This window comes from Mugil cephalus, chromosome 21 (genome assembly GCF_022458985.1).
Source record: "Mugil cephalus isolate CIBA_MC_2020 chromosome 21, CIBA_Mcephalus_1.1, whole genome shotgun sequence".
NCBI lineage: Eukaryota > Metazoa > Chordata > Actinopteri > Mugiliformes > Mugilidae > Mugil > Mugil cephalus.
The window spans coordinates 19942346-20469173 of NC_061790.1; the positions used below are offsets into that span (position 1 = coordinate 19942346).

At 40.3% G+C, this 526828-nt stretch overlaps 21 protein-coding genes and 2 long non-coding RNA genes across 36 annotated transcripts; 10 read left to right on the forward strand and 13 right to left on the reverse strand.

Moving 5' to 3' along the window:
* The first annotated feature begins 3787 nt into the window (after window positions 1-3787).
* On the forward strand, window positions 3788-26373 carry hsf2 (heat shock transcription factor 2). Of its 2 annotated transcripts, none has more exons than XM_047574376.1 (12): window positions 3788-4004; window positions 4818-4926; window positions 8219-8346; window positions 12387-12511; window positions 12729-12804; window positions 14059-14120; window positions 14233-14296; window positions 15241-15374; window positions 18973-19257; window positions 20306-20408; window positions 20806-20869; window positions 23823-26373. In XM_047574376.1, exons 1-12 carry the CDS (start codon window positions 3912-3914, stop codon window positions 24131-24133), a joined length of 1554 nt encoding a protein of 517 aa, XP_047430332.1. In that variant the 5' UTR covers window positions 3788-3911; the 3' UTR covers window positions 24134-26373. The 2 variants fall into 2 exon arrangements, with proteins under 2 accessions (XP_047430332.1, XP_047430331.1); XM_047574375.1 differs by having other exon boundaries at window positions 3789-4004; window positions 14233-14311.
* Window positions 26374-27570: 1197 nt separating this feature from the next.
* serinc1 (serine incorporator 1) lies at window positions 27571-34755 on the reverse strand. The gene is made up of 10 exons (XM_047574377.1): window positions 34595-34755; window positions 33302-33463; window positions 32779-32972; window positions 32360-32439; window positions 31538-31675; window positions 31229-31398; window positions 30839-30929; window positions 29487-29628; window positions 29136-29360; window positions 27571-28547 (listed from the first exon to the last, which is right to left on the reverse strand). Exons 1-10 carry the CDS (start codon window positions 34631-34633, stop codon window positions 28409-28411), a joined length of 1380 nt encoding a protein of 459 aa, XP_047430333.1. The 5' UTR covers window positions 34634-34755; the 3' UTR covers window positions 27571-28408.
* A 1916-nt stretch (window positions 34756-36671) lies between these two features.
* Window positions 36672-54444, reverse strand: slc35f1 (solute carrier family 35 member F1). Its single transcript, XM_047572998.1, has 8 exons — window positions 54037-54444; window positions 52006-52181; window positions 50845-50972; window positions 48151-48310; window positions 47778-47934; window positions 47428-47480; window positions 40624-40778; window positions 36672-37646 (listed from the first exon to the last, which is right to left on the reverse strand). Exons 1-8 carry the CDS (start codon window positions 54129-54131, stop codon window positions 37413-37415), a joined length of 1158 nt encoding a protein of 385 aa, XP_047428954.1. The 5' UTR covers window positions 54132-54444; the 3' UTR covers window positions 36672-37412.
* A 1234-nt stretch (window positions 54445-55678) lies between these two features.
* nus1 (NUS1 dehydrodolichyl diphosphate synthase subunit) lies at window positions 55679-61257 on the reverse strand. Its single transcript, XM_047574308.1, has 5 exons — window positions 60686-61257; window positions 59553-59681; window positions 58950-59102; window positions 56844-56943; window positions 55679-56627 (listed from the first exon to the last, which is right to left on the reverse strand). Exons 1-5 carry the CDS (start codon window positions 61086-61088, stop codon window positions 56537-56539), a joined length of 876 nt encoding a protein of 291 aa, XP_047430264.1. The 5' UTR covers window positions 61089-61257; the 3' UTR covers window positions 55679-56536.
* Window positions 61258-62071: 814 nt separating this feature from the next.
* On the forward strand, window positions 62072-70282 carry psmc6 (proteasome 26S subunit, ATPase 6). Its single transcript, XM_047573685.1, has 14 exons — window positions 62072-62230; window positions 62717-62796; window positions 63771-63810; window positions 63940-63992; window positions 64926-64993; window positions 66315-66429; window positions 67218-67305; window positions 67426-67487; window positions 67578-67701; window positions 68988-69049; window positions 69193-69313; window positions 69417-69497; window positions 69724-69795; window positions 69886-70282. The coding sequence occupies exons 1-14, from the start codon at window positions 62146-62148 to the stop codon at window positions 70002-70004; spliced, it is 1170 nt and encodes a 389-aa protein (XP_047429641.1). The 5' UTR covers window positions 62072-62145; the 3' UTR covers window positions 70005-70282.
* Window positions 70283-71769: 1487 nt separating this feature from the next.
* On the reverse strand, window positions 71770-77633 carry cgrrf1 (cell growth regulator with ring finger domain 1). Its single transcript, XM_047573687.1, has 6 exons — window positions 77257-77633; window positions 76461-76597; window positions 75462-75639; window positions 73871-74018; window positions 73611-73718; window positions 71770-73216 (listed from the first exon to the last, which is right to left on the reverse strand). The coding sequence occupies exons 1-6, from the start codon at window positions 77358-77360 to the stop codon at window positions 72905-72907; spliced, it is 987 nt and encodes a 328-aa protein (XP_047429643.1). The 5' UTR covers window positions 77361-77633; the 3' UTR covers window positions 71770-72904.
* On the forward strand, window positions 73165-75268 carry LOC124998983. The gene is made up of 2 exons (XR_007111117.1): window positions 73165-73267; window positions 74281-75268. It is a non-coding gene; the product is annotated as an uncharacterized LOC124998983 (long non-coding RNA).
* Window positions 77634-77902: 269 nt separating the features above from the next.
* ddhd1b (DDHD domain containing 1b) lies at window positions 77903-90152 on the forward strand. The gene is made up of 13 exons (XM_047574273.1): window positions 77903-78977; window positions 79976-80152; window positions 80428-80556; window positions 80966-81113; window positions 81202-81311; window positions 82231-82337; window positions 82690-82946; window positions 84211-84286; window positions 84683-84832; window positions 85020-85084; window positions 85328-85506; window positions 86307-86555; window positions 87015-90152. Exons 1-13 carry the CDS (start codon window positions 78239-78241, stop codon window positions 87197-87199), a joined length of 2571 nt encoding a protein of 856 aa, XP_047430229.1. The 5' UTR covers window positions 77903-78238; the 3' UTR covers window positions 87200-90152.
* A 646-nt stretch (window positions 90153-90798) lies between these two features.
* Window positions 90799-101704, forward strand: stxbp6l (syntaxin binding protein 6 (amisyn), like). Of its 2 annotated transcripts, none has more exons than XM_047574385.1 (7): window positions 90799-90965; window positions 92926-93093; window positions 95054-95184; window positions 95275-95593; window positions 97119-97217; window positions 98417-98574; window positions 100776-101704. In XM_047574385.1, exons 1-7 carry the CDS (start codon window positions 90944-90946, stop codon window positions 100797-100799), a joined length of 921 nt encoding a protein of 306 aa, XP_047430341.1. In that variant the 5' UTR covers window positions 90799-90943; the 3' UTR covers window positions 100800-101704. The 2 variants fall into 2 exon arrangements, with proteins under 2 accessions (XP_047430341.1, XP_047430342.1); XM_047574386.1 differs by having other exon boundaries at window positions 97119-97211.
* A 1559-nt stretch (window positions 101705-103263) lies between these two features.
* Window positions 103264-113762, reverse strand: cep85l (centrosomal protein 85, like). Of its 4 annotated transcripts, XM_047574291.1 has the most exons (14): window positions 113703-113737; window positions 113459-113523; window positions 112850-113011; window positions 111119-111972; window positions 110703-110788; window positions 110064-110181; window positions 109797-109964; window positions 109528-109680; window positions 108431-108585; window positions 106490-106607; window positions 106356-106406; window positions 104986-105093; window positions 104668-104842; window positions 103264-104146 (listed from the first exon to the last, which is right to left on the reverse strand). In XM_047574291.1, exons 2-14 carry the CDS (start codon window positions 113505-113507, stop codon window positions 103977-103979), a joined length of 2367 nt encoding a protein of 788 aa, XP_047430247.1. In that variant the 5' UTR covers window positions 113508-113523; window positions 113703-113737; the 3' UTR covers window positions 103264-103976. The 4 variants fall into 4 exon arrangements, with proteins under 4 accessions (XP_047430247.1, XP_047430244.1, XP_047430246.1 ...); XM_047574288.1 differs by having other exon boundaries at window positions 112850-113017; window positions 113459-113762; XM_047574290.1 differs by having other exon boundaries at window positions 108431-108582; window positions 112850-113017; window positions 113459-113757.
* Window positions 113763-125413: 11651 nt separating this feature from the next.
* traf3ip2a (TRAF3 interacting protein 2a) lies at window positions 125414-130466 on the forward strand. 2 transcript variants are annotated; one of them, XM_047573098.1, is made up of 10 exons: window positions 125414-125474; window positions 125918-125966; window positions 126059-126562; window positions 127465-127588; window positions 127701-127870; window positions 127954-128042; window positions 128132-128200; window positions 128295-128399; window positions 128539-128613; window positions 129385-130466. In XM_047573098.1, exons 2-10 carry the CDS (start codon window positions 125951-125953, stop codon window positions 129529-129531), a joined length of 1299 nt encoding a protein of 432 aa, XP_047429054.1. In that variant the 5' UTR covers window positions 125414-125474; window positions 125918-125950; the 3' UTR covers window positions 129532-130466. The 2 variants fall into 2 exon arrangements, with proteins under 2 accessions (XP_047429054.1, XP_047429053.1); XM_047573097.1 differs by lacking the exon at window positions 125414-125474 and adding an exon at window positions 125708-125741.
* A 4320-nt stretch (window positions 130467-134786) lies between these two features.
* rev3l (REV3 like, DNA directed polymerase zeta catalytic subunit) lies at window positions 134787-196973 on the forward strand. 2 transcript variants are annotated; one of them, XM_047573976.1, is made up of 32 exons: window positions 134787-135660; window positions 163774-163963; window positions 164438-164512; window positions 167468-167628; window positions 170065-170206; window positions 170403-170497; window positions 171873-171977; window positions 173272-173356; window positions 176196-176338; window positions 176693-176821; window positions 177886-178123; window positions 178702-178844; window positions 179433-183273; window positions 183647-184524; window positions 184677-184762; window positions 184941-185066; window positions 185714-185906; window positions 186083-186197; window positions 186383-186498; window positions 187637-187755; window positions 188360-188478; window positions 188785-188926; window positions 189430-189674; window positions 190374-190482; window positions 191125-191331; window positions 191515-191624; window positions 192589-192703; window positions 192849-192986; window positions 193288-193478; window positions 193947-194193; window positions 194958-195173; window positions 195868-196973. In XM_047573976.1, the coding sequence occupies exons 1-32, from the start codon at window positions 135522-135524 to the stop codon at window positions 196006-196008; spliced, it is 9099 nt and encodes a 3032-aa protein (XP_047429932.1). In that variant the 5' UTR covers window positions 134787-135521; the 3' UTR covers window positions 196009-196973. The 2 variants fall into 2 exon arrangements, with proteins under 2 accessions (XP_047429932.1, XP_047429933.1); XM_047573977.1 differs by having other exon boundaries at window positions 186086-186197.
* mfsd4b (major facilitator superfamily domain containing 4B) lies at window positions 196890-204241 on the reverse strand. Its single transcript, XM_047573978.1, has 4 exons — window positions 202918-204241; window positions 200958-201126; window positions 200687-200803; window positions 196890-198871 (listed from the first exon to the last, which is right to left on the reverse strand). Exons 1-4 carry the CDS (start codon window positions 203197-203199, stop codon window positions 197580-197582), a joined length of 1860 nt encoding a protein of 619 aa, XP_047429934.1. The 5' UTR covers window positions 203200-204241; the 3' UTR covers window positions 196890-197579.
* A 797-nt stretch (window positions 204242-205038) lies between these two features.
* On the reverse strand, window positions 205039-233700 carry slc16a10 (solute carrier family 16 member 10). Its single transcript, XM_047573979.1, has 6 exons — window positions 233166-233700; window positions 217504-217648; window positions 216014-216437; window positions 210971-211114; window positions 210139-210367; window positions 205039-208415 (listed from the first exon to the last, which is right to left on the reverse strand). Exons 1-6 carry the CDS (start codon window positions 233494-233496, stop codon window positions 208192-208194), a joined length of 1497 nt encoding a protein of 498 aa, XP_047429935.1. The 5' UTR covers window positions 233497-233700; the 3' UTR covers window positions 205039-208191.
* Window positions 233701-237454: 3754 nt separating this feature from the next.
* Window positions 237455-240174, reverse strand: LOC124999208. The gene is made up of 3 exons (XR_007111171.1): window positions 239367-240174; window positions 238084-238178; window positions 237455-237567 (listed from the first exon to the last, which is right to left on the reverse strand). It is a non-coding gene; the product is annotated as an uncharacterized LOC124999208 (long non-coding RNA).
* Window positions 240175-240644: 470 nt separating this feature from the next.
* LOC124999497 (probable G-protein coupled receptor 139) lies at window positions 240645-242123 on the reverse strand. The gene is made up of 2 exons (XM_047574416.1): window positions 242045-242123; window positions 240645-241688 (listed from the first exon to the last, which is right to left on the reverse strand). Exons 1-2 carry the CDS (start codon window positions 242121-242123, stop codon window positions 240679-240681), a joined length of 1089 nt encoding a protein of 362 aa, XP_047430372.1. The 3' UTR covers window positions 240645-240678.
* Window positions 242124-245481: 3358 nt separating this feature from the next.
* Window positions 245482-312953, reverse strand: fynb (FYN proto-oncogene, Src family tyrosine kinase b). Of its 2 annotated transcripts, none has more exons than XM_047573353.1 (13): window positions 312788-312953; window positions 296843-296911; window positions 272774-273030; window positions 268894-268990; window positions 261481-261579; window positions 258785-258888; window positions 258306-258455; window positions 254223-254378; window positions 251978-252157; window positions 251049-251125; window positions 249957-250110; window positions 248358-248489; window positions 245482-247130 (listed from the first exon to the last, which is right to left on the reverse strand). In XM_047573353.1, the coding sequence occupies exons 3-13, from the start codon at window positions 273018-273020 to the stop codon at window positions 246922-246924; spliced, it is 1605 nt and encodes a 534-aa protein (XP_047429309.1). In that variant the 5' UTR covers window positions 273021-273030; window positions 296843-296911; window positions 312788-312953; the 3' UTR covers window positions 245482-246921. The 2 variants fall into 2 exon arrangements, with proteins under 2 accessions (XP_047429309.1, XP_047429308.1); XM_047573352.1 differs by lacking the exon at window positions 254223-254378 and adding an exon at window positions 254722-254886.
* A 3763-nt stretch (window positions 312954-316716) lies between these two features.
* On the reverse strand, window positions 316717-328502 carry si:dkey-119m7.4 (uncharacterized protein LOC560629 homolog). The gene is made up of 10 exons (XM_047573963.1): window positions 326111-328502; window positions 325276-325379; window positions 324951-325105; window positions 323294-323462; window positions 322138-322261; window positions 321264-321370; window positions 319983-320194; window positions 319690-319798; window positions 317823-318035; window positions 316717-317320 (listed from the first exon to the last, which is right to left on the reverse strand). The coding sequence occupies exons 1-10, from the start codon at window positions 326471-326473 to the stop codon at window positions 317284-317286; spliced, it is 1593 nt and encodes a 530-aa protein (XP_047429919.1). The 5' UTR covers window positions 326474-328502; the 3' UTR covers window positions 316717-317283.
* Window positions 328503-329062: 560 nt separating this feature from the next.
* On the forward strand, window positions 329063-333523 carry ccn6 (cellular communication network factor 6). 4 transcript variants are annotated; one of them, XM_047573969.1, is made up of 5 exons: window positions 329063-329206; window positions 330866-331145; window positions 331851-332087; window positions 332763-332956; window positions 333045-333523. In XM_047573969.1, the coding sequence occupies exons 1-5, from the start codon at window positions 329159-329161 to the stop codon at window positions 333324-333326; spliced, it is 1041 nt and encodes a 346-aa protein (XP_047429925.1). In that variant the 5' UTR covers window positions 329063-329158; the 3' UTR covers window positions 333327-333523. The 4 variants fall into 4 exon arrangements, with proteins under 4 accessions (XP_047429925.1, XP_047429926.1, XP_047429924.1 ...); XM_047573970.1 differs by having other exon boundaries at window positions 332784-332956; XM_047573968.1 differs by lacking the exon at window positions 329063-329206 and having other exon boundaries at window positions 329227-331145; window positions 332784-332956.
* Window positions 333524-333681: 158 nt separating this feature from the next.
* On the reverse strand, window positions 333682-342161 carry tube1 (tubulin, epsilon 1). Of its 3 annotated transcripts, XM_047573964.1 has the most exons (12): window positions 342005-342161; window positions 341811-341884; window positions 340493-340545; window positions 340341-340398; window positions 339741-339856; window positions 338529-338650; window positions 338004-338191; window positions 337731-337903; window positions 336822-336962; window positions 336031-336171; window positions 334913-335087; window positions 333682-334010 (listed from the first exon to the last, which is right to left on the reverse strand). In XM_047573964.1, exons 1-12 carry the CDS (start codon window positions 342027-342029, stop codon window positions 333852-333854), a joined length of 1425 nt encoding a protein of 474 aa, XP_047429920.1. In that variant the 5' UTR covers window positions 342030-342161; the 3' UTR covers window positions 333682-333851. The 3 variants fall into 3 exon arrangements, with proteins under 3 accessions (XP_047429920.1, XP_047429921.1, XP_047429922.1); XM_047573965.1 differs by lacking the exon at window positions 336031-336171; XM_047573966.1 differs by lacking the exon at window positions 333682-334010 and having other exon boundaries at window positions 334944-335087; window positions 336020-336171.
* Window positions 342162-342808: 647 nt separating this feature from the next.
* Window positions 342809-372651, reverse strand: lama4 (laminin, alpha 4). The gene is made up of 40 exons (XM_047574071.1): window positions 372148-372651; window positions 366436-366537; window positions 366225-366352; window positions 366061-366141; window positions 365125-365339; window positions 364582-364682; window positions 362927-363107; window positions 362405-362488; window positions 362163-362314; window positions 361613-361723; window positions 361160-361271; window positions 360388-360552; window positions 360026-360219; window positions 358633-358749; window positions 357440-357588; window positions 356850-356991; window positions 356675-356768; window positions 356475-356591; window positions 354346-354531; window positions 354051-354190; window positions 353217-353381; window positions 352550-352695; window positions 351767-351929; window positions 351516-351649; window positions 351103-351274; window positions 350220-350351; window positions 349983-350125; window positions 349588-349717; window positions 348548-348685; window positions 348264-348397; window positions 347160-347327; window positions 346771-346924; window positions 346513-346652; window positions 346180-346369; window positions 345914-346069; window positions 345200-345359; window positions 344756-344883; window positions 344576-344669; window positions 343463-343582; window positions 342809-343368 (listed from the first exon to the last, which is right to left on the reverse strand). Exons 1-40 carry the CDS (start codon window positions 372253-372255, stop codon window positions 343238-343240), a joined length of 5577 nt encoding a protein of 1858 aa, XP_047430027.1. The 5' UTR covers window positions 372256-372651; the 3' UTR covers window positions 342809-343237.
* Window positions 372652-494806: 122155 nt separating this feature from the next.
* LOC124998594 (gamma-crystallin M2-like) lies at window positions 494807-495624 on the forward strand. Its single transcript, XM_047572999.1, has one exon. It carries the CDS (start codon window positions 494876-494878, stop codon window positions 495428-495430), a length of 555 nt encoding a protein of 184 aa, XP_047428955.1. The 5' UTR covers window positions 494807-494875; the 3' UTR covers window positions 495431-495624.
* A 25948-nt stretch (window positions 495625-521572) lies between these two features.
* On the forward strand, window positions 521573-524947 carry marcksa (myristoylated alanine-rich protein kinase C substrate a). Its single transcript, XM_047573338.1, has 2 exons — window positions 521573-521983; window positions 523076-524947. The coding sequence occupies exons 1-2, from the start codon at window positions 521888-521890 to the stop codon at window positions 523787-523789; spliced, it is 810 nt and encodes a 269-aa protein (XP_047429294.1). The 5' UTR covers window positions 521573-521887; the 3' UTR covers window positions 523790-524947.
* Window positions 524948-526828: the final 1881 nt, after the last annotated feature.

Here is a 526828-nt window from a genome sequence, read left to right on the forward strand (position 1 = left end):
CAATGTTATGCAGGCCGTTCCTATCCTGAACAGTTACAGAGTGATACCAGCAACATATGGAGAAAGTTAAAACACTTTCAATGAATGTGTAATAGAATGTCAGCAAGATGTTCTTACTGACAGAAAAACCTACTAACCGTCTGCTGCTTACAGAACCTACTAAGTTTCCTTAGTAGGTACATCCTCTGGTGGCACTTCCTCAGGATCCCTTCGGTGTTGGAAGAGAACCTCAGTTGGCAGTCCAGGATGGTTCCCAGGTATCTGTATTCCCCAACTGTCTTGACCAGAGAACCGTGGATCATAGTGGTGACAGCTGCCGCCAGTTCCCTTTGGCTGCTGGAGAAGGTCACCACCATCTCCTTCATTTTGTTGACATTCAGCTCCAGACAGGAAGAGTCACACCACTCTATGAACTGCTGCAGAGCGGGTCCATGGTGGAGGGAGGGACCAGACAGGAGGGACAGGAGAACTGTGTCGTCAGCAAACTTCACCAGGTGACAGTTGGGGTGTGTTGATCTGCACTCGTCGGTGTACAGAATGAAGAGCAGTGGAGAAAGCACACAACCTTGTGGGGAGTCAGTGAAGGTGGAGAGGAGATCAGACAGCTTATTGTTAATCTGGACTCGCTGGGTTTGGTTGGTCAGAAAGTCCAGGATCCAGAGGATAAACTGGCTGCTCAAGTGGAAGTTTCACTGTAGTTGCTCTGCCAGGATGTGCGGTTGCAGGGTGTTGAAGGCCGAGGAGAAGTCAGCAAACAGGAGTCTGGCGGAGGTGTTGGGAAGCTCCAGGTATCTGTGGATAGTGTCGATGATGAAGGCTTTGGCATTGTCAACACCTTTGTGGCTTTGATATGCAAATTGGAGCGGGTCGAGTTGTGAGTTGTTCAGAGTGAGAATGTGTTGCTTGACAAGCCTCTCCATAGCCTTCATCACCTGGGAGGAGAGGGCCACTGGGCGCAGGTCGTTCAGGGCCCTGGGGGGGCTTCTCTTGGGCTATACCTTGTTAAAATGGCATTTCAAGGAATGTGTCACAATATACCATAATCACTGAAAAGGTGAACTTTGGTGGATTCAGTTTCTGTCGTTGGTCTATTGATTTTTATTTTTTTAAACTGACCTTGATTTAACAACTATAAAAAACAGTCATTATATGACCAAGGTCCAAAATTAATCAAATCAATCTAGTGCTTCGAATTAGATGTCAGTAACAGAATTATGATCTAATTTCTGAACAGAATTGCTCAAGTGAGGTTTACAAAAGTATTTCCAAGGCACCAAGACCATGGAACACAATGAAGACAGTCATCAACTAGGGGAAGAAGAAGAAGTTTCTTCTTTCTTCTTAATGACTAATTGGGAACTGGGGTTTTATTAGTAAGATTTTTGGGGTGGTGTCCATCTGAAACAGGGTGTAATTGGAGGGATTGTTTAGATCAGTGCTGGCCAATTCCGGTACTCAGGGGCCACTGCCCTGCATGTTTTCGATGTTTCCCTCCTCCACCACACCTAATTCAAATGATCAGCTTGTCATCAAGCTCTGCAGTAGCCTGATAAGGAGCCATTCATTTGAATCAGGTGTGTTGGAGGAAGGAAACATCGAAATCATGCAAGGTAGTGGCCCCCGAGGACCAGAATTGGGCAGCACTAGTTTAGATCCTGTTCACCCATAGTAGAAAGTAGAGGCAATGTTATGCTTTGGGCAATGTTCTACTGGGAGCCTTTGGGTCTTGCCTTTGAGTGGATGTTACACAACTACACAAGCCACCTACCAAGCATTGAAGGGGTGGGCGGGTGGAGGTAACCAACACAAGCATGCAAGCAAGCAGCCATCCATTTCTGCTTGTCACACTGGGGATAAAGCGGCAAAGGCGCGGGATGTGGGGGTACGGGGGTGATTGCATATCTATCTATATGTAAGTGTATGTGTAGGCCTGGAGAGTCGCTTTGCCTGGCTTCACAATTTTGGTGCCTCAGTCCAGAGACAACCTTGATTGAGTCCCAAACAGAGTCAACTATCAGCAGGTGTCCATGGGAAGAAATACAAGAGCGTCTCACTGCAGTGATCTTCAGGGGAGTTGTTATTCCAGCAACGGCCTTGGCCGAGGCCAGTGTTGTTAGGACGCCAAAAACAGATAAAATTGGGATTGTTTGGTCTTGGGGCAAGAAGACGCATTCTTTTGCACGACTTTTCTGTTTGTTCATTCTGGTCTCCGAATCGATTCATTCCCCTTTGCAAAACCAAAAGCTTCTCCATGATGTTATCCATGTTGTGGTTTATAGCCACAGTCTGAGTGCTGACAGCTCTGCCCACCGCTTCAATCATGTCAGGCAGCTTTATGGGGCTCTGGACAGCTGTCACCATTTTTTGATTTCCTAGATAAATCAGGGCAATCCCTAATCCAGTCAGCAAAAGACATGAAATCATGGTTTCGAATAGGCAGATGTCTTTGGTGTCCTCCAGGGAAAGAACCGCCAGGCACACCACCCACCACCTCTCCCACGCATCCATCATGTAGCCAGCTGTGAACGTTCCAGCAGGGCAGTCCGGCTCCCCCGAACCCAGGCTTCTTGTTGAGAAAATTGTGTCAGTTGAGTTGATAGACCAGTTTATCAATGGTTTTGTAGTTTGGAGAGCAGTGCTTAGAGAGTCTCTCAAAAGTGTAGACAGTAGACAGACGAGACAAGAAGAACAAAGCAGTGAAGATAAGGGAGAGGAGAGGGAGAAAAAATGTGACCGCCTTCATTGAGAGCTAAGTGAGAAGACAGAGATGATGCAGCCAAACCTACCCCAACCTTTTCCAGTCATAACAAAAACACCTAATGGTCAAATAAGCACATGTATATAGGAAAAAAATAGAACGAAAATTATAAATTATAAAACAAAATATAGAAATATATGTAAATATAGGGTGGCTGTGGCTCAGTAGGTAGAGCAGGTTGTCCATGAACTGAAGGGTTACTGGTTTGATCCCCCGAATATGCCATATGCCAAAGTGTCCTTGCGCAAGACACTGAACCCCCAGTTGCTCACAGTTACTGGTGTGTGAATGTGTGGACTTGTGTGAGCGAATGGGTGAATGTGTTTGTGACTGTAAAAGTGCTTTGATGAGGTAGAAAAGCATTATATAGAAGCAAGACCATTTACCAAAAATCATGTTATCAACATATGAAAGTTTAGGCAATATTCATTACAAATTTTGCAACAATTTCTGCGTTCCAAATCTGCAAATTTCACATTTACAGCATGGAGATGCATAACAACAACAACAACAATAATAAAAGTAATAATAATAATAATAATAATAAATATTATAGCGATTAAACGAAGAGACAGAGACGGTTATGTTTGCATTCAATTTGGCATATTTGTTGATATTTAATTTAAATTAATTTAATATTTAAATATACGTATTTAAACTAAGTGTCTTTAACGGCAACAGCACCGTAATAACAAGTGATGTAGTCTGCGCGCAACATGCTCACTGGCGTTTCCTAACCGGCTACCTTAGTAACCGTTGTTCTAGTCTACGCGCAACATTTTTTTTTATTATGAAAAAAAAAAAAAAACGCTAAAATCGGGGACCTTTTCAGGGACAACTTTATCCAGGGGACAGGTCACCCAAAAGGGGGACTGTCCCAAGAAATGGGGGACTTACTTTAATTCATTTTAGACAACCGCCTTAAAACCATGCTTAAAACTATATCCTTCGGTCTTTGCGTGGAACTCCACGTGAGGAGTCTTACGTAAAATCATTTTCGACCAATCCGCTGCCGATATCTACAACCGGAAGTTGTACGCCATTGGCCTTTTCCTAAAGGCAGATGTAACCTGTGTTTTTCTACGGCGTAAAAAACGGAGTACACGTTGCGCATTTTCAGGCAAAGTGAATTTATCCTTGAATTTTTTTGAATATGAAGCACAACTCGAGCGTCCCGGCTTTCCTCACCAAGCTGTGGACGTTGGTCGAGGATGCAGACACAAATGAATTTATTTGCTGGAGTCAGGTAATGTCGAAGCTGTACATCGTTAGCATGCTAGTTGTCTAAGCTAAAGCAAAGAAAACTGTAGCTATGGATATTTACCTTTATATATACTACAACAAGTGTACGCATTCACCACGCCACGAATATTTTTTCACAGTCGTAGTTCGTTTGACCTGCATCATTCCTAATTTCCCTACAGGGAAGTAATCTATCTATCTATCTATCTATCTATCTATCTATCTATCTATCTATTACACGCCACATAATCGATTCAAGCATAGATGTCGATGGGCAAAAAAACTTACCTAGGCACCAACTACTAGCTTCCCTTGTATCTTTCTTTAATGTACCGCTATTTGATAAGGCATATTATACTTAAGTACAAATAAATAAACATGTCAGTATAGTATTAGGGTTGAAAACAATTGCACATCTGGAATAAAAACTACAGATAGTTAAAAAGCCTTATGGCTGCTGGCAAAAGACCCTCCTGTACCTCCCTGTCCTCTTAGGGTGTGAGCTCTTCCCGAAAACCTGGAATGTGTTACTTTCATTGCATGTGATGGCCTTCATCTTCCTTGTCATCCTACTCTTGCCACCTGCTCTACTCATTCCTGGGTGACACTAATGATGTAATGATGCTGCCAGTGTTTAATCAGCTTATTTAACCCCATTAAAACAAATTTAGCCTCTACACATTGTCTGGATAAGTTCATTTTTGACTTTTGGGCTTTGAGTCACTCTAAATGTTGATGTGTGCACAGTTGGGTTAAGAGCATAATGAAATGGGTCCATCTGAGGTGATGTTCTGACTATCTCTGTGGTTCTTTCCAGGAGGGCACCAGCTTCCTTGTTTTGGACGAGCAGCGCTTTGCCAAGGAGATCCTTCCCAAGTTCTTCAAGCACAACAACATGGCTAGTTTCATCAGGCAGCTCAACATGTGTAAGGCTGTGTACAACTTTTTATCCTGCGTATATAGAGGACATTGACATTGACGCTACTGCTGCCCGGGAGTCATGCCCTACTGAGTGGCATAAACATGGTGAAATGTAGTAGTAAATACAGCGACACTGGGAAAAATGTGGATTATCAGAACAATTGAACTTGACACTGATCCATAAGAACTAGTAAAGTTGGATTAGAAAAGTGGATTAGCCTCAGTTTCAGTTAGTTTTAGGTCATGTTAGTTAGGATAAATGTAGCTAAATAAAAGATGCTAACACTCAGAGCTAGCCATACAATGCTGTAGCATCTGACCAAATGTTAAAAGAATGACGAGGAGTGATCACAGATACTCCATTAATTGTTGGAACTGAAATAGTTGCTGTTAGCCGTAACTACGCCAAAACAACAGCATCCACAAACTTATCTAACACCCCTCCAGAATGTAACTTGAGAAGGTATGACTTCATCAAAAAAAAAGAACGACATGAATTATATTACCTGACACGAAATGTGACCCACAACACCAGGTTTCTGTGCCTGGATTTCAGTTGTTCATAATGCAACGATCTGTTTACTTCTCTGTTCTTTGGTAGTTGGAGATATGTAAAAATATGTAGCCTATGACTCAAACTAATGCAGCTAATCTCCATGCTCAACTGTCAACTGTCGTACCCTCCATTCAGCATTAATCAGTTGTCCCAACAGCTGTCCATTAAGGCTGGGCGATTATGGAAAAAATAATAATCACCATTATTTTAATTGATAACGTAAACGCGATTATTCACTGATTTCAAAAAAAGTATTTATTCAACCACCAAAACTCAACTTTAAATCTGACTTTTTATAGCATAAATGTCACAGCCTCCGTTATCTCTCCCTGTCGCTGGGAACCGGTGGGTTATGGAGTGGCATTGTAAACAGCGTCCTCAATGGAGGACTGTGTTGTGGTGGCAGTGGCCTTTTGGGGTCTTTTGCTCCTTCAATACTTTGTCATAGACCACTTTATGGCAGAACTTTAAATGGTTAAATAAATATGTTGTGTTGCTTTGGGGTGCAGGCACAACAAACTTTGCAAACAATCTCCTTCTGCTCCACGTCCGACAATTTAAATCCAAAATGTCTCCAAATGACCGAAGTTGTCCTGTCTTTCTTTTCACCTAAAGGCTTAGCCTGGCTTTCTGCCATGTTGTCAATCGCTCATTCCACAATTGATCCACACAAATCACACGCTTGATGCAGCTGCACGCGATAGAGGTGCGTTCACGGTGCTTTTACAGCGCAGGAACTGTGCCACACTATGCCACACGGCACATTGATCGTTTTTTGATTAAAATATTATGATCGTGAGAAACCAAAATCGAAATAGCGAACAAAATTTGATCAGTCGTCCAGCCCTACTGTCCTTTATTTTTCTTTCTGTCATCTTGTTTTTGTTGGTGGCTTTTTGAGCGTCTGTTAACCTTAATAGGTGATTTAGATTAAGGTATGGCATCACTGCGGAGCATACATAGACCTTAAGCAAACCCTGATAGGTGGATAGGTGTTAAAGCACGCCTATGCCGACCCTAGCAATGTAGCTGATGTGCACTTCCCCCAGAATTATTTTGGATCAATAAGGAATTGGAAAGGTTAACCGAGGAGGTTTGGAGATGCAGACATCTGTGTGACTCATGAAAGTTTCAATCACCATTGCTGAAATTGAAGCAGCAAGTAGAAACAAAAATTAACCCTGATTTTCAAAAGTGTCTCAGCGGCTACTTTTGGAGTAGCCGCTGTGACACTTGTCTAGCTCTTGCAGTATTCTAAAAGCGCCTTAACGTCGTAGCATGATGACATGTACCTCCCCAGAAATGTAACTACGCAATGCAGACCAAAGGAGCTGTGACTGGTCCACTTGGTATGCTGGCACCAGCGTTTGCTACGTGTGTAGGTTGCATCTGTTTCCCGCAGTACTATAAAAGAGCCTTTAGAGTTTACATATTCATGCAGCTATCTAACTTTATGCTATGTTTACTAGGTATGTCCCAATCAACTGTTTTTTTTACCCTCCAATCAGATACTGATCTTTTAATATTTAGTATCAGCTGACTCAACTCCCAAAAAAAAAAAGAAATCCTCGCTGGAGAGTCAAGCAGACATGTTTAGTCATGTGATGTTGGAAGAAGAGTACAAGACATGGGATGCATGTTACATGAGATTGTCAACATAGTCATTGTACTGATGTTTGGTGTACAGAGTTCTCATTAAGTTACTGAATAGAAATAAACACAAGCTCATGGGGCAAAACACTCATGTCAGGGACTCATCTTTCTGCAGCGTTACCAGCTCTCTAGAAGGGAACCAGATGTGCTTTTTTCATACGCCCATGTTACTGGCCTGAATGTCAAGCTTGAAGCTGATGTTCATTGAGAATCATTGTAATAATGCCTACATCCTAGGGCTGCATGATTCTAGAAAAAATGTGAATCATAATTTTTTTGCTTAGAATTGAGATCACGATTCTTTGGCCCAATTATTTTTTTTTTTTACAAAATGTTTATTGCACTGATGAACTTTAACAAAACAAAAAAAACATTCAAATAGTCATTCAAGTTGCCTTGCGGCGCTGCAACGAGGGCAGAACACACTTTAAAAATGCACCTCAGACTGTTTGTCATCATTTTTGCTTAAATCCAAAATACTTCCACACTGCCGAATGCAAAAATTTTTTGGGTACAAGTTCAGGTCGGGTCTGTGGGTGACTCTCGCCACTACCACCTGGGGTTCCTTCACCATCCATTTAATTCTCTTTACCGCTGACTTCTCTCTGCTTCTCTCCCTCACTGTTTCCACACACTCAACTGCAGACGGGCTTCCTCCACGGAATCACGTGTTGTAAAGACACTTTACCATAGGTTGAGGGAGGAGTCAGCATCAGTGCTGCCTTTAGGGGCACTTGAAAAAATCTGAGAAGAAATGGGAGCATTTTTTTTCTGGTGTCGCTTGTTAAATAAAATGCTTAAGAATCGTTGTGTTTTGAAGTGAGATCACATGTATGTGTGAATCGAGACTGCGTTTTTTTTTAAACTATTTATCGTGCAGCCCTACTACACTCTTACCTGGGGGCTACATGGGAATATTTCTATTAGTGACATGTGACCGTGGCCTGATTATTAGAACCAAGGTTTTTCTAGGAGAACATTACATTGTAATGATGAGATAATCATTGTTATTGATTGTCCCCCTCATTGATGATGAGGAGTTCTGATTGTGTGTGTGTGTGTGTGTGTATGCACTCCCATTTGTTCAGATGGCTTCCGTAAGGTGATGCACATTGATACCGGGATCGTGAAGCAGGAGAAGGATGGTCCAGTGGAGTTTCAGCACCCCTACTTTAAACATGGACAGGATGATTTGCTGGAAAACATCAAGAGGAAGGTAGAGTGATCAGTTAGTTCTTTCTGTTAAATTGTCAAAAGAATTAATGTGCTGAAAATACTTTTGAATAGTACAGACTGTCAACACCAAATCAGTTGTATGTAGTTCTATATACTGAAGTGTTGCCCCCCTTACTGATTTCTTATTTTTCTGCATGTTTGTCACATTTAAATTTTTAAGATCATCAATCAAATTTAAATATTAGTCAAAGATAACACAAGTAAACACAATATGTAGTTTTGAAATTAAGGTTTTTGTTATTAAAAGGCAAAACAAAATCCATACCTACATGGCCCCGTGTGAAAAAGTGATTTCCCCCTAAACCTAATAATTGGTTGGGCCACCATTAGCAGCAACCACTGCAATCAAGTGTTTTTTATAACTTCAGTGAGTCTTTTCCAGCGCTGTGGAGGAATTCTGGCCAACTCATCTTGCAGAATTATTGTATTTCAGTCACATGAACCACATTTTAAGGTCATGCCACAGCATCTCGAATAGGATTCAGGTCAAGACTTTCAGTAGGCTACTCCAAAGTCTACTGTTATGTGATGTTCTTTTTCTGAAATGCAGTGTTACTTTTACGCCAGATGTAATGGGACACACACTTTCCCAAAAGTCTTGGGGATCATCAAAATATTTTCTGGCGAAACTGAGACTAGCCTTTATGTTCCTTTTGCCTCTTGAACACTGACCTTAACTGAGACAAGTGAGGCCTGCAGTTCTTTGGATGTTGTTGTGGGGTCTTTTGTGACCTCTGGGATGAGTCGCCTCTGAGCTCTTGGGGTAATTTTGGTCAGCCAGCCACTCATGGGAAAGTTCACACCTGTTCCGTGTTTTCACCATTTGTGGATAATGACTCTCACTCAATGTGTTTACATGCATGTGAAAAAAACGAAATTTGCCTTGAACAGACTCTAGCTGGAAAACTTAAGTGCATGTAAACACGTCTGATGAAAATTAGAGTTCCCGGTTCCATGCAGCTCTTACGTTCATATCGAAGTTTCGCTTCGCTTCGCTTGAGTTCAATACGGTATTTTCCTCAAAGTTTCCCAGTAGGAGTAAGATCATTTGAGTAAACAATTTGTGTCAAGTTCGCTATCAAAACGACAGGGAAAAAATGCACAGCAAAACGGAAATATGAAGATGAACACAGGACGTTTTTAACAAAGTGGGAGAGTTTATATCTTTTTGTTAAACGTAATGGCAAGCCATTCTGCCTTATGTCAGGCGTCATTAGCGCATTTCAAAGCTTCAAATCTTCAGCACCACTTCAGCTCACTAAGTAAGTAGTAAGTAACATACATAGTAAAAGGAAAAAGCTATTGTAAATTATAATATTTTTGTTTGTGGACTTTGTCTGTGTGAGACAGTGCACACAGTGTTCATTGTTGGAAATGACTGGCCTCTCTTTGTACTGTAGGAGTCAATTTCTGTCATTATCATGTTGGTGCGTGACATTTACAATAAATCTGGCTGAGCAAAGGTGTGTGTTAGAGTGAGAGAGGAAGGGATGGGGTGATGTTCATGTGTGCCCATGTGTATGATGTGGCTCTTTGCCGTAACACAGTAAAAAATGTGGCTCTTGGTCTCTGCCTGGTTGGCCACCCCTGCCTTATCCGATTAAGAAACCCAGATAATGCCATTGGAATTTGTTTTTTTCTCCGTCATATATACGCTTAATCGGACTACAACAGGATAACGTGTGTGTGCACATGCTCCACAACTGCTGCGCTGGTGTATGACCCCGGAACAAAAACATTCAAGAAAGCTGGTCGCAGAAGAAGACGGTAAACAGAGCCGGTGGAAGAACCACCCAAGGGATAGCACATATCTTACCTGCACCAAAAGTAGCGCGCACATTACGTACAACATTAAAAGAGCTGTACTGTTATCCGTCTGTTAGAAATTCCGGTCCGTCACACAAACAACTCTTGTTAATTATATGACGTAATAGATCAACCAGAAACCGGGCCGTAGTAACGTGGTATTAACCCGCAGAAAAGACATATTGACACAACGCCACCTAGTGTGGAGGAGGACATGTTCCCTTGAGTTATTCGATTTTCTCTGCTGCCTGTTAACTGGGACATGGACCACATTCAAAAATTTCGATTTTCGAGCATAGCACGATTAAGCTGTGCATGTAAACGCACTGCCTGTGGTTCACTGGAGTCCCAAAGCTTTAGAAATTACTTTCTAACCTTTTTCAGACTGATAGATCTCACTAACTTTCTTTCTCATTTGTTCCTGAATTTTTTTTAGATCACAGCATGATCTCTAGGCTTTCAGGATCTTTTGATCTAATTCACTTTGTCATTTGTCCTATTGAAGTGATTTCTTGATTGAGAACAGGTGTGGCAATAATCAGGTCTGGGTGTGGCTGGAGAAACTGAAGTCAGGTGTGATTAACACAGTTAAGTTATGTTTTAACAGGAGAGAGCAACCACTTTTTCTCCCAGGGCCATGTAGGTTAATAAAAACTTTGCCTTTTTTGTTTGCTTGTGTTATCTTCTCATATTTAAATTAGTCTGATTATCTGAAACATGTAGTTCGGTGTTTCCTCTACATTCATTTAGGAGTGGCGGGCCACCATTCCTAAATCCTAGCCGCCGCTCCTTCAAATTTCTTTTCTTTTTTTATTGACGCAAATACACCACCACCGCATGTCTCCACCTTCACTGAGTCATGCACTGTGTCGGGTACTCGCAAGTACTAAGGTAAACAACAGATAACTATCTTGCTCAATATCTGCTCATTGGGGTTCTTAATCTACCGGTTACTGTCTCTTTGTAAACTTCCTCAAGTGTCTCGACCCGCTGGATGGTGCTCAGTTTATCAGTAAAGAACGAGGTTATTATGACACCCCATGTCTGTTCAAGTTGTATTCTTTTTGCTCAGGTGTAAGGGTGGGCGATATGGCAAAAATATCATATCGCAATTTTTTAAAAAATAAATTCACGATTTCGATTTTATCACGATCTTAAATTGAAAAATGAAAAGCAGACAATTTAGTCCGAAGAACCTTTCTTAACCAATTTAAATAGTCGCAGTTTTGCCTGCATGTGCAAACAGTCAGGTTTAAAAGACGGGGCAAGGCAGTGTTGTACAAGTATTTTCAGCTGGGCAGCTCGTACCGTGGGTACTACAACTACTTTAAGCAGGCGTATGAACCCCTTGTTTTCTACCGTCTTGAACGGTACCATATCTTATAAAGGGTAACTGCTTCTGTTACCTCTTTCCATCGCTTGCTTGACTTGTCATACGGAGTTCCTTTGTTAAATGCCTGTTATGTTGAGTGTTTTGGTCTTACGCTATCTGCTGCCTCCGCCTGCGGTGCCGATGCCGCCGGACCCCTCGCTGTTTGGCTCTCAGCATATTGTTTGGGATGATTCCTCTTCAAATGATTGAACGGGGTTGTCGTGTCGCCAGCGTGCAAACCTGTTTTGTGCAAACTTTGCACACAACATTTGCCTGCGCTTCATCAGTTGAGGAAAATCCAAACCTATTCCATATAATGGAAGTGAATTTTTTTTTTAGTGACCATGGCTCTCCATGTGGCTACTGCTACACACATAGACAAGGAGGCGGGTAAGAAAGCGCGTCACTGCCCCTAATACGCTATGATTGGTCGGTCGTCTTCACGTTGTAATCTTTCATGATTTAATATCGTCGTATCGCCCACCCCTACTAGGTGTATGTGTGTCACTGGTGGGACGAGGCAGGGAGGCGAGGAGACTAGTAGTTGTGTAGTTGTGACGAAATCAGCAAAGGGGCCAACACTTTTTCATATCAATCCACATTCAATGAATATAAAGTACTGTTTGTATTTTTTAATTAAGAAAGAAAAAATGATTTGGATGAAATTAATGGAATAGTGAGGCACAGTTTTGACTTGTTTATCCTCAAGTCCTTTGAAACATCTGTCTAGACACTGGCCAGCCAATTTTGTTTCAGATGTCAGATCAGTTTTGGTGTCATGTTAAGTTTCCTGGGGTGAAATCCTGAAAATACCAGAGTTAACTGAAATGTATGTTTGCCAGGTTTCTAACGCCCGTCCAGAAGACAACAAAATTAGACAGGAAGACCTATCCAAGATATTAGCGAGTGTCCAAAATGTTCACAGCAAACAGGAGAACATCGATGCCAGGTTGGCCACACTCAAGAGGTGAGTGTAGAGCAAAATTTGCCTGTGTCTATTAGTGGAGGTCACTGTCTTTATAAAGCACAGCTATTTTCTCCCTGGAAATGTTTGACATGAATGTGTTATCACATGGGTTTTCTGAAAGGATTTATTATTTGAATGCATCCATATTAATGATGTAGTGTGAATAACTTTTTCTCTGCGTCTCTTTTCTGTTAATTGTAAATGTTTTGTTGCATAGGGAGAATGAAGCTTTGTGGAGGGAGATCTCAGATCTGAGACAGAAACATGCCCACCAACAGCAACTCATCAAAAAGGTTAGTTCTGTACCAGACCGATTAGCTGTCATTATGTGGAACTGTATTCAGACACGTAGTTCCTAACCTCAAACACGAGAAAAATGAGAGACTGCAGAGAACGCCCGCAGTGAGGTGGCGCTACAGCAACACCATGCGGATCGGAGCTGCGGTAGTCATTCACAATCGGCCCGACATTTTCTTTTTGTTTTAAAATCGTTATTAAGACATTCAAAATTGGTATTGTAGTGTAAGAAAAGGTATTGCAGTATATTGAAACATCGATATTTTTTCCAACCCCTAATGTTCATACTTTCTAGATTGAGATAATACTTTGTAATTTTGAATGTGGCACATCCTTACCAGGAATTTGTCTTTGAATAAGTGATATTTTGTTTTACAAGGATTAATTAAACAACCTTTTGATTGGTCTGCTGACCATCAACCAGATGGCCCAGACACTTTGTAAAGTCTTGACTTCCTATGTTATGGTTGCTAGGTTAGACAAGCGATAGCAGTAGAGGTTCCATTCCCATAGAAAAATAAGAAACGCAAAACTTATGATTTGGTAGTTTGTCACTTTGAGTTATTTGACTTACTGTTATCCCATTCTCCTAATTTCCAACTTTTCCTCCAAAGACATTGAATGGATTTAGCTCAAATGATCAGTGAATGAGGGGGGCATGGCATGACACCTGTCAATCACTTACAAGAACTAAATGAATGAAAGCGGACCAAGAGTGCTGGGGCTGTTTTTTGTGAGGGCTTAGCCCTGTTAGCCCATTTATACCAGCTGTCCCTGTAATTGTGACTCTTCAAAAACATGAAAATAGTATAGTCAATAAGCATGGATATAAGAGAGGTATAACTGCATAAAAACAGAAAACTGGTGAAAGCACTAGTAATTTCTTCTTTCTGCCAACATTTGCATGGTTGTTAACTTTAGCTGTCTCATGTCCATTTCAACTCCAGACTGTGGATTGCATTTTTTCAAACTTTTTCATTGTGATTCACATTGTTTGTTAACCTAGCAACAGTAACATAGGAAGGGGATGGGACTTGACAAATGGTAGTAGCTCTCTGGTTGGGGGTCACCAGAAGGTCAAGACACAGTGAATTTTCAACAGATCTACAGAATATTCTGTCACCACACGTGGCACCATTGTTATATAATAAGCACTAGTAAACACTTATAGAAAGCTTGCTTTTGGAAAGGAAAAGAGAGATGTTAAATCGTGGTTTCTATGTTTATTTATTTATTTATTTCTTTTTCAGCTGATACATTTCATTGTCACATTGGTACAGAACAACCGCATCCTGAATTTAAAACGCAAAAGGTAAGTTGACACCTGTTCCATCCCCAACAAGTTACTGATCATCATTTTGTCAAAGAACTTATATTAACTAGAGTATGAACTTGAACTGTTTGTGTCACTATCTTTTGGACAGGCCGATTCTTATGAATAGCAATGGAAAGAAGCCAAAATACATCCATCAGATCTATGATGACAAGGTGTGTGTTGACCAGGTCAGTAAATCGTCATATATTCAAAGTGAACTCATTTCCGATATGGTTGGTTGCTGCTCATCTTATTTCCCATACCTACATGCTTTGCAACCTATTTCACATTTGTATTACAATTTTGAAGTAATTTCCTTTAAACAATCGTTGATGTGGGAAATAGTTATTTAGACCACAGTGCTTTGGAGTTGATCAGGTTCAAGGACCTTTACCTGACAGGCCATCTTTGGTTTGTGCCATATGTCTGTTATCGAAGCCAAATCCAGGTCAAATTTTTGTAATCTCTTTCGGATTGGAGACACATGTGCTTAAAAAAAAAAAAAAACAGTTGCAAGACTTACCTGTAAATCCTGAGATGAAAGTTTGAGATTCTTGCAGACTTCATTTTCCTTCAAATGGTCTTCTGTTAGTCCACAATCTGTTGGAACAGCCAGTGCTGGACAAGTTGGCAGTTTCTTGAAATGTAGACAGTTTTTTTTTTTTACTGTGGAATTTATTACAAATCATTTGGGGATCTTATTAAACCCTTGCCAGACTCAAGCAATCACAACCTTTTTTGAAGACTTAAAAGAGCTTGATCTTGGCATGACAACACTGCCCAATTCAGTAGCCAAGAACAATGCACCCTTCATCTTAGTGGTTTAAATAAGACAGGTTCCACATACAGTATGTCTCCCTAAGAGGGTTGAAAATATTAGCACCTAATCTGGAGCCACTGATTCATATTTTATGGATTTGAATCTGATGAACTGTTTTTTCTATGTGGATGATCTCTACTTTTGTTTTAAAAGTAACTATAAAAGGATAATAATTTTGGAGTAGTCCACTTGACATTAATTGTTTCTTCAAATGTGTTAAAACAAGTTAGGCCAAGATAGCTCTGAAGAGGAAATTTTCTGAAGTTCAGATACTGACTGAGTGACCCTCCTGTTTAGCCATCTGTCAACAGTCTAAATGGTGTGAAGGGCTCAGAGATATCGGATGACGTCATTATCTGTGACTTGACTGAGAATGATGCAGAGTCGACTGCTGAGATTACAGAAGAGTCGCCCAGAACCTATGAGAATGGGTAAGACACCTTTCTGTTTACTCTTTCCTGTTGCTTTCACACCGTTAATTGTTAAACCTGATGTGAACTAACAATGACAGCAGAATAGAAAGTGTGTGCATTTATGATCTCCTACGTGGTTAGGATTTTTGGTGGTAGGTATTTGCATACAGTATGTGCAACTGCAAGCATTCTAAACATGTGACGATGGATGGAGGATTTTATAATATAACTAGGTTGACCTTATTCGCCCTGACAAAACGAAACAAGAAGAGAGGAGGAGAGGAGAGGAGAGGGGAGGGGAGGGGAGGGGAGGGGAGGAGAAGAGCTTGCCGTCTTTGTCAACACTAATGGTGCGTTCCATTTGTACTCAGAAGTCGGAATTTCTGAGTTCCGACTTGGAATTTTCAACAGGATCTCCCCCCAAAGTCTACTCAAAGTCTAAGAATCCTCACTATCCCTGAGCTGAGTTACCAAGATGGCTGCCCCGTGTGTAAATAGTTATTAGAAGCTCCTGTAATATTTTGTGTATTAGCAATTCTGATTAGTTTTTGTTGCATTAAATCAGTCGTACAGACAGAATTTTTCAACGTACATATGTTGCAATGCTGTTACAGTGTAATTTAAGTTTTTTTATGTGTTATGGGAACTACAAGTCCATGTTGCGCTAACAGTAATAACCATGTAAAACCATAACAGTGCGAAACACCATTGTGGCGAACTATGATTAATAGTGTATTTTTTTAAAAACATTAAACAGTTAAACATTTGAATATTTCTTGAAATTTTCTGCCTTGTGTGGTCTAGTAAATTTCATCACTGTAAATAATTCTAGTAAAAAACCTCATGAGTTGCTTCAAGTTATCTGTTCCATTTGCAATTTGTGTAGCTTAAATAGCCTAAATTTAGTTGCCCCATAAACATTATAGCAATAATATCAAGATTTTTTTTTTTTTTTTTTTTTTTTTGGAACTTCAATTTCATTCTGCACTCAAAAAAATTAATTATTGAACACACCAAGTTATATATGGACAAGACAAGAGCTTTCATGGACAAGGCCATCTAGTTTTCCGAGTTCTTGCCTGATAACTCGGGCGTGAAGTCAGTTACCAGTGCTGAATTCAACCCTCCGAGGTAAATGGAACGCACCATAAATGGTTTAACCCTGGACTCGTAACCATCAAGAACTGTGTGTACTTCTGATGTGGAGCTCATTGTGGTAGGACTACCTTCCACAAGAGTTCGCACACGTCATCATGATGGTTGTTTACATTCATCCGTGAGCGGCTGCAGCCAGCGCAAGTGACATCATCTACTCTGTGGTCAGAGGATTACAGATGCAACATCCCAGCGCTCTCATCCTAATCAGCGGGGACTTCAATTTGTCTCTCTCTTCTGTCCTCACCAACTTCACTCAGTACATAGACTGTGCAACGAGAGGGAATAAAACCCTGGACCTCCTATATGCCAATGGCCAAAGCATACAATTCTGCTTCTCTCCCTCCCTCCCCTGGGCGACTCGGACCATAACCAAGTACACCTCGACACCACCTACAGACTGATGGTGGGACAACAGGTGGTAAAGGTAAGGTCTAAGGAGACAGGAGGCACTGCAGGAGTGTTTTAATGTCACACAGAGTATTTTTGAGGAGGACTTCAGAGACAACATTGTGGGTCTCTCTTGTTGCATAACGGACTACATACAATTCTGTGAAGACAACATCGTCCCAACAAAAAAGGCCTGTTGTTTTTCCAGTAACAAGCCATGGATAAACAAAAATATTAAAGGCCTTCTTAACAGGGAGAAGAGAGCACTTCATGGCCAAAGATTGTGAGGATCTCAGGGGTGTTCAAAAGGAGCTGAAGAGGAAACTGAGAGAGGCCAGGGACAGCTATAAGGACATGATCGAGGCCAAGATAAGACAAAACAACACAAAAGAGGTCTGGCGCTAGATGAAAAGGATAACACGCTGTGGGAAAACCTTATCTGTAGTCAGTGGTGGCCCAGAATTTGTATCAGAGCTAAACCTATTGTTCAGTAGTTTTGAAACCACCCTTGCTAGCTCTGATTGTGGATCTGTGTCCCCACTCCCCACCACTGCAGCCATTAACACCTCTGCTGTAGGTTCTGCTTCCCTCCACATCTACCAGTGCGTTTACATGCATGTGAAAAAAACGATTTATTGCCTTAATCTGACTATCAGAACAGGAGAACTTAAGTGCATGTAAACGCGTTACTCCGATTAAAATCGGAGTTCTCATTATCCGATTGAGACACCCAGATAATGTGATTGGAATTCGATTTTCTCTGGCATTTATACGCTGAACTGGACTTTTTAATCAGATAACGCGTGTGCGCATTCTCCACAACCACTCCGCTAGCGTGTGATCCCGGAACAACAATGTCCAAGAAAGCTAGTCGCAAAAGAAGAAGAAGGTAAACAGAACCGGTATAAGAACTGTCTGAGGGATAGTGCACATCTTATCTGCACCAGAATTAGCGCGCACATTGTTTGAAATCCCTGTCTGCCTCATGAACGACTCTTGTTTAATATAATGGCAATATATGTAATAGGTCAACCAGAAAGCGGGCCGTAGTAACGTGGTATTAACCCGCAGAAAAGACATATCGACACAACGCCACCTAGTATGGAGGAGGACATGTTCACGTGAGTTATTTTTTCTGTTGCATGTAAACTGGAACACGGACAGTAGTAAGAAAGTTTAATTGTGAGCATAGCTCGATTAAGCTCTGCATGTAAACGCACCCACTCACTACAGGCCAGTGGAATTACAGACCTTGTCCCAGTTTACATGCAGCGCAAGAAAATCGAATAACTGTTCTCCTCTTCCACACTAGGTGGCGATACGTGTCTTTTCAGAGACAGATTTCCGGCTGGCCTGTTATGTGATATAATAAACAAGAGTCGTTAATGCGGCATACCGGCATTTCAAACGACAACCAGACAGATAATAGTACATTTTTTAATCTTGTACGTAATACTACTACTACTTCTGATGCAGGTAAGAGTCACACTATCCCTCAGACGGCTCCATTTCTCTTCTTCTTCTTCTACGCCCGGCTTTCTTGGACGTTTTTGTTCCAGGGTCACAAGCCAGCGCAGCAGTTGTGGAGCTTGCGCACACGCATTATCCGATGAAAACTCATTCCAATCGCATTATCTGGGTGTCTCAATCGGATAATGAGAACTCTGATTTTAATCGGAGTAACGTGTTTACATGCACTTAAGTTCTCCTGTTATAGTCCGATTAAGGCAATAATTTTTTTATCACGTGCATGTAAACGCACTGACTGAGCGGATATGTAGCCTATTTACATAGTCACTTTATCCACAGCCATTGTCACTTTGTTCTTTTGTTGACTGTTGTGTTTGTCCTTTTTAGTGCCTGTTTATTTGCTTCTTTGGTCACTGTTGTATTTTTTTACTGGACTTGTGCTGCTGTACCATTTGAATTTTCCCAGTGGCCATCAATAAAGTATTATCTTATGATTCCTTTGGGTCTTGCTTTAGCTACTGTCTTTAAAAGAACTAATAATATGCATAGTTGCAATGAGTGTCTTTATTAACAGCATGTTTTTATTAATATGCTCCCTCAGCGATATAGAAATTGTGGAGGTAGAGCTGGACAGCTGCGTGGTACTGCCAGCTGAGATGGAGCTGAGTACCACATGCACAGATGACATCAAACAGACGGAGGCTGATTTGTCAGCAGCTGCAGATGTCAGCCAGAGGAGCAGCAATCTAGACAGCAGTAGACCAACTAGCAGCGCCCTACAGCTAAATAAGCCCTCTGGTTTGAATCTTGACGACCCCATGAAGATGATGGATTCCATATTGAATGAGAATGGAGCAATATCACAGAACATCAATCTGCTGGGCAAGTAAGGGCCAACCTAAAATTACAGGATTGCTGAACAAACACCATTATGATGGATACTGTTATTGACTAAATTTTATTTTTATTGAAGTCTGTCTAGTTCTGTTTTTGTGGTAGAGTTGTAGGTACTAAACTCTTTTTAACTCTTTAACCCTCATTGTAATTCTTGGACAAGTGTTATTATAGGTCATAATGAGACTTTTTTACTTTTGCAAAATTTCTCAAATTTTTTGATTAATGAAGTTACCACTATATAGTTCCATGCCCCTTAAGTGTTAAACAAATGTAAACATGTATTTAGACCATTTGAGCATACATGCTGATTCAGGCACTTGTCAACATTATCACATTAGACAACATTAGGACACTTCTTCCGAGTACCTAATAAATCAGTTGTACTCAGTGTTCATGCAGACGTGGACCTTAAAGACCACATTAGATCTGAGAATGTTTCCTTGATCTTCTCTGATTGGCTGAATGAAAACCTCATGCTTCTAAACATCACTGAGAGACACAGGGACACATTTTTTAAACGTGGGCTGATGTTACCAAAAATGATCCCTTGCCCCATAAATGGCTAGTGTGTTAGGCTGAGTCATTGTAGTTCCACAGTCCTGAACATTTTAATGTTATCTATAAACAGTTGGATGGAATTTCTTGGAACTCTTCGACTCAAGATTGACATTTTGAAAGTGACAGTCAAGGTCACTGTGCACTCAATGAATTATCCAACAAGTCAAATATATGTTTCACTGTGACATAATGCTCTGCAAAAACACATATTACTGGTACATTTGAGCTGGGCTTGGTGTTTAAAAGAAGAAGTGGTATTCTGAAATGTCATTCCTTTTGAGGTCAGGATCAGGCCTCTTTCCTGGTGAGTCACAACGTGAAGTGGCAGACCCTTTGTCCTTGTTGACAAGTTATTTCTTTATGATTTTAGCTGAATGTTTGGCCTCATTTTCCTCTTGCTGATGAAATTTGGATTAACACCCACTGCGATGTGTATTTCTTGTTACTGATGGTGTGTGTGTGTCTGTGTGTTCTGTCAGGCTGGAGCTCATGGACTATCTGGACAGCATTGACTGCAGTTTGGAGGACTTTCAGGCCATGCTCTATGGAAAACAGTTTGGCGTTGATTTTGATGGCTTAGAGGTAAAATTTTATTAATTGCACATGTAACTAGAAAACATTAATCTGATCAGTTATAATAAAGCACAGTTTAACTTAATAAGAGCATCAGAACAATTCCTTTTTTTGGCAGTATTATTGGAAGGGGATGAGAAGAATGAATCTGAAGCAAGCAGATAATTTCAAACATGCATCTGAACAAAGCAAAAAAACAAGCAACAGGATGATTAAAAACACTGATCAAAACAGCATTCAAAGAATTAACAGCCCAGTGACTGAAAGTCTCTGCATTACAATTAAACAGGATTACTAAGGCAAAAAGCTTAGTCAGCAGTGTGTCATTATGTCAAAGGTGGGTGTGCTGGCACATTGTCAAAGAAATGAATATGAGTACATTGATTTCTTGCCTGTATGTTTTCAGGAAAGTGTGTGTTCCAAAGAGAATACCGACACAGACAGAGACAGGTCAGAGGAAGATAACACAGGTGAGTGAGGACTCTCACACTTGACATGCTCACTTCTATTCTTTTGCAGTCTTTAATTCACTTACAGTTATTGAAACCCCATAATTGTATGAATGTGGTCCTTAACCCAAGGGATATTAGTAAACACATTTCCCATTAACCATGACCTGTATAGAACAGTGTTGTTCTCTCAATCAGCCACCTGCACAGTGGTGAATGATTACAGTATAATGCAGCCAACAAACAGACATCCAGAAATACTAATGCAAACACTATGTACATAGATTTCGGTTAATTTGTGTGCCTTGTCATGAGTGAGTTTGTTGTATTCGCAATGTGTTTGATACCATCAGTTGTGTTATGTAGTTGTAGGGTTGGTACACAGTTTTCTACAATGAATAGACCTATTTGACTCTCAACCTGAATGAGTGGTTCTTGGCCTAATATGGATTAGAACAAAAGGCAGTCATTACTTTTAAAACATGATGTCTGTAATGCAGAGTATCCACTCCTTAGGTGTGCCAGCCTCAGAAACTGCAAATTATCACCACAACAGATTAGAGCCCACATAAATTCTTCACAGAGTGGCAGATACATCTCACCATCAGCTGGACAGACAAGACTGTAGAATCAGGCAGTAGCTGCATAGAAGTCACAGCACTGTAGAAGAATAACAACAAGAAGAGAATTGCTTGGTCCAGGAAATGGAAAGAATGGTAGACCATATGAAATCTGTTCTGGGATCTCCCTCTTATATGTGTGTGTTGCTACCCAGCCTGCCTAAAATCGAGGGGTGTCTGATTATGCGCTTCTGCTCAAGGTTTCTTCCTTTTCCTTGCCACAGTCTCCCCAGTGCTTACTCTCACAGTCTCAGTCTGGGCTTTGTAAAATATATTGAGATGGTGTATCGATAAGATTCATTTAATTGAATCAAACACTGTCGTGGAACAGGCCCTCATGAGGAAAGGGCAACCATGAGTTAACAACCCACATAGTAAGTAATCCAAAAGGCGTTTAAAAAAGGCAACCGGATAAGGAGAGTTTTCTTGAAGGTGTTTTGATACTCATCCATCCAGCTTCTTCAGTTTTCAGAGACGGGAAGTTGAGGTCTAAATAGAGAAACTCAGAAACTTGCTGGACTTGTTCCTGTAATGACCAGAAACTGGTCCCACTAAGGCCACATGCTCATGTACAAAAACAATCCGGTTTTCCTTGGCGTCATGTCGATTATTCCTCCGTAAATGTCGATCCATTGCAAAACCGCATCTAGTTGTAGAAAGTCCAGATTACAGTCCGTAATCCTTTTTAGCTCATGGTAGTGGTGATTTCGCTCAATGTGAAAGAGGCTTAAGCTACTCACCCTATGAATGGTGCTCTAATGAAGCCGTTGTAAATGGGAGCCTCCAGTCTCAAGGTGTGAATGGTGTTCAGACTTCTTGGGGACAGAACTCAACACTATATTGTAAATTGATGGAAGATTACATCTCTGTCCACCTTCTCTATTTAGAGAAGGTTTTTTCCACTTTCACATAGATGGTTTCCTTTACTCCTCTCTCAAACCATCTGTCTTCTCTGGCGAGGACTTTGACATTGCTACCTTCAAAGGAGTGTCATTTTCACAGTCGGTGCATTTACATGCAGAGCTAAATCGAGCTGTGCTCCAAGTTCAACTTTTTGAATGTGGTCCTTGTCCCAGTTTACATGCAGCGGAGAAAATCGAATAAATGACGGGAACATGTCCTCCTCCTCCACACTAGGTGGCGATGTGTGTCTTTTCAGTGGGATTATGCCACATTAATACAGCCCCCTTTCCGGTTGACCTATTACGTCATAAATTAATCAAGAGTCATTCATGCACTTTTGGTGCAGGTAAGATATGCGCTATCCGTGAGGTGGTTCTTCTACAGGCTCTGTTTACCTTCTTCTGCAACCCGCTTTCTCTGATGTTTTTGTTCAGGGGTCACGTGTCAGTGTAGCAATTGTGGAGCAGGCGCACACACATTATCCTGTTGTTGTCCGATTAAGCGTATTCATGCCGGAGAAACACAAATTCCAATTACATTATCTTGGTTTCTCAATTGGATAATGAGAACTCCGATTTTTTGCACTTCAGTTGTCCAGTTTGAGTCCGATTAAAGCAATAATTTGTGTTTTTTTTCACGTGCATGTCTACGCACAGTAGACTAGTGGGCCGCTGCACTTTGCCCTGATGAATACAAAATGATTTGACTTATATTTGGACATCAAGGAGAAACAACTTTTGAGTGTCATTTCTAATTAGAGCCCCACATTATAACCACACACTGAAGCATTCAAGAGTTGTAGCCTCTTTATTCTAGTTGTGTGACCGTGGTTATCCAGGGCAGTTTTGGAATGTCCGTAAGTCCTGGAAATGCCTTGACATGTCTTGAGAGAAATGTGTTTAAAATATTAATTTTAGTGGTTTTCAGTTCAAACAGGGAACAAGTCAGGCTTTAAACTGTGGTCCCATGTCTTGCAGCTAATAAGTGCCATCTACAAGCATCTGTGTATAAAACAATATTGAGGCGTAAACAAAACCCTTTCATTTCAGTCTTTTCAAACTTACCCCTTCCCAGAAGCAGTCACTGTAATTCAGAGAACTAAATTATAGTATTACCTCTCAAAAATAGACCTAACCCGTGTCTGTACTGCAAACAGTTCATGAACAGCTTTCAGTTTATTTTGGGTATGCCACGGATAGACATTAAATAAGCCTCGTACGGAAATGGAAGCAAGCCTTCACACGTGTTCTTTCATTTTCTAGTCCGTTGCAGCGGTGCTTTGCTAGTTCAGCATTTGTTGTGGAGTTGTGTAAAAGTGTTAAATCCATGTGCTATGAACAAATGGCAAATAGTGTTCACAGTCAAAGTGTTCAGATTTAGAGAGTTGGTGATTGTTTTTAAGCAGTGGCCTGGACGGAGCTTTCTCATGTACTTTTCTGTCTTGTGTTCAGATAAGCAGCTGATCCAGTACACCTCCTGCCCCCTGTTGGCCTTCCTTGATGGTTGCACCCCTTCTTCAGAGCTGGATCTGAGCAGCACCAGCACCGGTTCCTCCAGCTCCCACCTCCAGCCGTCTCCCAGCCCTGCTGCTTCATTGAGGCCGGAGCCACCCTCAGAGCTGCTGGAGTCCAAGCAGCCCCCTCGCAGCTCCCTAATTCGCTTGGAACCTCTGACTGAGGCGGAGGCCAGCGAGGAGACACTCTTTGATCTGTGCAGACTGAGTCCCGCTGGGCCTGAGACGGACTGCCTGAGCAGAGTGTGAGCACCACGGTGGTGATGCCACTCACACGGATGTTGGTCGACCACAGACCCAATGTTAATACTCCCTCACCTCTGTTGAGAAGCAGCAGCAGGGCACCAGGCAGGCGGAGAGATAACTGGTTAGCACACCTTTTTCATATTTAAGACCTGTTGCATTTAGTTGCAGAAATAACACCCATTTTCATCAAGTATATTACTTAACACATGACAGGCTAATAATACTAAACTAATGAAAACCACTCAGCCACCTCATCTACTTGATGTACATACTCCTCATTGTTTTTTGTTTCTTGCTCTATATCAACATTAGTGAAGATGGTTGTTGCCTGTACACATGGTAACGTGTACATTTACATCAAACCCAAAACCTAATGGGAGAAGTAGTATTACAAACAGAAACACTGGAGGAACTAAGAAGAAAGGAGTCATTCAAATATCTCTATCTTCTTCTGATTCTTTAACTAAGACATGTCATAACTTTGCCTTGAGTCTGTTTCTGCTAAGTGAATGCTTATTTTGAGGCTAGTGGTACTCTATTTCTGCAACTCTAATGTGTAATACCATGGCAACGAGCTGTGGCAAGGAAACTGTTTTCCTGTCGCACTGATTCTCCATCAGCATCAGATGACTGGAGCCTTTGTTTGTAACTCAGTGGTGTCCCAAACCGTCAGCAGAGAGCTGCTTCACATCCGGTCCTCTGACATCACCTTACCTGTAATAATGGATTCAACCTTTGTACATACATGTGAACTTCTGTTCCGATTCCTGTTTAGCTTTTGTTACATGTCTGTCTACAGAGCCGAGGCTTCAAGAAGCAGTATTCCCGCCAGATAGGATGATCTTTTTCGGAGGCTACTTCTCTTTGAGGTCAGACTTGGGGAAAATTTTGTTACATTTATTAAATAGAAAACTGGAACGTAAAGTGAACTAAAGGTTAGACGTTAACCTTGTTCAAAGTCGCTTCAGTTTCCTGAGCAGTGCCTGGTTGTGGCTTTACTGTGGCAGACACTAAAAGCCTGTACAGTACGTCATTCTCATCCGTATCTTGGCATGTGTGCATGCTGTAAATCTGGATCCAGATACAGTCACTTTGGTGAAAAAGATATCGTGTAGTGACTAAGCAATGTGATGTGTGCTTCTGACAACACAAACCCCACATCAGACTCTGTCATGCATTCCTTTAGCAGCATAATGATAATAAAACTAAGTGGTCTGGGGTTCAAAGTTCACATCTTGACTTTTGATGCAGTTTCATTTAATAAAACAGAAATGTCAGTTTTTGGTGCAGCTATTCGCTTTTTAACAAAAGTCCATTCTCACGGTTTGTGGGTAGATCATCAAACTGAAGACTGAATCTGTTTTGTAAGTAATAACACAGACTGTAAATATGTTTCACAGACATGTTTCGTGCTGCCTTTTGTTCAAAATAATTTGCGTGAGGGAATCGTATGATGGAAATCTCGATGTTGTATTTGCCGTGTTCCTGTTCAGCTGCTGCTGTTCAAGAGCCACGATCTACGCTGGTAAAAGCTCTTAAGCTTTCTGCTACTGTGAATCAAGAGATAAACGTCGGCCTTCATTTCCCCCATTCAGATGCAGAAGTGTGACTTTAAAGTGGACTGGTTGAGATGAGGCCTTAAATGTTACCGCTTCCTGTTACTCAAAGCAGCTTTGGTTTTCTGGTTGGCGCAGTAGCCTGCTGTACATTCTTCGAATTAACTTAGTGAATGGTAACGAGACCTGTTCCAGTTCCGGTTGTTGAGAATGGGGAAAATGAACCCAACTAGGAGATGCGGTTTGTGGTTGCTGTATTGAAATCAAGTCTGTGGTGTCTGGGCAGAACACTAGGTGTGTTAATCACAGGGAAATGCATCCTAGTCTAACTAAAATGTCATTGCATTTTGCACTTTTTTGGAGTTGTCAGATAGAGCTGAGAGTTTCCAGTCAGTAAGCGATCATAAATTGCCAAAATGCTTACAAAACTGCCCAAAATATTAGACTGGTATTTAGTTTACTACTTTAACCACCCTGATTACATAAGCAAGTGTATGTAAAAGTCATGCAGCAGCCATCCGCCACGACTCCTCACAGGTAGCTACAAGAAAACCATCTGAAGTCGGCATGTACTCCACTAGCAAACATACGGAGCGCTATACTCTTATTTTTATCATTATTTTATGTGATGTTTTGCACTGCTATGTCTGATTTGTTTTTAAATAAATTTACCAGAAAACAAACCAAGAAAAGATTTTTTATTTTGTTTAACACCAAATCTCTCCCAAATTTTGTTCGCCTATCCAATTTTTACCCAAACCACTCAACTGGATATTAAACCGCCCAAAATGTATGCCTGGAAAAAAAAGCAGCCGTCTCCTGGCAGGCCTAGATTACTATTGCATTCATGGTAGTAGTGAGCCAAAAAAAATACAACAACAGACATGCATGGGTGCAGGGAGCCATCACCGTTTCTTTCTGGGGTGTAGCCTGATATTCCATTGGACAGTGATCTGGCATAACCAGGGCCTGGCCTGGCATGGGCTAGCTAGATCTGATGAAAGATGAAAAGAATAAGAAGAAAAGATTAGGATTTAAAACTCATTATTTCCCAGAACCATTAATGAACTTCGCACATTCCAATTAAGATGGCCTTAGCAATCAGCATTAATCAGGGGTGTTAAACATATGATCCAAGGACCAAAACCTCACCACCAGAAGGTCCAGTCAGGCCCACAGGGTGAATTTGTATAGTGACATAGAAGACATTAATATGGGATTAATTAAAACAGACCTTTCAATGCTGTACATGTGCTGCATGTATGTCAGAACTGACAATAAAGTCGTCTTGATGCTAACTCCAATTTTTCAAATAAAGTAACTGCTATTCCCAATTTGTCCACTAGACGGCCACCGTTTTGGTCAGTGTTGCTTAACTTCACACAACACTAAGAACTGAACAGCAGGTGGCAGCAATGTGCTGAAATTCCACTTACGTTTCTAAAGAAACTTCAGGTTGCTCATCAAATGTTTTGTAAAAGGTTACTTCATAAAATGTAAACATTTTCATAAAGTTCTTCTTTTCACTAAAATAAAGGGAAAAGTGCCATTATTTATAGGTTATTATTCTATTAGGTTACTGGCCCAGCCAACTATTGATCAAATTGGGCTGCATGTGGCCCCTTAAATACAATAAATTAGACACTTCTATTTAGTTAATCAGAGTGACTTATTATGCAAGGTGGTAGGTACCAGGTGGAGCTCACACAATTAACTTATTAACTATTATTATTTAAACAACTAGTGTAAGAATTCATAGTGGCTGCAAGTGGAATCAAACTGAGATGTAAGAAAGCCAATGTAGTACATATTATTTGTGATATTTGACAGAAGCCTGTGTCAACCTGTAATACTGGGAACGTAGGCAAGGAACTGGACACGCTCTTACTTTTCCTCAGTTTTATTTAACGACTTAACAACACTTTTGGGTCAAGAGAAATGTCATCAGGATAAAAGCACAAAGGAGACCATAATAACCAACACACAGCTGCACTGTGTCTGCCAAGTCTGTGAGAAGCTACTTTATATGTTAATGGCAAACACTGTGAAATAACTTATCTAGAAGTCTGAAAGCAATCCGTTAAAAATTTCACAACTAAAGTCAAAATTCAACGCGAGTCAAAAACTGGAAAGCATTTGTGTGTGCGTGAGGGAATAGGGAAAACAGAAAAGGAATGCAAGACGCAACACACTCCATGCATGGAGAGGAGAGTCACTCTCATTTCTTTCTTTTTTTTCTTAAACATGTAACAGCATTTCTATATATGTTACTACAGTACATGGTTGCTGTCCAGGGGAGGGGAGGTGATCAAAGATCACGAGGGGGAAAGCAGGGGGAAAGCAAATGAGTAAAAGCACACCGACTGTTACTTATAATGTCACATCACGTTTTAAGAGAAAATCATGCAGCTCCTTCTAGAGGCGTGAAACACATCGATGCATTGGGTTTAATAAAATACGTACAGTATATTTACAAATGCAAAAGCGTAGGGAACCATTAAAACAGGCTGCTGAGGATTCACAGTGAAATCACATCAGAGGAGACTGGGCTGGTGTAAAGACTGATAGAGACAAATAAAAATTTGATCACATGATCACAGCCCCGTTCCTCCAGCAGTAAGTAAGCAGGTGGCACTACCTACTGTTCTAGTGATTTTTCTAAAACAAAACACAGATGAAGCAGAGCATGACTGAATGGATGAGCAGTGGGACGGCGTGTGTCTCAGTCAAAGTCTCTGTTGACCAGGACCAGAGGAGCCACCAGTGTCCACACATAGAGGGCGATGCAGATCCAGCTGGAGGAGATCTTCACCCACACAGACGGCCACTTGCTGGTCATGGCCTCGTAATTGGAGTCGGGGCTGCACAGAGACACAGAGAAGGCCATTCAATGGTTTTAGTTTATTTGCGTTTGTATGGGTCGGTGATGCACCAAATTGCCTCGAGCTCTTTTCAAGAACCCAGAGCCTGTAACGGAATGACGATATACAGCTACAGATGTCGTCACAGCTCAGATTTGAAAGGGATCCACAGAAGACTATGGACTATATTCAGCAAAAAAAAAAAAAAAAGATTTCCATTCGTTTTAGTGACCTCTAATTGGTCTAAGTGGGTGTCATTATTTATCATTACTCAGCAGAGACAAGTCCCCCACTCTGGTCCATGGAATGTGTCTGATAATTGTCGCTGAATTCTCTAGTTTTAAGTTCTGTAAAAGAGAGGTGCCAATTAAGAGACGGGGCACACCCAGGGTATTCAGTTATGTATATAAATAACAAGTAAACTACTGAACTGGGCAGAATCTGATCTTTCAGCATATTGTAGAATACAACTTGTTAATGCCTCTTTTAAGAGGAAGATTTTCGACTCCACAACACATATGTCCAGTTGCCTATTAAGTACCACATATTTAGTATGATGATACCCCCGCATAACAACGTGAAGCCTACCTGTACCAGTTGGTGAGGGTCATCATTATGTAGAGTGATGCCAGGAAAAGCATGAAGTGGAAGAAAGAGTATGAATATGTCACCCCATCCTTCTCATTGTCTACAGCTCGGCCGTGACTGCCATCCTCTTCGAAGTTGTCAGGCTGAGGCCCGTCCTCGATCAGAGCAGACTCATCACTGGTCAGAGTCAGTTTGTTGACCTGGCCATTGGATGAATTGCGAATGCTGGTGGACAAACCGAGGACAAGTCATTTTATGCACCACGTTACAAATTTGTATTAGCCTTCAAGTTGGTGAATTCACCATTTACTGATCTGTGACCTTGATAACAGAATCAAATGAGTCGCTCACCTGGAGTAGAGGACACACATGAGGAAGAGGATCAGTCCCACAATCCCTTGGGCATCCCACCACTGAACTACGTGGTCTTGACCTTCAGGACGGGTGCTGTTCAGCCCAATAATACCCAGAAGGCTTGGGTTACATTTTCTATCTGCAAAACCAGGACAAAACATACAGTTGGTTACAATCTTAAGTCACAGGTTGCTTCCTTAAGTCCACATCAACGGGGTCAGCCACAGTTACAACGCAGCTTAAAAGGATTTTAATCTCTCAGACTGCTCCTCATTCCTGCACAATAATGCTCAAAACACCAGCAGCAAGTCCTAAGAGAGGGAGAGACGCCAATCAAACAAAAGCACAAGCTTTTGTTTATCCAGTAAAATGAGCCAATATTGCATGAAAGACATCTGTGAGGTGCAAGAAAAGGTCAAGCTCTAGGATCACAAGTTAAAGCCAAATTAGAGTCCATCTGTTCAGATGTGTTTCCAGTCAATGTGATGAGACTCGGGTGTTGTTCATAGCACTGTTTAGTTTGTGGAAGTGTATGATAGCACAAACAAATGAGCTTTCTAAGGATCTCAGAAAAGTAGTTGTTTTTCATCACATTGAAAAGGTTACAAACCCACCTCTAACAGTAGCTCACTACACATCACGTGGATTTAGTTTAAGTCAGAACCTCACATAACATTTAATTGCGTTTTGCTTCACAGGGGGTTCAAACCAATCTATCCCCGAACTGTGAGATAAATAAAAGATTATATTATCTTAAATTTTCAACTTCTGGGTGCATGCTCCCTGCATGCTGTATACATCTTCAGCATCTTACTAGCCTCTTGGAATCATCCCAGGTTTCTCTTTGTCTTCTCATTTGTTCTGATGATGTCACTAGCTGAATTTCCATTACAGTTTTTCACTAAACAAAAGCGATATTTCTGAAATTTAGATGAAGTACAACCGTACTTCGTACGTGTTTCTATTGAAAGATGTTCTGTCAATGAGCTATACCTATAATTCTCTTAATTTCATGTCATGCGAGGCTTCACTTTGAGGAAGACTGACTTTATATGAAGTGGTCACATTAACCCCTGTGTCGTCTCTGGTGATGCCGGTGATAAGCAAATGTGAAAAAGTATTTCCATTGCACCTTTACGATAAACCTTTATATTGATACGTCTGAAAAACCACCTCATGAGAGGGTAAGTGTTTCAGCTTTACATATTTGAGTTGTTGTTTTTTTCAAAATGTACATACAATATGCAAAGGTTCTGACAGGAGAACATATTTTTAAATCACAAAATCTGCTTCTACTCCAACGGTATGAGGAGTTCTTATATCCCCTTTACATACACGCGTTATCTTACCGGGCTCATTGGTCATGGCAGACCAGGTCAGGTACATGGTGTACAGGGTAACAAGGGAGGACTGCAACAGGCCAGACCGGGGCTGAGACTCCTTCACACAGAGAACAGCAGACATTAGTTGGAAAAGAAATCCAAAACCAACATCAGCAGGTAAAACCCAACTTGCATCTTTTCAACAACACTCAAATCCCTCTAATTCTACAAGCTGTTCATTTTCTACTGTAATGCTGCACAAAACCAATTCCAATGCTGGAACACTAAAATATTATACAACACCCACACTTATATAGGACTAAACTGAGTATACATACTCTATGCACCAATTATGTTACCAGTTGGATATTAAAGTGAGAAATTGTAAAATGAACACAGAAAAGAACTGGAGTGAACCTGTATCTGTGGCAGGATGGACAGGACAGAGGACCCGATGCAAAGCAGCATGTTGATGCTGATGAAGACCTTGTTCTCAGTGCAGCCGTCAGAGTGGGTGTAGTAGATATAAAACATCACCAGAGATACCAGAGACAGCAAGTAGTTCACTGCGGTGACTGACAGTAAAGCTGTGAACGCACAACGGAGCTTGATTATCTGAATGGCTGACGAACCAACAGCACATTTAAACATTAAAGAGGCAGTTTGCAGACTTGATCTATCATTTATCGAGTCTTTCTATCTGTATTCATGTGTTTGTCATCATACCTGCGTACCAACAGCGAGAATTCCCCTCCTCCATCTTCTCCACCCAGGACTCGTTCCATGAATGAGCAAAATCAATGAGTAAGACCAGTTGGATCAGGATGAAGCAGAAGGCTCCAGCCATGCCGACATAGAACCAAACTGTGGGGCAGAGACAGCAAAGAGTTCACATTATCAGTCACAGGCGCAGCACAATGCTCCCTATATCGCTACCAATGTTACACTTAGATCCATATCATTTCGGACATAATTGTTGTTATATAAGCCATTTACAATTTTTTTTAAACATATTCAGTTTTATATTGTATACAGAAGAGATAACTTAAAGGGCAAACTCTCAGATTTAACTTAAAGGTCTTCACATGCAAATTAGATGGGAGGTTTAGGTATTACAGACATTTTCCTGTAGTTTCTTTTTCAAGTGAACAAAGGTTGAGCAATTGGACAAAAGCCATTTAATGGACACTGAATTAAGTGCAATAATTACAGCCCTAACTATATTTTATCCTGTGTTTTTGATAATTAAGGCATTCATTTCGATTAGGCGAGTATGTAAACCTAAGGCTTTGACTGTAACTTGTTAAGATAAACAACCAAACTTGCAAAAGAGGGTCAGTGTTCAGTGAAAGTGCAAGTGTGTATGCTGTTAGTTGATAGTGCATGCTGTTTTCCTTGAGACATTCATATGTGAAAGCTATAAATACATCTGTGAAGGATAGCAGGTTTGGTGTGTTCCTTAGTGTCAAAGAGATACAGGAACCTGCCAACTAGGATGGATTTAATTCAAGAGGGGGAAAAAAAACAGCAATGGAAAAGAATACTTACCGGTAGTGAAGGGACCTTCTGAGATAAAAAATGATCCGATAGTAATGGCAACAGCTGCAGCAAACTTGAAGAACCAAAACCTGATAATGACAAAAAATAATCAAAATTAGAGTTTCAGCAATTCTATGAGAACCATTCAAACTTCTCTGAGATTAGTCCCATATATTCTCAAACCAGTCGTGGGATTTCTAATGAGGAAATGCAGGATACGGCCTTTGCTTTTAAAAAAAAATCCATTCAAGGACTTATCTTCACGTTATTTTCAAATGAAGAGCAATCTAAATCTTTTTTTCTTTTTAACTGCAAACTGCAATGGCTTTCTGTTTTGAACTGTGACCACAACAAAATATCGCCAATGCTTGCGTTTATGTCACTGCGCACACATCAAGGATGATGTAAGCCGGTAGACGCTGACTCACCCATTGTGCAGCGCAGCTCGGGGATCTTGGCTGCTCTTAACTTTGATCATAAGCAGAGAGAAGAGTAGGAAGAACATGGCCATTCCAAAGCAGACTCGATACACGGCCTTGTAGCCAACCAGCACATCGCAGTTCACATGACCCTCCACACCAGGAATAGATGAACCAATACCTCCTTCACAGAAACCTGGAATCTACAGCAGTAGGTTAGAATGGTTAGAATGGTGTTATGTACTAATTTCTTATGATTTAATATCAATAGCCAGAGGTCACTTTAACTAGAAATGCAACTGTATTACACATCAGCAAATGTTGTGTTCTCCCGCTTAAAGCGTAACGTAAATGAAAAACCATGTCACTTTCATGGATGTATTTGAGTAGAAACAAAAGGCTTACAACTTGAAACTGGACATGAAAGCAGTGCGTCTTGGTGCTCAACAACACAGCATCAGTTTCACATACTTCTAACTCTCTGGCTCACAGACGAACACCCTCAACCTGCAGCTCTCAGTGTGGAAAATACCTTCTTAAGTTGCCCCTCCATGCCGGGCATCAACATGATGCAGGCAACACCCACTCCAAGCAGGAGGAAGAAAGCATAAATGAGACGAGTCACTGTGGAATTATTTCCACTGGGGCAGCACCGACACAGCAGACAGGGGGCGCTGCCACACAGGCAGGGTATCTGCATGAGCAAATCACAAATAACAGAGGAATTAATGCATCGGTTAACCTTCCTATTACATTTGAACCCATTCAATGCTTAAAGTCTCTAAATATGATTAACATCATCTTTTTTGTTTCATATGTCATGACTTCTCCTGTTTTAATGGAGACATTATCAGAGACATTGCTCCAACATAATATCTGTTATTATTCTTGATAATAGTTGAGATAATAGTTTTTGATTCCAAATGTTATAGATTACGAGAATATGTAGTTGGAAATGACAGAACGCCTTTTAAAAATATGTCTTAAGGTCAAACAGTGAGATCTGCATATTCCTCTGTAGTCATGTGACAGGTATCCTGGATGGATATGTGGGGTACGGTTAGTTTAAACAGCTCTTTAGGTAGTCAACAAACACACATAAAGTACCTGACACATGAACTTGGGATTTCTCTTTTAATTATAATTATTTTTTGGAAGTTTAAATTGCTGAGATCAAACTCACCCCAAGAAAAGATGGTAGCAAATTCTAAGGCAATTGGAGGGGTTTAAAACATGAATCTCATGAAAAAAGGGGGGTCAACGTAAAAATAATTCTGTCTGGGTAAATTTATACTTTCATGTTGTCGCAATAACGACACCCTACTATCGCTTTACAAGGCAGCAGTGTCGCAACAGCTCGTGTTATGGTTATACCCCTGAGCCTTGTTGACATTACAGATAGCCGCGTGCTTATAGTGTCTACAACATTAAAATGACATATATATATTTTACATACATTTCATATATACAGTTCACGATGAATAATGCAGATTTAGAAAGACTGCGTCATCACACAACAACAACAACGATACATGTCGCTGAGTATTGGAGGCACGCCGGGCTTCTTTGTTTTTTGTTGATGTTTTTTTTTTTGTCGCAGACCGAACCAGAATTAATTAGAAGTACATTCAAATCGTTTGTTCCTAAATGAACCTGAATAGCCTTTTGCTGGTTTATTTCACGAAGGTCTGTCTGCGCCATCATCTCGGCGGCCTGACTTTTTATTATTGCGCAGTCATTGGCAGCCTCCGGTGAAATGGAAGAGGCTACCAACGGTAACAACACACTGAACATCTGAATATATCGTTGATGAAACGTTACTTACCCAGCTTGCCATGGAGCACAGTCCGAGAACGGCCCCCATGATGGATGTCGTTTGTTCCTTCTCTAGTCCAGCGGTAGATGTGACAGCAGATGAGATCTTACAAGATGGAGGCTTCCCTTCTAGTACTTCTTTACGTTTTTTTTGTTGTTGTTGTTATTATGAAATTCACTACCAACTGGAAAGCGCATACCGCCACCTGCCGTACTGGAGTACGTAGAACGGCTTCCTCCTCCAATCAAAGTGGAATCCTCCTACTGGCAGTGGCAGGGAATGACACCACCGTGGCTACCATGTTCTCTGTGACTACTAGAGACTCCTTACCATGGACGAGGGGGCCCTTTCAGCCCAATTTAATCTCAAGGGGCCTGACTAGTAACATAACTGCATAATAACCTACAAATAAAAACAACTCTAGATATTTCCCTTTGTTTTAGTGCAAAGAAGAACTTAGACAGACTTAATAATCACAAGGGAAATTAATTGGTTGTAGTAGCTTAATTGATACAAAAAGAGGAGTTTAAGTTGATATACAGCTGGATAAAGTATAAAAGGAGTTCTGTAGTGTTCGCTATGGGAGCGGAGCTGAATCAGTGTGCAGGAGTTCCTCTGTCCCTCTTACATCCAATGAGCTAACATAAAAAAAAAATAAAAAAAATAAAAATTTAATGCACAGCCAGAATGAAAAAAAGTGCGAATAGTATTAACTTTCATTGAAAATTGTAGTTAATGTCATTCTATGTCATTTTCACAAATTCATCCTATGGGCCATACCTGACTGAACTCTCAGATCATCATCATCCATCAGCCTCACCGTCCCTCCTGTCTGCATGACCACCATGGATCCACCATGGGGAATTCCCTTCCACCCAACATCGTAACATTGTCACATTGAGTACTTTTAAATGCCATCTTAAGATCCACCTGTTCCTAAAAGTCTACCCACCCTGACTGCCATTCTCTCCAGATTTCTTTTATCTGTTTTTGTTTTGTTTGTTTTTGTTTGTTTGTTTGTTTATGTTTTGTTTTGTTTTGTTTTTTACCAAATCCTTTATCTTTTTATCTTTTTCAGTGTCTTATACTTGTAGTTTTAATGCTTTTAATGTCGGATATGTATTTTAAACCCTGTTACTTTGTATGGTGTCCTTGGGTGTTTTGAAAGGTGCTTATAAATAAAATGTATTATTATTGTTATTGTTACATCCAGTGCTTACTGTTTCTTCTCCACACGATGTAGCCCTAAGTTATTGTCTATTTAAGGAAATTTGTCTTGGATTAAATAAAAAGGCAAGAAGTTAATAAAGAGACATTCTTCGGAATATTCAGGTGGTATCAAAATAGCTTCTAATTAGTCAGGACCCAAGTTTCCCAGGAAGAGAAGTTACACTGTAATGAGATTGTCAAGGTTATTCATTTTACGGGTGGTGGTCTTAATGTTTTGGCGGATTGTTCTAAGTAGAGCAAGTTTTGAAATATGTCCAGAATTTGATATGTTTTTTAGATCTCAGGCTGTCTGAAGTGCTGAGAGCCCAGACCATCCTCACTCTCTGTAGGTATTTGGCTGTGGCTACTTTCCCCGTGTCCTCTGCATGTCTTCCATTTGCTTTCTGAGATTACAAGGTGCTTGTAGTTGTGAACATCGGCCATGTTGCCTTCTGGTAGTTCAGCTGTTCCTACTGTTCTAACAAGCTTTCATCTTCTGTACCATCGACCACTTTTATCTGAATCCTAATGACGTTTGGACGTCATTGTTGTAGGTGGGGTGGAGTCAATATCTCACTCACTACTGTCATACAGCTTGATGTCATCCGTATAAGGGATGTTACTTAGATTATATCCATACCCACACCTGGTAATGATTGGGCTCCAGCTTTCTAAAGGATTATTAATCAGTAGAATACACGGCAATAAACTAGTCTGAAAATAATGAATAGCTTTTTCCCAGTTTGACAGCGTCCACCAGTCCTTGGCTGCATTTTGATTAATCACATTTTCTTAACATGGAGAACTAATATTGTGCAGCACAGGGCTCTTGCCAAGTCCTCATGATGCACGCCCACACCAACCAAAGGACACAAAGCAGTTTTTCATCAGTTCATTTATTTTATTTTATGTAAATCATTATAATAAAACCTAAATGCCTTTAAAGCCTTCTTTCTATTGGCAGACTGACATTCTCCTTGGTGCAGAAGCTGCCAACTTTGACACATCAAGTCTAAATACAATAGTTATATCAGTACCAACCTATAAAATATCCACCATGTGGAAAAATACACAGATTTTAATGGAGTTGTTTACTAAACTGCAAGTGGAATTAAAACACCATGGATTTCCATCAGATAATAAGAAATCAAATGAATCCAATAATGAAATGTATACAACTTCATCATTTATACAGATATCAAGCGTAAACATTCTTGACAGATATAAAAAGTAAACAGCAAATGAAATCAAATTACAATACCATCTATTTACATGATTGATCATTTACAGTCATTACTGTCTACTGAGTTGAGTCTTTGATCACAGTGAACACATCGCTATTTGTTTTAATCACATTCTGGTCAGCCATTTATTAGGTACACAAACGAATACATGAAATTGTCTTAACTTGGTCACTGAGAGGACTGAGACGCTCCTCAATACAGGCCATGAAATGAAAACCTAGACCTACGTCGGTGATCACCCTGCTGTCCAGCTTAGCAGACTGGGTACAGCCAGCAATTTTTTTATGTACAGTATACAACTGTGGAGAAGCTGTAGGCTGCAGCTGTCACGCTGATTCACCCAGTTACAGACTAACCTCCCTTTCCAGATCATCTCAAGCTACACGAACAGGAAGCTCTTCCCCAGCGTCACTGCTCAGGGTGGTGTAAGTGACAGCAGGCTCCATGACTCCAGAACTGAGTGGGGGTGGGTCAGAGGTTGGTTGACTGCCTGTGTTCCTGAACTGCTTGTAGACTCGTGGATCGTGGACAACGTACGTTGATGAGGAGGAGTAAAGGACCAGACCCAAGATAATGACGAAGAAGGATAGCAGATAAAGCCCTGAGAACTGCAACACAAATACATAGTTAATATCGCACTGATAAATAAAAGTTCTGTCTATTGATCCAAAATAGGGAAATACTGAGAACAACAACAGCTTTGACTCAATGCTATCATCGTCTGTATCACTGGTCCCGTCCAGACTTTGCATTAACATCTGTTCTTGGAAATCCCAACACAAGGAGCCACCTTAAAGTACAGGCATGCACACACCAATGATGCAATGAGGTCACATCTGAGAAATCCGATCTCAGAACACATTTGGAGGTGGACTGAGACATATTTCATCACATGTCTTGAAGAGAACTTTTTGTGGAGAACTTTAAAAAAATAAATTCTGTCCTTGTAGCAGCAAACTAACTAAATCATAAAATCTAAACAGGAATAAACAAATGAAAACGTTAAAACTGAGCAGTGTGTGTGATTCTGTAATACAGTTTTTCTCAATTGCTAAAACACTAAAAGCCATTGGCTGAACAAAGTTCACAGTTGCCTGAACTCTTTTCGCTAATTGTGCAGTCTGTTGTCAATACCTTAAAACATTTCACATGGTAAAACACAATTTGCAGATCTCACTTAGACTTTTCAGCAGAACTCTAAAAACATTCTCATTCTCACAACACATCCTGCACTCTAATGCACATGTCGTCCATACTGGGAAACACAAATGGCAACAATTAAATGCAAATAGAGAACTTACGTCATTGATTAAACACAACCACTCAAATTTGATTTCACTTGTTTAAAATCATGTGACACAACCAATATAAGCCAGGTCAAAGAGCAAACAGGCTGTTGAAGATGGGAAGGAGAAAGTCTTAGAATGGATAGAAGAAACAATGTGAGAAGATGAGGACAAAGAGGAAGAGGAAGACAGAGTGGAAATATCTGATGAGTTCAAGCAACAATAATTGACCAATATCACAGAAACAAAGGTCAAGTTTGTGAGATTCAGGGTATAGTTGTGTAAAAATAGGGCTACAAGGAGGAGGAAGAACAAAAATTGCAAAGAGCAAAGCAGAATAATTTCTGTTCAATTCTGAGCAACTATGATAGAACATGTTTTCTGTTCATCAAAAGACTGATGGAAAAATATGAAATTTGTTTTGAGATTAAAAATGCTCTTCCCCCTGAGAACTATATGTTTTGAACAATGTGATTTTTATTTTTTGGTGCATTGTTTACTGACTGCTTGATAGTATTTATCATTTTGATCACTTTGTTTATGATTTGAGAGCAGTGTTTAGTTTTGAGCACAGGTTGTAAATAGTGCTTGAAGCTGAGGTTTTGTGTTTAATGTTTTCAGAAAACGGAGCAAGGTTTCAGAATTTGTGTTTTAGAAAATTGAGAAAAACTGTAAAAAACAAACAAACAAAAAAAAAACTACAGAAAAATGTGACTGAAAGAGTGGCTGCATGTCGCCAGTAGCTCCGTGAAGAATTACCTTTTTAGGTTATTCTTAGTGTGTTAATGGTTGTTTTTTTTGTCTGACTTCTTGTTGTTTTTCTGTGCCTTGAACCAATCAAAATTGTTTTTTGGTTGTTTTTGTCTTTTTGTGCTGTGTCGTGTGTGGCTGGCTGTGGTTTTGGCGGAGTGGCCGTTGTGTCCGGTGGTGTGTTCCTGCTATCAACTGCTAGCGCTGTCCGTGTCCCCTGAGCTGCCTGGAGTGAGGCCTAAGTGCTTTGGATGCCAGACTGAGATTCCCACTAAACCTCTGAAGAAGTCCTAGGGATGCCAAGCTGGACTTGGTGGTGGAGGAGCAGAGAAGGAGCTTTGGGTCGGCGGTGCCATCTGTATTCATGGAGAACATGAAGTCTTTGGCGGCAGGATTGATGGACTGTGTGCGATTTATGGGACCCAGAGGGAGTGTGTCATGAGAAGTGCTTTGAAGATCTGGTTCATAGGACCACAGTACGTCTGTGCTCCATTTGAATTTACATCCCTCCCTCACAAGTACAAGTACGAGGAGACGCCATTTGACACGTTCCATGCTGCTGTTGCTATGAGACTGGTCAAATGGCCGAACACCTCAGACACAGTTTTTGCCAACTTGTATATAATGTTAATTCTGTAAATTTTTTGATTACATTGTTTACTTTTTTTTTTTTATTTAATCTAATTTATTTTATCTTTCTTGTGTTTTTTATGAGTGTTTACTTTTATGTGTAACGAAGGTATGGTGACAAAGTAATTTCCCTCGTGGATCATTACAGCCTGTCTAAATCTAATTATTGATGTGATCATGGTGATGTATGAAGAGTCACCTGGCGTTCCTCATCAGTGTCTTAATTTATCTTTAGTGCTGGAAATTTTTCTGTCACTGCTTCAAACAGCACAGTGGTGAAATTGTGCTTTGTATGGAAGCCTTCAGGGTTCAGACAGCACAGAGATAAAATAAATAAAAATGTGTGCTTTTAGACTTAAGAAAGCCTGAAGTGCTTGTTCCAAAATATGTATCAATACCCTAAGTCATGACGCACACACCGCAAACAGCTGTTTGTGGTTATTATGATTCAGGGGTAGCCATCCATTAGAGTCAATAGTTCTTATAACAGTCTACTGTGCTGCTTTATTATTATTTTGTTTTCTATTTTGCATACTGTGGAGACCAATTTTAATGCAAGGTGTGACCACAGTTACTTAAAGTTGGCCCCTTGCATACAGACTGATAGGTCAGATGTTAATGCAAGGTCTCAATGGGGCCTCTGGGACTCAGGTTCAAAATCAGATCCAGGAATCAAGGTTGACATTAGTTGTCTCCTCTGGGAATCCAGGGGATGCCCTAGATGCTATACACACTTGGGCAGATTCCATTTGGTCTAAGTACCTCTCCCTGAATCCTTTCGTCCAAATCAGAACAAATCCACAAATTTACAATAGAACTCCCAAACCAGTACCACGAGCCAATTTATTGTGTCCTGCTAGATATAAAGATATAAACATGGATATAAACATTTTTGACTGTATTCCAGTAATTTCATTACCTTGTAGTGGAAGAGAAAAAGGCCACAGAAGAGGCTGTACAGGTCGGCTGTGAGCAGAGAGAGATTGACCGAGGTGGCGCTGGTCTTTTTAATCACCACTGGCATGAAGCTATACAGGCCAAACATAAAGGCGGTGAAACCCACATAGAGAAGACCTGCAAACAGAAAATATAAGTAAAATTACCTCACATTTCAAATGGAACGTCCTGATTAACTAAACCTGGTCCTGTTTGTCATAAATGTGGCATTTGTGATGCCATGGGTCATCCTAACTTCACTTCTGTCTCCATTGTAGAGCTCCAGGGAAATGAAGACTTGTGTAGAATGAGCTTCCTTTCCAAACAAACTGAAAATTTTTCACCAAAAACTATGATAATCAATTCCTACTGCTCAGAGATTTACAGTACATCTGAGGCAAATTTGTAGCAGATCAGTTTACCACGCATACATAAATGCACCCAGCAATTTGCCTATGTTACGCTCCGGCTTGAGGGTAGCAATGTTAAGTAGAGACACAATGACAGAGTTCACTAGCAAGGACCACACTTCCAAACAGAGGGAAGAGAGATTAATCATTTATTGATGAATGAATATGGACAAGTATGAATATGGACAAGTATGAATATGACGAGGGAATGATTTGAGTGCGATGTGTGGAAAGTTCTTGAGAGAAACTGCCGTGGCTTCCAGGCACAACAGACCCCCAAAAACTGCATTATTGTTGCAGGATAAAGCAGACTTGAGGTTACTGAGATCAGAGTGACTGTAATGATTGCTGGTAGGCTTGGGGGGACCGATGACCTAGGGACTCTATTACATGTGGCTGAGGAGTGACCAGAGTAATACATGAAGAAGTCTGATGAGAAAAGAACTTGACAGAAGTGCTACCCGAAAACGGGTAACGATTTGTCTGGCTCGGAGACGAATGAGCATGTTGGTGGGATGCACTTTAGCACAGCTGGAAATGTAATTAGTTGCCAAGGATTAGGAACGGTTAAGTTGGACTGAAAGTGTAAGACTTGCATTGGTGGGCCGAACTGGTTGGATTTGAATTTCATGTCGAAAATAACTTGCAGACTAGGACAGGTCTGCAAGACAGCTATGCCTAGGAGAATCGAAGTGAAGGGCTGAAAATTCCAAGCCCCTGAGAAAACTGTAGAAAGCCAGGGTAGTTAATGAAGCACGACAGTCAGTCTAAGGTTAGAGAAAGGCGGTGAGTATTTGAGGCTGGTGGTTGCTGTGAAAGACCTCTGAGGAGCGAGGTAAACTGGGGGTGATTTGAGTTGGGCGTGGGCTGCCAGTAAATATCTTAGACATGAATAAGAAGCCACTGAGACAGACCTTAATGGCCTGGGTTTGATCCTGATAGGACGAGCATATGGAAGCAGATAATGTTCATGCAAGAGCATCAGCGATGCCGTGGAAGTGACCGGGGACGTTGGCAGCACGGATAAAGTACTTTTGTGTTAAGGAGTACCAGGTGAGCCGTCAAAATTGGTGTGATGGATGGCGAGTTGGAGCGACCTTTATTAATGATGTCGAAGAATTGGTGGAACTGGTCGTGATCTTGCGAGGTAGCAGCAACTAAAACTACTGGGACGGATTCGAACAGAGCTAATAAAGTATCTTGGCATTCTTTTCGAGCTTTGGGGGCCATTGACCTACAACCATTTCCTGTTGAAACCAAAACCAGCTGTTGGGGCTTCATCCATGAAAAGGCCAGAATAATGAGGGTGAGTCAATACATTCTTGAAAAAGAAAGATGTTCTGCTCCAGTTGGAGAGAAGATAGGGCCAAAACGGAGCTCAGCATGACTTGAAGAGTTGACACTGACAGAGGACTAGAACTGCAGGACAGAAGAAGCGATAGATAGCAACTTAGAGATGAAGGCCTGACCCTGGGAAGTGGTGCGAAGTTGTGGAGGAGTGAAGGAAGTTGATGTTTGGTACATAGGAGTCATGACGAAATTAGATATCGGAAGGCTAATACAATGAAGTTTCTCTAATGGCAATGAGCTTGTAACAGGACGGAATCAAGGATTACACGTGAAACTCAAGAGACATGAATGGGAATGGGTTTACTCTGCCAGGGTATATGCAGGAATTTTGAACTTTTAACTCAACAGTTTTGTTTACAATAAAGACTACAGATCACTATCACACAACAGGATTCAAATTGGCTGGGTATGAGCTGGGAGGGAGCGAGAAGAGGCTGGGTGAGACGGAGCTCCAGGTAAGGAGAATGGGATTGCTCAAGCATCGAAGATGCAGTTGTTGACCCAACAGCCCCAGTAAATGTCCCCATTAAACTGATTTGGATGAGCTGCAATTTCTGACGCAAAATGGACTACTACTAGTAAGACGGAGAGTCAGAATTGTCAGGACTGAACAAGGACCGGAATCCAAATGCACAACTCGAAGACAAAAGGTATTCAAAACAAAGTTTTAACAACATAAAGAAGAAAAGAAGAAAAAAAAATAATTGATTGAGGAAAACCAGAAGAAAACAAATCAAACAGAAAATCACTAGACAAAGCTAGGACAAAAATGCGAACCGGAAGAACCAACTGGCAACACAACAAAACTTGACGATGACAAGGGGAATATGCTGGTTCTCTGACAAGATGACAAGACGAACCGGCACAGAACACAGGGAGACAAGGACTTTATATGCACACAAGGTAAGGGCACCGGTGGAAACAATTAGGGCAGGTAATCACAAAGGCAGGAAAACAGACAAAGGAAAGAAGTGGAACACGCGACAATGGACACAGACAGGTGGACACAAAATAAAACAGGAAATGACAAGACGACACAAGACAAAAGTGAATAAATTAACTTAACACCGTTTCTTAAAAAGGGTAGGACAGTGGTCAGGAGGATTAGCCGAGGCCAAAGTATAGGCAAGGGATGCCCTTTGGAACTGTGAAGGTTGATAAGAGACCAGAGGTGTTTGGAAGGGAGGGTGAGAGGAAAGGGTGGGTGGGTGGCAATGCAATAGTCATACATAAGGCTAGCTGTTCTAACTGAGGATGGATGAAGGTGAAGCAGGTATTTAAGCTGGAAGAGGCGCGGTTGAGGTGTGGTCCTGCTCTGGAAACTCGGTATTAAGCATCACTAAGAGAATAATGGCTTCCTTCTAGATTGATTTATTTTTGAGGTTTGGCAGTACATGGAAACACAAACATGAAGGTACATACACGTGCAAGTGTGAAGGTCTCTTACAGATTTTCTCCATTGGTTTGGCTCTTTTCTTGAAACAGAAATGACATTCTCAAAACTCTAAGATCATTTGGCAAAACAGTCTTACAGTTCAGCACAACACCATAGCTTACTTGCAAAAGCTCATATCTCTCTCAAAACTTTCCACTCATGCTTCAAAACTAAATTCCTTTCTCGTATAAATTTTCCCTTTAACACTGTGTAAACACCAAGTCAAAAAGTCAAAATGTTTACATGTTTTGTCACTATGGTAGAGGACAAATAAAATATCCCTCTTGTCCACCTCTCAGTCTGACAGTGGTTACTGAACTACTGTTTTTGTCTCACTAACAGAATACAATTATGTATAAAACTGAAAAATAAATACATAGGATTTTAGGGAGTGACCTCCAGGGTTTGACATCACACATTGCACTCATACTGCCAAGGAAATTGGAACTATTTTCATTGTCACACAAGTAACTTCCATACATCAGAGTAAAAAAATGTATACAGCATAATATACTGTAATATAAACACAATACCAAGAAACAAGTAAAAGTATATGTAGCCTACAGTGTTGTAAATAAAGCTGGAGTTTCACAGTTAAAACTCCACCCTCCCTCTCCTAGTTACACCTGACTGTCAATTAATCAATTTATCAAATGTTCCAAGAGCTTCATATACGGTATTCATGCTATTGTGTTTTTAATTAATTTTGACAATTGTGCATGTGATGACTTCTTTTGGAGAGACCAACCATTAGACTGAGAATCAACAATCAGTTTATATTAAAAAGTCCTATTCACTTCGAAATGTGCTAAATGTAGGCTAACCATGCTAACTGTAGGCTGCCTGAACTTAATAATTTGCAAAGATGTACTGAGACATTTGCAAATTGATGAAATCAATGAGAAATTCAATTCTGTTGTGAACAGTTGGGGTTTGGAGGTTTGTCCATGTTATTTTTGTCATTTCTGTTTCAAGAAATGAGCCAAACTAATGGAGAAAACTATGATTAAAAATCAAGTTGTATCCCTTCTTCTTCTGTGGTTTAATGGCAACTTAGGGGAGGATTAGATTGGTGCCACCGGTTGTTTATATCAATGTGCCTAACTTGTGTGTGTATGAGCTTACAATGTTGATAACCTGACAGTAGCAGATGGTACTTGTTACCACATAGAGTAGCATTTGGTAGTATGTGGCCAAAAATGCAGCTGTTAAGCTTCACTTAATGAAACGTTGCAAAAAGCTGACAGAAAATAGAATCACTTATCACACTTATGTGGAGTTTGCATGTTCTCCCTGTGTTCGCGTGGGTTCTCTCCGGGTACTCCGGCTTCCTCCCACCTCCAAAGACATGCTCGTTAGGCTAATTGGTGACTCTAAATTGACCCTAGGTATGCGTGTGAATGGTTGTATGTCTCAGTGTTATCCCTGCGATAGGCTGGTAGACTGGTCCAGGGTGTACCCTGCCTCTCGCCCGATGCCAGCTGGGATAGGCTCCAGCAACCCGCGCGACCCTAGTGCAGGATTAAGAGGTACGGAAGATGAGATGAGATGAGATCACATTGCATTCCCTTCCAGTTTTATATTGAAAAGATCATTGTCCTTGTGTCCAGTTGTGTCTGCTCCTCCCTCATCTGTGTCTTGTTACTTCTCTTTTTATATGTAATCTGTGTACTCCTCCTTAGTTTTACCTGACTCTTGTTCCTGCCTTTCCAGTGCTCTACTGAGTTTTACTGGATGTATTTGTGTGTCTTTTATATTTTTCCTTTTATGTTTTTAGTTTTTGGAAAATCTCTTGTTTGGATATCCTGCTACGCCACTGCAGAGTTTTCTGTTAGTTCCCATTAAATAAACTTTTCTTTATTCTATAAAATGTGATAAAGAAAAGAATGGAAAAGAAGAAATTAAAATGAAACAAAAATTGTGCCTTAATCGCTTTTGCAATTTCACGATGTCTTTCCTTCTAAATTGCAGTAATACAACATAGGTGTCAAACTTGCAGCCCACCAGAGGCTCTAATCTACCCCGCAGCATAAATTTGCAAAGAGCGAAAATTACATAGAATGCTGATTTTTTTAACGACAATAACTGCTATCCAAAATTTGTCCACTGTTGTAGTCAGAGAAGTGGACAGAACACAACACTGAGACTCAAGAGTAAACAACAGACAGCAATGAGCCCAAATTGCACTTAAGAAATTACATTTTTTAAAGATTTTTTTTTTAATTAAAATGTAAATATTTAAATGTTAACATTCTCCAAGCTAATTTGCTGTTCTTTGCACTAAAACTAATGGAAAAAATCTAGAGGTGTCGTTACTTATAGGTTACTATGCTGAGATGTTACTGGGCCGGTCCACTAGAAATCAAATTGGGCTGAATGTGGCCATCCTTGACCACAAACAGGCAAATTACAACTCCACATTGTGCTCATTACCTTATCCACCTAAACGTCACCATCTCCCACAGTGACCGCAAACATTTCAGGTTTACTCTCCAGTGCTAGTCTAGTGTTTGCTTGCTGTTCCTAATTGTGTTTACGTGTGCTACATTGCTTTGGGGGTCTTCTACACCTTCAGCACTCTCATACTCTACTCATCTGGTTTCCAACCTGCTAGCCTGCACTCCACCATCCTCTGCTCTATGCCAAAATTAAGTGTCTCTCAAGGCTTTAGTGGGACTCAACTCAACAAATGCTTCATCGTAAAATATGGAGGCCCAGAATGAACATGGAGAAACAACAACAACAAAAACAAACAAAAAAAGGTGGAGAAAGTTTTGGGAGCTCCCAGGAAACTTTTGCGAAATATTGTGAAAGAGTTTTATCTATTTCTGGGTCAGTTCGACATTAAAGAAATATCAACAATGGAAGGCACTCAACTGGGGGAGAGTTTCATTATGTTTAATTTTGAGATTGTCTTCAAATACAAAGACTGTAAATCTGTGCTTGTCAGAAGGCACAGTGTCCATATAAGTGAGAGGCATTTGAAGAGGACACGTAAAGTGTACTCTGACCTGGTAGACTGAAGTTGAATATATTAGCAACCAATTGGGACCACCCCAAAAACTCCACGATCAGTGTCCTATACACCCTACACCCAACTGCAGAGTCATCAGAGATCTTCTGCAGGTGGCAGGACACACAGCTGTATTGGAAATCAGAGGTGTAGAGAGTGAACAGAAAAGGAGATAAGACAGTCCCCTGTGGTGCCCCCACATTACTGACAGTGGTATCTGACAGGGAGCCCCCCAGCCGCACAAACTGGGGCTGGACAGACTAATAATCACTTCAAGAGACAGTGGAGGAGCTGACACCCATCGACTGAAGGTTGAGAACTTTCTTGGGTTCCCTCAGAAAACTTTAATGGGATCTCACAGATTTATCTTTTTTCTACATGTTCTTCCAGGGCTCCATAACAAAACAGCAAAACATGTTATTTGGAAAGTATCCCACTTTCTGAATCTCTAGAATGATGCTACTCAATTGAAAAATTAGCATGACCCACAATATACCAGATAAATATGGCAGGGTGATTGAGAATGAGCCTTAAAAGCAACATGAAAGATTCGGATGATGTATATGTGTAAATTGTCACCTATCTGCCAGTCCCAGGGTACCTTCAGCAGCTCCTTGTGTTCCATGATGGCCCTGCAACAGACCATAGACACAGATTAACAGATTAGGAAGTTTGTTTTGTACTGCAGTTTTTTGCTGTTTTGCAGTTGGCAAAATATTTCATCATTAACACCCTGTAAAACCACAGTATTATAAAGATGCGCTATTTCGGAATAAATAATGATAATACCTCAACTAATGTACTGCTGGTCAATAAAGGAAGTTCTATAACAAGTGCAATTTTTCTCTGTGAAATGTACAGCACATAAGTACTGTTTGTTACTTACTGTAACCCGTGGCCTATATATATTTTCCTTCACACAAACTCACAGCTGAATTCCACTGAAGAAGGATCCAAAGAGTCCCATCATGCCGAGGAACTCCACACGACTCAAGTTCTTCACAATGAACTCTTCACAGATGTTGGAGATTCCGTAAAGTGTTGCTCCTCCCAGAACCATAAGATCTCCATACAGCTTCTGCTCTCCTGGACAGAATAAGAAAGGCGAGAGGGAGGAAAGAAATTTTAACATGATGCTTGAGCAAATGAGCAGGGGTGCTAACGGAATGGAAAGTCTGCAAAGTCTGTAATGCATTATTTGTCAAACTCAAACCAAAACTACCTGTGTGTTTGGGTCTAGGTGAGCTGACTGCAATCAACTATGCATCTGGAGTGCTGTGTGCTGTGTGAGTGGATACTCACCGAGGCCTTGTTGGCGACCAAGTAGGACATCAGTTCCTGCCATGCAGCCAATACCCAGGAGACACAGTCCTGCCCCAACAAAGTGAACAGCCTTGTACCTTACCAAGAGAAAGAACCTGGACAGCAGCAGGACCACTGGGATGACAAAGCAGTCTAACAGCTGAGAGGAAAAATGGAGTTACAGAGAAGACAACGTGATGATTTATTTATTTTTTTTGTAGTTCACTTAGGCCCAGGACCATACACTAACATCTGTCCTAGGCAAATCGGTTGCAAGTGGCCAGCTTGCACTTTATGCTCTGTATGCAAATAAACACCAACGTCATTTGGGGTGCAGTAGAATATTGTAACAACGGTTGTCTCCGATTTGCACTGGTGTGTGAATAAGTGGGTAGATGTGTCATTGGCACTGTAAAGCACTGCGGTAGAAAAGCACTAGAGTAAGTAGAAGCATTTACTATATCACAACCCCTGTTCTTGTGTGTGTGTTTGTGTGTAATGACATTACATGTATTTTCGAAAAAGCTGTAAAGTGTTCAACCAAAAGCATTTATACATGGATAGTTACCTGAAACTCTGGAAGCTTCCATATCCACAGCTTCATTGTATTGCTACTATTTGCACCACCTTAACACAGCTCCATTGCATACATTCACATTAATAGATCACATCAGCAACTAACCACATACTAATTATTAAATTTAAACTATTTTATAATGGAATCACACATCTACAAGGACTGAATGTTTTAAAAAGCTCTCATAACCAATAAACAGACATCTATAATAGGGCTTTTGTCTTTTCAGGAGATCATTTATAATGTTTATAGCAGTTTTTTCTGAATGAATGAGGTAAACCTCCGTACTGTTCAATGGGTGGAGTACCTCTGTTGAGTAGGCAGTCCTTAATGTGACCTTGGACACATGTTCAAACTACGTCAAATGTCAAATGCAAACCCACACCACCTCCAAACGTGGTTTAAGACTGGATCACTCAAATCACGTTCTTAATGCCCCCTGGGTGGGTTGACTCCTGTACATTAAGCTGGCCGCTTGTAATTTGATTGCCCAGGACGGGTGTTAATGAGAGGTCTGAACAAGGCTCCATTTCCAGACATTGGCATTGTTAGTAAAGATTAGTCAACAACACAAAACAAACTGGAGCAGAGCGGAAATGGAGATGTAGCATCAGAAAAAGGGGGAAGTAGTTAAGTGTTGAAAGATGTATGAAGATGAAAAGCTGTGGTTTAAAAATAAAAAAAAAAAAACACTTGAGATAAAATGCTGAGATTGCACAGTGTATGTTGATGCCCAAAACCTTTATCGATTTCATTGAATAGCAATCCCAGGTAGACTGCACTTGAGGTGAACTGGTGGTCAAGTATGTGAAGGTTCTCTGTCTCCCTCAGATTAAAAATCTGAAGCATCTGCGGCAGCTGCACTGAAGGCAAAGCAAATTAGATTGTGACCGCAATGGTTTCTCTGAATGTAGTATCGAAAAATATCAGGGGGGTTGTGAGTTGTATGTCTGCCCAGTAGGAAAACTGCCAGATCAACTCTAGCTAGCCAACTCTCACTCTGCCTGATTTCTGATTACACCATAAAAACAAAAGATCTCCACAAGCAAATCAGAGAATGGTTCACTGACAAGTATACATGTGGGGATGGATACTAAAACCCCGGCACATGTTTAATTCTGCCTACACTGAGCCATCCTCACAAACTGAGTGACTGTGCAAGAATGAAACGAGTGAGGGAGGGCATCAAGACATCTATGACTAGAAGACAGAAGCTTCAGCTGCTGAGATGGGAGAGACTCTGCACACAACAAATGTTGCACAGGTTCTTCAGCTGTCAAAGCTTCAAGGGTACAGCTTAAAGTTTGCCCAAAGGTATGCGGGACATTCCAACTGGAAGAAGATTTTGATCTGATGAGACCAAGATGTAGTATTTCAGCCATCAGACTAGACACTGTATTTGATAGACACCAATCACCATATCACCACCAACACAACACATTCACTTTGAAGCATGGTGGTGTAGCATCATGCTGTGGGGATGCATTTGTCACCAGACCCTAGACCCATACATCGATTGCGATTGGCAGATAGCTTGTGAAAGCAAGCTTGCATTCCATTGAAAAAATGTTTTAGATGTTAGTGTATCATTTATCAGTTGCACCTCCAGAACAGCAAGACAGTATTTCTTTATTTCTTTCTTTTTTGTTTACCCTCAGTTCAGTGGCACAGATGCACAGCCATGCACAACTTCAACACTAGCAACTCAAGACTACCTTCTCTCATAAAGACACTATTAATGTAAAGGTGTGGAGGAGGAGGGTACAATAAATCCAGCAAAATCTAGGGGGATCCTGTAGGATAGTCATTACCAATTATTAGGAAGAAGCATGTTAACATATTCAAAATGACACTGCTTGCGATTAGAGAGAGGCCCAAGGATCCTTTAGTGATGATGCGTTCGGCTCTGTAAATTATTTTCCATAATGCTGAGAAGCTTTCTTTTTCTTTTTCAACAGCATGCTCACAGTCATCATCAAGATTTTTGACGGATGTCCTTCAGAGCCACATGTGTGTATGATGAGCAATGACTGTTGTTAAAGTGGTTCAAAAAAAAAGTGGTGGAATCCTACTTTGATGGTTTGTCCGTAAACATGCACACGTCTACAGATACCAACCTGTACACTAGAAAGTGTAGTGTACTGGTAAGCCTTAAGGACCAGGTAGTTAGCTTCAATGTCAATCAAACCCAGAATCATGTATTTCCACCAGCGCTCCTTCAGAATGGCCAGTAAGTTCCCTTGCCCTGGAAGGAGAAAGGGAAGGAGAAAATTTGGGGTAATAGGTGGGGTTGGGCTTCAACCATCAGCCAGCCAAGTCACAGTATGTAGTGCCACTTAAAAGTAAAAGGAGTGTCAAAAGGCAAGTTGTTCCAAGAAAACTTCATTTTCTAGGTGCAGACCTCAGATTTCACTCATTTTGCAATGTCTGGAGGCCATGTCTACTAGAGATGCAAACATGCATGCACCAAGAGGCATAAATAAGTGGTTGGGAGAGCGTAAAGATCACTGTAACATCTGTGCTTTAGAAGAAAATAGAAATAAAAACAAAGCTTCTGTGGGATTATAAGTTCATGATTGACAAGGAGCTGGTGCTCAACAGTCAGACATTATTGCAGTTGATGAGAAGCAGAAGTGAGTAGAGCAGTCCATCCCTAGAGTCAGCAAAGCTAGGAAGAGCAAACAGTAAAGTTCTATACTCCACTCACCCAGTTTCACTGTATGATATACAACTTATTAGCTGTACAACCCAATGTTCACTGTATTAATCAGAGGCATTACAATTTAGTATATAATGCACATATATTATATACTCTTGCAAAGCACACAAACAGGTCCATTGTCCTTATCTCCTGAATTACACACAATAATCGCTCCAGTCAGTGACCAGGTCAAAATGTATTGCACCCTAGGGAGGACTTTCAAAAGGCTCGTAATCTCATTCAGTTTGTGTTAGTCTCAAAAAATGTTCAAAAATAAAATGGGAAATAGTATATTCTAATAGCGAGTTTTATTTTGGGTACTCCTTATTCAATTAAACCAGGTAAGGCACTTACAGTATGATGCATGAAAGCGGATATTTGACTGAAAAGAGTTTAGGTATGCAAAAATGTATCCTCCACTTGTTAGAATATGTTGTGGATGTATGAACACTGCAATTTTAATTAGGCTTTAACTAAAAGAAATGACAATACATAATATATCAATATTGTTGATTGTGGCCCAACAATTAACTGCTACAGTTTTGAGGCATCTTCTGGACTGTTGAGAAATGTTTACCTTGCCTGACTGCCAGCGTGGTGGTATAGACCAGAAACAGAAGGATGTAGTTGAGAAAACTCTGGAACACTGGAGTGCAGGCATGGAAGTCATCAGCCAAGTACTTGCTGGTCAGACTGATACCACAGATTAACAAGGACAGGACCTGACCAAGGGCCAGAGTCACCAACAGGTCCCTGCAGAGGAAAAAAGGTCACATGTTTTTCACAGAGGATAAACAACAACTATGATCATAAATATAGGTAATCTAATTATTGACTGTTGAATAATATACACAACATGGCAGGTATTGGTAACCCATGTTTACATAAATCAGTTGATTGGTAACAAGAATTTCCAGTACAGTAAGGTAAAATACATTTAACGCTGCAGAACTGGCCCAGCATACAGTATGCAGAGAACGTAGGACCCAAATGTGGGACACAAGGGAAGACAGAAGCAGGAAACCAAAGAATTTTAATGAAAACTTACTAATCAGGAACAAAAATTGCTGCGGGGGAGGAAGACAAAAACTGACAGGGACACATAAGGAGCTGAACCGAAACAGGAGGAAACATCAACAGGAGTAACTGCACACCACTAGACAAGGGACAAAGGGGAAGACTATATGTAAGACTTTATAAAGAAAAAAGACTATATATGCACACAAGGACTGAGGAGTGATGAGACACGGGTTAAACTAATCAGGGGAAGAACACACAAGGAGAAACAAATCAAACAATCAAAAGGGGAAACATAGGAAGTAAAGCAGGACATGCTGGGCTAACATTCTCTACCTGCCTCCATTCATTGCCTTGAGTTTTTTGCATCACTAATTCATTTTGACTGTGGATCTGTGGATTCCAATCTCTTTATTGATGGTTCTGCAACCTTTTCAGGCCCAGTGAACAACAACAAGTCTTTTTCCAGGCCCCTCAGAAAACTCATCTGGCAATGCTATCACGCACCTCTGAAGATGAGACTGTGACTTTTTTTTTTTTTTTTTAAACAAAACTGGCACTGGAAACACTCTATAGCACAAATTCACCACCATGCGGTGAACACTGCTTAAATATGTCAAGAAATGTCTGCAGACTTATTCGCTACCTGCCTCTGATAGAAATATGCTAGATTTAGAAATTTGCACTGGCGGGTAGGTACAAATCTACACACAAACAGAAATCACTTTTTTTCAGCAGTAAATATGCGGATCACAAATTTTAACAACCAAAAATAAAGGATCATTACCCAAGGGGAAAACGTTACGGCCAGGTTAACAGAAGTCATACAGGTGCCTTATTTTTCTTTCTCTAACCTACTGTAAATTGCATTCACTTGTCTACATGATGCAGTGGGTCTGTTTTGTCATGCCTTCAGTAGAATAGTTACGGTAGCATCCTTGGCAGCAAGGATAACACTACACACACACACACTTTGATATGGCGCTTATATGTCTGAAATTAGTCTAAAACAAAGATGAGACATGAAGGCAGGTATACGAAAGAAGCAAGGGAGGGCATTGGTTATTTTGTGTTATTTTTATGTGTTGCCACTGTAGAACGTGTAAATGCTTAAGACGTACAGAGGGGAGTTCAAAGCTATACTGAGAGCGAGGCAGGTGGGTATAGATGAATGAGGGTCCAACAGATTAGGAAAAGGACAGCAGCCTTTGTGCAGTGAAGACTTTTTGTGGGCTACTGAACCCACCATGGGAGCACCTTTCTGCCAGTACACACAGAACCAAAAGGCACTGCTCCAGCACTCTGTGGTGCAGGAATGCCCGATCTCACACGCCTCGACAGACATACACAAAATACGCAAAAAAAAAAAAAAAAACGAGCGCAGCTTCACACGGCTGGCCATTAGACACACATCTGTTGCACAAAATAAAGGCCTGCGGCTGAAGGATGAATGCAACGGTTCTGCGTTTGCAAAGTGAGCATGAAACAAAAAGGACTGGCAACTATAACTGGCTGCCCTGCCCGCAGCGATCAGCGGTGGAGGAGTGGGAGGGATGCTCGCGTCCGCTCAGCGCCGCCAGCCTCATCTTACCTGGACAAGACCTTCCTGATCCGCAGGTACAAGCTCGGAGCTGGGGTTCCCGTACCCTTGGGAACACTCTCCGCGGTGGAGATGACAGAAATCATCCTTCTGGAGAGCGAGCGGAGATCAGCGCATTCTGTTCCGAGGCGTACCAGAGGAGAGGGAGGAGGAGGAGAAGGAGGAAGAGGAGGGGGAGGAGGGGGCGCAGGCTCACCTCAACGGCGGCGGAGTTGCGGACCCTCCTGATCTCCGGTCACGCGTGTGGGTATGGTGTGTGTGTGGAGACCTAGGGGGGCAGCAGAGGAGTGGGGTAGAGGGGTTTGCAGGGCAGCAGCCAGGTCGCAGAAGTGAAACAATCCCGCTGCTGGAACGTCCTTCTTTGATTAGAATTAGATGGATTCAAAAACAGGTCCTGATTGACGCCGAGAGGCAAGTTCTACCACTAGGGGGCGTCGTTTCACCCGGGCTCCTTCCCAGGAGTCATACGTAATCATTTCATTTTGGAGATGAATGTGCACATTCTAGATGAAGGTCTTCTAGTTTCCCTAATTTAGTTCTACAATATAATATACTGAGAAATAAATGAAAAAGAATAATGTTGGATATAATGGATGATCCAGAGGCCCCTCCCCTCAACCCATAGGACCCAAAGAACACCACTAACAACATACTGTTTCCAGACCACAGGACCCTGTTTGGAGGCAAGTGAGGCCTACAGACCATTAGGAAGGTATGCTATATAATGTTATGCCTGATCAGTGTATAAACTCATTTGTGACATTGCTTTTTACTATCACAATTACCCAACTGCCTTATACAAAACTAATGGCTTGTATGGTGTTCCCGGTATAAGAAAACAAAACAAAAACATGATATTTAGATACAGGGCCTATTTAAACCATTTTGTAAATCTGCAAAATAAAAAGTTGCAAACACTTATTTTGAACATTCCTTTGCATTAGGTTATCTTTATAAAATATAGAAAAACAACAAACTAACAAGTCAGTAAAGACATCTCATTTGGGTATTTTGTATGAAAATACAAGGTCATTTAACATTAGCCCTCTTTAAGCCTTTTATGATTAAACTGCATGTGCTGATTAAAGATTTGTCCACAGATTCTCTCTTATTTGATGAGGATTTTCTGTTATGGACAGAGGACAAAGGATACATCTTCATCCAAGAAAACAACAGGGTATATCAAAGGTCATTAAAGGAAATCAACATAATTATATTTGAACTATTTCACCCTTCTATATATTTATTTTGGCCCAGTCCCAGATGTTCTGTTCTTCCTTTGGACCAACTGAGGTTAATTAGTGGAAAACAAGAGTTTAGATTAAGAGTTGATGACACTTACCTTTCCAGAACACCTATCCACCTGCTTATTCACATACTTATCCACTCAAACAACTCAAAATGTATCCATCCATCCATCTATAACCTGCCACCACTGAAAGCATTTGGTTGAAAAGGAAAGTTGACAACAGAAGGCCCCCGACAGCTGAGCAGCAGAAATCATGTTAGGAGAAAGAATTTTGATTTCAAAGCCATAACTGGTCTTCTTATTCTCCATGGTTTACAAACATGTTGTTAAATGCCTTATAGCATTAAAATAAGCGCACATTTCTCAGAAAATACAGAGTTGTAGTGAATTGAAAATTAATTACAATTTTTATTGACATTTTACTTTTTGAACACACAGAGTGGTATTACTGGAACATGAAATGTATGTCAAATCTATGAAAATGAGATGCATCTTCAGTGTGAACAGTCTGTTCAAGGTCTTATTTGACAAAGTCGTTAACTTAGTAGAGCTCGTGATCTGCATTATTGATGGAGGCTGAGATAACTTGTCATTACCTGACCCACGCATGGTATGGTGGAGTCTTCAATCAAAGAAAACCAAGCTAGTCAAAATGAATAGGTCAAGTTATAATGGTTCTGTTGTTAAGTATGGTGAAACTGATTGAATGTGAGCAGATACACAGACGGCGCATTTCTTTATTTCAGGCCTTCAGTCAGACAGAAACGTTACACTACACATGAGCACAACTGGTGGCTGGGTGGAGCACAGGAACCACATAAAATATCTCATATTTAAACATCTTTAAACACTCTGTTCTTAAGCTTAACTTTCACTGTTTAGCTCATTTGCAGTTTGTAGCTGAGCGTCTCCTGTAGCTACCTGTAGCTACATTTCCCAGGCTTTTATCTCCTTTGCAGACTTCAGGAAGTGGCAGCCGGAGATCAATAAGTGTGCCAGAGGGCTTGAGAGGACAGAATAGGGAGTCGATGCAGAACTTCTCATGTTACTCTTTGTGTGTGATGTGCTTTTTTCTCTTGATTTGAAGAGCATGTTTCCCAAGTCTTGGAATGTGAGTCTATTACAAGACAAGAGCCGGTGTCAGGGAGTGAGCTGGTTTCTTCAGTTAGGTAACTTTGAGCCGTCTTACTGTTTACCCTGAAGCCCACACTTCTTCAGCAGAACATGACGCTGGTCTACACGTCACTGTCCGAGCCGCTGCTGACACATGCTGTATCGCTGCAGTGCAGCCAACAAGTCCTCATAAGAGATGTTTCTGTGGGAGGGCAGGGAGCTGAGGACACAGAGCAGGACACAAACCTTAAATATAGAACATTTCATAGCCTACACAACTGAAGACATCCAAAAAGAAAAACACTCTGCTCTGCTATTTTTTTTTTTTTTTAGCATTTTGTAAAAAAAAAAAAAAAAAAAAAAAAAAAAAAAAGGCATTTTCATTAAAAGCTATGTTTAAGTAACACATCTAACAAGCAAACAAACAGTAGCTTACATAAATTCAGTGAGCCTTATGTGCCAGGGGAGGAATCCCAGTGCACTGTTCACAGGACCAAACTTCACCACCAGCTCAGGGTCTGGAATATTCTTTGACTCTGGAACAATACAGAGACAGACAGAATATATCTGTGACCTCTGTGTGTAGACATAGATGATACAAAATACAAACAAAAACTTTCATCCAAGACAGTTGTGTTGTCATACCTCTGTGTTTTTCACTGCTTTTCTTTGGCATAGTAATTGTAGCACAAAGTGCTGTCTTCTTGTTTCAGTGATCTATGCTGCCTATTTTCTTTTGACTGACTCTTGGGCCTGTTCACACCTTACGTTAAGACACGATCTGGGCTCTAGCACAGCAAGTGACCAGGTTTAGAGATGTGTGTTCAGACCTGGCATTAACAAATCTAAATGTGTCTCCAGATCTGATCAGTTTTATATGCAGCTCTATATCCATAAACCCTGACCTTGTCTGTGGCTAGGGATGGGTATCATTTAGATTTTATCCGATACTGGTGCTAAACTTTGGAAAAGGTGCTGGTGGTTAAAAGGTGCCTTTTTTGGGATTCACATAATAAGTGTGCTGCTTAGTAGGAGTAATACATTTATACAGCAATACAATTGAGGGCATTCACAACCAAAACTGGCGAAAATGTGTAAAACTGACAGCTTTGATCTGGGAAATAGACAACTATTGGCAGGGCTGCTTTATTTCAACAGCTCTGGGATATTTCTACATTACTTTGTCACTTAAGTATGTAAAAGTAGGAGTAATTTCCAAGTGTGGCAACAGACTTTGGAAACAGTTGCTGTGAACCCACAACATGTCTTTAAAGGAGTTCTCAGTGGAAGTGGGAGAACACATCTCTATGCTGCATATTCATCTCATCAAGTCGCCAGCCTATCACATGGATCTATCTATATATATCACTGAGATATACAATATATCACACCTAGGGTCAATTTACAGTCACCAATTAGCCTAATGTAAGCCTAAGGTGGGAGGAAGCTGGAGTACCCGGAGAAAACCCACGTGAACCCAGGGAGAACATGCAAACTCCACCCAGAAAGGCCCGAGCTGGACTCAAACCCAGACCTTCTCGCTGGGAGGCATCAGTGCTAACCACCGAGCCACTGTGCCGCCCGCTGCGTATTCAATTCAGAAAAAAAAAAGAATGTACCAGTGATCTTGGCAACATAAAAGGCCTGGATCTCCAAAGACAGCCATGGTGTTTAAAGATCACAGGATCATTTCCATTGTAATGAAAGATGCCTTCATAAGATACATTCAAGAATGAGAAGGCGTGTCCAAACTTTTGACTGGTAGTGTATTCGTTATGATGAAATGCAAAGTTTGGATGCACTGGGCATGCATAGCCTTCAATGGCAGGGGTGTTTACTGACAACGTGACAGAAGAATACATACATACACACAGACACGGACACACACATATACATACATATATATGTACACACTATAGTCTAGTACAGGCTATGTGGAAATAGATCATGTAATCTCTGTCTGACGTAAGAGTGGGTTATGTTCCTTCAGCAGCCTTTTCACAGTCCTGGGGAAAAAGATGCTCAGATTCTGCGGAACAAAGCTGATTTTTCTTCAGCAGTCTCAACCCGATTGAACAAGCATTTCACTTGCTGACAGAGCGCAAGGGCTGTAATTTGTCCACTTGGTAGTAACAATTTTTCAAATTGATTGTTTTAGATCAATAAAGAATCTTCAATGTTATCTGAGGTTTCGAGATGCAGACATTTGTATGACTTGATTTCGGCAGAATTCTGCCAAAAAGACACAGCGCCAACAAGTGTTTGGGTGGCGCTGTTACAGAACGAGTCAGACTGACCAGCACACAACTATAAATAACTCAGATCGGCATTGGCTATGGGTGTAGGTTACTGTGTCTAGGTCCCGCAGTACTATAAAAGAGCCTTAAGTCTCATTATATTGATTGGAAACACTTCTGGTCTCGAAATTAACTTGCAATCCTAGAGGTGCACAGCATTTTACAACTCACATATATGTAACTTTGGATCATTTTCCTGAATAAACAAATATACAAGTATAAAGTTTACAGTCATAAATTGATACCTCTGAGAAGTATGTCCAGCATGGTGACGCTGACATCTTTGGAGCTCCTCTCCTTGTTCTCCACAGAGCTGCAGAGCTGCTGTGCTGCCTGGACAATGCTCTGTTTTCCATCCTCTGGAGACAACACTTTCACGGTGGGTCTGCAGGACACAACTAACACACACACTGACAGTCACTCTGCTGCAAATGCTAACATTCTGCTTTCTGTGTCAGACAGCGTTGCACGCAGTGGATCATGATGGAGTTCAGGTTGATGCCAACAGCTCGTAGGTAGCGGGTAGCAACACACCTGAATCAAGTACAGTGTGTCCTGTAAGGTGTTGTTTCTGGTCTGGTATAGGTGGGTGGTACATGTGGTAGATGTAACATCCACATGAATGTCAGGTCCAACACTTTCCAAGCAGAAAATTGAATCGCCACAAGACGGTCAGTGTTATTTACTTCTCCTGTCACTGGTTCTAATGCTGTGGCTGATCGGTGTGTGTGTTTAATCACAAGTCTCCTCTTCTCTTCCATCTCTCCTCCTCTATCTATTTATCCTAGTTTATCGATCTATATAGAAACAACTCTGTTAAATATACAGTAAAAACTTTTTTTTTTTACCATGGTACTGGTGGTCATTGCCATTGCTCAGGAACTGCACACTGTATTTGGGTCCATCTACACCCAGAAGATCCTGCTGCTGCTTTACTATCTGCTCCAGTACATGGGAGTTGTTCTTCTGAAAAACGCCTGAGGAAGAAATACAAATTAAGACTCAAGACAATTAAAATAAACTGTATACATGCTAAGATAAAGCAGGAGAAAGCAGCAAGGCAATGAATGTGGAAAATGAAACACTTGAGCTCTGACTCCGTAGCTGTTAACGGATTACTTGGATCACAAAATCAATTTAACACGTGGATTCCACTCAGCAGCTTGCATATAAATTTGCTAAAGAAAATAAATATAGGTTCTATTCATCCGCCATAGGAAAGAACAGCTTCAACATGTGCAACCTTGACCTCTCACCTGAAAACAAACATTTGAACATCACCAAACATTCGCTTCTTCAATAGCTGTCTGTTTTCAGTTTCAGTTCAAACATACTTCTGTACATACCCCTGCTTAAGAAATGAAACCCTGCTTGTATTCTTAACTAGGATCCAATACACGAAAACATTTGTATTTTTATTTCAGATTTTAAATAGGCTAATGATTGTAATAAATGACCTGTTGCATCCACATAACTGGAAATCGATCATGTTATTTGCATCTGTGCACAACTGAGGAACATGTGGAGTGGACTAATAAAATCTCGACAGTCTTGTGACATGACTCAAACAAGACACCGTGATGAATCATCTAGTGGGAGGAAAGTTCATTTGACCACAGTGAAATCCATTGCATGCGTACATGGCTGAACAGGACCGATTCAAAAGTTACGAAACGTGCAAACGCAGTCAGAAGATTTATGAAATATAAGTCAAACACTCATCAAACTAGTAAAACAGGACTTCCTCAAAATAGACAGTTAGACCTTCTAAACATTACTACGGTGTAGTGTGTACGTATGATAGCTTAGAAATAAAACTGCAGATTGGTATGAATTTACTTTCAGGGGTAGAAATAGCGTTAGCGTTACTAAACTTGATAAAATGGGAACATTAAGTATGTATCGTTATTGAAAGGTAAAGCACAATAAACCCCCACACAGCCTGGTTGCTAAAGAAGAAGTAGGGAGAAGCAGGGATTACCGTGATTATCATAGACGCTGATATAAGATATACCGACAGCCATACACCACACCACCAGGTTAGCTATGTCAGTGTAACTGGGCTCTTCCTCCGCCACCAACAAGCCGACGTGGACCGGCAGCTTCTCCAGAGATTTGCCGTCTGACAGCCACCGAGCCCGTTGACAGTCAGCGGGGTTTCCATCGGCGCTCGGAGCGGCGCTAGCGTCGGGGCTATGCTTTGACTTTTTCTGGTGGTCAGAGAACCGAGACAGGGCCACCGGCAGGAGCAGAGTGGCAACAGCCCGCTCCAGCAGACGGCCCTTTAAGCTCCGAAGACGGACACGGAGCCAGGAGACGACGGATCTGTTGACGTGGAAGAAAACCAACAGGAGTCGCCATAGGAAGCCGAACAGCCTCGCCATTAATGTCCTGCTTCCGTGTGTAGCTTAAGGTGAGTTCTGCAGAATACTGGTCGGAACTCGGAGTAGCAGCGTTTCACTCTTGGTGTTTTCTGTCAGGTAAGTCTGCCTCAGCATTGCACGGAGCTCATTCCACCTGCCGCCATCTTTCTTTTCTTCTTCTTACAAGTTCCTACGGAAGTCCACTTCCTGGATGTTGCCTTACTGCCACCTTCAGTTTTCGTCCGTTTCAACTTGTTTTTTCAGTCTGAAACCCCTAAATGATCAGAATCAGAATTACTTTATTGATCCCAGGGGGAAATTACTTTTCGTTACAGCAGCTCCTTCTCAAAGTGTACCAGTGTAAAGAACAAAGAGCAATGTAGGCAATATGAATAAGTAAGAGAATGTAAAAATATAAGAAATATATATAACAATATGTACAAGTGAACCTATGTTCCGAGTTGTTGCTCTATAATAACATTGAATATTGGATATGGGGTATTGCATAGCGGGAATTATTGCACATGGTGAGTCCATAGTCAATAATATGTAGGAAATATGTACAAATATATAAAAATAAAGTGAACATTAGTTATTGCACAATATCAGTATAAATATGGTTATAAATATGGGTTATGCACTCTCAGAATGAGGAGTTGTACAGGTTGATGACCACAGGCAGGAAGGATTTCCTGTGGCACTCTGTCCATTTAACGAATATTTGTTTAATTAAATATACGACTCTGATTAGTGCACATTCTGAGAAACCGGACTAGAAACAATGAAGCATATTTTCTATTCCACTACTACAGAAAAGCTGAATTATTCTTTTTGCAGAGCAGTATGTTTGTGATTTTTCATTATATGACAACAGACAGATCGCGACATAACATAACATTTTTAAAGAGTCAAATTTGTTGAAATATTGTTTGTTTGTGCTTCTAGTTTAAACTCATACGCCAGTTGGTGGCGGTAATGCGCCTCTAAGGCTAGCTTTGTCAGCCTCCATTGAAAACCAACGAAGAAGAAGCAGACTAGGAAGAAGACGCGGACGTTTCCCGGCATTCAGTGGGGCGTCATGGCGGACACGAGAGAGAAAGCGTTACAGGACTACAGGAAGAAATTATTGGAACACAAAGAAGTAGACGGACGGTTAAAAGAATGTAATGGAAGATTTGACTTACAAATTCGTTGTGTATGAGGAATACGTGTCGTTTGATCCGATGAGCGTGATGTTAGTGAACAGTCAGCGTCAACTTTCTGAGCGGCTAGCTTATGCTTTGTCATGCACTTAGCATCCTCGTAGAAATGAAAAGGAAGCAAACCTGCTATTGCTAGCAGCACTAATTTAGCTGACAAAATAGATATGCAATGCTTTGCAGTAACTTGGTAAATGGCTTTACACACCAGTCAGTCTCAAAACTGCAGTCGTTAGTTTGATACTGGGATGTTGTATGTGCTAGCTTTCTTTAAGGGCTAATGTTGACAGTGGACGGCTAACGTTGACATTAGCAACATGTACAGCACAGCACAGCACCGATACACGACAGTTTGAGATTTAATCTAGGATGCAATAATCAGTTTTTGTCTGTTAATTTCGGTGTTACTGAGTCACTGCATTCCGGCTATCTTTCTTGTCTATGTTTCAGTGAGAGAGCAGCTGAGAGAACAAACTAAACAGTATGAGAAATCAGAAAATGACCTCAAGGCTCTCCAAAGTGTTGGACAGGTAAGAATATGTATGTAATGTATGATCTATGAACACTGTAAGCAGTTGTTTCTCTCGTCTGGATTCATTAAAGTGACTGCAATAGGAGGCTGACATTTGAGCCCTGTTCACACACAGACTAGTTTTACCTGGGTTTTTCTAGTAACTTTTTAGTAATAATCGTAGGGGGTGCAAATTGCCCATGTTCGTAATTTGTAAAGTGAAAATTGTAATGAAAATGAACTACCCCACTTCTCCTGACACAGAGGTCCTGTGATGATACTAAAGCCCTATTCTCATGGGATTAGTTTTACCTGATACGTCCTGTTATTCAGATATTACCCTATGTCTCCGTCTTTACTGATGAACACATTAATGGTTGATTTAATGATTTCATCCATCTAAACGAGTGAATAGTTGAGCAAGCTTTGCGCTCTGAATTATGTCAAAACAGATGTTGTTTCGGATTGAATTAATATTTTCACAGGACATCTGTGTTACAAGAATTGTTGCAAATAACTGTAGTTGTCAAAGTGTAGTTTTTATAAAACATTTGGTATTTTCTCTGATATGTAGCGTGGTGAAGCTGAAAGGACACATTGTAAGCGCGTACATTAAATTAGAGTAATATACAATTTTTGCTTATCCTGTGCGAATGCACCACACGTAACCCAGACATAAAGCTATTGTTTGAGTCTTGTGAAAATGGTTCTAAAGATGGCTTTATATATTTCTGGCGATGGTGAAAAAAATAATGGGAATTGAGAAATATCATTATCTGATCAAAATGTGCTTATGTTAATTTTTTCATTAATCACAATCTACTGACTTCCAGTACGTTTACAGGGTGTTTGCTAGCTCTGAGTATCCGTGGGTGAATAGATGGTAGAAGGTTCAGTGTTTGGAGATATTTGAGGAGACTGGTCCAGAGAATTAGAAGAGAGGATGAGAAGTTCATTAATTCTGTCTTTACTGACTGCACGTCTCCTCTGCAGATTGTTGGAGAAGTGCTGAAACAACTGACTGAGGAGAAATGTAAGTTCATTGGCAAACATCATAGATTTGCATTATTATTTTGTAGTACTCACCCATCTGAACCTTCAGTTGTTGTGTTTAGACATATGATTGTTAATGTTTTGTTTTTTTCCACCCCCTTATTTCCAGTCATTGTAAAGGCCACCAATGGCCCCCGATACGTGGTTGGATGTCGCAGACAGGTACGTGCTCATCAGGTGCTGTCGTTTTTTATGTGTCACCTCTCGTGTGCTTTTTGATTTATGTCACAAAAAGTTCTCATGCGTCATTTACGGTATTTGTGCTTAGCCGACTTAGACAGACTTTAATGATCCACGTGGGAAATTGCTTTGTCACTGTAACTTGCATATAAAAGTAAACAACACAAAAACTCAAGAAAGACAAAACAAATTAGATCAAATTAAAAAAATAAATAAAAATAAACAATGTAATCAAAACATTTACAGAATTAACTTTAGGCCTATATACAACTTGGCAAAATCAGTGCCTGAGGTGTTTGGCCATTTGACCAGTTGCATAGCAACAATGACATGGATTGTGTCGAATGGCGTCTCCTTGTACTTGTGAGGGAGGGATGTAAATTCAAACGGAGCATTCCGCCCGTTTAGTCTGGATCCAGGCACAGGTGTACTGTGATCCTATGAACCAGATCTTCCAAGCACTTCTCATGAAAAAACTGATAGCAGAAACACACCACCGGACACCACAGTGGCCGCTCAGCCGAACTCCACAGCCAAAAACATAAAGTCCAGAGAAAAACAAATAGAGGGAGAAATTTATAGTAGTGCCTCATCAGTCTGGCTTGCTTACAACTCCATCCAAACAGTAAACAGCGCTGTATCTTTTTGCGAGTTGGGTTCATTTTTGTTTCCACGTCCTGCTTCACTTTCAACATTGGCAACTGAAACCTTTGGCAAAATTTAGTTATTTACAGCACGAGTTATACAAATGTCTGTATCTCCAAATGTCCTCGCTTAATATATCGCAATGGCATGCATATTATGGCGTTGATCTTTTTATTTCCAGATGGATGGATTGATAGAAAGACTACCTCAGTAAATGTTGACTTGAGTATAGAGAATGTGATCTGTTATCTGTATTATTTTTCATTCCAGCTGGACAAGTCACAGCTGAAGCCAGGCACCAGAGTGGCTTTGGACATGACTACGCTCACTATAATGAGGTGCGCTGCATATGTGTATTAATAAGAACTGTTTAAAACAGCATCAGAACATGTGGTTTTAAGTTGATTTCATTTCCATAACAGTTGATGGCCACTACATATGTTAAAGTGTGCACTTAACCAGAAGGTTAACCTTTGTAATATTCTGAACTATGGCTTTCCAAAGAAAAGTAGCCCTCTTTTCTACCAAGCTGATGCTCATGCATCAGTTGCAGTGGTGGGTTAACACAAAAAATATTCCACGCACCTGTTGCAGCCATACATTCTATGCACTCCAGCACGCATTAAATCAAGGGATGCACCGATATATCAGCGTAACATCGGTATCGGCCAATATTCACCTCATTAATTGCCATCTGCCAAAAAGTTACAGGGCCGTTGTGTTTTTTTGATTGCTATGTCACACGAGCGCTGTGCTGAAGAGAGATCCTGTTTCTCTCACTCTCTCTTTTTGAGTTGCAATTGACAGAAGGGAGCACCCCGCACGCACATTTTCCTTGATAGGCTGAAACAACATGTCAGTTGGCAGAACTTCAAAGTCTCAGACAAAGATTTGTGATATGCAGTTTGCCATACATGTGCCAGCCATGTTTCTAGAGGCGGTACTGTAAGTCAGGATTTTAACACATCAAATCTCATAGTCGACCAAAATGGATGAATGAATGAACAAAGTTGAAACCACTGCCAGTAAGACTCAAGGCGCTTTTATAGTACTGCGGGACATAGACACAGTGACCTATGTACATAACCTCCACCGGTGTCAATCGTTTTTAGTCTGCCTCGCTCTGAAAAAACAAAACACAAAGCAAAACAAATAACTCATTTTTATGTACTATTAAGAGATTGTTTTTACATTTACACTTCATATATTTTTATTTTCACAAAAAGTATTATTTTAAACATCGGTAATGATGCATCCCTAATTAAAACACTGTTATGTCAGGTAGTAAGCAGGTAATGAGCGTGAGATTTACCAAACACACACACACACACTCTGCATCCTCCTTAGTTTGTTTCTGCGGATGCTTTAGTCTTTATTTGAATCTGGGCTTAACATGCACAGATGGGCTGAGATTTGTATTGTGGAGTCCCAAAAGGAAAATATCGATCTTAAAGTCATCATGTGACTGGTAATGTCCTTTACTAAGATTTCTAGTGAATGAGCCACTCTAAGTGTCCCAAACCTAGACAGTTGTTCTTTTCTGCAATGTCAGACCTGTCAAATTATAAATGTATACCAAAGAATTTCATAATGATTTGATACAGAGCAGGTTGTATATGCAGTGTATGATGCCAGCATGTGTGTCCTGTTCTTTCAAAGGTACCTGCCCAGGGAGGTGGACCCTCTTGTGTACAACATGTCCCACGAGGACCCTGGCAGTGTCTCCTACTCAGAGATTGGAGGCTTGTCTGAACAGATTCGTGAGCTGAGAGAGGTACGATATGTCTTACACGATCAGATTCGAGTCACTTCCACACTGTGTTCATGAAAATATACAGAGGTGTGAAATACTCTTTCTCCTAGTTCAGGGGTGTCGAACTCATTTTAGGTCAGGGGCCACATACAGCCCAGTTTGACCTCAAGACCAGTAACATAATAGCATATTAACTTAAATATATATATATATATATATATATATATATATATATATATACACAGAGCGACAACTGTTTCCCTTTGTTTTATTACAAACAAGTAAATTATGAAAGTGCTTACATTTGATGAACTGCACTATTAAAAACATTTCATGATTAACCGGGCATTTAAGGAAAAAGAGGTACAGTTTTGGTGTAGTTCTAGGTCTCAATTTTGGGTTATGTTCACAACTCTTCCTAAGATTATGTGAACCTTAGAAAACCCAGTTACTTTTATTAGAAAACTTGCAATGTAATTTTTGCACTTTGCAAGTTCATCTCGCAGGTCAGATGTGTTAGTGGGACAGTGTGAAACATGCACACTGTCCCACTGTGCTGGTTATGTCGACAAGACAGTAACTACAACTGCTTTACTTTGCTATTGTATCTACTACTCAACAACATTAATAATTAATTAAATCAAATATTTGCAACTACGTTTTATCGTGTTTTATATGTCTGCGTTATTTGCAGTATGTGTTCTAATGTTTGTACAGATGAGCTTTGAATGGAGGTTCTATTTTGGGTAAAAATATGACCAAATGATATAGTATTTGCCAATCATTCCAAAATTGTGTCACTCTGGCAGGTCATTGAACTTCCTCTGACCAACCCTGAGCTCTTTCAGAGAGTGGGGATCATCCCCCCTAAAGGCTGCCTGCTCTACGGGCCTCCAGGTCAGTAGCTGAATCACTGCCACTCCAGCGTCATTCCATAGTTTTATGATAAATGATGTAAGCCCATAAATGTAGTGTAGCTGTGTCATTTTGTTTATTGATATGTTCGTTTTGACACAGGCACTGGGAAGACTCTTCTTGCCAGGGCAGTGGCCAGTCAGCTGGACTGTAACTTTCTTAAGGTGAGAGTGGGTGTCACCACCGGGGTGTGTGTTGCTGCACTGTGCTTCTGTACAGTCGGTCAGTTAATGGTGTCTGTGTGTGTGCTGCAGGTGGTGTCCAGCTCCATCGTAGACAAATACATTGGTGAAAGTGCCAGGCTGATAAGAGAGATGTTCAACTACGCCAGGGACCACCAACCATGCATCATCTTCATGGACGAGATTGATGCCATTGGTGAGTGATGCTGAGGACAGGGTTTGTTCCTCCTGGGGCTCCTCTGAAGATGCAGCAGCTTCTGCTGACTTTTACTGTCCTGATTATGAGGCTGCAGTATATAATGCATAGCATAACACATGCTATTGGACTTAGCGACAACAGCAGCAGCCTGTGCAGTTCATCTATAGAAACAAGAGACAAGAGGCTTTTGAGAAGTAGGATTCTATAGACGGATGTATGTAAGATTAAATGGGTATAAAAGTAAATTAGTATCTGCGAATAAATCCATTTTATAGTTAAAAGTTTTCAATGTAACTTTGCTAGCTAAGTCTTTTAAAGTTTAGCTAGTTATGGAGTGTTTTCCATCAGGTTTTGCCCTACTTTTTATTTTATATAATTGTAAATCTAAAAAATTTAAAAAAGTGGTAGCAACATCAGAGTCTGTTAGTGAACAACACAAATAACTTGTCAAGGTATGTGAGTTATCTGTGCTGTTTTCTCTGTCAGCTTAAATTCACATCACAGCAGGTGAGATGTGGAGTGTTTGAGGGAGGGAGGGAGGGAGGGAGGGAGAGATGCGTTCAGGAGCTATAGGAAAAACAAAGCAAGCACGACGTTGTTTGAAACTTAGATAAATACTTCCAATACATTCTAAAAGCATGGCGGAGTAAATTAGACCCTGGCACTGCCATAATATTACCACTCTATGGGAAACACTGATAAAAACTTACATCAGTTTATAAATTGACCATCTGGTTGTGAACAGACTCTAGTCATATGACTTTCAGGTGGGAACCACACACAAAGTTTCCCAGTCAAACCTCCCCAACAGTCATTTGGAACTGAAGAATCTACTATGATGACAGGTCCAGCTGCCTTTTGTTTCTGGTTTGCTTTTTGGATATGAAAGAGCTAGGATGGTAGTGCAGTGCTTCAAACCACCTTAAGGGTTAGAGTTTATTTCTAATTTAGTTCATATTATGAACAATTATCCCTGAGCAGTCATTTACAGGCCCAATTGTATTTGAGGATATTTTATTCTGCTATGATCCAAACTGCAAGAAGGAAAGCTACCACAGGTCCTTCATCCCAACCGCCACCAATAACCCATACCTGGGACTTGATATTTTTGTATACTTTTTGTCTACTAAATTCTGTGCTACTATGACAAGGAAATTTCCCATAGGTGGGATAAATAAACAATGTCCTATGTCTCGTGTAGCTTCACGCGAATACTGTCATTCAGGTTCTCCTCAGATCTCCTCTGATTTATCTCTACACGTTCTGTGTGTGGTTCTCTGCAGGTGGCCGTCGTTTCTCAGAGGGAACCTCTGCTGACAGAGAAATCCAAAGGACTTTGATGGAGGTAAGTGAATCACAATCTGTTTAGATGTTGTGGGTCTGCCACAAAATTGAGACTGGCTGAACCACTACAGCTATTGAGGTCATCACAGTGGCTGAATTAAAAGAGCTGAAGCTGACAGGAGTTTTTATGTGTCCTGCTGTCAGCTGCTGAACCAGATGGATGGCTTTGACACGCTGCACAGAGTCAAGATGATCATGGCCACTAACAGACCAGACACTCTGGACCCTGCCCTGCTGAGGCCTGGCAGACTAGATCGTAAAATCCGTAAGATCTCCTCATCATCCTGTGTGTGTGTCTGTGTCTGTGTCATTTGCTCATCAGCTCAGTGGACACACTGATGTGACTAATGTCCCTCTCTGTCCTTTAGACATAGAACTGCCCAATGAGCAGGCACGTCTGGACATCCTCAAGATCCACTCAAGTCCTATCACCAAGCATGGAGAGATAGGTTTGTGAGCTTATACTCTTTACATCACAATGTAATGCTGCACATTAGCACTGGACTTGATGCCATTGTCGGAGTGAGCTGTAGTAGTAGTAGTAGTAGTTAGTCTTATTGGTGCTGGCTAAAAGAAAAGATAATAGACACTTTAACAACTAACACAGTCAACACAAAGTAACCAGTGCTTAAAGTAAGCAGTACCCTTCCTCCAACCTTTCTCCAACCTTTCCAGATTTTGAAGCCATCGTGAAGCTGTCAGATGGCTTTAACGGAGCTGACCTGAGAAACGTGTGCACAGAAGCAGGTTGGACCATGATTCAGGACAATGACTGTTTCAATTTTCTCCACCTATATTCTCTTTTTTTCCTTCATGTGAAACTGTGTTTGTTTTCAGGATTGTTCGCGATCCGCTCTGACCGTGAGTACGTTACTCAGGAAGACTTCATGAAGGCCGTGCGGAAGGTGGCGGATTCAAAGAAGCTGGAGTCCAAACTGGACTACAAGCCTGTATAAACCTTCCTTTTTCTTTACTCTGCCTTATGGTTGTTGTCGTATTTTCATGGGTTTGCTGTGTTCTACACTTCAAAGTCAGAAACATTTGTATTGGTGGGAGGCAATATTAGAGAAACATTATCCTTTTAGATGCAGACGATGCGTGTCATGCAGAGACTCCTGTTTCCACCTGTTAGTTTTACCTGCCATAGTGTTCCCAGCACATTCAAGAAACTTACCATTCTGACATCCTAAGAAACACTTAAATGACTTTGTGTATTAAAATATACCATATATCAGCTCTGTGTTTTTCAGTTTATTACCATTCATTCTATTCAAATGTCATGGACGTTGTTCATTTGACTGACTGCATCGTCCAGAGGTGGAATAACACCATTTTCCCATTTTGAGAAATAAAGTTGAATTAAGATTACACGGGGAAATGGACAATTTGACTTTTTCATGATTGCACCTGTTTGTTTTTTTTTCTTTTTTCTTCAGTCAAGTTAACCCAGGTCCCTGCTCTTCAACCTATTATCACTGTTCATTAAATATTGTAGTGTAGGTAGGAACCTAAGTAATTTAATAACTTAAGCAGTATTGTAAGAATAGTTTGTTGATGATAGCTGTCACCATAGTAATCACCATTACCTAGATTACAAAAGCATCTACCTAAACCAGGGGGTGTCACACATAAGACCCATGGGTTAAAATCAGCATGCCTCAGGGACCAAGTCAGCAGTTTTTCGGTTGAAGTAACTGCTATTTCTAAGTTGTCCACTTGGGGGCACTGTTTTGGTCAGAGTTGCAGAATGAACAACACAGACCTCCAAGAAATTCCAGGTTGTAAATAAATTGTTTGTCAAAGGTTAGTTTATCAAATGGGCTCGTAGAAATGTATTTTATATATCAAATTTATATAGTTACAAAAATGTATATAATTACTTCCTGGACTTGCATATTATTATGGTTTGGGTTTGCATCCAACACCAAGTAATTAATACAGGACATTTCTACTGTAGTTTAAATAAGTTTAAATTTAGATCTATGGTTTCCTTTCTTTCATTTTGTTTAATGCCCAAACCTCAATAAATCTGTTTCCTAAATATTACAATAATTTTTAATTAAAGGATTATGAATGTCCCATTATAACATCATTGCGTCCATAACTCTAACCCAGTTATTAAGGTGACAGCCCTATTACTCACAATTGTTGAGAGAGAGAAATTCTGGCATTATTACTTTTCTTAAAGTTTGTGTGTAAATTACTATATATGTCCATGGAAAATAAAGTAGTATATCATTCATAGTATATCAGCTATTCTGGATATGGATTTAAAAACTTTTCAAACTTGACATTGTTACTACAGGTCACAGGGTTGATGAAACATGCTTATACATGTTGATTATACCTTGAAGAAATACAAAACTAAGTGATTGAGATGGCACAGTACATATTTATCTGTGAGGTAAAGATCTGTATTATCAAAACAGTTGCTTAAAGATAATTTAAATCAGTATTTTGGAAATTAAACTTGAATGAATGGGAAATGGCCTGTTTTTTTGAATGGCCAATACATAATCCTTGAGAATAGTAAAACCAAATAAGACATGTTAAAAGACAGGCTAGCTCTAGTAAGACATCCTTTGGACAGATGGAACTAAGATCCACATATGCCAGAGTGACGGGGGGAAATTGTATAAATATGGATTTAAATGATCTGAGGCATGCAGTAAATATCTACACAGCTGTCTTAAAACAGCAGACGGTAAATCATATCAGAACTTAAGGTGAGGAGTCTTTATTGTCACTGTACACATGATACAACAAGGCTGCATGTTCCCACAGCATGTCAGGATAGTCACTGTTGCACATGGCGCAGTACAGGGCTACCAGCAGCTTACCATACAAGTAGTTTTTTCTCCAGGGCCCATTTTCCTAAAGACTGTGAGAGTCCTCTCAGAGAGCTCCTGACTTAGCCTAAAACTTCCTAGCAAGGAGTGTTATCTTAGGAGTGATTCCAGGGCATTCTCAGAGAATTCTTAGCAAGGAATGGACAGAAACTCTGATCTTAGTGAGGAGGTGTGGTTGACCCTGTTGCTAGGTATGAGGCATCTTTTCATTGATCCAAAAAGCTGGATAAAAATACACTTTTGGTGATAATGACTTAATCATAGAATCTGATCTCTATGAAGACTGTGTCATTAGAATAATATTTTACATAGAAAGAAAATCTCTTAAATAAATAATAAGATTTACTTTAAATTTATCTTTGAAAATGTATGAAAATTCAGGCCCACTTGCACAGTATTCCCATGCTGACAGTTGTATTTATTTGCTTCCATTCATTTGCCATGCTGGTCATTTTTGCTCTTCATCCATTTAGTATTAACAAGGGTAAAATCCAATGTGTAGCGTTTAATTAATTCACTGTCATTCTGTTGAATATCTCTCATGTCTCTTCTGTCCATCATTTTCTCCTCTGCTTCAGAAAGTCCTAAGCCTCTCAAAAGTCCTCCTCCCTGCTAGATCGGCCACCACCAGCATCCAGACTCCAGGGAGGTCCTGTTCTTGTCTACCTTCATCGGCTTAGATTCAGATATATGACACCACTCCTCTTGGGAGTCTAACCACCAAACTATTACCTTCACCTACTTGACCTCTCCTTACTAAATTACACATGCAAGCACACTCTTCATTCCTGGCAGCACATGCTGCAAGAAGGTGCTGCATCTTCATTAACACATCGTGCAGCAAGATGATATGAATAGTAAGAAAGAAATGGTTTAAGTAAGCTTGCTGGTGGCAATCTAATGCAATGTTAACATTAAATTAGTTCAAGACCAAGATTCGGTGACAGGGAGTTGCAGGGCTTATTTTGATTCACTGTATGTTATCTCTACAATCACAGTCCCTGGAGTCACTGTTCTGCTGCTGGGCGTGTCAGGGCAAACGACTCCAGGATGAAAGCTCTGCAAATAGGACAATGCTGGACATGTAACACACAACTGTCACATGCACAAGCATGTCTGCATGGCAGGAGCACCCTGTTCACCGTCGCATTCTGACAGACAACGCAGCCTTTCTCCGTCCCTTCTGACCAATCCTCATCCTCCAGCACTGGACTGTGTTCCACGCCGCTGGCATCCTCGTTGAGTTCACTCGGTTGGGTATTCTGATCTGAGTTCTGAGGTCCAGACATCCCCCCACTTTCAGCTGACATGAAGAGAGGCTGAAAGAGACAGAAAGTATGGCGCTTTAACAGAAAATACTTGTCACAGAGGTAAAAAAAATCACGCTTAACTATATATACTCTTAACCATACACCAGTGAGCCAGATGACTAGTGGAATATGCATCCCACAGGAACAGCTTTTCCCACACAGACATGCACTTACAGATGACACATTCCCTTTAAACTAAATCAGGCTTCATTTTCATCTTTTACATTTTTAAAATCTCATTGCTAATCTATGGAACTGAGAAATATGGGGACTATTTTACTATGAGTTAAAAGACATGCATTATTTACACATGATTTATAGTGATTTCATACACCTTGAGTTAAGAATCATTTTCTGGCTTGCCAGGTTGTGGATAAGCAGAAAATCCTTTTCAAAAACATACTTTTAACTCGTACATGCTCCCCTGAGAGGTTAGAAGGTACTGAAAAAGGACCCGTGGAGAAAGGTTGTATCTTTCATCAGGAACGTGAATAACTGTCACACTTGCCATCTGAAACACAAAGGACAGACAGTTTTCATCTAGATTGTAAACAGTGTCGCAAATAGATCTTCAAGAAACATGTGTGCAGTGCAAATACAGAGACCCTGATGAGTCTGGTCATCTGAGACAAAAACAAGCAAGACACACACAGATCAACTCACAATGTTGTAAACGTCCGTGGCTTCAGCCTCCTCCACTGTCAGCACGGCTACAAGAGGGTAGTGCCGTCTTGGCAATGGCCCAAAATCTGTTATCTCCTGGTCAGCGGGAATCTTTGTATGGCGTTCCTCTCGATCTTCACAGCCGATACTGAGAGGGTGGAGTCAGAGAGGCTAACACTGACAGCTTCTATTCAGCAAACACAACATGAGTATGTATCTTGTCACCGTCACAGCACAGACTGCTTTGACTGACTGATGTTGCAACAGTAAGGATGGCCGTGTACTGTGACACCTAGCCCTAAATACCTTGAACTATTTACTGTATAGATTTTAATGCGAGTGAGTAGATCTTGTAGTGGCTGATTTGAATTTCCAGGCAGTTAACTTATTTTATATCCTCCAATAAACAGAACCTCTGCAAAGCCTCAGGGCCAGATTATGTCCCTCCTTCCACGTTGAAGCACCGTGCTGACTCCAGACCAGTCGCCCTGACGTCTGTGGAAATTAAGTCATTTGAGCACCTCTCCTGTCCTTCCTGGCCATCACCGAGCCTTATCTGGACCCCCTGCAGATCACCTACAGAGCCAACAGGTCTGTAAATGATGCATTAAATATGGCTTTCAATCTCATCCTCCAGCACCTGGACTCTACAGGAACCTATGTCAGGATTTGTCTGTTTGTGGATTTCGGTGCCACCATCCTGGCCTTGCTACAGTCTCATGTGTTACATTAACACAATTTGTTTGTTGATGCTTTTATTTTAACACTGCCCATTAATGTGCAGTTTTTAATGCACAGTCTGTATAGTTTATCCTCTATTTATAATTTCTGATGCTTCTTGTACTGTTTAATTTTCTGGACTTATGTGTATGTTTATTGTACCAACCCCCACAACAACTTCTTCTTATGTGAGAAGACGATTGTTACCAGACTCACATTCTGATAAGAATTGAGTGTGGTAATGGCAGGCTATTTATTTCATACACAAAAATACTGAACAAGCTGTTTTCTCAAAGTTTGCACTGTTTGCATGGCTTCTGTTATCCATATGTAGTGTTTATTCAGTGTTTATTCAGTTCATATTGTTTTTTTCGCAGGTATAGTCAAACAGTGAGGGAACGTTATTTAAAATGCACCCGAAAGAATGGCGGCTTGTTGCCCCGTAGCTCCATGATTTTTACCTTTTTAGGTCATTCTTATTGTGTTATTGTGGTTGCTTTTTGTCAGACTTGTTCTTGTTTTTCTGTAAACCAACATGGTTTTTGGCCATTTTTTCCTGGACTTTCTGTGTTTGGCTGTCATTGGCTGTGGAATTCACCATGAGACACGATCCATGCCACTGTTGCTATGCAACTGACCAAACAACTGGTTTATTAAACTGTTTATTTTATTTTACTAGATAATACTTACTTGCTTACTTACTGAGAACTGGTGTTGTATGAAAAAGCAAAGGCGGACCATACCCAAAATTTATGGTACTGAAACAACGATTTACTTTTAGTGGCTAAACATGCATAGGCGGTGTCAACCCATAATTTTTTATCCAATAAGCTTGTTCCCTGTGAGTTTTTGTCAGTAATGTAAAGGATACCGGAAGCTCTGGCAGTAGTGGAACCGGTGGTGAAGGGCCTCCTGGAAACGTTGGGGGTTGCTGAGCCTTGGGCCATGCTGGTGGACCTGCAGTGCTCCCTGCAGAGCGCTGACCTCACAGCCCCAGAAACAGGTCAGGACACACGGCTCCAGACAGCCAGGCCTCACTGACACACCATCTGCAAAGGCGTGTTTGCAAATGTTACAGTCTGGGACACAATAAAAACTGCTCAGTGGTAATACTGGCTATATAACAGGCTGGCGACATCTGAGGTCAGTCTTCATAATCCTGCGTATTCACAGCAGTCTCCACCGGTAATTTTACAAATGCATGAATGCTTCCAACCACAGAACTAGAACAAAACTATTTTCTAAGCACTAGTGAAAGAACAAGAGAGATATATTGCATATTATGTAGCACAGTGTAAATGGAAAGATCAACTGCCATTTTCACATAAGCCTTTAGGATATGTTATAGATGATGGGGTATTTAACATACGTAGATATTATATATTCAAGTTAGGATGACTACATCCTTTCCTATGACTGCATTATAGGGATGTCCCAGTGAAGTTTTTTTGCCCCCCAATCTTTCAATATTCACTATCGGCTGATCCAAGTCCCAGTCCAAACTTAAATTAACTAAATTTTCCCTACACTAAATTCATAAAGGCTTTCTTTATATTTCTTATATTTCCCTAGATCACATCTGCACAGTGTGACTGGCTTCAGTCCAATAATAATAGTACTGAAGACAGTAGCCAGAAGGGAATAGCTCACACCTTGACTTCAGAAAACCTGTATAACCATAAATTCATAAATTTAGTCATGTAGGTATTTCTAGGGAGTTTTGGCAGTTTTGATGCTAGCCAACCTGGATTAAAACAAAAGAGGAAGAAGATGTTTGGATGCTGCAGGGACATGGCAAACCTACAGAAGATCAGACTTGGTTGAATCCTGATACTAATAATATTATATTCTTGATGATGGAGATTCTCACCAGTGACACTTGCTGGCCCAGAGCCCAACTCCAGAGAGAAGGGATTAGTAACCTGAACCATTTGTTTCTCAGGGGTTGGTATGATCGACTCAGTTTCTTCATAACTACGAAGGATGACCGGGACATCAAAGCCAAACCTGACGACAGGAGGGAAAGTGAACAGTGATGTGTCGCACTCACTTTACTCTTTTTCATTGAAACAGATAAACACAACACTGAGGTTTATCCACAAAATAAGGTTTTAAAAGATTTATTTGTTGAACATTATTTGACCAATGAACCTTACTAACATCCCCTGACTGGCTGATTAGTACTCATATTTTAAGCCCTTCTCATCAAACTCCAAGTTGACTGTGTCCAATACTAAGATTCAGAAAAGGGTGAATCTACAACTACTGTTAACACTCTTGGACATTTCCTCTTCAAATAATTTTATGATTTATGATGTTTTGTCTTACATTCTGATCCAGTCAACCACTTTAATACGTGCACGTATGAGATGAATAGCAATACATTTGTTTTGCTGTAAAAAGTTTGTATTTATATTCCTAATTTGCACGTTTCGAGTGTTACATACAGTATATAACCAGTAACTTACTTGCTTACTTGTGATTAATGCTGTAGCTGACACAAATGATATGTATTGTATTCTGCCAAAGTATTTAAACAAAAATATAATGACAAATGAGTCGAGCAACTCCTAAAAGCACACGTGCACAGATATTACGTTGAAGTATTCTATCAAATGGTTGTTGCTAGGATGGTGGCTAAGCTAACCTAGCTAAATATCACTTACCAGCCGAGAACCATGGCTGCAGTTACCACAAAGCACAAAGAAACTACACAAATGTAAAACAACGGGGAGTACTCATAAAGGGTGACCAGAAAAACTGCTGCCATTTTACATCATTTGTGTCACTTAATGACACATTTTATATCGTTTATATACACATACAGAGGAAAAAGTTCAGGTGACGACCAAAACAGGAAATCCCGATCTAAAACTACGGTGGCCTAAGAGGTATAATATGTACAAGTAGTTGAGGCCTTAATCAAAACAAAAATTGTATTATCTTTAAACGCAGGACGACTGAATCGGTCTTTTTTTGTGTGTGCGCCTGTTTAGATATTACTGCCAAAACATTAGTCACATCTCTTTGTTTTCGGCCCACAACCTAATGGTCCGAGCAAGCTCGACTCTAGAGGAAAGCAAGAACCAGCGTCATGATCTTCAAATTAAAAGCATGTAAACGGCTGAAATCTATGTTTGACATTACACTGTAGCATATCACATTGAGTAACGGTAAAAAAAAATATTTAAGAGTTGTATTTTTAGTTGTAAGTACACTTTTGAATACATACTCAATATAATTTTTAAATCCACTTATTCTTCCACGCCCATATTGGTTTTATGTTGAAGGTTGAAACAGGAAGTGTTTTCCTTGTATTTTACTTGACATCGTGGAGCAATTGAGATTACCACATACGCTTTTATTATTATCATATTTATTATTATGTTAGTTTTAGGGGGAAATGAATGTTTACAGGAGCGAGTGCAGTCAGTAAAGAATAACGTATGTGTGTCATTCATATATTTTGACATTTAACATATGAAGACATGCTGTAGGTCGGGATGATTTTGCATAGGCTACAGATGTTACCAGCTGGGCAGAAAGAAACCGTTAATCCGGCGTAACAGTCGGGCGGCTGGCATAGTGTTACACATTTTATTAGACTGTTTCAGTGCGTCGGGTCTGTCTGTTCATTGGTTCATCAACATGAGCAGCTATGCTGAAGATAAATCGACTATTCGCCAGCAGAGCTCAGATAATAACTCGGTCAGCAGTAGTGAATGGGATATGGCAAACGATGTGTTTGTGTCTGGCTATGACGACAATCCGATGGGAGACAGTGAGGATGCAGTGGACAGGGAGCCCTCGCAGCCCGGCTTGGACAGGCACCTGCCGCTGCTAAGGAGGGACAGGTTGTCCCAGGACGGCATGGTGCTGGAGTACCCCAGCTCGTCCTATCTGGACCCAAACTACGGCAATGGCGAGGAGAACGTCACAACCAAGAAGCGCATACGGTCCAACAGCTCCAGGCACCGCGGCGAGGTGGTCACTGAACTCGGTCCGGAGGAAGTCCGCTGGTTTTACAAGGAGGATAAGCGGACCTGGAAGCCATTCGTTGGACACGACTCCCTGAAAATTGAAGTCGTCTATCGGAGATTCTGTGAACAGAACCCAGACAAGGTCAGGCCCCCCGCCGAGCCCGCCGAGGCCAACGGGAATGATGCAGTCACGTCCGACGACATCCCGCCAGAGAGCTGGGCCGTGGAGGGTGGAGGCATCCAGGAGGAGCCGCCGGTCCGAGGGGGCGAGGGGACACGGCGCTCGTCGTCAGAGGAAGCGAAAGACACGGACGACGTGGGCATCAGCGTGGAGGCTGTGTGTGTCAGAGGAGGGCTCTATGAAGTGAATATCAAGGAGAAGGAATGCTACCCCGTTTACTGGAACCGTGAGCAAGATATATATCCACAGTCAGAGAGCATGCAAACACAATGGAATGCAGCTCTTTGCTTTTCAGATGCACAGGGTGTTCTTTAAGGGTGGTCAAAATAAAGATAAATTAGAATATTAGGTCTTTGAAAATAGGCAAGCAGTAGAATTCAGAAGTTCAGTTATTACCACATCCACTACTGCTAGCATCACCACTTCTTTCATTTATGATTTCCACTATTCGATTGTGCCCTGCCTCTAACTGTATTGAATACTATCCTCATTTTACCCTTTAGTCTCCCCAGACATTTTGTTATAGATCAGTTATAGATCGTCGTTATTGTGTGGAAGTTTTTGAGATATGGACTTTTTTCTTCCTACGTGAATGAGGTCCCTCCTGTGTAGGAAACAAGCACCATAACTGCATACAAATACATTTATGTCACGAGACTGGAAAACGAGTCTTTGGTATTTCTATTTGCTAGGTTTACAAACCAAAATCTGAATGATGTGTTTAGTTTGGATGCATATTTTGTGACCTTCGAAAGAGAATTACTGTTGTGTTAGAAGAGGCTATTTTCTTGCAAGGGTTTCCATCTCTTGATTTGTTTCTGTTCACTGTTTTACTGTTTTATTATTGTTCCCAGTTTTATTGCTGTCCTGTTTGACTAAACAGCCTTATTTGTTGTCGTAAAATACAGTTAGATGGCACCGTTGCTGATTGTAATGCTCTCTCTAGTTTTCATATCAAAGATGCATTTACTGAACAGTATGTGAATGTTGGCATGATATTGATTGTTTGGAATTCATAACATGTCAAATATTCCTTTTCTTCTTTTAGTCATATCAAATTAATTAACTGAGCAAATGAGAAATAGTTGCCATGGATCTTTGTGGGCCTCAAAACTAGTGCATGAAAAGCTTTCCGAAATGTTATTTTATTTACAGTCCCTAAGTGGCATACTATTCATGTGTGAATATTTTTTTGTTGGAAATACCCCATGTTTTGTACCCCAGAACAAGATCGTATTCCTGTGATGAGGGGTCAGTGGTTTATTGATGGAACGTGGCTTCCCCTTGAGGAGGATGAGAGTGACCTCATTGAGCTGGAGCACCTTGCCTGCTTCCGGGGTCAACAGATGAAGGACACCTATGAGATGGAGTCCGTGACCACAACCGTGGACAGCAAAGATGGTAAGGATTGTAAAGCAGAGGGTAGACAAAAAGAGAAGTAAAATGTAAATGTAAGAAAAGCAGACAAAGATAATGGTGTGGTAGAAGATAGAGGTGGTTCTGATTAAGGGGTAACCGTGATCTGAGCCACTAAGTAGGTTCAGTCATGGCTTTTGTAAACACAACGCAGTGGAGTTTCACACCAGTATTCCACGCACTGTCACATGCAGTAGTGAATGAATTATGCTGGATACATTGTGTCCATAGCTCCTAATCACAGTGTGACCCCATTGCAGCCGTCCACAGCCTGAAACTGAGCAAGAGTCACGTGGACTGGCACAGTGTGGACGAGGTGTACCTGTACAGTGACGCAACCACCTCCAAGATTGCCCGCACCGTCACTCAGAAACTGGGCTTCTCGAAAGGTACGTGGAAAAATGTACCAGAGGAGAGTTGACTGAATTGATCCCATGACCATGGGTCTGAAAATAGATAGACAAGATAGATCTTCTCCAACCACTCTTACTAATTTTTTTTTTGATACCTGAAACAACATACAAGAGCTAGCTTTTGTGGCTTTGGTTAGCACTGTTCATTTCTTGCTTCACTCTGAAGGTCTGGTATCATGGTTATAACGGCTAAAAGATGTGTAATTACATCCATAGCTACCAATACTTTTTTTGTTAAACAAACAAACAAAAAAAAATGAAATAAGAAGACAATCAGGACGAATCATCTCACAATCAAGGAACACAAACATTTGCTTTACATCAGAAAACTAAACTCAGGCACATTGTTGTGGAACACACAACATGTTCTCTCTCATGCCTTCAGCCTCCAGCAGTGGGACACGTCTTCATCGGGGGTATGTGGAGGAGGCAGCACCTGAGGACACCCCACCGGAAACGACACACATTGTTTTTGTGGTGCATGGCATTGGCCAGAAGATGGACCAGGGTCGCATCATCAGGAACACCAGCATGTATGACATGTCATTTTCCAATGAGGAGCAGAGAATTTAGATTAGTAATTACTCTGGAAGTAATGGCTTGGTCTTTGATGGTGGACAGGATGAGAGACGCTGCAAGAAAGATGGAGGAGAAGCACTTCTCTGACCGCACCACAGAGCATGTAGAGTTCCTTCCTGTGGAGTGGAGGTCGAAACTCTGTCTGGATGGAGGTATGCTGCACCCCAGTTTACAACCACCCAAAAGCAAATCTTTCTTTACACAGAAAAACATGTACTGATCTTATTCCGGTCTCTTCTCTCTTGAAATGTGAAAAACCTGGCAGGTTAAAAGCTTGGTTACACAATTCAATTATATACTGACCTGTCCATTTTGAAAATTAGTATCAGGACTTGGATTATTTCAGTTTTAGGTAAAACCAAACTAATTCATGACATGATAATCTTGTAATGTTGCAATTCGCCTACTCAGTTCAATACAAAGGCAGTGAGGGACACAGACAATGACACTTAGTCAGTAGTAGTGATTATTATGACAACTATTACTAGTTTCTCTGAATTAGGGAGGCAGGAGAAGGAAAATGGTGAACTTATGAATCATGAACAAAAAGTACAAACTCTCAAGGCAAGGAAATTCTAATATAAATTTAAATAAAATAAAAAATATCCAAAAATGTTTACTCCAACAACAGATATCCACATGTGAGAAAGTCCGTGTGTTGTTGGGGAGGCACCGACATGCCATGATGGCAGGCGTAGTCTGGAGGTTAGACAGAGGTTGACTTAGTCCTTCACATTAAAAGGATTTGGGATAACCCCTTCTGTTCCCCCTGTGATGTTATATATATTAGATATAAAGTTAAGTTCTACTGACTGTGCAAGAACCAGAGGGTTAGGTGTTTGATCCCTGCACCACATGCTGAAGCATTCTTGTGCAAGACACTGAGCTGCTGCAGTAGTTTTCAAAATATAGATGTACACAGTTGAATGAATGGTTAATCTCTGGTCATTACTGTCTACATCTGGTTACTGTAAAACAGATTCTTCACTAGCATGTGAAACAGCATAAGTAACTTTCCTCTGGGAGTGTCCGTCATGTGCGTTTATAACTTATTGTATCTTATTCCTTCAGACACGGTGGATTCCATTACTCCAGATAAGGTCCGAGGGCTCAGGGACATGCTGAACAGCAGTGCCATGGACATTATGTACTATACGAGTCCTCTGTACAGAGATGAGGTGAGCCCGGGCCTGCACTGTACTACAGCTTCCCATCTTCCCTTCAGAAACACATCCAGCCTGATTTGGTCTGCCTTCTCTCTCCCCACAGTTGCGGTGCTGAACTGTGTCACCCCCGCTGGTAGTTTCCGAGTATATGTCCCATGAGTCTGATCAGCTCCCCTCGGTCACAGCTAAATCCTAAATAAGATGGTTAAATCTAACAGGCTGCATGGCATTGAGTTATGACAGTGAAATAGAGGATCAATTAACAATGCAGTGGATCAAATGTAGCAAAACCTGTTTGAACAATATTGGTGCAGATATCTAACAAAATGAGATAATACTTTATTGTTGTCGTGTGTTTGTGCAGATCACGAGGGGTTTGACTCTGGAGCTGAATCGTCTGTACTCACTGTTCTGCTCGCGAAATCCAGACTTTGAGAAAAACGGGAAGGTGTCCATAGTTTCGCACTCTCTGGGCTGTGTCATCACCTTTGACATCATGACAGGCTGGGACCCAGTGCGTTTTCATTATCAGGAGGCGCTGGACCCAGAGGACACAAATGTCTGCTGGCCTGGAGACGAGGAGCGTCGCCTTCAGGAGGAGCTGCGACTTACACGCCTCAGGTAAGCTACGTTTCTGTTCCTTTTTTTGGCCAAAAGTGCACTTAAATGCACCGGTAACTGATGGTCCCATGCTTTGTACATTTCTTACTGTATAGGCAGAAAATTTGTTGGTGAGGTGATACATTTTAAACTTAGTTCCAATGAGCCAATGAGAATCTTTTGTTTAATACCAGTCAGTATTTTTGATCAGCTGATCATTATTTAGAACTATTTTTCCTGTGTTTTTGTTAGATATCTGCACCATTATTAGAAATACATACTTTCACTATTGTTGTACTTGCTTGCTGTTGTGCACTTGTTGTGTGACGATGAGGTAGGACCCTAATGCAGACCTCAGGCATGGCGGGAGCAGGAAACCAAAGAATTTCAATTAAAGATAACAGATAACAATCCAAACAAAAGAAAACAACATAGATAACAGAATAAATCCAAAAAAGGGGGTTTATTGTTACAGTTGATTATAACAGAACAGGTATCTAGATGAGATCAGGAGTAAGTGGCTGGGCTCACCGGAGACACAAGACTATTGGCAGGAGAGAACTCGACGGCAAGAGACAATATGTTATTGAACGAGAGTTAAACCCAAATTTTTGATTAGGTCCTGATGAGGAGATGGAGGTCAGGTATGTCTGCTGCCAGCCAACAGGAACCAGGTCCACCCACTCTAGACATGCCTCTGAATTAGGGAGCACTGTAACTGAGTTTCTCCAATCAACCTCTCCTCCATCCTTCGTCTTATTTTTGGGAGCTTTTGACTTGCTCAGTTTTGTGTTTCGGCTTCCTTTTCACTGCAGTCGCTCTTTTTCCCCTTTGATGAATCCCATTTTACGACGTAAAATGGTATTATATTAAGAAAGTATGTTGTGCTGAGTTGGATTAACATGTACAAGCAGATGGTGTAATAGTAGTAAGCTCATGTCACTGTCATTACTCTAGGAAAGTTTTTGTATGTTTTTTCCCAATAAAGAGTTGTGGTATATATCCCATGTACTGTTTTATTACTGTCAGAGTGGAGTAATTTATCTATTTACCATGAACATCCAATCCATGCAAGCCAGTGTTGAAATGAATAGTAATCTCTATGTAAATAATGTTCAGTGTTTCACGCCAGACTGCATGTTGGGCCCTGATTGCGTGATCAGTCAAATAGTAAACACAATCACAAAACAGATGCCTCAAACCATGGGTCACTATAGAATAAAACTAGCCAACATGTGGCAATGTGTACACTGGAGTAATTCATGGTGTCCATCATCCTTTTCAGGTTGAGGGACCTGGAGGACCAGTTCCAGGGTTTGCAGACCTCATCCTGTGTTGCAATGCCAGCCTTGAAATTTAAGGTAACGTTCAGTTGTCACAGTCTACTTCCATACGGTAGATGTCCCAGATAGGACCACAGCTACAAACCTTCTGACACACTGCAAAAAACAAGTACGCTAACTACAAGCCTTCTGATTTGAAGTACTGACATTGTCCCTGGAAGCATCCCAAGAATCTAGGATGGACACAGAATGATTTAACAGGTATTCCCAAACCTGAGTATGTAGTGATGCAAACTTTTCCTTTTTCTGTTTCTACCTTCCAAACAGGTATTAGTTTACACGTTCACACCTGAGGTACAGCCAGAGTAGTATATAACTGATCACTGAGCTGCTGTGGGACAAGTGTCTGACAGCCTTTCACAGTCAGTGCCTCTTGTGCTCTCGTGGTAAATCTACCCGCTCTCTGTGCTACAGGTTGACAACTTCTTCTGCATGGGTTCCCCTCTGGCTGTGTTTTTGGCATTACGAGGGACCCGGCCCGGAAACAATGGTGCACAAGACCATATCCTCCCAACATCTATCTGCAAACGCCTTTTCAACATATTCCACCCTACAGACCCTGTGGTGAGTCCCGGCAGCGCTGCGTGTTACTACACTGCTTCTGTGATCAGCTCAATCTGGACAGACAAAAATTAAGCAGAAAAAATGGCAAATGCAGTAAAATAAAAAGTGAATGTGATAAAAAAAAAACAACAATTACGAGAAATGATATTGTCAAATTAATTACTTCATTTGTATTCGTTTCTTTCAGGCATACAGATTGGAGCCTCTAATCTTAAAGCATTACAGTAACATTGCACCTGTTCAGATCCACTGGTAAGACAAGAGTCGATTATTAACGAATAATCAGACCAGATTAGTATTCATCAAAACTATCAATGCTTTTACACCATTACGTTTGACACCATCAGCAGCGGTACAGTTAATTAAACACAGCAATGATTATCAAGTTATATTCCTTCTGACATGATGTGACCCAGCTTTAATTGGAAGTACAGTATGTCCAGTAGGACTAATGAGGACTGCAGGTTTTTGATTGACTGTGCGTGTCATGTGAAGGTATAACACCACTAGCCCAACACCGTACAATCAGATCCGGCCCACACTGCTCAACCCCCAGAAGGAACCCACATCTATCTCAGACTCAGAGAGCATCCCTAGCCCGTGCACCTCCCCTCCACAGGCCCGACGGCACTATGGCGAGTCCATCACCAGCTTGGGCAAGGCCAGTATAATGGGTAAGCAACTAGGGAGGGACTTGTGGCTTCATTGATTGTGGTACAAATAACATAGTAAGCAGCTGTTTTTATATTAATTCTCAAGAGTCAGTGTTCAATAAAATTTAAATAAAAATAGAAGCCAGGGGAAGACCTGCACTGCAGCTCTGGCATTGACCTGTAATCCTAGAGGTTAATTTTCTGGAATAAACAAATAAAAAAAAGTATAATATATAAAGTATAATATTACTTTTTAATTTGTTTGATTGGGTTCTCTTGGTCTACTTTTAGATCAGAGTGAGTCATTATCTATGCAGAAAAGTAGAAACTTCAGAGAGATGCAAATATTTTGTCCCTCCTTAATGCCCACAAGCCAAAGAAATCTAGGTCCAGAAATGTCTTCTACAACGTTTTACATTATCAATGGTACTTGTTATTTTATTTATATAAACTCTGTATAGCTTTATGTAATTTGCAAAGTGACAGGTGACGAGGAATCAGTGAGATAAATGGAATGAAGCTGGAAATACTGAGATGCTGTAGAGTAGAAACAGTCGGTGACTGGTAAAGACAAGGCACTGATTTGACAATAGTTTAGTCAATGTACTTGTTATATTGAACCACAAGATATGAGAGCATAAGAACACTGCTGCCCAGTGCTGGTTTCACTACAGGTTTTGTTTTTCCAGAGCTATTCAGCTCAGAACAGCTGCGTAGAGCACAGCTAGTGACAACCTGAGACAGTTCTGTTGATGACTTAATTCAATTTTATGATGATTCACTGTTTATACAATATAATGATGAACCTCACTACCCATCAGGTGCTGCGAGCCTTGGAAAGGGAATTGGAGGAATCCTCTTTTCTCGCTTTTCACGCTCCAGTGGCCAGGTGGGCGGAGTAGAGGAAGATCCTGAGGGTGGAGCCTCTGAAGTGGAAAACATGGCACCAGGAGATGAAGGGGTGACGGAGATAGAGGGTGAAGAGAAGGAAAAACAGATTGAGGAGGAGAGGAGGGAAATTGAGCATACCATGTCCCAGTCCACCTCAGCTCTCATGGACAACACCTCTTGTAAGTGCTGTGCTTTGAGTGAGAAACATAAATGTACCTGGAGCTTGATATTAGAGTGTGAACATCAATTTTTTAGTCAGCTCACAGCACTTGTAAATGGTAAATAGTCTTTATATAGTTCTCCTACCTCTTAGTACTCAAAGCGCTTTACAGTGATAATGAAAATACCCACTTTGTTGTAGGTTCATCTTTTACATGTTACATTATTCGTGCATAAAACGGATACATTTTCAAATGTCTCCATACTGAGCCACAGCAGCCCCTACATGACATCATGTTAACTGGATGGAGACATTCCTGTCCCAACAGTTCAGTTTGAAGCTGGTTATTTCAGTATGTAGTTCATTGACAGATCAGTTTGATTAAATCAATGTATTAGAACACACAATGCTGCCACCATAAGACAAGAAAGCTGCAGTTATTTCTGACACTCACTAAGCCTTTTTTTCTCTGTTGCAGTGGAACTGGAGAGACGCATTGACTTTGAGCTTCGGGAGGGTTTGGTGGAGAGCCGCTACTGGTCAGCGGTGACCTCACACACAGCGTACTGGTGTTCATATGATGTGGCTTTATTTCTCCTCACCTTCATGTACAGACCACTGGAGCCCATTGAACCTGCAGAGGACAACCAAGACATCTCGTAACACAAGTGCAACGTGACCATGGAGTCGTCTCACCTGAAGTCACTTCACTTTCAACTCAAACGTTTTGGAATATAAATTGAAAGGCCAAGGAGAATTGAATGAAATTACCTCATTCATCATTCCTTAATTTTTTTTTTTTTTTTTTTTTTGCGTCACATCTGTGACACATGTGACACCTGTGCACATTCTGTCTATATTTGTGATTGCTCGGTCCCACGTTGGAGATTAATATTAGATTTTTTTTTATAACATTCCAGATTAATTTATTTTGAATGACACTCAAGAATATTATAATCCATATTATAATAATTAATACTACTTGAATTATTTGTCATTATTTGTTGTGTTTATTGGAAAGTCTGAAAAGCAAGACTCTCTCCTTTTTTTACGTTTTTACAACTGCTAGCGTTTCCCTTTTTCAGCATGTGTATATTTGAATCCCTCCCTTTGGTTATTTACACTGACAAATGCCCTGCCGCGCCTCAGCACATTAGCAGACAAAGCAGCTTCAGTGTGTAGACTGCATTTTTAGAGGATGCTGTTGTGCGCAAGGTTAGACAAGAGGAGAACCTGATGTCGCCCTGCTACATCATCTAGGATTAGCACTGTCAGTTTAAAGGTAATTGCAGTATTGCTAATGTCACGGTGTTATTTATTTGTCCGCCATGGACAGAAGATAGATGACGGCCAAAAGAAATATGTCCTTTATTTGTAAAAACAACTTTATGGAGTCTTAACAACAGGGTATGTAACCTCCCCCCCATAGCCCCAGTTCCACTCCCTTAAACCCAGGCTCTTTTTCAGCATGAAAATAGGTCAAATAAGCTGACAGGACTTTTTTTTTTTTGATCATAGCGGTACAGAATGTACCCCGACTTCGGCACTGACACTCCAGTCACTGTAACATGCATAAAATGCATTGGCATGGAGAAGTAGCAATGGGACGTAAAAGTATCATATGTATCATTATGTAGAGTAACCAACACAGACACCCAAAACAGCCACGCTCCGTGAAATGGCCTGTGATTGGTGGAAAAATACTGTCACTGGGTGATTATTATAAAGGAGGAGGCACAGAAGTCAGTTGTTCTCACATAACATTTTAATTACAATATGCTAACAAGCTATTATCGAATTTGCACAAAATAACAGCAAAAATAAATAACATACCCTGCCTTTAACTCTCCTCTCATATCAAGTACTGTGTTTTATCATTAGGCCATGTCGACTGAACTGTTGTTTCTCTCAGGAATCCAATACATAATTGGTGGCCAAATGTTTGTGAGTTGCCAACAAACTAGTTGTTCTTATTGTGGTTACCCATGAGCAAGATTCTGACTGGAATTTGTATTCAATATTCTATCTATTACAGGACTAAAATATGCAAGTGTATGTACCATATACAGATTAACCCAGTCTAACCAGAGGGTTAGTTGTTCCATCCCAGATGGACCACATGTCCAATCGTGCCATGACTGTTAAGAAACGGTTAGATGTGTCATTGAGACGTCAGAAAAGCTTCTATAGATACAAGGGCATTTACCAAGAGCAGAGACTGACAGTGTCCTCCTCTTGTCAAACTTCTTTGCTTTCCTAAGTGGTCTGTAATCTCCTTAAATACACTGTTCCTGGTTCCCACGTCTAGAATGGTTTTCAAGGGTGATAGAACATTTGCAGTCAGGGCTTCTATACTTTGGAATGACCTGCCTGACTAGACTAAAATATCATATTGCATGTGATTTTTGTCCTTTGTTCTGAAACAACTTGCCAAATGATCTCCCATCTCTTACATCAAAGTGAGCGTGTCTGGATAAACAGCTAAGTAAAATAACACGTAGTTTATCACATTCTTTATTCATCCATTGAGTACTGTTTATTTTTACTTTTTAAGGAATTGAAGCCACACTGTGGCTCCAGTTTGAAGCACGCTTATGAACCTTACTCCTGTAGGCCTAGATTAAATGTATGCCTACAAAGAAATAATGATAATAATAAGATGGAAACAGCTGGTGTGCCAGTTCTAAAGAGGAATATAGCTTATAGCTCTGCTCAGTGATCTAAAATTTTGCCCTCTAGATTAGCTGTGCCTCCAACTACAGCTTGTGACAATTGATCTTCTTCCTGTCTGCCAAATCATCTTTCACACTTCTGTCTACTGTTTCATGCTACATATGACTGTACATCATACAGACTGTAGGTAGCTGTCAGGTCATCAGCCAGCTGTGGTTGGTAGTTGCTGACAGCTCCTCCTCCTGTGTTCTGACGTCACCCTGATGCCAAGAATTTGTCAACAATACTTACACCCTTGTCTATATTTTAACATTAGTTGTGTGGTTTATATCGTAAACACCATAGAAACAAAGTAGTTTCCCCTTCTTGTGGAGCACCTTATCGTTACCTGTGCCATATCAAACTCGAATATATGTTCTAGAGAATTCTAGTTAGTAGGTCAGAGTGGGTAACCTAAAAATTCTAATTGCTCATGCATTTTTATGGATATTTAATAAAACTGCAATAGATGAGCAACCTTGACCTGAGGGTCGACCATGTCCCGGGCCTTTCCCAGTGGGGATAGTTCCGCCCCCACCAGTACCCTTATAGATCAGCAACACAGAGAAATGTAGAATGCTTTTGACAACCACATAATTTGTGAAAGCAATTGGACATAACAGTATACTGTTTACATTTTATAAAATGCCCTTTTTAAGTCTTTCCTTTTGTTAATTTTCAAATTATTTGAATGTTACTTTGCAGACGATTAGTAAAATCCTTTGGAGACTACTTTGTGTCATCTTTTTGAATTGAGTGAAAGAAAATGAATTACATGAGAAGTGTCATTCTTCCGTCAGGCTCAGCCCCTTTAACTCACAGTCACTGCATTTCTTACATGATGCCGTTCTTTAGCTTATAGATCTTTAATTTTTTTGATTAAACTGAAGAGGTCCAACCTTGATCCCTCTGGTCTCCAGTCATTCTTGTAGTTTGATGCCAGCAGTTCTAGGTTCGCTTTATGAACCAGAGGCATACAAGAAATATACACAGTTTTCGTTTCAAGCTTAGTGTTGCAACCCTGGTAACCCTCAGGATAGCAGAATGTTTCTGATAACAGAAGATTTATCATCTATGTAAGAATTGATGAAAACAGCTGTTTTACGTTACATTTAATTTTGTTCTTTTATAATAATAAAATAATAATATTTTATGTCAAATTGACAAATGAGACAATCCCCAAAACAAACAACAACAACAGTGGGTAGTAAAAGTAACACCCAGATACACAAAAGAAATCAACATAATGTACCATAAATACAAGAGTTACCAAGCTGATCTAAATGTGGCTGGTAAATTTTACATTCTTTTTTTCTAATAAGTTTTTTTTAATACTAAATGTCTGTTATTTTAAGTGTAAGGAAAATTTCACAGGCTCCACATACGTTCCTCCCATACACATGAGCGTGTCCAGTAACATCCATAAAAATGTCTTTGATAACGAAAGCTTGCAACAGAGGGCTCTGCTGTGACACAGCTGCTGATTGTTCTTTGACTTTAACCACGTGTCTCTCACCCTCATGAAACGGGACAGCCTATGGCTGATTTGTGCGTTCACAGTGAGCGCGCCCCCGATATAAATTCATGACAGAATCCTTGGAAATGTTTAATTTAACAACCTACTAATCTAAACCACTAACACACTGCCCTCACTGGACTAGAAAGCCCGTCCACACTCCAGCGTCAGGCATTTGGATGGCAAAAAGGACAAGACCTGGTAGGAGGAATTCATTATAGAACCAGAATCATGATCATAAAGCTAGTTTAGAAAATGACAAGATTCATTTATCAATAGTTTGATATATTAAAAAAAAAAAAAAAAAATGTAATCGGTGCCTTAAATGTATATGATGTTTCAGTGTAGTAAAAATGTATAGCACAACTCAAGTTTTACTCAAGACTAGGTTTTTGTTTCATTTTTCTCACATTCTTTTTGAAAAATAATTATTTTTACATGAAATGGAAATGAGAAAAGACCTTTGTGGGTTAGAATATTTCCACCAAAAAGCATTAGCAAACACTCAGTCTGAAACTCCAAATTTATCTAACAGAAGAAAACCAGACAGTAAGTAAGAAAACATAAGAAGGACATGAAAAAAGCAGTCATTTTAAATTTCAAGCTCGTGTACAAGCTTGTTAATGGTAATGGCAACAAGATTGTGCAGCTGCTACCAAATAACTCACTAGTTATTTGGTAGCAGCTCAGGGATTGTGAGCCGGTGTGATTCCACAGCTCAACTACACTGGTGTGAGATGGGGAAGGTTTAGTGGTATCAAATCAGTCTCTGCATGCACATAACAGTGAGATGCAAATCTGCCTAAATGGCTGACAAAAATACAGTGCAATAAGGGACAATGTGTTGATACGCTCAATGCGATGCTTCTTCTGTGTTGAGTTTTTTTTTTTTTTTAATCATTTAAAGCAGAATTTCATTTATTATTATTATTTTTTTTTGTCCTTAAAGGTTTTATTAAACATGAACCTTTTTGAAAAGTATGGAAGGATAAACAGAATGTTTAGGTCTTTACCGGGTTATTTGCACATTACATGACTCTCATTCTCTGTATGAAAGGAACACTGGAAATCATAATTTGCAATATATGAGGGGATTTCTTAGGTGTCCAGAAACACATTAAATGCTTGGTGGTGGTGGTGAGGGTGAAGCTGAGTTGATTAGGTCTATCCTAAGTTACTAAGGTAATGGAATTATATAATCAAACCTTTGTGAACCTAGACATTCTAAATAAAGTCGATACCACTCTGATCATAAGACAGCTGAAGTTAAACGATGTGTTTACGTCGTAGTTATGGGCTGGATTCTTTTCAGAACAGTTCATGAGTTCCTCTCTATAGAGCTAAGCTTTTGTTAGGCCAGGTGGGTCAAAGGCAGCTCTAAGAGTTTCTGATATTCAACTCCATAGTTGATGAAGCACATTCAGGCAGGGCAGGAACAGCCATGTAAGGTCTGTTGTATTTGATGTCATCTAAAACTCTTAATTACTTCTTTCCAACACTGGCTATCTCACTGTATTTACTTGCTTGATATAGCTTTGTTTAAAAAGGCACTAAAAAAATAAAAACATAATTTGGAAACAGAAATGCAATAGGCACTAAAATGAAATATATACTTCAAAGAGACCTCAAAAGGAAAAGAGAAATGACTGAAAGACACGCTGAGGAGAGCAAGAGCTACAACTAAGAATCAGAGAAAGAAGGACGTGTTGGCCACGTTACTGTGGGTCCTGCACAAACTTTAAAATGGGCTTAATGTGGGACTCTCTGAATCCTGTTTTAAATGTCTCCTCCTCCTCCTCCTTCTGTTAAATGTTCAGGTTTGAAATGATTATGCTGTGAGTCATTTAAGATTTATTTCGCCTGACACTCGTTATTTTCAAATGTTGGTTGCTACATTCACTATGTTGAAAGGGAAGTACAATTGTTCTAGTGGAGTATATATCAAGATTTACAGGATATTCAATAACATCAAGGCTGTATTTCACATACTTTCTGATTTGTTGTTTTAGTTAGTACTGTATAGTATGTCAGTTTCTGCTGTCCACCCCCAAGTCTCTCTTTTGCCTTTGTAACTGAAATTTCCCACCATCTACACCATCTGGGTAATCTGGTATCTAAACACCACAATAAGTACAGTGATGTCCATATATCACTTGTGTAGGTCTCAGGACTACAATGAACATTCAGTCTGCCATCAACAAAGAGATCTTCATTCCTCGGGGCGAGCGGATGCTGGTGGCAGTGGAGGTGAAGAGGAGGAAAAGGAAGAGGATGTCTTTCCTGCCTGTTAGAGCCAAAGATGATTATACCACATTTATCTGTGTGTCAGGTAAAGATACGGACGCTCTGCCTTTGGTTGAAAATGAGCCAAAATTACTAAAATCAGTAAAAAACAAACAAACAAACAAACAAAAAAACAGTAACAGCAACTATGTCATTTAATGTGGACAAAACAATTTGTTAGCATGGTTAATTAACAAACTGTATGTTAGTCCCATTAATTTTCTTAAAATAGGCATCACCCTTTCAGGCGTAGCCAACCACAAATGACAGCATTGGTTTTCTAGATGTCTAACTATGCTTCCACTTGACTTACATCTGTGTGAATTGTGGCTATTGTATCTTAAGGCGGGAGTGTTTATAAGAAGAGAGGAGTTGTTACAAACTCTCAAAAAGTCTCGGGCATCATCAGCATGTGACCCTAAGGCTCAAGGCCTCTTAAACCATAGTTATAGAAGATGAGGGAAAAACTAAGAGCCAGATTTAATGAAATACTAGAGAATAGGAGAATACAAGGAGTGGTGGAGATGTATTGGGGTCTACGGACATGAAAGACAAAGATGTGAAGAAACTATTTAAGTCAACCAGTGAAACGTAAAATAGAATAGAATAGAATAGAATAGAATAGAATAGAATAGAATAGAACAGTTGTTACGTGGTTACTTGGTGGTTGGCAGGGTCTGGTTATTGTGGACAAATATTGTTGTGCACAAAAACAAACAAAAACATGTTGAGTTGCATACTTGCTATCCTGCAAGGTTTTGCCAGTTTTGCCAAAAGTCTTGATTGATTAATCTGGTTTTGCTCACTCCACCTACTGTTAAAACTAAATAGTACAATACAGTCAAGAGCAAGATCCTTGTGTAGACCATTTGCTTACTGCACATTGCAGCGAGTCAAAAAACAAAACAAAACAATAAAATTCAGCTTAGCAGCTCCATTTGGCAGGCCTATAATAATAGGCACATAATTAAATAATAGGCGTAGAAACATAAGACTGGCAATAAAAATTGACACATGCAACTAGTTATTAGATGCACCATGACTGCAACTATTAGGGGTAGCTGGGGTGAACCACTCCATGCAGCAGAAGGTCGGGAGGTTAGTCAGCAGTTAATAGGGGAGGTGAGCATATGCCAACTTCCTGAGGAAGACATCTCTGCTGGGTTTTCCATATGATATGATATGATAGGGGTATGCAGTCCAGGTGAGGTTGACCAAGATCTGCAGGAACTTAAAATTCTCTACCACCTCCTAGTTCCTGCCCGTGTATACAGAGGGCAAAATTATCAGTGCACTTGGTTTTCTTGAAGTCCGGTATTATTGCCTCAAGCTCAAGTGATGCTCCACTAGTACTGGGTTCCTTTTTTTCTGGCTTGCAAATAAACCAGATCATTCTCATAGACTTTCATATATAAAGGCAGCCTTTATTTCAAAGTGCTGAGACGGAGACTGTGTCATGGGGATTTTTCAAAACCTGTAAGCAAGCAATTCAAGATTAGCATTTCAGATTTGCTTCTACAAAAGTGGAATGCACATGAATCTTTTTTATATTAGATAAAAAAATCAAAGGGGCTTGTGCTCTTAAAGAAAGAAGAAGAAGAAAATATTCTCAATGGTGGTTTTTAACAGTGTTACTTTAATGTGCAACGAAGCTACAGTGACGGTGAGAAAAATGAAACCTATGGTCTACCATGGGAGTTTATTTATATTTACATATTATTGCAGAAAAACAGACTGATAAACCAAGTGTGATTTTTGAATGATAAAAGAAGACCTAAGCTCTCCTGTACCAGTGTCATGAGGTCAGCCTGAAGACCTTGTAATTTGACTTAAGACTGTCATTTATTTCTTGACACCACCATCCACCAACATTCCTTTCCCATTTCATACTGCTCCGCCCAAGCTGTTGTTGGCTTTTTGCTAATGTTTTAGCTTCTTCTTTTAAAAGAAGGTTTAAAAACAGAACGTTTATCTACTCAGTATTTGCATACTATCTGTTTACATAGTGACCAACACCAAACCACATCAACTCCTCATTACAAAGGTGAAGAGGTTTGGAGACTCCACCTCGTTTACCAGGAGGTCCCAGTGGATGGTGGAGCAGCTCCGACAGGTCAATGGAATCAACCCCAACAAGGTCAGCAGCATTCAGACATTATGTTCTTACCAGCATTGATCTCTTGAAGTTGTTTGCAATCCTTAATTTTTCTACACTCTACTCTTCCAGGACAGCTCAGAGTTTGACTTGGTTTTTGACAATGCTCTGGACCAGTGGGTGGCCAGCTCAACAGCAGAGAAGTGCATCTTTGTCCAGATCCTGTATCACGCTTGCCAGACCTACTGGGATGGGAAAGCAGGTAGTTTGGGAAAGCCTGTGAAGCTGGACAAAGCAGGCATACAGGGGGGAGCAAGTCAGAGTTTTGACAACGAGGCTGGAGTTGTTCCTCGTGATCATTCTGCATCCAGAACCCTACAGGCACGACGGAAAAGCTACATTCCACCCAAAAAGACAGAGTTCATCAACTGTCAGTCCAAACTCACAAGAGGTAATTCAGTTTATGATATGTTGGAAGCCATTTAGTTTATATGGCATGTGAAACAAGCTTGTCAGTACTGAAATAGTTCAGTTAGCTCAGCGCATTAAACTGAAGATCTGAATGTCCTTCGCTCAATTCTGGTTTTTGTAGCACCATTGAATTTCATTTCAAACACCCTTGCAGTTTTTTCTGTGTTTTCTGAACCTGACTTCCTCCCACATTTCAAAACACATGCATGTCTGGTTAATTACTGGTTCTAAATTGGCTGCGGGGTTGCATGCTGTTGTCTCTCTGATTTAGGCCTATAATGGACCAGCGACATGTCTCACCCAAGACATGAATGTGTACTACCAAATGGACCATCTGATCTATGCTGATTGGTTCAGAGCTGGTCACGTGTTTCATGGGCACCAAGTTATATACATATAACCAACATTCATCCATAGAGAAGAGGCAATAACAGAGAATAAAGTTGGATTAAAAGTTAAAATATGCCACAGTGCAGCATAAGATCGGTAAAACACAAGGGGAAACACAACCCCAGTGAACAAAAACATAGAAAGTTATGGGAGCAAAAGATTAAAAAGAAGAACTGGATTTCAACTGATATCTACCTATAATGTGAGGTAAATGTCCATGACCCTCTTTGACATTTAAGATTTATTATAAAGTCATACCATCACTAATATGTTCCTTGATCTCAAATACGCCCAACACAGCTTCACAAATGAATGAAGTTCGAAGTTTATCAAGCCTTATGCTAGCCTTATGCTAGCTAGTTATCTAGACTAAAGTCTTAGAATAACAGCAGCTACCATCATATATACTGTGAAACCCATGTGTCCATGTAATTTATGTTGATGTAAACAACTTCAACTGACACATAACCTCAGTTACCTCAGTTACTAAGTTATTATGGCTAACGTGCTAATGTTTTAATGATCATACTAAATAACAATAAGACTAGTCAAATTTTTCTAAATAATTTCAAACTTTTCTCAATGATGGATGAACACAGAGACTGAGGAGAAGGTAAACACAGCTCCATGACTGATGATTGGGCTACAAAGCATTTTACAATTTAAATCACATGTAAGATATTTAAAGTAAGTAGAAGGTGGGATATTTAAGTGAGGGCGTTTTACATATTGACAGATGTTGGCAATAACATTTATAGGCCCGTTAATGGTGAAAATAAATGATTTATTATAACGTAGCACATCCGCCCCATAGGGTTACAACGTAGAATCTTCACTCCAATGTAGCAAACATGGTGCCCATGATTTAAGTTGGCCAGACTCTTTCTAATATACGGTTGCCTTTTACTAAAATAGTGTGACCCCTAGTGGACAACTTAAGAATTTCATTGAAACACTGCAGTTAATATATTCTGTTATTTTCGCTTAACAGTTTCTACCTACCAACCACATTGTAACCTCTACTGGTCTGGTTTTGTCCTGCAGGCAAAGGATGAGCAATTATATGGTTGTATGTGAATGAACCTGCTTGTGATCTGTCCTTTTTGTGCTTTTAGATGCTCACACCCTAAACTTGGTCATCTACCGCTGCAAGGCCTTTCTGAATCGAATGAAGAAGATGGTGACGGCAAATCAAGGCCGTTCAACAGGTCAAAGTACAGTAGTGTCTACTGCAGCAGCTTCAGCTAAAGTCTGATTGGCTCTAATATTTATGAGACAATCTCATTAGTCCATAGCTAACCCTAGCTAAAAGAATAATCATGAGCATTTACCAGACTGTTTAGTGTGTAAGGGATAAACACAGCCACATTCACAATGTGGCTCTGGAAAACCAAAGCTCTTTCACAAGTTATGCGGTCATATCTTTTTTCATACGTACATTTTTCAAATGTTTTCACCCACTAAGCAACATATTTTTGTTTCTTTCGATATAATTGCTTGAACAAAACATTATAATACTGCAATGCCCATATTTACATTGAGTTATTGGTCAGTAATTGAGGACGTGTAAGGCGCAAAATCTACAGTGTTACAGCAATTCACGTGTTGTCGGTATTTTTATAATATAATTCACTTCCTCAAAATGATTTTACGTGGGACTATAGAAATAAAGACAGCTTTTGTAATGGATACAAAGGCAATTTCGGGCAATTTGTTAAATGTTCTGGCTTTTTCCTGGTCAACCCAGGACCTGAAAACACAGAACTTTGCGTCACAGTCTTCTCCCTGCCTTCACTTTGTACCGTTGTGACTTCTCATAATATCGTTAGCTTGAGTTCCTGGGTTATTTTCTCTTCTGTCTTTTTGTCCATTGTCCTCACTGTGCCTCGCTGTGATGTAGCAGTGAGATGAGAGCGGACTTTGTTCACTCCTGGGGAGGTCCATACAATAGTGTTGGTCTTTTGGAGGGCATTGAGACTGAGAGGGAGCCTGGCACACCATTGAACTCATTGACATGGCCAGTGTAATGGACGAGGACGTGCCAGGTTGCACGGTTTAACTTCATGTGAACTTTCAAGTGTGAGGTGTTAATCACAGTACAGTATGATGCTTCAGGGAATCATTTCCTTTTAATGGTAAACTTGCTAGATAGAAGCTTATGTCACGTACAAGTTTCATACACAGCAACAAACAACAGAATGCAATCAAGTTCTTTTGGGGTGGTGATAAAACGATTTTATCCTGCAGCCCCTGAAGATCAAACTCGACGCTATGTCTATATCTATTTTATGCACAGTGAGTTTATTTTAGTAGGAAACTGTGTATCTTTGCAGGATTTGTGTTTTAGTATTGTATTTTACTACTGCCAATGCTCTGAATACTCAATAAACTGTCTTCACATGCTCACTGACAGGTCAGACTAGGCATGGTGTCAGAGAAAGAACTGTGGGTAATGTAGTCCAGAAGATGAGCGTGACTCTGGGGGAGCGTGGAGACAGACTGACTCGTGCTGAGGACAAGACCATGGAACTAATGCACAAAGCCCAACAATTTGCAGACACTGCTCATAAGGTGACACACACTGAAAATATGTAAACTAACTGTCAAAAGTTTGGACACAACTTCTCATTGAATTTAATGAGAAGTTGTGTCCAAGCTTTTCAATTTACAATTCAATTAAATTTTATTTATGTTTATATATATGGCGTCAATAACAATACAAATTGTTTCAAGACGCTTTACAAAAACTGGCCTGAAACCTCCAGAGCGAGCCTGAAAGGGGATGGTGGCAAGACAAAAGTCCCTTTTAACAGAAAGAAACCTTGAGCAGAACCCAACTCATATGGAGGGACCCATCTGCTGAAGGCCAGCCGGGTAGAGGCAGAAAAGAGAAGAGAACAGCAGGAGAAATGGGATAAAGATATACCTGTCATAGAAACATACATCTGACCAAAGCAAACATGTAGAATCTGATGATGATACACATATACAGTGGGGGAAATAAGTATTTGATCCCCTGCTGAATTTGTAAGTTTGCCCACTTCCATAGAAATGATCAGACTCTGGTTTTTATGGTTGTTTACTGGTTATGGGTATAGACAGAATATCAGTCGAAAATGCATAAAAAACACACAATCTAAAAGTTATAAATTGTTATGTATTTTATTAAGGGAAATAAGTATTTGATCCCCAAGCACAACACAAGTCAGTAATTTGTAGAGAAACCTTTGTTGGCAAGCACAGCGATGAGACGTTTCTTGTAGTTGGTCACCAGGTTTGCACACAGCGCAGGAGGGATTTTGGCTCATTCATCTTTACAGACAGTCTCTAAATCCTTCAAGTTTCTTGGCTGCCTCTTGGAAACTCGGAGCTTCAGCTCCCTCCACAGGTTTTCGATCGGGTTAAGGTCTGGAGACTGACTAGGCCACTCCATGACCTTAATATGCTTCTTCTTGAGCCACTCCTTTGTTGTCCTGGCAGTATGTTTTGGGTCATTGTCATGTTGGAAAACCCACCCACGAGGCATCTTCAGTGTTCTTGCTGAGGAAAGAAGGTTTTTGTCCAAGATGTTACAGTACATGGCTGCATTCATTGGCCCCATAATGCGGTGAAGTTGCCCTGTACCCTTTGCTGAAAAACAGCCCCAAAACATGATGTTTCCACCTCCATGCTTAACCGTGGGTATGATATTCTTTGGGTCATACTCACGTTTTTTCATCCTCCAAACACGGCGGGTCGAGTTAATGCCAAATAGCTCAACTTTGGTTTCGTCAGACCACAGCACTTTCTCCCAAGCCTTCTCTGAGTCATTTAGATGTTCACTGGCAAACTTAAGGCGGGCCTGTACATGTGCCTTCTTGAGCAGGGGGACCTTGCGGGCACTGCAAGAGTTCAATCCATAACGGCGCAGTGTGTTGCCAACTGTTTTCTTGGTGACGGAGGTCCCAACTGCTTCCAGATCATTAACAAGCTCCTGCCGTGTTGTTTTAGGCTGCTCCCTCACCTTTCTCATCATCATCCTCACTCCATGAGGCGAGATTTTGCTGGAGCTCCAGACCGAGGACAGTTGATGGTCCTTTTATGGGTCTTCCACTTGCGAATAATGGCACCAATAGTTGTCACCTTCTCACCAAGCCTTTTGCTGATGGTTTTGTAACCTATACCAGCCTTGTGCAGGTCTACAATCTTGTCCCTGACATCTTTTGACAGCTCTTTGGTCTTGCCCATGGTGCTGTAGAAGTTGGAATGTAAGAAACTGATTCTTAGAGCAGGTGTGCTTTATATACATGACGAGTTAAGATCAGGAGTATTGGTAATTAGTTGACTGAGCACAGCTCCGTGCCACATGCGCACCAGCCAATCTGTAGGAGCCTGAATTCTAAGTGAATTGTTGGGGATCAAATACTTATTTCCCTTAATAAAATACATAACAATTTATAACTTTTAGATTGTGTGTTTTTTATGCATTTTCGACTGATATTCTGTCTATACCCATAACCAGTAAACAACCATAAAAACCAGAGTCTGATCATTTCTATGGAAGTGGGCAAACTTACAAATTCAGCAGGGGATCAAATACTTATTTCCCCCACTGTATAAGATGTTGCTGATGATGACATTTGACATGACATTTGGAGAATGAGGAGAAAGAGGAATCATAGGCAGGTTGGAGCATTGTTCATCCAGGTTAAAATGAGCAATGACTGGTAGAGTATATTACATTTGTAATTTTTTTTATTACGACTAATCTTTATGTTTCCTTTCCCATGCAGCTGACTCTGAAGTACTCAAAATAGTACTACTACTGGAAGACGGGGTTGAATTCTTCTGGAATCCTGTAACATGGAAACTAACATGTTAGTACGCAAGTGGAGGAAAGTGACTCAGGCTTTCGGCTATCACTAAAATGCTTCTTTCACAACTGTGTGCAGCGCACAGAACTAAAAAATCTGTCTTTGTGATTTTAATGTTTGCTTTTCACATTTGGGACGCCACTTCCCATGTACTGAGGATTGCCTGACCTTGTGACAGTTAATGGACTTCTTTCACCCTAGAATTACAGTACTACAAGTCTGACCTAAGCTAAGAGTACTGCTCAGGGGGAATGACATTTAATGTTTTATTTGATTTGGATACATTCTGTATCTGGCCAGTGTCTGAATTACATTTGATATGACTTGTTATGTTTCATCTTATACTGTTGTGAAGTTTGGTGTCACCACCTGTCACTATACTTTTATGCGGGTGGGTAGATGTGCGTGTAGTGCTGTGTCATTTGTGTTGTCCTTTACGTTCATATCCGTGTCTCCACCAACTGCCCCTTTCTGTTTTTGTTGTCTTTATCGCATTCTTGTCTGCGTCTGCAACTGTCTCATTGTGTTTGTGTTTGAGCTCTTGTCTTTGACCGCTGGGTGAAGTCAGGTAAGTTCACCAGTTTTTTGAGAGGAGTCCAATATCAGCTTGATCAAGCAGACTGCATAGAAAAGTCTAAATAATACTTAATAGACCTTGAAATACTGGCTTCATGTTTGCATCTCTTTTTTTCAGTACTCAGGTATAGGACTGATTTAAAAGTGAATGAAGGACTTGATATGCTAAAGAATACAAGGGAATCAAGTCAAACTGAACTTCTCTTTAATGTTTTGTGCTTGTTTGTATGTGATGTGCTCTTGTCTCTATTAAATATTGTGTTGAACAAAAATTTGCTTTTGGAGAATCATTTATACACTGGATTAAAACACTATACTCTTCAGGCAGGACCACCGTAATTAACAATGGAATAGTATCAAAGGCATTCATTTTACATAGAGGAACAAGGCAGGGATGCAACCTTTAGCAGTTGCAATTCGTCAGAATCACAGTATCCAAGGCATCTGTGTTTCCAGTTACCATCACAAGATCAGCACATATGCAGATGGCATTTTGTTGTACCTTCAGTTCACATCCAATTCACTGCACAAAGTCATAAATCACTTTTCAAAAATATCAGATTACTCAATAAACTGGACCAAATCTACCATCTTCACATGGTAGGAGACTGGATGGCTACATCCCCACATGCACCCCCTCCCTTGTCTGTTGGCAACATTAGATACTTCGGTATAAATATTTCCACTGGGCTGCCAGAGTTGTTCATATTAAACAAATCCGAGGTGAAGATTATCTCAGCTGTTGGATGAGCTTGCCACTCTCTCTTACTGGAAGAATTACTACAGTCAAAATGTCAATATTACCCAAAATCAATTATCTTTTCACAGTGATCCCAATCTAACCTAGTGTCAACTGATTTCAATCACTGGACTCTATAACAAAGTGGTATTGGAAAAATAAAAAAATAATATAAATAAATAAATAGACTAAATAAAATAAAAACAAGGGCCAATTTCGCAACATCACAAAAAAGTAAAACAGCAGGTGATCTAGAGGCATCTAACTTTCATTTCTATTTTCTCGACAACCAGTTACAATATTTTTATAATTAATCACAAAATATAGCCTCACTCATGAACAAAAATGAGAACAATCTCAATGGACACCCATATTAATATCCAGCCTCCCATTTCTTAAAGCGCATTCAACAACACAGTTATTTTGACAGCTATGACAGCCATTCAAAGCTTAGACTCATGGTACAAAGTGAACCACCTTTGGCTCAATACAACTAAAACCAAAGATGAAATAGTGGATTTCTGGAGGTCCAGGCCCCATCTGCATCCTGTAACCATCAACATGGAGTGTGTAGAGGTGGTTCAGACCTGTAAGTACCTGGGTCTACATCTGGATCACAAACTGGACTGGTCGGCATAGACTCAACTTACAAAAAAGAATGTTTAATATCGGTCATAATCTGCTGGACATGTTCTACCAGACTATTGTTGTCAGTGATCCCTTTTAAGCTGTGGTGTGCTGGAGAGGCAGCGCTAAGAAGAAGGACTTCTGGCAGCTGGACAAACTGATACAGAAGGCAGGCTCTGTGGTAGGGACAGAGCTAGAATCTCTGATACCAGTGGCAGAGGTAAAGACCTTGAACAAACTCCGGTTCATCAGGAATAATGTCTACTACCAGCTCCATCACTGACAGGCTGTGGCCTCTGTCCTGCTCCATGGACAGGTTGAGGAGATCGCCGTGATGAAGCTACTGGGCAGGTATCAATCTTTCTATCTAAAATGTACTTTTTTTTCCCTTTTATTTATTTATTTATTTATTTTTAGAAGCAATCTACAATTATTCTGACACTAATTTTTAAGAAATCACACAAGTTTGTTAGAAAAATAATTTTATTTACCATCTGAACAAATATTGTCAAAACAACTTATTACAATATTTCTGTGTATAAAAAAATTGAGTCGATATTGATTTTTTACTAAAACCCCCAGAATATCAAGGAAAGACTATTGTTATACAGAGGAACAATCCATCCAGTGGCTTTGGAAGTCAACCACAGGTACAAGACAAGTACAAAAAAAAGCTTGGATAAAGCAGTTGAATGATACAAACCTAGTATACCATGCATACAAAAGAATCAGCACATTTAACAGTGGACAAATAATGAGAAACATGATGCTAACGGTAATGTGCAGACTTCACAAATAACCACTCCTGAATTGTTGTTGCTGATCAAAAATGCTAACTTTGGTGAGGTGGCTCTACTGCACAGTTGATACTGCACATTAAGACAAACATATTAGGTGTCTCGAAGTTGTATTCTTGTTTCTGAGCAAGAGTGTGCAACCACATTAAAATGGATAATATGATAATAAGCACAAGATCGTGGACCTCTGATCTCTGACTAGATATAGGCAGTGCAGATAAAAGTTCAGAATAACCCAGATGTGATAAAATTATTCTTCTGTAATAAAGTCCCGAGGGAAATAACTTATACTGTGACTAGTCATTTTGATTCTAAATGTCTTATTTCATGTCATCATAATTATGTGATCCTCCATGTGTTATTAAGTAAAAACACTGGTGGTCACTGGGAGACACAGCTGTCGCCCATATACTGAGCGTAGCGATCTGAGATGCTTCTCCTCAGCTCATCGATATCTCTCCTCAGCTGGCCAACCTCTAACAACTTAAACCTCAGTTCTTCTTCCACCACCTCCACTTTGCGGTCGCTCTCCTCGGCTGGAACACTGAACGCTGGACAGGGATGGCAAAGAGCAAAAGGTCAGCATGCAAGTGTGGAAAAATACTCAACAAGCTAGGTACGTCAATCAAGCTCCCTTCATAAAGATGGGTTCAGTAATGGCAAACTTTGATTTAAAAGTACACATGTACCCAGACCACCTTCAAATATGGTCAGAGATCAGATCTCTCAAATGTGATCACAATGTGTACTGGGGGTGTTCACACCTATCTTTTACGTGGTCAGATCACCCACATCAGATCTTAATACAAGGTCTGAACAGACTCCAAGGAAACAGGCATTTATCCATGTAGAGTTCCTTTACAACCTCTGATTCAGATCAGTTGTTATCCCTTTTATTACTTTTAGAAGTATAATCCTGCTCTGGAGGAAATAAACTGTATATTTTTGTAACTCTGATGTGGTCTCCATGTTGCTGCCCTCCCTGGGTCGTAACAATTTCTTTCCTTTTAATATGTACCTTAAACACCTTTGTCTAAATTCATGTCCATGAGTGTGGGTGTTACCGACATACATTTCATGCCTAGAAGCAGAGACAGGTTAGGCTCTTTCCCCTGTGCTCTCTGAGCCAAGATGCTGCAGAGACCCTGGAGGTCCAGTAGACACAGGGACATCTCTTTCAGCAGCTGAGCCACCTCTGGCATCTCCATGTGGGAACGCTGCAACATCCCGTCATCCAATGGGGGCTGCTTGTTAGAGGAAACCAAAGGTGCATTTAAGTAACTTAGGGAGAATTTTCTTTTCTTTTTTACTAAACACATTTAGTCACCAGACAGAAGGATGTCATTGTGATTGGTTAACGTTTATCATTAAGTCAACATTTAAAACATACCTGGATGCAGGCTGTGGATGCTGTTGCCGGGCTTTTCTCCTTTTCTAACAGATGAGACAGCTGTCGATGAAAAAGGCCTCTTTTCGTTTGCAGTCTCGTACTGGTGGCCTAACAAAGCAAATGAGCTTGATTTATTCTTCAGAAGAATATAGCCAGTCAGAATCAACAGAACAGCTCAATAAATAAAAGAATTTCAGACTGAGAGGTAACATAGAGAGGACTGTGCTGTACTGTACATTGTGGAGTCATGACCATAGGCTAGACTTGTCTGTCACAACATGCAGATGCACACAAGTTTTTATCGAGCTTCCAACATGAACTACAGTGGAGGTTAGTGATGCGCTGATCAAGTTGTGTTGCACCCGGATATCAACCTTTCAGCATCGGTCGATCGGATCGGTAAAGTATTTTCTTCTCTTCTTTTCTTTCTTTTATTCTCCTAGATGCGACTGTATCAAGTCCAATAAATAGAGCTGTCATACTTAATGTAGTGTGGACACGTCAGCCGTATGTATCTGCAATGTCATTCTTTTGGCTACTACCCAATGTTTGTGACCATATATTAGGGCAGGAATGTAGACTGACTAGAAAATCAAAAGCTTTGCCTTATGGCTCACACCCTCTTCACCATGATACTTAGATAAGATACCCGCATTACTGCAGCTGTCATGGCTATGTTTTGTCCTCTAGAAATGAAACACTGAGATATTGCAGGGGTATTGATATCCACTTCTTAAAAATGTCTGACTAACTGTCATTTTAATGTGACATTTTATTGAACAGTGCCAAATACATACACCAATCAGGAATAAAATGACCACCTTCCAAATATTGTGTAGGTCTCCCTTGTGCCTCCAAAACAACTGTGACTCATCAGAGAATGGACATGGGTCATCTGAGGGTGTTCTGTGGTGTCTGGTAACAGAATGTTGTTAGTGGGTACCAGGGGTTGAGGGGAGGGGTCTCTGTGGATAATCTCACAGATACCTGATCAGTTTGGGATCTAGTGAATTTGGAGGCCAGGTCAACACCTTGTGCTGTTCTTCACGTTGAGTTGTTCCTAAACCGTTTTTGTGTGTGTGTCTGTGTCAGGCTGCATCCTGCTGGGATGGCTGCTGGTACATGTCTAAGTAACAGCCACATGAATGTCAGGTCCAAAAGTTGACACAAGATGGTCAGTGTTATTCACCTCTCCTGTCAGTGGTCTTAATGCCGTGGCTGATGCATGTACGCATCCACTACTTTATCTTTGTCAAACTAACTTCCACTACTGTTGAGAAATCAACATTGAAAAAATCTAAATTTTGAAAATGGCAAAGAGGCATGATTTCTGCTTGTTTTCTTTTTTTTGATTTTTCGTTTTACCCTACCGTTAGTTGTGAAGTCAGTCTCTCAATCTGTTCCTTCTGGTGCTTAAACAGCTGGTGGGATGCAGAGAACGTGTTAATGGCTTTTTGAATAATTACATACTTTTACACATTTTGTGTGTGTGCATTAAGAATACCCTGCTGCTGTGATCTTGCTGCTCCAGAAGCTGTGTGTTTTCCACCTCAAGCCGTTTCAGATCCTGCATGGGCAGCCTCACGCCATCATCCAAACACTGCTGTACCTTCTGCTCCAGGCTATACCAAAGTAAGACATGTAGTTACAAACCAAGAGAGATAATAATAGAGATAATAATAATACTACGCAAGAACGCAGGATAATATTTAAACATAACTGGTGTGTAAATTGCAACAACAAGCCAAAATAAATACATACAGCTGATATCAAACGTTTATATACACATACCCTGATTTTAACCACTCGACACATTGATGTTTATAGTGTGGACATCTAGTTAATACATGACCTTAATAATTATTCCAACAGTCGCTTATTGTATTTAGAAGAGTGTACCAAACTTGCCGTCAGAATTGACTTACACTCTGTTGACTGCAATTTGAAATTGGAAAATTCCAGAAAAGAACTCCTGATAGACTACCACGTATCATTTGAGTGAATTGGAGGTGCACCTCCAGAAAATGGATCACCTTCTCACATCTGGCTCATACTTTTCTGTCTCATGGATGTGAAAATATATATAGTATATATATAGTGTCAATAACAATACAAAGTGTTTCAAGACTAGGGATGAGTATCATTAAGGTTTTATCCAATACTGGCGCCAAACTGGTACTTTTCAAACAGTGCAGCTGCTTAAACAGGGCTTAAAGAATGGAAAACATACAAACTTCCATGTCTGAAAACAGTGCCTTTTTATTTTTAAGGCATTTTATGACATGCAAGTTGAACAGAATATTAATTGAAATAATATAAATACAATTAAGTCTAAGAAATCGTTTATATAAAAATATAAAACTCACAACAAACTGTCATAATTATCATAATAAAAACAGTGGCGTGGGGTCTGTCTGGCTATCAAATATGGTAGATTTCTCAGCTTTAAAAAAAAAAAAAAAAAAATGCTATGTGCTCCAGGTTTTAGAGTCCGCATCTCTTCAGGTGAAGTACAGACAAACTTTTGACCATTTGGTCTTAGACAGGTTCTGCACAGCAATAGAGCTAAGGGAGCGGGAATTAAAAATTCAGTGGCACCAAAATCATTATTGCTTTTTGGTCTGGCTCCTACGGTTTGCGTCAGTAACCAGTATTGGTAGCCATCCCTAACCAAGGAACAATTGCCTGAAACCCCCAGAACCCTTTCACAGGAAGAAACCCTGAGCAGAACCCAGCTCATATGGTTGCAGATGCATTTTCTTGAGGCCTGTCTAGGAGATACAGAAAAAGAGTCACACTGGAGAATACAAGTGCAAAAATATCTTTACCCACGATGAAACAAGTCCTACATCGACATAGCCTGAAAGGCTGCTCAGCAAGAAAGAAAGCACTGCTCTAAAACCGCTATCAGAAGTTTGAGAAGAACTGAAAAAGTGTGTGCGAGCCTACAAGACTCTACACTATTACAGCAGTTCTAAAATTCCTGCAACTTATTGTAAATAAATGTGTAAGGTCATCCATTTGACCCAAGACCCAACTTAAAGGCAATGCTACAAGATCCTGGTGACCCACTGGGAACATAATGAAAAATTTTGTTGAAATAAATCCTCTCTACTGACATCACGTTCCCGTTCTTAAAATGAGGCTGTGATCTTGACTGCCCTAAGACAGGGTCTATTTACTGGGGTCAAATGTTAGCATTTGTGAAAAACTGAGTTTAAATGTATTTGGCTAAGCTGTACAGTATATGAATGTTTGATTTCAATTGTATGAACAGGTTGTACATAGCTTCTTGGGGGGACAAATAAGTATGGACAGCAAAAACAAATAACACAACAGTTAAATTCTTGTGACTTACAAAAGGTGAAAATTAGTCTTACATTCAATCTGATACATATCCAAGATAAGAGCAGGTTAATGGTTCGTCAGGTCAAGTTCATTTTACCTGTGCACAGACGCTATCAACTCCTTCTCTCTCCTGGCCTGCATTTCAAGCTTGATATCTTTGTCCTTCAGCAGGGCAAATCCTTCCTGCAGACTCTTCTGTAACTCCGACACCTTTTTTTCCAGATCCTTTGCTTTCTGTTGGACCTCCTTCTGCTGGGTTCACATAATGTACACAGTGTGAAATTCAGAAGTGAACAATGAAACATTTACTGTATTTGAACCCCTATTTCACATGGGACGAAATTTTTATATTTTCCCCTTTGCCTGCTGTTTGAAGTTTTGTTTCATTACAGTGGTTTGATGAAATTTTGTCCACACAACAACGTACACAACAACATTTAGATACAGTATGTTCTATGGAGTTTGATAATCTGATTACTAGAACCATCAACCGTCACTACAGGTTGTTAAGAGAAAATGACAGATGACTGGCTACTGTGGCTGTGCAACTCAGCTGCAGCGCATCACCGAGGTAAAGTCCTAATATTCATGTATTAATCATAACATAATAACAACAATGTACAGTTACACTGATAATAATCAGCAATATTACTACTCCTGCTAATAATAATTATTGCTAGTATTAACAATTATCGACTAGACAACTGCAACGACAAGTCAGACCGTCAGAGATTAAATGTGTGCACTGTGAATGTTGATGATGTGGGCAATAAAATCAACATTCTTTCCTTTAACTACTTTAATTGTCAGACAAAATGACAACATTACTCTGTTTATGATCCTTCACACACATAATATGAATTATAGTTGCCTTGTGTTAATGCCAACAGAGGCCCTTCTGCACATACAGTAATAGGCTAGCTACTATTTTACAGAGGTGAGCCTAAATGTTCTAAAATGTGTTTCTTCTTCAAATGTTCATGTATACTTAGTGACTAGTTAGTCACTGACTAATTTGGTTGCAAATATTTGAGGAATACTGGTTGCAACCCTAATTACAACACAGTATTTCATGTAGTACATGTAATCCCTGATCTTTTTTCCTGGATATATTTTTCACAATTCCAGAGCACAGTTCCTGTCTGGTCACCTGTATTAAGGGAATGTGCTGTTTGCTCAGATGTGTGCACCTACCTGCTTGGCCTGGAACTGCACTTCGTCCAGTGTTGGCAGGTCAGAGAGGTATTTCTCCAGTGTCTCTATGCGTTGCTGTTTTTCTTGGTTCTGGTCGCTCTCTCTCTGACATTTCTTTTTCAGTGTACTAATGTAGCGCTCCCTTGTCTTTATCTGTGGGCCACAAACACAGGTAACACACTAGTACTTTGTTGTGACAGTTGTGTGATCAACACGAAAGGATCATTAACACGGATAGTTTCTGTATTAATGATATGAATCTGATGTACCTTTTCCTCCAGTTTCCTGATGTGCTCTGTATATTTTTGTGTGACTTGCATGAAGAACTTATTCAGATGGAGTACTTCCAGCTCAGCAATTGCCAATTTCCTATTAAGGTCTTCATCATGGCACAGCCTAACAGATGGCTGTTTGGTTGGCGTTCTCATTGACGACTCCTAATGACGAACAGAATTTTTGTCGTGAAAATATCCATGATATTTAATGTCCAGTATATTTAAATGTTCATTCATTAAATTAGTATGATTTAGTGTTACCTTTACATTTAGGATGTGGGGATCATCACACCACCCTCTCTGGCTCTGGAGGACCTGCTGCGCTCTGAGCTCGTTCTCCCTGATCCGGGCATGCAGCTGCAAGATCTGCTGTTTTTGTCTGAAACACAGAATATAGAGCCTGTAGAGCACTGTATGAGGACGCGATGAGCAACATCAGACCTGCACAACACATCCAGAACTGCTTAAAGAGATCATTTCTATAGTGCATATTTAGCACTTCTTCCAAGCTAACAGAAGAGCTTTATGTTAGGGCAATGGACACTGACCAGATGAATTACTTCACAGTGTGGCTTTCAAGTGAATGTTTACTGTAATATATAAGCCTTTACTTTTTCAATTTTTGGTTCTTGTATGCAAATGAATGAATCTTCTCTTCTAATCTGTCATTAATCACAGATACAGGCTACAAAGCCAGATACTTGGAAGGGAGGCTCAAATCTGCCATTACATAAATTCTTGTGTTCTTTATTTTTTTATTTATTTTTTTTCTTTTCTTTTCTTGTGTTCTTCAAAAGAAACAAAACAAAGGGAAACATCCGGATTATATTTGGTTATGTTTTCATGTTCCACCCCTGTATTAACGCATGTCAAACCATCTGTGAGCACATCCAGCAGTACCTTTCTATCTCCAGTTCTCTCTGCCTCAACAGCCCCTCTTTAACCTTCACAAGAGTGTTGACAGAAAGGGAGCTCCCTATCAGCATCTGCCAAAACACACAAACAAAAACAATGTTACACATTAAGTTAAGAGCAATGACCTAATGAAATGAAGAAAGTGTAATCTTGTAGCAGGTGTTGTTGTTTAGGTTCTAGTAACAAATGTTCACATGCAATATATAAATACATATTCTAATAATAAATGTAAACATATATAAAGTTCAAATTATACATGTATGCCATTCATGTTTTTGTTCACCTTTGAGCATCAAAGGTATAGACTACTACACGAGTAAAACATGAGTACAAAGTTATTTGTTTGCCCATTGTTTCCCTTCTTTGTTTTTCTCATCTGACTATTGTAATACTCATCTCACCTGGTCAAGCCCCGCTTCCTGCTGAAGCCCCTGTTGCCATGGGGACAGTCCATCTCCACCACAGCCCTCCGTTCCGGTACGACTGACCTGGCCGAGGTCGTTTCCACGCTCGACTTTGGGCCTGTACTCCATCTGTTCAGCCAACCACATCTGGGTGCGAACTGCAGGCTGAATTGGGGAGCTTCTATCAGCCTGATGGCCTAGGGGTATGTCGACCTGTTTGGATAAGCCCAGGCCACAAACCTGCCCACCTTCCCACGCCAGTTTAGCCTCTGGTAAAGCAGTGTATTTCATGTCCAAACTGGTTTGTTTGATTGGAGAAGACAGAGCTGAGGAAAAGGACAGGTCTGTTTCCAAACCAGTGTATCTACAACTGCGGTCATCTCGATAACTGGGTCCAGCGCCTGGTGAACGCTGAAGCAAGGTGCTGCACATCAAGGAGGAAGACAAAGGTAGATAAAGGTCCATGTTTGAGTGTTCTTTTCTGTACCTATGTAGCAGCCCTCTGTCCAGGGAGCCTTGTGCATCTGGATTATACTGATAGCCCGGTGTCCGACTGGAGCTTTTATCAGCCCCTGATGACAACTTGTTGAGAGAAGACCACCTCCGGATGGGCTGATGGTCCTTCAAATCCAGATAACTTGATGTACCCAAGGGAGACACAGCCGGCGAAGGCAGCTGACTAGATGTGGGCAAACGGCCCGTGTTGTGGGGCGAGGCTGTCATTCTAAAACCAGGCGAGGAAGATGGGGATGGCACGACGTGGACAGTAGGGATGCTATCATCATCCATGCCCAAGTGATACTGGGACCGTGGCTGAAAAGGCAGAGGTGTTGTACTGGAACTGGAGTCCTCTGTAAAAAGAAGGATTAGACATCAGACATCAGGGGAAGACATCAACACAAGTTTCTTAGTGAGCACAACAACACAAAGTAGAATAAAACAAATCAATCTACTGTTGATGTTCTGCAACCTTCAAATCATATCATATGTCATATTTGCATATAGAGCACATGAAATGCAAAAGGGGAGTTGTGTCACCCATTTGGCATTTACTGTCCAGTGGGAGGAAATCCTTCATTGAGGTATCACCAGCAGTCTAGAGGTCTGCCACAATTTTTGTAACACCAATAAAACTTTCAATGCTCTGACTAGGGATAGCACAAGTGGTCTTGTGTCACAGAAGTGATCCATCATCCATAATTTCCATGCAGCCATCCAAACAGCACTAGATAACTGTTGTCTTTATTAACTGAATGTTGTTAAACTTATATTCACCCTTGATTTTATGCATTGTTTCATCTCTTCAATTCAATTCAATTCAGTTCAGTTCGTTTCAGTTTTATTTATATAGCGCCAATAACAATACAAACTTTCTCAAGATGCTTTACAAAAACCAGCCTGCAACCTCCAGAGCAGCCTGAGTAGCAAGGAAAAACTCCCTTTTAAACAGGAAGAAACCTCAAGCAGAACCCAGCTCATATGGAGGGACCCATCTGCTGAAGGCCAGCCGGGTAGAAACAGACACATCATCTGCGTAAGCACAAGTAAACTTTACATTTGTTTTATGGTGAATTGAGCGTAGCATTTTAACTTGAGATAAAGCGTCTTGCTTAATGAATTTAGAACTGTGAAAAGCACAGTGAGTGTCTGGTGTGGTGCCAATTGGAAACATCTGTGTTGAATGTGTATGTTTTCTCTCTCAAGAGAATCAATATCAGGGCATCCTACCTTCCACGCTGTCTGAGCAGTAGGTCCCGATACCCGTGTCCCCGCTGTCGGACACCGTACTCTGTCTGCGCCCACCACAGATGCCGTTCCCAGAGTCAATCAGACTGCTGTGCCAGGGGGGTTCATGGTCGAGGCCCAATCCTGGGGTGCCACCACTGGACCCTGAAACAAAATTTTAATTATTTATTGAAAGCTCTTGTGTTATCCACAGATATGGGGTTATCAGGAGTTTAGCCCTCACTACTGATTCATTAGAGTTATTGATGTGAACAGTGATTTGATGCCTGAGATAATAGTTTCACTTTATTGTTCTCTTTGTCATAATGACAGTATAACAATAATACTGAAGTCTGATTGTTTTAAACATTTGCAGTATTGTGGAGTACAAGAATCGTGTTTATTAGATATTAACAGCCCTGGATCATAACCCTGTGTAGCCCTCTTTACAAGGCACACAGACGGAGACAGCCTGCGCTTCTATGGAGTAACGTTAATAGCTGCTCGTCGGTGCTAGCCGCTGAGCTACAGCTCTCCTGGCCCTTTAACATCGAATCACTGCAGGGCTACCGAGTTTATATCTTCAGTCCTGTCATCTTCTGAACCTCTCACCTGTTTGATTAGATTCGTATCCATCTTCAAGCTCCTTTCTGGCCCACATTCTGGATGACTTTAGGCTACAGGAAAGCGGGGGGGGGCGGCCGCAGTCCGATCAGCAGAAAAAGGGGAGGAGGAGGAAGGCCAAAGTTTGAAAACCCGAGAACTGTATTATTCATGACGGAAAAATAGATTGAAAGTCCTATCTGGACAATGCTCGGTTTAGAAAACGTTCTCCGTTCGATTAACGGTGCCCTACCATTATATGACGCCCGTCGCCTACGTCCTGTGATGGGCGTCCTCTGAGTGGAAGTGCGTCCACTAGCTCCTCCCCCTCCACCTCCGCAGCTCAGCTCAGTATTGACTGCAGAGATATACACCACACGTAGATGCTGCCTCCGCTGTTTCTGCCATTGGAACGACGCGTCAACGCGGCCGCCATCTTGGGCAGGGGGAAGTAAACGGAGGCAGAGGTCTGTCAAAGATTAAAATCATCACAACTCAACCGATTTTCGATCCGTTTGGTTTATTATAAATGTCAGACATATATTTACGATAAAATATAGATTTGTTAATTTAAATGCAGACAATGTGCAACACCATTGAAAAGCTACCAGGAATATGTCAAAACGGTCAAAACGGCACTGATCCTGAATCCCTGAATCATCCGTGATTGTTATTTTCAATTAGCTGATGCCCGATGCCAGAGGGTGGCATAAGATGCAGCAAGAGCGATATCTTGAGGAATAATTGCACTGCAATGTCAGCATGAAACGAGCGGCTGGACAACGCGATGTCAGAGATTTTTTTAAAAAAAAGAATTACAGGTGAGCTATAAATCAGGACTTAGGAATCTCACTGCTTTTTATTAATCTACAAAAGTCGCCAGACTCACCACAGGTTGTATGCACAATGACGACACAGCTAGTTTTCCAAACTAGCCATGTAGCCTCCAAGCTAGCTGACAAACGTTTGATGAAGGTTAACTCACATTAAGCTATACCTCCCAACAAAATTATGGATTGTTTTTGTATTATTTACGAATGTTAACACACAACATCCCACAATAGCAAAAATAATATTCCAAACCTTAGATACAGTATAAAAACCTCTGCTTCTGCAATGGTATCAGTTCAAAAACAATATATCTCAGCTGATAATAAACAAACAATTGAATAATTGCCACAGCTGATTCCAGTCTGGCTTACACTCAGTGGCAGGGGTTACAGTAAAAGGAGGACTTTGAGGAGTGATGCTTTTGGAAACAGAAAAATCAAACACTGTAATGTCTGGACGAGGAAGAGTAAGAGCAAGGGGCCCAGGGAGAAGAGCAGGCCCAAGGAGAGGGCAAGGTAGAGGTATAAGAATGTGTGGTTGTGGTATTCCAAGGGTTGCAAGAACAGTAGTCAGTGATGAAATATGTGCCACTATCATTGACCATGTAATCCACCACGGTCTTTCACTAAGAGAGGCTGGTGAAAGTGCAGCCCAATTTGAGGCGGTCAAAGGTTGCCTCCATTATACGCATCTTTCAACAAGCCAACAGGTAAGTATTGCATTTTACATGGCTTGTTGATTTTTTTTTGTCCCTCTAAAGAATGCAACTTCAAAAGGAAAGCTCCTCAATAATGATCAAGAGATTGCCATTGTAGAAATGGTTGTTGCAAATAATGCAATAAAACTGCATGAAATTCAAACTAGAATTGTGGAGGACCATGACATATTTGACATTATTGATAGCGGGCATTGTCCAAACACAGAGTGCGGATGAAGCAGCTCTTCACTGTTCCCTTTGTTAGGGACAGTGAGAGAGTCAAGGAGCTACAACGACAATATAATTCAGAATGCTCTTGTGTGTTTGATGGATATTTTGTTCACTGTAAGCAATACCCTAAAACATTTTCTGTTCTATCACATTGTATACAGTATTTCTACTGTACCCTCTGTAGTAAACAGCAACTGATTTGCTTTTTACTGGAATGCTTTTGAATGTGAACATTACATGTGGACATACAGTTACAAAACACAACAACATTTTACTAAACACAACAGCAAATCAGAAACACAAGGACATTAACCAACCAGAAAAGGTAAGGACCCTCGGGCGACATGAATCGTTGCTGATTGGACAAAAGAACTGGTCCATCATTTGAACCGGAAAGACAACTGCTGTGCGCCAGACAAGCGGAAGCACAGACGTGAGCACAGAGAAGCATGCTGCGATGTTTTTCCAAAATTGTGGCAAGAAAGTTGAACACAAAACGACTGCGGCGAATGTGGGACAAGGCTGCACGAAGACGGTGGCGATGGCCACGCACGACCTTCAAGCAAGTAAGCAAATGTAATGTTAATTTGTTGTTGTGTTTAGTAATTTGTCGTTGTGTTTTCTCTTTTTGTGTTGTGTTTTCTGAATTGAAATTGTGTTTTCTCTTTTTGTGTTGTGTTTTCTCCTTTTGCCATTGTGTTTTCTCTTTTTGTCGTTGTGTGTTCTTTTTTGCCATTGTGTTTTCTTTTTTGCGTTTTCGTTGATAGTTTTCGGATTTTTTTTTTTTTTTTTTTTTTTTGCTGTTGTGATTTGCACCTCAGGGCCACCGTAGGATTGTCAGAAAAAATGTTCTCCACACGCTCTACTATGCCTTGGCTGACATAATCTTGAATTACCTCTTGATATTTATCAAAAAGTGGCACATCATTTTGAAACTTCTTAATGAGCTGATCAAAGCGTCTTTTTGCTACATCATAATTGGAAGGCAAGTCATTATTTTTATTTTTAAGCTCACGAGGTATCTTCCTTCAGTGAACTACACAGACTTTTCAAACCACTGCATCGTCTCTATATCACAGTTTTTATTTCTTATTCCTTTGCAGTTCCGATGGATTCTTGTTCCTTACCGGCGTGCTCTTTTGCGTTCTGGGTCATTTTAGATGTGCGCTCTCGGCTGTCCGCTTCTTTTTGAATGAAACCTACCAGTTCTTCAACTTTCCAGACATCATCCTCATCTTTTTTTCGGCTAAACTCCAGCGTCATCTACTCCGGTATAAGTTTCATCAGAATGGGGCACAGCAAACTGCCATATGTGTCAGAAACAACTCCCATAGAAGCCAAACTACGAATCTGTATTCCACAGTTATCATACAAATATCTGATTGCTTTTATATCACTGGCATTTTTAACATTATTAAGATTAAGAAGCTTGGTCATGTGTGCATTAATAACAAGATCCTTTCGGCCAAACCTGTATTGTAGCAGTTGTATGGCATTATCATAATTGGCTTCGGTCAGCGGCAGTCCTGCGACAACATTTGCACCTGCTCTTGTGAGATATGACCTCAGGTAACTGAACTTGTCCATCTTCATCAGACTGGGATTTTGATGCACAGCGGTATCAAACTGTCTACAAAAATACTGCCAATGGCTGATATCAATGACAAGTTTGGGCAATTTCACGTTTTGACGCATAATGTCTGCTTCAGAAGACATCACAGAGACTGCATCCTCTTGTGCTCTCCTGAGCGCTTTCCTTAATTTTGTTTTCCTCTGAGTTATGTGTTCCTTATATTCCATGACTCTTGTAACTTCATCCTCCAAGTCATCCGTCTTTGTCTCCTCTTCGATTTCCCATCAAGTTTATCCAAACATTCTTCTATTAACAGCAGCTGTTCCGTGAACTCCTCAAGCAAAACAGGATCCGGTGATTCCTTACTGAGTTCATCGTCCACTTATTATCTTCGTTGTAGATGCACAGATTGAAGTTCTTTTCTTTTTTAGACGGTCAGACATTCTTTTATTTCTTCTTTCTTGTCATACTTCTGAGACTTTTCATCTCTTCATTCCCCCTCTCACGGGTTACAGCACCAAATGTTGCATGACATAATTCAATTTCAAATGAAGACAGACAGATAGTTCTTTTTCTTGGGTTTTACTTCGATTTCACACACACACATAAAATCAATGGCAAGTATTTGTAAACTTTTAAACCACGCCCCATGATTTAAATTATTGTTTCTGGCAGCCTTGTCTAATCTAATTTGTGTTATTTTGTTCAAAAGTCGATTCTTGGCTTCAGGATGTACTCAGTGAAGATTCAGTTCATTCATATGTCAATGATGCTCTTCTGTTAGCAGCGCACCATGTTGCTGATGTAACATCAGTGTTGTGGTTGTTACTGAAGGTTTTAAGGTATTTTAATTGTGTGTAGACAGATACTGGATTATTTGGCCTTTGCCTATTTCTTGGTGGAAAGTCTGATCAAGATGGTGGCCCTTGGTGCTTGGTCATGATGGAAGTTACCTCAGCAGCAAGTGGAACAAGATGGATGTGTTAATCATCTCTGTTGAGTTAGTATTCCACAATGGTTAATGACATTTTTTTTTGTCTCAAGACAAGTAACTGCAGTCAATGTTAGAATAGCACTAACCGGTTCTCAGTTTAAGTATAAAGTTCTGTACAAAGCCAACAAGATTTTTAGGTTAAAAAATGAAAAACTGAAAGTTTTTCTAAAATACTTCTTTTTGTTTCTGCAAATGTCCCCTCAGAGTCTTGTATTATTTACTGAGAATCTTCAGCATTGATGCAAACATGTCAGGCATTCAAGCCGCTTCGAGTGATGACCAGATTTCCAAGTAAGTTGACATTTGAACATCAACTAGAGCCCTGGATTTCATTGTAATAATACAGTCAATACGGCTGAGTGACTCATTTTAATGCAGAACGTGAAATCATACATTTCATTTGTTCATTTGAAATGAAATTGTTGGACTAGGTCTCCAAATAATGTTTAGTTTAATAACCGACAAAGTTGTATGCTTCATTATAACAAAAGCAATAGACAAGGTAAAAACTAATCAAACTCTGCTCTTGTATGGTGCAACAAACCAAACAAAAGAAGCAACAATGGTGAGCTGAGAGAGAGAGAAGCTAAGCAGAAGGCCGTCATTTACAACCTCTGGATAGCCCAGACCACACGGGCAGGCAGCAGTACGACACTCCCACTCTACCCCTTAACCACTCCCCGTACCTGCAACAGACCGCAGAGGTAAACAGGTAGGCAGAGTGGGAGGGATCATCACAGTTTTACCAGTTTGTTTGATTAACTGTATGTTTATACAAATGGACAATACAGAATTTGTGTTCATTGCGATGGAACAGCAAGGTCTGCTAACTGAGCTTTAAACTTTCAGGTTCTTAAATAACCTTGTAAATGTCTAGCACGAGAACAGATAAACAGAATAAAACATAAAAACAGAAATAACTGAGACACTTGCCTATAAGAGTCGCAGTGTAAATCTAACATTTTCAAAACACAATGACATACGTGTGTTGATGTAGAGACCTAATGTCTTTTCTCCCATGTTCCTTCTTCAACCTTTCAAAAATTCCAACCCCTGGATGCTTCTTTATTTCATTCCATTTATGATACTGAGCTTCTTCCTCCTGGACATGTTTATTGGCGTGTTGGAGGAGACCTACCAGCAATGTCGGCAAGAGCAACGCCAAGGAAACCAAGAGTTGGGAGAAGGAGGATTGCAAAGCCAGCACCAGGGTTAGGAAAATGGATGGGTAGTTGGGTCAAACAAGACTGATTAGTTTATACGAGCAGTGGCTCATCATTAGCCTGTGTCGGTGTGAGTACAGGCTGTATAAACATGGACACCATGTCCCCATTTCCTTGTACTAGCCCAACTGACGATAGTTTCCTGGGGATTTAGGCTGTGCCATATTCTGTATGCTAAGAACGATTCGAGTGGATCCACAACTGTTTTAGAGGCTCAAAGGAGACGTACAAAATATCAGGAAAGTGGTCATAATGCCGTGTGAGTCTGTATAAATGTCTTCCATACAGATGAACAGGTCTGTTCTCGATTCAGTTGATGTTGAGTCCCAGAAAATGGGAGCAGAACAAAAACAACATATAATCTGTGCACAGAGAAACAATGAAACTTAAGTCCGTACATTCAGATCCAACCTGAGAAATCAGATCACAATGAGACTTCACATGTGTCTCCAGCCAGCACTTCAGATCTGATCTGGGCCTCTGAATGTAAATAAATGCAGACATTATTTGGTGCGCAGTAAAATCGTCTAACATCTGCTGTCTATTTCTACCTGCTGCTGTATCAAACCCATCAACACTGTGTTCACCATGAAGTCTCTGTCTGTCCTGGCAACAGGTGGTCATTCATGTGAGCCAGGTCACAGGGACTGCGGTCAGATGTGTCCCAGAGTTGTGGTCTGAGACCAGATCACTGAAACGTGTCCTCGGTGCATCCTGCATGTGTCCACACCTGTACTTTATGCTGGTTATTTGCGATCAGAATCAGAAAAAGCAAAAAAACAGACAAAGCAAACTTTAGCTGTGGCTTATTAAAAAGTCACATCCACTACATTCTTTTAACATACCTTGTTCAGTTGATGTTGACCACTTTGGTTTATCATCACTGATAATGTAGGAGGAATAGGTTTGAAAAACCCATAAATCATGGCTTCTGTCATGGAAGACGTGTTTTTTTTTGTGGACCTTGGAGTCACAAGCAGGACAGAGGAACTGAGTTCCTGAGGGAACACAGTCCAGGCAACGGACCACAGCGTTGCCAGCTTTGCACTGCTGACAACAATGGTCTAGAACAGTCTCTGCAGCCAATTTGCAGTTCGAGAGCTCTGGCATTGCAGCTCTGCAGTCAACTGTCTTTGGGTCCATGCAGACATAGTGGGTGTCTCTTCCACTTCAGTTGAGGCAGGGACAGTGACTGAGGACAACAGGTCTCTTAACAATGAAGACATTGGTCTAAATGAACAAAACATACGTGATGTGTTTCAATAAAATAAAAGTGATTTTCTGCATGACTTTGTCACTGCATGCATCAGTTATATGGGCACTACAGTACACTACAGTTGTACAGTTGTAGTAGTAGTACAATATTCAAATACCTATATTTTACAATTTAAAACTAAAATAGTAATGATGACTATGTAAGACGTCATAATTCAATATGCATACCAAGATTTGGTACCTCTTGAGGAATTTCAGCGGCGTGTCCTCAACTCTTGGGAGCTTGGGAGCTGGAAGGTTTAACTGTAAACACAAAATGTTGCGATGTAAGAACTCTAACTGCTGACCAACAGCATTAAAAACTGTGAACAACAGTATAACTGTTATATTTTACTGACCTGATCGATTCTTCCTCACGTGTTGCGGTATGATGTTCCCATTCCAGTCCCGCTTCTTCCAGGTAACCTTGAAGTCTGCAGCCCTCTTTTGCTTCCTTTTCTTTGGGGGATAAAAGTAAAAAAACAAAAAATTCAAAACAAAACTGGGGTAATATATTTGCCTTTACACACCCACACCACCCATGCATTCTCACATGTTCAGCCCTAACCCACACAGACACACAACACACACATAGTACACACTTTACGGATGTACACAAATTTTCTTAAATCTGTGTAAATCTGCAAAAGCATGGAAGAACTTGGAAGAAACAGTCTAATTAATGAAGCGCTCGACATTTCTGGCTTTTACAAAGCGACACAAAGGAAGCATTTTTTAGGGGTGGCAATAAAGCAGAGGCCAGAGTGAGTCAGTGACGCTTGAATGCAGTGAAGTGATGACGTAGTGGCCGCAGTCATGTTAGTGACTCCAGCATCCCGCCTCTCTGACCTCCTAGGATAATCACTTTTTATCAGCAAAATCTGTGAAATCAGGTATGAAAAAAGGTTAACTGTTAACCAGCAGCAGCGGCTTTAGTGAATCGGTAGACAACCGGGAAGATTGTAGATGAAGAGTCCTGCAACATACCACGGTCAACTAAACTAGTTTATTCATTACTTGGATACTGGTTGTATCTATAAACCAAATCAAAGCTGGGTGAAACAGATGAGGCCAACCAAATTTTCTTCAACTTGTTTACTGAGCAGAAGCTAAATTTAATTAGCTCCCCATTAACTTATGCACCTACAGTTTAAGCCTCACTCGGATGTAAAGTGCACTCATAGCAAGTCTGTCTTTGTGCCAAATGATCGTGCTCGTCCCTTCGCCATAGCCTCACCCCAAAGCTGGAAAAGCTTAACCTTCGCAATCAGATGCTCCTCCTCTGTAACCACCTTCAAGGCCTATCTTAAAACTTTTATGTTACTTTTATGACAAAAGACTGTGTGTGTGTGTGTGTGTGTGTGTGTGTGTGTGTGTGTGTGTGTGTGTGTGTGTGTGTGTGGTCATGTAGCATCCTCAAAAATATTCTGCAGTTAAAAGGAGTAACCTTAGGTAGGGTATATTAGTATACTGTATATTGTATATTATGTTTGTATTTTATAGGTTAGCCTCTTCTGAAAATGGCTGCAACTTCCAACTAGTGACTGTCTTTTTTTTTTAAAATATAAGAAGACGTCTGAGTAGTTTTCTTGCAGGAAATGGATTCAGCAGCTCCTTAATGTTTTGAATCAATATTGTTAAAAAAAGTGTTGAAATAAACAAATCTAACAACCAGGTTTAAATATGTTTGCCTTCCAGTAATGTGCAGCAGTATATTGTGACATTGCCATTATACTAAAATGCAGAATCTCTTAACACAAACAACATTGAAAAAAGGAAATTTGTAAAAAAAAAAAAAAAAAAAAAAGAAGAAGAAAAAAGCTCATAGTTAAGGCTGGACTGAACCATCCCTTTGGTACTGAGCTCCCTTCCACTAATTTCATCTCTGTTTCTACTCACGCATGTATGTGTGAGACAATTTATGTTTGTTAGTGAAAATCTGCACAAAGGTTGAGCTTTTTCCCTGTGTTTTTCAACTTTTAAAGTCCAAATAAAGCTTAAGCTCAGCACCTGCTCAGCACCAGCATCTTTCTGCAAGGATAGTCAGCAATCGAGTTCTGGACTTTGTTAATCTCTTTATGTTCGAGCTTAAAAGATTTTTTTTATTTCATATGGAAAAATAAGACCCATTACCCGAAGAGATCTGTGATGGTTAAAGACTATAAAAATGGTGGATTGAAAGCTGCTGATTTAGAAGTCATGACTGGTGTATTCACATTGAACTGAATAAAAGCTTATCTGGCACAACCTGATTCTTTATGGTTCCACATACCAAAACGCCTTTTCCAAAGTGTTGGAGGATTAGTATTCTTGTTAAGATTTTCAAATAACTGAACTGCCAATTAAAGTGTGTGACTTTCATAAACAAATACTGCTGTACTGGAAAGTGATCTTCACTCAAGAATTCATACCGCATAGCTCCACCTTGTGGAATAATAGAACCATCACTAATAACAGGAAGACTTTAAACAAGAATGACACGATAAAGTTATATACGTGACTGACTTGTTGGATGCATGTGGAAATTTACTGCAATTTAATGCATTTGTTACAACGTTTAAAATGCTCTTAAAGGGTATTCACTCAAGTCTGTAGAGCTATTCCACTTCCCTTAAAATACACACAGTACATACAATATCCTTACACACTCAAAAGTGTCTGTTGATGAATTGAATTTTGGTAAGAGTAAGTGTAATAACAAAGTACTTGGTAGTGTGTTCAAAGAGAAGCTATTCCACGATAGTCAACAAAAGGTAAGGATCCAAGCAGAAAGTTACACACCTATTGCTTAGATATCACATGTATGGAAAGTAATGGAAAAGATGATAAATGAGAGGTTAAAATATCATGCAGAGACTGAGGAACTGTTAAAAAAAATACCAGAGTGGATTTAGAAAAGGACGAAGTACAACAGACCCATCCATGTGTCCTGAAAATGAAACCCAGAAGGCTTATGTGAATAGCGCAACAGTGCAATAAGATACTTTTGGATGTTGAGAAAGCCAACATGACATGATATGGAAAAAAAAAAGCCTATGATCAAATTACATCAAATGGGAGTAAAGGGAGGAATATATAGGTGGATAAAGAATTTCTTATCTGATAGGAAGCTATCAGTCAGAATTGGGACAGAGTATAGGCCCAAGTATTGTGTGGAAAATGGAACTCCTCAAGGGAGTATGGTGAATCCAATTTTACTTTCAATTATGATAAATAATGTTTTTAGTTGTGTGGACAGGTCTACTGGCGTAGTATTATTTACAGATGATGGGGTAATGTGGAGAAAGGGGGAGAAATATAGACTTTATTGAAAGGAAATTGAAAGAAACAAAAGGATGGAATCATGGGCACTGGAGTGGGGTTTTAGATTCTTGGTAGCAAAGACAAAAACAGTGTGTTTCACAGAAAAGAATATTCAGAACCAGACTAATCTAACACTGTATGGAGAAATCATAAGAGTAGTTTTCCTTAAAGGTACAGATAGAGAAAATTGTTGAAAAATGTAAAAAGGGTATTAAGTATTGTAAGATGTGTGAGGGGAAGGGAATGGGGAGCGAAGAGATTGTCTCTGAGAACAATTTATATTGGAATGATCTGAGCGGTCCTTGATTATGAATGTGTGATATACCAGTCTGCATCAGCTACAGTACACCAAAAATTGGATAAAAGTCACTATCAGGTCTAGAGACTCTTGAGACTTTGTTGTAGGGCACTTTCAACAAACCCAGTGACTGCGTTACTCTACTGCGTTACAGGTAGAGATGAACAAGATGCCACTGAAATCCAGGAGAATTCAGCAAACAATAATGTACTGGGCAAATCTAAAGGGTGACAAAGAAACTCATCCTACTCAGGTGGTGTTGCAGCCTTGTCAAGAGATGAAATAACAACGAAACAGGAGTTTTGGTTGGGAAACACAACATCTGCAATTACTACTACTACTACTGATAAGCCCTTCTGTACCACTCTCTACTGTCCCTTGGATGCTAGAGGAGGCTGCTGTTGACATGTACCTATTACAACAACAAAAAAAAATTAAGTATGGAAAAGAATCTAGTCAGTCTGTTCATCGAACAAACTTATACAGACTACATCAGGATATATACAGATACTGCAAAAACAGAAATGAATTAAGTCATATTGCCTTCATTATTCCAAACCTAAATATAATGGCAAATAAAAGAATAACAACTTTTCAGTATTGATGGGGGAACTGCTAGCTATTCTTTTGACTGCACAGTAGACAGAAAGTACCAAGCCAAATAAAGTGTTAATATTGTCAGACTAGAAAGGAACCCAAAGAGAGCTCAAACTGATTCAGAATCCCCATTGATGCTTAAAAGTTCATTCTTGATCACAGAAACAGTAGTTTAACTAAACACCCCTCATTTCAAGGTCCACTTATCATCTTCTGTAGCAGATTGATGCATGTCATTCTTTATTAACAGATGCACTCTTGGGTCACACTAAATTAACATTAACATGGTGCTGACACAATATGCCTAAACATCTTTATGATTTAATGCTCATGTTAGCACACTGGTGTTAGCATTTAGCTCAAAGCTCCGCTACGTATAGCCTCTAGCCTCTAGCATGAATCTTGTCAATAAGCTTTCTAAAAGTTGGCCTCTATAGCACACCTGGTTGAGAAGAGGTTCCATAAACTAAGGCTACAGCCCTTATGTTGGGGCCTTTTGCTACATGCCTTCTCTTCTCTCTCACCCACTATGGGTGGCTTGTCCACCAATGCTCCCACTGCATGTGTGTGATGTGTGAGCAAATGTGGTGGATGTGTCTGTGACTGTAAAGAGCTTTGAGTACCAATAGCTAGAAAAGTGCTATATAAAATCATGACCAATTACCACTTAGCAAAGGATAAAAACTTAAAAAAAGAACTCATCCTACTCCTGTTCATAATAATTGTACACACGCTGTATATTATATTATTGCACGTTTTCTTTCCTGTACCTTCTGAATGTTTTGCTTCCCTGTGTGTGTCATTAAAATGAGACGTAAAGCGTTCCCAATCAAAGAAACTATTAAACCTGTGTGGTGCGCTACCTGTCTAGCTGAAGGAACAACCTCATTGGCAGGCCTGGACTTACTGCCACGCACCATTTGCATAAACAGGTCACGAGACTTCCAAGCTTTGCATAAGACAGAAAAGGTTTCCTGTTTTCCCCAGAACAGGTTTGTGCTGTGACCGAGGAATAAGGAAAAAGGTAAGTGTGGTGGTGGTTATCTTGTTTGGTTTTTGTCATCTAAAACATGAAAAAGAGAGCACATTGAACACTTTTGAGATAGCTTGTATTTGTTGTCTAAGAATACACACCTAACATAGCTGTAGATCAGTTCTTCTGACCTTTGTACTAGTTTGTCACGATCGCGTTGCATTCCAACCTACCTGTAGAGTTACGTCTACAGTTGCACACGATACAACAAGGAAGACGTGTAAATACTGCCCCCGAGAAGAGTTTACAATGCTTACTGTAATACTTTTACATCTGCTGTTATCTTTGTGTGATTTGAGTAGTTTTACTTTGTTGCTTTTGGCTTTGAAACAGTTGTTCCTTTCATGCCAGTTGTTCCCGTGTGAGGTATTGTTTTTCACACGCCTTTTTATGCTGTCGTGCTTTGTTAAATTCTGTTTTCCTTTTCCCCCCAGCCAAAATCCTGAGACGCTTTCCTCGATGAGAAAATGGAAACTTTCAAAGGTAAGAAACAAAACCTTGTCAGCCTGGTCATTCAAAATGTCCTTCCCAGTGATACACATTTACCCTTTTTTTATTTTGGCTCCTCCTGTCAGAACCATGCCCACATCGGAGCATTCCTGTTGAGGTGGATGAGAGGATGACATCTTCCAGTCTGGACTTTGACTGCCTGCCCCCTTGCAAAGAGTGCAGTGGACATACAGAGACCAGCAAAGGGCCAGAGGGTCATACATGTCAGACTCCTCAGGGGTCGGGGCACAATGTGGACAGGCCCAGACTCCCTGAGAACCAATACAGGTTTGAGCCCAGAGGAGCCTGTTATCCTGCTCAAAAACCTCACATCATGATGCCGTTAGCCGTACCCTCGAGACACATGAGGCCCCCTCACCCTGCAGGTGTTTGGCCTCGTCATCTGAGTGAGCAGGTGCTGCTGTATGAACAGAGCCACATGTCTGAGAACAGTAGAGGCTTTGCGAGCCCTATGAGCGGGCTCAGGTGCCGCTCTATAGAAGAGGTAGAATCCTTGGAGCCTCCTCTGCCCCTCATGTCGGACTGTGGCCTCTTCATTCCACATCGATACCCAGCAGCACATATGCCCGGTCAGTAAGAGATGCATTTCAGTGGCAACATGTCTGGTGTTACTGTCAGGGCACCTAGGAGAAATGAACTACAGTTAATCAAGTAGAGTACTTCTAATTTAAATATTGTAATTTAAATACAACTATATAATTTTTTCTCATTAGATGAAGATTTATTGAAAGCATCTTATATCTTACAACAATAACAGTTTCAAGAAGTCAAATCCCATCAGACAGTTTATCTTAAAAAGTGCTTACATTTAAAAGAGGTAAAGCTTTCTAATAATTCACACACAGTACTTTCTTTTTTCTGTCTTTCTCATGGATTACTTCACAACAGCTCAGATTAAACTTGTGATCCTTTAGAGGACACAGTGGTGTCAGAAAGAAACACATATGAGTGACAGGCTACTACATGGAATGTTCTGAGGACAGTATACGGGTCAGTGTTTTGGGCCACTTTTACTTATTCACTTATTAAGAAAATGATTTCAGTCTAGTACAGAAAGAATTCCTGCACTTCCCCAGTCCTCAAAATAAATAATTAAATAAATAATATTTAAAGGGTCACTCCAAATTACAAATATATATAATATATAATAAGCTGCTTCATTTATGTAGGTCTCATTGGAAACTTTCAGTGTTCCTTAGCTCTTAATTGGCTGTAATTCAGTTTTTGTGAGGATGAAAATAATACATTTTAAGATAGATGTTCAGTATAATATTAGCTTCAGGCAGCAAAAGCCTGTAAATATCATGTACAGGCCTTCAGAAATCTAAATATGTTGGACGAGCAATATGAGTAAACCTGACATCTGTGATACATGAAAGTTGTCTCCCCAATATGTTTGTTAATCTCAACAGCGCTGAATGAGAAACTATCCAAGTGAGGAATGAATGTGTGCTCCTTCATATCTCTGCAGACCCCATGCAGCCGAGTGGCATGTGTGCCTGTTGCCTTCCTGCAAATCAGTTCTGTCACAGTAACGATTTTGGTCACTACAATCATGATCACCCTGCTGGTCCACGCCAAGAGCCACAACACGTGTATGTAATTATGATCTAATCATTTCAGTATTAGACACATAATACTTTCCACGTATGACGTGATTCTGTGATTCTTGTGATTCTGACTGGGTCTGATTATTTCCCTCTCTAGGAATCTCAGGCTGCAGCCTGAAAATGCTCCAGATGATTCCCATGGATCTGTGCCTCGGTGTGTGGCACCTGTAAGAGAGGTCATGCATGAGGTCAGCGTGGATCACTCCTTCCACGCAGGACCAGTCACAAGGGAGGTCAGGAAGACCATTAGCCTGCCCGAGGAGTGCAGTAGGTCACATCAGTGTCTCTAGGCAAACATGTGATGTTTTTTCCCCCATGGTGTGGATGTTTGACTGACTGTTTGTTGACAGGGAATGTTTTCGTCACATACTCAGTGGACACAGCTAAAGAAATAATCCCTTTCATCAAGTTTTTGACAGATCAGGGATTCAAACCATCAGTAAGTCCTGCCCAGTCTGCACTAGCCTTTCTTTCAGAACAACGTTTCAAACAGACATTTACAATCTGGAAACTCTTCCCTCCATCCAGATTGACATCTTTGATAATCCGATCCGAAGAATGGGCATCGCCAAATGGATGGACAGCTTTCTAAACGATGTAAGTCTGCTCAGTCTGAGCACAGAATTCATCATTTAGAAAAGTAGTTTAAAAGTAGTTTTCAAAAAGGTGACTGTAGCATGTCATTGGATAGAAATCGGTGCTCATCATTGTGGTCATCAGCCCCAAGTACAAGGAGGACGTGGAGGGGGATGGAGACGATGAGCACGGCCTGCACACCAAGTACATCCACAATCAGGTGAGTCAGCTGTCAGAACCAGCAGAACTATTTACTTGCAACATCTCCCTCTTGTGGCTTTTCTCTTGATAAAGAATGCATCACCATGAAGTACTGCAGTGAAACCTCATTAACACATTATCTTTTCCCACTGGCACAGATTCAAAATGAGTTCATCCAACAAGGCTGCCTGAACTTCAGACTCGTTCCTGTTTTGTTTCCCAATGCAACTAAGGTGAGAACACTCAGCACACAGCAGATCTGGTTTCTCCCCACAACCTGCACAGGCATGAATGATAGAGTTCCATTAACTGCTTCACCTTAGGGATCTTGTTGTTGTTCGTCCTGGTTCACTCTCACAACTGTAATGAGACACTTGAATAGCACAGATCCATTGTTCTCACTGATCCTCTTCTGTTCTAAAGAGGCAACTTCAATCTCCTCAGTATAATTAAAACTCATGGGAGATGTAGTTGTGTGTGTAATGACTTCCAAGATGTTGCCCAGTGGTATATATTCTTTTCATCCAAAATATAATGATAGATTAGTGTTCCTTACAAATGGATAAGTTTGGACACATTGCATTAAAATGATCAAAAAACACCTTTTGGGGGGGGAAAAAAGACAACATGAACATAAAGCACTGACCAATAGACTCTGCAGTTACCATGCGCATAAGATCAGGCACTTGTTGCTTAAATGTAGACTGATTGTCCATACAACGAGACTGAATGGACACAGGATGAAGAATATGATTACTTCACTGTAACAATTTGTACTTTTAAACAGCACTATAATTTGCATTATCCTTAGTGAAGTTAAAAAACAACAACTTATTGATTTTATGATAGGGATAAAGAGAAACACTCTGTACTGTTAATTACAGCGACGTGAGGGGGAATAAGGTTGAGGTAAAATGTCTAGAACTCAGACTGTCAAATCCAGAGTTTTAGTATAGTCACTCACCGACCACGGATTCAGTGTGAAGCCTCTTTATTCTTTACAGAAACATGTCCCGGCCTGGCTGCAGAGCACCAGGATCTACCGCTGGCCCCTGGACACCCAGGACATTCTGCTGCGTCTACTCAGGGAGGAGCGCTACATCATCCCACAGCGGGGCACCGACCTCACCCTCACTGTTCGTCCTCTCTGATAATATGCAACGTAAAGGAAGTGGTTTGTCTTTGAAAACCAGCAAAGCAGAAAACACTTTAAGAGTGAACAGTACAGTCACCATTACTGTATTTCTAAAAGACATATTTCACTTTGACAGTTGTTGATCATACCACTCAGTCTCCCTCCTTCTGAAAATTGTCATGAACACCATTAGTCAGATGTTGAACCAACATATTAAAAAAAGCTGGTACAAGTGGATTAAATTCAATTCTGCATATTATACTTCTGCTAGGTCTGGTGTTGGGACTGGCTAAGAAGAGCCACTGTTGGTTACTATTTAGGGTAGCAACATTCACGTTCATTTTCTATCCAACTGACTGCTCTTGTTTGGTCGCCTCCAGCTTTAAAGGGAAATATCTCATTATTCAACTATATTCATGAGCTTGCTGACTATCTATGATGTAGAGACAAAACCAAAATGTACAGCTAAAAGAGGCAATAATAAAAAAATAAAAAAAGAAACATAAAGAAAAGAAAACACAATTTAAGTTACAAATGTCACAAAGGGTAATGTCACTAAAATATTGTATGTTATGTTAAAACTGGATCAGTAAATAACAAAAGGATACATTCATAAAAGCCTGTAGTTAATTTTTTCAATATCCTTTTAGTAATTCTCATAACATGTGCCACAATTAACTTTTTATTTTTATGTTATTTTCTTTTGTTTTTTATTAATGAATTTGTAATAGCTTTGCTTTTTTATTATTATTTTTTGACAGAACAATTTATTAATAATTTAACCGAGTATTTACACATTAGTGCGCGTATGTCCTGTAAACATATAGTTTACCAGAAGGTGGCAGCATATCCCAAATAATAACAGTTCTCCCAGCACTTAACGATCTCCTCCTGCCAAATCTCCACATTCTATTTTGATACTTCTTTACAATAAATGCTTTGTTCAACAGATGTCATGATGAGGTTTTTTGATGTGTTATGTGATGTTTTGCATTCTTACTGCTATGGTATAAAAGGAGTTTGTGGGAGTCATAAAGCATCAGTGTGAGAAAAGATCTGTAGAAAGGGCCCAGGAAATCTGACAACAGAAACATCCTGTCCTGTTCGTATGCTACACACAAGTCCCTGATAAGCCAGCAATGTGTGGGACATTTTCAACTGCCAACTTGTGTGTGTGTGTGTGTGTGTGTGTGTGTGTGTGTGTGTGTGTTTTAATTTTTATATACCACACGTGACAGCTAAAGATGATTTACTCACACCAATACATGTGGAGAGAACTATGCTGGTGTCCAGGCTTGTATCAGTTCCTGCACATGGGGGACTTTATGTAAACATATGTGCAGCCAGTACCAATAAATCCACACGTGTGTCACTCAACTTCTTATCTGGTTGGTCCAAATGCAGATGCAATTGTATTGCATCTGCATTATTTTACACATAACAAATGTTTCCTGCCTAATGCAGCAAAAAATAAATAAATAAAAATCTATGAAGTAAAAGAAGACGATGATGGTGATAAGTTGGGACCAGTGCTGGAGATGACAGGAAAATGTTTATTCTTGTCAATTATAGCAAAAGCTGCACATTTCTTAGTTTCTGATCGTGTCTCAATCCTTTTTGAAGGAACCCTGTATACTCTCAGTTCATCAAACACAATCATATACAGTTGCTGTGTTGAGAGCATGTGTAGAAATGTGGAAGTAGTAGACTGATAAATAGAGAAAAAAAACGGAGGTGAAGGGTTACTTTCTTATTTACTGTCTGATTTTAAGATTTTAATCCCAGCTCTTGATCTTCATCATCAGACGTTATTATCATCCAAAGCTGAGCGGAACATAGTTAAAAAGAGATGGATCATCTGAGCAGAAAATTACACTTCCACCATCACTTTCTGAGGCTTTGCTCCCTGTGGGGCCATCAAGACTAAAATGTGTGTAGGTAAAGGCTCCCAGCAAACACCATCATAAACATGGCATATATAACACTTTTGGATTAATTTGATGTTAAATATGTCCCTCAAATGTGCTCATAGACCTCAGGCGTGAAGGCTGGCAAACCTAAGCAGAAGCCTGCAGATTGGTTCATTAAGAGGGCCTCACTCAAGGTCAGCACACACTCCAGCACACAGCAGCAGCCTCTCCATTGAGATGAAAATGCTAATGAAACATTTTTCATCACCCGGGAGTCATTGACTGTGATGTCCCCAGCATGAACCGGACCGAACCAGCTGTTTGAGGAGGGTTATGGCTCTTTCAGTGGAGAGAAGAAAGCAGTGAGCTCAGCACATCCAGCACTGCTGCCTAGCACGTATAGGCTGTTCTAGGAAGCTGAGTGGAATACTGAACAGTATGGAGGCATAAAGGAGGCATAAAGGATTCAGGCACAGTGCTGGTGGAGCATAAACCCACAGTTCTTTGGTGCAACAGAAAATGAAGAAAGTACTAAAAATTTGATTTCCATTACCAGATTATATGCTGAATATTATATTTAAAAGGCTGAAATGCAAACGGAATGAAAAAACTACTATTCCTTCAATAAATATGGAAAGTGATGACAAGGCTCTGTTCACGTCTGTTATTTGATGCTTAAACTCTCATCACAGCTGTAGTCAGATATTTGATGTTTCCTTGCTTTTTGCTTTGGTTTATTCGTGATGTGTTAGACTAGCCATTCTTCTCTTTCCTCCAATCATAGGAAATGTTTCAGCCAGTGAGAAACGTGCTCCTGACTAACGACCAAAGCCTCAGCCTGAACTCTGATTTGATATACCTTGAAACAAGAAACTCTGAGTGTTTTCTTTCAGAACAGGTTATCTGCATTGAGTCAATCAACTCAGACTACCTTCACTCAGAGTTCCGCACTAACTCCACAACTATAAAAACCCATCATCAATGGAGCCCTGATCCGACGAATCACCATGGCAACGATGGCTAGAAGGAAACACTGCTTCTGTAGCAAGAGAGAGACAACAGGCTTGGGAAAACATCTCTACTCGGGTTAATGCGTAAGTTTAATTATAGTCCTATGTGATCTGAATATTAATATTACAGATGAAAATAATTAATTAATTAAACCCGAAATTCATTTAATTTAGGTGCAATCCCGCTGGCACCTGGCAGCAGACCAGGATGAAATATAAAAATATAGTTTAGTCAGAAGACTTGGGCATAATGTCGTTCATGTCATGTTATACACGGTAAATGCGAATCCTTCAGTGTGTATGGTCACAGATGAATTGTGTATTTTATTGAATGCAAAAGTAAATAACTGTTGTTTTTGTAACTGTAAGAAATAAAGAAGACTGAATGAAACGTAAATACATTGCCTTTGTTGTGGGGGATGGTGGTGGTGATGCACTACACTGCAAAGTTAGTGTTGGTGGTAAACTACCTCAGTAGTCACAGCTGCCCTGTAAATGATAGACCGTGAGGTGAAATGATAAAGTTTGAGGAGAAATGCATCTAGAAATGAAAAATTATCTAAACGGGGTCTGATAGTGATCTGCCCACGTGTATTTAATTCACAGCAAACTAAAACCACCCCTTCATTGATGGGATCTTCCGCAAATGGACATGCTTTATTGGATGGCAGATGTTGACCGCATGTTTTAGTTTTTTTAGATTTTCTATGTAGGCGATGGCGAGATGCGCTACAACTTGTTTTCATGAATGTTGGTTATCCTGGATGTATTTATCATCAAGTCCGTTTCACAAAAGCAGGATAACTTTATCTTTGACAAGTCACCATGGTGATTTATCTTCTGCAGCTAGCCTGCTCCAGACCAGGCTAAGGACCAGGACAAGATCAATCCTGAGTTGGATCTGTTGTCAACACTGTGAGAGATTAATGTGTTTGAAAGATGCTGGTGTTCAAAGATGGTCTCAATTAGGATTGACGAAGGCCACATAGTTTTCATATAGGTCATTCACCTGTTTCCTCTTCATGATGGCATATTCGTTTTTTATTATATGTATATTTGTCTATTTGTAAGCATCTTGGATATTATGAGTGTGTAACAATATACAATAGGTTAAGAAATGATTCGTTATTAGATACATTCTCTGGTGTTCTGATTCCAAACAACACTGCTGGCCAACTGGTCAGTTAGCAACATATTGACAATGTTCTTTCCTAAACTTAAACACTGAATTTAGAATTTTTGTCAACAAATGATCTTGTGTGTGTATGTGCATTTTGTCTATTTTGTCTAGTATTGGGTTCAAAGTCCCACCACTCCAGATCAATTCTTTACCCCACATGCAATTGGATCTATGTTTTCTCTAGGTAAAATTTTAATTCACAAGCACAGAGTCTGGAGTAGAGAGAGCAGAAGTCACAAGAAATAACACACTCCATCATGTATATAGTTACGGTATGGACTATTCCACCTCTTTCCAGTTCCTGGATCTCTTTCTCTAGTTTCCAGTGTTCTCCTTTTAATGTCCAGCTCCACCAGTTCCAGATTTCCCTTTTCTCTCTGAATTTTGAATTCTGCCAGTTCTGCCTGTTTCTGCAGGTGCGAATTCTTTCTTTCGAAGAAATGTCAATTAGCAGTACTTGTGCATCACATAGATTTACTTCAGCATATACTCACAGTGTTACCAGCCTGCTTCTGAGGGTGTGCAGTCTCCGGGTCCTGTTACACATATTTTTATTAGCACCACATCACCGACTTTATATTCATTTTTATATTTCATTATTCATGCAGATCTTTTGATGCTGCATGGCCTAAATGTTCCATCGTACGTTTTCCGGTTTCTTGCTGAAACGCACTTATTTACAAAATAAAAGTCAACCAAATGAGACCGTTTGAAATCAAAGGCAACATTGATACAGATCCTGGATTAATTGTATCCCTAAAGCCGATGAGGCTTAAAATAGTACTTCTTATACTTACACTATACACGTAGATATAAATTAAATGCACTGGTTTAAATCATGATTCATGATTTAAACCAGTGCACCCAAGTGTCCATTCGCCTATTCACCCGCTAAACCATCTTTTACCTCTGCCCATTGTTATGATAGAATAAGATTATCTGATCTTGGACAGCCTGGTTAGCACCGTGCTGAGTGATTTTGATGTGCTCTATACAAACTTCTCAGTTATATGGAAATGAATGCAGTGCATCGGAAATTGGTGCAATTATTTTGAAAGTACCAAACAGGACATGGGATGTTACTAGTGACTACCTTTACACTTTTATTCAACCAAAGTGTGGAAGACAACTGCACGCGAGGACAACCAAACGTAATCCAATCCGGCACGACCTGAAGTTTTTAAGACAAGTAGGCAGTCTTTAAAACATCCATGGCTCCAGTTTACCGCTGGCCGTTCACAGACGTGCCAGATTTGTGCCTTCCAAAATAAATCAGTTGCTCTCGTGCAAGGGCTTTGTGTCATACGGCTTGAGTCGTCAACGTTGCTTTTATTTAGAAATGTGTAGCAGGAAGTAGTATTCGTCAGCATTCTTACCAGCTTCCTTCCTCATAGGTTAGCTAACGTGGGCTAGCCTGATATGGAAGAAGAGGGAGCGCAACCGAGGGGCTGTCTGATAAATCGGGACTGGTTGGGACTAGTTCTGAGGCGTGATTCGGAAAGATAACGTTGCATACCGGAAGCACGGGGAACACCTTCCTGACTGAAAACAAAAACACCGCAGAGAGAGCTAAAATCACGGGACAGCCACAATTACAAGTACAGCATGAACCCGGCAGCTGTGGAGTGGCGGATAATTGGCCGCCACCGTCGAGTTTAGCTCTCCGCGACCGCAACTGGACCTCAGCGGCGGCACCCCGGGGCGCGCTGAAGCCACGGGAATCTTTGTTCGCGTTTTTCATGGGACAAACCCGGGCTTCCCTCTCACTCTGCAGCGAGTCGTCGCCGTGACAGCGTTAAATTCGGCTGGTACTGCATGCCCACCCATGTCCCCGCATCATATGTATTCATAACAGCAGTTTTGCCGTTTCTTATCGGTCGGTCTCTCTCTGACGGACGCGGCAGTCATGTTTGCCGTGCGCATCGTCACCGCAGACTACTATCTGGCAAGTCCCACCAAAGACCTGGACGTCTGCTATTCGGAATTCAGGGAGAGCGACGTGAAGAAAGTGCCGGTGGTGCGGATATTTGGAGCGACCCCCGCAGGTTAGTCAACTCTTGTGTCCATTTTGGTGTTTTTCTACTGCTAACGGTAGTCCTGCTTTCTTGGGCTCAGCGGCATGATGGAAGCTGACCCGCGCTGCGATGTTTACAGGAGATCTAAGGGGGCTCCTCTGCTCCGTGGCAGGAGGACGGTGTTTAGGGTGTTGACACGTCGCTCCAACGCGGCGTGCACCGCCGTTACATTCCACACAGGCTGCCTGCAGTGGCTGGAGTCCTCGGCTCCCTCCTCACTCGGCTGGGCTTTGTTTTCGCTCCTCTGCTTCTTCAGGGGCAGCGCGGTGGTGGCGGACACCTCTCCTTCGAAGGGCTCCACTTAACGCAGCTTTTCGCCACATGTGGCGTTCAGGGACAGCTTATATACTTCTCTTTGTGGTGTTTTTTATTGTGTTTATAGCAACCTGTGGCGTGTGAACAGCATGCTGCCTCCTCTTATTAATATCATTAGTTTCTTTTTTTTTTTCATTTGACAGAGGTGGATGAAGGGAAACGAAATATTGTTCATCCCAGTAGTAAAAATTGTTGACTGCAGCAATATTAGCAGCCAAAGAGTATAAATATAAACAGCGCAATTCTATTGTAAGTATTCTGGTGTCGTTCATGTGCTCTATAGAAGGACTGAAAGGGCAGGACCGTCATGACAGTGCTTACATTAATATGCAGGATATAACAATGGCTGTCATGATTTTTTAAAATAAATAAATAAATAAATTTAATGTGCCGTTTTTGTTGCTCTTACATGCACTACCTATAGGTGCAGGACATATCCTGGCTTGCAGATTGCTGCTGTGTTTCACAGATCAAAAAAGATGTTGATATTTATTTATGTATTTTTTTTCTCTGAGCTTTGGCACATGCCCTGCACTCAGCTAAAGCCTCTACAGCCGAGCACTGTGGGTACTTTAATCTCCATCTGCAAAACAATAGAATCATTTCCTGCACAATGGCACGGCATTAGCACCCCGGACAAATCCCCTAGCGAGTGCAGTGCCCTCTGTTCAGTCTTATGTGACAGGTGAAAACACTATTGCAGTGCAGAGACTGGGTGTATTTCTAGCAGGGTTAAGTTCTTGGTCTGTCCCCCAGGTGTCCAACAGGATGCACCCCAGTGAGGATTAAAGGTTTTAGAGCAGAGGAATATAAAGGATAGTGGGTCAGGGTTAGGGTGTCAGGGTTGATTTGGTCCTATCACAAACAAGCAAGCATGTTTGCATGCGGTTGTGCTGGTAAAAGGGACGCATACAGACACACACACACACTGCAGCAACGGCAGCCTCGGTAGCTTGTCAGTAGAAAGTATGCTGAGGAGCAATTCATCAGCACTGATTGAACCACAATTAACCCAATCAACACACCATGCAATCCCTAGAGCAGGCAGGCAGATACAGTATACACCAAGATTAGAGTGATGTTATGATATATATCGCTGCTTAATTGTGTTACCGTCTGCTTTGTGGGGAATGTAGCTTAAAATGTTAACTGAGTATTATTGGAAAATGATTAACTGATTCAATCACAATTATTTGGTAGCTGCAGTAAAGATTGAGGAATAAGTGTGGTAGAAGAAATATGGCTTACATTCAACTGAAAGACTTGTTTGTTAAACAGACACAAGCATAATTTACTACATTTCCATAACATTAATTATGACAACCCGGTTCCACTCAGTTGTCTGACTGAACCAAACATGCATGAGTCAAGCACAGTGGAAGTGACTCACAGACTCACCTGTGTTTTTGTATGGAGACACTTGCACAGTGTCTGCTGTAGAAAAAAGTACAACAAGATAATTGTCATAGCAAAGATTCTACTTTTCCTCCATTTTGTGGTCACGTTTGACCCATGCGTGTTGACACACACACACTCCGGTTTGAAGCTCGACTAAAAGCTTTTGCCTCTGGTCCTGCCTGATTTGTTAACATTCCTTCTTCAACAGAAGCCAGGATCCCATTGAGGCATTTTGAGCTGTCACCTGATTTGGTTCATACTCTACACCACTGCAGTGGTTGATACTGTTTTTCTGTTGTTTGTGTGACTCGAATTGGATTTAAGTTGCAGTAACGACAAAGTAGCCCGGTTGTTTGTGTGTCTGTTTGCTGTGGCAGGGTGCCCTGCGTAGCCGCACACTTTGATTCTTCTCTTGCTCAGTTTATATAGCACTTGTGTGGCTTTGTTTCCAGAAATAAAATTGCATCACCATCTGGAATGCATTGAAGCAGAGAAGGATCTTTCCCTGTAGCTGAGAAAGGGCCCCACCTATCACAAATAATTCACTTTTTAATATTTCTCTTTGCCTCCATGTTATTCTGTTGGCTGAAGTCAAGGGAATACGCGAGCAGTTTTGCTTAATGTGTGTCAGCTTTTATCTCATCAGTGTGTTTACCCTTGTGTAAGTGGTCAACAGTGCATCTGCACCATGTGGCTCTGGCTACAACCCCAGGCCTTCTATCCACTGTCCTTCCCTGACCTAAGCCTGTGTAATTCGATACCATGCTTCCTGCATTTCTTCTCCCCTCTCCTTGTGAGCGTTGAGTGGGTTCCCTGCCTGTATTCCACCCATAGTGTACATGCGTGCCCATCTCTGGAATAGCTCAAGGAGATGAGGAAAATAGTAATCCTTTTGTTTTGAAAATTGCATTTGTGATTCATATCACTTTATGCTTATTCATAACCAGCCTCTCTGGCATTCATTTTAAAGACTCCCAGGACTCTAAACAGCGAGTCTCTACACACACCACTCAGAGATATTGTTGAGGCGGCGGCAACCTTTTGAGGTTTGACGGCATTGATCCCCCACCCTTGATGCCGACAGGCCTGGCCTCAGATGCACTGACAGACTGTGCACCTTGTGACAGCACGAGGAGCACTGTTTTGGTTCATTACTTGGACCTGTACGCCAGGGTGTTTATTGAGTGTGTGTGTAAGAGCATAGAAGGAGAAAGTGCATGACTAATTGTCCTGAATGAGGGGGCCAAGCAGTAAAGTGGGAGGGATAAAACCGAGGGCCTCTTGCTCCCCTCTGTCCCTCTCTCTCCCAGGTTTAGCTCTCTCCAGGGGAACCCTTAATACCATCTGAAGGAATTCCTCCAGGATCCATTAATAAGATAATGGGCAGACTAAAAAAGGACTCCGAGGCTCATTAGGCAGAAGGTCATTGTCCCCTTAACTGTTTACTTTCCTTTCTTCCTGTTAGTTACTCAGTATCAATTATTGTCCTCTTAACTGCTGCTCCAATAGTCACTAATTATGTTATAATGGAGAATTCTATTTGTCGATATGGTGTCTGGATTTGATTTTCATCCGCTTTGCCCTGTTTTGTTTAAGCTTGTGAAGTGGGTTGCATGTAATAGCAGCATGTTTTCCAGAGTGTTGGTAATAGTGATGCTTCACAAAAGAATGCCAAATGGAGCTCCACTCTAATCCTCCTCCTGTGATGTTTTCTCCTGCAGATTGAGGCCCAGCTTCTGGTCAGGGCCTTTTGAATGTTGAATGGAGGAAGGAATGTTTTACAGGATTTTGGTTTTAGGGTCACAGAGATTGTGTGCGTGTGAAAATAAACTTGCTTAAAAGTAGAAGACAAATGTGATTTACTTTTGTCACTGGCACATAAAATGCCATCATTTTGACTGGTTCATGTTGTTCCTCATATATGAATCAGTGACTGACTATGCAGGAAAGCTTTACTTGTAGACATTTGCCATTCTCTCTGCATTGTTGTTACCCACACTCTGACTCATCCACTCAGGTTCTGACATTATAAGCTGGAGTACATCCGGGATTAGTTTCCTGTGTGAGTTTGTTAGCAGACTGTCATCTCTCTTATGTCCTTTGTAGGGGCCTTCCAGCTTCCAAAGCCTTTCTGGTGTGCACTATCTGGTTTCAGAGAGACTTGTCCAGACACAGTCAGAGCAGCCCCAGTGAAGGGCTTTAATAAGCAAACAGGCAGAATCCTCTCCCTTTTGTTCACACAGGCCTGTGTGAATTACATATACATATGGAAGGAGGCATTGTCACTCTGATACCACAGGTGGCCTTTGTGGTGGATTACAGACAGAGAGACTAAAACGCTTTTGGCTAATGAGCAACATCCAATCAGAGGTGATGTATTGGGCGCTGGTCAGATTTTCCAAAGTCTTTTAACCAGGTTGTCTGTAATTATTTTAAATAACATTTTAAATCACATTTTACGTATTGTGAAAGGGTTTGAACTGCAGTGCAGCAAGCAATTGGAAGTCTATTTTCTGCAACCTAAGGCATTTTATTTAATGACAACCACCCCAGATGGAGGCAATTAAGTGAGGTTCTAGATGCAAAAGGTAACCACATCCAATTTTAAGACTAGGTCTACAGTAACCTGAAAATGCTGTTTCCATCTTGGTGTTGTAGGGGGTTATAGAGAGAAACACCTGAACAAGATGAAAACCAACCAAATCAGTATTCATTTCATTCTGCAGAGAGCAGAGCTGCATCTCAGCCAATGTGGAAAGTAGTGAGACAAACCTAATTATTATTTCATAGTTGGGAGTGACTGCGGAATGTTGATTTTCAGACAAGTTGCAAGCTTTTGCTGACTACCTGGAAGCTGTCAGTGATTTCTTTAGTCTTGAAAGAGCTGTGAGTGTACAGCAGTGGCCTCTGTGTCCTTGCTGTGGCTGTGGCTCAGTCAATCTGACTGATGGCTATAATAGCTTCCTCCAGCTCCTTGCTGGTTTTCTGAAGGCGTCGCTGTCGAGGGCACAGGCCTAACACTGCAGCAGTGGTTGCTCCCAATGCATTCTCATCATGTCACCTCCTTTCAAACTCAGGTGGTCAGGTGGGACAAGAGACTTAAAGCATTTTTAGGGTACTGCGGGACTTAGACACAGTAACCACTGCATGAAGCCTACCCCGGCATGAGAAAAGAAAAAAGGAATTTCAAAATGTTGACATTTAAGTTTTATTGTTAAAGCACGGGTCACCGCCATTGCTGTTGTGTCGCCAGATGTGTCGTCATTGGAGTAGTTGGATCAACTTGTGATTGCACTGAGCAGCTACATATACACTGAAAATGACATGGAAAGAGGAGCAGATTACAAAACAAATTAAATGAGGCTTGTTTTGCATTGCTCCTGGAGGTTCACATGAGTTTTATAAAGTTGGATGTGCTATAATTTAAAGTTTGTACAGATGTTAGAGTGCAAAGTGGAGATGTCGCTGAACTATTAACTTTAGACGGATGAAATCATTATATCAACCATCTGTAAAGGTGGGGCTGATTTAAATTCCGCCAGGTCATTGGTAATTTCTTCCCCTGGATAAATAGTATAAAAAAAATAACCAGGTATCATCCATTTGCAAAGTAAGTAATTAAAACGGTGTCTGTCACGCAGTGGAGTGAGGCGGAAAGTAGTAGAGCCATAATGACGGAGTTCATTTATCCCATGTGAGTGCGCCACGCGAAACACAGGCAGTAATATCTGAATCATAGATTTTGACACCTTTTTTGACACTTTCACTTTTTTTTAGATATGGTCTTAAAGGGGAAATGAAACGCACATGTATTGGTCATTGTACTGCGAACTATATCCAAAATAATGCCTAAAGTCAAATATTAAAAAGTTGCTTGAATCAAAGATTTAAAAGTTTATTTTTCATCAATTCCACCACTGAGCCACTGAATTTCCTTGATCCTCCACAAAAATGGGGCTCTCAGCCCTCCTTCTTGTCAGTGGCCCAAATGCATAGGCCACTGGGTTAGTTAGTTAGTTGCTGTATTGTTTCGTGCCCCCTTTAAAAAAGAATTTCTCCTTAAGCTGCATCCATTAGTTCCCTTACTTCACTGTCTTGTTTACTGACACTACAGCAGCGGTGCAATAAGGTTGCTGAAAGCAATGAAGCTGATGTTGACATGTAGTAGCAAGTTTGTCTTTTAATCTTTAAATGCAGTTCTTGCCCTGAGTGATTAAAACATAACATAACACAAGACCTTGAAGGCTGTCGTTGTGTTGTTTTTCTGTAGCTGAATGCCAGATGGCTTTGCCAATGAGGTAATGTGATTTAGTTCATCTCCATGGTGAGATAGATGCCCATTGGTGAGGGAAGAGAGAGGGACATAATAGGATGTGTTTGTCTTTTGATTCAGTTGTAGGAAAAAAGCCACTTATTGATGTGAAGTGCCTGCTAACGCAGAGGCCTGCTGAGAGCTGCTGTTTTATATTAATGCGGCTGTAAAGTTGTTATTCTGACAGCACCTATTTTTTCTAAAGCAGGTTTCTGTAATGTGGTACTGTGTGGTCTAATGGAAGAGGCCCGTGTTGGCACGTGGTGTTATTTCAGGTCCTCTGCTTAGTGTTTGTACCAATTGTGTCCTCAGAGAGAGAAAGAATGGGAGGGAGAGGCGGACCCTGCTTTGTTCGCCCAACCCATGACCGTAGGAGACTTCCCACTTTATGTTCCCTCAGGGCCACTGGCACGGCTGCAGGAAAACTCTGCTGTGTTTCAGCGCAGATTAAAACCTTGTTGAAAAAGAATGGAAGAATTTGTCTGGCAGAGGAAGGAATCACTGCTGTTTTAAACTTGCCATGCTGTGCCATTCAGCATGGATGTTAATGTGGCCTGTGTGTGTAATGGGTGTGCGTGCGTGCACATACTATATAAAGCCAAAGAAAGCGATCACGTTTTCATCTGTGGCATTGGGTATATCTGCCAGTGCTACGGATATCATGTTCAGCATGTAGGGTTCTGGTTAACGTGGTGGATTTTTGCTTATGCAGTACAGTGGTTTTTGACATACATTCATACTGATACGCTTGATCCCCAGGCCTTATAAGAGGTAAACAAATACAATAAGATAATCATTTAATTTATCCCACGGACATTTTGTATCAGATATGATGGAAGCCACTAATCTACCGAATGCTTGTGCACTGCTGGACACACTTTAATAACAAACCGTAGTGAATTCCATTAGTCTGCCTTTACTTCCTTTCTTCCAGTGACTTTATATTTGTCCTTAAATCTGCATTGTGTTCTGATTAAATACAATCTCGTGTTAGATAAGCGTAACTTTTTTTATTTGCACTTGTTTGACTCCTCTCTAAGGGCCTGTGAAAAGATCCAACCTGAATGATTCAATCACATAAAAACAGGTGTGAGTAGGGATGGCACTGGTGCTGACACAAACAGGAGTAACCAGACCCAAAAGCAATGGTCCTACTAAAGACCCACTGAGATCTCATTTGAGAAATCCCTTCTCTGACCACATTTGTAGGTGGTCTGGATTGCATGTGTCCACATGAACGCAGTGCGTCCAGAGTCACATTAAAGACCTCCTACACTCAACAGAAGTGCTTCTGTGTCAGAGAAGTTTTGCTTCATTCATTAATGAAAAAAACAACACACAACCACTATTATAAATGATCACCTGAGAAGGAACAAGCACCATAAGTGATGTTTGTTCATTAGTAATGAGAGCCTTTTAAAATATTCTGTCCTTGTAGCTATTAACTAAATAAAAATAAATTGAAGTAAGAATTTACAGATGAAAGTATTTATTATGAGTACACGAGTGTGATTGTGTGTTAATTATTGATTCAGTCGTGTTGATGTATGAGGAGACTTGTGTGGTTATGCATTTCCACAATCACTGCTTTCTTCATTTACCTCGATTGCAGGAGATTTAAGTATGTATAGAAAACTATAAACTTCCAGGGTCGAGTTCTGTGCAGATTCAAATAACATCAGGATAGAGATCAATAACTCTGTGCCAAAATCATGACGCACACACATAAAATTTTAGATTAGAGACTGTTATAATATTCTGCTACATCCCAGATGATGTTGGGGTTCGTTTACAGACAGAGCTCTAAACACATGTACCTATAACTGGTCACTTGTGATTGGATTGCCCAGATTTGTGACTATGTGACCCAAACCACCTTTGAATGTGGTCAGAGAACGGATCTCACAATGCGACCTCAACACATCCTGTTCACCCCTGTATTTTACACTGGCCACTCGTGGCTGAACAGCACCAAAATGGCTTTAAAAAGTCCCCAGCTAATTCTCAATGAAATTGTCAGTATTACATGACCCAACAGAATCATTTCACTTGTTTTACGTCCGATATAGAACAATGAGAAGATTGTTTTCAGTACCTGCATTGCTCAATAAAAATATTTTTTGTGACAATGAAAATGAATATATTAAGTGTACTGTAAAAACAGTGGGACCTGTTGGACATTAGAGACAATACACAGTGCAATTTGTTTTACAAATATGCTTTGTTCTTTTATCAGCTCTAGATTATTATTATTATTTTTAGATCTTTCTGAATGGATTTAACTGCAGAGCATGTTTATTTAAAATCATTGCACTCCTTAACCTGGTCAAAGTCCACTGTTGTTGTTGAAAGCCAAGGACCAACACTTATCAGTCCTTGTGCCTCTTTCATCAACAGCTGCAGCAGCAGCCAACGGGTCTTTTTTGATCAATTTTTAATTCTGCAGCAGTTTGAGGGCAGGCTTATTAAAAAGGGGAGGTGGGAGTCAGATTCTGGAAGCCTGGCTCTAAAAATAGCACAGCTTGTATGTACATGTGTGTGTGACTGTGTTTTAATGTGACTGAGCTTGTGACTGTGCAGATAGACGCCAGGCGCGTTGTTGTTGTTGTTGTTGATGTTGCTGCTGCTAAACAGGCCCATAACTCTTTGAAACAGTTTGACAAGCGTCTCCAGCTTGTGAGACGTTACTGTTTTTTTGGGAGACATATACCACCTCTGTGACGTCGGAGCTAAAACCTTTTATTCTTTGAGTTCTGTCTGGACCGGCTCTGTCCTTTCTGGTACTTTTTGCTGCCTGCAGTCTCACTGTAATCTGGGCTCGTCACAGCAATATCTCAGCTGCAATTTACTGTGTTTGTGTGTCTGTCCCTATACTGAGTGAGTGGGGGTGGAGGAAAAAGAGAGGGGTGGGTGTTGTGAAAAAGAGAGAGACGGAGAGCAGGTCTCGCTCTCCCAATGCACCAGCTGAGCTGCTGTCCCTACTTCTCGTGATGTGCGGTGGAGAGTGAGACACGCCATGAATATCAAATTTCAGCAGAGCTCAGAAAAGGAGGGCAGCCAGTGCTTGGAAATTTCTTCTGGTGCGTGGTTAGAGATCGCCACCCTCTGATCAGGGAGCTGGTCTGGATCCATATCCAAACACACGGTGTCTCCAAGCACCGTGGTAACCGTTCAGCTTAAGCCTTTTTTCCCCCACGTTTACTAAGAAGTCTGTATACAGTTCTCACTGTAATGCTGTGAAGTTTTCTTCCATGTATCTATGATGCAAATGTCTTTTTTTGCGTCAAGGCAGAATTTTATTCGTTTTTTCCTTATTGTTTTCCTTAGGAACTCCCATTCCTACTCTTGTGAAACTCCAGACGCACTATATAATGCTAAATTTAGTTTTACCCATAATGACGAGAGAACTTCTTCAGCATGCCACACTCAGTGTTCTTACATAAAAGAATATGCAGTTGCAGAGTTTAAATGAGTTGACATGTGCAAAAATAAGTGATGTGAAGCCAACCCACCAGATTTATATCTGAGCTTGATGACTGTTCCTGTGGCATTTAGTTTCTGATTAAAACACTAATATCCTTCATCAGAAGAAGTAGAAGTGTTAAGTATTTAGTTTTAAACTTTCAGCTGACTCGTTTATCGTGTGTGTCTCCTCTTGGAGACAAAAGAAACAAACAACTTTTTTTCACCTGTGGCTTTCCACAACACGAGGTGTAAAATTGTGTGGGTTTTTTTGAACTCTTAATAAATTTAGACTTTTCCTAGATGGCAGCTTTCATCGTTACAGTCTGTCTGTCTGTAGGATCAGCTTCATAGTAGAATTGTGCTTTGAGTGTACTTCTCTGAGCATGTTTGAATGAGAATATCCCTGCTTGTGTGTCTCTGTAGTTGCAGGCACCCAAAGGATTTCCCCTCTGCTGGTCACAGTCCATGCCTCAGTCTCTTTCTCTGCTGTGCTTCAGCCTCCACTCATCCTGCCCTCCTGTCTCTCCTATACCATCTCCTGTCTTTTACATTCTTTTGTTTTCCTGCACATGCCATTCTAGATTCCCTAACGCACATCAGCGTTTCCTTTCATCTCTCTCTCTGCAGTCCTTTTCCCTCCTCCCTCTTGCTGTCTCCTGCCCTCAGATTGTCCTGCCCTGCCGTCACAGGAGATCTGCGGCATAGCACACAGAGACCTAGTGTTTACAACTGGAGCTAGTTTGGCCTTTTGCCCTCACCCCGTCAGTTCCCTCAGCCCCTCCTCTCTGAACTCAAAGATCCACACACACTTTAAATCCCTCTGCGGCCTCCACACCCGCCTCCTCTTTTTATGTTGTAGCTCCACACACTCACATGCCTGAGCATTAAGGGGTGGCAGTCATTAGTGAGGACAAATTGAAAGGGTGCAGGTGAACTGGACAGGTCGTTTGTGGGGTGCAGGAAAGTGTAGGGACTATTCAGTACCAACTGAAATAACAAACCCACCAGTTCTGATATGTTTGTACTGTTGTCTATAAACAAACTGACAAAATACACATATTGGTGCATTTGTGTTTCACCTTGAAAATGAAGTAAATTGTGTCTGACCTTGCAGTATTAACCAAACATTGAGTTTTACTTTAGCTTGAGAATTATCCATTGTAATTTAATGTTTCCTCTCATCAGAATAGACAGTGAGAAGTCCATTTTCTATGAGTGGGTCCCTGTTTTATATGATGTACTAGTGTGCACATGCACAGGCTTGCTCTGCATGCATACACAGTCCAGTAAATGTAGGCTTGTTTATTCTTTGGTGTACACATGAAGATCTGCTGCAGTGCGTCAATATGGTTGTAAACATATTAACACCAATATAAACAATACGTGCTTTGCAAATGTTATTACGTGTCAGGAATACAACACATTTGTTAGTCCTCAAGTTTATATTCGTGAATAACACAATGTAAACATAAAGTTAGATTAAAAGCATTGTCTCCAGTGTCTCGTTGACTAATTGGAAGAGTACTTATTTTAGCCGTGCATTTTAGTTCATTGTATTCATCAGTGTGATTTCCACAAACATAGCCTCTATGTAACATATATGTGTAGAATCATTATCCAGTATCGTTTGTCTTGTGCTTGACACATGGTGTCAGAATTCTGCTCGTCCAGCCCTTGTGATTTAAAAACAGTGGTATAGAAATGTAAGACCGTGATGATGTAATGGCGTGCTTTGATTCCAGTTAGGTCTTCTCTCTGCTCATGTGCTCTAAAAGAGAAAATAAATTTGATATTTTGGTATCAAAATTGAAATTTGAAAATTGAAATTTGATCGTTTCATATTATTTACAGTGGCTGGTTTGACTGACGGTATGAAAAAAGAAAGAAACCAGCTGCTCTTTGGGTTATTATGTGTGCAGCAAACCCATAGTTTTAATGTTAGAACTATATTTGATTTCACTTCTGCTCTGCTGCAAAGACGTTTTTTTTTTTTTTCATTGCCTGCTGGTACAGCCTAATTGAATTAAGCTTGTAGTACGCCTCCTTTCAGCCCCATATATCCTGCTCTCTCTTCACTACTGTGTCCTCTTCTCCCTTGTTACTTTTTCCACCCTCCTCTTTCTCCATCCCCCATGCTTTGCTGCATGAATCCAGGCCCTGCAAGAGCGTTGTTTGCCTCCTGTGCCGGCCTGGCCCTGCTGCTGCCCTCGGGCTGTTTGCTGTTCATGGCCTACATGGTCATCGCTGATGCTCCCCGTATTTATGCACTGTGCACTGGCCAAACAGACCTGCTTTCCTCCTCCTTCTATGTCTGTGTTCTGAGGAGAAGTTCAGCTGAGGTTATGTGGGAATAAAGTGTCCTAGTTCACAGGGTTCTTCCTGTAACTCTCAGCCTGCTAATTATGTTGCTGCTGGATGGATTGCTCTTTTCTCTCTGATCGCTCTCTGCTTCTCTCCCCATGGCCCAGACTCTTTTCTTCTCTACCTCCCCTAAGTTTACATCTCCTTGCACCTCTCTCTTGTCTGTGTCCGTCTACAGTGCTGTAAAAGACAATCTTTTTGCTCTGCAGACCAAGTACCTTCTGTCTTCTTCTGGCTCTGCAGCTGTTTTTGTCCGAATGTTAAATAACTTTTAACTGGATATTCATAATGTAAAGATTACACAACTATCAATTTCAGTGTTTCAGGGCAACTTTCTTCCAACTATGACATGTTCATTGTTATGAATTGATGAATGAATCTTTTCATTTTCTTTTTTGGTGTTTTTGCATTTGTCGCTTAGTGACAGTGGAAACAAAACTGCTGACTGGCCAGGCAGACCAGATCAATGTCAAACTGCATCATAAATGATCTTTATAACAGAGTATAAAGAGCGTGGTTGATCAAATAGTGACATATGAAAACTCAAGTGTGTTACCACCCTGGAAAGAACCAGGTCTCTACTTTGTAAGAGTACAGGGTATGCACAAACAATTATGGCAATTAATTAAAGAGCTGATTGAGGGTTGAGCCATGTACACGTACATGTTGCAAACAGCCACAGGTTACTCATGTGCTAGCTCTGCTATCAGAGTTTTTGCTCAGTTCTTAGTCAGTTGCATGTCTATTTCGAGTTAATAGTATTTTCTCTCGTTTACTCGCGTTTCTTTACCAGTTTTTCCCCCTTTTCAGGATGACTTGTCTGCTGAACACTACCTGCCTGAGTTGCTTGCTACAATACACAAGTAAAGTTACATAACAGTTTGGTTCACAGCTCACAGAAAATCCCTGAGTCACAAGGAAACAGGTTCATGTGAAAACCCTTAGTCAGACTGTACATTGGCTTGACGGATTAGGTTATGGAGAAGTTGGAAAAAAATCAAAGAATAAAGGCGAAATTATTGAAGAATTCTGATATTGATGAAATATCCTCCATTTTTGTTTCATCTGTTTGTTGCGTATATATTTTGCGAAAATGCAAATAAGCACAGTCAGAAATGGAAATCTTTCCTGATCCTGGGTTTTTCACCAGCATCTTCACCTCGCTCTTTGGATGCCATATGGTGTGAACGGATATCAGCTTGGATGATGTTCCTGTTGCCTCACAGTTCTCTCTGCAGACTCTCTGTTCTCAGACAGATGACAGATCACTTGATTGGACATGCTGCACAAGTGCACTTTATCACATCACTCCTTCAGATCTACATTCCTTGTCTTACGTTGTCCCCAGCAACACAACACATGTCTGTCTGGCCAAATGACAGCTTTCTTCATCTGCCACGCTGAGACAAAATGCCTTATCCTGAACTGCTTTAGAAGATATGACAAGTTTTCCTAGAAAATGGTGGCTTATTTTAAAGTGTAAGCCCCATCTGTTTAACATTAAAGCTGTTTAATAATACAAGCATTTCCCCCAGAATACATATTTAGTTTTATTTTATTTAATTTAAGTCCAAAGTGTTTATAAGTGTATGACATAAGAGTGTCAAAAAAACTTCACCGACCAAATCCAATCTGACAAGACTGCATGCAGTCCTGGAGTACGATCAGGATAAACCCTTAGGACAGCAGGATCCCATTCAAAATCCAATTTCAGTGTAGAAAAACTATGCTTTTCGATGTTGAAAATATGTAGATGCAACAGAGCCCTTTGTTTCCCTTTGCCCAAACACAATGACTGGATCAAAAGCAACAGATTTGCATGTGACATGTGTCACTAAAACACAAAACTACAGTTTAATTTCAAAAACGGTACATGCAGTAGATAAAATCTACCTAAGAGGACCATCATGTCCCCAGTATGTTTAAATTTGCATTTATTTTATATTTGCTATGGGTAAAACGGATGTACAGAGAGAAGGATGTCACCCACCAGCATGTCTGTCTTTTGTTGTGTTTGTGTTAGTGCAGATACGGAATGGGATGGGGATCAGCATAGAGAAAAGAGACATCCTGTTACACACACAGTTCAGTCTTATTGATAACATGCATAAATGGAAGTAGGAGCTCATATTTCTCTTTTCTGTCTCTACTCAGCTAGCTTTAGGCAGATGGGTCCCTCCATATGAGCTGGGTTCTGCTCGAGGTTTCTTCCTGTTAACAGGGAGTTTTTCCTTGCCATTGTCTCCTTCATGCCTGCTGGAGTTTTCAGGCCGCTTTTGTAAAGCACCTTGAGACAATTTGTATTGTTATTGATGCTATATTTATAAATAGAATTTAATTGACTTGGTCTGCATATACACAATTGTCATTTGCAGTTTATGATTTTGTAATTCACAAAGTAACTTAATTGCCAGCAGAGAAGTCCTGTCTTTTGATGATTCTACAACCAAGTCCAGATCTGTGGATTCTGCTGCCTCCATCTGCACTCTATTCTCACCAGCCACACAGACTCACACGAAATCTTAACAAGAACAAACAACAGGAAGACTGGCATTCACAATCACAGCGTAGGCTGGCCAGTTTTACACTGAAGCCAACCCTTAATTTTCTGGTTCATATTTATAAAGATTGATGTATCCTTGCTTTATCTGCTTAACGTAGGTCTGGCATGCATCACCTTCCAAGTCACCATCTGGTCAGCCTCAGCCTGTCTGATCAGATGACTGGCTCTGCTGTACCGTCTGTCTTCTCAGCCAGGAAGATGTCTGGGGATAGCTGGCATGGAGGTATCCAAGCCAGTCCTCTAGCAGGCTCAGCTTGAGCGACTGGGACCTGCTGGCTACAAATTGTCTTTAAGGGAACTGATCCTGTTCCCTGTCATGAAACTGGGGCAGGGGACAATGGATTTGTTGGCATCTGCCCTCTTGGGACGGGAACTGAATCATTACAGGTGGCCGTCTTTATTTGTGACAAAACCATTTGAAAAATTTTAGTCTATGTAAATGAAGCTTCAGCATGCCCTAACATGTCTCACAGGAGCAAAGTTTTTCAGCCAGCTTAGGACTAACCTGGTCAGAAGGTCAACTTTTGTCTAACTCTGGCTTGCTGCTCAGGCATCCTGTCAGTATGGGCCTACCTGTCCAGTTATTTGTGCAGCATGTCCTCATATCCTTATAGCATCTCCTCCTGTTACAGGCTTAATTTGTTTAGGAGATCCTTCGTTATAATTATATGGGCCAAACTTGAAAATTTCTGACATTCAACTATGAAGAAATGCTCAATAATTTATAAACAGACCCAAAAATGCAAATAGAAATTGTATGTTATGTTTGGGTGTAAATTTACTTTCAGTGGTCAGTAGTGCTTATTGGGATTTGGAGAGTGTCACATTACCTACATGATCAAAACAGATGCTCAGTCCCGTAGAGCAGAGCAGTTTTTATTTGACCATTGCTTGACTGAAGACTGGACTGAGAGTTCCACCTCCACGAAATCAGCAAGCCTGCTTTGCTGAGTACTGGTGTTATTATGAAGCTCCTGGACTACTACCAAGCTGACTGTGTAGTAAAATAGTTTTCTCACCATGGACAAGGAGTCCTTAAAGGGCATAGAAACTCAGGGGGAACTGGACAAACTAACAAACCTAACTGAAGGCCCCAGAAGACGTACTCAGTGTATGTTAAGGTGAGATAGTTTTGTATATCAGCTACTTTGTTCTTCATGGTGGAACCAGGCTGCTCACTTGTGTGTTGTAATTTCATGATCAAAGCGTTGTAATGGCAGCATTTGTTGTTTGAGGTCACAGTGTCCCTGACCATTGACCACTAAACTCTAATCAATTCACCTTTCAATCCAAAGGGACATTTGTGCCAAATGTGAAGAAATTCCTCCACAGAATGTGATAGAGGAACAGCTCAAATACATAATGACCAAAAAGTTATACAAGGCTCCTGCACAAAACATCACCCCAAAGAAGCACCCTAAGAAGCAACAAATTGCAACAATATAATATAATACATGACTGAAGGAGTTGACGGATTTGGTCATGCCAGCTACACAGGTTCTCAGCATTGAAGTGGATCATTTCATCTCTTTGTCTTGCATAATTTGTTGCTGAGCTTCATCGCTCTCTTTACTCTCATTTTGGCAGTGCCACAACTGTCATTACCAGGCAAATTAGACTAGCATCCACTTCTTTCCAACGACTTGAATTAAAATACTTTTCAGCCTTTGCAGTTTATTAACAGTCAATAACTAACTCAAGTTATTGTGTGTGTGGTTTTTTTTTTTTTTTTTTTTTTATTCCTGATCTAAAAATCTCTCGTATGTGTTACATTGAAGGTCACATAATTTTCTTGCATTTGCTGTTAGGCTCTTCTTGATACATGAATCCTATGGAAGATTGTTGAGCTTACTGTCTCATAAATATAGATCCTATCACAATTACCAAAAATTGACTCTGGGCCAAGATCAGAGACTGTACTGTATATAAAATACGATCTCAGAGTGGAGCCGTGGTATTGATGACCCACCCATGCTTCTGCCAGACTAATTCGTGCTTTTGTTTAATTAAGACTGCGTTCTGCTCTTTCCTACTCTCACTGGTCCTATGGGGCCGCTTCACAGACTGGTTGACATGGCAGCAGGTAGTCATGAGGTTGCATGTGGTTTCTATAGCGTCCGATACCTAACTAAAACAAACAAACATGCATTAGCATTATTTTCACTTCCTAAAATGAGAGTAATTTTCCTTGAAACAAATACTTATGGAGGAGGTGGAGCTTTTGACCTATACTGCAGCCAGTCACCAGGGGGAGCTCCACATGCTTTGACTTCCCTATTGAGAAGCTGTTCAGCTGTTCATCTTTATTCACAGGCTATTGCCAGGATGGGCTGCAGTTTGCTGTGACTTTTCCAAGCACAGTAAGTGTAAGTTGTTATCACATGTAACATTACTGTCTAAATAGCCAATATATAGCCAAGCTAATATGCTGGCTACTGGTGTTTGTTGTTATTTCATTTAGGTAACTTGAGCCACCAGAGTTCAAATTCATATTTGCCACATTACATTTTGGTCTCATCACTCAATTTAAAATCTACACACACAGCTGAGGTGTTTGGCATGACATAAGGTAAAGTGCAGCATTGATTTTATCAATTTAAATGTTTTGGTAGCCTAAATGTCCCAGAACAAAACCACATGAACAATATCTGTTATCCAAAATAGGCATCCAAATCTGGACTGGCCCTCATATTTTACTCCATCGTGTATTTGTCCACTTATTTTTAATAGAGTCATGGTCTTTTTGGTGGCCCACTTGGGCTGAATTTTGCTTAGTGCCCCTGGGAGATCAAGATGCTCAATAATACATAATGAAGATGAGGTCAAGTCAGAACATATTTGTACTCAGTAAATCACTTTTCTGGTGTATCTATTCAGGTATTTACAGTTCCTTGTCTGTGATGCCATTTTACCCCTGGTTGAGAACTGGTTGAGTTTATGTTAGCTCTCCTACCACAGCCAGACTTAGAACAGTCTCACTAACCGTACCAAAGATCATATAATGCAGTCCAGTGTAATTTATCAAGCAGGGAGCATAAAGTCCTTGTCTGCTCTCATTCATTTTCAGACTGCTCATCTGTATATTCCATCCCCTCTGCCCTCTCTAGCAGTTAATTTAAGGAGCAGGTGATGGGAAAGTGAATACATTAGAAAGACTGATTTAGAGGGCTGTCACACTCCTCTGTTCATTCCCTTTCCTCTTATTGCTCTCTACACACACACACACACACACACACACACACACACACACACACACACACACACACACACACACAGGTACCTACTCATTTGTGGCTTTGTTTGTCTCTGCATGTCTGACTGTCCTGTTCACTGTTCATCCGTGAATTTATAATAAAGGTTTTGTTTAAGCGTATTAATATGGACGCTGTACTCCACCAACATTTACTGGAATCTATTTGGAATGACCTCAACATCATACAGGGACATAACTGCACACACTGCCAGCAATTAACTCATTAGAACAGTGGCAGCAGACATGAAGGTTGGTGCCAGCGCTGCTCCCCTGGCAAAGGAGCTATTGATTGGCTGCCCTTGTCAAGCAGAACAGTTCTTTTTTTGTGGTATTGACTATATTTATACATTTTTATGGGTTATACACAAAAACACACAAGCCCGTCCAATTTCACAGACAGGCTTAGGAGCCTTGTGTGGGTGGCGGCTGTTTGTGTTTTTATACATGTGTTTTATAGGCTGACGCCAATATTTTAGAAAGAATTGTTCTTTGAAGAGCATAATTCTTTAAAGAGTCTACTGTCTTTAAATGAAGCCATGCATGAGTCTGCACTACTGTGGTAAAAATCCTGATAGAGAGGGTTCTCGTCTGTACCGTCTATATCAACGTCACCTGCACCTATAAATGCAAATGCTCCACAAATAATAAAAAAAAAATATTTGATTGAAAAAAGATGTTCGTTTTTTGGATTTCTTGCAGCCATCATTCTATATCTCCAATACAGGTGTTCAAACCTTGTGTTACTTTATTAGTAGGTGATGGTTGGAAGCACACAGTCAAGAATTATCCCGTGATAACAGCAGCTACAGTGACACTGAAATCAAAACATCTCCTTCTACTCTCATTGGAAAGACATGATGTACTGTTGTAGCATTTATGTGACCCCGGTCAGCGCAGCTGTTGAATCCTCAGTGTGGTTGAGATTCCACTGATGATCCGAGGTGAGGGAGTGGCATGAAATAGATTCAGCGAAGACGAACAAAACTTGTGTCCTGAGTGTTCAGTGCTCTCTTTTTTGACAAGTTAGGTAATCAAAACCTGTTTTTATTTAAGTGAGCTGAAATCTAGTTTGGCATGCCCGTTCTGATGATCCAGGCCGACACATAAGTTGTTCCTGACCAATTTGTAGCGGTTGCACTGACAATAGTCTAGACAGTGGTATTTGTCTTCAACAAGAACACAAAGTTGTGTGAAATTGGAATTTTGACAATTTTGAATGCATATAATAAATCACATATGCAATTAATCTGGATACGAGACACTTTTAATTGTCATGAAAATGGGTCTAATGATCAGACTGTCCTTTACGCTTCAAACTCTCCTGCTCAAAATATCGCTACAAATTGTGAAACTTTTTTTTGCTTTGTACCAGTCTTGTTTTGCTATCCCTCTGCCTCTGTCTTCTTCACCACTGCCTCTGCTTTTCCTCCACACCTACTCTTTCTCTGTGTGTCTCAGTCTGTTCATTGAGGTACAGACTGACTCTACCAGCATGCTCCTGTGAGTGTGAGAGAGTGAATACGAATCTGTGTGTCTGTAATTAACTGGACGTTTGTGCTATCACCTTCCCAACATGACTGTGTATACAGCATTTTCCATTTTTCACAGTTTACCACCTCATACCCTCATTCTGTACTTTTACATTAACATGCTAGCACTGAACTAAAGGGCATTATAGAATTTGATAACAATTTAAAATATATAAAATATATAGTTTAACTTGATTAAAGTTCCTCAGGTTGAGGGTGGGTTTTTCTTCTTCCACCTCCACCGCCATCATGCATGTGTGCAGTGAGCACATTGTCTGCCATTTTCTCTGCAGGCAGTGTGAGTGCTCACTGCTATATTTCACACAGCTCTCCATGCAGCTTTTTAATTAATACCAGTTCTGGTTTTGTTAACGTCTTCTTCCATTCTTCCCTGTGGCATTTGTCTGTCTGAGTATAGTGGGAGTTTGACTTCAGCCACAAACTGGGAAGTAGAGAAGAAAGTCCTTATTAGTATTTCCTAGACAAGAGAGTTGCATTCATTTAAACACGTGGCACCACTGTGGGAACTTCTTTAGTTACATCATTAATATATACACACAAGTTATAGAAACTGGAGCAAGCATTTCATTTCTACATTTCTGATAGATGAGCTGTTGCAGCCCCACTTGAAAGTTAAACACTTTCAAGCTACAGTTAAATCAGTTGCTCTGTGGCAGTAGCCGTCTACAGGCTAAGTCCTGAGATCGGGGTCAGGTGGGGATATTAAGTGTCTAATTCTGATGCTGATGCTGATTCTGATATTTTCTGTTGTGTCATTAACGTGTGTGTTTATTTGCATACTGAGCAGCAGGGAATTCAGATCTGATCTGGATTATATTGCCAGGTGTAAACTGGACCAGAGTCCATGTCTAGGGCGGGATGGGTCTGATGATACTGCCTGCATGCTGCTTGAGCTGTGCTCACCTTCACCAGGTTTGCTACCAGTCATCTCCTTAGATGAGCAAGGGATGCACTGCAGCAGATGAATGTTTTGTTTGTCTGATGTGCTCCACCAGACAGATAGAACATAACTTACTGGGTTTGTTTAACTCATAATATCCCTTTCTTTCTTTTCTTTTTTTTTTGTAACAGGAGCCCCATCTTTCAGGACAGACTTATGCTTAAACAAAATACATTTTAATTAGATAGTCCTAATCTAAAAACTTCACACGAAATGGTATATATGCAGTGGTTAAAGCAGCAAAATCAGTAATCAATCAGTTTGCATTTATTTATGAATATGTAGGTACCGTATATATAAAACTGGTTGATACAGTTTTAGCACACAATGTTTAGCTTAATTAAATTATGCCTGAAAACACCCCTAGGCTCTGGTGTAACCTCTATACACCTAAAATTAATCAATTATAACTTAATATCTGACTTTTGTATGGAAACATAAGTTTACTGCCGAAAAATCATAATTTTTTCTCTTAGGCGAAAGTAGTGTTTCATATTTTATTGCTGAAACTAGTGTAGACGTGCTTGCCTATAGGCCATGTACAACGTAAAACAGTACTGGTTACTGCTGAACACTGCTTCTCCTAGTCCCACTGTGCTACATATACGCTACATCTACTCCACTCCAACATATTACAACAGAGAATACAGAAATAATTTCTAAAAAGAACAGACACAGAATCTACAAGTGGTAAGGCACACTTTTATAGATATATACAACTGTACACTAGATATAAATACTTTATGCTGTACCTGTTATTAACAACTACACAGGACCGCTGTAAGTATAAGAACTGCCTATGCATTAAATGAATACAGCTCATGGTGGATCGAACAGGTTAATTGTTGGTACAAGATTCAAACTGGAGCGGAATCTTTAAATTGTAGCTGATTACTGGGCAAAGGCTGTGGTTCAGTGGATAGGAAGAGCAGGTTGCTTGGGACTAGTGTATTAATGTGTGTACTTTTGTGAACAAGTGTGTAAATGTGTTCATTGTGACTGTAAAGCTCTTTGAGTACCAATAGGTGGAAAATCGCTGTATAAATACAAGACCATTTAGCCAAGTGGCTGACAGCATAAACACGGTTTCAGCCATGGAAAAACATACGCAATTGATTGACGGGGATGGAAATGTGGCCTTTTTAGCAATGTGTGTTATGTTTACATGACCAAAGTGTACCACTGAATCACAAAGCACTTAAACAGAACTGTTGCTCGCTGTTAAAAAGCCATAGTTGAGCGCTGATTGATTTAAGCTGTGTAGGATATACTGTACATCCCATCAGTGAATAAAGCCCAAAACGGTGTTTATACAGCGATTACAAATGATGCACAAGAACAATCTTAACACTGGAGTAACACATACAGCCTTTATAGCATAGGGTCTTCAACAGGGGGTCCATGACCCCAAGGTGGTCCGCAGAGGTAATGCAGGGGATCACAAAATCTTTGGTTGATTAGACATTTTTATGTTTTTTTTTTTTGTTTGTTTGTTTTTTTTTTTTTTTAACATCTCCCACAAATTTAGATTTCTTTAAATACACATTAACATGAATCCAACATATTATAAAATGGAGGCAGAAGACGTTATCTTTCAGTCAACCCTTCACTCATTCAGTGATCTCAGCAGCGCACCTTGACACTAGGTTGGGGATCCCTACTTTAATCTGTTCATCGGTTTGGGGATCCGTGGCCTGAAAAACGTTGAAAACTTGGTGTGGAGAATGTTTTGGTGAGTGTCAGTTTCAGCGACCAGTACTTCTGTCCATTTTTTTAATCCCTCGTCATAGTAAGACAACAACAAAAAAAACGTGTGCATGTACAACATGCGATTGTGTGTTTTCATTGGTATCTTTGTCGTAAATTGTATGGTGTACCAGAGGAAACTACAGCTAAATGGATATGCTAGATAGGTCCCTATTCAGTGGTTAGTCTATAAAATAAAATCTATAAAATAAAACTGGTTAGAGCAGAGTATCTGTCTGTAGCACTGCATGTCAAACAATAGATGAACAGCTGTCCAAGTGGCTGCCAGACTAGTTTACAGGCTGGTTCTGCCTCTAATTTGCTGGGGGGCCTAACTTACTGATCTAGTGGTGTTGTAGGGCTGCTGTGCTGGGTGCTGAGTCATGAAGTTGCAGTGCTGATTACCACAAGGGAGTGGGAGCTGGGATGAGAAGACATAGGGGGGAGCCTCTTGGCACTGTGAACCCATGTGTACCAGCACTCCTCCTCTACTTTCACAGCCCCTCCCTCCCTACAGCTTTCATTCAACAATCCTCCAGCTGGAGGCTTGACAGGAAGTGACATCTGAAACAGCCGAGGTGCAACACGCCATTCACCGCATACTGACTATAAGCTCCCCTGCCAAAAATGATTGCATGATTAACTGAAAGACAATTGATTTTGGATTTATTATTAAGCCAGCTTCTCAAATGCCTGCTGATAAAACAACAACAACAACAAAAGTAACAGGGTCCAGGAAAGGTTTGAGTGGTAAAGGCCAGTTTGAGAGCCAAAACAAACATGCATTAGCATTATTTTCACTTCCTAAAATGAGAGTAATTTTCCTTGAAACAAATACTTATGGAGGAGGTGGAGCTTTTGACCAATACTGCAGCCAGTCACCAGGGGGAGCTCCACATGCTTTGACTTCCCTATTGAAAAGCTGTTCAGCTGTTCATCTTTATTCACAGGCTATTGCCAGGATGGGCTGCAGTTTGCTGTGACTTTTCCAAGCACAGTAAGTGTAAGTTGTTATCACGTGTAACATTACTGTCTAAATAGCCAGTATATAGCCAAGCTAATATGCTGGCTACTGGTGTTTGTTGTTATTTCATTTAGGTAACTTGAGCCACCAGAGTAAGCCAGTTTCAAATTCATATTTGCCACATTACATTTTGGTCTCATCACTCAATTTAAAATCTACACACACAGCTGAGGTGTTTGGCATGACATAAGGTAAAGTGCAGCATTGATTTTATCAATTTAAATGTTTTGGTAGCCTAAATGTCCCAGAACAAAACCACATGAACAATATCTGTTATCCAAAATAGGCATCCAAATCTGGACTGGCCCTCATATTTTACTCCATCGTGTATTTGTCCACTTATTTTTAATAGAGTCATGGTCTTTTTGGTGGCCCACTTGGGCTGAATTTTGCTTAGTGCCCCTGGGAGATCAAGATGCTCAATAATACATAATGAAGATGAGGTCAAGTCAGAACATATTTGTACTCAGTAATCACTTTTCTGGTGTATCTATTCAGGTATTTACAGTTCCTTGTCTGTGATGCCATTTTACCCCTGGTTGAGAACTGGTTGAGTTTATGTTAGCTCTCCTACCACAGCCAGACTTAGAACAGTCTCACTAACCGTACCAAAGATCATATAATGCAGTCCAGTGTAATTTATCAAGCAGGGAGCATAAAGTCCTTGTCTGCTCTCATTCATTTTCAGACTGCTCATCTGTATATTCCATCCCCTCTGCCCTCTCTAGCAGTTAATTTAAGGAGCAGGTGATGGGAAAGTGAGATGGGAAAACAGATGGGAAAAACGTTGAAAACTTGGTGTGGAGAATGTTTTGGTGAGTGTCAGTTTCAGCGACCAGTACTTCTGTCCATTTTTTTAATCCCTCGTCATAGTAAGACAACAACAAAAAAAACGTGTGCATGTACAACATGCGATTGTGTGTTTTCATTGGTATCTTTGTCGTAAATTGTATGGTGTACCAGAGGAAACTACAGCTAAATGGATATGCTAGATAGGTCCCTATTCAGTGGTTAGTCTATAAAATAAAATCTATAAAATAAAACTGGTTAGAGCAGAGTATCTGTCTGTAGCACTGCATGTCAAACAATAGATGAACAGCTGTCCAAGTGGCTGCCAGACTAGTTTACAGGCTGGTTCTGCCTCTAATTTGCTGGGGGGCCTAACTTACTGATCTAGTGGTGTTGTAGGGCTGCTGTGCTGGGTGCTGAGTCATGAAGTTGCAGTGCTGATTACCACAAGGGAGTGGGAGCTGGGATGAGAAGACATAGGGGGGAGCCTCTTGGCACTGTGAACCCATGTGTACCAGCACTCCTCCTCTACTTTCACAGCCCCTCCCTCCCTACAGCTTTCATTCAACAATCCTCCAGCTGGAGGCTTGACAGGAAGTGACATCTGAAACAGCCGAGGTGCAACACGCCATTCACCGCATACTGACTATAAGCTCCCCTGCCAAAAATGATTGCATGATTAACTGAAAGACAATTGATTTTGGATTTATTATTAAGCCAGCTTCTCAAATGCCTGCTGATAAAACAACAACAACAACAAAAGTAACAGGGTCCAGGAAAGGTTTGAGTGGTAAAGGCCAGTTTGAGAGCCTCAAATGAATATTGTTCATAATACATATTGTTTTATAGATATGACTAGCTAGACTGGTGATAAAATGATGATTTTGTTGTCTGTAATGCAATCTCCCCGTTATTTCGCCTATACATTTCTTCAAACTAATCCTACAGCCATGACTTGGGGAGCTACGACATTATTCATACAGACCAGGTGGAGCCCTAGGTTCAGGTTCATCTGTAAGTAGAAAACTACAAATCTAAACAGTGATCAGTACGTGGGTTACGTGGGGGCTGTTGTTGGACACTTGTCTGAGGAGCAATATGTTTGGAGGAATTTTCTCATGACTGGAAGGTCATCATACGGTCTTGGTTAATTGTTCAGACCTAAGTTGGGCTTGTGCACAAATGTGAGCCATTCAGTTGAAGCACCAGATAATAATTCTCTCAGAAATTTGAAAGGCTGATCAGTCCACACTTCCTTTTGTTTCCCCCTAACATCTGGAACTCCCTGAAGCATATGCAAACTCTTTATTTATTCTTTATTACTCTCCTTCTTTTCATTTAATTCCTCTCTCTTTTTTCCGCTCCATGTTTTCGTGCTCTCTCATGCAGACACATAGCTCTTGTTATCATTCCTCCTCTCTGTCTGCTCTTCTTTTCTTTATTTCATTCCGTCCTGCTTTCTCAGGCACACACTTATTCTCCCCCTTTCTCTTCCTGTGGCCTGACCAGCTGGGTGGAAAGAATCACTTGTTTATCTCTCCTGCTGTCCGTCAGGGGCTTTTGCTTTGCCGGTACTGTTGCCTAGCAACTGCAGCAGAAGCCAGCATTGGCTGCTTGTAGTGTGTGTGAGAAAGAGAGAGACAGAAAGAAAGAGACTCCATGTTGACTCGACAGGCTGAGGACAGACGGAAGCATGCCGGCTTCTCTGCTCCCTCACCGCCAAAGTAGTTGCCAGGCTTTGTGTGACTTGCAGAGGAGTTACTCACACCTTGGCCATATTCAGCACTGACACACAAACACACACTGCAGTCTAGACTGGGACTTGACTGAGCTGACTTGAATATCTTTATTGGCACTGCTTCAAGTACTGATCTCACTATCTATTGTTCCATACTTTCATTAGTGGTTAATCTGGAGTTTTTCTTTTTTATTAACACATTTTATTTTTCAGAAAAACTAACGATGTTTCAAACGGGTTAAATGTTTACATAAAAGCTTTGATCAAGTACAACTTAGAGTACATTACTAAATGTGCTTTCGTGGAACTCAGAAGGTCTGTGAAATCTGTTTGGTCAAGCGACTTATTAAAGTATGATCACACATCTTCTGGACTTAAATACCAGCACGTTTTCAGGTCAGAGTTCACCATTGTTTAACTGGAACTATGTGGCAGGTTAATTGAAATACTGCTGCACTGCATCAGGAAAATGTTAACTTTATTATTCCATCTTTTCCCAACATTTTTGTTCTTCATCTCACTGATGCATACACTATAAACGGTAGTGTGTGTTCGGTTGGGCAGCATTTTTATCTTTTTCAGTGACACCACTTGATTTTTATAGCTTAATGAGAGTGAAGTTAGTTGAATAGAAACCTCAAGTGACCATAATGTTAAAAGACATGTAAGTAAGTAGTTTTTAAAAAAGTAATGACTGCTTCTGGCCCATTGAGGAGAATAACGCTTTAAACTTGAAATGCTCCAATTTGTGGTCGCTGTGATTCAGAACAGTTTTCAATATCAGTTCATCTGCAATTTTTTGTTTTAGATCTGAAAACAAACTAATGAAAACATTACATTACGTTGGTTTACCACCCCTTTTTGCTTCCAAAATGCCCTGTTAGTTGCCTGTTTAATTTTTTTTTTTGTTGAATTTTGCATCTGTAATGACTAATACAGCCAATGGGAAGGGCTTGTGATGGTAAACGCATCAATAGCTCAGGTCCTTAACTAAATGACATTGTAATACATCAATCGAGGTAAGAATGAAGCAGCAGCAATTTTCCACATCTTACGTTATACCAAAGACAGCGCAGAACCCACAGTCATTCAGTTTACAGTGATGTAAAAATATCAGATAAAAAAAGCCTGAAAAGACTTCAGAGGCAGAGGAGGTGATAATCATTTTGTGTTAGAGGTTTTCCTAGACCTAATATCTCCTCCTTTTGGCTGAGCATAGCAGCCATATTAACAAGACAAACGTAAACTCCTTTTTTTTATCTCACAGTGGTATTCTCCTCAGGCTGATTTCCCCCTCACATAAACTTACTAGCTTCCACTGGGGGAGCTGTGCCTGTGAGCTCCAGCACAGAGTGTTCCCTATATCGTGCAGTGGTTGTCAGATTCAGGCATGAGGACCTCATTGTCTTTCAGCACCACATTCCATCTTACAATATCCCTTTTCCCTACTGTGAAGCAGTCTCATTTATTGTTGAATGAATGTGTTTCTCTTTTGGAGGCTCCACTTTGGGCCCAGTAATTTCAAAGATGGTACTCGGGGGACTGCAGCATTGCACACAGCATTTGTCACACCATAGCATAATCATGTACACTTGGCAAGCTAAATGTGTGTTGTTTATGGGGTGGGGAGCGAGACAGTACCAGGCCCCTCCTCTACCATTGACGTGGAAGGCAGCCACGTCTATGGGCATGTACGTCCTGGGCAATTGTCAAATACTGTCTCCCCCTGACCAAACTGTCAGACTGCCACTTGTGCAATATATCTTAACAGAGAAGCTCTGATTTGTGTGAGCTTTGGCACCTTCTGCGTACGGTGTCCTAATTTTTACATTGTTGTTATTATCCTTTATGTAACCAGATCAAACATAGTGCAGTCCTCCGCCAGCAGTGTGCAGATAAAAGCTCTGGCCCAGGCTGATTCTGGCAGATGGAGAATGAATCAGAGCTAGTGTCTGCAGCACAGTTCACCTCAGATGACTCTTCAGCAGTAGTGTGCGTGTCTGTCTGGGAGTGCTGTGATGTCACACCCCTCCCGTTATGAATACTGTATAGCGGCTGACCTCACTTCACATTGCTCAAGACCTCAATCTTCTCTGCTCAGCTCCACCCACAGCCATCGCCTCCACACTCTTCCTCTCAGTTTTTGTTTAGTTATTTAGCTAATGGGCTGTGGTCACACTCTGTACATGTCCATCATGAATCAAGTCATTAAAGGCTTTTTGTCGCACTCATCCATCTCTGTTGCCTTGCAGGGATTGGTCACAAAGTGTACAGGGGAAAACTGTTTACTGGACCCTCCGCATACTCCATCCATCTCAATTTCTGCAGTCAGTAGATTTAATGGTCTCAGTAAAAGAAATCTAATCAAAGACTACATCTGTGTAGCTTATGTTTATATTCAAAGACTGTGCTGGTGCATGCTGGGAAATATGTGAGTGGGTTGTTTCCTGCTGCCTAGGTTATGGCAAGTTTTTGTTTTGTTGACACTTTGTTGATACAAATGAATAAAATTGGATGTTGATTTAGAATGAACTGTCTTTGCACTAAATGTTCATGTCCTTAAAAGCCACAAACCTTAAATCGAAATGCAGTACTTTAGGATTAAAAATTTGCTGTTGTTGTGTTGCAGGCCAGAAGACGTGTCTCCACCTCCATGGCGTGTTCCCGTACATCTACGTGCCATATGATGGCTACGGGCTGCAGCCAGAACGCTACCTGCGACAGTTGGCCTTCAGTATTGACAGAGCCCTCAACGTCGCCATGGGAAACCCCTCCTCCAACAACCAGCATGTATTCAAGGTGGTGTTGGTCTCTGGCATGTAAGTGACACACAGCTATGTTGATATTTGTCACAAATGCCTCTATGAATCATGCACTAGACTCCTTTTATTCATTCATTCATTCATTCTCTGTAAACGTTTGCCCTCTGGAGAGTTGCTTGGGGGCTGGAGCCTATGAAAGCTGTCATTGGCAAGAGACAGGGTACACCGTCGTCAGGTCTCCAGTATTGCAGGGTTAACACAGAGAGACAGACTATTCTGCTTTTATTTTAACTTCATTGCTTCTGTGAAGTTGCGTTTGCACCTAGTACAAAGAATTTCAATGATGCTGCATTGTTACTTAGTATATGGCAATAAAGAATGTTGAATCTTGTGTGCAAATCCTATTTAAAACTCATAAAATACCATTGTGGTAAATCATTGCGAGGAACTATCAAGGTGTGTGTGTATATATATATATATATATACACACACACACATTTTATTGTGTGTGGTCTTATTCGTGTCTTGCAGGCCCTTCTATGGTTATCACGCCAAGGAGAAGCTCTTTATGAAGATCTATCTGTACAATCCACAGATGGTCAAAAGGTAAGATTACTGTGGATCAATAAAGTTTAATGTGAACGGGGATCATCACAGGCCCCCTTTGTTTGATGTTTCTGAATGCCAGACTGTGTGTGCATGACTCTGCCAGCTCGCTAAACTGAAATCGATTGCTGTGTATTCAGTTGTGTGCATTGATTGGGTGAGTCTGTCTATGGAAGCACACCGGAAGGCTGAATTATTTTTGCAGAGTGATCTGCCTTTAGTGGTGACAATGTGACTGAAGAATTGATACTTGGCAAAGAGCAGGAGAGGGAGACAGGAAGTGGCCAGAGGAGAATACGCTCAACTGCTACAATATAATTGAAGAAGTGTGGAAATGTAAATGAGACTAAATCTGACTGAACATGGAAAATAACAAGGACGTGTTAAACAAAATAAAAATAAATTAAAAAAAATAACATTAACAATTAGAGGAGGGCAGAAGAGAAGAATAAGAAAAGAACATTTGTTGGAGAAAAAATAAATAAGAAGGGAAGAGTGTGAATGGCAGGCCTGGCTCTTGTCTTTAATCAGTCAGTATGTCAACACAGGGTTCTGTCCTTTAAGAGGAAACATGACTCCAGGGAAGACCTCAGACATTTACACAGTCAACTGCTCCCTGTTCGCCTTTTTCTATCCAGCAAGTTGGTCAAGGACAACAAGTTCTTCAAAAACAGAGAATGTTCTCAAAAAACACAACTTAATTTAAGACTTAAGTCTTAAATTATATTTATAGATTTAATTTAGTTTTACTTGTCAAAGCTAATTTCATTAATTTGTGAAACCCAACATAATTAATAGTATGTGATATGTGCTGTGGTTCAACCTTAAATCATATTTAGCAAGTCTGAATTAACTAAATTGAATTTATGAAATAATTAATTCAAGTGACACTTGGTCATCTCTGCTCTAATGTTGATAATTGATCAAGCAGAGGATACTGGGTATGGCTGTCTTTACAGTGCAACTGAACCTTATGGAAAATTTTGTGCTACTCTCATAAATGTGAATTAAATTAAATTAAATTCACTTAAATTTTATTGACGCCAATAACAATACAAATTGTCTCAAGACGCTTTACAAAAACCAGCCCGCAACCTGAGGGCGACGGTGGCAAGGAAAAACTCCCTTTTAACAGGAAGAAACCTTGAGCAGAACCCAGCTCATATGGAGGGACCCATCTGCTGAAGGCCAGCCGGGTAGAAACAGAGAAGATAAAGAGAAAGACAGGGGAAACAAGATAAACAAACTTCTGTCATAGATGCATATATTGAGCTGATGGAAACACACAGAACAATAACAAATTCAATTCTAGATTTTAAAAGGAGCCAATGAAGAGAAGCTAAAACTGGAGTAATATGATCTCTCTTTCTAATTCCTGTCAGTGCTCTTGCTGCAGCGTTTTGAATCAATTGGAGGCTTTTTAAAGAGCTACTTGGACAGCCAGACAGTAATGAGTTACAATAATCCAGCCTGGAAGACACAAATACGTAGAAAGTAGAAAATTACAGGTCATCCAAGCCTTTGTGTTTTTAAGGCATGCTTGGAGTTTAACCAGCTGATTAGTTTCATCTGGTTTCATGGATAAATATAGCTGGGTATCATCTATGTAGCATGGAAGTTTATGCTGTGCTTTCTAATAATATTGCCTAAGGGAAGCATTGTTGAATAACATTGATCCTAGCACAGAACCCTGAAGAACTCCATAGCTTACTTTGGTATATATAAAAGAATCATTGTTTACATGGACAAACTGGAATCTGTCTGGCACATAGGATTCAGACCAGTCTAATGCAGTTCCTTTAATCTTGATCACACTTTCAAGTCTCTGTAGTAGAATACTATGATCAATAATGTCAAATGCAGCACTAAGATCTAGCAGGACAAGTATAGAGACAAGTCCATCGTTTGAAGCCATGAGGAGATCATTGGTAACTTTAACCAGAGCTATTCCTGTACTATGGTGAACTCTAAAACCTGACTGAAACTCTTCAAACAAACCATTCCTGTTTAAATGGTCACACAACTGATTGACAACAACCCTTTCTAAAACTTTAGCCTATAGTTTACATAGTTACATACATATACTAAAACATCTGGGTCAAGAGTAGGTTTTTTAAGTAAAGGTTTAATTACAGCAGTTTATCTGATTTAAGATGGAGGTATTAATTAATGGAAAAACCTCCTTGAGAAATTTAGTTGATGGTTTAGATGCTGTTATTATTGAAGTGAGCTCAGGAAGATCAATTAGAAAGAAAGAATCCAAATACTGACAAGGTCCTACAGAGGTTTCTAATGCCACTGTACTTAAACCTTTGACAGCTGGAAGGATGCTATGAATTTTTATCTGTAGTTCAGGCCAGTTCAGTGCCTACAGAGAGGCCCTTGGCAAAAGATTTTACCTGATTCGCTTTTCACAGAGCACACAACAATGTTATCTTATTACATTTCTGATGCATTATTTTGTTGAATAAATTCTGCATTTTATGCCATTTGTCACCATGCAAACTTGTCAGCCACTCCAGATTTGCTCTCTGATGCATTGTTTTGATGTTTGATAGTTCCTTAGACAAATGGATCTGTGACTTAAACTCAGTTTCCTGGATCCTGTTTCCACCAATCTTGATGTTTGCATTGTTCAATCCAAAGGGCCAACTAAGTTCATATAGTGGAAGGCTTGGGGGATGTGTTTGGACCATCAAATTTATATAGTTATTTCTGCCTATTATTTATGAGAGAATTAAAATGTACATTTCCTAATGTATATGTTTACATGCATTGTTTTTCTACGCTACTGTGCAGAAGTTTCTGGCAAGTGTGAAAAATGGTATAAACTAAGAATAAATAGGTACACCTGCTTACTGTATGTATCACAGCAGTCAAAGCCCCTTCATTTCAAAGGATGACAGCATTCATCTTACCGATATCTCTTTATGTCCCAAACTCTGTTTGTTACAGAGTGTGTGAGCTGTTACAAAGTGGAGCAGTGATGAACAAGAATTACCAACCCCATGAGGGCCATATCCCCTTCTTGCTGCAGCTCTTCATAGACTACAACCTGTATGGCATGAATCTGGTTAATTTGGCAGCTGTCAAGTTCCGCCGGAGCCCCAGCAAAGGTATGGAGCAGTGTTTTTCTCACACTAAATTCTAGTGGCTCTTCCACAGCAGCAGGTTGGCTAGTGTCATCGTCGTCCTTCACCTCCTCTCTCCTCATGAGCTATGGTCATTTGTTCTGTAGCCTCCATTGTTGCTTCAGCTGTCAGGAGTTCTGGTCAAAGCCTGGAAGTATTTAAAACAAATGAAATGGTTAGATAATGACATTAGTCAGACTGGTAAGCATTCCTGCATGTATTTGCTTTGGTGCCCATGTGCACTGTTGTGCTATTATTTCTGGCCCTGGTCCTCCTGAGGTCAAGCCTTTTGAATGTTATCAACTTCCATGCACAGTCCATATCGACTAGAAGTTATGTGCTTAACTTGACAACCTGGATATATCCTGACGCTGTCATTACTATAACAGGCTCCTCCTGTCTTTTTAATAACTTATTTGGAGTTGACAGTGTGGTGTTAATAACATAGACTACACAAGTAAGTATTTACTTGTGTTACCCATTAAATTAATCCTGTTAAGGTATCAGGATTAACTCAATCAGTTTTGGATAAATAAAGAGATGCCCATTTAGACATTTTGATTTAATCTTCTCAATTTTCTTCCCAAGTTTTGTCTTATGGTCTTGGCTCTCCCTGTACTAGCATTCTCTGACCTCTTTTCAGTTCACCGTACTGCTGCTCACCAAGGAGTCAAAAGCAAGATCTGATGGAAGAACACTCAGAGACATTATTATTAATTTGGAGGCCTGTTTCAGGCAACTTGATACATTTGAAACCCATATTCCTTCTTTTTTAGCTCCCCACCAATTCCCAGGGGAAATGCTGCTAGATGCTCCGCTGTGTTGACTGACTTTACATTTATTTTTTCTGTTAACCATTAGCTGCCCAGCAGGTCAAGAACAGTGGCAGCCAGATGTGCCTGAGACTTAAAGTAGTGAGAGTTCACCAAAATATTAGATTTACAAACCTCCGTGGACATGATACCAACACTAGATCAGAGACAGCTCAAATGTTCGCTGAGCAATGTGCTCAGGAGTTGTGGATTTGGATTTGTGCAACTGTGCCTGAGAGAGACGCACAGCATTTCACATGCAAAATTAAGGATCTAAAAAAACAAACTCGAAGGGGAACTGTAGCATCAGTCAGAATTGTCAGACAAGGGAATTCTTCTCGTGATTATGGTGAACAGGACATTCACAAACCTCCACTCCTGATGGAGGCTAAACCCCTGATTGCCAGCTCTGTTTGATCACAGCTTAGTCCTAATCTCAGACCAGTACCCTCTGCTCATCATTTCCAAACTGACCTTTCTCCACACTCCCATAGCGTATCCCGCCCTGCAGGTCTACCTTCACATGCAAGGGCATTAATGATTAAAGACAGGAAATTCCACACTTGAATTTAATAAAGTTCTTTTATAAAAATCATCACGCCTGATTCCCCTCCAACAAAAGCAGGGTTCCCATGTTTGATCCACCTCTACACTGATGCAATCAATGGAAAGAAGCTCAAGTCCCTCATACTACAAAGAAACTGAAATGCCTTAACAATAGGTACACCTGTTTACATTTTCTTCTCCCTTTCAGACTGTAACTTGAAAGCAAGTTCTTAATCTGGGATCAAGTAGAAGAGGGTTAAAAGAAGCTGGGCCGATAAAATGGACCAGGAAGAAATGGAGCCCATAATGTGTTTTGAAGTCCATTACACAGTTTGAATACCGACCTTCAAAATACAGAGGTTGAAAAGTGCCCAGCCAGATCTGTGGTTTCCTCTTCACCTTGAACGAAAACAACCCACCTAAAATGAAATTTGAAAGAAAAACATCCGAGGGGCTGCCTGAATACATGGTGGTAACTCTGTTTTCATTTTGTGTTAGTGTGGAGCTTCATTTTAAAGACAGGATGCCACCTCGACAGTTTCATCATGTCATCACACTATGGGGGTGTTTATGAGTGTCCGTTCTTGTCTGTACTTGTGAAACATCATCCCATTCAGTACTGTTCCAATTCAAAGTGAGCCACTGACGTAGTACAGTCCAAATACCCGGATGTATATCTGCCCCACGTGTTTATTGAGGATGCATGGGGAGGTAACTTGTGTGGTGTTGGTACAGCCTTGTATCCCAGAATGCATTTCACAGGCATACTTGTGAACACTACTGTTCCAGAATGACTGTCCTGGGTCCTCCCAAGCCAGAAGTTTTTATACTTGGTATTAATAAATACCCTGAGTTACACTGTACCTGTACTGCAACTTATCGTAAGATTTTAATATTTACTCCAGATGATGAGTCTATTTTTCAACTTCTGCTCTACTGTTTCAACGCTGGGGAATTAAGAGAATAGAGATGTCTATTAGACTTGCTGACAGTTCTCCTTAGGGAAGCGCAATACTTCTTGAATACCTTCATGTGCATATGTCTGTGTATTTGTGTTTTCCAGAAGAAGCAACGGCAGTCTCAGACAAGCCAGCCTCTTATAGCCATCCCAGCATTAGCCCCTGGAGGAACCCCTGCACCTCCAAGCTTAATGACAGCAACGTGGGGGGCACGTTTGTCCGCTGGGACGAGAATGCCCTACCCAGGTAAGCCCCAACTGCACACACCCTGCTACATTAGACCTTAGTCTAAATGAATGTTCTGACTGCAGAAGACGTTTGTCCCTAATAGTTTCTTTCCACCAATTTTATTTCTCATTTTGCAACAACTACTTCATTTAAAAACATATTTACATATTTGTTTCAATTTTATTGACGCTTTTTTTTCAATAACTTTCTGCAGCTCCTTAGTTCTGGATGAGGTGGAAAAGCAGAGTACCTGTGAACTGGAGGTTGATGCTGTGGCTGTAGACATACTCAACCGTCTTGATATCGAAAGTAAGTTTGCTCAAGACAACGCTGGCACAAACATTGGTTAATCACAGGGACAATGAAAGAAAGGTGAAATCAACATGCAGAACATTTAGCTCACATGACAGATTGGTTACTATTGTTTAGACTACCTCCCTCTGACTGCCTCCACACATCAAAATCCATTAGCAGCCCCAAACAAAAATGCTGTGAAGACCTAACACCACATGTCACAGGGGAGCATCGAGAGGGAGAGATTAACAGAGATTAAAGAATCCACGATGGAGGAATGAAACTGAGCAAGGCCAATAAAGCACATGGTGTTGTCTGAATAAGACATAAATTTGCTCTTTGCCCTTTTTTTTGTCCCTTTACTTGAAACCAGTCACAGACTGTAAATGGGTAAACATGGGGGTACAGGTTACTACTGCTGCAAGATTTCTCAGAAGTCAGATGTACAGGGTTTGTTGGTAGAGCTTTTAAAGAGCATGTTTCGGTAAACATGAAGGCTTCAGGTCATCCCAGCAGTGCCAGTTTTACTGAATGGTGGGGGGACTCTGACTCCAGTCTGGGGATGCCAGACTGGAGTCGGACGTGGAGGAGCGGGGAAGGAGCTTCGGGTCAGCGGTGCCGTCTGTCCTCAAGGGGAACATGGGGTCTTTGGCGGCAGGATGGATGGACTGTGTGCACTTGATGGGACCCAGAGGGAGTGTGTCTTGAGAACGACCACAGTTTGTCTTTGCCCGGCTTCAGACTCTACGGGCGACACTACTCTGTTGGCGTTTACATCCTTTCGTCAGCGGACAACGACAAGGAGACACCATCAACGAGAAACACCGTGCGATGACACAATCCATGCCACTGTTGCTATGCAACTGACCAAACAACCATATTGGACACTGTTTTGCCAACTATTTTTTCATCATTCTCAAAAGTTTTTATTACACTTTTTTTTTTTTTTTTTTTTTTAACTTTAATCTCATTATATTTTATGTTTCTTGTGTTTACCTTTATATGCAACAAAGCTACAATGACAAAGTAATTTCCCTTGTGGATCATTAAAGTCCGTCCTAATCTAAGTTAGTAGGATGCGGTCCTTGTCATTTAGATCAGACTGTACTCAGAAGCATAAACCACACCAAAAATCTGCCTGAAAGTGAAGAAAGGAAAGGAGAGGCCACTCCAGGGCAGTCAGAACATGTGTTCTGACTCACACTTTTCCATCTGTTGCTAAAACTGCCCTTTTGAAAATAGAACTTCAGCATTTATGGGTTGAGTTCGGGTGTCAGTTTGATTGGTCAGTGCTGTTTGTCATATAACCTGTCTTTGCTGTTGGTTAGAGATGCATTAATGATGTAATGGTATGTGAGTTGACACTGCTGTGATTCTCATTTGTGTCCAGATCAGATTGGCAGGAACCCAGGCCTACAGGGCATCTGGGAAGATGAGAAGCAGAGAAGGAGACAGAAGAATCAGGCCTCCCAAATTGAAACCCCTGAGTCACAAGGTGAGGAGATTCACAAGAGGAACTCTCAGGGTCATTCCTGCTTTTTTTGCTGCTTGGAACTTACACACATTACTCACAAAACTTTTACTTTGAGTTTTGCGTCCATGTTGCCTGCCAGCACACAAGTGTCTTACAATAAGATAAGAAAGAAAGAAGTAGAATGTCACTAAACACATTGTGTGTATGCCTGTCCATATCACTATGTTAATAAATATATTTATTCATATAACACTTAATTTTAAATGCAGGTCTCATTTTACAGACTGTCTTCTTTGTGCATCTTTCACATGCTGTACTTCTTAACAGTAATACCCCACAGTTGTCATACAATCAGGGATTGACAATTTGTGGGCAAATTGTGGATTTGTCTAATACTGTGAATACATTTGAATCCTGTTATAGAACCATTGTTTGCAGATCTCATATTCTTACAGTGCCAACTGTAAGAATATGTACTGTGTGTACTCTTACATTCTTAATGCCAACTGTTTGGGATTGCACGGGATGGTCCAAAGTATGACTGGAATGACCTCAGACCTTAACATAAGTTCTAAGATGTTGTTATTATCTGTTAAGTTGAATGTCAGAAGTGAGTGAATGTTTCAGACAGGCTTAATGTAGGTCTAGCATTTCAGAAAGCATGTGCACAAAGATCTCAGTTCAGTGGCGCCAGCCTTTCTTTTTGTTATGATAGAGTGAGGTTGTGTTTTCAGGCAATCCAAACTCTTTTGTCGCTAACTGGATTGCTCCATCATGTTTTGCTCCTTATTGTTCTGATGACACATCTGTCTTAATTTTATTTCTGAATCTTTCTTTCTGAACCTCTTTAAGTCTACGACGACATTCGAGTTTTCCTTCCCCTCCGCAAGTCAGAATCAACATGTTCAGAGCCGATCGTGTTATTTGAGGACACATCTCGTCTTCTAACCAATACCATAAACATGAACCATGATCTTGCCAAACTGTTGAGTTATCTTTGCACGTTGCTGTCATGGCAACAGGTTGATAAATAATCACAGATGAATCTACTGTTTTCAGGCCTGCATCCAAACATGCAGCTTTCCTAGATCTGGAATGTGAAGAAACACATGAGAATGTTGTTGTGCAAAAGAAAATTAAAATTTTATTACAATAGATTTGCATGACAGCAAAATTACCCAGCCATAACTAGCATACTTAATGGCTTTTATTGACCAAAATGTTTTAATTGCATCTCAGAATTCAGTGTCTGGGAACTGCCCGTTTCCAGGAATGACAAATGCTGCATTGAAGTTGTTTGTGTGATATGTTCCAGATCGTGGTTTTGTCACTTTAACGGAGAGCGAGAAAATCTTCATGAAGAGGTTCAAGGAGATTCTGAAGGAGAACGAGTTTGATGTGTAAGTTCATTATTCTTCCTCTGACTCACTGGTCATAGGCTTAGCACATTTCAAGATATATTATGACTGAAAGTCATTGTTGGACGTTTGTCCCAATCCCTGCGGAAATCTAGAGTGGAAGATGGAAGAGAGAAACAGTGTTTGGGAATAATTGCAAGATGCTTCCAGCCTTAGTGGAAAAAGTGATTCAACGGCTTGCAGGCCACATGAATATGTTTTTTACGTCTTTAATTCTTTGTATTGAACTGTAATGAAGGTGTTGCATGTCTTTTTTTATTTTTTTGGCTGTGCCTCCCAGCTACACATCTGTCCGCCTCCCCCTTCTTCTCAAGGCAGAGAGGGACAGAGTGAAAGCAGAAGTTGGAGGAAATGGGAAAGTATGGACGGGAAAGTGAAGTTAGAACAGATGTAGTGGAGAAAGAGTTGGTGAAATGATGTTTCTGAGGTTACACACCCCTCCCTCCCCTCCCACCATGTACAGCAAGAAAGTATTTCCTGTTATGAATAAAAGTACAGTTGGCCCCGCAGCCGTGAGTGCTGCTGCATCAGATCCAGATGGCTTCTATTCACTAACCTCTGATATCAAATGGGAACACAGGAAAGGGGAGAGCAGTGCAGTGTGTGAGCGGTGTGGGCTTTCGGTGTAGAGCAAGTCCTGTCTTGAATGATGGAGCACACACACACGGACACACACAGTTTGCTGGCTTCTCTCCCAACGCCTGGCTGTCCCAGTCACGTGCTCTGCTAATACTCACACACAGTCTGTCACTTACTTTCCCTTGCTCTATTATGCACTGGCACTGTTGCTACTGCTTTGTCTGCGTCTCACCTGATACTGCAGACTTTGTTGGAAATTTCTTGTTTCCTTCTAATTTAATGCTTTTTTTTATTTCAAAAACATTCATCTCCCCGATATATTATGTGTATACAGCTATTCAGTACTATTTGAAATATAGTATTCATTTCTCTGTATTCTTCTCTTGTCCTACTTATTGTTTGATATTTCAACATTAAGTAACCTGCTTTACCCCACACGTCACTGTATGCTGTGGAGAATTGGGATCTTTCCTTCTTAAGAAACATCTACAAGGAACCAAAACTTTGTTTTTTATTAGTTCTGAAGAACAGCAGACCTGCCTCTCAAACCTGATTGGTGGATCCATTGTCCCTCCCTGCCACTGCCCTGAAGCTTACTGCCCTTTCTGCCAAAGGGAAACCAAAGGATAAGGCTCACTTTAGATCAGGGCTTCTCAAACTTTTTGTCTCGTGAGTGGAGCAAGACTGGTATTGATAATGATATTTTCCTTATCTTTCTCCATTGCCCCATTTTTTCCTTCCCCAGATTTATCATTAAAACTCTCTTAGCAAAGCACATCTAGTGAAAGAAGAAGAGGGGCGTGGCTTGGCAGTGAAATGTGTTAATTGCTGCAGTAATCTCTTGACGCCTGCTCGGCTCCCTCCCTCGCTGCCTGTAAAGTTGTTAGCTAGCAAACTAATTAAGAGACAGCCAGACAGTGGTACGTGTGCACAGATTCTCCAGAGCCTTTCCCTCATATGGCCCAGCAGACTGAAGTCTCTGAATGCACTGCAGTCTCCCTCACCGTTAGCCTAAACTCTGACGCTGGAGTTGCACAAAAACATTCATTTCATATATTCACGCACCTGTTTTTATAATCACCCTTGAAACCCCATCACCATTCATCAGTCGTGTGCTCCTCGTTCATCATTTAATCTAGAGTGGAAGGATGCCCAAGAGGCTGTGACTTGAATTTGTCTTCTCCTCTACAAGTTCAACACCTTTGGCCTGACCCCAGTGGAGTATTTACTTTATTCCTTTAGGATGCTGCTGGGCTCAGATGTGGTGTTATGTTGCTTTATGTGCCTGTCCTCACAGAACCCCCCAGTGTTTTCAGTGTATTACATCACAATGCTTTTCAAAGCTTGAATTTATCCTGTGAAAGTTGACCATTCATGCCTGCAGTCACAGGCGCAACAGGGGTTCAAATCAGTAGCTTGATGGCACGTTATATTAAAACCTTAAGCATGATCCCGGGCTCTTATTTTCAAACTTTGTCATTTCTGACTACAGATATTGCTTGGATCAGTGCAGAAATGGATGAAATGAAAGTTGGTTTTCTCTTTATTACAAATTCTGTGAAATTTGTTCCACTTCCAAGCAGCGGCCACTTGTCTGGTCTATATTTCAATATTTCAGAGTCGCTAAGTGGGGAGTTGCTAGGCGATGCAGTGGGGCAGCATGGCTAAGGGAGCGTGATAGGCAGCTTGTAGCTGAGAGCGATCTGGAGGGATACAAAGCCCTGTTGGCTGCCTGCCCATTTTCCATTTGTATTCCCTCACCAACACACACCACTTGGGTGCACACACTCATATTCTCACACACACACACACACACACACACACACACACACACACACACACACACACACGAGACACTCTCCACACTTGTGCAGCCCCACACAGAAAACCCTCACACAGTAAACGGAGCACTTCCCCTGATTACGACCCACAGTAAAGAGATGCTAATTAAACATGACGGCAAGAGAGCAGACACCAGACGGTCCTCTGCTTTGCCATTCAGGCAACAGCCAAAGAGACAGTGCTTGTATTTTTAAAATATTTTTTGCCATCCTTCACTTGCAAATGTAATGATGTACAACATGAAAATTTCAAATGTGTTTGAGAATATGTTTAATTTCACCTGATGGTTTTAGCTCACTCACTGCTAGGTATAATTAATTAGTAATTGAGTCAGACGTGTTTTATATCTTGTAATAATTTGTGCAAAGAAATGGTCCTAATTCTGCCTTTCTCCACTCAGGACACAAGATATATCTGTGGGTGATGGGGAGGACCAAGAAGATTTCCCTGTGGAACTTACTTTGCATTTAGACTCCCTAACCTCAGATGGACTGCCATGCACCCCTGCTAATGCAGTGGGGGTCCACAGGGACACGCCACCAGGTGCGGGCCAATGCTTAGAGTGTCACTATTAGAGAGGTGAAGTGCCACCTACAGTAATGCCTCATAACAGTGACTAAAGGACATACTGACTTAAGATTGAAGTACTTTTTCAATCATTTGTCATACCATGTACATCTTTGCTGCAGACACTATATTTGTGGTATTGTGTCAGATTTCACAATTGATGGCACCGTGCGACCCTACTGGGATTTGGCATACATTGTGATGGTTGCATCACAGTTTTCCTTACTGCGGAGTAAGGGTTGCATTTGTGCACAACACTGACCTTATGTTGAACTGTGTTGTGTTGGTCAGCCACTTCATTTTAAAACCTCTCTCTTCTCTTGTGTACAGACTTTGTAAGGGCCAGTGGGAAAGTTCCAGATGAGGCTGTCGTTGATGAGGAGGCCATCCTGAGTGTCCTGGAGAACAGTCAGACTTTTCTCCCACCTTCGCAGACGTCCAACCACTCCCCCCTGTTAGGTATGGGTGACTTTTAAGTTCCCTTTTCTCCTCATTTTCCTTTCTATTCTCCAAAAATTCTCCTCAACTTTTTTCCTGTTTTCTTTAGCGTTCACTTGTGTACAGTACTTGTTTCCAAATCCTTGTTGACTTATCCATGTGTAGCTTTGTAGATTTCTGAAGCTGACCTTTTAGATGAGGTTTCAACTGAGGTTCTTTCCTAACCTCAAGTTTTATCGAACATTTTCTTGGACCTCTGGAAGCAAGTCTTACAGTCATCAGCCAGTTAATTAAGGCCAGGCAGTTTGCTCCAGGGATTTCTTCTACTTTTTTTGCTCAAACTGTGTATGAATGTGTAGTATATGAGTGCTAAAATAGTAATATAAAATGAAAATTAAACAACAACAACAAATTAAACAACATTACACTGAACGCAGATTTCATATGTTTACAGTATTACGAAAACCAGCACAATTTACTCCTCTGAGTGCAAGCTGTATCTCTGCCTATTGAGAAATGAAACAGCATGGTTTCTGTGGTCTAGATTCATAAAAATTCTCCAAAGACTAAAAAAGACCTCTGGCAGAGAGTACTGGCACGATTGTGCTTCCAGTTTGCATCAATGAAAAGCAGCAAAACATCATATTTTTAAATTTATATGTAAAACAATATGTTTTTGATATTTCTCAGACTCAGAATTCCCCATTAAAGTGGTTCTTACAGCTCATGAACACTGACTCTGTCCTCATTGTGCTCTAGAAACTACTGTATATACTGATTCATGTGATGTATTAACCTGTGTCTATATAGGCTGTAATTTGCAAAAGATAAATAGCCTATTAAGCCTATTTTTCAATATGTCAAGTTATATATATTCCATTCTATTCTATTCTTGTGACATGGCTAGGGTTGTGATCAAAATATTGTAAACTAAGAAAGATGTTTTCAAACTAAATAAAGTCTGAGGTTCAGCGACAAAGCCAATTTATACCTGTGATTAACTAGCAGATTTAAAATGCTTTAAGTTGTTGCTTCCAGATTGATGAAATGTATTATCATTTTTTTTGTTTTCATCGTCTATATAGACAGCAGCCAAGACCAAGCCATCATTGATTTGTTGGTTGGCCTGGAGGATGATAGTTTCTGCAGGACCCCAGTCAGGCAGAGTTCCCACTCCCGCTCACTTGCTGTTGCTGGTAACTACCACTGCAACAGTGATGAGGAGGAAGCAGGCCCTGAGCTGGATAAAGAAGAGGCAGAGCTCAGTGTCATTATGTCCCAGCGGTGGGACAACGAGCCTCCTGAGGCCTCAACCTCAGTGAGGTAAGTTTATCTATTCGGTCTCTGTTATTACTTTTCTTTCAGAAACCTGTGGAGACCTAAAAGTTTGTTCTTATTCTGCTTTACCTGATGCATTACCATCAGCTCAATTTAAAAACATTTGAGGGCCAAATAAATTAAACCACAGTTTGGTACTGCTTATTTGGTATAAGCTCTATTGGAGATTGCCAAGATTGAAAGTTGAATGTTTGGTCAGATTTGTAAACTTCTGATATATTCGTATAGCTTAAACGTGGATTTCAGTTGTTCAATTGGATGCGAGAGAACAGCCAATATTGCTTAACTTAATGCATTAAAAAGGTCTGTTTTGGCCTTTGTAGGGAAATGGCTGTTGTTTTAGAAGCAGTATTTAAAATTGGAAACAATAATAAACATTAAATTTGATTGAAATTTGGTGTACAGACCATGCTTGGAATAGTTTTTGCCCAGAATAATGCAATACGAAGTTTAAGATGGAACTAGCTTCACCATTTGTTTCACAGTAATCAATCAGGAGAAGGTCGTCCACAGTGAGCTGTGCATTTTTTAATCAGTGTCACTGTTTGTGTGTGTATGCATAGGCTCGCTGTGAAGGAGACAGAGGACGGCTTCAGTGATGAACAGCACGAGTCCTGTGATGAGGACATGGAATGGAGTGGGAATAACTCTCTGTTTGCCAACATGTCTATCCCTCAGCTCGACGGAGCAGCAGATGAGAGCAGTGGTGAGTCATCTTAGGCTGAGATGCACTGAAATGTCAGTATTCTTTTACACACATCTTACTGACCCTGATGATTCATGTTCCATTAAGAACATCAGAATACACATGTGACAGCTGCTGCAGAATGAAACGTTGGGTGTATGATCATATTTCATTATGAGGGATATGAGATTTAATATAAAGCTATGCGATGCCGCTGTTGCTATGCAACTCGTCAAACAGCCGAACACCTTTGACACTGTTTTCTCTAACTTGTATATAGGCCTAATGCTAATTCTGTACATTTTTTGATTACATTGTTTATTTTTATTTAATTTGATCTCATTTGTTTTGTCTTTATTGAGTTTTTTTGTGTTGTTTACTTTTATGTGCAATGAAGTTATGGTGACAAAGTAATGTCCCTCATGGATCATTTAAGTCAACTTTAAATATTTGTTACAGTAAACATGAAAGCAATGAATGAATGAATGTGTATACTGATTTCCAATTTCCCTCAACTTTTTTACTGTGGTTTTTACTACTTTATATTTTTATAATACTGCTACATAAATAAATGTCTTACAGTTGTTCTTTCATCTGTTGCATTGACAGATTCCTCCTTAACGGACAGTGGCTCCATGTCCCAGTCTTCACTAATAGTCACAGAAAAGATGCTAGGGAAAAGAAACCCCTTTCCTGGAGAGACAATCCACCCCGAGCCACCTTCCTCAGCTAAGATCCTTCTGGAGTGCAAGCATCCTGAGCACAGACCACTCCATGTATTGGACACAGAGCAACCACTTGATAAGCACTTTCAGTTAAAAGGCAGCCAGGACAGCAGTAGTGAATGTTCAACAGGGTTCAAGGTTAATAAAGAAATTCCCTATATCCTTCCTGTCAAACATCCTATTACTGGCAAAATACCCAATCCCCCTGAGGGGTCTCCCATCTGCATGGACAAAGAGGATATACGGCCAATATACACCTATGACAAGAAAACCTCTATAGCTTTGGATACGACGGACCTAGAAAGTTTCCCATTTGGTAATGGAAAGGTTACTAAAAACAGGAATAAATATGGCAGCATAAAGAATGTTGAAACAAACTGTCTTTCCATTCTTAAGAACCATAGGACTTTCTCTCTCTGTTACTCAGAGCTGAGAAACTGCTCAGCTAAGACAGAGCTGGAACTGAACACCATGGACAGTAAAAGCCCCATTCTGAGGAATATCAACTCAGCCCCCTCACTCATGAAAGAGGAGGAGTTTCTTGATCCTCAGGAGGATGAAATGGGTCAAGACAGTGAGGAGGGAGATGTTGGTGAACTCAAAATCAGGTACGAGGACTATCAGGAAAATAAAATTGAGAGAACTATTGTGGCCCAGCAAGAGGCACACTACAAGTTCTTTCCCAGTGTCATTCTCTCCAACTGCCTTAGTAGGAAGAAAGCTGGAAACAAAAAGCTGGCCGATACCTCCAGCAAACCAGATCTGAACCAGCCTCGTAGGTCTAAGCTAAAACTCAATAAGAAAAGGTTAGGGATGGTAGGGACTACAAACAAGTTGAAGATAGTTCAAAGTTCTACCACTGACAGCCTGGTTAGCACTGGTCCCACTTCAGTCATGTCTGCTTATCCAGTCGCTATGGACACAGAGATGCCAGTTTTGGAGGATCAACCAGAAGAGGCTACAACAATTAATGCACTAATCATGGAGGAAAAGCCTGTTTTGGAAGAAGAGTCAGAAAGTGAGGAGAGCTCTGTAAAGGAACAGACGGAGCTGGTTTCACACCACGGTGACACCAACTCCACCACTGTTACTTGCTTTTCTGAGGAAGCAAAAGATTCGAGAGAGGACGAACTAAGCTCAGTACAGGATTTATCCGCTAAACTCACATGTACCAAGCCATCGGCACTGCCTGGTAGTAAATATACCCTGAGAGCCAAACGAAAGATGAAATATGATGGCGAGGATGGAGAACACTCATGTGCCTCTGGTTCTAAAAACCCAGTCAATGTGAAAGAATGGCCTAAGGATAGTAATGTACCCAGTGGGCAAGATTTAAAATATCAGAAAAGACGCAAGAAGGAACCTCCTATCATTATCAAGTACATTATTATTAACAGGTTCAAAGGACAAAAAAACATGCTGGTGAAGATGTCCAAAGTTAATTCAGAGGAGCAGTTGGTGTCGTTGACGTCAGACAAGTTAGAGCAGTATAACAAACTAGCTCCTTTAAAGGATTTTTGGCCCAAGGTGCCAGAGTCCACCGCTGTCAGGTTCCCCATCACTGAGCCAAAGGCCAAAAAACAGCCCAAAAGAAAGGCAAGGGTCAATGCAGCAAATAAGAAAATCACAAATAATAACTCCTCCAAACCTCAGATCATGCGGGGTGAAAGGGTAAAAAGTAGTAAAGGATGTCAAAAAGGCCCAATTCTGCCCTCATTGCCTCCCCCTCGGCCATGTTACAGTGAGGTAGCAGATGACCATGACACTAAGTATACAGATGTGATGGTGGAGTTGGGCTATCTCTCTGATAGATCCTCGAGCCCTTCAGACTCAACGCCTCCACGTTGTTGGTCTCCAAGTGACCCTCTTATGGACTCCAGGAGGTCAGACCACCTAATAAATCCACTCAGTGACCCATGTCTTAGTTCTGCTTATCAAAAGCCATGTACAATGTCTTCCACCAAAGGAGCGCAAAGTAAATCTCAGACTGCCAAACCTAAGAAGTCTGCAGATACTAAAAGGAAGGTAAACAAGCCTTCTACTAAGACTTCAGAGGCAGAAGAGCCCAAAAATGAGAAATCAAAACAAAGTGGAAGAAAGGCAGAGGAAGATAAGCAAAGGAAAATAGCAGAATGTACAGCTGAAGTTACTGTTGTCAGTTCTACAGCCACCAGACCTAGGAGGTCTCGGAAAAAGAAAATTGAACAGCCTAAATGCCATGACATAAGTCAAGACAGCTCCAAGCTTTTCCCAGAGGATGAACTACCTCTTTCTGAGAATTCCTCTCTGAAAGTACCTCCATTTCAGCAGCTAGTGAGCCTGGATAGCAACAGCCAGGACGGTTCCCAGGCTCCGTCTGTATCAGAATCTAACTCAGCAGCTCAGTTTATAGAACCCAAAGTTGAGGACTGTGAGACTTCCATCATGGAAGTTAACCAAAGCTTTTTACCACCAGCTCAGATGAAGCAGCAAGGTTGCCAGACTACCGCGATAAAGGCAGAGACTTCCCAGGAGGAGTCTTCACAACCAGTGGCTGATCAACAATTAATGGAACATAGTAAAGATGCCCAACTAGTCTCCTCACATTCAGGCCCTAAAAATGGGGATGTCCCTACACTTTCTGAGACGCCATCTGGCTTAGCTGTGCTTAAGCAGCTTCTTCAGAGGAGGCAGCAAGGACAGGCTCTTCCTATGCAGGTGGTTGGTACAAACAGCCACTCAGCTGCCATAGCTCAGGCAGCAGCACTCCTAAGTTCCACAACTAAATCTTCTAAATCAAGAAGAGCCCCCTCGAACACTCCTCGGAAACCCAGGGCCACAAAGTCCACTACTCCCAAGGATAAAAAGCCCAGAAACAGGAAAGACAAGACAAGCTGTACTCAGCCAAATCTGTCCCTAAAGTTGGAAGGCAACATCTCAGGTGACTGTCCCCTCTTCCTGTCAGACCCAGGACTGGACAGCTGCAACTTCATAGAGGACGACTTATCACCAGAAGTTCCACACAACTATACCTTTGATATAAATGCCATTGACCAGACAGAGTTCTCCAGTCCATACAGTGGGAGTCCATTTGTTCTGACTGATAAAAGTTTACCAGCCAAGTTCCTTAGTGATATTAGCCAGGATGCAGTATCTGCTCAGGCACTGGGTTTTGGGAAGAAATTTGAGAGGCTCTGTAGTTCTGGAGAGGATCTTCAAAGGGGCCCTGATTGGCACAAAACAGGGCCCATCAGTCCTGACCTGTTTGACAGACCTGAGAACAGGGAATCTATATCAAACTTTGCATTGCTTGACTCTGACAAAATCAAGAGCAGAGAGTGGGACTTCTCTTTAGGTAAAACCCATACGCTCAGTCCCTTTCAAGATTTTCACTGTGAGAGAAAAGAGCTGCTCTTTTCAGTATTTGATCCTGTCCAACCACTACCTTTAAGCTCTGCATCATTCCTCGACCATGAGGGCTCACCCACGGGTGAGCTTCTGGAAGGCATTGATGGACTAACATCCAGCACACCAAGTAGCTCTCCAAGCTCAATAAGCTCATTATCGCAAGTGAGGGCAAGCCAACTGCAGCGAGGGGCAGGAGGTGGAACCCACATTCTCAAGCCCCTCATGTCTCCTCCAAGTCGGGAGGAGATCATCAGCACTCTACTGGAGCTGGAAATGTCAGAGGCTACCTTCCAGGAGCCCTTCTGCAGTGACCCCTCTGATGCCCCAGGGAAACCAATGTAAGATCATATGCAGCAGTAATGCTAGCTCAAATACAACTTGTTTGTGGATTAAATGTACAGAGATAAAAATGTACCAGTAAAGCTTTCCATTAAAGTAATGGAGTACAACTCATTACAATGGCTAATTTTGGCACACAATCACAATACATGGAAAACAACTACATATATCCATATCCATATCAGAAATCCAGTATTTGTTTGACTCCATTTAGTATTATCTACAGCACTTTATTTGATAAACATATTGCATGTGATTCATTCAACAATTTGCATTCATCCTTTTTGAAAGTTTGTAATTGAAAGTGATCCATAAAATGCTAATAGGTGAAGTAATTGCTTAGGTGAAGTAATCCCTTTCTCTTTTCTCCAGGGAGGTTGGCGGCCGTAAACTTACAGTGGCTACAAGATTAGCTAAGGAGCTTGCAGAGTTCAGTGGAGACCTATCTTTGGAGGGCCTCCATTTCTGGAAGACAGCCTTCTCAGCTATGGCTCACCCTGCTACAACTATTACCTCAACTTCCCAAGGAGCTGATGCCTCAGAGACAAGTAAAGAGCAGACAGAGCTTGGCACATCCTCAGGCAGTGACAAGAAGGTGGTCATTCTGCCCTGCAAAAACCCTCCAAGCCATGAGCGTGTACAGCTGTGGCTGGAAGCCAAGAAACAGTATGAAAGTTTACAAAAAGGTAGGAAAGAGACAGTGCCGTTGAAGAAGGAGAACGTCGGGTTAGATGTGGAGGAGGGGAACCCAGACCAAACTCAGCATCGAGCTGCATCCAGCAGCCCAGCATTGCAGGCCGAGCTGTGCGGAAACCTTGCCAGTGTTCGGGCTCAAAGGAGAAAGAAACGTACTCTGTCTTTAGACATATCTCCCTTGGTGAACACAAATTCACAATGTAAATCTACAGAGACAAGTCCAGTGTCTGATGAAGGCAGCTTAGGGCAGGAGGACAAAGAAAAATATGATGATAATACTAAACCCTCCTCTCCAGAGTCCCCGGAGTTGCCTACATGGCAGCAGTCCTGTCAGCCTTGTCCTTCAGGGCTAGACTGTATTGCCCAGAGCAGCCCAACACAAAACTCTACAGAACCACTATCACCTGGGCTCTCTAATTCACTGGAGAGACTAGAAGGAAGCGGGGAAGAAGAGAGGACTAGTCCCCACCTTCTTCACAGCACCCCCTTCTTAAGGAGGCGACGAAGAAACAAGGACGATCTGGGGCCAGTGTGCAGCACGCCCAAATCTGAGGGTAAGGAAATGGTAGTTCCACTCTGCCCATAATCTGAATTTATCACAATGAATTCTTTGAATAACTTAAGTAAAATTTTGCACACTCTCCTGATCTTAATATTCACTGTTGCTCCACTGTAACCTTTGTTCTTCACGTTCTTGTTTTTGCAGCTAAGGATCCCATTTCTCAGAGACACCAGCACAGGAGGAGCCAAGCGGATCCACTGAGAAGAGTGCTACTTAACACTCAGATAAAGGTCAGACTGAAGGTGTTTGGTGTGTTGAATGACGTAGGAAAAACACATAATCAAAGTCTACAGTTTCCCAGTATGCCAACTAATTTTAAATACCATTGTAGAGCTATGTTACAGCAGTGTTGGCTCTTACCTCCATATGTTTTCTGTTAGTTTCTTATACATCCTCTGTTCCCCACAGAACCAGTTTGTTGCTTTGAATGTGCCGAAGAAAGATAACTCTCAGATTGAAGGGCCCACTATAGCCAATACCTACGGCTTCAAAATCAGCATGCAGAACCTGCAGGATGCTAAAGCTCTGCATGAGGTGAGCTGCACTTTTACTTTTACTGGTCAGAATATGTGGATGGACTGTTTCGTAAGTTGTTGTTGTTTTTGGTTTGTCACCTCTTCACACAGAAAAACAATCAGGACAAACTTACATTATTAAAAACGTATGAACCATATTTATTCAGATTCATCGGTCAGTATATTTACATACACATGAAAAAAAATTAATTATTGCCTCAATCCTACTTCAACTGGACAACTTAAGCGCATGTAAATGCTTTACAAGCTAAATGAGTTCTCCTTATCCGATTAAGATACCCAGATAATGCGAGTGGAAATCGATTTTCTCCAGCATGTATATGCCTTAATTTGAGTTTAACTAGACAACCACTGCACCGGCATATGGCCCCGGAACAAAAACATCCAAGAAAGCCGGTCACAGAAGAAGAAGGTAAACAGAGCTGGTAGAAGATCTACCAGAGGGATAGCACGCATCTTATCTGCAACATAAGTACATTATGTAAAGATTAAAAAGCTGAACTATTATCCATCTTCTTGTTGTTTGAAATGCCGGTCTGCTGCATGAATTTTGAATTTTGGGCTGAATTCCAGACTAGTAACACAACAGACCATGCTTTAGACTGATTTTAGTTTTTTACCATAGTTTTTGTCTGCTCTTTTCAGGTCCAGTACCTAACACTGATGAGTATGGAGCTCCATGCAAGATCCCGCCGTGACCTTGAACCTGATCCTGAGTTTGATCCCATATGTGCCTTATTCTATAGCTTCAGTTCTGATGCTCCCCTGACAGGTGTAGACGGCACTCAGTTGACGGGTGCCATTGTGGTGGACAAAGACTGTGATAGTTGTGGCCAAGGTGATGTCTTACTATTTTATAGCATAACATGTTGCTTTCAAGTTGTCCAAGATTTTTTCAATTTGGTTTTGAGTATCATCTCCTAGGCTTTTAGACTAAGGTCATATTTGTCTAAATGGTCATGTGATTAAAGACTGCCTCAACTCAGTCAGGCTGATGGATCTTTTAAAACTCAGCAGGTCGAAGAGGAACAGCACCGCTCCTGGTGAGATCAGGAGTCTCTGGGCTGCAGGTGACATACGCCTCTGAGGAGAAGATGCTCTTTCAGGAGCTGATCACCATCATGAGAAGGTGTGTGTTGTAGTTCTGTAATTGAATGGAATTGAAGTGGTTGATATATAATTTCTGACTGCAATCATCCAGTACTGCTGGTAGTGGATTAGTCATTGTGTGTCTTTGAAATTGTTTGCATTGAGGCAATGTGCTGCTTTTAAAAATCTCAAAATCTCTGTATTAACATGGCCCTATTCCCACAGGTTTGACCCAGACATTTTGGTGGGATATGAGGTGCAGATGCATTCCTGGGGCTACCTTCTTCAGCGGGCCTCAGCTCTTGGGGTGGACCTGTGCCAGCAGCTGTCACGAGTGCCAGGTATGGCCAGGAGTGACCACAGCACCTCTGGCTAATCCTATGTACAAGCAATACATTGAATTTCCTTTTTAGCTCATTGTAGTGGCAGAGCAACAGTATACTGTATATTGGACCTAGTTACCCAAGGGACAGTTGTGTGGATGAAAATTCTGCAGCACCATCATTGTATTTGTATCAGGCCAGTTCCAGTCACAGAAAGATCTGGATCCATCATGGGCGGCTGGCAGAAATGTACAAGGCTTATGTGGTTTTAATTTATTTTTATTTTATTTTTTATTTTTTTTATTTTATTAATTATATAAAATTCTAAAATGCACTTTGACCTTTGTTGATAGTTGAGAGAGATGAGGAACAAGGGCAGAGAAAGAATTATGACATGCAGTGCAGGCCTATGATCAGAACTGAACAATAGATGGTTATATGGGATGGAAGGTTTCTGTCTGCCAGCCCCTTTGAAAAACGGGCAAAAAACAAAGCAACTGGCTACAAGTAATTGTACATGGAAGTCATATGAACTTACAAACTGATGCCCAGTGTGTGGTAAACGTGATAAGCTGGCTTCAATTTTGTTCAGAACTTCAGTGGCACGATGACGGCTCAACCAACAATATTTGGTTGTTTATCCAGTTCATTTCTTTATTTTATTTTTTTCCAGTTCATTTTTAACAGATGACAGTGTAACAAGGTTGATGAGCGACTGAATCTGACATTCTGAGTATGGCTAATAGAAGTCAGTACATCCTAGACTTAGGCTGTGTGCTGCTGTGCTTTTATATTTGGCTTGTGCAACCCCCTTTCTGCAGTGTGAGGAAATCATTAAATCCAGGTCAATAGAAAGGTGTGTGTGAGTGTTGGTCTGTACTGTTAAGTGCAAACATGTGTGGCCCTGTTTGTGTGTGTACCAGTGAATGAGAACGCCAATGTCCGGGAGCAGCAATGTCAGTGTGTTTGGGTGTTTCCCTGTGTGTGTGTGTGTGTGTGTGTGTGTGTGTGTGTGTGTGTGTGTGTGTGTGTGTGTGTGTGTGTGTGTGTGTGTGTGTGTGTGGTGTGTGGTGTGTGGTTTGAGCTGAATGGAGATCCTCTCGTGGCTGCCCTCCTCTGTAATTGGCTGAATGTCTGGCTCTGTGTGTGTCCTCAGCCGACTCCAAAGAGAACCGCTTTGCTTCAGAGAGGGATGAATACGGAGCAGACACCATGAGTGAGATCAACATCATTGGCCGCATCACACTCAACCTGTGGAGGGTGATGAAGACTGAGGTTGGTGTTCCAGCGTGACCATCACACAGTGCTGTCAGTCATCTCCACTTTTTTCGCTGCACACAACATGTGCCTCCTGACATGAATATGATTTTATATTTTTAAAAAGAATATGATTTTATATTAGCAAAATAAAATCCTCACAGTCATTTACACAGATCATACATTAATCAATTGTGTATCTTTTACATTTTTGCTTTTGTGACTGGATTATTTCTTTTTTTCTTGTAAAATCATGGAAACCTCTTCAGATATCTAAAAATTCCTTAAATAAAAGTCTCTAAAAATGGTCTTTGGTGGTAAGTGCTAGCAACTCTTTGCCAAAAAGGCCACAAGCTATGATTAGTGGTCAAGTGGTGAAGCACAAGACAGTTTGAAAAAAAACTGCTGTCGTGTAGGTCCAGTGGTGTGGTTTAGACAAGGAAAGCGTTACAAATGTGTACTTTGTAAAGGTACATTTCATAACCTTTTCCACAAGCTTTCAAATATTATAATATTAAATTGCCATTTTCAGTCGGTTGTAAGTGTTACATTGAAGTTTTGTAAATGTCATGAAGGAGCTACTTTGAAAAAAAGGTTTAGTTGATGTTCTGTTCTGCTCCAGGTGACGTTAAACAACTACAGTTTTGAGAACGTGGCTTTCCATGTGCTCCACCAGCGCTTCTCCCTGTCCAGCCCCCGCACACTGTCTGACTGGTTTGACCACAACACGGACCTATACAGGTTTGTGCCAGACACTCTCCATCAGAGCCTTGTGATTTTAAGGACTTGTTTAGATTTCAAATTACATGGCTCATTCTGGCTATTTTCAGTTGTACCACTATAACCTACACTTGTGTCGACATTATTTAGTTTTCTTTTTTTCGTACATAGGAGTAGATATACCAGAAATGAAGAGAATAGTAAAACAAAATAAATAGCCCTCTGCTTATGCATGAATAAAACCAGTAGAAGTCTTCCTGTGTGTTTTTATACTTTTTCATGTAATTTAGCCTTCCTTTGAAACTTACTTCCTTTGTGTTACTGTAGGTGGAAGATGGTCGACTATTACATGAGCCGTGTGCGCTGCACCCTCCAGCTTCTGCAACAGCATGACATCATTGGCAGAACCAGCGAGCTGGCCAGAGTGTTTGGAATTCAGTTCTACCACGTTTTGACCAGAGGATCACAGGTATACTTGTCATCTTCTTCTCAGACACACTGGGGTGTTGTGGCAGTCAGGAGGTTACATATGACATATGTGTCGATGATGTGATGACCCTTTTATCACACTGCTAATGTTGAAGAATCCCAATAACCAACACGTTCCCCCAAATTCCCTCCAGCTGTACAGAGCTCTGTGGGATCGTTTAATGTTGTTTTTGTTTTACTTAACTTGCACTACTTGACATAAAGTCAAAGGTGGCAAGTAACTGATGAACATAGTCACACGGAGCAGGTAAAGAGCCAGGTATTCTACTCAGAAGTATGGTCTATGTCTGCTGCCACTGCGACACTGTTGTGCTCAACAGGTGGTAATATCTGGATGATGTCAGATGGTACATCGTACATACATAGACATCACTGCTAAAGTCTAATTTATTGTAGTGTAGTTAAATATCATAATAATTTAAAGGACAGCACTTTTCACAGTTTCTTTCTATTTCATCATGCTCTTCCTCCTCTTCTCCTAAGTATCGCGTCGAGTCCATGATGCTCCGTGTTGCCAAGCCTCTGAACTACGTCCCAGTGACGCCCAGCATACAGCAGCGAGCTCAGCAGAGGGCGCCCCAGTGCATCCCTCTGGTGATGGAGCCTGAGTCACGTTTTTACAGCAACTCTGTGGTTGTACTGGACTTCCAGTCACTCTATCCTTCCATCGTCATCGCATACAACTACTGCTACTCCACCTGCCTCGGCCACGTGGAAAACCTGGGAACGTAAGGACATGACAGGCCCACACAACATACATCCTGTAATGAACATGCTTTGGTTGCATATCTGCCAGGAAAGCTTCCCTCCAGCAGTGCCCTCCTTCCCTCGTTATTTTTAATGGAACAGACACACAGAGGCTCTACATGTTGTTCACAGCTCAGGGCAACGAGAACCCTGCAAGTTATTTCAGTTTTTCAGCAGGATTGGTGTAGTTGCATAGCAACAGCAGGAGCCATGAACATTTCTTTCCAGCAAACATATGTCTGCTACTCCAAGGTAACAAAAAATAGTAGTGGCTTTGACAGGCTTCGTGCTGCTCATGCTCAGCACGGTAGTAAATAACAAATTAGCTCAGGCAGTTGAAGGAAATTTCACCTGTTCAGTTTCGAAATGAGCTTCTTTCTTCCCACATTAATGCTTTAAAAGATAAAAAAGTGTTCATTTTTCACCTATACCTCACATCTTCTTTTATATTGTAAGAAATCTGAAAATTGTGTGGGAGATGATATTTTTTTTTGTCTTTGGGTGTATTCAGCATAGGACTTTTCTAAAATTCCTAAAAATGGAGACTACAGATATCTATCAAATAGATATTTCCTCTATACTTAGAAAAACCATTGGGTCAAATTATCTATTAGCTGAAAAAAAAAAATCAGCTACCGTAGTTTTTCGAATGACACTCATACGCACTGTCTCTGTTTCAGGCCTGATGAGGTTAAGTTTGGCTGCACCTCTCTCCGGGTTCCTCCTGAGCTGCTCCATCAGCTCCGCAACGACATCACTGTGTCACCCAGCGGCATCGCCTTCGTCAAGGTAAAACACCCTCTGACCCTTTGGTCAGATAAGAGTTCATCAAGCATTCTGCCTTGGCCCCATTACGGATTATCTTGTCCCCCCTTTATTAAAGTTCATTAGCCACAACAGGAAGCCCACTTTATTTATTCTTTTATTTCACCAACTGCTCCTTATTGTCTGGGTTCCATCTTTTAGGCTCTTTACTTAACAAACACACACACGCCTACAGCACAGCAAGCACTGATGTGAAAGAACAGCTTTTCAAGGATGTCAGTGAGCTGAAGTCGTTATAGAACCTGGGTTTTATACTTAAGCTACACACAAATTCTGTACAACGTATTTTATATATAAACCCAATACAATCCCTTTTGTCTCCCATTAAAGCAGCTCTACCATTAAATGATTCAGATTTAGTTTCTGAGAAAACTACTCAAGCTTTATTTGCTCAGTTATCACCACCTTTGGACAACCTGACACTGAGCCAGTGGAACTAATGAACTTGCACATGTGGGTAGTGTTCACATTTTTAACGTTGTTAAAAGACATGGTTTGGCATAGTAAACGTAACAAAAGGTACAATAGAGCAGAGAAATGCATGCATTTGTAGATGACTATTTTGTGAAGTGCTCCAGTATTGAGCTGCTTGTTGTCTGTGTCCAGTCCTCAGTGCGTAAAGGCGTCCTGCCCAGCATGCTGGAGGAAATCCTCAACACGAGGATCATGGTGAAGCAGTCCATGAAAACCTACAAGCAGGACAGGGCGCTGATGAGGCTGCTGGACGCCCGGCAACTTGGACTCAAGCTCATCGCTAACGTCACCTTCGGCTACACTGCTGCCAACTACTCCGGACGCATGCCCATTGTAGAGGTACGCTCAGCTAAAGTGTTTCAACTTCAGTGGAAAAATGTTGGACAGAAAGGACGGGGACAGTAGATACCTCCATCTCCATATTTAATACCATCTGTGGTTAGAATTTAAAAAACGCCTCATGCGTACTGTTGTGGTACACAAACTCAATGTGTGTGTCCTTTTTTCATGTGATCTTTCCAGGTGGGAGACAGCATCGTCCATAAAGCCAGAGAGACCCTGGAGAGAGCTATCAAGATGGTCAATGACACTAAGAAATGGGGAGCGAGGGTTGTGTACGGAGACACTGACAGGTGAGTCGTCTTCCTCACATCCCACTGTAGTGGCTGTTTGATCGTCAGCGTAGCAGAAGGTCAGGCAGGTTTACAAGTGTTACACACTCACAACTAAAGCCTAAAGCAACAACTGACACACATCCCTGATTCACTTGGCTGTCTCTCGCTTCATACAGCCAGCAGCTTTGTTGATGTGTCACTATTTGGTGTGTGAGTCTCTGATTGCACCTGAGCTGTGTTCTCATGAACATTTACTGTGTGATTAGATTCTTTAATGCCTCAGAGCCAGCTGGCAAAACATGAATTACTCAGTAACGGACTGGCTGCATGTACTCAGTTTGACAGGTGATGATTTGGAGAGTTTCTGTTTCTGCACTGTCATTTATAAACAGTGAAGTTTTAAACGCATGAATTGACTTTTTAGTACTTCATAAAACGGGTTTGATGAGACAGAAACCAAAAGGAGCTGAATGCATCTCAGAGGGAAGTGTTAGTGTTTAGTGTAACTTACAGGCATCACTGTCATTGTAATTAATGAGACATAGTTGATGTCTTAATTCTTAATGATTCATTCTGACTGTAATTAAAGTGCATAAACATGCATAAGCTTTAAATAACATTTACATCCGTGTGAAATCATTGCTGTGTAAGATCTATTCATGGGTGTCCCTAGAAACAAGTACCAGTCTTTACCAGGTCAGGGAGTTGCAGCGTGGCTTAAAGCACTGGCTTAGCTTCTGTAGTTTGTGTTGATTAAAACAGAAGCATATGTGTTCCATCACATTTAATTCAATTCAATTCAGTTTTATTTATATAGCGCCAGTAACAATACAAATTGTCTCAAGACGCTTTACAAAAACCGGCCTGCAACCTCCAGAGCAAGCCCGACTGGACTGAGCGGTCTTAGCAATGTTTCTCATGGAGTATAGACTCTGCATCAGGTTTGTGATGAGCTGCTGTTTTCTGTCCGTGTGTTTGGCAGCATGTTTGTCTTACTGAAAGGAGCCACCAAGGAGCAGGCCTTCAAGATCGGAAATGAGATCGCTGAGGCAGTGACTGCAACCAACCCCAAGCCAGTCAAGCTCAAGTTTGAAAAGGTAGAGCTTCATTGGCCACAGGCCTCTTGTAATGTCTCTGTATTGTAATCATTATTGATTTGTGTCATTTAGAGGGAGTGTTTTTCCTCCATCTGCACACTCTGACACATGTACAGGTAGTTATTGATTTGTGTGTGTGTTCCAGGTGTACCTGCCATGTGTCCTGCAGACAAAGAAGCGCTACGTGGGCTACATGTACGAGAGCCTTGACCAAAAGGAGCCTGTGTTTGACGCCAAAGGGATTGAGACAGTGCGCCGCGACGGCTGCCCCGCTGTTTCCAAGGTAACAGGCAAACCATCCTCCTCTCCTCCCTCCCCACATTTCTCTGTGCACCAATCACAGCCATGCCAGACTTGGTTCTGCTCTCATTTACTCAGAACACTTCACATGTGTCAATCAGGAGAAATGTCCCTGGTTGCTCAGGTACTACTGTAGTGTGTAGACACTGTTCAGGCTGCCATTTAGGCTGAGTCACACACGGCCTAATTATATTTCTATATCACAGCATTAAACAGCTCATAGGCTATCATCGTCACCCCTCTCATCTTTCATGTGTTCATTCATTCATATGTGTGCTCTCCAGGTTCTGGAGCGTTCCATTAAGCTGCTATTTGAGACGCGGGACATCAGCCAGGTGAAGCAGTTCGTGCAGCGTCAGTGCGTGAAGGTGCTGGACGGCCGGGCCAGCATGCAGGATCTCACCTTCGCTAAGGAGTACCGGGGAAGCGGCTCGTATCGACCCGGAGCCTGCGTCCCCGCTCTGGAGCTCACCAGGTCTGTGTGCCTGTGTTGTCAGTGGGTATATGCAGAAAAACAACACACAGAGGATCCTCCAATACACAGCAGAAGCAGCAGAAGTATGTTGTTTTGGATGAACATGTTTGTGTCTGCTTGTGTGCAGCAGCAGAGTAGGATAGTGAGAAGGAGCTAGCTGTCAGCTACAGTTACAGTACTCGATGTGAATCCAATTACTCCTTCCTCACAGTGTTTATTGTCTGGCTGCTCTATCCTGATGTACAGTACCTGGGTCTGTTGCTAGGCAACCCAGCTCTTAATGGAGGGGGGGGAGGGATCTGATTTCAGAGGCATGGGTAAGAGGAAATATTCCTCATCATTCCACATCCACATCTCATGTGTGTATGTACAGCCATGTAAAGCAACAGCAGAGGGACTCAGTCAAATAGTAAAATGTTAAGTGTCCCAACACTTCCACTCAGGTTTCTCTGTCTTGGTTTGTCTCAGACGTATGATGGCGTATGACCGCCGGCTGGAGCCACGGGTCGGTGAGCGGGTGCCCTATGTGATTGTTTACGGGGTGCCGGGCATGCCCCTCATCCAGCTGGTCCGTCGGCCCATGGAGGTGCTGCAGGACCCCAGTCTGCGCCTCAACGCCGTCTACTACATCACCAAGCAGATCCTGCCGCCGCTGGCACGCATGTTCCAGCTGATCGGGGTGGACGTGTTCAGCTGGTACCAGGAGCTCCCCAGGGTGAGACAGGAGAGAGTCTCCAGCTCATGAAAACGAACATCCATTATGATTTGATCTTACTGCTAAGCAATGCAGATCAGTGGAACCTGATCTTACTGTATATCAGTAGATTACAGTAGAACCTACATTGAAAGAAGAAGACAGTAGAGGCAACATAAGAAAGACATGCACCATCGGTTGATAATTACTAATTACCATCTACGTTTGACTGATGGTGACTGAGCAGTTTACTGTTCAAGATCAGATGTAAACGTCACCTCTTGCTTCCATTCTTGTCAAAATGAAGCCCCACTATGTGGCTTTAGTTTTTCATTCAGGTCTTTAGTGGAGAGAGAACAAAGGACGAAGAGAGATCTTTCATGCTTCCTGCTGAGGATGGAATGAGACTCATCAGACTGCAGCGCTGCTGCCTCAGTCTTGGTGTCCTTCTTGACTTAAGCCGCTGTCTGATGGAGCACACACACCACCTGCTGGCAGAGCTTGTCAGCAAAACCATCCATGTACTCCGTCAAATCTCCACTAACAATAGTTTAAAGTTGAGGCCTTTAAAGATATTTAGGTAACATTCATCCTGGATCAGCTCAAAACTCAGCCCAGTGCTCCTGGGAGAATTCAGAAACATAGGTTTCTCTCTGCAGCACTGTAAGGTTGTTACTATGATCCATGTAGCATCTGTGCCTACTTCACTACAATTAAAATGTAGATGTTGTACATATTTGCTGTCAGCTCTTGGTGGTTAAAGTACATCCCTCATCTGTCTCCAGATCCAGAAGGCGTCGTGCTCCTCGGCAGTGGGTGGAGAGGAAGTGGGGAGGAAAGGAACCATCTCCCAGTACTTCACCACACTTCACTGCCCTGTGTGTGATGAGCTGACCCAGCTGGGTGTGTGCTCACGGTGCCGCGCCCAGCCCCAGCGAGTCGCTGTCACACTCTACCAGGACATGAGACTGTGGGAGAGTCAGCAAGAGCAGTTGTTGAAGGTGAGCAGCGTTCTGTGAAAATGTGCTCGTAGACCAGGTTTACGTTTGGAAACCAATCTAAAGAAGGCAGACTAGGCTCCCAAAATACATGTAGAAATACATTCTGATTGTTCTGTTGTAATAACATGTCAGGCTGCCCTATGAAATCACCTAAATGATGATGTATAAAACATTTACACCATTTCTTTGTCAGCTTTAATGTTGAGAGTTGTGCTTATCACCGTAACAACCACAACACAGCAGCATTTGTACAAGATCATAGGGAGAAGCAGGCGGTTAAAGCTTGGCTGGTTGGAGTTGTTGCTCCAGTCTGTCAGGGCCACACTGTCTGTTCCTGCTTTTCAAACGTTTCCTCAATTCCTGTGGCAATACCTTTGTGTGTACCTCTGAGCAAAAGGCCGATGAGAACAGTCTCCATGGGTAGTTTCACTAGTCGCATAGATTACAGTGATTTGACTCCCTGCAGAGGTATGGGAGGTTAGAGCTAAATCACAAGCTTGTATCTGGGTTTTTCTGTCTCTACATGGCTGGCCTCATGTGAGCATATGAATTTTCAAACCAGATTTTGTAAAGTGTCTTGAGGCAATTTGTATTGTCATTGACGCTATATAAATAGAATTTAATTGGTTTGAGTAAAGATCATTGTGAACTGTAGCTCGGCCTCAGAAGTGATAATCTGTTTTTCTTTGTTTAGATCTGCAGGAACTGCAGCGGCTTTTCTGAGCGACAGGTGCCCTGTGTGTCTCTGGACTGCCCTGTCCTCTACAAGCTGTCCCGTGTCAACAGGCAGCTCTCCAAGGCTCCCTACCTCAGACAGTTGCTGGAACAGTTCTGAGTTACTCCTGAAACCTGGAGCATCTCTCTGATTTGGTGCTAATTGCTGCCCCCACCACCACCACCACCCCCACCTCAGTGTATGATTGTCCATTCAGTTGTAATAGTTTCAATGGTGCTTTGACTGAACCCTGTGGGGTTTTCATCCTGTCTTGTAACTGTCATTTGTTAAACAAGTATTTCTCTGCGTGCAGACCGTCTGCTTTGAGCGTCCTGTGAGCAGGTGGTGTTTGTCATCATGTTTGCTGCTATGGGCTGAGTGAAGCTCATATGCTTGGTGACACATCTACAGGCTGCCTATCATGGAACTGGATGCAGTCAGATCAAGGACAGCTTGTCTTGTATGCGCTGTAGCAGTTAAAACCTATCAGTTTTTGGTCACTGTTCTTACAAATCCCAGGACATACCACGCTCAGACCACTAATTGACTTTTCTTCATTTTCTATCATCTATACAAACTTTGTAAATACTTTATGTACATCATTTATAATCTCACTGTGCATAAGCATAAAAAAATTTAAGCTGTGGCCATGAATGCAGTCAGGTTTGTTCATGAATTCTGTTAAAAAGTGCCATCTTTCATGTTTCATTTGACCTCAATTGTATTGATGTCCATTTGGCAGATTTGACACTTCATACCCTACAGAGTATGGGTACTGGAATGTCTTCAGTTTTATAAAATCTGGGACTGTTGCAATACTGTATTTTGATAATTTATGTCTTGAAGTGTCTAATATTTCCTTGTGCATATATTGTTTTGTGTACGTTTCCACTTTCCTGTCTTCAGAACTACATTCAGATCCCAGCTTCAATCCCCCATACAGCCATACACAGGATCTGTGTATTTGTATAAATGTAAAAAAAACTATGATGATAATGAAGGAGGTGTTTTGTTTGTTTTTAATGGACATTGCTGTGGATTGAGGTTTGAGATTGATATAATAAAAAGTCAATGTATTAAAAAGCCTTCTTTCTCTCAATGAGTTGGGATTAAAAATAAAAACATGGATGAATCACAGTGACAACACGTGTGGTTTAGAGGACCACATGACTGACTCAGCACATTATAGTACATAACAAAAACAGATTCAAATATCTGATCTTTACAGGAGTGCAACAAAAATCACTTCATAACATCCGCTGTTCTATCACTGCAGTAGTGCAAAATTAAATAACGTTTAAATGCCAAGGTCACTGTCAGCAGGGTGGCAAGATGACGAAGAGGCTGACGTTCCCATTTCAACCCGCCCATTCTGCTCGTGTGAGAGCAAGGCACTGAAGTTCAATGAGCCCTGGGACTTGTGTTCTCTAGCCTGCCCTGATCTTTGACCTCACTGCAGAGGAGAGTAGGACAACACAAGAAATCAACAAGATGTTACCTTATTTAACAGTCTGTAGTGAAACAGTAGTATTCAAACTCTGACCATCATCCAGACCTTCTCTATAAAACCCATACTCTGAGATGACAAGTGGTCATAATTATAGCAGGCTGTACATAAATATTCTTTATGTCCAAGACAACAAATAATCACACATTGAGGCATGGATCAACAGCACTTTAAAGTGTAGGTTTCAGTCTTTTTTCTCTCTGTCCATAGAGAGCAGCAGTTTGCGCCTTGGGGAGTCTCCTACCAGAGAGATAGTGTCTGAGAAGGAGGCTCCACCTGCAGGCTGTGTCCCCGGGGCGCTGGAGGCAGCAGAGCTCCCCGTTAGACCGGTGACATCAGGAGAAGATGCTTTGCTGGGTGAATTAATAAGACTCGACGTGTCATCCATTTCAATGACCTCAAAGTCTGCGTCGTTCCACTGATCCGCCTCATTGTCCTGCTCTTCCTCCTCCTCCTCATTGGCTCCTGAATCCAGCAGAGCCTGCCGGTATTCGCTGTCGTCAGATTCCAGTCGGCCTCTGGCGTGGGGTTTCCTGCTCTGGATGCTGGGGGCCGAGGCTAGCTTGTACATGACAGGGAAGATGATGGAGGTGAAGGTGGCGGTGATGAGACACAGGTACATCAGAACTGGATGATCTGGGAACCTCCCCAACAAGAAGCCTACCAGCGCAGGCAGCACCATCTCACCCAGTGCAGCACCCACCACAAAGACAGATGCTGTGTAGCCTGACACTGTGATGTACTGCTCCGCCCAGGAGATGCCACTGGGGAAGGTAGTGGCCATGGATACCCCGTAGAGGCCACTGCAAAACCAGAGAGCCACCCTGTATTTGCTGAAGAGGCAGAGAAGAAGAGTGGAGATAGTGGAGCCCACCAGGCTGAGCAGGATCATGGTGCCCGGGTGCATGCAGGTTGCAAAGAAGATAGCCAACCCCCGACAAGCAGCAAATGCCCCCCAGAACAACGAGTTCAGCCCTGCTGCGTGGGACTGAGGCATGTGGGCATAGTCTTTAGCAAAGGTAAAGATAAAAGAGCCATATGCTACTTCAGCACCTACATAGGCAAAGAAGAAGAAGAAGAGCAGGGCAACAAGAGCCACGTAATGTTTGGTTACCAGGGGCTTCCCTGATACTGTGTGGGCTTTGTCACGTGACGTGCTGCTGCGAGAGTAGGGGATGAAGAAGAGGACGGAGATGACAAAGACAAAAATGCCAATCACAATGTAGGCCCACATGGATTTTAGGGTGCTGCTCCTGCTGTGGATGTAGTGGATGATTGTGGGAGTGTACGGTGTAGTGGTGACTGGGGGGGCGGAGGTGGTGGGTGTGATTCCCATGCTGCTGTTCCCGTCAAGCCCAAACAACAGCTTGGCTATGATCGGAGACGCGAACGCCCCAGCTGCAAAGCTGAAGTGCAGAGCCTGCATATGAGGGCCTGCCTGCTCCCCCCATGTGTTCAGGATGAGCACATTGCCACCTGACAGAGAGGGCAGAACAACAGATATCAATGGCTAACAATGAAACATATTTCACACTTGCCCAAATCAATTTCTCTAATGAAGTTATGCTGAAGAAACAAAGTACTCAACTTAAAGCTTCTTCTAAAAAGACAAGCAAGTGGCTGTGTAAAGATGAATGATTTGGCTTAGACAGAAAAAGGTGAAGCATGTTGGTACACTTTGTACCAATCAGCTAGACTAATGTTAGCAGAACCCTAAACTGTAGCACTAACAACATTCAGCTCATTACTAAATTGATTTGATTGAATAGTTTGCGTGTGAGTTTCAACACAAATAAAACTTAAGAGCCCAGCAGATGTCACTTATTTTTAAAGCATGTTTTAAAACATGATCAGGAAATGAGACTGTGAGGCAGAGACTGGTTCAATTCACTGAACTTATCATACTGATTCATACCTATCGATTTCCCTTATCGATACTTTTTGTGCCGAATCTTCATATCCCAGTCCAGATGGTGGCGGTAATGCACCTATAAAAGTTGTTTGCCAAGTGCCATAAAATGAAAGAAGAAGTCGTCACACGACATGATGACTTCCTCTTTCATTTTATGGCAGTTCTTCTCTTGTTCTGTCACAGTGCTTTTATGGCAAGATGTCTGCCACTGGTTAAATAGTGGGATCAACAATTCTTTGTTTAACAATTTTCAGGTGATGATTTTTTTGGATGGTCTGTTGAAGAAGGCATCCAAAACAGTGAACATAGTTCTTATTACGGGTAAATATCATATACATGAGAATATATGGAAAAACAGCAAACCATCTATGAAATTATATAACATCCCTAAAGGTTCTATCAGATGAAAATCAGTCTATAATGCTTTATATGAAACATTGTCAAAGTCTCTTACTCAAGTTTCAACCCTGTTATATATTATACATTTTGTTTTGTTTTGTTTTTTAAAAGCCATTTGTGGATGTTTCAAATCCCCATTTATAGCTCAGTCCAAAACTGTAATTTAAATCATATGATCTCTAATCAATTTATACAGGACCTCTATTATATTTAGTTGTTTAATCTGAATTACAAAGACAAATGTGTGCATGAAGCAGCCTAAGCTGATGGGGGAAAGGAGGCCTTTCTTTTCATATATATACAGTTTAATTTGGTCCCATTTCATTTTATTTATATGTTGTCAATACCAATACAAACTGTGTCATGATGCTTTACAGAACCCAGCAATAATGTAGTGCACTGGTCATTCCCTACATACATGTACTGACTAGACAGACCGTTGTGTTTAAAGATCTAGCACAAAGTGTGGGACCTACTGTCCCTTCAACTGACTCCTACTGATTTCTTCAACCACAGATGATAACAGGTGTTTATTTGAAGCCCACTCATATTAGAGGTAGGCCTTTATTTTGGTTCATTCTGACTAATAATAAAATTGGTCATTTTGGTTTCATTTTAGTACAAAGTCTCGCTTTGATCCTCCCTGTCCCTGCAACAGTGAACATTACACTGATACGCATACATGTCCTGTAATGTTTTCAAATTAAAAGCACATTACAATAGACTGGAACATTTCATCTTGTAACAGGGTTTTTATTGTACAAATAAAAGCCCTGTTAAAAGGGAGTTTTTGTGCTTACTCTGGGGGGTTCAGGACGGATTTTATAAAGCATGTTGAGACAATTTGTATTGATATTGACGCTATAAAATAAAACTGAACTTAAATGAATAACTTATCCTATTTTTAGTCAGATAAACTGCACTCTTTCAACTGGTGATTTATCAACCAATAATACACTGTGCATCTCTCTTTTGCTTACCTGTATCCAGAACACCCATAGATATCCCGATGCTGGACATAAATGCAGTGAGGATCAGAGCCTGCTTACAGAAAGGAATAGCACACATTCCAAACGCTGTCATCAGCATAGAGAAACCTAGAGGGGATCATCGGAGAAAAAATATTCTAGAATGAGTGTGAAGAATCAAAATAATGTAGACACAGACACCTGCCATGCACACAGCTGGAAACGTCGACACATCTCTACACCGGCAGCCAAGTACCACAGCAACATGTGGGTGAAGGGTTACCTAGCAGAAGATGTGGGTTCAAGCAGTCAAAGAGGATGCCTCCTATGAGGGATCCACCGATGTAGCCTGCAGAGCGGCCGACAAAGATGTAGGAGATGTTGCTGATGTTCTTCTTCACATTCACAGCCAGATCCTCAAATGTGGGGCCAAGGACAGAGATACTCATCCCCTAGAAACACAAGCACACGGTCCCAGTAGGTCAGAACCAGAAGACACAATCTCTGGCTTTCATTCGATTTTAAATCGTCCACCACGCGTTGTTAAAGATCACTGATATGTGAGGTTTGGTGCATCCAAGGAGCAACAGTGTTTGGCTTGTTGTGTTTGAGTACACTCGTTTCGCTCCAGTCTTTGTTATTTCAGATGAAAAACCACTAACATGCTAAAAGGGCTCATTATTGCATTATTGCTAAACTGAGGCAACAATATTTGAGAGCTTCTTCCCCGCTAGCCATTTATCAAACTGAATCAAACTATTAGATCTTTCACAAACACACTTTCAATTTGCCATTCCACTGGTTGATTGAATTCATTTATTGCTTTTTATCATTGTTTTGATCGTGATTTTATCTACTGAGATTAGATTAGTTTCAGCTTTATTGTCATTACACATGTGCAGGTACAGAGCAGTTTAATGCAGTTTAGCATCTAAACATAAGTGCAATAAGCAATAAGTGCATGAAGCATAAATAGTGTGGTATAGAAGCAGTGCCAACAATACTGACGAGAAGTGTACAGTTCAGTGTAAATGTGCAGGACATATTAAAGTATCATACAAAGGAAAAAGACACGCTGTTTACCAAAACATATTCACGTTACAATTACATCATGAATATGGGTTTAAAGTGCATCATTCAGATTGGGGCAAAAAAGAGATTACAACTCTTTAATGTGTACATTCCTGTTAGTCAGGTTAGTTTTAAAACAATATAAATTACTGAATTCTCACTCAAATAGTGTCCAAAAATATGAACCTTGCTGTAGGTTCAAAGGTGTATAAAAGGATCTTTTAAATTGTGCTGAGGTGAACATTCTGTAAAAGTGCTGGAGAGGGAGGTGCTTCAATACTTTTGTACTGTACTCCCAGAGTAAACGGGAGACGTGCTAACATTACTGAAGCAGACACTGTGTGCACGTATGCAAACGGCTGTCAGTAATCTGATGTGCATAGCATGGTTGAAAAGCAAGTCTTACGACTATGAAAATCCTGTCTGTGCAGGATACCACAGCCTTCACTTGAGCAAACTGGAAACTGGATACCAACAACTGGTCTGGACTGGAGCAAAGAGCAAATCAAACAATGTACTATGCTCTACACACTGTGGTATAATTGTAACTACTGGCCACCCTACGTGTACTACATGCATAAAACTAACTGAAGGTCTGCTGAAAATGTCTGTGAAGGTTGTCGGTCATCCAGGTCCTGATAATCCAAAAGGTGTTTAAAAGACAAGGTAACTGGACTTGTACTTTCACCTGAGCAGCTTCTTCAGTTCTAAGAGACTGGTGGGAAGTGGAAGTTTAAATAGGAAACTATCCACCCGTTAATGGGGTTTAGCTGCACCAGTTTCTGGTTCTTACAGAAACAAGTCAAGCAGTTCCTGACTTTTTACTCACAGTTTCCTGTTTAAATCTCAACTCCCCATCAACTGATAACGAGCTTAATTTCCACGAGTAGACTTATTTCAAGTCCATGTTACCTGTCTAACTTTTATCTTGCTCATGAGGAAGTACTCATTCTGATAAACTGGTGTTTGCTTTGCTGATTAAACATGAATTTGCCCTAGCCAGCTAACATCCTAGACAACCAAGCTAACTAAACTAACGTTAAAACAATATTTATTTACACACACACATTCTGCTTCATAAAGAGATGGTCTGTGACGTATCACAGATGCACATCCTACAACATTCGACTCTGTAAGCCAGCAGGTTCTAGCCAACGGCCCGAGACATTTACCAAGCCCAGGAAAGATGCACAAAGCACCAGGGTGATCATCCAGCGGCCACACGCCCCACGTCCGCCCCTTCCTCCGCCGACCACTTCCACCCGGTCGTCGAATCCCGGTTTAGCCGTCCTCTTGGCCGCCTTGAGTGCACTCTTCAGTCCACGCCCGGTGTCCTTCCTCTTGTCAAACAGAGTGTCCTCCTCCTGGTCGTCGTTGTCGTCGTCGTCCTCCATGCTAGCGAAACGGACGTGCTTCTTTTTAACCACGGTGTCGCGTGCAGCGGCCAGAGACATACCTGTCAATTTCTTACTACGTCTGCTGCTGCTGGTCGTGACGGTGGCGGCGGTGGAGATTTAGACAACGGAGAGCTTTCTAACGTGTTACCCCCCGGTGCCTCAGGTGTTAAGTTTCTTCCTGGTTAAAGGGTAAATGTTGAGACAGTCATCTTTTCATCTCCTGGGTGGATGAGAGTGGAGTACCACTGCTGCAGCCCTGAACGCTTCTATATGTCAACACCACCTAACGTATGACTGCTGGAGGTTTCCAAAGATTGTCTATAAAGACAGACGCTCACTACGAGTACACTACAAATATCACCTGACTTCCGAATACGCGGAAGAGCACGGAACAGCTTTGATGGAGCCGCGACACCGATCCTCCCTGCACACATGAGGAACGCCACCTAAATGTAATGCAGCAGCATAAATCTGTAAATCAAATACACGGGGGGTGCTTTTCCGATTGTGGAAATGAAACATTTGCTGTGAAAAGGCTCGCTCTTGACCCATGTTATTAAAAGATTGACTGTATTAAACCCGCGACCGCTGACCAATGCCTGCAATTGGAAGCCACCGTGTGTGTATACATAGCATTTTCTATAATCAGGGCGGAGTAAGACCTCTGTTCTAGTGCCTCTCCACCTCAACTGCTGACGCGTTAAGGTTAAAACCATTGGTTAAAACACGATCCAGGTCTACAGGAAGTGATAGTAGCACTGGAAGAAAGTGTGGCGCCCCCCAGTGTTAAAACATTGTACGGCGAGATAAGCCGTTACTGTAAGCGTTAATTCAGCTGAACACGTTATGTGGAAATATCTGATAACGTTATTATTTTAAGATTTCACTGTCCATATTATCTAATTTATCTATATGTTAAAGTACTCATTAGCAAAAGTCTAGAACTAAGCGCCAACACCCAATGCCCCCATTAATTATTCCAAATCCAATCCAACTTTAATTAACCACTATAAAAACCAATAAAGTGCTGTACAGAAGAAATAAATAGACATGTTTTGTTATTAATTTTTAAATGAGGTCCTGTATACATATAACTTTTTGTATTCACTCACAATTTGACCGTAGTAATTATTATGGGGAATTAAATATATTGTATCATACTTTGTATATTTAAATTGAAGAAAAGTATTGTGTGTATTTGCTAAGAACTGTTCCACAGTGAAGTACAATAACAATAGCCGTCAGGTTAAAGCAATGCATTAAAACTGTATCATATGAAAAATATGTACAGGACTATTGAAGTTTCATTTATATACTGAATTAAGCGTTGGGGCTTATTTAGTTTCTTCCACTATAAATGAACTGCTACACTCCCAGACCTCAAGTATTGATACAGATTACACTTAATGTAGATTAGCACTGCTTAAAACCACTGTGTTACTAATACTCTGTAGTGTAACTGTATTTATTGTAACTGTGTAGTAAAGTGCCTGTTGCATACATTTAATGAGATCTTGGTGGCAACCTTTTAGATGCCCCGTACTAGGACTCTTGAGGATCCTCCTGGGTCACCCCATTCATTGAGAATATGTGCTCCCTAGGTCAAAACGTCAGGGAGGACTTACTCTCAGACTGAAAAGACATTCTCCTTCCTGGGTAAGATGGGCTTATTCTCATGAAACCTGATACTGGCATGTGAATTGTAGTGAGGACAACTTTTAGGGAAGAATCCCAAACAGACTAAATTTAAGTAAATAGGATATTGATTAGAGGTGATTAAAAAGAACTGGTCTGTACACTGGTAAGATGGTAAGACATTGCAAGGAAGTGGCATCTGACCACTGTGACACACCGTATGAGAACACACACAGATAAATTATGATAACGTCACAGAAATGCTTTTACATATTTTCTTTTACTGTCTTGAAATTGATGAAATTTGATTGTGTTTACATACATTGCATATACTGTAGTTCCCCGCACATTCTGCAACTAAGAGAAAAATATAGGAAAACTCATTTTTAAGTAGAACACTTTTTGGGTTACTCATAAACACATTTTCAGTCACATGCAACACAAAGAAAGCAATATACATCAACACTGAGAATTAAGGAAACGGAAATTAAGATAAAAAATCTGAAAATACTGAACGTAGCAAAGATTCATCCATTAATCCATCCCAACAGATATTCTCAAAAAAGCAAGTGGTTGGATGGGATGCCAAAATAATACCAGCAAATAAAGAATACAGCTCTATAAACATTGGGATAGATAAGCATTCCAAACTTCTCTTTGCCACAGAAAGCCTCTGTAGACACTATAAAGACAGAATAAAATACTCTGTGTAAACTTAAAGCAGTTTTTTACCAAAGATTTGGTCTAAAATGATCAGAGATCAGATCAGAATAATAAGAAAATTTGCGATATTTTTTTCTGATATGTTTCTTTGGATGATGCTGACCATTTCAAGAACTACTCAGCTGACAGGCATTCAGCTGACAGAAAATATAGTGAATAATTGTAATAAAACATTAAAATGTGGTTATGGCAAAGATATCAATCACAATCCAGATGTCACAATTAAGCAGTCGTTTGAGGGTCTCACTGGTGAATAGCACTATTATGGCACAAAAACAAAGGCTGCATAGAGCTGTGTGCTTTTATCATAACCGAAGTATCTATTCAGAGAGAAGAAAAGACTTAAACACTGTGAAGTTTCACTCGCAGTTATGCTTCTGAGCACCAAATGCTTCATAAAAGCTGGGACTAACCTAAGACTTTTCAGTTTATTTGCGTTCATTCAGCCACACAATTCAAACTGCTGGGCTGCCTCTAACGATGGGACGAGGATGGCAGGGGGCACAGTACAACTATCATCTGAGGTAGAGAGTGTCACAGGTCTGCAGAGGAAAAACGCATTTACCCACAGCAATTCTACGGCTTTCCAAAAGGTCTCTGAGTTTTCCAAAAAGCAATTCATCACCGTCTGCAGTTAGACCGATGAGTAACATGCTCAGATGTTTCACCGACACAACCTGTTAGCTTTGGGGAAACGTGATGGCAAGCAAACAAGACTGACACTCTTCCAGACATTTTTCATTTCACTACATGTTGCTCTTCAGGTAATCAAATTAAGCCTTTAGGGAAAATGCCAGTCAATTACATGACATTTTCCACAAGAATAAATACAATATGAAAATGTAAAACGAACCCCTTTGTACGAAGGTTAATCAACTGTTACTGATCAGCTGGATTTTACCTGTCTCAGAGTCAACTAATAGTCTAACTCACGCCCACAGTCTCATTTGAAATAGGAGGACTTCTGATGAGATACTGTCATATATGTATAATAATACTTTCATACAGTGGTAAGGAACTACACACTGTATGCACAGGCACATATTTCATTTATCTATTTGGTCCATTTCATTCATCCCTGCATCCCAGCAATGATCTGTTGTTGACATGAGGACAACTTTTTATATGATCCGGACTTCGTCAGTTGATTTATATACTAGATAGTGTAGTAGATTTTTTTTTTTTTACTTAAATGAGACAGGACATTTTAAACATATACTGCACTTTGACAGTGTGTGCTCAATATGTCCAGACCAAATAAGAGAGAAAAAGAAGCACATCTAAAAACAACTCTACAAAGTGGAGGAAGAAGAAAGAAATACTGCTCAGTATTATAATCAGTTAATACAAATGCAACATCAGTCTACTTCTTATGAATCAATGTTATGTCCTTAAGGGTGAAAGTGGATTTACTTGTGGTTTAAGGACACTGACATTTGGCAAACACAAACTAAATTCCTGAAACAAATTGTTGTTGCTACACATTTTTACACATAAAGAAGAAAGTAAAGAGAATCAGTGTGATAAGAACTGAGCTTTAGAGGTTTGCTACCAGGCTAGCAGCTTCTCTCTGTTTCCAGTCTCAGCTGACTAGTTACCATATGTTTAATGAACTGATGTAAGACAACTAATGCACATATTTTTCATTTCTAACTATTCCTTTAAAGATATGATTGTAAAACACTGAAGAGGTTTTTCAGTTTGATTACAAGCAGCCTATTTGCATGAATCAGTCACAGTACTAGACTAAGCCATGACGGGCTCCTGTGGCTAATATGCATTCTGGGAACCTACAGAAAATCCACTCAAGTGGGATCTCCAGAGTGATAACCTTGCACATGTTCCCTTTTATCGTTTCAGCTGATGTTGTATTCCAGCAGCACACACAAATCTACAATGAATTGATACATGCTAACTGCAACTTAGCAAACTTGGAGTCTTGGCCTACCTTTGACCGCTTGGTAAACCAGCCACAAGGGCAATTCAAGGCTGGATCCAGCCTCTGGGACAGAGCTGCTTGTCATGAGATATTTTGTCAGCATTTCTGATGTTCAAGATGTCATCTGCAAGCTCCCGTAAAGTGTCAGAAGACTTTTACAGATCAGAGCCCAGACGTTCAAGATTACAAAAGGAAAGCTTCGGGTTGACAAGTCTAAAACAAATTACATGTAACACATTTCTGCATCTAAAACTAAAAGGGTAATGTTGAAATGTGATTGTGAATAGTAATGTTAAAGCCTCTAAGAATGCCATCTGACTGTGTGGGTTTTGGTAGGCATTGCCTAAAGACTGAAGCCTTCAGGCTACAAGCACAATGTATCTTGTTCCCGTTGTGAAAAAGCAAAATGTGCAGTTTTTCCCTATTTTCATTTGAAATGTCAAGTTTGTCTGCTTCAGTCTAATGCATAGTTCTTCAGGATTACATTCATGCTCTACTTCGTCATCTGACTGATATGTTTCATCGCTTTGGCATTTTCTCCTGCTGAAGGCAGTCATTACAATCACGGCTAAACACAAATGCTCATGCACACACACACACACACACACACACACACACACACACGCACGCACACGCATACAGTATCTTAATACTGCCGGTCAGCAGCTGCCACAGTCTGACCCCTTGTGTCTTTCTTTCAGTCTGTGCGGGGGTGGGTGGGGGTGGTGGTGGGGCGGGGGTGGGGGGTTCACTTAGAGGACAGATTCTCCGGTTTTGTGTTGTGCATCTCCCTGAGGCTTCTCGTGCTCTATCATCTTCTCAGTGACGCCCGGCTCCTTGCTCTGCGCCTCCTTCAACCGTTTCTGCTTGGCCACAGCCCATGGTATCATACATAGCAAGGCACCTCCAATGATAGGTGGGACACCTGCCAGGTAGAAGGCCATGTCGTAGTTGCCCATTTTATCCCTCAGGAAACCTGCAAACAGTTGCAGAGATGAAAAACAACACAGATGTTATTCTGACTCTAGCTGGGATCAGAAAACAACAGTGAACTTCTGCGGTGCAATATCTGAACAGCAGGAGGAGCAGATTTAGTGTGACACATTCATATCACAACTTAGATGACCTTAGTGGAGCCTGTGAGGGTCCATAGCAAACAGAACCATCTGAGGAGACTCGTGCGAGTCTAGTGCGATTATTCATAACTCGTGCACTGGAGTGGGTGATGATGTCTGCTGAGACTCACCATGTGGGTTTTGTAGAAGCAGACAGCAGACCCTAAATGAAAGCATTTACAGTCCCCTGACTAGCTGCTTTACTGTCAGAGGTTCAACATGAGTAGAAAAGATCAAATAGGTACAGTAGTGTAGCATCAGAAAATATCTTAATGTACTGAACTGTATACTGATGCATCTACTAAACGAAAACTAAACGATAAGATATATCAGACTATATCCTACCTATATAATAACAATAATAATAGAAAATGAATTGCAGCATTTAAGTTTGGATGTTAGTAAACAATAAATTACCCCTAACCTACAAAACAAGTAAGTAAATGATGTCCACTAAAAATGAGTTTTGAGAAGTGATATGCAAGGTGTTCAAAGCTGAGATAAAAAAGATTACGTTTTCTGACCATCCATACATGAACACTGATTCACACTAACCAGGTTTCTACAGTGCATCTTATCAGTTTTCTGCATTACTAAATGTCCCCAAAAGGTGATTTCTTTAAACATACAGGAGGTGTGTGGTTGTTTATCCAGGGGGGAGTTCAAGCTCTCTGTCTGCCAACATTTACTTACACAACTTCCTAATGACTCTTAAGCTTAAGCTGACACCTTTGAACTTCCTGAAGTGGGAAAGCCCAACAAGTTCAACAACTACACACACTCTTTATTTCTTTCTAAAGGAAATGAATTCCTTGTCTTTCAGGCATTCTGGACGTGAAGCTCACATGAGCTGATGCACATGTACAGATACTGATAAGGGAAACATAATAGTCTACACACAGCAGGTTTGGTCACTAAATGAAAAAGTCTTTTGTTTTCTTGAAAAACAGCTTTGGCTGGAGGCAACACTAAGTGTATACTGTATGTGTTTCTAATTTACACCAATGCAGTAACACAAAAGTGCATAATTAACACTAGATGGGGCAAAAGACTTTGGAATATGATTACTCTCCAGAAACAAAGAGCAAACGTAAGGTCAAAAGGCCACTGGAGATATTAGATCTGCCTCTTAACAAGACAACCTAAGAGAAAGTGCACAGACTAACAACTACTATAAAGAGAAAACAAACGTTTTTAAAGATGGTTTTAGATGGTAACTGTTGAAATGGTGCTCCATACGATGTACAGATATTTGACCTGGCTGTAAACTATTAGGTAAGTTCACACTGATTTTGGTACAGAGACTGAGACATTAATTTAAAACAGTATAACTTGTGACTATGATGACCAGTCTGCCAAAATTATGATAATAGTATCAACCTCCTCAAAGAAATAATATCTATGTCAGAGGTCAGGTTTTAGTATCTCTGGAGCGTGGAACAAGAGAATTGCTAAAGACTTCACAAAAACGTTCTAAACTGCTTTACAAGACTTTGAACATGGTCAGTAATCAGCATGCCATGAACCTATGTCACATATGCCGGATTCTACAACACTGAGCATGAATGCAGTCTCTGGTTTTACCTGCAATTGGGGGCCCCACAGTCATGGGGACGGACATCAGTCCCAGCAGGAAGCCGATGGCCTGAGACACGTCTTCAGATCCAACCAGCTCGAAGGCGATGGGGGCCATGATGCAGATGAAGCAGCCATCAAACAGACCCATCAGCAGGCACACAGCGATCAATCCACCAAACACGTGGCACAATGGGATCATCATGGACATAAGGCCAATGACGAAGAAGGAAGCCACCTACACGAGGAAGGGAGATTTTTTCTTTTCTTTTTAGGGATTAACAATCACTGTAATCATTCTAGATTTTTTTTGCTACTCTTTTTGATTTCAGAAAAGAGTTTTGTACCATACTAACAAATTCCAGAACAAATGGGTGCACATTAGAACTGGATGTCATTTTAAAATAATCACAGTATGCGTATGGTTCAGATAATGGATGTATTACCGCCTATAAAATAAGCAAAATATAATAGTTGAACTGTTTAATGCAATAAATTGTTTTTCCCAATTGACTGTGTCAGATTTTATTTAATACATTTAGAAATTTAAACCTTTAGATATTTAAAATATTTAAATGAAAACTGAATTAATTTAAAGTAATATTTTAATTAACATTCATTCTTGTGGGCCAATGTGATTTCTCCCTGAACCTGACCTTTCATAACAGAAAATGAGACTTTTGAAGCTTATTACTGCTTAAAATGCAAATACACATTACAGACAACCACACAGTATGACCACATGTCACAAGATCCTCACATCATCATTTAAATGCTGTCTCAGAGGGTTTCAGGGGTCAGAGCTTCCCCATGCAGTCTGCACTTTTTGACACGCACTCACCTGCAGGTAGACTTTGTTGACGCCGTCAACGTAGTCTGCCACTCTGCCAAAGATAAGTCGACCCACGCCAGACGTGATGCCAATGCACATGAGCAGAATCTCTTTATTGCTGTCAGTGCCGAAGCGCTCCTCCACATGCTTCATCTGCAGACATCAAATGAAGCAGATGAACATACCAGTGTCACATTGTGAAGTTTCTTCCAGTCATAACGTTCACCATAAATCAGTCATAGTCCAGAGATATTATTTACTAAGTAAAGTGAAGGCAGCTGTTAAGACTTAATATTTTTCATTTAAATTACACTGATTAGTGTAAAAGCTTCCTGGGAACTATGGTAAATGATATCCAAGGTATAAAGAATATATCCATTATCCATTGTGGACAGAGCAGTGAATTGAATTACATTTTCCTTTTCGTTCTAGAGTTTTATATTGGGTTATTTAAATTTTGCATGTTTAAATGGAGTAGTGTTTCTGCAACTTTCAATATTTCTTTTTTTTTTTTGAAAAGTCACATGGTTCAAGTCACATGAATGAATTGAGGATGCGATACCTCAGTTGCACAAAATGGTCAGCAATCTGCATACTTGTGCAGAAATCTGCGTGTGAGGGTTCGAAAATGTTGGGGCTATTGAGGCCAAATGAGTGATTCCACAGGGTGTCGAGTTTTTCAAACAGGGTGGTAACTCCTATTGCTCTGTACTGCAGCAGCCATTGTTCAGGCAGCGGGTCATTGATGCTGCCCGTCAGAACCCTCATCCAGTTTGTCCACAATTCACCATTCCTCCTTTGTCCTCTTTTGTTGCAGATGATTGCCAGAATTATTCACATGTTATTTGCTATAGTCATGCACCTCCAGCTGCAGAGCACTAATGTATAAAGGCCTCAGTGTGAGAGTGAGGGAAAGAAAGGTCTGCTATGTGGAGCCTTGTCAGTTTTTTTTTTTTTTTTTTTTACCTCCAGGCATGCTAAAGCAGATCTGCTCAAAGGGTCCCGTTTCCACTACATCCTGATCACCACCCCTCACACATCAATCTGCATAGACCTCTGGATGACTTTATGTCTTTGTCAGTATCCCACAACCACATGTTCTGTATTCAGGAGAGTCCTGCTCAGAGGGGATTCTCGCATCCAAATAGCAATGCTGCAGGCAATTGAAGGTTCAGTGTGTGAACATGCACCAGCAGAGTAACTAATGATACATACACCCAATCAAGGCTGATCCCTGGGGAGAAGATTTGCACAAAGAAACCAGATGTGTCTGGCATTCTCCCAGCTAGGCTCACAGTGTTTGAAAGGCTCACATGTTAAATGGGGGGTGGGGGGTACATTTTCTGTTGCTACTGCTTCATAGTAATATTTTTTACTTGTACTGTTATATTTTTGTAATACAAAAGGAATTGGATTCTTCATCTGTGATACAATATGTTGATGAACTCCCAGACACAAAATAGCATGACACAATCAATGACAATGGCCAAGTAAGGAACACATTCAGACATGCAGAAAACAATACATAACTTAAACCCCATGAAGAGATTTGTAAATTCTATAAGATCTGATGTCACACTGATGGATTACTGGCCAGACATCAGGGCAAAATCTATCAAAATGATACCTCATACGCAGTGATTGCTTGGTTGCTTGGCGATGCTACTGGATGTCTCAGGCAGACACAAGATATTCCCTCACTGACTCGTTCACACACTGCATCAATTATGTCTGTTATGTATGTCGAGGCTTCCTGCTAGGTGGCAGGACAGTGCTGTGTCACATGTTTTCTCATTACAAATAAAGCAAAAGAAAAAAAAGAGCACCTTTGCTCTCTCTCTCTAATGGGATTAGCTGGCTAAACACAGATTCAGCAGTTCTCTGGGCTGTGCCATTCTTCTGCTTATCATGGAGCTTTGGCTTTTAATTTCAGATTGATCATTTAGTTTTTCTGCAGAGTCCATACACTACTGCACTTTGCTGTGACAATACATGAAGCAAGTTTCCACCAAACTCTGAAGTGCCTGGCAAAAAGGACTGGCAAAGGAATCCTAAACAAATATTCATTCATGGTATTTCATTTAAACCAATGACTGATTGAACACAGTGGTCTATTTTTGTAAATGCTATCATTTGCACTAATTTGTATATATTTGTGTTTTTGTACTGAAAATGAAAAGCACTCCACTCTCGTTATACAATGTATATTAACAATAACGGGCATTCTATTCTATTCTTCAGTAATGAGAACTGTAGATTGAAGCAGGATGTTTGCTTTTTGACAGTGTGCGTGTATTTGATCACGTTACAGGAACATGTGATGAAACTCTCAGTCTAGCAGATAACCTTGTTGGATGGAACATTGTAACCCTATAAAATACATAAACACACACACACAAAAAAAAGGTTTAACAACAATCTAACCTGTGAACTACAAAGAACCTAATCACTTCCGACATTCCCCACAATGCATTTTCACTTCTCACTTTGAGAAGAGAGGATTAACTTGACTAAAACAGAGAGGTGCATGACTACACTCCTGTTATTTGTCTGTCTATCACTGCCTAAGGTTAGTCCAAAGTATTTTACTGGCCTGACAGATCTTTGTCTGGACATCACCAATTCTCAATGGAGTGACTCAAGGACCTAGTTTCCCCCGACACATCTTTTGTCCTTGCTGGCTTCAATTTTACATTTTAACCAGTTAATTTCAGGTATAATTAATAAAATTAACAACAAATTTCCCTGTGAATAAGCTGCTGGAACATGGTATGCTGAATGCAGTTGTCCACAGGTCCACACTAATTAACAAAATACAACACAGTAAGAGAAATGTGCTCTTAAAGTCTGTTTCAGGGACAGTTTTCCCTTTTAGAGCCCCACTGTGCACCAACCCACCTTCCCTCTGCTCTCTCCTCTTGGCTTTTTAATGGTCATTAAACATCCAGCCCTCTTCCAGTCCACACACTGCAGCCCAGCAGGTGCTCCTTATTAAATGCATTGAAATAAATATAAGTAGAGCAAGCTTTCTACAGAAAACTACCTTCTGTAAGTCTAGTCTTTCATATGTTGGTCAGTTCTGCAGTAGAACACTGTCATATTCACCACTCTGTGCTTGGCAATACACGCCTTTTATCAATTCATTTATAGAGCAGATATCGTCAGACAGCAGAATCAGCAACATGTGGAAAGGCGTGTGTGTGTCCAACGCTGGACTTTACTCTTTAACAGTCTTAAGATACGTATGGCTTATTCAGCTATGGTAAGAGAAAAACAAGCACGGAACAGGGGCAGTGCTTCTATAAAAGGCTGTGCTCAGCATTTTGTTCAGGGAAACACACACTTAGACACAAAAGTATGGGGAGGTTTTGAGGGCCTGATAGGCCTTGCTTCCTGAGAGGCCAAACAATGAGCTGTTTGACTCTTGTTTTTTCCTTCTTCTTCTTTCCATACAGTTTCATGAGGCTTGGGCTTGACTTTAAGTGCTGGGAGGGGGCTACTATGTCTAGGGAAGAACGGGTGCAGGGGCTGTAAGGCCAGGGGTGGGCCTAAGGCTGCAGCCGGGCCCCTGTGGTGTTCCAGTCTGAGTAGAGACACAAGAGAAGTGTTGGGAAAACAGAGGCAAGGATCCCTGGGATAGAGTGATCTTCCTCCAATAACAGAGTCACTGTGTCCAAATAAACAGGCACCTCCTGAGTCTGTCCAACACATCCAGACTCTCTCCTCTGCAGCCCTCACACAAAGATGTTTTCTTAAAAGTCATTTTCACTCTTATAGCTGAATTAAAACCTAATTCATTTAAAGTGACACCGGTTTACAAAACTGCGTCTTCATGTCATATTTGACAACATTCATCAGGGCCACAGTTGAAGGAGCTCATGTGGATACGTGCTGCTAGGGAAAATGAACACATAAGAACTCTCTTTTGATATAGATGCAATGTCTTACATATCCTAAACTAGTAGTATAAGTATAATTAGTATAAGTACAATGATATCAGCATTGGATTTATGGTATTCATATTAAATGCCCATGAAAAACCATATCATTCTGTGGGAAGGAATAGTGGTTTAAACGAGTTCAAGTGAACTATATATTGTACTATATTTTATTTTTCATCTGGAAATTAGATTTCTAAAACAGAACCAACTATAAACATATGTCAGTATTTTAAAAGGCAATAGATTTAACATTGCTGTGTATAGAGGAGCTCTATTAAAATAAGAGTTGTTTGTAATTTATCTTGTGTGTCCCTTCCCTCCCCCTTTCTCTCCTCCATCTTGTTATCAGTGTCTCTGGCCTGGGTTTGTGTTTTTCTGACCTGTGGAGCTCCATACCACATCTGGTTGTTGTGGACTCATCAACCTGCACAGGTCTTCATGGCCTGTAGTTGTCCTCTTTTACCAGGATGAACAGTTCTCCAACCTGCCTATGATTCCTCTTACATTGTCAGACTGCCACTTAACATCATCAGCTATATCTTGTATTTGTATCATCATTAGATGAGAGGCGGGGTACACCCTGCACAGATCGCCAGCCTATTGCAGGGCTAACACAGAGACAAAAAAACATTTGCACTCACACTCACACTTAGGGTCAATTTAGGGTCACCAATTAGCCTAACGAGCATGTCTTTGAATGTGGGAGGAAACCAGAGAACCCGGAGAAAACCCACGTAGATACAGGGAGAACATGCAAACTCCACCCAGAAAGGCGTCAGACTCCAACCCAGACCTTCTCGAGGGAGGCATCAGTGCTAACCACTGAGCTGATGTACCAACCTTTATTATATTATATGTTTTATTATTATTATTATTATATTATATTATATTATATTATATTATATATTTATATTGAAATTAATTAGAAGAAAATGCAAACTCCCTACAGGCCACAGCCAGATTCAAACCCAGACCTTCTTGCTGTGAGGTGGTGGAGGCCATCTGAATGACAAATGACCCAGAGGGTGGGCCCACAAATAACAACACAATATGTATTTAAGTGATTATAATCAAACTTTCATTAGATCAGTGGAAAAAAAAAATAACTCACCAGGTGAACATAAGGCACAAAGTAACCATAAAGGGCTGCAGGGATGCCAAATGCCCAAATGCGATATCCCCAAGACTTCCAGATATTGACGTTGAAGATCTGACGCATGCGTGACCTGCCTGTTTGGGAACTGGTGGGTTTGACAGGCAGCAGGGGCTTATAGGTGAAGCCAGCCAGTATCAGCCCAGACATGAGGATGCAGAGGACACGCATAGTGTTGTGGAGGCCCAGTTTTTCCAGCATGCCTGACAGCACAAAGGGCAGCGTGATGGTAAAGAAGCTACTGCCGGCCGTTACGATGCCATTCACCAGACCCAGTCGCTTCTTGAAGTAGTGGCCCAAGATGACCAGGCTGGGCTGGTAGGCAAAAGAGCAGCCACAGGCGAACACAATGCCATAGGTGAAGTACATGGGACCCAAGGATCTATGTGCAAATAAAGCAAGAAGATACATCACTTTTGAGACTTCTGACTTCAGCAGATAATTCAAACAAGATCAACAATTTAGTCCACCGGAAAGTGATTACAAAGTTATGGCGGTACACTTGCTGCTGTCTGTCTGTGTGCTAATGTAAGCATTCCCTCACGTGTAGACTAGTATGAGATTCTAGGAAATTATTAACAACAGAGTGCTACAGTACAGAGCCTCTTCCCACAGAGTGATGATAAAATGTAGCAGTAGTGTCCTTTGTTTTTGGAGATCAACTCAACAGGTGCTAGAATTTACTCTAACTTGAAATAAAGTGAAATAAAATATAGTTGGCAGATAATTTTTTGTGGTTATCAGAATTTTCATATGCAACTCCTATTGACAGCAAAGCAGACTTGACAATATACCATACCATGTGCAATTCCCTTTACAGGGTTGAACACATATAAATGCTTTTATATATGTATAAGCAGTAAATAAATAAATTATAAAAGATTACACAGACTTGTAATAAAACATCACTATATACGATTTGTGTTATTGGGCACTCATTAACTTTTATATACCAGTCAGCAGATGGAGTTTGCCCACTTATTTTCATGATTGTCAGCACTTTAAGGACATCGTCTTAATTGCAAAACATGGATGAAGAAGATCATGTGGCACAGGACTTGGTGTGGTGGGGCAGTTTTGTTAAGTACTGCTTCCAAAGGCAAGAATGGATGTTAAATCTCAACTTTAAGGTTTAAGACATAGGAGGATGTTAAGACAAATTATATCCATAGTTATTCCATAAAAACATTTGATATGCTGAAATGATCCAGAATTGCTACTAAATGGACGTGTGGTGAGACCATTTTGGCTTATAACCCAGGTGATTATAAAACCAGGTGTCACCAATGGCATGTAACCTGAAAGCAGCTAAAAAGTACAGAGCCTGATATTTGAACTAAAATCATGGAGCGTTAGAGGAAGGGTCTACTATACAGTGGGCTTATATAGTGTATGATCTATGCAGTGATGGTACAATGTCACTTTGACAAACTTTATTGCTTCCTTACGTAACAAAGGAGCTGGCCATTAGGCCGATCAGGCCAACAGTAGCCCCACTAACTGCGGTAATTCTGCAGCCGAAGATGTCGGTGAAGACACTGACGATGGGAGAACAGAAGAAGATCATCCCCATGGACAGGGAACCCACCCATGCTGCAGGAGACACAAAGAGAAAGTGGAAAAATGATGAATGAATCAGGAAAAACAAGCTATAGATTGGTGATTATCACATTGCATTCAAAACAGAACACAGTGTCCAGGAAATGAATGTTACAGACACTAACTACAAAACAGATGCATATGTTACAATAATAGAACACTGCTGCTTATATCCATGCGTGCACTCAGAGAGACACAAACACGTAGATGTGGTACAGGAATCTTGCTTAGGCAACCACTCATCAGATGCCTTAAACATGTCATCGGTTTCCTTTTAATTTCTTGGCTATACAATAACCCAAAGCTGGAAGAGAGGCAGCAGGAATGCACGCTCAGTGGACAGGAAGGAACTTTCAGAAAAACACTTGTGCCACATACACAACACCAAGCACACACTCATCCTGGAGACAGTATCTAATAGTAACATCACATTCACTTCCTCATTACTGAACGAAACTCATAATAATGATATGACCAACATTTAAAAACTCACTTCCCACAAAAGGTTTAGTTTGGGATGGACAACATGAAAAGAATCCTCTATTTATGTGTCTAGTTTTATATCCTAAATAATAATATATGTAATGTTAAAGATATCGTTGTTTTGTTTTTTGTTTTTTTTTAAACTGACCAAGTTAATCAAATGGGTATAGTAGTAGTTTCAGTAAAGGTAACACAGTGACTAGACTAAAGTAAACATCTACAGTGCGGATCAAAGGTTCACTGTGACTGTGGTGCAGCAGATCTGAAACAGTAACAGAACCATTAGATTTGATAATTTGGGATTCATCAAAGAACAGTATTTGGAGTTAACTTTTCTGCAAAAGCTTCATTATTATAATTTCAGTGAAAGGGGTGAAATGGATAGTGTCATTCTGCTTTGGACAAATAAAATAATTTAGGTTGACAGAGCACACCAATACATATGTTGTGCTTTGTGGCGCCATTTGAGCATTAAGAAGAAGACAAGAAAACCTGGAGTAAGTGACATGGTTTCTCTGGATGCTTGAAGCATGTTTAGGTCTCTAATGATAAGCCTTTCTATGCTAGGTAGTAGCACACCTAGCACATGTGACACTAAATATTTGGACAAAGCTGTTTTTCTTAGTTCTTAAGCAAGGTCAGATGACACTTGTGGGAAAAGTAGAGCAGCTGGACTTTAACTGTTTTTGTTGTCTACGTTTTACATGAGCAAAATGAGAGATTGCTGTGTCAGGTTTCAGGGTTGTTGCTGGCTTTACAGCTGTGTCTTCAGTCACTTTGAATCCTCATTTCACCCCATGCTATCGGAGTATTACACACACTCAGGTTTCCCCATAGCTATCAGGTTATGAAGAACAGGAGAAAAACACCCTGCTATCCTAACAGTAATAATCCTGACCATACTGTCATCAGCTTTGCCCTGGTCAACGTCAGACTAGAGAGGACCTCTGTTTCAATCTGCAACCAGCAGCTTTAAGCCACACGCTAATGTCAGTGCTAAAACGAAACAGAACTACAAAATGGATATGAGTTGAGGCCCCTGTTCACCATGACAAAGCTACAGCATGTCCATCATCCCAATTCAAGTTGTTGTTATGTTACTGCAAGCATTAAAAAGGAATTTAGCAATAAACACAAAGCAACCAACTTCAGCCTCATAGCGATGGAGGAGTCTTCAGTTAAATGTCTAACTGGCGTACATCCCTGCAAGAAAAGAAAAACTTTGAGATTGAAAATAATTTGTACTCTAACAATAAAAAGTATTTTCATTTGCATTTGAAAATAAAATTAATAAATGGGCAGTTTGAGTTCTTGTGTCCTTGGACAAGATGATCAGGAGCTGGTGTCCTGAAGGCAGAGTCTGCTACTAATTGTTAGTTAAGTCACAGTAAGGACAAAAGTACAAAGACACACACATAAGTGGTGTTACCACATTTCATTCTTATCATAATATGAATCTGGTAAAACTAAATTGGCATTTCATTACAGGGTGTGTTTCAACTGATACAGAAAAAAACAATCCCTCTGCACACAATTGGAGAGTCCTAAAACCAAACAGATCCCAACAGAGCAGTTCCAGACCAATTCTCGGCCCAAAACAATCTGTGGGTTTGAGAGAGGAGTAAAGGAAGCCATCTATGTCAAAGTGGAAAACCCTTCTCTAAACAGAGGAGGTGGACTGAGATTTAATTTACCAACTATTTATAATTCAGTTTTGACTTCTGTCCCCAAGAAGTTTCAACACCATTCACAGTCTCCAGGCTCCCATGGACAATAGCCTTGTTAGAGCTCTATTCATAGGGTAAGTTAGCCTAGGCACACAGTTCCCCCCATTCAAGGACAGATAAGTACCAGCCATTACGGTAATTAGTGACCCCAGTCTCTGGTCAAGCAAGTTTCGGGTGAGTGGTACCCACAGAGTTCATTCCTATTTAAACCTCAATTTCCCACTAGTTTATCAGAACTGAAGAAGCTACTCGGATGAGTGGCGAAACGTCTTCAAGAAATTCTGCAAGTCCAGCTGACCTTATTCAACGCTTTTTTGGATAATCTGTGGGAAGGGGAGCTTGTACGGCTTTCAGGCTCCTACATGCAAACCTTTTGGTAACCCATTTACCATCATCATGTGAGATGACTTACAATGTATGCAACTGGTCTGTAACTGGTCTGTTTTCTGCAAACTTGTTGTATAATGACAATAAAGAGCATTCTATTCTATTGAAGACAGTAGGATTCATGTTCTGGGGAGTAAGAAAATCAACATCCTCATGTCTGGGCTGATCTCCAGGAAACCATGAATATCTGTGCAAAAAGGAGCTATTTCCCTGGATTCTCAGCAGATTACCATGGACATAACAATCGATCCTCTGGAGATATAATAACTAAGCCACATTTCATGACAAAGCACGATACACAATACATTTTAGATGACTTCATACCAAAAATGCTACTACCAAAAATCCTAACAGTACAATGACTGGGGACTTGAATTTTCATAAGTTCATGACAGTGTATTCAGTATTTGTGTCTAGTAGTTGCTGTGTAAAACTGCCCTCCTAAGAACCATGACTTGGCTAATCGTCCAGGGCAGTGACTCAGTCAAAGACTCATGAATGTATAATCTATATTTAGTTACCTTCCCCCTTGCTTAATATACTACTCTGGTTTCCCTGTGTGAACCAAAAAACTGTCAAAGCCTCTTCAGAGGTATTCCAGACAACACAGTTAATCAGAAAAATACCCCAGATTCAATGGAGGCCACTCTATCTGGCTCGCATTTGCAGAGATGGCAGCCTGCTTTAAACTACATAATGTAATAAATGGGCAGTGAACAAGAAGGGTAAAGAACCCCTCAAAGACAACAGGAAATTGCTGTTGTAGTCTGCTGGCTGTCTTGATTTAAAAGCATTTACGCTTCAGACAAAGACAAATTCCAGATTGAAAAATGCAATATCAGTTTTCTCTCTCCCAGTGACATCCACCATTTGCCTCAGGTCCCTCTTGGACACTGCTTGGACAAGGCAGAGTTGCCCTAAGGTGTCTGTCTGCTTTGTTAAAGAGTCTTTGCTGAAAAATCATCTGCTATGAACCTGGTCACCCCACAGTGACTGCAGAACTGCAGTGCACTTTTCTTTTTTTTCCCTTTTCTTTTTTGCTGTTTATAATCTTTAAACTTGTAATTGAATCATTCTACTTGGCCTCTTGTGAGTTTTCATCTGATATATGACAAAAGCCCTGTTCAAGAACACTTGAATAACATTGTATCCTTATTATGCATGTTATTCTATAACATCTCATGAATAGATTATTTGACCTAGTAATTTGAATTGATTATCTGTTTACCCATAGTTAACCGCTGTTTGTTTGGTCGGGTAGTTTTCTGTCACATATGTAACACCAGTGGATCTCTAATGATTCACTTCGATTTGTGAATGAATTCAGTAGACTGGCATCAAAGCAACCGTGTTGGGGACAGGCTCACATTGTGGTAGCAGAACATTTTCCCAGCTTGGTCAAATAAACAGCTTGTCCCTAGAACATTCTCAGAATCTCTCAGGTTACAATCAGCTTCCAAAATGGAGAATGAGCACAGGCTTCATTTAACACCGGAGACCACTTATGAGCACAAAGTGAGGAGAAAAAGGTTTCAATAAATTAACTGCACTCACTGCCAACAAACCAGAAACAGGAATAGACAACAATCTTTGTGTTTAGCATATCCTAAGTATATTTAGCCAAAAATATGTCATCGGCAGACATCAGTATTGTACAAATGCTAACAAATTGTGAGAGATGAATAAGTTAACTATTTATTTAGACATTTTAACATTTATTTTCACTAGAATGTCACATTTTCTAGATTCTAAATTGTCAGCGCTGATCAGTTTTGAACATGATTGTGGTAAGACCCGTTTGTCAGCAAATGTGCATTTCATAACAGACTTTTCTTTTTATGATGACAAATAGGTGAACTTATTGTAGATAAAAAAAAAAGTTAATGACATTCACATATCTTTGATTTTGATTTTGTGCTGAGGACCATTTGTTCTGTTCTTCTGTCATCAGACAGGTATAATACATTTTATAGAGCTGATCATTCAGTTGTGGTAAAATATGTTCCATATCTTGTTCATGACTACTGCAGTGCCTTTAAAAATAAACAGGACAGTTGGCTGATTAGTCTGTTTCTGTGGATGTATCCTTGTTTGTCCAGCTGTGGTGGTTATTTCCACTGACGCTAATCAGTCCAAATTTTTCTGCACATTTCAAGTGAATCACTTTTGGAAATATTCAGTAAAACCTCAAAACCAAGAAGGACTGATGCTAATATGTTTACAAACTGAACAGAGGTAAATTACTCACTAAAGGACATAATCAAAGTAGAAAGGGAAAGGGGACTATTTCATTAATGTTCTTCTCTTGGAGGTGTTTCACTGTCTCACACTGTCGCTTATGATTTATTAGCAAATGTTAATAGTTCCAAGTTGCAGCTTTGATTGGTGATGATAGCGAAAAGATTCCACAACATCTGCTGGGATTGATCTGACAAGAATAATCTATATGTTGGCTTACAGGTCCAGGGTTACCTGCAGCGCAGTGCACACCTAGCCTGTCACACAGTGAACAGGAACACATTTGATCCATGCACATTGGATCTCCACAGGCAGAAAAAATGTCAGTGCACTAGCCTCAACTTCTCCTGCAGTAAAACCTCCCAGCAGCCTCCCAGCCAGCTCACATTACAGTCTAAGTTTTAGACCCACTGACCGGGGGTCAGGAAGTGGACTGTACTGTGCTGAACTCAACGTTGGCTTCCACATGGCAGAGCAAATTATTTTTTTTACTTTCAAAAGTAAGAGGAGGAAGAAGAAAAAGAAGAAAGTCAAGAAAAGGGAAATTGTAGACACACATCCCGTGTTTCCCCACTGGACTAGCCTCGGATTACATCCAGAGCATGTTTCCTGATGCTTGTCTCATTACCACAAATGGGCAACCCATTCTTCTTCAAAATAGGCCAAGTGCCAGAGTTAATGGATTTACAAGTCGTGGTGGAACATGTTTGGCACATACCTGAAACTCATTAGTACCATCTCTCCTGAGGAAAGCTGTAGTGTCAGCCACAAGCACAGGGACCTCTCTACAACCGACTGTGGTCTGCTCTAACATTTTAATAAGTTTCAAAATAAATAAAATAAATGAAAGATTTTTAAAAGAAGATATCCTCATTTGACAGAAAGCCATGTGCTGCAGTGTTCTGCCAATGCACCTTGGAGTGACAATCATCCAGTCAGGCATTAAGTAGAAAAGCCCCAGTTTTTGTTCTCCTATAGGTCCTGACCAATTACAAATCATAATTAATCCCTGTTCAACAGGATTAGCTTCACAGGAGGAGGTACACTGAAAAGAAAAAGAAAGAAAAGAAAAGAAAAAAAATCCACCTGAACTCAGTTAATCCAGATCTAAGTTTTCAAATTTGATTACACTGAAAAATAATATACGACTAATTTAAGTAATATCTCTCTGGCTTCCACTGTAAGCTAACTTGGTTTGAGATGGTAAATCACATTTAATTTTGTTTGCCAAATAAATAATACAATTCTTTCTTATCTTTTTTATTGTCTTTTGCAGTAATGACTTCCTCTAAAAAAATACTATAAAACAGACATTCCTACCAGGAACATCTTCAGTACCTTGATCTTAACTAAAACGCTTCTTACTGTACAGTTAAAGTATATAGTGTAAAGTATATGGTGCTGTTCAGTTACAAAGAGCCCAGTCATAACCCTACTCAGGGCCTCTTGGTGCAGCAGTTTCACATCTGGGCCTGAATGGACCATATAGCATCACAACCATTACTCCATCTCCAGGTCACAGCAGCTGGAAGTCATTTGTATGGGGGTTGCTCCACTGAAGGAGGTGGCGGGGGAGAGGCAGTAAAAAATGCCATTTTTTGTGTGTGTTTCTATCCCAAATTCAAACTCATGTCCTCTGCCTGTTTTCTGACTTCACCACAGGAAATCTTCTCCTCATGACACAGCAAAAAGTCGTGGAGCAACTTAAGACTAATTTATGGCTGAGCATAAAATACAGAGAAAACACCCCATATGTATGTGTGGAATTTCTTCTCTCTGCAATGGCTATGAGGTCCATATGAAAACTGTTAAACTGTTGTGTTGAGTTGTGTCTCATGTCAGAGGAAAAAGAAAGGGGTGGTATATAAAGCTACTTGGTGATTGGAAGAGATTTGTATCCACCCATTTTTTAAGCAGCCATATACTGCTGGTATAAGCCACACTTTGAAAACACCCCTAACTCAGTCTCTACTTCTTCTCACCAGAATTGCTTGCCTGACTGGTATCTGAATCAAGAACAAGAACAAAATTCCTTCGTGTAACCTCTGAACATGTTTTGATGAACTTCAGTCCGCATACATTTCTTTCTAACTCTTTATCTATACAACATTTTCTGTACTGAAACAAAAGTTACAGTATATAGTAAAGTCTCAGAGTTCTTTATAAAATCAGCTAATAAAAATGCTTCTTTCATAAATACATGGGCACTGTAAGAAATACAACGGACATGATGTGTTTCATGGCTGCTATGAGTTTTTACAGATCATAGCATGATGTTGCCTGGTACATAGTACATGGTGATGTACTGTGAGGTGCATAAGTAGTACCGAGCTGTCTTTTATGAATCGAATTTCCCTTTGGTCAATACATGTATTACATGCATGGATGCAGACAAGAGTAAAGAAGTCATATAGAGACATTCCTTTTAAAGGGGTAGGCATAAATTAATGTAAATGGTAAATGTAGACCAAAAAGCAAAATTATATTTAATGTTAGTTCCACACACAACAAAATAAAAAAATGCAAAAACACTACATATTGTAAAAACAACAACAGAACTGTAAAGCACAGGCCAAGCACTGTAGCACCTCCACTCTGCTACTAGGTAGCTAAAAGAACCTAAATGACCGTATTGATTGACTAACTAATATCCTGGTGTATTGGCCTAGTGGTCCTGTGCTTTAATGACTCCCTGTCAATCAATTGCTAAAGAGCCATTTGCTCATGTGTGTTCCAGTCTCTCAGTTTGTGGGCAGATGATGCATGTCATGTGCAGGAAGCCAAACAATTGGTCCTCCTGCTGCCGCTGAAGTGGTGCTCTGCGTCCAATGTGTTTATCTTTCCTACACTTTATCACTTTATCTCGACAACCTTCAGCTAAACTCAGACTCAACCATACGCACGCCTGAGATCAAACGGCCTGACAAATATTAACCTGTGTATGTTTTTAGCTTGTCAAGGTCTTTTGGGCCGATTAGAGCCATGAATCAGTCCAACACATGCTTTTTGCTGCAAAAGCTTACCGTCATTTCTGTTTCTCTCCATCTACCAATATTATTAACTGTATGTAAGATAGATAGAATACAATAGAATAAGATACTGAGGTAGAAAAATAAAAGCAAAAAAAAACAAAAACACAGAAGAGGACAAGGACACTTAAAAAACAAAATATACATAGGTAGATAAGGTGCAGTGGCAAGATGATGGCAGTCGTACTGATGATACAATGGTAATGTTATTGCAACTAAACAGTATGTAATAGTAGTAGAGTATATATAGTATATATAATAAGTATATAAGTATAATAATAATAATAATAACAGCATATAGTACTAATAATGGTGGCAACAGTATGTAATAAATAATAACATACACATAGAAATGTGTCATATGTACAACATGTGCAAAGGTGACAGGTAGATTTAGTGCAGTTCTGTGATGGTGGCTCTAACAGAGGTAGATAAGTTGTAAAATAAAAAGCACTATATGTTCAAAGCAACCACTGATGTGTAACTACCATGCTTTTGTTAACTGGAAAACAAATAATTTATGGGACTGCACTCACATGGACTCTTTGTGGACAACAGTTCCAAGGGAACCAGCAGAGACTCCTGGAAATTTTGGCAGCACATCAATATTTTTTGACAAACTTCTCATTTAATTCACTGACATAACCTGAACTGAGCATAGCCAACTAGTCCTTTACGAAATAAGACAATCTTTAAGTGCCAGGCATCTGTGAAAGCATTAGAAAACATTTCACAATGTAAGCCCTCAACCAAGTTTCATAAAGGCCATGTGAAACTCCAGCAACTTAGCAAAGAACCGCTGAGGCAGCAGTATAGTGAATGGTAAGGGTGAAGTCTAAGTACAGACAAACATAAACTTCAAACTCCACAGTTATTCAGAGACAATTACAGTTTTCCACTCAGGGACAAGGCAGAGAAAAGTAAAGTGAAAAAATAGAGAGGAAGGTCTAACACAGATTCCTTCCTCTGGGATGTGATCTCGGTCCAGTGGGTTCTGCCTTTAGAGGATGGACTGCCTTGCAAATATCAGACGAAGATGAGGGCAAGGACTGTATACTTCAGTTATCACAAAGTGTCAATTATGCTCCACTGTGTCAGAAAACAAGTCAAAGTAAAGTAGTGGCACCAGGTGAAAACTAGCTTCTTGCCTCTGGTCAACATGTAGAAGGTTAACCCTAACCCTAGTGCACAAAGCATAAATACACTTTCAGAGCCATTATGGTTAATGGATTTCTAAAGTCTAAATATCTAATTACTGCATAACTACACATATTCCATCTAGCCCACACTCACCATGACAGGCTCTCAAAGGAAGTAATACTAAAATAACATTTTCCAATTAACTGTACAGTCAGTGTTTCATATCCAGGGTCAGAACATCAGCTTCATATATCTTTATATTTTCCTTACATACTTAGTGAAAGTGATATTCCATCATAATATAGTCAGATGATTCCTACTGATGTGAGTCTCAGTCGATGGTTCAGGTTAATTCAAAGTTTTCAAAACAGGGCAACTGAGAACTCTAAACTCTTTGTTTAGTCCAAAGGTCTTTGGCAGCTCTTACATTAAACATCAGGCAAGTGGGTTTTATGGCACGAAGCCCAAGATTAACCCCACCTGGCATTCCCTCTGGGAGGCAACAGAAGCGAAGGCCACTGATCTGAAAGTTGAAGCCAATCAATGGACTGGACGTTCCCACCCCAGCATCAAGCATTGTGATTGGTTGTTTGTGACTTAAATTTTCCCTGCTTTGAGTGCCTTTTTTCCAGAAAAAAACTACCTTGTGTGTAGATGAAAACAATGGCGAGCTTTTTTTTATGTATTTTTATAAAGTATGACCTAATTGGGAAATTCCTGAATGTCCAGTAGTTGTTTTAGTTGCTTTTTTGTTGATTAAGACTATGTGATAACAGAGAGTGTAGGTCTGGCCAGCCAGTGAAACTGGCTGAAGTACAGCTAAAGTTGTAGATTTCCAGCTGAGGCAAAAATGTGCCAGCAGTTGCAATTTGTTTTATGTTTAATCTCCCTGTGGTTAAACATAAAGACTCCTTCAACCATTTCAGGGTTAATAAGAGTGAGCTGTGGCCTGGAAAGCATTTACTGACTGTCCTATCAAAAAATGAAAAATAGAGGCCCTTCCCCCAACTGTTTTGGCAGCACAATATTAAAAAGATGGTCATAATGTTATGCCTGATTCCTCCAGGAACAACCTAAATGAAAGGACACATGCAAAGGCCATACTAATTTGTTCTAAACAAAAGTCGAGGAAAACCTTTGAAGAGATTGACAATTACCTAATAAACAGAAATACATTTCAGATCACACACTTACCTCTATGTTTAAATCTACAGGCTCGTCTACAGGCAAACTAGAGATAACAAGACATTTCATAAATGTATAAAATATAGGCTTGATGTATAATTGTGTGATCATGTGAGGTATAGTTTCCAAGCAATATGTAGCTTCAACAGCACGTAAACTTGAATAGGAAGAAGCATGTCGCAGCATGTGCTGGGGTATGTTGGTGCATTTCCATTTCACAACACTGCACACACAGATGGGGTTTCAGAGTGAAACTGCCAACAATTCTGCACCCTAGACAGTCAAGTCTGAGAATTATCTAGTGCTTGTTTGTACACAAAGAACCCACACAGAAAACTACACCATGCTTTAAAAAAGTAAAAGAACAACTACTGACTTGGTAATGTCTCCATGTTACGTAACCTGTTTATTCTGGGTCTTCAAATACTACACACTTTAAAGTAGAATTAAACCAAATGCAATTGTCCCCAAAACTGTCTCATAATAACATAAGAAGATATAAGAAATTAATTTACAGTGGTAAACTGTATCACACGACTGATTTCTGTTCATTTCTCAAGGGTGTAAACATGTAAACTACTTGGCTGTTTAAAAACATACCACACTCACATCTACAGGGCAGCAGGGCCAGTATCTTAAAGTATTGACACCAAAACCCTACTGGTAAAGTGGCACATATTCAGATGGTCACTACATTTTAATAAGAACCTTGGCAAAAAACAAAACAAAAAAAAAGCATACAATTCACAAGAGTGGGCATTATATTTGCCTTGCTGAGCCATATGGGAAGACAACTGGAGCAATATTAATACAGCTATACATTTTCTGCGGATGACCAAAATGTATTTAGATGTGATGTGGTTTAGCCATTATGCTCAACTCCCTGCATAACCAAATGTCTGGAGAGCTTATTCCCAACCCCAATGTCTTTCAAACTCCATGCCATCCCACACTGTTACGCATGATTGTTGTTCAAAATTCTCAACCCAATCTCAAGAAAAAAAGTTCCTTAAAATGGAGGAACATAGCATACAACTGTCACAAGCTGTGTGGTTTTGTTCATGTTAAGTAACCCAAAGGTCAGTGTTGACTCAAAGCCTTTACAAATCTTGTTAGCGCAGGTATCAGCAGGTATTTTTTGAACCTCAACATATTTACGTTTATATAGTTTCTGTTGTCTTACCTTAGTCAGGTTTTTGTATTTTGCAGTGTTCCACGTCACTGTATCACATTAATTTCCCCACAGGGATGAATAAAGTCCTATGTTATCTTACTAAATGAAGGTCATTCTATTGTCATTTACCTAGGCCAATTCAAATGCTCCTTTTTTATATGAAACAGAAAAGCCCTATTCGCACGAGATTAGTTTTACCTGAGGATATGATTCAGATATTACCCCCCAACATGTTTCATGTGGTGCATTTGCACAGGATAAAGAAATTGTGTTTTACTCAAATTCACAATCCGTTGTTATGTCTCTGCTACGAGAATTGTGGTAGGTGATTTGCAATTTTTACTTTACAAATCACGGACATTCGTACGGGATTAAGATCACAGATGATGATTGTTAGAAAATACCAGAGGTTCCCAGGTAAAACTAATCCTGCACAAATAGGGCTAAACATCCATATGTGGGAAGGATGAGCTCCTATCATAATGATAAATTATGTTTATCATGTTTTTCTGGCCTTCCATCCTGCCTCTAAGAAGGGTTAGGCGCCTCCAAGCCCCCGCTTGCCATCCTTGAAAACTTCCTTTACCTCTGTACCCAAATTCAAATCCACTCAACTAGGCAATTAATTTTCGTTCCTCTCTTCTCTTTCCTCTCAAGAACAGGAAGACCTGCTGCAGAGAGTGGTTGCCTTGGTTAAAGCAGCACTTAATGTTCTCTTTGGGAACAGGCACACAGCTTTGAGAACAACACTGAAATGTGCTCATGTCAGGGACTAGACCAGGAAAAACAAGATATGGAAGGAAATGCACTGTTATCATTTCACTTCCTCATCACTTCTAAATAAAGACTTAGCATCCTGAATGAAAGTCATACTGTGATTTAAAAACAGGGATATTTTTATAGGTCTTTGTGGATGGTTTTAGTAGAGGTTAAACACTGTTAATGATTGATACATTGATTGAGGCTTATATCAGGGTGTCCATTGTATAATACAGAAGCTTCATGCAAACAATCAAAGATACTGCTCATAGAACAGCTAGGAAACTGCAACATTACACTGTCACTGGTCTGAAAGAGGTTTGGATGAGTGGTGACAACTGGATGACAGCTGGAAATGATGCTGCTCTCACACAAATTTATAAAAACATGCATTACATAAAAAGAATAACACAATGTGTATAAAATTACTACTATTTTAATTCACTTGGCTTAGACTGAACCTTTCATATGTACATACACACACATTTTTTGTTTAGTTTTTCTTTTGGCATGCCTTGTGTCTGCATCACACCTGCCTAGTGCTTGACTAGCCACTGAGAGATGTGAACGAGGAAATTCATTTCGGACCAATCAAAGTTGTTGCTGTCTGAGTCACCTGAAGGCATGGGATGCTGAATTGTCCAATGAGACAAGAATAACTATGAGCCCTGATCCGAGCACTCAGGGAATATAGACATAACCAGAATCAGCAGACCTCTGTCAAATATGACACAGAAAAGTGAAAAGCATTACTACGATAGTGCTCCAGCTCTGGGAAAGCAGAACACATGTGGTGCTACCAAGTATACTGTATATCTTCAGAAACAACTCTAGATCTGACTGTCGCCTGATTGGACTTCATTTCCAGGTCGGTTAACCAAAAAAATCAAACCAAGACATGGAATTGGAACCATAAGGGCACAGTGTTTTAATTCATAGCATAATCACAACTTTACTTTGTTATAAAAACAAGGACTGATTTACATGTACCTGATTGATAATTACATTAAATACATAGTAAAGTTTTCTTGGAAATTATGAAATTGTTTTTGAAAATTACAAACCTTTCTTGATCAGTTCATTTTCTCTAATTTCTAAATTAAATTTAACCATTAACCATAATCTCTATTATCATCCTAGGTCCTATTAAAGGATAGAAGGGCCAAACTAACAGCTAGATACATCCAAGTATTAGCGTTCCTTATTAAACAGTAGTTATAATACTGAACTAAATATATGAAAACTAAGTGAAATTCATGTTGGAAGTTGCATAAGCAAACCTTGAGTCCAGCAGTCGTCCTCTCCTCCCCACATTCCCATCCTCCAGCTGTCTCAGCTTCACATGGGGCAAAACGTCACTTGTCAAGTCATTGTGCCAATGAACGTTGGTCAGTGTGGGAGAGCTGTGGGTGGTGTGTGTGTACACTGGGCTGAGTTACAGAGTAGAGTATGTATATATCCATATCAGACATTGCTGCAACAGTATCAGTGATAAAACTATTGCATTTGTTTAAAGGCAGACAAAAATTTCTTGTGTTGTAATGGAATTATATGAAATTTTAGTTAGTTGTTATGGACTGAGAATGATCATTAAAAAAACAACTGAAACTGGCAACAAGTTAAACTTTTACCACATCATGGTATAAAGCACCTACAAAAAGGCATATTTAATGAAAGCCAGCATCTCATACATAGTTCTGTCTGTCTCTCTTGAAAACTGAAGCTCCTTTGTTCTGATGAAAAATAAAAACCTTTTTAGCATTTGATGGGCTCTGTACCTCTCACTCAGCACAACAACAGTAACATTGAATCTAATCGAAACATCCTATGAGTAGTAGTATGTACTCCAATTATTACGTCTGCACTACGCATTTCTAAAAAAGCCTGACTTCTCATCTTTCTTGTGTCAGTTGCAGGTCACTGAAGCTCTGCAACTATATCTTTTGCCAATAAGACGCTGGCATAGAGTTGTTCTGAAAATCTGATCACTTTCTGCCTTTAATAGTGGGTGTTCACTGTTTTGGAGAGGTACACTGCAAAAAGCTCACAGAACAGTAAAGGCAGTCTGTGTAACTCGCTGCGTTAACTCACTCTAGGACATCGAACACCATAAGCAGGCTTTTCCATGCAGCTCAGTACTCATCTGTCACACAGCGGCACCAACAACAGGTGGTTACAATCACAGCTGAACAACATAGGGTCGTTATTTGTAGGATAAGACCATCTCTGTGTCTTTCTCTCTGTGTAACACACACACACAGACGGTCAAAGACACACAGAGAAGATAAGGCATTTCTCCATGTAACCTTTTCCTTGACCCTGACTGCACCTCCTCTGCTATTGGCACATATTCACATTATAATTTAAACAAGCTTTTTTTCTGAAGTGAACAGAGAGAAAGATGAAAGTTTTCCATCATTTATCTTCTTCATATCATCAACAAATCAGACCAGACCTCTAAACATCAAACACACCACTCACTGCTACTCACCGGACTGCACCACAAGAAGCCCGTTAATAAACAACTAGTAAATAAGAATAAGAAAATGTAATACGTGTAAGACAAGAGGAGAGCCAGGTGTTATGAACAGAAACAATGGAGTTGCAAACTGCGGTAGAAAATACTCGACTTTCAGGGTTTTTCCTGAACTCCTCCGTGTCTAGACAACCTTTCCATTGTAACCGCTGGCTTACTCATTGTTACACGGCGAAAATATGAATCACGTTTTTATGAGCAGCATCTGCAGCAAATGCTAGTTCATTCAGAAAGATCTCAGGACACCCCGAGCACGCTGCGACTTCAAGCTGCTAACAGCTTTGAAACGGGACCGCACGTTTCAGACACAAACCAGTACAACCACACATTTCACAGTTACTACCAGGACATTTAGTCTCTGACATTAAGTAGTATACCCACAGATATGCTGTTAAATTTTTGTTTTTTTTGTTTGAACGGCATTTGTGTCATGCGTTAGTCTCTTCTCTCACCAGGAAACGACATACCGGATTACTGCTAACTGACGTTAGCTAACTTTAAGTATTTACAGATTGCTAAATGGAAATACGTGTTACTTACTGTGTAGTAAAGACAACAAAGCACAGCATTAGAAAACTTGACTGATTTTACGCTTGGAATTGGAGTGTATGTGCTAGTGGAGAGGTCAGTCCCCGCCACAAAGCCTTTGATATGTCCCAGGAGGACAGAGTGTCTGGGTGAGACTCCTTCAGGAGTTATGTGTAATTTATGCTTCTGCGTGTGACCGTCTCTGAGGTTCCTGGGACCTTCTAATAACAAATCTTTCTTCTAAAGCAGTGTATGTCCACATACTCAATATCTGTATAGATATAAGCTACTGTGGTTCATTCAAACATTCAGGTACCCTTCTCACCTGTCCTGAAGCGGAGGTCAGCATCATTCTCGGAGCCAAACTCCCGGAGGAGGGAGAGGAACATTAGCCCGAAGGCGTTCTGGATCCCGAAAACCGAGCCGTTGCACCACATCGCTGCCAGCATGACCACCCACCCCCAGCCGCCCTCCGGGTGCACAAATTCGACCTCGTCCCCTCCGGGAGTTGCGGTTTTCATCGGCATGTCCACTTTGCTGTTCCCGTTCTCCTTCTGCTCGTCCTCCTGCGGACGCTTCTCCTGTGCGGGTGCGTCGGCGGGCACCTCATTCGTACCGGCTGCATCTCCTTCTGGCAGGCTGTTCCCTTCTGTCATTGTTTTTGGGTCAGGGACCAAATATTGTGTATTTTTTTATGTGGACGCTGACAGAGGTCAGACAATTTGAGTTGAATATACGGGCTGTGCGAAGCAATGCCGGCTGCAGTGCGAAGCTACATCCGTTGACGTACAGATCCGAGTCTGCAATACAGATTAATAGTAACGCTGCAGTTCCACCGGCACTGGTAACGCAGCACGTTAACCGTCAGAACGCTACTATTGCACTGATATAAATAGACAGCGCGCAGGGCGGGGCTTCGAGGGGTCCCAAGGTCATTGGACAGTGCGATTCACACGTTACGATAAAGTAATAAGCGTGGCTTTACAACATATCAGAGGATTTGAATAAGAAAAAAAAAAAGAAAAAAACACTTATATACACAGCGTTGTTCCCAAACACCATATATAATAATATATATAATCTAAAATGATATATTATATAATAAATAACGACCGCTGTTATGGATTTTATTCCACTTCACTCTTCATAATCATAAAAATAAAGAAACTGCAAGGCAGGAGAACAAACTCACAGAAGGATGAATGCAGCCAGTAGAAAATTAAAGAAGTGGAAAACACGTGTTGAGGGATAAAAAGAGATAAAATGCAGTTTTTTTCTGTTGGTTACTAGCATAAAAGTTAAAGAAGTTAAAGTTACTGAAGCTCTTGTGGTGTTACAGAAGATCTGAATTATTTGGAATGCCTTTATATTTTCTGCACATTACTTATTCAATTCAGTTCAATTTTACTCTCCATATATAGCATCAATAACTTAACAATAACCCAGAACTTCTTGAACCCAAACATAGAGCTGGTTCCTCAGGAGAGGGGTCTGGTAGCAGAAAGCTCTGAGGAAACACCAGAAGCCTGAAATTGGAGAGCTAAGCAATCTGTTGGGGGGGTGATATGGTACTATGTGGTTTTTAAGATAAAATGGAGCAAGGCCTTTAGGGGAATTAAATGTAAGGAGAAAGATCTATTCTGGATTTTACAGGCCGCCAGTGAAGGGAAGGCAAAATAGGATAATATTGGGAAGTTGGAGGATTTTTAAGCAGCTATTTGGACAGCCAGACAGCAATGAATTACATTAATCCAGCCTGGAAGACATGAATGCCTTTTTCAGCATCACTTTGAGACAAGATGTTCCTAATTTTGATAACATTACACAGGTGAAAAAAGTCCAGGTAATTCTCAATTCACTCACTAGGGTCGCGGCGGTTGCCAGATCCTATCCCAGCTGTCATCGTGTGAGAGGTGGTACACCCTGGACAGGTCGCCAGTTTATCGCAGGACTAACACACAGACAAATCTGTCTTTGGAGGGTAGGAGGCATGTTTTTGGAGGGAGGAAGCTGGAGCACCTGGAGAAAACCCAGAACTTCTCGCTGGGGAGCATCAAGGCTAACCACATATCCACTGTGCCACCCCCAGGTCACTCTCTTTATGTGCAAACTAAAGGACAAAGCGGACAAGCTTTACACAGCTAAAACAGCTTGGGGTCAAATTGACCCCAGAGGAACACCAATGTGTGTAATATGTGTTCAGTACAGTACAGTATTGTCTCCATGATGACTGTGAGGGCCATTACAGTCAATCCGTGGAGAGGATGAGCCTGATTATTAATGTTCTGGCATTGGTGTGTGAATGTGTGTGTTTGTGTGAACGAATGGGCAGAAGCATCTATGACTGTAAAAGCACTTTGAGCACCGATAGCTAGAAAAGCTATATAAAAGTAAGACCATTTAGCATTGAGATTTCCGCATTGTAGCCAGTGTTTGGATGGCTTCTGTGGATTTTACATACAATACAGTCCAGCTCCTCATCAGCTATAAATGAATCAAAGTCTGTCTGTCTGTAAAGACAGACATCATTGAGTATGTTTTTTAGAATGGACAAGACAGTAGCTGTTGTAATAAAGTAGGGGGATAGAAATCATGAATTTAGCATTAGGTACCTTATACCGCTTTGTTCCATGCGTCTCCTTGATGGTCAGCACAAACACTCCAAACCACTCTGTGATTTCACTGGCTGGTAATCCACACAGAATATTGTTTCCTAAAAGAGCATGTGGTATTTCAAAAGCCAGAAATCCTAGTCCATGTGATTTAACTCTTACCAGTCTCGATAGGTCAATACACTTCATGCAAATCCTCTATGGCCGTGCTATGTTTTGAAAAGTTGCAACTTCAGACCAAAGCAATCATTTTGGTTTGTTCAGCACCAGTCCCACCTACAGACTTTGACAGGTGAGGGTGACAGATAAAATAAATTCATGATGTCAGTGCCTACAGTGACATAATTAATTAATTTAATATACATATTTGCAATTTTAACTAATTACACATTAGTTAGCCAAAAGTAACACAATTAATTTTTTGAATGCATTTACATCCACTTTTATTAAATTATTGACAATTTTATTTTTTGATTTATTTAATGGTGTCTTTATTTATTCCATTTTGTCACTTTCAGCCCTCCGTACTCATGCACTCCTGACCAAAGAATAAAACTATGATAAATTGATAGTAGGGTGGCGCTGTTGAGCTCCTGCCAGCTCAAATCCTGTGAGGTGAAGAAAACCAGCAGCGAGCGCGGTGTTAAGCAGCAGACGAACACAAATTCTAAAAAACAAAAAAAAGTTGGTAAAACGATTATCTTTTTACCAAGGTTAAAAATGGGCGCGTGAAGCCTTGTCAACCTTCCGGGGCTTCTTTCTGATTGTACCAAAAAAAGATTCGAAGCTTCGAAGACTCAGGCAGCAGAGCCGCATCTGGGTCTGTCATTACTCTACCAGTGACATCTAGTGGCCAGCTGCAATTATAGCATTTTGAAATGTCAATTGATTTGTCACTTGAAACTTGATTTAGATATCAGGTATTTCTGCTGTGAAGTGAGATGACAAGTGCTTCAACATCAGTACATATAACTAATATAGTTTCATAGGAAACCGCTTGTAATGGTACTGATAATAAGGACATCCCTGGATTCTCCTGGATTCGGATGATATACCTTTTCCTGATTGTCATTAAGAGAATATGGTTTTACTGTAACACTTAGTGCCTCATATTGCACAAAAAAATAATTATTAAGTAAGTAAAAGTAATAATAAGAGTAAAATAAATGGAAAATTCAGCTAAGAGTTACAGCTAGCAAATGGTGCCAACTCTTGTTCTGTGAAGCTACAAACTGCTAAAGATTGTTTCAGGGTAACACTTCAGGTTCTGCAGTGCAGCAGTAAAAAGCCCCTCCATATCCTGGAGAAAAAAATCTTGATCCTCTTCAGATGTGTCTTCTGAGTTTTGACTGTGACCAGCGTTGGGTTTCCTCCATCCCTGCCAGAGTTAGATTCATTACCTTTATGCCTAAACTCATTGGGATTACTTCCGGTGTTTGGTTTGGTTGACGTGCTACAGTGTTGGGACTTTTTTGCAGTAATGCAAATTACCAGAAAGTGGGCAAGTGAAACGTTTTGTTTTTTGTCACTGTTGTAGGGTCTTTGTTGTGTGTGTCTTCTTGTAATTTTGCTGTGGCTCATGAATCATTAGTACATCCAATTTTGTTTTTATCATCACGACTACTGGCAGTTCGGGTCTGGTGTCTGACCTGGTTCTGTGTCCTTCATCATCTGAGTCATCACTGGACGATACTAAGCTGATGATCTCAATTCTTGAGTCCAGGGATGGGATATGGAACATTTTAGAGCGGGACCGCTCTGCATAACTACATATACCGGTATAAGAAAGGTGACTAAGGGCAATAAACCAATCCCCAAGAGCTTCAATGGCCAGTTTCTGGCAGAAACTTTGCTGTTACCACTGAAGACATGATTTGTTTCTAGAGATGTAATGAAAATCTCATATTATGATAATTGTGACCAAAATTATCATGGTTATCATTATCACCATGGTGTTACTAAAATGTTCAAAAAGTTGAAAAAGTACTTATATACACACTGAAATCATTAAACCAAAATTTATTTTGAAAAAACAAATAAAAAAAAACGAGCATAATGAACTTGAGGATGTAGTAGCCATAAAATATCACTGGGTTTGCCTGCTGCACGCCCACTCTGTGAATAATGGAAAAGCAAAATCATCATCATCATCTGACCAAGACACACACACATTACTGTACGCCTGTAGAAACAAAACACATTTTAGTCTTTCTTTTAGGATTTGTTGTTGACAATGAATGTTTTATTCTCAAAATTTAACATATCTGTGTTGGACTTCCCGTTTGCTTAAGGATCCCCATTCAAAGCATATTCAAACACCTGATATTCATATTCATATTGGAAGCAGAGCAGAGTCAGTGCAGGGCTGGATTGGAAACAGGCTAAACCTGCATAATTAAGTGACAGTGTTCGTACACAACAGAAACGTGTTGCTCTGCTGCTGTACATATTGTGACAATAACCTGTATTTTTACAAGAGTAACGTTAATTAACACTTAAAACTTTAGTTTCCTTTATTGACAAACTATAGGTACGTTTGACAGACAAACTATGACATACTCTGCACATCATGCATTCAGCTACAAGTTAACTTGTAGAGTTACCCATAGACTTGTATATGTACCGACATACTATAGAATCGACGCTGCATTGACTGCTGCCACCAGTAGGCGCTGACGAGCCGTGTGGCCGCCATCTTGGACCGGTTATCAGCTCGATTCACTCACCTGTTGAAAAGGAATTCATGTGACCAGAACTCACAGGATTCTGAACCGATTTTTCTACGGTTTTCTTTGCTGCAAACGTCAGACATGTGTCTATCATAAAGGATGATTAGTTACGCTGACAATGAGCATTTTCATACTTTGCGCACAGACAGTAGGCTTAAAAGTAACAGAATATTTTTAGTGTGTGTCCAGGTACATGATGTTTGTAGTCTGAAATACATAAATACATCTGTAACAAATAAAGTTATTCATGCAAATATACAATATATACACACACACAATAATATATAGTACATATATACACGTATATATACCTACATATATATTCTATTCTTATCTAATCAATCTTATTTATTTTATGTAACCTAATAACCTATCTTATCTAACATGGCTTATCTAATCCTTGATGAAAGAGTTTGAGCTAAAACCAGTGAAAGAGGACGGTTTTGAGTAGCATATTTCTTGTACTGACACTGTAAGAGAGGCGAGTTTGGCGATTTGGTGATGTGGTGAAGCCTTATTTTAAGAAACAGCAGACACAACCAATGACAACAAGTTTGAATGATGGTTATCAATGCAACTGTGTCTCCTCAATTTGTTCCCTGAGCATCCTCCTTGGTGCCAATCATAAACCGTGCCTTAAATGTTGTCAGAGGACAGAGGACATGTCCACTGCAGACAGGGACAGTGTTGTCCTGTACCGCCACATTGCCTGTCTGACACCAAACAATCAGATGGTGGAAGATGGACTGGAACTGGTGTGCAGATGGATTATTGCTCCATCCCCTTTACAGGGAAAACACACACAAAACACACATTGAATTAAACAGAAGCTCCAAGTGATCCCGGCTGCACCTGTGTCATATAGCATAGTATATTTACTCTGAACCAACAAAAAACAATGATACTGTGTATGAAAGTAGGTCTGTGCCACGCTGTGTGTCAGTGTTATACCAATCGCACTAGGCTTATTTCTACAATGGCATTCATAATGTCAGCTGTAATCTACATCTGTGTTATAGACAGATGATTTATAGAGTTTCATAGATTTAGCTTTCACAGCATAACTTTTAGAACTAGCACTAAACATGAGTTAGCCCTTATTAGCTAGCCACAATTGAACAGATTATTACAGGACTGTAGCTATTGAAACAACTAAATACAACCAATATAGATGTTCAATCTCACTTGTTAAACGTAATTCCTCGTGTCCTGCTTTGTTTGGTCCACTGCACAGTGCTCCGGTCCAGCTATTCTGTACCATAGTAGCTGCAGCTGGAGGCTGAGTTTAGACCGGTCCAAGATGGCGTTGATGTTTCTCGTGCTGGAACAGTCTTCTTCTTCTTCTTCTTCGTCTTCGTCTTCGTCTTCTTCTTCTTCTTCTTCTTCTTCTTCTTCTTCTTCTTCTTCTTCTTCTTCTTCTTCGTTTCTTATTCTTCTTGTTTATTCTCTCTGACTTATAGGTGCACTACTGCCACCTTCTGAAAAGGAGTGTGGATGGAAATGGCCTACCCACTACTGAACCTCATAATGAAACTAAATGCAAATAATTAAACAATAACAACAAGATAAATGGAATTCGATGGCAATAAGTGAACATACATAAGCACCAGTGGAATAAATAAAGGCTCTTCTGGCTATATTCTCCGGTTTAGCTTCGTCTTTTCCAAGAATATAAACAAGGCACTGTAACCTACATGCCCTGAATTCAATTTCAATATTTCTTTAATTTCAAATTTGATATGTTCTTTTTCCAGTCTTATTTCGAATTTGTCTTTCTTGTAAATACTGTGGGCAGTGCATAATTACATGATTAACAGTTTCCTGTGCACTGTAATATTGACACAATCCTGTGGCATTATTTTCAGTGTGCTATTTAGACCTGTGTGCCCAAACCTCATCCTTGAAATTATGTCTTCTTCTTTTTTGTTTCTGCTTGTTCCTCTTTTTTCCTCCAAGTTTTTCTGTATACTATAGAAGTGTCTACCCTTGTTTCCTGTGTTCCATTCCTCCTGCCATTTCTCCCCCTCTCTACTTTCATAACGACTTTATTACTTTCTGTTTTTGCAGCATCTGTATATATCTTGATGTAGTCTGTATAAGTTTGTTCAATGGATCTGCTGACTAGATTCTTTTCCATATTTCATTTTTTTATGTTGTAATAGGTACATGTCAACAGCAGCCTCCTCTAGCATCCAAGGGCCAGTAGAGAGTGGTACAGAAGGGCTTATCTCAGATCTCTAACTCATTAATTGTGTTTCCAACCAAAACTTCCATTTTGTTGTTATTCCATCTCTTGATAAGACTGCAACACCACCTGAGTAGGATGAGTTTCTTTGTCACCCTTTAAAGAATGACATGCATCAATCTGCTACAGAAGATGATAAGTGGACCTTGAAATGAGGGGTGTTTAGTTAAACTACTGTTTCTATGATCAAGAATGAACTTTTAAGCATCAATGGGGATTCTGAATCAGTTTGAGCTCTCTTTGGGTTCCTTTCTACTGTATCTGCTTTAGATTGGTTAGCACCACAGTAACAGGGTCAGTGGATGGTGAGGCCTTATGATTTACAACTGAGAAGACCTTCATGGTAGTATAGTTGAGGACAGAGCTCAACTCAAGTGCCCTCGCCTTACAAGTCACCACTCGGAGCAGCTCCTGCCGGAAACGGCGGCTGACCACGCAGTAAAGAAGGAAGTTGGTGGTGGAGTTGAGGTTCTGCAGCATGTTGGCCATGTCTCCAGCTACATTGATGGGAATTCTGTAGTCATTCCTGTTGAAGTTCTCAGTGTTGTACTTGGTCCTCAGGATACAATATGTGACAAAGCGAGGCAGGCTGAGCACCACAAAGGCCACTGAAACGGTGCCCAGAAGCAGAATGGTCCTCCTCAGCATGCCCCTGGTGCTCTTCCCATGCATAACCCGACGCTCCTCCTTGGTGAAAAGGTTTCTGGCATGGCAAAGATTGTATCCAATAAGGTAGTTGAAGATGATAACCAATATGATCGGGATTCCTCCTGAGAGGAAAGTAGTTATCCACACTGTAACTGTAGAGTAGATCTGTTCGCGGTAGCGGCACCTTGGCAGTGTTACTTTCACCCCATCAATGCTTAGGTTCATAGGTTTGACGATATTTATCCAGCCCAGTGGCACAGACACCAGATGGGACAGAAGCACTATAGCTACACAGGTCAATCTGGTGACCCAGGCCTGGGAAAAACGTTGCTTTAAGGCTGTGCTGCGTAGGACAAGGTAGCGTTCAATGGTGAAAACCACGACAATCCAGGAGGAGCTGTAGAGAGAACCATACTGCAGGAATCCCAGAATGCCACACCAGGGATGGGAGTGCCAGAAAGGCTGCAATATCCAGAAGGTGAGAGTTAGGTCAATCAGAATTACCCATACAAGGTAGCAGGTGTCCATAATGGCCAGGCAGCTCAGGTAAATGATGGCTGTGTTGGACATTCCACATTTACGGAAACAGATCATGTAGAAAGTGAAGAGGTTTGCTGGGAGGAAATACAGAAAGAACAAAATATATTTGCTTGTGACGTCATGATACTGATGATTTAATCTGATTTCTTTTTTGCAATTTAATCGTGTCAAATACACACAGACACGCAGAAGCCCTGTGGCCTTGATGTGTCAAAAATTCAAAAAAAGTTCAAACTAGCTAGTAAATTCAGGAGATATCGAAACATTTTGTCCATCAATGTTACAACAACATGAAGTCAAGATGTTTTAGAACTGTCTAATGTCACTGCACCCTACAGCTGGTGGTTAAAAAAGCCATAGATAGAACTTATACAATCTTATACCTTTTTATATTTTATTGCAGATTTTAAGTAAGGAAAGGAATACAAACCTGGAATACCCACGATGCAAAGTAACGGGTAGTAGATCTTCTGTATAGTGACAAAGATGGTAATGCCTGCTTCTTCCATCATTCATTCACCACTCACATACTAATACCTGCAATAAAGCCATTGGAAGTAGAGTAGACAAATAGTGGTGAGGGACTGCACAGCAGAACTTTCATGATACTCAAAAACATGACGCCTTTTTGTGTGTGCTGTATTAAAAGAAATTGATTTGATTCCAATGTCAGCTGATGACTCACAATAAACGCTGGATGAAACCTGATCTATCTGCTTTGGGTGGGTCTCACCTGGCCGCGACTGAAGAGAAGAAAGCAGTGGAGGGTTCTGCAGAAAGCTCTGGGAACTTGCTGTCCTGTGTTACATAATAAAAGCACACACACATCCACTGTTCTCAATCTCATACCCTGATAGTTATTTTTTTCACCCGCACATTTTAACGTGCACAGTGTATTATTAAAAAGTCCAAAAAGGATGAACATATTTGCAGTATGGAAATGGAGTACTCATACCTGGTGTCTCTGTGTTGTGTTCCTTAGAGCTTTAAAGTGGACATAGAGCGGAGAGTTCTTCTACAGAGGTGCATCCCAGCTGGTTATGGCTCCACCAGGACAAAGCAATTGATAATATGAAGGAGGGGTGGTTGAGACAGCTCCAGCTGCTGGTCCTTTAAACACATAGGAGGAGGGAGTCACACCACCTGACATACATCTAATGTGCAGGGCATGTCCCTTAGCAGATGATGCCAGTTTCTGATAGCATAAAAGGAGCTTGTGCAGTGGAGTTACTGAGTAATGATTTTGTCCCAGATTGTTTGCCTTGCACTTTGAAAGAGAATCCATCAGCTAGAGGGTTCCTGTTCCTGGCAGGGTTATCGCCACTTTATTGTTCTGAGAATCAATTCTCATGACACAGGTTTGTGGTACTTTTTCCAGTGGACGGCTGCAATGTAAAAGTTACATGAATGAAATATCAGAGCAGCATCAGAGGTACACTACAGGAAAGAACAGAATGAACTGTGAATGAACAGCATCAAATTCAAAACCTTCCTTTCTGGCAAAGGCCACCAGCTAAGGATGGATTACTAACAAGGAGAATACTTTGTTTATTTATTTTTAAATACTGGCGCATTAGGCAAGTAGCACCATTAAAGAGCATAGTTAGTAGCAGGCCTAGATAAAGAAAACGGACAAAATGATCATAAAGAAATAAAGTTCGATTGAAGCCAAAATGATCAATTTTACCATTTTCGTCATGTCAGATTAACATGTGTGCATGCAGATTATTAGGGGGTAAAATGTTGGTTTAGAAGTTTGCATTCAAGGCTTTCTGTCAAAAAATGTTCCAGTTAAAACACTACAGAAACCCTTTAGGAAGTCAGATCAGGAAGTAAAATATGAGAGTGACAAAGTCCACGCAAAGAGGAGGTTGCGGCAGATGAATGGGTCAAACAAACCATAGTACATGTCCTGCATCTAACCAAAACTCAGTGTTGATGTACTATTCTTATATGAAACTTTCAGTCACAGTTCGTTAAATTTGCACTAAACAGTATTCCAAGTGAACACTTGCGGGGACAAGTCATTGAACATCACAGTCAACTTTTCAATTTTCAAAGTTATCAGTGTCCATCATCTCAGATGAAACCTTTTATCCATACCCATCCAACCTATTTATGTTTTAGTCTGAACCAAAGTGGTGGACTGACATCCTTCCACCCCTTCTGGACCTGTTTAGTGATACAAACACATGGCAGATTTGGCTGATTGCACAATCTGAAAGAAATCAGATATGCATTTTCAAGTTATGTTTGTTATGTTTTTGTTTGTTTTAAAAAAACACTTTAAAACTGTTAACCAGGCTTAAGCAATGATGAGAGGTAGTAAAGGTGTGACATTCCGCTCTTGAGCAGACGAGCTGTCAGGCCATGACAGAATAAGTTCTGTCATCTTGTTGTGAGGGTCTCTGGTCAGGAGTGCTGTATATCTGACCTGTGGAGCTAAATCCAGTCTTCATGGCTTGCAGTTGTCCACTCCTACCTGGATGAACAATTATATCGCTATATCTTTTATTATTAGATCCATGTTTCCTTCAGCCTGATATATGTATCTATGACAGAAGTTTGTTTATCTTGTTTCTCCTCTCTCTTCTCTGTTTCTGCTCAGCTGGCCTTCAGCAGATGGGTCCCTCCATATGAGCTGGGTTCTGCTCAAGGTTTCTTCCTGTTAAAAGCCACCGTTGTCTTCAGACTTGCTCTGGAGATTCAGTTTTCGTAAATCGTCTTGAGACAATTTGTTTTGTTGTTGATGCTATATAAATAAAATTGAGTTCAATTGACCCGAAACTTTGTAAATAGAGAAAGAAAAATGGTGATCCAGCTAAGTGTAAGAGATCTGTGTCACCTGGGTGTAATTTTAGCCATTGTTAATGTTTGCATTTGTTCCATCTCAGATCGTCAAATATAAGTCAAAATGTGTGCTGTGAGATCAGCTCTGATCATCTAGGAATATTTAGTAAAGCAGAAATATTCAGAACAGATTTGCTCTGGAGATTAATATATTACCAAAACGTGGTTTAAAGGACCCATATGTAGGATTTAGTGGCATCTAATGGTTGGTCTAACGGTCGTTTGAAGATTGCAACCAACTAAATACTCTTTTGATTCCTATGACCGTCCAAATACAAAGGAGAACCTTTAGAGAAAGTCATCTAAGTGTGAAAAAAAATCCCTCTGCAGAGCCAGTGTTTAGTTTGTACAGTCCAGGCTAATGTGGAAACATGGCGGCATGACAACACTCCACGGAAGAGAATCCATTACCTTTTCAAGCTTTAATATAAACTATATTTGGACCATTACTGCACACACTAATGAATAGAATGAATATTGTATGTCTGCTGATATATTCCCCTAAATCCAACACACTGGACCTTTAATTAAGTGTGGTTCAGCCACTACAGCTAAGCAGCTGTTCCAGCTAGCCTTTATCTAATGTTATGTATTTCAATCTCATAATCAACTGTGTAGGATATAAGAGATTCCAATTGGGCAGAAAAAGAAAACATGCTGGTTACTGCTGTCTACCTGCAGCTGACACTTCCCTCCTCTCCACAGTGTAGCATTTAGCCCTACAGGACACACTGATAAGCTGCCAGAAGAATGTGTGAGATGTCATTGTAACAAGAAAAAAGCGCAGGGATTTTCCTTCGTCTGGGCCGCATTCCATTTAGATGAGCACATTCACAGAGTAGCATTTGGTGCTACCCCATAAAAGAGACTAAAAAATCTGTCCTTGTGTCTTTGAGAGTCCTAAAACAGCTTGTGTCTTCTCAAGTGACAATATGTTTAAGTAGACACATACACACCTTGAAGCAGGTTATAGTTGAAGCACATAAACACCAGATTGGTTAAAATAAGTGTCTTTGAAAGAGTGTAAAATGTTTATTGGTCTTTTCTGAGTTCCAAACGCCATATCATTGAATTAACAAAACAAGTAATGTTAAAAAATGGAAAATGAAAGATACAAAGGAGGGAAGTTAGCCACACTTAAAAACCATTGAGCTGTACAACTGAACAATAAGGGTTTTCCATTGGTCTTGAAACCATCAGGAATAAGACCAGATCAGGTCAGGGTTAAATAAATCTTCAATTCATTCCACATTCAAACTTGAACTTCTTCAGTTGTTACCTGAATTGGCCCCAGAGCTCTCCTGAACATACAGTACAACAGACTCTTAAAGGATCACAGTAAAAAACAAAAGACTCAAAAGACTGAGTATATAATCGTGTCAGTACAACACAAAAGAAAGAGAATCTCAGGAGGTAAGGTGGTCCAGGTTCAGCCGCAGGCCAGCGACACCACAGGCTCCAGTGAAGGATGTGTATGAGATGAGGTGAAGGTCTGCATCGACTTCCCACAAAATGAAGATCCTTGGCGATGAGGAGAGACCATGCAATGACAGCTCAAATAAAGACATACATACTCTTCTTAAATTACCCCCGTTCTTTTCATCCAGCTAAATACTTTTGGTCGAAAGACAGAAAGGTTTCCAACCAAATTCTCTCAATAAGCGAGGAGGGATATGTTCAACATCCTTGCACGCTTGACTGTGATTTCCAAAAATGTGGAAGATTTTTGGGCATGAAGAGGCATGAAAAGAAAAAAGCTAATGAAGGACAGCATCATGCTCGTCTGAAGAAGACTCTACAACACTACATATAATCGAAGTTATATGGATGAGGGAAACAAAAAGACAAGGATATGGGGGTGAATATTCTTATGGAAAGTGAGGAAAAAATATATACTGAGGCTTCCAATTTAATCTCTAGAAAATAATCCAGGAGCTACAGTATAATACATGTACAGATTAACTGTGCCTGCTCAGGTGCTCGCCTTCCTCTGCATCAATCATTTTTTTACCATTGTTATTATTTTGCAGGAGAAAATAAAATCTTTAACCAAAGCAGACAAACTCAAACAAGCTTTTCTTATTTACACTGAATACAGGTACTTCATTGCATTAGCACAGCCCCAGCCGTCTCCGTCCATCCTCCGTCCTAATCGTCCCATTTGAGTTCAGACACTAGGGGGCGTGTCGGAGACTGAGGCTTGTGATCTTAAGGGTTGGTGTTGGAATTGAAATGCTCGGATTGAGCTGAGGAAGCTGTACAGATCCCTAAAATAAAAAGGCTTGGCTGAGATTGCTCCAGAGTTTCTTTCTTTTTTTTGAACAGCACTGCTTGGGCCAGTCCTGCCATAGACAGAGCCCCAGAGTGAGAGACAGACAGAAAGAGAGAGAGAGAGAGAGAGAGGGAGAGAGAGAGAGAGAAAGAGAGAGAGGGAAAAAGGTTTGGCGAGGGGGGGGTTTAGAGGTTGTCCCCAGGCTGGTACTGAGGCTCTGTGGCTGTGAAATAGTCCTCCAAGAAGGCCTGCAGGTACTCGAAGGTTGGCCGCTCCTCTGCGTCTTTCTTCCAGCACTGCAGCATCAGCTCGTGCATCGAGATGGGGCAGTCCTGAGGGCATGGCATCCTGTAGCCCCGGTCCACCTGCTCCAGCACCTCGCGGTTGTTCATGCCTGAAAATCAAACGCACGTAAAAGGTGAGTTTGCCCCAGGGGCTCTCAAACCGATCAATGTGACAGCTCCACAAAAACCAAACACTTTGATTCAGCTTTGATGACCTTCTGCGCAGGCAGCCAGAGCTCCAGAGGCAGCCAACCTTTTCATGACGTCTCTAATTTGCAGAAAGCCTCTGAATTAAGAATGGCAGCCAGAATTTTGTCTAGAATAAAACCTTTTAAACCAGCAAGGACATGTAGCTTGTATGTGGGAGTGGCATTATATGTACTCCATTGTGTATACTTCAGTAACATCTTCACTAAATCAGTTATATTGTGTCTGAAATTAGAATCTGAGAGAAAAGATTCATCCTATTATTTTTTTTTTGTTTTTTTTTATTATTTTTTGTATAATTTTTCTTTTTAAAGTTTCAAAGAGGCTGGTCTCAGGTGGAAGGACTCTACAAGCAGCTTTTTAGTGATGAACGTAGCAGGAAATTCTGATCAGTGTTTTCTTATTTGCTTTGACTGACGAGATTCAACGCTCTTTGTGATAACATTGTGTAAACGTTTAACTACAATAGCAAACCAAAATGATCATTCACTAGCACAACCAGCAAACACGAGGTAGTAATTCAATTCAGCTACGATTAGGAAAAAACAAAATTAAAACATAAACAGCACAACTATTTATGTATAATTGTTATTTAGCCTTGCTTTGATGAGCTTCTTAAATTGTTTTAAATTGCCATTGAACTTCTCTATTAACAAGTGCATTCATGTATGTAGTATTTATTATGGTAATGTAACTTTGTCTTGACTTGAATTTTCTGCAGCTCCCTCACCTCCCTGCGTGCTAACCTTCCTCAGCCTCTCATCCTACCAGCACCATCTGGCCAAACATGAGCTCCCCCTCCCTCCATGGAGCTGCACTCAGAGTAGATCTCAGGACAGGGTCCACCATTCTATCTGCATCAGTCTGAAATGGGACCTGTTGCGCATGCAAGTGCTGCCAGTGAGGGGTTATCTCACGCTCTGGCAGGGAGGCAAATGTTAGCCATGTGTTAAAAGAACCTTATATTTCCATAAACAGCAGGAGGAGCCTGTTGTCATAGAGAAATCTGTGTGTGCTGCGGCAACAACCCAAGTGTTTCATACGGGAGAATTTCTCCTTATCAGGCCACAGCTGACATGGCCTGAGTGGCTCCAGGTGAAAGCTGTGCTGAGCCTCTTCCCCCACCTCACCTGGGTAAGGCACCCGACCCTTGGTGACCAGCTCTGTCAGCAAAATGCCGAACGACCACACGTCTGACTTAATGGTGAACTTCCCATACAGCGCGGCCTCCGGGGCGGTCCACTTGATGGGGAACTTTGCACCTGGAGGAGAACAGTGAGGTGGCATTAATATTAATAAACAGTGGCTCGTCTTACTTGGGAAAAATGCTGCCTGCTTTCAAAGACGTGCTCTTTCACCTCCTAGTAAACTTAGACTTCCACAGACTTTAATGACCCAGGAGGGAAATTAACGTTACTTTGTCACAGTAACTTTGTTACAATAAAAGCAAACACTCATAAAAAAAAGATAAAACAAAATGAGATTAAATTAATGTAAACAAAAAAATTACAGAATTAGCATTATGAACAAATACACAAAAGTAGTTGGCAAAACAGTGTGTGCAAGGTGATGTGGTTGTTTGGCCAGTTGCATAGCAACAGCAGCATGGATCGTGTCTCGTGGTGTTTCCTTGTCCTTATCGCAGAGGGAGGGATGTATAGCCTACTCAGATGGAGTGTGTCTGCCCGTAGAGTCTGAAGCACAGACGTAATGTGGTCCTATGAACCAGGTCTCCACAGCTCTTCTCATGACACACTCCCTCTGGGACCCATCAAGCGCAACGACCTCCCATTCCCCATTAGCACAGATCCAATGACCCGAACCTGCTGGGAAACTTTTGGACCTGGCATTCATGTGGATATTACATATACATGTAGCACCCACCTAGACCAGACCAGACACCCCCCGCCCCCCCACCACATAGCAATGTTGTTTTTATGCAAAGTAAAATGTATCTCATCTTCTCTAAATCTAATCTGTCCGATTCTTTCTTTAATCTGTCAGCTGCTTCCCCACTGAGTTTCCCCTAAAGTGATGATGACACAGTAGCTTGGCTCCCTTAACCTTTCACACATCTCAGCTGTTGTCATGACAACTGAACCGCTCCATGAGATGTGGCCTAGGGTTCTGGAAGAAATATAGTAGGTGACATTTAACCTAAAATACAGTTTAAGTTCTTATGTCATCTGAAACCTGACACATGAATCAACCAATCAACTTGCTCCTTTGCAAGCTACTGTAACCTGGGATTACCCATAACCCTCCTCTCCGTGGGAATGGAATATAGAAACATTTACTCACATGTAACATCAAACAAGCATGCTCCCAGCGTTAAAATGGTAAGGCAGATACATCAGTCATTACTGACAAAATATTCTACTCCCAGTCAGAAAACAGCCAATTCAGCTCTGGGTAGTAACTCCCTTCTAGTGTAAAACCTTACTCTGCATCTCTTCTGGGACAGGGAATATCTTCTCTCTGTTTCTGCATCAGTGAGCAAATGCTTCAAGCCAACTGTGGTTTCACGGGGTAGACATTTTGATGTGGGCGTGTCACAAATTTGTGGGCGTGTTGGAAACTTTGCATTCCTCTCAGAGAATTTTCCTACATGAACTAAGATAGTTCAGCCTGTGTGAGTATGAGTGAGTGTAAGAGGGAGAGAGTGTGTTTAATATTGTTAGTGCTTGTGAAAGAGGAGTGGGGGTGTATGTGTATGTGGGGTGTTGTACCTTGCCGTGCTGTGTATTCATTGTCCTCGATGAGCCTGGCCAGGCCGAAGTCGGCAATCTTGCACACCAGATTGTCCCCTACCAGGATGTTAGCAGAGCGCAGGTCTCTGTGGATGTAGTTCATCCTCTCGATGTAGGCCATTCCTGCTGCCACCTGGAGCACAGCACAAAGAGAGTATTGAAAATACTGTTAAATACATATAAAACCATTTTTGTGATAAAAACAAATATACACTGATCAGCCACAACATTGTGATCGCTGACATGCAAGGTGAATGGCAATGAACATCTTGTGGCAACTCGATGTTCTGCTGGACAAATTCTGGACCTGACATTCATGTGGATGTTTTGTCAGGATGGAGCTACTGGTATTTAACTGCTCGCTCATGTTGCAACTGGAGCTTATTAATGGCGAACAACAGAACAACACAGAAAAGGGAGATGATGCTGGAGTATATATTAAATGGCCTTTTATTTATACAACACTTTTCTATAGGGACTCGAGTGCTTTACAGTCACAATGATCACCCCCATTTGTTCGCACGAGCACACACTTATTCACACACCAGTGACACACACCAGAAGAACTCATGTGTTCAGTGTCATGCTCAAGGACACAAGGTAGAAAATCACTGTATGAATACTAGACCATTTACCATCAAGATGTTTTTAAGTGAATAAAATGTGTCCCGTTGTTTCCAGGAAGTTTCCAGTGGTAAGTTAGTCAATGTTTCAGGGCTTTTAGTGTGGCCAACAGATATCCAGGCTTCCTGTTTGACTTCCTTTTCTGAACAGCACCTTAAGACTAGCATGCAAGTCAACAAGGTATTACAGAGTGTTCTTCCTCTTTTGCTCTCCATGTGGACTGTTTACTTAACTGCAACCAGATCCCGCTGAAACGTTATTGGTCAATACTACTTTGTCGCTCGCTCTTACATTCTGCATAACCATACAGCTTTTATCTATACAAATACAGTACCGGTCAAAAGTTTGGCTGTTCAATTCAAAGAGAAGGCGTGTCCAAACACAAATAGTTGCACTACGAGTCAGGAAGTGTAACTATTTGTGTCACAGAACAAACACATAGTATACCTGTGCTGCCATGTCCACCAGGTTCGGCAGCTTCAGCCCTCGTCCTTCTCCATCCTTCAAGAAGTCCAGCAGGCTTCCTGCAGTGAACATAGAGAGATGTGTGAAATTAGCCCATGCACATACAAAGACACAATGTCAGCCAATCAAGTAGTATCCTAGTGCCCTTACAATGGACAGGAACTGTTTCAAATTCAGCCATCCCAAACCGCAAAAAATAATCTGCAAGTCTCTGAGACAAGAGGTTTGTAATTTGCCTGTTCACTTTTATTTTACCCTGTACATTCAAAGATGACAGTTTATAAAATAAATACAGATGCTCACCACAAAAACTTTGACATTCATAATATCTCAGGCTGGATCTGTCTGCTGAAAACACATCCTGCTCTCTGGCTTATTGGTGTGACCCAGATGTGGCCAAGTGATGCACATCAAAGTTTCCGTTATTGCATTCTGTGGTGATTAATGTGCATCCACAGCTATTTTTGTGGGGTTTCTGAATTGCAGTGTTTTGAAAGTCTTAATCATCCTTAGTCTCTTTGAATCAGAGGGTTTATCATACCAGAGCAGTTACTGCTCTGTCTGGGAAGGAACAAGGTGTCTTTCTTAAACAAAATACATTTCACACAGTGCTATAAACTTAACGCACACTGGCACAGAACTAAGCATGAAAAGCTGAGCTAGGCCATTTTTTACATTTTAATGGGCTAGTGTGCTACATTTTACAATTGAGGACGCTCAATTCAGGTCAAACAAGGGTTGAAAAATAATCCTGTTTACTGTAATGTAATCTAACAAAAGATTTAAAATTCGAAATGAATCAGAAAAGGACTGCTAGTGCAGATTGATAAATAGAGGATACATTTTGCTCAACAGTACAATGAAAAGGGCTGAATGACTTTGTAAATGTGCATGCTAGTACGTTTGTCTACCTTTTCCCATATACTCTGTGACAATGTAAATAGGCTCCTCCGACACCACGGCGTAGAGCTGCACCAGCTTGTCGTGGCGGAGCTTCTTCATGATCTGAGCCTCCTCCAGGAAGGACTCAGGGGACATGGTGCCAGGTTTCAGAGTCTTCACCGCCACCTTGGTGGTGCCATTCCACGTTCCTGGTGCATGCACACGAATACTGGTATCAGTACGGCAGGAGCATGGATTCATTTTCAGATTATGTCATTTCAAAGCCAGGCTTGACATCCCTGTTGTATAACCCAAAGAGATGCTTGGTGGCTGAGAGGGGACTGTCAAAAACAAGGGGGAAAGCCTTGCTTTGAAATGACAGTGAGGTAAACATGCACCACATAATGGGATCAGGAGACAGGATAAGGAATCAGTTCAGTTTTAGTTCTCATGCGCAGAGGTTGGGCTGAAGGATAATTAAATGGGTAGGAGATTTAAAGTGGACCTTGATTTGAAATGGCTGGAAGGGAGATTCAGCAGGGCTTTGAGACCACAATACGCCAACACGGGAGTAGATAATCCTTTGTAGGATGATTAACAAAAGCAACCCGATAAGCTCTTCACTGGTTGCATGTCAGTTGCTATATCACAGCATGATGATGAGGCCAACGTGCACAGTTTCTAGCTACTGTGCTCTTATTAAGATATGGATCACTGTAATTACTCCAATACTGTAGTACCCCTTGTATCTCACAGAAATACATGCAAGAATACAGCAGTAGAAGCGACCCAAAGGGAAAACAGACCCCAGGAACTGACATTTGGCCTCCTTTATCAGTGGTTTATAGGCTTAATTTAAGAGTAAGATAATACTGTAAATCAGAGAAAGCTTCTTTAGGCGGGATGGGCGATGGCCACCTGATGGGTGGTCCAGTCATATGATCTTAGAGGCTGGGTGTCATCTGTGAGACCCCCTAACTGTCTAATCTGTCCAGCTGAAATATGATAAGAAGACAAACCCTTCAAATCTGCAGTATGGAAGTCCAAAATTAACTAAGAGAGAATAAACTGAAACAAAGTAAACTTGGTAAGACAGCGAATAAGCTGCAAGTAAACAAATTATGTTATTTAACAAAATGCACTTGCACATTTTTTTCATCACTGTTTTCATGTCTTATATAATTTCACATGTAATTACTGTGATTATTGAACAAAAAAAGTGAAGTTACTTAGTAGAGTAGCTAACACTGCAACTTTTAAAGCAGTTGTCAGCAGTGCACTTTTGTCTTGAGCAGTATCTCATCTTGAAGCTCATTCAGTGAGACAAGCTGTAGAAATAAGACACGTGGCTATACTTACAAACAAGAAGAAGAAGACAGCAGCTAATCAGCTAATCAGGGTCACATTTGAAAAGCCAGTGGCTCTTGTGTCTGGCTGTCAGTCAGTGTCACTGCAAGCCAGTAACATATGGATGACTCCTGGCACTACTTTATACATGAGCTAAAATAGTGTCATTTGTCTGGTTACATGAAATAAAGTTGTTTGTCTGGAGAGAAAGAGGTGAGAATTTTCTGAGTTGTTAATACACGAGATTAACCACAGGGGACGCTATCACATTAGGTACACTAGTGAAAACATTTTAATATGACAGTCCTGCACTAAATCTTATCTTCATGAAGGTTATAGTGGTCAGCATGGGTTTCAAATAACCTTCAAAAGAGAGCGATTGATTCAACTCTGCTTAGATTTTCTTTCTTTTGTTTCTGTTATTTTGGCAAGCCCATCTTAGTCAACAACACAAAATCCGAAATGATCGTACAGTTAAAGGCAAAGCTTCTTATATTAGAGTGCACTTGTTTTCACTCAGTATAAGAGATGTGATTTACAAAGCAGATCTGTCAGCTGTAAAAGAAAAAAGGAATTCACTTGTATTTACTCGGGGTTAAACATTTTATTCTAGTGAGTTTATCCGACTACATTTACTTAGTCACCATTTATGAGTTCCATACTGCAGAGCACACATGTCACTGAAAATAACAGTGAGGCAGAAAATAGTCTCCATGAATAGGAGTTGGTTTTGATGTATATATATGTTATGCATTAAATGTGGGAGTGCTAAAGGGGGATAAGGCAACATTTCATCTGATGGTAAACAAAATTGCAAATTGTTTCTTGGCGCGTTTTAGATCAGGATAAATGAAAACCTTGGCATGTGTTTTCAGGGTGGCCCAAGGTAGCAATTTAAAAAGGCTGCTTTTTCTTGGATTTCCTTACCGTAAAACACATCAGCAAAACATCCCGTCCCCAGCTTTACTTCCAACTCAAGTGTGTCTCTGCTGATCTCCCAGGCATCATGACTCAAGCCCATAGTGTCAGGGATGTAGTTCACACACACGCAGGTTAAATTAAAGCACAAACCATCCGCACTCTCTACAGGGGGAGGGAAGGAAGGCAAGGCACACAGGGTTAACTACTGGGGAGATAACATGCAGCGAGGGGCACATGGAAGGAGGCCATCTTCAGGCTGTGACAGCAGAGTCTCCTGACACATTTGATGTTTTTCCAGATGATTTTGGGAGGAAGGGGTCTGAAACCAGTTTTCTTGGCAACATCCCTAAACTAAGAATAAGAATTATCAATTTAGCCTGTCCAGTGTTCTCATTAGATCCAATCCCTTTCCTAGACTTGGTGTTTTGGTGTGTGTCTGGTGTCTTTGCTGTCCATATGACTCCTTCCATGTGGCCTCGTCTTCCGGAGGCGACTGGATCCATACCCATCCAGACCTCCCCAAACTGCCCATTGCCAAGACGCTTGATCAGTTGAAGTGACTCCCGTGGGATCTCCCACACGTCTTTGGTTTTGACGGAGAGGTCTGCGAGGCGGGGCATCCCTTTGTGGCAGGGAACCACCAAGCGACAACAGAGCCCTGCAGCTCGTTCTGCATGTAGCGCACAGCAACACACAAATAAGAGCACAGAGAGAGAGAGGTGTACACACAGTTAGCATAGCACCCTGCAGCAGACAGAGGAAAGCCTTGAAGCAAAGAACCAACAAATGTGCACAATAAAGAGCAGACTAAACATCAGCTGAAAATCGATGCGTTTCTCTGAGGATCCAGCAGTAATCCTGTCTGATGTGGTCACTCTGATCTTTCCTGATAATCAGATCAATTAGAGTGCTGCCAAGTCAGAATCCCAGCACAAATAAAATGCTACTAGGAACTGTACGGTGGTAGTCAAGGAAACAAAGGCACTGTCACAGTTCTAACAACGTGAAAAGGAAACTCAGCTGACTAAGGATCACTCTTTAACACTTGTCTTTAAGACGCAAAGTCAGTGTGTAACAACATTTGCATACTCTGCGTTACTCTGAAAGGGCTTTGTCAAGTCTGAGAAAAATGCCATAACGATGCTGTCAGGGTTTGGAATCAGAATTTAACAAACTTGGGGTGTTGAATGTAAATAGAAGAGCCAATGTTTTGGTTCATTAATCTATAATAAAAGTAACAATATAGCTACCCTGTGCCACTCACAAGAAAAGTGAATGTGCTACAGTCTTCTTATGTTTTTCACCAGATGTAGCTCTGGTGTTGTGTATTAAGGTTCAGTTGTATAAATTGTTGTTTCATGCCATGTTTCGTCTATTATATTGTGCACTATTTATATTGAACCTCATCCTGGTGAAGGAAGACACAATAACATGTGTGTCCATAGGTCACTGATAATGTTATGGTTTTGGCTAATGGCATCTGTGACTTGCATACTCTTTACGATAATGACAGTAATGTATGTGTGGAGATAGCTTGTTAAGGACATGTACATCTGTACCTAGGTTAAACATGCAGATAGAGAGCTGAGACTTGTTGCACCATGACAAGCATTAGTGACTGTGCTTGTTTAGGCAGCTGAGTGGTACTTCAGCTGTTTCCATTTCGATCGAACTGTGTTCGGCGTCACTTTAGCTGATGACACCACGGTGTCTGTTTAACAAAATCAAACATCTCTTGCTTTTACTCTGGAGGAAGCTCTCATGTTTGCCCAGGATTGATTAAACCAGTGGAATAGCGTAGAGTTTCCGCTGGTACCTTCGAGCCGATATCAAGAAAGCCCCCCTTCTTCTAACACTGCAATGGCAATGCACCCACCACACTTTTTCTGTTCCCTTCTCTGCAAGTGATAAGGCCCCAGGGTGTTTGCACAGGGCAGTAAAGACGAGATAAAGTCCTGGGGAGTGTTCGACCTGCGACTCAGGCATCATAGACCATCTGGGCCACCTACCTGCTGCCTCGGAGACTTCACCCAAACATCAATACAGCTCTGTGTTCACTATCATAAAACCTGTCAAACCTGCCAATGTGACGATATAAATACAAATTGAACAGGTACTGGAAAGCTCCCAACCTTGGCCACAAAAAAAAAAAAAAGAATAGAGGCTCCTTTCATTAACAAAGATTTCTTTAAGTTAATTTTAAGGACATTGTCTTTAGAAAAGGTGACAGTGAGGATGTTTATCTGTCACACATTAAAATATTGTGTCCCCCACCAGTAAAACACGTTATTCTTTTTGCAGTATATCCACTAGCAGAAATCTGGTGTTGACACAAGCTCATTCAAGTGTCATAAATTCAAGTCATTTGTTAACATTAGCAACTATTAGCTTTGGTCAGCCAAGTTGATTCTCAAGGAGATGTGTTGTTGTTTTCTGACCCCTTCAGACAATCTGAGGAACAGCGCCAGTATATGATGCCAGAGATGCTCTTCAGCTCTCAAAGAACATTAAAACAAAGACAAGCAGAAAGCCATACAAGCACAAGCCCTGAAAAAGAGCCAAGGTCATAAGCAAAGGTGGGTCAGCTCCATGTCATCTAGATTGGTGATAAAATGTAGAAGGACAGTTAATGTGCCATGACACAAACAACATACAGAACACCCAGGCTGTTGATTTTAGGGCTTGAAGATCGATATGTGAATGAGCTAACTGGAGCATGGCAGGAGAAACATCCTTTTCTCACTGAGACAGAGAGACAGAGTAGGAGTCGCAAAACAGAACAAATGAGAACACAGATTCAGATATGCATTATCGCTGTTACATCACACACAGAGGTACACAGTCGTCCAGTTACATGTCCACAATCCAGTAAGACATGGGAGGAAAAAGCTGAATGTATGAGGAAAACAATAACAGGTATTCTGTAAGTCTCATTGTCAAATATGTGTGTCAGTGTACAGGTGTAACAGCTCCAAAGAGCTCAATAAGCACGTCTGAATGAGCTCACAGTGAGGCAAACTGAAACGCACACTAACTCCCTGTCTCCCTTGGCTCAAGAAGGGTGTGAACAGAGTGCCTTTCCACTCTCACTATTACATCGTGTTTTTAGCTGGCTGCATTAAAAATGAATGTGAATTCAAACACACGTGATGTAGAAAATGCAGCTATTTTGACATACAGTGACTTTCCGTGTCGTTCTTTCTCTTATGGTAGGAGCCATCTTTTTTCCCTGTATGTGAAAATGTGAGGGGCAAAACGAGATTAAACGGTGTAACAGTGTCTGCTTAATGCCCTCTGAATCAATTCAAGGAAATGGACATAATACAGAAGACAGGACTTTGCTGTCTGGACTTGTGCAAATGGAGCTATGGTGTCAACGTTCCTTCCCTAGCATAACAAATCTCTGTAGCAACATCTGTCTGCTGCTCTTTTACACAGAGAGTGAGTAGTAAAATCCTTCATGTACTTTTATCCCCTGGTCCAGACCACTGAGGGGCAGCTTTGGTGCGTTTTATGTTAATTTGCATTCTCATTCATTTTGTTCCAAGCTGCACCACGTTGTTTACACTATACAAATGATACAATTTTAGACAACAATAATGACTAAAAATCATAAATTCAAAAGTTAATCTGAATAAAAATTTCCTAAATTAACCGAACTGCACTTCCATAAATAATGCTAAGATTCTAAAATGTAAAAAGATGCATCTTAAACGTCATCTAGAAATCTAGAATAAGTCACATGATAACCAAAATTATATAAAAATGAATAGATTCCAATGTAATGACTACAATTAAAATAGTAGTTTTGTATAATGTGGTATTCTTTTTGGTGAAAAGTCCCTAAATCATTCAAAAACACATCCAGAAACCTACAATTTACCAGAATAACTTGGAAAAACACATTAGGTCCATACCAACTAAACACCAACTAATATACGTTTTAAATTTTATATTTGAAAATGAATCAGAAAATGACATAAAAGAAACAGATCATGTCATTAAATGACCAGTAGGAACCAAAATGCATCTACAAAGAGAATTAAATGAAGCTCCACATACAAAAAGTGTGCAAGCTAAGTTTTTTACCTGAGTAGTGCTGAACCAGCTGCTGCAGTGTGTCAAACTGAGCTCTGGTTGTGATGTAGTAGCCACCACTGTCCAGCTTGCGGATCTTATAATGTTTGACGTGGTCGCCTTTCACATCGTCCCAGTCCCGTATGGATAAGGAGTAGGCACCTGGAGGATACAGATCAGGGATTGAGGGGATGATTAGAGTCACTGATCACTAAGTGGTCACTTGAGAGTTTTCAGTTGTCACTGCATGGAAACACTTTGTCTGTCACTCAGAAATCAGTGGTTCAAACACTGCTGTAGCTCTTAAAAACATGAGGGAAAGGTAAGAGCTCAGGAAAATCTTCACAGGTTTTACTAGTAATCATGTAATCAGGCTGCTATTAACAGCTCGCAGTAAATCTGACATGGCATAAATATACACTCAAAAGTCTTGCAGTCAGATTGACGTGTGCGAGTGTGTCTGTGTTTTTCTTTCTTTTCTTTTTTTTTACCCTTTGTGGTTTCACTCTCCCGGATGAGATAGGTGCCTCGAGGGTTGCCCGTTGACAGAAGCTGCCTCTCTGCATCTTTACGACCCAGTTTGCCAAAGTACCAGCTGCAATTATGGGAGAAAATGTGTCAACTCAAACAGCACAAAGAATGCACTTCTCACTCCCCCTTTACTTCCTGTCAAGTCACACATGGTTCCACTTTACTGTACCTCCACCTCCTGGGGTGTTGCTGAAGGTCAGTCTTAGAAAAGATGACGAAATCCTGCACAGTGTGTGAGTTCTACTACTACTACTACTACTACTGCTGCTGCTACTACTACTACTACTACTACTACTACTACTACTACTACAACCTGCAACTTTTCTGCTTCTTTGATAATTTTGTGGTGCAGCCACAAAATTCCCACTTGACTAGAAATACAGTACACAAGCAATAGTTGAAAGACTAAGCACATTTATTGTCCCCAATGATTAAAAAAAAAGGGTTCATTCCAGACTGTATGGCCTTTTATCCAGAGCAACAATCAGGGTGAAATGGATTAGTTTAACCCTCTGACTGGAAACAGGTCACCAGACTCAAACCTACATTGTTGCCACCTGCTCAACCAACAGGTTGCCTGTCAGACCGACAAGCTGCCTCAGCTGAGACTTGTGAAGACCGGTGCACATGTGGCACAGGGACTGAAAGAGCACAGAGAGAGCAGGAAAAGGAAATGTGAGCACTTCTTTCACAAAGATCTGTGTTGATGAGAGAAGATGAACCCACACCTCCTTAAAAAACCCAGCATGCTCCAGTGAGCTCATGATGAGATTCCACCCGGCACTGACTGACTACTCAAAAAGATTATTTCATCTTGAGACTACAAACAGTCTATACCACATGCAGGGTGAGGAAGATTCCATTCCATTCGTCAAATGTCAGAATCAAATGTAACTGATTGTAAAAATGTATGTACTTAATGAACTGTAAAAGAAAAATGTAAGATCAAAAAAGTCTGCCTGACATTTTAAGTTCTAAATCCATCTCTTTATACAGCTCCAGGCGTCACGTGACCTTTTTTGTTGATGGTGCCATATTGGCAGGAAAACTGAGGAAAAATGAACAGCGCCAGCGCTGGTTTCAGGCCGTCAGAGTTTACTGCACTTTAACCAGATACAAAACGACCAGTACGAGGTAAAACTCAACAGGTTACATATCACAGACTCTTATCATGCCCCAGGTGTGCTTTTTCGAGTATTAAAACAGTCGGTGGGGACAATGTTCCTGACCTGCAGTATCCAGACATATAGAACTATCTCATTAACTTTCCTTCGTCCTACTCTGGAGTCAGTGAAAGCAAACAAGAGCCTGGAGGTGTACAAATGGACGCAGTCAGGCTTCCTGATGCACATCTGAGTTTGTGGGCTAAAACAACGTAATGTAATGAGCTAATCACTGTGCTAAATAGTCTGCCAATCTTTAATGACACTAACATAGTTTAAATTAATGTCTAAATGCACCACAACATACACAAAATTCTTCCTTTATTTTTATTTAGAATTTCCTTCTCATTGTGAGTAGTTTTAGTGCTAAATGAGCATCATCCCTTTGTAATCCATGTTATAACATTAGTCTAACTTGCTTTTAACAAAAGAAATCTGTTGCACATTGTGTTAAAACTATGCTAAAAGAAAAGACATTACGCTTGGAAAACGCTAGATTCTGTCTGATAGAAAGTGATCGCTACACAAGAGAAATCTGTTTCTTGAGGGATCTCACCGCTCCGTTTTCTCATTTTATTGCATTAATCCACATCTGCGGGATCTTTGGGAGACCCCTTCATGGCCTACATCACAATGTTAACTGGAGGAAAAACATAGGGAGGCTTGGGGCGAACACTGTTACTTTCAACCATGAAAATGATGTCTTGCTGAATTTTTTGGTGCCAAAACCGAAAAATCGAAAACACTTACTTGAACTTTTATCACATACCAAATTTATATGTAACGCATCATCAGTTTCGGCCTGGATAACATTATGGGTTAGAATAAACCGTGACTGAAATTACATTAAGTTAATGCTTATTTAGGGGATTCTTGTTACATGTTAATGCTAATGCTAACCATGAGCTCATGCAACGTTACTTGTGTTTCAGCGGTGTCCAAGCAGAAGTTGCATTTACTACGTTTCAGCTTACTTCTTATAATATCGTTGGTGGAGAGGCTTCACTTGATAAAGACAGATCAGACTGCCAGTTAGGCTCCACCTCTCAAAAACGTCACATTGTTTACAAACCATGAAGGGGTCAATTTCCACTTTCCTTGTCTATAACTAGTTGGGCATCGTGGGGCACAACAGCCCCAGGCTAATTAGTTAGTTGTCTGCAGTTGATAACTGAATATTTATTAGAGAAGTGCACTTTCCTGCCAATATGGCGGCAGTGTGATTAACAGCACAGAGTGACGTCAGCTCCCAGAGCTCTGTAGTCACATAAGTGTCATTCTGTCAGGCCAGCAGAAATGTCAGTCCTGGGAGAAAACTAGAAGCTGCAGGATGACTATGACTCTTCCTCCTGAACTCATTCATCGGAGGGTTAACTCCACACATATATGGCTGTGGGTCTGCAGCCTCACATCCACTATTCTTGAGCTACTTCAGAGCACATTCTAGTCACTCGTCCTGAATCAGTGTGCAAGCATGAACACACACTACTTACTCTTCAGCCTGGATAGAGTCCACTGGAGCCACGTAATTACTGGGAATGTAGCCACTGCCACCGGTGGTGAGTGAGCGAGCATCCCACCAGTCCCCTTCACTAAAAGAGATAGAGAGAGAGCGAAAGAAGAGAAGAGGGAGAGGGGATTGGTAAAAGAGAAGAAACAGGAGAAGCACGTTAATACACTTGATTTCATCCAAGCTGACATACTCTGTTCCGCTGAACACATCAAAGTACAGCTCTTGTCAGAACTGCTTCTTAATACTGTCCATGTGGAAAACATGTAGGACTGTGCTGTGAGCAAAGGGCAGCGTGTAGCTGTAGAGATGTATAAACACTATATGAGTTTAGCAGAAGCAGGAACAAGTCAAAAGGAATACACAAAAGTAAAGAACAGCATGACCTTTTTAGGGCAGATACTTATTGCCTCACTGTAACTTCTTTTACAATACACACAGCAATCTTAAAATGCCACACATCATGAAAACTGAGCAGAAAACATTCCAACCATTATTCGTTAAACATCAATCAAAGTTCATAGCATCCAATTCTCTATTCACTAATAAAAACCCAATAACGGAATATGGGTCTGAATAACAGACAGTATAATAATTGCACAATTTAATTCTTTACTGAAACAATAATGACAAAAACTAAATACAACCTAAACACAACAACAAATTCAACTCCACCATGTATGACGTTGCTGTTACCTTTCTGTCCATCATCATAAAGTCCAGTCAAACGATGTGACTGACTTTCCACCACGAAAAGATTGTGGAATTGTTCTGGTTTTCAGGCTACATAGACATTATGGGCATTGTAGGTTTTTTTCGTTGTTTTTTGCTCCAAGTCTTCAAATGAGACACAGAGGTGTTCCCAGTATTAGCATTAGACCACATAGCACATAGAACAAAGAATCAGGGGACGCATGACATACAATGCATGTGCTGTCATATACCTGTGAGACATGGGTATGCAGCTTGCAGCGCAGCAAAAGTGACATTTGGCAAGTTGCAGTTAGAATTAATGTCTGTTTCTGCAAATATATGACACGGCAAATATAAACACGGCAACTCATCCACCAAATGGTATTTCCAATTACACCAAGCAAGATTTCAGGAATCAATTTGATTATGTTTTCTTCTCTAATGCATATTTTACTCTAACAAACGTACTGGTGCCTCCAGTCTCCAGGTGTAAACTGGGATGAAACATTTTGGAGACAGATGTTATGACTGTGTAGTATACTGATGGCAGATAATATGTCAGTCCACCTCCCTAACCATATTTGGACTCAATATCCCACATTCACAAACTAAAGCTTCGTCAAATCGTGGAATTCTGCAGAGAGCTACTTAAATGTTATTCCATTATTATTCAGTTTCAGTGATGTAAAATAAATATACTGTAAACGAGTGACTTCCTGTTTCATGGTCATGCATTGGTTGTGAGCATGGGAACTTTGGATAGAGCCAGGTTAGGTCTTCCCCCTAACTCTAAGCTATAACCAGACCTCGGTCTGAACTTGAAGCATAATAAATATATTATATTTACAGTAAATGTATATAACCATAATACATAACGTAATAACATTCCTTAAGATGTTCTCTGCACCTCTGCACTCCTCTGTTGCTTGTGGGTAACGTTGGCGACACATGAATCAGAGTTTAACCACCATGAAAGGGGTGTCTGCTAAATGTCTATAAAGTGAAAAAGGCCAGGATAGGAAGGAGGAGACACTCCCTAAAGACCCTCTCAGACTGGACACCCACACAGCCATTAGTCTCTTTCTCTGATGTGCTCTGTGCGTCTCTGCCTCACTAACCACCAGCTCTCTTCAGGCCCATCGTGCTCTCTCCGCTCCTCAAACTCTTTCATGTGGCCACCCAATCCGCTGTTTTCCTTCTATCTTCTTCCCATTTCTCTTATTTCATTTCTGCTTTCATATTCTCTCTTGAGCTCCAAAAGTCCTTTATATGTCCCCCTTCCTCATATGTCTTCATTTTGAAAGCCATAACTATTTTGTGTTACAGCTCCATACTGTTGAAGTAATCAAAACTTAAGCATGTGACCTTTAACAAAATGCAAAGAAATGTATTCATTATCCTCTGCCATACTGATATCTGACATGGTGGAAAAAGGTGAAGTAAGGTGGCAGTTTGAATCTCCACGTGATAGAAGTGTGGTTGCTGACTTTTAGTAAAATCCTACCTAGGGTGGCCAGTAGAATGACTGATGTGTCATTTTGTTCCTTTGCATAACTGATCATATTTAAATGCTATGATGCCACCTAGAGAGATTTTCAGCACAACCCCAATGTAGAGTTGATGGATCAATAAAACAAACTGGATGATGAAATGCTGAGTTCATTCTTGACAATCATTCAAGAAGCAATCTATTTTAAAGAGAGGCTCAGAAATCAATATGTGGACCCATGGAAACTATTGACATGAATCAGTGTCGAGCGTATGACTGAATAACATGTGCATTTTACTACTCTATTTTATACTCACCATTGCCTGTGCCATATTCAGTATAAGATCAATTCACTGTACCACTATGATGTCTTTAATTAAAATGGAATAAGGATATGTCCATTAAATGACCGTTAGACCAGTAATATTTGTGTGCATTCAACGCCTCATATATCTTGTTCCTCTGTGCCATACAGCTTCACTGCGGTTCATGAACACATGACCACTAGTTTATTTGAACACCAACAATCTCTAATGGAACTGCCATAAAAAATTTGAACCAGGTTTTCAGAAAATGTGTCAAATATACGTTTTCATCCATCATTGTTAGGTGGAATTACTATGGGTTGGCTCATCTTTTAGGTTCAAGTAAAATCATTGAAGAGGAGGAGGACAGTCTTTCTGCACAAGTTATTTTAAAAGTTAGAAGTTCGTGTAATCACAGTTCAACTTCTCATAATACATAAATAGTCCTAAAGCACATATTTGTCACCTGTTCTTAAAATTTTACATAACCACTTTGGTCATGAGTGCACAAACGGGGTAAATTAATTGGAAAGTACTGACAGTTGAATGAATGCATTATTGGTTTTATTTTTTGAACGCCTTTTGTGGATGAAAAATAAAATGTGCATCATATTGTCCTAACTGAAGTTGAAACAGACAGCTGAGGACTGATGCTGGAGTCTTGGAGCCCTGCCCTCACATTTTTTCCTCCACTCTGTTCTCTAATATTCTGATGCCTTAAGGGAGACAGTGGTTAACCAGCGTTGCTGCCAATGCTTACATATAGACACTTCACACTTCCTTCTCCTCTCTTTGTGGCTCTCTGACACATTGTACCACCCAGTGCTTGTGTTTATCACGTCCCTCACACACCAGAAGGGAATGGCTTTGCGTGTGTGTCTTCGTGTATGACAGAGATGCTGAGAGACAGAGAGAGAAAGGAGTGGAGAAAGGGGGAGGAGTGGAGAGGCCCTGTTAGTCCTTCATTTATGCTGAATAAAGCCATGATGGGGATCGCCTGGGGACGACATCCCAGGCAGAAACAGACATGCCTCCCTTTGTTCACAGAAGATCCCTTAGGAGGGGAGCGCGAAAGGCAGGGAGGAAGAGAGGGAGAGACAGATGAATTCTCCGCAATCGGCCTTTTGAGGGTAAAAAGTATGCAGGAGTAAGAGGACGTGTTTGTGTGGTGCGAGATCTGTTGGTATGTGTGTTTGCATGGAGCCAGAGAGACACAAACAGACGAGGTGGGATGGGCCACAGTCTGTCCCGCGGCCTCTTTTGTCTCCAGAACCAAACCCCCTTAAACCAACTCTACCCATCCACAAAACAACAGAAAACAACAACAAGAGTAAACAAAGAACCTCCCTCCTGTCTCCAAACGATTCAAATCCTCTTTCCCTGTGGTGACCGCTGATGAGAGTATAATTAAACACAGGACTGTGTTGACTGAGAGTAGCCGTACAGGCAGCCATTCACAACACCACAGAGTGTTTATTCATAGGCTGTAGCTGGATCAGAACAATTGAAACTGAGTTTACTAACAGTGCAGACGTGTAGCATTCAGTAAAAACAGGAGCAGTTTCCTGATTATATCCGATGCAGCTTCACAATAACACACTCTTGTTGGGTTTTAAACAGCCTGAGCTGAACGCAGGACTTTATAAACATTCTACAATACAGGACCCTTTCCTGGAAGATGGCATAAAAAAGGGACAATGGGGCCTTCTGTCTGTTGCGGCGGTGGTGTTGGAATCTCTGTCAGGGCAGTTTCACGGGAGCCCGCCTGCTAGGGCATCTGTCAGTCACTCCTCGCCAGCTACAGTATCCTACAGTGTCAGGATAGATGAGGGGAGGGTTTTAGGGTTTTTATCACCTTTCTCCAGTAGGAGTCAGTGTGGGTAGCTGGATAGAAACCCAGTGTATTTAAAGCTGGCTGAAGTGGTGAGGTGTGGGCGGACAGAGGGAGGTGGACAGGAGAGGTGGGAGGTGAAGATTCAGCTCTGTCTAGCTCCTGCTGAGGAGGAGGAGTAAGAGGAGAAGGAGAGAAAGGAATCTGGGCTCTGATGACAGACAGTGTCTTCCTGCTCTGGCGAGGGCCCAGTAGGACCCGAGGTGTGTGGTGGAATGTGCAAGACGCCTGCTGAGGCAGGATGCTAAGTGGGTGTGGTGAGGAGGAAGACTGACCTCGCTGGGCCGAAGGCTGAGGGGATAAAGCAATCATGTACAGTAGGAAATGGGCTGCATGGCATCTGCTTTAACACTTAATGAGCAAGATTATGTACTGTCACAGGGCTTGTTTTGAGGAAGCAATCAGGAAGACAACTAACACTGCCATTATTGGCCTACAACCTAGATGCACATTTTCACCTCTCAACAGTGTAGCAGTAATGTAGTAATATAGCCACTTGGTGTGCCTGTTTTGCCCTGAATTCTGTCTCTCAGACTACATTAAGACTACTCTAAAATAAACAGGATTTGCCTTATAATGCCAAAAAGATGCAGGTAAATAATTCACACACACATGCTTTCTAGAAATTATAAGGACATTAAAAATAATCTAAATGCAGGTCTGTTTACCCATTCATAAAAAGTCTTTAAAGCTATGACATTACTGAGACAGTCAAAATAGGGTGGTTATTACTGAAGTATATATGATTTAATTAGGGTTTACTCAGCGTGTCCAAGTACAATACATTACAAGCACAATTTGCATTTACTTTAATCACAAGTTGTCATTAAGTGAGGAATTTCGCAAAAAAAAAAAAAAAAAAAAAAAAAAAAATTCATTTCAGTCAGTCATTCTCTTCTACTGATTTCTTTCATGGAATAACATATGTCCAGCACACCATGTAATGCATCACGATGAACGCTGAAGTGACAGTGGTACATAGTGTTGTTTTTATATAGTGCCTTTCTATCTATTGGTACTCAAAGCACTTTACAGTCACAAACGCATCTAACTATTCACTTAAAGCACACACACATTCACACACCAGTGCATCTTGCAACAATTTGTATTGTTATAGATGCTATAAATAAAATTGAATTGCACTGAGAGCAATTGGGGGTTCAGTGTCTTGCTCAGGTTTGAACCACTAACCATCTGGTTGGTGGACCACTCTCCCTACTGAGCCACAGCCACCCCAGTGAAGTCTACATTATGACTCTTCAAATCAGTCACCATAACAATGTGACAAACAATGTGACAAACCTGACTTAAATCAATGTCTGACTATCTACAGGCAAACAGTTTAATTCTAAAAGAATCCAGTTTAGCTGTCTCCTGTCCATCTGCAGTGCTGTTCCGTACAGTGTCATGGCTCTGGTGCAGTGGTGCTAGCGTGAATGGTGCCCTCTACCCTTCTGATTTTACCGCCCCCTCAGTGAATGTTTTGAATGGCAGTTGGTGGGATAGGTTGCCAGTGACAGACAGGTCTCAACGATCCTACGTACATCTGGGACGGCCCAAATGATGCCGAGGGTGGGCCCTGGCTGGGTGCAACGTTTTTTGTTTTTTTTTCCTTCTCGTACCACCCCCTAAAATATGCCGCCCTGGGTGGCTGCCCACATTGCCCATGCCAAGAACCGCCTCTGCTCTGCTGTGTTCTCTCCCTAATTCCTTGTGTTTTGGTGTTTTCCCTCCTTCCTGTCTCTCATCCTGGTTTTGCCTCTGAGTGTGTGGTTATCCAATAATCTCCTCCCCCATTAATCTTCCCTTCACTCCCTGTGAGCTTGTTGTGTCTGTTCTGGACAATTCATAATTTGATTTATTGTGCTTGTATTAAAGCTTGTCTTTCTGTAACCTGTTCCTCTCAGTGCTGCAGGACCATTACACATCAGCTCAACTGCTATGTCTCCAGGCCAGCTCAGCAGCACCAACTCATGGCCAGCTCTCTGTTCAGCTTGCTTCCTACCTGTCACAACCAGCCACTGCCAACAGTCACGTTCAGTCTCATCTGCGTTACTTGCCAAGATTAAAAGAAATATCACTTTTTCTGAACATGTGTTCTACTTTTGCACGGCATTGTGACACAGGGCATTGTCATTAGACTGAAATTTAAAGGAGGACAGGGTCAGAGCACGGTCCTGGCAGGCCCTGTCTCCTCGAATGTCACTGCACTGCTGCAGGAACCCAAACAAACAGAGAGGCAACGTAAGGTCACTCCAGCAGGCTGAGACACAGCTTCACTCACACAAAGAAATCGCAAGCTGAGGACAGGTTGGTTAAAGCACTGGCAGACCATCGTGCCTATCCTCTCATCCACACACACACACACACACACACACACACACACACACACACACACACACACACACACACACACACACACACACACACACACACACACATAGGTCCTCTGCAATTCTGCTGACTGGAAGAAAGATTAGCCAACATCACTGTGGGTGTAACCAGGCACTTCCTGTCCAAGTTCAGGGGGAAGTCTCTAAGGAACACCACACTCATCACTGCTGGCTGGAGACCCAGCTCCACCCTATGTAAACCTTAAATAAACTGTGTGATTGTCATGTTGCATGTTGAAGCCACCACTTTCACCTCATTTGAAATGCTTTGCACCCTTTAATAATGTGCTTTATGTAAAGTTACTGCCTATTCTTAACCATTTACTTTGTATTTAAGTCTGTTTCCATGTTTCCAAGCGTTTGGGCTGCCAGGTTGGTTGTTAAAGCTAACATAACTTTCATTGTTTTAAAGTTCCACAAACTGGAGTTGAAATGCGGACTTATTTTGAGATTCGGTTATAAAAGCAAAGCACAGGCTGTCACTCATACGACCTCAGCTGAAACGCAAAGCCCCATCTGGTCCACTCTCAGCAGCTAACACCATTCCATTCAAGACAGTGATAAAATGGCAAAACTGTATTCCTCCTGAGCACAGACAGTCTGATAAACAGCTGCAGTGACTTACGTGCTGTTGATAATCTGGAACCTTTCTCCTTTCCTGAAGCTGAGGTCATCTTCTGTCCGCGCTTCATAGTCATAAAGTGCCACAAAGAGGGTGACTCCTGTAAGAGCGACACAAACAGAATGTCAGTGCCTTGCAGATTACCAAGTGCAAAAAAAGACACACTTCACTGGCAGGTGTGTACAGAAACTTCCAGGGTTGGAGTTATAATCTGAGTTTTGGGCAGAGATTAATAAAAAGAAACTTAACGTGTGTCACAAAGTCATGATGCACACAGATAAAACAGTGCTGTTCTTGGGTGTGGAGACTCAGTAGTGACACAATAGATGCAGCTGCTGTTACAATATTTTATTCAGATAATGTCAGGGTTTATTGGCATGCAGAGAGTGAAACTGAGATCGGATTCAGAGATGCATGTTAATTCCAGGTCTGAACACACGTAACTAAAGCTGGTCACTTGTGATCGGATATTCCAAACCAGATGTTAATGCGACATCTGAAATGGCCCTTAGACATAATGCATCACTGTCACATGTCTCTTGTGTCTTTACAGTGGCAGACTAACCTTTGCAGAGGTGATTTTTTTCAACAAACATCATCACGTCACCTTCCCTTATCCCCTCTCACAAATCTCCTGCAATTAATCCTACAAATTTTACACTCATCACAGAGGTAAAAAAGAGCAGTTGTCTTCATTTTAATATCCCCCAGTAGCAGAGTATTCCTCTTCTGCGTATTTCATTATTGCTTACTGATGGCTTGTAGGAAATGTGATGAAGTAGTTTAGGCTCACTGTATTAACAGATAACAATACAAATGAGACCTTAAAACAAACCTAGTGTATGTGTAATGTCGAGAACATGAATGTATTCTTCCTGTGACAGCAGCCTTAAACTGTATAGTCATTTGAAAATTACATTCGGTATTGTATTCCCTTGCTGAATCAATCTAACCACTGTCAGGAATTAAGGCACTTAGCTCTTTACTGGTGAGTTTGTTTTTTGTTTGAGCACCCCTAAAATCCCAAGACAGTTTTATAGGCTTTGCTAAGTTGCAAAATTGGCCTTTCGGGTCAGTGTTTCAGATTGCCTGGAGCAAATCCACCACCTTAACTGAGTGAACTGATAGTAATGAGAATCTAGCCTAGTAGGGTCGCCAGAGGTTCTTCACCGAACTGTCTATAGAGGCAGAGGCTGGGATTTGGGATGCTTCAACCCAGTCTGACTTCTGACAGAATAAAACTCCAGATAAAAACCAGTGGCCTGAAAAAAAACCCTTTCAGCCATTCCAGCATGATCTCACCTACACCTCCCCACATGGACAAGAACAGGACCGTAATACTGACTGAAGCAGAATAGGGTTGCTTTTTTTTCTTCAAAAAACGAATTAGGAAGTGTTTTGGCATATGTTTTCACGTACAAATATTCTATAAACGCAGGAAACACGCCTGAAGATACAGATTCTCAGCCAGGAAGGGTACAGCTGCAACCAGATGGCCAGGAAGTGCAGATGCAGTCCTTCAGCAGTTGGATCCACTCTGCAGAAATACAGATGAACCAACAGCTTGGAAGATAAACCAAGATCTGGGTGTCCAAGGGTTTCTTCAGCAAGAAATGATCACATCCTGATCTGCATGTGCAGGGAAAACGGCTGAATGACATCACAGGAGCTCCAATCAAACTAGATCATGGCTTAAAGTCCCTGATCAATGAGAGACTGAGATTACCCCGGCGTCCAATCACACAAGAACTGGACAGTCAGGAACTGGAAGAAGATTCTGTGGTCAGATGAATCCAGTTTCCAGCTTTATCTTCCTCTCGCTAATGTGAGGCTACACAGAAGGCCAGGCGAAGCATTATCTCCAGCATGTACAGTACCTACTGTCAAAAATGGTGGAGGCAGTATCATAGTTTGGGGATGAATGAGCGCTGCTGGTGTTGGTCATCTCACTGTCTATGATGGCACAATGAACTCTGCTATACCGTGGCTATATTTATTTATGTTATGTGTGTGCACATGTACATTAGAAACCCCCCATGCCATATAAGCCTGACGATCACATCGGAAAGGACCCTGAAAAAAGCAACAAAGTATTGTGGCATTGGCAAATCCACATGCTCCCTTCCTCATGTATCCACTATATAGTGAAAGTGAGAAATGCTAAGTATAGTAGGTCAAATTTGAATCAAACATTAGGTCTGTAAACTGGGATCCATGAGTAGTAACAGTTTGGTGAAGATAGCTTGGCATTGTTTCCAACCTGTCTAGTCATCTGTGTGATAAACTGCATTTATCACTTAAAACCTTGACTCACTAAGATGAATTATTTAACATTAGCTTTATTTGTATTATCTTAAGTTTGTTTTGTCAGGCCTGGTGACTGCAGCTGTTCTTTCAACTGTTTCATGGTAGTTAGTGTCTGACAAATAAAAGTTGAATCGGCACTACTTCTAAGTGCAGTTTAACTCCCTTGATCACATTAATTCAAGTCATTTCATGTTGCAGACTCTCACCGGACTGAGGCTTTCTAGGGAATTGGTACTGATATGAAGAGGCTATGTGGGGCTCTATAGCAGTGCAGATAAAGAGTACCTGCTGCTATTCACATGTTAACAGAGAGAGGTCAGAGTAGACTGTTAAAAGAACCAAACAAAACCTTGAATGTTGTTTGCAGTGTTCGAATGTTACATTTAGTCAGCAGAGGTGGTTGCTAGATATAAACTTGTTCATTGATTCCTCTCAGAGCTGTCTGCTGGAATGACACTCAAAAGTTACATAAGGTCATGGGACTAGCTGTGAATTTCCATTTGGGGGAATTACATAAGCAAAAGAACAACTGATAATCAATAACCCGTCTGATGTCAACTGCAATTTGGGTTCCACTTCAGAGTGGTAGTAGGGGGTGATTGGGGCTGTTAGGCAGTGACATTATAACAGAGGGTCAAAAGGAAGGAAGGCTTACGTCCGAATTTCTCCACCAGGAGAAAATTAAAAACACTAAACCCCTCTCTGCTTCTCTGCCACTGCCTGGATTTGGATTATACAAAGCAGAAAATAATCCACACTTTGAGCGAGAGGTCTCTGTTAAGTTGAGTGGAAATGCTGAGTTCCTATGCACAGCGGCCTAGGCTCAGTCAAACATAAAGGATATCCTGAGTAGGAATATTCCCTACCTAAACAATGAGCCTAGCGCACAAAGCCCTGTGTTAATACCAGCCGGACGTTCCTGACAGGGCTGGAATGAGGTCGGCAGTGAAACTGTAGCTTTGGCTGAGAAGTGAGGATTTTGGGATGCCATGGGAAGTCTTTAACTGCACAAAGAATGCCTTATAGTCTGTGCTTTTACATATGGAGGTGTATACGTGTGGGCGGATGTTACCAAGTATTCTCACAGAACTAGCACCTAGCACTAGGCGTAGAGAGCATTGTTACTGTGGGGATGAAACAAAGAGCAGTGACCTTCTCACTTCAGCCTGTGTTGTAGACACTTTGCCTCTTCTATCAAACAAAAAAGACGTACTTGAAGACGTACCCTTCAAATTAACAATTTCCCCTATCTATATTCCTTGCAATATATTACATATCTCAGAATGTACGGTTTCTGTCTTCACGCTTTAGTCGTACAGGAATGCCCAGAGGTGAAATTTAAAACTCATATTTGGTGATCTTAAGTTCTACTGAAAATTGTTTTAGTTGGGAAAGTCCCACTGACAGTAATGTTTTTTTTATTTTTCAGTCACACTGATGTTACAAAGAAACTCAAAAAACACAATTCTTCGAGACAGGAAAGCTGTGGCAGAAGACTTTCTGTCCTGTTTCTCGGCTCCCCCGTACTATGTCTTGAATCAGAACTTAAGAGTGAACTTCAGCGGCAGTAACTAACCTGTCCCGCCACGAGTCCTTAGGGTTCCTGTATGAGACGAAGTGCTGACCCCTCCAAAGACGGTCATCCCCTGAGCAACAGGGGCGTGGAAGTTGTTGTAATTGGGGATCGCTGTCACCCCAAAGTTGGGATAGTGCTGTGGCGTGGGATCAGCCCCATAGCGGTAACCTGCTCCCTGGGAAATGCTGGTGTCTCGGTCGTCTGTGAGTTTGGTTGCCTCCTTATCCTTGCATTGCACACAGCCCATTATCTATAATCTGGTCAAAACAAGATAGAGAACAGACAGAGAGACAGAGAGATAAATGGTTGGTCTGGATGATAGCGATGGACTTGAGTGATAAGTCTTAGAAAGGCAGTGATTTAAAATATCTTAACACATTTAATAATAGCAGAGTGACAGTGCATGTGACAGATAACAGACTGTAATTCTTAACACAGATTGATAAAATGAAACATGCTGAGAAATGAGCTGGACTGCACTGAAAAACAAATAGAACTGAAATCATCTCTCTGTTCAAGGTTTTCACTTCACACTGCTTTCTCTAACTTATTAGCACTCTGGTCTGGGAAGCAAGGACATTTTTTAACAACTTAGATTGTGGATGACTCGCACAAACAATGTGTCTCTTTCATGGTCGGGAGGAATAACAGCTCGTATCACAGTGATGTCAGTGAGGCTAGCTGGTGAGAAGGGGAGACGTGGAGGCATGGGACTGTGCTGTAAATGTTGCCCTGTTGATCTTAATGGAGAGTGAGGGGAGGACAGAGTGTCTGTGACTGGACAATAACTTTATCATGGAGCCTAACAATCCGAGTCAGACTGAGCAGCCAGATGTAGGAATCTTCACCTGCCTTCCACATGTTCAAAGTATTCAACTCTCTTCATTATGCTGCACATCATTGTGCACATTACACCCTCTCCACGTCATCATCATCATCATCATTTTTTTTTTTTTTTTTTTTTTTTTAAAGAGACAAGTAGTTGTAAACATAAATCAGCAGGAGAGTTGAATTCCTATTATCTAAACATCTGATACAGAAAGCAAACTGGTGATGTTACCATCAGAGTCAGCTTTATAAAGACTGGGGACTAGAAAGAGCCAGGTAAAATACAGAATAGTCAAAATCTAAGTAGGAGCTTACACTTAAAAATGGAATATACAATACATTCAGAAGAATTAGTGAATTTCCTTTACTGTTTCCATGCAAAACCACTATGAAATAATATTTATACTATATTGATCTCACACATGACAAATTAATTTCTTGCATTTAGCCCATCCATTCATTTAAAGCAGTGTTTACACTTAGGAAAATGGGCTGCACCCTTTTCTGTGCCACACTCTGGGATCAATTTGGGGATTAGGTGCTTGCCCACTGCAACATGGCAATGGACACAGGAAGCGACCCTGCTTCTCTAACCACGACTCCACAGCTCCCCAAAATGAAAACAAATGTGTTAGAATGGTACATCAGGCACAACCGACAATAAATCAAGGCTCTCCTTGGAAAACAAAGAGCCATTCTGGCCTTCAGCTCCGGTCTGTCATTCGAAAATTTATTTCACTATTCTCTCCTCTGGCTTCCTTCTGTCCTCTGCCTCATCTGACTGCAGTGAGGAGCAGGAAATTTATTCCTGAGGCTCCCCACTCTCAGCAACAGTAATAAACAAGTGAAGGATCATGGGAAGGAGCTGCAGTCTTCTGTCAATCAACAGCATCACTGACAAACAATACCCACTCTCAACTAACATAATCACATGACAATCTAATGACAAGAGACTGAAACCTACTAAACAAAATAACATATATAATATAATATATGAGTGTACTGGTTTCATTTGACTATGAATGTTGATCTCTACGTTGTCAGTCATATCAAAATTTGACCTGAAATAATCTCATTTAGGGCTGATTTCTGGGTTTGAATCCACTAACCAATCGGTCTTTGTCAGCTGACGTCACACTCGCAAAGCCACAGTGCATTTTGGGTCATTAGCTGTAAACAACAGGGTGAAACGTGGTTGTGCGAAAGGACGCAATAGTAATTCAGTTCTTGGTGTTAGCTATCTGCTAGAGATGTGGAGGAAATTAGAAAACTAGCTCACAAACCAGTGGCAGTTATAGTTTATAGATATGACAGCTGAATCAAGTTTCAAACTTCATTCTTCACACAGAAAATTATTCAGACAGAAAAAAAAACCAAAACGTCACACTCAAAACGTGCAGAATAGCAAATTAACATGTGAAGTCAATTGTTTGGTTTTGTATCGTACAACTGCAATGTTGCAATGAGTTTTTAATGCATTTGAACCAGTTTTAACAATAAAGTGCCATTTTACATAACTCTGGTGCTATTGATGACTGTTCTTCAACACACTGACAAGCCATCAGTGGATGTAAAACAAATAAAAGTAAGATTTAGAGAACAACAAATTATGTTTGACAATAGCACAGACTGTAAATTATGCCGTGATCATTACAGTATCATTACACGATGTTCAGCATCAACTTTTGTATCCCTTGCTCTCTGGTTTATGACAAAGGCAAGAAATACTTGTTTAATTTTTATTTTTCATGCACTTTGGTGCCATGTCAGTGGGGTTTTTCACCTACGGTTATCCACTCGTTTTCTTCAGTTTTTCCATTTTCCATCTTCAGTTACACATTCCCTTGTCCCTTCTCATGTTTTGTTTATCCTCTGGTAACCATCGAAAATAGCAACAGTGGGTGTGTCATTCACATGACTGACAAAGACCAATTGGGGGCCTTTCAGTTTGCATGTTCTCCCTGTGTCTGCATGGCTTCTCTCATGGCTTCTCGCACTTTATCCCACCACCCAAATACATGCTTGGTAGGTTCATTGGTGATCCTAAATTGGCTGTAAGTGTGAGTGTGAATGGTTGTCTGCCTTGAGAGTAACATGTTCAGTTTCCCATTGATTTTTATTTTTATCTTCACATACGGTCTAAAGTTGTGTTCCTCTGTAGTGAAAAGAATGTGGCTATATCCCATCTGGACTGGGAATGTCTTGGGACTGTGAGGAGAAAATGGAGGAAAGGAATAGAGACATCTGGGTAGGTGATTGCAAGTTGCATCATAATTACTCAGATTTTAGCTTCTCTTTGACTCCCTGCAAAAGAATGTTATTTAAAATCCTCCTCCTCACATACAAGGCTCTTAAAAGCCTTGCTCTGCTTATCTTACAGTAACTCATAGTACCATATCCTGCTGAAACATCAAACTTCAAGAAGTAGAATGGGAGGTAGAGACTTCAGCTACCAGACAATTACTCTTTACTTTTAAGGTCATGCTTGGACTTTTCTTTCTGATAAAACTTATAGTTAAACTAACTGAGGTAACCCTGAACCATTCCTTAGTTACGCTGCTATGGGTCTCAGCTGCTGGGGGACTTACCCTGATGCACTAAACACCAAAGCTCTACTTTCTTCTCTCTTATTCTACTCTTTATTTTTTTCTTTCTTGTCATTTTGTGTATTTGTATTCTATTATTGAAAAGCATGTCTTTTTATATTCATTATCCATCTCTCAAGTAACATGCATCACCTACAGCATGATGTTTATCGTTATAGTTTGTATCACGTTTAGCTGCTGTAAGTGTTTGTATTTTCTTATTTCCCTTGCTTATTCCTTCTGGCTCTACACAGTAAAATCAGCATACCCAAATTAACACGGTAAGAGTTGATCTTAACACTCTTTGTCTATATGGGTCCACACCTCATTGTTAATTTAACACTTTTTCGTGTGTTGGTACCTTTACACAAAGTTAGTGTAAATTTGACTCTTCTTGTAGTTAAATTTAACACACTACCTAACAGCAACCAGTGTTAGTTTTGTGTGTTTGTTTTTACAGCATTGACAAGTGATCAAGTGCAACACTCGCTGAGGCTCAGCTCTTTGTTGATTCCAGTGTAGCCACTGAGAGAAACCCCTTCCTACCATTTAGAACAGCAGCCCCATACTGACTGACACGCCGTGACCACTCTCTTTCAACCTCATTATAGATCCCTTACAAGGCACCCTGGTGCAGGCAGAGGCCAAAATGCCCATCAGCACAATCAGAGGTTGTCACAGCAAGAGGGTGTGCTGGAAGTAGAGAAATCTTACAGTATTTTTTGATTTTTTATATATTTTTTATGTTTTTTTTTTAATATTTTTTTGATCCAATGTTTTGTTTTTCTCATATTGCTTGCATCTTTTTTACAACTGCAAATTCTACAAACTCTGAAATGTTAAAAACTAAGTCAACCAAGAGCAGAGCATCTGGACCTTCCTGCTCTTTGTAATCAGCTTGGTTTGACCCATGTCAGAAGCATGAAACCTGCAGGCGTAGTGAAATGGAGGCCTCCCACATGGAGTAGTGGTGACACAGCACATGACACAGAAGCAGACATTGTAATGTTCTGTGACAGGATGGGGGAAGGCAAGAGGTCCAGGCAACAGCAGCGATTCTACACTCAGACTGCAGAGCATCTCTAATCTCATATACTCGCAGCAGAAGTCAACACTGACTGGGACCACAAAACGCTCTGCTTTCTGACGCTACATAACTGGCAACTGGCAGAGGCTGAATGAATCGGCTAAGGGAAACAAATGTATTGATCCCTTAAATCCAGATGGAAAGCTTTTCTTGGGCTGGTGTTAAATGGTAATCTTTGGAGCAAGGATGATCAAGGATCAAGTCTATTTCCACACAGAATCAAGACAATCCTTAAACAATAGCTAGCAGGAATTTAAAATAGTTTAATAAAAATAAATTAAAATTTTTTTTTAAAAAAATGCTGCACTTCTCAATATGCTTATATCAGCCATAATATTATGACCACCTTCCTAAGTCCAAAAAGAGCCCAAAGCAGTTGTGACTCATCAGACAACGGCCTTCTGAGGGTATCCTGTGGGGTTTTTGGGTTCTATGGGTTAAGGAGGGGGGCCTCTGAGGATCACCCCACAGATACTTGATTTGACATGAGTTTGGGATCTAATTAATGTGGAGACCAGGTAAACACTGTGTGCTGTTCTTCATGTTTTTTTTTTTGTTTTTTTTTTTTTGTTGTTGTTGTTGTTTTAATTGTTGCTAAAGCGTTTTTGTGTGTGTCAGGCTGCATCCTGCTGGGGATGGCTGCTGCCATCAAGGAGTGTCATTGCTATGGGGTGGGGGTGTCTGGTCTGGTCTAGGTGGGTGGTGTATTTAGCAACATCCACATGAATGCCAGGTCCAAAAGCTTCTCAGCAGAAGGTTGAATTGTCACAAGATGGTTGATGCTTTTCACTTCTCCTGTCAGTGCCTGATCGGTGTAGTTTGAAACAAACTGTACTGGACCAGGAAAGGAGTCTATTCAAAAAATAATACAAAAATAAAAGCATTCAGATCTCGTCCTACAGATTTCCAGAACTATAATCGGCTGAAATAAAGGTGAGTAAACATGGTTTGCTTGTGCTGAGTGAATACATAACACAGTTTGCATATGGACTATGGCTATGGTTATGATATGAATTTTTTATATACCGGCATACCGGTGTAGTTGATCGATTCTGATTGACTGATCATACAGTGTTCGGAACGCTGCACAGCGAAACACTGTTTCAGACAGGACTATTTACAGTGTAGTGCTTCTAAACACACGTGGTGTGACTGTGTCACTGTGAGGTTTGGTGAAGATGGAAAGTTTGTGGCAGAATGAGAAGACCATAATAACATGGAAGAACAAAAGGTGCCGTGTGTTCTGTGAGGTTTTTCCCCAAGTCCATTGTTTTACTGCCACAATAATCCACAAAATATCACATTCTATAATTCAATCATTCTGTTTTTCTTACTCAGTCCAATCAATTAGAACAATCGTTCACACAATCAGATTACTGGATCCATGCTGCATGCAATCTGCTTGTCTCCAAAGATGGTTGTGACAGTTAAAAGCCCTGTTTGTCAGATCCAGCAGGCCCAGCCATGGTCAGGCTCATCACTGACTGCTCTCTTTGAACTGATGCTTCTTTCATCTCTTTATTTCTCACTTCCTTCCCTCCTTTTCACACAGGCCTCTCTGCTGATTAATTATTCCTCCTTCACAGAAAAGCCACCACCTGCTTGCCGTAGGGGCTGTTTTGCCGTTTACTTCCCAAGTCTCACTCTGCTCATCCCAGAGGGCTGCAGGAATATGCTCTTAAACCATAGCTTAAAACTAATGCTTGTCACGGTTGCAAAGAAAACTGTTCTTTTCATATTTATTTTATTATTTTTATCAAAAGTATCACAACAGACTGACCTCCTCACATGTTTTACCAATTTCAACATGAAATCAATGGCCCGTTGGCGAGAATCCAGTTACACAGCAGGACATGATCAGTAGTGGAGTTGGGTCCATAATTAGTTAACACAAAAAGCTATTCACATAACACATGATGGACAAAAAGCATTAGGTTCTATAATTGGAGACCTGAAGACCTGAAGCATGAGAAGATGTAAAGATCGTGAATAAAGAAGTTAATGGGAAGAAAATAAACAAACTCAAGGAGAAATAAGATGCTGTCCACATTGGCTTCATGTTAAAGAAAAGACAGGCCCATAAAAAAGGAGGAATGCCCATGTCCATGTGTCTGGGTGATTAATTCATAGCGTGGTTGTGCAGACCTGAAGGGTACATGTATGTCATGGCTTTTTTCGGGGGCAGCTGTCAAGGGAGATTCACAAATATAAATGACTGGCTTTATATATATTTGATAAGGAGGTGGGGTGCTTCAACAGCAAGAGAGGAGGGAGAAAGTGAGTGGTTAAAGGAGCAGGAGGTGGAGGGTACCATCCCTCGGCGGCATTAAGCCCTGAGGCAAGGCTAATTCCATTCCTTTGGTCACTCGAGGACTGAAGTCAACCTGCAGCTGGACTGTCTCCGACTAAATGAAGATCAGTTCAACATCAGCTAAGCTAGACTTATTGTGTGTTTCTTGCCCTGACATTCAGTTAAATAAAATACTTATTTTTTTACGATTTTGGAAATAAACTGGCTCGCTTGTAGTCAATGAACAGAAAATTGCCCATGGAAGTGGTAAGAAATGGGTACAAAGCTATCAACAACTGCAGAAAGTAACTCTTGTTAAATAAGTTGAAGCCAGATGGTAGCTTTGCATAGCAGCAGATTAAGCGACCGAAAGAAGGAAAGGGACAGGGTCTAAAGCTGACCAAAAATTACTAAAAAGTATTCTTCTATCATGTTCAACTATCATGCTTCTTTCCTTTAGATGTATGAGATGGAGGACAATGAATGTTGAATTTCCGTGGGGGGCTGCACACACAGCTACGCTTGCTGTTTAGCTAGCACAACAGCTTCATCTGAGCTCTGAACTTGATAACAGCTACCAACTGTGGCTAGATGAAAGTAATGAGACTGAAACCAAAACAGTAAAGGTGTAAGAACAAGCGAAGCAGAAGATAGGTGGGAAAATGCACTTGAGACTGAACTGCAGGGTTGCTGTTGCAGGGTGATGATTTCTACCTCTTTCATGCTCCATACAGTCATCTGAGCGCTTGTTTTGCTGTTGTTGTTTGGGGACCTGAGTCCAGGTCTGGGTGGAGTTTGCATGTTCTCCCTGTGTCTCCGGGTACTCTGGTTTCCTCCCACCTCCAAAGACATGCTCGGTGATTGGTGACTCTAAACTGACCCTAGGTGTGAGCGTGAATGCGAATGGTTGTTTGTACTGTAGCCCTGCAAGGGACTTGCGACCTGTCCAGGGTGTACCCCGCCTCTCGCCCAGCAGAGATGAGATGAAATAGTAAGACATGGGTGATGCACAAGATGCACAATATAACTGTAGCCCAGACTCATGCCATTGACAAATTACTGAATTGTCTGGACAGTGATGACCTTTAAGGGAACAAACTGAAGAAAACTATGGTGATGGCTGAGCGCCACCACCCACAACTACTCATAAAATCACAATACAACAAAGCTCCTATACATATTTATCAAACTCTTGTCTGCTCACCATTATAACCACTGGTGACGTAAACAAACCTAGTTTCTCACCCTGTTGTACTTCAAGCAACACATAGTGAAGGAATTATTCACTTGACACTGTTCTTGAGCTGTGCCCTTCATCAGGAGGGAAATGATGAACACCAAAAATAGATAGACACAGAGGTCTGCATGGAGTGATGACAAGGAATAAATTGATTACAGAGGACAAACCAAGAGGGCACAGAGGAGGATAGGAAGAACATGGGGAGTTTGAGACAGGACTGATGAAATGGATAGAGGGAAGAGCATGACAAAGGGAGCGGGTTAATGATGGGCTCCGAGTGTTACATGCGGTGCCTGCGTCTCTGCAGAGGGAAAGCCTCGACTCTGCCTTCCCAGCGTGCTGTTCTGCCGGTGTCAAGAAGCATCCTGTGGAGGGAGAAGCCCTACCATGCATTCTCTCTCCATCACGTCCTGTTTTTGTATTCACACTGACACAGACACAAGAGTATACGTATGTAGCAGCAACCACCACAGCTGAGAGCTACTGGATGGATCATATCACACATAAACACGTCAGCAGCTGCTCGAGAGAAAGCTAGGTCACTACAGTTGACCCACCAGTTCAAGCATAACATTAACTAAGCCGCAGTGCCTAGTGACTCCTCTGGACCTTTTAGCTCTACTGTCTCACATATCATCACACCAACATCATTAATTACTGTTAGTATTGAAAGAGACAGATAAGGATCAATTAAGATCTAAGGGCCTGTTGCATTAAGATCTGATCTGGGCTATTTGGTCACAATTATGTTCAGACCTGTCATAAACATGCGTTTCCAGCCAGCTCTCCAGATCTAATCTTAGTTTTGTGCTCTATATCCACACAAACTCACATTATCTGGGCCACAATAGAATAATGTAACAGCGGCTGTCTCTAATGGATCTCTAGCACTGCTCCAGAACCAAGAACAGCACTGATGTTTGTGTGTGCGTCATTATTTTGGCACACACATCATTTATTGATCTCTGTCCTGACGTTAGTCTCTGGCCTCCGACTATAACTCCAACCCTGAAAGTTTATGGGTTTTTACACACATGGAAATCTCCAGTAATAAAGGTAAATGAAGACACAGGTAAAGGAGGAAATATTTAACTACACACGGCTCCTCATAAATCAACATGATTGCATCAATAATTAACACAGTTAATTAACACATATTAAATTCTTTCAGTTGTAAACTTTCTCAGATTTTTTTTTTTTATTATTATTATTTTTTAGTTAGTTAACTGCTACAAGCACCGAATATTTTAAAATGAACATACTTCACTTACGGTGCTTTTATTCTTTTCAGGTGATCAAATATAATAGAGGCTGTGTGTTTCTTTCTGAATGAACAAGACAAAACTCCTCTGATCTTTTAAGTAATTGGACAGGCCAGACCACATCTTAATGCAAGGCCTCAGCAGGCCCTATGACATCAGTAACCTTGCACTGTTATTACTGTTTATAATAATTATTAGCTACAATATTATTTGAACTAAACAGGACAGGACGTAACTACATGTTGGGTTCTGTAACACGTCTTGAGGTTGTTTTGTTACTGGCGCTGGTTAAAAAAACAACTACTGCAGACCCATAAAGAAGTGTGCTTTAGAGCTCAGCCTCAAACATTATTTACTTTTCAACTTTACTATGGTTGCAATCATTAGTGAAATAAACCCTATTTTCTATTCTCCAACTGAATCTCTTTTAAAAGCACTTTGGTTGGCACTTTGATCAGCGTTTGACCTAATACGTTTTAGCCAAATTAGTTTCCTTGGCTGTCACTGCATCAAAGTGTGGCCTACCATTCTCACTTTTCCATGTTAAATGCCAGCAAAGCAGATTTCAAATTAGTAAGTGATTTGTGTTTTTTGTCATCAACACTGTATATTGTCTTACAGAGAAAGAAAAACAAATGAACCAACATTCTGCAGTTTAGTGATGCATCAACAGGATTCTAATCATAAAAAATAAACAGAGATGTTTGCCTAAAGTATAGTTTTGTGCATTTCCCAATGCATACTACCCTTATTATCCTTAGAAGCAGACTGCTAGACTGCTGTCTGGCTTATACCTTCAGAGGGCATCCCTCATTCAGGCAGGACTGGCTGCATGCCGTTGGGTCACTGAGGTCACCTGGCACATCACAGAGGATACAGCAGCACTGCTGCAGCAGCTGTGATCCATGCCTCCCTAAAAAACTCACTGCCTTGGGTGCGACTGAGTGGCCTGACCGCAGTGAGACAGAGCAGCCGCCCTTTTCCGAAATGAACCAGGCTAGCATAGGAAAACACACACAGCTGACCAGCAACATATTAGCCGACTGGGACTGAAAAAGGAAAACTTGGGCAAAGCTATTTTTAGTTGGCCTGAAAACTGGAAACAGCTGTGTTACAACTGTAGAAACTGATTTATGACCTTCACACGAAGTTAGTACAGGAGGAAACGTGAAAACAAAAATATGCTATTAGCACAAACCTAACCAATGAAAGAGTTAAGCTGTCCATAACTGTCACCTTACATAAGGATCCCTGCAATGCAAAGCAAACTGGATTCAGTGTATTCTGAAGAGGCTGGGTGGAGCAACAAAGAGTCTGGGCTTGATAATCTTGTTTTCACAGTTTTTACAGCATGTGGCCCTGGAGGAGACCTGCCTGAGGATGCTCCAACCCCCCTTCATTAAAAATCACAGACTCTATTCTGCTTTCATCCCTCCCAGTACGTGCTCCTCAGCCCGTATAGGTCGCCTCCCAGAGTGGAGATGATAGTAACCTCAGCCTGCAGACAGTTACGTGTGGGTAATAATGTCTCTCCTGCCTGTTGTTTACACTGCTGTACGTGATTCATTTTAGCCAGCAGAATCTCTTCTCCAGTTGGAATTATGAGCAGTGAGCTGTCAAAACTGGAATGACCTTCCCTCCTGCGGCCTTGTTCGTCTGTGGTTCACATTTAGGAAGGAGAGGCTACATGCTCGTCTACATCTCTTCTTGCTGGATAAGTGTGGATCACAACAACACAGGCCGCAATCATGTCTGCTTTCATGATCCTCTTTCCCCTTCCTTGCAGCTTGTATAGAGGGGCACTAGCTTCTATTCTCCATGCTCTTGTCAGTCAAAATCAAGCTGGGCGGTGCTAGTTGTGGCACCATTGTGTCAGTGCAGTTCAGTGTCAGCAGCAGCAGCAGCAGCAGCAATACTGGTGGGAAGAACTGGGAGGATGACAGGGGGCACCTCATGATCCTCCAAGTTGGAAACACAGAAAAGAAGATTATTTTCCTCTAGACATAACCTGTCATAATGTACTTCATGTGGAATGAAATAGAAGCATTTTCCTGACACACTGGAGTTGCCATTTATTTTTCTGGTATAAGAGGTCAGATTAGTCATTTTCATTAAGGACATGGGAACCTCAAAAGATGCCAAAGATATACAAATGAAAAATAGGAGACTGAGTCAGTACACTCCATTGTTAAAGCACATCTCAGCTCGTACCTCTGACAAAAATATTCTGACCACCCTCAGATAAGTGAGGTGTAAAGACTAGAGCAGATTTCACAAAGGCCTGTCAGTCAGTTTACACACAACTTTTCAGACTTAAAAGATTGGCTTCTGAAGACACTATGGCTCATGGGTCTATTTTGCTTTATATGTAGCATCTAGTATGTTATGTGGAATTCATTTCATTCAAAAATTTCGAAAAACCAGGTTACGTGGCCCACATATAGTGAAATAATGTTGGTGAGAAATAAAGATTCAGTGGTTGTTATAGTTAAATGACTGGGGGTTGTGAGGTGGGGCCTATCCCCTGGGCAAGAGGTGAGGTACACATAGGCTAATTCCATGAAGAAGAAAAAAAGTAAAAAAAAAAAAAAAAAAAAAAAAATTGAAGCAAGTTTTTGAATACTGATTTCTTGCTCAACACAACACTGCAATCGGCAGTTTTTGAGGCACAGTCAGATATACCCAGCTGGAAAAACAAGCAAAGTTACAAGTTGACACTTAACACTTGACAGGTCGGTTCACTCTAAGCTTAGAAATAGTCGTAGTTGACTATACACTAATGTAAACATCAGTATGAACACTCCCTCTCTCTAACCCTTTTTAAATTCAAAGTACTGTAAATATATTTGTGTCATATATTTAATTAAATATGTAAAAATATGTGCATCTTATGCTGAAAGTTATTCACGTCCACATGTACAGGCCTAGGCTCTATATACTCTATCTTCTATGTGTTTTATGGTGAGGTAATAAAGCTTGTTCCAGATGCTCTGTGTTTTAAGTGTTGTGGTCTGGCACTGTTTTAATGGAACAAGAAAAAAAGTAGAAAGCTAGAAGAGAAGGCTTATGCACCTTCATTAAATCGCCTACAAGGTTATAAACACGACAGCCAGAGGCACAAAAAATTGAGTGAGCTGCTTGATGCGAGCCCTGCAGACGTGTGCTGACAGTTGACCTTCTGTTAATAATGCAGCTGTGTCCAGGACTTGACCTGGCAGCCGCCACGGTCTTTCCTCCCCCCTGGGCTCTGGATGAATTAATACCAACACAAGATGCTGCCTCTGATCTCCTCATTGAAATATTCATCAGCTGCTTGGAGGCAGTCATCGGTTATCTTTCAATCTCTTTAAAATGCTTTGTTATTTGTTTATTCTCTGAAATAAGGCAAGAAACCTAACCTCAGTTTAAGTTCCAATGTGTATGACTACAGCCCTTATAGTAAATGTGCTGTAAAAATGATAACCGGATCATTTATCTGTACTTTAGTCCACTGAGTAAATAAATATGTTACAATTGTCATCTAGTTCAGCCACTGAGCCGTTGTGTCTAGTTGTCAGGAAATGAGCAGGCTTGCAGCATCAGTGGGGTTTGGCTGAGGAACAAGTAGCCCAAGAGCTCAGAACAGAGACACCTTCAGAGTCACTTAGCACCCTTAGAGCGGTAACTTGACATTTTCAGGTGCATGTGCATCTGCACTGCACACTTGTCATACTGGGGGGAATTTCTGAAAGCAGACTGGCTGCCTTTAACACTGAAACATGCGAGAGTATATTTCAGCTTACCCTGAATATGATGTGTGATTGGCTTTTGAAGCGAGAGGAATCCTCTGCTGGAGAGACACATTAAAAACAAACTACAATGAAAGAAAACATAAACACTATGCTTGCCTTTATTCTCCATTTTGAGTTCATTAAATTAAAAGTGATATTCATTAACATATGATTTTTTGTACAAATAAGATATTATTATTTGCTCAGTCCCATGACACAATTGTGACTAAGCCGACATCCATCTTAAGGGAGAACTTTTTCTTGTGCAGCAGTGTTTTCTAAAGAAGTGTTGCTCTCAGAATAGATACTAAAAAATGACCACTAAAATAGACCAGTGAGAGAGTCTTCCTGTGACGGCACAGACTGTCCATTTTATTTTTGGATAGTGACTGTCGGATGATGTCACATGCGGTTTAAGTAGCACAATAAAACTAATATGATTCTGAGCCATTTCTGTTAGAAAGATTCGTTTTGTCCAATCACAATCCAACCTGTGATAAACAAATGATGAGGCTTTGTGTCCATTCTGGTAGTGGACACATTTGGAATAGTGGCTGATATGACACTCTTGACATGATTAAATTCAAGAGGTTGCACTTAAACACTAACTGTGTAGTGTCCATCCATTCATTATGATGAATTGGAAAAGACGTCCTGACATCACTTGGCATCTTCTTAGGCTGCTGCATTGCTGATTGCATGCTCTGCAGGAAACAGAGGAAATAAAGCATTGTTACAGTGCAGTGCTGTTTCCCCAGGTCCTCATCTTTCAGGGCAGGAAGACAAGTGCCAGTGGTGTCAGGGTCACAAACTCAATTCAAATTCCATTATTAGAAAAGGGCCTCTGCAGACAATGAGCATATCCAGAAACATACTTTCACTTGGACATCATCGTAACATCGTTACACATACAGTACGCTGTTACTCTTTTTCCTGCCTCCAAAACAGCTCTGACCCAGTGAAGCAGTATCTAGTTAATATGTAGTATCTGGCACAAAGACATTAGTAGGAGATCTACAGCATAAGAAGAGATGGAGCCGCCACAGATGGGATTTATTCCAACATGTATACCTCCTCATGATTGGTCCCTGTCTGCTCTGCTCTCAGTAGGCACTCGCTGCTTAGTCGCAGTCGCCTAGTCGCCTAATCACAACCATTTGACTCATGTCAGACTCACTCAGGTCTATTTCTCCTTCATTCACCATATAGACTACAAAAGAATGAAATAAGACACTGTGGCATTGTTAGTTAATGATCTGTTTTATATACTATGATCGATCGGAATTGATTTGGCTCATCTGTATACATGTGTTCGTAAGGAAAGCTCACAAAATAACACTTTCACATGCATCTGCAGTTACGTGACTTTATTAGGAGCTAATTTACGCCCCATGTCTCCAGTTGAGCATCTGTATCATACAGGCCAACCATTATTTAGAACTATCTGAAGGGTGTATACAGCTCTTATGTCAACTCTATCAATACCAGATATGGATAAATCATAAATGATGAACAGTTATGGAGGAATTTGTTCAGAGATGGGGTCACCTCTACTTTAAATGTGAGGTATAGGCTGATACGATTCAACTTCCTGTATCAGCTGTATATTACCCCACATAAATTACATAAATACAACTCCAGTATATTGCCTCTTTGTTCTAGATGTGGCACGGAGGAAGGAACATACCTTCATTCTACCTGGCAGTGTTCTAAACTGCAGGGGTTTTGGCAGGGGGTATGTGAAACCTTAACTAACGTCCATGGGGTTGCATTTCCACTGGACTATTATTTTATTAATTATTCTTATTTATTTATTTTGCCACTTTAGATTGTCATGTCACTGTGAGTTTGCTACATTTTTATTTGGCCACCTTGTGGATATTGAGTTTTTCTTTGATTTGATTGTGTTTGGTCAGTTTGTAACTATAACTGTAACTTTGTTAAAAATAAAATATTCAAAAAAAGAAGAAAGAAAGAAAGAAAGAAAGAAAGAAAGAAAGAAAACTGCCAGCTCCAGTTAATGTTTAACATTTACAATGTCAACAGGATATAGTCTGTAGTAAAAGAAACAAACAAAAGGTCAAAACTGACAAAAAAAACTCTGCGCATTTCAACTTGTGGGCAACGCACCTTCCTGTAAATGTGCAAATATGACGAGCAACGTGCAACACGCTTCTGAATCCGTCTGGCGGCAGAGCGCTGCTTCTGACAGCTATCTCAGCATCCTCACTATATGACTGCCTACAGGATGTGGTTAAAAGCTTCAAATGTACCCTGAAGTGTGTTGTGTTTCCATTCACCTCACTCAGAACAATGCTGTCGGAGAGGAGCAGTGTGATAATATGGCTCAACCCCAAAATGCTGAAAATAACCACTCAGTTCTTCCATTCCGAGGAAGGCAGTTTTGCTGATGAAGTGTCTTGCGGCAAGTCGGCTATTTATTCTATAAATAGGCCAAGGAGGCCTGTGTGTCCTGCTCTCATCTTGCTGCTTCATTTCAATGACTGAGCTGACCTGGAGTCAACCAGGAATACATGGCTTTGACTCTGGCTCATGTTCCTTGTCATCTTCCCGAGTCCAACTCTTTTGATTCAGCTCACAACAACAAGAGAAACACGGAGCTTATTTGAACTAACTCCCATCCACACAATAAGCTAGTATGTCTTCACTATAGATGCAGAGTTTATTACGATGTGCTTCATGGCCTATTTAGAAGATAAACCACTGTGATGCCTTTCTTCTCTACGTTGTGGCCGAAGGAAAGTTTCAGACCAATGGTTGCATCAACCGGATACCTGTGAACTGACAGAATCTTTTAAACAGAGTTTAGTTCAGCTAACTTTAGCCATTCCATTGGAAGGGTATAACCACAACTATCACAAAATACCATGGCAGCTAAGTGTCTTAGGTTTCTTCATTACAATCCTGTACAATGACAAAGTTCAACATGACCTCTGCTTCACGCAAGGATCATTTCCAAGACTGCAACATTTACTGTCACTACTAGGAGCAAATAATGCAACCGTCAACAAATCAGATTACAGGTTTATAAGGGCCCTTATAAATTGATGTTTTATACTGTATTTGTCATTAGGTTAGCATTTTGCATGTATATATGAACGTAGAGGTAGAGAAAATACTGCAGTGTCATGGGCTGGATCTTCATCACTAGTCCACTTGTGTACTGCAATGCCTTGTTTGTCTATTCAGTATATTACCCCATTTCACACATTTTCACAAAAAAAGGTGCAACAAGATTATTTTGCAGATTGTCCCACCGCGAAAGCTTGATGCTTTTCAATCTGCTGCCACAAAGTCAACACCTGAGGAGAAGCATCATAAAAAAATCTAAACATGCACAATCAAGAGAATGAAGGACAACCGAGGGTGACTTCACACGTGCCCTGCAGAAGCAGGATTTACCTCTAAGCAGTCGAGGCACAGTCGCCTATCACCCCGTTGCTAGGTTACCACATTCCAGAGCACAGTGTGTACTATGGATCCTTGCTCTGCCGCTAAAGCCAGGCTGGCAGAGTGGAAATGAAGCAGTAGCCATGACAATTTAAGAGGTTGTGATTTTAAGAGGATGATTTCGGGGCACATTTTGGGAAATGGTGTACATAAAAACGAGACAGAACCACAAGCATGTGTTTCTGCCACTATATACATTCATCTCTCTGACTGGGTGACTTCAGACCGAGGAGATGCTGTGATCCAGCTGTGACTTCTTGAGCTAGTGTGTGCAGCTGCCTGGCTCAGTACAGCACGTTCCTCCACACAGAGCAGCGTCTAGACAGCACCCAGACTCAGACACGCCCCCACTGCATCCAAAGAGGATTGTGTTCCGGCTGCAGATAATCTTAAAGGCTCATTATTCATTCTCTCCGCTCAGTTTGTGTGCATGAGTAAACACGCAAACAGGGACGTGCACGAGAACCTGTGCATTTTAACCTGCAGGGGTTTTTACAGTGTATAATATCCTAATTACCTCAAATTTAATGAGCTTTAATGCTTTAATTACTTAAGTGAACAAAACTAAATCACACAGGCACCTGCTGCATATACTAAGCATTGAGGGTGGGAAAAGGTGCACTTCTGCCAATTGAAAAACTGCTCCCAGAAAGTTCAGATATGCAGGTTTTGGCAAGTGGAAACTGTGTGTTCAGTTCCTTTAAATGGCAATTTCTAAAGGCAAAAATGCAAAATATTAGTTTTGAGACTCTGTGCCTTGTCACTAAAGGTTTTCTGGTCAAGAGAACAAAGGTCAGCAGTCACCACATTTTCAAGTCAGTTCTAAGTATCCTCCTCGGCCAATTAGAAATTTTCAGATTTCCATTTCAATCGACTGAAAACCACATCTTGGTGGAAGTGTAATGTGTATCTGTCTGTGAGAACAAATGACTGACAGCTGAGAAACTGGTCAGGCAGTGGCAGACAACCCGTTCTCCAGAGTTTGAGGACAACTGTCTGGACGACAGGCCAAGGGGCTTCCTGCTTGATTGACTGACCATCAGTCATGGTTCAATCGTGTGAAGCCATTTGGAAAGAAACAGCCGTTCATGTTATTACAGCAGAGCTCGATCCCTGGAGAGGCCTTCTCTGCACTCAGGTGGAGCACCATCCATCATAACCAGCCTTGATCAATACATCTATAAATAGGTGTATGAATACAGCACAGATGCATTATAGATCACCAATTTAGAACTGAGTTTTGTCTCCTGGCCATCACAGTTTCTCGTCAGAATCAATGTAGCCTCTCTGGAGGATGCATTGTCCTTCCAAACAACAGAACCTATATTTTCCACCTCGCAGAAGCAGGTTGTAGGTCAGTGTGGTAATATCATACTCGAGAGGCAGGCCACATACAATTTTCCCCTGTTGTCTTTTCTTGGTTTGCACCGAGGCAACAGTACAACAGTTTGTGGGCTCCATTTAGATCAATCAGCAGCTAATGTTTAAAGAGGTGCTGATGCTGATGCAGCAGCAGTGGCATGATAGGACTGTAAGCACTCTGAAAACAGACACTTCAGCTTCAGACAATAAAATGTAAGGACATGCAGTCTAATAGGAAAAAGGAGAGACTGATGTCCTCATTTATTCGGCGCTCTGGACTCTCAGCATTAGAGAGTCGCTGCCTCACATCCAACTTTCTTTCCTGTCACATTTCTAAATACATTCTGTACGTTTAGGCTGTGTCATGGTTTTATGCCATGCTGTGTAAAGTCTCCTATTTGTCAAGTCTTTAAATTAAGAGTTTTATAATCCAAGACCAATTACAATACTACTCACGGTGGAGCTGTGCATAGTACACGGATCATCCCCATTCAAAACAGCAATATCTTCCCCTATGTAAGTAAACATGCTGACACTTGCACTAATTCTTCTCAGGATTGTGGCAGAATTAGCAGCAGGGATGCTGGCTTATTCATTTCCCTGAATAGTACTGGGAACCACAGATTTTCTAATTATCCTAATATAGTAATTCTATGGTCAAACTCTAATGCCAACATTTGTTTTAACTGTGAAAGTGTACATGTATATAAACAGACGGGATCCTCTGCAGCTCTTCCTCCACCCAGCAACAGCTGTAAATCAGCTGAGCATCAGGCTTTTCCCAGCAATCAAAACATTGAGGTTAAAGTAGCACTAATTCCTGTGGGGCTGCTTATTAAGCTGCTAGCTTAGTCCCTGGGGACCCTAGGGCAGCATTTGGCTACAGCCCAACACCTGCCCTTATCCCCACCCCATTATAGTTAAAACCATGTCACTGCTCAACCACCAATACATGAAGCACTGTTGGAACTGTATTAACAAGCCGTCCTAGTGTTAAAACCACTGGACAACCTTGAGCCAGTAAACTGATAGAAAACACATAATAACAAAGTTAATAAAAAATGTCTGTAATTGACGATCTGAATGATCTCCATATCCCGTAAGATTTATAGGTTTCCGCCACAGACATTTTCTTTGTGGGATCAATGGTCTTCTTGCCTCAGTAGGTTACGATTAGGCTAATTTGCAAAGCAGAAATGTTCCATTTGAGGTTTTTCCATGGCTGAGTGAAAGACTGCTTTGTTGTACTCTATGCGTCCGTGTCCATAATAAGTTCATCCAAGTATGAAGGAAGGCCTGGGACACCCAGAACATCTCACAGCTCTGGTGACAATATACCTGTCACAGCTTTTAGTGGGCTGTGCAGTAAGTCTAAAGCTTGCCACCAAGGATCTGCAGCTGCTGTTGTTCAGGTCGTCTGATTCCCCACCACAGTTTGTTTACCAGCCAATAAAAAAATCTGTGCCATATCATGGCCTAGTCCCTTAACCGGTTTGCATATAAATAGATTTGACACACTTTGTCTCAGGATGCTTGTCTATGTTAACAACATATAGTAGCAAATAATAGAAAGGGGAAAAGACAGTGTTGTGACATAACATAAAATACCCTCACACCTCCAACCTTAGTCATAAGCATTGAAGGTGGGCTCTTTAAGCAAGATGGAGTCAGTAAAGCCTGATGGGGTTATGACAAAGTAAGATCTTTCCAACGTGTGCCCCCCGCACACACACACACTCTACAGACACTGCAGTCGATGTGGACTGAGAGTAGCCAGCTGTCGACATACTGAATAGAGACAGTTGATGAGCTTTAAACTTCCCCAGTCAAATGAGCAAGACAAATCAGTTTGACACGCTTCATAAATGTCCAAACCTCTGCCCTCCTCATGTGCATACACGCACCCAGCCAGACAACCACAGTGGACAGATGAGGGGGTTAAGGCAGAGATCATTAAAATGAGTTTCCTCCACCCAGCCAGTTATACTCATTACGAAAGAAGAAAAACTTCAAGAAGTTTCTGTGGAAACTCAGAGCAGGTGGTCGATCATCCCACTTCTTCTGCTGCTTTTTACTCCTCCAACTTCTCTGTATTCATCTGCTTTGTTTGAAAGAAATATTTATGGTTAAACATTGGAAAAACTGACATCTAATAGAGACAAAATCTAAAAATGTCTTGTTGAGCAGATAGCTAGTAGGAAGGTGCTGCGTGTGTGTTTATTTTTACTATGTCGACCACGCTGTTCCACAATCATACAGGGAATGATCTGTAGTAAAAGCAACCAACATACCAGTTTTCACTGACAAAAAACAACAACAACAGAGTAAAAAGCAGCAACTATGTATTTCTTCCTTGATATATGCTGCCTTCAAATGGTGTTGCGTTTTACCTTGTGCAGGAGTGAACTTCCATTCGCAACCTATAACGGGCACATTTTGATAAGGTCCAAGTTCATGAGTTGCCATGTCCACAACTTCCCAGATCATGACCTCAAGCTGAATCATTTGAAGGTAGCAATACCAACGAAAAGCAGTGGACTGTTTTGACCCCTAGAATTATTCAAATTGAATTATTTTGGGAAATTAACTTCAAATGGGTGACAGATCACAGAAATAAACAGTGTATCACAAGCACAGCAACTGCAGATACAACAAGGGCTAGCAGAATGGCTTGGAAACCTAGCACCATTGTTATTGGAAATGAATCTGCAGATAATCTGTTACCCAAAATAAAGTCAAATGTCCATCAGTGCTTTCTTAAACCTAAACTTACATTTTTAAATAGCTCATTCAAAATTACAGGACGACTAAACACAAAGAGAGGCAACAAAAATATAGGAACAACAAGCAAGACAAGTTAAAAAAGTATCAAGGTCATTATAGAATAGAATAGAATAGAATAGAATAGAATAGAATAGAATAGAATAGAATAGAATAGAATAGAATTCTGGGTAATGGTGCACAGCAGCAGCACTCTGACAGTTTCCAGAGGTTACATCTCTAAGCAGGACCACACACTGCTGTTGAGGATAATTTACTGATGTCTCCACTTTGTCATAAGCAGCACCTCAGCAGTGTAGTGATGGCCAGGATGAGAGAAATGGCTTCTGACATGAGTGGATCTGATGGTCAAGACACACTCTTTTTATAAGTAGTATACTTAACACTATTATGTGGTCTAAGGAACACTGGCTGGGATATTATTTGTTCCGAATCTGCAGATGAGGTGTCACGCTGAGGTTTCAAAGGCCACTTTAAGACTGGATAATAAGCACAGCAAACATACTTCCTGTGTGTTCTATGGTGGATTTGCAGCCCAGGTCCTGAACAGATCGCTTAATAGGGAGAAGAAGGCAAAGCATGCGGGTGAAAAATGCCACCAGATGTGTTAATATAATGTAGTGAACCTTAACAAGCTTCATTAGCGGCACTACTTCTTCCCACTGGCTGCATCTCCTTACCATCAGGCAACTGGGAACCACAATGGAGCCACAGTTTGAAATGCTGACATTTCAGTGAATAGCGACACAGCCCACACTGGCACAGTCATTATTGTGGCGCTAACGAGCTGGGAGGAGGAGAGGACGAAGTGGCAGCTCTGGAGCTTGGGAGGGGTAAAAGTGAACACAAGTATGTGCTTGTGTCATGACTGCAAGTGATTCTAGCAGTGACTATCAATATCTGGTATAATGTGAAGATAATTGGCACTGTGCTGTTTAGTTCTTCTCTTTGTACAAGTTCTCAGAGAGACAGAGGAGAGTGGAAGCATAAAAACATGATTGGAATTTGTGACTCATTTTCTTTTTCTCACCAGCCTACAATACCACCCACCCACTGAGAGCACAGGAGCACACACTCACACACAAGCATCAGCTTCACATTCCCACAATAAGGGCGCTCTCGATGTGCTACCGCTGCGGCTCTGCAGAGCTTCTTCTGATGCCTGCCACGCTGCGTACCGTGGCGCGTCTTCCATTTCATCGCCACCTCTCACACAGAGGAGCGCTTCCGAAAAAGGCTGAGTCACATGCCGAACTGTAACTCCCCGCTGCAATGAACCCACGCTGCAGGCTCCATCGCTATGCATTGAGACACGCAGAAACACCACAGGAAACTGGAGCACACATAATAAAGGAGCTATTAGTGCGCCGATGAATGAGCCTGCATAATGAATACATTCGCTATGAATGTCGGATACTCAGCTGATTCCCATTTCCTGGAAGAATTCCCTTGTGCAGCTTTTTTCCTACTAACCCATTGATGAAATCTCCCACAAAAATCCCTCGCCTCCATTTATAGTTGTTCACTGGTTGCTCTGCTACGTTTTATTTTTTTATTTTTTATAATGGGTCTTTGTCAGCAGGCTGGCTTCAGATTGTTGGAAGCCATGCTTATGCTTAAGAGGAGGCTGCACCATAGTCAAATGTCCTGACACGGCCATCAAGCCTTCAATCACACGTTTAAAAGCAATGTATTCAATTCCATTATACACAAATTGGCGACCAAACTGTTATACAAGTTCCATAGATTTAATGTTTAAAGGGTATTTCCAGATTATTTCAGCCAGATTCATCTCCCATTAATATGGTTATTATAGAAGTGAGGGTTGTACTAACTTGGTACTCTCCTCTCACACAGCTAATTTCAGATTTTACTTTTGGTCAGACTTCAAAACCAACCTTTCAAGTTTCTGGAGAAGCTGCTGGGAGACTTGTTTCTTCAAAGTGGTACAGTAAAGTCAGTCTTGAGACTATTTCTAATATTAACAATGTGTTTAAAGTGCATGTCAAACTTTTTAACTGCACCACCAGCTCTAAACGTCAGTCTGAGCTCACCATAAACATCCTGCACTTTTCTTAATAGAATTTTGGTTTCCTTTCTCTCACTCTTTGAGATGATACGGATGTTGGGAGTCTTTTGGGATGTAACTTTTCAGCACTACTATGTTATTTAGTAAGTCGCAGGGTATCAATAAACACATGACAAAAATATTATCTTGTCCTGCCTGTTGTGCCAGAAACACGCAGAAACTTTCCTTAGGGGACACCTAGGTTGTCGAAGCAGACATTACAGTCTGGTGATGTAAAAGGTAAATGAGCCACAACTCAGCACTGCTTAGTTTGTCTTTAGGCAACCTCAGCAAAACATCTCATTATATCGTAGTTAAACCAGAAAAGCTGTTAAAAGAAATTAGAACACAACTCAAACCCATACCAGACGGAGAGTCAGAAGTACATCTGTGTTCCTTTCTAACGACAGTGACATACATGATGTATGCTTATATGAATGCTGATTTCTCATTCTCCTCATTATCCATGTGTGGTGATCTTTTTATAAAAACGTCACATAGTGGTCCAGCTGGGATCTGGGAGGCAGCAGACTCACGGATGCTTACCATTCATGTGTAATAGCATCAGTGCTGTCCTGCTCCACTCTAGCAGGGTCCCCTCGTGCTAACACTCGGATTAGGAAATAATTGGAACATCTTTCATCTGCTGCAAGTTTGACCAGGAAATATGTTGCATGGGATAAGGAAAAAACACACGAGGGGGAGGTTGAGTGCGAGCTAAGAAGGGACTGCTGTGTATAGTGGCTGCCCTCACATTAACTCCTCATTGAATGTAAGGGATTGACCATAAAGCTGCACTGTGGATTAAAGATGGTTGCAGCAGAAATGGACGTTTGGGTCATGAAGGAAAACTTAAGCTTTTAGCTGGTTGCGTCTGCTGCCCTGTGGGTCAAACTTGTAATAACAACTATGTTCTTCTCCAGTGAGAGAAGTACACATGTGACACTTATTATAGCTTCCTGTCCATGTATGAGGGCACTGCATGCATGCTGTAGAGTGTAGAACATCCAGTACATGCTAATGCACCACAGGTATGTGCATGTACTTGGGACAGCAGGTTAGCTTCTAGCAAACAGTGAATGTTGCATATGTGTGTGTACATGTGTGCCGAAAACCCACATCCATTTAAAGACAAGAGTAATCCTCCAGAATGAGCACGTTTTGCAGTCCAGCCATCTGCTGTTGGTAGGAGGTTATTCTCATATGCTGTTGTGTGTGTGCGTGTTTGAATAAACACGCCTTGCTTCATCCACAAGTGTTCTCCTGTGAGGTTATAAGTGAAAATGAGAATGTTTAAGAGTAGAGTGGAGTGTGAGGAGTCATACCTCTGGTTTTCAGCGTATCAGGACCTTTATTTCCTCCACATTGCTTTGTGTGCCGCCAAAACAGAGGCCCTGCAGGGACACAGAGACGATCAATTATTCATTGTCGCATTCAGTAAGAAGATGAATATAAACTGCACCATTCGCCGTCATTCATGCTTTCAGAAAATAGGTCTCGCAAAATCTCTCCCAGAATGCTTTAGAGTGGCACCAAGGGACCGTAAACCTCCGCTTCTATCAACTGATTTGACCTATTATCTCTGTGATAAAATCTGAAACATTGCGATAAGGAGAAGTTGAGAAGTTTTACCCCTGCCAGTACAACAGATGGATTTTAGGAATCTTTTTATTTACTGATGTAGGTGTGAATGAAACAATACTATTTCATGTAGGCCATTACTGACTGGTTTGACAAAAGTACTGTTCACTGCCATTTGGCCACAAACCTGATGCACAAGAGCATATTTTTAAATGGAGGCTGCACAGGCAACCAGGAAAAACTCATGTCTTCATTTTGCCAAAACACATTTTTAATAAAAAATGTCATTTCATTTTGCTTTCACATGGAGCTGATGTGCTCATTCTTGGAAACCAGAAGGTAAACTTATCAAACATGTCGACACAGTACATCATTAATTATACTCACCAAAAATCCAAATCGATTAGAAAAAACATTTTCTCTGCAAGCTGCAGAGCTGAAGGATGTAAGGACATTTCTGATGTTTTACATGGCGACTTTTATTTACAAGACAATTCTCCACCAGGCATGGATAAACTTTACAGTGGCTGCCAGCTCTCTGACTGACAGCAGAATTACACAGTGGAGTCATTGTGTGGCAGGAGGGCCGGGGTTAACTTCATGGAGCGCCTCCTTACTGCCCTTTATTTACAAAAGACACACTGTTACTGCTGCCAGATATGTTAGAACCCATTAGCTGCTGATTTGACTTTAAAGCTCTTAAAGCTCAGCCTAGCTAATCGAATTTAATCTGTCTCTGTGGCTTTGCTGATTGCTGGAGCAGAGCGTTAATGACACTGCAAGTACACGTGGGTCTTGCCGATGTGATGCAAGTATTTGTTCTGCAAGAGCAGACGCCCACGTGGAAAGCTACTGCCGCTGCTGCTGGTTTGTGTTTGTGGGGGTTTCTTTGTTTCCTGTTGTGTTGAATTAGACCCTACAAAGGCTGAAAGGTTTACTTCAAAGAGCTGCAGAAAATCAGTGACCGTTATCAAACCTACCTGAAAAATACTAATAATAAACTATTACACTACTAGTAAAATCTAAAATATGTAGACAGTTCATGTGTAGGCTATGCTGAATGTGACAATTAGAGAAGAAGCTGAAACTATCGGAGAGTGTAGGACTGCTGCAGCAGCCCCAGCTTGACCGTACACACACAAACAACCTACTATTTTTAAAAACTACTTTCTCATGTAACCCTCCCAGCGGAATGGCAGAAAAGTGGATGTATATAGAGGACAGTCTGAGCTGAGCCTCTGTCACTTAGCAGCAACTAAAAGAAGCAGACGATGAGACACTGAGGAAATGAGAGAGAGGCGAAAAGCAAAAGTAATGAGGACAACAGGATGAGAACTTGTTTGCTTCCTTCCAGTGTGGTTGTGGTATTGTGAATACAGCGCACACCTGTCAGCTCTCTTCTTCAGAATTCAAATCAGCCAATCAAACAGTAAAAACCAAAAGCAGCGCTGACATTTAGCGAGATGCGAGTAAATTACCAGCAGTATTGAAATGTTCAACCAGAAACAAAACCGATTTTTCAGCTGTAAGTTACAGGGTGTGTATTTTGTGTACATAAAAACAGCGAGTGTCCCAAAATAGTCCAGCTGACCTCAGTTTGTGAGTGAAACATGTGATTTAAGTCTTCTCTACCAGCAGAAAATTCTCATTTGACTGCCCCACATGTCGGCGCTCACTTTGTGGCCTCCTTCCGGTCCTCCCACTCTCTCCCCGGCCAAGACCGTCCTGGCAACAGGCCGTCATGATGACAGGCTCGCAGCAGGCTTTGCCGTGAGCGTGTGAGTCCCCAAGGAAAGAGAGTCTCCCCTTTCAACAGCAGCCCCCTCCAATAAAACATAATGGCAGTTGGGCTGTGGGGGTAAAATCCATCAGCTACACAGAGCATTCACATGACAGGCTGAGGCACAACAGGCTCAGTCATTCTGCTGCTGCTGCTCAGCCAGTGAGACAGATGAGATGAGGAGGCTACTGAAGTGTCAGGACACACAGCAGGATCCAGAAAGGAGCCGTAGGAATCAGCTGACTGTACTGTGAAGCCAGGGTTCAAGCACAAAAATCCGGTTTTGTTCGCATTTTTATTTTATAGTATAGCTCAGTATAACTGAACACACAGCACCTCCTTCTTGTGCGCTCACAGTTGTGTATTTTCAAATAAAATAATAATTTAAAAGTTCCTCCAGAACTACAGAGTAATTAACACACACACACACACACAACACACAGTTAATATAAGTTAAACGCTGTGTAAATGTAGGAGGAAGGGACCGTTTTCATTACTCTTATCAACATCTGAGCTGCTCAGAAAACTCTGCTCTCTCAGTGCATCTGATCCGGTGGTAACTCCAATAATATAAAATGAACAACTTTAAAAGGAATTTGATGCCTTGACACGTTCACTTTAACAGTGATGATAGTATGAACACACTGAACACTTATTTCTACACTCAACTGATTCACTTCTGTGATACTGTGGCAGCTGAAAGGGCAACACATTGTCAGATATTATATGTTTTTATTGTATTTTACTGAAAATATAGACTGCCTTAAAAAAAAAACAAAAAAAACAACTACAATTATCAAAAACTCTCACTCTCATTACTGGGAGTTCAGTGTCTTGTTCGAGTGCCACACTTCAGCATGTGGCCCGTTCCAGGGATCAAACTGCTCTGGCTCGTGGACCAGCCCCAGATCGCAGCACTGCCCCCACAGGCTTGTAGAGTAGGCACTAGGTATGAACGGGGCATCACTTTAACTGCCTCTCTTCTCACCCTGATGAGCCAAGACTGTTACTTTCAATAATAAACATAGCCATGATTTCTGCTGTCATTTTTCTCCAATTTGATTTCACTGAACATTTAAGTGACTGCCAGTCACAATCAATCAGGATTTTTTTCCAATTTGCAACATATTTCTTCCTCAAAGACGATGGTTCCCCACCATACTTCCAGTCTTTACTAATGCAGCGTTGGACAGTTCAGAACCCAATTTTAGTGGTTTCTGCGTCAACCTCCTTAGATGTGTTCTCTGTTTGATGCATGCCAATGTTTTGACCCCTCTTAAACAGAACAACATTTGTGTGTCTTCCAACATGGTTGTTTAACACATGAGAAGCAACTCATTGCATCAGTTGGGGTTAGATAACTTGTTGTCAGCCGAAACATAATCACCCATGCAGTATTTATCCAATAGGAGGCTCATACATATCGCCTCAGTTAAACCCAAGTGACAACTTTTTTTTGGCAAGGCAGTGTATACGTCCAATTAGAGCAAACAGTTCCCTCCTCATTTTCTTCACATTCTTCTGGTCATATCCTAGTTTTTTCCAAGTCACTTCCAGGTAGTAGTGCAGGAGGAGAGGAAGAGGGAAGCCTCACTGAGCAGGTAATGGACATGGATACTCCCTCACTGGCTCTCTGAAGAACACCGTCAGTAGTATTCTTTGGGGGCACTGATCCATTCAGAGGCACTTGTGCTGGGGCACGAACCCATGTCTCTGTGGTGGGGGGCAACTGCTTTCTCTGAATTGCACAGTATAACATAAAGCTCGCTGTGAGACATTTCTGGTTCAATTCAGGGCCTGTCTCTGAAGCACCTTGCCATTTCAATGAGAGCTGCATTTGCAAAGCTTACAGCTGTAGGGTACAGTCTTACATGGATTTACAGCAACTTTGCAGATGGTGTGGTGGTTCAGGAGTGATAATACATTCACTTGCTAGTGGTTTTTCTCAAACGCTGTCCTGCAGTTCATTGTTAATATATGACATGTTAGAATAGCCTGAATGTTTCATCATTCCCATGAGGCCTGGCAGATGTGCTTTGATTGACAGTTCACAACTGCCAGCTCTGGTTGAGAGGCTGACTGGTAGACACTGCTGAGGAGTGGATTAAACTGGACAATTATCCTCAGAGTACATTAGGTCTCCTGTAGTCAGTCAGCCCCGGCTGTCTGCATCTATACTGCATCAGGGAGGTGATTAAAGCATGACGGAGGGAGCAAAAATAAGGTTGTTTTTACAGATCAAGACTGAAAACTTCAGAAGAAGTGAACAGCTTTCGTGACTTCGCAGGAAGGCAGAATTAATATCTGCTCTTGTTTCCACAGACGCACTATGAACACAGAGCAAGGGAGACCTCTCCAAGATTGGTCTTAGGAGTGAATGATGTATTATCACATTCTAAAGTATAATAAACAATTTCCATGAAGTCTATGCAAAATCATTAAGCAATTAATAATGAAGATCCAAACTTGTATGTACAGTATATGCAATAGTAGTTTTCTGCAGAGCTTTAAATCGGCCAAAAAAAAGAGAAAAAAACTAACAAAATCAAATGATCCAAAAAGCAAGCTGGAACAAGAACCAATTGACTTGTAGGGTTTCTTAAAGACGTTTCATGAGCCTTTACTACTAAAGAACTACTCCAGAACTGAAGAAGTCCTTGTTTCAGCTGCCCTTGTATCGCCTTGCTTATTGGATACCCTGGACATACCATTTACGTATGCAATCTTGAAGACTTTTATTTTTTACGCTTTTACTTTTACTTTAAGTTCTTTATTTAAGTTCTGGGTCCAAGTTCAAATGAGCTAAGTGAGTAAAATTCCTTGTATGTGCACACATACTTGGCCAATAAAGCTGATTCAACCATGACTCATTGTGGACACATTTGAGACCTAATCCCTAAGACCCCGCCTGGAGATGGTCTTGGTCACTTGTGACACTATAACTTTCTAATGCGAACGCACAGTTTATCCTGGTCACACAGACAGACCTAATCAACCGATGTCTTCTTATGTAAGTTTGGTCTCATTCATTCAAAAACACACACAAAAAAGAAACAACATGCAACTATCATTTCACATATCACTATCACCAAAAAATAAATAAATGAATAAAATGAAAGCACTCTAAGAGCAGTAATGAGGCATTCATTATTAAAAAAAAAAAAAAAAAAGTCTTGTGATTCCATTAATAATAAATAAATCCAATCCAAGTTAAAATTTAACAAATGAAATGAAAAAATATGAGTAATCTGCATGCAATTAGCTCTTAAAAATGTACCTTCTCAAACAGGGAAGCGTATACAACAAACAGTGCTGTTTGTGGTTCTGATACAGTGATAGAAATCCTTAAGACACAGCAGCTGAGCCTCAAATGATGTTGGTGTTTATTTGCATCTACTGATTTCAGAAACTATCTGCCAAGTGTGAAAGTATGATTGGATCTTGAGTGCTGGCTCCAGATGCTATTTAACGACAGGTCTGATGACATAAATCACTGTCAGGGACAAATTGGGACGGCTCTAATATAAGCAGTAGGTCGTCGTTGTTATTATATATGTTGATAGTTAGCGGCTATTAAACACGTGCCAAAGCATCCTGACGATAAAGCCCTGTGACTCTGCCAACATAAATCCATCACTTGGAGACATCACTGACTATGATGGAGCCTGGTGGAGGCCTGGATTGGGCTTGCCAGCATGTTGCCACTGCCAGGCTGAGCAATCATTTCCTTTGTCAGCATCTTGCAGCTGCATCAGCAATGCAGAGAAATGACGCTGCACAGTCAAAAGGGAGCAGAGCGTAACACAGAGAGCAGACAGATCAGTGACTGTATACTGCAGTGGAAACTGTCTTTAATAGAACATCTCTGGGAGGAGTCTGAAACACAGTTACTATCTGAGATGAGATTAGACACGTAAACACTATTCAACTGTGGTCTGAGCGGTAATCTGTGAGCATGAAGCAAATCAGAATACCCATATTTAAGTTCATACAGAAGTTTAGCACCATAAAATCCACCGTTGCCCATAAAGTGGCAATAATTGTGTTTTCAGACACATTCGCCTTCTTATTCCTATTTATATGAAACACATTTTCAAAATCATTTCATGAGAAGAGGTAAAAAATTGTATTCCAGCTTCATACGCCACCGTGTAAAATAACTTCTTTGCAATGCAGATTTCCAGATGCAGCACAGACTAGCTTTGTTGGGATTGAATGTAGCCACTCACACACATGACATCAGAAGCAGCTGGAAAATTCACAGCGAGTTAATTATGTATGAGAAATCTCCAGGACATTAACATATTTACAGAAAGGACTTTCTTTGCAAACACATGGTAAACATTTCATTAATAAATAATAAGGCATAGTGAGATGTGTTGCGCGGCTCCCCTGTTGTTACGGCGGGGAAGAACAGCGCCCACGCGACTGCTGCTTGAGAATGGCAAAGAGCCTCATTTGAAGTTGTAGGCTTCACATGTCATAGACGGAACCCCATCCAAAATATCACCTGCTTCACTATGTGAAATACATTCAACACCACTTGGAAGATTTAGAACAAATCATACTATGCAACAAGAGAAAGACTTCACTATTAAATACATTCTCTATACGTAATGTGTCTGACTAGTTTGATTTATTTGTTGAACACACACTTGAATCCAGACTTTTCATTTTGTGCTTTAGTCAGTGATTTAAAGCATTAATGTTACATTTCACGTAACATGAACATTTGGTTAGTGAAGAATAACTAAACCGGAAGTTTTACAAAGTGTAGACGTTCCCTACCTCAAGTATTTTTTTAAAAATTGCAGCCCAGCGACTATTTAACTGGCCTTGCTGATACGTCGGTTGGTATTAGCTAATAATAGAATTACTGGTATCCATGGGCAGTGCAAAGCAGCTTTTTAAAGACGAGGTGCCTCACCCTGCTTAAAATAAGGAGTCCATCCACAAAGGTCAGAGGAAATTATTAAATCTTTCTAACGCTCAACGTTAGCTCTGCTCCAGCTGCCTCTTAACATCATTTCCTGGGGATTTATCATGCACACGTACTGATGAGTTACAAAATGTCTTTCTGTAATATTTAAATATCAATAAGATATTGACTCTGTTTCCACAATGTTGTGCAAGAAGCTTTTTTAGAGAGCAACATCCCAAATTCTGCCACATTTTTTGCTCCATTCTTTTAAAATAAGCTGCTGAAGACTTCTTCGTGTGAAAACCTGCACATTGTTGCTGCATTGCACATATTCACGCTACTCTCACTGGAAAGAAAAGTGTGCTGACAAGCGTTTTTTTATTTCAACACGCACCACAAGTCGGGTCTGCTTCATAGTACAGCCCAGTATGGTAGAAGTGTCGCTGCAGTATATTCAGGTTGTTTTCTCATTCTCCAGGTACATGCTGATGCCAGATCTATTTCTGCCCCACATGAAAATGTGCTGAGATGCAACAACTGATTCAGTTATTGATTAGTCTGATCACTGATTTGCCTTCATTTCTTGGAAAACAAAATGTAAGAATTAAAAGAATAATAATCCAGACATTTACCATCATATAAAAATCAGCAAATATTACAATTTTAGGGGAATGATTTTTTCTTTCCTTCAAAATGAATACAAATCAGCTACATGGAGATTTATAAACTCTGCACGTGAATTCTGTGTTGGCAAAGCAGAGGCAGCCTGGAAGAAGGGACCACATGGAATCAAAAGCCCCAGCATACTTTATTGGTAACAATCTGAAATCTGGGACAAAGTCTAAGAAAGCATAATGCATAGAGTCAGTTATCACTCTCAGCTGCTTTCAGCTGCCAGGGATCTCTGGCTAGCTACTTAATGTCCACATATGGCTAAAAGCTGTTACAAGAACTTACCACTGCCATTCCACTGCTCCAGCAGCAGTATAAACTTTAGGGTTGGGTGGTGACTGGCTAAATTAAAAGATTTCTGCTCGATTTACTCAGTGGTGAGGCTTTAAATATAGACCGAGGCGCTCCAGTGCACTGTTGAACTCCTGAATAAAGGCTAAATGGACTTGAAAGCTAAATGGAATTGGAGAGATTAAGAAAAAAGAGCGAGGCAGATTAAAAATAGAAAATGTTGAGCAGGATATGAGAGAAACCCTTGCTGGCTGGAGCTCTCTTGCCTTGCCTGTGCTCCAGATGCAAATGAGCAACTGTGATTCTTTTCAGAGGAAATTAAGCCACACAAGACGGCCACTGACTGACAGAGCTTCTCTGCCACTCTAGCAGGTGGAAGTGGAGCGCTGATATGGGATTGTGCGTGATGCAATCACAGTGATAGAATCTGTGTTCCCCGGCTCCTTGAAGCAAGACAAACTACTCCTGCTAATTGAATTCCTTTAAAAAAACAAAACAAACAAAAAAAACACCCTCAGACGGACATCTCACCAGGCCTGTTCTGACAAGCTTTCTTGCAAGTGTATCAGCTTTCACACATCATTTCCTCTTTTGAAATGACTGCAACAATGACCCAGTGGCATACAACTGCCTCATAAACATTGTTTTAACAAAGTCACTGAGTAAAAAAACATGGAGAAAAAGAGACAATCTACCCTCTAAAAGAACAGAAAAGTAGCAGTTGTGGAATTACAGACGCTCCGAGGAGATCATATGATCTGTAGCCCTTCTCTCACATGTCAACGTACGTCTCCGATGGCTCCGTCATAGCCTGTATTCATCCGTGGCTAAACATTTACTCATCTATAACAATAACTTCATTTGAGTCTTCAAGTACGTCACAGCTCAGCCCCCAAAGCAGGGAAAAAAGGGAGAGAGAGCGGGAGAGTGAAAAAGAGAAACATTTCATCCATCTCCGCTGGAAGAGTGACACAAAGGACAGCACTGTTGTGGTGTCTTTCTGACCTCTAAGGTTCTGGTGTGACGCTGAGAGCCGAGAAGTGGCTGACTGTACACCGAGTACCAAACGCATCAGCCAAGGCCATCTGACCCACCACAAACTCAACGTGCGACATTAACTCCTGAAGAGAACAGGGAGGCTTTCTCCAGCCCTCCATAATGACAGGGGGAAGGTGACTACAGACAACCGAAAGGCTGCTTTAAACTCTCTAAGCTGTTACACTACAAGCACTGGTCTACAAAGTTTATCAGGTGCATAAGTGCTGTGTTTAAATAACCAAATTTCCAGTTCAACTTGATTTAGATTTGAAAGATGGATTCTATAGTTCTTTTGGATGTGATTTACACGTCATTTCCTGCATCCTCTCGTGAGAAATCTCGCTGCGGTTTCATCCGACACAACAAAACTTGAGAGTACGTCAAAGTACAGTGAACGCTGATAGGGTAGTAGTATGAAGAGAAGAGCTGGAAAAACCAAACATAATCTGTGTGTCTATCTCTGAACTACAGATAGAATATATATATATCTACATATATATATCAGATTTGTGTATCTACTGTACACAAATCTGTATACAAATCTCATGAGCCAATGAAAACACTGGAAAGAATAAAACTGGGGGGAAAAAAAAGAAAATCAGTGGTTATCCCCAGCCCTAACATATGTAGCGTATCCATCAGTGGATGCACCTAAACCACCTGCAATATGTTAACACATCCGCAGACTGTATGCCTTAGTCATTCTAACATTATTCCTGTGCTGCTTTTACACAACAATGCCACCAAATATCACTTCCCTGTTTACTTTATTTTCAGTATGTACAATAGATACTGTATGTTTGTAGCCTATGTATGTACTGTGTATTCTTACTTCTTGACCCTTGACCTTTAACTGAGGGTCCACAGGTTTTAGCATCAGTGGATGGATCTGGCTTACAGAATACTCTATGTACACAGAAACCACGAGAAGCACATCTGTCAGAGCAGCAGAGCAACAGTGAGTGGTCTGTCTAGTCCACACTAGGGAGGTCCCGATCAGTATCAGGTTGATGCAGGTGTTTTTAAAATGATCTGTATCGGGCATCAGCCAAGCCTGATCTTTTGCAGTTATTAATTTAGGTCTAAACCAAAACCACGTCCATGTTGCGTCAAATCGTCTCACTTCTATTCCTTGCCAAGCATCAAAGCTGCCAAAAATGTAAGAAGATGAAGAGGAACCAAAATCACGTGACTAACCATGCCTGCTGTGTGGAAGAACTTTACTAATTTCAGCCGGAAACTTGTAAACTGTGCAACGTAGAAGTTTGGCGAGGTGGTAGTAAGAGATTATTAGAGGAAGAAAAAAATAGAATATGGATGTGTGGTTGAATTATACTGAAAAACTGCACAATGATGCATTTAAAAGACAAGGAAAGTTTCCTGGAGAGAGCATCAAGGAGAAGCGTGTCCTTAAGAGGACTATGGATTCAAAGCCAAGGTACAAACTATTGTCTCCATGCTACATTAGCTTTGACAGTCCTTTTTATTGGATTTAATACAGTTAACACATGTGTCCCGGTAGAGTAAGTACGACAGAAAGAAAAACCTTTTATGAAGGAAAGTTGGATTATTTTAAATTAGATGCTTTTCTTTCTTTTTTTGTTAAATAGGAATATGTTAGATTCTTTGTTAACTTTCAATGTATTTTATTCTATGTTTGTTCTCTGAGCTCACTTTCCTCGATATGACACTCAGTTTCTGTTTCTGTCTCCAAGCTGGCTAAACAAAAATGTAACCACAAATAACCACAAAGTCCTGAATAGCAATAAAAGGTTTGTTTACTGTTTACTAAACATGAATGAGACAGTCAAAGGCTGAAATGTTAACCTTGCAGTTTTAAAGTTTGCCAGCAATGAACAAGTAATTATGAAAACCATTTATTAAACAAACATGAATGGCTGCAAACCAAAACGTCTGAACACAGCATTTAGCGATGCTGCTCAACTATTAAGGTAAATTACCTCCAAAATATTTGTTTACAGTATGAAATTCTTCAGTGAAAGATTAGTGGTTACATAAAGTTTCAAAAGAATAAGGATTCAATTTTCATCATGAGTCCAGGCAGCTCTCACTGGCTCCTGCACAGAGCAGAGCAGAGCAGAGCAGAGCAGAGCAGAGCAGAGCAGAGCAGAGCCAGTCAGTGACCAAAAGGTTCACAGGGAGTCACCACGTGAGTACACACCACACCTGCACTTCCCAGAAGCTACTTACGTCTGTCTCCGGGGACCCTGAGAATAATGGGACCACACTACATCAGTAGAGTACAGTACACTCCGGGAGCATGAATCAAAGCTACATAAGTGGGAGGAATGATGGTCAGACTACATTCTGAGAGCAGGCGCTATCCAGTTGAGTGAAGTTTGAAGTGTGTCAGTACAGGTTTAAATCAGACCAAGGCTAGTCAGTGTGCTGGCATGATCACAAATAATACAGGGGCCATATCATCTGAATCCGTATTCAGATGTACACTAAAACACATGGATTAGTACACGTGTGCCACATTGTTTTCTTTAAACACTGGAAAACATGGAACTAATTTAAACGCACCCTATTTCACACCAAACACAAGAAAAACCGTAAACACAACTTTGTCATGGATCAGCCTGTGGTTTCTAACCCTGGGGTCTGAACCCACAAATACCCATAACATGGTTAATAGGATGAAACTGAGAAAACAAAAATGAGTTCTATACAATATGTATTTTTCTCATTAACATTTAAATAATAAAAATAAGGCTTCCTTCATTGATCCCACATGGGGAAGTCTCTTTGCATGTGACCCATCCCTTTGTACATACTCAAATAAACCTATGTCAATTAGCTAAACATCTTTGAAATGAATACTTGAGTCCAACAGAAAATCGGTCTGAGAGGCGAAAATCTCATCCTGACATGGCGTGGGAATTGTGCTCATTTACAGGTGTGTATCAAATCAATTCAGTCCACCACAGGTGGGATCCAGCCTGGTCCTTCCTTCACACGTCTAAAGGATAATTAAAGGAAACATGGCGCAGCTGATCAGAGCAAAGGGTTAGGTCCAAATACTTCTGAAAAACAACAACAAGTATATATAAATATATATAAATATATATATATATAAACCTATTTTGAATGAAACTGTCTATCAGAAGGATCTGGACTAGACTTTCTTCCAACTTCTGTCCCCTTCAAAATGCACTACTGAACACAAGACATTAACTTGAATACAGATTTTAATGCAAACCTGTACAAATTCCCAAAACAGTGTACGTTTTAACCTGTCACTACCAGGCAAAGCTGTCACAACGCAGTGAGGTTTTGTCTTGTGACTTCATGTTTTATTTTGATAACTAACTCCTTTCATTTCAGGTCACTTGCCCTTCCCTAGTGTGTCTCCTGTGTGCCTTCCCTGATTTCCGATTGTTTCCACCTGTTCCCCATTTCCCATATGCATGTATATATAGGCTGCATCTCCCTTAGTCCAGAGTCTTTCGTCTGTCATCATGAGATCATCCCAGTCATCCACTGTTCTTGATTTGTCACAGCCAAGTGCTAAGACTTGGTGCTAGCCTGTTTTTTCTCATACCTCGCTTTGAGAGGTTTTTGGTTTCCCTCCTTTGGAGCGGTTTTGTTTTGAGATTTTTTTTCAGTTACCTTTGTTTGCATTTTTCCTCTCTATGGTTTTTTTGCCTGCATCAGTGTTTTTAGCTATTTCAAAAAAAGTTGGCTTCATTCATATCCCTCTCTCTGCATTTGAGTTGTTTTTTTTTCTTTTAAAAGTCTAAATTGTAAAGTTATGGTGGGTTAGATACAACCACCCCATTCTGTGGAAGAGTTGGACTATGATCCTAATGTGTACATGAAAGAGTAAACTCACCATTCAACAGTATCACCTACATACACTATGTCCAAATACAGTCTGAGAGTACGATGACCATAAACAGAAAAGACTTAACTATAGGAATGAAAGGCTTAAAAGACTATGATACATTTTTAGCCCCAAGAAATCAAAAGAAGAAAAAAGGTGCTGTGCTAAAGATTGTCAACATGTTATCGGGCTGAAGCCTCAGTAAACTTCTGATAGCTGTCTTCACGCTTCATTTCCTCTCATGGTGACAGTAGAATTCTACACGCTTGGCACAGCACTCGACTCCCAGTAACAGCTCTCGAACAAGAAACATTCACCACGGGCTCCAGTGATTTTATCCACAAAAGGTTTGAAGAGGGGTGTGTACCTTCATTATTACACGAATAAGTACAATGATCTCTTGTAATGTAATGACTGAACGTTTCCGACAGAGCAGTTTAAAGTCAATCACTGTCCACATCTACTATGAAAAACATCAAGTGAGTACCTTCGTGATCATAGATGAGACAGAGAGAGCAACACATGTAGGGGAATGAGGTCACCAATATCAGTGACGGCCTTGTCTACTTAGGGTCATCATTTAGCCTCAGTCTCTGTCGTCATGGATACCTGTTTCTCCTGATTTGATTCAAGGCTTGATTCATGTCTGATCTGGTGTAGTCAAAGCCTTTCCAAATCACAGAGGAAGCTCTTCCTCAGACCCTTCTACCATGCCGATTATGTTTATAAGCACATGACATATTTACATGTTATAGATTATGCCCCTACAGATAAATTGAATGTTACCAAATGGTAAAGTCCTAAACTGGCGACTGAGCTGTCGCTCAACAAAGTTCAAACCTGTTTGTCGTCTGTACTCGTTTAACTGTGTGTGTTTAAGAGGTGCACCGTTAAAGTCTATTAACGGCTGAGTTTATTTCCCTCAGTGCTCTTCCGTATTTCATACTCTTGAAGCCCTGTCTAGAAGAGGGTACAAGACTTTTATCATTCCAGTTACATTTGGGTATACTTAAGGTTTAATCAAGAGGCTGACTTCAGGCCAAGTTATCAGAATATTCTCACCACAGTGAAGTAATCCACTAAAAAGCAAAAACCAGTCCATGACATGCAGACTAAAGTTCCCCAAGTTAATTACTGAGAATATTCCTCAGAAATACTTCTCTTCTACTGCATTAGATTTGCCATGTTACTGACTTCCTTGCCCCTGTGTGATAACATGGTAGATCAGGTGTCCTGCCAGCACAAAGTATCCATCTGTCAGTTAGTGACAGGGTAAAGTGTGATTAAGAACACGGTGCTTTGGCAGCATTTCATTACAGTGTAAAAGGAAGACAAGCTGTTTAAACGTGCAGGCTAAACGTGAAGGTCTTTAATCACTGTGCCTTGTCCTATTGTATGGCACCAAGAATAAAAAAGTAGCTCTTTACTCATAACTTATTCTGACAAGAGAAGCCAGGAGTCAGACGAGGACATCTGCAACACAAAACTTCACAGCCAAATGCCAGGTTAAACACATTTTTTCATAATTGTCTTGGATCAATGCCGACTTAAGGAACACATCAAATCATGAAATGATTGCGATGAGTATTCGTACAGAGCATCAAGGAAAAAAGAAAACAACTATATTTCATAAAGCACAGTGGGCCCTGAGCTTGGTTTCCAAGACTACTACCTCTGAACAGTTAGGGAACAGTTATGTCCTCAGATAAATGTACTGTGCTTCTATACGCTGCACATGCAGCACCTCAGCTCAGCGGGCCACAGCATCACAGGGTTGTAAAACAAGCAGCTTCTTCTTTTTGCTGCAGAAATCTTACATTCAGTGGAGTAAGTGAGCTGCATGCCAGCTGCTGGCCCCTTTGAAAGCCCAAAGAAGCTGGGCTTCTGAAAATAATAGTGCTTCAGTGAAACAAAGCTGGAGAAAATGACAACTCTACATTCACGTTGAGCTGCTTCCATTTTCAGCAGTTTCCCTCGAGAGCCACCTAAAACAAATTCATTACAAGTGGCAATCCTTGCTGTTTGTGGCACGCTGTAAACAGAGGCTGATTCATTAAGAAACACTTCTGGATGCATTGGCAGTGTGGGACACTGACATAGGAGAGAAAGAGTTTGGTAAGCTAATGGAAGTGGCGGGTGATATAATCAATTACACTAATTTTGCAAACACACACGTAACAAATGGCTGCGGTACAGACCTGACCAGGCTTTATGGGCTGAGGGAATAGATGGAGGGATGCCCATCATTGTTTAAAAGGGAAATAGAGGTGATGAGAGTATTTAACCACAATTACCGAAGGAAAGGAGGGAGACACTTGCCTTACATAAGGGGGAGAAGGGTTGGCACCACAGGAAGGTGGAAACGTCCTTAGCAGAGTGCATGCAAGCCCCGACTAAAACCACGAGACACTCAGCAAACAAACCCAATTTGTGGAGAAGACCGAGGACACCACATGGCTACATGTGTGAAGAAATGAAGTCAGCCTGGATAGATGGGAGTGTGTTGACATGATGCCAACACAATACACCTGCACCACACACCTGGTCCACAAAGTTAACGGAGCACCAGGACTCTCAGTGCTGCAACACTAACCGAACAGCGTGCCAAGCAAACAGAGCCACTGGATCATGTGAGGCTGTGTCCTTCATCTGACTCTACTGAGCATCAATGGATGAGATGCTGATGATGCCGGGAGAAAAAAGAGAGGGGGGGAGAGGCATGGTAAACAACCGAGCAGAGAGGGTCAGAAACAAATGCGTCAGGATGCTTAGAAAGCCAAAAAGCCTCCAATGTGAGGACAAACATACCTTCTAAGCCAATGTCTGTGGGTAACCTGCTCGTTTAATTAGCTTCGGGTGCTGTTTCTTCATTCCACTTACGCACACTACACATATGCTGCCGTAGCGCTATATATTTATATATTTCACTGGGCATTGCATTAAAACAGCCGACGCCTCACCAAGATAGCCATTCCGTCCAGAGGAGGTAGTCCGAAGTACGGCTAGATAAACATGCTAAGCACGTTTACGTTAAAGAAACGTCAATAATAGTGATAGGTCCAAAAATCAAAGTAATTCATTCGGCTGTGGAGACGGGAGCAAACTGAATGATGACAAAAATGGAAAGCGGTGCCACTTACCAGTGTTCAAGCGCACCTAACAATCCGCAGCACTATATTCCATAGCTGTTTATAATAATGAAATAATTAGTCAGTAATTAAGAGTGCGCTGATGTGGTGGCCCTGATGTCGCCGTGCTGCTCGACGTAACCGCTGCGTGTGATGGCGTTAGCAGAGCTCTGCAGGGCCACAATGGAACTGCTGCTGCCTTCATGAGCCGTCGGAAATTTCGACAGCAAGACACAACAAACAAGGGTCAACAAAGGCTAAACAGGAGACGAATGTGACCAAAAAGAAAGAAAAAATAAAAAATAAAAGAAAAAGCACAGTTCGCACTCTCTACAATAGCAGAGGTGTTCAGTGTTACGCTATAAGCATAGGGTACATCAAAGACAGGATGTTTATTTGTTCTATTGTTAGATCATTCACTTAAAGGTGGCCCATATTATTAACATTCTTTGTGACTTGCATTTATCTTGTTAAATATCATATTTGATATAGACTCCAAACAAGTGAAAGCAACTACCAAGTTAACAAAAAACTTTATTGCTTTTGTCTGACGCTTTCATTCATTTCCACACTTGAACGTCCAGACAATTCCAAATTCCGAGCGCACAGTGGGCCGGTTTTTTGACTGGCAGGTCTCTTTTCCAATCAGAGGAGAATAGAGGGTTGGCGTGGTGGTGGTGGTGGTGGTAGAATAACGAAAACAAAGTTCAGGATGATTTTTAGACGCAAACAATTCGTACGTTCTAGTCTTTCATTCGGTTATTTTTATTTTGATATGAGAGGCTTTATTACAATAACGCATGATTATAATGCTAATTCAGTAGAAATATAGTGTCAAGAAAGAGTTTGTGGTGGCAGCTTAATTTGTAAATGATGAAGTTTTCTCTATCATGTGGAGGTCGTCGATATATGGCTATATTGCAATCAACAATTTAACTTCTAATGAAGTGATAAACAGCTGGTTGAGCTGTAGCGTATTGTAGCGCTGGTTTCTATCTTACGTTAGGGCTCCATCTTTCGTCAAGATGCAGAACAGCATTCTGTTGCTGAAAGCGCTGTATTCGTCAGACATAACATATATTTCCGTAGATACATAAAAACCGGTGTAAGACGGTATAAATGGCAGTTCAGTTATTTTAGTTGCCTACATACTGGGAAATATATTAATATATTTACACACTTGTGAAGTCAGTAATTATTTAATGCACTAACAAGTTATATTTAATCATATCTTAATATTTAACGATATTACCAGAGCATGGTTGCTAACTCACACATGTACAGACATTTTTTTTTTCCATTGCAGCTATTTTCTCAAAGGAATTAATGAAGTCCATGCTGGCTGCGTTCCATTTAGGTGAGCTCAGTGGAAGAAGATGATTGATATTCAGTGCAGCGGCTCATCCTGCACACCACACAGGTGGCGGCGCTGTTCTGCCAGTGGCAGCTTTTTTTCAATAGTGCCGTACGTTTATTTAAAGGTGAAACTGCAGTCAGTGGTAAAACTGCATTATAAGCTGTTATACACGGTCTGTAATCTTTTGCTCTATGGTCCTGAGCAACGTCAAATCGGGCATGTACAGTAATCTCCCTCACAATACGATAATGTTAAGCTTCTAGTACTATCATTTGTCTGGTATGACTGTAGTGCAGAACTAATGTTAGCCTAGCGCTTATTCTTAGCCAGACCTGCTTACAAAAATACAGAGGGAAAACATGAAAACAAAACAAAACAAAAAAACATGTACTCAATAAATAAATAATTAATAGATAATAAAGTTAGATTTAATCTCAAGTAGTGTATTTATTCATGTTGGTAACAACAATTTTAATGATTAAAAAAAAAAAAACTGCACCTGTCTTATATGTCTATGTGACCTAGTCTGCACGTCGTGTAGACATCCAGAATTGGTCTTGGAACGACGCGTGCAATACGTCGATAAATGGGGTTTGTCGGCTGGGTTGTCATGTATGAAGGTTCACTGGAATATCAAGCTTGAAAAAGTAATACAGCAGAGCCACCTTTAATGCTACTACATGTCCCGTTCTCTTGCATATGCTTAAAGTCACAATACATGAGTGATTGCATAAAAAACACATCATCATATGCACCAAATATTAGAAATAGATGTCGACAATTATTAAATGTGACAGTGATGCTCAATTTTGTATCATTTTGTAATCATTTAGTTAATTGTCAATTTTATGAACCTTTATTAACCTGAGTTCATATGTTCATATGTAAACAGGATAAATACAGGCGTTCCTATCGTCAGCTAATTAAACATTTACTGGCATCACTTTCTGAGTTCATTTAACCAGGTGTTGCTTGTTGCATGAACTGAGTATTTCACAGGTCCTGTAACAGTGGTGTTAAACAGCCTTTGCTACCTCATCAAAATGTCTGCTGATTGAAGTGCCAGTTGCTGTCCCATGTCTGTAGGCCGGTTGGTCAGTGATGACAGCCACTCTGCGCTCTGCCATGTTCCCACAGCTCACAACCCACAGCTGTTCAACTCTGCCAGGATGGAGGAACACGCTGACCGTCACTCACATGCAAGAAGCCCTGACATCATGTTTTTCTTTCAAATCTGCTCACATTATTTCATCCTCGTCTCGTGTGTGCTCCTCTCTAAATATTTTACTCATTCCCAGATGTACCTGCTTCATAGATCTTTTTCACAGCATGAATGAACAATGTGAACGATGACTCCAGATGACAGTAGGACAGGTCTACAAATTGTGTGACTCATTAGTTACACCCACTATTCACATTCAAAAACTGGTAAAGCAAGTCGTACATGTTTTTAACAGCTTTCTAAATGAACTTAAGTTATAATAATTATTAAATCATTAAAATTTCTGACATTTGTGTAATGTTTTTTCATGAGCTTTCACTTATGGCAGTGTGTCCTTCCAGCAGCAGTCTTTTATTTTAGCAATCTCGAAATAAATATATCAGTCCACCACTCAGACAATTTCTCATCAAATGACAGACACATAAATTCTCCTAATAAACCTTTATTGTATATATATTTTGTAAAAATACACAGTATTAATGACCTGCATCACAGACTTCAGTCCAGCACAAATGTAAATGCAGAAGTATACAAATGCAAATTACAGTAATAAAAAAAAATGTTTTACATGTGGCATTCAAGTATTTGATGAGCTGTCAGAAAACTTGGGACACTTGATGTAAACCAGAGTGTGTCAGTGTTGCCTTAAAGACCATCTCTGCTGTTGGCTATTACTGTAAAGATGAGTGCAGTTTAGTCAACTTTCACCCCACCTCAACATCCATTCTAGGAAGACATGGACCATGAACTAACACTAGGCTGCCACCGGAATATCACAATATCAGGAGAGTGTCACTGCATCGATATACCTGGATGACGATAAATAAAAATAAAAAATATATATGTTTTTATTCTTACTGTCTAATGATTCTGATATTGAAGTCTGTATGTATGTAGTATAGTCTGTAATGTTCAGTGGCTGTGATCTGGCAAGTACGTTTCTAAAAGTTACATGAGAGATTTAAGCGGCACAACTGTGATACTGGGAAACACAATAGTGATGATGTACAGTGATAAGTCCTGGTTCACAGTCAGAGTTTCGGTTCATCCACATTGTGGATGTGGTTGAGGTAAGGGCTCCATGCCCAGCAAACTGCACAAACATTTCTCAATAGAGAATCACCACATTTGTCCATTATTTAGACATTGTTATAATGCCAGATGTTCATATTAAAAAAATCACTTTTCCAAAACAACTTTATGAGTTGATACTGTGGCAAACTTGCAATTCAATCTTATATGGTATGTTTACTAGCTTGTACTACCACTCTCAAATATATATATATGTGTATATATATATATATATATATATATATATATATATATATATATATATATATATATATATATATATATATATATATATATTAGATTGTACCATTAAGCCTTTAATCAAAGGCTTTTAAAAAATCCTAGCAGTTTGAGCCTTTACAAAAATCACATTCATGTGTACAAAAATGAATGACCTGAAATATGTATGACTCAAGTAAATGCTGTAACTACTTACAAAGGGTCTTCTAACTGCACACGTGGCACAGCAGCAATTTCTACCTTCATTATACAGCCACTGTTGTAATTCTTGTAATAATAGACCGTTAGAACTGGGTCATGGGCGTGTGGAGTAGGTTATAACACTGAATTTCTAAATTTCACCGTCACAATAACATAACATAACAACATAACTTGAGGATAACACACTTAAACAAAAGCAAAGCAAGTTTGCATGAAAGCAAAAATAAATCAAAAATAGAAAGTTAAAAAATATTAGTATTGTGTATACGCATAAAGAGAAAGACTTCCAGACTTGGAGGCACAGACCTTTGCCTGTATCTAAAAAATATTGTCTCATGAGCTGTGGCTTGCTCCGGTGCCGTGGTTGTGTTTTACTCCATCTTGTGGCTGCCAGCACTTGGTTTCCTAAGAAAAGTGTCAAAGATGGTTTGGCTTTACACCACCATCTTCCTCACTAACAAAGAAAAAAACAAGTACACATTATTTTCACACAACAACAGCAGGGTGACACTTTTTCCACTACCTTTTTCTGTTTGACAAATATCTCATTCGACCTGATGTCTTCATGCTAGGTTTTGCTATGCTAGCCACATGCTTAATCCGGAAGTTTGTAGAAAATACTTTTGGAACTGCATGCATACGAATATACTTAATACCCAGGCTCAAAAAATAGAAATAAAACACTTCTGCTGACCTGAGCTGACCGGACCATCACACATCACATTCATACTTAAAAGCAATTTAGAATCAACAATTAACATGCATGCCTTTGGACTGTGGGAGGAAACCAGAGCACGCCCCCAAAAACCCACACAGACACAGTGAGATCCAAGGAGAACGTGTACTCCCTACAGAAAGCCTGCAAGTGGCCTTCTTGCTATGAGACAACAGTGCTAACAGCTATGCTGCCTAACTCCCTGACATGCTACAGCTGTTTAAAAACAATTATGTCAAACCTGATGTTGGATTGCTCAATGTCTTCAATGGTGTCTGGCAGGGGCTTGCTGGCTGTTTCAGGTAGCATCAGGGTGAGGGCGGAACCCAGGAGGGGACAGAGGCCACACAGAATCATGGGAGCCTGAGGACTGATGTGTCTCAGAAGGTACATCATAGGAGCCAGGACACCCCCAGTCCGAGCACACATGGAGCCTATACCAATCCCATTTTGTCTGTAAAATAGAGTGATGGGAAGATAACCGTTTCAGTTAAGCCTGGTGTTGACATCTGTATCTGATAAAGTTGTCTTCATTTGATCCATGACTCTGTGCATTTACACCTAATGTGATGTGATTCGAGGCTACCAGAGAAGTTTGTGACCTAAATTCATTAAGAAATCACGCACCTTGCCTTTGTATGGTAGAATCGCATTTTGCATTTGTTTTCTAGCTCAAACTCAAGGTGAACAAGTGATACGCCAAAACAAAACAAAACAAAAAAACGCTCATCTGAGCACTAGATGTAATGTACAGTTGAATTTGTTTACAACAAAATGGCTCCGGCGGGCTTGAAACACGCCCCATAATAAAATGTGTTACCAGACCATCCTCTAGTGCTGTCTACAAGTAAAATTTGAGGCAGTGTATGTCACTTTCTACTTCAGCTACGTCACTTTTCATTCTGCTGCATTTGTATGACAGTTTTCATACTGGTGCCTTTCTTAGATTGGCATTCTCTGCACTCTTCCTAGGGAAAGATGCTGTTTCCAAGTCTGGTAACTTGAATTCTTAATAAACCTGCTAATAACCCACTTGAATTAGCTGGTAAAGAAAACATTCAGTATAATATTTTTTTCAGGGTTTCTCACTGGATTGCTACTGACATATGAAGAGTAATAACAAAATTGCACATTTAATTGCACAGTAGGTAATTTTACTTTTGAGTACTGTTACATTTGAGTGTATAGTGGTAGTTCAAAGTAAAGGATATGAGAACTCTTCTTTTCACTACAGTGCCCCTTCTGTCCCATAGACATGATGCTCTTATCAATGTTGAGGCTTACTTTCTTTCTTTACAGTAGTTGTATTTTACTTCAACAGAGGACTGTTTATGTTATTACTTGGATAGATAGATGCACATTAATACTATTGCTTTTTTCCACACTTCTACCTGCCACTTTTCTGACACTGCTGCTCGTTACAATGAAACTTGTGTTAGTGACTAAATTGTGTATAATTTAGTATGAATGTCATGTTCAATGATTAAACATAATATGTACAGGGTGAACTCAGGTGCAATGTCAAAATGGGCAGATAATGTTAGATAAAATGACATATACTGTATATTAAATGTATACTGTATTGTATGTATTTACACTGAGGAAAACTTGAAGAAATGTTTTTGTTGTTGTTGTTGCCTAAAACCAGCAATAAACTAATATAAAGCTAACAGATATCTTTTGTCAAAGGTTTAACTAACTAAATCAACTTCAGGGACCAAAACACAAAACAGACAATAATGTTGTGTATTCTTTGACGTGATTTTGCTTGGACTTAGTTCTCAGGATTGACTTTTTTTAAAAACACTGTAAAACACTTTGCAAAGCTACTGAAAATCTTCCAGCTTCATTGTCGGAATTTTAATGTGAGCTTGGTAAGCTGTTTGATGAATAGTCGGTATGGAATTATTCATGAAACAACTTGTCAAAACATTATCTGTTCCATTGCCAACAGTACAGCTGGCTTACATTTTAATTGCATTGTCACTGTTGGAGTATTACAAAATGTGGAAATTTGCCCAACCTGCTCCAGGGCCAACCGGTCTGAACATGTTTGCTGATGAGCTTTGTTTCTTTCATTTTTTGGTTTATGGGAAAGCAACACTGACCTGATAACAGTAGGGAACACCTCAGCTGAATAGACATAAATGATGGACAGAGACGCTGTGATACCGAACTTCCCAATCATGGCAAGGACCGTTTTGATGACAGACAAGTCTAGCAGAAAGGCAAAAAAGAAAACTTAAAAAAACAACTTTTGACAAAAACTGAAAATACTGAAAAAACTGAAGCACAGACATAGGAATAAGAATAGATAGGGCACAGAGTCTACTGTTGGTAGAATCTCAGAGGAGGCATACTAAACCACGTAGTTTAGCTGTAGATGAGTGTGTGTGCATACCGCTGGGGATGAAGATGGTCAACAGGCAGGCAGTTCCGCCCACCGTTAGGAAAGCTAGTTGGGAGAACTTTCGGGAGCGGTTGAGGGTGAAGAGGGTAATGGTGCGAGCTGGCATTTCTACCAGACCAAAGATCATCTGGGTCAGATAGATGTTCATCCCGAAGTCAGATATGTTGAGGGAAAGGCCGTAGTAGACAAGTACATTGACGAACCTGGGACGTGTTTGGAGGCAAAGAAAGGGATTTTACTGTTTTGCGTAACGAAATCAAGTCAAGTCCATCAGACTTCCATGTTAAAAGCAGAGCTAAACAATAATACAAACATTTGCAGTCTGTTAAAAAACTCAGCAATGTGATCAATATTGCTAATTACCCCATTCGTGACAACTGTACAGGAGTGAATATTTATGCGACTCACCTATTTTCCCAGTTTTGGATTAGCTGGTACTTAGGCAGCCAGGAACTGCCAAGATGGCAACAGCCGGAGCCACCACAGAGAGCTTCAAAAACACCCTGCAGGAAACCTATGGGTGACGTCAGCAAGGGGTTTGTCCATTTCTACGGGGACGGATTTTCGGAGCAACCCTCAACTGGCCACTTAAGGAACTGTAGTTTTTGTCACTTCTGCTCTGGTTTTTATTCAGTTCTTCATGGCAGTATGAGAAGTTATCACTGTTATTGTGGTCAAATTTTGAGTGTAAAACCAATGGGTAGAAAAGCACTAAATAAAAATACAAGACCAAAATACAAGACCATTTAGTCAAAGATGGTGCTGTACTGGGCGGCATTTTATTTAGCGGTATCCCTAATTTTGCCCTCTATATTTACACCTAATAAAAGCAAAATTAATTTGTTGTTCTCAATGACAAATTTTACAAGCTTGAAGGTGCCAATGGTCAACTCCTGCACTGCTGCACTGACCCACCAATGAAAATATTATTATATGTTTTTAACCTTGTTTCACACAATAAACATAACATTGTACCACTGGCTATACTGATTTTGAGGGATCTACAAGGTATGTCTGAAGTTTGTCTTCTTTACTTACAACCACACATATCCCCAGACCATGTCCAAGCTGTCCTGTGCCTTTATTTTAGCCACATTGCTAAATATGTTTTGAAAAGCTTACTTTCTGGTCCTAACCATAACCCTAAAACACTAGTATAGAAATGCGGAAATGAGGAAGCCTCTTCAGGCGCAGTCAGCAGAATGTTCAATCCTCTAGACAGAATCATATAATGTGAAAGAGACAGAATAGGAGAGTTCGGACAACACTCACCAGAGATAAAAGATAATAAGAGATCGCTTCCTCATATTTGGGGTTCGAACAAGGTCAAGGAATGAGTGCTTTTTCTTTATCACAGTTTTCTCTTCAGTTTTACAGACCTGGAGATAAAAAGAATAAACCAGTGAGTTTATGACACCCACAGTCACCAGTCCTGGTTATCAAGTGAATGAAACACAGTGCTGTTTTAAGTAGTTTGAATATTTAAATGATAGACAGTTATGCAAAGTAAGAATAGCCGCTCCTGGCACTCATCAGGTTGTGTCACAGTGTGAGCACACTCACTGCAACTAAAGCAATGTTCAAAACATCATCAAATATATTATATCTTCCTACTTTATCTTTTCTTCCTGTGTGCTCACAGATATCTAGAGTTGTGTATCTACACATGAGGCATTCAGGTACAGCACTGATTGTAGGTCATCAGCTATTTATTTACAGTATATCTATATCAATATAGCACTTATATATAAAACACAGGAACATAGGCTTAAGGACAAAAATGCCAACCAGATACAGTTTTCAACAAATTCAGGGAGATAATCTTTATAAGCTGGATGGCTATTACAAATAAAATCTGAGGTCACGGTTCATTTCAGCCGGCTACCTTCACAGTCAAACCCTCAAGAAAAGCCCCCTTTGCACACCCAAAGTTTAAAGATGTTTAAGAAGTTCTAATAATAAATGTGCCACCATTATGACAAACTGCCTCATGTGTTGTGCAACAACCAGTTGGGGCAGGGCTTGTTGGCTGGCTCAGTTTACAACACCACTTTTGAGCATTGTGGGACTTTTTGGATATTGTCCACATTTTAATAAATGAATGGAAATACCAGTAAACTGCTAAATACCAAAAATAAATCTGTACCTGACACATCTCCAGGTCTTTATTGATGGGCTTCCCATTCATTTGTGCTGCCTTCCGGATCAGTTCCCATGCCTCTTCTTTCCTGCCATTGGCCATTAACCAGCGAGCAGACTTTGGCAAAGCCCTACAAATGTTAAGAACATTAGCTCTGTTGGAAATCTCCCAGGAACGCCTGCTAGATCAATGGTGCTGCAGAGGGAGACTTTGATTAAAAAAATAATCCTATCAACCACCACTATTTGGTAACTTCAGCACACATTTTTATCAGGGTCAAAGGCGCTCTGCAAGGTCCACCTCTGAGCACTGAGTGTAACTGCTTTATTAGGTACCAGGAAGAAGTGGCCTAATGTTGTTTAATGTGATAACGTGAACGTTAACAAGTGTCTGAATCAGGTTCAGGTCTAAAAGTCTAACTGTGACGATCCCTCCCACTCTTTGTTTCATGCTGGCTTTCAGGTGGAGTTGGGAGGGTCTGCTGAATGTACCTGCCCATGTGGGCTCGGTCTCTAGGAGAGCATAAGAGACGGCCCTTCTCACTCACTCTCTCTCTCTCTCTCTGTGAGGCCTTCTGCATCCTCCACAGCCTGTTCCTTTGTTCTGTTTGTTACTTCCGTCCAGCCGTGGCTAATATTATTAAATTACCTAATTTGGAATTATTTAAATAAACTACTTTGATGGCTATTTCTGTGTGTGTGGCCTCACTCATCGTTGCCAGCCTTGAGCCCATAACTATCTCTAATGGTCTAAATACATGTTTATATTTGTTTTCCACTTTCCACCAAGGGCAAGGAACCATATAGGGTTGAATTTTTGACTCTCCAAGTATTTCAATGAGTGCCCAACAAAGGGTTAATAGGTAAAATCCATAGCAAGAGACTAGCAAATAGACCTCAGAGTGGGAACGTGCTGTTTCCTGAAGCAATAAACTAGAAGTATGTGAAGAATTTAACACCAATCATGCATGACACTGAGCATTCGTCACAGCTTTAATGTTCAATCAAATGAGATGAATCTTCCTAATCTAGACTTTCTCAAGTGCAACACCACATTTTTCTAGTAATACTGTTGGAGACCTTCCGAAATCTGTTTTTTTTTTTTTTTTGTTTTTTGTTTTTTATTACAGTGTACACACTGGGTCAGTCTGCTGTTAACTCACCAGATGTAGAAGATGAAGAGAAAGCCGGGTGCGGATATAGCCAGCTGCAGTTTACGCCAGTCTCTTATGAGGTACGCCACACCAGCCAGAAGAATGTAGCCAAAGCCGAAGAAGTAGTCAGTGATTATGCCAGCCAACATCCGCTGTTTAGATCCCGTCCATTCTGTGCCTGTGTAGTGGAGGCACGCATGACAAAACAGCAGTGCGTACACACAAAAACAAAAACATATGTATGTTTGATGTCCCAACTCAACATATGATACACATGTGTTGCAACTTCAAATTTCACATAGCACAAACAACCTCATCTCCATGATGTTTTCTCCCATTGGTTAAGGGTCACATTTTTAGGAATCCACATCCTGACACAAGTTTCTGTTAAAACAATTACAGACTCCAAGCTCAGGAATTTTTTGATGCGATACTCTCCCAGAGTCATGAAGGCCACTGTTCAAATATTTCAGTACTTGTCCTGAAAAAAGGACTTTTATTTAAAAATCTGGTTGGAATGTCACTTAAAGAATAGAGTTTATCGTGATTGTTGACTGGCTTAAGTTAAAAATAATCGCCCTTTAATCTCTAATGGTATACATGCAGATATCGAAACACACTAAAGACAAGCACTGGACTTGTAGAGTTTCTTGTCCCCATCTCCTCCTGCTGCTGTATAAAAGCATAATTCATTCCATACTCCTGTTCTGTTCCACCTGCTTCTACAATATCTGTTAAAAACAAGGCCAAATTCACACGCATAACCACCACAGCTTCCAAAATAATCGGTCTCCCCACACCAAATCTTACAGATCTTAGTAACAGGGCCATTACACACATTGACACTGTAAAAGAACAGAACCTCACACATCCATTAAATACACATTTCACCCCACTGTCCTCAGGGAGAAGAGAAGATAGAGCACTGAGGTGCAGAAGGGCTCGCTTCAGAAAAAGCCTGATACCTGCTTCCATAGTTGCCTTTAACATAAGGCCTCGCTACCTGGGTAGGGTGTGGACTCGGCTAAATGTAAAATACTGTTTTGTCTGTCTTCGAGTGTGTGTCGAGGGTACTGCGGTGGTCTTTGTGGAATGGAGACGGTGCTGAGAAGAAAAATTTCCCCAAGGGGACACTTAAGTCTGAAGTCTTGTAAATTGGGCAAACAAAGCAACTCGTCTACCAACGCAAGTCGCAAGACAGGAGAATCAGCTCTTCGGGGAAATGTTTCACCCGGGGGACAAAGGACACTCCTTTGAAGACAACAACATCTACAAAGCATACCAAGATATAATCTGGAATTAATCTACTATCCAATCCTAACTTCTGTTCCTAACAAGTTTCAACCTTAACCACAGACTGGAGCCTCTGAATGATGGTGGGTGTAATCAAGTAAGTTTCGGTTACTCCCACAGATATTCTTATTTAAACGTCAACTTACAACCTGTCCCTTAGGGCTGAAGAACTACTTGGTTGAGTAATAAAACACCTTTAGGACTGCTTAATACTGCTTAATTGCTTTCATTCAACTCCATTCAATAAGCAATGACATTTGACATGTTCATTCAAAGTATATGACACTATTTACTTTTAAATAACAAAAGCAACACAAAATCACAAGAGCACATCACAGTTTCATCGCTGAACTGAATTTTTGCAGTGACTGACCTACGACAAAGACATTCATGATAACGCCAGAGATGGAGGTTCCAACCATAAAGCGGAGTGCCGTGTAGATGTAGAAATTAGGGGCGAAGGCAGCTGCAACCCCAAACACAGACTGGATAGCTAGGCTGATGAGGATGATGATCCTGCGACCATATCTGGAACAAGACAAAGGAGTTCCAAACTTGATGATACAGAGCAAACTACACTCAAAGAATTTTACCGCTACAGTTTTAGAAAGCAATCCCCAGGACAAAAGCAGGGAACAAGACAAAGGCATAATCCTTTTAAGAGTGCTCTGAAAATGGATGGGGGATGTTCAACTTACTTATCAGCTAAGCTTCCAAATACAACAGCTCCAACAAGGAGGCCAAACATGTAGATGGAAGAGCCCATAGTGTTCAGACTGGCATTTTCACAAACCAGGTCCCACTGCAAGGACAAATGACAAGAAGTTAGGTTAAAACATTGCATTTTGGTCAGCCTGCTCTCACTGTCTGCGGGCTCTACAAATGGTGAGGTTCAATTCAATTGTATTTATATAGCTTCAATAACTGTATGCCTGAAACCGCGGCATGGAAAAACTCCCTTTTAACAGCTCATATGAAGGGACCATTCTGCCTAAGGCCAGTTGGGTTGAAACAGAAAAAGAGAAAGCAGAGAATATTAACCGCTCCACACGGAACTGAGCGGAAGCAGCTCTTATGTTTGCCAGTCTTATTTTTGTCCACTTCACTAAATATTGGTCAGATTACCACAATATTAGTACTTGTATATATAATCCCCAGAAGATTACTTTGCCGCTCTCTCAGTGAGGTGACTGCAGATGACGTTTAACATTGCTGCATGGGTCAATGTCTTATTCAGTCACAACATTTTGGTCATGTAACTGCTCATGTAACTTAGTGCCCACCCCTAATATGTCATGTGGTACAAAATACTTTTGGTGAGTCCTAAAAAATGCTTGTACGGCAGGAGTCCATCTCTTGACAGTCACCCTGTTCAGCTGTGTCTCACATATCACTGTAATAAAACTACTGACCAACTCCTAATATTCTGCAGCTGCAACAAGTCCTCACGTTGAACACATCAAGGGAAAAAATACATATTCAGTAAATTAAAATCCAAACTTCAGTCTGTCAGAAAGACATTTTTTTACTCACCTCAGTTACTATGGTGCTTTGGAATGTCTTTGTGCTGTATTCCCAGCCCCCCTGGCAGCTCACAGCAGGGAGTCCATCGACATGAGCTAGAGCACCACTGTGGTTTAACGGGACTTCACAGGACGACTTAGGTTGGCCATCAGATGCAGTCACAAGGCTAAAGTTCAACGAGGCTGGAGCACCCGCTGAGGGCCACATGGAGCGGCATACATGAGTAGGAACAGCCCCGGTGAAGACTGAGACCAGCATATGAAACGCCAGAAAGATCTGAGGTAGACAGATCCATATATACAAGATCTTCTGGAACTTCCCAAAGCCTCCAATAACACTTAGAATTTCATCAAAGTTCATTTCGCTGGCCATTTGTAGACGCTCACTTAAACTGATCAGGTTTAACTTGGAAGGTCCAAAAGTGCTTTTAAAAGGAAGCTGCCATAGATGCAGAAGCAGTTAAAGGCAGACAACGCTTTGTCAGTTAGTGTGCTAGAATTGTTTGCCCCACGCAGATGATTAACAGGCAGAAGAAGGCGTCCTCATTCAGATGCAGTCACACCTGTATTGTGTTTCGCTTTGAGAGCAACCTGTGTCTGTCTGTAGTGAACTGCTCTCTGAGGGTGATCTAACTACACAGCAATGGGAGTAAACTGAAGCAAGAAGGAGGTGTTGCTTAATGTGGGAGGAGTCACTGTGTAGTGATGACTGAACTGCTCTGCCTTTGTCTCTCCACCCCTGCCCAAAAAGTTTCATAAGATCAAATTAGGTAACCCGTTTTGACCTTATACCAAGAGTTTGTGGCACCCTCGGTTGATACAAACGAGACTGGGATTTTATGGACTGTAGGAGCAGAGTGAGAGCAAAAACACTCTGACAAAATTCTTCTCAAGCTTTTGTTGTGTTTGAAATAATGTACTGGTTTCATCTTCTCTTTTGTTTTCCTTGTGTTATATGTCAAACTGGTTAGTCTCGGAAGCACTGAATGGCATGCATTCCCGGCTGGTATTGGGTAATTCTGCCCCCAATTGATGCTATGTGTGGGGAGTGCCTATCTAAGCTGGTGACACAAAAAAAGGCAAATAAATAGCACAGATAAGGCTGCTGTGACCAGACTACAGCTACTCCCATCATAAACAGACCTTGTGATGTATGCCACACACTTTTGAGATCAGTATTTCTTTCACCAGGTAATCAAGCACCCGGTTGTCTGTAAAATAATTGTTTTTCCCAATGTGAAATTACTTTACCTTAACAAGTAATACATGTCTAATACTGTATACTACAGTAAACATACATGAAAAGCAGAAGCATTGTGTAGATAGTATGTTACTTATCGGTTCTCATTATGGATGAACAGGTTATCATGTAGGGCTGATAATCCACCAATGAACTGTCCTTCCATACACTACCCTTACTCCTCCACCTTGACCTCTATCTTGACTCTTGACCCGTACGTTTCCTCCAATTATGGTGCTATGGATGTCTCGAAGCACCATAAAAGCACCAACTTCCCTATCCATCATTTTCTTGTAGCGAAAACTTTGTCTAAAACTGCTCCACTGTGAAGGCATTACACTCAAACTGTGTTTGGCTATGTGCAGAAGAGTAACAGCGGTGTAGTCATATGTCACCTGAGTGCTGTGGAGTTGCACCTGTTTACAACCAGTTGGCTATGATTGATTGTAGGACTATCCAGTTGTGTGCAGAGGTATTTTCTCTGTATCTGTTGAAATACACCCCATAATGAAATCCAGATGCCATGATACGCAAGATAAGATGTCTTCTTGAATCCAGGTAATGCTACACCTCTAAAGTGTCATCTAAGTGCTGATGGGGACATTGATGTCTTTTACCACATTTCCTGCTCATCCGCCTAAAAGCTGTTAAGATATTTCAATTACAATTACAAAAAAGGTGTGTGCCAAGTGGTGGGACTACCAGAATAGTCAAAGATCACCACTGTCATAAGTTTCATTCTCTGGGGACCATGACAGTCTTAAGCAAACTTCCTGGATAAATTCTGAAGTGTGTAATGATGTACTGCACTGTGTGCTCTTATTCAGACAAATGAACGAAAGATTTTGAGATGGCATGCCACAGGACAGATAAACATATTGTGAAAGCAACCAAGAAGAAGGTAAAGGAGTTCACAAAAACCAGCCTAAAAAACATATAACACATAGCTGATGATCTTATGTGACAGTTTGAGAGTATTAGCTGAGAATATACGTTTTGGTAAACAGCAAACAACAAACATAATATAACAGACTGTCCAGACTAATGGACTTAACTGTATCATCAGAACTCAAAAATTTTGGAGAAAAGCCTTAAATAAAATACCGTATTGCCAGGGTTATTATTAGTATTGCATTGTTAATAATAATAATACTAAGAATAGAACAACAGGTAAAACTATTAGTGTTACTGTATTAATAATCAGTCTTTGTTCAGGTCTATTTGTGTGAATTCTCAAGAGGATGTTGGTTTCATAAGGATGGAGGTGGAAAGTTAGCTCTAAAAGGGACCTCTTTACTTAGTGTAAATAAGAATGGAATGTGACCGCACATACATATCATCCTACATTAGATGGACAGCTTCAGCACCACGTTTTACAAGCAGCGTGTATTTAAGGAAAAGAACTCTTATTATTAATTGAGGTTTTGTACGATTTAAGAACAAGCTAGACAGTTTAAAGAACAAACTTCACTGAGAGCCGTGCAGCGGTCACACATGAGTTACAGATTTAACTCCAACAGTTCCGCCCGGATAAATTTGATCGAGGCCTGCAGACCAAGAATAAACAAGTGGCCTTAGAGCAGCCCAGCAGTTATGAAGACAAATATTTCTCCTGTGGACCAGTGAGGGGTGGAAAGGTGTGTTTGGAGAGGAGACAGAGAGGTGCTTTGTCCCCTTCTCCAACAGGTCATTTCTCCCAATCTCTCCCAACCCCACCCCATCCCTCTTTCAGCTCCCTTCCCTCAATCCCACCTTCCTGCTCCCTCGTCTCCCTGTGTGCTCTCTCCTGGAGCTCAAACAAATCCTAACACTTGAGAGATGCTATCGCTTCTCTGCCACTCTCTCCTGCTCATCCTTTCTCAACAGGTAAGAAAAGCATGATCTTTTTCTACTCTCCACTTCAGACAGGCAAGGTCTCTGGCACTTGGTGTCACTCGACATCTGCCTCACACACCACTAAGATGCTTGGGGGCTCTCAGAAAATGGCTAAAATATTCCCATATCATCGGTGTAGTCTTACAAGATACACATTTGCACATATTGTACAAATATGGGTTCAAATTAGGTCTTTATTTCTAAAGTATGAGCTGGCAAAAAACAAAGAGCCTCCTCCAATGCCTCTGTATTTTAAGCTCTACTTTCACACCAAGAAATGAGCTCATTCAGTAAACCTGGCAGACAGGCTCTAGATTTTTGGCATTACCCTCAGTGACCCTTGGAAGCAGCGGCTAAGGGAATTTATGCTCAAGTGATACCCTGTATGGGTTTCATTAAAGAAAATCACCAGCAAAGCAAAGCACATTTCAATTGTTACTGAATGGTCTGGTACAGAATGGCTGATGAGGTGTCATTGTTTCTAGCTATGAGCAGTCTTCCCCATCCTACGGAAGCTTCCACTGCTGTCACACTGAATGGGAGGTTGAAGGCTTCTAGGTTCCTTAGATACCTGTTAGTAAAGTTCTCTGGTGATTATGACACTAAATTACAAATGGGATGTAGGTCAGACACTTCAAGGGTAAACACACACATACCTTTTCAGCTGTGGTAACGCTTTTCTCTGCGGATTGCAATGTTTGATCCAGACTTGAACATCTCAACTCTAAGCAGGATTGCCATTAAAGACCAATGTGTCCAGAGGGCTTAGATGTCTCCTCTAGTGCCATGCTACAAAACTGAATAAAAAACATTGCTGCGTTATGTATATTAGCATGTTAGCATGCTATTATTAACAGTTTAGTTCAAAGCAGTGCTATGACTGCACAGTCTCACGTGTCCTTGAACATCAGATCTCTATGGCACAGAGAAACACCATATTGGGCTTTTCTCTAAGATGTGATAACTGAACTCAAAGTGTGAGGCTTTGTGCAACTGACATCTGTATTAATCTTTTACATCCAATTGATTCCGAAATTTGCTACACTAACATTAAAAAAAGAGGAACTCCATTTTTGGTGGAAAAGGGACCTTTTGGGGAGCAGTTTTTTGCACCACTCCTCACTTTCGTCCTCTCACAGATAGTCTTTTAAGCTGGACCAAAAAATACTTGACACAAAATATTGACCTTGGCTGGCAAAGAGCACTTGGGTTAAGTCCAAACCATGTGAGGGCGTTTTACTCTTAAGTTGAACACTAAGCAGGCTGCCCTGCAAACTAACCACCTCATATGAAGCACCTTTCTGCGTAAACATTTACCAGAGTAGCTAAACTTGTAGGCGAGACAGAAGCTGTCTGTTCATTTTGTGGTTACAAGTCACCATGAAACTTTAATGCTGATGTGCAGTAGCCTTGTGCATTCATATGATGCGTGTATTACTACACAGGTTGTAACGTGAATACATACATACTTCATTGTCATTATATTGCAATAAAATGCCATTAAACTTTCAGTTAAGTTGCATTACATAAAGCAACATATTCTATATAATTGCCTTAAAATACTAGAATATGTCAAAAACTGAACAAGCCAACTGTACAGAAGCACAAAGTTATTTTGCATGTGGTGAGTTTATCTTTATCTTCACCCAGTGCTTCAGCAGGGCTCAGAACAATGGGCAGCTGGTGGCTCTTCAAAGTGTGCGTGCTGTGGCTGAGAGGCGGCAATTTTGCCAGTGGCCCTGCAAGTGTCCAGTGAGACCTCATTGTGCTCCAGGTGTGAGCTCTGTCCTAGATGGGTGTGGATGCTGCAAGAGCTGCGCCCGACAGATTGGACAGCCGTGCAACGAGAGGGACGTGTGTGACCCCCACAAGGGCATGTACTGCGACTTCTCAGCTGACCAGCCGAGATACGAGGTTGGAGTGTGCGCATGTGAGTGCGCCCGCCTTTTCTTTTGCAGAGGAATCAAAATATGTTCCGTTTAAAACTGTACTGTATCTTGCACACACTGTGACACAAACAGCAGTGACAAACTGAAAGGAGCATGCTGATGTGGCAGGAAAATAGTGTTACATGATGTGTAATGCACAAATTAATCTGAAGTAAAATGACGTATGACGTATTTTGATTTATTCAGTGCAACAACATTTGGACAGAGAGTTGCATGGTTAATGGATTTTCATTTGCTTGGATGGAGCCACACACAGGCGTCTTTAGAGAGACATGTTATCAGCTGGCCTGACTGGGAAAAGATTAAAAAATGCATACATGAAGAAGTCTTTTATTAAGTGGGAAGAATGTCTATTGAGATGTTCACTGTTTCAGATGCATGTGACCAATACACAGAAACGCTAATCAACCAAAATCTCCACTCTAGCTGTCTAAAGATTTACTTTTCAGTTGCACTTTTATGTTGTGCCAGCAACTTCAAACATATTTTCTGTTTTTTGGGTGTAAGAGCCAAGCTTGGGTTCTAGGCTGTGAAACAACTCAAATAACTGGCTAAAGTATAAACTGTAGTAAAACTTCTAGAGTCATCACAAAAAAAGCAGTGTCATTTACAGAAAATTTTAAACTGCTTCTGGGATCCACAGAAACCTCATCAAGAGTCCTGACATGTTTCCCTCATTCTTTCAGACATGATGGCGGTGGGCTGCGACCTGAATGGGGCCCACTATGAGAACGGAGAAGCTTTCCAGCCCAGCCCCCTCTATAAGTGCACATGCATTGCTGGAGCGATCGGCTGTACTCCTGCTTTCATTCAGAAGCCTGCTGGTCTTTTAGGACCAGCCCCGCTCATGGGCAACAAGCCAGCTGGTCTACGTAGTGGCCAGAGCTCAAACAAACAACAACAGGACACAACCTACATGTCAGGTGTGTGTTTAGAACGTAAACGTCTGGAGAGGGGCCAGCCTGTCTGGCCAGGAATGCTAGTTAGCTGAATGGAAAGGGAGAGGGCACCTCATTTCTTTGGCAGTATGAGGTGTGACTGCCTGTGGTTAGATTGCCTCACAGGGAAAGAAGACTTATGGATGGTTCCAGTTATTAAGAGGAAGAGGAGGGAGAACTCACTTTTTGTTAAACGCCCATGATGTAGACTATAGGACGTTTGCTTAGCTAGGAATGTAGGTCTTAGGGACCATACCTACAATATAATGTGTTGGATTCAGAGGAACTCTCATTCATCACTGTGGAAAAACAGAGCACAATGTTTTGATTTAAAAATTTAAGAGCTGAGGGGCACGCATGGTAATTGAAACCATCATTTCAGTTGAGCTGAGGGGCATTTCCTATATGCGCCAAGCAAACAACAAAGCTGTAGCTATAATGTCTTCCTTCACTGTAAGGAAAATGTTTCCTGCGTCTCTGTGAACTTTGTTCAGCTCAATGGAAACATCCACACGTTTAGAAGCTAATTGCTTTCGTGGTAGGTCAAACCAGGCATCTGGAGGTTGTTAGGCTGATTTTGATCTCTGCCTGGCAACACACAGGCTGGTATTTTGTGTAGGGTGTTGTTGACACAGTACCCTTTAACTGCAACACTGAAAGCTTACAGGGATCCTCCTTTAGCCTGGAAGAAGAACTGTTTGATCCAGACCACCCCATGGAGTCCCTGTTCTAAGACCTGTGGCCTGGGCATCTCTACACGTGTCAACAACAACAACAGCAAATGTGAGATGAGGAAGGACCGCCGCCTGTGCCTGCTGCGACCATGCGAGAAAAGTGTACTCAGGAGTGTTAAGGTGACCACTAGATTGAAATCTATTTAACTATGCTAAAAAGTGTATTCTATTTAAATATAAAAATATGTAAATCCCTTTTCACCTCCAGATGCCAAAAGGGAAGACGTGCAGACCTAAGTTCCTGGCTAAGAAAGCAGAGAAGCTGGCACTCTCTGGCTGTACCAGTACCAAGAAGTTCAAGCCCACATACTGCGGCGTCTGTACAGACAAGCGCTGCTGTGTTCCCAACAAGTCACGCATGATCAAGGTCAACTTCACCTGTAAAGGTGGCTCCAACACACAGTGGAAGATGCAGTGGATAATATCCTGTGTGTGCCAGAGGAAGTGCAACGATCCAAGCGACATGTTTTCTGACCTGCGGCTGCTCTAGTGGAACCATTTAAGATGTCCACAGACACATGTAACTGCTGTGGTAAACTGAGGACTGAAACATACACAAATTCAGTTATTAAGTTCTCCTCAGCAGAGATGATGTGCCTCAAGAAAACTCAAGGAAGACAAAAACCTTTGTTGCAAAATAAAATCGGATAGGGAAAAACTGTAGGGATAGTTAAATAAAAGGAGAAATAGAAATCTTGTCTTCAGGACAGGTATGTGCAATAACAACAAGGAATATGACCAGGGTAATAGCACCCAGCATTGACTCACCAAACATTACCTCATAATGCTCAGGGTCAGGGAGCCTTAAGGCAAATCTGCCATACTACACATTGAGTTGAACTCTGTTTCTACAAGTTCCTGTTTATTTTTCTCAGACAAGGAACCTTTTAATCAGGTCATAAATTAAACAGCATTGATAATAAGTATATAAAAGTATATACAAAAGAACTGGTTGTGTGAAGTTGTTTCTGAAAAAGACAGATGCCCATAGACAGATTCACAGCAGAGCAGACCTTTATCTAGCCATGCTGAGTCTGGGTGTGTCAGGTGTGAGTCTGGTCTTGGTGGCATCCAGATGATGGTACTCTTCAATCAGTGAGCTAAGGGAAGCGAGGGCCTCTGTGAAGAAGCTCTGCTCCATCCCCTCTACATGGAGGTAGTGGTGTAAGTGAGCCTAAAAACCAGAATGATAACAGAACAGTTCAGTTTATTTCCTGTTCTGGCAGTTTGCATTAGTCTATTGTTAATTTCTTTGTTACATTCTGAACTTTAGGCACTGTGTGATGACCATTATTCACTTAGATACAAGATAAGAAAGGCACGTTTTCATGATTTAGCTTACAAGCACTGAATATAAAGAGGATAGGCAAAACCACCGAATCACCAGTCAGTATAATGGGCAATAATGTACAGTCCAAGTAGACTATGATGATGTTGAATCAACACGTTAACACTCTATGATAGTTACAACAAATAGCTACTCAATATTAGAACCATCCGAGATTAATAGCAACTACCTGAGCTTAATGCTAATGTCATCTTGCGAACAATAATACATAATCATTTGATATTTAAAAATAAACACAAATGTCAGTTGAGGCTGATTGGAATCACTCATTTTGATGTATTTGGTTATTAAGAGTCGGGCAAAATAAAATCTGACTTAACGATGGCACTAGATTAAAAAAAATTAAGGATTACCACAGTTCCAATCTGACCGAAGTGGGCCATACATTTCATTGCAGTCCAATAGTGGTGTAAACATGCATCAGACATGATGCAAGAGAAATTGCCATGTCACCCAGTGTGAACTTAGCTGTATTTAATGCAATGAGTAACACTCTGATCTGCAGGTGGTATTTGAGGAAACATTACAAGATCAGTAAAGGTGGTATGAGTCAGGCTCTGGGAAGCATAGCTCTCAGGAGATAATTCAAACTGCACCAAAGTGTTAGAACAACCAACCAGCATAAAATATCAGACAATACCTAAGACCAACAAATTAATGTTCACCATCCATCTATGTGTTTTTTGCATCTTGTGAAGATCTAAAACATAAGATTACTGGAAATGCACCTTCTTCTTGTAGAGTTTAGTAAACCGTTCTTTTAGTTCCAGGAATGTGGGCTTCACACAGGTGTTGTTAGCCAGCGCTAACAGGGAGTGGGAGTGACCCACAGGAGGTATGGAACACAGACCGGTTTTCCAGCCTTCTTGGTTCCACGAGACAAAGGGCAGTGAAGGCCTCAATCTAAGACCGGGAGAGAGGGAGAAACAACGATTTGCACTTCAATAATGTATTTAACACAGGAAAACTATACAAATTCATGAGCGAAAGCCCATATAAATTCTGGCACAGACACTGAATTATGAAATTTTCTTGAAAATAACATGAATACGGTGAAAGTAATTTAGTTCCCAGAGCTACCAGTAAAGTCTTCTAACTGTCCAAAACTCAAAAATGAGTTTCTAATTAGTTTATTTTATCAGGACTGCCTTCACAGGACAAGGTATTCTTATGTTTTTGTTTGTGCAATGAAATAACACTGACAAAAAATAAGATGAAATTACAGCATGCTCAACAGCAGTGATTATGTGCCCTGCACTTAATTTCCCTCCACGACTGTTCCAATGTTCAGTTTATGTTGAAATAGCATCAGAAAGGTGGTAATTCAACTGCAGGATCATTTAGGAAGATGGTGTTTGTGGTGTTGCTAAACTGGATTGAATGATACACTAAAGTGTTTCTGTTATTTACCCTAGCCCTCTGACTAAAACATTACATTACAATGCAGTATTTCATTACCACACAGTTCAACAGTTCTACAAACTCCAGCCTCCAAAATGAAAACATAGCTGAATCAACAGTATTGAGCATTTGTTATTAGAAACAAATGCTCAATAACTCCATGAAGCTAAGATTTAGTGCAGGACTGTTATGGTGGAAGGACTTCGTTTTCAGTAAGGTACCAAATGAGCTGGCAGGTGAGTGAGTGTGTTCTCACACCAGCTTATGTTTCAGTTTCTCTTGACGACGTGTCCAACGAATACAAGGTCCATGTGTGGAGTGAAGGAGAGGTGAGTCTGAATGGACCAGTCATGAACCACTGCTGCTGGTGCTGAATAGGAGTCCTATTGGTTGAAATGAGTATGAATGTATTGGGGTGGGTTTACTATACGCACTGTGCTCTGACCTCTCGATGTTCCTGCGGAGGTCAGACACCAGAACATTGCCTCTGACCATGAGGGCGCAGGCCAGGTAGAGGCTGTGCTTTGGGTCAGCTCTGATTAGCTGGTGGTCTTTACTGAAGGCATCGCTGAACATCTGATCCAGCCTAGATTGCCCAGTTAAAAGAGAGAGCAAAGGAAAAAAAAAAAGGTTCTCTTCACAATTAACAAGAAATGCCTGAAGACATGTCAGATAGTGTTCAGTTTGACTGGGGCCTGAGGGGACAAAACCGCAACACCCCACTCTGCATTCATACAATCACATATTTACCTCTGGGAGTTACCCAGTAAAACCACCACTCTTTTTGACCAATGAGCAGAGCCACTCACTGGAGCAAACAAGATCTCTATAGCTCAGACAAGTCTGCTTTTATGTTCCTTGGGAGGAGGATGGAATGAGGTTTTTTCCATCCCATGCCTGGAGCTAAGATTGAAGTTGCCACCTTTTCACATAATGAAAAAAGAGTTAGCTTTGTGATGTTTGAACATCACATACCGCCTGATTAAACTGTTGATTTCTGCTGAATCCAGCAGCAATTTTCATCACTAATAGTACAATACTAGTGGTAAAATTAGGTAGTATAAATGTTTGTACAGAATACAGGATCAAAGTTAATTACATTGACATATACTAGACAGACATATACAAAGAATGGTACATTCCCTCAGGGACAAGTTAAAGCGTGTGCCTGGAGGAATGTGGTGGTCCAAACAAAGATTAGGTTAAAATAGCTGCACTGATACACAGAGAGCAGACCTTCTGGTGGGGACATTTACATCTGCCAGTGTGTAGAGAGGGGTGAGGCTAGGCACCAGGTAGTGTAAACGAGGGAACGGCACCAGATTCATGGCAATCTCATTCAGATCCATGTTGAGTGAACCTTCAAAACGGGCTGAGCTGCAACAGAGGACAGTAAAGGAAATTGAGACTTCCTGAGAGTTAATTAGAACTCAAAAAACACACATCCAGACTGCTTTTAAGCATAAAAAGTAAAGATGCTTTCTTCAATACTGAAATTAATAGCAAAACTCATAAGAAAAGTCCAAGGCACTCCTCTAGCTGGAAAAAATATAGAAAGCTTTTATTAAGATGTTTATTTCATAAATAAAACATATTTAACATGGCAAAAAGCCTTCTTCTTTTCTTTTGAGCTTTATGTCCCTTTCTAGAGTGCACCCTGGTTATATGCATAAAAATCACTGTGGACCCTGTTCATGTTTTTCAACAAAATGAACTACTTGTATTTTCAACTGACTAAAACAAAATGCAGTAAATGGAAAAAGGTTCATCAAATCAATTTGATGCAATCGCCCTTTGCCTTTCCTAGGTACACTTGTGCTGAGTTTTTCAATGTACGTGGAAGCTGCGTTGTTTCCATCTTAGAGAACTTGGTAGAGTTCTGTTTCAATATTTTGTTGTTTGTGTAATCTCATGCTGACTGCATATTGTTAGGATCAGAGCCCTGTGTGTGTCATACCATCTGTTGCTGGGCTACTTGAGGCTATAGATAGTTCTTTGACTCTACATGTTGAGCTTGTGGTCATGCGCTCAACATGTCAGGCCTCTCTAACATCTTGTGTGATGGACAGTGTGTATTTAGTCTTAAGCTAGGCCCTTTTCCCTCAGTACAGAGACCTACTGCATATGAATAAGCAGTGACTATACCTGGTAATATTAAGTAGTAGGTTAGCCACAATGTTATTCATGGCATCAAAGGGCTTCTCTGCCCCACTGAGTCCACCCTGCGTAGAAATGACAGTGCTGTCTCTCTTGATCATCGAGCTTGGCTTTACACCGTGAGACATCAGTTTGATCTTGTTCACAATGTCAACCAACGACTGGAAAGGTAGAAGGACGGAAAACAAGAAGTCATTAAAACGTACGTGTTGTACAGAGATCTGCACAGGGGAGGGATGAAATGTTCTCAAACGCACAAACCTGGTTTTCCACAGGCAGGACACAGTCAGCATGCTCTGTGAGCTCTCTCATGGCCAGGACGCTGTTGTAGGGGGAGGTAACGACATCATCCTCCTCAGACGGATAAATGGAAGTGACAATGCGGCACACGTCAGGGAATTCGTCCTCTAGCAGGCCGAGCACTCTGGTCCCCAGGCCTGAGCCCGTACCTCAAATGTTAATATGCACTAAAGTCACCAACTGTTGTTATGAGAACTTAAAAGCTTATTTCAATAAAGTGGGAAGGGAATTAGAGAAGCCTAATATGTTGGTTTCCATAGCTGCACACTGGATTAATTGATGAAATCTGCCTTGCATCTCTAACAAACAACAAATCATACTCTCATCATGATAAAAGCTATTTATTCACGCACAAGCCTGTTGAGATTAAAGATACAGATAAGAATCGTTTCAATCTGTGCAATATTAATGAACGGAAGCACGGTTTAAATAAGAGACCTTTTCAACAAACATGCATGTATGTGATTAGAGTGTTTCAGTCTGTACCTCCTCCCATGGAGTGAATGAGAAAGAAGCACTGCAGACAGTCACAGTGCTCTGCTGCCTTTCTCAGCTTATCCACTATCTGCTCCCTGTAGGTCGAGCCATACGTCAAGTGTCCAGCAGCCCTGGACAGAGAAGAGGAGGACACCAAAAAAAAAAACCTTGAATAATGATTAAGTACCAAAAATGGCATTACAAGTATTACTTACAAATTCACTGGAGGTAATAAAAAAATCAAAACAAAAAAAATACACTTAGTAGTGGGGAATATATCAAAAACATTTAAACACTCAGCATGGGAAAAAAGATCTACACGATGGTTAATTAGAAGCCAAATCAAACTTTCTTGTGTAGTGAAGGATTTTGAACAACAAGGTGTGGGAATGACATTATCTGATAGAGAAAGTGGAGACTAAAAAAATGTTGAGTTGTTGATCCAAAACAGAATGCATGCATTTGGCTAATAATATACATACATAATTGGAAACTAAATTAGAGGCAGCTCAGAAGGAAGAATTCTGGCCTTGTGATTGTGTTCCTCTTCCAACTAGTTTACAGCTCTGTCCACCAAGCCTCAAAAACCTCAAAAAGTATTTCTGCATAACTTTGCAATTTCACATACAATGAGATCTCTGACTTTTTGGATCTAAAAAGTTTTCACTTTATGAAGAATCCTTAAGATTTGTTGGGTTATGGATTGTTGTTCATCCGGGTCTGAGAAAATCCATCCATGCATTCCTGAGGTACAAGCATGGGCTGAACTGACGCATAAACAGAGAGACAATCAGAAAATAGAGTATAAAACGTCTGGGCATGGCTGGACCCAGCATGGGGGTAAAAATAATGTGTCTGCTGATGTTATGTGACAGAAAAAACAGAAAAATATCAGAATTTAGTCGTTTTGTCAGTTTCCCTGCACATTTTTATAAACCTCAAGAATTTAATGCCGAGCAAGGTCACTATGAATATAGAGATCATGACAGCTCACACATATTTCGGTCTCATGTGAACTTTCTCATATTATGGTGAAAATTCCATTCTGTGACTAACTACTAAAAAAGATCTGTTTCTTTTTACAACAGAGTTCAGGCTACAGATAAACCGTGTCCTGTCAAGAAGCTGCACTGACCCTTCCCCCAATTTATTCTATGCAGACCTGAGACACTTTACTACCCATGTGAGCTGGTGGCTTCCTGTGGCTAGTCTGTCTCTCACCAGTTGTTGCCTGAACCTGACACGTCTGTGAGGAGCTGAGTGCTGTCGAACACTTCCCTCAGAGGGCCCTGCAGAATCTCGTTGACAACACCCTCCTCCATGTCCACCAGGACCGCCTGCAGATTCAAATGTCACAATATATTTCACTACTATTTTATGCTGCACACATGCCCCTGATGCCTTCAGTCATTCTATAACTCCTCTTTGTAACCCAATGAACATTTTTTCATTGAACCCTTTTAGAATCCAACTCTTCTAAAATTATACGTGAAAGAATATAGACTTCAATTTCCAACAAAGTTTAAGCAAAACAAAAGGGAAAGATTGAATATGCACTGCATGTCCTTTAAGAACATTCTGTTAATATTGGTGTTATTAACATGGCACGCGTGACTTCTCTACATGTTGCTATTTGTTTTTGTGGACTGAGAGCTGGATAGAGTAGTTCATTTTGTTTAACAGACATGGTATAAGATAGATTAACTACAATCATTATTTGTCTAAAACATGCTTGGCAATACATACTTTTGTTGTTTGTTGTGAAGACTAGAAGATTTTAAACAATGTTCTCTCAGTTTTCTGAGATTGGTCCAAACTTACCCTGGCCTTTAGTTGTTGGATTCTCCCACTGACAACACAGGCTCCCCTATCACTTCTCCTGGGAAAGCACACCAAATTAAAAAGAGGAACACATTCAGAACACTGTGTGTGAACACTTGTATGACCTACTGGATGAAAGCAGGCATTATTACCTCGACTCCACATTCCGGAAAAAACTGCTGAGAGCCTCATCATATAATCCCTTCTGAGTAGCAGAAAAACACAAGATAAGATTAAGGCCATAGACACTATACTATCAATTGTAAAGACCAAGTAGGATTTTACTTTACAGTTAAAATTCAGATGTTTATGTCACAGTTTACTTAATGGATAATTTATTATTAATTTGTCTTCAAGAGCAATTCTCCAATTTCATTATTCATGAAATTTATGAATGTCAAATGGTATATTCAGCCTCTCACACTTTAGCCTTTTATTAAACTTTGGTTGGTTGATTATTGGTTAATAACCAGCCAAAGTTGAATAAAAGGTTAAACTACTGTTACTGTAGTTAATATTAGTAGTAATAATGACTTATTTAAAAACTTGATATACACCGATCACGCATAACAGTATGACCTAATATTGTGTAGGTCTCCCTTGTGCCACTAAACAGTTGTGACTCATCAGAAAATGGACATGGACCTTCTGAGGGTGTCCTGTGGTATCTGGCAACAGACTGTTGTTAGTGGGGGCGTTTGGTGCCTATGGGTTGAGGGGAGGGGCCTCTGTGGATCATTCTACAGATGTTTGATCAATTTGGATCTAGTGAATTTGGACGCCAGGTCAGCACCTTGTGCTGTACTTCATGTATTTTGAGTTGTTCCTAAACCGTTTTATGTGTGTGTGTCCTTGTCAAGCTGCATCCTACTGGGGATGTCTGCTGACATCAAGGACTGTCATTGCTATTGGGTGGTCTAGGTGGATGGTACATGTCTGAATAACATTCACATGAATGAGAGGTCAAAACGTTTCCCAGCAGAACAGTGAACTGTCACAAGATGGTCAATGTTATTCACTTCTCCTGCCAGTGTTTTTAATATTGTGGTTCTCTGTCATGGCAACACATACATTTCACCACAGGGATCAATTAGGTCTCATCTTATTTTATAAAATGTTGTCGAACTCAGGGTTAGTGTTACTATTATTTTTGAGGAGTACAAGAGGAGACTATGGTAAAAGTCCAGTCCAGTGTCCTAGGTTCATGCGGTCAAGAGATAGCATCAGTGGTAAACTGTGAAAACTCTGCTGCTAGGCAACCGTTGGCGTTTCCTACCAAGACAACAACCCGGCAATTCAATATATGGAATTCTGAGGCATAATGAAAAAATGAGGCCGCTCGGAAATATTTTTCCCTCAAACATGATACGAAAAGAAATGAATTACAGCATGTTAAATTAACGTTATCCATCCACTGTGTGAACTCAGGAGGCAGCAACAGTGCTTTTGTATTTGGGTTTTTGCACTTACTTTATTGACATGGGCGTGCTCTCGCAAAGCAAGATCCCAAAACCTGCAGCCAACTTGGTTGCCACATTGTCCAACTGAGGAACACAAGTATAAAGTTAATTTTGTACGAACTGTTATAAAAATCGTTCGCGCATAAAGCGCACGAAAAGACGTTCTTCTCCTTTCTGCATAGAAACTGCTCGAGTTTCACTCACCTTGGACAACAACGGACTGAGTCATGACAGCAGTAGCAAATAACCTCTTTTTAGCAACGGTTAAGGCACGCTCAATGTTTCTGTTTGTCCACAGCTGTCCATTAAGATAACTATTTTTGACAAACGCTTCTTTAGACGCGCGCTTTAGCTGTGTCGACTGCTGATGACGTGTATGCTATGGAGACCGTAGATATGGAGACCCGCCTAACGCTGCGAAAATAGCGTAAGATACGCTACGCGAAGCCACGCTCTTTGTATCTGTTCATTTTTTTATCTGAAAAATACACAGTTCCGAGATGTTCTTGTCTTGATGGTCTTCCGCAAAATAATACACTTTTAAATACATGTATTACAGCAAGAATTTGCACTCTGCCCTAAATTTGTCTGTATTAGTGTGAACTTCACGTTGTGTACGTAACTTAAACAGTTACGACAACGCCAACACAACTCAACAGGTACGGAACGATGATTACCTCAGATAATTATTCGAAGAGGGAATAATAATAATAATAATAATAATAACAATAATAATAATAATAACAATAATAATAACCATAATAAATGAATACAGGCAAAAAAAATATTAATATTAATATTTCAGTTTGGTTGGAAAATAGATAATAGAGGGCTCTGTATCACCATCATCCATACAGCAGACAGAAATAAAACTACTTGTTCTTTGTCTTCACACTTACCAAAATAAAATTAAAACACAGTATTATGCTTTTCCTTTTGTCTTAATTGTCCAAAGTACTGCAAGTAAAATGGCCAAATGATTGGAAAATAAATCAGTACAAAGAGAAGTTTATTTGGATGTAAAATATTCTTTATTATCAGAAGTAAAATAGTACAAAAACGAAAATTCAACACGAAATTGTTCAAAAAATGTGCCATTGTGATAATAAAGTGTAGTAATGGAACATACTGTGCTATAGATTGAATTATTTTCAGTTTGAGTGTTTCATAATATGGACTGTAAGGGTAATCCCTCTGCTGGAATTTGTTGCCATTTTCTTATTACACGTATTTCCTGTCTGGTTATTTTAATTTGGATGTTTGGTCATATTCTCGGTGTGGGACAAAAAAACTAAACAAACAACAAAACAGACAAGTACACACGTTTAACAAATAGGGAAAAGAATGTTGATACTCCTAGTGGGTATGTTTAACAGAATGTTAGAATCTAAAATGTGTTTGGTCAGTGCTATATGGGGGGCAGTGATGACAGATGTGTTATGCTGCTGGACAGGTTCCAACGCGGACAGCTCCATTGACCAGAACAGCTTTGCTGAAGTTTGCACGGCTGTTGTTTATGGTCAGGTTTCTCATGCAGCCCACATAGGGCTTCCTGGTGCTGATACTCTCTGGGAGAAACAGAGAGGAAGAAACATGCATCATGTTATAAGCTAGATGAGTTTTTCATAGAAAAGGAGAAATCGCCTGTTGTTGCAGGCTCACCTGGAGCTCCACCAATGAATACTGCCATCTTGTTATCTCTGGAGCTGGGGTTAAGAGGTCCAACAATGTGGTTGATCTCAGAGTCCACGTCAAGTTGGACAACATTGGCATCTCGGATCACTGAGACCAAACAGGGCAGAATAAGTTAATAAAGCCCCAAACTCTACTGAAAAGCAGTTTTTAGCACAAAAAGAAAGTTTTGGGACTCACTATTCTGGTATTTGTAATGTTTATCTTCTTACTCCAATGGTACTCACAAAATCAAGTATGTATCTGTCAGTGTTGTACTGTATGTATGCTACAATGTATATAAGTTCAGTGAGTCATGTACTGAAGCCACAACCTCTGCTTATGCCCAAGTACATCACTGTTCATGTGATTCTGTAATAAATCCTGATCCAGGTTATTAAAATGCTAAATAACTTAGCTATTTGATAAAATAACATTTGGTGGAGACCAGCTGATGATTAGTTCATAATTATCTGTGAATTGATTATACTGTCCACTTGCCTTGTGTCTTTTTCTGAAGACTGCACAAGTGGCAAGTTACTGCAAATATGCTAAGCTAGCCTAGTTAGCACAGTTTTTTGTTATTTGTCTCCATGATGTTTAGATTCAGCATTTGGATTATCCTTGGGATGTAAATCATTAACAGGCAATTTAGGCTTCTGTGTTAATTTGACACCATAGTTAAGGCGACAGCTAGGAGCAGACTCTAGCTGACTGCAGAAAAGCAGCCCCACAGCATGCATGTTGCATCCACTGTGTGGTGGCTTCCTAGTAGTGGCTTCCTTACTGATTGGCCATTCACTTTATGTCAATATACGACTCACTTAATGTGTGCCTAATGCAAAATCCTGCTTAATCTGCCAGCTGTAAATTGAAATACCAAGCTTTAATTTAACCTTGATCAAAATTGTCTTTTGGCATTCTATAGTATTTGGTATTTTGGAATTTTGCAATGTGATCTGTTCAGACTAACATAACAGTCTAATAAGGACATTTCAACCAAACAATGTGGGATTGCTGTGTTGAACATATCCACTGTTCACATTTTCTGCTGTCTCCTTTTTGTTCCTTTTGGATTTTGAGCACCGATAAGGAAATTCTCACCTGTAATCCTGTGCCAAGTGCCAGAACACACGCCTTGCTTAGGTGACACCTTTGTGAAGAACTCATGAGTCCCATCATTTACTACAACCACCACCTGAAATATGCACCAGCATTATACAGTATCTGTGATCCATGGCATTTTACTTGAAATTATGTGAGATAACTGTGCCAAAGACGTACTGCTCCTTGATGAATGTACATAGTGAAATAGTCCTCTTCTGTGCGGGCATGCAGTAACACCCCAGATGCCACACGAGGGCGTATCTCCACCACAAGCTCAAACCTCAGTCCAATGTTAAATGATTCATCTGAGGGAGGAGAAACCAGAGGAAACAAGGTAATGTGAGTGCCAAGTACCTTATATTTTCTGGCTTTCACCACATTAATCGCTTTCTCTGTGGTGGGTGTACATGTGAAATCACTCCAACAGCTGCAACAGTTCCCTAGCTTTCTTGGAATATTCGCTTTCCCCAACACCCTGTCCATGCACACGGGATGTGAAAGAACGAGGGGCTTGGGATGCCAATGAGCCATGTAAATAACAGATGCTCTGCTTGGAAAGAGTAGATATTGACAAAATGTATGTGGTGTCACATTTTGGAAGGAAGGCTGTACAAACTGTACCCAGGACGACATATCCTCCTTCCTCTGAGAAGTATGTTCCAGTCTCAGAGGGTCCTTCAAAGCACGGAGTGACCCCAAATGTCTCTTCTGCGGAGGCCAACCCCTGTCCATCAAGCTGAAGGTTCTTTAGACATCCAGTAAAGCTATATGCAGAGTTTCTCTACGGGGTAGAACAAAAAAAGGATCAAATTAAAGTAGCAAACTACAACATTTGACAAAACTAATTGATTCTTTTAAAATGGAAAGCACACCAGTCCAGTGCACTTGGCTTTTTCTTAGGGTGATTACTGTTGGGTGTTCACAACGTTGAAGTTGATGTGGGCATGTAGATATCATTACACAGTGTGTTTTCTAACTTTATGACTTTACTTATATCATTTTGTATGTTATAGTTCAGCACTTAATAGTAAATGCCACTTGTGGCGATAGTGGTTGTTGTTCAATATTGTGATAGCACTGATATTGTCATAATCCACAGAGAGTTACGGAACTTTACATGACTATTATGGATACGTTCAAGTTCAATATGGGTCAAGACAAATAATACAAAGGATATAAATACTTCAAAATTCATATTTAGCATGGAGCAAGAGATACATTTACAATTAACACAAGCGTAAGGGGAAACTCTCCTACTGAGTTTCAAAGAGCACCATTTTATTTATTTATTTATTTTTGTTAAATCTCTTTCACATGCCATCCTCTAGGCCGTACCTGAATATTCGTTTGGGCTCTCCCTGGGGGAACTCCTCCAACATAGATGGGGCTGCTGACATGCCAAGAGATGTTGTTTCCCTGAGCTCTGTCTTCCAACACTGTGTGCCCATCCATTATTAATCGGCCCATGTTCCCATTGCGGATAAAAATAACCTTCGGCATGAGAAGAGGTTGTGACTTCAGTACATGACTCACTGAACGTACATCCATTGTAGCATATGATCAGTACAACACTGACAGATGAAATAACTTCATGAACTTACATTGTGCCATGCGTCATCATTGTAACGTTCGTCACTCCTGATTTTAACTCTTTTATCTGCCACGTTGAAAGTGTATACAAGTTTCCCATTCGCTAGGAAGAGAGCCATAAAGTTTTCCTCTTTCACATCAGATATATAAAAGATGAGGCCAGAAGATGAGTGGGTCCTCAGGGATAAGGAGAAGTGCGACCTTGAAGGAGTGAGATACGTTTGGTCATGTGTGCAGACACTAAGGCACCTTTGAACAACATGTATGAATTACATGTGAGCAGGCTTAATATTGACCTTACTTTTGAATGGTTCTGCACATTCATTTTGAACGGCCTGACCTACCTCTCAGAAATGGAGCTGGGGAGGTCTACATAGTGCTGCCTGCTGTTGGAGACACCACCAAATTGGAAGGCTTGACGGGTTGCTCTGGGACTTGAAGAAAGGTAACAGGGCTCAGATGGCACCTGTTCATCCCAGGTGACCTATGGGAATATATATTGTGTGTCATGTTAGTGTGTATAAATCTAATTTCAACCAAATGAAGATCCCAAAAAAGACAGGATTCATTTAGATCTACTCTATGAACTATTTTCATTTTACCTTCTGCGATTGATTCCGTTTGGCTCTAGAAGTTTTATCCTTGTGCCTTGACAGCAGCGCAGCAGGGGGGGGCTGCACTGGACAGTCCTGTAAAGAAGCCTGTACCTTCATGGGGTACCTCTGGAAATCTTCAGCCTCAATGTCCCGGTCTTGCCTATAGGAGAAATAGTGTGAAAGAGTACCAAAAGTCGCTTAATGCATTAGCTTACATCCATAACAATAGACTCTGTGTCGTTAATTAGTCAGTTCACAGCTGTATTTGTTGGTTGCTTCTTTGCATACACCAGACAGACAGAAAAGAGAGACCTCCATACTAATCAAATAATGCATAATTATTTTGAAAACCCCCTCTCCCTCCAGGCTGCAGGGATTGTTCAATGGTGATTTACCTGTTGATGTAGGCGTAGCTTATGCAGCCTGTGAAGTTCTTAAAGCTGCTGCTTGGAGATCCTCCATAGTAGATGCTCTTTCCACTGGAATCTGATGACAATCTTGTGGCAGCTGATGATGGACGCTTCTTCTCCTGCTTGTCTTTGTCATCCACCAAAAGTGAATACCTGAGGTGAACATATCAACAACGCACTTAAGAAGCTGTTGAAAATGTCCCCTTTATTCCCCCACAAAGCCAAAACACAGCATGAAATTTGGTCAATGTTAAGCTGGCACAAGTCTGACTTTGGTCAGGGTGTAGTCTAAATACTTGAACCAAAAAAAAAAAAAAAAAAAAAATGCTTTGCATTTTCTTTATAGCCTTGATGTTGTTCTTTCCATTTTCTGACTTGAAAGCATGTGAAACATGAAAACACATGAAAAAACTTGATAAGTTAACTTATTGAGGAGTATGTGACAGCACTAAGCATCAGAGCATCACAGCACAAACCTGTGAAAAAAAAGAATAAATAAATCTGAAACACTCAAACCTGTTATAGCTGGTTGACAGATATTGTAGATGCTTTTAAGTTCCTTCATTTAAGTTAAACTATAGAATGTAAGAAAATTATCAAAAATCAAAAATAAAAGAAGTGATTTCAATGCAAGTTACAGTTACTTCTACATCAGCTACTTTTTTCACAGCTATGAAGAGGTTGGGGACCGCTGGTATGATTGTAATCGTATGTCTATACAGAACATCATATTACATTTTATATAAATCTTCATTGTGACAATTTACGTCTCCAGTGAAAGCTGTGAGCAATCAAACAGTATTATTGCATTTATTGAGCTGATTGGATTTTGTTTGTTAAATTGTACATTTACTACACAGTCTTAATAAGATACACAATTCAACCATATCTTGAGCAAGAGCTCTTAAAAATATCAATTAGCCAAACCACCAGAGGTGCTCATGAGACACTAAACTTGGAATTTTGCTTTTAACGTATATCAGTACTTCAATATATAGCCGACAGTGTGTATTATTGAGAAGAAACGAAATATGCAGGTAGCTAGATTCAAAACCAAATTTGCACCAAAGCGTTAAATGAAACACTTACTTCTGAGTGTTCACTGAGGCCATTAAGAAGTGCGTCTTTCCATCATTGTACTGTTTCTTGTGAGATTTGACCTTTGTGCCTCTGTTGTTCAGCACCACCGCTCCGTTCTCCAGAGAGATGCTGAACTCGTCAGACTGAGGAGAAGAAAACAAGTTAGTGGCTATTAGTTAACAAAATTAGATCTTTAAAGTCTTAAAATGATCTTAGCAAAAACATTAATTTTGCATGCGATCATCACACAACTTTATAAAAATGTTTTGTGTATGAAGACAAAAGTGCTTTACCCCTTCACTGACGTAGAACAGGAGTCCGCTGGGAAGCAACGTTCTGAAATTGAGTCCCCCCTCGAATTTGTCAAAGGGTGAAATCTTCGCTGTGGATCCCAAGTAGCTTTCTCCATTGAAATAGGCTTTACGAGACATCTGCCGGAGTAAGAAACACATTTCACCTTCCACACTCAGTACCCTTCTTGCAAAAATGAAAACAATTGTGTTAGACTGAACAAAGATCCTCCCATGCAGAGTAAGTCAACATTTAAGTGTGTGTGTGTGTGTGTGTGTGTGTGTGCGTGTGCGTGTGCGTGCGTGTGTGTGTGTGTGTGTGTGTGTGTGTGTGCAAAAGGGGGTTCAGCGAAAATGAGTTGGCCAAGCAACATTAGGTGTGATGGTTAAGGTGGTTGTGGAATGTACAACATTACAGTTTTTCTTCGTTAGTTTGGCTCATTTCTCGAGAATCTGTGGACGGTCAGGAGGGGGAGGGTGGAGTGTTAGCTGTGAAACTCTTTATTTACAACACTGTAGGCTACATATACTTTTGCTTGTTTCTTCTTATTGTGTTTATATTACAGTATATTATGCTGTATGCATTTTTTTTACTCTGATGTATGGAAGTTACTTCATGTGTGAGAATGAATGGTTTTCCTTGGCAGTATGAGTGCAATGTATGATGTCAAACCCTGGAGGTCACTCCCTAAAATCCTATGTATTTATTTTTCAGTTTTATACACATATGTATTCTGTTAGCGAGACGAAAAAAAATACTACGGTAATCATTTTCAATGAATGTCTGGGCTAAGATAAGAGGTGGACATTAGTGACAAAACATCTAAACATTTTGACTTGCAGTATTTACACAATGCCAGTGAGCTTTTGCAAGTAAGCTATGGTGTTGTGCTGAACTGTGAGACTGTTTTGCCAAATGATCTTAGAGTTTTGAGAATGTAATTTCTGTTTCAAGAAATGAGCCAAACCAGTGAGGAAAACTGTAAGTCACACACAGTGCATTATCATTGACAAAGTGTGAAGTAGTGGAGGGGCACACATACAAAGGACTCCTCGGGGCAGCCACTGCTGATGCCAATGGTACCAGGCTCCTCCAGTAGGTTGAAGTCTTTTTTCTGGAACTGGAATCCTTTCACGCAACCCTTCAGGCCAACTACAGAGGACAGCTCCATCCTGGGATAAATAAACAAAAAAAACATGTACAAATACTGAATTCTCCAATCACGGTAACTACAGTATGTGACCAAAATAACCTCCTTAAAATCCCAGAGGAATCACTTGTCTGTCCCCAATATTCCTCAGTTCAGTGCAGTCACAAGAACAGTTTTGATTCTATGTAAAATCACCAGGGATCTGACTATCCTATTCTTGGTTGTTGCGGCTACATATTTACACAGCCAGAACACAACAATACAATGTGTTCAGTCATCTAATTTACCTGGATTTGAGGACGCTGGATGGGGCCCCACCGATGTATATATCTGAGAAGGGCAGTGTGGTTTTTGGATTCTCCATGGATTTCACATGGCTCTTGTCCACCAGTAGTATAACCTTCTTCGACTGATGGTAGATCACTGACACCTGAGGAAATGTCCCAGCACTGACAGTTAAGGCAACACAGTCCCATGTTCAAGTCTGGATGCTTAAAACAAGTAAATATATAGAAAAAACCGACCTCGTGGTATCTTGCATCATTTATCTGCAGCTTCTGCAAGTCACTGTCTAAAAGTTTGGGCCCATTGCTGAAGCCAAAGTCATACATTAGGCGTAGGAAGCCATTCTTTAACTCTAAAAGGAAGAATTTATCCTGAAAATAAGACGATAAAATACGTTAGTTGAACATCACAAAATCTGAAAAAAATAAATAAATGACTTCAGCCGATTATAACCACTCTTTATGTTTAGAGCATTAGCTCACATGCTTACAAGCTCACTTGAATGACAGTAAAAGATCAGGTATAACATCATGACCACTGAGAGCAAAAGTAAATTACATGGAATGTCTTGTGACAATTCAGTGTTCTGCTGGTAAACTTTTGGACCTGGCATTCATGTGAATGTTACTTAAATATGTACCACCCACATAGACCAGACCATGACACTATGGGATACAGCCTGACATAGACACAAACACTAAAACACTTTAGGAACAACTCAAATAAAGATGAAAAATGGCACAAGGTGTTGACCTGCCCTTAAAATTCACTAGATCCCAAAATGATCAAGTATCTGTGGGATGATCCATAGAGGCCCCTCCCTTCAAAAGCCCCCACTAATGACACCCTGTGCCAGACCCCACAGGACACCCTCAGAAGGCCCATGTCCATTTTCTGATGAGTGAGTGAGTTTTGGAGGCGCAGGGGAGACCTACACAATATTAAGAAGGTGGTCATAATGCTATGGCTGATAAAAACTTTTAAACCCCGTTCTGCCCAGCACTAAACCACATAAGGGATTATCTGTCAATGATCTGCTCTGACCTTGCATCTACTCTGCAGGTGATTAGCACGAGGGCAGAATTATATTTGATCTTGGAACATTTAAAATATGATACTTACTCCATTGACCATGAGAAAAAGGACACCATTGTTTGAGACGGTTCGCACTGCGATATCAAATCTTGTGACAACACCAAACTTCCCCCTCCTTTCAATATTGTTGATGAGTGCGTAGCCCATTCCATCAAACAGGTAGCTGGCAATACGGCTCTGGGAGAATGCCAATTTATATCTGTACAGGAAGAACACAATGTGGTACTTAAGACAAATGTAAACTGTCAATGTGAGAAATTCAGTTCAGATCGAGCCATTAGACAATACTTCAACATAATAATAGGTATTAAATAGGAAAGCTCCTTACTACATGTGAACTGGGCTCAAATTGTCAGAACTGTTAAAAAGGATAATGCAGAAGTCATCGAGGCTCTAACTGCAAAGTTAGGGTTATAGAATCCAGCCATGCAAAATGGTACCTGGGGCATGGTGGTGACGTTGCAACATCTATTTTGTGAGTCTTTTTGAAATTATAGAGACTGATCACATCATTGTTCAGCGAGGCCAACTCGATGCAGCCCACAAAAGGAGCAAGACTCAGAGGAGGTGGTAGCTAGTTTGTAAAAAAGAAAGAGTCAGTGTCACAATCTGAGAAAAAAAAGCAAATAAACAACTACCCATTACAATTAAGGATTTATTTATATGAAGTTATTGTTAAAAAATGTAGTACCTTGACATCTGGTGGGACACCACCAACATAGAACACTATGTCATTGGGGTTGATGTCAAACAGCGAGTCAGAGCCAGGAGCTTCGCCTTTTTGGATGAACTTCTGCTCATCTGTGGAGCTCTGACTGGGAATGGTCAGGAAGACTTTTCCATGTCTGCCAAGCCTGCAAATAAATGCCCATGATTAGCATGATTGACACACTGTGTCTGTTTCACTCTATACGTATGTACAACAAGCCCTACTGTCTGAATCTGGGAAAAGAATCTTGTTGAGTCATCAGCACAGCTATACTGCAGTTCCCTAAAGTGTAATAGACAATGTTCTCTTCATATCAGTGTTCTTTTCATTTTCATTAAATAGACCAGATGGAAAACCTTGATGGTAATGCTTAGGTTAACAGAACACAATCTTTTTATTTCATTTGCCTGTGACTAAGCAGGTAGAGAGGGTTGTACACGAACCAGAGCCTTAGTGGTACAATATCCATTACATGGACCAAATGCCATGTGTTCTTGAGCAAGACACTGAATCCCAAGTTTCTCCTGGAGCTTGACAATGATGTGTAAACATGTCAGACGTGTCATTGTGACCATAAAAATGCTTTGAGGACCAGTTGGTAGTTGGTACCATACAGTTCAAGTCAGTGGGAGTTACCAAATTGTAAAGTCTATATGCTTGCAGTCAGGTACCAAGCTATATAGACATTGCCACAGTGTTGCAAGTAGTCAGAAACTCTGTTACAACTGCTTGTGCAAAAGTTGCATTATGAGGAATGCTCATTACCTCTCTACTCTGATGTTGTTGAAGACTGCAGGCCATTGACTGACAGGCTTTGAACTCAGTGGGATCTCAACATCTTCATCCCCTAGGTTGTACACAAACACTAGGTTGTCATTCTTGATGGCCAGCCCCATGTAGTCTTTTTTCCCCTGGAGGCAGAAAAAACAGAGTTCAGTAATTTCTTAATAGGGAAATGTCACGTTGCATTGCTATATTGGTTTCAAAAGTGTAACTCTCATTCATATGTGACTGCTAACATTTGTGGCTGCTGAGGCTATTATTCCACACTAGAAAACAGTGGACAATAATTGGTGCATAGATACAGTGCTGTTAAAATCTCCTAGGTGAAGGGCTATAAAGGAGAACACAAAGGCCCCACATTGGGTGCGGGGCATGGCACTATTTATGTGATTTAACACTAAGTTGGAAGGCACTCACATGCACTACTGTGTCATGCGTCTCCTGGAGACCTTTAAATGCGGCAACTGTGCCCTATTCAAAGCCTGTCCCTCCTGCTCCCATGATCACACCAAACTAGTCATGCCCACTGCTCACTGCCCTTTGTCTTTGCCCTTGGCCTCTGGGTGCAAATTTATGTGGCATTTGTTTTATCGTAGCTGATGACCCCAAACAGCAAAGCCATCAAATTGATTCTGCCTGGATTCCTCACATTTCTGTCTCCCAAGTACAAGATGAAACGGTCCTCTATGGGATCCTTGTCGGGGTCCACACGCATGAACAAGCTGATGGATGTCACTGTCTTTAGGTCTTCTAGGTTGCTGTGAGGGTGGACCTCCACAGAGGATTGTCCGTTGAACTTCATAGACACCTGGACCTGGGGTAGAAAACAAATCAGAATGACAAAGAGCTTCTGGTGAGATCAGAAGATAAAATACAAAGTTTGATAGAATAAATCACAAACTCCTTTTCACAAACCTGAGAAATTATACTTTTTAAATCCTGTATACACACAGCTTGCTATAACTTAAGTTTACTGTGAGTTTTTGCAATATTACCTGATATTTATCAGTAACATATTTTAAATCCCTTCTTAAAAACCTATGCTTTTTGGGGTGAAAAAATATTTATGTATTGTATATATTGTACTGAAAAGCACTTCATGAATAGTTATTTATTTTTAATTTTATTCATAATTAAATTATTCTATTCTGCTTGTATGGACAAAGTAAGTGGACAAAGTTTATTAATGCTAACAGTGAAAATTTATTTTTAGTTTGAGTCTCAGTTCTGCAACAAATGTTTATACTTAAAATGCTTCCTCCACCAACCTCTATTTCTCAAAAGTAGCAATCATAATTCAAATTAAGATCCACAAATATAGCCCATGAAAAACCATGTCAAGTGATATCTATCAAACAGAGGTGTGCTTTCAATTTTTGTATTATATTACTTACTTGTCATTATTTTTCCTAGATAATGTTTCCTCTTTGACATAAACTAGACATATGGTACACACCAAGCCAGTAAAAGGTAATGAACTAACTTTCTTGGCCACACTCCTGGCTTGGGCAATGAGTTCTCGGATTCTCATGATGTTGGTGGTCACATTGTTGACAGGTTTCTTCTCTTCAACCACCTTCAGCTTGTCCAGCAGTTCAGGAACAAGCTCACTCAGATTATCCACTGCAAAACAGGTCCAACAAAAACATGAATTTGATATGATAGATATAAAAATGTCAGCATACACAGACTGTTACTGGCCTTTTTTATAATCATTCTTTGGATTCCCTACTGAAAATCTTTGGAAGATCTCAGATACAGATGCCCTGAGGTTCTACCTGCTTCCTTTGCTGAGTCAACAGCCTGTTCATAAGCATCTGAGGAGTATTCATTGTTTTTCATGTTCTTGTCCCACTCTTCCACCTTGCTGCTGATGGGGGTCATAGTCTGAAGTACTTCTGCTGAGCGGTTCAGAGTCATTTCAGCCACTTCCAAGGTGAACGCAAGGCGCTGTGGTGTTCTGTCTAAAAATAAATAAATAAAAAGATTGGTCAGAAAGTGTAAATCCAAATATGTCAAAAACAAGAATATTTAGCTTGTGGAGAAAAGCAGGCAGGCAGAAGAAAGTATTTGAATTTCAAATAGTTTGGGCTTCATTTAATTTCTGTCTGCATGCAGAAATGTAGGGAGGTAATAGAAGCAATGTCCCTATTATTCTTAATAATTCATACATTTAGTGGGGAACAGAAACAATTTCTTGGTAAAACTGTTTCAGTGAATACTGAAAAATCCATTCGGGGAAATAAAGTGAACTCGGAGTGTTAACTGGAATTGAGAATTCTGTTGGACTAATAAAATGAGGAAACCAATCAAACTATGTAACTAGATCAATAAACCAAAGAACTGACTGAACTGAAGTCTAGATACAAATGTATAAACTAAGACAATAATAGGTGCGTTAACATGCACGTGAAAAAAACGAATTGTTGCCTTAATCAACTAAAACAGGAGAATTTAAGTGAATGTAAACAAGTTACCCCGATTCTCTTTATCGGATTAAGACATCCAGATAATGCAATTGGAATTCGATTTTCTCCTGCATGTATACGGTAATCGCATATCGTATAGTCAATCAGTGCGTTTACATACAGAGCTTAATCGAGCTATGCTCAAAATTCGACTTTCTGTACAGTCCTTGTCTCAGTTTACATGCAGCGCGAGAAAACTGTTCTCCTCTTCCACAGTCGGTGGAGATGCCTGTCGTTTCAGCGGGATAATACCACGTTAATACGGCCCGATTTCCGGTTGACCCATTACGTGATATAATAAACAAGAGTTTTCGTTTTTTTCCGCCATGTATAGGGGTTAATCGCAGTATTGATCGGATAATGCATGTGCGCATGCTCCACAATCATTGCGCTGGCATGTAACCCCGGAACAAAAACATGCCGGTCACAGAACAAGAAGAAGAAGGTGAATGGAGCCGATAGAAGAATTGTCTGAGGGATAGCTCGCAATTTACGGCGTACGAGATTAAAAAATGTACTATTGTCCCTATGGTTGTTGTTTGAAATGCCGTAATAGGTCAACCAGAAAGCATTTTAGTATTAACATGGTATTAACCCGCTGAAAATACACATATCGCCACCTAGTGTGGAGGAGGAGGACATGTTATTCGATTTTCACCGCTGCATGTAAACTAGGACAAGGACTGTAGTCAGAAAGTCGAATTTCGAGCATAGCTCGATCAAGCTCTGCATGTAAATGCACTGACTGTGCTTGATTACCACGGCTATACCATTATATACCATGGCTGCACATTATGGGATATAATCTCTCAGATTGAAACAAGCTTGTACACCAAAACCATGAGAACAAAATACTGAACCACAGGAATGCTGTGCGAAAAAGGGGAGAATGAGTTATGAAACCACAATGGGGAACCATGGAACTGGATTGCTTAATCATGGGACCACACTGAAACCAGTGAAGCAATTAATTCTAGAACTCCAGTTGCCTTTATTTATTTATTTATTTTGGATTACTGAGAACCTTCACATCTACAATGATGCAAGCTTCTAAGATACAAGCCTCTACTGGTAAACATTAGTAAAAATTCACCAAACAGTGGACCCATGATATTACACTGGTGGAAATGACAATGTCATCACAAAATTCCCTTAAAAATTTAAACGAACAACATTTAGAGTATGTTGTCTAATTATTTATTCACTGCTAGCAAATTACACACTCTTCATAGTTCTTTTCTGCAAGGGGTCCATTTGCAATAGTTCCAGCAAAAGGTTTACCAGTCTACACAATCTACAAAGTTTGTAACTTCCGTTTTTACTTAAATATCATTCTCTAAAACATGACCTCCCGAGTATGGCATACATATGGCCTATCTGAAAAAACACAGAAATGACACAAAAATTTGCTCATTTCAAGAAGTCAAGTATAAATTTACCTGTCTGAATTTCACTTATGTCCTGTACTATTTCTGCAAGTTTTTTGGTGTTTTTATCCATCGTCTCTTGAGTCTCCACAGTGTAATTCAGTTTGTCAGCCACCTCAGACTCTATATCTGTGACAGAAATGTACATTACACACAGAGTTATGAAACAAGGATTATTTTGCTCAAGTCTAACTCTGTGAAACTCTCCATACCAATTTGCTCTGAACGTAGCGATACAGATTCCTTGAAAACATTGGCGCTCTGTGTCATCAAGAATCCCAGTTGCATATTGATCCCAGTGATGGCCTAAAAGTCAAACATGCACAATAAACAAAACATGGCAGGCTAATTAAAGCTGAATTAATGGATTTTTATGACCTGACATACATCTTCAGCTCTTTGGGATAAGTTGAGGGTGGTGAGTGACGTGATATTGGCATCATCAATGTATTTCACTATGTTGTTGTAGACGTTGGCAGCACTTATGGCCCTCTGCACAAAGCCATTGGCATCACTGTCTTTCAAATCCCTGGGGGACACAAAGTGTTAGATGATGAGCTGAACATTAATCACATTATCTGAAAGTTGCACTTGGAGGTGAAATGTCAAAGAGAAACGCTTTAAATAATTTTATCCCACTCAAACTACATTTGAAAAAGGGATAGAAACATGGAATGGCAAACAAAATGAATGTCAATATTGCTTGCATGTTCTCTTCGGGGTATTATCTACAAATCAAATTGTATGATAATCAATTTATAGGTTCCCATGTCATGGTTCATTTAGCGTCCATCTCTTTTTTCTTCTACTTTTAGAGATTTACAGTATATAATATGAATACTATATATTACATTATTTGCCTGGAGCTGAACACCACAGACAGGGAGTAAAAGAAGAAAGTTTTTACACTTGGTTCTGTCTTTATGGATATTACTTGATTATGTGTATAACAAAATGTATTTCAAAAGGTTTCTCACTCCTCCAGTTTGATGGCCTGTCTCTCCAGCTCCTCAGCATGCTCATCAGCCCTCTGAACCAAATCCCTGTCAGCCATCGAGAGACGCTCCGTCTTCTCTATCAACTTCTCGCTGGCACCATCGATTGCTGCGTGGTACCCAGTCACATTCTGCATACACAACGGACAAGTAATAAATATAAATATTTCAGTTAACACTTGCAAGGGCATTCCATATGGCGTAAAGAGAAACCCTAAAGGTGAGGCATGATGGCATCCTTGTCTGAGGCATGGAAGTTTGAGGGTCCTACACCCTCAAACTTCATCCAGCCCAAGTTTCAAGGCTCTCACATGCTCACAGAAAAATGAGCTGCGACTTTTAAAGTGGCACTCAGCCCCTTATCCTAAACCCTAACCCTAACCCTAACCCCTAACCCCTAACCCCTAACCAGGTTTCAGTTGTTGTTCCCGGGATCTGTTGAAGCCGCTCTCCCAGTTTGGGATCAACGCCCTGAGTGCTCCTACTACCAGGGGACCACGCTTGCCTTGAACTTTCACATCTGTTCCAGCTGCTCTTTCAACAAATGGTACTTCTCAACTTTTTCATGTTCCTTCTTTTTGATGTTGGCTACCACAGCCTCTTCTCTGTGTCCACCACCACTATGCCAGTATATTTTATTTTTGTATGGACATAAGGATTTTTTATCATGTGATTAGACAATGTGAGTAACAATGACACAAATGTTATAATGAACTAGTTATATGTATGCAGAGTGCAGGCCACATGTGCACACATTTGCAGCCACAAGAAGTACAGGGGTAAGTACAAACATATGTCTGTGTCATACATCTGCACATTGGCTGCATTACAAGTCACACACTAGACAGGCTTACATTGTTACCTTGGGATTAATGTAATTCCCCATAGAGTAACTTAATAGAAAACTACTTAACCAAAAAGAGAATCCCTGAGAATGCTACTCATTCAGTCTCCAGCAATCCACAAATTGCTTTCAAATTGAATTTACCAGCAGTGGAGTCTGAAGCAGAGCAGGTCTCATGGATCAATTTCATGAATAAATTCAATTCAAGCTCCAGGATACTGCAGTCCAGCTATCACAGTCTATTAGATTAGGATACTTGCTGGCCTGCTCATCAACCTGAGCATTATTAGACGGCAAGAGCTGTCCGACAGCTGATTCCATTTTACCTCACCTGCACCATAGCATCCACCTCAGCCACTGTCCTCTCTGTTAGAGAGATGAAGCCTCTGGCTGTTTCCACTGTGTCATTGACAGCAGCTTGGTCCTCTGTTAGCCTCTGCTGTTTTGCCTGGGAGACAGGAAAATAAAATATCCATGTTAACTTTTATCACCCAACCTTGGAGTCCAGTTATATTATGTTTTTGGGACGGGGGGAGCACTGTATGAGACAGTGCTAGTGCCAGTGCCCCCCCCCCCCCCCCCCCCCACCCGGTTGACTGCATGACCGAGTTTGGGACAGTGATGAGATCTTTTTACTGGCTGTGGTCACCCAACAGTGTGCACACTATGACTGCTGCTGGTGTCAACCAGTTGCTGAGGTTAAGAAGAGCCCCAGATTAGGAGAGGCTCTGTGTTTAGTTAGTGCACTATTCACAGCAGAGACCCTGCTCATGGAGATGCCCACTCCTGATAACACACATTGTGAACACAAATACATGAACCCAGATAGTTTGAGTGAGATAAAGAAAAATAGATAGAGTCTGTCTAGGTTTGTATATAAGCAGGTTTTTACAAAGCTGGATCCAGATTCCAACTGTACATCAACAGTTTGCTCATCATATTAAAATACAGCACACAAATTTGGAGATTGGAACAGTGTCTTTGCATTAACAATCAAACAAAAACTGGAAGGAGACACCTTTTGTAATACACCTATGTGATAAAAGTAATCAAAAGTCAAGATTACTTCACAGAAGTAAAATGCGTCCGTTGCATTCACTCTGGTTCCAGCTAATATCTTTGAAAGCCATGTGGCCCCATCATGTCCACAAGCTAGTTTCTAGGTTTGTCTGTCTGCTGTTGGACAAGTAGTGCGCTGTGCAGTGGGTCTACCAGACTGTACTGAAACTGTATATAAAGGCAACCATGGGCAGTTTTGTCAGGTCAGATATTTTTTTGCACTGCACCATTGCTTCTCCCCTTGTATGAGCCTCCCTCTAATGTAAGAGGCCAAAATTCCCACAGATGGTTTTGTGTTTCTGTTCTCACCACTTAAATTCCACAAGTAATAGGCTTCTCTGACATGCCTTGTAAACTACAACCAGATCTCTCTCACTCTCTTTCTCTAGCCTTTCTGCAACTGTGCAGTGATAAACAAGGATGGGTTGCTGGTTGCTCTTGTGTATTTAACGTGTGAGATTCTCAGTGTGACAAAGCACTCATCACTTTAAAACTGTTGAGCTGATATAAAGCAGACAGCCCAGTAGGAAAAAGAACTGCCAACACACTCTTTGCAGCAGAGAGAAAGACTGTGGGTTCTTCAGCATAACTAATACATCCACACCGTCACACACAGCTAAGGTGTGCTGGGGAGGGGAGAGATGTGGGGGGTCATGAGAAATCACCTCGTTCCTCTGGAATTTGAGGATACTGTTTCTGTTCTTTTCCTCAGTCTCCTGCACCGTGCTGACTGCTTTCTGGAGAAACCCCCTAGCATCAGACAGCTTGGTGTAAAAGCGAAGCATGGCCTCTCTGATGGGTGGAAGGCGGCCATCCGTCATCATTAATTTCTTCTCCAACTGACGGATGCGCCTCAGTACTGAAAACACAACCAGAAACACATAGCCGCATTTGAAAGTCATTTTCAAAGACACATTCAGAGCTAATATTGTTCTCTTTCTGACACAGAATCGTGTTAGATGACCCTCTCTCCAGTGGTGCATGCATGTTGCACTGTCATTTGCACTTTATGTCTGTATCTCCTCACATTCATGGGCCTCAGTTGACTCATCAGTGGCAATGGGCTCTTGTGGTGACAGGTCCAGTTTTCTCATCCAAGTGACCATTTCCTGAGCTACCCCAGTGTTCCGCCTGACCACTTCTGGATCCACATCCCGGTAGACACTGTACAGCTCCCAGTCATGGACCATCTCTGTGTACACACACACACAAACAAAGCTGCATTTAACTGCTCTCTTGGCCATCAGCAATTTGAGGCTTCTAACCCTTATACAGTATGCTTAGCAGAAGGAAGCAGCAATGGACAAAGTAAGCTATGTCACCTTACTGTAATAAAAATTTGCCTTGCCAAAGTTTAACAGGTAACGAGGTCACTGCCTGCAGCCATTTAATTGATATAACTTGCAAATCCACAGACATATAGTATACTAGTTCACTTTTGAGTATAGTATATAAATCTCTGTCCATGACTGGCTGTATCGTGGAAAATTTAACTGTTGTTTCCATGTAAAGATTCAGAATTTTTTTAGGATTCAATTTTTTTTTTAACTTATTATACTAATAACAAACAAAAACAGTTTGCAAGTAAATAACATGATTTTGATTCAGCAGTTATATGTAGTTAAAAAGTAAGATTCAATTTGGTTAATTTTTCAAAACAAATATTACCTTATATTGATGTGATATTGAGCATTTTTCACTCATACTGAGCATAGGTCACACAGTTACTCTGTGTGACCTATGAAATCAAATGTCAGTCAAAGTACAGTGAGTTGCAAGCGAGCAAAGCTGTTGGGTACCTTCAATGCGTATGTTGAGATCACTGAGGTTCCTGCTTAACTGCTCAGCCAGGGCGAAGGTCTCCAGTGTGTCACTATCCAGTTTGCTCCCCAGAGTCTTCACAATGCTCTCCTGGAAAACCACAAGAACATGACATCAGCCAGTGGTTGAAGCTACTTGCTTCACTGCCTGGGATTATCAAGGGTTTTCCACAAAGATAAAGGGAAAGTCTGAATAAATGGAATGTCTCAGGTCCAGCTTTGCATGCTGTGTTATGTCACATACAGTACGATGTGATCAGCTATGACAGATCTGCTTCAAGTGCAGTGTGAGTGTAGTTTTAAGTATGGCGGTACCTATCATTACTGGTACACACATGTGTACTGTATGTCTAAGGAAAAAAATAACCTCCATCTTATACTTCTAAAGTCTTCCAGGAATTAGACCAAATGAAAGATGGTGACTTCTCTAACCGATTTTCTCAGCTGTTTGATGTCCAGAACTACAGCGTCCGTTGCCTCCTCCAGCTCACCGATCTGGGTCTTCATCACAGACGACTTGTTTCTCCGGTCATGAAACTGAGTCTGAAAGCAGTCGTTGAGTTGTTTTCTTATATTACAGTATTCTTGTATATTCTTGTGGATGAGAATGGTGGAAAGGTTAGTTTCATGTAAAAAACAAAACAAAACATGTAATCATACAAAAGATACGTTTGGATGCTGTTTACTGCATTCTGGAAATTACTTACGTACTGCTGCAGTAATCTTTTTTTTCAGTGAACCCACTCCAAATTAATCTGCTTCAGTACAGATGTATTACTTTACATTACACAGTTAAGCCTTTTACCCAATTCTTGCAGGAATAGTAGTCTACTCAAAGCTAAAGCTTGGTAACAGTTCTCTGCATATCTGCAGCAATCACATTACATTTAATTTTAAAACAAATTAAATTACTATGGATTTAAATTGCCTTCTACTTGATGCAGCATTTACAGAGCATTGATTGTTTTATATGTGCATGTACCTGCAGTCGATGAGCAGTGTAGTTGTAGTATTTGATTCTGTCGTTGGCAGCAGCACCTGTGGAGATGTTCAACACTCCAACCTTCAGCTGGTCCAGTGTCTTATTGGACAGCCGTAAGTCCCCAATCAGATTCCAAATGCATTCATCACAACCTAAAACCAGAAAAAAGCTTTTATGTAGTTCTTTTCAATACTGTCCTCTTCTGCTGTGGGGTCTCTATTACTGTTGTTTGCTCCACTTACTGCTGTTGCACAGGTTGACAGTTGAAGACTCTGCCAGGCATTCTCCTGTGTGCATGTCACAGTAGCCACTCTCACAATCGCACTCTATGAAACAGCAAATGCACTTCATTATAGAGTGTCAGACAGAGGGTTCTCCTCAGTTTAAATTCTTGATAGGTCAGAAACAAGTCAGAGCCATAACCATATATACAGTATGTCAAGACACACAGATGGTCATTTGGCTTAAGGCCAGCTCATCTGTCTTGCAGTCCCTCTCGTGTTGGACTGATCGTTTTAACAGCTGTGTATATTAGCTTTAGGTTGCGCTATGATTTCATCCAACTCTCTGCAGAGAGTCTCAAGCCACAAGGTCACAGCTTTCAGCAGAGGCCTCTCTGACATCATAAGCACTACTGCAATAGCGGGTGTGGGAATGTGCATTCAGCCGAGCCTTTTTCTCTGGGAATCTGCACTGAACGCTTCAACAAATTGTCAAGAGGGTAAGTGAATATGTAGCATGTTGTGTAAAGACAGTCAGCTTACTCTGGCAGCCAGAAGGGCCGTAGTCCCAGTATCCTGGAAGGCATCGCTCACAGTAACGACCTCCAGCCCCCGGGCGGCACGGACAGCTGTGGGTGAGAGGATGGCAGGTGGAGCGAATGGAAGCTGGCGCACATTCACACATCCGACAGCCCTGACAGCTGTGGAAACGAGAGTAGCCCTCCTAGAAGAATGAAAACATTGTTCATTGAAAATTAGGCAGTTATTATTATAAATGTCATGTTTGTAACATCTTCCACACCACTCAAATCTGAAAACAAAGCAATATTACAAAATACCAATTTGACAATAATGGTGGTCAACTAACAGTTTGACTATGTTCTACTGGTGTGAGGGCTCATATGATATTTTCATTTAATCAGAGCAGTGACTTTTTTGTTCTGTACAAGATGTTGTTTTTTTCAGACCCTTCTGTCTTTTTTGTGGAGTCAGTCCAAACAGTTCTGACCGAAACCTTACCTTAACTATAGTAACTTTTTTGGAAAGACATGTAACCCTGGTAATCACGAAAATGGAGGACTTCTACCTATGGCTACACATACCAGAAACCCCAACATCAAATACAGCAAAGCTCATTTATCAGAGCGTGTCATCTAAACACTGAAAATTGCTGGTGAGATACAAATATTTTATTTTAACTGAAATCTTTTAAGCCCTGAGATAGACTGGTGATCTGTCCAGGGTGTACACTGCCTCCAGGAAAACTCCAACTTTCTACATGTGGTCCAGAACCAAGGTTGAATTGAATTGAATTGAATTGAATTGAATTGAATTGAATTGAATTGAATTGAATTGAATTGATGTAGAGGGCAACTTCTTTCACAAGATTTCAGAAATCCCTAAAGTGTTTCAGGACAGAAATGCAAGGAATGCAGGAGCCGAGCAACAGTCTACCCACAGTATAGCACGCTGTTTTGAAGTGTGGCTAGTAGTGCTGATGGGTCTAGTATCAACATACAGGGTCTAAAATATGGCCTTTGCTCTGAACTCTGAAATGTAGAACTGATTAAACACTGTTTGGACTAACAAAGTACTTTTTCTTTTTTGCATATTTTACCATGAAGTTCAAAAACCAAAGCTATATGTTTAATTTATTTTAAATACAGATTTTTATTCACATTTATCTGTATTGATTTGAACTTGGCATTACCAGCTAACTAGGCGTCTAACATGTCTGGCTGTCTTTTTTCCATTTCTGTTCAGTTGGGATTTTCCATGTCTCCATCTTAAGCTGATGGTTTGACTGCTTTGATGTCACTTTTTTTTTTTAATCAAGTTACAGTTAGACTGTCAGAACTTTTAAATTTGAGGTATAAACATCACCATCCTTCAAATTATTGACTACAGTATATGGCAACAGCCTCAGGTGCTTGTACCCAACGTTATTTAAAGGAGATGTAAGGATGTGACCACAGATGTGAATGCCTCAGCAGGGGTTTCAAGTTTGTAGACATTTTAACTATTTTTAATGTTTACAATATTTTGCACAAATAAAATTCAATCAGTGTAACTTCTTTAAATGTATGATTACCAAAGCAACAGAAATAAAAAGCATGTTGTATGTAATATTATTTTAAACCCACCCTGAAGAAGTACCAGCTGCACTGAGAAGAGTGTGTGTATGTGGCTTGTCTCACCTCACACCGATCACAGAATTGTCCAGTTACCCCTGGCTTGCAGTGACACACTCCCGTCCGGTCGTCACATGAAGAAGTGCCACATTCGTTGCACTCGCACTCTGAGACAGACACATGGTGTATACAGTGATGAGAACACTGGAGGACAAATTATGTCACAAGCCCTATGGAAAGAGATATTTTGGGACCTAAAGGGCCCCTGAAAAGGATATGGCAATAATTTGCCTATTTTCTTCACATAGTAGTTTACAAGTTTAGATGAGATGTGAGTAAATACATAGCTAGATGTGACATAATACTACAGGTCACCTTGTGGGGTACTACACTGAAGTGTGCTGTAACTGTGTATGACAAGAATGTAAGCCACAGCAACTGTGTCAACAAATGTCATTAATCTTCCTTATACAGCACATCTAGCTATGTGACCAGTTCAGAAGATTTGCTGTCGGATGTCGGATTTCACCAAACAAGCAACGTCAATACTTTAATGGATCAAAAATCTCTTGGTTGAAGGATGTGGACAAGTTGACTGTTTGTCCCCACCTCTGCAGTTCTTGGCGCTGATGGCGTCACCATAGAAACCAGGAGCACACCTCTCACAGCTGGCCCCGGCTGTGTTACCCCAGCAGTGCTGGCAGTGGCCGGTTACGTTGTGGCATTCGCTGACGATCAGGTTGGGGTCCGAGTTGCCATTACAGTCGCACCTCTTACAGGAATTACCAATAGCCATTGGGTTGCCATAGTAACCTGGAGCACACCTGGATATGGAAAACTGCAGATGACTAATAGTATCACTACCTGCTACAAGGTAGACACTGAAGGAAATATCTGTATCATGTATCAACTAAGTTATTTAAATGAACTATGGACAAGGGGCTGTGTGTGTTCAGCTGTTTATCAATTGTGTGTTAATAAAAAAAAAATAATAATAAAAAATTCAGTTAAGGCATTAAAGGTTTATAAGAAGTATCTAATGATTTTAATAATGGTTTATAAAGTATTTAAAAGTGATTTTATGTCACTTAGATGAACCCTTTTATGTGTCAAACCCTTTAGCTGGTCATGGTCTGAGTAATGGAATGAGGTTATTTTAATGATCCTTAAATGAAAGACTATCTTTTTCTTTTATCTTCTGATAAGAATTCATATCTGCATTTAAATGTCATTAATGATGAGATTTCCCCAAAATCATGAGCAATAATTGAAAAGACAAAAGCATTGGGTGATTATTTTTTAATATTTTGCCATTGAAGCCATTAGCTATTATTTCAAAATTGGCTGAGGCTGTAATTTGATGATGTAGGCATGATTTTTTTCTTCCAGAATTACAAACTTTTTCGATTATTCTCTGCTTTTTCATATTGGCTTGACAGAGGTACACACACAAAAATGGTTTAGGAACAATTAATTAAAAACAAAACAAAACAACGACAAAAAAAAACATGAAGAACAACACAAGGTGTACTCTGCAGCACTGACCTCTCACAGAAATGTCCAGCATAGCCCTCTTGGCACTTGCACCGCAGAACGGAAGCTCCTCTGTCACAGTGCACTGCAAAGCTGCTCGGACACACAGGGGAAAGTATTTCAGTGATTACTTACTGCTTGCCAACACCCAGTCTTGTTGCTGCAAAAACACTTACTTATTGGATTGGACGGAGAGGGGACAGGCGCAGGGTTGGCAGGAGTGGCATCCATCAGGGGTATGAGTTAGCATGTAGCCATCTTCACACATTTCACAGAAGTCACCTGTACTATGGTCCTTGCAGTTCTGGAAGGGGAAACATTGTACTGATGTCACTATTTGTTTATCTGGATATTTCGATTGAACAAAAACCAGCGTGGGACACTTACTATACAAACACCAGTGATGTCTTCACAATAGTCAGCACGGCCTTTACAGTTACACGGTAGACATTGGTTTTGCTGACTGAGAAAATATTTCTTTGGACATATCTGCAATGACAACACAAATTTAAATTAGAAGAAAAGTAAAACATTAGTAAATAGAACAGGATAATCGAGGGTTTATGTGCATAAATCTCAACAAAACACTGTTTGCATCTGAAAGTATGTACGATCCTTGTTAATATGTAATTACAACATATGTTATTATCATTTTTAATACATACAGTATATGTACAGCTGTTTTAATAAAGTTTTAGTTAGATTTTTCCATTGACATATTGCATTTAATTAAATTATATTGACCAACAGTGAAGTATATTTTAATATGAGCCACAAGCATGACGTGGCACACTTCAGGATATGTTAATAGTCATGACCATGGACATAACTTTGCTGCAAAGTATGGCAACATTTTATACAATCCTGGTAAGTAGAATGGGCTGTACTGTTTGGATGTGCAGTGTGTATTTGTGTTAATTCTTTTTCCCCTGTCAGTCTTAGGCAGGCGGTGCTGACCTACTTCTGGCTTGTTCCCAATCTCACACACATGCAGCTCTTCCCAGCCAATTGTTCCTGTGCAGCATAAAGGACCGGCTTCCTTGCCCACTTTGTGGTAACACTTGGCTAATAGATATCTGTCTGATCAACCTTTTGTCTGTTTTTAAATCTGCCTGCTGCACATCTGTTACTTCTGTTTCAGTCGGCCATCCCTTCTCAACCTGTCTAGCCTCGCCCACTCCGTGCTCCAGCCGCCCAAAGTTTTTCCTTTGTTTTCCAAATAAACCCATTAAACTGCCTTGTGTGTTTGCACTAGTGGGGCTGACTCTTGGCGTTTGCCTCCTTAACATGTATATATGTACATGCTAATGCACCTAATTCAATCAGACTTGCATGAGCTTGGGGAAAATTAGGTCAGTTTTGTCATGTTTCCTTCTTTTTTAAAAAAAAACAAAAAAAAAACAAAAAAACAAAACGTTTATTCATTTTGAATCTCTTTTCACATATCCATAAGTTATGCAATACTCCATTGTAAATGTGTGAACCTGATCAGCTTTAACAAATGTATTGTTCAATCTTTGGCATTGGAAATCTAGCCAAGAATTCTAATAGACAAAGATTTGAAGTATAGTTCCTGTGTAGTTTAAAAACTGTGTGCAAGTTCAAACTGAGCATCATAATAGGGAAGAAAGGTGATTTAAACGACTTTGAATGTGATATGATATGATTGTTGGTGCCAGACGGGCTGGTCTGAGTATTTCAGAAGCTGCTGATCTACTGGGATTTTTATCACATAACAACCATTCTGAGGGGTATGACAGATGAATGGGTGCGAAAAATGAGAAATATATAGTGACAGGCATATACTGCTTGACAGAACATCCTGTCCTTGTGTGAGATGGTCACAGGAGCAGGAAGCAACTGGTTCGGACCCCAAATCCGGTTTTACAACCGGAACGGAGATTCCATCTAGATGAGCATGACAAATCTCACAACTGCGTGATGCTATCAGCAAATAGACCAAAATATCTGAGGAATGTTGCAACACCCTTTATAACCAGTGGGAACGAATTCCTCTTATGAGCAGTTGACAAATCTGCATCAACTGCGTGATGCTATCATGTCAATATAGACCAAAATATCTGAGGAATGTTTCCAACACCTTGTTGAAAAGGGGACCAACCCTTTACTAGCAAGGTGTACCTCATAAAGCATACTCAGGATGATGTGATGTACCCACAGACACATGGACAAACACACCCTTTGAACATCTTTGAACTTCTGAAACTGCATCATTCAGTGAGGCGTACAATAGCACTTTGTTTGCAGGAGTCAGTAAGAATGTCACAGTTTGACCTCCTTGTTCCACTCACTGAACTGGACACTGCTGCTGTGCATTCAGATGGCCAGAAGAGCATTCCACAGACACACATTGGTGAATATGACCACTTGTGATTCATACTTTCCTTTGATTTATTCACAGACGGGCTTTGAGACAAAGACTTGATTGTATGTCCGTCTAATGGGACATCACACTGATTCTTGTGCGGGCCCTCTTCCTGTTGGTTTCCCTGACCCACAGTACACATGCACTGATAGCGAAGCTATTACGGATATAAACACTCGATGCAGTGGTCTTACATGTAAACACATACCAGAACTGGAATTAATGATGCTAGTTGGTTCTATGTTTTAGGGATGAAAATAAATACAAATGTCCCCAAACTTTTGTCCAAGCCATTAGGAGTAGTAAACCTCAAGTTTATGGTTTATCCACTGACAACCATTATAGTAACCATTTGCAACACCACTTAAGAGTTTGGCAGTGATTCAGACCTATTAGCTGTGTGACAGCCTGTGATGGGTACAACAGCTGCAGTGTGTATACACAGGGCAGCACAGGATAGGGGGTTGAGAGTTGGACTAAGGCGATGGAGCAGATGGTGTGGAGGTAGGACACGGATGTCTTTAGACTCCTCTGAAATGAGAGGAATGTATATTTATTTCAAGCTATGACTGAGCAGTTTGTGGAAAAAAAAAATGTATCTTTGTGCGTTTAGACGTCATGAAATTCAAGCTCTGGGCCTAAGAGGTACTGTTCCACTCTTTGTGAAATTTATTTCTCTGCTTTTCCCAAAAGTAAAATAGGTTGAAAAGAGGTTCCCTGAATACGAGGTCAGTATCATACAAATGCAGCATGAATAACTCAAAAGCTATAAAGACATGAAACTGGTTATTTAGGTGTAAAGAAATTCAGTTGTCCGAGACTGAATAGCGAGTGAATATCCTGGTAATGTTATGGATTTGTGGATTTGTTAATAAATAAAACAGTTGCTCTTCTCTTACACATTCAAACGATCCAATATGCAAATATGTTCAAGGTTGCTCTGGAACAAGATAGCTGCATCATATTTTCTTTTCGATGTTTGTTTGGTTAGCATTAACAATTTTCACTTCTTCCACTGCATACAGGTTTACAGTTTCACCGGACAAAACAACAAGATGCACACATGAACTTTTAGTGGTTTAGTTTAGTGGAGGCAATTTTGGACAACGCCAGGAAAGTAGTCAGTATTTTCCCATGACCAGTTAACTTTCAGACCTCTTTGTTTTGCAATAATCTTGTAAAAACAAATCTGAAAGCTGAAACTCAGACATGAAAACAAGTGGCATTTTTAGCTTTCTGACACTGAGTAATGTGAACTATTCTGTGGTCCTCCCACTGTGCCCATATTGACTGGAAAACAAAGCTTCATTCAACATGTTATCTGGCCTCTTTCTGTTTTCAAGTGAAGCAGCCTTTTCCATTGATTCAGTCACTTTTAACCTATGGTATTTTAGTATCAGTCTATTTTGCCGTTAGTAGGCATTTTAGGATGGACCTTGAGGCCCTATCTCCGTGATACAGAGCTGGTATCAAGCACAAAAACAGGATATGGCCATACAGATGAGCCCTGTCCAATGTCAACACCCTCTCTGATCATTTAGCTTTCAAACTGTGCAACTATCTCTGTGTAGCATCCATATGGATGGAAAGTTATTACAGCAGTTGGATTTTGTCTAAAGACACTAACTTTTGAGTACAACCGTCAGGAAATTAAATGGATTAAATATTTAAGCTCGAAGGCTGAGTCTCATTTCTGCCTTACCCCACACACAACATGAGACCAGACACTGGAATAAGTCATGCTAACTCCTCTAAACATCCTCAGGATGGAACAGATCCTGGGTCATGAGAAACTCATCCTAACTCAATAACTGTGCACAAACAATCTGGCAGCAAGAGCCAGGCCTCCTCTCAAGGGACGTTTAGTTCAGAGAAAACTCAGGGAGAAGTAAACACATACAGTATAACAAAAACAAATGAGAAAGAAATGTTTAAATCGACTAGTTTGGACTTGACAAGTTTCCTGATTGAATACGTGCTCATTCTGTTTGACGTTTTTACCTTTAACACACTTCCCACTTCATCGGGTTTCATTATTTTGATGACTTTCACTCCTTATTTGACACAATGGCAAGTGGAACTGAGAGGCTCATGACTTAGCAGAAGATAAATGAGGATCAACAGTAACTTTGACTGAAATCACGGCAGAACAGAACACAGAAAAGACACCTGAGTTAGTGGTGTGTACAAGCCTGAAAAAAGGAGAACTTTCTGTGTTTGTCCAGCCACTGAGACACAGGAACAAGGAAATTCATTTCGGATCAGTCCCAGCTGTTATGGTCTGCAACACAGCAACGCGTAGTTACAGAGGTACGGACCTGTTCCCTACCTATATCTATGACGTACCTATGCTGCTGTGCACTGTACCTACACTGTACACTGTACCTACACCTTACGTGGTACTATAAATTATGCTTGACCCTATGCAAGGCAGCAGTAAAATTGTGCAACCAATCTGTCTCATAAGAGCTATATTTGAGATATGCTTTTCAAAAGTAGATGCTGGCTTTTACCAGGCTGCATTAAAAATGCAGGTGTGGAATTGTCCAAAATGTAACCATTCTTTGGGATATCAGGCTGGACTAAGCAGAGTTTTTGTTTTCCACCAACATTTGGTCATGATGTTATAGCGGATGTGCCTCAACAGATGCCTTGGGCTTATTTATACTATGGCACTGACTTTCCTAGGTAACTGAAGTAGCACTATCACAGTAATAGTGTAGAATAGGTATATTTAATTTTTGTGGCTACTTAATGTTTAGTTAGTATACTTTCTCAGAATTAACAGCTTTGACACTAACAAAGAAAATTAATGTGACAACTCCAGATGTGTGCAAACACAGCACATGACTAGTCACAATTCTTGTGGTACATTTGCAAGTGTATTTGAGTTTTTGGTATAACCTTTGATTGTGCACATGGAGCTACATGGGTCTCTGGTGCAGTCCCTAATGTGGATCCATAAATGGACCTCTCTATATAAGAGTGGTTGTTGGTACATCTCAGTTTGGATAGGGCTTTGGTTACTGGAAGAAGATTCATTAAATTGTTAACTATGCTGTCCAGTATGGTAATAACAAACTCATGACTTATGGTCCTGCTTTTTCTTTTATATAAAGACCACATGAAGTATCTACCTGCATCTTTTCCCATGAATGCAATTAAAATTTTGCATGGACATACACTTATTACAAATGGTATTAGTGGGAAGAAATGGTCTATTATCAAATGCAGAGAACAACAGAATAATATCTTGTTAAGTTGACGCTGTAGCCTCTCTATCTAGTAGAGCTAGACTAAGCCATACACTATTGCATACTATCATTAATTAATCTTACTCCTTATTGTGATCTTTCTTTCTGTTTGGGCTGTTGCTCAATATTTGGCAGCTGGTTTCCATTAGGGAAAAGTCAGGGAGGGGCAGAAGGGCTATGACAGCAGCACAGGCACTCACAGCCCATTTGAGCTTTAAGTTCAGGTTATTTTAACATGCGTGAAGACAAAACAAGACCATAGTTAGATTTCAATGCCCAAACACATGGAAATCCTCATAGAGCTCTCCAGACTTTCAAGTCCTGTTGCGTACAGTTTCTCACCTTAACATGTGTGCACACGATTATAAGCATCATTAAGTACATGTACATTAGGCAAGGAAAGTGAAAGACCAAACATTAGTTCTGCACAGTAAACAGCAAAAAAGCAGTCTGTCTTACTGTCAGCACTGACTGTTGCTGTTCGCCAAGCCGAGCGGCTGAAGCTGGATAGGAAATCCATGACAAGATGTAGAGAAGGCCAAGGCAGGACAGAGATTTAGCAGCCATATTTATTTTTGCCCAGTGAGCCCCCTTCTCCGTTTGAGTCTCTGTCAGTGTCTCCTGGCCACAGGGAAGTGTCTGGGCAGCTCCTTGTGCTCGCGCTGCACTCGTCGGCTTCACTTTTCCACTGCTCCCAATGTCCTGATGCGGCACAGTGCCTAGTCCCGGCCCAGACTGAGTAAAACAAACTTGTATGGACTTCCTCCCTTTCTCTCTCTCCCTCCTCCCTGCCGCGATTGCTCTCCTCTAGCGGACTTGCCTCTCCCCTGAGGCTGCGCTTAAATCGCATACAGATGGAAAGGCTGGAAAGAGTGAGAGAGAAACAACGGCAGAGAGAGGAAAATGAGCAACAGAAGGCTTCTTTCTATTGAGCTATTGAGGCTCGACACAGACAGTGGACCCATCCAAACAGCTTAGCCCTGCCCCTCCTCACCCCCCACCACCCAACCGGCAGAGTCAGATTGAGTGTTAGCTACTCGTCTCCATTTGCAGGGCCGTGGCACCCTTTTCACCTTGGGCTCAACAGGCACCACCCTCCCTCTATTGCTCCCCCTTTCCCCTTTCCCTCTTTTCGGTCAGGGTGGGCAGAGGGTCTAAAGCTACAACACTCACTCCGCACTCCACAGGCAGAAAACACACAGCTGCTCTGATATCCTGGCCCAGCTTTTCGTAGCAGCCCCAGACATGAGCTTTGTGTTTGTTTTCCAAAGTCGGACCATCAAAGCAGCTAAATTTACGGACACTGTGTGAAGCTCTTAACAGGAAGAGCCTGTATGTGACACTTCCAGCACAAAGGGAGTATTGTATTGGTCTAAAAACAGTAGTTCCCTAGGATGCACAACTGCTGGATACTGTAAAGACCACTTTAACATTTTTTTTTTTTTTTGGCACATGCTGAATTCCATGACTGCATAAAGACTGTGTTGTAGGCACTTCCAAATACGTCCAAGTTATGCCGTGCTGGCTTGTCAAACCATGTGGAAGATCTGCGTCTCAAGTGACTAATAAACAGGTTGTCACATTCCAGTTATGTACGGCAGAAATGTCATCCACACAAGAGCAAAACAAGCTCCCAGGCACCTCTATATTTATCAATATGGACAGAAAGAGGGTTAAAACCAGTCAACCATAAAGAAGTCAAGCAATGTCAGTTGGATTGTCAAGTGTTTTACCTGGCTTGTCAAATGAACATCCAAGGTTGTGGTTGGGTGACTAAGCTCATAGAGAAGACAGAGGTCCTGCAGGCCTCTTTGTTGTCTTATTTTTGTCACACATCCTTTGCATCATTGAGCACCAGCCCTTTGTAAAGGATAATGAATGCTCTCTGATGAATCAAAATGCCCCAAACTCTTATTCCTCAAAGCAAGATTCATTGTATGTATATAATTATACATATCACCTTGAAACATTTACACTGACATGTGAATGACATATGAATCGTCATATGGGATTAACACCACCCAGAACCATCAACCTCTACTTGGTAAACTCACAGTCCATTTATTCTCAGCTATAATATGACTCTTTAATTTTTAATAGTTTGCTTGGTACAAATGACTGAAAATTGTTATTATCAATACTACTACCACTCTCTTTTATTTTGTCTTAATCCACTGTACTACCATTACATACTCAGTTGCTGAAGTGGGCTACAGTTGTCGATTTTTGAGTACAACAAACATATTTAGATGCTGGGAAAAGAGATCATATAAAGCACTAACAACCAGATTAGTGAATTCAAGCCTTGTTGAATCACAATCTATTTTTTCCATGAGCTTCCTGAGAGCAAGTAGACCCTCTCCATGTTTGGCCTGCTACACACTGCTGTACTCAGCACAGGCACAGTATAAACACCAGAGATCACACACAGGCTACAGGCAGAGTCAGTGATTTGGGAGGTTTTCAAAGCAGCAACAATATATTTGTGCTACAGTGAGCATTGCACAGTGCATTACTGGCCATTGAGCCAAAAGTATGAAGGAGACAATTATCCTGCAGAGCGAATATCACAAGATCTGAAATAATTTATGGGATTCAAAAAGCATGTAAATGTAATTTCCGATTTTGTCAAAATTATACTTTTGGCTAACTTGTATACTGGAAATAGTAATTTTATTGTTATGATCTAAGTAACAGAAGAGAGATAATCAGTTTTTAAACACATTTACAATTTCACAAAAGTGAATGTTAAATTGTCTGTTGTATATGTACCAAGAACGGATTCAAACTGACCTTTAAAGCAGACTGATCCTGAGTCACTACAGGAGAAGAAAGACATGGCAGCCTCTACGGAAAAGGCTGGGAGTCCAGAGTGTTCAGATCAGTTCTACCCCTGTGGCCTGCAGTTTCTCCTTACACACATACCAGAGAAAAGTATAACCTCTATCACAACAAACCCCTCCGCCTCGGTTTAATGCTACACACCCTGTTGTAGTGCTAAAGGCTCCCCGGGCAGAGCACAAACACAGTTCCACAGTTGAAAGGAATTAAACCTTTGACACTCGAAGGGAAGTATTGAGTATGTAATTAGCATGCTTTGTATTGACCTTTGTGCTGTAGAGAGTTAGCTCACATGCTTACAGGACTCACTTGAATGAAAAGTATGAGTAACAGTTTCTATACACCTATCAGCATAACATTATGACCACTGACAGGAGAAGTAAATAACACTGATCACCTTGTGACAATTCAGTGTTCTGCTGGGAAACTTTTGGACCTAGCTTTCATGTGAATGTTCCTTGGACATGTACCAAACAACTAGACCAGACCAGACACCCTCAACCCATAGTAATGACACTCCTTGATCAGCACCCATCCCCAGCAGGATGCAACCTGCAAAAAATGCTTTAAGAACAACAAAAAACAAAAACAAAACAAACAAAAAAAACATGAAACACAGACCTGGCGGCCAAATTCACAAGATCCTAAACTAATCAAATATCTGTGGGATGATCCATAGAAGCCCCTCACCTCAACGTATAGGATCCAAAGTCCTCTACTAACAACATTCTGTTGTCAGACACCACAGGACACTCTCAGAAGGCCCATTTCCATTCTCTGGAAAAGAATGGTCACAGCAGTCACAGCTGTTCTGGAAGCACAAGGGAGCCTTGCACAATGTTAGGAAGATAGTCATGAATTAAACCAGAAATGCAAATTGACTGTTTACAGTTTTCTGACAACACTGGAAAGTGTTGAATTGGCCAAAATAAACTGGAGACATCCGTTAAGTAGTAAGGCTCTGTGAGCCCATAACTCAGCCAATAATTTTCTCAGGGGTCATGTTTTTCATAAAATTTGACAACTTTCAGAAGTTAAGACAAGATGATGTCAGGAGCGTTGTTTGAAACATACTGATGCCATAAGCCACTTCAAAATGTGTATTTCTTTAATGCGTACATTTGCCAAACTTTAATAATTACAAATGTTAAGCTTCTTTTCAGTTGTGTTCTACAAATTGCAACCTTCGGGGCCCTTGTACATTGATTCACTGGCATAATATACTTAAAAATAGCCATTATTATTAGTTCAACCTGTGTTCACTGCTGTGTTGGGTGCTATACATTATAACTTCAAGATGTGGCACTGCTAATATATTGCAGTAAAAAAATCAGACTGTTCAGAAATGTAGAAACTTAAGTCTATGCATTTTGTAATGACTGTGGGATCTTGGCCTTACTGTAAAGTTTTTAGACGTCTTATGATTTATCTCAGTGGGTGAGTTGCCTCTTCAGGGGAAGTGTATCTCTTGCTTGGCAGCGGCCGTTGATTAAAAACAGATGGAAGGAGGAAGGGTATTTGAGAGCGATTTACCAAGAGCAGAGTTCCGACTTGGTGGGAAAATGGAATGACTCAATCACCACTCATGTAAGATTTTTGCTAAAAACTGAAAATGCCCAGGAGACAATGCTGGCAGAGACTTTGTGATTTGCTGTGGTTTTCATCAATGTTTAGTTCATGCTTCTCAGGCTTTTCCCCAAGACAGCTGAGGCTAAGCAATTAAATAAGTAAACTTCAGAAACATACACTTTAAGCATTATTCAAACCCACACAAAGTCATTTTAAAAATTACCTAATTTACAGTAGATTACATTAATTCACAGCCACACATCTGCATGCAGCTGCTTATGGACAACTCCGAGGACTCACTAACACTAACAGTTAACAGATTAATGTTAACTGCATTTGCTTTAGACTTGGATCTAATTTTCTCATTATTTTCCAAGAAAAAAAAAATCTTTAACATGCTGTATATCCCAAAATGTGATGCTGTTCATTCCTTCATTTACATAAAATGAACTCCTCTCAAATGGAGATCTTTTTGCTACAATAAATGATGTTGTAATGTGTAATGTGAGAACGTCTTTTTTTGTTATTCAAGCTAGTACATTAAATAATACTTTAATACTGATGATTGAAAATTGATTCATCAACAAGATTAAAATTGTCAGATGGTTAAAACACACAAGTTACTTGAAAGAGGTTATTAATAATCTATATACCTGTCAGATGAGTTTATCTGTCATCAACATGTTGCGACTGAAAAGTCAGTTGTGATCGATTAGTATGATTGATCTAATGTATTGTTTTTCGCTTAAATGTGAACCCCTTTACTTGTAAAAGCTGAAAACCAATCAGTGTTCTAAAGGCTTTATGTTCAGGATCATATTAAGGATGACTTTGATTAATTTTGCTTGACTTTGTGCAATTAGTCAGTGCGTTTACATGCAGAGCTTAATCGACTTTCTCACTACAGTCCTTGTCCCAGTTTACATGCAGCGCAAGAAAATCGAATAACTGTTCTCCTCCTCCACACTAGGTGGCGATACGTATCTTTTCAGCGGGTTAATACCACGTTAATACGGCCCGATTTCCGGCTGGCCTATTACGCGATATAATAAACAAGAGTCGTTAATGCCTATTTCTGATGCAGGTAAGATCCGCAATATCCCTCAGACGGCTCCGTTTCACTTCTTCTTTCTTGGACGTTTTTGTCCTGGGGTCACACGCCAACGCAGCGGTCATGCAGCATGCGCACACGCATTATCCGATTGAAAACTCCGATTCGAATGCATTATCTGGGTGTCTCAATCAGATAATGAGAACTCCGATTTTAAGTTCTCATGTTATAGTCCGATTAAGGCAATAATTCGTATTTTTTTTCACGTGCATGTAAACGCACTTAGTGTTGGTGGCTCTGTGGCGCTTTTAGAGCTACATGAATATCCATTAAAGATCTAAATCCCACAGGGAGCATAAACATATGGTTATCATCCAGTATTTTCTGTAAAGGCAAACATTAAAAGGAAGATCTTCTTAAAAAGAGGTATATACTGTATGTTTTTTTTTTCTGTTTTGTTTTACAAACTGCATCAATAGTGTTAAGATAATATCCTCAGAAGCCTGGCTCCCCTCTTATAATTAGAGCAGATATCCCATATTTATAATTCTGATAAATTCTCTTAGAATTATGTTAATTGGGTATTAGTTCATAAGAGTTCCAGAATGTTGGAAGTGAGTAGAGTATGTGCCTTGCCTTCAGTTTTTAAATTTTTAAATTTTAGGCAGCAGAAACAAACAAAAGCCTCCACCACTGACAATGCTTACCTATACTGTGAGTGTTGTTGGAGAGTTGAACATTGCAGCCTCATGGAGTTCTGGGATATACTGAACAGAGATGGACTGTATAACACTGTGGAAACAAGAAAACCTCACATCTTCTCTTATTTATTTATTTATTTATTTATTATTATTATTATTTTAAACCATATCTGGACGATTTTGCCATTTTGGTGCCCTAGGCAAGATTATGGTTTGATACCCGTTTCCCCCAACCCAAACATTATTGGACAACAGCTGTAGCGTAGGGTTTAGAAATGTTTATAGGATTAGCCAATTTATTATCATAGTAGAGATACATTTTCACAGACTCCATGTGTGGATAAACGGACAAAATCCTACCAGATGTACAGGCCAGGATGAGAGGCACGCGTAACTAATGTGAATATTTGATAGAATAAAACCCAAAATGCACAACTACATTAGCATTATTAGCGACTTTGCTTTATTTCAATACTGATCTAGCCTCTAGCTAGTGTGAATGAAAAGTTGTCGTTGCTTATATTTTCTGTATTTGTGTATTTTTATTTTCAAGATGGAACATGAGGAATGGATGCATTTGGGGCTGCAAATGATTACTATTACTTTATTTTATTTATTGTTTTCATTTTGTATGTTTTTTTTTGTGTGTTAGTGTATTAGTTTTGAGGGCTTGCAGCTGTGCACCTCCAGCAGGTGGTGCCATAGGCGACCATCTATATGGCCCTTTTTAGAGCCGAAGTTTACAACCTTAACCAAGTACTTTTTCTACTCAGTGGATTTCTACACATAAACTTGGAATACTGTGACATGTATATAAGCACAGTGTTAGCTAAAACCACATTTAAACAGAAGACATGGGCATGTTGGAGTAAATGTAAAAACCAAGTACTTCCTGAACAATACGTCACTCCATATTATTATAATGGATATATATATAATCTTATAATTCATTAATACTGCTGTATTTGAATTACTGCTTATAGGTCTGGGGAAAATTTACTTAGAGCTGACAAATATAACTGTTTATATCTGTGTGCTGTAGAGAGATGTATACATTATTATAACTTTATTACATATATTTATAGCTACAGATATAAAGGACTATAGTAGAAGTTAAAACTCATTATGCATCACTATACACATTTAGCAAAGCAAAGTAGTTATGACGCATCATAAAATTAACAAGTGACTAGGCAGATATTGACATATTTATAATGCATTATTCAAATTAAAATTATAATCATTCATTTTGTTGTCATAATGCATCATGAAGTTGGTTATGGTTATGACGACTTGTGAATTTGTATAGATGGTAATACAAAAATAAAAACCTTATAAAATATAATGAGTGCATTCATAGGGCATTATAAATACAACGAAAGTATACAGTATTACAGTTCAGTGCCTTTTGTTAGATTATATACCTGTTCTGTCAACGAAAAGTCTGAGTGATTGAAGACAGTTGTTCTCTCAACATTTGGCTGCACTATTCGACCAGCCATTGTAAGCCCTTGATTGAGAACGTGGTCTACAAGTGTGGCTTTCATCTCTTCAGGAACACGTATGTGTCCTTGGCCTCTTCTGCCTCTTCCTCTGTTTTGCCTTCTAACTCCTCCTCTTCTTCTTCTCTCTTTTGGCTGTTGACCCGATCCAGTTCCTTGTCCTTCCATCGTCAGACATTGTAACATTGTGTTGTGCTCCAGCTCATAAATATACTTGCCAGTTGATGGTTCATGAGATGCACCTTTGTTAGAGAAAGTCAAAGATTCACCTGGGAGCAATTTACCAATTAAGGCCAGATTTAGAAAGAAAGGCCAAATGGAAATGTATAGAAATATGCTTGATATATTATGATAATTTGCTCAACCAATTTGCATGTAAAGATTTATGCGATGAACTAATGCCTAAATGTTGTGTGTGTGTGTGTGTGTGTGTGTGTGTGTGTGGGGGGGGGGGGGGTGAGACAATTCAACAGAGACCCATTATAATAAATTTTGATCAACATGACATAAGCACATGATAATGTAGGAAACAGCAGAGGAAACAGCAGATAATTGTACATAATCATTTGCATGAATGTACCAAAGCAACAAGTTTTGAGAATTTCAATTCTGATCTGAGAAATGTATCAAAGCCACTGGAAAAAAAACTTTGCTTGTTCTGGTTTTTAGTTTTTCACTGTTTTTCTTCTTTTTTTAATCGTTTTTTTTTTTTTTTTTTTTTTACTTACATACATCAATCAATCAATCAATCAAAAAGAATGGTAGTCTTTCTCTTGAGAGGTTTGTATTAAACACAGTTTAGGGAGGAAGGACCGATCCCATCCCAGGATTGATCATTCTGACTGCCTGAGGAAAGAAGCTGTTCAGCTTCTTGGATGTTCTACAGCTGATGCTTGGGTATGAAAGTGGAGCGCTGAAGATCTTGCTGGCTGTCTTCACTGTTATGTTTAGCTGCCTTTATATATAACATGGAACTCTGCCAAATATTGTGCCATTCTCCAAACCCACATGCTTACTTCTGCAGGTGCATTTTTCCATTTGAGTTTCAAACTGGATGTTTCTACAAGATAATTCCCCTTGCCAGACATCCAGGGCCAGTAGAACTTGGCTGCAGGAGCACAGTATCCAGGTCTTAGAGTGGCCAGTTCAATCCCTGGACATTAGCCTCATTGATAATTGGTGGTGGATTATCTAAAGGCCTGAATCAAAGCTCAAACTAATGAATTTAGAAGAGTTGTAAAAGTAGTAATCAAGAAGTGGTCAAGAAGAATGGGACAAGATTACCTCTGAACAGTGTGAAAGGCTCGTGGGGAACATGCCAGCCAGGAATAGAGGTCCACTGCTAATGGCAGGAGTACTAAATATTAATTTGATGATGTGATGGTTTATTTATGTTTTGTTGTTTTGTTTGTGTTTGTTGAGTTTGATACCAGAAATGTTGAGAAATGACATACTGAAGAATTTAGTTTTGTATTTTTTTCTTGTAAACAATAAACAAAATAAATATAATTAGTATTTGTTTGTGTCTGTATGTAATGTACCCATGGGTGTATGTAATGTAGCCAAACATTTTGAAACACAAAAAGGATCTGAAAACTTTTTTCCACCGCTGTAGATAGATAGATCTGAACATGTCCAAACCATCTCAGCCTGGCCTTTATCTCTGGATCATCTCACATGGACTACCCATTCCTCATCCTATCCATCCGGGTCATGCTCAAAGAAAACTTCAATATCTTCAGCTCTGCTACCTCCAACTCCTCCTCCTGTCTTTTCCTCGAAGTCACAGTCTCTGACACATTTTCCCACCCTTTGCATCCTGCCTGCACACACCTGTTCCTGATGAGAATATTCCATGTATCTCAAAACAAGGCACGCTCTTATTTGAGTCCTGAATCAGAGGACATGTTTTGAGGTTTGGTCAGTGTTCACAGTCAGATTAAATGAGGGCCCCTCAAAATTCCATGTATGAGAACCCTACAATTACTTATTGGAGCAAGGCCTGTTCACAGAAAGGGTCAAAAATATGAATTAATGGGAAAATGAGTGCCAACATGCTAAATACTACATTAAAAAGGAATTGAAAGAAATAATGACATAAGAAAAAACAAGAGCAAAGCAAGAAATGTAGAAATGGGCCAGGGCTCAAAACAAAGATAGGCATCAATTAAAAATGATCAAAGATCTTTACTTAGCATGGTTACAGTGTTTAGAGGACAAGGAAACATTCATCTGGATACTGTATACTGCCTGGGAGCCTTTCAGTGGCAGTCTTTTTCTTTGCTCTGTGCTTTTTATTACTGTGCATTACAAAATAAGTGAGTATTTTGTGTCAAATACACTCACTAGAGAATTACCTAGTTCTCTTCTGCTTAGCTGACTGTTAAAACAAAGAAAGGAATTGGATTAAATGATCACGCTCCAATCTAATGTAAAATGATCAAGGGCCATTTTGGCTTCGGATGCAGAAACCACTAAAAAGGGATCAAAAATCAAGGAGTGTATTCCATATCCTTAAACAATCTACCTCTAAACTCTCTGAATTCCCCTTTGGAAATCCATAATGTCTTATCATGGCTGAGGACAAAACAGAACGAAAAACAAGCAATAAATTTGCAGACACTATGTCCCTGCTGGCTTAGACAACACATCTGCACAGGACATTAAAACAATAAATCAGAGCCAATGGGGATGAACAATCTGATTTGTCATCATCAGCAGTGGTTGAGACCCAGCTGTCACCTCACCAGCCCTCCCTCTCTGGAGCTGCAGCTTCACGAGCAGACACTCTAGAGGGCAGTGTTGCTCTCAGATTGAATGTGAGGAACCAGCTGGTCTCCTCAGGGCCCTCCTGGCGTGGAGGAAGGAGACTCTCTTCCTCTTTTGTTTCCCAGTTGCTGCAGGATGGGACCCCTGCCAACCTCCCTCTAAAATACTTACCGGAGTATAAAACTGTGTGGCTCACTTATTGAGAGTTATGACTGTAAGTATAGAGCAATTAGAAACTGGGCCAGTCGATAGAGAAGCACTTTATTTCCTCTTGTGTTGTACAGGGTTAGAGCGCATTAAATCTAATCACACACGCATTCACACACCAACTGGAGCTTGTGCCTTGCATTCCGGGGATTGAACCACTAACCCTCTTTACACAGAACTGAGCAATGAACAAGAAAACCAGCTGCATTCCTTCCCAGGAAGGAAACATTGAATGTAACTAACAGGGTTAGCATACTCTAGTTAGGAATGAGGTATTGTGTAATCTTTTAGACATCACTTCACACCAAGGAGACTTTCTGTTAAGGCACCAAAATGAACAACTTTATTTGTAGCTTTTTGTAGCCATACAATTTAACATGTATGGACCCCAGGAACATTAGTGCTCGCCAAGGCAGCAGATAACACGGATCCATTCAATACACAAAAAACAACAATATATATCTTAAATTTAGTATCAATTACATTGGATACTCTCAATTTTTGCCTAGAGCCTAGAACCTTTTTTTTTTTTTTTTTTTTTTTTCCAATAGTCAGTCATGAAAGGCATCTGCAGGAGGTAACCCAGAAGATGATGGAATGCAATGACTTGGGTTTGCATCCAGACTCTGGAGTTTGGAGCCCTTTAAATGTGTATTTTGGTTTATAAACACAAGATGTTTTCAATTATATAAAATGCAGAATTTATGCCGATGTGTAATTAAAACTTACAGTCAGTAAATGTAAATTTGATGCCCTGAGGCGCATATTTTTTCCAACAGTACAAAGCACTCTAAGTTTATTCTGTAGCCATGAGAACTGCAGTCTGTGCTGAATTTAGAGAGGAAGGTAACAGCGGGTATAATGGGTATTGCACTGGATTCTGAGAGTGAGTGTGAAAATGCATTAGAGTTAGACTTAGACAGACTTTAATGATCCACGAGGGAAATTACTTAAATTAAATAAATGAGATCAAATTAAATAAGAATAAAAATGAACAAATTTCAAGTTACATCAAAAAATGTACAGAATTAGCATTATTTACAAGTTGGCAAAAACAGTGTCCGAGGTGTTCGGCCGTTTGACCAGTTGCATGGCAACAGCGGCATGTATCTAGACTATGCATATGCTGTATATCTGCATTCAAGAACAGCATACAGAAAAATTAAACTGTGTTTGGCTGGGTAATGCTCTCCTTCAGTAGATGAGTCTATACAATTTTACAATTGATCTTGTAAGTCAACAAACACAAATCGACAAATCACACCTGTCTACATTCTAGGAGTTCTAAATTAGCATCCAGTTCATAGACCTCACTGAGGAAAATGTCCATCTCATACTGTTTATATGAGCAAAGGATTTTACCCAGTGCTGAGTCTGTCGTTGATATTTATTGAATTAACAGTCAAAGGGGTTAATGTGGTTGACATTTTCAGTGTCTGAGGTCAACCTCTGACATGTAGAGACATCCCTCAACGTCACTCTTGCCTAATCCATATTCTACGACATTTGCAACAGGAATAGGAAAACAACAACGTTGACTTGAAAGCAAGCGCTGTGAAGTATTGACTGCAGTCATAAATATTCTACTTTAAAGTATTAGTCATGCCAAATGTGTTGAGGACCATGGGTGCAAAGAAACAACAAATATCAGCAAAAAACTTGCAGATATACAGTCCCCCACTGCTCACACTCATTATTAACTGCTGTGTATGTTTATGTTTCCTGTGTCTGACGTGTGAGAGGAGATTTTATCTTTTCCCCGGAACAACCCTCTCCCCTGTGACTGCTGGGGTCATAGGTGCAAATCAGCCATGCTGATCATAGACATACAAATACCTGCCATCATACTCTGGATTGTTTTTTGGTGTCTTGATACTAACTATCCAGCCCTCACTCTAAATCCATCACATTTTCCAGAGGTTGAGAAAAACACAGTACAAAGGTGTGCAAACACAGCCGAGACACGATCAGAAGCCAGGACCATATTTCAGCATTTGTTGTAATAACTGCCAGTGTAGCACTCTGTTTCCCTTAAAAGACACAGTAATAACATTCAGTCAGAGGTCCTTCATACACAACTCTTTTTGCCAAGCTCTGAATCTCACTCTGTGTTTTTGTTTGAATCAACCTGGAACATTTCCAGGTTATTCTATCTGCTGAGCTTATTTGTCAAGGAGTGAGAAATGTTTTTTTTTTTTTTTTTTCTCTCTCTCAGAGGGAGTTAGCCATTCCCTCTGCTGTTGAAGTGTGATTTTCTGCCATGGGACAGTCTTTACAGAGTTACACAAATGTCAGCCGATGCAGGAGTGTATGTTCTTCACATTGTAAAACAAAGAGTACTTGTGATGAAAGTCAACGGATATAATCCACACACATATAAATATAGTACATATTGAAAATATTGAACCCAGACCTAATATGTGGTGTATTAACTTTCTCATAAGGTATTTTACTGAGTGTCACTTGTGTGGTATAAAGTAATTATAAAACTATATTAAGATATGTATATGCGTACCTGTGCTTGTTGCAGATCTGTGTTCTTAATGTTGCGAAAGGGCCTCTTTTACCCCAAATTACGAATCAATCAGTAACAGAAAGCAAAAGAATAAGTGCAAAAAGGAATTACTTCAAAAAACAAGGGTCTGACACTGGACACAAATCAGCTTTTCACAGTTCTGTCAGCTTTTGTCTAGCACAGACATTTTAAACCACATCTTGCTCACTGGACAATTGTATCCGGCCTGCACAGAGTGTCATGGTTGCCATGGCAGCCTATTATTATGGCTGCTATGTTAAAGGTGATTCTTACACGAATATGTAGTAGTGCTGTACCAGTTAGGAGAGAAGAAGCTAAATGACCTTAGCTTGCATACTTAGTCCTGTGGTTAACTCTGCTCCCCACCATATTGTAACCACCACAGCCCTGCTAGATTTGTTTTATTCTGGTGTCAATTCCAACAACATACAGAACACTAGGAAACCATACTGTGGACTATTATTAATCTCACAATGTCTTATGAAAAACAACAAACTGATGGCAAGGCTTTTTGTCAGCTTTTCTGAGCGCTGGGCACACACCTTACTAAAGGTAGAAAAATCTCAAAATGTAAGATCTTCATCCCTTCATGTCCTCTTTAAAATTTGAATTTCTGAGAACAAAAACAACAAAAAAAAATAAACATTTTCATTTGAAATAAGTCAGTGGAAATACTAATAGAGAGTTATACAATTTGTCAGTATATTTGTCGGTATTTGAAATTTATTCTCATTACTTGTTTAATGAGTGAGCTTGGTTTTATTTTAAAATCCTTATTATGGCTTGGAAAAAGTTAATTTCATATTTATGTATGAAATATTTCTAATAATCAAATAATCTGACAAACTCTGAATCTTGAACTCTTGGAGTCAGTTATTCATTTTGGCCCCTCTGAGTTTGACAACACTGGTCTAGTATTTGACTTATGCCATCAGCCAGTCCACTGAAAGCCAGGGTGAAGCTGTAAAGGAATATTGTGAATCCTCCTCACAGAAAAAGATCTCCAAACCCTCAATGACCTGAATGTCTTACGTTAATTACTACCTTCTGGTTTGTAGTAATTTGGAAAACTGTAAATAAGAAATTGATTAACAATGTTCAGAAATAGCCCCAAAGCCCTGCATAATGAACTACGTAGCTTCAAATTTCATTTTATTCCTAAATTAAATTGTATTTAACCAAACTTTTGCACATAGGGATTAATGGATACCTGCAGGTAACACGTTGATCCATCATGTACCATATAATTAATCAATATTTCATTAGTGCAGGTGTTTGATCCCCAGAGGAGAGAAGGCTGTAAAATATAGTTAGTGTGGTGCTGACATTATTACATAATGCACACAGTCAGTCAATCAGTTAATTAAGTTTAGGGTTAGGGGTTAGGGTTAGGGTGAGGGCTGGGTTAGGGTTAGGGTGAGGGCTGGGTTAGGGTTAGGGTCAGTTCTTTTGATAGGTCATCTTGCTCTCCATTTGGTTTTAAGCTGGTTTTACACAAAATATCTTGTACCATATCTCACCAGAGGTAGGACACGTTTTTCTACTCTCTGCAAGCCCAAACAGAAAATCCATACAACTATGTTGTTAATAATCCCCACAAATTCTAGTACTGCTTGCTACTTGAATGATTTTATGTATACATCATATACTCAAAGCACTTTCTAATTTGAATCATGGAGTTGGGAAAATACCTCACCATTAGAGCAGTGGCATATTGAGTCATATTGAACTTAAAAATTAAGTATTTTGATCATGTTACCCTGAACATCACAGTGTTCTGAGACTCCTACCCACTTGTTCCTACCTACATTGTTCTTAATTACTAACACTTCTTCCAAAATGTTTTTGTTCATTTTACCCTTTCTCTTTGCATGCTTTGGAAAACACAGTCCAACAAGCTGAGGTGTAGACTTCTCTCTGCTCTTGGCAATGATTCACAACTGTTTCTGGTAATACCTCATTGGTCCCTGAACAAATATTAATCCTGCTTTATGGTGAGACTCATTGCATGGAAAGGAAGTTTCCTTCCAAAGTAGGCCATCCGTCATTTCAATAAAGTACCACATGCCGTGAGTAGTTTGCTAACAGGTAGTGTGTCTCCTTGATAACAGCTGACTAAAAGTATTGGATGACTGCGTTTATGAAGGACAAACAACTTTATTTTAGAGTTTTTTTTCACCGTCTAATTGACGATCTACAGACACTATGCATTCATGTATTTACCTTTCCTGCCTACAAGACTCACTGTGTTGGCATGTTGCTGCAGCTGTGTCATCACACAAATGAACCAAATCATTTTATGATTGGCCAGAGTGAAATGACAGTATTCAGGAAGTAGTATATATATAAATAATACTGCTATCAAATACAGATTGTCAACAACACCCTGCACTTGAAATTATACGGCATGAGAAACTGCTACACCAATTCTTGCGCTATCCAGAATTAGGATTATTTTAGAAGGGTGCTCAAATAAACTGGATCCTGATAAAGGAGGGAGGAGGCATAGAGCAAGGACCACACCTTCAACCAGAGGAATGGATTAACAATTTATTGATAAATGGATGAGTATGATTATGATGACGGGATGGATTGAGTGACGAGAGGATTGAGCACAATGGACCCCCTTCTTTAGAACCCTACGGAGAGAAGGGAGAAAGTAAGAGACAAGAGGAGGAGTGGGTTAGGTGGGTATTTAAGCTGGAAGAAGTGTGGTTGAGGTGTGGTCCTGCTCCTGAGATTCTGCTATTTAGCCTCACTTAATGCCACATCATCAGTAGGAAAACACAGGGAGGATAAGCTCCTCAACAAAATGAGTCCAAAGAGTGCTTCTGCTCCACAGACAGGAAGAGTAGGAGGAAACAACTGTAATCAGTCAGCAGCCCTGTTGAAAAGATGATGGTGCAGCTGGGCCTGGGCTTTGTAAGCTGTGCTGTTGGCTAACAGAGACAATACAGACATGCAGTCTATTTTAAAAATTCTTGGAATCACAGTCATTAAAGCCATCTTCTGTTTGCACATGGCTCAGCCTTAAAGGAACAATGTTTAAAGCTTCAGAGCCTAATTAATGGCTTCTAGGAATCCATGTTCATGATGTACCCACAAAATGTTTTAAGTTAAAGATGCTCTCTTCAATATTTTATAAAAACATTCAGATAAATGAAAATATGAAACAAATTTATGCCGTTAAAAAGTTGCCCGTCCATGCTACAGTGATGCTTCCAAAATGGATGTTTTGCGAAATGCTTTGTTGTGTTAATGCTAACACACGATGTACAAAACCAAAAGTACAGGCAGGCAGCCTTACTATACCTCTACAGGCAGCTTTCAGAGAATGATTCGACGCCAATGTTGGTGTATGTAAGTTGTGTCAGTTACAAATCTAAGGACTAGTTTTTGAGGAGCTGCTGCATATTTAGTGATATTGCACATGAGCAAAGAAAGACAGATGTAACACGCTTACAGTTGTGATGTACCCTTTATGACCAATTTAATAAAACATGTTTACCATTATTATAGCGCCACCATGTGGTTGACATGTGTTACTATTTTCATTCCACTTTGGAATGCTTGGACCCTTAATTAGCACAAATAGCTCCAAATAAATGTTACACTGAGTCTCACCATTACCGCCTTTGTTAACACTCACTACTATGAGGCCAACTTTCTGTCTAATTTAGCTGTCCTAGAGTGATTTCCCATGCTACCATCTGCATTTTCTATTGAGTTTACATGTAGTTGTTTGCAGTTTGCCAGGATTTGATTTGGAAAGGCAGTACATCCTGGTGCTTTCCATTAATCTGGCTGAATATCTAAAAATACTTTTTGGCTGTGGTGGACAAAAGATGAGGGTGGTGATCAGATTGAATCTAGAAATCTTTACAAATTTTAAGAGAACCTGCTCACTTCTCACTGCTCAGTTCTCCTTCTCTGGATCTGCATTTAAAGACACAAATATACAACAACTGATCAAAAACATTGTCAACAACATTATCATCCATATCAGCGCATTTGTAACAACTTTACAAACTGAATGACATGTCAAGATAAATATCTGTTGGATAAGATCAGAGTAATGCATTCAGTGATACAGCATAATTACATCCACAGTATCGTGGTTGTTTGTCAGGATTCTTGGCATCATCCCTCCCATCCTTCTCTTCTTCTCTCCTTTGCCATGTCCTTCCACAGACTTGATTGTACAGTAAGTGGCAGTTGGTGCAAACCCCCAGCACAGTAGTATGCTGGAGTAGAGCTAATGCCAGGACCCCACGTAAATAATAGGAACCCTGTGCTGCAGTCCAGCTGCTCCCACCAGGCCCCAGCGGAGCCAGTGTCAAACAGCAGGCCCCTCACACTCTCTGCTCTGATAATGCACTCTTGTCAACCAGCCACACAGGAACGTGGCCAATCACAGCTAACCACAGCCTGTGGCGATATCTCAGACCTCTGCCCATCTGCTTCCTGGCCTGTCTGACCTTGGAGGTCACTGAGGCAAAGGATGTAAAGCTAAGGATGAGACCAGCGCCTTTGCCTGGATAACCTCAGAGCAAGTGAGTGATGGACTTCTGCTGAGCCTAGTTTGAACTGCATTGAGGAGAAATGGTTAACATGCAATACATTAAATACATTGAATAGAAATACATTTTTGTATCATAATCAGTATATAGAGGGTCAATCTTTCCCCAACTCATATGTTTAGCTATCTAAACATAAGAAACAAATTTAATTCATTACGACCTGTGCTGTTCTGTCAAAGAAATGAGTATATACTGATCAGGCATAACACTGACCATTGGCAGGTGAAATAAATAACAGTGAACAGCTTGTGACAATACAGTGTTCTGCTGGGAAGCATTTGGACATGGTATTCATGTGGATGTTACTTACACATAGGTTAGACCAACCTAGACCTGACCAGACACCCCCACCCCATAGCAATGACTCTCCTTGATGGCAGCAGCCATCCCAGCAGGATGCAGCCTGACACAAGCATATACACAAAAAGGCTTTAGGGATAACTCAAAACAACAGCACAAGAGAGTGTGGCTGTGACAGACAGGGAAACCGAAACACTCAATGCCTGTGAACACTAATGTAGATATAAAAAAAGTTAGCTGACCTTTTCATATGAGAAGCTCAAAACATATACACTGTATGAACAATTGAATATAAAGTATGTCTATTGTGGTACATTGAGGAGCTGCTCTGATTAGCTGTCACTGTGTGAAAGACGGAGACCGACAGAAAATGTCTGTGCCATTATCCTAGGGTTATCATCGCAGCCTACACAGACTGCACATCCGCTAGCCTTCAGTCGTTAATTGAAGTCTATATAGAGAGCAAAATTATTCTTTTGTATCACTCTCATATTTGTTTGTTTTTGTTTTAGTTTTTTGTCAAAATAAAAGAGATTTTTTCATGGTTCTCACCAAAAAGGTCACCCAGTAGCTCATTAAAATGCTCTTCCTGGCTTCTTCTTCCCTACGGTACGAGTACTAGTATTTTATTAATGACACAATATGTCATAGAAATGTACTGTTGACTGATCACACTCTAAAAAAAGAAATCTCTTGGCTTAGCTCATTTACATTACTCTCTTTGAGTTCCAACAACCTGTCATGAAATTACTTTTAAACAACAGGCTATATTGAGCTACGGGAATTATCTTTTCTTCTACAATCTTTAGGTGTTAGGTGCTTTATAAGACATGAACAAAATTTTTTAAGCTCACTTGCATTTAAATATGAAGTTGTTCGATTAGATATTTTCATTAACGATAATACCTTTTATATAGTTTTGTCATAAACAATCAACTATGCTTTACACTGGAGACATTATTCACACCCTGGTGGTGGTAAACCACCTCAGCAGTCAGAGCTGCCCTGGCAGCCTTTCCACGCCTACAACCTCCTCTCTACCTCCTGAGCTAATGCCGCCCATTATCTAGTTGAGTTTTTGATCACCAGTAAAGATGAAGGAACATATATCCTGAACAACTTTGATGGAAAGCACATTTCAAAGTGAATATAATTTCATTTATGAATAATTATACTGGTGTATTTGGGAACAGTTCAATGTCTTGAACTGGTTTCAACTTTTGGTACCAAAAATATTGAGTCAACTGAACACATCAAACTTAAAAGTTTAATCTAAATCAACAAATTCATATATATATGTATATATATATATATATATATATATATATATATATATATATATATATATATATATATTATATATATATTATATATATGTTAACAGGTCCTCTGAATTGTTTTTAGAGTGTAGCTGAGCAGTATCTGACTATAAGTCTGATAACATGTCATTTGTATGCACATGTTTTAAGTGACACAGAGACAAAAATACCCTTTTGCAACTGGATGGTCCTTCAGCCAATCAGAGCCATTCTGTTGGAAACAGATTCAACTCCACGGGGCTCAGTGATGTAGATTTCTATTTCACTGTCATCTCTTCTGTTCATCTCTAGATACAGCCTCTCTCAAACTATTTGACTAGTTTGACAGATCTTTGCCAGAGCATAACCAGTTCTCAACAGAGAGACTCCAGACTTTTTTTCTGCCACAAATAAATTGTCCACGGGGAAGTGGGCCTTGCTTCCAGGCTATAGGACCAGAGTTGGCATGTGCACAAGTAAAGGGGGCACTGAAGAAAAAAAGACTGAAAACCACTGGCCTATATTCTCCTTGCTTTGGAGTTATTATTTGACACTTGTTTATGTGGTTCCATTGTAAAACTTTAACTCCAACCTGATTATGTTGTATGTAATGTAGTCAAGCTGCTTACAATTTATACATACAAACTATAATGTATTCAGTAACTGAGAGCACGCTTCTAAATCAACTTAATTTAATAAATTAAATGGGAAGTCTGGTTCTTTTCAAAGATCAGCTGCTTCAGCTTAAAATTCCCAAATGGCTTTTCATTTAGTCTCACTTCTATTTTATCCTGATTTACCACTTATGAATGGTTTGTGTATTGGTACGGGAATCGACTCTCCTCGTTCGCTACAAAGCTACGGTGACAAAGTAATTTCCCTTGTGGATCATTATAGACTGTCAAAGTCTCAGACTATTAGATTGGTGTATTAACTATTACTACAATAGTTAATACATTTTTATGTCTTTGACTACTTGAGTTGCTTTCGTGCAAATAATAGCTATCAGTTGTTCTGATAAAAATTCTTAAATTTCTGAACATGTCACTCTAAAGCACACGAGACACATTTGTGTGTGGCCACTGCAACATATTTCCTCCTGAAGAGCTCTTTTTAAATGTTTTCAGCATTATTCTTAAAAAGGGTGGTTTTATCAGCCTTATGTTGAAGTCTGTTAAGTGAGTTATTTCAATATGTCATCTTATTTTTCACACAAATACACCGAACCATTTCATAGTGAAGTCCTGTAATGTAGCTGATAATACCCTCACATGTAACAAGAGTTTTTCAATGCTTTGCTTTCTCTGTGTGACTGTTGTCTAATAAACACCCTACCTAACCACTGAGGGGGGCATCAGCATAAAACAATTTTCTCCTCAATACAATGGCCTTCTGAGGCTGCAAGCATGGTTGATGATGAGAACTAAAAAGCCTAAAACGTTGCAGTTTAACCAAGGATAAATCATCTACCTCACCTTTCACATTAAACTGAGAAACTGTCCCCCATTATTTTTGATATAATATAAATAATGTGATCATTGTGTAAAGCTGTCCAATCAGAGCTAATGATATTATTTTTTTATGAATATCTCTGTCAGATCAATAGACAACTAGATATGAAAGTAAATTAATTTAAATGAATACAACAGTGCTGAGGGATCCATGTAGCAGGGTTGAGAGCCTACTGTGGGAAGGGAGAACCTCTATGTATGCAGGGAGGGGACTGTACTACTCTGCAGCTTTACTGACAGGAAGCAGACCCTTTCTCTGTCCCCACATTCCTCCAACAGATGTTTGACAGGGAAAATATATTCACAGCTGGAGAGCGAAGGGAGGGAAAATATACGTTTTACGATACATCACACTGGAGGTGGAAAAAAAGAGGAAAACTCCCATGCAATTTTTTCTTTCTTGGACAGTAAGTAAATACATATAACATCGTCAACGCTGGACTAGGGAAATCCTTGAGGATGTTCCGTCACTGTCTCCTCTTGAAACTTCCCATGATTCGCTGGGTTCATGTCTTTGTGTTGAGGATAAGAAATGCATCCATTAATCATTGACTTGCAGAGGAATGTGAACTAACCCGTCTATTGATGAATGAAACAAAACTGCACCTGGTCTCTATCAGGAACACACTGTTAGAATGTGAAGTTTGTGGTGATGGTTATTATGTTCATGATGATGCTCAACAGAAATGTAAAATGCATTGGTGAATTTTTGAAAATGAAAAGTTAATTAATAAACACACATAATAAATGCAAAGCCCTGACCACTAATTCAGACCATTAACCAGAAAGAAAACTGTGTGTAGTGTAACGTAGCACTGTGCCAAAAGTGTTGACAAGACACAGAGCAGTTTCACATCTCGGTTTTCTGGCCAAGTCTGATGTTTAAAAGAGAAAAGTGATCTCCTTCAACTTCCAGCTGGAATCGACTTTATGAGCTATCAACTCCCAGGAGAGACACTTCCCTGCTGTCTGACCTCTGAAACCAGAAAGAGCAATTACTCTGTCCTTCTATGGCTCGTCCTGAGCTGCTTGGACAACACTGATGCTGTGAGAGGACTTTTTTTTTATCACTTCTCTGTCCTCCTCCAGTGCCAACACACAAGCAGTCCAAAAAAACAGAGTCCTACATTATCTACTAGGTAAACTGTTATATACAGTGAGTCTCAAACAGAAGAGACATCAGCTGAACCTACTTGTATTTTGCATTTCTTTTAAATGTAGTTCCAAATGCTTACTTAATATTAACATCAATTTACCTATTTGAATTTAGTCTCATGTGACATATACATGGACATCTATAATGTGCACAAAACGTGACAAACCATGATAAGAATGTTTTTCAGTCTTTAAGAAATAGTCAGGAGACATGAAATCTTTTGTTCTGACAGACTGCAATTTCCTTAAACAACAACCCACAAAAGTGTGTTTTCATTTTTCTGTGACTGCTGAAAACGGAATAACACTGCCACTACTGCGTATATGGAAGCTTCCAGGGTTAAATAAATGAGATAAAGGGAGAGAGACTCCTCAGCAGTCTCATATCCTAATGTCAGGGTACAGACTGGAAAAGAGGTAGTGATCCATTAGAGACAGCAGCTGTTTGAACTTTGGTGACTCGAGATGTTGTGGAGACACACTTTAATGCCAGGAATAAGGAAAACATTGTTTTTCAAAGAAACCTATGAAATGCAGCACAATGGCTGGAGAAGGAAACAGACTTTGTGAATACTTTTCACGTTCTCTCAACTTAACTTATTCTCTCCTTTAGGTGGAACGGTGAAGTTAGCACCAGCACCTCTTTCCTGATCATGAAGTACATTGTAAAAGATGACAAACTATGATAAGTTCAGTGCATACAGTCCAGTCACAACAAGACTCTCTGTCCAGTCACAACAAGAATGTTTGGCCCTTTGATGAAGAAAATGTGTTTCTGCTTCACGCCTCCGCCTCTAATAGAGGCCCATCATAAACCGCACAACCATTTCAGTTTGCATTTCAGGAAGATGTTGACATGGGTTTCTTAAGACATTGAATGAAATCTGGTGAGGACAGTCTCACCTCTCTTAGAGCTGTCTTGTCCATCTACCTCAGCCTGAAACCGCGGTTGAATCCTTTGTGTTGTCACAGCTGTAAGGCCTGTGTTTGAAGATCCTCTCAGTGGAAGGAAAACATGGCCTGGAAGAGGATCAATATCCCTCCCATAATTATTGCTGCTGTGGTTTAGATGGTTGTGAAGTCTAGCCAGGGCCAGCAGGTAACTGTCAGTCACAGACCGCCAGGAGCCAAGTGTCTCTGAAAGTGGGAGGTTGGGGCTTGAGATACAAAAAACTATAAACCCGAAATACCAGACACTGATACATGCAGTGGTGGCTGGTGGTGAAATTTGGTGGGTGGACTAACAAGTGCGTAATACTGATTAAATAATTAACACAACAGCAAAAGGAACTTCACCTACAATACACACAGTTACATCAATAACACGTACACTATACTTATTTAGTGCTCTACATCAGTGGTTCTCAACTGGTCCAGCTTCAGGACCCCTTAACCACCCCTCAATGACAAGCTGTGACTCAAATCAAAGAAAAATTTCAACTTCTCAAATTTATTGAATTAAAAGATTGTGCAGTTTGAACCTAAGACAGTAGAATATAATACCACAGTATGAAAACACACAAAAAACAAATGTAATGATAAACCAAAAAGTCGTCCCTCGATATAGTAACGTTTTAACCAAATTCTTAACTTACAAATGAATGAATGAATGAATGAATGACAAGACCATAATGTGTTTTTGAAAACATGACAGAAAGCTAACAAGTTTATTCTTCAGGAATCAATTTTCATACTTAACTCTTAAATCAACATGACTGAAAAGCCCATAAAAAAGTTAAGATATGATGGAGAGTACAACTGGACAAACGTCATCTGCAAGCCACAGCTAAAAACTCTGTATGTACAACTTGAGTGATGATGGTACTGAGAAAGATACACTTGAAAGCTTTCTAATTGCAAAAACGTGCTGATGATGACCTTCTCAGTTTTGTTTTCGCTCTCTGTTGAGTCTTTGGTTACAGCGTCATTGCTTGTACAGGTGCATGATCAACAACATCATTCATCTGTGTCACTACAATGACTCGGCACAGACTACTAGATCAAAAAAAGCACAAGAACTTTGTCCGTTTTTGATAAGATTCAAAACAGGCGAGAAATGAACTTCCTGCTGACATTGTTTGGCCTGAATCTTAGCTGCCAGGGTTGGTCGGGTTTGGCTCCCGCTCAGTCTGGCCAGACCAACTACTGAAGCAGCAGAGCGCTTTGACCCTGTGACCGCATAGCCCCCAGCATGCAGGACAGACGGCCACACCCAGCAGCATGGTTCAGTTCTGATGGAATTGTAAGGCGATGCTTAGCCGTTACATTGGCCACAAAAAGTGTTTATCTAAAGCACACCCTATCTATCTCAGTACCAAAGAAAACACAAAGAAAAGAGATAAAAACAAATATGATGCAGACTTTCATGGTGATGTATTCCATAACTGTTCTTCTCTGCTTTACATTTTTTACCACTAATAATATTTGTTTTCTATTTTATGGAACCACTATTCCTTGTATAAAGGGAGATAACTAATATAGCAGACTGTCGGACCAACTAGTGGTGCTAAGCTAGCTAAATAGAGCATGAAATAGATATCATGTTAAAAGTTTGTCACAGTATTTTATCTTGCCGTGCCAGCTCACGGCTCACTAACTTTTTACAAAATGAAACATTTACCCATTTGTTCATTTGTTGAGAAACTTGCTTGTTTCAGAGTATTGCTCATGGACACTTTGATATGTGGTCCACTAGGGAACAAATCACTAACTCTCTGGTTAGTGAACAACCCTCTCTACCTACTGAGGAGCAGCCATCCCAAATTACAAACAAATATCCAAGAGTCACACTAAGCAACATTGTGTATTTGCCTCCTTGCCAGGAAGTCAGGGCACCCCACAGTCTTGTATGAGCTTGTTTAAGATATTGGTTGTTTGCTCGCATTTCTTTCTGTAGGCAATTGATAGTGTGTTGGGGGAAAGAGAAGTTTACAATTTGCTTCCTGTTAATGTCCCAGTCTAAAGACCACACATTCACCACACATTACAAGAAGCTTAAGAAGATATTGCACCATGCACAGATACACATGCAAGTTGAAACAAGTGATAACGTGCTTCAAAAAAAAAAAAAGCTTACCCACACTTCAATAACTGTTTGGAAGAAAAGCGTTATCAGTTCCAGCAGTGTCCTATTTAAGCAACAGGTTCTGCCACTTAGAGCGGGATCTTCTTCTGACCTCAGGCCAAACTGACTCAGAGCCAAGATAACAACTATTTTACTATGGCCTATAATCTCTGTCTAGAGATGGGAACAATCAGCACTACAATGTATTACAGGGGAGGAGAGGAAGAGATGAAATTCAGGTTCAGGCTCAGATTTAAAAGACAAATAGGCCCTGAAACGGGGTGTCAATTGGAGGGGAGCCAGCTTCTTGCCTGCTTACTGTCAGAAATTTTTCACTGATCCATGGGTCCACAGCCCCCCTGTGAAAAGAGCAAGGATTAAGACAGTTGGAGATAAAGACAAAGGGCACACACTGCTTCTCTTCCCCTGAGAGCAACCCCCCAGCCACACCATGCTAGTACAATGGGATGATGTTCTTTTGCCCTGTGCCGGATGTGTCATCTCGCACTGCTGTGCAAAACTTCCCAGCATTGTGTACGGACCTCTGCCATTGTGACTGCGCAATACTAATACCTTGCAGATATTTCACAGTGGGTGAGTACTTTCTTTTCCGCCCAGGCAGCCTGGAGTTCCCTGGCTCCCAGGGTTAGGAAGCAGGGAGGCCCTGGGACTGACTTGCACAGCTACAGTTGTGGGGGAGGAAAAAGGCAATGACCTGGGTTCTTCATTATCTCCATTTTTCTACCGTGTTTGGAAATGTTTTTGAACACCTTCTATACAAAGTTTATCGTTGAGTTTTCGTTTCAGTTGTGTAAAATCTGTTGTTTACGTAATGTGGTTCTCATTACAGTTTATTATTGTTATCATCTCTTTTAAGTTGATTGTTTTAACGTTGTAGAAACACTTTGGAATGAGCAGATGTTAAGTCAAATTATATTGCAGAAAATGACTAAATTCAGCTAGCCTATTTCTTTAAATGCATTAAAACAGCATGTGGATGGATCTTGTCCTCTAATCTTGGGTTACAATAACAACAGAAATTTTGAATTCACAAGGAAATTGGACATTTCTTTTCCAGCCCATATTACATGAGATTGTTCAAATTAGAGTTGCAAGTCAGCAGTTTGGCTAGTTTGCATAATTTTTTTTTTTGTTTGTTTGTTTTGAAAACTGAAAGCCTAGACCTGAGCGAGACTTTAGGCTAGATAACCAGGAACAGGGCATTCACCAAATGTTTTGGTCCAGCAACCATTTTTAGTGAACACAATAAACACTAAAGAAGGAACTATGGATATGGAGATGTGATATTTGTCTTGACCACTTAGTGCTCTCTGCTGAGATGAGACCAGAGAGGAACTGAAAGGGTTGACAGAGGAACTGACTGTGTGAGTGCAGTCAAAAGGAACATTGCCCTTGGCCTATGAAAGCACATTTTTCTCCAGTGTCATGGAGATTTCTTTTGCTAATGTGCTGTATTCATGGGTTGTCAAGGGATGCCAAATGCAGAATTAAATCCTGGACAATATTTATGTTATTCTATCTAGGATGTAAGCCCTTGCGTAATCCTTAATATTAACCTAGCTCCACTCGCTCTCATACAAAACAATGCAATGGAATAATTCATGGTAAGAGTCACTGCAGAATTAGATGGTTTGTTTTGAAAGTTTTTGTGCAAATTTATTCTGATGTATCTTGACATGCGTGGAGTGTGATGTGATCAACACAATTTCATCCGTCATTATTGAACAACATGATCTCATCTCATCTTCTACTACCGCTTATCCTCACTAGGGTTGCGGGGGTTGCTGGAGCCTATCCCAGCTGTCATAGTTATGCTGACGATACACAGCTGTATATCGCCGTGTCTCCTGATGGTACAGAGCCTATTGATGCCCTTTTAAATTGTATTTTGATATTAAGTCATGGATGGCAGAGAATTTCCTACAGCTCAACAGGGGTTTTCATCATTGCTCCTGAACACTAGAGAGAGAAACTTTTACCAAAATTACAGGATTTTAAGATATCACAATCTGTAAAAAATCTGGGTGTGATTTTTGACTCTGAGCTTAGTTTATTTCCAATTCAAAAATATTACAAAGGTATAACATCAATTGGTTTTTACCATCTTAACAATATAGCCAGAGTTCGCCTGTTTCTCTCTTAGGCTAACACTGAGCTGCTGATGCGTGCTTTTATATCCTGTCGCCCGGATTATTGTAATGCTCTGCTCTCTGGTCTTCCTAAAAAGAGTTCACAAGAGTTCACAAGTTACAACTTTTACAAAATTCAGCCGCTTGTGTGCTGAAGAGGACCAGAGGGTGAGAACACATTACATCATTTTCGAATGAATGCATTAGCTCCCTGTGCATTTCAGGATCATTTTTAAGGTTCTTTAAGTAGTTTTGGCCCTTCTTATTTGTTGGACCTACTTTTACCATATCAAACCTCACAAACCCTGAGGTCCTCTGGCACCAGCCTTTTAACCATACCACAAGTTAGATCTAGGACACACAGGGAGGCGGCATTTAGTTATTATGGCCCCTGACTGTGGAAGAGCCTGCTGGAGAACCTCAGGGCTGCAGAGACTGTTGATACTTTTAAAAAGAGGCTCAAGACTCATCTCTTTAATCAGGCTTTTACGTGATTTTAATTCCTATCAACTCTATTTTATCACATTGGATTTTTAGTTATCTTATTTGTGTTTTATCTGACCTGCTTTTACATTACATTCATTTACTTACTTTTATAACCAGTTTTCATTGGTTAAGGGTATATTATTTATTTACTATTTTATTACTTTATTTATTTACTTTATCTATCTATCTATTTATTTTTTTTATCTATTTATTTCAATGTCTTACCACATCTTATTGTTTTAGTCTTTTAGTCCTCCAGTGTTTCCCAATGGGGGGGCCGTCCCTTGGGTCCCTTCGGCCTGGGTAGTTAGGCATTCTGCACCTTGGTGTGGGGTCCTCTCTGCCCGGGTCAGGGTGATCCTTACCACGAAGTCCCTATATTTAAGGGGCACTTTGGGATGATTTTCAGTATGAAAAGTGCTACATAAATAAAATTTGAAGTTTGAGAGGCGAGATACACCGGGGACAGGTCTCCAGGCTATTGCAGGGCTAGCACAGAGACAAACAACCATTGACACTCACACTCACACCTAGGGTCAATTTAGGGTCCAGTACCTTTCTGTTTTATTTTAATTTCTATGACAGTATTGAATATTTTTCACTTAATGTAAAGCTGACTTAGTCCAGAAGAAAGCAACATTTATCACCTTGAAATTTGCTACTCAGACTACTTACAGACAGCTTTTCTAACTAATTAACTAAATGAAAAACTATTTAAGGACTTGAACATCTAGGCTAGACTACTGCACTTCTTTATTGCCAGTATGTCCAGATTACTCTTTAAAAAGCCTCCCTGAATCCCTGTAAAATCCATGGAAGGCTTTAAAAGGCTTTTCATTTCATAAAAGGCCCTTCATGAAGCATCCTATCTTAATGACCTCATACCGTATTACTCTAATAGAATGCTTTGTTCTCAAAGTGCAGGCTTAGTATATGTCCTCCTCATTTACACAAATTCGTTTGTTGCCTTGTTGAAGAAAGTAGTTATAAGACTCAAATTCAGTCCAGTTGCCCTTTTTCAGGCAAGTTACCACAAATGGTAACTTTCGCATGCATCGCTAATGATGTCGCCATAGTGTCTCTCTGGAGGAGCATGTGTCTTTCAACCAACCAATCAGCAAAGACCACTTTATGTCATGGGAAAAGGTTGTTATAGCATTTGACCAGTCAGCAGAGGCCCAGAAATCCTCCATCTTCCTTGTTTTTATGAAATCGGAAAGTGGCACTATGGCGGCTCTACTTCCAGATCTACAACAATAACATAAAAACTAACCATGGTAAATTGACGAACCTCACACATTTTATGTTTGAATAGTTGTACTAAGTGATGACATGTTGATTTCAGAGGAGTAAGTTAAATGAGTGAAATTACGGCAGGAAAAATGCAGGTACCATATATGATCATACGCTCTGTTCAGGCAAAACTAGCGCTACCATGGTAAGTGCATATTTAGACATAGCCCGGTGCATATTAAGTCTACTTGTATTTCTTCTTTATAAATAAGCCAATACAACTGAGGGCATTATGCTATAAAATGTTTATATAACATTATACAGTGATTCAGAGAGAAGTTTAGCCCATTTCTAGATATCCTCAAGCTATACATTGTGAATATGAGTGATATTTGTTGTTTTTGTCAGTTTTATGACCTTATAACTGTTTAATGTGTCATAACATGTATTTAATTTTTATCATCTGTCTGTTTGCCTGTTTTATGTCAAAAAGAGGGACACTGTTCCTCTCTTTGACATTGGTGACAAAGATGACGTGGCCAACCCAGACCCCCACCCTCCCACCCCTGACTACATTAAAACCCCTTTACTGTATGAGGTACTCTGATAATGAAGTAATTAGGCATATCATGTATTAAAACCTTTTGTACACCACAGAGAAAGACTGAAATGGTCATCCTCGTTAATATGGGAATGGCTGAGCTTCCAGCTGTTTAAGACTACTGGAGCATGGAGATCAGGATCTAAGTTGTCAACCTGATGTCATCTAAGAGGTTCAAGCAGCGTTATCAGGTCCAATGTGATCTGCAGTATCTGCAGAGTCTACCTCTACATGGACACATAGCTTCATTCCGTACTGCAGGCAGTTGCCTAATGTCTATATTTGTAAAAGTGTAAATAATGTTGTTATAATTTGCATGATTACAAGTATCTGCACTTATGTTCTCATGGGGCCGAATCTGATTTTTTTTTTTTCTTTATGAATTTCAAATTCCTTTGGCCTGAGGCTTTGCTGTTCAGGCTTTGCTGTTTAAAAGTTTCCTTTTTGATAGTCTATAAGGACTGGTGATCCTGAATCTTCCCTTACTTACAGTGTTATAGGCCTAGGCTACTGAGGGACTGAGCACCTATGTGACCTGCTCAGTGTTTACTGTTTCTCAATGTTCACCATTTCCCTTTTCACTCTACTCTCACCCATGGAGGCAGAGGGCTGCTCACCATCAGTCTGATTATACTAGAGAAATTGGAGAAGAAATATTTAAGGCTTTTTCAAAATTTTGAAAAGGACAAATCTCTTATCACTCGTCTGGCTTTAAGGCTGATATATGTAGGTTTTAAACGCTTCATAGTCCCACAGATATGCATGCAAAGATAAGGGTTGTCTTTATTCAATCTTTATTCAAAACTGTCAGAACTATTTTACTACTGTAATGTGTCATCCAAGCAGAGAAGCCAAACTGACTTTGGCCGATGGCACGTAAAATGATACATGACCTGTGAACAATGCCTTGGTAAATGTATACACCTTGAAGAGCTTAGGCAGTGTTAGAACAATGGAATCCAAGAAAGAACTACATTTGCAGTGGGTTTGGCGGAGGGGACTTGGTATTCACCCCCACAAAACCTACTGACAGGTGATTAATGTGAGAACTAAGCCTAATTCTGCAGAGCCTACGATGGATTCATAATGTTCAGTTAAGATTTACCATGATACATTTAACTTGCATTCCAAAAGCTTAGGTTTTTGCTCCTCTTAATGGGAAAACAAGGAAGACAAACTGAGGGCAGAAGAGGATGTGGGATTCTCAGCTCAGTAAGTTTATTTCCACTAGGGGCTTTTCTGTAAAAGGAAAGTGTGGTTTTGTGCCAGAGAGCTTTAAGGTGAAAAGAGGCTGCACACAAAATCAAAACTTAACAGCTGTTTTAGCATTACACAGAGGTGTGAATGCAACTTTTTCATGTTCAAGACAGGTCCGGCACGTGAAAGGCTCCTTTCATGAGCCTTTTGAGGAACAAAAAAAGCCACTTGTAGCAGACCAGAACTCACGGGAAGCAGATTCAGGTGGTCTTGGTTGGTGCTTGGTACACAATGCTGGGCAAAAAAGTAAAACTAAAAAAAAAACAAACAAAAAACTTTTTGCAGTCTTACATTATTGTAAGTGGAAAGTTTTCAAATGCCAAAGTAGAAATGTATAATTGCAACTTAAAAATGTACAAAGTTTGGCCAGAGTAAAAAGAAATGCTGGGGACTGCTGTCCTTATTACTTATAAATATTTTCTTACATGTGGTTGAAGAAAGTAAAAGACCAAGTCTAAACCAGAAATAGAGGCATTCTGTTGTCACAATCCACTCCAGCTCTCTAAAGTTCAAAGTGGAGTGCTCCTGGAGTTATCTTGCTCTTGCCACAAGGGAACTTGTTTATGATGTTCTAAAGCCTAGCAGCCCTGATTTTAACCATCCAGATTTTCAAAGGGCCAAAAAAACAACCCTCTTCCTGCATTTTCAGACACCAGCAAAGCTTCAATGCAGCAACTACTGGATATTACTTGGCAAAATTTCAATCTTAACCACATCTGTTCGCAGTCTGAAAGAACACACACGCACAGGAACACATGCATTCATTCCTTGGATCTGATTGAAACAGTCCTGGAGAACATGTGAAGTGGTGTGGAGGTTTGAAAAGGGGCTTAATTAATCTATAAGTGTAACAGTATGGTGTGAGCTGACTGGGAGGCTATGCAGTTTGATATGTAGCTCTGGATCTGACCGCTGCCAATAAACTGACTGTAAAGAGGCATCCTTCGTTAACACAGAGGTGACAGACCAGCTGTATGTCTTTTTGCAGCAGTAGAGCTTCTGTCAGTGACTGCTGATGCTGTCACACACACATTTGACATCATGTTGAATTATTGCTGAAAACCCCACAAACAGTCATTTTGAGTTTTTGAGATGATCTGCGGGATATGAAACAAATTTGACTCTCAATTTCTTTTTCATCCACAGTGGTCTTCAGCAAAATGTTGGAGCATCCTGGAAAGGATCAAATGCACTACTGATATTTCCAGTTATACTTTCTAATTGAACCACGTGTAGAGCACTATGCTAATGTTTTAGGTACTTTAGATGTTTAGATTGTTAAGTCGTTACGTATGGGGTAGACTTTTCTCTTTCTTTATTCTCTTTGTTTTTATCATTAGCCAGAAGAGCTGGACATGAGCTACATTTGTATTTTATCTATTTAAATTGTCTTCAGTTAATAATCTTTTTATCTAATGAAAAAGAAAGTATCACAAAATAACAATGTCATGCCGTTCTGTCTCAAATGCAAATAGGTAGTCATGACGATTTAATCACACTTTGTAAAAATTATTTTGAAAACAACAAATTTGACATATTTGCTTTTCATTTCCTGTCAAGAAAAATACAACATCTGGAAAACATATTCATCCACTTCCTTTGCTTTGTCATGTAGTTACTGTGACCATGGCAATGAGTTCTGGGTGAAGGCAGCGTTGGGCTACAGCTCTGCTGACAGGCAGTGAAATAAAAGACGACCATAGATAAAAGGAAGGTGCAACTAAACTTGATTCCATAATAGATCTTTTACTAAAAAGAAAACTGATCTTCATCTCTTGCCACCGCCTGAAGTTTGCACCAAGAATGAAAATAAAATGATGTTCTAATTTTTTCTGTAATGTGTTGCCTCTTGCTGTCATCACTACAAATGAAAGCCCAGTCAGATCTCTCTCTCTTTGACAGTCATCTTAAATCTACTCAGCAATTTCAGGGGACTAGTTTTCTGCATACTCAATATGCACACAGCTCCTTCAGCTCATACTGTTGCCATGGGAACCATGGACCACCTTTGGCTTCTCATGCATCTGTCAGCGAGAACCCTCCGCTCCTCCCCCAACACACAAACATCACTTCATTGTGGCATGAATCTGCACGCAAATTCTTTCTGCTTGCGCTTTTATATAATTTTATAAATGATGAGGTCTGTGGTTGTTCTTCAAATTGACAGATTTAACAGAACTGAACTGGTCGTACGTAGTCGTCTTCCTTGTGCATATTTACTCCACTATTTTGTCACCATTAACTTCCCATATAGCAGACTAGGGGCAAGAAGAATGCTGAGATGGCAACGAAGAACTATGCATCTTGTCTCCCTTCTTTTCACAGGTTTTGTCTGAAGAGGGCAGCCTTGAGCCTTTCTTATGCAGCCCTGTTGATGCTTTCTCACCACAAGTAATAATAATAATAATAAAATTTCAACAATCCACGTAAACCTGCTGTGTCACAACCCACTATGAGCACGGGACCACCCATACAGCACTAAAAATTCCTGGCTGGGATTTAAACCTTACTGACCCCCACCCCCACTTCAAATTTACTAGAGAAAAAAAAAGTATTCTGTGTGTGCGCATGGGTCTTGGTATTCATGCATGAATGCATGTGTGGAAGAGTGAGAAGAGGAAGGAAAATGAAGGAGGTGGAGGAAGAGGAGGAGGAGGAGGACAGAGAGCAGCTGAGTGGAGCAGCTCTCTCTCTTCACTAATGTTTTGCTTTTTATTTTCCCTTTCAGAAAAGAGTGAAACAGCATTGTGCATTTATCTGCACTGAATGTGTCTATTCTCTTCTTGCCGTCTTCTCTTTCATTGGAGATCTTTCTCTTTTGTCACCCTAAACCCTCCCCTCCTCTCTTAAGTCCCCCTTCAACCCTCCATCCCCTCCTAGTCCCTTCTGAAGGACCCACACTTCATCTAAAAAGGCAGTGCAAGAAGGGGGGACTTCATAGGGGTGGGGGTGTATTAGTGTATTGTATTTTATTGGGGGAGGGGCATAGTACTGTTGTAATCTGCAGTTGTTACAGTCTGGAGCCTTGCTACGCTGTCACCATCCCAAATTGATTTAACCGTCAATGGCAGCATCCATTTAAGGGCTGCTGCCACTCGGGTCCTGGCTGCCCAGATTTAGCTGAATGTGCAATGAGTCTCTTTTGGTCTCTTTCCCACCATCGGCTATCAAAGGCTATTGTGTCCAGAGAAAGTGGAGGGGTCACCCATTTACCCCCCGTGGGTCAACCACGAGCTGGGACAGACGGAAAAGTGAAATAGCAGAGGAAGGAAAATGGCAAGGAAGAGGAGGAGAACTGAAGGGCTCTATCCTAATGTTGCACTTCAAGTCATCTGTGCATGAGATAAGTGCATGTGTGTGTGTGTGGTTCTGAATTCAGTGGAGTCACTGAATATAGAAAATTGAAAATATTCGGAATCCAAGGCATCTGTGTGCTGTTATCCCCCGGGATAGATGTTCCTGACTGGTCCCCGGCTATCCCTCCAGAGTTGGCTCCATCCCAAGGGGGCTTTGTCACAGCTGTGGTCCGCCCAGGTACATTTTGTTTTTCACAAACACAAATTAATAGCCAAACAGCTGAGGAAATGCAAAGAAACAATAAATAACCATCAAGAATTAAGCTATTTACACAGTTGTATTTACCTTAATGTTTTGTAACCTTCACATTGAAGTTTGAAAGTGCTTAAACCTGTTTTCTCACACTAATTAAACCAAGGAAAATATTTGAGCAAAATTTTAATTAATTATTTAATTTTAATTTAATTTGTCAGATTCCATGCAATGATCCCATTTCCTGCTTATAGACCTGGGTGATGGCTGGCTCCAAGTAGCTCCAATTCCTGCCTCTTCATTTTGGATTATTACATGTTAAGATATCTAAAGAGGAACCTTTATTTCCAGCTGTGCCTTTATTTAGCTGGAGCAAGTTCATACCAGGGGAGGAATGAAATGGTAAAAAGAATATCCTTTCAAGCTTTGAGGTGCACAGTAAATTGGAGGACACTGTGCTCTGTGCTTGCCTGAAGTTTAGAGGAAGGAGGGGTATTTTGAATAATGAGATTTGGGATGAGGTAATAGTCTGCCTCCCCTCCCTCTGTTTGATCTACTGGTGCACAGTCCAGAATTGACACATATGTCGTTTCTACTTCTAGAAGCTGTAAAAACGCAAATCATTCAAGCTTTAAGCATTTGAACCGATTAGTCAAAATGCCAAAACTACAAATATTTTCAGGGTCCACTGATAGTTTTGGATTTAACTGCCTAGGTTTTTAATCCTGTTAGGCTGAATTACTGTTGTTTTTAGGAAACAGCACAAATACACCTTTTCAGCTGAACACAAATCACTTAAATTCAAATCTATTGCTGGGGCTTAATGAATTAAATCACTTATTGTAAATATGTCAACTAAGAAACAATAAATAGATAAAAATTATGCCAGGTGTAGTATGACAAATAATAATACTTAATGAGAATTTTTATCAGGCTCTGGTAAGGACTTCACAGATCCAGCAAACAATGGCACAGGTCCATGATAATGTTCCAATTAGCTGCCTAGACACCACTGAGTCCAATTCAGAGCAATAACCATACTTTGTCAGCTAAACTGGGGAGACTGTAGGGAGGTTGTGAGACGCTCTGTTATTCCATCCAGTGGCTTGTATCCAGTATGTCTCAAGAAGCAGATTTTCTCTCTATAACAAGTCTCGTGTTCCTGCGTAGGGCTGTTACTCTATCTGCTAATTGCACAGGAAGACCTCTATTGGAAAAATAACTTCAGATTGACTATTGAAGTTTTAAATAGAGCAGAAGGAAAGCAGAGAACCTCTTCCCCTCTAAAGCAGCCTCGGGTGACATCCATTAAGATATTTTTGGGGTGATTCATGCACCATAATACAGATGTGACTGCCTTTCACATTCCTCTCTTCTACAAAGAGAGTATCACTCTCTTGTCATGAAGAAAAAAATCTTGACATACCCTCACTCACTTGTTTTATTTCAGTTTTGCTCTCCATGTTTCCATGGTAACTTAAATACTATTCAGCCATTGCAAGCAAAGCTTTTAGGTAGCTGTCCTTTATAGGAAATAATCTTTATCAGAATAACTTTATTATTACCCATTTTTTGTTGTACATGCCCAGAGTTGTTACAAATAGTTATTTTTTAAAATATTGAATTAAAAGAAGAAAATTACCACCACAATTGCAACTCAGGAGTTCTGAGGCTGCTTAAAATTTGTCAATCTCAGATGCATAATTCTGCCAGTATAATTAAAACGGCCAAACAAGCTGGATTCTTTAGGTTTACCACTTGATTCAGGGTTGGTTTAAAATGGTCAGTGTCTGCGTAAGCACAAAGACATGGGACTGATTGAAGTAATGAGGTTCTTTAAAGGTTTTACATAATGACCCGTTTTATTTTTGCTCTAAAACAGCTCTTAGTCTGATATGATGTCGGAGGGGAGTGATGAAGTAATAAGACAGACATAACGTGAGTGTATTTCTGTGGTGAGCTTGTCGCTGAGTAACAGTTGCCTTGGTAACCCCCTCCTTTCCACTTCCCCACTACCAATATTCCCCAGCAACACCGTGTGATCGCCATGGGAGTATATTGAAGTGTTCTTGTAAAGGCTTCAGATAAGAGCAAGACCATTGCAATATGTGTTCCTGCACAGGTCCAGACAAACAACGCATGTCTGTGTCCTGTGTCATATAGCCCTGAATGGCTACCAGGAGAGTTTCTGCTGTGTTGGTGTTATTAAGCTTATGGCTCTGCACATACAAATAAGACCTGACACCTGCATGCCATAATGTGTCACAGATACATGGTCAGTCTTTGCTTTTATTATAAATATGTTTTGTAATGAGGCAAAATATATGAATGTATATTTGGATTTAAATGTACACCATACTAATGGTGGGGCAGCGCAGTGGCTCTGTGGTTAGCACTGATGCCTCCCAGTGAGAAGGTCCGTGTGGAGTTTGCATATTCTCTCTGTGTCTGCGTGAGTTTTCTCTGGGTACTCCGGTTTCCTCACAGCAAATTGAGAAGAGTTGAATTCTTGGTATTAAACTAGACATTCACTAGTAGAGTTAATTATACTCTGGGTAGAGTTAATCCATTATAATTAACTCTTCGATAAATAGTTGTTGTTAAAACCGAGTGTAAAAAGGAAGTGTCACTGAATCAAACCTCTAGGTGCTAGGTGTAAATGTTTAAATATTAACTCCTCTTAACTCAGATCCTGTATTTTAACACTACATAAAAGTGTTATAAAAAAAACTAACACTGGTTGGTGTTAGGTCGTGTTAAATTTAACTACAAGAAGAGTCAAATTTACACTAACTTAGTGTAAAGGTACCAACACTTGAAAAAGTGTTAAATTAACACTCTGTGGACCCATATAGACACTTTAAAAGTCAACTCTTACAGTGTTAATTTGGGTATGATGATTTTACTGTGCTCCCACTTCCAAAAACAGGCTTGTCAGATTGACTAGTGATTCTAAATTGACCATAGCTGTGAGTGTGATTTGTCTCCGTGTTAGGCCTGCAGTAGACTGGGTGTACCCCGACTCTTGCCTAATGACAGCTGGGACAGGCTCCAGCAACCCTGTGACCCTAGTGAGGATAAGCAGTAGTAAAAGAGAAGATGAGATGAGACCATACTAATGGTGAAGTCAGACCTTATTTTGTATGTTTTTGGAAATATTCCTTTGTGCTCCATGTTGAAAACATACCTAATGCCAAGAAAACATCCGTAATCTCTACTTACGACACCCGCACCACCAAAATAAAATGATCTTTTACATCATTCAGCTCCAATACTCCAATACTTTCATTTTCAGAAATTGTCAAACCAGCCCATTTGACATGTGAGTATGAGCTGAATCTTTTGAATTATAGCTGCCTGCATGTATGCTTTGCACTGCTTTTTGACTGATATAAATAAGCAATAATGCATTCAGAGCTACATGTTTAGTGCACAGTTAAAACACTAACGTGGTTTTCCAACATCACCACTATGCAAAGTGTGAGTTGAAACTAAAGATTACTAATAATACATTCTTTAATTTTATTTTCAGATTCTAAGTTAATTCTATTGCATTATGTTGCACCAACTTACCAAAAGACATTTGCAGCAGGGAAAGTACCTTTAAAACCAGTGGCATTCCTCCAATTAAACATTGCATTATACTGCAAGACTCATTGTGGGCAGATTTATGAGGACTTGAGCACCAGAGATATTTATTATAGAAATTTGTTTTTGTTCCAGATCTGGAAACCATCTTTGGTCTCATAAACCTAGAGAGAACATGAGTGTGTTTCTATGCTTGGCTTGGGATCGCAGTGATCAACAGTGCCCTACATGTCACCAAGTGTGCGACTGTGGTTATCCCCGAGAATGCTCCCCTTCTTGTACCACACAGTGATATATCTTTTTAATGTTGTGATGTAATTAAGAGCTGGTAAAACAAGGGCATGCTTCATCAATTCAGAGAAGCTTGTCTGTGGCATAAAAAAAAGCTTTCTTCTTCGTTCTTGGACTGAAAAGGGCTTTGGCTCAAAGGGATTCCTGTTTCACTGTCTGTTTTCACTAATGGGAGTGGGGTTTGAAGACATGATGGAATAATGGAACAGTGGTAATCATGTCAGTCAAATGGATTAAGAGAACATTAGTTTGATATTGATATTCACGCAACACATATTTATTTATGGATTCATAGGCCATTCTGTATCATCATCTTTAAGTTGATGCCTAAAAATATCTTTATATACATGGTGTGATGAATTTATTTAAGTGGAAAAGTAATTGCTGAACAGGATCCTTTGCAACTTTCTAAAACCAATACAGAATCCATGGAAGGGTAAATTGTATGGTGAGTATGGTTAGTACTGTCTATATATTAAGGGAGCATAACTTTTGCAGTGGCTGATGAGCATCAGCTGCTTATTGTATGCTTTACACAGATTTGTTCATTGATAGCTGAGTGGCCAATATCATCCATTACGTTCATGCGGTACGTTACAGCCCTATTCAATGATACTTGAGAAGGGCTGTAAAAATGGATTATGCTTATGGTCATCACTGCCACAGTACTCTCTACCCATGGCCCACACCTTTATGTGGGATAGAATATTTGAGTCCATGTGAGGAGTTGATTAATTCATTTTTTAATTCAGACTCATTGACACAGGTGTATAAAATCAAGCATCTAGTCAATTAATATCCATTTGGACACATTTGTGATACAAAATCATTTGTTCTTAGGAGCTCAGACTTCCCCTTTGGAACAGTATAGGATGCCACCTTTGTAATTCCATGGTCAACTATAATTGATATTATTAGAAAGTGGAAGCATTAATGAGCAACAGCTACTCAGTCACAAGAAAAATCACATAAAATCATGGTTTGTGAGCAGGTTCAGCAACCACTATTCCAGATTGTGTGTAAAAGTGCAGCTACATGAAAACCTCACATCCTATGTCCAGTGCCAAGCGCCAGATGGAATGGTGGAGTGAACACAGATACTGGACTATGGAACAATGGAAAAATGCTTTAGTTGCCACGATCTGGTTGATTGTTAACATTTAGGGCCTAGTTTCCGGGTTAGCACTTAGGTAATAGCTCTCAGACATAGTCAGTATGACCATTTCCACCTTGTGCAGATGCCAGTATCAGTCTACTCATACAATCAGTGGTAGCATGCATGAATGTAATTTCTAAGGGTGTGTGTTGATAATGAAAAGGTTGAACCACGAGAATGAGGGTCGTTTCAGAAAATTAACCTCTAGTAAAGACTATTATAGTTTTAATTTTTTTCTCCTTTTATATTCATAATAATAATGGATAAATGATTATAGTACTGAGTGTAGTAGTGAAGTCAGTATTCATGTCAGTAAATTTATGATATTGTAATTGCTTAATAACAGGTAAGGTATAGTTGTATAAACACATACATGCATATATACATACTCACACAACACAGATGCACATACACTTGTATATACACATATGTAATGTTAATTGACGTAATGCAGGATGTAAAAAGTAATGATTTTTTTGGTAACACTTTCTATGAAGGTTGTATTTATAATGCCCTATGAATGCACTCATAATATTTTATAAGGTGTCTATAAAGCATTATAATGGTCATTATTACCATCTATACATATTCACAAGTCGTCATAACCAACTTCATGATGCATTATGACAACTGGTTATGAATGATTATAATTTTAATCTGAATAGTGCATTATAAATATGTCAATATCTGCCTAGTCCCTTGCTCATTTTATGATGCATCATAACTACTTTGCTTTGCTAAATGTGTATAGTGATGCATAATGAGTTTTGACTTCGCCTATAGTGCTTTATATCTGTAGTTATAAGTATATGTAATAAAGTTATAATGTATATATCTAACTACAGCACACTGTTATAAACAGCTATGCAATATCATAAGTGCTATTTGTCAGCACTAAGTAAAGTGACAAGAATATGACACTATTATTAAAAAGGTGCAATGAACTAAGTCCTGAGTCTGGCATCTTTGCCTCATATGCACAAATTTAATATCATGGGTGTTATTTGTCAGCTTTAGGTAAATTAGTGCAAATGAGGTGTTGTGAATATAAGACTATTATAAACAAATATGAAGCACAATGAAATGAGAGCCTGGACAGTAAAGACAAAAGAAATGTATTTAGTTCACTTTATTTTCATTTAAACCAACACACATAATCAGAATGATTATCAATGCTCTGAGCACATTACACAAACACATGAAACACATGAAACGGGCCACAAAAGTGGCACGGCGTGGTCCTAGAGATGTGGCTCTTAAGAGTGCCTTTGGGTTGGTGAGGTAATTCAGGATCAGAGGTCAGGAGATGGTTTGACAGCAACTACAAGAAGAACAGAGGCAAATCTGTCCACTGTCGTAAAGCATTGACTGTATGTACTAGTCGTAAAGCGGCTTTTCTTTCCTTTCTCCTCTGAGTCCTCTCCAGGACAGGTAGGTCGTCTCTCTGTCCTGCTATTGTTTTGTGAGCTAATACTTTACGTTGCTTACATGAAGCACATCGTTTACATATTAAAACAATGATTTCGAATGGTTTCAATCATTAAACGCAAGAATATGAAAACGATCTAATTTGTGAATTAAAACTAGCCGTGTCTGGTAACTTTCGTGTAGCTAGCTTAAGCCACCTACGGGTAATCTGCGCTGCCTGCACGGTATGCGGTAACATAATGTCTCATTACGCTGCTTTAAACAAAAAAACGTGATCTGCTTATGTGTTTTCAATCAAACCTTTCTGCATAAAAACAAACCCAGCTAGAGCACTAAAGATTTGCCTCTGTTCTTCTTGTAGTTGCTGTCAAACCATCTCCTGACCTCTGACCCTGAATCACCTCACCAACCCAAAGGCACTTTTAAGAGCCACATCTCTAGGACCACGCTGTGCCACTTTTGTGGCCTGTTTCACGTGTTTCATGTGTTTGTGTAATGTGCTCAGAACATTGATAATCATTCTGATTATGTGTGTTGGTTTAAATGAAAATAAAGTGAACTAAATACATTCCTTTTGTCTTTACTGTCCAGGCTCTCATTTCATTTCACTCATATTTGTTTATAATAGTCGTATATCCACAACACCTCATTTGCACTAATTTACCTATTATTATAACTTTATTACATATACTTATAACTACAGATATAAAGCACTATAGTAGAAGTCAAAACTCATTATGCATCACTATGCACATTTAGCAAAGCAAAGTAGTTATGATGCATCATAAAATGAACAAGTGACTAGGCAGATATTGACATATTTATAGTGCACTATTCAGATTAAAATTATAATCATTCATAACCAGTTGTCATAATGCATCATGAAGTTGGTTATGACGACTTGTGAATATGTATAGATGGTAATAATGACCATTATAATGCTTTATAGACACCTTATAAAATATTATGAGTGCATTCATAGGACATTATAAATACAACCTTCATAGAAAGTGTTACCTTTTTTTTTTTTTTAATTAAATAAAACTAAAGTTTTTTTCTCCTTTACGACTGGTGTGATAAGTAGGATGCTGATTTCTTCCTGATGATCTAGCGAAACACAGTGAGCCCCTCTGAGGTCTGTTTTGATTATAGCACCGGCTGCTCCTCAGGAGCCAGGCAGCAGCGGGAGTTCTGATTAATTTATTCTGCTTTTTGAGCAACTTCCAACACAACTCCCACTGGACAGGCGGAGAATTACCCTCAGGTCTACAGATCAATAATGAAACTCAAAACAAGTCAAAAACAAGTATGTGGGTTATTCTCTATATTTTCTGTTCTTTTCACCATAAGTAACAGAGAAGTTGAAGCTCTGTTTCTTTACTAATCAGAGTAATCAATGCTTTGCTTTTAACTTGTTACAAGCATGAGACATTGTATAGACATTGTAATATCTTTACAGATATTCCAACAACCATTTCACTGATTCAGATAATGAATGTATTTGATTGATTACTGCTACTGCCTGGTGATGATAAGAGGTGGTGCAAAAAAGTTGAGCCAGATTTCTTCTGTTTATCCACCACATGTTTAAGGTGGATCTCCTTGGTGTACATGTCCACTGAACACATCTTCTGAATCACATGGTATTCACCTGGGTGACTGCATTCTTAGAGCAACATTTACTTGGTGCTAGGTATTCTTTGTGTGGCACGCTGTTGGAGATGCAGGGGAAGGGTGATGTGTAGTGTTCATAAACTGGGAACACATGCTGCAAAGTAGGTTCAGCACACATCAAAACAACATACCTAGGCAGCTCCAAATACTATTTATCCAGCCGAATGACAAATAAATGTGCCATGAGAAGAGTTGCAGCAGGGCATCAGAGACTTAAACATGTGGTTTCCTGGTTTGGTTTACAAGACAAACACTGAATTATATGCAACAGTACAATGAAAGATTTGCCTGACAGTGTGAATTATCCAAGTTTTCGGTTGTACAGGGGTTTAAAGGAGAAAATAAATTGGTTACTTGGAAATGACATACCTCCTACACATATTAAAATCTTTATGATGTAGGCTTATTTGTAATGCAGTGTACATTATTTTATCAGTCCACCGTCAGAACTGTGAGAGGTATGAGGCTTTCCTTTCAGAATAAAAGGTTCCTCTAATGACAAATGTGCAAACTAGTTCTGCTATCATTGTTGAAATCTCTAGAACAAGTGAATATATGGACCTACATTTTTTTAAATATAATTTTGCCAACTTCATGTTGGCAGTTGAGCAACCACAGATCTTTATCCCAAATTTGTAGCTTCAGGATTGATCAATTCCAAATGCCAGTCTCAAAAAAAGGGAAGGTATGGGAAGTGAACAACAACAGGTGTCCAAGAAAACTCCCTGAACTGCCATCTCCAGAATGTGTGACTCTCTCTTACAAGTTGAGGAAAATCGATGCAGCCCAAGCATGTGCCAGAGAAGAGACTAACCAGTGTGTTCATTACCCTGGAAAATCAGTTAGGGACACTTTACAAAAGCCTGCTTGTCCTGCTGTTGATCCAGCAGTGCAGCTGGGATCCATGATTTACAGTGGCTGCACCAGCAAGTGTTTGCAGCATGCTTGAGACACTGAGGCCCATGTCTCAGACCCAGGCTTGGTGGGATTGCTGAGGAATGGGGTTTCCAATCTTGAAACCCAAAGAACAGCCGGGAAAGAGGGGACTGCAAAGCACAATGCACTGCAGCTTGAGAAAACATGTGCAAATAGACAAAACACAAGTGATTTAAGAAAACTTTTTCTTTCTGTCATTTGACAACAGCAAGACCAGCAAACACAGCAATGCACTGCAAGAAGTGCTAATGACAATGGAATTGTTTCCATTAATGCATAAAGGACAAGCAAATTAAAGAAATATTTTGCTAGCATGACTATCACTATCACTTTGGGGACAGATTTGTGACATATACATTAGAGAAAATGGAAAATGATTTGAATTGGCAACCAATAAGCAAAGATGTTTATTATTGGGTTTTTCAAATAACAATAACAAAATGAAAACCAACTTATGTTTCTGTTTCCACTAACCAGTCGCAAATGTTGACAACACCAAAAGTCATAAGTCCTTGAACAATGAATGCGTCTAGTCCCAGGCAGTTCATCACTTCATAGCCTCCTGGAAACAATTCCATTGTCGTTTGTGCTTCTTGCAGCATGTTTGTGTGTTCACGGGTATTGTAAGTGTTTGCTGGTGGTTTGAATTTTTTGCAGTGCACTTGTTATCCATTGTTAATTTGCTTGTGTTTTGTATATTTGCACGTTTTCTGAAGTTGTGTTGAGCTCTCTTGGCCACTGTACAAAAGGTCTGTCTGAGGAAGTGATAATAACCAACTTTGGCAATTTCAGTAACTGACCACAATGACATTTGAGGACAGCTATTTATTGAACTTGACCTTAGCAATGCCTTCTTCATGATTTTTATAACCTTTAACATTTGACATGCTTTCAGTGTGACTTGACTCTCTATGGTAAAGTGCATCTGGAAAACAACAATTAATCAACATCACTTTCTCTTGACTTGCAATTCACTACACTCATGCATGTTATCAATCTGGTTTCCTCATTCATAAGACACTTTACTGTAATTCTAGCCATACAATGAAATGATGTTTGGTGACACAGTAAGAACAAGATAATAGCAGGTTAAATATAAATATTTTCCAAATAATGTAGTAATAGTATTGTGCTAAAGTGAAGGAAGCAGTAGCAATAATGTACAGCGAAAACTCTTGAGAAGCACAGCCATTTCCTTCTCCGCCTCAATGTAAACATTTCTGTAATGTCTTCACCTTACACCTCATGCCTTCATTATACATAATCTTTAGTTACTCTTGGACAAATGCTTCCATGCTTTTATTTGTTTGGTGACAGTGGCGTTCATATTAACTCAAAGGTCTTCTGCCCTGTTAAGTCTACATTTGCACCATTTTTAGAAAACCCTCTTGTCACAACAATACATCAAATCCTATGGATAAAATATATATTTTGAACTTCAACCATTTAACAGTTTGCAGTGGAAGAAAATTGCAAAGAAACAACATTACCAGGCTGTAACCAATCTTGTGAATGGCACAGACAGGAAGTGTATTCATAGTAGCTATGATTCCCCTGATGGGTGTCTACACATGAATGCAAGACAGATCTAAATATAACCTGCTCCTTTCCCTATACAGATGGCTGGCAGTAAATTCCAACTCTCAGGGCTTCAAAGCTTGTGCCCAGGAAGTCTGTGTAGACATTTTTTTCCCCATAAGTATTTTAACAAGACAATGCAGTAAAGCAAGGATTTATTTTCATTTCTTTTCAGTTCATCAATTTCACCAGAAAGAGCTGAACAGGATTTACCATGTGCTGAGGCTCAGTCATACAATCTGTGTCAAATGGCATTACACTCATTAACCAGTCAATGCATAATTAAAGGATAAAACTGGTAGTAATAACATAATAGAAGTGAACTCTCTGTTGAGTGCCAGGTGATATGGCTCATATATATAATATGTTCCTCCTTGTTGGTATGGGCATTGACTATTCATCAATTCAGTTCGATACAATTTTATTTGTTTATTTTATTTATTAGCATCAAATAGCATCGAATGTAAATAATTCTTTGTGCCTAATGCTTTGTCTCTGTTTCCGCTTAGTAGGGCACAGCTGAGATGCTTGTGCATGTACAGTGCACACTTCAGTTTGGACAGTGTAGCCTGAGGTTCAGGGCCCCAGAGCAGATTGATAAACTAATGTAGTAAAGGAACATACCCGTAGCTAATTCACATTTCATTCATTCATTGCATGATAGATTGAGGTGACTACCTGACTAGTGTGTGAGTTAGGAGTTTACCACTTGAGCAGAAGTTGGAGATAAAAGGTTTGGGACCACATTGACATCCAAGAGGGAAAAGACAAAAGTAGGACATTCAACCAGGGGTGGTTTAAAAAGAAAACGTGATTAAGCGAGAGCTTGTCAAAAAGGCACATGGTGAGTCTAATTCATTTTTAATCTAAATTGAATTGATAATTTGATAATTTAATTGATTACATATTGTTTGAATTATAGTGGAATTTGTGTAATGCATAACTGGTGGTACGTGTGTGGTTGTGGGTGTGTGTGTGTGTGTCCTCTCTCATTTGCTACTGTGTTTTTTTCTTTTTTTTGTAAGTGTATTGATTATGATATTTCTGGATTGCATCATAACATCTTGCTGCACAGCCCACCAGACTTTCCAAACCAAAATTGCCACTGGTCTGGAATTATTGTGAAGATTCTCAAGTCTTCCAGTCTTCCGTACATGGTACGTCTAAAACAAAGGCAACTGACTCTTGATTGTGTTTTCTTGATGATGTGTCACCATTCATCCAAGTGACTTTTTCAGTACAACAATGACTAGCGGAGAGTTTAAGATTTCATGTGGAACAATTACCCAGGTGAAAGCAGGGCAGTGGGGTCTATGCCAAATAAAAATAGCTAAAAGGTATGGTAAAGGCTGACAATAACTCATTGTATAAATCATCAATCAAAACTCTTTAACGTCTTGCTGAATGCCAACGTGCAAGACAACACTATCACAGCAAGAGCGGCCAAAAGTCAAAGAGACACACCAAGTCAAGTAAATAGGCTCTTCAAAGCACTAGAGAGCAAGTGTGCTGGAGCTGATGAAAAATTTCTCACATACTACTTTCTCAAAGCATAAGAATATATTTTTAAACAGCCTCCGGGATAAGGGTCATTTTTAGCAACCACTGAATATTTCACTTAATTTCGCCCTTCGGTAAGCAGGTGAACGCCGTTCTCTCAAATGATGGGAGACCGCTTATGTTTCCATGTTCCTGTGTTTTTGTCCAAAGAATCTCATCATTCTCATGGCTCGTGGCGGGGGCTGGAGACTATCACAGCTGTCATCGGGTGAGATGGGAGACACTACCTGGAACCTGGACTGGAATCACCATTGAACCTAACAAGCATCTTTGGATGATGAGGAAGCCAGAGTATCTGGGAAGAAACCATGCAGACACAGGGAGAACATGAAAACTCTACACAGAAAGGCCCCAGTCAGATTCAAATTCAGACTCTGTTGCTGTTTTCACCGTAATATACTTCATAGACACAATTCCAGAATGCTGATATGCTGAAGTGGATGTTATAGCAATTAATTTCAAGAATTAATTTCAAATAGGCAAATAGAGTCAGATATGACAACACTATCATGACTGGCAACCCTTAAAATTCTTCTTTGTTCCTTTACTACTCTTCCATGACAACAGCATTTTGCTTCTCAACACAGTGTGGCAGTTTTGCAGTGAGATACTGCGTGAGTAAAACGTGACCTGACTTGACATGAAAAACTTCTTTAAGTGTATTTTAAGCTCAAGATGACGCCTACTGCTTTGCAAGTGTAAAAAGTAGCTATTACACCCACGTTATCTGCTAGATTATGGTGCTTATGTGCTCACACTGAAGGTTGTCTGCATACCTTTTGTTGAAGACCTTTATATCTGACCAGGGTGACACACACACATGAGAAAGATACATATATATATATTTTTTTTAAATCTTTGCAACGGGAGTAAGTGTGTGAGAAAAGCATAATAGGTTATAAAACCTGGCTCTTTATGTGAAGAGGCTCTGTATATCTTCTATTTTTCTGATGGTTTGATTTTTAAAACAAGGTCAACAACTGACTTCCTCAAATTTAACTGTGTGCCAATACCACAAAAATGCATATTATTCTCAATGGTTTTGACTTAAGACTCAAGACATAAAACAGAACAACTTCTATTCTGAAACATAAACAATGTAATATATTACAAGAGATGCTACACCTTTCAACCTTTTTTGTGTTTACTCTCTACTCTGTGTTAGGTGTTATGTTCCAAATTAGTCATGCACAGGTCCAAGCAGGCTGGGAGACAAATGTCCACCAGAGCAGCAGATGGTACACAGCTCAGGAGAGAGGAAAGACAGCCAGGTTTGACCGCTAACACATTAACTTCATGGTTGAAGCCAGCGGAGGAGTTTGATTGGATTTGCAGAAGCACTGTTTTCATTGGTTGTTTATCTGTAATGTAATGACAAGGAGATTGGTTATTTCCTGGTTTTAGTTGTGTGAGTATGACATCATAGCCTGGATGGGCGAGAAGATCATAATTTCATAAGAAAATGGATACTGGCTGGAATTGCACCCCTGACTTCAGACTAATAAGCGGTGAACTCTACCCATTGTTAACTTAACAGTAGCACATCCAGTAGCAAGACTATTGAAATCGGGTTAACATTTTAAAACCCTGTATAACTTTGTCAGTGTATGCATTTACTGTACGTAAAAAATAAAATAAAATAAAATTTATATAGCACTTTTCCTACACAAATGCAACCCAAAGTGATTCACAAAAATAAAGACATAAAACATTACAACAAGAATCAGAATCAGAAAAAACTTTATTAATCCTCAAGGGGCAATTAAGGGCATACTGTAGACATCATGAATGTATGTTCAGTAGACGTCAAAAAAAGACATCATCTGGAGTTACAGTCTGCACCTTCAGGTTTTTTTTTTTTTTTTAATCTCAGCAGTGATTTAGTCAAGGTTAAACATTTTTAGGCTTTTTTTTTTTAGAATACGGTCAGTCATAAAAGAGGCACAGACCACCTTCTGTTCCATGTCTTTTGTCTGTTTCCTCTTTATATACCCCCAAAACCAGGGACTGACCTTTCTGAAAACCAGAAATGCACTTCTTCACAAAGTCTGTTTGCAGTTAAGCTTTGTTGTGATCTGTTGTTGATTTAAAAATGAGGTATTTACATTTTACTTGTATAATATTAAAAACATTCAGCTTCGAAAGGATCATTTCTAGTAAAACTGTACAACCCATAATTGAGAATGTGAAATGTCGCTACAAAGAACTAAACATGTACTCAGTCCCGGTTGTGGTCTTAAGTATTTCCTTTAGTAGCTATCCAATTAAGTAAGATGCCTGTTGATTCCTGCTATGAGCAGGGCCTTACAGATGATCTGCAGTGGAAATTAGAGGTTGTACTAACACGGAAATAAGCAGATGAGAGGCATTCTTTACTGATTTGTTGGCATGTATAATGCTCAGGAGCCCTGTCAGATCATGGTAGTAGGCATTTAATTTCCTGGCCACAGGCATTTAATTCTGGGCTCAGTGGTCTGAGATATTATCAATACAATTAAATGTTCAATGTTTGTTCTTTGTGAAGTAGTAAGCAGTGTAAGTAGTAGTAGTAAGCAAACATGTTACTTGTGTTGGCTTAGCTCCAATGTAAGTTCTATGATGTTGTGTTCACATGGAGGAAATTTAACAAAACCACTAGGATGACAAGCACTGAGATGAAAACTTGACACATATGATTCAAACACATCCATGTTTGGTTTGTTTTCATCCAGTCTGTCCTTTCGTGTGAGGAATTAGACATCTGTAACACATCTCTGCTGGAAGATTTATTGGTTGTTTCATCTGGCTTAATGGTGCACTTGACAGCTTTCTCGGCCTCAGTGAGCAGGCCAGCTCCTAGAGGAGCACTCTTTAGTTTTTTCAGAGTGACTTACTGAATTACCCTGTCAGGTTTGATGGACCTGGCGATCTACCCTTTACTGATATTTACAAATAGAGGTCTGGACACCAGCTCAACACAAATGAGCAGTCAATTGAATAAGTTCATAAACCAATGTCTATCAAAATGGGCAGGGCGGGCCTGTAAAGTGATAGGGATGAAGAGTTTTTGAGATTGTCTCTGGATTAGTCAAAAAAAAAAAAAAAATTCCAAAAAGCATCTAAACTGTCAACTGAAGTACTAGTAGTATTTCTGCATGAAGAATGTCCCTTTCGATTCAAATGTTAGCTTGTGTGACAAAGGCTATAAAGGGGGTGGGGTTGCAACCCTAAAATGTACTAGGACAAACCGACAAAGGGGATAGTTTTGCCCAAGGAAGTATAGAGTGCTCATGTAACCCACACAATTAAAGCACTCAGGTCCGTTGACTGAAAAAAAACAGAAAGGAAGGACAAATTAAAATGATATTTTATTACAAAAAGGTGCTAGCATCTGTCCAATGTTTTAAAGGATTTTAAGGAAGCTTTTTAAGGAAGCTTCCTTAAAATCAAATCAAAACGAACGAACGAACAAACAAAACAGGTTAACTAAAGGGGACTGAGACATACCGGTGGGGGAAGTGGAGGAAATCCCAAATAATATACTAAATAAACTTAGGTTGTACCACTCATATGTGATGTGCAAACACACATGACGTGAAGGTAAACCACAACCAGGAATGGACACAACACACGAAGGAGGGACCAGCACAATCCAGGGCTGCCACCACCAACACGGCAGCTCTCAGTAACTAAAAAGAAGAAAAGAAACACAAAAATAACCAAGCTATGTTGGCAACTATAAATCAACTACAACCCAAAATCAAATAACCTACTCCGGGAGCAAATCCTACAGGAAAGGAATAAAATACATGTACAAATTGATGTAACTAATATCAAGTAGAAAGCAAGCAAAAAAATAATAACACAGAAATGAAATTCTAAGAACTACAACCCAGCCTCAAAGGTCATCACAATAATGTTTTAACATCCTCTGCAGCTTTTTTCCACATCTCCAACGTTCGCCGCTTAGAGTTATTAACACAAGCTGATGACCACTCCAGGTAGATCAACTCAAGAAGAGCTTGAAACCAATGTTTTAACAATAACTGATGTGGTGAAACTATCATTTTTTTTGCTGCAGTCATGTCAGCCAACCAGAGTTTACGTTCGACTTCAGTGATCTTGAACCTGAAGTCATCATTTAAGAGAAGAAGAGCCGGTTCCAGTGGGAGTTTCCTCCCTATCAGATCAGACATCTTATCCACAACTTTGACCCAGAACATTTGTACATCAGGACACTCCCAAAGAACATGCATCAATGTACCCATAACACCGTGATTGTAGAATGTACAGTGAGGATTGGGATCTAAACCCATCATATGTCTTTTATGTGGTGTTAAGTAGGTCCTATGGCAAATCTTGTAGTGGATTAATTGGTGATTTGGATTTTTAGACGACCGGAAAACATTTTCCCACACAGTATTCCAATCAATGGTCTCCCAAGATCTGCATTTGGGGGATTCTGCAGGGATGTATGACAGGAGATTATTATAAATATAAGAAACTCTTTTGTTCCTGGGAGCTCCCTCCATCACTAATATTAAAGAGTGAGTCCTTAATTCAGCCCCCCAAGGAACCTTAAGTGAGTTCAGTGCTGATCTTACTCTAAAACAGAGGAACTGTGAGCTTCTTGGGATACCGAAATGGGATATTAGGTCGGGAAAATCCAGAATTGCCCTTTGGCCCAAGATGTCTCCCAACATCCAAATGCCACGTTGAGCACATACTCGTGAGATGAATGTTTCGCCACCCATCAATAAATTGGCATTATGCCAAATAGGGGAATGTTTGTGCCATTTTGATTTAAAACCCATATATTTTTCTACAGTCACCGTAGTTTGTATCACATATGATACCATCGCACCAGAGAAAGTCCAGAGTCCAGAGAAAGCTACATCTTTAAGTCTTAGAGGATGAACAAGCTTGTGGACTCAATGGACTCAATCTTACTGTCAACCGAATCAGAAACTACGAGGCTAAGAGGCCACAGTGTCCACATGCGCAGGCACTTCTGTGACTCCTGCTGGCAAGCTAACCACCCTGACCCTATGCAAGGTCCCAACTACAGTACGGGGGTGAATGTGGTGCCAACATTCACAATTGAAATGTAGGCAGACAAACTCACCACTCACCAATTCAGCATATATTGATGGTATGTCTAAGTTTAAATGATTCTGATCCAAATCTTACCAATTCTCCTACCAAATTCTGATTGTTATTGTCACCTTAAATACAATTGAATTAAACTAACTGGGAAATACTCCCAGCCCTTGCATAAGAGTGATATTTTGGTAATGGTTTGGTACTTTTTTTTTTTTTTTTTTTTTTTACAAAGGTTACAAAGTAGCTTTGAGGATTTCTGTGAACATGCAGATTCAAAACTGTTGAAAACTGTCTTTACACTGCCTATGTCACTGTAGCAGACTCATATGAGGTTGTAATAGCTGATTGAACTGCTTTCAAGTCCTGGCTGTTACTGTGGTGTCTCCACCACTATCCACATGGTCAAATTCTTGCTCCTACTAGTTAAAAGGGACATAAAAGGGACAACAGTTGCAGCACACTCCCTGCTTGGAACAGAGCCATTAATCACAGCAGTACCATTAATGAATAGGACATACTCAGCGGAGCAAGGAAGAGAAAGAAAGAAAGACCTCTTATTTAATTAAGAGTAAACGGAAAGATTGACATTGAGGGACTTGCCTTATCCTAATGGAAGCAGATTGTACTATTCATTTTGCTTTACAGGACATTTTTAGGGTAACAATTAGAAACACAACAATGATAATGTTCAAATGGAAGACAGATTGTGTATTTTTCCCTTGACAAGGGTATATAATGCCCACAGTTGCACATTGCTGGTGTTTCTATCCTCTGGAGGGGACATGGAGTCATTAACTAATCGGGGGAGGACTACACAAATGAATATTAATCCATTAATGTTTTCACCTTTTTGTGACATTAATCAGAGATATGTGGGCCTCATGTCTGGGGTCAGAAGCCACTGAGGGGGTACAGTATTGGTTTAGCAACAGATGCCTGGTGTCAAAAGTCACCCAAGCCCCTTCTGTTGTTCAAACAGAAGGGAGATAGGGAGGGACAGACGGCCTCTAGGTCCTTTTGAAGGCTGAAACAAAAACACTCCTTTGTAAGCCTCAAATGCGTCAGGCTTTGTCCTACCGCCTGGATCACCACTGACCAGGCTAAGGTAATTGTTGAAATCAGGTAAATTGACAACAAACTGAAGTACAGCAGTTTATTTTGAATTATTTCTCCTCCTATTATTATTTCTATTCCTATTTTGTAATTTAAAAATCTCATTTTGCTAAGCAGCCAGTGACCAGGTCAAAAAATGTCTACATATCTAGATAAATGCTGGGTACAATGTAGTCTTAAAAAATTGACTTTTATGCAGACATAAAAGGTATTATTACATATGCAGGGTGATAAATTCAGATGGTAACTGGTAATCATAGTATACAGTAAGATTGTAAGATTAAATCTTGGCCACCATAAGTGCCAACACACTCGCTGTCACCTTCACGGCTCTTGGGATGAAATAGTCAAGAATTCAAGTAGACTGAATCTTTAACATTGAAATTTCTATGAAACCATTGTAGGTAAAAACAAGGCCATTTACCAATATTTACCAATAAAATGTAGGATTCTGCATCTGCTGTGCTTTATGCACTTTTTTGCAGGTCCTGATTTAATACATGACAAAGCCTGGATGAAACTTTGTTTTTCTATATAAAGAGCTTGTCTCAGTCTTAGTATGACTGTTGTTAAATCATATCTCTGTATATTTTAATGAGGAGCATTGGAAAAATCACCAAATAATTTCTACTTGCAACATTCAGCAGAATTTCAATCTAGAAGGCATCTGGATATAGATCAGCTCTAACCCCCTTTTAAAAAAGAACAGCAGGTGCTTCTGGTTGTGTACAAGTGGTGACTGCATAAAAGCAAGGGTGTGCAGGCACATGGTCAGTACAATTAGACAGCTGGTGATCATTAAAGCAGGCTTTTACAACTCATTACATCCACAAAGTGTGTCAGCCGATTGAAACACTCGCTTTATACCTCCGGGGCTGGGTGACTATAATGTAAGCTTGTTTTGACAATACTCTGCTACTGCTCTAATGCAGGACTTCCAAACATCTTGGTTAGTGCAGCTGATAATATTAGAGTATAGAAAGAGGTTTCTCTAAAACTACCCCAATCTTTTTTCTAGTTTGACACAATATCATCTTTTTAAAGTTGAGGAGAATGACTTATTTGATGAGCAGAGGAAGCTGTAGGAAAAAAGGGAGGGGTGGGGACAAAACATTCCAGACAGCTCAAAAAAGTTGTTGTGACTTAAAATGCATTGTGTTGTCTCCCACTTATCTGGGTTCAGGTCTTGGGGCCAGCAGCTTCAGCAGGGAAGTCCAGAGAACCCTCTCCCCGGCCACTTCCACAAGCTCCTCCAGAGGAATCCCCAGGCCAGGAGATGTAATGTCTCCATCATAAAAAATCCTTACCAGATCCCCAACTCAATTGACTCCTCTTAACGTGTTGGAGCAGTGGTTCTATTCTGAGCTCTTCCCATGTGTCCAAGCTCCTCACCCTATCTCTAAGGCTGAGCCCGGTCACCCTGCAAGGAAACTCATATTAACTGCTTGTATCTGCGATCCGTCCTGCGATCCATCCTACCCTCACTTGAGAACAAGGTCCCGAGATACATGAACTCCTTCGCTTGAGGCAGGACCTCCTCCCCGACTCAGAGTGAGCAGTCCATCCCTTTTCTGACTGAGGAATGGCCTCAGACTTAGAGGTGCTGATCTTCATCTCAGCCACAAACTGCCACAATATGAGCTGGAGGTTGTAGTTTAATGAAGCTAAGAGGACTATATCATGGGCAGCAAGGGTAAAGAGCAGGTCTATGGTTCCATGCCTGGGATGAAAACCACATTGTTCCTCCTCATTCTGAGGTTCAACAATCGATCGAATCCTCTTTACCAGTACCCTGGAGACTTTCCAAGGGAGGCTGAATCTTGTGATTGTCCACCCTGGGGGCCACCACCCCAGTCTGTCACTCCAGAGATGCTGCCCCTGATATCCACACAGTGTTGCAGAGGTGTGTCAACACAGAGTCTTAAGATACCCAGGGTGGATTTCACCCTCCCCTGGAGCTCCTCCGCCGTGGAGTTGTTTCACTATCTCTGCGATGTCTGCCCCAGAGATTAGGTGGCCCGACCCCAGGGCCTCTGGCTCTGTTTCCCCTATGGTATACATGTCGTTGGGATTGAGGAGCTCCTTAAAGTATTCCTTCCACCACCGGACAATAGCCCCAGGATACGTCAGCAGTTGTGTTAAAGTCACAGAGAGTACTTTTTCCACAGATTCAAAGCTTTATCTTCACAGTTAGCAGGCTGAGAGGAGCTTGACAGATGAACAACCAGTGCTTTCAGGGCTGGCAACAAGGAGGAGGTGAGAGATATACAGAGACACTTGAAGATGAAGATCAGAGAGGCTAATGATACCGGAAGAAGCTGGAATGGAAACTCCAGCAAAACAACAATAGGTTTGGAGTGGGATGAAGAAGATCACTGCCTCAGGCCAGCCGGCAATAGAAGGATGGAGGGCAGCATGGAATGGGCCAACAAACTCAATCTGTTCTTTAATACCGCTTTCACATTGAAAATCCCGTGTCGACCCGGTATTTTCAGACCTGGGTCAACTCGCCTTTTGTGTGCATTCACATAGGCAAAAGTCCTGGGTCAGACCTCCCACTGTGAGAGCTGCATGCATGTTTTTAATTCTTTCATACATCATTGTGTATGTTGCAGATGACGTTGTAGTTGGTTGATAACCTGAAGAATGGACCGGTCAAATCCCCGCTCCTTCAAAAGGCTGCTAATATTAGGCTCAGATGTAGAGCGCTGTCATGATCATTAAAAAGTGTGGAAGATGGTTATACAAGCTGTATATAAACACAGTCACACAGTCGCTGTTCACCTAATGTGTAACAACACATTGATTTGTTTGATTGAAAAAAAATGAATAAAAATCTCTGCCCTTCAGAGATCAGCCTTTATGGGAGTAGACCAAGACGTGTTTTTGAGCTGAAGGTTCTACAATGATACAGTCACATAGGCCGTCAAGTCAGATGTCATAGTGTAAAATCCGGGTCGACACGACATTACTGATCACATCGAAGCTGCATCGGGCCAAGTCGAAAAAATCCTGGGTCGATTGCCAAGTCGTTGTCGGGTCATTTGACCTGGGTCGACCCTTTCACATCGAGTGAAAAACAGTCAACGACCCGGGTTTTTCGCTTGATGTGAAAGGGGCTTAACAGATTTGATACCACAGCCCCTCCACCCCCTATGAACACCGCCATCTACCTTTTCGACTCCCCTTGTGTCTTTTTATAAGACTCTTCCATTTGTTTTAAAATTACAAGTAATTTAATCAAATCTACAAGTGACACACAAAACTACACTCTTTTTTTCAATAGATTATAATTTTAGTTTTAATATCTTTTTGCAATCCATTTAGTATAAGTACTCAACATGGTGGTAAATAGTCTTAAAACAGATTCACTCTAGACAGTAAGGCCGCTGCGCTGACATAAAGAATGAACTGGTGTTGTCCACAGTGAAAACTTTCCTCCTAATCAGTGTGGGTGGTGCCCACACCGGAAGAGGCCAACGCAGGATTTATTGGGTTATCTCTCTGCAGGGTCAGTCAAACATCCCTTTGACCCTGCTGGGACCCACTGGGAAATAAGAAGATGAATAAATATAGAGCTGCTGTTGCTGTTTTAGAGCATAACAAGCTTTGCTTAAGGTGCACACCATATGCTTTTGGTTTAGTTCAACAAACTGTAAACTTCATATCAGTGTTTCTGTGTTGATGGCCAGTCCTCCAGACATTTTCTGCTTTCAGTGGAAAATGCCACGAAACACCTTGTTGTTGTGACATGCTGCTAAAGGTGCTGCTGGGAAAAATAAAATGTAATTTAAGTGGATTTCAGTCATACAACCATGAGTTTTAAGGTTTATTTGATGTCAAAACATAGTGAGCAACTTCAACTTGTGTTTTTACTGTGAGTTTAGTTTTCTGCAAACCTTGTGCTACTTAAAACTACGTTGAAACTCAGCTGTCTAACTTTCTAAGGAATTCTCTGTGCCAGTGGAAGACCTTGTCAACTGGCAACCAACTGGCACCATTTTAGAAGATTCCCAAGCATGGCACATTCAGCGATAAGTAGGTGTACATCCTTTAACAAATCTAGAACAGGTATTTACTGATTTAATCAAACTCCATTTAAGAGCTTTTCAAATCTCACTTGGGCCTGCTTTTGGGGACAAGGAAAGTCGCATTTACATTTTGCAAATGCATCCATGGCCCAAGGTTTTTTCCTGTCACTTTCATTTTCCAAAATAAAAGAAACATGGGCTGTGATAAAATCTATATTTTAGAATCAACTGATAAAATCAGCATAAATCCAAGCAACTGTCTGACATAATCAGTAGCAAAACGTTGCCACATACTCAAACAGCACACAGGATTTGTAGGATGTACAGTATACACTCTAAAGTGTCTTTCACTAGAGCTACAAAATGAAAGCTTCATATAAAATTAAATCAATAACCAATGAATAAAAATACTAGCCTCCTCTTAGGAGAAACCAGTAATATAGTCTCATTTATTAAAATTAATGTGAAGCATGTTCAGCTGGATGGATTTGTCCCTATTTTACTGGATTAATACAGCAGAAGAAATCCTTTTGATTTTGGACTGTTGGTAAGATGTATGCCTGAGTGATGTGAGGTTACTGCTGTAACATTAAAAACAAAAAAGCAAGTCCTAAATACATGATATTTCCACACCTTCAAAACAAAACACCAATGGGCGAGTTATGGTTGTTAATCTGTCTGTTTCATAGATAAAATGGAAAATGCTGCTCAGTATGTGTGATATCAAGAATAAGTAGTTTGATGGTGTTTCAGATTTCTAGGCAAAGCTTAAATTAACTAACTGATCAGAGTCACTGGGGCAAACCTTTACCTGTACTCCATCAATAACTTGAGTCTAGGCTGGTTGATCTCAAACTTTAATAGTCAGTACTTAGTAAAACAGTGTCCCCGAGATTTTACAGCTGACAACAGACATTTTAAGGAGTCTCTTTAGTTCGTTCCCGCATTAAATGACAGGAGAGTATGCAGCACAGGGATCCCCTCGTCTTTGATGTGTGGTGCCTGACTGCTACACCATGTATCCTAACCACCTGGATAGAACTGACAATGGCAGTCCAACATCAAATCTCATTAGTGGTGACTAATATTCTTTTCATCTTCCACAAAAGGCTTCCATTGTGCCAGTACTAAAGTGCATTCCTCAGCTCACTCTTGTCTTTGCTATGTCTTAGAGGGAGGGGTGTGGGCGGGGAGGGAGGTGAAGACAGTGTAGGAGGAGATTTTTGCCTGGGTTGACTAGGTTCAACTTAAGCTTCCTGATCACAGCAGCCACATTGTATGTTTTTTTTTTTTTTTTAACTCTACATACATAATGAACCAGTGAAAACACACAAGATCCTAACTTAAGAAAATTGTCTTAAAATTCAACGAGTCTCTGAAGTTGCCCTCCCTTGACTGCCTTTAGCATGGCATTTAAACAGAATGTTATAAGTAAATTCAGTCACAATGACATTAAGGTGAAAAACATTTAAATTTGTCCTACTTATTAAAGCTAATGTCTAATACGTGTGCCAATGATACCGGACAAAACAGTAACAGAAGCATAGACATCCACTTCATCTAGAGATATTTTTTTCTCTGTATTGATTGATTAGCACACATAATAAAATCCAAATGGCAGGTTATGGGACTTATACGCTGACAAGAACTGAGATGCCTATCCTTACATTAACACGTCATAATGAGTGTTTCAAGTACTTTAAGTTTTTCAGATGAAATTTGCATAAATAACTCAGACAAAGAAAGTGATCTACCCAAGAGTCAAAGCTTAAATTTAAACTCTTGAGAACATTAAATGTGTTTGTAGCCAAGGAGGCTTTATATTAATAAAACCTGATTAAACAAACAAACAAACAAAACAACAACAACAATAATAATAATTTTGAAGATTTTCATGGCTGATTAGCAGGGGATGATAAATTTTAGAAAGATAGCCAGAGATACTGAAATACTCTGCTGCTTTGACTAGACGCCAGGAAATGTTGTGGTACCCGATCACTTACAACTATAGAAGAGAACTAGACGAAAAGTTGGAAGATATCATTAACATGAATGTGTTATTCATACAAGTGGGGCATTTGTCCTTGCATAGGAGGAAAGGTTTGAACAGGATTAACAGTTATGCTCCGGATACCATGGATATCCACCCCAGCTTTCAGACAGATACAGCCCATAATTGTGCAGCTATGTTGCTGTGAACAAGTTCTGCAAATAGCAAACACAGGGAGCCACCACCAGCACCGCAGCTATGTTAGAAATCTCAGACAGTTGGTCATTACAGCGTGTGAGGCGAGGCATGGCATACACTCAGAGCATAGCACACAGACACATAATAACATAATCACAGTACACTTGTTTTGCTTTGAAACCTTCTTCCAAAGTCCACTCAAAGCTAAATCAATCGCTACAGGAGATGATTTAAAGGCAAATCAGCAAACATGATCCCAGCAATACAACATAAAACCTCTCACAATATGACATTGATAATGACTTATTTTTTTTCACTGAAAGGATTATTAATTCATATTTTTCTAAATTATCAGGCAACATAGTTGGTAGACACAGATGGTAAGAGTTTACATGTAAAAATCCTTTTCATCCTTAGTCTCAGGTATTATCTACTGATTATACTGGGACTGATGGGGACTAACTAGTAAACCTTGTGCCCCTTCACCACCAATTGCTACCAGATCCCTAACCTGTAAGGCCATAGCAGAATCTTCCTCCTCCAAGTAAGCACTGGCAGGACAGCCAATATTTAACCTCAAATGGTCTCTTAGATCAGTTTCAGCGTGGATTTGGAAACTTATTCATACAAGTGTATAAGTGCTGTTATTGCCACTCCAAACACTTGTTCACAACTAGATTGGGATTTCAAACAGCGTGTCTAAGTGGTCCATATCATAGTTGCCATTTTATTTGTGAAACACAAAATCTAATAATCAAGTAATTTCACATAAAAATTTAAAAATAAGGTCTCAAATCTGAAGATTTTGTTTCATTTTATATTAAATTAAATATCTCTGGACTCAGAGATATTCTATATTGTTAAAACAACCTGTGATGTTCTCTAATACAGAAACCAGGCCTCATGTATTTATGACAAAGTACACTTACTGTAAAAAGATAGCATAGTTATTTCAGCACATGTAAACACACTGAGTGAGGGCTAAAAACAACCAAGTTATGTGTGCAGTGTGAGAATAACCAGCAGCCTGTAAACACATTCCCAGCTGAGGTAAATCTATTTTGCTTCCTCTTTCCTCCCATAATCGGATGTAAAGCCACCAGTTGAAAGTGCTGACCTGGAAAATCCCAGCTGTGGGCCCTGCAGTGCCCAACACAAACTGGGTCTTTCCCACTGAAATTGAACACTCAGGGTAACATGCCATGTTTTGCTACAGCAAACCAAAGAATGTTTGACTGCTGGGCCTGGAGTCCAGTGGCAGACTGCATCCGTTTGAAGTATTCCCCTTCCAAAGCTGTGGCCAAAGTAAATAAAAGCAGACCATTCTCCCGATCACCATCAAACGCATCACTCAGAAACAGCTGTTACCATTTAGCTGAAAAAAAAAAAAAAAAAAAAGAAAACACTAATTTTTCCCCTCAGAATGTATATGGGGGCAATGTGAGACAGTAATCAACACACACATTCTTTGACTGTGACTACACATGCAATTTCTTCCTTTTCCAAATGTAAACATACTGGGTGGCTGCACCGACCAGGTTGGAGTTATAACCTCAGAATATTGTTTTGTTGCTTCAAACATTTCTGCACTGTGATTATGTCTTTGCTTTCAACCAACCAGAATCGGTGAACTGACGACCATTAAAAGCTATTCATCACTAGCAATAAATTTTATTTAGTTAGAAAATACTACAACTGGAATGTGGGAGGAGGACTTTTTCTCACACTGAGGACTGAGAGAACAAAATTATGTAATTTTGTCTCGCAGCTTATTAACTACCAGTCTATGTTCTCGACACATCAACCAGCCAGAACTTTTTTCTTGTGTGGTGTCCGGTTACTGTTTTTTGATTGGTCAGAAATTGGAGGGGGTATTAAAAAATGTGAAAAAATTAAATACTAGTGAAAATGCTCTGTGAGCTCCCAGATGCTACTATTGTGTGACTGCTAAATTCACCTGGGTAGAGGTCGGCATGACTGTTGTCAAATGACTGGCTAACATCTGAAAATAATAAGAAAAGTGCCAGTTGCAGTTGTCTCCCACATTTCCCACAGTGCTTAGCATGTGTGATGCAATCTGCAGGTCCCTATGAGGACTTCCCTCAGCAAGGTGTGCTGGAGACTTCGGCAAACTTTTTTTCTTGTTCTCGAAGGCCTCGGTGTGAGAACAAATTTCTTGCTTGTCACAGAGTATACCTTTTTTTTATATTAAAGTAGTACTAGTAGTAGTTGTACTTTCTGTCTTTTCTTCTCACATGTGATTACTCTTAACTGTGCTGCTACGGTCCTCCACTCATCCTCATTTGTTTCACCTGAGTATAATATGTATAATCCTCTCTTTCCTTTTGTTGACAGTTTTCTGGTCAGCTTTCTTAGCTGAGCTTAAGTTTCTTTGTCTCATGAGTTTTTAACCCTTTTTGGGGAATTTTTGGTTTTCTTTCTTTCTTTCTTTCTTTCTTTCTTTCTTTCTTTCTTTCTTTCTTTCTTTCTTTCTTTCTTTCTTTCTCCTGCAAGTATTGGGTGTGGATGTTTTTTTTGTTTCTTTTAAAGCTAACGTCTGCAACTACAGAAGACAACTCGTCAATGGAATTGTATTGGCAAGTGCTATTTGTTCACTTCCTGTTGATGTGTGCAGCACAACACTAACTACTGGTGATAGTAATCTGTGTGTTTTCACTGCCAACAACCTCTAGGGTAGGGATCTGCCAATACCAGCATGTGCAAGCACTTACATTTGAGTACTTGCTGACACCAAGCATCGATACAAGAACAACATTTGACACAGGAACAAGAATTTTATTCCCAGATCAGATTGTCGTTAATTGTTACCAAAATAAACATGATACTGTTGCATTTGATATGTTCAAATTCAACAGGATGCCCCCACATCTCACTTAAAAGAAAGCTATTCAGTAGATTTTAATACCACATAACAGCGTAACAGATTTTTATTTATTTATTTATTTATTTAAATAAAAAATCTAAGAAGGAAGTGGCCCCTTACTGAATCCTTACTTCCCTTTCTTCTCTCGTCATTCAAATGTCAAACCCTTCTCAGCCAACTATATTGGTCTTTCAGAATCCATTGTGTGGGCATTTGCTGTATACAGGGCAGAGAGTCCAAATAAAAATCTCTTAACTCAGGAGGCACGATAGAACTGAATCCTCACTAATGCAACTTTAATGAGGAGTCCTTCAGGAGAGGGAGAATGTGTGGGCCAGTCAGCTGATGGCTGAAGAGACATTGTTTCCAACACTGCTGTGATTTGGATGGCAAAAATGATTCACTAATGTTGAGATTTCACTTGCCACGCTAAAGTGAAGCTATAACCATTTAAATGAATGACCTGTGAAGTCTTTATCAATAAATCCTTAAGTCATACTTTCACGTAATAATAGAAAAGAACGCCAAATGGAATATCGCTTTTATTTTGAACCCTGCAGCTTATTTATTTTAGGGTTTCTGAAAGAAGTTCAAATTCCATTGCTGGCTCAGAGTGTTGCTCCAGTTATAAAAGAACAACACTGTGTGGGACTTAAGTTTATTTGCTGTTTTACAGTGCACTATGATAAAACTCTATGTTACTTGCAGACTTGGAATTGCAATTTACATACTCCCTTTGAGGAAACTGGTCACAACTCTACTTCTTCTAGGCAACTGTAACATTTTCAAATGCATATAATTAACTTTGACAGGTGATCATTTCAGGAACAAAATATTGGCATTTAACTGTCAACAATGCTAACAGCTCTTATTTTTTCTGAATTCCACAAGCATGAATCTGAATTGACAGAGAACAGCTGAGCAAACACTCTTTCATGTTGTTACTGAAACCAAGAACTCATCATTCACAACCATCAATGAAAGACTCATGAAATTTAATACAAGTTGAATTAGTGCCAGAAAGCAAGCAATGGTCAATTTATACCCTTGCACTCTGAGGATAATTAAACTGATTTGGGGGCTCTTTCATAGATATGTAAAGATTCAGATTGTGCACATTAATACATTGGTCTGGCAGTGAGACTGGTTGTGGACACAGCTGACTGCTCCCTGGCTGGAGAGGAGGGATGTGTCAGCAGTGAATGGCTCTTAATGACTAAACGGCCTTGGAGTTTTACAGGGCAGGCCCAGATATAGACTGACACACCTGCAGCACACTGCTCAGATGTCACGATTGGTAGGTTGTATGGTAGGGCCCAAGTGCAGGATAACAAGAGATAAGGCAGATGTTTCAACAAAGAGTGCTTAATGAAAACAAAATCAAACAGAAAGTGCTGGAGGAAGCACAGGAGGAAGACAAGGTGACCAAAACATGGAGACAAAACAAGAAGATTAAAAAACATGGAAAGGTAACAATAATGTGGGGACAAAAATGACGCAACAGGGAACAAAGGGAAAGGTGGGGCTATACACTCACCGACCACTTTATTAGGTACACCTTGCTAGTAAAAGGTTGGATCCCCTTTTACCTTGAGAACTGCCTTAACTGTTCGTGGCATACTTTCAACAAAGTGTTGGAAACATTCCTCAGAGATTTTGGTCCATATTGACATGACAGCATCACACAGTTGAGATCTAGTGACTGAGGAGGCCATTGGAGTACAGTGAACTCATTGTCATGATCAAGAAACCAGTTTGAGATGATATGAGCTTTGTGACATGGTGCATTATCCTGCTGGAAGTAGCTGTCAGAAGATGGTACACTGTGGTCATAAAGGGATGGACATGGTCAGCAACAATACTCAGGTAGGCTGTGGCATTTAAACCATGCTCAATTTGTACTTAAGGGCCCAAAGTGTGCCAAGAAAATATCCCCCACTCCATTACACCACCACCAGCAGCCTGAACCATTGATACAAGGTAGGATGGATCCATGTTTTCATGTTGTTTCATTTTCTTGGACCATTCTCTGTAAACCCTAGAGATGTTGTGCATGTAGATCAGCAGTTTCTGAAATACTCAGACCATCATCACCAACAACCATACAACGTTCAAAGTCACTTAAATCCTCTTTTTTCTCCATTCTGATGCTCGGTTTGAACTTCAGCAAGTTGTCTTGATCACCTCTATGTGCCTAATTGCATTGAATTGCAGCCATGTGATTGACTGATAAGCTATTTGTGTTAACAAGCAGCTGAACAGGTGTACCTAATAAAGTGGGAAGTGAGTGTATAATATACATACACATGGGCAGAGGGATGACAAGACACAGGTGAAACTAATGAGGGTGGAGCACACAAGGAGAAAGCAAAAGGCAATCAAAGGGAAACAAGGGGTGTAACACAAAGGAAGGAAACCAACAAACTTAACAAATTAATCAGGACACTCAAAACATGATCACGAAAACAGACAAAATCAGAACACATCAGACCCATTGCTTTGGACAGAAAGGGACAGCATGACCATGGGGAAAACCTGTAAGGTGGCTCTGAATACCTTCACTTTGTAACAGGCCAAACACTTTCCCTACTGTATTCCACTTACTGAATACAGTAATAGATGGATTCAGGACACTCAGTGAAGACACATTAGTGTATATAGGAAAAAATAAATAGAAATGTTTCTACAGACAGAATTTGACAGATGGGATTTCCCCACATCTATAAATCAATAAACTATGCAATATGGTATTAAACATGTCCATGTTATTATGTGTAAGTTATGAGTCCCATCATCATTGGAGGATCACCTCTGACCTTCCACTGAGGGACACTTAAATAGACAACACTGTTATTTACATGCAAACTGGGGGCACAAAGGTCTTGAAGAGGAATTTGGAGATTAATTTACATGGTGCTACACTTCCTGAACTGCAACCATCCCAGTTTACTTAAGTTGATAATACAGCTGAAAGGGGACATTTTGCATTCAGCAAAATGTGGTTAACATTTTTCATTTACACATTAATATTTTTGTGCTCATTTTGACTTCTTAATTTAAAAGGGACAATGACACAAACAAATATTGACTATTGCATTTATAGCGTCTGTACAATAAAAGCAATGGCAGGAGCCTGTAAGAAGACATGAAATAAATAATATAGGACTAGTTTTAAATCAGTCTTACAGAAAACTGCAAAAGACTGCAAAACTAAACTAGTTTGAACTGTGTTTATTTTGCCCATTCAGTATATGTTCTATATATGTTACGCAAGTCCCCCTTCTTATTTGAACCATTTGTCTGAATCACTTATGAAGACATTTTACCTGCAGTTTCGGCTCCCTCTTACTATCCTGCCTATTTCACTTCCTGCTTGTATTCTTTGTCTCTGGATATTCTCAAATCTCTACTTCTAAATCTGTTCTTTTAACAAATACCTAAATAACCTGACCTCTGGTGTTTTGTGCCCTGTATTTTGGTTCAATCTCAGGTTAATACACTCCTGCCATTGGGGCCTCATATAGGATTCTGAGGCCATGGACAAAGCTGGTATGGATCAGCAGTGCATCAGAAAGTGCTGCCGACATCAGGTCACAATCACAGAAACTGACTAAGGAGTTATTCCTAAAACATCAGCAACATGCTTTGTCTACAGCTTTCTCTGCATTTGACAGTCCCATTTGGAATGTAGTATGTCCTCATGCTGCTGGGTTAATATAACAATAATTTCAGCCTTAGAGTGGGTTCAGCTGTAGGTCCACCACATGTTGAAGAAGAAGCAGTAGACAGTCTGCATGTGCGTGGCAGCTGAGTGAAAGTGATGAAGACAAAGATGACAAACAAATGCTTATCAACAACATTAACATCACCACCTCCAAACATATGTTTAAGATTCGGTTGTCCACGAGACCAAAAAAGAAAGCTAATAATGAATAAAACAAATAGTTGTGACTGAATTAAACTGTACCAAATCACTGAATTTAATGTACACATGCCAAAATTGATATCACGTCACCAAATTGCAAAAAGGAACAGCATATTCAAAGTGCATGTATGTATAATGGAGTGAGGTACCTACACACACTTAAATTCCCCTGTAAGTGTATTATTATGTCTTTCCAGTAGATTTTCTGCAATACAGGTCAGATGATTGATGTCAGTCTCCTCCCTAGCTTCAAAAAAGAACTTAGGATATTTAGGATTTCAGTTTCGTACCTCACAGTCTGCAACCTCCATTTGTATGACCTTTATCAAGAGGAGAGTCAACCAAGGGGGGTAAAGAGTCCTTAGTTCATGTGAGTTGGTGAGCAGCAGGGGGAGGGAGGCAGAGCAGGTAGAGAGTTCAGTTTCTTGACAGCCTCCCTCAGTCTGCTGGTCTGTAGTCTCCTCCCTGATGGCAGCAGAAGCTGTGTGACGGGTGAATATCATCACCCGCATGGCAGAGGGCTTTGCGGACTTCTTCAGCACCAGGATGATGGTGGTGGTTTTGAAGCAGGTGGGGACATCGGCCTGACTCAGTGAGATGTTGAAGATGTCCGTGAAGACATCTGTGAGTTCAGCTGCACAGTCTCTCAGTACACAACCAGGTATGTTGTCTGAGTCCGGAGCTTTGCGTGCGCTGATCCTGCTGAGGAATCTCCTCACACTGTCCGGGCTCAGCATCAGTACCTGAACCCCTGGAGGGGTGGAGTCTGGTGTGCAGGGGTGTTGTTGTCTGCCTCAAATCGCGCAAAGTAGTTGTTCAGCTCATTCAGCATGGAGGTGGAGCTGTCACAGGTCTGTGGAGAGGATAACTGTGGAGACTTTAAATACATACTCATTTTGCTGTTTTCCTGTGTTTATCTTTGAAGGAAAGTTTGTTTCATGGTATTGTACTAATAAGGAAAGCTCACGAACATTAAAATGGGCAGAAACACACATATGTAGACCTACAAAAAGTGGTTCATCATCTGAAATCAGTCTACACTCTGACATCATCACTGATGGCATCACATTTACAGAGGACAGAGTGTACAAAATAACAAAATAAACAAACATTTAACATACTCATTGTCTGTATCTGCACAAAATCTATAACAGCTTTGTTGTTACTTTGTTGCCAGACATGGTTCATGTTTTTCTTGACTCTCTCTCATCATTCTGCAGGTGGTGTCCATATCCATTCTTGGTAATGCTCTGGCAGAGGGGGTTTATGCTGACTGTTTGCCCCTTTAGTTAGCCATTCAGGGTGGGCCCCATCCCTTAGCCATTCAGGGTGGGCCCCATCCCTTAGCAGTTGGTTCATTTGTGCTGCCATTCGCTCATGGATTGCAGTTATCTTCTTCAGCCTGAAAGTGTGGATCGTGTCAGGATCTTGTGCTGCCCAGCTCTTTATACTTGACCCAACTCAACCTTCTCTGGATGTCTGCCATTGTGATGGTTACAGGATCTTGTTCCGGAAGGTTGCTGTGGTCTGCTCCCAGGTCCACTAGCCGCTTTCAGTAAGGCATTACACAAAACGTGTGGTGTGATGCCTCTCTCTCCCATATGCTTTTCCAGTATTATCCCGACCCAAGCAATTCCAGCTACCTTTGATGTAGCTTCATTTTTAGATGTAATTTCGCCACATTAAGAAGAGCAGTTACACAGCATGGATGGATAATCCATTGCTCTGTGAATATGTTTTCTTGTTTCGTGTTATTCCTCTTTTCTTTTTGTTGCAGTTATACTTGTTTTTAACCATACATTTGTGTACATGATTGCATGTGTTCTATGTGTTCTAAAGCACGTGGACCATATAGAATGTCTGAATTATTCTATATGGCCTCTGTGGATCATCCCACAGATACTTGATCAGTTTAGTGAATTTGGAAGCCAGGTCAACACCTTGTGCTCTTCTTTATATTTTTTGTGTTGTTCCTGAACTGTTGTGTCCTGCTGGGAATGGCTGCTGCCACTCAGGAGTTTTATTGTCTATGTAACTTCCACATGAATGCCAAGTCCAAAAGCTTCCCAGCAGATTATTGAATTGTCACAAGATGGTCCATGTTATTTACCACTCCTGTCAGTGGTCATAATTTTGTTGCCGATCAGAGTATGTCTGTGAATGCCTGTGTGTTAGTTTGGTGATGAACTTGTTCATGGGAAGATTGAGGCCTCAAAAAAAGGGACAAGAGGATACTGTTGGCCTTGAAAGCTGTGGTCCACTGACAGCTAGGGCTTACGCTGCAAAACTTAACAGAGCCACTCTGACACACTAACCCCCTGACAAAGAGCGAGAGACAGGAAGAGAAAGAAAGAGAGAGCAGAGTCCTTTAGGCAAGATTTGCCATGTTGCACTAGATCAGCACGTTTTTGCACAGTTCATACAGTGCTCCTGCCTTTTCTAAACAACAAATTTAGTGTAGGGAATCATTTCAAACAGTGTATCATTTGTATCATTCTGCATTTATAACAACAAAAGTAAAACAATAAACTGCAGAAAGGTGCAGCAGCTGTGGAAAGTTGTGTGGATGGCTGCCATTTACTTAAATTGTTATTTAATCCAACATAGAGAAGGGAACAGTATTTCAAGTTAATGAAAACTGATGGATGTCTTTACTGTGGTATTTTTCTTTTTTTTCTTCTTTTTTTTGAACAATGGATAAATTAATAGGACTTGAATCCCTTTACATGGGTGGGGATGGAGGGGTGGGGAAGGGTGGAGTGACTGATCATCTAACTAGCTTTATTTGTAACATTGAACTGCATCTTATAATCTGCTGATGAATAAATACAGAATCAGTTGTTGCTGAAAGAGAATAACTATGGACAGAACTATAACTACTGATGACTTGCAGGTAATTTCCTTGCCCTTGGTAAGACTATGCTATAGCCTAATGCTGCATGCTTCATGTAAAATGACAAAAATGTCACAGTCAGCCTTTCAGAGAAGCACATGGGAGTCTTGTGTGCTTTTCTGTGTTCAGTGTCAAAGGCAACAAACTGCTGCTCCGTGGAAGTAGCGAATATGTAGTAGAAAACTCTGGAGGTTGGTCTTCATTAGTTGATGTTGTTTGCAGTATCTAGCACTTACGCTGCAAAGCAGTGGAGTACAGTGACCCTGATCGAACCTTAAAATAATACAATTAATGGCCATATTATCTGGAAATACTTGCATTTTCTGCCATGTCCCATCTGTGGCCAGACTAAGGCAGCAGTGATCCACATGCATCCCTGCATAGTGGTCCTTAATCTTAGGGGAGGAGCATGTACACTTTCTGTAAATTTAGGTGCGCTACATGTACCTAAATTAGGTCAACTTCATGGATTACTTTTCTCAACCCAGCATTCATTGATTTTGTGGTTACTGGGCCCTCATTAACAGCAACATATTGACAAACTGAACAGACACAAGAGTACTCCTTTAGAGGCATGTCTGTGTCTTGTACGATGCAGTATTCCATTTCCTTTTAGAACTGTTTTGGTCTATGCTTCACTCAGAACAGCCACTCCATGCTCTGCTCTGATATTTTCTCTTCACAAAAGAGGGATGATATATTGCATCCAGTGAAGGCGATCACCACAGGGTTTTTCAGTTTTGTTTGTGGCACCTTTGCCATGGAGATACAGACACACTTACTTTTTTAGCTTCATAATGCTAGGTGGATAAACAGCAGCAGGCATGTTTGTGTATTGACTGAGAAAACTGTGTTAGCTTTAGATGCATATCACGTGTTTTCAGTGCATGGATTTCAGTGTGACCCTGTTGAATCCCCGAGACTGTAAGTCATTAGATGATGCATCCTGCTGGAATAACTGTGAGGGATAAATTAAGTATTAGTGTCTGTCAAGGTTTGTTTACATCAATCACAGAAAAACTGATCTTCTTAAATCTTGTGATCAGAAATTGATTCAGTTGAGTGTTGAATTGTGAGGTACGGCCCAAACCCAGGACGAAAGGGAAGACAGGAGCAGGAAACAAAAGAACTTGAATGAAACTTACTCAATCTGGAACAAAAAGACAAAGGTGAACCTAATGATGTAGGAATCCAAAAAAGCGTTGAATAAGGTCAGCTGGACTTGTAGAATTTCTTGAAGACGTTTCGCCACTCATCCGAGTAGCTTCTTCAGTTCTGATGAACTAGTGGGAAATTGAGGTTTAAATAGGAAAAACTCTGTGGGTAGCACCCACCAGAAACTTGCTTGACCAGAAACTGGGGTCACTAATTACCATAATGGCTGATACTTACCTGTCCTTGAATGGGGGGAACTGTGTGCCTAGGCTAACTTACCCTATGAATAGAGCTCTAACGAGGCTATTGTCCATGGGAACCTGGAGGCTCAATGTGTGAATGTTGTTGAAACTTCTTGGGGACAGAAGTCAAAACTGAATTATAAATAGTTGGTAAATTAAATCTCAGTCCACCTCCTCTGTTTAGAGAAGGTTTCTCCATTTTGACATAGATGGCTTCCTTAACTCCTCTCTCAAACCATCTGTCCTCTCTGGCCAGGACTTTGACGTTGTTATCCTCAAGGGAGTGTCCTTTGTCCTTCAGGTGGAGGTGGACTGCTGAGTCGTTTCCTGATGAGCTGGCTCTCCTGTGTTGGGCCATGCGCTTGTGTATGGGTTGTTTTGTTTCCCCAATGTACAGGTCTGTACATTCCTCGCTACACTGAACCGCGTACACTACATTGCTCTGTTTCTGTCTAGGTGTTTTGTCCTTGGGGTGGACCAGTTTTCGTCTTAGGATGTTTCCAGGTTTGAAATAAACTGGGATGCGGTGTTTGCCAAAAATTCTCCTTAGTTTCTATGATACCCCAGCTATGTAGGGGATGGTGATGTTCTTCCTTCTGTTTTGTTCCTCTTCCCTGTCATTCCTGGGATATCTTTTTGAGCCTTTGACAAAGGCCCAGTTGGGATATCCGCACGTCTTGAGGGTTTGTTTAATGTGTGTTCCCTCCTTGTCCTTGCCATCCTGTCTGGTGGGGACAGTCTGTGCTCGGTGCTGGAGGGTTCTGATGACTCCCAGTTTGTGTTCCAGGGGGTGGTGTGAGTCAAATAACAGGTGTTGATCTGTGTGTGTGGGTTTCCTATATACTTCTATGTTGAGGCTTCGATCTTCTTCAACACGTACCAAACAGTCCAAAAAGGCCAGACAGGCCCCGCTGATGTCCTCCCTGGTGAACTTGATGTTGCTGTCCACTGTGTTGATGTGTTTAGTGAAAGATTCCACCTCCTTTGTCTTGATTTTAACCCAGGTGTCGTCCACATATCTGTACCAGTGGGTGGGAGTGGAACCTGCAAAGGTGTCCAGAGCTCTGGTCTCTACTTCCTCCATGTAGAGATTGGCCACGATCGGTGACACTGGGGACCCCATCGCACAGCCGTGTTTTTGCCTGTAGAAGCCTCCATTGAACTGAAAGTAGGTGGTGGTCAGGCACAGGTTATTCAACGCTTTTTTGAGGAAACAAATAATGATGAGTTACTTCGGGGGCACAGCTGCTGGGTGGTTACCACTGATGGTCTCTGGGTACTCCGGTTTCCTCCCACCTCCAAAAACATGCTTGTTAGGTTAATTGGTGACCATATATTTACCTTATTATGTAACCCTCACCCTACAGACATTTGCCACCTAGAATTTGCTGCTAGTCTGTGTCCGGTTACTTATTGGACCCACACAGACACGTAGCCCTTTTTTTTTACATTCCAGTTCCAAAAACTTATGTTGTTAATGAACTAATTGCATAGTGGAATGTGTGCTAATGCTGTGCAGCTCAATTGTTGTCACCAAGGCATATAGAGTGTTACATGTGGGAAGTTTAAAGCTCTGGAAATAGCTGACACAATATCAAGGTGCAACAGCTGTTTGTGTGGTACACACAATTTATTGATGACCAGTTTAGACCAGCTATGGGCTTGCAACTCTTCCATGAAGACATCCATTTAGTCAGCTACAGTTAACTGATGTTAAATGGTCTGGATCCAAGATACAGGGGGAAAACAGAGCTTGTTTCAAAATTCTAAATATTGTTAGAATATGAATCTGGTAACTCATACAGAGAAAAGAAAAACCTGGACAGTCCTACAACTAACCTGAGCCATTTTTTGTAAATAAATCCAACTCCAGAACAGTCACATTTTGTGGGTGAACACATTTCTGTTACTCAAAAACGTACACCAGGCTTTACTCTCTCATACGGAACAAAAATGTCAAAGCACACAAAAATGTCAAAGCACACAGAAAGTGACACAGAGGGAGTTTGAGAAGCAAACATTTAAAAAATTTTTTGTAGGCAATAAAGTTACCACATGACCACACATGCCCATGATTTACATAATGCAATAGTAATCTGGTAAGGCTTCATAGAGTCACACTGTGGCAGAATTCAACTATCTCAAGGAGTAGAAGTCTCAGTGAACTAAATTTCTAATTGTCACTCACTTCACCACACAATCTCAAAGTAACATCAGAGTCTTCTGTGTGTGATATAAAGTCATCTGATGGGACTCTTAGAAGGGTTCTTGTGTGAAGAGTTTACAAATCTGCCTCTGTCATGGTTTTCAGCAGCCACGTCCACGAGTGGCCTGCCAAACTGGAAAACCAGAGCACAGCAGATGCCAAGCAGAGCCTCTGAACACAGCAGTTCTGAAACGTTTTTGAAAAGTGGAATAAGAAACGTGAACTCTAGTTTACCCATTTTTTATACGATCTTCTGAGGACATAGAGATTGCCATTGGCAGGATTCTATCCAAGACATTTTAAAACAAACTTTTACAAATACTATGATTTATACTGAGCTGCGCTTCGCAGCCTCTGTAGAATGTTTCCAACTGTGGGACGGACATTCCTGGTTCCACTGTGATGATTTTGGCATCCATCCATTATAATTATAGAGATTTCAGTGGCTTGTTAGAAACAGTGGTCTGGCCTATTACACTCTGAAACACAGCTATGTTTTGTACAGCATATCTCTTAATGTGACAGAATGTTAAGAAAAAGGCCCATAAGCAGTGTGGAATAGAGTTCTGTCTTTCTCTTTCTGAGTTACAAAGGCACATTAGTCATGAAACTGTATGCGAGTCAAAAAGAAATTCCATGCAAGTGAGTGCTGCTATGCAAATTCCCTGACTCAAGATCGGCTTTTCCTCTTTATGTCTCAAAGTGCACAGATACCACTGAGAGCACGAACACCATTTTTCTTGAAGGCCAGTCTACAGAGTAGTTCTCCAGATCAGTTCTGAGCTTAACTGCAAGACAGCTGAATTTCACTTTCATACTGTTGTGTGCAGTGAAAGAAAGTTAACCTGTCAGTTGAAAGGATCTGCTATCTTCATCTCAGGATTCATCTCAAGTCTGATCAAAATAACAGAACATTTATAGTCTGAACACAAGCCTCTTGCCAAACATTACAGCAACATTGTCTGTTTTCGCTTACAGGAGAAGTTCAAATTCATGGCTGCTGCAAACTTGCAACAGTTAGTCATGGTGAGAAGAACAAACAGGCTAAAGCATAGCTTAACAAAGATGTTATTGGTATTTGCTTACAATAATTTTTTTATGGAAAACAAAACAATGTATTTATACTAAATGCATCACAAGTGTTTTTTTACTCCTAAAACAATTAAATGACATGTTTCTCTACAAAATTGGTGATTAAAGTGACAAATTTATGACACTGAATCAGACCATCAATCATCTTCATCTGTAAACCTCATCTGCCAGTGTTTGACTTGCTCTACATGAGGCGTGCAGTTCTACAAACAGACCGTAATAGGTTGTGCTGCACAGTTAAATTCATTGCCCCACTCCCACTTGAGCAGATGTAATCTGCACATTTACGAGTGTTTGTGGGTAACGGTCTTCTGTCGAGCATTCATAAGCAGTACTTGTTGAGACAGAGAGACGGCAGTGTGGTGTGTACTTGCACAGACTGATAACAATACACAGTTGACGTTACATAACATTCTGCATGGATGATGCCTTGATGTAGAATTCTTTTGTAACATAACAGCCCAAGAGTAATAAAATGTAGTAAAATATGGTCACATACAACATTTACCCCTTATCCCCTACAGCCTGCACACATCAATATCACAAAAAATCCTCTCAAAATAAACATCTGTCAAAAGTGAGTTTTTAATCTCTAGGATACCATGGTTCCGTATGAAAGTTGATACATGAAGAAAAAAAAAACCTGCTCCAGTGTGTCAGTCATAGATTTGGTGCACCATACATCTAGTTGATGTTAGACTACATTCTCACTAATTTATGCAGAAGTTATTCTTGTGAAAAGAATTAGGTGTGTGGCTGCTTGGAAGAGGAGAGGACAGATTTTCAGGTATCTTGATGTGGAGTTCGGGCTAACAGAGTAATGACATTGTATTTACTTGTCTCAAGAAAACCAGTTTAACAGGAGGGTCTTTGAAGTAATCACTCTGGATTCTGTACTTGCTGGCTCAGATCTTGCATTAAGATCCTATCTGGGTGATCCGATCATGTAAAAGACATGTGTGAACACCCTCAGCACACATTGAGATCGCTTTTGAGATCATTTATTTATTACTGGTGATTGTGTGTATAGAAACTTCCAGGGTTGGAAATACAGTATGACCTGAGTTTTGTGCAGATCTACCTAATGTCAGGGTAGAGATCAATAAATAATATCATGTGTGTCGTGACGTATACACATACAGTGGAGGAAATAATTATTAGGTTTATTCAAATAGTAAGAGATAGAATATCAAAAAGAAAATACAGGAAATCACTTTAAATAAAAGACATAAACAGACTTGCATTTTATCGAGTGAAATAAGTATTTGATCCCCCGGCAAAACATGACTTAGTACTTGGTGGCAAAACCCTTGTTGACAAGCACAGAGGTCAGATGTTTCTTGTAGTTAATTACCAGTTTTGTGCACATGTCAGGAGGAATTTTGGTCCACTCCTCTTTGCAAATCATCTCCAAATCCTTAAGGTTTCAAAGCTGTCGCTTTGCAACTCTAAGCTTCAGCTCCCTCCACAGATTTTCTATGAGATTAAGGTCCGCAGACTGACTTGGCCACTCCATGACCTTAGAGTGCTTCTTTTTGAGCCACTCCTTTGTTGCCTTGGCCATATGTTTTCTCAAAAGTGATGGTGGTCTTGGTGTTGCAGCCGTCTGCAGGCGCCTCATCAAACTCCTGTTGTGCTGGAAGACCCATCCATGACCCATTTCCAGCACCTTGGCAAGGGGAAAAAGGTTGTCACTCAGGATTTTGTGTTACATGGTCCCGTCCATCTTTCCATCAATGCGGTGAAGTGGTCCTGTCCACTTAATAGAGAAACACCCCAAAGCAAAATGTTTCCACCTCCATGCTTGATGGTAGGGACGTTGTTCTTGGGGTCATAGTCAGTATTTTTCTTTGAGTTGATGCCAAAGAGCTCGATTTTGGTTTCATCTGACCACAGCACTTTCTGCCAAGACTCTTCTGAATCATTCAGGTGATCACTGGCAAACTTTAGACAGGCCTGTACATGTGCCTTCTTGAGCAGCACTGCAGGATTTTAATCCATTGCGGCATAGTATGTTACCAGGTTTTCTTGGTGACTGTAGTCCCAGCTGAAACGTCATCCTGTGTAGTTCTTGTCTGACTTCTCACCTTCCTCATCATCAGTGATACCCCATGACGTGTGATCTTGCATGGAGCCCCAGAACGATGGTCATTTTGTGTTTCTTCCATTTTCGAACGATGGCACCAACAGTTGTCTCTTTCTCACCCAGCTTCTTGCCTAAGGTCTTGTAGCCCAATCCAGCCTTGTGCCAGTCTACAGTCTTGTCCCTAATGTCCTTAGACAGCTCTTTGGTGTTGCCCATGGTGATTGCTTGCATGGACAGGTGTCTTTTATACAGGTGACTGATTGACACACTTGTCTTTCCTTCAGTGTGTCTAAGGAGTATGAGTATTTAACCAGTCTGTGGGAGCCAGACTTGTTAATGGTTGGCAGGGGATCAAATACTTATTTCACTCAATGAAATGCAAATCAATTTATATCTTTTATATGATGTGGTTTTGTGAATTTTCTTTTTGATATTCTGTCTCTTATTGCTAAAAGGAATCTACTTTTAAAATTATAGACTGTTCGCTTCTATGTCAGTGAGCAAACTTACAAAATTAGTGAGGAATTAAATAATTATTTCCTCCACTGTAAAACAGTGCTGTTATTAGTTCTGGAGCAGGGGCAGAGATCCAATACAATATTCTTCTTTGCCCCAGATGAATACACGTACCTAAAGCTTGGCATCTTGCGATCGGATAGCCTAGATCACATCTTAATGCCAGGTCTGAACAGGCCCCTTGATGTAGTTTATATGATACCTACTGTTAAAACTAGTAGGAAAACAAGTCTGTGGCATTAATATTAGTTTACTAGTACTGTTGGCTGACATCTGAATTGATGTGAATGCTTATATCTATGGATGTCTAAGCAACTCTCTCTCTCTCTCTCTCTCTCTCTCATGTTCTATTAAAGTTAAGGGACCTATTTTTTTCTTCCTTTTTTTTTATTTACCCATTAACTCAACCTAGTCATTGTAACTGTAAATCTGTAAAGTGTTAATTTAGAGATCACAATTTACAATATTCTCTAGGAGTTTTGGGTAAAAAGGCAGTGGAAACTGATCAGTGGTTCAATGATGAAGTCATATATCCAGGTAATATCTGGATATTTTGCAAATCATTGTAAATGGACTACTTTAGGGTTTTAACCTGCTGGTCAGTCAAAACAGGCATTCCAAATGCCTTCACGATGGGGTCTTCATATTTTGGAATTTCCCCTTTTTCTGTCATTTAATAGACAAAATAAAATATAGTTTGATAAAGGACGATTAGCGCAGGTGTATTATCATTTATCAAATGATTACAACAAAAACAGGCAATGTCAGCCATGAGGAGAATGCAACAGCTTTAACAGAATATGAAGGCTCCAATCAGTCTTGCTAGCATACAGAGAGTCAGCCACAGAATGACTCACCGTTTGGTAGTAGTCATTAGCCTGTCACCAGGGTCTCAGAGTGTTGTTAGTAATGACAGGGCAGGGCAGAGTAAGCAAGATGTCTCTCCATACGCACAAGACCCTCTCAAAAGGCCTGTAATTCACCTTTTATTTTTGTGCTGTGTGATTTGTAGTGCAAATCTGTAGTTCTTCTTCTTCATACAGAATAGAGGCCAGTGCTTGTACAGCCTTTTCCAAACTGTCAGTTCACTTTTAGACAAAATTCAATTTCTACCTTAACAGTCTTAGTGAGTGGAAAAAAACTGCTGTAAACCAAGAATGGTTTAAAAAAATATACAGTGGTAAAATAATAAATCTCCCTTGCTCTGGAGCTTCACACAGCATCTCACCTTGTGGGGTAAGGATGATCATAAGAAAGCCATAAGATCATAAGATCAGCCTAGGGCTATATGGGAGGAACTTGTAAATGATCTCAAGGCAGCTGGGACCACAGTTTCCAGGACGACCATTATTAACACAGTTCACTGTGATGGATTAAAATCCTGCAGTGTCCGCAAGATCCCCCTCCTCAAGAAGGCCCATCTAAAGTTTGCAAATGAACATTTGAATGACTGGGAGAAGGTGATGTGGTCAGATGAGAACAAAATTGAACTCTTTGGCATCAACTCCACTTGTCGTGTTTGGAGGCAGAAAAGTGCTGAATACCAAGAACACCATCCCCACTGTCAAGCACGGCAGTGGAAGCATTATGGGGCTGTTTCTCTGTTAAGGGAACAGGGAGACGTCACTGCATTGAGGGTCAATGAACGGGTCCATGTATTGTAGAATCTTGGAGGAAGACCAGAGCACTGAAGATGGGTTGTGGATGGGTCTTCCATGACAACAACCCAAGACATACAATCAATTTAACAAAGGGTGAAGAAGAAACACATTAACATAATGGGGTGGCCTAGCCAGTCTTCAAATAAGTCCCATAGAAAAGTTGTGGAGGGAGCTGAAACTTAGAGTTCTGAAGTGACAGATTCAAAAACCTTCACTATTGGGAGATATTGTGTAAAGAGGAGTGGACTAACACCTGAGATGTGTGCAAACTTTGTGACCAACTACAAGACACCAGCAAGGTTTAGTATTAAATCATGTATGATTGACCCCAAATTTATTCTGCATCATGACAAACATACAGTCAAGGTCATTAAGAACTATCTTCAGCATAAAGAAGAACAAGAAGTGTTGGAAGTGATGGCATAGCCCCCACAGAGCCCTGATCTCATCATGGTTACTTTTCCAACATGTTTGGAACAACCTACTGTCACACCGTGGTGAGGGTGTCTTGTCTTGGGTTGTTTTGTCCTGTCATTTCCTGTTTTATTTTGAAAAGTAATTCTCCTCTCGTTTCAGGTCACTTGCCCTTCCTCGTGTGTCTCTGTCTGATTGCCCTAAGTGTTTCCACCTGTCCCCTATTTCCCTCCATGTGTTTAAGTAGTCTGTGTTCCCCTTGTCTTGTGCCAGAGTGTTATCGTCCTCAACCTGCACCTGTGCCTTGTTTCATGTCTTCAACCATAGAAGTTTTCAAGTAAGCCTGTTATTCCTCTCGAAGAGAGAGTTTTTGTTTGTTAAATTCATTCCTTAGTTTAGATCCTTAGTCCTGAGTTTTTCCTCCTTCTGGAGAGTTTTTCATTTTCAGTAGTCAGATTAGCATCTAGGTTTTTTTTTGTAGCCATTTGTTTGTCCCTCTGTGAGGGATCTCTGGAGAATCCAATAAAAGCCTTTTTGTCATTTCTTATCTCTGCATTCTGAGTCCTGCTTTGAGTCTCGGCCTGACACCTACCAGCCAAGGTCCTTCAAAAACTGTGTGCAAGTAGAATAACTGATGCTGTCCTGAAGGCAAATCCCATCTTGAAGTGTCATCTTTAGTACACCTATTTAACATATTTAACATTTTAATTGGGCTGATGGACTGTGCAAAAGAGAGGAGATATCTAAGCTCATTAAGTACTAGAACTGCATATAACTCCATCAATTCATGGCCTTTTCTGGCAGCTACTAAGACCACATTCCTTCCAGTAGCTTTATGGCAAAAACAGTTTTGCAAATGTGCTTTTAGCTCTCTGTTAATCTGAATATCTCTAACATGTGCCAAGGTCTAGTTTTCCCTAAAGCATAGCCTGCCAAAGCCTACATCAGTTGTTCCTATACAGCACTAGTGACAAAGATGACCCAGTCAGAATGCTGAATGACAACGCTATAGAGGAATCCAAGCTGGAGGTTTGATGCTCCCACCACCTCATCCTAGTTTGAAAAACAAAACAAAAAAACATATCAACACATTCTTCAGTGTCATGCAACACATTAGAGATCTGATGGTTGAAACTGATTCAGTGCCACTGTCATGTGCCATTAATTAAAGATATTTCTTTTCTCTGGGGTATGCTCTTAACTTGACATAGATTCCAGTGGGTTTGTGGCCAAAGACTTTTTTTTTTCTCATGCTCATATTCAGTTTCAGCAAAGTTCAAAGTTTACACTAAGCAAGTCACTTTATGCAAAATACATTTTGAGGATCCCAGAAGTGCTACGATAACAACTAATATTCTGCAAACAAAGAGTTCATAGAAACAAAGGAAAACAAAGATGCATGCATTCGACAGGCTACAAATAGATATATTTAAAGAGGGGGGTGGGTGGATGTGCATGTTGACATTAGCCCTCGTGACTACCAGAGGGGAGGTTGCTGATCAAGGAGTGTCCTGGGTGAGAGGGGCCCCTACGGATCTTTGTGACTTGTCAGAGGAGACGGCTTGAATAGATCTGGTCCAGATGTGGAAGTGGGGAGCCTACAATCCAATGAGCTGTCTTGATGACTCACTGCAGCTGTTTGTTTCTCTGCCGAGGTTCAGCTGGTGTACCACACCGTATACATGTAGGTTAGCACACTCTCTATGGCGCAGTGAGGGAGAAAAAAGAGACGCTTCAAGGCCTTTATATATATATATATATATATATATATATATATATATATATATATATATGAATATATATATATATATATATATATGAATATAATGTGGGCAGTATTCACAGTCCAACCCAAGTCCTCTAACAACTGCGAACCGAGGAACTTGAAGTTTGTGACCCGCTCCATCACCTCTTCGTTGATGCTTAAACCTGTGTGCAGTGTTGTTCTCAACCTCCTAAAATCACTGATGATTTCCTTGTTTTTCTGATATTGAGGTTGAGGTGATTGTCACTGCACCAGGCCACTAGTTTCTGTACCTCCTCCCTGTATGGAGCCTCATTGCCTCCGCTGGTCCCACAATGGTCATGTCATCAGCAAATCAGAACAGAGCCCTGCAGCACTCCAGTGTTGAGGACCATGGTATAGAGGTCTGAGGTCGGTCTGTCAGGAAGTCCATAATCCACCAACAGCAGGGGATTCCGAGCTGTAGTTTGTGCAGGTGGGGCTGAAGGAGTTGAATGACGAGCTGAAGTCAATAAACAGCATGCTGACGTATATATAGGGGCTTTCAATGTGGTTGAGAGCAGTGTGGAGGGCTATGGAGATGGCGTTCTGTTTGACCTGTAGGCAAACTGATGTATGTCAAGGTCCAGTGGAATCTGGGCCTTGATATGTTGCAACACCAGTCTGTCCATACATTTCATTATGACCAGTGTCAGGACTACATGTCAGTAATGTGATGGAGGAGGATTTGGGCACAGGGGTGAACACATGACTTCAGCACCCTCCCCTGGAATTACATTCGGTCCTGATGCTATTTGTATTTTAACTTGGCAGCCTTGATGCCTCTTTTTAGGTCCCCTCTAGACTTCCTGTGAGCCTCCCTGTCTCTTGCCCTTAGTGCTGAATCCCTGGCCTGTAGCGGAGCTCTGACCATGGAGTTGAACCAGGGTTCATTATTAGCAAATATCTTGATCTGTCTACTGGTTGTTACATTGTCTGTGCAAAAGGTGATGTATGCTAGCACAGAGGCTAGGCTAATGGCTGCAGCTTTTTTTTGTCGTTGAAAAAGTAGTATAAAATGGCTTCATTACATTATATTTATTTTAGTAAAAGCAGTAAAAGCTACTAGCCATTGTTGCCGGATATGGGGATCCCGTAGAAGAAATCGTATTTCTGGCACAACTTCACTTACTAAGGTACATGGAGGAGAAAACTGTGAAAAATATGATAAGAGTCCAGCAACACTCGTATTATATGTAGCAACTTTATTCAATCAAAGAGTTTTGACTCGCTGCCTTCATCAGGATCGTCGGTTTGATGAAAGCCATGAGAGTGATCCATATCAGTAAAGCAGCAAGCTGTAAAACCTAAACAAAAGATGCTAAAATGGTCAGTGGAAATTCAAAATAAAACATCAAAAGGAAGTGTCTATGAATTTCTGGTACATAAGGAAAATCCCCAAGCTGAAGTGTTCTTTTCTAAAGTAGCTCTTCACTTTCATTTCTCTTTTCCTGAGAGTTCCTATGTCTGTTTAGTGGGCACAAAGTTGAAAAGTGGGCAGATTCTTGGCAAGCAGATCACTTTCGATCGAAGAGAAAAAACAGGAACCCAATTCAGCGCTGTCACACCATGCCCATTCAGTGCCGCATGAGAGAAAGCCCTGATCCACAGGAAATGAGCTGGACTCAGCTGGGCTGGAGCATTGACATTCCGATGGGATGTAGTCATCGTGTCATCCTGAGTGCTGTCTCAAAGTCCCCTATGTCAAAGGGCCCTAACAAGTCATGTCATCTGACTGGTGAACAATGCTTGTGTATATGTTCATGAGGAAAGTAGGATCTTACTTCTCTGGCGGCTGGGACCTCACATGTACAGCAGCAGCAACTGCCTGGCCATGTGCAAAAAAAATTCCTCTGAGACAGGATGATGATTTGTGCACAGGAAAATTCTGCAGATGAGTTTTGCACACTTCCTGCTTCAACCAAAGATACAAGGCATTAGACCGGTTCAGGCTCCATACCTCAGCTCAGACTCTGTCTATCAACTCCAGACAGGGTTCAGAATAGTATTTACAGCCTGACACAAGCATTGCATAAGTGTTGTCAAAGACTATGCAGGACTGTGAAGGCAAACATTTGGTTTTCTTGCCTACATATCAAAAATCCTTTGAAAGGTCAGGCTTTGGATTACGGTAACACAGGTGTCTTATAACTCATAATGTTCATAATGAGTGTGACCAATAATTAGAGAATTATAAGACAGTAGAAAAATGTGGTTATCTAACCACCATCTGGTTATTTTAATTTGGCCCTTTTCAAAGTGTCTCATGTCAAGCAGGTGACTGAGACTCAGTAGGTAGAGCGGGTTGTCCACGAACCAGAGGGTCGATTAGCGGTTCGTTCCCTGGAATGTGTCACATGCCTTAGTGTCCTTGAGCAAGACAGTGAAGTCAGTTGCTGCTCATAATGCATGTCACTGGTGCAGGAACGTGTTTGTGTCAGTGAATGGGTAGACGTGTCTGTGACTGTAAAAGTGTTTTGTTTACCAACCAGTAAAAAAGTGCTATATAATAACAAGATCGTTTACCATTTTACCATATTTTTTCATTTGCCAAGTTTTGATCGTCCTAACTACTAAGGGACTATTCACTTACCACTGAATACGTCCCAGACTGTGAGATGCAATGTTGTTTCAAGAAGTCAAAATGCTGAGGCCCTTAAATTAGAATTTGCATGTTCCCACATCCATGTATTATTTATTTTATTGGACCCCCTTGGTCTTTTTTAATATTTTTGTATGTTTATTTATGTATGTTTTTTAGTCACTTTTTAACTTTGCTCATATAGCTTATGTGTTTTCTAAATTAACTTTTGTAATATTTGGTTTTAATATATATTAATAAACATAAGTAAACCAATTAGGGCTTCTCCAAAGTTGTACCTCAAAGAGCATAGGCGTGGTTGCACGGAAACAAAAATGACGTGAAGTTTTCCATCAAGTCGATTTTGCAGCCTCTACACATTTTTCCTTGGAGGTGCAAAATGACCTGTTCAGCATATCATTAGCCTAATAATAATCGGCATAGTCGTATTTGAACATTTTCAGAAAACAATATATATATAAAAAAATATATATATTTTTAGGAAACATTAATATTTTTTATTGATATTGTGATATTGTGACAATAAGTCAAAAAATGACAACTATACTATTAGGCTATGTGATTACAATATGTGGTTATACAGCATCCCAGTTTGGATGATCAATCACACAGCGTGGGTGAAGCAGTCGGCTGCTGAAGACCCTGCCCAGTGCTGTTATAGCCCTCATGTAGGGGGAGGGACTGGTTTCCTATTAGCAAGGACAGCTTTGCTTCCATCCTAAATTATCCACCAACTCCAATGACTCAAGTAGCAAGTCTAGAAAAGGTGTGGCCTTTCTTATAAAGTGCCTTAGCCTGGTCAGTCAAGTACAGTTTCCCAGGCTCCTTGATCCTTTCTCTACACCAGGTTACCTGATTAAGTCTAGGATGAATCCTCTATATTCTCCATCTTCCCCATCCTGGATGAGTCCAGTGACTGCAGATTTATCTAAGAATGTCTGCAGATGACATCTGGTTGAGAGGTGCCTGAAGTCAGCAGTGTAGAAGGAGAAGAGGAAGACAGCCAGGACAGTTCCCCGAGGGGCTCCAATGCTGCAGACAGCCACACTCTAGTGTCTTCATCAGCTGAAACAGCAGTGACACCATGCAGAAAACACAACATGCAGTTGTGTTCAGCCCATAGACACCTAACATATGCTTCAATATCCTAACAACATAATACCAAGATTAATGATGTGTATGTAAATTTAGTCATCATGGAGTACACTGTATGTATAATGTCTGTCCATCTTGTTTCATCACACTGGGCAGCCTTCCCAGTGGCCAGTGAATCTTACCAGAGTTCCTGACCTCTGACAGAGTCTCTCAGAGGAACATCAAGCAGGACATCCTGCCATTCAAAGCTGCTGTCACAGTTGGGAAGATGGTACAGCTGCAAAGAACTTCCTGAGCCACGGTGTCACATCTGAGAACAGGAAGAAGAGCATTTTTGTCCTGGACAAGGAATGCATGAGTCCTAAATGTGACCAAAACCTACCACATCTTTTCAGTTAAATCAGTCCATCTGTCAGAGGGAATTAAGATAGTGGGAGAGTTCCATAAATATCGTAAGAATGGAATGTGCACATATCATCTTTTCTTCTCTTGGTGTACTATTAATCTGGGACCACCTAGTGATTTCTATGCGCCTACAGTTTATGACCAATATAATTAAACAAAAATAGTTACTTACACAAGTGACAAAATGTTATGGTGGTTTATTTGTATGCAAGATTGAGTATTCTAGAATAAAGACCACACCACAACCAACAGTCACAGAGTACCGCCACTGCTGGTGGCATTATATGAAAACTGAATCTGAATCTGAGCAGCCTGAATCTATGCATCACATTTCATGCAAAAATATCTGATATTTGTCAAAATTGCGAACCATGTAATGGTTATAATGCATAAAGAATCAAGAGGCCACCAATACCTAACTCAACACATCATTTGGTGACTGCGAGTGTTCAAATTAAATTCACTGCATTAAAGCATATAGTTAATCAATCTTCTGGAGAGGACCAAATAAGTTGAATGTTGTTTAGTAAGGCAGCTGCTTTAAGCAATGTCAGCAAACACTCTCTGTTGGTAATTTTGCCATGTATAGGGCAGGTTCGACAATATTTCTACAGCCTTCTTCTCAGATTACCATTGTTTTTGTCTAGTTGTATTTATTAACCGAGTTTACTAAAGCACAACAACCAGTTGATGCTAGTGGGTCTTAAGACCATCCTCTGCTGGAAAACAAAATGCAGCCCTGCAGAATAAATGGTCTGTTGCACTCAAAGACTAAACTCTAAAAATTTTTGGGATTTACGATTTATACATGGAGTGGAGGCTGCTAGCACATCAGGAAGTCAACTCCAGCTGAACTATTACATAAGACATTTCATGTGCTACGCACTGTAAGACTTGTTCAGTCTAAATCTATTGTAGTGTGAAGTGAGTGAAGAAGTTACAGCCAGGATGGATGCACAGCCTTTATACTTGAGCTGATCTTTAAGTAGCTTATTTAATAACAATATTACAACTCTCAAGGACAGGGACAGGGAAGACAGGGACATTGCAAAATATCAATAATTACCATTAAGACAGTGTTAACAACTGTAACTCAAGTCACAGCTGCTGTATACTAACTACAGGTATTTCAGTTCCCCTATGAGTGTTGGTTGCAGTTCCTTTCATAAAGTGAGACACAAGATCACAGGGCCTCCAATTATGTAGCTGCACTCAATCAGGTTGTCATGGCAATGATGAGGTCCTGAAGTGATTTGCTCTCATGAGTCCAGGCTTCAAGCTGTTTTATGAGATGAGCAACAGGGAAGCTGCCTGCTACTTCTGAGAGAGGGTAAGAGGGTAGAAATGACACATATACATTTATTAGTGTGTTCACACAGATGCTCAAGAGGCACTCGAATACAAACACAGTGACACACAGGAATAATCAGCTGTGAGATCTATCTGTACTATGATAAAAGTAATAAATGATTACATTCATAAAGCAAAGGGTGGTGCTTTCTAAACACAGTTTATAGATAAAAATCAACTATAAACTTTTGCACAAAAGACAGTCCAGAGAGGGAATTAGGAACAAATATATTGTTTGAAGCTGGGATTGAGTGACATCGGATAGCTTGTATCACTAGGAAATAAAGTAAAAACCTATTGTCACATTTTCTAATGATTTTGTTGATGAATAATATTTATTCATTACTGAAATTTACAAATGAGAATAAAGGAACTTGAGGCATAAACAAGACATATTCAAATAAAAGAAAAAGAAGGAAATATACTAGATTTACTTACTGTAACTTACAATACACAATTTGACCAGAACAGATTATAACAGATATGGCTAAACATTCATAAATTACCTCTTCCATCCATTTGAAACCATGACATGTTTACAACCTCATCTGCCACAAATCATATATTTCACAAGAGACTGTGCAATTGTCTCCTTCTATCGAATGCATAAATCCTACATGATTTGTGTGAACCAGCTCCCAGTTTGGGTTCAGGAGGCAGACACCGTCTCTACTTTTAAGGTCAGGCTTAAGACTTTCCTTTTCAATAAAGCTTATAGTTAGGGCTGGTCTTAACCAACCCTTAGTTATGCTGCTATAGGCCTAGGCTGCCGGGGGACAATGCACTGAGGTCCTCTACTCTCTCTTCTCTGGCACCAAGCTCCTGTCCTTTAATCTCTTATCATGTGTCTCCCTCTTTCCCCTCCCCTTCCCTCCCCCTCCATCTTCTTGTGAGGGTTTCTGGCCTGGAGTGCTATATATCAGACCGGTGGAGTTCTAAGCTACATCTGCTGTCGTGGCCTCATCAACCAGTCCAGTCTTCGTGGTCTGGAGTGCTGTGTATCAGAACTGTGGTCCACTGTGGTCCATAAACTACATCTGCCCCAGTCCTCATGGCTTGCACTCCTACCTGGATGAACAATTCACGAACCTGCCCTTGAATCCTCTTATACTCTCAAACTGTCACATAAGATCACCAGCTATATGTTGTATTATTAGATTCTATGTGTTTTCTACAGCTTGATATATGTATCTATGATATAAGTTTGTTTATCTTGTTTCTCCTGCTCTTCTTTTCTTTCTATCTTCTTTGTTTCTACCAGGTTGGCCTTCGGCAGTCTTCGGGTCCCTCCATATGAGCTTGGTTCTGCTCAAGCTTTCTTCCTGTTAAAAGTTTTTTCTTACCACTGTCACCCTCAGGCTTGCTCTGGAGGTATCATGTTAGGCGTTGTAAAGCGTCTTGAGACAATTTGTATTGTTAATGGTGCTATATAAATAAAATTTAATTGAATTGAAATTGAATCATGATTTTCTTTTAACAATAATATACTTAACTAGCCTTGCAAGATTTATTTTGTTGGGTTGAAGGCTGGATAATAAGTCAAGGGAGGCCTATTTGATGGCACTATTTAACACGTAAAAACCTCCCTTTGCTGTGCTTTTCTTGGCCAGCTTGGCAGGGAAGAGCATGGCCGTGTGACGCACACTGAGACCTGGGGTGCGCTCGGTTGTACGGTGCTAGCTGAATTTGTCCCAGGGCGGTGGCCTTTAGCTGAGAGGTTGTTATTATTCCAGCTTCCTGTCTAGCACTGTTCCAAGAGAGCTGCGAATACCTGCAGTCTGTGCTGTCACATCTGGGTCTGATAAGAACCACAACAATACTGCAGTTAGCCTGGATCTACTGCAAAGCTAAGTCTATAAGGCCTGATGTCTTCCTGTCATGTCACTATGTTGGAATGACACTTAAATATTAGCTGTGCTAATTTGCACGCATGCTTGTCTAACATTGTAAACATTCCTGCAGTTACATTAGGAAGTGGGCAGCTCCACTTCCCATTTCTCATGCTTTACAAAGGACGTTCAAAACTGACCTGATTTTATTTTGGCTGCACAATACAACACCTACAAACTGAAAGAGATGCTTAATTTCTATATCTGGCACCTAGATATCTGTTTGAGCAGTCTTTGTATTTTCATATGTGCTGTCATCCCCATTGGGTACGGATCACACAACACTGGCCTCATCCTTAACGGAAGTCACAGAAAATCTAACAAAGCCCCAAGTCTGTACTTCCGAGGCATTTTTCTGCCAATTGCCAGGAATCCAGATGGTACAAGTCTATACATAACAGTATAATGAGCTTTTATTGTAAATAGCCTTGTTTGACATGATGTGTGCCTCTTTTGTGAAGAACCGTCACAAAAGTACATTCACTGAGGCCAAAACCTCTGACTCTCTTGCAGACACCACTGCCTGTGTCCCATATTAAAACCAGAGGACATAGCAGTGTCATTGTCCTTTGGCTGTGACTAGAGAGGGACACTGGCTGGTAGAAAAGGCATTTCATTAACTTTGCACCCTCCTTTTGGCAAGACAGATAATTCTGCAATGACATGTCCGACTCGGAGACGGAGTATATGCACAAAGAACAAAAGGCTCATAACTGATAAGAAAGAAGGAAAGGCCTATCTGTAGAATTGCCATGCTGCATATGATGTCATACAGTGTCTTGAAGCATTTCCTTTCATGTTTTTAAAAATGAAAAGAATGCCATTGTTCATTCATTGTTCAACCATTAGCAAAATGGTTCACAGTTTAAAAATTGTCTATCCAGACATTTCTGACCGTTGTCAGGCTACCAGTAACAAGGTAGCCAAAACGTCCGTGTTAGCAGCCATTTCCTCTCAGGCCAATGAGGTCTACTCCCACATAGATATGTCTTTTAAAACCTCTTGATTAAAATGAAACTTATTTTACTAAATGATTCTTCATTATTTCCGAAGAGTTTAACATATTTTTAATTTATATTTCTGACAGCATAGAGTTTAGATGACCATTTAGTGCCATTAAAATCATGGATTTAGTAAATAAACCATACACCACAGCTGTGGTGCTGTGATGTGTGCAATTCGGTGATGTTTCAGTAAAAAAGGGTACCATGTTGAAAGGTAGAAGGAAAAGACAACTGACTGGTTATTTTAGCATTTTAACTGCCTTCTCCCATTTTATTACCAAGTTTCGGGCTTTGAATATAGACAGCCAATATCTAGATAACTGATAATAGAAGCATAATAATAATCCTTGTTTTATGCGCCACTTGATTATCTGCCAACCTGAGATGTGAGAATGGAGTTGGAATTTAAGTGAATTTTGCACTTGATTGACAGTTTAAAACATCTACAGTGGCTTTGTTTAAGGTATTTGCTTAACATTGTGATAAGTTGGCTTGTTTAACAATAGGATATCATAGGGCATTACTGATCCATAGATGTATTTCACCTGTATGCAATGAAAGCCTGTCCAGACACTACTCAAACTACTAAATGAATCCAGAAAGCTTTTGGTAAAAAAAAAAAAAAAAAAAAATCATGTTCCTTGCCAAGAGATTCTGCAAGTTCATACTCACATATCCATCTATAGAGATTCCATTGTGGATAATGTAAACACAAATTTCTGAAAATGAATAAAACTAGGTGGTTAACTCTATTTTCTACGGTGTGTTATAAATATGTCAAATAACTGAAATACCCCTTGATAAACTTAAGAATGAAGTAGTGGATAAAACAAACTGTCATAATTATGTCATATTTCCATAATTATGTCCAAATAATTTCCAATCTTTTTGGGTTTGACAGTCACTCAACCATTAATAATGATGGTGCCTGACCCTGTAATAGATGTATAATGTTAAATCTTTGGGATACCATTTGAAGTCTGTGATAAACTTGAAATAAATTAGATTACACAAAGTCTATAGCCACACTTACCGCAACATCAGTGCTGCTCCTATTATGGGTTCATTTTGTTCAAAATATTAGAACAGAAAGATACAGATATAATCAGTATTACAGACCTGTATTTGATTGGGTAATTAATAGAGAAGTCATAAAATATGTTTTCTTTACAATCCTACAATCCAAACAATAAAAATTACAACACCTGTCTTCAATTCTTTGTGCCACTGTGTTGCAAGCCAGGCAAATATTAGCAAACTCTTGCATCATCTCGGTAAAAATTCTCTTCCATCAATCCTTTGACTCTTTTCATGTACTTTGCATCTACTTTCTGCTAACCAGCTCGAAACTTGATATCAAAGGTGAAAGTTGAGAGTGCAGAAAACCAACGGTATTTCACAGCATCAAGGTAAGTCTATCCCATTTAAGGGCCAAAAATTCAAGGTTGTGTGCTTTTTTGCTTACTGCAGATGTCCTCTACTAGCATAGGTGATCACTCGCAGTCTCCCATCCTGTTCCTGATGCAAAACAGCTCCTAATCCTTTTGTGCTGGCATCTGTATGGAGTGCATAAGGAATCTTAGGATCCGCATAGCCAAGAACTGGGGTCCCAACGTTCACCAAAGGGTTCTTTCGAGCTGAGGTCTTTTCCTTCACTGAGGCTAACCTTGACCAGCGTCAATCTTCACTCCATCACTGGAAACAATGTGGCACAAGTAATACACAGAAGTCTGAAAGAACGAAAGGTGAAATTTTCAAGCCATATTCCATGGCACTATCAAGCACTATCAAGTCACCCAGGAAAACCAGGACCTCCTTTAGATGGATGTCATTCATGCGTTTCACCATGAGCCGTTGGAATGTGCTTGGTGCAATGGTGACTCCCTGGGGCGTTTGGTTGAATTTGCAGAATCCAAAGGGGCACAGAAAAAGCAGTTTTATGCTCAATTTGATACTACCCAGACTTCAGATTCATCACAGAAAACCACTTGAAAAAAAGAATCAGAATCAGAATCAGCTTTATTGGCCAGGTATATGAACACATACTGCGGTCACTTTGCTCAATGGTACAACAAAAAATAAAGAACAATACTATAAGCATAAAAATATCCTGCACTAGGGTTGCAGGGGTTGCCGGAGCCTATTCCAGCTAGCATCGGGCTAGAGGCCCTGGGCACCCTGGTCAAGTAGCCAGCCTGTCGCAGGGCTACAACCATTCTATACAACCATTCACACTCATATGCACACCTAGGGTCAATTTAGAGTCACCGATTAGCCTAACGAGCATGTCTTTGGAGGTGGGAGAAAGCCGGAGTACCCGGAGAGAACCCACGCAAACACAGGGAGAACCACCCAGAAAGGCCCGAGCTGGACTCGAACCCAGACCTTCTTGCTGGGAGGCCTCAGCGCTAACCACCGAGCCTCTGTGCTGCCCAGAATCGAAAAACTGTAGAACATAAATAGACTTTCAGAACTGAAAAATAAAATATACATCTATGCATCTGTATATAGTATATACAGTGAGTATGAACAGTACTATGTACAAAATGTAATGGTAGTTATTATGAGAATGGTCACGTGCTCTGTGACTGCTCAGAGTTCATCAGAGCGGCGGCCCAGGGAAAGAAACTGTTTTTGTGCCGGGTGGTTTTGGTGTACAGTGCTCTGTAACGCCGGCCTGAGGGGAGGAGTCTGAATAGATAGTGTCCAGGGTGTGAGGGGTCAGTGGAGATTTTACCGGCCTGCTTCCTGACCTTGGACCAGTACAGGTCCTGGATAGAGGGAAGGTCGGTGACAACAATTCTCTCTGCAGACCTGATTGCAGAGATTGATCGTCTCTGCAGTCTGTCCCTGTCCTGTCTGGTAGCAGATTGAAACCAGACCGTGATGGATGCAGTCGGGACTGCCAGGATTATTGCAGAGTAGAAGATGATCAGCAGCTCCTGGGGTAGGTTGAACTTCCTGAGCTGACGCAAGAAGTACAACCTCGGCTGAGCCTTCTTCCTAACAATGTCAATGTGGGAGGTCCACTTCAGGTGCCATGAGATTGTGGACCCTAGGAACCTGAATGAGTTCACGGTAGGGACAGTTCTGTTTAGGATGGTAAGGGGAGGGAATGCATAAGAGTCATTTATCATTTGCAAGTTTCTTTATGACTCTCTCCTTCCACTCTTGTGGAAGAGAAGGACCGAAGTCAAAGCTTTACCCGGGTCACCTTTCCCCTGCTTGGTCAGTAGAGGACTGCTTTTCAATTGCATGATGATTATTGATAACAGCATCTGCGAGAGTCAGGTCTGCAATGACACAATTGGTAGGTAATATGATGTCATGCTCGGTTTGATTTCTAAGGAGAACAGGCACCCTGTTGGCCCCATGATCTGGCAAGGAAATGAGACAACAGTCTACATACACACCACTCTGCAAGGTCTAACTGCTCTAGCAGGCCATATTTCTCTGCATTGACTGAGTTGATACACATATAGCCTTCATGCAACACTTTTAGTTTCACTGGGAGGACTACACAAAACCAAGTTTTCTGCTTGTTGATTGCTTTTTTCTCTGCTGAAGTGTGAAAAGGACATGTCTATAACCTTGGCAAGGTGAGTTTTGAGGAAATGAAGACTCATCACAACACTGAATGAAGGAGGGTGGCACATTCCAGGGATCGAACCACTTCAATTCATGGACAACCCTCTCTACCTACTGAGTCACCGCTGCCCCATGCCTATGGTCTGACATGGTCTTCGGTAAAGTATGACACTGGTTTCAAGTGCCTTTACAGCTGCACCATGCTGAAACTCTACAATTACCTGGGTGTCAGAATCTGTGCTAGGTACTTCCATTATTCCAGCAATTGACCCATACTCTTTAACAAAGTCAAAGATCTCATTGTCAACCTCTGTGTTAATTAACCCATGTTACAACCTTGACTTATGTTACTTATGTTATAACATACAAGAGAAAATACAAAAGGTAAAAGAAAAGAGGACTCCAACGGAGCACAATTGTTTACAATTGGCTACAAAATGAGAGGAAATGTTAACAACCACAAAGAATACAGGAATCTCGAATCCCGTAAAACAACAACAACAAACTAACACAAAACACCTTGTCCGAACACCATCTTGAAAACAATTGTAATGCCAACCTAAAAACAGAAATAAGCACACTAAAGTGATAAATGGCACAGCGCGTGTCAACACAGGTGGACAGCCGTCTACACTAATGCCGTCGCCCTGAAGTGCCCGAACATACTATCTTTGAAAGCCATGGTCATCTAGGATTGGCCCAAAACGTGACCAATGGTCGTTCGCCACGGACCAACGAAGCTCCAATAGTCTCTGGGGCGGAGCCAACGATAGGCCCAATGAAAGAAAGGAGGGTCACTGGGAGGAGCTGTGTCTGTAACAACCCACTAACTAAAACTGCATTGAAATCTTGACACCCTTCGTAACAACTATATTCATCTTTAACCAAGGTAAGCATGAAATGTAAAAAAAAACTTGAAAATGAATTGAATCAACAGTCAAAATGTCACAAATGTTAAACTCTTTCAAATCCACTCAATTACTCACAAGATGTTCATTTCATTTGATTATGAATAGAAATTTATTCATTTCTCGCTCCTGGCTGGCTCGCCAAGTTCTTACTGCGTAAGTAGACACTGGACCAGAATTTTTAGATTCACAGGGAGGCGTAACAAGTAATGATTTGACACCAATGAGTAAGAGAAGGCACAGAAGTGAGTTTAGCAGGATTATTGTATTAGAACTCATGAAATAATAACAGGTTTACAAATACTACCGACCTTAAATAATATTTCTTCTAAATGTCTTTTGTAACAGGATGCACCCTTTATAAATAATAAAATGTCTCTCTTTGTCAAAAAAATAGTTTCCAAATGTTTCTCGCCACCCCCTCTCATCAGGGAGAGACTTCACTTCTATCCACAATCCAGGGTTCCAAAAAACCCAGACGAGAATGAAAAGATTAAGGCACAGGTAAAGCTCCTAGCATCACTCACAGTGGTTCGCTGGACACTTATGGACTCAAACAGTTTCCCTTTTTTAGTGGCGTGGCACAATATCAATGTTTTTAACAATATTTTTTCCTATCTGTGTCTTTGATGTTGCCGACTTCTGGGATAAAATTGAATTAATAAATTAAATGTGAAATGGAATAAGGAATGTGATTATGAATTAACAGAAAATAATTCTTAGTGAAAGAAAGATATTTCGACATAATATAATGGCCTGCTTGTTTTATTATTTGTTTGTTTGTTTTTCTTTTCCCAACCGCTAATATCTAAATACACCGGATTCTCTTTTCTTTCAACAGGTTACGCATCTTTATCACACAGTATTTGGTCATGTAAAAGATTTGCCACTTTTGTAATAAATGGTAAATGCCTTGCCTTGTACTTTTCTACCTACTGGTACTCAAAGTGTTTTGCTGTCACAACCCACCCATTCACTAACACAAGCACAAGCACTTTACTCTAGATATAGTGTCATGCTCAATTGACACTCCAGTTCAAAATGCAAACCCACTTGTTCATGGACAACCCACTCTACCTATTGAGCCACAGCCGTCAGTCATCCCTCCTATTTTATAATCAGGGATCCTACGCATTTGAAATTTCAAAATTCCATACTTTTTCCAGACCCTAATATCTAGACTTCTCAGTTTGGATATTAGCCATATTTATTCCATAAATATATGGCATTTATGGCATACTTGTGTATCATATAAATAAATTATGGAATTAGTTGTTTGTTTTCATTATTCTCTGTTTGTACCCGGCTGGCCTTCGACAGATGGGCAGATATGAGCTGGGTTCTGCTCAAGGTTTCTTCCTGTTAAAAAGGAGTTTTCCCTTGCCCTCAGGCTTGCTCTGGAGGTTGCAGCCTGGTTTTTGTGAAGCGTCTTGAGACCATTTGTATTGTTATTGGCGCTGTATAAATAAAATTGAATTGAACTGAATTCAATTCAATTCAATTCAATTCAATTCAATTCAATTATTCTGAATATATATGTGATTATGTCACCAGAGAAGATTATAATTAGGTAATGGAGGTCATACATAAGTTAAAGATAAATACAGCTGAGCTATGTGATGTTACAACAGACTTGGCCTAACTGGCATTTTTAAACACTGTATCAAATACTTTTTAACAAGTAACTAAATTAAGTTGAATACAAAATATATTAATAAATCATAAATTAAACAACTTATAACTTGATTGAGCCAGTCATCTGAGAATTTACAGCAATAACAAAAGAGATTTAGATTCACTCGCTCATAAGGTTTGAACAGGGTGCATCTGTCAAAGCATCAGGGAAGCTTGACGACACCTGGGCCCGTCTTGAAATGTGTAGGAGGAGGATAAGAGCTAAGGGCTGGGTATTCAAATTCTTAATTTGCCCAAAAGTTTTTTGGATGCGTAGCCTTCTGTGTGCTTTCACACAAACATTTTAGTCGTCCTGTCAAGTGCCTTAAAAAAAAAAGATTGATATATTTATTTTTTGTTTAATATTCATAATTTGATCTTTTTGAAAATTGAACAGTGGTAACAGTCTTTGAAACATGAATATTATTCCAAACACTAGTTTTTTCCATAGTTTTCCAGACCTGTGAATTTATAAAGTCAAATTCCATACTTTTCCATACTTGCATATGTGCCCTGTATAACTTATACAACTTTCATTTGACAAGTGCATCCAAGAGAAGGGCTGCTATTGTTAGCCAATAGTTTGACCTCGTATGATTGATTAATTCTATCTGACAGTGCTGGTGGGCTATAAATAATACAAAAATATGATCTATTACCTTGACTGGCCCACACGCCAAATCTTGGAAATGTTTGCTTCACAGAGGTGGTGTTTGCACTGAGGTTGTTAAACAAATTTGGATTTGAGTTATGTAAAATAGTTGCTGCCAGTGCAGAACAACTGGGCATAATACCATATATTGAGAGATATTTTTTTAATTGTGTTGGACATCTGGGTACAATAAAACAACATGGCAAGAGGAATAAAGGAGCCAGAAATTTCCAAGTAAATGTAAAAGAAAACAATGTGCAGATTTTATAGTAGATATGCAGCTTCCAGGTGCCTAGGGGCCTGTTTGAAACGAATGATTTTTAATTAACAAATAACTTTTATGAGTGGAAATGTTGAAATAAAATGTCAAATACTCATGCTTACACCTCATGTCCCCCTATGGACCAGGCCAGCACACTATCAACAGATACAGATGTGAACATAGAGAATACTTTGAAAAGATATGCATCACACTAGCTAAAGGCTTTCAGTTTTCCTACTGCTCACTTTGTCATGTTTCCATCAGGTCTTGACAAGATTTGAAAAAGCAGAGGTAAAACATAGCTAAACTGCAGAAACTGGAAAAAAAAGAAAAAGAAAAAAAAGTAGTATAACAGTAGACATACATAGTGCCCTTCTAGACTCTCATGCTGTAATTGAAAGAATGGATCCTGATATGAATATGATGATGATGTTTTAGTGAAAGACTAGTTTTACAGGGTTTGTGAACCTTAGAAAAGAAAAAAAAATTACAGTTTCATAGTTTTTCTTTTCCCAAGATGAAAAATGTTTTTCATGTTCCTGTGCATCATTTCATCAATGTGGAAGCTGAAGTAATGCAGCACCAAATTCGTGAGCTGGCTACAATTTACTCATAGCTGCAATAACTGTTTGATGGACTCTGATTCTTTTTTAAAATCAACCTCAAAACTGGAGAAAGCTAGAGAGAAAAGCGATCTCAAACTCAGTAGAACTATGTGGCCAGTGATGATTGATTGCTGTGGAGCTTTCTCATGTGGTTGTAACCACAAATGTTTATAGTGACCACATTTGAAATCATTTCAAAACCCTGCTTTGCTTCATTAAATTGACTCCCAGGAGCGCATTTAATCTTTGATGCGATTAAGTACTCAAACATGTAAACAATCACAGTGAAATATTTCTTAATACATATAATATTGAACCAAGAGTGTTTTTGGGCATCTTAACATGATAAAAGAAGTCCAGAAAACAGCTTTCTCTCATGACTTATATGATGTGTGTTTTTATTGTCTCTATGAGGTTGAGTTTACAAGTCTAACAGAATAGGGGTATGTATATTAAACACCTTTCCTGCACTAAATATTAAGTTAAGTCTCCGTCATCCTAATACTCATGCCAAAACAAATAATGTGACCTAAAGAGTAAACTTTAGATATGATATGCTATGGAGAGATGATCTTTACTGTAGTCAAATAATTCGATTTTCAGTCTGTAAAACATTGTGTCACATAAACAGTCCCAAAACTATATCCGTTGTCATCACTTCAATGAATTCTTTATCTAAAAGTGTTCGTCTTTTGTTGATTTGCTCTAAACATTTTAATACAATGGAGAGTAGATGTGCGCTGTTTACACAGCCTTGACAATTAAGCCATCTGAAATGATTTCGATGGTCTAAGTGTATTTTGTAACTTTGTCTGAAGCTCTAGTTTGACTTCTGTATTTTAATTTGCTATCCTTGAACATCTGAAAATTACACACTTACCCTTACTTCTGCATGACTACTGTACATACTACATGACATAGCCTACAGTGAACCTGGGTGCACTATGGGAAAAGACTCAGTAGCTGAGTAGATTTTCCTTCACATTCCATATGGAAAAATTAACCCATACAGCAAGTGACAGCATGGGTCCTCATTCCATGATGGAGGCCTTTCATTTTCCCACAGCACAAAATATCGTGTACTGTTCATGTACTAGACAAAGCATGTCTTTGTATGACACCGGTCACTGCATTTGACTTGCATGTTCTTGTCTCCACTGACAATAGCCTACTTAATGTGCTGACAAGTTTTATTGTCAGCAAGGTGGGAGCTACTTCAGCAAAACAAGGATATTTTCATGTACTGGTGTATGTAAGCATAACAACACATGACACTTTTTTCAAGGTTTTCCATTGTGTGCAGTGGAGCCTCTGTATACCTGCTCAGCTGGGTGGAGTTGTGCAGCTGGGGAATGGGAGGTAGATTTCTCATGCTTTATTTCACACCCCTTCACTAACACAGGTAATGCATCCTGCTAGAAAGTAATATGCTGTCTTTATTCAAAGCATATACAGTGTCACTCACTAACGTATCCCATCATTCCCGTCCTTTTGGCAGTATTTTAAATTCCATTAGCTGAAAGAGGTAGATTACATTTCCAAACAGCTTTCATACTGAAGTTCTGGAGAAAATGCAGAAGTTATCACATTGTTTTTAGTAATTTAAACAAGAAAAAAAGTTGACTTTTGAACCAACACATAAATAAAGCAACTGCAAAGGTTTGATCAAGTTTGATTGGTCCTGATGATGCAGGATCAGGCAGGATGACATCATGTTCTCTACCTTCAAATAATGCCTAATGGGGGTACTTTAATACAGACTGCATATATATATACACATATATACATACTACACTACAATTCCAGTTGTCTTCCCTCTGCTTCAACCTCAACGTCTCCAATTCCTCTACCTCTTTATTTGAATACAACCAATCCAGGCTGGATAGTCAAAAGTAAAATATGTATTATATTTACTATAAGTCCTAAATTTAATCTGAGATCTGGAAAGGACAATGCTCCAGACAGACCTGCCAGATGTCTGTTTAAGCACAATTTCCCCAGTCTGTCCCGGATTAATCTGGTGGAAACAAACCCTCACCCTGCTGAAGCCCCAGGTGCACACAGCCACACACACACACACACACACACACACACACACACACTTGCAGCCTGCCCCGCTTTCCCTCCCACACTCTCCTCTGTGCACACAGTGACCCAGCAAAACAAGATTTATGAAGCAAGTGGCACCACGGAAGGGAAAAACAGAGGTTATGGAAAGTGGTGGCAGGCTCTTTGGGAAAGTAAATGAAATGGACTAGTGAGTTGGAATGGGATTAAATCATATAGGACTAAGCCTGTTCACACTTTCGATGTTTTACAGGAATTTTCCAGTAGTTTTTCAAGTAGGGTACCCCAAAATACAAGCATTTAATTCTGTTTCAGCTGTTATTTCTCAAAGCAGCCAGATCACTTAATCAAGCATTAGGATCGTATTTCATTGAGAATTAAACTACACTGAAATTACACTGTTGGTTCCCGATGCCTTGTTCTATAGAGAAGGCAGTGACTGTAGCCAATTTAATAATTTTGAATACAATTTGCTAGGGTGTTCAAATTATGTGCTCTATTCAAAAAAGGACACTAATAACCTTTTGAAATAAGCTTGTCATCTTTGGTTTTGCAGTGCACACCCTGTCTGTTTTTTCGAATAACTCTCGGTACTCATCATATTTTCAGCAACAGTTGAACATGCCGCACACTGTCAAAATTAGTGAAGGGTCAGAAACCAAATGTGAGCTGGAGTTGGTGCAGACAAACATTACTCTTCCTGCTTGTTAATTTTAGGCCATGTTGCCTGGATGTGAATAGAAAGACATTACATAAGATGACAGTATGCCAACGCTGTATTTTGTTAATCCAAGAAGCCAATAAAGTAATAAAGTAGTCAATGTCGCAATCACATTTTGCAGTGATAGCATTAGTTGAAAGTTGGTAACTGCAACAATATGTTAAAATAAATTTATATTTGATTCAATTCAATTCAATTCAATTTTATGTATATAGCACCTAAAATAACAATACAAATTGTCACTTTACAAAAATCGGCCTGAAACCTCCAGAGCAAGTCTGAGGGCGACAGTGGCAAGGAAAAACTCTTCTAACAGGAAGAAACCTTGAGCAGAACCCAGCTCCTATGGAGGGACCCATCTGCCGAAGGCCAGCCGGGTAGAAACAGAGAAGATAGAGAGAAAAGAAGAGCAGGAGAAACAAGATAAATAAACTTCTGTCATAGATACATATATCACGCGAAAGGAAACACATAGAATCTAATAATACAACATATATGGGGATGGGGTTGATCCTAGGAGGAGACAAGTCAGCCTACAGACAGGAGATTGTGCACTTTTCGTTTGTACATCCCAATCAACGTGGAATTGAGCGCACATGTAAGAGTGCCAAACTCCTCCCTGTTCACGCCCCAATTTAAATATGCAAATTTATTTAAATATGGCCTGCATCGCGTATTCCCCACTCTGCACGATCGGATTTTCACCATGAGTAAGGCTAAAAAAGTCTGAGGTTGAAGTGTTATTAAATTAAGTGGAGACATGCAGTGATACTCTAGTTGCTAACCTGCCGTCAGGCATAAACACAAAAACAAAGAAAAGTGAGTGGGAACGTGTGTGTGACGCTGTTAATGCCGTGGAGCAGCGCGCACACGGAAATAAAAAAGAAATGGTCTGACATAAAGGTGGAAGTGAAGCGGAAGACTTCGGAACGTGATCGCAACGGGCGGGGGGTCAGGAGGGTACGAACGGACCCCCTTCGACCAGAGAGTGGCCGCCATAGTGGGTGACACAGCTCTCGCCGGAGTTATGGGAGCCCACTACAGTGACACAGATCATCCCCAAGGTGAATGTGTTAAACTCAGAAATATTGTCATTATACTGGTCGTACAATAGGCTGTTCACAATACACAAAGCTCGTGCATGAAGCTGCCAAATTATTAAACACGTTGACTCATTTTCAATGTTCAATTTTTCTTTATTTTTATTTCTGACAATTCTAGACAGTATTGGCCCCGGCGACTCCACGCCAGCTGCTGACGTCCGCCCGACTGGCCGTGTCATCACCCAAACTGTGCCGGAATCACAAGACGAAATTGCTAGATCCGTGCCATCAATTATTGTCTGGATCGAATAATAACCGTCCTTGGAGATATTAGCAACGCAATAAATGCACTTGTAATAAGTAGCTAAATTGTGTTCTTGCCTTTTTACATGGTTGAAATGACATGCTACCGGGTCCGTATATCGCTTCCGGAGGTCCGGCATCCAGTTCCTCTGGTGGGGGGATGTACTCTGGCAGTGGTATGCTGTGAAGGTGTGCCACGTTGTGCAGGACGCCACGGGGCATCATAATGCGGCACATCTTCTCCGGTCGTAGAGCAACACTCCCCCCGACCTGTCTAAGCAGCGCCAGTGTCCCTTCAGCAGGCCGATTGCCCTCTCCACCACTGCCCGATTTCGGGACTGGATGTGCCGGAATCAGTCTTCATTATGATATCGTATATTCATAATTATTACAATGTTATGAAATATATAATCACAAATTCATGATTGAATTTGAACTCAAGAATTAGACATAATTCACAAAAAAGTGAAACATTTATTGTTTACGATTTACATTAACTTAAAAAATAAACAATTTTCAATACCTAAGAAATTAACATTAAACGACAAATGCAAACACATGGTGGTAACATAATGTTTACAATATTATCTCCATAATATGTAATAACAATTTTAATAATATTTAAAAATACCTATTTTCTCATTTCAGTCAGTCAGTCAGTCATAAGCCAACTTGGCAGGAGGCTAGGCTGTGATGATGCAGTTCCATCAAAGCAGCAAGCACAACATTAATGTTACGCACTGTAAAATCTAATTAGTTGACCTTACTTAAAGTATGCAAACTTGCTGCCTCAAAAAAATTAAGAAAATTCATATAACTTAATAGCCATGCTTGATGATTTTGTGTGGACTGCTTGATACATATTTAACCCTACTTTGAATTGCTAAATACCTACTACTTACTACTCACTCTTTTTTTTTAGTTCACTTAAATTAAACAAACCAATTTCCTTGAAATGATCCTTGTCCTTCCTCTCTCTCTCATGGCTTTTATGAGAGTATGAGAATAATTTTTTTGGAATAATCACCAGTCATTTTGTGAGTCTAGGACTCTGGGTTTGCAAAAAACAGTGCCAAACATATGGGAAGCTCCATTTCCACTGCTTGTGGGGTCAGGGTAGTTTTTATCCTTTTTATCATAGCAGCAAACACAAATAATTATAATAATAAAGTTGAGCTAATCACGGGAAATGTGTTGTAAAATAACGTATGCTATTAGAAACGGACCTCATTGCAAAAGTCGCATCATCCGAATCGCTCTCCTCCTGAGCGCAGCGGTCATTTGACCTTTCTGGATGGTCTTCCCAATATTAGAAATACGTATAATAAAACACAGACCTCCTCAGCCTAGTCAACCTAGTTCTCAGCTTTCCAACGCTGTTGGAAATTTTACAATGCGACCAACTTTGACGGAGTTACAGTAAGAATAGTCCAGTAGTAGAAAATATAGCGCCGGCGCTATCACCGTACAACCCAGTCAAGGGTGATGATCCCATCACCAATACCATACTACCAGGATTCATAGAATTGGAGAAGGAAATGAAACTTCTTGATTTGCATCCTGCAGGAGATTCAGCTCCAGCTGCTGAAGTGAATAATTGTGTTTTGTAATTTTGTCATCCTGATTGACCATAAAAATTTAAGTTATATTTAGGAAAAGGTTTGTTGAGTTTATCTGGATCGCAGGAGTCACATTTATGATGTTGTGCTACATAATTTAAATCGGCATGGCTTGACTCAAAACTAGGCTGGCCTTTTGGAAAATCAAAAAACACTTTGGCTTCTGACTATCTTGAAAATATCACATTACACATTTACTAGGTACATTCAAACAGGCTGATTTTTTAGCTTACAACATCTGAGAAGCCTGCTATTGTTTCTAGCCTGGCTTTTATAGGAGACAACTGAGACCTTGGAGGTCAAGTTGACATATTATATTGCAGTATTTTGTGATCTCTATCATTCCCTGCACCATGGATCCAGACTTCAGAGAAAAGGAGAAAGTTTCTCAAGAATATGTATATATCTGCTGTACAAAAGCCAAGAAATGTTTACAGACAATTTTTAAAAAGTCATAAACATTACCAGAATACATTTCTTTGAAGAGAATGGGATTTCACATGCCTATATGCATCCTAAAAGGGATATTATTAATACCAGACATAGATATTACCCACTCAGTATACATACACTGCACACAGTATTAATTCCAAGTGTGAAAGGGCGCCTTTGTTTATTTCTAATTGCATCTCCACTGGGACAATAGTGCATGACAAAGGCTAGCCACCAGCCTTTATACTGCTGGTAAATGCTTCCTCACTTCCAACAAACCCCTGCTGGTCTCCCAGGGATACACATGGCATATTAGGAATGATGAAGCTATGGCAGATGGGCACGCTCCCTCTCAGTGCCCACTTGCCTTAATGGTGTCACAGGCTGATGAAGTAAAGCATCATTATCTGCTAAGTGGCTTCTTCTTTCAGGGTGTACAGCCAGGTCTCTACTCTCAAACATGAGCAGAGTGAGAGATTGGGAGAAGTAGCAAGGGAGCATGTTGTCTGCTTGTGATTCAGGTGATCAGTTGGCGTGCAGCCCTGTGCCCCACTGTCTGCATACTGCTGAGCCTCAGGAGGCTGTTGTATTTGGTCCGTCATGCTTCAAAAAGCAACTCCCCATTTACATGACTGTGATTTATTTGAAGGGTCCATTTTATGGCTTCATGCAGAGATGCTAAAGGTAACCATTAATTTCTAATTAATAACAGTTTGAATTAATCAGAGGGAGCATTTGCCATTAGAGTCACATATGATCACCATAATGGGATATGTTCGTAATCATCTCCCTCTGTGAGCGTCTGTGGAAATGGCCATCATTATCACCAATAACAGCACTGCCCTTTCTAATGGCAATGTAGATTATCAGGACTGCAGGTGTGTGACTTCACTGGAGGATTCCACTAACAAACAGTGAAAGTGAAAATGTATTCTGGAACAAAAAACCCTGCTACAAAACAAATAATTGCAGACAATGTGCTCCTGTATTTGCCACTTGCTATCAACACTGCCAGGGCATCTCCTGCAAATAATGACAGAGCATAAAACACACAGCAACCAAGGAAAAGACGTAGAATACACAGTAACCATGATAAAAATATGCTTGAGTAGGGCTGTAGCCAGGCAACAACACAGAGAATCCTATGAAATGTAGTAAGGCTGCTCTGCATGGGACTAGAAAACAATCCAAAATAAACCTCGCTATTTGTCAATGTCCATTCTGCCCATCTTTCATCCTCAGAACTCCATTCCGCTTACAGAAGTCTCATCACATTTAGCATCTACAGTAAACAGCTGCAATATCTTAATCTTATACTGCAGCTGTACAGGGAGCCATGGAAAGCTTCAGATAGATGGAGTCTCTTCTGTTTTTAGAAATAATGAATGTGAAAGATCCAAGTATCGTAGTTTAAATAGAGGCATCCATCCAGGACCTGCTCTCAGATCAGCTTTCTCTGTAAATCCTCAATCTTCTAAAAGACCAATTTACATACTAAATTAAATAACAAACTTAATTAAAACATGTTTCTGTGATTTCCATGTGTGAATTACTAAAATATATGCCAAGTTTCTGATTACACACGTACCCTTGTATTATCATACGCAAATGGTATATGTTAAGGTCTCATCTGCAGAGGCCAAAAAATTGTTTGTTCATGGATTAAAGGATCTGCTGCTAACGTCTTCGGGCAAGATGCCACTGGACACCTTAAGAGGTTGTAAAATCTAGAGTAGAGTTGTGTTGGTGGCAGGCAAAATGCCAACAGCATGTATGGCAGGGATTGCCAAAATGTCCTCACACATATGTATGGCTCTAGTGGAAGCCATTTCAAAAGCCAGCAACAGCAGAAAATCCTGCCAGGATTACCATACATAATCAACATCTCTATACAAGGCTGCAGGTTGAAAAAAGGTAGCATGTGCCAAATTAATTAATTAAGACTACAAAAAAACTTAATTTAGAAGGAAATTAATAGGTGAAGGAATGTTTTTGGAAAATACATGTAATTACTCTTAAGTTTACTGAGTGTTAAGTACAGAGCTGGAACCAGGACACAGGATGCTCCAGGGCAGATCTCAGCTTCTTGAAGGTTATGGTATATTAGTTTCAAATAACTGTTTTCATTTTGGAGTATCAGTCTTTCTATTATCTATTTTATTATTTCACACTTCATAACTTGGAATAACACAACCCAAAAAATCAGATGTTTACAACTCATGTGAATGCATCTTCAATTCCATCTCACTGTCATTGAGAAATCAAAATAGCTTATATTTTCGCAAAGGAATACATTTCCAAAATATATTTAGAACAACAATAAACTGGGCTAAAGACAGAAAATAGCAAGCAACACTACATTTATTATAACCACAGCGACAGTTGCCATCTGTAAAAGCGAATATCCTTTGTTAGATGTGAGATAACAGCTCCATTGGATATAATCCTTCTATTGAACAAAAGCTTCTGGAAATAACTTTTTCACCCCTTCACTACCTTGGTTCTATGAGTCACTGAGAATGTCTGCCCCTTTGTTTTCTGTGAATTATAAATAGATGAGTGATGTGTGGTCTATGCTCCAAACCAGAACCTTGCTGTGACTGGACACTGCACTGGGAAATCTGGCCAGGATGACAGTGAAATGTGAAACAGCCAGAAAGAGTTTCACTGGACCGAAACCCCAAAATGACCTTTAGGGATGGAAGGAATTTTGGCATTTTTCTCACATTTGTAGTGTTCTCTTCGCTCCTGTTGATTTATAATGTTTCTCACCATTTCCCTCATTCCACTTTATCACCAAAGGAGGAGGTTTCTGCTCACTGATTTACACTGAACTTTCTACTTCTACCAAGCACCAGGTTTACCAAGTTACACTATATTATCTAAAGGATTATTACAATTAATGATTATTTTGGTCAAGAAATTGCTTAAATTCTATTCAACATGGAATGTTAGTGACAGTTACAACACTGAATGAGACAATGAACAACTGCAAACTAAACCACAAGTCTTCTGACTCAATACGCAAAAATGGTATTGATCTTTTCATTTCACTGTGAAGAAATCACTGTACAACAACCTGAGATGAATAAAACAAACAATACAAACTTTTGTGACATGTTAGCTGGTAATGATGACCCATAATGGCTCCTGCTCTTCCTTTTCTTTCTTGTCTGTTTTTAGCTGCCTGAGTTATTGTCATGAGGCCTGGCCAGAGCACCGTCTTCTCTGAAACAAGAGGTTCAAGTTCATGCCACACATTGTAATCTGCCTCTGGGTTTATCAATTTAGTGATGTATTGCAGCTAATGTACCAGGAAGTAATTCATGTTGTTTGAATAGAACTTTGCAATTGCAGAATATAAGTTCTGGGATCATTTTGCTGTGGGTTTGAATGGGATCATGGAGAAGAGATAATTTGTGGTAAAAAAATGTATTTACTGTCTCTATGAGAGAGATAGGAAGATTGTAATTTCACATTTTGTAGTTGGGTCCATAATTGCTCATTTGGCTTCACAGAATACTGTTCAATTAGTTATTTCATTTCATCCTGTTTTATTTCTTGCTTGTTGAGCCTGTTTTGTCTTGTAAGAGGAGTAGTTTCCCCATTTCCCAGATCAGAGAAGGAGATAAATTTAGAGAGTCATTAATTTACAAAAAGCACTTCCATTCCTTCCTTGTTAATGAGTCAAATTCAGGATCCCTTAGTAATGAGGTGTTGAAGCGCCAAGTGGATGATTGTTTTATGGTGGGTTATATTTGAAGGTGGAGGGACACTGGTGCATGATCATTGATTATAATGTGGTGTATACTGGCGTTGATTCTTTTCACGATAATTGTTTGATAGGAAAAAGTCAGTTCTAGAAAAGGTGCAGTGGTGCACTGAGGAAGGTGGAGTATACCCTGTCGGTACGGTTTTTGATTCTCCAACCATGGCCAAATACAAACCCTATATAGAGAGGCAATGTCAGTCACCAGACCTCAAGTCAATCAAGCACGCATTTCAATTGCTTAAAACAAAACTTGAGGCATGGCTGTGGTGCCCTGAGCAAGCACCTAACTCCCAATATGCTCCCCGGGCGCACCCACCAGAGGGGCTGCCCACTGCTCCAACTGTACACATTACTGTGTGTGAAGAAATGGATGGGTCAAACAGCAGGACAGAATTTCCCCTCGGGGATTAATATAGTATATCAAAATAAAAAAATAAATTAAAAAAAAAAGACCCATGAACAAGGAACAACTGAAGACGACTGCAGTAAAGGTTGGCAAAACATCACCAAGGAGGAAACTCAGTGTTTGGGGATGTCCAGATTTCAGGCGGTCATTGCCTGCGGAGGATCCTCAACAATACTTAGAAAAAAAATTAACATTTTATTTATGGTCATATTAATTTGTCCAATTACTTTTGAGCCCCTGAAATAAGGAGACTTTATTTAAAAATGGTTCCTATTCCTTAACGTTTCACAGAATATTTTTGTTTAACCATTTGAATTAAACCTAAATGTCTGCTCTTTCACTGCATCTCAGTTGTTTCATTTCAAACTCAACATGGTGGCCTACAGAGCCTAAATCGTGGTGGTTTTCAGACACCTCCTGCATTGGTAAAATGCATTAAGAATCGCTCTTAGGTCTTCAAGTTCAATTTCTTTTAGTACAGTCACAGACAAAATACTAAATACTAAAACAGCCATTAAAAACTTAAAATTGATTGGTTCCATAAAAATACACGAGAAATTGAGTATTCGGTCATTTTGGTACCAGTGATCCTCTAATGAACGTCATGCTTTTTATTAAAAGATACATTTTTCTATTACCGTACTTTGTGTCTATATAAAGCCAGTACATTTGAAAAGTTCTTCAGAGACAAAATGGCTGAAACATGGAACCTAATGCTGGAAACATGCCGGAAGGTACAGATTCTCAGCCAGGAAAGGCAGATGCAGTCCTTCAGCAGTTGGATACACTCTGCAGAAATACAGAAGAAGAAAAAACAAGATCTGGGTGGTCATACCAAACTGGTGTCCAGTGACTTTTAAATCAGGTTATAAGGTCTTACACCTTCAGGGGCTGTCAAGAAAGGCCCTGATCAATGAGAGACAGAGGTTAGCTTGGTATCATTGGGCCCAAGCACACAAGAACTGAACAGTCAGGAACTGGAAGAAGATTCTGTGGTCAGATGAGTCCAGTTTCCAGCTTTACCTTCCTCCTGCTAATGTGAGGGTACACAGAAGGCCAGGCAGAGCATTATCTCCAGCATGTGCTGTACCTACTGTCAAAAATGGTGAAGGCAGTATCATGGTTTGGGGATGAATGAGTGCTGCTGGTGTTGGTCATCTCACTGTCTATGATGGCACAATGAACTCTACCAAATAGTTTGTCTTTGGGTTCCTCCAAACCCACATGCTCCTTTCTGCATTTGTGCAATTCCGTCGAAGTCGAAACTGGATGTCTCAACAAAATAATGGCAGGAGTACTAAATATTAATTTGATTATGTGATGGCTTATTTATTTTTTGTTCAATTTTTTACATATTCTCTGTTATTTGTTGACTTTGATACCGACAATGTTAAGAACTGACATGCTGAAACTGTCAAGAATTTAATTTTGTTAGTTCTTCGTGTAAACAATAAACTAAATAAATATAAATTGTGTTTGTTTGTGTTTGTCTAATGAAGCCACACCTTTTGAAATACAAAAAACATCCACAAATACTCTACAAAGTTCCACAAAAATTTCATGATAATATTTGAGATTGAGTTAAAAAAAATCCATCACTGTATATGATAAACCAATCTATATATTAAGAAAAAGGTTTGGTTGCAGCCTATTGGAACATGTTTCTTCGAGATAACAGTGAAACCTCCAGCAGAGGCATTAAGTGTCTTAACCTCTGGACGGGTTAACTCAAGTTTAATTTGAGTTGAAAGGTTAAGTGTCTGAAATTGGAGCTCAGCGGATAATCTGTTGAAAACTTATTTCTTAAGTGGGAAACATAAGGTGGCATTCTCCCCGCTTCAGTGATCTGAGAGCCAAATCTCTGTTTCTGCTGGAACAGACACTGATTAGGAAAGGCCTGAAATGTATTTATAAAATCAGGTTTACTAGTGGCTTCATATAAATTGGATTAATAAGATATAGTTAAAAGGAAAGTCTGATCTGAGGATATTATTGTCAGCACATCATTTTGAATCATCTTCATTTCTTGGAATGTCAACACAGTAAGATAAAAACAATGCTTACAAAAGTTAGACAGTGGTACAGATTGTGTCAGCGAACAATAACTGCCACGTATGCTGTACGGGGAATTCCACTCATCTAAAGTTCCTCCTTAAACATCTCCATTCTGCCTCCGCGGTATGCAATGTAAGCATTATTGCATTTTCTTTATGGCAAAAGGTCAGCCACAGGAGGTCAACAATCTTGCTGCAATCTCTTTACAAGGGTCACTTTCAAAAGCATCCTGAATGTGAACTTCAGAGTGACACCATTGGTACACCCCCAGTATTCACCCATTAAGTTAATTAGCTTAATATCTGTGCACATCTGTTTAACCGGCAGGTTGTTTCTCTATCCTACATAATCATAGTGTACCTCTGGGAAATCATCCTGAAGAGTTAGAGACGCCATCAAACAACAGCATCCCTGCCAGCCACAGGGCCACTCTATCATAGCTGTAATTAGGATCACAGTGAAGGGTCCAACTTTCTTGTTATTTTATGAGCGGAAGGAAGATACACAGTTAACATTATGCCCTTATTCATTTCATTTTAGGGTTGTAGTTGATGCTCTGATTAGAGCCCTGATTATTTCCTAGCTGATAAGTCAAAAGTGTCAAATTAAGATAAAAGTGTAATAAGAAAAATGACACCAGAAAATGGCATGTAAATGTCTCTTCAGGTTCTCACAAAATTTTCAGTTGCACAAGAGCTGTTGTATAGGGATGGAACCGTCTGTGGTCACGGTTGCAAATGATCATGCTGGGACTTTAAGTAGCATTGCAGTACACACTTAATCTAAATGAATGTTAAATAAAGCAATAGTTTTTTTCAAATTTGAACACTGCCGATTACACAAAAAATACATCATATCAGGACAGTGAAACCCAAAGTATACAATAAACTCTAAAGAGCTGAAAAGAAAATTCAGTCAAAGAAGAAAGTCAGACACAGCCTGAGGTTCTATGCTGGACTGTAAAACGAAACAAATTGAAACCCCACTTTATGACAATTCCAGGTGCCTTCAAATCTCTGCAGACGGACTACAAGTGTTAAGTCCATTAGTGGGCCTGGATGAAAAACATAACAAGATATGCAGCTCTGCAGCCAGTTCATCCCCAGGTTAGTTTTGGCTATTGGATCTGAGACAGTACAATCCATTGAGTAAACCATCTCCATGTTTGAGCCACAAATATGTTTGGTGAAACACATGCTGCACTAAAGACAGTTCTATTTCCCCCTTCATTTTCACTTCACATCAGTTTCTCAAATGTGAATTGTCTCCAGCCATGTTGTCATCATGTTATCCCAAAGCACTGCAGCCCTGCTGTGACTTTAACAAGTCTCAGTCTGATTATAAATTCTACAGAGCTTGTCAAGGCTGGAGTCCAAGGAAAACTCTCCCAGTACATATGATGTGACAGCTGATTTCTTCCAGCTCATATGAATTGTTCGTACAGATCACATGGTGAGATACATGAGTCCAGGAATCAAATCCTGAAGTGCCAGGAAGTTATAAAGTGGACAACGATCAAACTACATTTAAAGTTTTTACACGCTGAATTTGTAATTTCTGTTACTTGTTATAGCTGTATTTAGCAAAACATCTAATTTAATTCTGGTGCTAACGTCACTAATAAAAAATCTCTTATCTCCCTTAGTCTGATTAATACAACTTACAACAGGAAATAGTGAACATAAAGAAAAGTAAGGTAAAGCAAATTAGTAGAAAACTCGAAGAAACTCAGTGTCCTATTTTTATTCATTTATTTATTTTTTTTCACAGAGAGATTTAGTGTAGCTCAGTTTGGGAGACATCCAAAGGCATCCCCAGAGGAAATTAGTGTTTTTGCAGGCTTTTTATTAGTATTCAAAAGCAAGTGCCTGATGAGAGAGAAACTAGTGCATTTTAACAGCTGCCCAATTAGCTCATTCATCCATTCATCATTCCTCATTTTCTTGGCTGCAGATCTTCTACTGGTGAAAATGGGCAGCAAAGGCTGCGAGAGGTTAGATGGGATGCTGGAAGGACCATACCAACGCCATGTAACAAAGCACTCTACTTTAGCAGGAGGAAAGTGAGAAGAGGCCTAATCTTTGGGGTAACACTACCCCCTGCTCAGCTGGAAAGGAATGCGGAATGCGTGCTTTCACAAGCTGAATTGAGGGTATGCTTGGCATGGAAATAACAGGGGAAGAAGTCACCATTTCCCAGATTCTGGAGGAGGGGGCAGGTAAGGATGAGCTTAAAAAGGATCTGCTGGAGTCTTTTTACCCTTTTAATGTGTGGAGAGGACATCTGTGCTCCACAAACACCTTTCTAGAATTGTTACCCCAGCCGTTAGCTCTTTGGAGATACATAAATCAGGACTTCTGTGTTTTCTTAGAATCACCATGTCTACGTGTTGCCTATCGTCAGAGCTGTAGGAGTGTGCTTTTTCACTGACCATAAATAGAAACATTTTTTGCAAATGTATTTGCAAGCACACATTATACACAAGAAAAGAGGCAGTGCTAGTTCATTTAACCGAGGTCTTCCATCAGGAGTGGAGATTTAAAATATATATATTTATTTATGTATATCTAATTAATGACTATATCCTAACCTTCTTCTCTCTCACAAGCTCACTCCCTGACATCAGTATCAGAGAAGTCACTCTTTCTTTGGTGGCACTCCTTCATCTACTTTGTTAAACTAGTAATGCTACTATATAATACTACTACTACTATATATATATATATATATATATATATATATATATATATATATATATATATATATATATATATATATATATATACATATATATATATACACATAAAGAAATAATCAAATCTTAATCTCATTTCATCATGTACATCAGTGCTGTGGAAACAGTCGTGCAAAGATTTTAGATACTAAAAGTGATGTGAGGATAAAGACAATCTGAATTTCACAGGCCCAGTTGTGCCTCTGATGTATTAGTAGGTATATGGAGGTCAGAGCTAACTGCTAGGGATGCTACAAGAACTAATACTTCAGTTACAAATGGATGCCAAAGTTCTAAAAATATGACACCATTTGTTTTTCTGTGTTACACAAAAGTCCCAAAGGTAGGGTAGATGATACTGGACAACAAGAGCAAAGTGGTGAATGGCTTCTAGTGCAGGTGCAGCTAGACGTCCACTCCAACATGTTAAAAAATGTGTCATGTGTGGAGGTATTTTGCCTCCGAGTCAGGAGTTACAGAAAATCAAAACTGGTAATAGAGGATTTCAAGGGAATGGCCAGAAGATTTAAATAATTTGTTATACAATGATGCAACTTTTTTATTTGTCTAAATGCCTATATCGTTTGGATAGGAAACCTTCAACTGTATCTGGCAACACTGGTGTAGACACTTAAGACACACGGATTGTGTGCTGCTGTCTCCTGTTAACACAATGGGGCTGTCCTGAGGGAGAAAAACAAGCTGACCCCACTGATTCAGTTCCATTGGTGATTTCAAACATATTTAGACATTTATGTGAGGAAAAATTATGAAATATCCAAACACAATTGTATGAGGCTAGATAAATAAAGAATAAATATAATTATTTCCAATATTATGTCTCTAAGGTGCAAATAAAAATATTCTGTGTATAAAAAACACACCACTTCCAGTACATTTTACTTGTCACGCTCCATACTTTGAGCTTTTCATTTCACATTCACTGCATGTCATTTTACAGAGAAGAGCAATGGCAATCAAAGGTCAGTAGTAGGCGCTTCTTCATTCAGACTACTTGGTGCGAAATAAAACACAACATCCACTAGTCATAACATGCTCATTTTTAGCTAATGCCAGGTTTAAACACAGTCTCACAGTCTTTTTCGCAGATATGATCGCTGCTGTGTTTGTGTTTAGATGAGATGATAATCGATGCATACATTCTCACCATGACTTGGCCAAGACACATCATGAGTCATTTTCTGCTGCTGCCTACCAGCTGGTGGATTCTGTTGGCAACAGTCCAGAAATTCCTGTCAGAATATGATACTGGAAATACTTGCAAAAAAACAAATTGATAAAACTGACAGGAAAAACCTTTTGAGTATTGGACAATTCAGATAGCAGTGCTTAACAAAATTCAAGACTTTAACTTGTGATGGAGTATATTCACACTGTGGTAGTATTACTTTGACTTAAGTACTATAAATTATCCTAGTACCTCTTTCATCGGTGCCAAAGCCTTCAATGGCTAGAATTGAAGACAGTGAGACATTGAGACACAGTCAATCCGTATCACTCATACAAGTTTCTTTGGAATCATTAAGTGCATTTTTTATAACTTATTATAAAAATTATGTATCACTTAAGGGTCACTATATTAAACCCCAGAGGAGGATTAAAAGCCCATGACAAATACATCTGTCAGTAGATGTGTTAGACTTCTCCTTTCCTTGTTAACGTTTGTGTAGCCTGGGAAAATCAAACCCACGTCTGCATATCTGTGGTTTTGTAAAGAGTCAGCTCTGCCAATTCTGACTGTGCCACACATGGCCCTGCATGTCCCCTTCTGGAAACATTATAGGCACTCAGCAGTCTGTGTGGAGGATTTCAGAGGAAATTGGTTTCGTTTTTCTAGACCAAAGAAACAAAGATACAGAATACGAACACTGTGATATTCTGTATATCAGAAATCCTGTATTCAGTTTCATTAAGCTTCACCAGTGAATATATTCTGACAAACCATGGAGTCTAATTCTCCTGCTTTCTATTCATAGTTTGGCTCAAGAAACTCCAATCAAGTGTTGCTTTAAACCTTCAAGTGTTCCAGTGTTTAGTGTTTTTTCAACCACTGTGCTGGGCTAGTTATTGTGCCACATACACAGTTGGCACACACATTCAGTCTGAAAGACAGCAATACAAGGTTTAATGTGATGTGGAGTAGAGAAAGTGTGTCAGAATAACAATGGCAGACAGATGAATAGTAAAAGTAGTATCAACCAGACAGAAACTCTTCATTTTCCTTGTTCTATTTGAGTAAATGTTGTGTTACTTCATTCTGGTAGCAGAGAGTGCACCATGGGAGAGGTATTTCAGCAGTATGAGGTGCACCAGGACCTGTGGTTGGACATTTCCTGCAAACTCAGCACCGTGGATGAATGGCTGCTGCTCTTTACACAGCCTATTAAAAGCTCCTGGTGCGTATCTGCCTCACATCAGGATGTGGGGATGTAATTACAGTTACCAAGTAAAGGATGGCACACTAAGAGGAGCACAACACAGTTTTTTTCCACTGCCACCCTATTTGTGCCATCATGTAACTGTTGGGTTGCCGGTTTCTGCCACTGACATATAAGGCATTTTCCACACTGCAATTATCCAAAAGAACTTGATCATTTTCCTCAAACTTTTCAACAGAACTTTTTTAAAAGAAATACAGACCTAATAATACATGCATGTCCTCATTCTCCAACGATATTTCAGTCCACCTTCATAAACTGTAAAACAAGATTGTGAAATTCAGTGGATTCAGCTAAATACATTTTTTCAAGAAACCATGTCATATCCACAGTGTTAGAACACTGAACACGCTCAAATGATAAGGGGAAAAATGATTGAAATGATGAAAAAAAATACTTGATTGATTTGAAATTGTTTTGATTTATTACCTGATACATCATCTCTGCAGGAGCACAATATCCTTAGAGTGGCCAGCTCAATCCCTGGACATGGGCCCCATTTAAATCTGTGTTGAAATATCAAAAGGTCTGTTTCAAAACACAAACCAAAGAATTTAGAAGAATTAACAGTAGTAATTCAAGAAAAATTGGGACAAGATTACCCCTCAAAGTGTGAAAGGCTCATGGGGAACAAGCCAGCCAGGATTGAAACGGTCAAGAATTTAGATTTGTAGTTTTTCTTGTAAACAATAAACAAAATAAATATGATTTGTATTTGTTTGTGTCTGTCTAATGTAGCCACACATTTTTATACACAATAAGATTTTTCCACAGATATTTTAAGACAATATTTGACATTGTGTAAAAATTTAAGGATGTCCAAAAACGTTTTTCCACCACTGTAAATGTCCATGGCTACTGTCTTTTTCTATATAAGAGTGAGAACCTGAAAACCACTGTCATGAAACACAGCTCAGTGAGTGGGCACTGGAGGCCAGGAAAATTACATGTATGTGTACACGTGGTAAATGGTCTTGTTTTATAGTGATTTTCTATCTATTGGTGCTCAAAGTGAAACATCTATCCATGCAAGAGCAATGTTGCATGTATGTGGCATGTTCCTGGACTCAAAAGACATTTAGTTTGGGTGCGTGGACCCATCTACTGAGCCACAGCCACTCCCCACAAACATAGGCCTGAAAACAATACGTCTAGTGCAATGAGCTGCAGGTTTAGGGATGAGGGTCACACATGCACATGTGTGCTCTGATGATGTCTGGGCTTGAGTATTCACATTCTCTTAAAATTGCAGCAGACTGTCAGTTTTGAAAGAAAGAAGTAACAATTTTGTTTTTGTCTCCTGCATTTTAATTCAGGGAAATTTAACATACCACTATCATATAAGTGGTACTTTAGCAGAAATTATATTTTCTCAGACCCTCCTTAAGGAGGTGCAGGGCCGACTGGCATAGTGTGAAGACATAGACCCTGTAGTCAGAAGCAGAAATTAATATTATTTTAATAATGCGTTTTGGGGTAGGACCTACGTCCCAGTCCAAAAGAAAAAAAAGAATAGTGAAACGTTTAAGCTATTCCTTAAAGATTTTTATTTTTTATTTTATAACAAACAGTAAAGCCTTATTGGTTGTGCAAAATAACCAATTCTAAGATGTATGAGATCCACTTCTCCACTTCTTTCCTTCCTGATTCACAGCTCAGTACCATGGTAGTGACACCATCTGATTTTAGGTTGTATTCACCCCTGTAGCTCAGCTCACTCTCGTTTCTGGTAGCTTTTGGTCGGGACAAAACTCGAAGTGATGTGGGAAAATTGGGAGGAGCAATACTGAATTCGGCTCTTTATCTTTCTTTCACATACCAGCAGATTAGGGCTCTGCTGAACAGCAATGTAAAACAATGACAACCACTTTTTGGCACATAAACGTTAAAGTCTTGGTGAGTAACACAATACTTCCACATAGTAGATACAATAAAGTTTGGTTTTGGTTTATGCTTAATCCAAAAATGAAGTTCGAAGGGAACTGAGAGGGTTTTGTCAACAAATGCAAGCTTTTCATACCTTCCACCTTCCGGACCTCTGAGAGAGAAAATTAAGGAGTGTACTACAGCTTCCGGAATCACAAGTGATGTATTTCGCAAGTGACTGTTTACACATGCAATCATCTCCCAAATCAAGGCTTATCTGATTCACTGCAACCTTCTTTGGCTATAAAGCAAACTGAACTTTCAACCAAGTACCTTGGACCAGCCTCTCACACTTAGGGGTGCAACATGTTTTGACCTGTGATATCATAGTGCAACTCTTCCCCCTGACCTCCTTTCACAACACAATGTGACTGTCAACACTCATTCCTGGACTGACAGAAGAACTGCCACATAATCAGCGTAGTCGTTGCTAAGCAATGCCATTAGGGACAGCTGGCTAAGCATGTATGGCCAACCCAACACAGAGCACATTAGCACCGGGCTGCCGCTAGAGCTCTGTGACCTCTGAGAATGTTGGGCCCTGCGTGTGTGAAAGATGTTAGTGCTCAGCTGCCCAGCTGGTTGGGACCCTTCACTCTGCTTGCTTGCACCTCAAAATCACTAAGTGTGACACACAAAAAGTGATGTAAAGGCCGTTTTTGGGGAAGTGCTCAAACTGCAGCCTAAAAGTGAGGATTAAAATTTTATCAGTGCACCAAATGGCTGTCTTCTTATGCAGGGGAGTCATTTGCATTAGAATTTAGCCTGAGTTGACGCACATGTTCACATAGTTAATGATGGTGAAACTCCCTTTCCTACAGTCTCAAACTTTACATCAGGTTTGTCTCTGTTCTACAGTACACGCCTTAAGCAAAAGTCATCAGTTAAAGCTCAGTTAATCAACATGGTTGCAAATGTAGCAATATGGAAGAAATTAAGAATTTTCACCAGTGTGTTGGTCAGACAACGTCTGTTTTTTTTTTTTCTTCCCTTGTCATTATTCAGTAACTGCTGTATGTCAATTATGTTTAAAAGTGCTCCAGTCAAACTGCCACCAATTATTTTTGACCAGTCATCTCTTTTTTCTTTTGTGGAACGTGAGCGAATTTTCAACACTGCATGTCATATTGTACAAGTTCTCTGCTGCTTTTTTTTTGTATTATTTTTGCTAAATAAGTTTCCATTTTACTTTGTTGCAATGTCATGTGAATTTTCAAATACACAGAGGAGGAAGTACTCAAATTGCAACAGTTCTAATACTACACTAAAAATACTCCCATTTCAGAAGTGAAAATGTTACGTCAGTAACAGTATGCAAAATAGCAGGAAATGACACAACTAACACAAATATAAAGAATTATCTTATCTCAATAAACGATTATCTTAACTAAATAGAGCCTAATGGGATGTTCACACAAACCACAACCAAAATGTGTCTGATTCAAGAGTTCAAAACTTAAAATAACATAACACTAAGTAAAATGTGTGTAATTACAAAGATACACAGCACATCCTCAAGTTTAAGAAGCTGTTTCAGACATGTTTTCATGGGAAATGTTTTGAAACCAATGTAAGTACTAGTAATAGTAATAGTTTTGGAACCAACTTAAAGTGTAGTTGGGAATAGAAATAGAAGCAGCCACATGAAAAGTAACGGTGTATCTCAGATTTGTTCTTAACAACAGTGTGAAATTACTGTAAATTTCACATTCTTGTTACTGAATACACTGTTAAACATGTTTAAAGGCAAATGTATATTGTACATTTACATTTATATGTACATTCATGTACATTTATATTTGTTAGTTCCAACTTTCAAAATTGATTTAACTTCAAACGAAAGTACACAGCAAAACATTTGGAGGAAGTTCAAGTTTCTTTTTGTACAGAGTACAGAGTAGTCTAGCCGCTCTGAGACGACTCCTAATAACACAACTACTCAGATCTCAGCTCTCCTTCCTTTCAAGCTATATATAGACACAAGGACACATGCACACAGACACTAATACACACAAACCTGTCTATTTTCTGCACACCTCTTTAAAAAATCTAAGTTGTTTCTATAACATGAACTGCTCGCTCAACTCGACTGTTGAAATACTGATTGGTAGTAGCAGTTAAGACTACTGAGGATGACCAGACTAGTCTACAACTATATGTAGTGTAATGAGCGGCAATTACTCTGTATGACAAGTTATAATAAAGTCCCCCTGTGGCCACTGCTGCACTATGAGAAAGCAACATGTGAGCCACAGCTCCCAGTTCACTTCTTATCAGAGCTTGGTTAATCAGTGAACTGATCCTGTAACAGCTGTGCTGCTCAAACATTTTGGCTCATGGCCTTAAAACACAGTTTCAAACTAGTTCACTGCATTATTTTTGTTTTAGATTGGGCCCTTAAGTGTGAGATGATGAGTGAATATTATTTTCCTTACAGATTATAATCTTAATAACTTCTGCATCATTTCAGACAAGTTTAGTATTTGATGTGTTCCCTTCAAATGCACCAATAAATATTAAGAAGGGTCAGGTCTTCTTTGGCCTTTTGGGTTGTGTTTGGGCTCATTATCTTGAAGCATATACACCATACACAGAGTGCTGCTTCACCTAGGTCTGCTCTAACTCCAGGGAAGGCAAACACCACCAGACTTTAATATCCAAATATGTTAAAAAAAAAAAAGGCAATTAGACCGACAACCTCAAAGTACTAATTAGAGTTTGCTAAAGATATTTCACCATGCATCCAAGTGTGTTCTTCAGTTCTGTAGGACTAGTGAGGATTTGGGGTTTAAATAAAAACATCTGTGGGTGTAGTCCATCAGAAACTTGCTAGTGTCTGTTACTTGCCTGCTGTTTGGCAGATTATATCTCACTCCACCTCTCCTGAAACCCTCCAAGTCCAGTTTCCTTTCTTAAATGTTTTTGGATAATGACCATGACCTGGATGACTGGGAAGCTTCACAGACACCAGACTCTTAATCTTTACTTGAAAATGCCCTTCTCTACCCTTTGACCTCTACTGTATGGCCCTTGTGTTAATTTGATAAATATCACTGCCAAGCAAGATGGACACACTGAAAATAATTACTTAAAATATCACCATTTGTATCAGGAACACGTGTTAGCATATCCCCTTCCTTCAGTAAATGTTTGCATACACAACATAGTCCTCTGTCACACTTCACAATGGAATGTAGAAATAACTGACCTAATGCATACCCACCAATGCATGGAAGCGAGGCGCTCAGAACAGCAACTCAGTGGCACAGGCTTAATGTTCACGAGGACACTGTGTGGGCAAAAGTTACACATTTCATCTTCCATGACCTCTGTTAGCTCTTTGGGGGCATGCGGTCTTTGAAGCTGAAATGATCTTTATTTCAGTACAATAGTGCAGCTAACAGTGATTTCACGGTTCCCTTTACACTACACTGGCATTTACTTCAGTGTTTTGGTTTTCTCATATCTCTTTTCCAGCGGCCACATCACACTGTAACCTAGCTATCCAGCACCAAACACATAAACATAATAACCTGCTAATGAACACTTTGTCTGTTGCATGTGTACATGGGATTTCTTGGGAACAACATTATAATTTATTTACTTTAGTCATTTTTTCTTCTTTGTTTTCCAACAGTTCCACTGTCGAACTTTAAACTACAGATACACTTTTTACATAATCTCACTTAATTCACTTCCTTTACTCTCTTCTGCTTCCAAGCTTGTAAACAGCTGTTTCAGTGTCTTTCAAAAGTAAACTGAGGGGAATACAAAATACTATACTGAACTCCACCGCTTCACTTAAATTGTCAGCTTTAATAATTTATTACATACAAATGTACCGTTATGTAAATATTAATAAAGTTTAAAAGAGATTTTAAGGTGAATGATTGGATTAAGGGGCCGCTATGGCTCAGTAGGTAGAGCAGGTTGTCCACGAACTGAAGGGTTAGCGGTTTGATCCCTGGAATGTGCCATAGGCCGAAGTGTCCTTGAGCAAACCACTGAACCCCCAGTTGCTCCCAGTGCAACTGGTGCTGGTGTGTGAATGTGTATGAGCTTGTGTGAGCGAATGGGTGGATGTGTCTGTGACTGTAAAAGCGCTTTGGGTATCAATAGGTAGAAAAGCGCTACATGAAAGCAAGACCATTTACCATTATTTTGTTACCTTCTCTATCCATTCACAGTACTCAATGTGCACACTTTATATTACAGAGGGGTTTACACAGTCAAATCACATTCCATAAAGCAAAAACACAGGAATTCCTCTGCTGCTCCTCCACACCCTATACTTTGTGTGGACAAACACCGCAGGAGAATACAAGTTGTGCTGACATTTGTTCAACCTAAAACAGCAGCCAGAAATGCAATAACTCATTTTAACTACCATGTTGAATTTAATGGAGTGACCACAGAGCAAACTGTTGCTGGAAGTATGATAACACCCAGTGTTATGGTTCAGTCAGCTAATAGCAAAACTCCCTGTTTTGCCGTACCCTGAGCCACTGAGATTTAGTACAACATTTTATTATTATTTTTTCTCTCAAAATAATCAGCCTCAATTGCAACCAGCCCTGCATGACTGAGAGTGTAAACGCTTCCATTCTGTCATGACTGAGGAAGGAAAACATATAAACCCCTAAGCTAAAGTGATATAGTTATGCTGAGTGTAGCAATACTGGAACAAACAAGAAGTGAAAGTGATATGGCAACCGTTAACATGAAACTGCTGTTGGTTTCAGGCACCCACAACTTCTTCAATGCTAATGTCAGTATGTATTGTATGTGTAGTTATGTTTATGTAGCTTCGCCTTGTGCTGGTTTTAGGATTTTAGCATTTGCCACAATAGCTAGGGCTAGATAAACTAAATCTGTTTTGTTCAAACAATATCTTAATTATAACATCACACCAATATCTACCTCAAATACCTTAGCTTGGGAAAAATGTGACCTAAAGAGTGGCTGGATGTCGCCAGTAGCTCCGAGATGTTTAACTTTTTAGATCATCTTTAGTGTGTTATTGGTTGTCTTTGTCTGACTTGCTCTTGTTTTTTCTGTGCCTTGAACCAATCAAAATAGTTTTTGGTTGTTTTTGTCTTTTTGTGCTGTTTTTATTTTGTTTTTCTCTGGACTTCATGTTTTTGGCTGTGGAGTTCAGCAGAGTGGCTGTTGTGTCCAGTGGTGTGTTTATTTATTGTTTATTTTATTTGATCGTTCTTGTGGTAGTATTTACTTTTATGTGCAACAAAGCTACTGTGACAAAGTAAATTCCCTCATGGATCATTAAAGTCTGTCTAAGTCTATTTCCATAGTTAGCTCACATTCACACAAATTAATCACACTTTCTTTTGAATATATATATTTGTTTTACCTATAGGGGATGTTTTCAAGTTCATATCACCCGTATCTAAATCTCAGCTCCCCACAAGTTTCATAACTCACATCAACAGGAAATGCATATAACTTTGTTCTTGTTGAGAAAATCATCTGGGAGGGGTCTGAAGCTGAACTTGCCGTCACAGCCTTATTGCAGCTTAGCTTTGCTCACTAGCTGATTTCCATAACTACAGGATGGGCCAAGATCATTATAATAGAACTGCATCCATTAATCTCATGTTTAAAAAAAAAATAAAAATCAACAGCATTAGCAGGAATTTGAACATACATGCTGACAGCCCTAAAAAAGACATCATGATGGTTATGTACAATGTCCTTGTCTTGTCCACGCGTTGTGGGATGTTAAGTAAATGCAGCAAAATTGATTTGAATTAAAATTGTTATCAGAAAAATTTTAAATGAGTTCAAAATGAAGTGAGCCACATAATAAACTGTCTTGAGAAATAAACTTTTCCAAAGCTACTCACTATGGTAGTAATGTTGCTGGAGCCTTCTCGCTGGAAGGCTAACCACTAAGGCGCTGTGCCATTGAATTTTATTAATTTATGACTTTATTAATATAAATTGTGAACTGAGATCTCTGTATTTCTAAGGAATTCTTGTTTCTGTGAACAACATTGAACACACTAATCACAGTCACTATGATAAAGGAAGATATATTGTTTGCTCATATACATATATACACACACACATTATGACATGCCATTCAAGAAATTAATCTTTGAATATATTGAATGAACCCTGAATATACTGAATAAAACCCTGAATATATGAATAAAACTTTGAATATATTGAATGAACTTTGACTGATGCCATGAAGGCAGTGCGGCCATCTTGTATTTGTACGTGCAGCGAAAATGAGTCAGCTAGCTCGGGATTTGGTTGCAGTCGTTGTTAACACTCTGGCGAAAGCTTGTGGTTTTATGAGCGTTTATTTTTATGAGCAACGAAGCTACTTTTATGTGCAAAGTAATTTCCCTCATTGATCATTAAAGTCTATTGTTGTGGATTCGCTGATCGTGGAGAATGTTAGTATTAACATATACATTCATTGTGCCATTACCGTTAGCCGGAAGCTGATGCATATTTGTATAATGGTGTTTTCGGTGTATAAAACTACTCTGTAAATTTTGTTTGTCCAGTTTTACAGTGTTTAAATACTCTAAGTTTAAATACTCTGAGTCAGAGTTTTTCTTGGGACCGTTACTGTGGTAGCAGGGGCAGGGGCGTCCTACCGGACGTTAAAGGGTGATGCGAAGTGGTCGGAAATATATTCTCTTTTATTTGTCGGAACAGAACTAGTTACTGGCGGCCGGAACCACGCCAAAATAACAAACAAAAAAAACACAAACTTATCTGACTGCCTTCCTGTCTCCCTCTTCTCTCTCACCCCCTTGCACACACCGGTCTCAATCCCCTCACACTCACCCCCCTCCCCACGCTTTCTCATCCAACCACATACCTGCTCATACTATACACATTCATGGACAATCCGAAATCTTCCTAACTCTTGAACATTATAACGGAACATTATAACACAACACATAATTACAGGGTCGCTACAATTTAAAGTTTCATTCGATGCATTCAGGGAGTCAGTGTTGCCGCTGTAAGCAGAAGTTGCCATCGTTAAAAACGCAGTGTTACAAAGTGCCATTATTGTTTCAATGTTCAGCAGGTTTCATTCAATATATTCAAAGCTTCATTCAATATATTCAGAGTTCATTCAGTATTATCAAAGTTTTATTCATTCATTATATTCAAAGATTAATTTCCTGAATGGCATGCCATAACACACACAAATATATATATATATATATATATAACATGGTTATATTATATATAACATGATGTGATTATCTTAATTTTGAATGTTCATTTTGTTAGGGAAGTCTGTCGTGAAATATTCAATAAATTATAAAAGTTGAAGGCTGAGATCACACAGCATTTTGTACAGTATGATGCACCTTTACAGACAATATTAATGCTTGATCTGGTAAACTGTTAAGAATGAGAGGAATAAAAGAATGCCAAAACTAAGGATGGATTTGTGGGGTACAGTTATATGAGCCTTTACAGGTGTTACAAAGGTCCGATTGTTCTTTGTTAACCCCTTGAAAAAGGTATTGTCTGACCGTATTTGAAGTGAAATCGCCTCTCTCAGGTCTTTTGGGGGGACAGCTGTAAAGGAGAGGACCCTCAGTGCTCTATGGACTTCTATGGTATGTTGCTGGGTCAGGTTGTTTTCACAAAGGGGCCATCTGCATGCCAGGTATAAAAAGGAGGGTCTCCAACAGGTAGACAAGCAGTTCAGCTTCAACAGCAACAGCAACAGCAACAGCAACAGCATTGCGTCTAGCCATAACACCTGGTAAAGATGACCTCCAGTAACATGAACATGATGAGCAGGATTGTCTTCTACGAGGACAGGAACTTTCAGGGCCGCTCCTATGAGTGCATGAACGATTGCCCTGACATGTCCTCCTATATGAACCGCTGCCACTCCTGCAGGGTGGAGAGGGGCTGCTTCATGGTCTACGACCGCTCCAACTTCATGGGAAACCAGTACTTCATGAGGAGGGGCGAGTATGCCGACTACATGAGCACGATGGGCATGAATGACTGCATCAGGTCCTGCCGCATGATCCCCATGTACAGAGGCTCTTACAGGATGAGGATCTACGAGAGGGAGAACTTCCAGGGCCATATGCACGAGATGATGGACGACTGCGATAACATCATGGATCGCTACAGCATGTCCAACTTTATGTCCTGCAACGTGATGGATGGCCACTGGCTGATGTACGAGCAGCCCCACTACAGAGGCAGGATGATGTACATGAGGCCTGGAGAGTACAGGAACTTCATGAGCATGGGCTTGAGTGGCATGAGATTCATGAGCATGAGGCGCATCATGGATTCTTGCTACTAGATCACGACACGATGTTGTAGCTATGCTTTTGTAGGCTCATTCTAGAAAATGTGCGACTTTGTAAGCTAATTTTCAGCAATGTACAGTTGTCACCGACTGTATCAAATCGACTGAAATGTACATATACTTCTGTGCTGAGGGCTACAAAAGAGAAATCATAAGAACATCTAATAAAGTCTACTTACTGCATAATATGTTGGTGTTGGAATCTTAATACCTTTTGCACTTCTCTCTTCAAATTAATGTTATTACATTAACATGTCAGAAACATAATTTCTTTAAGTAATTACACAATACCCAAATTGAATAGTCATGCTTAGTCATCTTTTTCATTTTATATTTTTTAAGAAGGTGTATAATATAATTGTATAATACTACAAAGTCTAATACATCTGGCTATTTTGTTGTTCAAATAAAACCTGTCAGCCTACTTTAACAAAGCAATCAATGACCCCCATGGTCTAGTCTTTCAGAAGAGTGACTGAAGACACTACCAGACCACAAACAAATTAACCACAAATTTCTAAACTTTTTCAAGTTCCATTTGCTCCACACTGCAAAAGTTCACTGTTCATACAGCAAACTGCATTAATCCCAATAAGGTCCTGGTGTCTGTGGGAAAATCATGTTTCTGTGTTGTAGGTCAAGGTGTGTCTGCTTTCTCTGACCTCATCTGTTTTTTCCCCTCACATTACACGGTATAGCAGCTCTCATAGCTCCTTGTCAGGCATAATTAGCGCAATTCTGTATAGTCATTAGTCAGACAGCCTCATATAGTACAGGCAGGAAAGCAGGGATTTAATAAAACCAGTAGCTCCTCTGGTGTACTGCCTACCTTTTCTCAGCAACACTTACCTACATATTAGTAGCTATGACACAGGAATTTTGACACCAAAAGCCAAAGTCTATGTCCTAGTAATCAATAAGACATTTTGCCACACATCTGAGTAGTTTCTTCAGTTCTGAGAGGCTGGTGGGACGTTGATGTTTAAATAGGAAAACTCGACTTGACTTGTTTCTGCAATAACCAGAAACTGGTGCCACTAATTTTTCCATTAACGGTTGGATACTTACCTGTCGTTAAGGAGGGGGACTGTGCCTAAGCTACTTACCCTGTGAATGGTGCTCTAACGAAGTCATTCAGTGTATTCACATGCAAAGCTTAATCAAGCTATGCTCGAAATTCAACTTTCTGACTACAGTCCTTGTCCCAGTTTACATGCAATGAAGAAAATCAAATAACCGACGGGAACATGCCCTCCTTCACACTAGGTGGCGATGTCTTGTCAGCGGGTTAATACCATGTTAATACGCCCCCCTTTCTAGTTGACCTTTACGTCATATAATAAACAAGCCAAATATAAATGATCAAACTTACAAAAGAAGAACTCTCTTTAGAAAGTAAAACCTTTTCAAAATAAAATAGGAAGTGATGAGACAAAACATGGAGACAAGACAAAAACCCAACATGACTTCACCATGTGTGACAGTCCACTTTTCTTAGTCAGTGGGGCAGACCATAACAAAAAGCTGAACTAATTAATCATTTTCTTACCACTCTCACCAAATTATTTTACTGTAGTGACAAACCTGTGATTATCCCACTGTACACCTGACAGTCAGTACTTTTACATGCATGTGAAAAAAAAAGAATTACTGGCTTAATCCGACTTTAACTCAAAATCTTAAGTGATAGTTCTCCTTATCCGATTAAGACACCCTGATAATGCGATTGGAAACTGAGTTTCTCTGGCATGTATATGCTTAATCGGACACCTTATCTGCACCATACGTAGCGCAAACATTACGTACGAGATCAAAAAGGCTGTACTATTATTAATCTGTTGTTTGAAATTCAGACCTGCTGCATGTTGTTTATTATACGACGTATTAGGTCAACCTGAAAGGGGGCCGTATCAACCTGCTGACAAGACACATATCACCACCTAGTGTGGAGGAGGATCTGTTCTCATCAGTTATTCTATTTTTTCCACTACATGTAAACTTGGACAAGGACTGTATTCAGAAAGTCGAATTTTGAGCATAGCTCAATTAAACTGTGCATGTAACCACACTGAGCAAATCATTTAGCTAGCAAAAGATGATTGAATATGCTAATGCTGCTACGTACAGTATGTGCTGCTACAGGCTATTTCTTGCTAAAAAACTAATCAAACTTCATGAGGCCTTAATATATCAAACAAAGCTGATGTTTGAAGTGTTATGTTATTCTTTTAAAGGGGCAAAAAAAAGGGTGTTGTGTTTTCTATTGAAAAGGGAATCAGCAACAGGAACATGGTTAGTTTGTTGTGACCGCTACAATAGTAACTAAATGGAAATTTCTTTTCACACAGATTTTTCTAGGCTTTATAACTTAAAACGTTTCACAGCTGTAGCTGAATTGGTGTACTCGTGGAACACATTATAGTAGTCCTACAATAAAAAAAAAAAAAATCAGTATGAGTTGAAGCTAAACATTCTAAAGGTTTTTCTGTCACCCTATGGTATAAGATTGAGCTAGATTATCTTAGGCACCTTTAGTAGTGGCCCTCTAACAAGGAACACCAAAAGCATCATCATCCGGTCCAAGGACCACAGCAGGGGTGGAGAAACAAAACCCTGCATGATATGCCTCTGGTTCCTTGTGGAGAGATCAGAAGAAGTGAAATGAAAGGAGCAAAACATCCCTATTCACATCATTTGATGAAGAGAAAGGAACCATCTGCCAAATCCATCGTCACATTAACTTTGTACCATTGAAGGTGGTGATGAAGCAAGACAAAACTACAATACTTGCTGGCACATCAAGTTCCTCCACTGCTTTACTGTCTCTTTCCCCTTTTCACACTATGCCTCTGTTTAGGCATAGTGCTAGAAGCAGTTGATGGCAAATGTTTTGTCCTAGAAGAAAATGAAAATGGGAAGTCAGAGAGCTGCAAAAATAATTCACGGATTGTGCTGAAAATGACCCTGTTCAATGTTTTAATACAGTCGTATGTGATCTTAGGCAGTGATCCAATGTGACAAGCTCCTGTTTGGTCAAAATCATCCATTTGGAAAAAGATGTGAGTGGGCTAATCCCACACCAAACTATGAGCTCATCTATATGGATCAACTGTCTCTTTAGGCCTGTTAATTTGGCACTGGTTAACAAATACACAAAAGTGCCTGACTTGAGAACACAGAATTACTGAAATGGTTTGACAAGTCTAGAATCTACATCTCAGACTTTTTAGGCATCTTTGAACTACAGCGGCACTAAGGTTAGTCAACAGTGTGTTAAAAAGAGAACAGTCTCGCAGAAGTGGACTGCTGTCAAAGACACTATTGTGTGTCACATCAAGAAAAGGCTGAAGGTGGAGGAGGCCAACATTTTCTTGGGCGCAAACAACATTGCTAGGGGAACTAAACTAGAGTGGTGAACACAACATCAGTACGAGCAACAAAAAATTAACCACAGAGATGGTCGTTTGTTGTTATAGAGATATGTGTACAATGGTGGGAAAGGACTTAACACTTGAGGCAATTCTGGTTGGTTCATTGTGTGTGAACGTGGTCTGTTCAGCCCCCAGCCTGTGCTCACATCAGCTCACACATCACATTACACTGTAATCATGGCATAACTCTTATACAGCAGCTGGACTGAAATTGGCAAGTTTGGATTTATTATAAGGCTTAGAACTGCTGCGAACTAGGAGCTGGGGCAATGTGGGATCAGTTGCTTCCAGTGTATGGCACTGGTGTGTGAGTCTTTAAATGAGTGAATGGGTAGATAGTGCTTTGTGTTACTGTTACCAGTAGGTAAGAAAGAGCTATATAAAACTAAGACGACTTACCATTTACTGCTAAAAGTCCTCTCACATGTTGAAGAGTATAGTAGTAGATTATTTATTTATTTATTTTAAAACGTAATCTTAAGCATTTTTTATTGCTTCCTGCAACTATCATTGTGAAAAGTTAGTCCACTTCACAAAGTTATTGGTCAGTGTTACAGAGTTAAGAAAGTAAGTAGTATTTGAATTTCTCTTTCAGCGATTTTTTTCAAAAAGAGAAACACAACAATGCTTTAGAAAGTGGCTCCAAAAGTGGTAGTCATTATTCCCATTTGACAATTATAGTGCATTGGTGCAATTTGGATCCATTTGTAGGATTCTTGTGATGTATAGATTATAATACGAACAAACTAGTAATGCATTGTAATTTGAGGGTAGTTGAAAATGAATCTTTTAAAACTGAATCATTTATATGACCACCATCTTGTGGGGACTTTTCAGTGTGATTAAAAAGAAGAATTTACTTTACTGTGGTAAATTGTGTGTTGCACTTGGAGATTTAATGCTTCTGTACAAAGAGGGAATACAAGTTATTATAGCCATCAAAAAAATTGTGTGTGGAACCGTGTCAAATAAATAAATGAATGTAACTGGGGTTGAGTGTAAAACATGGGACCTAATTAAAGATCACAGTGCTTTGCTTTGTCAGTAGATAATGTACTGGATGCTTCCTGTCAGCATTGCCATCACGTGTTTTCAAACTCAGTATTGTCATCTGTTAGCTTAAGTCAGACTAGATTTTTGTGCAATGTTGTGATGCTTACGGAAAAAAATGCTCAAGCACCATTTGAGCTTTATTAACACTAACATGTTGCATGTTGGAAATAGGAATACGTTTATTATTTTCCTTTATTAACATGTATGATTTTTTGAGCTGTTGATACACCTGAGGAGTCAGGACCGTGTTGCCTTAAAGTGAAACTGGCTGGTGACCCCAAATAAATGTGTCAATTAATGCGATAAATAAAACTATGCATTTCAGCATTGTTTTTGAGATTCATCCTCCTTTGTCTCAAAAAGGACACTACCCACGCTAGCTCAAGGATAACAGAATTATGCATTCTAACAGTAAATGTGATGAATGACAGGAAAAGAAAATGTCAATACAATGAATGGCCGTGGTGTCTAACTTCTATGCGAACCTGCTATCTGTATGAAATGAATTTGTGGTGTGAGGACAACGTGGAAGCCAGCAAACTTCCCTACCTCGAAATCTTTGCAATGGGAAGTTGATCTGGGATCACTATGTTGCTAACTGATTGTGCTCCAGCAAAGATTTTTCAGACCAATCACATTGTTTGGGTACTGTAACAGTGATATCGTCATGCACATCATCTAAGAATTGTGGAGTTGAATTTGTTTCCAATAATTTGTCTCTGATTGCTTTTAGGAATGTCTAGTTGCATACAGAGGTATGTTTTCTCTGTGTATCAGTTTTAATACCCCCCACAATGAAATCTGATTGCTGTGTTACCAGACTCATACCTTGGATATGAACTGAGATTGCAGTCATTCATAAAATTATGCATAAAACTGTTCTAAATAGTAGAGGTTGGCAACATTCTCTCATGTGCAACATTAAATGCACCAGGATATGTGGTCATTTATATAAAAAGTAATATAGTAATACAATATACACTCTTAATGTTTTAACTGAAGATCAAAGTGAAATGCGTTTGTGTGTATGTGTACATGCATATGCTGCGTGCTCATCTGAGAGCAAATTAATGTGCCGCTGACCGGAACCTTGTCTTGGTACATTGCTACAGTTTGTGATTTTCATGAAAAAAAAAAAAAAAAAAAAACATCATAGAAACCAGACCTGACCAGAGACATCTATACATCTGACTATGGCAACACAATGGTATGAAAAGGATATTCTGAGGATGTGTTAGTGCTAAAGTTCCCTCTCTGACAGTGCCATTAGAAAAATATATAGAGAGCAAAATAGGAAGCACAGAGAACACTGACATTTCACCTAACATTGATTGAAGCTTGCTAAAACAGCAACGGATCAATAACACTTGCATCAAACTAGGTCATTTATCATTGTAACAAGAACTAGTTGTTGAGGCTATCTGCCTAATTTGTTGTTAACTGCTAGCAGTGAAACATGTGCAGGAAATGAAAATGTACAAATCTTGTTTATCCAGGCTTTTATTTGTCTTTGTGCAGAAATTCTGCCTTAGGGATCTCTTCCATGAGTTGTATTGAAATTGGAGAAATTACCTCTTGTTTTGGGATTTGACCCTATTAAAATGGATCTAGTTCACATTATGATTGATGTCTTTCTTTCGCTGATTTTTTCTTTTCTTCGATTGCCATAGAATAAGGATGACAGGCTGGAAAAGCTTGTTTAGGGCAGAGAAAGGAAGCTGAAATGGAATATCAGACTAATAACCTCAAGGCCAAGGAGGGGTGGGATCGTTCACACTGGCTCATTGTGATTCCCCTACTTAATTTACATGGAAAAAACAGGTGTGGATTGGTATAAGGCTGAAAGAAGAAAGTACTACAAGAGTGACAAGAATCTTTTTTCCCACAAACTGACAGAGGCAAACAGCTGCACACGCTGTTAGCTTTTGTGTTCAGCCAATGCAAGCAGACTATTAGCTATCGCATTAACAGGTCTTAAGTGTTGCATCACTTTGTGTGTTAATAATTTGACCCTTTTGTTTGAGGCCAGCCTTTCTTCTAAGGATAGAAGTAGGAATTTATTTGACCAGAAAATTGAGGTTTACCAAAGTTTACAGATGGAAAATACCAGTTTTGGTTCCTGTTCACACCTGGCATTAACTTTCCACCTGGATAATCTAATCACATATCAGTCTATGTAGTGTATGTTTATACCTGCCATTAATGTGTGTCTCCACATGCATCTTGAGGAATCACTAACTGTATGATCAAATCTTAGTTCTGTGCAAATAAACACGTACATCACAAAAGACACTCAAAACACTAGTGATCACCAAACAGTTGTTTCAGAACCATGAACTGCAGTTTTTATATGTACTGAAGGCATGAACCACTCATCAACTTTATAAAATAATGTGGGCTGAAAGTGAAGCCTCCTTCATTGAAGGAGTATCTGTTATACCCTTTCCACATTGAAAATACCGGGTTGGCACAGATAACAACACATTTGTTTGTTTGATTGAAAGAATGGACAAAAATCTCTACCCTTCAGAGATTGGTCTCTCACAGGAGTAGACCAAAACTTTGCTCTGTTTTTGAGCTGCTCGCAGCCCTGGAGCTTCTACAATGATGCTTGGCTCCATCTTGCTTGTCTGGATTCCTTAACAAGGTAAATAATATCTTATCATAGTCAACATGATGCTGTTATGTTATTTTGTGTTGAATACACATTTTATTGACCATGCTTTCACTGAAATGTCAGTAAAAAATGACTGCTTGATGTTATTTGATGTGAACCACGTGTTGCAAGCACACTAATGTTTTTAGTTAAGTTAACCAGCACAGCTGCTAAGTGGACAAAATTGTAGGCTTGTCTCTTTTAGGGCACACAAAACGCCCCCCACCCCCCACAGTTTGGACTGGTTGGCACGGGTTTATTTGTAACTATGGATCTTTAGGAGACATAACTGATGATGGATGATGAACAGTTGAATGAAAGAATATTTACATGGCTCATATTATAAGCCAAACTATTTCTGTGGTTAAATGAATACTAGAGTGAATTACTACAGGGGGTGGGATTTGCTTGTCTGCCAGGCACCATGTGGTTGTTAGCCACATGACAAACTGCCACAGCAGGTACCCAGAGACGGACAGAGTGCTGATTGTCATTAGTGTTATCTGAGCTGAGTGGTGGCAGTTGGCAGTGTAAGTTTCACTAAGCGATAATGCGAAGTGACAGTTTGCTATTGTGAAAAGATCGTAAAGAAGCCAATCTTATTCTTGGGGTTCTTTTGGCCAGAGACAGAAACACTGACATGGACCAACTCTGTAATGTGAGCTGAATGCAAACTGCTTGCTTCTCTTTGTGTGAGCAGTGAAAAACTGCTGTAGCTAGCAGCAAAACCTCTTACTATAGATATTTCCAGGCCCTAGCTGTAGCTAAATATCTGTGAAAAGTGAAGAGAGGGGGATTTCTTGAACATGATTAACAGAAAATCAAGATAGAGAAAGAGAGCAGATCAGCAACTCAACACGTGTAGGAAGTAGGAAAAAAACAAAACAAAAAAAAAAACAACTGGCAGTGAATTATGCGAACATATGGCACAGGATGAGAGGAGCAATGGGGGTCATCAGTGTGGCTTAAAGGACAAACCGAAAAAAAACAAAAAAACAAAAAAATAAAACACTTTTCCTCGATCTCTTTTACTGTTAACTGGAAATGATGGCATAAAAACTGATGGGAATGAAATATGGTGGACTTAACCACTTCATATGTGTGTTTGGTAAATCCCTTATCGACATGCATGGCTGTGAACTGAGAGTGAAAGTGAATGTGTATGTGTGAGGTGGGGGGCAATGCTAATATGAGAAGGAGGTTCTTTGCACTGCAGGTCAGGGCAGCCCTACACTTCTCTTCCTTTTTGCCAGACACTGCCACGGGTTGATGCTAATCACCAGGGCTTTTTGGAGCTGTTGCCATGGAGATGTGGGTCAGAGCGCTGATGTGCGAGCCCAGCATGGATTTGGCGCTGACAGAGGAGTGAAAACAGCCCGGCCTGAAGCCGGCAGTAAACTCCATCTGAATCTAGGTCACAGGGATTCTCCAGAGCAGAGGCAGACTGAGGCACAAGTTACTCCAAGGGGGGTATGAGGAGGAGGGAGAAGTGGGGTAGGAGGAGTCACAGATGGAATCGGTAAATCCTGACTTGCACATAAATGGACTGCTGTAACAAAATTGTTACAATTGGAAAGCCAATGCACTGCACTTACTTGAAAGAGATAAAATGATAATGGTGGTCAGCATGAAGATTAGCTTTTAGCGGTATTTTCTAGAATGCAAAGATTACCTTTCATTGGTTTGAATACGACTATGGCATAAACAGCCAAAAGCCAGTGAAGCTGTGTTTTTTTTAGCACATGTTGAAGTGTTATGCATGAGAATTTTACCTGTGCGTTTGTGTAGATGAAACACCACCACTCATGCAGGTTACTGTTTAACTACTCAGGAACTCATTCTGCTCCACCTACTTATTCTGGAGATTCTTTCCATTGATTGACTATATGCTGATATTTCCTACAAGCCAGTAAATAACACATCTGCAATGGTATAGCAAGCGAAATAAGTGTAAACAAAGCACAAGTCTGGTTTGATTTTTACCTTTAGGTAGTAGTAAACAACTAAAAGGTTTTCTTGATTTTGTTGAGCACTTGCTGGCTGATTTACTCCTGTGGTTCATCTCAGACGGGTTAGCATACGGTAATTGTGTAGGTCAGGTTCATGTAATAAAGCACTCCATCACTTTGCATCTTGGTCAGCCCTTACAGAGCCCAGAGATGCATTTTGACTGGCAAAAACAGATGATGGTTCCACTAAGCTCAAAGCTGATGGAATGGTGTGTCATGCAAAATATTACAGTAGTTGTGCTGGTTAAACTGTGTCCTGAATTCTGAATAGTTATCACTATTTCATCACAGTGGTTTATTGTGGGCCTGTGGGATTATCCTTTCTGAGTTGTTTGTATTGTGGTATGAATTAAAGGTCATTATATGTACTGTATGCCCCCAGAATACTAGAGTAAATACTAGGGTAAATTCTAGGGTAAATAAGTATTTTTGTTGGTACAATCAAATCAGTAAAACCCCTACATTCATCTAAAACAAGGATTGTCTGAAAATGCAGACTGGCTGGTGTGTTACCACTGGGCTCTTTGCAGGACAGGAAGAAAAGTCTCCACTAATAAAGATTAAAAAAAAAAAAGAAAAGAAAAGAAACATAACCTAACTCCACACAACTACTTTACGTATATTAGTATGAACATATCACTAATTAACCACATGCCTATGTTTTTATGGAAGAATTAGACATGGCCTTCTTAAGATGTATATATTATTAAGTAAGCTAACACCTACAAGAACAAAGAACACCACAGTTAATGAACAGACATTCAAGACAGTGGTTATGTTTGGGTATTTTTAATGAATGAGGTGAAATTCCTCTTATGTAAGAGGACATCAGTTGAGTAGGCGGTCGTTCAATGTGGCCAGGACACAATGTGTTCACACTACGAAAGGAATGTAGTTACAAGTGGCTCAGACCAAATGTGATCTGCATGATTTGATTTCAAATGCTAGATCACTCAGACCACACGTTAGTACCTGGTCTTAGCAGGGCCTATGTGCAACCGTTCAAATTAGAACATGCTGAAAGATATTGCTCAGGTGAGGGCTCCAAAAAAAATCCAAGTTAAATCCATGTTATACCGTGGTAGATGCTAGATGTACCTTGGAACACAGCGAACAAGTGGAGAAAATAGGCTGTCAAAAGACCAACAACATTAAATGAGAGGCAAGTACTGGTTGCTCCGCACATGTGACACCTTACTGCCAATTTTCCTTGTGCCTGGGCTGTGGGGCAGGATGGCAAGACACATGCTTTGATCTACGAAAAAACACATCGAAGCCTGGCTACCTGTGGAAAATTAGTTATAGTCAAATGGTATGTTTGATGCAAAAACAGTTGCTGAAGCACATAAGCAAAAGAATACGCTGTACACACTTTCCCTCAGCTGGTGCTGGGGCTTTGGTAAAGGTGGAGGGAATCATGGATAGCTCCAAGTAATACACTATTGAAAGTATTGATCATTATAGCATTATCATTATTCGGAGTTTATACACTCTGTACATGCTTTGAAAAGGTACTCATGAATAAATCTCAAGTGGACATGGTCTGCAGCAAATTGACTTAACATGCAAAATCACTGAGATGTCACCACTCACTACAGCAGCGTGGTAACACTGTATGAAGTGATAGGTGAAGAAGTTCAATATTTGAATATGCCAAGCCCATGTAAATTTAAAAAGGCTGACCAGTGTAACCATAGTAACAACAAACAAACAACTAAACCACACAGTATTAAAGAACCTGGCTATTACAGGATCTAATGCTACATATTAGATGGGTGTTGAAAAACATATTGAGACCAAAATAAGATAATAACAAGAATGGAAGAACAGCTGTAACTGCCCCAGGCGGCTCTTGCTGTTTTAAAATTGCCTTTTCTCTTACAGAGATGGTGCTGACGCAGAAGCCAGGGACTCTTAGCCAACACCATCGTCACTTGTAACTCAATTCTCCATTACACAAGAACCACTAAAGGCTCCATCACTGTGGAAACCTGGAGACCTTTTATTCTAAACAGGAGAGGAGAATCAAAACAAAATTAGCCAAGATAAAGCATCTATTCATTGAACACAAAGACTGATTAGTTCACTGCCTGGCATTAAAATGTCCTCTTTTATTTGTTTTTATCTCAATACAGTGGGTGTGATGTAACTACTCTTGTTGTTATTTAAGGTTGATCTTGGTTAATGAAAGACAATATGCAAAAATGGTTCACACGTTTCAGCATGGGTCTTCAATGTTTTTCAGGCCAAAGACCCCTAAATTGATGGAGAGATTAAGTAGGGACCCTCCATATGTGTTCTATAAACTCAGCCTAGTGCAATTCAATATTAAGCTATTCAAATAATACAGGTTCACTGTGCAACAGTAGGGTGGCCATGCAACTGCATACATACCTGTACCTTTAAACATAGCTAAGTGTAGTAGGGGAACCTGACAGTGTGTAACATGCAGCCTTGTGACTGGATGTGACTGGATCGGCAGCAATAGGGGCGGGGCCTACTATATACGGGAGGCTTAGATTGACAGGTCTCCGCTAGTGTGGCGCTCTGTGTTAAACGGTGCACTGTTGATACAACTCCTGCATCGCTGAATGAGAAAAGTGCTGATAGAAAGATAACCTCGATCTGTCCCTTCACTAAAATATGTTGGATTCATGTTAATGTGCATTTAAACAAATTTTAATTTTGGTGGGGAAAGTTAAAAAAATATATGAGAAATGTCTAATCACCAAAGATTATGAGATCCCCTGCAGTAACCTCGCAGACCCCTTGTTGAAGACCTATGCGTTATAGTATAAAAAACGCAGGGCTTCAGACTTTAGGGTTAAAAATTAGTGAGTCCATTGGTGTTGGACTAGTCAACTGCAAGAGCTGACATCATCTGTGTATGTAAATGGTGTGTCTGTCTTTGTATCTACAACCGGATGTATCGTCTCCCTTTCTTTTGCCACCCACAAACCATCTACTCAGACATCTGCTCTCTTTCCAGTCAACACATATTAAAAGTCACTGTTATTTAGCATCCATTATCTCCACCTCCAACACGAGCTGCCAAGTTCCAGTCTCCATTGTTTGAAGAACACAAAGGAATTCAGCACAGCTGACTAGCCAAAGACTAGTGGTTCGGTGACTTAATTATAAAAAATGTGTTACTGAAAAGGTTGATAATGATACAGTTATAAATGTATCATTTTTATTTTTATCATATTAATTGTTAGTCTAAATAAATGTACCCTTACAAGGTGGTACTAAGTAATACTAATAAAGACATAACGCTATTGTGCCACTTCACCTTTCTTTCAAGTAAAGTTTATAAAAAAGATACAGTGTGAGATGCATTTCATAGTTTGGTTTTCAGATGTTTGATCTTGTGTACATTACAGTTGCATTTCTAAATTATAACAAAGAAGGACAATCAAATAAAAGAGAGAAGGTCAAGCACATTTACAATGTGTCTTTGACTAAAGACTCGTCCTTTGTGAAAAGCTCAGTCGTAATGTTATTTTGTAATGGTCCCCAATTCATAGCTGCTCCTTCCCTATCCTTATTCCACATTGTTCACATGCCCAATGATGCCTTTATCCCTCCAGAAAAAGCCCAAGCAACTGTGACCACATCCTTAGCATTCTTTCCTTGAAAACCCCAACTGCAGCAATTAGCGTAGTAGTGTATGTAGAGGGTTTGGGAACTTAACATTCATAGATCTCGGAAGAACTTTCAAAAGAAGACAACAATGCCTTTCCGGCATTCCACAGAGAATATGTACATATGCCCCAGAGCAAGGCTGGCTTGAGCTCACATTCCAAGTTGTACAGAGTCCACAATTAGCCACTGATGGAGTAAAACAGAAAGGTTCTCTAAAGAGTCTTGTTGAAAACCATTTGAGATTCACTCTTTAATTTAGATCAAATAAATGAGTTCCGGCATATGTTCAGCCTGCTTCCATAAACTTGATGCAGAAATAAGTAGCTCAAGGCAAAGGATTAAATCCAGGCATGGGCAGCAGTGCATGTGTGTCACAAAAAAGAAGAATTTCCTTCCATCCATCAAAGGGAATTACAAGCGTGACAGGACATAATGTGCTCATTGTGTTACAAGCATTGCTTCTTATCTGAAGCAAGGTGAATCACAAAGAGGGGTTAAGAGAGCTTCTGCGTGAAAGCTTGTTTGCAAAAGTTTGACCTAAAATCCAGCCAGTCAACATGAGTAAACAGATTCCAGTGTTTGAAAAATCCAGGGAGAAATGGAGTGGAGGATCCTTTAAACATCTCATCTCATCTCATCTGCTACTACTAGGGTCCCAGGGGTTGCTGGAGCCTATCCCAGTTGTTATTGGGAGAGAGACAGGGTACACCCTGGACATGCCTTTAAACATGATTGCACAAAATCTCTTTACTCATGACAACAACAGGCTTTATTTTCCCAGTTAATGTTAAATAACAGTTATACTTCTCAGTCCTGCTTCATAACTACTCTCAATGGAATTACACCAATTGTGACACCTGTGGCTTTTTGGATGAGACCCATCTTCACAATAGTCCTTCACTTCCATGGGAAGTACACATCTTTTAACCTTCCTTTTATTTCTTAAATTCTACAAAAGATTGTTGCTGATCAATTGTGTGACCATTTAAACAGGAATGGTTTGTTAGAAGTGTTTCAGTAAGGCTTTAGAGTTCATCATAGTACAAACATAGCTCTGGTTAAAGTTACCAATTGTATGTTTATGTCAGAAACATTGACTCTTTTTATGTGAGAGATGAAGGAACGGAGCATCTTGTCAGCATATTTGTCTCTACCTGGCTGGCCACAAAAACGACCTGAAAACCCACAACAGCTGTTGTAAATAAACAAGTTGGTTCCTAAAAATAATTTACTATGCAGGAGAGACTCATGCCATTGGTGTCTGCTACATGCAGCTGTTTGACCCAATTTGTAACTATATAAGATGAATGACTGGTTCGTGTACACTCAGGATACAGGGAATAAACATGCATCCCACATTTCACCTGCATCTGGACATTGTTTATCGAGGTCAAATTAGCCGCCTAGATTAACAAGCATCATACTTCTGGACACTAGACAGTAAAATGCTATGTCTTTCCCTTAGAAATTGACAATAATTTCATTACCTGTTGCCTTTGACACATTTACTTTGATAATCCAAATTGGATTGGCATGTGGTTTAGATGTTTATGTCACTCTTTCATCCGTTCTGGCATTGATTTTACTTAAAGTCCGTTCCACAAAACTAGATTTGCATTATGTCAATATGATTTTACCTACATATAAAAATGTCTACCAAATATCTGCCAAAAATCTATGGAATTCTTATTATTACACATTCAGTTATTCAGCATAGTATGCTGTAGATATGTCTTCTGCTGAGCTGAATAACTGTCACTATCGCTGTTGGTGTATAAATACCAGGTGCAACAAAACAACAGTATGGCCTGGAGCAGATATCCATCCAACTGCTCCTTACAACACCCAAAACAACCTCTTCAAGGTTAGCAGTGTGCCAGCTGGCCCACAGCCACAGACCCTTCCCTTTCAGATCCCCCAGCTGGCCTCTTTGTGATTATCAGCACATTACAAAAAAAAAAAAAAAAACAAAACAAAAAAAAAAAAAAAAAAAAAAACAGACCTGTTATGAACTCTAACACAAACCACTGTAACTTGCCTGCTCAGCTGCTTCCACAGTCACCTCCACCAGAAGGTTGGCAGTGGGCAGTGGCAGGGGATGTGTATATGATTGTAGTTTTTGTTGACCCAGAATCAGCTAGGATCATAGATGGTTTAATTCTAAGGAAATTAGAATAGACTACCCTGAACCATCATTTATAAAAAGAAAGGACATAATGCCATCCCAAAATTTCGTGTGGCAGCAACATTCACAAGTGGTACAACATACCACTACAGTGTCGATCAAAAACACAATCAGCATCACTGACAACAGAGGAACATCATGTTATCTTTGAGCTTTCAATCTTATACCATAACTTGTAAATAAGCGTTGTTTGAACAAAAGTGTGCTTGAACTTATGTTCAATCAATATGTTAGGTGAACTATGAATGTTATACACATCTTAATGTGGGTTTAGAAATGTACTCTACAGACAGGACAGGAAATAATAAGAAACTTACAACTATTTTCATAATTTTGGTACTGTGCACCACCACAGTAGATCTGCTAACATTCCCAATATGAAAGCCTTTCAGCTTTAATTCAAAGAGCTGAACAAAAACATAAAACATTTAGACACCGCAACCACTTGATAGTGTAACCCTGGTTTTTAGCAGTGGCCTTCTCCAGACTCTTCTGGGCTGGGTTACAGTTTAAAGCTTCTTTTAATCAACACCAACACAGCAGGACAGGATTGTGAGGTTGCTGGTTTGATCCCCTGCATATCCAAGGCTGAGGTGCCTTGCACATCCACCTAACCACCTCCAGATTTATCCTTTCTCACCTGGAATGCAGTTAAATGCAAAGAACAAATTCCAATATATATATGGCAATATACAGTATATGTGGGCATATATACATAGCAAATAACGCAAATTTGACTTGATTTTAGATTTGGTCTAATGACGTCTCTAACTGATGACCTGATGCTGTAGGAATGTCTCGTATTTGTTGTGAACTGCTTCACACTTATAATGTTGGTCCAGTTCCTCTTGGCCTATAAATTCCTGCTTGAGGCACTGCTGATTTGACGCAGGAAACACAGCAGTAGCCCTATTTACTGACGCCAAGGGTCAGATATTCTCACCATGCTTTTGCCATTAATTAAGAGCAACTGGCCAAAGGGATGATCAGAAAAAGGGCTGGAAACATTGTCCCTGCCTTTGAGATTTAGATTTTGCCCTCTCCTCAAATCAAGCACTATCAAGATTCAAACTCACTAAAATCTTTTCTTTCCATAATGATTTTTCATAATGATTGTTCCCATCGGTGCAAAACATAGTGAAAGTACTGGGCTTATTTATCTGCGTTTGTAAGAGCTGCATTTCTTGACTATGTTTGTCACCCACGAGGGGCAATTAAAAAGGGGGGGGCAACAACATGACAACATCTTGTAACTATACTGCAAATGGTGGCATACAGTGAACCATGATGATAATAGGACCATTTTTGTTTTCTGCCTTTTCACAATAGAAAGAATTCCCCAAAATAATTGTGGTCAGCTCAATATTTGCAATCCTGTGATTATGTAATCGTGCCTGTATTTTTCTTTTATTCCCACCACAGACAGAATTAGACTGAAGATAGAGTAATTAAAACTCTGTTTATGTTTCTTGCCAGCAAAAAATGAAGGCAAATTGAGTGAATAGAGTGAGGATTTTACACAAAGATAAAGATAGCTAGCAGCTGCATCTGGTACAGTCCATGTGTAGGAGCACTTAGTTCAGTTTTTAAAAATGATGCACGATGATGTAGCTTTTCTTGTGTGTTTGTTTTGCATGTGTGCTGCAAAAAAATAGATATGTAGATTAATAATATAGATGATTTAGTTGTTCTATATGTACCCAAGAATAAATCCTTGATCATCAATTAGGTAAAAATGAGTGCACAATTTGCACATTTAATGCAATTTCAAGTAAATCACCAGCTGTGATTGATTATTTCTTGAATGTAAAAGAGATTTACATTTTGTGGACAAAGTACCATGATAAATGGCCTTGTTTTTGAATGGTGCTTTTCTGCCTATTGGTACTTACAATGCTCACACACCAGTGCCAAGCACCAAGCAACTGAGGGTTCAGTGTCTTGCTCAAAGACACTTTGGGATGCGGTAAGTTCCAGGGACTGAAGGGCTAATACTCCGGTTCATGGACAACCCATTCTACCTACTCATCAATAGCCGTCCACATATCTGTAACAACTGCAACATTCATATCTGTATCAAATTCACACTTACTTTTAACTCATGGTTAATCTTACAGTTAGATTACAACAGCAAAATAAATGGATAATTGTGAATTTTTCTGCATAAAAATATATAGTGATTATTATCATCCAGTCTAATGTGTCAACAACAAAAGCATCAGTGAATGCTGGTGGATTGCAACAACAAGGTTGCTCTGAGATTCTTTTAATAGTATAATCAGAAATTTAATGAGCAGAACTGACTGATTCCATTTGTTATAAATAATGATAAAAAAAAGCTGTAGTCAGAATGTAGGCCCAACAGACTGATTTGTATTTGCAATGCACATGCTCAGCATGTGGCACACTGGAAGACTAAAGATCCACTCTGCGAGACACATGCTGTTCCTGCTGCATCTGTCAGCCAGTGGCATCCCCGTCGCTGGAGCCTCTGCTGAGACAGCAATCTGCCCAAACAAAAGTCTTATCAACGTGTGCAAATCAACAGTCCGACTTTCTCACTACAGTCCTTGCCCCAGTTTACATGCAGCGCAAGAAAATCGAATAACTGTTCTCCTCCTCCACACTAGGTGACGATAGGTGTCATTTCAACGGGATGATACCACGTTAATACAGCTCGTTTTCCGGTTGACCTACTACGCCATAATACACAAGAGTCATTCATGCGGCAGACCTGCATTTCAACAACAGCCATAGGGATAATAGTACATTTTTTCGTGCTTTGTTCGTGCTACTTCTGGTGAAGATAATATCCTTCAGATGCTTCTTCTAGCAGCTCTATTTAGCTTCTTCTTCATTATCCGATTGGAAAACTGCGGTTATGTATACATGGATGGAGAACATCGAATTCCAGTAGCATTATCTGGGTGTCTCAATCGGATAATGACAACTCCGATTTTAATTGGAGTAACGTGTTTACATGCACTTAAGTTCTCCTGTTATAGTCAGATTAAGGCAATAATTAGTTGTTTTTTTTCACGTGCATGTAAACGCACTGACTGCCTCTGACTGAAGTCTCGCTAGGGGGAAATCAACGTGCAAACCTAACGTAACACTTGAGCATCAGCTTCAAGGCCAAAGTGTCCTCAGTCATTGAATGAAAACATGGAGGTTTTCACAAATCACGCTCTATGGCACCCGTCACTCCAGTTGTCGGAGGGCCAGAATTTTACTGGACCCTGAAATAAAATAAAATAAAATTAATTTTTGGCAGAACAAAATTATTTAATGTTTATATATTGTTCATATTTTTTCATTTCATTACAAAACTAAAGGCATTTTTAGCCTTTATAAGTCAGGCCCCTATCACTTATACCACAGTCAACCACCAGGAGTGCTAGAGATATTTTGCCTCAACTCAATTCAAGTAAACTTTATTTATAGAGCACTTGAAAAACAAACACAGCTGAAACAAAGCCTCAATAGGGTCATTACTGGTTTCCATATAGTTTCAGTTAGTGGAAGAAAAAGGCCACTTAACACAGATAGGCTAAAATGGCACTCTCAAAGGCCATGAAACCAAAAGTTGATGCAGAAAACAGATCCCTTAATGACGAATAGACTGAAAAGTACGCATTTATTATGCCAACCTTCAGAAATGCGTTACCTGTATGCCTCATTTGCAACGAAACTGTTGCTGTTGCTGCAAAAGAATATAATCTTTGTCGTGAAACAATAAATGTTAATTAAAACAGTGCAGCGAGTTTGTCCTCATTAAATAGAGTCATATATGGTGGGGATTACTGATAGTTAAGAGTGTCAGTTGTCGTTGCTGTTTTCAGTTGCTTTATAGTGCGGACCACATGATATTTTCTCCTTGATCTACAATTTTAGAATCCAGTCGTGGGCTCAATTGGACAGTTCAGAGGTCCGGATTTGGCCCACGGGCCGCCAGTTGAGGATCACTGCTCTATAGCCTACTGCTTGATTGATATCTGTAAGGATGAGGGCCAGCACTGTTGAGATGTGGGTCTACTACTTCCAGCTGTTAAAAAGCTCACAAAGAGAAAAGATTTAAGAAGTAAATCTGTGGTTAATTGATGTAGCCTCTTGGATGTGGTTGCTCCCATTCACAGCTGCAGCAAAAGTTTGCCAACATGGGGGATTCATTTAAGGAAAATTCAGGTTTATAATTTTGGTCAGAATTACTGTAACACGCAGTGTTAACAGCTGAGATCTTATTAAAAATCAAATAAAATGATAACAAGACAAGAGACAGTTACTTATTTGAAATAGAAAACTAATCCATGCCCTGTCATACTTAACAAAATTGATATTGTCAAGTTGCTGACATCAAAGAAAACTGGTGGAATGCTGGCCAACTGAGAAACAGAAAGCTGTGTCTGGGTTTTTGACAATTTAACTTTACAACTCAGCAACGTGCTTTGCTATATAGAAAAGCATTTAGATGAAAAATTTCCCTTGTGGATGATTAAAGTCTAAGTCTCTAAGTCTGTGTCTAAGTTCTCTAAAAACAAGAGATTAATTATTAATTATTTTTATTACATATAAACTAGTAGAGGCACGTGACAATATTAAACATATATTCTGTCTATACTACTTATATAAGAGATGAAACCAACATCTGTTAAAGTGGTTGGGTGTCGCCAGACTCATAAGCAGATAGATTCTGAAAGTAGGGAATCTATCATTTAAGGTGAGCTGACTTGGAGTGACTTCAGGTAATTTAATTACACTAATAAGAGACAGCAGACATGGTTTTACATAGGTAACCTATTTACTAGTTAATTATGAGAGAACGGGCCGCATTCTGAAAGTCAAATTTTGCCCATAGTTTGATAAAAACTGTGCATGTAAACAGACAGCACAGAGGTACAGAGGTAGAACAGGAAGATACCCCCGCCCCCATTTCTGTTCAAACACGTGCTATATGCAAATACAAATACTCGCCTGCTTGCATGAAGTCACTGCCAGTGAAGTCACTGCTAGTGATAAACCCGGTGTGGTGTTTGACATGCAGGGTGCCTGATTTGCCATCTGTGTTGGTACAGAGGCACACCCAAAACAGAAGGAGATATTCCCTGAATGCTCCCAGCCAGGGTGGGGGACCTGAGTCGAGGAAGAAACAAAGCCACAGGAGTAGGAACTAGGGCCAGGTCCTCAGTGAGGGAGTGGAGACCTTCAATTATACAAGCCAGCAGAAGCAGCTAGCTCTCCACTCTCACACAAAACTCAGCATAATGAAAAAGAAGATCATGTTTCTACAGCTTTTGTGTGAGTCTGAGTGTTCGGTTCCTATACCTTTTGTATAGGAACCTCGTACACAAATCTCCAGCTTGAGCTGCCAGGTTGAGTCAGTCTATTCCCACAAGGTACAATAGACCAAGCTAATAGAATTCCAGTAATGACAGCAGAAAAGCTGTGGACAAACATTTATGCTTGGCCAAACTGAGTTTCAAAGAGCCTCTTTTCTCCCCCTGTCCTTGTCTCATTCAGGCAGGTTAGTGGGCTCCTCCCCTGTATTTTGTTCAATGCCATTCACAGCACAGCAATCACTCACTACCTCCAACTCTCTCCTCTGCCCTTCAATGTAAATTGTCAGAAAATTGTGCTGATCTATGTTAGGATTTGCAGATTTGCATATCTCCCAGATTATGTCTTTTATCAGAGCAAGAAGGAAATATTAATATCCGTTCAATCAATTTAAATTACAGCTTCTGCAGTAGGACTATTTTCATTGCAGTGTCCGCTGGTTTTAAAGCTATGCATCAACATCAGCCAATTGGAATCAACTGTTTAAATCATTCCGCTTCAACAGCAGAACATGGCCCACCTCGTATTAGGCAAAACTATATCTTCTAATAATCTTTTATTACATCTCTTTGACGACCAGTTTTTCAGGGAAAGAAGTTTAACATAGTACTTAACAGGCCTGTCCACAACACTCTCTTTGATTTGAGGAGGCTGGAAATGTCCTGTGAGCAGGGCTAATTTTGCGAGCTTCTTGTGAATGTCAGGTCTTGGATAACTGCTCACCTAATGCACAGCTTGGTTCAGGTTTCACTTCAGTATACTCTGTTGCGTCGTCATGTGGTGAAAAAGAAATCTTGCGACACACCTTCTCAGAGAGGATAGGTTGTTGATTATAAACTTTTTAAGCAAGTTAATAGGATTAATGCTAATTCTTAAACGTTCACATTGAATGTTTGCTATGTCTGAGATGGGATCATGCTAGTTCAGCTGCTTTTTTTGGTTTTTATATTTGTAGTAGGGGTGTGCAAACAATCGCATATTTGTATGAGGGAAGAAATTATGGAATTTGAATAAAATTCAAAAGAGATGGAAAAATCTTTTTTTTTTTTAGTTACACTTCTAATTTAGGATATCTAAGTGTAAAAATAAGTATTCTTTAATTAGCCATTATAATAATTATGGATGTATGGATGCTCCTAGTGTGTGCCACTGGTGTGTGAGAATGTATGTGTGCGTGTGTGAGCAAATGCATAGATGTGTCTATGACTGTAAAGCCCTTTGTAGTACCAATAGGTAGAAAAGTGCTATATGAAAGCAAGACCGTTTACCATTAGACAATAGTCTGAATTACCAAGCTAATAGATGAATGCTAATGTGAGAGAATCTGACAGCAGATATCTCAATACTAATGTAACAGAATAATTATATTATATGCTGCCTCTGCAATTTATTCGACAAAACTAGTGATGCCATTAAGTCGTGTTTCGTCCATTCAGATTCTCCTCTGTTACGTAGCCAAGACTTTCCACCCTGACTCCTGAATCCTAAATATTCACTGCGTTCACATGAGGAAAAGCAGCTTTTTGATACAACGTTTGTCTGGTTCCCAAGTGCAAATTATTTTAAAACTATTTGTTTGAAATAAGTATTTGTGCCTTTTACGAATATCGGATTTGGATATTTGGCTCCACCCCTGATTTTTATGTTGTTTTTCTGTATATACTTGAAATTTTAGAAAATTATGATAAAAAAGAACTGAAATAAGAAAGACAAAATTTATATAAGGATGTATGAAGTTGTCCTTCACATAAAGACCATAAACCTATGTAAGACCCATAAAGACAAAGTTCATTGCGCAGCTCCAAATACAGTACTGTTTCATCAAGTCAAATGTTCATGTGTTGGATATCTTGCTAGGAATTCATGCAAAGCAGAAAGCAAGCCCAAACCTCCAGTGTTGCCAGATTGCGCCAATTCATGCTCAGGTCATTTTGGCTGTTTATCAGATTGTTTAATGCTGATTTGAAACAAAACCAAAGTACATTTACTCTTCCACAGACAGTGTGTGTTAATGCTTTAAATGTGCTTTGCTTGCTGAAAGAAGACAATCCCTATTGCATTGTCATTAGTCTGTCAAATAGATAGCACTAGCAGTACTATATCTACATGAACAATATATTTTCAATTGCCTGAAATTAATCTTATTAAAGATTCCAACTTAACCATTGAAATGGGTCCTAATAAAATGATCCAATAATTTTAGATGCCCCAAAAATCCATAAGAACGTAATTCTTTGAAAAATTCTGCCCGCAGTGGTAAATCAAATCTGCCATTAAGTTTAACAAAAGTTATGTCCTCCCAACTTTGTCGACAATTCTGCTGTCAAGTACATCAAATTTCTGTCCATTCTGGAAATTTGTTATGTCACTTCTTCAAGTGTGTAAAACCTGCTGAGAAAGAAAGACACAATCCCAATCCGATAAAAAAAACAGTGGTTGCAATGATCATTAAGAGCTTACATTTTTTCTACTGAACCAATTACAAGGGTTTACGCCTCCTAACCAGACTTAAATGGCCTTTTGCCTTCTGGGCTAGACTGTCTGTTATGACTGATATGGTTATATCTGACTGGGAAATTTATTTGTGAAATAATAGTCTCCATGTAAATGCAGAAATTGATTAGTGCTCACCATTTCAGCATTTTCACAGTACAGCGAGGCGTCTCACCATTGCTGAGCTTGTTAAACAGCTCCTTTCCATCTGAAATTGAATATCCTGCAATTAGCACAACACTGAGTCACTTTCCTCATGTTCTTTGAAAACTGCATCATATTGCCTGAATTAGATCAGCTTGTAAGGAAATTGTAAATACTCTGAAACTCTGAACGCCGCAAATATAAATCAGCCCAAACTCTGCTGTTACTATAGTGCATTTTAGTACCTCCATTACCCACCAAATTATTTAATCACACCGAAACCAAAAAGCTGCCACACTGTCTTTGTGGTACATCACCTAGATGCAGCATTCAGAAGTTTTGATATTCAGAAACAATATTTATTTACACAAACACAAAACAGTGGAACAGCTACAAAACAAAACAAAACAAAAAACACTTATAACCCCAGAAACTGGTTATGAAGGCTGCAGTGTTAATTTAATCTTAAAGCTATGTTTATGATATTAGAATCTGCTAATCCTATTTCTTGCCTGTTGTTGTATCCTTGGGATCTGGCATGCATAACTCAAACTGTGCCACAACTAAATACACAGGAGGAAATCAAGCTGCATGAAGTTAATTCTCAACTAGGAGTCAGATATGAGGAAACAGTAATGACAAAGGGTTTATCGGATACAAGCTAAGGTTACTGGCCACAGAGCTGACACAATTAGATTATTTCAGATACCCTCTGGATCATTGATTGTTCATCATCAGAACTTAAGAATAGTTGTTAGTTTCAGCTTTCTTGTTGTGATGTTTTCTTTTATTTCTTTGAAATACAATTCGAAAATTATTGCTGATCTCTAGCAAACAGTAATTGACAGTTTGTCCAATATTTTATCTATCAAACAACTCAGCTTATTATGAAACACGTGAAGGTAGACTTAGCAAACAGTTAGTTAAAATTGAGTTACATATGTTTTGTGTCAGATATAGTGAATTCAAATAAAAGCAAAGCTAGAGGTCCTGGTTGAGGCAGCAGCAGAACACTTCTTCTTTCAAGGGATTTTTCATGAGGTAAATTTTCAGGAAGCCTGTGAATGTAACTCACATCTTTTCAAACTTCTGGGGCTTTCCCTTTATTGTGCAAATGTTATGGTTTCCACAGAAAGGGGACCTTGATAGACCTTTTACCACTGAATTAGGGGGTGTTTTGAGGTTTTTCACCAGAAAACATTCAATTGCGTATTTGGAAACTCTGAGTGATCCACGTGTACAAAAGGTCAACTAAAATGGAAGGAGAGTCCTTCTGATCTCATCCCCTGATTTCTTGGACAAGTTGTTCAGAAACCCAGACAGTCTGTTTATTGTCAGATATCTCAAGGTCCACATAGTCCAGTTTTTTAGAGCATTCTGGCTACACCACATGGTCTTCATCTGTACGTACAGTTTGCTCTGGCTGTGGACAGAGGTGGACAGAGGCTAAGCAGCCCTGAGATGTGGAAGCACCCAAATCTCTAGCAAGTTCAAAGAAAGTGTTTAATTTAGTTCACTTTTGTTGTACAGAGTACAAATTCCAAGAATGTACATATTAAAGCTTCCTATGAATCTGAAGAATCTGAATCATGTTTAAACAAACAGTCTAAGAACAACATAACAAAAATTATGCAACAGGTCTGGTAAAGTCTGGATTTAGATAAACAAGGAACTAATAGTTCAAACGTTTGGGGAAGTTACTGTTTAACACCGTTCACAATTTTGAGTCATTTTAACTGGCAAAAAGGTAATTTTGGATTAGTAATAAGGAAAATATTACTGTAGTGCCTGAATCCCTGAACACAGTAGTTTGATCTCTGCTGCTTTGCATTTGATAACATTCTAAAGTGGGAGAGGAAGCCCAACTGTGCACAACTGACTGAGCCCGTCTCACTGCAGCAGGGGACAGTAGTCTCTGCCTCTGTGATAGATTTGCATTGCAAATGTTGGCTGAGGAACCTGTTTGAACACACTAAACCTTCCACATTGGGCACATCACACAGTCAACAAGACTGCAAACTTCTCAACTGCTCTACACACACACTCACAGTAGCCTTTGTTTTTTGTTTTTTTGCTTTTCATAAAAAGTTCCTCATACCACCCAGACCTGATCATAATCTCTAAACAGACAATTTGTTAATATTGTCGTTGTTTCTGTCTTTTTAAGTTTCAGTCATCACACATGGATGCAAGAGATATTTCACAAAACAGATACAGGAGGGGCTATGCTGTGACCAGTTAGACTATACTGACTGATCATCATGGTAAACAATTCCTGAAAGCTTTACTATACCTACAAATCAAAATGAGTTTTACAGCGTGCTGTATTCACGGCACACCAGAAAAGTTGTAGATAGTGTAGTTAGTGTCTGAATAGGAATACTGATTGGAATTTTACGATAGCAAATGACTTCAGTGTTACTCACTAGTTCTGATTTGGCTTGTTAAACCACAAAAAAAGAACAATTTCATAATGGAGACCATTTATAATGTACACCTAAGAGAAACTGATGTTGACAGAATCTTTTAATGTATTTGGATATTGGATAAAGTATATTAGACTGAATGAATGTGTTATATAAACTACTACATAGTTCATGAATCCACCACCATTGTTGACCCAAGTTTATATTCAGTGGCCTCAGTATAGATTCCAGTACATTGCCTGAGGTCCAACCCCCCTGGTGTGTCATGTAATGCACCAGGAGTTTTATTTGGTTCTGGTGAGTTTCTGTTTAGTTATTCCCAGGGATTAATCACATGTGGGCTGCCTGTCACTTTCAGTTCACAGTCTCACGTTAGTGTTTCTCTCCATTTTGAGATTCTCCCCAGAATTGTCTGACAACATGTAAAATAAGAGTAGCAAAAAAACAAACACACAAACATGAACACGAAATATGTAGGTCTAACTAATTAACTGAGACAAAACATATGTAATACATATATAACATACTTTCATTCAGTGTGTGTTCATTTGAACGTTTCCATTTAAATGGAAACCAAATTATATTTTGGTTTAGTAGATGGCATTCCATTAGGATGCACGATGCCAATTTCAATTATTCCGACAAGCCTTGAACGCAGCGCTACAAGCCATTGTTCACTCCCTTTCATAAACCACGCCCATACTCTGAGTGGACGCTGTGATTGGCTAAATCTGAGTTCGGTGCCGTCATCGCTCGGAGCGCCCATTCATCTCTGCATTTGGGCGTTGGACTCCGCATCTTATTAGCACCAAGGGAAATTTCTCCATTTTGCAGCCTGTCTACAACGACACGGCCACCAATCTGGGATTTTATTACTTCTCCTCACCTGACAGTTTTTTTCTTGCAATTCTGAAAAATTCTCCTCGCTCTTACTGGACTGCTTTACCCTTCTCCTGTGAACTTTTTTTGTGCAGAGAGGGGGACACAGAGGGAAAGCTTTGCGTTTCAACAAAGAGGCTTGTGGGTCTTTGTTCGTTTTTTGGATCGGTTGAGTTTCTTTGTTGGAGCGAAAAGCATGGGAGCGCAATTATCCAAGGCACCTGGAAAGGCTGAAACTGCGGCTGAAAAGCCAGGAGAGGCTGCTGCTTCACCCACCAAGACCAATGGACAGGTAAATAGTCATTTTAACATCCAGCTCTTTGCATCCACCGGGAGAGGGGTCGTTGAGGGGGCTGCGCTCTGAGGGCGCAATCCGTGCGTAATTGTGGATTGATTGAACGTAGAGGCACAATGGGAGTATAAAATAAAGGAAGAGACTCGTTTTATTACTGAATAGATTCCATATCGCGCGCAACAGTTGATCGTTTGATACTTTCATTTTTGATGTGAAACGTGGTCCATTATTGCGCCGATTTTTTATCAAGGTTATCTGAAAAATTCTGCATATTTTTGCAGGAGGTAGCCGGTTTGGTCGGAGCCTTTGTTTATGTCATGTGTTGAATGGTTGATTGCTGAATTTGCTTAAATTAATATTTGTGGGAGCTGCTTTAACTTTGAAGTCGCCTCTTGAGCTGATTTTTAAATTTTATGAACAAAACAAGATGCGCGGCGGCCAACAAAGGCTGTGAGCGCCGAGCACCACGCCTTTTGTTACAGATGCTCGACTAGAAAGCGGAGATGGCAGCCTTGCTATCACTTGGGAGGGAAAGCAGAGGTTGGGAGCCAGCGGTGCGCCCCGCACAGACAGAAGCTTGTTCATTCCGGCTTCTCTCAAAGTTTGGTTTTTGAGCGTTTTCACGAGCGATAGAGTTTCGTCGGGTTTACATATTTTTATTTATTAACTGAGAAAATGCTCCCGAACTCTGGTCTCGGTGATACGTGGGACTAATGAGCATCTGCTGTTTTAATGAGCAGCTGCTTTGCTTTGGAGCGGCCTGGCACCGACCCCTTGCGAGCCAATCGAGGCACTGCGCTCACTCTGGCTCAGGATGTGAATGAGATTCTGAGCGAAACCAGGAGAAAATATGTTGATGTTCAGTATGTGGATGCATGGCTCTTATTTTGTGTGTGATCAACTCCAAGTCATGTCTCTGCGGTGAAAACTAGAAACAGAATTCATTCTATAGAGTCAGCTTTTATTCGATTGTGCTGATGTGATGGTGTCTGCTGCCCCTAGTGTCCACCCGTGGTACCGTCTAACTGTAGTGCTGAAACCATGCCAACTGTGTGCATGGCATTTACCATTCATTCTGTCTCTCTTCAGGAAAATGGCCATGTTAAAGTTAACGGGGATGCCTCTCCTGCAGCAGCTGAGAATGGCAAAGAGGAGGTGCAGGCCAATGGCAGTGCCACAGCTGAGGAGAGTCCCAAGGAGGAGGCAGAGAAGGCAGAGGCTACCCCTGCCGAGAAGGAGGCCACAGATGGGGAGAAGGTAGAGGCAGCATCTCCAGCCACTGCTGAAGAAGAGGCCGCCACCAAGGCCGAGGATGGCGCCACGCCTTCCACCAGCAATGAGACTCCAAAGAAAAAGAAAAAGAGGTTCTCCTTTAAGAAGTCATTCAAGCTCAGTGGCTTTTCTTTCAAGAAGACCAAAAAGGAGACGGGTGATGGGGCAGAGAACGAGGAAGCAGCCGCTGTGGCAGCAGCACCCGCCGAGGAGGCAAAGGTGGAGAGCACAGAGGAAGTGGCAGCAGCAGCTCCCACTGAGGAGGCCAAGCCCGCCGAGGGGGAGGCTGCACCTGCTGCAGAGCAGGCAAAGGAGGAGGTAGAGGCCAAGCTAGAGGAGCCAGCAGCACCAGCACCAGAGAAGCCTGCTGAGAACCCCAAAGAGGACGCCCCCGCTGAGGAGCCAAAGGTAGAGGAGAAGCCAGCTGAGCCTGCAGCAGAAGAGGCACCAAAAACAGAGGAGGGTGCCCCCACCTCACAGGAAGCAACGTCAGCGGAGGCTCCAGCTGCTGCCACCGAGGCTGCTGAATAGGATCTGAAAGAGGAAGAAATTTTTTTGAAAAAGGAGAAAAAAAAAGATAATCAAAAAAACATTTTCCTGTTTGTACATTGAAGTGACGCGAGGTCCTGGCTTTGATGAACTTATCTACAACCAGGGATGTTTTAAAGCTTTCCTTTTTTATTTTTGGTTTCCATTTCCCCCCTAACACAAAACCCATCTTGGTCCATTGTTACTACCATTCCAACGGGCTAGGGAGGTGGGTGGCTTCAATATGTACAACTGATTAAATACATCCACATTCTGCCATATATTTTTACATCAGTATTAATTTTTAAAAAAATTTTTTTCTACAAATGTAAACAAAATAGTAAGGACATGCCCATGGTATGAAGGAGTGGGGGTTGAGCTGTAAATGAAGGGTAAATGGGGGGTGGGAGGGCTGGGAAATGTGCCACAGACTTATGAAAAGAGTAGTCTAAAAACTATGAGACCAATATCTAAATACACCATATGGTTTACAACACTAAGTCATTTTTACAAAAAGACAACAAGTCCCAGACTTAGGTTTTTAGGGATTCATATAAATTCATAGGAGCTTTTCACTTCTCATTAGCTGTCAGTGATTCAGTAGAAATACAAGTTGTATAGGCTTTATTGTTGTTGGTTTTATGACCTTAATAAAAATGTAAGTATGTATAGGCGGGGTGTTTTTAACTGTGATTATTGTACAAAATGAAATCTTGATCTCAAGAAGCACATGAAGTTTGCAGCTCTTTTTTTCCACCCACTCATTTTTGTAAGATACCAACACAAACACACATAAACAAAGACAGAGTCATCCTGGAAAGCCTTCATAAGCATTTTTGAACTCAAAAACCAAGCTGTGATAAGTGGAATGGTTAACTGTTTATATACTGTGGTATGATTTTTTTTTTTTTTTATTCCAGCAGGCAGTTTTTCCAGTGGTCTTTGACTAAATTTGAGGAATCTATCAGATGCAAATGTTTGTGTAGCATCTTGTTTCTCTCTTTTGTTTCTTTTGTAAATACTGAAGAAGCTTTGACCAATTTGACTTAAAGATGGAATGTAACTTTGCTTACAAAACAATTGCTATTAAACTCCTCTGCTTAAGGTGTTCTAATTTTCTGTGAGCACACTAAAAGCAAAAATAAATGTGAATAAAAATTTGAGCGCCATCTGTCATTTATTTATGAATTCCATACAGTTTGATTAGCAGCGCTTTAAAAAGACTGATGCAGTTGGTTTGTTCTGTGCCACTTTTAATCCTCACAAATAAATATATCACAGGAAATAAATTAACTTGGAACAGCCTGACATGAAGCCAATATATCATCAGATGAGACTTCCATACAGTAGCAGGGCAAGACACTGCAAAACTTAAAGTTCATTTCATTTCATCAAGTTAAATGTGTTTCTTAGGTGTTCCACCAGACAGCTATAGGGATTTCCTTCTAGTTCATCCCAAAGCTTTTGGACAAAGTTGAGGACGGAGGACTCTGTGGGCCAGTCAGGTCTATCTGTAAACTTGGAAAACTATTTCTTTTTGGAGCTGGGTCCATGCAGTAAAGGAACAAAAGGGACAAAAAAAATCACTGTAATGTCTAAAAAGTTCATAAAGCAACACTGTACAAGTGAAATGCGATCATATCTTTACACATCACATTGCTCCTCATCTTGTCATCTGCATTACTCATTCTCAGTGTTGACTCCTTTTTGAGGGAGATTTTATTTTATTTTTTAAAATAATTTTTTAGTACTGTCACTGTATGACTGAATGAAATTCATTTATCCCCAAACCTTTCAAACATGCCCCGTCGGAAGCCACACAGCCTCAAGAGTGAGCTAAAAATGATCCTGTAACAACAAATAGGGAAAAAAATAAGACAATGAGTCCAGCATCTCTACTGGTTAGCTTACAATTAGTGCAGGCATTTAATTTAGCAGACATGAAACAAACTTAATTCAAAACTTATTCAAGCTCTGTTCGTTAGCTACAAGAAATCCATTGCACACATTGTCTAACGTTTGGAAAAGTGCAAATACACAGACTCATGTTAATTCGTGATTTTTTAAACACATGAACAATCTATAATTTGAAGCCAATGTCTAATCATCCTGCAGTGACTCCACCTACTAGCGGATAAGTGAACACCTAAGTCAGGCATGTCAAACTCAGTTTGGCTCTGGGGCCGGATCCAGACTTTCTGTTCTCAGGTGGGCCGGATCAGTAAAAGAATGTCAACTCCAAATATTTAGCTTTGTTTTTCAGTACTATGCTTTATCATTCAGCCTACATTTGTAGCCTACTCTTATTATAATCACGGATGACAAGGGATCTTTTCTAAGCACAGCACATTTATTCAAAAACAATGGGAAAAAAATGATTTTTCATGTTTGGCGGTGAATGTGTTAACAACTGGTTTATTTTAACAGTTGAGTGAATGCAGTTTTACACCTGAACCAACTCACCACACTAAACAAACTCAAGTGGGAGCTATGAAAAAAACATTTTCGCCTTAATTGTCATACTGCTTTGAAATATATATATATATAAAAAAAGAAATACAAAATAAAATAAAATAAATAAATAAAATAAAAAGTTATAGCAGTGCATGGGCAATAAGATTAGACTACATCAGATCAAACTACTAGGCTGGGCCTACTGAAGTTGAGAATATACTGCACAATATTAATTGTCTTTAATATGACATACTTGTCTTTATGATGAATCTCACAGTGGCGCCGAATATTAAACTCTTTGAACACTGCAACTTGCTGATTACATACCAAGCACACTGGTTTTGCATTCACTTCTGTGAATAAATACTTCTCAGTCCATTTCTCCTGGAAACCTCTGCACTCCGTGTCCACTCTTCTTTTTTTTGACAGTGCCATTTTGGGAAGGGTGTGTTGACCGATAACTTGTTTAGTAGTGGTGAATGGTGAAGCAAGATTGCCGGTTTATTTTTTACTTGGACACATCACGTTGCGAATGTTTATTTCCTGTGACTAACTCGTTTCAGTGCCGCATGCTTGACGTGAGCGCTT

Excerpts from the sequence above, each read along its gene's own strand:
- ccn6 (XM_047573967.1), top strand. The coding sequence starts at position 330,785 with ATGTCAAAAACTGAACAAGCCAACTGTACAGAAGCACAAAGTTATTTT. Across the intron at positions 332,088-332,762 it reads GGACACAACCTACATGTCAG|CTTACAGGGATCCTCCTTTA; the intron begins GTGTGTGTTTAG and ends CAACACTGAAAG. Across the intron at positions 332,957-333,044 it reads GTGTACTCAGGAGTGTTAAG|ATGCCAAAAGGGAAGACGTG; the intron begins GTGACCACTAGA and ends TTTCACCTCCAG.
- LOC124998594 (XM_047572999.1), top strand. The coding sequence starts at position 494,876 with ATGACCTCCAGTAACATGAACATGATGAGCAGGATTGTCTTCTACGAG.
- slc35f1 (XM_047572998.1), bottom strand. The coding sequence starts at position 54,131 with ATGATTTCTGTCATCTCCACCGCGGAGAGTGTTCCCAAGGGTACGGGA. Across the intron at positions 52,182-54,036 it reads ATCAGGAAGGTCTTGTCCAG|GGACCTGTTGGTGACTCTGG; the intron begins GTAAGATGAGGC and ends TTTCCTCTGCAG. Across the intron at positions 40,779-47,427 it reads ACCCTGGGACTGGCAGATAG|GTCTTCTCTATGTGGGTTTC; the intron begins GTGACAATTTAC and ends TTCTGTTTGCAG.
- stxbp6l (XM_047574385.1), top strand. The coding sequence starts at position 90,944 with ATGGCAAAAAGGACAAGACCTG. Across the intron at positions 93,094-95,053 it reads CACATTTATCTGTGTGTCAG|TGACCAACACCAAACCACAT; the intron begins GTAAAGATACGG and ends CTGTTTACATAG. Across the intron at positions 98,575-100,775 it reads TTGCAGACACTGCTCATAAG|CTGACTCTGAAGTACTCAAA; the intron begins GTGACACACACT and ends TTTCCCATGCAG.
- LOC124999497 (XM_047574416.1), bottom strand. The coding sequence starts at position 242,123 with ATGGAAGAAGCAGGCATTACCATCTTTGTCACTATACAGAAGATCTAC. Across the intron at positions 241,689-242,044 it reads TTGCATCGTGGGTATTCCAG|CAAACCTCTTCACTTTCTAC; the intron begins GTTTGTATTCCT and ends ATTTCCTCCCAG.
- slc16a10 (XM_047573979.1), bottom strand. The coding sequence starts at position 233,496 with ATGACAGAAGGGAACAGCCTGCCAGAAGGAGATGCAGCCGGTACGAAT. Across the intron at positions 216,438-217,503 it reads ATGGCCAGCTCCTTTGTTAC|ATCCTTGGGTCCCATGTACT; the intron begins GTAAGGAAGCAA and ends ATTTGCACATAG. Across the intron at positions 211,115-216,013 it reads TTGTGCCTTATGTTCACCTG|ATGAAGCATGTGGAGGAGCG; the intron begins GTGAGTTATTTT and ends TGATGTCTGCAG.
- si:dkey-119m7.4 (XM_047573963.1), bottom strand. The coding sequence starts at position 326,473 with ATGGCCAGCGAAATGAACTTTGATGAAATTCTAAGTGTTATTGGAGGC. Across the intron at positions 325,380-326,110 it reads AAAGCACCATAGTAACTGAG|TGGGACCTGGTTTGTGAAAA; the intron begins GTGAGTAAAAAA and ends TTGTCCTTGCAG. Across the intron at positions 317,321-317,822 it reads ATTGAGCAATCCAACATCAG|TGAGGAAGATGGTGGTGTAA; the intron begins GTTTGACATAAT and ends TTTCTTTGTTAG.
- cgrrf1 (XM_047573687.1), bottom strand. The coding sequence starts at position 77,360 with ATGGCAGCAGTTTTTCTGGTCACCCTTTATGAGTACTCCCCGTTGTTT. Across the intron at positions 76,598-77,256 it reads GCAGCCATGGTTCTCGGCTG|GTTTGGCTTTGATGTCCCGG; the intron begins GTAAGTGATATT and ends TCCTGTCGTCAG. Across the intron at positions 73,217-73,610 it reads GGAGCATGTACGAGTTAAAA|CCTCTCTTCATGTCAGCTGA; the intron begins GTATGTTTTTGA and ends TGTCTCTTTCAG.
- mfsd4b (XM_047573978.1), bottom strand. The coding sequence starts at position 203,199 with ATGTCTCTGGCCGCTGCACGCGACACCGTGGTTAAAAAGAAGCACGTC. Across the intron at positions 200,804-200,957 it reads GAACCCACATCTTCTGCTAG|GTTTCTCTATGCTGATGACA; the intron begins GTAACCCTTCAC and ends GATCCCCTCTAG. Across the intron at positions 198,872-200,686 it reads TATGGGTGTTCTGGATACAG|GTGGCAATGTGCTCATCCTG; the intron begins GTAAGCAAAAGA and ends CCTCTCTGTCAG.
- nus1 (XM_047574308.1), bottom strand. The coding sequence starts at position 61,088 with ATGGCGAGGCTGTTCGGCTTCCTATGGCGACTCCTGTTGGTTTTCTTC. Across the intron at positions 59,682-60,685 it reads CAGCGTCTATGATAATCACG|GCGTTTTTCAGAAGAACAAC; the intron begins GTAATCCCTGCT and ends TTTCTTCCTCAG. Across the intron at positions 56,628-56,843 it reads ATAAGGCTCACTGAATTTAT|CTCCCTGCCCTCCCACAGAA; the intron begins GTAAGCTACTGT and ends CTGTGTCCTCAG.
- ddhd1b (XM_047574273.1), top strand. The coding sequence starts at position 78,239 with ATGAGCAGCTATGCTGAAGATAAATCGACTATTCGCCAGCAGAGCTCA. Across the intron at positions 80,153-80,427 it reads AACCGTGGACAGCAAAGATG|CCGTCCACAGCCTGAAACTG; the intron begins GTAAGGATTGTA and ends ACCCCATTGCAG. Across the intron at positions 82,947-84,210 it reads CTGCGACTTACACGCCTCAG|GTTGAGGGACCTGGAGGACC; the intron begins GTAAGCTACGTT and ends CATCCTTTTCAG.
- rev3l (XM_047573976.1), top strand. The coding sequence starts at position 135,522 with ATGTTTGCCGTGCGCATCGTCACCGCAGACTACTATCTGGCAAGTCCC. Across the intron at positions 194,194-194,957 it reads GGTACCAGGAGCTCCCCAGG|ATCCAGAAGGCGTCGTGCTC; the intron begins GTGAGACAGGAG and ends ATCTGTCTCCAG. Across the intron at positions 195,174-195,867 it reads AGCAAGAGCAGTTGTTGAAG|ATCTGCAGGAACTGCAGCGG; the intron begins GTGAGCAGCGTT and ends TTCTTTGTTTAG.
- lama4 (XM_047574071.1), bottom strand. The coding sequence starts at position 372,255 with ATGGCTGCTAAATCTCTGTCCTGCCTTGGCCTTCTCTACATCTTGTCA. Across the intron at positions 356,592-356,674 it reads GCTACGTTCAGAGCAAATTG|ATATAGAGTCTGAGGTGGCT; the intron begins GTATGGAGAGTT and ends TTTCTGTCACAG. Across the intron at positions 347,328-348,263 it reads GCCTCAGTGAACACTCAGAA|GTATTCACTTTTGGTGGATG; the intron begins GTAAGTGTTTCA and ends TGTTCACCTCAG.
- serinc1 (XM_047574377.1), bottom strand. The coding sequence starts at position 34,633 with ATGGGGGCCGTTCTCGGACTGTGCTCCATGGCAAGCTGG. Across the intron at positions 29,629-30,838 it reads TGCCATGACCAATGAGCCCG|ATAGAAAATGTAACCCAAGC; the intron begins GTAAGATAACGC and ends CTGGTTTTGCAG. Across the intron at positions 28,548-29,135 it reads ACCCTCACCAACTGGTACAG|CCCCGACTCCAATTACGAGG; the intron begins GTAGGCTTCACG and ends GTCTCTGTGCAG.
- traf3ip2a (XM_047573098.1), top strand. Across the intron at positions 126,563-127,464 it reads CCCAGCAGCACATATGCCCG|ACCCCATGCAGCCGAGTGGC; the intron begins GTCAGTAAGAGA and ends ATATCTCTGCAG. Across the intron at positions 127,589-127,700 it reads CGCCAAGAGCCACAACACGT|GAATCTCAGGCTGCAGCCTG; the intron begins GTATGTAATTAT and ends TTCCCTCTCTAG.
- marcksa (XM_047573338.1), top strand. The coding sequence starts at position 521,888 with ATGGGAGCGCAATTATCCAAGGCACCTGGAAAGGCTGAAACTGCGGCT. Across the intron at positions 521,984-523,075 it reads CCACCAAGACCAATGGACAG|GAAAATGGCCATGTTAAAGT; the intron begins GTAAATAGTCAT and ends GTCTCTCTTCAG.
- hsf2 (XM_047574375.1), top strand. The coding sequence starts at position 3,912 with ATGAAGCACAACTCGAGCGTCCCGGCTTTCCTCACCAAGCTGTGGACG. Across the intron at positions 4,927-8,218 it reads CATCAGGCAGCTCAACATGT|ATGGCTTCCGTAAGGTGATG; the intron begins GTAAGGCTGTGT and ends CCATTTGTTCAG. Across the intron at positions 20,409-20,805 it reads TTGATTTTGATGGCTTAGAG|GAAAGTGTGTGTTCCAAAGA; the intron begins GTAAAATTTTAT and ends GTATGTTTTCAG.
- tube1 (XM_047573964.1), bottom strand. The coding sequence starts at position 342,029 with ATGACTCAGTCCGTTGTTGTCCAAG. Across the intron at positions 335,088-336,030 it reads CTCCGCAGGAACATCGAGAG|ATTGAGGCCTTCACTGCCCT; the intron begins GTCAGAGCACAG and ends TCCCGGTCTTAG. Across the intron at positions 334,011-334,912 it reads CTAAACTCTACAAGAAGAAG|GCTCACTTACACCACTACCT; the intron begins GTGCATTTCCAG and ends TCTGGTTTTTAG.
- psmc6 (XM_047573685.1), top strand. The coding sequence starts at position 62,146 with ATGGCGGACACGAGAGAGAAAGCGTTACAGGACTACAGGAAGAAATTA. Across the intron at positions 67,702-68,987 it reads GGACGAGATTGATGCCATTG|GTGGCCGTCGTTTCTCAGAG; the intron begins GTGAGTGATGCT and ends GGTTCTCTGCAG. Across the intron at positions 69,796-69,885 it reads AAACGTGTGCACAGAAGCAG|GATTGTTCGCGATCCGCTCT; the intron begins GTTGGACCATGA and ends GTTTGTTTTCAG.
- fynb (XM_047573352.1), bottom strand. The coding sequence starts at position 273,020 with ATGGGCTGTGTGCAATGCAAGGATAAGGAGGCAACCAAACTCACAGAC. Across the intron at positions 254,887-258,305 it reads GCTGGTTCAGCACTACTCAG|AACGAGCTGCAGGGCTCTGT; the intron begins GTAAAAAACTTA and ends CGCTACATGCAG. Across the intron at positions 251,126-251,977 it reads CACAGAGTATATGGGAAAAG|GAAGCCTGCTGGACTTCTTG; the intron begins GTAGACAAACGT and ends TGTTCACTGCAG.
- cep85l (XM_047574288.1), bottom strand. The coding sequence starts at position 113,507 with ATGTGGGCCAGAAAGGAGCTTGAAGATGGATACGAATCTAATCAAACA. Across the intron at positions 109,965-110,063 it reads CCCACATCCTAAATGTAAAG|GAGTCGTCAATGAGAACGCC; the intron begins GTAACACTAAAT and ends GTTCGTCATTAG. Across the intron at positions 108,586-109,527 it reads TGCAGTTCCAGGCCAAGCAG|CAGAAGGAGGTCCAACAGAA; the intron begins GTAGGTGCACAC and ends ATGTGAACCCAG.